This window comes from Chiloscyllium punctatum, chromosome 11 (assembly GCF_047496795.1).
Source record: "Chiloscyllium punctatum isolate Juve2018m chromosome 11, sChiPun1.3, whole genome shotgun sequence".
NCBI lineage: Eukaryota > Metazoa > Chordata > Chondrichthyes > Orectolobiformes > Hemiscylliidae > Chiloscyllium > Chiloscyllium punctatum.
In genome coordinates this window covers 1,652,435-2,229,150 of record NC_092749.1, presented here as the reverse complement: position 1 = coordinate 2,229,150, position 576,716 = coordinate 1,652,435, and the positions used below count along the sequence as shown (strand labels likewise).

Here is a 576,716-nt window from a genome sequence, read left to right as displayed (position 1 = left end):
CTCCCACCATCATCATCCCCTCAGATCTCACTCCCACCAACATCATCCCCTCAACCCTCACTCCCACCATCATCATCCCCTCAGATCTGACTCCCTCCAGCATCATCCCCTCAACCCTCACTCCCACCATCATCATCCCCTCAACCCTCACTCCCACCAGCATCATCCCCTCAACCCTCACTCCCACCAGCATCATCCCCTCAACCCTCACTCCCACCATCATCATCCCCTCAACCCTCACTCCCACCAGCATCATCCCCTCAACCCTCACTCCCACCATCATCATCCCCTCAGATCTCACTCCCACCAGCATCATCCCCTCAACCCTCACTCCCACCATCATCATCCCCTCAGATCTCACTCCCACCAGCATCATCCCCTCAACCCTCACTCCCACCATCATCATCCCCTCAACCCTCACTCCCACCAGCAACATCCCCTCAACCCTCACTCCCATCAGCATCATCCCCTCAACCCTCACTCCCACCAGCATCATCCCCTCAACCCTCACTCCCACCAGCATCATCCCCTCGATCTTCACTCCCACCAGAATCAACCCCTTAATCTTCACTCCTTCCAAAATTAACCCCTCAATCTTCACTCTGATCATATCAATCCCTCATCCTCACACCCATCAGAAACATCCCCTCAATCCTCATACCCTCCATAATCAGCCCTTCAATCCTCACTAACTCCACATTCATCACAGTAATCCGCAGTGATTCCCCCCCACCCCCCCACCCCCAAGATTGTGCACTCTAACTTGGCAGAACCTCCACCACCACTCTCATTCTCCCTCTTGCCTTAGTGCTGACCCACCATTACTCACATCCTCATAAACCACCCCTCCCCCAACCACCACCATTCAAACCACAACCCGAGCCCATCATTCCCTTATTATGGCATTCACTTTGCTTGCATTAACAAGAATGTGTCCTCACAGATTTTCTTATTTGAGAACCTTCAATATTTAAATTTGATCTTAATTGCAGTGTCTCACACAGAGTTAGAGCTCCTACAGTTATATGTGGAACTGAATAATCAGTTTGCTAACCAAATGTTTCCACTGGGGCAGAAAGAGGGAGAATGAAGTGTTGGGGAGTGGGAAGGGTTTGGTATTCACTGCCCCTCCACCATCTCTTTGGACTCTCCTGATGCTTCCACTCATGTGCCAGAAACCAAGTCCTGTGCTAAATACAAATCTGACAGGAAACACATTGGTTATACAGCTTCTTTCTTAATACTAAACAGCCCAACATTCAGAACATTAAAAACTGATGTGGCCTTTGCAGATTGCGAGATGGCACAGTGGGTTTAATCTCAGAAGATTCAAGACTGAGGGTTGACAGAAGATTGGGAAGTTAGTGTAGAAATGAAGAGCTGCACTGGAGAGTGGGAAAACTGTGTGTCAGAGACAAACAAGCAAATGCACACACAAGCACAAAAGACTGACAATCACAAGTGATGTAGCAGGCTTTGGGCTGCTAAAATACAGCAAAGAATGCTGGGTACATTGGTCAAGTAGAACTCTGAAGTCCCAAAATCCACATACCAGACAGTGTAAATACGGCGGCCAGATGCTAATGACATTAGCATAATGTAAAATTATTAGATTAGATTACTTAGTGTGGAAACAGGCCCTTCGGCCCAACAAGTCCACACCGACCCACCGAAGCGCACCCACCCAGACCCATTCCCCTACATTTACCCCTGCATCTAACACGAAGGGCAATTTCGCATGGCCAATTCACCTAAACTGCACATTTTTGGACTGTGGGAGGAAACCGGAGCACCCGGAGGAAACCCACACAGACACGGGGAGAATATGCAAACTCCACACAGTCAGTCGCCTGAGGCGGGAATTGAACCCAGATAATAGAACAGTACAGCACAGTACAGGCCCTTCAAGACCTTGATGTTGTGCTGACCTTTTATCCTACTCTAACATCAGACTAACCTTCATACCCTTCATTGTACTGTCTTCCAATGCACCTATCAAAGGGTTGTTTAAATGTCCCTGATGTATCTGACTTTACGCCCATCGCTGGCAGTGCATTCCACACACCCACCACTCTCTGCGTAAAGAACCTACCTCTGATATCTCCCCTAAACCTTCCTCTAATCACCTTAAAATTATACCCCTCATGATAGCCATTTCCATCCTGGGAAAAAGTCTCTGGCTATCCACTCTATCGATGCCTCTCCATCTTGCACACCTCTATCAAGTCACCTCTCATCCTTCTTCGCTCCAATGAGAAAAGCCTCAACCTTTCCTCGTAAGACACATCCTCCAGTCCAGGCAGCATTTTGGTAAATCTCCTCTCCACCCTCTTTAAAGCTTCCACATACTTCCAATAATGAGGCAAGCGGAACTGAACACAATATTCCAAGTGTGGTCTAACCAGGGCTTTATAGAGCTGTAGCATAACCTTGTGGCTCTTAAACTCAATGTCCCTGCTAATGAAAGCCAACACACCATAAACTTTCTTAACAACCCTATCAACCTGGGTGAGAACTTTGAGTATGTATGTAAGTGGACCCCAAGATCCCTCTGTTCCTCCACACTGGCAAGATTCCTGCCTTTAATCCTGAATTCTGCATTCAAATTCGACTTTACAAAGTGAATCACTTCACACTTTTCCAGGTTGAACTCCATTTGCTACTTCTCAGTTAAGCTCTGCATCCTGTCAATGTCCCACTGCAACCTACAACAGCCCTCCACACTACCCACAACTTCACTCTGTGCGAAGTTATGTAATGTATTGTTATCTTGGACAGACATATCCCAAACAACGTATCCACTAAATAAAGGAGGGTTCAGACAGAAAAGGACTGGGTCCTGCTATACAAAGAAACAAACAATAGCATGCCATCTAAATGATTGGCAATGTTTCAAACTATTATGAGTATCTCCTTGATTGGACAGAACTATAGAAAGTTCCAGAAAATCATCCATAAAGATATAAAATAGGGTTCACCTACAGACCATTTTCTCTTGGACCCCCTGAAGAGATCAGCATGATCCAAGGCAGAGACCTGCTGACCACCTAGACAGAGATAGGAAGAGAGAAAGCAGCTTTGCAATCCCATAAAGACACATGCAGGGTCGGAGGGGGGGGGGGGGGGTGTGGTGGGGGGGGGGAGGTGGGGAAGAGAGAGAGAGAGAGAGAGACACACAACACAAATCTACGAGATACTCGGTCAGTATTATAAACTTAAGGGGCTGAATAGGATTACCAGCAGTGTTGTTTTGTCACAGAAGCTATTTTAACTTGTTTTGTAATAAAGTTGGGACTGTTCTGCATTAGTACTGGCTTGTGTTGGTTGTAATTTGACCCCATTTTTGTATCATGGGACACCAGGGCAAATTCAATCATCACAGTGTGGTCAGAGTTGGCTAACTTGTTTTAAGGAGGAACTAGACAATAAACTGCCCGCACACGCATACACACATACACACACACACACAAACACACATGCATACACAGACACACGCATACACACACACGCACACGCACAATGAATAAAAAAAACTGATGCACACACAAGACAGACACAAAAACACAAGACTGGCACAGTACATACACAGCTGACGCAACAAGGTTAATACACACAGACACACAATACTGACACACACACTGGGGGATACTAACACAGACATATCACAGATATATAGACTGATACAGACAGACAAAAAGTGTGGTGCTGGAAAAGCACAGCCGGTCAGGCAGCATCTGAGGAGGAGAGTCAGCATTGAGCATGAGCTCTCCATCAGGAATCTGTCTCCTGACACAGACAGACATACACTGATATAGAGATGAATACTGTGTAATGTTTTAGTCTCTTTAACTCTTGTCTTACAAGTGGTTGAAGAAGGACTCGGCTGATCTCTGGAATGAAAGGGTATTTTGATAGGTTGAGCATGCAATCATTGGACTTTAGAAGGCTGAGAGGTGATCTTATTGAAACATACAAGATTGTGAGGTGGACAGGGTCGATGCTGGGAAGATGTTTCCTTTTGGATGAAATGGCACAGATGCAAAAGAAGTGGTCTCTCATTTAAGACAGGGATGAGGAGGAATTTCCTCTCTCACAGGGTTGTTATTGTTTGGAACGCTGCCCTGGAGAGCAGAATCACAGAATTTTTCACAGATTTATTATTGTCCAAAGGAAGCTGTCCAACCCATCATGTCCACACCAGCCATTTTCCTGCACACCATTACTATCCAAATATCCATCCAATTCCCTCTTGAATACCTGAATTGAAACTACCACATTTCCAGGCAGTCCATTCCAAACCCTAACTACTCACTGGGTGAGAAAGCACTAAAGACTGGCCTTCATTGAAAATATTTAAAGTGGAGTTGGATAGAATTTGGATCGACAATGAGGTTGCTAACTCTGAGTGAAGATGTTCTTGGAGATTTGTTTATGAATATTATAGCACATTGTCACTTGTCAGTTCAACCAGGCGCAATAAAGTCATTTGTTTTACTGAGTGATAGGGGTCTAAGGAGGCCCTGACTCTCTTCTCATTCATCAGTGGCTACGATTTAACGTACGGTGCTGGAACAACAACAACACTAAAAGGGGAAACAGAAGCAATCCATTCACCTCATTCTGAGAGTTATCCAAACATACAGGTTTCATTAAGGGAGCCATACTGTCTTGGAGTTATTAATCAGCTTGGACACAGCATGTTTATTAACAAAACTCATAGAAGATTAGTGAGCAAAATTAGGGCACATGGTATTGGGGGTAAAGTACTAACTTGGATTGAAAATTCTTGGCTGACAGGAAGCAAAGAGTAGTGATAAACGGCTCCATTTCGGAATGGCAGGCAGTGACCAGTGGGGTACCGCAAGGATCGGTGCTGGGACTGCAGCTGTTTACAATATACATTAATGATATAGATAAAGATATTAAAAGTAATATTAGCAATTTTGCTGATGACACAAAGCTGGGTGACAGAGTGAAATGTGAGGAGGATGTTATGAGAATACAGGGTGACTTGGACTGGTTAGGTGAGTGGATGGATGCATGGCAGATGCAGTTTAATGTGGATAAATGTATGGTTATCCACTTGGTGGCAAGAACAGGAAGGAGTCAAGTTAGGTAAAGGGGCAGTACAACGAGATCTAGGTGCTCTTGTACATCAATCAATGAAAGCAAGCATGCAGGTACAGCAGGCAGTGAAGAAGGCTAATAGCATGCTGGCCTTCATAACAAGAGGAATTGAGTATAGGAGCAAAGAGGTCCTTCTGCAGCTGTACAGGGCCCTGGTGAGACCACACCTGGAGTATTGTGTGCAATTTTGGTCTCCAAATTTGAGGAAGGACATTCTGGCTATTGAGGGAGTGTGGCATACGTTTAAAGATAAAGGGTAGGCCATTTAGAACAGAGTTGAGGAGAAACTTCTTGGATATATGGAACGCTCTGTCCTGGAGGGAAGTGAAGACCACGTCTCTGGATACTTCAAGAAAGTATCTTGAAAGTATCTCTATCCATAGGGAGCTCTTAAAGATAGTGGAATCAAGGGTTATGGGCATAAGGCAGGATCAGGATACTGATTGTGGATGATCAGCCATGATCATAATGAACGGTGGTGCTGGTTTGAAGGGCCGAATGGCCTACTCCTGTACCTATTGTCTAAAGCAGTTTCTGCCCAGTTTGAACTTCTTTACATCACAAACTGATCTCTTTCTTACTCCTCAAGCTGAAGCACCAGCCAGCCCCATCCCCCTCCCAGTTATCTCTCAGCTTCCCCCCCCCACCTACCCTGGCCCACAAGCCTCATTCCTTGTAAAGGGCTTATGCCTGAAACATCGATTCCCCTGCTCCTTGGATGCTGCCTGACTGGCTGTACTTTTCCAGCACCACACTGGTTGGCAGAGATTGGTACAAACCTTTCAAGCAGTGAGCATTTGCCCTCAGTGTGGCAGCTTCCATGAAGGCAGTGTAGATGTGTGTCAGCTGATATATCACACACAAATCAAACCAGGTCACTGCTTTTAACAAATGATTTTGCAGTGAGCTTTAGATCCTTTAAAAGACATTTTTGGAATCTCCCAGATTGCTGTTAATAAACAATGGCAGACTAATGTCTAATACAGTCGAATCATGTCCATCGTTAGGAACTCAAACTGAGGACAGAGTCAACAGTAATGCAAGTTAGTGCAATCCAGCAGGCTGTGATCTTATTCAGTAACAGAGCGAGGGTCTGAGTAACCTAACCCTTCTCCTGATTCAAATGCTTATCTGAGAGACACAGACTGACAATAAGATATGCAGAAGGATACATGACATTGGTTAGGCCACTTTTGGAATATTGCATACAATTCTGGTCTCTTTCCTATTGGGAGCATGTTCTGAAACTTGAAAGGGCTCAGAAATGATTTATAAGGATGTTGCCAGGTTGGAAGGTTTGAGCTATAGGTAAGGGTGAATAGGCTGAGGCTGTTTTCCCTGGAGCATCGGAGGCTGAGGGGTGACCTTATAGGGATCGAAAAAGAATCATGAGGAGCATGGATAGGATTAATAGACAAGGTCTTTTCCCTGGGGTGGGGGAGTCTCGAATTATAGGGCATAGGTTTAAGGTGAGAGGGGAAAGATATAAAAGGGACCTAAGCGACAACTTTTTCACACAAAGGGTGGAGCGTGTGTGGAATGAGCTGCCAGAGGAAGTGGTGGAGGCGGGTACAATTACAACATTTAAAAGGCATCTGGACGGATGTAGGAATAGGAAGGGTTCAGTGAGATATGGGCCTAGTGATGGGGAATGGGACTAGATTAGGTTGGGATATCCAGTCAGCATGGACGAGTTGGACCAAAGGGTCTGTTTCTGCGCTGTACATCTCTATGCTGTCTTTGTGAATTGTTCCACTGCTCTCTCTGATCAGACTATGCTTCCATTGACTGAATTGCTGGCAATCAGCCAGTTTCAACAGTCTAATGAGAACTCCATCATGTGGAAACTATGCCATCACTCCACCCAGGCCATCATTAGCTGACTAAGAGCAGATAATTAGGCCCCTGTGTTACACATTAACCTGATGAATCACTGCACCTACAGTTCAAAGGTCACTTCTGATCAGAACCTTGGCTCTCCACCAACAATTGTACAGCTTTCTTTTTATTCAAATTACTTCACTGCAAAATATTGTATATCACTCGCAAATCCAGCTGAAACACACAAAACTGGAAAACAGACTCCCAGCTCAATCATCTCGACAATCTTGACAGAGCCGGGGTTAGGACACAGAACAGCACAGGCCCTTCGGCCCACAATGTTGTGCTGAGCATTTATCTTAATCTAAGATCAAACTAACCCACACTCCCCTCAATTTACAGCCATCCATGTGCTTGTCCAGCAGTCATTTAAATGTCTCTAATGTCTCTGACTCTTCTGCCATCGCTAGCCATACATTCCTCGCACCCACCACTCTCTGTGTAAAGGACCTATCTCTGACATCACCCCTATATTTTCCTCCAATTATGACCCCTCATGACAGCTGTTTCTGCCCTGGGGAAAAGTCTCTGGCTATCTACTCCATCTATGTCTCTCATTACCTTGTACACCTCTATTTAGTCACCCTTTTTCTTCTGCCCAGTGTGAAAAGCCTGAGCTCACTCAACCTCTCTTCATAAGAAAAGCCCTCCAATCCAGATAGCACTGGGTAAATCTCCTCTGCATCCCCTCTAAAGCATCTACATCATTCCTGTAATGAAGAGACCAGAACTGGACACTATATTCCAAGTGTAGTCTAACCAGGGTTTTATAGAGCTGCAGCATAACCTCATGGCTCTTAAACTCAATCCCCCTGTTAATGAAAGCCAAAACACCATATGCTTTCTTAACAACCCTATCCACTTGGGTGGCAACTTTGAGGAATCTATGTACATGGACCCCAAGATCCCACTGTTCCTCCACACTGCCAAGAATCCTGTCTTTAGCCCTGTATTCAGCATTCAAATTCGACCTTCCAAAATGAATTGCCTTGCATTTATCCAGGGTGAACTCCGTCTGCCACTTCTCAGCCCAGCTCTGCATCTTGTCATTGTCTTGTTGTAGCCAGCAACAGCCCTCGATACTATCTACAACAGCACCGACCTTTGTGTCATTGGCAAATTTACCAACCTACCCTTCCACTTCTTTGTCCAAGTCATTTATAAAAACTACAACGAGCAGAGGCCCAAGAAGAGATTCCTGTGGGACACCACTGGTCACCAACCTCCAGAGAAATACTTTCTACCACTCTCTGTTTTCATTCGGTTCCTGCTCCTGATCACTGTCCGGTAATCCCTGGGTTAGACAGAGAGAGAGTGGGGGGACATTGGCCAGAGTTCCTGCTCCTGACCACTGTCCAGTGATATTCCTGGGTTATCGAGATAGATGGGTAATCATCCAGGGTTCCTGCTCCTGATTCTCTCTCTAAAACAAGGTCAATGGACAAGAGAGTGAGTAATGGGGACTCAATCAGGGTTTCTGCTCCAGATCACTGTACAGTGACCCTGGATTAGAAACACAGCAACAGAGAGAAAATCAACCAGACTTCCTGCTCCTGTTCACTGTCTAGTGATCCCTGGGTTAGAGACAGAGAGAGGGAGAATGAAGGGGAAATCAGCCATGTTGCATCTGTCAATGCGTTAACATGTGTGCAGAAATAAGGGTTGGGTGACAATATTGCTCTGATGTGTTTCACTATTCAGCGAGATCACAGCTGAGCTGTGACCTAAATCCATAGGCATATCATTGTCAAACATACTAATGTTTTTGCCCTTTGATCTTTCAGAAATTGCAATTATTTCCTGTAAATGCTGTGGTGTGGGCCAACATTTAACTCCCATCCCTAGTTGCCCTTGATAACATGGTGGTGGGCTGCCTTCTTGAACCACTGTAGTCCGTGTGCTGTAGGTTGACCCACAATGCCGTTAGGTAGGGAGTTCCAGGATTCCGACCCAGTAATAGTGAAGGAATGGTGATATATTTCCAGGTCAGGATGGTGAGTGGCTTGGAGAGTAACTTGAGATGGTGGTGTTCTCGTGTATCTATGTATATTATTAAGCTGGAGAGGGTTCAGAAGAGATTTAGATTAGATTCCCTACAGTGTGGAAACAGGCCCTTCAGCCCAACAAGTCCACACCAACCCTCCAAAGACTAACCCACCCAGACCCATTTCCCTCTGACTGATGCACACCTAACACTATGGACAATTTAGCATGGCCAATTCACCTGACCTGCACATCTTTGGACTGTGGGAGGAAACCAGAGTACCTGGAGGAAACCCATACAGGCACGGGGAGAACGTGCAAACTCCACACAGTCATCCAAGGCTGGAATTGAACCTGGGACCCTGGTACTGTGAGGCAGCAGTGCTAACCACTGAGCCACCGTGCTGTTACCAGGATGTTTCTGGGAATGGAGGAATAAGGAGGGGCTGGATAGGCTGGGACCATTTGCACTGGAGCGTAGGAGGTTGAGCGGTGACCCTATAGAGATTTATAAAATCATGAGGGGGCATAGATAGGGTGAACAGCAGGTGTCTTTTCCCATTAGCTGTGGATTTCAAGACCAGGGACATACTTTTTAAGGTGAGAGGAGCAAGATTTACAAAAGACATGAGGGCAATTTATTTTACACACAGAGTGGTTTGAGTGTGGAATGAACTTCCAGAGGAAGTGGTGGATGAGAGTACAGTTACATTTAAAAGACATTTCGATAAGTACGCAACCAAAGAAGGTTTGTAGGGAATACAAAATAAAAACCAAAAGAACTACAGATGCTATAAATCAGAAACAAAAACTGAGGTTGCTGGAAAAGCTCAGCAGGTCTGGCAGCATCTGTGAAGAGAAATCAAAGTTAATGTTTCAGATCTGGTGACCCTTCCTCAGAATTCTTTGTTTAAGGGTTGGAGGGATACGGGCCAAGGGCAGCTAGGTGGGACTACTTTAATTTGGGATTATGTTTGACATGGACTGGTTAGACTGAAGAGTCTGTTTCTGTGCTGTATGACTCTATGTGCTGCCTCTGTCCTTCCAAATGAAAGTGATTTTGGGTTTGGGAGGTGCATTTGGAGAAGCCTTGGTGATTCACTGTAATGCATCTTACAGACAGTACACATGCTACTACTGAGCATCAGGGAGGGAGGTAAATGTTGGTGGTTGTGAACTGAGTGCAAATCAAGTAGGAAGCTTTGTTCTAGACAATCTCTAGATTCTTTAGTGTTCTTGGATCAGTGTGGGTAGTATTGCATTGCAATCCAGGCACTGACTTTTTACTTGGTGGACAAGCTTTGTAGAGTCAGGTGAGTTACTTGCTGAAGGATTCCTAGCCTCTGACCTGCTCTTGTAAGCCACTGTATTCATATAGTTAGTCCAGTTCAGTTTCTGGTCAATGGTAACATCTGGGATGTTGATAGTGGAGGATGTTGATAGTGGGGGATTCAGTGATGATAATGCCATTGAATATCAAGGGCTGATGATGGGATTGTCTCTTCTTGGAGATGGTCATTGCCTGCTGTTTGTGTGGAGAGAACATTACTTGCCACTTTTCAGCCTGAACCTGGATATTGTCCACGTCTTCCTGCATTTGAACGTAGGCTGATTCATTGACAAACATTCCCACTTCTGACCTTATGAGGGAGGGAAGGCCATTGGGAAGGCTGAGGACATTACACTGAGGAACTCCTGCAGAGATGTCCTATGATGGGGCTGTAATTGGGTGAGTTAGATTAGCCTTGCTTTATGTGGGCAAATGTTTCTGCATTGGTGGGTAGATGCCAGTGTCATTGTATTGGAAGAGCTTTGCCAGTGGTGTGACAAGTTCAGAGTATAAATCTTCAGTCCTGTTGCTGGAATGTTGTCAGGGCCCTTGCAGTATCCTGTGTGAAATAACTCCATGAAGGTAGGTATCCGGTCACCAAGTGACCCTTTATTTACATGTGCATAGTCCATGACACTTACCCTACTGGCTCACAGCCAGATCCTGGTGTGAAATGAATCCTGACCCTCCTGTTTACATCTGTCAGCCGGACTCCATAAGTGAATTACAGCCTCAATCAGGGAATTCGATGAGATCCAGTTAGTCAACCTCATTCCAATCACTGCCCCTCTAAGTCCAAGGACATAGCTTCATTGTTTTTCCTGCAGCTTCTCCTGGAGTGTTTTTGTACCAGGTCTGGTTCCTCCATCACTGCCTCGGATATTGTCAGCGTGTACTGGACCGTAGCCCAACTTTTGCCACTACAGCATCTCAGCCGAATTTCACCTTCTTCAGGCAGTAACAGAGTTAAGGTGACAACATTGACCATGACCATGTTCTTCCTCTTCGATGCCAGACAGAGGGATTCTGACAGCCTTACTGGATGCTCTGAGGAGTTGGTTGCATCTTGCTCCTGGCCTGTTTGTGAGGCTGCAGCTTTCATGTGGTCCACATGCTTGTTCAGGACCACCTCTCTTAGCCAAACTTTGTATGTCGCGGAGCCTGATCTTGTGTCGACCATGCCTCTTACCCATGTAGGGACATTCATGTGCTTTCAACACCAAACTTCATCCCTGAAGTTAACTGCTACTCTCGCTTCGAGGAGTTTTGTGTTTCGTATGGACAAACTGGTGCCACTTCAACCTCCACCCTTCCAACTCCAAGAAAATCAGGTTTAACCTGGTGAGGAGTCTTCTCTCCATAAGCAACCTTGTTGGAGTTGTCCCTGTAGTTGTGTGAGGGGTGGTCAAACAGGAATTGGAGCAGTCTGGCATTGAATGGAGCTGTAGGCTGTTTCTTTAAGCCTGCTTTCAAAGTTTGAACTGCTCTTTCTGCCAGACCATTGGACAATGGATGGTTTGGAGCTGTCCTTACATGCCAAATGCCATTTGTCTTCAGGAAATACTTGAATTCCCTGCTGGTAACTAACTCTGTGACTAACTCTTTCAGGAGTCTGTGTATTGCAAAAGATACTTACAACTTTTCAATTGTTGTCCCCATGCTTGACAAATGAACTCCAAGCACATCCAACTACTTTGAATGGGTATCCACAGTGGCTAAAATCATAACTCATGAAAGAAGCGGCATAGTCAACGTGTAACTGACAGCAAGGTTTACCTGGCCATTCCCATGAACATGGGGGAGCTGATGGCAGTAATTTTTGTCCTTGTTGGCGCTCTGGGCACTGCCCCACCAATGCGGTTATGTTGGCATCCAATTCTGGCCACCAGATATAACTTCTCCCCAATATCTTCATTTGGGAAATGTTTGAATAACTCTGATCGTGTTCTGCCAGTATCTGGCATCGATCTTTGCTCGGGACAATCACTCTTGCTCCCCATAATAATATGCCAACCTTTACTGTGATCTGGTCTCACTGGGCCTAGAGAGGTTCCAATTCTGATTGTGATGGTCCTTTGGTTTCCCCCATCACCACCAGTTGTTTTTAGTTTTGCCAGGAAGGGATCATTTTGTGTCCACAGTCACATATGGCCAATGGTGACTGGAAGTGTGTCCAGAAAAAGACTGGACAACTCTGAGTTACACAGGGATCTGAGAGTTCTAGCACATGAATCACAAAGGGTTAGTATGTAAGGACAGCAAGTGATTAGAAAGGCAGAAGGAGTGTCAATGTTGATTACAAGGGGAGTGATAATTAAAAGTAGCGATGTTTCCTACAGCTTTACAGGGCATCGGTTTGACCTGTCTGCTGTACCAGCACATTCTTTCAGATGTGCCTCCTCAGAACACCCAAAGGAGCAGGTAGGACTGTAGTATCATTGCTACACTAACAATCCAGTAGCCAAGGCTAATTGTCTGGGAATACTGGTTCAAATTCCACCACATTAATTGGTCAAATTTAAATTCAATTTAAATCAATTGAATAAACTCAGTAATTAAAAGCTATCCGTAGAAATGGTAACCTGAAATTGTAATTGCTTGCTGCAAAAATCCATCTGGTTCATTAATACCGATTAGAGAAGGAAATCTATTTTCTTATCCAAACCAACATCAAGGTCTACATTCATGAGGCTGACTCTTAACTGCCCTCTGAAATGACCAAGCAACCCTCTCAGCTCAAGGGCAATTAATGCTGCTCTTGCCTTTGATGCCTACACCCCACGAAAGAATAAAAGGAAAGAAAATGGCCATGTCCACTTTTCTGACTGACCTTTTCTCATATTAAACAGGTTTCGCTGATGTAAGGAAGTGGAGAAACCATGAAAGATGTAACAAATGCACTGTGTGAGAGGTTAATTCTTATAAGTAGCAACATAATAAGTAGGTTAAGGTGCATTGAGATCATATTATTTGGTTTTTCTGAATGCCTTGATCTCTGGATTAAGGTTGCTTCAATGTTTTTTCCTAAATTTCCACATGACCCCAAGTCTTACATGAAGCTGGACTTGTAATACAGTTGCTCCTGATGAAATGAAATTAGAAACAGCTTTAGAACTGCTAAGAAATATTCCCTCACTGATAAGCAATTTAATTTGTAAGTTCTAGACCAGAAGTGTGTGGTGACAACTCTGAAAAGGCTATTTCAAGCTGAGAAAGTCTAAGCTCAGTTGCATGAATGCTTCAGGAAGAAGCAATCAGATTCTTAAGAGGGGGCATTGAAACCATAGTTCAGTTAACCATTAGAGATGAAAGAAAAAGGAATTCTCTCTGGTGTGAGCACCATAACAGAATGCCTTTGGAATTAATGGAAATATATTTTACAATGTGTTTCAAAATCTTTAATTATGTATAAACATCATTTGGTTTATTCTATTTTTATCCTAACCTCATTTGTATAATAAACTTATTTCATTGTTCAAACCAAATCTGCAGCATAGTGCATTTGTGTTTCCATGGGAGGCCAACTTGATAACAATAAATAAAAACAAAATATGATCAATAAAGACAGATTTCAGTCTTGGGTCTGAATCGCCCAGTAATAACATCAGTTGGGATCATTACATCATAGGTGAGCACTTCGGGGGCAGTGACCACAACTCGGTGACTTTTACTCTAGTGATGGAGAGGGATAAGTGTGCACTGCAGGGCAACAGTTATAGCTGGGGGCAGGGAAATTATGATGCTGTGAGGCAGGATTTAGGATGCGTGGATTGGAAAAATAGGCTTCAAGGGAAGAACACAAATGATATGTGGAGATTGTTCAAGGAACAGCTAATGGGTGTCCTTGATAAGTATGTACCAGTCAGGCAGGGAGTAAAGGGTCGTGTGAGGGAGCCGTGGTTTAACAAGGAATTGGAATCCCTTGTAAAAGGGAAGAGGGCAGCCTATGTAAAGATGAGGCATGAAGGTTCAGTTGGGGCGATTGAGAGTTATAAGGTAGCCAGGAAGGATCTAAAGAGAGAGCTAAGAGCAGCGAGAAGGGGACATGAAAAGTCCTTAGTTGGTAGGATTAGGGAAAACCCAAAGGCTTTCTATAGGTATGTCAGGAATAAAAGGATGACTAGGGTGGGTATCGGTCCAGTCAAGGATAGTAGTGGGAAGTTGTGCGTGGAGGCAGAGGAGATTGGAGAGACACTAAATCAATACTTTTCATCAGTATTCACTCAGGAACAGGACATTGTCACCCATGTGAATACTGAGTCACAATTAATTAGAATGGACAGCTTTGAGGTATGTAGGGAAGCGGTGTTGGAAATTCTGGAAAGGATGAAAATAGATAAGTCCCCTGGGCCTGATGGCATTTATCCTAGGATCCTCTGGGAAGCTAGGGAGGAGATAGCGGAGCCATTGGCCTTGATTTTTATGTCGTTGTTGTCTACGGGAATAGTGCCAGAAGACTGGAGGATAGCGAATGTGGTCCCCTTGTTCAAGAAGGAGAGTAGGGATAACCCTAGTAACAATAGGCCAGTGAGTCTCACTTCTGTTGTGGGCAAAGTCTTAGAGAGAATTGTAAGGGATAGGATTTATGAACAGCTGGATTGGAATAATGTGATCAAGGATAGTCAGCATGGTTTTGTGAAGGGCAGGTCGTGCCTCACAAACCTTATTGAATTCTTTGAGAAGGTGACCAAGGAAGTGGACGAGTGGTAAAGCAGTAGATGTGGTGTATATGGATTTTAGCAAGGCGTTCGATAAGGTACCCCATGGCAGGCTAATGCAAAAACTACAGAGGTATGGCATTGAGGGTGCATTAGAGGTTTGGATTAGGAATTGGCTGGCTGGAAGGAGACAGAGGGTAGTAGTTGATGGTAAAGGTTCATCTTGGAGCGCAGTTACTAGCGGTGTTCCACAAGGATCTGTTTTGGGACCATTGCTGTTTGTCATTTTTATAAATGACCTGGAGGAGGGGCTTGAAGGTTGGGTGAGCAAGTTTGCGGATGACACGAAAGTCGGTGGAGTTGTGGACAGCGAAGAAGGATGTGGCAGGTTACAGCGGGATATAGATAAGTTGCAGAGCTGGGCAGTAAGGTGGCAAATGGAATTCAATGTAGCTAAGTGTGAAGTCATTCACTTTGGCAGGAGCAACAAGAAGATGGATTACTGGGCTAATGGTAGACTACTTGGTAGTGTGGATGAGCAGAGGGATCTTGGTGTCCATGTACACAGATCTTTGAAAGTTGCCACCCAGGTAAATAGTGCTGTGAAGGCATATGGTGTACTGGTCTTTATTGGTAGAGGAATTGAGTTCCGGAGTCCTGAGGTCATGTTGCAGTTGTATAAGACTCTGGTGCGGCCTCATCTGGAGTATTGTGTGCAGTTTTGGTCGCCATACTATAGGAAGGATGTGGAGGCATTGGAACGAGTGCAGAGGAGGTTTACCAGGATGTTGCCTGGCATGGTAGGAAGATCGTATGAGGAAAGGCTGAGGTACTTGGGGCTTTTCTCATTGGAGAAAAGAAGGTTTAGGGGAGATTTGATAGAGGTGTACAAGATGATTAGGGGTTTAGATAGGGTTGACAGTGAGAACCTTTTTCCGCGTATGGAGTCAGCTATTACTAGGGGACACAGCTTTAAATTAAGGGGTGGTAGGTATAGGACAGATGTGAGGGGTATATTTTTTACTCAGCGGGTTGTGAGTTCATGGAATGCCCTGCCAGTAGCAGTGGTGGACTCTCCCTCTTTATGGTCATTTAAGCGGGCATTGGACAAGCATATGGAGGTTATTGGGCTAGTGTAGGTTAGGTGGGCTTCGGTGGACGCAACATCGAGGGCCGAAGGGCCTGTACTGCGCTGTATTTTTCTATTTTTCTATGATGGAGATGAGAAATATTTTCTCTCTGAGGATATGAACCTGTGAAATGTTCTTCACAAGACAGGAGTGCAGGCTAGGACACTGAATTTACTCAAATATAAGAGACAGTTTGGGGGAGAGTCAATGGTTATTGGGTCTTTGGCAAAGTGGAGTTCAGACCACCCTCAGATCAGCAATGATTTTATTAGATGGTGCAACAGGCTTGACAGGCCAACATAAGGTATATGTTTCTATGACTTCATAGGAGACTGGGATAGGTCATTCACTTGGCAATTCTGGCTGAAGATTGTTAAAAATGCTTCAATGTTATCTTTTGTTGGGCTCCCCATCATTGGTAATAGGGGATATTTATGGACCCTCTTCCTCCAGTAAATTGTTTAATTGTCCACCACCATTCATGGCTGGATGTAGCAGGACTGCAGAGCTTAGATCTGATCAGTTGGTTGTGGAATCACTTAGCTCTTATTGTGTTTTGTTTACAAGTAGGTCCTGTTTGGTAGCTTTACCAGGTTGGCACCTCATTTTTAAGTATGTCTGATTCTCTTCCTGGCGTACTTTCCTGTATGAACCAGGTTCTAACCACTGCCTGATAGTAATGGGAGAGAGGGGGATAATGATGGCGGAGTCTGGGCCATTGTCTGCAACGTGTGATTTAATGAGTATGATTATGTGAAGCTGTTACCTGATGAGTCTATGAGACAGCTCTCCAATGGAATATCAAATGCCTTCGCAAAGTTTAATTACATAACATGAAAAAACTCTTCTATCAGTTTGTCATTTTGTTTTCAAAATACCCAATCAGATTAGGTACGTATGGCCCATCCTTTAAAAATCCATCTAGGTACATAGGAACAGAAGTCGGCCATTCAGCCCCTTGATTTTCCTGCTCCTTGGATGCTGCCCAACCTGCTGTGCTTTTCCAGCACCACTCTAATCTTGACTTTAATCTCCAGCAGTACCCACTTCAGCCATTCAGCCCCTTGAGCCTGTCCCACCGTTCAATAACCTGAAAACTTCTATGTTGTTGTCATTCTATCCATAATGACAGGTCCAAATAATCCCCCAAGGTACAGGCCCTGAGTTTGTTATGTGTGCATGTTTACATATGTGTATTGCTATGTGCCTGTCTCTGGCTGCATGTCAGTATGTTTGTGTGCGTGTTTTTGTCTGTGTGCTTGTATGGCTGTATGTCAGTGCCTATACACAAGATGGATACTGAAGGTGCACTCACCATGTCTACAATATCTACAGCAGTGAGGATGAGGATAGCAGCCATTGCCCAGATGTTCCTGGCCCAGCGTGTCCGGTCAATCCATGTTGAGAAGAAAACTAGTTTGTTGGGAAAGACCTAAAGAGGAATTAAATTGTCAGCATCAACATTCAGAAAAGGAGGTCCCTGGGCACAACTAACAATCAAAATAGCTGGAGTTTCTACACTGACTAATAGATACCCAGACCAGGGTAGAATTGAGGCCTCTGACCAAGGACTCACCCTGGGGAAGATGGCAGCCAGGGAACATAGGGTGAGGATCAAGAGCAGAATCTCCCCCACAACGAAAGTGACGTAATTCACCAGCAGTCTACAGAAAAGAGAAATAGACGGATTAAAGGAAAACAGAATTTAAAACAGATCTACCTTGACTTCATCACAATCCCTGACTCCACACTCCAATCCACCTCAGTTAGACTCTGGCCTTTCATAAAATGCTTCTGGTGAACTTGGTCTTAAGGTCCCTGAATTTGATTATTACAGCTTCTCATGGAGAGAGACTAGACAACATAACCAGTCCAGGATTTTTATCCAGCATTAACATAGCAAACCTTCTCTAGACTGCCTCCAGTGCTAGTATGTCTTCCCTTAAAGAAAACAAAAACAAAACTTAACTAAACATGGATAAGTTAAAAAAAATGCCAAACAAAAATAATTTCAATCTATTTCCCAAGCCATCACATTATAGTGATTGAAACATAGAGAAATTACCCTTCCATGTCAAATCTTTAAATTCGACATGGTTGATACTTCCCAGTTATTTCCTATGAGCTGTTAAATCTTCTTACGTGAATACAAAGAAAACGGAGAGACTTTCTCAGCTTTTTAATAGCCTGCAGATTTGCACACACTAAACTTACCTATGAAGGTAAATAAGTGAAGTCACTGTAGTTCCAGAGGAACCATGCTGTACTCCCCCTTTGGAATAGAAACCATTTTTGTTTCTGACTCTAGTCAGGTCTCCTCTGAAAAGCCCAAAAACTTTTAATAACTTAGTTTTCTAAACAAGAATATTTGATTGTCTTGGACTGAAAATAAGCCAATGACCCTCAATGTTTACCCCGCCTGTCATAAACCAACAAAGTAAAAACAATCTTCCATTAACTCCCCAGAGACTCCTGCTTTCTGACACATATTAGGTCAGTGTTCCAAAAGAATTGTCTGGTCTTTTTTTTTAAATGCTCAGAAAAGTAACCAATCCTATCTGCCAGTATTTTAAAATCCAACGTCTAATAAGTAATACATACATATATATAAATATTAATCAGATACCAATCATCAGAGCGTCTCGTCCTAGAAATGAAACTCACAATCTCATAACTCCCGATGTGAAGAACTTTCTCTTACATTTACTTTTGTATCAATGATCCCTTGATCTGGACTTTTAACTACTGAAAAGGATCTGCTTCTAACTACTTTATACCATAGTTAAATGATTTAACCCTTCTTTTTTATATTATCCTGTATCTGTCCATTGGTCAGTTGCAGCCCAGTCTGTGAGTGTCTAACAGATGAATGCCCTGACACTAATATCCACCTACCCAGGATCAATGAGAAGCTGCACCAAGAAGGTGAAGGAGAGGATCACACAGGAACAGCTAAAAGCTGCTCCACTCTGTTTCTCCCTCTCCAGTGAGAAGCGGCTCTCCAGCTCAGGGTCAATGAATCGCATCGAGAGACGGTTTGTGGATTTCCCTTTCAACCTGTACATAGGGGACAGGACGAGAGTGAGCGATCAGACTTAATAGATTCTGAACTGCCCAGCAACCATCCCCAACTCCATCTAACTAAATCCAATTGCATTGGCCCCGAACCACTCGCTCCCACAGTACCCCTCAACTCCCGCTCACTCACTATTTTGGAACGCAGATTTACTCAGAGCCTGATCCCATTTTCCACTCCCACTCCATCCATCCCACTCCCACTCCTCCATGCCTCTGATTCTTCCTCCTTCCCTTGGCTCCAGTTCCCTGGGCCCTGCCAAGTGGGTGCTGAAATCGCAGCCTGACCACCAGATGCAATTCACTAATTAAGGATTAATTGAGACTGAAGTTAACCCCACGACTAGGAGGCTCACATCACAATACAACATCTTCTTTTAGAACGGCTGATAGTAAGGGATTATTTTCACTGGAGGCTGCCCTTTGTCCATCAAAAGCACCTCCCAAAAAAGAAGCATTCCAACATCTTTCCCGCCCTTCCTTAGGTCGAAATGCCCAATGTTCCTCAGCCCTTCCCTAATCTGTGTCGAAATTGCCCCCCCCAACAGCCTGTAGCTCCCTGACGTACCTCACTCTAAGACTGGGGCCTCTTACATGGGCAGTGTCTTCAGCTCCAGCAGTGCCCACTACCCAGTTCTGATGCTTCGAGGATCTGCTAGAGCTGCTCACCAATCGAACAGATCAGCGGTGTTTGGGGGGGTGGGTGGGTCATCCACTCAGTGAGAATTTGTTTCGCCAAATAGGCCAACAGGCCAGCCATCTTGACCACCCACACCCCCAGTCCAGTTTCCTATGCTCTCTTCTCTGCTCCCACTCCCTGTCCCTCTGCTACAACTCCCTGGACACTTACTCTCATTTCCCATCTCCTCTGTTGGCTGTTACTTTTAGTTCCAAAGCTGATTTGATTCTCAATGGCTAGAGGTAGCTGTCCACCCCTTTTCCTCCCTTCTCTATGATTCCCTGGTCATGTGGGAAGGTTACTTACGCCTGCACAGTCTCTCGCTCTAACAATGCTGCATTCAATAAGCGATTCAGCTCCAGTTGGTTTTGTTGAGCATCAGTCACCTGTTCCGATATATCACGCAATCGCAGGCGTCTCCGAGGGTTTGGAAACGAAGGGTTAACCACCTATACAAAAAGCAGACTGGAGGGAGTGAGTAAGTGGGGGACAAGGCTGTTGGCAGTTTGTGTTTTCACAAATTACTCCACATCAGCAATGGCTCACACACAAACACTTTCTGTTTGTGGACTGTAGCTATTGGTGATAGTTCTGATATTCCCATTTACTATGTCTCCAAACCCACTGAATTGTTCTCAACTTTCCCACTCCCACAAAAGTAAACTACTGCTACTGCTGGAGATCCAACATAAAAGCAAAAATAATGCTGAAGAAATTCAGTGAGTCTGGCACCATCCTTGGATAAACAGCTAATGTCTCAGACTATGACCTCCCTGGTGTGGACATCCTGGTCATTGAGAACATCCTTCCTATGTTTCCTCTGCCTAGTCCTGTTAGAATTTAAAGGTTTCTATGAGGTCCACAACTTATTCTTCTAATCTCCTTTGAATATTGGCTTTATCGATCCAGTATCTTTTCATATGTCAGTCCTGCCATCTCAAGAATCAGTCTGGTAAACTCCTCCGCCCCCCCCCCTCATCCTTCCTCAGGTAAGGAGACCAAAACAGCACACTGTACTCCAGACTTGTACTTCCCAATTTCCCAAAATTCAGATAATAATCTGCCTGCTAGCTTTTGCCACCTAAGTGGATAACCTCACATTTATCCACATTATACTACATTTGCTCACTCACTCAATTTGTCCAAATTACATTGAAAAGCATCTCTGCATTCTCCTCCTGGGCTCACACTCTCACCCAGCTTTGTGTCACATTACACAAGATATTACATTACATTACATTAATATATTAGTTCCCTCATCTAAATCATATCGCTGCTTGCCATTCAGAAAAAGAACCATTATTCCTGTGGTTCTGTTCGCCGAGCTGGGAATTTGTCTTGCAAACATTTCGTCCCCTGTCTAGGTGACATCCTCAGTGCTTGGGAGCCTCCTGTGAAGCGCTTCTGTGCTGTTTCCTCCGGCATTTATAGTGGCCTGTCTCTGCCGCTTCCGGTTGTCAGTTCCAGCTGTCCGCTGTAGTGGCCGGTATATTGGGTCCAGGTCGATGTGTTTGTTGATAGAGTCTGGACAACACTACCATTATAGAGCAAGCCAAACAGAGAACAGCCAGGGACTTCCTAGAGGCATGGCACTCATCCACAGACTCTATCAACAAACACATCGACCTGGACCCAATATACCGGCCACTACAGTGGACAGCTCGAACTGGCAACCGGAAGCGGCAGAGACAGGCCACTATAAATGCCGGAGGAAACAGCACAGAAGCGCTTCACAGGAGGCTCCCAAGCACTGAGGATGTCACCTAGACAGGGGACGAAACGTTTGCAAGACAAATTCCCAGCTCGGCGAACAGAACCACAACAACGAGCACCCGAGCTACAAATCTTCTCCCAAACTTTGAACCATTATTCCTTCTCTCTGTTTTCTGTCTGCCAGCCAGTTTTCTATCCATGGCACTACACTACCCCCAATTCCCTTATGTAAATCCATGCTGACTCCGACAATCCAATCACTGATTTCCAAGTGCTCTTAACTAGATCAGATCACAGAATCCCCACAGTGTGGAAACGGGTCCTTCGGCACAACAAGTCCACACTGACCATCTGAAGAGTAACCTACCCAGACCCATTTCCTCTACCCAATATTTACCCCTGACTAATGTACCTAACCTACACATCCCGGAACACTATGGACTATTTAGCATGGCCAATTCTCCTAACCTACACATCTTTAGACTATAGGAGGAAACCCATGCAGACACGGGGAGAATGTGCAAACTCCACACAGTCGCCTTAGGCTGGAATCGAACCTGGGTCCTTGGTGCTGTGAGGCAGCAGTGCTAACCACTGAGCCACTGTGCCATCCCCAAACTCTTTTACATGAACTCTAGCATTTTCCCTACTACAGATGTCAGGCTGACCGATCTATAATTCTCTGCTTCTCTCCAGAAGGGTATTGGCTACTCTCTAATCCAAAGAGTCATCATGTTAAATGCCAACTTGGATTCTCTGTTCACTGACGCTGGTGAGGATTTCCAGTCTTTTCTGGTTTGACTTCAGATTTCTGCCAGGTTTAATTATTCAGACTGACAGTCCATACTGCCCCAAAGGTCAGTAAAGGAGCTTCACTCAACAATATCACATATAGAACATAGGACCTTACAGCGCAATACAGGCCCCTTTGGCCTTGGATGTTGCATTGATTTGTGAAATTAATCTGATGCCCATCTAACCTACACCATTCCGTTATTATCCATATGTATGTCCAATGACCATTTAAATTCCCTTAATGTCAGCGAGTCTACTACTGTTACAGGCAGATCGTTTCACACCCCTGCTACTCTCAGAGTAAAGAAATTACCCCGATATCTGTCCTAAATCTATTACCCTTCAATTTAAAGCTATATCCTCTCCTGTTAGCCTTTACCATCTGATGGAAAAGGCTCTCCCTGTCCATCCAATCTAACCCTCTGATTATCTTATACGCCTTGATTAAGTCATCTCTCAACCTTCTTCTCTCTAATGAAAACAGCCTCAGTTCCCTCAGCCTTTCCTCATAAGACCTTCCCTCCATACCAGGCAACATCCCAGTAAATCTCCTCTGAACCCTTTCCAAAGCTTTCTATAATGCGGTGACCAGAACTGTATGCAATACTCCAGGTGCAGCCTTACCAGTTTCCTGAAGAAGGGCTTATGCCCAAAACATCAATTCTCCTGCTCCTTGGATGCTGCCTGACCTGCTGCACTTTTCCAGCAACACATTTTCAGCTCTGATCTCCAGCATCTGCAGTCCTCACTTTCTCCTAGCGGCCTTACCAGTGTCTTGTCCAGCTGAAGCATGACTTTGTGGCTCCGAAACTCAATCCCTCCACCAATAAACGCTAACACACCATATGTCTTCTTAACAACCCTATCAACATTGGTGACAATGTTCTAGGATTTATACACCCAGACACCGAGATCTCTCTGTTCAGCGACACTGGCAATAATTTTACCATTAGCCCAGTATTCTACATTCCTGTTACTTCTGCCTCACATTTTTCCACATTAAACTCCATTTGCCACCTCTCAGCCCAGCTCTGCATCTTATCTATGCCCCTCTGTAACCCACAACATCCTTCAGTATGATCCACAACTCTGCCTACCTTAGTGTCTTCCGCAAATTTACTAACACATCCTTCTATGTCCACATCCAGATCACTGGTAAAAATGACAAACAGCAGTGCCCAAAAACAGATCCTTGCAGCACGCCACTAGTAACTGAACTCAGGATGAACATTTTCCATCAACGACCAAACTCTGTCTTCTCCCAGCCGCCAATTTCTGATCCAAACCGCTAAATCCCTTTCAGTCCCGAAACTCCATATTTTGTGCAATAGCCTATAGTGGGGGACCTTATCAAACACCTTACTGAAATCCATATACACCACATCAACTGCTTTACCCTCATCCACCTGTTTCATCACCTTCTCAAAGAACTCAATAAGGTTAGTTAGGCATGACCTACCCTTCACAAAACAGTGTTGACTATCCCTAATCAAATTATTCCTTTTCAGATGATTGTAAATCCTCTCTTATAACCTTTTCTAACACCTTACCCACAACCAAAGTAAGGCTCACTGGTCTATAATTACCAGGTTTGTCCCGACTCCCCTTCTTAAACAAGGGAACAGCATTTGCTATCCTCCAGTCTTCTGACACTAATCCTGTTGACCATTATGACATAAAGATCAAAGCCAAAGGCTCAGCAATCTCTTGCCTGGCTTCCCAGAGAATCCGAGGATAAATCCCATCCAGCCAGGGGACTTATCTATTTTCAGATCTTCCAAAACTGCTAAAACTTCCTCTCTGTCAACCACAATCCCATCTAATCTTGTAGCTTGTCTCTCCATATTCTCACTAACATTGCCCTTTTCCAATGTGAATACTGACAAAAAATATTCATTAAGTGCTTCCCCATGTCCTCAGATTCCATACACAACTTCCCACTACAATCTTTGATTAGCCCTAGTCTTATTCTAGTCATTCTTTTATTCCTGATATACCTATAGAAGGCCTTAGGGTTCTCCTTGATCCTATCTGCCAACAACTTCTCATGTCCCTTCCTGGCTCTTCTTAGCCCTCTCTTTAGATCTTTTCAGGCTGATCTATAACTCTCAAGCCCCCTAACTGAGCCCTCACGTTTCACCCTCACATAAGCCTTCTTCTTCTTCTTGACAAGAATTCAACTTCCTTAGTAAACCATGGCTCCCTCTCTCGGCAACTACCTCCCTGCCTGATGGGTATATACTGCAGGTATATAGGTATGCAGTATCTGTTCCTTGAATAAGCTCCACATTTCAAGTGTGTCCATCCCCTGCAGTTTCCTTCCCCATCCTATGCATCCTAAATCTTGCCTAATCGCATGATAATTGCCTTTCCCCCAGTTATACCTCTTTCCCTGCGGTATATACCTATCCCTGCCCATTGCTATTGTAAACATAACCGAATTGTGGTCACTATCACTAAAGTGCTCACCTGCCTCCAAATCTAATACCTGACCGGGTTCATTCCCCAGCACCAAATCCAATGTGGCCTCTCCCCTTGTTGGCCTGTCTACATACTGTGTCAGAAAACCCTCCTGCACACGTTGGACAAAAACTGGCCCACCTAAACTACTTGAACTCTAGTATTCTCAGTCAATATTGGGGAAGTTAAAGTCCCCCATAAAAACTACCCTGTTACTCTCACTCCCATTGAGAATCGTCTTTGCTATCCTTTCCTCTATGTCCCTGGAACAATTCGGAGGCTGAATGAAAACTCCCAACAGGGTGACCTCTCCTTTCCTGTTTCTAACTTCAGCCCAAACTACCTCAGTGAATGAGTACTCAAATGTTGTCACAACTGCTGTCATACTACCCTTGCTTCAGAATGCCACATCCCCAGCCTCTTTTACTATCATCTCTGTTCTTCCTGAAACATCTAAGTCCCGGAATCTGCAGCAACCATTCCTGTCCCTTCACTAGCCATGTCTCTGAAATGGCCACAACATCGAAATCCCAGGTACCAACCCAGGCTGCAAGTTCATCCACCTTATTCCAGATGCTCCTGGTGTTGAAGTACACACCAACATCCTGATTGCCGGTGCCCTCTCGCGACCTTATAAACCTATCCCTGATCTCACTACCCTCAACCTCCTGTACACTAGAGCTACAATTCAGGTTCCCATCCCCCTGCTGCATAGTTTATCTGGCACTTTAGCAAGGCATTACCCTTTTATAACATCATCTGCATGTTGTCCCACTACAACAGTGGCATCTACCCAAAAGTATGGAAAAAGACTAAGGTATTTCCTGTCTACAAAAACACGATAAACTCAACCCAGCCATTTACCAACCCATTAGTCTACTCTCAATAATCAATAAAGTGTGAAGGAAGGTGTCAGTAACAGAGCTATCAGGCAGCACCTGCTCAGCAATAACCTGCTCAGTGACGCCCAGTTTGGGTTCCCCCAGGGTCACTCAGCTCCTGACCACATTACAGCCTTGGGTCAAACATGGACAAAAGGAGCTGAATCCCAGAGGGGAGGGGAGAGGAGAGGGACAGCCCTTGACATCAAGGCTGCATTTGACCGAGTGTGGCATTAAGGAGCACTAGTAAGACTGGAATCAATGGGAATCGGGGGCAAACTCTTCACTGGTTGGAGTCATATCAGTCACATAGAGTCATAGAGATGTACAGCATGGAAACAGACCCTTCGGTCCAACTCGTCCATGCCGACCAGATATCCCAACCTAATCTAGTCCCACCTGCCGGCACCTGGCCCATATCCCTCCAAACCCTCCCTATTCATACACCCATCCAAATGCCTGCAGCCGTGGTTGTTGGAGGGTTACTCATCTCAGCTCCAGGATATCTCTGCAGGAGTTCCTCAGGCCCAACCATCTACAGCTGCCTCATCAATGACTTTCCCTCCACCTTAAAGATTGAAATGGGGATGTTCGCTGATGACTGCACATTGTTCAGCTCCACTTACAACTCCTCAGATACTGAAGCAGTCAGTGTTCAAGTGCAATACAACCTGGATAATATCCAGGCTTGGGCTCATAAATGGCTAGTACTATTCATGCCACACAAATGCCAGGCAATGACTTTCTCCAATAAGTCATGATCTAACCTCCTGGTCATTCAATGGCATTACCATCACTGAATCACTGTACCTGAGGGTTACCACTGACCAGAAACTGGACTATCCATTCATACAGTGGCAACAAGAATAGGTCAGAGGAAAACTTCCTGACTGCCCTATGCCTATCCACCATCTACAAAACACAAGTCTGGAGTACGATGGAATAACCTGTCTCCTCTGTGATGGAATAATCCCCACTTGTCTGAATGGGTCCAGCTCTGACAAGACTCAAGAACAACACCATCCAGAATAAAGCAGTTTTCTTAATTGGCACCATATCCTGATGAAGGGCTTATGCTCAAAACGTCGATTCTCCAGCTCTTCAGATGCTGCCTGACCACCTGTGCTTTTCCAGCACCATTGTCTTTGACCATATCTACCACCTTCAACAATGACTCTAACAGGAACAGCTCGCTGTGCACGGACTGGGACTTGGATGTCAAAGGTATGGTAAACCTGGGGATATTGCTGTCTGTAGTCAAAGTTTGCAGACCAAGCAGCTAGACACAGAGTTAGCAGGTATCACTAGACACTTTTTAGGATCACCTTGCTACAGGAAGGACACAATGTGAAATGGATATTGAAAGTTCCAGGTATCCTATTTGCTCCCATTGTGCTCAATGGCAGGCTGTGCCACTCACTTACCCGTGTATCAAGCTCCTCTGGGTCATCAGGTGTGGTGCAGTTGGTATGTAGACTGCCATTACAGTCGGTGGTGTTGATCAACAGGGGTGAGTTTCCATTGGATGATGTGAGAGACAACTTCTGAAAAAGAGCAGATTATCTGGTAAACAGATGAGAGAGAGAGAGAGAGAGAGAGATTGCTGGTTAAATCAAAAAGACAAAGAGACAGAGAGAGAGAGGGGTATAGGAACAGGAGTAGGCCAATCAACCCCTTGACCCTGTTCTGCCATTCAATGAGATCATGGCTGAACTATGACCTAACTCCACGTGCCTGTCTTTGGCCCATATTCCTTCATATCTTTGCTTAACAAAGATTACCACCTGATCTAGCATCACATGCCATTTGTAGAAGAGAGTTCCAAATCTTTACCAATCTTTGTGTGTAGAAGTACTTCTAACAGAAGAAAAGAAAATGACAGACAGACACACACAGGTAAACAGAAAACAGAGAGACAAGAGATAAAGAAACAGAAAGAGAGAAAACAAGGAAACAGAGAAAGAGAGACAAAGATGGACAGGGAGAAGTTTACAGAAACAGGGACAGAGAGAGAGAGATCATTTGTTCAGCTCGGGTAAAAGAGAGAAGTCACAAATCAAATCGGGGAGAGATCACTGGAAAATATAACGACAGTCACTTTAGCATGAGGAATAGGAAAGCAGAATCTTATTTAAATAAGGAGAGACTGGAGAACGCTGCAATACTGGGGAGGTGATGGTCTCCTGGTAATATCGATGGACTGCTAATCCAGAGACCCAGATAAGATCCTGCAGATCTGGGTTCAAATCCTGTCATGGCAGATGGTGGAAGTTGACTTCAGTTAAAGAAAATCTGGAATTAAGAATCTAATGATGACCATGAATCCATTGTCGATTTTTGGAAAAACCCATCTGAATCACTAATGTCCTTCAGGGAAAGAAACTGCCATCCTTACCTGGTCTGGCCTACATGTGACTCCAGACCCACAGCCATGTGGTTGACTCTTAACTGCCCTCTGGGCAATTAGCGATTGGCAATAAACGCTGCCTAGCCAACGATGCCCTAATTCTGTGAATTAATTTTTAAAAACTGAGAGAGCTGGGTCTCCTTCTACAGTGTAAAGACAGTATCTTTTTAGTTTTCTGCATGTTTGCTTGTTGACTTAAAATAGAACTGTCATCGCATCGAAAAAGGTGAACTGATTAGCAAGAAACAGTGTAGATTTTTGAAGGGGACATTGTGTTTATCTAACTTGCTGGAGGTTTTGAAGAGGTAACAGAAAAGGCTTGATTAAGGTGACACTGCTTTATGTGCTGTACATACATTTCCAGAAAGTGATTGATACAGCGCCACACAACAGACTGGCGAGAAAAGTTATAGGGTAGTGGCATAAGGGGGACAGTAGCAACACAGGATGTGTGATGGGAAATAGGGAACATAGGTCTGAAGGAATGTTTCGAGTGTAAATTCTAGGGGTTGGTATTGGGAGCCTCGTTTGTCCTGATATACATTAATGATCTGGATCTTCGTGTGCAGGAGACAATTTTAATGTTTGAAGACTGACATTAAACTTGAAGAATTGCAAATTGTGAGGAGGACAGTGTGGAACTCCAAAAGGACATTTATAAGTTGGTGGAGTGGGCAAAAAGGTGGTAGATGAGGTCCAATGCCGAGAAGGTGATACATTTTTGGGCAGAAGAACACAAAGTCAATATATAATTTTAAAGTGGCCGCAGGAGCAGATTTGTGTATAGGTGCACAAACCATTGAAAATGGCAGGATAGGTAGAGAGAACAGCTAATAAAGCATGCAGGGATCTCAGGGTTATTAATAAGGGCATAGAATACAAACTGGACAATTTACATCTGGGGCAGGACCAGGGCTGAGTGCCTTGGAAGAGAATTAGCAAGAGTGTTTGGGGATGAATTAATCCAAAATGGACCAGAGGAAGGAGAATCAAGGACACAAATAAAATACAGAAAGGGGAATAAGATAGGTGGGAACTCAATGACCAGAACCAAACAGGGACACTAAAAGACAATGCAAATGGGACAAATAATGTGAAAAAGACAAGCCTTAATGCTTTGTGCTTTAACACATGGAGCAGTCGTAATAAAATGGATGAATTAATCATGTAAATCGATGAAAACAGGGATGAAATAGTCAAACGTACAGAGACATGAGTAATGGGGGATGGGAATGAACATTCAGAATGTTCAGTATTTAAGAACAACAGATAAAAAGGAAAACGTGGTTGGACAGCATTACCAGTTAATAGGAAACTAACAAACTAGTGAGGACGGATATTAAGGATATTATCTCCAACAATGTGGTATCAGAATGGGCACAGCTGAGGAATACCAAGAGGCAAAATACATTAGTGGAGTTGTATATTGACCCCCAAACTGTAGGGGTGATGTTGGGAATAGCATTAAATAGGAAATTAATTTTGTGATTATAATCTGCATATGGATTGGGCAAATCAAATCAGTAACAAAACTAGAGAGGAGGAAATCCTGGAAAGTACACAGGGTCATTCTTTCGACCAATGCATTGAGGAACCAACTAGAGAACAGGCCATCTTAGACTGTATTGTATAATAAGAAAGGAATAATTAGCAATCTAGTTGGGTGAGGCCCCCTGGGGATGAGCAACCAGAATATGATAGAATTCCTCATCAAAGTGGCGAGTGAGATAATTGATTCTGAGACTAGGGTCCTGAATTTAAATAGAAGAAATTACAGGTTGTTCTGCTATAACGCATGTTTTGTTAACATGGGTTCGCCATAACATGATTGACGAATTGAGGACATTGTTTCTAAAGTGTGAACTTTTAAAATGTGTGTTGGCTGTAATATGATTACATTGCCAACACTTTAAGTGCTGTTTCTAAAGCACTATTTTTCTATGGCATGGGGTTGCACAAGAACGACCTGCCCAGTGGTACAAGGTGTGAGTTAGTGGTGCTGGAAGAGCACAGCAGTTCAGGCAGCATCCAAGTAGCTTCGAAATCGACGTTTCAGGCAAAAGCCCTTCATCAGGAATAAAGGCAGTGAGCCTGAAGCGTGGAGAGATAAGCTAGAGGAGGGTGGGGGTGGGGAGAGAGTAGCATAGAGTACAATGGGTGAGTGGGGGAGGGGATGAAGGTGATAGGTCAAGGAGGAGAGGGTGGAGTGGATAGGTGGAAAGGAAGATAGGCAGGTCGGACAAGTCACGGGGACAGTTACTGAGCTGGAAGTTTAGAACTAGGGTGAGGTGGGGGAAGGGGAAATGAGGAAACTGTTGAAGTCCACATTGATGCCCTGGGGTTGAAGTGTTCCGAGGCGGAAGATGAGGTGTTCTTCCTCCAGGCGTCTGGTGGTGAGGGAGCGGCGGTGAAGGAGGCCCACGACCTCCATGTCCTCGGCAGAGTGGGAGGGGGAGTTGAAATGTTGGGCCACGGGGCGGTTTGGTTGATTGGTGCGGGTGTCCCGGAGATGTTCCCTAAAGCGCTCTGCTAGGAGGCATCCAGTCTCCCCAATGTAGAGGAGACCGCATCGGGAGCAACGGATACAATAAATGATATTAGTGAATGTGCAGGTAAAACTTTGATGGATGTGGAAGGCTCCTTTAGGGCCTTTGATAGAGGTGAGGGAGGAGATGTGGGCACAGGTTTTACAGTTCCTGCGGTGGCAGAGGAAAGTGCCAGGGTGGGAGGGTGGGTCGTAGGGGGGCATGGACCTGACCAGGTAGTCATGGAGGGAACGGTCTTTGCGGAAGGCAGAAAGGGGTGGGCAGGGAAATATATCCCTGGTAGTGGGGTCTGTTTGGGGGTGGCGGAAATGTTGGCGGATGATTTGGTTTATGCGAAGGTTGGTAGGGTGGAAGGTGAGCACCAGGGGCGTTCTGTCCTTGTTACGGTTGGAGGGGTGGGGTCTGAGGGCGGAGGTGCGGGATGTGGACGAGATGCGTTGGAGGGCATCTTTAACCACGTGGGAAGGGAATTTGCGGTCTCTAAAGAAGGAGGCCATCTGGTGTGTTCTGTGGTGGATCTGGTCCTCCTGGGAGCAGATCCGGCGGAGGTGTAGGAATTGGGAATACGGGATGGCATTTTTGCAAGAGGTAGGGTGGGATTACACCTCTTCCCATCTGCAGTCATTGTTTTTACCAAGGTGTGAGTTGGCTATGCTGGATTGGGGAACATTACTGAAAGGGGCAATGGTGGAAAAGCAACAGCAAACACTTCTTTTTTGCTCATTCACAGGATGTGGGCATTTATTGCCCATCCCTAATTGCCCAGAGAGCAATTCAGGGTGAACCCCATTGCTGTGCATCTGGAGTCACATGTAGCCAGACCAGATGAGGATAGCAGATTTCCTTCTCTAAAAGGATGTGAGTGGATAGATGGTTTTATTTTCTTGACAATCAGCAATGGTTTCATGGTCATTATTAGTTGTGTTAATTCCACTTTTAAAATGACTTCAAATTCTACCATCTGCTAATGACGGGATTTGAACCCAGGTCCCCAGAACATTAGCTGGATCATTAGATTAATGATCTAGTGATAATACCACAAGGTGATAACCTCCCACTAAACCACATGCATGAACTGCAACAATTGCTCATTCCTGTCTGCAACAAAAGTAAAATGGGAAAGATGACAAGCCAAGTGTCCAAAGGAAATTAGAGATAAAAAAGGAAGCAAAATTAAATCGCAGGGAGAGTATTTAAACTGGCCAGGATAAAAACAACAGATCTGAGTAGAGGGAGCAGTTTAGAATTCAGCAAAGGAGGAGAAAGGGATTGATTAGGAAGTGGAAAATAGAGTATGAGAGTAAGCTTGCAATTTATGAATATATATATTAACTGAAAAAGTATCTATAGGTATTTGAAGAGACTGACGAAGACAAATGTAGGTTCCTTACAGTCAGAAAGGGGAATTCATAATGAGAAATGACGACTAACTAAACACATAATTTGGTTTGGTGTTCAGAAAGGATGACATAAGTAACATCTCAGGAATGTCGCAGAACCCAGTTTTGAGGGATTGCGAGGAATTGAGGGAGATCAGTATTAGCAGGGAAATGGTGTTGGGGAAATTGATCGCATTAAAGGCTGATAAACTCCCAGGGCCTGATAGTCTACATCCCACAACAGCCTTAGAGATAGTGGATGTATTGGTGGTCATCTTATAAGATTCTATAGGTGAAGGTGAGAACTGCAGACACTGGAGATTAAAGCTGAGAGTATCCTGCTGGAAAAGCAGAGCAGGTCAGGCAGCATCTGAGGAGCAGGAGAGTTGATGTTTCGGGCAAAAACCTGATGAAGGGCTTTTGTCCGAAACGTCGACTCTCCTGCTCCTCGGATACTGCCGCCCTTACAAGATTCTACAGATTGTGGAACAAATCCTACAGATTGGGCGGTAGCTAATGTGATCCCTCTATTTAAAAAGGGAGGCAGAGAGAAAACTGGGCATTATAGACCAGTCAGTCTGATGTTAGTAGTAGGAAAAATGCCAGAATACATTACAAAATAATAGCTAAGCATTTGGACAGTGTCAGGATGGATTTGCAAAATCTATTGGAATATTTCAAGGCTATATCTAGTAGAACTGATCAGAGAGAGCCAGTGGCTGTAGTTTGTTTGGACTTTCAACAGGCATTTGAAAAGGTCCATGTAAGAGATTAGGGCAAAATTAAAGTGTATGGGACTGGGACCAGTGTTTTGAGATGGATGGCAGACAAGAAATAAAGAGTGTGAATAAATGGGTCTTTTCCCAAATGGCAGACAGTGGGGTACCACAGGGATTAGTACTAGAAACCTACCTGTTCACAATATATATTATTAATTTAATATCCCTAAATTTACAGGGAGGATGAGGAGGATGCAGAAATGCTGCAGCATGATTTGATCAGGCTGAGTGAGTGAGCAAATGCATGGCAGGTGCAGTACGATGGAAATAAATGTGATGCTATCCTCTTTGGTAGCAAAAGCAGAAAGGCAGGTTACTGTTTGAATGGCTGTAAGTTGAGAGAAGGGAATGTGCAACAAGGTCTGGGTGTCCCTGTGCACCAGACATTGAGGGTCAGCATGCAGCAGGCAGGACAGGCAGCACATGGTGCCCTTTGAGTACATGAGCAGGAATGTCTTGTTGCAATTATACAGGGACTTGGTGAGGCCTGGAATATGGTGTGCAGTTTAAGTCTCCTTATCTGAGGAAGGATGTTCTTACTATTCAGACAGCACAGTGAAGGTTTCTAGGCTGATTCCTCAGATGAGAGGACTGATGTATGAGGACAGACTGGGTTGGGGGAATCATAGTCTAAGGATACAGGTTAAACCTTTTAGTCTGAGCTGAGGAGAAATGTCCTCACCCAGAGAGTAGTGAGCCTTCAAGACATATCTGGACAAACTCATGAATAGGAAGGGAAATTGTAAGTGAAGGCAGGTTTAGAATGGAAGGACAAAATGGGCTGGAACAGTCTTAGAGGGCCAAATGGCCTGTTCCTTTGCTGGATTGTTCTTTGTTCTCTGTGGAATTCTCTGCCACAGAAAATGGTTGAGGCCAAAACATAGTGTGACTGCAAGAAGGAGTTGGATATAGCACTTGGGGCTAAAGGAGGCAAACGGCAAATGCAGGAACAGCAGAATGTCCTAGTGCTGCTTGTATTTTCTATGTTTCCATGAAACTCTCCAGTCCCCCCAGATTCACCACTCCATTGATCCCATTCTTGACAGCCGCAGATTTTGCCACAACCACCAGGTATGTCGTGATCCCCTTTTCCCGCAAATACTCATTCCTCTTCTCCCCTTCTCCTGGTTCAAGCTCAAACTCTCCATTCAGACAGTTACAGGTGCTTTCTGAAATGTGCACTCTCCTGTGGACAAAGCAGACAAGGAACAAATTCACCTTTAACCATCGGGTTCTAATTGGATACAAGCACAATTATTCTGATATCTTGTGTAGGCAGTGGGCTAGAGAAAGCTTGAATCGAACTGTGATTAGCAGCCTCAGGGAGTGCTGCACCATCAATGGGTCATACTGAGGGAGCAGGCACTGTCAATGGGCCATTCTGACAGAGTGCTGCATCGTCAGATGGTCAGTACTGAGGGAGTGCTGCATCGTCAGAGGGTCAGTGCTGAGGGAGTGCCGCACTGTCGGAGGGTCAGTACTGAGGGAGTGCTGCATCGTCAGAGGGTCAGTGCTGAGGGAGTGCCACACTGTCAGAGGGTCAGTACTGAGGGAGTGCTGCATCGTCAGAGGGTCAGTGCTGAGGGAGTGCCGCACTGTCAGAGGGTCAGTACTGAGGGAGTGCTGCATCGTCAGAGGGTCAGTGCTGAGGGAGTGCCGCACTGTCGGAGGGTCAGTGCTGAGGGAGTGCCGCACTGTCGGAGGGTCAGTACTGAGGGAGTGCTGCATCGTCAGAGGGTCAGTACTGAGGGAGTGCTGCACTGTCAGAGGGTCAGTACTGAGGGAGTGCTGTACTGTCAGAGGGTCAGTACTGAGGGAGTGCCACACTGTCAGAGGGTCAGTACTGAGGGAGTGCTGCACTGTCAGAGGGTCAGTACTGAGGGAGTGCTGCACTGTCAGAGGGTCAGTACTGAGGGAGTGCTGCACTGTCAGATGGTCAGTACTGAGGGGATATGTATGTGTGGGTGAGTGTATGTGCCTGAATGAGCACATGCATGCGTATATGACAATGTGTGTATATTGTGATGCAGACTGTGTGATTTGTATATATTTTAATATTCTATCTTGTAAATTTGAGCTCTTGATTTGTAAATTAGATACCACCTTCCAAACCTTTACTAAACAGAAACCAAAGAACTATAGAAATCAGAAACAAAAACAGAAATTGCTGAAAAATTTCAAAAGCTCTGGCAGCATCTGGGGAAAGAAAGCAGAATTAATGTTTCGGGTCGAGTGACCCTTCTTTTGAACTTCCTGTTTTCGTTTCCTTCCAAACCTATGACCATGACCATCCAGAAGGACAAGGGCAGGAGATACTTGGGAACACGAGCATTTGCAAGTTCCCCATCAAGCCACTCACCATGCTGACTTGGAAACATATTGTTGTTCTTTCAGTGTGTTACAGGGTGAAACGGCATCTCCCACATGGACAGCAGAGATTCAAGAAATAGGCCACCAAGGGGCAACTAGAGATGGACAATAAATACTACAGGAACCAGTGATACCCAAGTCCATGTTGTGGGTGATGCAAAAAGCACGTTTTTAACGCACAGTCGGAAATTAAATAAACTTGTAAGTATTTCTGTAGTCAGGGCAATTTCTTCAAAAACAGTTTTTTACACCCAGCTTTAGACTCATTGTGCTTTAGTGCACTTTCTGTTTACCTTAGACTGCTCTGAGCCATCCTGGCATAAAGAGTTAATATCAGACAGAAGAGAGAAGACCAGAAGTGTTGGAATAAAACCTTGCAGAGATTGCTTGAAACTGAGTGAATATACGATCAGGTGTCGAATAGCTCAAGGAAGCAGCTTTCTGCAGTTCCCGTTTATACACTGAAATCAGAAGTGATACAAATGTAATGAGGTGTTAGAGTTGGGGAATCTGAGGTGGGCATGTACAAGTGGTATTTTGGGGAACTCTAGAAGGTGTCCTATACTAAAGTTGTTGTTTTGTGTTTCAGTTTAAAAGGAGCGCTTTGTGATGAATGGGATTATACTTTTACGTGGGTTTTTAAATCTTAATTTGTGTTATAGCAAAATGGTTTAGTTTATTTTATTTCATCTTCATTGCTTCATTCATAAACTTCTGTTTTATTTTTAAAACAAAATCTGCAGCATTTTATGCTTGTTTCAACAAGAGGCCACTGGTAAAAACCAAAACAAATCAAAATTCTTTACAGCATGGCAAGTTACGAGGGGATCTGATTGAGATGTATAAGGTTATTAAAGATATAGACAGAATGGTTAAAATGCAGGGGGCAATGACAAGGGGCATAATTTTACGGAGAAGGGAAGCAGGTTTAGAGGGAGTTTTTGGAAGAACCCAGTGGATGCTGTGAATTGCCTGGGAGGGTCACAGAGATGGAAAACCTCAAAACCAGTAAAAAGTACTTGGATGAGCATTAAGTGTCAGATATTCAAAGCTATGGACCAAATGCAGGAAAGTGTGACTCCTGTAGATAGGTCAGTGCAGATTATATAGGTCAAAGGGCCTCTTCTATACAGGATGAATTTCTTAGTCTAAAATATCATTTATCAAACGAGGCGGGGGTGTGGGGAGAGGGAGAGAGAGAGAGACAGACAGACAGAGAGTCAGTGCATGAGTACATGTGTATTTATACAAGTGTGCATAAATAAAGTGTTTGTAGGTGCCTGAGGGCAAGTGTGTGCGAGAGTGTGAATGTGTATGTATATATGTGTGTGGAGTGAGTGATTGTGTGCATAAGTGTGGTTGTGAATGCAGATGTGAGAGTATGTGTGTGTGAATGAGTGTGGGTACAAATGTAAGCGAATGTCTTTATCTGAGTCTGAGCGTGTGCAAGAATGAGTGAGTCGGTGTGTGTGGGAGTGAGTCGGTGTGTGTGGGAGTGAGTCGGTGTGTATGGGAGTGAATCGGTGTGTATGGGAGTGAGTCGGTGTGTATGGGAGTGAGTCAGTGGGTTTGGGTGTGAGTCGGTGTGCATGGGAGTGAGTCGGTGTGCGTGGGAGTGAGTCGGTGTGCGTGGGAGTGAGTCGGTGTGCGTGGGAGTGAGTCGGTGTGCGTGGGAGTGAGTCGGTGTGCGTGGGAGTGAGTCGGTGTGCGTGGGAGTGAGTCGGTGTGTATGGGAGTGAGTCGGTATGTGTGGGAGTGAGTCAGTGGGTTTGGGTGTGAGTCGGTGTACGTGGAAGTGAGTCGGTGTGTATGGGAGTGAGTCGGTGTGCGTGGGAGTGAGTCGGTGTGCGTGGGAGTGAGTCGGGGTGTATGGGAGTGAGTCGGGGTGTATGGGAGTGAGTCGGGGTGTATGGGAGTGAGTCGGTGTGCGTGGGAGTGAGTCGGTGTGCGTGGGAGTGAGTCGGTGTGCGTGGGAGTGAGTCGGGGTGTGTGGGAGTGAGTCGGTGTGTGTGGGAGTGAGTCGGTGTGTATGGGAGTGTGTCGGGCTGTGTGGGAGTGAGTCGGGGTGTGTGGGAGTGAGTCAGTGTGTATGGGAGTGTGTCGGGCTGTGTGGGAGTGAGTCGGGGTGTGTGGGAGTGAGTCGGGGTGTGTGGGAGTGAGTCGGGCTGTGTGGGAGTGAGTCGGGGTGTGTGGGAGTGAGTCGGGGTGTGTGGGAGTGAGTCGGGCTGTGTGGGAGTGAGTCGGGGTGTGTGGGAGTGAGTCGGGGTGTATGGGAGTGAGTCGGGGTGTATGGGAGTGAGTCGGGGTGTGTGGGAGTGAGTCGGTGTGTATGGGAGTGTGTCGGGCTGTGTGGGAGTGAGTCGGGGTGTGTGGGAGTGAGTCGGTGTGTATGGGAGTGTGTCGGGCTGTGTGGGAGTGAGTCGGGGTGTGTGGGAGTGAGTCGGGGTGTGTGGGAGTGAGTCAGGGTGTATGGGAGTGAGTCAGTGTGTATGGGAGTGAGTCAGTGTGTATAGGAGTGAGTCGGTGTGTATAGGAGTGAGTCGGTGTGTGTGGGAATGAGTCGGTGTGCGTGGGAGTGAGTCGGTGTGCGTGGGAGTGAGTCGGTGTGTGTGGGAGTGAGTCGGTGTGTATGGGAGTGAGTCGGTGTGCGTGGGACTGAGTCGGTGTGTATGGGAGTGAGTCGGGGTGTATGGGAGTGAGTCGGTGTGTGTGGGAGTGAGTCGGTGTGCGTGGGACTGAGTCGGTGTGTATGGGAGTGAGTCGGGGTGTATGGGAGTGAGTCGGTGTGTGTGGGAGTGAGTCGGGGTGTATGGGAGTGAGTCGGTGTGTGTGGGAGTGAGTCGGTGTGTGTGGGAGTGAGTCGGGGTGTATGGGAGTGAGTCAGTGTGTATGGGAGTGAGTCGGTGTGTATGGGAGTGAGTCGGTGTGTATGGGAGTGAGTCGGTGTGTGTGGGAGTGAGTCGGTGTGTGTGGGAGTGAGTCAGTGTGTGTGGGAGTGAGTCGGTGTGTGTGGGAGTGAGTCGGTGTGTGTGGGAGTGAGTCGGTGTGTATGGGAGTGAGTCAGTGTGTGTGGGAGTGAGTCGGGGTGTGTGGGAGTGAGTCGGGGTGTATGGGAGTGAGTCAGTGTGTATGGGAGTGAGTCGGGGTGTGTGGGAGTGAGTCGGTGTGTATGGGAGTGAGTCAGTGTGTGTGGGAGTGAGTCGGGGTGTATGGGAGTGAGTCGGTGTGTGTGGGAGTGAGTCGGGGTGTGTGGGAGTGAGTCAGTGTGTGTGGGAGTGAGTCGGGGTGTGTGGGAATGAGTCGGTGTGTGTGGGAGTGAGTCGGTGTGTGTGGGAGTGAGTCGGGGTGTGTGGGAGTGAGTCGGGGTGTGTGGGAGTGAGTCGGGGTGTGTGGGAGTGAGTCGGGGTGTGTGGGAGTGAGTCGGGGTGTGTGGGAGTGAGTCGGTGTGTGTGGGAGTGAGTCGGTGTGTGTGGGAGTGAGTCGGGGTGTGTGGGAGTGTGTCGGGGTGTGTGGGAGTGTGTCGGGGTGTGTGGGAGTGAGTCGGTGTGTGTGGGAATGAGTCGGTGTGTGTGGGAATGAGTCGGTGTGTGTGGGAGTGAGTCGGTGTGTATGGGAGTGAATCAGTGTGTATGGGAGTGAGGCGGTGTGTGTGGGAGTGAGTCGGTGTGTGTGGGAGTGAGTCGGTGTGTGTGGGAGTGAGTCGGTGTGTGTGGGAGTGAGTCGGTGTGTGTGGGAATGAGTCGGTGTGTGTGGGAATGAGTCGGTGTGTGTGGGAATGAGTCGGTGTGTGTGGGAGTGAGTCAGTGTGTATGGGAGTGAGTCGGGGTGTGTGGGAGTGAGTCGGTGTGTGTGGGAGTGAGTCGGTGTGTGTGGGAGTGAGTCAGTGTGTGTGGGAGTGAGTCGGTGTGTGTGGGAATGAGTCGGGGTGTGTGGGAATGAGTCGGTGTGTGTGGGAGTGAGTCAGTGTGTATGGGAGTGAGTCGGGGTGTGTGGGAGTGAGTCGGTGTGTGTGGGAGTGAGTCAGTGTGTATGGGAGTGTGTCGGGGTGTGTGGGAGTGAGTCAGTGTGTATGGGAGTGTGTCGGGGTGTGTGGGAGTGTGTCGGGGTGTGTGGGAGTGTGTCGGGCTGTGTGGGAGTGAGTCGGGGTGTGTGGGAGTGAGTCAGTGTGTATGGGAGTGAGTCGGGGTGTGTGGGAGTGAGTCGGGGTGTGTGGGAGTGAGTCGGGGTGTGTGGGAGTGAGTCGGGGTGTGTGGGAGTGAGTCGGGGTGTATGGGAGTGAGTCGGGGTGTGTGCGAGTGAGTCAGTGTGTATGGGAGTGAGTCGGGGTGTGTGGGAGTGAGTCGGGGTGTATGGGAGTGAGTCAGTGTGTATGGGAGTGTGTCGGGGTGTGTGGGAGTGAGTCGGTGTGTGTGGGAGTGAGTCGGTGTGTGTGGGAGTGAGTCGGTGTGTGTGGGAGTGAGTCGGAGTGTGTGGGAGTGAGTCAGTGTGTGTGGGAGTGAGTCGGGGTGTGTGGGAGTGAGTCGGGGTGTGTGGGAGTGAGTCGGGGTGTGTGGGAGTGAGTCGGGGTGTGTGGGAGTGAGTCAGTGTGTATGGGAGTGAGTCGGGGTGTATGGGAGTGAGTCGGGGTGTATGGGAGTGAGTCGGGGTGTATGGGAGTGAGTCGGGGTGTGTGGGAGTGAGTCGGGGTGTGTGGGAGTGAGTCGGGGTGTGTGGGAGTGAGTCGGGGTGTGTGGGAGTGAGTCGGGGTGTGTGGGAGTGAGTCGGTGTGTGTGGGAGTGAGTCGGGGTGTGTGGGAGTGAGTCGGTGTGTATGGGAGTGAGTCGGGGTGTGTGGGAGTGAGTCGGGGTGTGTGGGAGTGAGTCAGTGTGTATGGGAGTGTGTCGGGGTGTGTGGGAGTGAGTCGGGGTGTGTGCGAGTGAGTCAGTGTGTATGGGAGTGAGTCAGTGTGTATAGGAGTGAGTCGGTGTGTGTGGGAGTGAGTCGGTGTGTATGGGAGTGAATCAGTGTGTATGGGAGTGAGGCGGTGTGTGTGGGAGTGAGTCGGTGTGTGTGGGAGTGAGTCGGTGTGTGTGGGAGTGAGTCGGTGTGTGTGGGAGTGAGTCGGTGTGTGTGGGAGTGAGTCGGTGTGTGTGGGAATGAGTCGGTGTGTGTGGGAATGAGTCGGTGTGTGTGGGAGTGAGTCAGTGTGTATGGGAGTGAGTCGGGGTGTGTGGGAGTGAGTCGGTGTGTGTGGGAGTGAGTCGGTGTGTGTGGGAGTGAGTCAGTGTGTGTGGGAGTGAGTCGGTGTGTGTGGGAATGAGTCGGGGTGTGTGGGAATGAGTCGGTGTGTGTGGGAGTGAGTCAGTGTGTATGGGAGTGAGTCGGGGTGTGTGGGAGTGAGTCGGTGTGTGTGGGAGTGAGTCAGTGTGTATGGGAGTGTGTCGGGGTGTGTGGGAGTGAGTCAGTGTGTATGGGAGTGTGTCGGGGTGTGTGGGAGTGTGTCGGGGTGTGTGGGAGTGTGTCGGGCTGTGTGGGAGTGAGTCGGGGTGTGTGGGAGTGAGTCAGTGTGTATGGGAGTGAGTCGGGGTGTGTGGGAGTGAGTCGGGGTGTGTGGGAGTGAGTCGGGGTGTGTGGGAGTGAGTCGGGGTGTATGGGAGTGAGTCGGGGTGTGTGCGAGTGAGTCAGTGTGTATGGGAGTGAGTCGGGGTGTGTGGGAGTGAGTCGGGGTGTATGGGAGTGAGTCAGTGTGTATGGGAGTGTGTCGGGGTGTGTGGGAGTGAGTCGGTGTGTGTGGGAGTGAGTCGGTGTGTGTGGGAGTGAGTCGGTGTGTGTGGGAGTGAGTCGGGGTGTATGGGAGTGGGTCGGGGTGTATGGGAGTGGGTCGGGGTGTGTGGGAGTGAGTCAGTGTGTATGGGAGTGTGTCGGTGTGTATGGGAGTGGGTCGGGGTGTGTGGGAGTGAGTCGGTGTGTGTGGGAGTGAGTCGGTGTGTGTGGGAGTGAGTCGGTGTGTGTGGGAGTGAGTCAGTGTGTATGGGAGTGTGTCGGGGTGTGTGGGAGTGAGTCAGTGTGTATGGGAGTGTGTCGGGGTGTGTGGGAGTGAGTCGGTGTGTATGGGAGTGTGTCGGGGTGTGTGGGAGTGAGTCAGTGTGTATGGGAGTGAGTCAGTGTGTATAGGAGTGAGTCGGTGTGTGTGGGAGTGAGTCGGTGTGTATGGGAGTGTGTCGGGGTGTGTGGGAGTGAGTCGGTGTGTGTGGGAGTGAGTCGGTGTGTGTGGGAGTGAGTCGGTGTGTGTGGGAGTGAGTCAGTGTGTATGGGAGTGTGTCGGTGTGTATGGGAGTGGGTCGGGGTGTGTGCGAGTGAGTCAGTGTGTATGGGAGTGAGTCGGTGTGTGTGGGAGTGAGTCGGGGTGTATGGGAGTGAGTCGGGGTGTGTGCGAGTGAGTCAGTGTGTATGGGAGTGAGTCAGTGTGTATAGGAGTGAGTCGGTGTGTGTGGGTGTGTGTCGGGGTGTGTGGGAGTGAGTCGGGGTGTGTGGGAGTGAGTCGGGGTGTGTGCGAGTGAGTCAGTGTGTATGGGAGTGAGTCAGTGTGTATAGGAGTGAGTCGGTGTGTGTGGGAGTGAGTCGGTGTGTGTGGGAGTGAGTCGGGGTGTGTGGGAGTGAGTCGGGGTGTGTGGGAGTGAGTCGGGGTGTGTGGGAGTGAGTCGGGGTGTGTGGGAGTGAGTCGGGGTGTGTGGGAGTGAGTCGGGGTGTGTGGGAGTGAGTCAGTGTGTATGGGAGTGAGTCGGGGTGTATGGGAGTGAGTCGGGGTGTATGGGAGTGAGTCGGGGTGTGTGGGAGTGAGTCGGGGTGTGTGGGAGTGAGTCGGGGTGTGTGGGAGTGAGTCGGGGTGTGTGGGAGTGAGTCGGGGTGTGTGGGAGTGAGTCGGGGTGTGTGGGAGTGAGTCGGGGTGTGTGGGAGTGAGTCGGGGTGTATGGGAGTGAGTCGGTGTGTGTGGGAGTGAGTCGGGGTGTGTGGGAGTGAGTCGGTGTGTATGGGAGTGAGTCGGGGTGTGTGGGAGTGAGTCGGGGTGTGTGGGAGTGAGTCAGTGTGTATGGGAGTGTGTCGGGGTGTGTGGGAGTGAGTCGGGGTGTGTGCGAGTGAGTCGGTGTGTATGGGAGTGAGTCAGTGTGTATAGGAGTGAGTCGGTGTGTGTGGGAGTGTGTCGGGGTGTGTGGGAGTGAGTCGGGGTGTGTGGGAGTGAGTCGGTGTGTATGGGAGTGAGTCGGTGTGTGTGGGAGTGAGTCGGTGTGTGTGGGAGTGAGTCGGGGTGTGTGGGAGTGAGTCAGTGTGTGTGGGAGTGAGTCAGTGTGTGTGGGAGTGAGTCGGGGTGTATGGGAGTGAGTCGGGGTGTATGGGAGTGAGTCGGTGTGTGTGGGAGTGAGTGAGTGTGTATGGGAGTGTGTCGGTGTGTATAGGAGTGAGTCAGTGTGTGTGGGAGTGAGTCGGGGTGTGTGGGAGTGAGTCCGTGTGTATGGGAGTGAGTCGGTGTGTATGGGAGTGAGTCGGGGTGTGTGGGAGTGAGTCGGTGTGTGTGGGAGTGAGTCCGTGTGTATGGGAGTGAGTCCGTGTGTATGGGAGTGAGTCGGTGTGTGTGGGAGTGAGTCAGTGTGTGTGGGAGTGAGTCGGGGTGTATGGGAGTGAGTCGGGGTGTATGGGAGTGAGTCGGTGTGTGTGGGAGTGAGTGAGTGTGTATGGGAGTGTGTCGGTGTGTATAGGAGTGAGTCAGTGTGTGTGGGAGTGAGTCGGTGTGTGTGGGAGTGAGTCGGTGTGTGTGGGAGTGAGTCGGTGTGTGTGGGAGTGAGTCGGTGTGTGTGGGAGTGAGTCGGTGTGTGTGGGAGTGAGTCGGTGTCTATGGGAGTGAGTCGGTGTGTGTGGGAGTGAGTCGGTGTGTGTGGGAGTGAGTCGGTGTCTATGGGAGTGAGTCGGTGTGTGTGGGAGTGAGTCAGTGTGTATGGGAGTGAGTCGGGGTGTATGGGAGTGAGTCGGGGTGTGTGGGAGTGAGTGAGTGTCTATGGGAGTGAGTCGGTGTGTGTGGGAGTGAGTCAGTGTGTATGGGAGTGAGTCGGGGTGTATGGGAGTGAGTCGGGGTGTGTGGGAGTGAGTCAGTGTGTATGGGAGTGAGTCGGTGTCTATGGGAGTGAGTCGGTGTCTATGGGAGTGAGGCGGTGTGCGTGGGAGTGAGTCGGGGTGTATGGGAGTGAGTCGGTGTGTATGGGAGTGAGTCGGTGTGTGTGGGAGTGAGTCAATGTGTATGGGAGTGAGTCGGTGTGCGTGGGAGTGGGTCGGTGTGTGTGGGAGTGAGTCGGGGTGTGTGGGAGTGAGTCGGTGTGTGTGGGAGTGAGTCGGTGTGTGTGGGAGTGAGTCGGTGTGTGTGGGAGTGAGTCGGTGTGTGTGGGAGTGAGTGAGTGTGTATGGGAGTGAGTGAGTGTGTATGGGAGTGAGTGAGTGTGTTGCTATTGAGACCTAACCAGTGGGTATTCAGTGTTCCCAATGAATTTTTAGCGTCACTGATCAGTCAACAAACACCTACCCAGGGATACCGCCAGCCTCCATCTTGTTTGCCAATGTAACATCTGTAGACCAGACATCATATTGCCAGTTCTTCTGCCCCAGGACACCACCGAGGACAGTGCCACTGTGAATGCCAACCCGCATATTCACCTCTGTTTTTGTCTTTTCACGAACGTACCTACAACAGAGAAACCTGTCAGAGAACAGGAAGAGGAAGTAGATCTGATCTGACCCCCGACCCCCTAAAGTTGTGATACACTCAGGTCCCACACCTTCAGTGCAACCAACCCCCAATAAACAGCACTCATCAAGGCCACCCAGCATCCAATAAACAGCACCCAGCACCCAAACAGCATCAAACATACCTACTCAGCACCCAAGAAATAGCACTCAACCTACCCAGCACCCATCAAGTCCACCCAGCACCCAACCAAACCTGCCAGGCACCCAATATACAGCATCCAGTAAGCACACGCAGCACCCAACACCAAACTAACAGTACCCAAACCAGCATTAATACCCAGAGACCAACTACAATACCCAACATCCAGCACCCTATGTCCACAAATATCATTCAACAACTAACATTCACACTCAGATTTAACAACCAGCACCCAACAATAAACAGCCAAACACTAGCATCCAGAGACAGCACCCAACATCCTACGGCCAAAACTGAATGCAACAACCAATACCCAACACATAGCACTCATCACCTCAACAAAAACTCATGACAGTCATCATCCAACAGTTGGTACCCATCATGCACACGAAGCATCCAGAATCTGGAACCCCATAACCACACCCACTACTAGCATTCAGAACACAAACCGTATACCTACTCAGCACCCACTGTCAGACTGTCCGTGTCACCCACACTCTCCTAACCCCACACTCTCCTAACCCCACACTGAAAACCCACACAAGCACAACTCCCTGAAAATGACTCTGCTCTTCATACAGTGCCCCAGTTAAGATTCTCAATGTCAGGAAGCTGCTCAAAGGGGAGTTTCCCCAATGATGAGTGCCCCTGACTATTCTGAGCCTCTCAGTGGATTAGCCTGGGCCACTAATTATGGACAACAAGAAAATGGCAAATGGACTGAATAGATATTTTATATACGTATTCGTTGTAGAGACATAAAAAGCATCCCCATGAATAATTGTGAAGTGGTGGATGTGGGTACAATTATAATGTTTAAAAGACACTTGGAAAAGTACATGAATAGGACGCGTTTGCAGGAATATGGGCCAGGAGCAGGCAATGGGACTAGTTTAGTTTGGGATTGTGGTTGGCATGGAACGGTGGGACCAAAGGGTCTGATTCCATGCTGTATGACTCGGTGAATCTATGAATCTATAAGAGATGAAAGGGAATAAGGACCGTAAAAGGATTAGCATCAGAGGACAGAGTACTGAGAAAACTATGAGAATTAAAAGCTGACAAGGACTTCATCCTCGGCTTTAAAGAAATGAAAACAAAATGGTGTGGATTTCAGAAATCCTGATGGGAAACAATGCTCAGCTGGTCTGGCAGCATCTCTGGAGAAAAAAATAGAATTAATATTTCAAATCCAAAGACTCCTTGGAATGGGTTCTGAAGTTTTAAACAAGAACCATATCAGAATTGAAATGTTCACTGCTTCTCTCTCCACTGATGCTGCCAGTCCTGCAGAACTTGGCCAGCAATCTCTATGTTTGTTTTTCAGTTTAATTTCAGTGATGGGGAAACTTCCAACAATAATTTGGTCAAATTTGTTAACCACACAGACCAATCTGGGTTATGTGGCTTAATGAGGGAGAGCCGGCACAATTTCTAAAGGAAAAATTTGAGTTTCACTAGCTTGCTGGAATTTTCTGAAGAGGTCACAGAAAGGCTCAATGACAGTAATGCTGGCGATGTGGTGTACATGTGTTTGATACAGTGCCACACAACAGACTTGGCAGGATGGTGTACAAGGGACAGTCATAATGTGGATACAATGTTGGCTGAGTGACAAGAAACAAAGACCAACGGTCAATGGATGTCTTTTGGGCTGGAAGAAGGTTTGTAGTGGAGATCCACTGATCCAGATCTTGGTGAGCAAGGTAAGAGTTTCAAAGGTTACAGATAATACAAAACTTGGAATATTGTAAACTGTAAGGACAATACTGTGGAGCTTGAGAAGAACATTGAGTCATTTGTGGAGAGGACAGAAAAGTGGTAGTTGGTATTTTGGGGCCCCTGAGAGTTCCAGAGCCTATCACATTATACTTACGAGATGGCATCAACCATAGCCAAGCCCATATGAATCGAACACGCTGCATGATCATCCCGATTGTCTGGTAAGCCACAGATACAGTAGTAACAATCACCCAGGATTTTGATCCGTAACTGATGATATTTCTGGGCAAAGGAAGGAGATTGTTATGAGGCAGTGAATCACTGAGAGGTTCAGCCATGAATAGGGGTCACAGTCATCGGGTGGTCATCAAATCCCAGCTCACACCATGAGCTGCGAGACACAGTGTGAACAGGGAGAGTGTGTGCACGGGGAGAGTGTGCATGGGGAGAGAGTGTGCACGGTGGGAGAGTGTGCGCACGGGGGGAGTGTGCGCACGGGGAGAGTGTGCGCACGGGGAGAGTGTGCGCACGGGGAGAGTGTGCGCACGGGGAGAGTGTGCGCACGGGGAGAGTGTGCGCACGGGGAGAGTGTGCGCACGGGGAGAGTGTGCGCACGGGGAGAGTGTGCGCACGGGGAGAGTGTGCGCACGGGGAGAGTGTGCGCACGGGGAGAGTGTGCGCACGGGGAGAGTGTGCGCACGGGGAGAGTGTGCGCACGGGGAGAGTGAGCGCACGGGGAGAGTGAGCGCACGGGGAGAGTGAGCGCACGGGGGTGTGCGCACAGGGAGAGTGTGCGCACGGGGAGAGAGTGTGCAGGGGGGAGGCTGCATGGGGAAGAGGGTGCACGGTGTGAGTGTGCGCACGGTGGGAGAGAGTGCGCACAGGGAGAGAGTGCGCACAGGGAGAGAGTGCGCACAGGGAGAGAGTGCGCACAGGGAGAGAGTGCGCACAGTGGGACAGTGTGCACAGTGGGACAGCCTGCATGGTGAGAGACTGTGCATGTTGAGAAGGTGTGCATGGTAGGAGAGTGTGCAGGGGGGAGAGTGTGCAGGGGGGAGAGTGTGCAGGGGGGAGAGTGTGCAGGGGGGAGAGTGTGTGCCTGGGGGGAAGAGTGTACACAGGGGAAAGTGTACATGGGGAGAGAGTGTCCAAGGTGGGAGAATGTGCAAGGGGGAGAGTATGCACAGGGGGAGAGTGTGCACAGGGGGAAGAGTGTGCACAGGGGGAAGAGTGTGCACGGGGGGAGAGTGTGCACGGGGGGAGAGTGTGCACGGGGGGAGAGTGTGCACGGGGGGAGAGTGTGCACGGGGGGAGAGTGTGCACGGGGGGAGAGTGTGCACGGGGGGAGAGTGTGCACGGGGGGAGAGTGTGCACGGGGGGAGAGTGTGCACGGGGGGAGAGTGTGCACGGGGGGAGAGTGTGCACGGGGGGAGAGTGTGCACGGGGGGAGAGTGTGCACGGGGGGAGAGTGTGTGCATGGGAAGAGTGTGCAAGGGGGGAGAGTGTGCAAGGGGGGAAGAGTGTGCAAGGGGGGAAGAGTGTGCAAGGGGGGAAGTGTGTGCATGGGGAGAGATTGTACACAAGGGGAGAGTGTACATGGGGGAGAGTGTACACGGGGAGAGAGTGTGCATGGGGGAGTATGTGCAAGGGGAGAGAGTATGCACAGAGGGAGAGTGTGCACGGGGGACAGTCCACAGGGAAGAGTGTGCACGGGGAGAGTGTGCAAGGGGTGAGTGTGTGCACGGGGGGAGAGTGTACACAGGGGAGAGTGTGAAAGGGGAGAGTGTGCAAGGGGGAAGAGTGTGTAAGGTGGAAGAGTATGCACAGGGGGAGTGTGTGCACGGGGAGAGTGTGCAAGGGGGGAGAGTGTGCACAGGGGGAGTGTGTGCACGGGGAGAGTGTACACGGGGGAGAGTGTACACGGGGAAGAGTGTACACGGGGAAGAGTGCACACGGGAGAGAGAGTACACGGGGGAGTGTGTACACGGGGGAGAGTGTACACGGGGGAGAGTGTGCACGGGGAGAGAGTGTGCACGGGGGAGTGTGTGCAGAGGGGGAGTGTGTGCACGGGGAGAGTGTACACGGGGGAGAGTGTACACGGGGAAGAGTGTACATGGGGAAGAGTGCACACAGGAGAGAGAGTACATGGGGGAGTGTGTACACGGGGGAGAGTGTACACGGGGAGAGAGTGTGCACGGGGGAGTGTGTGCAAAGGGAGAGAGTATGCACAGAGGGAGAGTGTGCAAGGGGGAAGAGTATGCACAGGGGGAGTGTGTGCACGGGGAGAGTGTGCAAGGGGGGAGAGTGTGCACAGGGGGAGTGTGTGCACGGGGAGAGTGTACACGGGGGAGAGTGTACACGGGGAAGAGTGTACATGGGGAAGAGTGCACACAGGAGAGAGAGTACATGGGGGAGTGTGTACACGGGGGAGAGTGTGCACGGGGAGAGTGTGTGCACGGGGAGAGTGTGTGCACGGGGAGAGAGTGTGCACGGGGAGAGAGTGTGCACGGGGAGAGAGTGTGCACGGGGAGAGAGTGTGCACGGGGAGAGAGTGTGCACGGGGAGAGAGTGTGCACGGGGGAGAGTGTGCAAGGGGGAAGAGTATGCACAGGGGGAGTGTGTGCATGGGGAGAGTGTGCAAGAGGGGAGAGTGTGCAAGAGGGGAGTGTGCGCAAGAGGGGAGAGTGTGCACATTGTGTGAGTGTGCATGGGGAGAGTGTGCAAGGGGGGAGAGTGTGCAAGAGGGGAGAGTGTGCACATTGTGTGAGTGTGCATGGGGAGAGTGTGTGCACGGGGAGAGTGTGTGCACGGGGAGAGAGTGTGCACGGGGAGAGAGTGTGCACGGGGAGAGAGTGTGCACGGGGAGAGAGTGTGCACGGGGAGAGAGTGTGCACGGGGAGAGAGTGGACACGGGGAGAGAGTGGACACGGGGAGAGAGTGGACACGGGGGAGAGTATACACGGGGGGAAAGTGTACACGGGGGGAAAGTGTACACGGGGGGAGAGTGTACACGGGGGAGAGTGTGCACGGGGGAGAGTGTGCACGGGGGAGAGTGGGCACGGGGGAGAGTGGGCACGGGGGAGAGTGGGCACGGGGGAGAGTGGGCACGGGGGAGAGTGGGCACGGGGGAGAGTGGGCACGGGGGAGAGTGGGCACGGGGGAGAGTGGGCACGGGGGAGAGTGGGCACGGGGGAGAGTGGGCACGGGGGAGAGTGGGCACGGGGGAGAGTGGGCACGGGGGAGAGTGTGCACGGGGGAGAGTGTACATGGGGGAGAGTGTACACGAGGAGAGTGTGTGCACGGGGGCAGAGTGGACATGGGGAGAGTATACACGGGGGGAAAGTGTACACGGGAGGAGATTGTGCACGGGGAGAGAGTGTGCACGGGGTGGAGTGTGCACGGGGTGGAGTGTGCACGGGGTGGAGTGTGCACAGGGTGGAGTGTGCACAGGGTGGAGTGTACACAGGGTGGAGTATGCACAGGGTGGAGTGTGCACGGTGAGAGAGTGTGCACGGTGAGAGAGTGTGCACGGGGAGAGAGTGTGCACGGTGAGAGAGTGTGCACGGGGAGAGAGTGTACATGGGGGAGAGTGTACACGAGGAGAGTGTACGCATGGGGGCAGAGTATACACGGGAGGAGATTGTGCACGGGGAGAGAGTGTGCACGGGGAGAGAGTGTGCACGGGGAGAGAGTGTGCACGGGGAGAGAGTGTGCACGGGGAGAGAGTGTGCACGGGGTGGAGTGTGCACGGGGTGGAGTGTGCACGGGGTGGAGTGTGCACGGGGTGGAGTGTGCACGGGGTGGAGTGTGCACGGGGGAGAGTGTGCACAAGGGGAGAATGTGCACGGGGAGAGTGTACACAGGGAGAGTGTGCGCAAGGGGGGAAGTATACACTGGGGGGAGTGTGTGCACGGGGGGGAAAGAGTGTGCACGGGGGGGAAGAGTGGCACGGGGGGGAAGAGTGGCACGGGGGGGAAGAGTGGCACGGGGGGGAGAGTGTGCACAGGGGGAGAGTGTGCACAGGGGGAGAGTGTGCACAGGGGGAGAGTGTGCACAGGGGGAGAGTGTGCATGGTGTGAGTGTGTGAACAATGTACACGATCTGGGTGAGTGAGTGAGCTCCAAGGACCAACTCACCGCTGCCAGTTTATCAAAGCGAGCGAAGAGTTCATTGAGAAGTTTGACCAGTTCCTGTGCGCTGCAGGTGGATGACAACTGAGTGAATCCAACAATATCAGCAAACAGGATACTGGGGAGAGACAACAACGGCTTTAATATTACACCCAGCACCCACCACACCCAGCACCCACTACACCCACACCCACTACACCCACACCCGCCACACCCAGCACCCAGCACCCAGCACCCACTACACCCACACCCACTACACCCACACCCGCCACACCCAGCACCCACTACACCCACACCCGCCACACCCAGCACCCACTACACCCACACCCGCCACACCCAGCACCCACTACACCCACACCCGCCACACCCAGCACCCACTACACCCACACCCGCCACACCCAGCACCCACTACACCCACACCCGCCACACCCAGCACCCACTACACCCACACCCACTACACCCACACCCGCCACACCCAGCACCCACTACACCCACACCCGCCACACCCAGCACCCACTACACCCACACCCGCCACACCCAGCACCCACTACACCCACACCCACCACACCCAGCACCCACTACACCCACACCCGCCACACCCAGCACCCACCACACCCAGCACCCACTACGCCCAAACCCGCCACACCCAGCACCCACTACACCCACACCCGCCACACCCAGCACCCACTACACCCACACCCGCCACACCCAGCACCCACCACACCCGCCACACCCAGCACCCACCACACCCAACACCCACCACACCCACACCCGCCACACCCAGCACCCACTATACCCACACCCGCCACACCCAGCACCCACTACACCCACACCCGCCACACCCAGCACCCACTACACCCACCACACCCAGTGCCAACTACACCCACACACGCCACACTCAGCACCCCCTACACCCAGCACCCACTACACCCATACCCACCACACCCAGCACCTGCCACACCCAGCACCCACTACACCCAGCACCCACTACACCCAGTGCCAACTACAACCAGCATTCATTACCGCCGTGCTCGCTACACCCAGCACCAATTACATACATAACCCATTACTGTTATTTACTATCGATGCTACTTAACTCTGGGATCTGCCTGTACTGCTCGCAAGACAAAGCTTTTCACTGTGACTCGGTACACGTGACAATAAATTCAATTCAATTCACCCAGTGTAAATTACACCCAGCACCCACTACACCCATCACCCACTACACACAGTGCCTGCTACACCTGGTGCCCACTACATTCAGTACCTTCTACAGGCAGTGCCCTCTTTTCTCAGTTCTGTGGCCATCACACCCAGAACCTGTTGTACCCTGTGCCCACTATATACAGCCCCTGCTACACCCAGCGCCCAAAATACCCAGCGCCCAAAATACCCAGTGCCCAAAATACCCAGCTCTCACCACAGCAGCAGTGTGCAGGAACATCTCTCTCATGTGTGTTTATCTCAGCAACATCATGAACTGCAGAAATGTCTTCTGAAGGCATGACATAACACCAATTCTTCCAAATCTATCACCCTGCAAAAACAAAGGCCCCCTCCTATTCCTCTCCCCCTTTCTTGCTGCTCCTGTTGTTCTCATGCCCTCCCTCTGCGTCACTTGCTTTTTCGCTCCCTTTCCAGGCTACTCCTCTCTCCCTGATCTCTCCCGCAATCTGTGGGCTGTACCTGACTCTCTCATGTCGGTACATGTACATGGTGTTGAATTGCTGTAGCTCCTTTGACTCTTTGTCCTTTTTCATGTCATTTAACATCTCGTCTGCAATGTGCTTTGGTAGGATAGACAGAAGGAGACGTTCCTGAGAAAACAGGAAAGATGGCTCAGATTCGACAAAATGAGGGTGTTGGGGGACTCTGGATTTTGTCCCAAAGGTGGGTTAGGGGCTGAGACATGTGAACAATTAAAGTCAGCTTGCCAATCCGAACAGAGGGGTAGCTCCTTGAGAGAGGTGGCTGTAAGAATCAGACCCCAGCTTCACAGACCAGGCAGCCAAGTCAGACTCAACACCAGGCAAGGTAGAGGAGCTGTCAATGTTCTGCTAGCATGGAACTGCTCAACTCTGACTGTGTGGAATCCAGAATCTCTCAGTGAAAGAACAAGGGATCATCAGAGCCTCCTCCCAACAGCCAATGATTCAGATATAAGTATAAAAAGACTGCAGTGTGGCATCCTAATGGATCCTCGTGGATCCCATCTGATTCAAACAATCCTGTTACTATTCCTAAGAAAAACAGTCCATCACAAACTGTGTTCTCTGAATCCAAGGGAGAGAACACTGAAGAGATTTACAGGAATAGTTCCAGGAATGAGAACCTTCTATGATGAGGATAGATTGAAGACGTTGAGGCAGTTCTTCTTTGGAAAGAAGGTGGCTGAGGAAGGATCTGTTCGAGGTTGTTAAAGTGAGCAGGCTGGATAGAGAAGGGAGGGAGAAGCTATCGTTACTTGTCAAAGAAAAATGAATGAGAGGGCAAAAGGGACGAAGCAAGGGGAATGTGAGAGAAACCTTTCTTCGTGCAGCAAGTATTTAGGGTATGGATGACACTGCCTGCAAATACACTGGGGGCAGGTTCAATTGAAGCATTCAAGAGGGTATTAGATGGTTATGTGAATAAAAATACTTTCTGGATTGTGGAGACAGTGTAGGAACACTGTGTTGAGGTAGACAATCTGCAGTGATCTAGTAAATGACAGAATTGGCTGAATGGCCTACACTTGTTCTTGTGTAGTAATGGAGTAATGGCAGATGGACTTTGAATTCAATAATAATCTGGAAGTAACAGTTTAATGATGGTCATGCTGATTGTCAGGAAAAGGAGAAAGTGAGCACTGCAGACACCGGAGATCAGAGTCAGGAATGTGGTGTTGGAAAACACAGCCGGTCAGGCAGCATCAAATGAGCAGGAGAATTGACATTTCAGGCAAAAGCCCTTCATCAGGAATGACTGACATGGAAAAACCCATCTGGGTCACTAATGTCCTTTAGGAGATCTGCCATCCTTACCTTGTCTGGCTTACATGTGACTCCAGACCCACAGCAATGTGGATGACTCCTAAGTGCCATCTTGGCAGTTAAGGATAGACAATAAATACTGGGTCAGACAGTGATGCCCAGATCCCATGAATGAAAAGAAAGGTTTGATAAGGGGTGTGGTCTAAGTTGCCTATATAGATGCTAAGAATACATCTGACAATTTGCGACATAACAGGCTGGTTCCCAACACTGAGGCTAAACTGGGAGGACTAAACTGCTTCTCTTCAGATGCAGTGTGCTCTAACAGCACTCTGACTTTTGTTGACTGCAGGACACAGACTAAGGGAACAGGTGAGAGCTTACTCCTGTATGTTCCCATTGCCAAGATGATGATACTGAAGTCTCTGGAGCACAATACGTAAACAGGAGAGGTGACTGAGGGAATAACTTTACAGAAGGTTGAACCAAGCTTTAATGAGGCAGAACAAAAGTCCCTTAGTTGGTAACCAAACAAAAAAACAGTAAAGCCATAGAGAAACTAGAGCCCAGTTACCCACAGAAAATAATTAATGTCACTAACACCATTAGAACAAGTATGTCCAAATGAGTTGAGGTGATACATTTTATGGGGACAGTGTCAAGGTTAGATTCACTCTGAATCTAACCCTGTGCTGTACCTGTCTTGAAAATATTTAATAGTACTTTCTGTAGTGGTTCTATTGTGAGGGATATGAATTGCAAGGAATTGCTGTGACAGTGAACATTTCATTTTTTGTAGGCAAAGATATTCACCGGATGTTGGCAATGATGTTAAAATTTAAAAATGAAACAGCAGAAGAATTGGCTCTGTCAGTCAAGAAATTGTGAAAACAAAACCATAGTTTCAGAATAAAGAGGTACGGAATTCAGCGATTAAAATGAACTTGTCCATATGGAATAAAGAAAACGTGGAATGACATATTATTATGGTACAGGAATTATAAAATTGCTTGGAGAAAACAGAGTTAGTTTGTGGAATGGGCAAGAAATTGGGGTTTATGTGGAGGGAAGATACTGGCACTGGCTCCTGGAGAGCGAATTATGGAAGGTTGGATAACTTAAACCTACAACAGTCTAAATTCAGTGGGAGGTGGAAAAAGTAATGACTTGTGGGTAATATTTCTTCATGTTCTTCTGTTCCTGTGCCAGGAGTTAGGCAGTGCACAATACTGTCACAACCCCAACCATACTCCCTCACCTGCTGCTGGCTCTGTTCCTCCAGGTTGAGTTTAATCTCCAGAGATTGTCGGGTCTCCAGGAATGCTTTGCGATGTTTGCGATCTGCCATGTAGTAAGACATGATCCCCACAGTGATGGCACAGAGGTAGATACTCATGTTAGCCAATAGCTAGCAGAGAAAAAAATACACAAGATAACTAATAAAGTGATTGAAATGTTGCTGAAACACATGAAATTTATGCCCACTGTACATCTACTGGTAATCAATAGCCATTCATTCAATAATTATTGGTCAATGACTGGATAATGATTAGTTGGTCATCGGCTAATCATTGGACAACAACCACTGTTGGTCAATCATTGGACGATCAACAGGCTAGGAATAGAGAGTGAGTGCAGATGAACATGTGGCTGCAGATGTAGGAGGGAGAGCTTCAGAGATGTGGATCATTGGGATGCCTTCTGGAGAAGGTGGGACCTGTACAAGAGGGATGGGTTACACCAAACTGGAGGGGCAACAATATCCTGGGCGGGAGGGTTGCTGGAGCTCTTCAGGAGGGTTTATTGGCAGGGGGCTGGGAACCAGAGCTACGGTTCAGATGATGGAGTAGATAGTGAATAGCCAGATAGAGCATGCAGAGAGTCTGTGAGGAGAGATAGGGCGAAGGTGCAATCAGTGTGACAGGTTAAAGTGTGTCTATCGTAATGCAAGAAGTATCAGGAATAAGGGTGATGAATGTAGCGCATGGATCAGTACTTGGGACGATGATGATGTGGCCATTACAGAGGCTTGGATATCACAGGAGCAGGAATGGTTGTTGGATGTTCTGGGGTTTAGATGTTTCAAAAGGAATTGGGGGGGGGGGGGGGGGGAATAAAAGAGGTTGGGGAGTGGCATTGCTAATCAGGGATAGTATCCCAGCTGCAGTAAGGGAGGTCGTCGAGGAGGGTATGTCTACAGAGTCAGTATGGATGGAAGGCAGAAACAGGAAAGGAGCAGTCACTTTATCGGGAGGTTTCTACAGACTCCCCAGTAGTAATAGAGACACAGAGGGGCAGACTGGGAGGCAGATTTTGGAAAGGTACAGAAGTAACAGTTGTTGTCATGGGTGACTTTAACTTCCCTAATATGGATTGGAATCTCCTTAGTTCAAATAGTTTGGATGGAGCAGTTTTTGTTAGGTGTGTCTAGGAAGGACTCATGACTCAATCTGTACGTAGGCCGACTAGAGGGGAGGCCATATTGGATTTGGTGGTTGGCAACGAACCATGCCAACTGTCAGATCTCTCATTGGGAGAGCATTTCGGTGATAGTGATCACAACTCCTTGACCTTTACTGCAGTCATGGAGAGGGATAGGAGCAGACAGTATCGGAAAGTATTTAATTGGGGGAGGGAGAATTGCAATGCTATTAGGCAGGAACTGGGGAGCCTAAATTGGGAACAGATGTTCTCAGGGAAATGCAAGACAGAAATGTGGAGGTTATTTAGTAAGCACTGATAATAGTGCTGGATAGGTTTGTCCCACTGAGGCAAGGAAGGAATGGTAGGGTAAAAGAACATTGGGTGAAACATCAAGTCAAGAGGAAGGGGGAAGCATACTTAAGGTTGAGGAGGCAAGGATTAGTCAGGGCTTGAGAGGGTTATAAGGTAGCCAGGAAGGAACTGAAGAAAGGACTTAGGAGAGCTAGAAGGGGGCATGAGAAAACTTTAGCGGGTTGAATTAAGAAAAAACCCTAAGGTGTTCTACACTTATGACAGGAACAAAAGGATGACCAGAGTGAGGTTAGGGCCAATCAGGGGTAGTGGAGGAAACTCGCACCTGGAGTCAGAGGAGGTAGGGGAGATCCTTAATAAATACTTTGCTTCAGAATTCACCACTGAGAGGGACCTTGACATTTGTGAGAACAGTGTGAAACAGGCTAATATACTTAAACAGGTTGATGTTAAGGAGGAGGATATGCTGGAAATTTTGAAAAACATAGGGATAAATATCCAGACGGGATATACCCAAGCTTACTACAGGAAGCGAGTGAAGAGATTGTTCTGCTTTTGGTGATGATCTTTTCATCCTCACTGCCCACTGGAGTACAGTCAAATGATTGGAGGGTGGCAAATGTTATTCCCTTGTTCAAGAAAGGGAATAGGGATAATCCTGGGAATTACAGACCAGTCAGTCTTACACCAATGGTGGACAAAGTATTGGAGAGGATTCTGAGAGATAGTATTTATCATTACTTGGAAAACCATAGTTTGATTAGAGACAGTCAGCATAGCTTTGTGGCGGGCAGGTTATGCCTCACAAACCTTACTGAATTCTTCCAGGATGTGACAAAAGGATTGAAAAACAAGTACACTGTTTTGGATTCTGTTGGGGGGTAACTTACCAGGGGTAAATCATGAAATACAGGGCTCTGGCACAGAGTCTGTCCCTGTTGCTCAGAAGGGAAGTGGGGGAGAGGAGCAGAGCATTAGTCATTGGGGACTCCATAGTTAGGGGGACAGACAGGAGGTTCTGTGAGGACGAGAGAGACTCACAGCTGGTGTGTTGCCTCCCAGGTGCCAGGGTTTGTGATGTCTCGGATTGTGTTTTTGGGATCCTTGAGGGGGAGGGGGAGCAGCCTATGGTCCACATAGGCACCAGTGACATAGGTAGGAAAAGGGATGGGGATTTAAGGCAGAAATTCAGGGAGCTGGAGTGGAAGCTTAGAGCCAGAACAAACAGAGTTGTTATCACTGGTTAGTTATCTGTGTCACATGCTAACGAGGCGAGGAATAGGGAGAGAGAGGAGTTGAACACATGGCTACAGGGTTGGTGCAGGAGGGAGGTATTCAGATTCTTGGATTATTGGGGCTCTTTCTGGGGTAGGTGGGACCTCTACAAACAGGGTGGTCTACACCTGAACCAGATAGGTACCAATATGCTGGGGGAGAAATTTGCTAATGCTCTTTGGGTGGGTTTAAACTAATTCTGCAGGGGGATGGGAACCTGAATTGTAGTTCCGCTGTCCAGAAAGTTGACAGTAGTGAGGTCAGAAATATGGTTTCAAGGTCACAGGAATGCACCGGTTTGAAATATATTTACTTCAACACCAGGAGCATACAGAATAAGGTGGGTGAACTTTCAGCATGGGTTGGTACCTGGGACTTCGATGTTGTGGCCATTTCAGAGACATGGATAGAGCAGGGACAGGAATGGTTGTGGCAGGTTATGGGATTTAGAGGTTTCAGTAAGATCAGGGAAGAATGTAAAAGAGGGGGAGGCGTGGCATTGTTAGTCGAGGACAGTATTACTGTGACAGAAAGGACGTTTGATGAGGACTCGTCAACTGAGGTAGTATGGGCTGAGGTTAGAAACAGGAAAGGAGAGGGCACCCTGTGGGGAGTTTTCTATAGGCCTTCAAATAGTTCCAGAGATGTAGGGGAAAGGATAGCAAAGATGATCCTTGATATGGGGGACTTCAACTTTCCAAATATTGACTGGAAATATAATAGTTTGAGTACTTCAGAGTCAGTTTTTGTCCAACGTGTGCAGGAGGGTTTCTTGACACAGTATGTAGACAGGCCAACAAGGGGCGAGGCCACATTAGATTTGATACTGGGTAACAAACCTGGCCAGGTGTTAGATTTGGAGGTAAGTGAGCACTTTGGTGATAGCGACTACAATTCAGTTATGTTTACTTTAGTGATGTAAAGGGACAGGTATATACTGCAGGGCAAGAGTTACAGCTGGGGGAAAAGCAATTATGATGCGATTAGGCAAGATTTAGGATGCATAGGATGGAGAAGGAAACTGCAAGGGATGGGCACAATTGAAATGTGGAGCTCATTCAAGGAACAGCTACTGCATGTCCTAGATAAGTATGTATCTGTCAGGCAGGGAGGAACTGGTCAAGCAAGGGAACCATGGTTTACTAAAGTTGAATCTCTTGTCAAGAAGAAAAAGAAGGCTAATGTTAGGATGAGATGTGAAGGCTCGGTTATGGTGCTCGAGAGTTACAAGTTAGCCAGGAAAGATCTAAAGAGAGAGCTAAGAAGAGCCAGGAGGGGACATAAGTCATTGACAGGTAGGATCAAGGAAAACCCTAAGGCTTTCTATCGGTATATCAGGAATAAAAGCAGGACCCAGAGTATGTTTAGGGCCAATCAAAGATAGCAGTGGGAAGTTGTGCGTGGAGTCTGAGGAGATAGGAGAGGTGCTAAATGAATATTTTTCGTCAGTATTTACACTGGAAAAAGATAATGTGGTCAAGGATAATACTGAGATACAGGCTACTTGACTAGATGGGTTTGAGGCTGACAAGGAGGAGGTGTTAGCAATTCTGGGAAGTGTAAAAATAGATAAGTCCCCTGATCCAGATGGGATTTATCCTCAGATTCTCTGGGAAACCAGGAAGGACATTGCAAAGCCTTTGGCTTTGTTCTTTATATCATCACTGTTTGTAGGAATAGAGCAAGAAGACTGGAGGATAGCAAATGTTGTCCCCTTGTTCAAGAAGGGGAGTAGAGACAACCCTGGGAATTATACACTAGTGAGCCTTATTTCGGTCATGGGTAAAGTGTTGGAAAAGGTGATAAGAGATAGGACTTATAATCATCTAGAAAGGAATAATTTGATTTGGGATCGTCAACATAGTTTTGTGAAGGGTAGGTCGTGCCTCTCAAACCTTATTGAGTTCTTTGAGAAGATGACCGAACAGGTGGATGAGGGTAAAGCAGTTGATGTAGTGTGTATGGATTTCAGTAAGGCATTTGATAAGGTTCCCTATGGTAGGCTATTGCACAAAATATGGAGGCATGGGATGGGGGTGATTTAGTGATTTGGATTAGAAATTGGCTAGCTGAAAGAAGACAGAGGGTGGTGGTTGATGGGAAATGTTCATCCTGGAGTTCACATACAAGTGGTGTACTGCAACAATCTGTTTTGGGGCCACTGCTGTTTGTCATTTTTATAAATGACCTGGACGAGGGCATAGAAGGATGGGTTAGTAAATTTGCAGATGACACTAAGGTCAGTGGAGTTGTGGGATAGTGGCGAATGATGTTGCAGGTTAGAGAGGGACGTAGATAAGCTGCAGAGCTGGGCTGAGAGGTGGCAAATGGAGTTTAGATTAGATTAGATTCCCTACAGTGTGGAAACATGCCCTTCAGGCCAACCAGTCCATACTGATCCTCCGAAGAGTAATTCCTCCGAAGCCAATTTACCATGGCTAATTCACCTGACCTGCACATCTTTGGACAGTGGGAGGAAGAACGCGTTTGGTGTTTTGGCTTTCATTAGCAGGGGGATTGTGTTTAAGAGCCGTGAGGTTATGCTGCAGTTCTATGGAGCCCTTGTTAGACCACACTTGGAATATTGTGTTCAGTTCTGGTCACCTCATTATTGGAAAGTTGTGAGTGCTTTAAAGAGGGTGCAGAGGAGATTGACCAGGGTGCTGTCCGGACTGGAGGGCATGTCTTAAGAAGAAAGGTTGAGGGATCTCTGGCTTTTCTTATTGGGGAGAAGGAGGGTGAGAGGTGACTTAATAGAGGTGTACAAGATGTTGAGAGGCACAAATAGAGTAGATAGCCAGAGATTGTTTTCCACGGCAGAAACAGTCACTAGGGGGCATAATTTTAAGAGGATTGGAGGGATGTTTGGGGAGGTGTCAGAGGTAGGTTCTTTACACAGAGAGCGGTGGTAGTAGTATCAGATACGTTAGGGACGTTTAAGCGATTCTTGGGTAGGTACATGGAAGATAGTACAATGAAGGGTATGCAGGTTAGTCTGATCTTTGAGTAGGATAAAAGGCCGACACAACATTAAGGGCTGAAGGGCCTGTACTGTGCTTTACCATGCTATGTTCTATGTTCAACAGAGAATTCCTTGAATCATAGACTAGCTGTAACAGGCTCTTGGGGCACAGTAGTGTCCCCGCCTCTGGAGCAGGCAGGCCTAATTTAAAATCCCACCTGGAACAGAATTATTGACCAGCTTGATTAAAATCACCATAGAATCAATATATCATAGGAAGAGCCTGTTGTGTTTGTACTGACTCTTTGCAAGATCAGTTTGTTCCAATCCCTTGTCCTTTTCCCTTCTCCCTGCAAATGATTTCCCTTCAGTTAATTATCCAATTTCCTCTGAAAGTCATAACTTGATTCTATCATAGTTTCAGGCAGTACATTGCACATCCTAATTAATGGTTGCACAAAAAACATCTAACTGTTCTTTCCCAATCACCTTAAATTGTTGCCCCCTGCTCCTTTTTCCTTCCACAAATGGGAACAGTTTTGTCCTGTCAACTTTGTCTCGACCTCTCATGACTTTGTATATCTCAATCAATTTCTTTGAGCCTTCTGTTCACCTCTCCAACGTACATTTATATCAGAAGTGTCTCATCCCTGGAACCCTTTCATCAACCTCTTCCACATTCTCTCTAATGTCTTCACATCCTTCTTAAAATGTGATGTCCAGTTTAGACACAGTATCCCAACTGGGGCCAAACCAGTGGTTTAGAAATGTAGAATCTTATTTTGAATGTTTCTGCGTGCCTTACTAATTGCTGTTTCAATTTACCCTGCCAATATGCATGATTGATGTGTATATACGCCCAGCTCTTTCTGCTGTACTGCCCCCTTTAGAATTATACCCTTTTTTTATATAATCACATCCTTATGAACTCAGTAACAGAAGATTTAAGTGCTGTAGTGGGCCATTCACTAAGATCATAGCTGATCTGGTTGTGACCTTTACTCCAGATTCCTGCCTGTCCTCATAATCTTTAACTCTCTTGTCTTCCTAATTACATATACCATTTCAAACTTCTTGACAGTTATTTTAATCTGTCATGTCCACTAGCCTGCTGATGTGCTCTTGAAGCAAACAGCTATCCTCCTCACAGTTCACAAATTTTGCAGTTTTTGGGAAAAGTTTTAAAGTGTGCCCTGCACTCTACATCATTAACAAAGATGAAGAAAAGTAGCAGTGGCCAAGAACTCCTCTTGGACTTTGGTTCACTTAGAATTCAAACTATTCGTCTCTTGTGAAATTTGACTTTGACTAGTGCTGAGCTTTCTATAAAACTCAACCTAAACCTCACCAAACTCAATACTTCATGTAATCTCTTTCTTTCTGGTTAACATGAAAAATGGGGAGAGGATGTGGAAGCTCTTCCGAGACTGGGCTCAAGCATCTCTTTCGGGCACAGTCAATGTAACTTTCCCCTGTACTCTATCTATTCCATTTTTACATATCCAGAGACATCTGCATAACAAGTAACAGCCAGCTATTTTGGAGTCTTCTTCAGGGAATTCCCTTTGCCCTTTCCTCATCTTATTTTGCAGTTAAGCCTTATATGTGACTCCAGTATTATAAAACAAGGAACGTCAGATACTGGAATTTTGGAACAAAAACAGAAATTGCTGGAGAAACTCAGCAGATCTGGCAGCATCTGTGGAGAGAAAGCACTGTTAAAAGTTCAGGCCCAGTGACCCTTCTTCAGTTCTGAAATGTTAACTCTGCCCCACAGATGATGCCACGAGCAGCACCGGACACAGCTGAAGATGAGGTGACAATCCGGTGAAGCACCAGACAGGACTGTCTGTGCCAAACAGCATAAGCAGCAAGTGATAGACAGAGCTAAGTGATCCCACCACCAACAGATCTAAGCTCTGCAGTCTTGTCACAGCTGGTTGTATATGTTGGCAGACAATCAAACATTTCACTGGAAGAGGAAGAGGATCCAAATATATACCTGTTCTTATTGACGAAAGAGCCCAGCACACCAGTGCAAAAGGTAAGGCTGAAGCTTTCGCAGCAATCGTGGGCTCCACTAGAACATAGAAGAATACAGCGCAGTACAGGCCCTTCGGCCCTCGATGTTGCGCCGATCAAAGCCCACCTAACCTACACTAGCCCACTATCCTCCATATGCCTATCCAATGCCCGTTTAAATGCCCATAAAGAGGGAGAGTCCATCACTGCTACTGGCAGGGCATTCCATGAACTCACGACTCGCTGAGTGAAGAACCTACCCCTAACATCTGTCCTATACCTACCACCCCTTAATTTAAAGCTATGCCCCCTTGTAATAGCTGACCCCATACGTGGAAAAAGATTCTCATGGTCAACCCTATCTAAACCCCTAATCATCTTGTACACCTCTATCAAGTCACCCCTAAACCTTCTTTTCTCCAATGAAAACAGCCCCAAGTGCCTCAGCCTTTCCTCATACGATCTTCCTACCATACCAGGCAACATCCTGGTAAACCTCCTCTGCACCCGTTCCAGTGCCTCCACATCCTTCCTATAGTATGGCGACCATAACTGCACACAATACTTCAGATGCGGCCGCACCAGAGTCTTATACAACTGCAACATGACCTCAGGACTCCGGAACTCAATTCCTCTACCAATAAAAGCCTATATGCCATATGCCTTCTTCACCGCACTATTTACCTGGGTGGCAACTTTCAGAGATCTGTGTACATGGACACCAAGATCCCTCTGCTCATCCACACTACCAAGTATCCGACCATTAGCCCAGTACCCCATCTTTTTGTTACTCATACCAAAGTGAATCACCTCACACTTACCCACATTGAACTCCATTTGCCACCTTTCTGCCCAGCTCTGCAGCTTATCTATATCCCGCTGTAACCTGACACATCCTTCCTCACTGTCAACAACTCCACCGACTTTCGTGTCATCCGCAAACTTGCTCACCCAACCTTCTAGCCCCTCCTCCAGGTCATTTATAGAAATGACAAACAGCAACCGTCCCAAAACAGATCCTTGCGGAACACCGCTAGTAACTGCGCTCCAAGATGAACCTTTACCATCAACTACTACCCTCTGTCTTCTTCCAGCCAGCCAATTCCTAATCCAAACCTCCAACTCACCCTCAATGCCATACCTCCATATTTTTTGCAGTAGCCTACCATGGGGAACCTTATCAAATGCCTTACTAAAATCCATATAGACCACATCTACTGCTTTACCCTCGTCCACCTCCTTAGTCACCTTCTCAAAGAATTCAATAAGGTTTGTGAGGCACGACCTGCCCTTCACAAAACCATGCTGACTATCCTTGATCACATTATTCCTATCCAGATGTTCATAAATCCTATCCCTTACAATTCTCTCTAAGACTTTGCCCACAACAGAAGTGAGACTCACCAGCCTATAGTTACTAGGGTTATCCCTACTCCCCTTCTTGAACAAGGGAACCACATTCGCTAGCCTCCAGTCTTCTGGCACTATTCCTGTATTCCTCTAGTGGTCCCCAGCATTACAGATACCAGTCTTCAGCCAATTTGATTCACTCCATGTGACATCAAGAAATAATTGGAGGCACTGGATATTGCAAAAGCCCTGATAACATTCTTGTGATAGTATTGAAGCCTTGTGCTCCAAAACGTATTGCTCCCCTAGCCAAGCTATTCCAGTACAGTGACAACACTGGCATCTACCCAACAATGTGGAAGATACTCAGGTATATATTGTACACTGTACAGACCTTGAGGGGACGAAGTTCACCTTCACACTGAGAACACCCTTCCTCGTGTTGTGTGGCACCATCACTGTACTAAATGGGACAGACTTCAAACAGACCTAGCAACTCAAGACAGGGCATCCATGAGGCACTGTGGGCCATCAACAGCAGCAGAACTGTACTCCAGCACAATCTGTAACCTCATGGCCCGGCATATCCCCCACTCACCCATTACCATCAAGCCAGGAGATCAACCCTGGTTCAATGGAGAGAGCAGGAGGGCATGCCAGGAATACCTGAAGATAAGGTGTCAACCTGGTGAAGCACCAAACAGGACTGTCTGTGCTAAACAGCATAAGCAGCAAGTGATAGACAGAGCTAACAGAATCCACAACCAATGGATCAGATCTAAGCTCTGCAGTCCACCACATCCAGTCGTGAATTAACAATTCACTGGAGAAGGAGGCTCCACAAATATCCCCATCCTCAATGATGGAAGGGCCCAACACATCAGGGCAAAAAAAATAAGGCTGAAACCTTTGCAGCAATCTTCAGCCAGAAGTGCCGAGTGGGTGATCCATCTCAACCTCCTCAGTAATGCCCAGCATTACAGATGCTTCAGTCAATTCAATTAACTCCACGTGATATCAAGAAGCAGTTGGGGACAGTGGATACTGCAAAGGCTATGGACCCTGACATAATTTCGGCATTAGTACTAAAGGCTCGTGCTCCAGAACTTACCGTAGCCAAGCTGTTCCAGTACAGTTACAATACTGGACAATGTGGAAAATTGCCCAGGTACGTCCTGTACATAAAAAGCAGGACAAATCCAATCCACCCCATCAGTCTACACTCGTATATCAGTAAAGCATTGGAAGGTGTCACCAACAGTACCATCAAGCAGCACCCGCTCAGCAATAATCTGCTCAGTGATGCCCAGTTTGGGTTCCACCAAGGTCACTCAGCTCCTGACCTCATTACAGCCTTGGGTCAAACATGGACAAAAGAGCCGAATTCCAGAGGGCAGGGGAGAGGGACAGCCCTTGACATCAAGGCTGCATTTGACTGAGTGTGGCATCAAAGAGTCCAAGTAAAACTGGAATCAATGGGTATAAAAGGGCAAACTCTCCACTGGTTAGAGTCATACCTGACACATTGGAAGGTAGTTGTGGTTGTTGGAGGGTCAGTCATCTCAATTCCAGGACCAGCTCTGCAGAAGTTCCTCAGGGTATTGTCGTGGGCCCAACCATCTTCAGCTGCTTCATCACGGACCTTCCCTCCATCACAAGGTCAGAAGCGGGGATGTTTGCTGATGGTAGCACCATGATCAGCACCATTTGCATCTCCTCAGAAACTGAAGAAGTCCACAATCAAATGCATCAAGATCTGGATAATATCCAGGCTTGGGTTGAAATATGGCAGCAATATTCACACTATATAAATGTCAGCATATGACCATCACCAATATGAGACAATCTAACTTCTGCCCATTGACATTCAATGGTGTCACTGAATCCCCCACACTCATCATACCGGAGGTTAACATTAACCGGAAACTCAACTGGACTCACCACATAAACACAGTGGCTACAAAAGCAGGTCAGAGGCTATAAATGCTGTGGTGGGTAACTCACCTCCTGACTCAGGAGTATGATGGAATACTCCCCACTTTCCTGGATGGGTGCAGCTCAAACAACACTCAAGAAGCTTGACACCATCCAGGACAAAGCAGCCCGCATGATTGACACCACATTCACAAACATCTATTCCCTACACACTGCAGTGTGTACGATCTATAAGATGCACTGCAGAAATTCACCAAACTTCCTGAGACAGCACCTTCCAAACTGATGACCAATTCCATCTAAAGTGACATGAGCAGCAGATTCATAGGGACACCAGCCCCTTCAAGCCCTTGTTATCCTGACTTGGAAATTTATTGCTGTTCCTTCAGTGTCACTGGGTCAAAATCTGGAATTCTCTCCCAAAAGGCATTGTGGGTCAACCCACTGCACACGGACTGCAGTGGTTCAAACAGGCAGCTCACCATCACCTTCTCAAGGGGAACTTGAGATGGGCAATAAATGCTGGTCTAGCCAACGATGCCAAAGTCACATGCAAGAATAATATTTTTAAAAATGAACATGCAAGTAAAGGTGCCCTCTTGGGAACTGTCTCCCAGAAACCCATGTTATCCCATGATTTAGAAATGAAAGCTAAACTGGGACAAAGAGCAGACTCTCGACAGACTCCACTCAGTTTCACAATCAGCTTAGAACATAAGAATGAGGAACAGGAGTAGGTCATCTGGCCCTTCAAGCCTGCTCCATCATTCAATAAGATCGTGGTTGATCTATTCATTGCCTCAGCTCTACTTGCCTGCCCTCCAACTGTAACCCTTAACTCCTTTACTGTTTGAAAAATCTTAGTTTTAAAAACATTCACTGAGGAAGCCTCAACTACTTCACTGGGCAGGGAATTCCACAGATTTACAACCCTCTGGGTGAAGAAGTTCCTTCTTAATTCAGTCCTAAATCTGCTCCCTCTAATCTGGAGGCTATGCCCTCTTGTCCTAGTTTCACCTGCCAGTTGAAACATCCTCTCTACTTCTATCTCATCAATTCCCTTCATAAGATATTTGTATCATCGATAGTCACAGGTGAGGTGCCAGAATACTGGAGGTTGGCAAACATGGTGCCACTGTTTAAGAAGGGTGGTAAGGACAAGCCAGGAAACTATAGACCGGTGAGCCTGACCTCGGTGGTGGGCAAGTTGTTGGAAGGAATCCTGAGGGACAGGATATACATGTATTTGGAAAGGCAAGGACTGATTGGGGATAGTAAACATGGCTTTGTGTGTGGGAAATCATGTCTCACAAACTTGATTGAGTTTTTTGAAAAAGTAACAAAGAGGATTGATGAGGTCAGAGCGGTAGATGTGATCTATATGAACTTCAGTAAGGCGTTCGACAAAGTTCCCCATGGGAGACTGATTAGCAAGGTTAGATCTCACAGAACTGGCTCAAAGGTAGAAGACAGAAGGTGGTGGTGGAGGGTTGTTTCTCAGACTGGAGGCCTGTGACCAGTGGAGTGCCACAAGGATCGGTACTGGGTACACTACTTTTTGTCATTTACATAATGATTTGGGTGCGAGCATAAGAGGTACAGTTAGTAAGTTTGCAGATGACACCAAAATTGGAGGTGTAGTGGACAACGAATAGGGTTACCTCAGATTACAACAGGATCTTGACCAGATGGGCCAATGGGCTGAGAAGTGGCAGATGGAGATTAATTTAGATAAAAGTGAGGTGCTGCCTCACATTTTGGAAAAGCAAATCTTAGCAGGACTTATACACTTAATGGTAATGTCCTAGGGAGTGTTGCTGAACAGAGAGACCTTGGAGTGCAGGTTTATAGCTTCTTGAAAGTGGAGTCGCAGGTAGATAGGATAGTGAAGAAGGTGTTTGGTATGCTTTCCTTTATTGGTCAGAGTATTGAGTACAGGAGTTGGGAGGTCACGTTGCGGCTGTGCAGGACATTAGTTAGGCCATTGTTGGAATATTGCGCGCAGTTCTGGTCTCCTTCCTATCGGAAAGGTGTTGCGAAACTTGAAAGGGTTCAGAAAAGATTTACAAGGATGTTGCCAGGGTTGGAGGATTTGAGCTATAGGGAGAGGCTGAACAGGCTGGGGCTGTTTTCCCTGGAGTGTCAGAGGCTGAGGGGTGACCTTACAGAGGTTTACAAAATTATGAGGGGCATGGATAGGGTAAATAGACAAAGTCTTTTCCCTGGGGTGGGGGAGTCCAGAACTAGAGGGGCATAGGTTTAGGGTGAGGGGGGAAAGATATAAAAGAGACCTAAGGGGCAACGTTTTCACGCAGAGGGTGGTACGTGTATGGAATGACCTGCCAGAGGATGTGGTAGAGGCTGGTACAATGGCAACATTTAAGAGGCATTTGGATGGATATATGAATAGAAAGGGTTTGGAGGGATATGGGCCGGGTGCTGGCAGGTGGGACTAGATTGGGTTGGGATATCTGGTCGGCATGGATGGATTGGACCGAAGGGAATGTTTCTGTGCTGTACATCTTTATGACTCTATGTTATATGTTTCTATAAGATCCTCCCTCAATCTTCTAAATTCCAATGAAATAATCCCAGTCACTCAGTCTCTCCTCGTAAACCAGATTTCAACTCTGGAATCAACCTAGTGAACCCCCTCTGCATCCTCTCCAGTGCCAGTACATCCTTTCTCAAGTAAAGCTACCAAAACTGCACACAGTACTCCAGGCGTAGCCTCACCAACACCTTGTATAGCTGCAATATGACCTCCCTGCTTTTAAACTCAATCCCCTTAGCAATGAAGGACAATATTCCATTTGCCTTCCTAATTACCTGCTGCACCTGCAGACCAACCTTCTGTGATTCATGGACAAGGACACCCAGGTCCCTCTGCACAGCAGCATGCTGTAACTTTTTACCATTCAAGTAATAGTCCTTTTTACTGTTACTCCTACCAAAATGGATGACTTTACATTTATTAACATTGTATTCCATCTACCAGACCTTTGTCAACTCATTTAAACTGTCTATATCTCTCTGCAAAGTTTCAGCCCTCTGCACACTTTTCTCTACCACCGACCTTCATGTCATTCACAAATTCTGACACACGACACACGGTCCCCAACTCCAAACCATTTATGAAAATTGTGAATAATTGCCGTCCATCCCTGAACCCTGAGGCACACCACTAGCCACTGATTGCCAACCAGAAAAGCACTCATTTATCCCCACACTTTGTTTCCTGTTGGTTAACCAATCCTCTATCTATGCTAATATATTACCCGTAATGCCATGCATCTTTATCTTATGCAGCAGCCTTTTGCGCAGCACCTTGTCGAATGCCTTTGGAAATCTTGATATACGATATCTACTTGGTCCCCGTTGTCCACTGTGCTTATAATGTCTTTATATAATTCCAGTAGATTCATTACATTGGTGTCCAGATCATATATATTTCAGATTTTTCCCTGTGTCTGATACATGAGGCTACATTTAACATCAGACACAGGCCACCCAGAGCTTTTACAACAACTGCTGAAACTGATTCCTTTCCTTCTTAAACTACCAAATGTCTTTAATCTCAGTCACCAACGTGTAACAGTGAAATCAGGTGTTTTCAGGAAGAAAGGCAACATTTAACCTCCAACTCCAAATCTAAAAGAGTGGTTAAAACAGCTTTTTTTTGTTAAACAATCATTTCCCAAGAGGGAAGTTGGATGAGATCAGAAGCAGGAACCCTGACTGATTTCCTCTCTTTTTGTCTTTAAGATTCTATTGTAAACCTGGCTACGTGTGTGAACTTTTGGACAAGTTCCGTAATCCTTCTTCTTATAACAGCAACAAATTACACTTAGAGGAAGGAAGTCTTGTATTTGTATTGTGCTTTTCAAATCTGTGACAGCTACTTTAAACATTAATATAATCCAGCAAACACACAGCAGTCAGTTTGCCATCCCCTACAGGCAGCAATGTGGAAACAATTGGGTAATCCAGTTCTTCTGATGAAAGGTTGTGAACCTGAAATGATAACTTTTTCTCTCTCCACAGACACTGCCCAGATCTGCTGAGTTTCTACACCATTTTCTGTTTTAAACTATTATTTTTGGTGTGCATTGAAAAATTAGCCAGGACACCAATCTCCTCTTCTCTTCGAGACAATGCCACAGGGTGCTTTAGCTGAGGAGGAGGATGAGATCTTGGTTTAACATATAACCAGGTGTGTGCTGTGGGAACTGAGCTCACCTGGAGAGGTGGAACAGGAACATTGGAACAGCAGTAGATTCCTCAAGCCTTCTCCAGCATTCAACACGATGATTATCTATCTCACTTTCCCACATTGTCTCTGAACTCTATGACTCATTAGTAATTAGAAATCTATTGATCAGTGTCTTGAACCTGCTCAATGATCGATTGTCCACAGTCTTCTGGGATGAAGAATTTCAAACATTCATTACCAGTGTGAAGAAATTCTTCTTCGTCAGCCCAAAATGGCTTACATTTTATTTTCAATTGTACTACCTGGTTCCATAGACATTAAACTAAAATTTCCTCGTTCAGCTAAAATAAAATTAAATGAAATAAGGAAAGAAGAAAACAAAGGAAATCCAGTGGTGACCAGAAAAGTCACAGTTTTAAGGTGTTTCTGTGTTTTGCTGAAGGAATGTATGTGTTTGGATGGAATGCTGGAATGGAGTGAACAATCTTTGGCAGGTAGGATCAAGGAAAACCCTAAAACGTTCTATAGGTATGTCAGGAATAAAAGAATGATGAGATTAGGGCCAATCAAGGACAGTAGTGGGAAGTTGTGTATGAAATCCAAAGACATAGGAGAGGCGCTAAATGAATATTTTTCATCAGTATTCACATTGGAAAAAGACAATGTTGTCGAGGAGAATACTGAGATACAGATTATTAGACTAGATGGGATTGAGGTTCATAAGGAGGTGGTGTTAGGAAGGTGTGAACATAGATAAGTCCCTGGGTTGGATGAGATTCAGAGCTTAAAAATATGTTGCTGGAAAAGCGCAGCAGGTCAGGCAGCATCCAAGGAGCAGGAGAATCAACGTTTCGGGCATAAGCCCTTCTTCAGGAATGAGGAGGGTGTGTCCAGCAGGCTAAGATAAAAGGTAGGGAGGAGGGACTTGGGGGAGGGGCGTTGGGAATGCGATAGGTGGAAGGAGGTTAAGGTGAGGGTGATAGGCCGGAGAAGGGGTGGGGGCGGAGAGGTCAGGAAGAAGATTGTGGGTCAAGAAGGCGGTGCTGAGTCTGATCTCCTTCTCCTTGGATGCTGCCTGACCTGCTGTGCTTTTCCAGCAACACATTTTTAAGCTCTGATCCCCAGCATCTGCAGTCCTCACTTTCTCCTCGGATGAGATTCATCCTAGGATTCTCTGGGAAGCCAGGGAGAAGATTGCAGAGCCTTTGGTTTGGATCTTTATGTCATCACTGTCTACAGGAATAGTGCCAGGAGACTGGAGGATAGCAAATGTTCCCTTGTTCAAGAAGGGGAGTAGAGACAACCCTGGAAATTATAGTCGAGAGTGTGTTGCTGGAAAAGCACAGCAGGTCAGGCAGCATCCGAGGATCAGAATTGAGAGTGTGTTGCTGGAAAAGAATGGAAATTCACATTCCTGATGAAGGGCTCTGGTCCGAAACGTCGATTCTCCTGCTCCTCGAATGCTGCCTGACCTGCTGTGCTTTTGCAGCAACACACACTCAACTCTGATCTCTAGCATCTGCAGACCTCACTGTCTCCTAGCCCTAGTAATTATACACTAGTGAGCCTTACTTCAGTTGTGGGTGAAGTGCTGGAAAGGATTATAAGAGATAGATGTATAATCATATAGAAAGGAGTAATTTGAATAGGGATAGTCAACACGGTCTTGTGAAGGGTAGGTCGTGCCTCTCAAACCTAACTGAGTTCTTTGAGATGGTGATCAAACAGCTGGGTGAGGGTAAAGCAGTTGATGTGGTATATATGGATTTTAGTCAAGCGTTTCATAACGTTCCTCACAGTAGGCTATTGCAGAAAACATGGAGGCATGGGACTGAGGGGGATTTAGCGGTTTTGATCAGAAATTGACTAGCTATTAGAAGACAGAGGGGTGTGGTTGATGGGAAGTATTCGTCATGGTGTTCAGTTACTAGTGGGGTACTGCTGTTTGTCATTTTTATAAATGACCTGGATGAGGGCATAGAAGGATGGAGTAGTAAATGTGTAGATGATACTAAGGTCGGTGGAGTTGAGGACAGCGCGGAAAGATGTTGCAGGTTACAGAGGGACATAGATAAGCTGCAGAGGTGGGCTGAGAGGTGGCAAATGAAGTTTAATGCGGACAAGTGTGAGGTGATTCACTTTGGAAGGAGTAACAGGAATAAAGAGAGTACTGAGCTAATGGTAAGATTCTTGTGAGTATAGATGAGCAAAGAGATCTTGGTGTCCATGCGCACAGATCCTTGAAAGTTGCCACCCAGGTTGATAGGGTTGTTAAGCAGGCGTACAAGTGTGCTAGTTTTTATTGGTAGAGGGATTGAGTTTTGGAGCCATGAGCCATGTTACAGCTGTACAAAACTCTGGTGCGGCTGCACTTGGAGTATTACGTACAAGTTCTGGTTGCCACATTATCGGAAGGATGTGGAAGCATTAGAAAGGGTGCAGAGGAGATTTACCACCATGTTGCCTGGTATGGAGGGAAGGTCTTATGAGGAAAGGCTGAGGGACTTGAGGCTGTTTTTGGTACAGAGAAAAAAGATGAGAGGTGACTTAATACATACAAGATGATCAGAGGGTTAGATAGATTGCCTTTTGCCTTGGGTGATGATGGCTAGCACAAGGGGACAAAGCTTTAAATTGAGGGGTGATAGATATAGGACAGATGTCAGAGGTAGGTTCTTTACTCAGAGAGTAGTAAGGACGTGGAACACCCTGCCTGCAACAGTAGTAGACTCACCAACTTTAAAGGCATTTAATTGTTCACTGGATAAACATATGGATGAAAATGGAACAGTTTAAGTTAGATGGGCTTCAGATTAGTTTCACAGTTCGAGGGCCAAAGGGCCAGAACTGCGCTGTATTGTTCTATGTAACAGTAACGCGAAAGGCTGAAGTTATGTTTAAAAAAATAAAGTGAATCAGATATGATAATGTGAACTATTTATCAGTTAACAATTTTTGATTGTCAAACAATTATGCTGTGCAAACATATTTCAGTTGAGCAAGCTAAAACTGAGGTCACATTTCATTGAAAGCAAGAGATAAGCCATCTTAGGGAGACACAAGTGAGTCTTAATAACTTAGTAGAGTCAAAGCCATCGTACGGAAACAGACCCTGCATTCCAACTCGTCCGTGCCAATCAGATATCCTAAATTAATCTAGTCCCATTTGTCAGCATTTGGCCCAAATGCCTCTGAACCCTACCTATTCATATACCCATCCAGGTGCCTTTTAAATGCTGCAATTGTACCAGCCTCCACCACTTCCTCTGGCAGCTCATTTCATACACATATCACCCGTGTAAAAAAGTTGCCCCTTATGTCCCTTTTAAATCTTTCCCCTCTCACCTTAAACTTATGCCCTCTAGCTTTGGACTCCTCTATCCTGAGGAAAACACCTTGGCTATTCACTCTATCCAGGCCCCTCAAGGTCTTATAAACCTCTAGAAGATCACCCCTCAGCCTCTGACACTCCAGGGAAAACAGCCCCAGCCTGTTCAGCCTCTCCCTGTAGCTCAGATCCTCCAACCCTGGCAACATCCTTGTAAATCTTTTCTGAACCCTTTCCAGTTTCACAGCATCCTTCATGTAACAGGGAGACCAGAACTGAATGCAGTACTCCAATACTGACCTAAGCAATTAATCAAAGTAGCCGTGGTAGATTACACATTTGTGATTTTTGCCAGGGGTCAAACTGATCATCTGCTGGAGAGTGGATGGTGTCAGAGTTTGAACGCACAGCCTGTCTGGATGGAAGAATAGTATAACGAAAGGCTGCCTCAAAGCACAGTTAGCAAGCTCAGGCTACCTGCTCAGTGGCTGGAGGTTGAGATAGAGCAAGCTGATCGCCTGTCTGATCCTCCAGCAAGTCGACATAAACCAGTTCACTTGTAAGCATTGTACAGGTAAGATTTCTGCAGTTTTGTTTGTAGTGAACTTTCCTTTAATAAAAAGTATTAGGTACATTCTGTTGTTAGAACTGCTTTTAATTTCTCACATGATGTGGGCATCGCTGGCTAGGCGGCTTTATTACCCATCCTAAATTGCCCAGAGGACAGTTAAGAGTCAACCATATTACTATGGATCTGAAGTCATATGTCGATCAGAACAGGCAAGGTTGGCAATTTCATTCTCTGAAGGACATTAGTGAACCAGATGGGTTTTCCCCAATAATCGACAATGGTTTCATGGTCATCATTAGATACTTAATTCCAGATTTTTGTCGAATTTGAATCCCACCATCTGCTGGGATTCAAACCCAGGTGCCCAGAACATTTCCTGGGTCTCTAGAATAACAGTCCAGTGATATATCATTAGGCCTTCACCTCCTCAACAGCCTTGACTTATTGATATCCAGAGACTAAACCTGATGGATAATGGGAAGTGGGAATAAAGTCTACAGTTCTAGACTCCACAGCCAGGATAAATACAGCCAGTGGGTGGCACAGTGGTTAGCACTGCTGCCTCACAGCGCCAGAGACCCGGGTTCAATTCCCGCCTCAGGCGACTCCCTGTGTGGAGTTAGCACATTCTCCCCGTGTCTGCGTGGGTTTCCTCCGGTGCTCCAGTTTCCTCCCACAGTCCAAAAATGTGCAGGTCAGGTGGATTGGCCATGCTAAATTGCCCGTAGTGTTAGGTGAAGGGGTAAATGTAGGGGAATGGGTCTGGGTGGGTTGTGCTTCGAAGGGTCGGTGTGGACTTGTTGGGCTGAAGGGCCTGTTTCCACACTGTAAGTAATCTAAAACCCTTTCTGCATCTACGTTGTCTATCTCAAGAATTTTGTAAGTTTCTATGAGATCACCTTTCACTCTTCAAAATTCTTGAGAATAAAGACCCAGTTTCTTCAATTTCTCCCTGTAAAACAGTCCTGTCATCCCAGAGATTAATCAGGTGACCCTGCATTGTGCTTCCTCTGGTAAGTATAGACTTCTATTGGTAAGGCGACCAATTTTTTAAAAATTCACTCTTGGAACATGGGCATTACTGCCTGGCCAGCATTTATTGCCTGTCTCTGTTGCCCCCAAGGAAGGTCAACCGCTGCAATCCACCTGCTGTGAGTTGACCCATTTTGCCAGAGCGGCGAGGAGAGAAGGAGAGGTGACGCGAGGGCTGCTGGGAAGGGTGAGTTTTTCTGCATTAAAAGGGATTTACCTGGGCAGTCGGGCCTCCATTTTGCCAGAGTGGCGAGGGAGGAGCGAAGGACTTCTGGGAAGACATATATTTGTGTGGTTGTGTTACCCGAAACGCTACTTGGGTAGTGTCTCCCACCATCCTCCTCCTCTAACCAAAAAAAAAGGACCTGTGCGCCAGATTGGTAAGGTAATGAGTTTTTTTTTATTCCTTATTTTTTCATCAGTCTCTTCGGGAATTTAGAATAGTGGGAATGGAGGTGAGGGCAGTTGAATGTTCCTCCTGCAGAATGTGGGCGGTAAGGGTCACCACTAGTGTCTCTGCTGACTACATCTGCGGGAAATGCACTCAACTCCAGCTCCTCAAAAACCGTATTAGGGAACTGGAGCTGGAGCTGGATGAACTTCAGATCATTGGGGAGGCAGAGGGGGTTATAGAGAGGAGTTACAGGGAGGGGTCACTCCTCAGGTACAAGAAAAAGGCAAATGGGTTACAGTCAGGGGACGGAAAGGGAACCGGCAGGCAGTGCAGGGATATCCTGTGGTCATTCCCCTCAACAATAAGTATACCGTTTGGGATACTGTTGGGGGGGGGGGGGGTGATGACTTAACAGGGGAAAGCAGTGGGGCACAGGGCTCTGGTACAGAGTCTGTCTCTGCTGCTCAGAAGGGAAGGGGAAGAGGAGCAGAGCAGTAGTCATTGGGGACTCCATAGTTAGGGGGACAGATAGGAGGTTCTGTGGGGACGAGAGAGACTCATAGTTGGTGTGTTGCCTCCCATGTGCCAGGGTTCGTGATGTCTCTGATCGTGTTTTTGGGATCCTTAAGGGGGAGGGAGAGCAGCCCCAAGTCGCGGTCCACATAGGCACCAACGACATAGGTAGGAAGAGAGATGGGGATTTAAGGCAGAAATTCAGGGAGCTAGGATGGAAGCTTAGAGCTAGGACGAACAGAGTTGTTGTCTCTGGTTTGTTGCCCATGCTATGTGCTAGTGAGGCGAGGAATAGGGAGAGAGAGGAGTTGAACACGTGGCTACAGGGATGGTACACGAGGGAGGGTTTTGGATTCTTGGATAATTAGGGCTCTTTCTGGAGTAGGTGGGACCTCGACAAACAGGATGGTTTTTGTCTGAACCAGAGGGGGACCAATATCCTGGGGGGGAAATTCGCGAAGGCTATTGGGGTGGGTTTAAACTACCTGAAGAAGGGCTCATGCCCAAACTTCGATTCTCCTGCTCCTTGGATACTGCCTGACCTGCTGCACTTTTCCAGTAACACACTTTCAGCTTTAAACTAATCCAGCAGGGGGATGGGAACCAAAATTGTTGTTCGAGTATACAAAAGGTTGAGAGTAGAGAGGTCCAAAATCAAGTTTCAGGGACGCAAGATGGCACTAGCAAGTAAGAAGTTGGTTTGAAGTGTGTCTACTTCAATGTCAGGAGCATCTGGTATAAGGTGGGTGAACTTGCAGCATGGGTTGGTACCTGGGACTCTGATGTTGTGGCCATTTCGGAGACATGGATAGAGCAGGGACAGGTTCCAGGATTTAGATGCTTCAGTAAGAACAGAGAAGATGGTAAAAGAGGGGGAGGTGTGGCATTGTTGGTCAAGGACAGTATTACAGTTGCAGGAAGGATGTTGGGGACTCGTCAACTGAGGTAGTATGGGCTGAGGTGAGAAACAGGAAAGGAGAGGTCACCCTGTTGGGAGTTTTCTATAGGCCTCCGAATAGTTCCAGAGATGTAGAGGAAAGGATAGCAAAGATTCTCGATAGGAGTGAGAGAGAGACAGGGTAGTTGTCATGGGGGACTTCAACTTTCCAAATATTGACTGCGAACACTATACGATGAGTACTACAGATGGGTCAGTTTTTGTCCAGTGTGTGCAGGAGGGCTTCCTGACACAGTATGTAGACAGGCCAACAAGGGGCGAAGCCACATTCGATTTGGTACTGGGTAATGAACCCGGCCAGGTGCTAGACTTGGAAGTAGGTGAGCACTTCGGTGATAGCGATCATAATTCTGTTATGTTTACTTTAGTGATAGAAAGGGATAGGTGTATACCACTGGGCAAGAGTTACAGCTGGGGGAAAGGCAATTACAATGCAATTAGGCAAGATTTAGGAAGCATAGGATGGAGAAGGAAACTGCAGGGGATGGGCACATTAGAAATGTGGAGCTTATTCAAGGAAAAGCTCCTGTGTGTCCTAGGTAAGTATGGACCTGTCAGGCAGGGAGGAAGCTGTAGAGCGCAGGAGCCGTGGTTTATGAAGGAAGTGGAATCTCTGGTCAAGAGGAAGTAGAAGGCTTATGTTAGGATGAGATGTGAAGGCTCAGTTAGGGCGCTTGAGGGTTACAAGGTAGCCAGGAAAGACCTAAAGAGAGAGGTCAGAAGAGCCAGGAGGAGACATGAGAAGTTGTTGGTGGATAGGATCAGGGTAAACCCTAAGGCTTTCTATTGGTATTTAAGGAATAAAAGAACGATAAGAGTAAGATCAGGGCCAATCAAGGATAGTAGTGGGAAGTTGTGTGTGGAGTCAGAGGGGATGGGGAAGCACCAAATGAATATTTTTCAACGGTATTCACTCTCAAAAACGACAATGTTGTCGAGGAGATTACTAAGATACAGGCTACTAGACTAGGTGTGATTGAGGTTCACAAGGAAGAGGTGTTAGGAATCCTGCAGAGTGTGAAAATAGATAGGTCCCCTGGGCCGGATGGGATTTATCCTAGGATCCTCTGGGAAGCCAGGGAGGAGATTGCCGAGACTTTGGCATTGATCTTTAAATCGTCATTGTCTACAGGAGTAGTGCCAGAAGACTGGAAGATAGCAAATGTGGTTCCCCTGTTCAAGAAGGGGAGTGAGAGAAAATCCTGGTAATTATAGACCAGTGAGCCTCACTTCAGTTGTTGGGAAAGTGTTGGAAAAGGTTATAAGAGATAGGATTTATAATCATCTAGAAAAGAATAATTTGATTAGGGATAGTCAGCACGGTTTTGTGAAGTGTAGGTTGTGCCTCTAAAAACCTTATTGAGTTCTTTGAGAAGGTGACCATACAGGTAGATGAGAGTAAACCGGTTGATGTGGTGTATATGGATTTCAGCAAGGCGTTCGATAAGGTTCCCCACAGTAGGCTATTGTACAAAATGTGGAGGAATGGGATTGTGGGAGATATAGCAGTTTGGATCAGTAATTGGCTTGCTGAAAGAAGACAGAGGTGATGGTTGATGGGAAATGTTCATCCTGGAGTCCAGTTATCAGTGGTGTACCGCAAGTTGGGTCCACTGCTGTTCGTCATTTTTATAAACGACCTGGATGAGGGCATAGAAGGGTGGGTTAGTAAATTTGCAGATGACACTAAGGTCAGTGGAGTTGTGGATAGTGACGAAGGATGTAGTAGGTTACAGAGAGACATAGATAAGCTGCAGAGTTGGGCTGAGAGGTGGCAAATGGAGTTTAATGTGGACAAGTGTGAGGTGATTCACTTTGGTCGGAGTAACCAGAATGCAAAGTACTGGGCTAATGGTAAGATTCTTGGTAGTGTAGATGAGCAGAGAGATCTCGGTGTCCAGGTACACAGATCCTTGAAAGTTGCCACCCAGGTTGACAGGGTTGTTAAGAAGGCATACAGTGTTTTAGCTTTTATTAATAGAGGGATCGAGTTCCGGAACTAGGAGGTTATGCTACATCTGTACAAAATTCTAGTGCGGCCGCACTTGGAGTATTGTGTACAGTTGTGGTCACTGCATTATAAGAAGGATGTGGAAGCTTTGGAAAGGGTGCAGAGGAGATTTACTAGGATGTTGCCTGGTCTGGAGGGAAGGTCTTATGAGGAAAGGCTGAGGGACTTGAGGCTGTTTTCATTAGAGAGAAGAAGATTGAGAGGTGACTTAATAGAGACATATAAGATAATCAGAGAGTCAGACAGGGTGGACAGGGAGAGCCTTTTTCCAAGTATGGTGACGGCGAGCACGAGGGGGCATAGCTTTAAATTGAGGGGTGATAGATATAGGACAGATGTCAGAGGTAGTTTCTTTACTCAGAGAGTAGTCGGGGTGTGGAATGCTTTGCCTGCAACGGTAGTAGATTCACCAACTTTAAGTACGTTTAAGTTGTCATTGGACAAGCATATGGACGTACATGGAATAGTGTAGGTTAGATGGGCTACAGATTGGTATGACAGGACGGCGCAACATCGAGGGCCGAAGGGCCTGTACTGCGCTGTAATGTTCTATGTTCTATGTCCTTCGGGAGGGAATTCCAGGATTATGACCCAGTTACACTGAAGGAACATTGATACATTTCCAAGTCAGGATGGTGAGTGGTTTGGAGAGGAACTTGAAGTGATTGTCTTCCAAGGTATCTGCCGCACTTGTCTTTCTGAATGTAAGTGGTTATGGATTTAGAATGCGCTGGAGAATGCTAAGGATTCTGGGTAATCCAAGGTAGAGGATGGGAAAAATTTCTGGCTGGAACGGCTGCTGCTTTTTTTTTGAGGTATTTTTGGTGCTGGAGGTGATTTCCCCGAATTCCAGGAGCAGCAATTACTGTGTTATATGCTGTTGCGTTGTTTTGGAACTTTGGGGAAAAAGAAGTCAAAACAACAGCAGTTTTAAAAGACAGAAGGAACAGTCACAGGAAGCACATGGTGAGGCCAGTGCAGGAGAGAGAGAGAAAGAAACTGACACAGCAGTGAACCTGCACAGTTACTGCCTTTGCTGTTTGAATTCATGTATCGCTGGACATCGGAGTGTGTCTGGGAAAACTAACAAACAGTGAAATTCACAACTAATCTTGGAGGAACTGTTGGACAAAGTTCACAGGACAGAAGCAGATAAGTGTATTATATTGTTTTTAAGTGTGACCTACAGAAAGTCCGCAGTAGTGAGTAGAGTGAGTTCTTTCTTGATTATATGTTTTTTGAGATATGTCTCTTGATTAAACTTAAAATAGAAGCCATAACTATTAATTTAACCGAGGACAGTGTTTTGTACAGGAATAAGATGGTGTTATTTTCTAGATCAGCAGAATGTGAAGGACCAAAAATGGCCTTTAGTAGAGTGATATGTGCTTCTTTTTAGATGTGGGAGTTTAAAGAGAGTTTAAGGGTTACTGCGGATTATATCTGCAATAAATGCTGTTGGGTGTGAATCTTACCAGATCGAATACATCTAGGGTATAGGTTTGCTCGCTGAGCTGTAGGTTTGATATCCAGACATTTCATTACCTGGCTAGAATGCATCAGTTGGAGAGACAGTTGGAAGCAATGAGGATTTTGCAACAGCAACAGTATGTGTTGGAGGGCAGTTATAGGAAGGGGGGAATGTCTCAGATACAGTTACATAGATGGTTTAACTCCAGGAAAGGTAAGAGAGGGGTAGGCAGCAAGTGCAGGAGTCTTTTGTGGCTATACCCATTTCAAACCGGTATGCTGTTTTGGAAAATGTAAGGGGTGATGGATTCTCAGAGGAATGTAGCATGAATAGCCAGGTTTCTGGAATTGAGACTGGCTCTAATGCAACGAGGGGTACGTCGGGTTCCAAGAGATCATTGTGTTAGGGGATTCTCTAGTTAGAGGAATAGACAGACGTCTCTGTGGCAAGCAGCGAAAAAGCAGAATGGTGTGTTGCTTCCCTGGTGCCAGGATCAAGGATGTCTCAGAGAGGGTGCAGAATGTTCTCATGGGGGAAGAGGGGCCAGCAGGAGGTTATTGTCCACATTGGAACCAACGATATAGGAACAGAAAAGGTTGAAATTCTGAAGGGAAATTACAGAGAAATTGGCAGGAATTTAAAAAGGAGGTCCTCGAGAGTAGTAATATCTGGATTATTCCCCGTGCTACGAGCTAGTGAGGGTAGGAATAGGAGGATAGAGCAGATGAATGCATGGCTGAGGAGCTGGTGTATGGGAGAAGGATTCACATTTTTGAATCATTGAAATCTCTTTTAGGGTAGAAGTGACCTGTACAAGAAGGATGGATTGCACCTAAATTGGAAGGGGACTAACATACTGGCTGGGAGAATTGCTGGAGCTACTCGGGAGGATTTAAATTGGTAAGGTGGGGGGGGTGGGACCCAGGGAGATAGTGAGGAAAGAGATCAATCTGAGACTGGTACAGTTGAGAACAGAAGCGAGTCAAACAGTCAGGGCAGGCAGGGACAAGGTAGGAATAATAAATTAAACTGCATTTATTTCAATGCAAGGGGCCTAACAGAGAAGGCAGATGAACTCAGGGCATGGTTAGGAACATGGGACTGGGATATCATAGCAATTACGGAAACATGGCTCAGGGATGGACAGGACTGGCAGCTTAACGTTCCAGGATACAAATGCTACAGGAAGGATAGAAAGGGAGGCAAGAGAGAAGGGGGAGTGGTGTTTTTGATAAGGGATAGCATTACAGCTGTGCTGAGGGAGGATATTCCCGGAAATACATCCAGGGAAGTTATTTGTTTGGAACTGAGAAACAAGAAAGGGAGGATCACCTTATTGGGATTGTATTAGAAACACCCTAATAGTCAGAGGGAAATTGAGAAACAAACTTGTAAGGAGATCTCAGCGATCTGTAAGAATAATAGGGTGGTTATGGTAGGGGATTTTAACTTTCCATACATAGACTGGGGCTGCTATAGTGTTAAGGGTTTAGATGCAGAGGAATTTGTTAAGTGTGTACAAGACTACGATGTTGTGGCCAGGGACTACGATGTTGTGGCCATCACGGAAACGTGGATAAATGAGGGACAGGAATGGCTGTTGGAGGTTCCTGGTTACAGATGTTTCAGTAAGATTAGGGGGGGTGGTAAAAAAGGAGGGGGGGGTGGCATTGCTAATTAGAAATGGTATAACGGCTGCAGAAAGGAAGTTTGAGGGGGATCTGCCTCTGGAGGTAGTATGGGCTGAAGTCAGAAATAGGAAAGGTGCAGTCACCTTGTTGTGTGTTTACGATAGGCCCCCCAATAGCAGCAGAGATGTGGAGAAACAGATTGGGAAACAGATTTTGGAAAGGTGCAGAAGCCACAGGGTCGTAGTCATGGGCGACTTCAACTTCCCAAATATTGATTAGAAGCTCTTTAGATCAAGTAGATTGGATGGGGCGGTGTTTGTGCAGTGTGTCCAGGAAGCTTTTCTAACGAAGTATGCAGATTGTCCAACCAGAGGGGAGGCCATATTGGATTTAGTACTCGGTAATGAACCAGGACAAGTGGTGGGCTTGCTAGTGGGTGAACATTTTGGTGATGGTGACCACAATTCTGTGTCTTTCACCTTGGTTATGGAGAGAGATAGGTGCGCACAACAAGGTAGATTTTACAATTGGGGGAAGGGAAATTACGGTGCTGTAAGACAGGATTTGAGGAGCATACGTTGGGAGCATAGGCTGTCAGGGAAGGATGTGATGGAAATGTGGAACTTTTTCAAGGAGCAGATAACGACGTGTCCTTGATATGTATGTACCTATCAGGCAGGAAAGAAATGGTCGTGTGAGGGAGCCTTGGTTGACGAGGGAGGTTGAATGTCGAGTAAAGAGGAAGAAGGAGGCTTACATAAGGTTGAGGAAACAGGGTTCAGACAGAGCAGTGGAGGGATACAGGATAGCCAGAAGGGACCTGAAGAAAGGGATGAGGAGAGCTAAGAGAGGGCATGAAAAATCCCTGGCGGATTGGATCAAGGATAACCCCAAGGCATTTTATGCGTATGTGAGAAACCTGAGAATGACGAGAACGAGGGTAGGTCCGATCAAGGACAGCAGTGGGAGACTGTGTATTGAGTCAGAAGAGATAGGAGAGGTCTTGAACAAGTACTTCTCTTCAGTATTTACGAACGAGAGGGACCGTATTGTTGATGAGGAGAGTGTGAAATGGACTGATAAGCTAGAAGAGATACCTGTTAGGAAGGAAGATGTGTTGGACATTTTGAACAACTTGAGGATAGACATGTCCCCCAGGCCTGATGGGATATATCCTAGGATTATGTGGGAAGCAAGAGAGGAAATTGCAGTACCGTTGGCAATGATCTTCTCGTCTTCACTGGCAACGGGGGTGGTACCAGGGGACTGGAGAGTAGCGAATGTTGTGCCCCTGTTCAAAAAAGGGAATAGGGATAACCCCGGGAATTACAGGCCAGTTAGTCTTACTTCTGTGGTAGGCAAAGTAATGGAAAGGGTACTGAGGGATAGGATTTATGAGTATCTGGAAAGACACTGCTTGATTAGGGACAGCCAGCACGGATTTGTGAAGGGTAGGTCTTGCCTTACAAGTCTTATTGAATTCTTCGAGGAGGTGACCAAGCATGTGGATGAGGGTAGAGCAGTGGATGTAGTGTACATGGATTTTAGTAAGGCATTTGATAAGGTTCCCCATGGTAGGCTTATGCGGAAAGTCAGGATAGAAAACTGGCTAACCGGTCAAAGTCAGAGAGTGGTGGTAGATGGTAAATATTCAGCCTGGAGCCGAGTTACAAGTGGAGTTCCGCAAGGATCAGTTCTGGGTCCTCTGCTGTTTATAATTTTTATTAATGACTTGGATGAGGGAGTCGAAGGGTGGGTCAGTAAATTTGCAGATGATACGAAGATAGGTGGAGTTGTGGACAGTGAGGAGGGCATTTGTCGTTTTCAAAGGGACTTCGATATGATGCAGAGCTGGGCTGAGGAGTGGCAGATGGAGTTCAACCCTGCCAAGTGTGAGGTTGTCCATTTTGGAAGAACAAATAAGAATGCGGAATACAGGGTTAATGGTAGGGTTCTTAGTCAGGTGGAGGAACAGAGGGATCTTGGGGTCTATGTACATAGATCTTTGAAGGTTGCCACTCAGGTGGATAGAGTTTGTAAGAAGGCCTATGGTGTATTCTCGTTCATTAGCAGAGGGATTGAATTCAAGAGTCGTGAAGTGATGTTGCAGCTGTACAGGACTTTGGTTAGGCCACAGTTGGAGTACTGTGTGCAGTTCTGGTCGCCTCACTTTAGGAAAGATGTGGAAGCTTTGGAGAGGGTGCAGAGAAGATTTACCAGGATGTTGCCTGGAATGGAGAATAGGTCGTACAAGGATAGGTTGAGAGTTCTCGGCCTTTTCTCGTTGCAACGGCGAAGGATGAGGGGTGACTTGATAGAGGTTTATAAGATGATCAGAGGAATAGATAGAGTAGACAGTCAGAAACTTTTTCCCCGGGTACAACAGAGTGTTACAAGGGGACATAAATTTAAGGTGAAGGGTGGAAGGTATAGGGGAGATGTCAGGGGTGGGTTCTTTACCCAGAGAGTGGTGGGGGCATGGAATGCCCTGCCCGTGGGAGTGGTAGAGTCAGAATCATTGGCGACCTTTAAGCGGCAATTGGATAGGTACATGGATGGGTGCTTAATCTAGGATAGAGGTTCGGCACAACATCGTGGGCCGAAGGGCCTGTTCTGTGCTGTATTGTTCTATGTTCTATGTTCTATGTTCTAAGACAATTTTCTGATTCAGTATGTGGATGTACCTACTAGAGAAGGTGCAAAACTTGACCTACTCTTGGGAAATAAGGCAGGGCAGGTGACTGAGGTGTCAGTGGGGGAACACTTTGGGGCCAGTGACCATAATTCTATTAGATTTAAAATAATGATGGAAAAGGATAGACCAGATCTAAAAGTTGAAGTTCTAAATTGGAGAAAGGCAAATTTAGACGGTATGAGACAAGAACTTTCAAAAGCTGATTGGGGGCAGATGTTCGCAGGTAAAGAGACAGCTAGAAAATGGGAAGCCTTCAGAATTGAGATAACGAGAATCCAGAGAAAGTATATTCCTGTCAGGGTGAAAGGAAAGGCTGGTAGGTATAGGGAATGCTGGATGGCTAAAGAAATTGAGGGTTTGGTTAAGAAAAAGAAGGAAGCATATGTAAGGTATAGACAGGATAGATCGAGTGAATCCTTAGAAGAGTACAACGGAAGTAGGAGTATACTTAAGAGGGAGATCAGGAGGGCAAAAAGGGGAGATGAGATAGCTTTGGCAAATTGAATTAAGGAAAATCCAGAGTTTTTACAAATACATAAAGGACCAAAGGGTAACTAGGGAGAGAATAGGGCCCCTCAAAAATCAGCAAGGCGGCCTTTGCATGGAGTCGCAGGAGATGGGGCAGATACGAAATGAGTATTTTGCATCAGTATTTACTGTGGAAAAGGATATGGAAGATATAGAAGGTAGCGAAATAGATGGTGACATCGTGCAAAATGTCCAGATTACAGAGGAGGAAGTGCTGGATGTCTTGAAACGGGTAAGCACTGATAAATCCCCAGGATCTGATCAGGTGTACCCTAAAACTCTGTGGGAAGCTAGAGAAGTGATTGCTGGGCCTCTTGTTGAGATATTTGTATAGTCACCTGAGATAGTCACAGGCGAGGTGCCGGAGGACTGGAGGTTGGCTAACGTGGTGCCACTGTTTAGGAAGGGTGGTAAGGACAAGCCAGTAAACTGTAGACCAGTGAACCTGACTTCGGTGGTGGGCAAGTTGTTGGAAGGAATCCTGAGAGACAGGATGTGCATGTATTTGGAAAGGAAAGGACTGATTAGGGATAGTCAGCATGGCTTTGTGCTCACAAACTTGATTGAGTGTTTTGAAGTAACAAAGAGGATTGATGAGGGCAGAGTGGTAGATGTGATCTATATGGACTTCAGTAAGGCGTTTGATAAGGTTCCATATGGCAGACTGGTTAGCAAGGTTAGATCTCAGGGAATACAGGGAGAACTAACCATTTAGATACAGAACTGGCTCAAATGTAGAAGACAGAGGATGGTGATGGAGGGTTGTTTTTCAGACTGGAGGCTGTGACCAGTGGAGTGCCACAAGGATCGGTGCTGGGTCCGCTACTTTTTGTCATTTACATAAATGATTTGGATGCGAGCATAAGAGGTACAGTTAGTAAGTTTGCAGATGACACCAAAATTGGAGGTGTAGTGGACAGTGAAGAAGGTTACCTCAGATTACAACAGGATCTTGACCAGATGGGCCAATGGGCTGAGAAGTGGCAGATGGAGTTTAATTCAGATAAATGCGAGGTGCTGCATTTTGGGAAAGCAAATCTTAGCAGGACGTATACACTTAATGGTAAGGTCCTAGGGAGTGTTGCTGAACAAAGAGACCTTGGAGTGCAGGTTCATAGCTCCTTGAAAGTGGAGTCACAGGTAGATAAGATAGTGGAAGAAGGCATTTGGTATGCTTTCCTTTATTGGTCAGAGTATTGAGTACAGGAGTTGGGAGGTCATGTTGCGGCTGTACAGGACATTGGTTAGGCGACTGTTGGAATATTGCATGCAATTCTGGTCTCCCTCCTATCGGAAAGATGTTGAGGAACTTGAAAGGGTTCAGAAAAGATTTACAAGGATGTTGTCAGGGTTAGAGGATTTGAGCTATAGGGAGAGGCTGAACAGGCTGGGGCTGTTTTCCCTGGAGCGTCGAAGGCTGAGGGGTGACCTTATGGAGGTTTACAAAATTATGAGGTGCATGAATAGGGTAAATAGACAAAGTCTTTTCCTTCGGTTGGGGGAGTCCAGAACTAGAGGGTATAGGTTTAGGGTGAGAGGGGAAAGATATAAAAGATACCGAAGGGTCAACCTTTTCACGCAGAGGGTGGTACGTGTATGGAATGAGCTGCCAGAGGATGTGGTGGAGGCTGGTACAATTGCAACATTTAAGAGGCATTTGGATGGGTATATGAATGGGAAGGGTTTGGAGGGACATGGACCGGGTGCTGGCAGGTGGGACGAGATTGGGTTGGGATATCTAGTCGGCATGGACGGGTTGGACCGAAGGGTCTGTTTCCATGCTGTACATCTCTATGACTCTATGAGGTGCTCTCTTAGTATTTTTGATTAATTTCTCCATTGCATCTTGTAGATGGTACACACTGCTGCTACTGAACATTGGTGACCGATACCTGTGAATGTGGTGCCAATCAGGTGGGCTGCTTTGTCGTCAATAGTGTTGAGCTTCTTGATTGTTTGATTAGAATAGATTAGATTACTTACAGTGTGGAAACATGCCCTTCAGCCCAACAAGTCCACACCGACCCTCCGAAGAGCAACCCATCCATACTCATTCCTGACAGGCAAATGAGCATGGCCAATTCACCTAACCTGCACATTTTTGGACGGTGGGAGGAAACCCATGCAGACATGGGGAGAATGTACCAACCCCACACAAACAGTTGCCTGAGGTGGGAATTGAACCCGGGTCTCTGGTGCTGTGAGGCAACAAGGCTAACCACTGTGCCACCGTGCCGCACTCATCCAAGCAAGTGGAGAGTATTCCATCAGTCCTGACTCGCACCTTCTAGATGGTGGAAGCGTTTGGGAAGTCAGGTGGTCAATTACTCATTACAGATTCTTAGCCTCTGACCTGTTCCTGTAGCCATTGTATTTATGGATAATCCAATTTAGATTCAATGGTAACCCCAAGGATGTTGATAGTTGACTGTGCTGATTCAATTACCAAAGTGACCAATTTCTTCTTTTCATATTACTATCCCAAATAAAAGTATATTCTTTAATAAACTCAAACTAATCTGTTTACTTTAAAAAAAAGACTTACTCTGAAGATACATGGTACAACCAGAGCTCTTTAGTATGATTTTGCCCCCCACACACAGAACACAAGAGAGAAAGACTATATTTTGCAAAGATGAAGGTTTTTAAAAATAAGACAAAGGGGAAGAAAGGGGGTCTAAGAGTCCAGAAACAAAGAATAAGATGTGATGACTTTGCATGTGCACTGAATTTTCTACAAATTACACTGAATTGCTGATAGCTATAGATTGTTGATAGATGTCTAGTTCGGATTCCACAATCCACCTTTTCATGTTTTACCAGGGAGGCAGAAATATTGGTATTTCAAAACACTATCAGATTCCCAGGCACTTCTACTGAGAACAGGAATTCAAGACAGGGCTTTACAGTTCAGGGATATCTTCCCACACTGGCCTGGGTTTGTAGAACTGAACTCCAAGTCTCCAGAAGATTGCTGAGCCACCACTGGGACACGTGCTGTCTAGCCCCTTTGAAGCTAAGATGTTTTCAGTCATAAGGCAAAGAAACCTAACTCTTACTTTTAGAAAGCTTTGCTTAGCTGGTTCTCTAAAGTCACTTGATTTCCACTTGATTCCAGAAGGAAAACAGATGAGTTACAGGGAGAAAATGAGGATTGCAGATGCTAAAGATCAGAGTCAAGAGTGTGGTGCTGGAAAAGCACAGCAGGTCAGGCAGCATCCGAGGAGCCAGAGACTCGATGTTTTGGGCACAAGCCCATTCATGCCTGATGAAGGGTTTATGCCCGAAACGTCGATTCTCCTGCTCCTTTGATGCTGCCTGACCTGCTGTGCTTTTCCAGCACCACACTCTTGACGGGTGACTTACAGCACACATTAAAGTGTTGGCTTCCATTTTATAATTCTGTCATGGGATGTGGCATCACTGGTTAGACCAGCATTTATTGCCCATCTCTAATAAAGGGAAAGATGGCCAAACCATGGTGAACAAGAGTAATTAAGGATAGCATCAGATCGAATGAAGGGGCATACAAATTGGCCAAAAATATAATAGACTGTGAGCTGTTTAGATTACAGCTATCGAGTACATAAGGATTGGTTACAAGAGGAAAACAGAGTACAAGAGTAAACTAGTGGGAAACATCACAAACTGACTGTAAGAGCTTCTGAGTGTGTGAAGAGAATGCGCATTGAAGCAGGGACCAGGCTAGTTTGGATCTGATAGTGTGTAATGATGCAGGTTTAATTAAACTATTTCAGAATAAAAGATCCTTCACGACATCATGATCATAACATGGTAAAATTTAGCATTCGGTTTGAGAAGGAGGCACTTTGGTTGGAAAGTTTAGATAAGGCTAATTGTAAAGGAATGAGGGCAGAAATGGCTGAGGTGGATTCAGAAAGCGGTTTAGCTGCAAAGTTTGTTGCAGAACAATGGCAAACATTTAAGGCAAGTACGAGGGAAACTAAAGAAACTAAAGACTGCTATGACCCCTGGACCTGATGGGATGCATCCTGGAATATTAAGGGAAGTAGCTACAGAGATAGTGTAGTAATCTTCCAGCAATCCTTAGATTCTGAAAAATCCTGGAGGACAGGAACACTGCCAATTTAGCACCTTTACCTAAAAAGGGAAGGAGACAAAAAACAAGTAACAACAGACCAGTTACTCATGATTATTGGGAATATTGAGTCTATTTGGAAGGATGTTTTAGCAAAGCATTTGAAAATACATAATATGGTCAATCAGAGTCAGATTGGGCTTCATGCAGGGAAAATCATGCCCGACAAATTTACTTCAATTCTTTGAGGAGGTAACAAGCAGGATAACAACAGCAACGTAATATGTTTGGACTTTCGGAAGGCATTTGGAAGTACAACATGTTGAGTTACTTAATAAGAGATGTTGGGGGTAGTATATTCACGTGGAGAGAGGATTGGCTAACCAATAAAAGCCAGAGTTGGTAGAGTTGACACAGGATGACAACCTGCAATTAGTGGAGTGCCACAAGGATCAGTGCTGGAGTTAAGATTACTGACAATATACATTCAGGCGTCACAGAACTGTACAGCACAGAAACAGACCCTTCGGTCCAACTCGCCCATGCCAACCAGATATCCCAACCCAACCTAGTCCCACCTGCCAGCACCCGGCCTATATCTCTCCAAACCCTTCCTATTCATAAACCCATCCAAATGCCTTTTAAATGTTGCAATTGTACCAGCCTCCACCACATCCTCTGGCAGCTCATTCCATACACGTACCACTCTCTGTGTAAAAAAGTTGCACCTTAGGTCTTTTTTATATCTTTCCCCTCTCACCCTAAACCTATGCCCTCTAGTTCTGGACTCCCCTATCCCAGGGAAAAGACTTTGTCTATTTATCCTATCCATGCCCCACATGATTTAATAAACAATCCAGGGAAAACAGCCCCAGCCTGTTCAGCCTCTCCCTATAGCTCAAGTCTTCCAACCCTGGCAACATCCTTGTAAATTTTTTCTAAACCCTTGCATGTTTCTCAACATCTTTCGGATAGGAAGACCAGAATTGTACGCAATAGTCTAACAGTGACCTAACCAATGTCCTGTACAGCTGCAACATGATCTCCCAACTCCTGTACTCAATGCCCTGACCAATAAAGGAAAGCATACCAAATGCTTTCTTCACTATCCTATCGACTACCTGTGATTCTACTTTCAAGGAGCTATGAACCTGCATTCCAAGGTCTCTTTGCATAGCAACACTTCCTAGGACATTACCATTAAGTGTATAAGTTCTGATAAGATTTGCTTTCCCAAAATGCAGCATCTCGCATTTATCTGAATTAAACTCCATCTGCCACTTCTCAGCCCATTGGCCCATCTGGTCCAGATCCTGTTGTAATCTGAGGTAACCTTCTTTGCTGTCCACTACACCTCCAATTTTGGTGTCATCCGCAAACTTACTAACTGTACCTCTTATGCTTGCATCCAAATCATTTATATAAATGATGAAACATAGTGGACGCAGCACCCAGCGACTTGGATGAAGCAAATGAATGCCAAGTTTGCAGATGATACATAAATGGGCAGGAAGACAAGTGTTGAGGATAACACAGAGAGTCTGCAGAGGGATACAGACAGATTAAGTGAGTGGGCAAAAATTTGGCAGATGGAATATAATTAGAGAAAATGTGAAGGTATAAACTTTGGTAGGAAGAATATGGAAACCGAACATTATTTAAATGGAGAAATACTACAGAAACCTATAGAATACAGGGATTTGGGATTCCTTGTCCATGAATCACAAAAAGCTAGCATCCAAATTTAACGGGTAATAGGGAAGGCGAATAAAATATTGGCCTTTATTTGAAACAGAATGGAGTATAAAAGTAGGTGCGTGTGGGAGAAGTTTGCTAAAACTCTACAAAGCACTTATAAGGCTACAACTGGAACATTGTGAACAGTTACTCGGAATAAAGTTTAGAGTGATAACCAAAGATAATAGCTATGCCTTCCAAATGTTTAATTGCCTGGATGGATGCAGCTCCAAAAACACTCAAGAAGCTTGACACCAAAGAACAAAGAACAGTACAGCACAGGAACAGGCCCTTCGGCCCTTCAAGCCTGCACCAGCACATGATGCCTTTCTAACTAAAAACCCTTTGTGCCTATGTATTCCATATCCCTCTATTCCCTGCCTAATCATGTATATATCAAGGTGCCTCTTAATGTTGCTGTTGTATCCACCTCCACCATCTGCTCTGGCAGTGCATTCCAAGAACCTACTACCCTCTGTGTAAAAACCGTCCTCCCGATCTCCTTCAAGCTTACTCCCTTTTACCTTAAACTTAGGTCCCCAAGTAATCAACATTTTTACCCAGGAAAAAAGACTCAGACTATTCATTCTATCCATCCCTCTCGTTATTCTAAAGAATTTTATCAGGTCGACCCTTATCATTCAACGTTCAAGTGAAAACAAACCAAGTTTGTCCAATCACCTCATAGCTAATACCCTCCAAATCAGATAACATCCTGGTAAACCCTCTCCAAAGCCTCCATATCCTTCTGGTAGTGTGCTGATCAGAACTGTGCATAACGTCCTAAATGTGGCCTAATTAAAGTTCTATGCAATTGCAACATGACTTGCTAATTTTTATACTCATTGCCCTGACTGATAAAGGCAAGCATGATATGTGCCTACATGACCATGTTATCCACTTGTGTTGCCATTTTCAAGAGAACTGTAGCCATTCTACCTAAATCTCTCAGTATGTTGATGATATTAAGAGTTCTGCCATTTACTGTAAACATCCCTCCTGCATTAGAGTTTCCCAAATGCATCTGCCTCACATTTGTCCAGGTTAAATTCCATCTGCCATGCCTCTGCCCAAGAATCCGGTCTATCTATATCCTGTTGTATCCTCTGACAATCCTTCTCACTATCTGTAGTGTCTTTGTGTCACCTGCAAACTTACTAATCAAGCCACCGAGATTCTCCTCCAAATTATTTATTTATATTACATCCAACAAGGGTCCCTGTACTGACCGCTGCGGGGCACCACTGGTCATAAATCTCCACTCAGAAAAACACCCTCCAACTCTGCCTTCTAAGAAATATTTACAGATAGTCTCAAAACACTGTTCTGGACACACCTACCAAATTGTCCCCCATCCATGTTCCTGGCACTAAGTGAATCCAACTAGGAGAAAGTGAGGACTGCAGATGCTGGGGATCAGAGCTTAAAAATGTGTTGCTGGAAAAGCGCAGCAGGTCAGGCAGCATCTGAAGAAGGGCTTATGCCCGAAACGTCGACTCTCCTTCTCCTGTGATGCTGCCTGACCTGCTGCGCTTTTCCAGCAACACAGTTTTAAACTAAGTGAATCCAAGTCAATATAGGTCAAGTTAAATTACCCACCACCACAACAACTCTGGTCTTTCACATTTTTCCACAATCTGTTCCTCTATCACCCTACAGTACAATCCATGAAAGTGACTGTCTCCTTCCTATTCCTGAGCTCTATTCAAGTGGCCTCGCTGGATGAGTCCTTCAGGGCATCCTCCCTCAGCACAGCTGAGAGATTCTCCCTTCTCAGTAACACAACTCCTCCACCTCTTCTACATCCCATCTAAATCTTGGGAACATTAAGTTGTCAGTGTTGTCCCTCTCAACTAGACTCTGCTAAACATCATAGTTGTGTGTATTCATCCACGTTCTAAGTTCATCTGCCTTACCTGTTATACACCTCACATTAATAAAATACAGTTCAGACCATCAGTCCCACCATGTTCCGTAACCTCCCCATGTCTATTCTTCCTTGGAGTCTTACTGGCTTTAGTCGCTGAGTCATTTTACTTGCTGACCTCTTGCTCTGGTTCCTGCCCCATCCAGGACAAAACAGTCCACTTGATTAGTACCACTTCCATGAACATCCACTCCCTCCAACTCCATTGCTCAGTAACAGCAGCGTGTACCACAAAATACACTGCAAACATTCACCAAAAATCCTCTAAATCCACAAACACTTCTGTCTAGAAGGGTAAGGGCTGCATATATATGGAAACAACACCCCCTGAAAGTTCCCCTCCAAGCCACCCATTATCCTGACATGGAAATAGATTGATGTTCCTTCAGTACAAATATGTCAAAATCCAAAAAAAACTATCTTGTAGACATTCCATGGATTCCTTTCCTTGGGATCTCTACCAATTTGATTTTCTCAGTCCATCTGCACATCGAAGTCCCCCATGATTATTATAATAGTGCCGTTCTTACCTGCCTTTTCTATCTCCTGATTTATTTCCTGTACACAGCTCCCATCATTGTTTTTCCTCAACTCTACCCACACAGGTTCTACACTTTCTGACTCTATATCACTTCTTGCTACCAATTTAATTTATCTCCTCTGTCCATCTACCTGTCCTTTCAATCAGATTTGTATCCTGGAATATTTAATTCTCAGCCCTGATCTTGCAGCCATATCTCTGTGATACCCACAACACTATACCCTCCAACTGCAATCTGTGCTATCAGCTCATTTACCTTGTTTCGGATACAAACACATTTAAATACAACACCCTCAGTCCTGAGTTGACTGTCCCCCTTCTCACAGTTGTCTCCTTATCTGCTGTGCCTGAAGTTAGATTCCTTACCATTTCCATACTCTCTTTCCTATGACTTGTTCTAAAAATTCCAATAAGCTCTCGAGTCCTCTACCCTAACCTTTTCCAAAATTTTCCATATAACTGGAGTTACATACCCCCTGCCTAAACCCCCTTCACCCAAATCTTTTGTTTAAAGCCCTATCCACATGCTTGCAGTCTGGTCCCAGCATGATTCAGGTGGAGCCCATCCCACTGGAACAGCTCTCTCCTCCCCCAGTACTGGTGCCAATAACCCATGAATTTGAACCTGTTTCTCCCATATCAATCCTTGAACCACATGCATTCGTCTTTAGTCTTGTTGACCCTGTGCCAATTGGCTTGTGGCTGAGGTAGCAATCCAGAGATTATAACCTTTTTGGTTCTGCATTTTAACTTAGCCCCTAGTTGCTCATATTCCCTGATCAGAACCTCTTTCCTTTTTCGACTGATATCATTGGTACCCACGTGGACCTTGACAACTGGACCTTTCCCCTCCCAAACCAAGTTCCTTCCGCAGCCCAGATGAGTTATCCTGAATCCAGGCACCAGGCAGGTGACACAGCTTTGGGAATGTCAATCCTGTCCACAGAGAAGAGAGACTATTCCCCTGACAACGCTTTCCCCAATTCCCCCCTCTTGAGCCCTGTGGCTCCCTGTAACAGGGTGCTATCTTCAGTTTGTTCATCCTCCCCTATAGCCCCCTCTCTCACCCACACAGGGAGCAAGAGTCATAAACCTGTTAGACAAGCTCAAGCAATACCTCCTGGATCCCTCTATCTGCCTCATTTATAGTCTCACCCTGTCAATGACAACATTTGAAGGAGTTAATCTGAGGAGTGTGACTGTCTCCAGAAACATACACTCCAGGTAACTCTGCCCCACCTTGATGTGTTGCAGTGTTGGAAGCTCAGACTCCAGGTCATTAACTCTGAGGCAGAGTTCCTCAAACAATGATGTGGTCACTATGAACCACAGTGAGGTCCACTAGCTTCCACATCATGCAGGAACAACATATTGCCTGGCCCTGAATGTATGTTTTATTTTCTTCTTTCTTAATTTGTTTTCTTGAACATTTCCTACTGGCCTTTTAGTTTGTAATCTGTAAATCTTTCTCCTCTTCACCTTCAAACTTTAAGTAATTTATAACAAGTATTCAAATTAGCAGTTATTACCAACCAATGCATTTGCCGTTTTCCTGCGATGTCAATCTTTCTTTTGTGCTAGAATCCCGACACTGGACTTCAATTTATCTTATTTTAAGATATACTTACAAACTATGAACCAATAAAGTAAGCAAAACGCACACCTTCCCCACTGCACCAAAATCCCCAAATTACATATTCACTCAAGCTGTGTTACACTCTGGATGTGATCTCTCCTTCCGTAATATGCAAAGCTAACCAATCATGGCTGATCTCATCTCGGATCTTTCCTGAAGAAGTGCTCATGCCCGAAACATCGATTCTCCTGCTCCTTGGATGCTGCCTGATCTGCTGCGCTTTTCCAGCAACACATTTTTCAGCTCTGATCTCCAGCATCTGCAGTCCTCACTTTCTCCTAGTTGATCTTATCTCGGCCTTAACTCCACTTTCTTGCTCATTCTGCATAATCCTGCAACGTGTCTCCAATTAAAAACTTGACTATCTCATCCTTAAATGTACGCAGTATTGCAGAATTCATCTGCAGTCGTGTGAACTGAACTCCACAGGTTCATGCCCCTTTGGAAGAAGTAATTTCTCCACATAGAGTCACAGTCATAGAGATGTACAGCATGGAAACAGACCCTGCAGTCCAACCCATCTACATCAACCAGATATCCCAACCCAATCCAGTCCCATCTGCAGGACCTGGTCCGTATCCCTCCAAACTGCCCGGACTCTCGGCCGCACTGTACGCTGCCCTCAGAGTGGCGGGGTGGGGGAAACGAGACTGTCACACACCTCCTTCTGGAATGTGCCTATGTAGAAGAAGTCTGGAGAGGAATGCAGTGGTGCTTGTCGAGGTTCGTCCCGAGCAGCGCCGTGACGTGGGACTCCATGCTCTACGGTCTGTTCCCTGGGACGCACACCGAGACAAACATCAACTGTGCCTGGAGGATCATCAACTCAGTGAAGGACGCTCTCTGGGCGGTCCGAAACCTGTTGACCTTCCAGCTGAAGGAGTTGACCCCAACTGAATGTTACAGACTGGCACATTCCAAGGTCCAGGACTACGTGTTGAGGGACGCGGTGAAGCTTGGGGCAGCTGCCGCCAAGGCGCGGTGGGGAAAGACCACCGTATACCATCTGCCTGCCTAAGAAGAACAGGGGGCCCACGCAGTCATTTGGGCTCTGGTGATGCCTCAGCTAAATATATGGACATATGATTGATAAACGTATAGACCTGTATATAAAAATGATAAATTCTGATCTCTGTATGTAAATGTTTACATATGTATGGCATGACCAACTGTACACACCATCAAATTATTTTATGAATAAAGTATATTTTTGAAATAAAAAAAAACCTGGTCCGTATCCCTCCAAACCCTTCCTATTCACATACTCATCCAAATGCTGCAATTGTACCAGCCTCCACCACATCCTCTGGCAGCTCATTCCATACACGTACCACCCTCTGTGTGAAAAGGCTGCCCATTAGGTTCCTTTTATATCTTTCTCCTCTCACCCTAAACCTATGCCCTCTAGTTCTGGACTCCTCCACCCTTATCTATTTACCCTATCCATGCCCTTCATGATTTTATAAGGTCACCCCTCAGCCTCCGACGCTCCAGGGAAAACAGCCCCAGTCTGTTCAACCTCTCCCTATAGCTCAAATCCTCCAACCCTGGCAACATCCTTATAAATCTTTTCTGAACCCTTTCAAGTTTCACAACATCCTTCTGATATGAAGGAGACCAATATTCCAACAGTTGCCTAACCAACGTCCTGTACAGCTGCAACATGACCTCCCAACTCCTGTACTCAATGCTCTGACCAATAAAGGAAAGCATACCAAACACCTTCTTCACTATCCTATCTACCTGCGACTCTACTTTCAAGGAGCTATGAACCTGTATTCCAAGGTCTCTTTGTCCAGCAACACCCCCTAGGACCTTACCATTAAGTGTATAAATCCTGCTAAGATTTGCTTTCCCAAAATGCAGCAACTCACATTTATCTAAATTAAACACCATCTGCCGCTTCTCAGCCCATTGGCCCATCTGGTCCAGATCCTGTTGTAATCTGAGGTAACTCTCTTCGCTGTCCACTACACCTCCAATTTTGGTGTCATCTGCAAACTAACTAAACCTCTTCTGCTCGCATCCAAATCATTTATGTAAATGACAAAAAGTAGAGAGCCCAGCACCGATCCTTGTGGCACTCCACTGGTCACAGGCCTCCAGTCTGAAAAACCCTCCACCACCACCCTCTGTCTTCTACCTTTGAGCCAGTTCTGTATCCAAATGGCTAGTTCTCCCTGTGTTCCATGAGATCTAACCTTGCTAATCAGTCTCCCATGGGGAACCTTGTTTTAATGCCTTACTAAAGTCCATATAGGTCACATCTACTGCTCTGCCCTCATCAATCCTCTTTGTTACTTCTTCAAAAAACTCAATCAAGTTTGTGAGACATGATTTCCCACGCACAAAGTCATGTTGACGATCCCTAATCAGTCCTTGCCTTTCCAAATACATGTATATCCTGTCCCTCAGGATTCCCTCCAATCAACTTGCCCACCACCGAGGTCAGGTCTATTCCTGGCTTGTCCTTACCACCCTTCTTAAACAGTGGCACCACGTTAGCCAACCTCCAGTCTTCTGGCACCTCACCTGTGACTATCGATGATACAAACATCTCAGCAAGAGAACCTTTTCCTCCACTACATTGATGACGGTATCGGTGCTGCCTCATGCTCCCACGAGGAGGTTGAACAGTTCATCCACTTTACCAACACCTTCCATCCCGACCTCAAATTTACCTGGACCGTCTCAGACTCCTCCCTCCCCTTCCAAGACCTCTCCATTTCTATCTCGGGCGACCGAATCAACACAGACATTTACTATAAACCGACAGACTCCCACAGCTACCGAGACTACACCTCCTCCCACCCTGCCCCCTGTAAAAACGCCATCCCATATTCCCAATTCCTTCGTCTCCGCCGCATCTGCTCCCAGGAGGACCAGTTCCAATACCGTACAACCCAGATGGCCTCCTTCTTCAAAGACTGCAATTTCCCCCCCAGACGTGATCGACGATACTCTCACCACATCTCTTCCACTTCCCGTTCCTCCGCTCTTGAGCCCCGCCCCTCTAATCGCCACCAGGACAGAACCCCACTGGTCCTCACCTACCACCCCACCAACCTCCATATACATCATATCATCCGTCGTCATTTCCACCACCTCCAAATGGACCCCACCACCAGGGATATATTTCCCTCCCCTCCCCTATCAGCGTTCCAAAAAGACCACCTCCCTCCGTGACTCCCTCGTCAGGTCCACACCCCCCACCAACCCAACCTCCACTCCCGGCACCTTCCCCTGCAACTGCAAGAAATGCAAAACTTGCGCCCACACCTCCCCCCTTACCTCCCTCCAAGGCCCCAAGGGATCCTTCCATATCCGCCACAAATTCACCTGCACCTCCACACACATCATTTACTGCATCTGCTGCACCTGATGTGGCCTCCTCTATATTGGGGAGACAGGCCGCCTACTTGCGGAACGTTTCAGAGAACACCTCTGGGACACCCGGACCAACCAACCCAACCACCCCGTGGCTCAACACTTCAACTCCCCCTCCCACTCCACCAAGGACATGCAGGTCCTTGGACTCCTCCATCGCCAGACCATAGCAACACGACAGTTGGAGGAAGAGCACCTCATCTTCCGCCTAGGAACCCTCCAACCACAAGGGATGAACTCAGATTTCTCCAGTTTCCTCATTTCCCCTATCCCACCTTGTCTCAGTCCCAACCCTCGAACTCAGCACCACCTACCTAACCTGCAATCCTCTTCCTGACCTCTCCACCCCCACCCCCACTCTGGCCTATCACCCTCACCTTTACCTCCTTCTACCTATCTCATTTCCAACGCCCCCTCCCCCAAGTCCCTCCTCCCTACCTTTTATCTTAGCCTGCTGGACACACCTTCCTCATTCCTGAAGAAGGGCTCATGCCCAAAACGTCGATTCTCCTGTTCCTTGGATGCTGCCTGACCTCTGCGCTTTTCCAGCAACACATTTTCAGCTCTATCTCAGCAAGAGGCCCAGCAATCACTTCCCACAGAGTTCTAGGATAGATCTGGTCAAGTCCTGGGGATTTATCCACTTTTATGTGTTTCAAGACATCCAGCACTTCCTCCTCTGTAATCTGGACATTTTTCAAGATGTCACCATCTATTTCCCTGCATTCTATCGTCATCTCTGTTTTAAATGTACTCGCACTTATCCTAAAGCTATGACCTCCCATTCTAATTGCCTCACTTGAGGAAACATCCTCTGTGTGTTTACTTTGTCATTCCGCTTTAGCATTTTATATCCCTCAGTTATATCTCCTTCCATTCTTCTACATTCCAGAAAGTTAAGGCCTCACTGGTCAATCTCTCTTCATAAGACAAACTCCTCATGCCTGGTATAAGTCAAAGGGAGACAAAAAAAGCCAAAAGGCCAATTAGCATAACATCTGTTATTGGGGAAGGATATATTAGCAGGGAATGTTGAGATAAGTAGTAAAATCAAGCAGAATCAGTGTGGCTTCATGAAGAGAAAATCATGCCAGGCAATCTCCCCTTGATGGTGGGGAAACTGCTGGAAGCAATTCTGAGGGATACAATTAATCTGTTCTTGGAGAGACAGGGCTAAGGAAGAACAATCAGCATGGTTTGGTTAAGGGGAGGTAATGTCTGATAACATGACTGAATTTTCAGAGGTGGCCAGGTGTAGATGGGGGCAAAGCTTTTGATAATAACATATTGCATTGAGTCAGAGAGATCTATAACACAGAAAAAGGCCCTTTGGATCATTATGTCCAAACTAGTCAAAAACAACCACTGAAGTGCTCTAATTCCATTTTGCAGTAATTGGCCCATAGCCTCATATGTCTTCGCATCACAAGTGCATATCTAAATTCTTCTGAAATGTAATGACGGTTTCTGCCTGTACCACCTTTACAGGCAGTGAGTTCTAGATTCCTGCCACCTTCTGGGCTAAAGCTTTTCTTCATGTCTCTTCTTAACCTTTTACCCTTACCTTAAATCTATGCCCTCGGTCATTGATCCCTCCGTAAAGGGAAGAAATTTCTTCCTGCCTACCCTATCTCTGTCCATCATAATGTTATACATCTCACACGTCCCCTCTCAATCTCCGCTGCTCGAAGGAAAACAACCCCAGTCTGTTCAGAACTGAAACTTTCCAGCCCAGATAACATCCTGATTACCGTTCCCTCCGTGACTACCTGGTCAGGTCCACACCCCCCTATGACCCACCCTCCCATTCTGGCACTTTCCCCTGCCACCGCAGGAACTGTAAAACCTGTGCCCACACCTCCTCCCTCACCTCTATCCAAGGCCCTAAATGAGCCTTCCACATCCAAAGTTTCACCTGCACATCCACTAATATCATTTATTGTATCCGTTGCTCCCGATGTGGCCTCCTCTACATTGGGGAGACTGGGCGCCTCCAAGCAGAGCGCTTTAGGGAACATCTCCGAGACACCCGCACCAATCAACCAAACCGCCCCGTGGCCCAACATTTCAACTCCCCCTCCCACTCTGCCGAGGACATGGAGGTCCTGGGCCTCCTTCACCGCCGCTCCCTCACCACCAGACGCCTGGAGGAAGAACGCCTCATCTTCCACCTCGGAACACTTCAACCCCAGGGCATCAATGTGGACTTCAACAGCTTCCTCATTTCCCCTTCCCCCACCTCATCCTAGTTTCAAACTTCCAGCTCAGTAACTGTCTCCTTGACTTGTCCGGACTTGTCCGACCTGCCTATCTTCTTTTCCACCTATCCACCCCACCCTCTCCTCCTTGACCTATCACCTTCATCCCCTCCCCCACTCACCCATTGTACTCTATGCTACTCTCTCCCCACCCCCACCCTCCTCTAGCTTATCTCTCCACGCTTCAGGCTCACTGCCTTTATTCCTGATGAAGGGCTTTTGCCCGAAACGTCGATTTCGCTGCTCGTTGGATGCTGCCTGAACTGCTGTGCTCTTCCAGCACCACTAATCCAACATCCTGATTAACCTCCTCTGCACCTTCTCCAATGTTATCATATCCCTCCAATATGGTTAATGAGATTTGGTGACAAGAAGTCTGGGAGAGAACATAAAGGTCAAACAGAGAGAGGAACTGAAGAGTTTGTACTGGTTTTTGGACTGTCTTTATGACAGAAGGATTTGACACTACAGTATGAAGATTGTTTCCTTGCCTAATTTCCCTGTATCAGCTAGATCCTGGAAGTTTGGAAAATAGAAACTAAGTTATAAGTATTACTGAAAAGATGGTCCCGATCAACATCTTCAGAAAATCAATCAAGAAACAATCATTTACACCTGTGGAACAATGCATCATGAAAACCACTTCAGTAATCTAGGCCAGTTTTTGTTATTTTCTTTTATCTGTCCCTTAACTGTGTTTATTTGTCTGTCTGCCTGTTGTGTGAATGGGGCTGAAAACAAAGCTCATTGGGTTTAAATCATACACATCAATTATACTACTTTCTTTAACTTTCCTCTGCTCAAGTTGCTATTTTATTAATAAATAGTTAAGTCTTGTTTAAGCTACAAACCTGGAATGTAGAATCGATTATTCTCAAAGACTGGTAAGGTTTATTCAAAATGTCTGGTTAGAAACCACCAGGTCAATGTTGAGGTCTTTCAAGGTCTTAATTCTACTACTGTGAATAGGGACGTTGGTTTGAATTGGCTGTTTATCTCCATGTTACAACAATAGATTGTGGGAGATGTGAGATTATGCACTTTAGTAGGAAGAACAGTGGAGATGAATATTATTGAAATGGGGAAAGAAAGCAGAAAGCTGCAGGAACTGGGAGACTTGGGACATCTTGTGCATAAAGCTCAAAAAAACCTGTGTTATATGCTTAGTCAATATTATGGAAGACAAATAGAATGTTGGAAATAAACACAAAGATGCTGGAGAAACTCAACAGGTCTGGCAATATCTGTGGAGACAGAAACAGCGTGAACATTTACCAAACTCAAAAACTTATTTCACTCAGAGGGTAGTGAACCTATAGGGTCATTGGAGACAACGACGTGGGAACAATTAGAGAAGCTGTTGTCACTGCTTCTCTGACTGTGATTCTTTATTCATTCGTGGGAAGAGGGTGTCATGCTCATCCATAATTGAATGCATAAGAAAGTGAGATCAATCCCACGTACCAGATGACAGTGAAGAGGTATAGGAGGAGGATGGTCTGGTCAACTGTATTGAATGCTGTAGACAGGTTGAAGAGGACGAGGGTGGGTGGTTTACCACAGTCATACATGTAGGGAGGGAAGCAGTGACTTCGCTAACATCTGTTTTGATATTGTGGCAGCAGAAGAAACAAGTTCGGTCAGATCAAACATGGTATTCTGGGAAAGACAGAATGTGATTTTGGAAGATGACAACATTCAGAGAGTTTGGAGTGAAGCAAAATATTTAACCAGGTATCAATCCTGTGAAGTAATTGGGAGAATTTATAACTTTAAAGTTTAATTACATGTTGTTGTGGGGCTCACTGACACAGGTGAGATCAGCACAGGCCTAGAATGAAGCCTTGGCCTTTCCTCAGGAATTGTCTCTGAACAGCATCAGGTCTGAGAATATGCATTTTGAAATGATTGTTTTTCCCTAGCAAAGCTTAACTGCACAAGTCACACACATCAGCCTCACAGTGAAATTGCCTCAATACTAGTAAAATAAAGAACACCACATGCTGAAAATGTGAGACAAAAACAGAAATTGCTGGAGAAACTCAGTAAGTCTGGCAGCAACTGTGGAGAGAAAAACAGAGTTAGCATTCTGAATCCAGTGACCCTTCATAGGTGCTGCCAGAGTTGCTGAGTTACATCAGCAATTTTAACACAGAAGTACGCTCCCTGCATTGATTCAAGTGTAATTATTAATTTTAGCGATGTTCACATTATTATGGTCCATATCTGACACAGTACTCAGAAATATAAGCAACCAATTCAGTCCTTTCACAGCTTCTCAAACCGACGTTATTCATTCGCCCAACTCACCCCCTCCCAACCCACCTAAAATCCTCTAACTCACCCCTCCCCATATCCACAAACCCCTCCCCATATCCACAAACCCCTCCCCATATCCACAAACCTCTCCCCATATCCACAAACCCCTCCCCATATCCACAAACCCCTCCCCATGTACTCGATATCTAAAGTCCCACCCCATCTTTATCCAACTCTAATCATAGACCCCACAGCACCTCCTCACCGTTTCCCTCTACTCATCTTCCTCTAAATCCCTCAACCGATCCCCTCCATTTCGCACCCTCCTTTCCCATATCCAACTCATCCACTCCCGATATGCCCGATCTCATCCCCTCTCCTTATCCCCCAAACCCCCATCCCATATTCCCCAATTTCACTAATCCATCTTTCATCCCATGTCCCCTAACTTGACCAGTACTTCTTTCCCATGTCCCTCAGTTCCTTTCACTCCACCTTCGGCTGCGTTTGGCCCCATTGCAAACTCTCATTTCAAGTTGCTCCCAATAAAGAATTCCACAAGTCCTATTTCTCTCTGGCCTGAAGTTGTTCAGTGCACCCCTGAGATTGCACAGAAATGACCGTCCCTGTACCTGCTGCACCAGGGCTGCACTGTTGATTTGTTCCTGTTGTTGCTGGGCGATGGTGACCCCCAGGACAAGCGTGTGAACCCCACATGTGGTGCTGGTGATGAGGACAATGGGTGTCAGCTGCAGTGGGAGGGTGATGAAGAAGGAGAAGGTGAAGAAAGCTTGCCAGCCCACCGTGTCACTGGCCTCATGAGCATGGGAGAAGTTCAGGCCCAGGTAGGAGAAGATCTGAGCAGCAATGAGGACCCAGAGGCTGTATGGAATGACCTTCTGGGAAATTTTATCTGGGACAAGTCCAAACCTACACAAGATGAAGAGGAGGAGATGGACAGCCAATCCAATTCCAGCCACCAGGAGAGAGGCCAACTTGTCACTGGAGTACAGCACGGCACATGTGATGATGACATAACAGTCAAATAGTGCAGCAAAGACCACCAACACCAGGAGAGTATCATGTCGCTGACGACGGAAGTATGTCTGGTACAGGTTCTCCAGGGAATCGGGGACAAAGGTCAGTCTCATGAAACGGGGGAGGCAGAGACAACATCCTGAACTCCTGACTGTCACCTCTCGGCTCCGTTCCACACCCTGCTCAGGGTCAGAGGGCAGGCTGACCGAACATTCTGCTGAGTACTCTGGCTCTGAAAACGCACGGTTCCTGGGCATCGTTCTGATGCCAACCAGTTTCAGGTGAGATCGTGTCTACTCTCTTGCCAGACAAACCTTGGCATGCAAATTGTTGTTAAGGGACTCACTGCCAATTGGTCTCAGAAGATTGATATCAGTTAGTGCTGGGTGAATCGCTGTCACCTCTGACAGACATGTGAGTGGACGCACAGAAGATTGATGTGTCAACACAGGATAGGTAAGCAATACCAGAATCACTGATAGGCAAGGGAACAGTGCCAGCTGAGGGAGTCAGTGTTGGTCTATATAACGTCCACTCTGAGTCCAGGGGGACACGATCTAGGAGTAAATTACTGCAGATGCAGGATATTCACTCTGTTCCCCAGAAGATGCAATGTCCACTCTGACCTGAGGGATTATGATGTCCACTCTGACCCGGGGGGTTACGATGTCCACTCTGACCTGAGGGATTACGACGTCCACTCTGACCTGAGGGGGTTACGATGTCCACTCTGACCTGAGGGGTTACGATGTCCACTCTGACCCAGGGGGGGGTTACGATGTCCACTCTGACCTGAGGGATTATGATGTCCACTCTAACCTGAGGGGTTACGATGTCCACTCTGACCCAGGGGGGTTACGATGTCCACTCTGACCCAGGGGGGTTACGATGTCCACTCTGATCTGAGGGATTATGATGTCCACTCTGACCCGGAGGGGTTACGATGTCCACTCTGACCCGGGGGTTACGATGTCCACTCTGACCTGAGGGGTTACGATGTCCACTCTGACCCGGGGGTTACGATGTCCACTCTGACCTGAGGGGTTACGATGTCCACTCTGACCTGAGGGGTTACGATGTCCACTCTGACCCAGGGGGGTTACGATGTCCACTCTGACCTGAGGGGTTACGATGTCCACTCTGACCCAGGGAGTGGGGGAAGGTGGGGAATATGATGTTCACCCTGACCCGAGGGGGAAGGGAGGGGGGATACAGTGTTCACCCTGACCCGAGGGGGAAGGGAGGGGGGGGAGGTGGTTACAGTGTTTGCCCTGACCCGGGGGGGGGGGTTACAGTGTTTGCCCTGACCCGGGGGGGGGGGGGGGGGGAGGGAGGGGGTTACAGTGTTCACCCTGACCCGGGGGGGGGGGGGGGGTTACAGTGTTTGCCCTGACCCGGGGGGGGGGAGGGGGTTACAGTGTTTGCCCTGACCCGGGGGGGGGGAGAGGGGGTTACAGTGTTTGCCCTGACCCGGGGGGGGGGAGGGGGTTACAGTGTTTGCCCTGACCCAGGGGGAGGGGGGGGGATACAGTGTTCACCCTGACCCAGGGGGAGGGGGGGGGATACAGTGTTCACCCTGACCCAGGGGGAGGGGGGGGGGGGTTACAGTGTTCACCCTGACCCGGGGGAGGGAGGGGGTTACAGTGTTCACCCTGACCCAGGGGGAGGGGGGGGGGTTACAGTGTTCACCCTGACCCGGGGGAGGGAGGGGGTTACAGTGTTCACCCTGACCCAGGGGGAGGGAGGGGGTTACAGTGTTCACCCTGACCCAGGGGGAGGGGGGGGGTTACAGTGTTTGCCCTGACCTGGGGGGGGGATACAGTGTTCACCCTGACCCGGGGGGGGGGAGGGGGTTACAGTGTTTGCCCTGACCCAGGGGGAGGGGGGGGGTTACAGTGTTCACCCTGACCCGGGGGAGGGGGGGGGGGTTACAGTGTTCACCCTGACCCGGGGGGGGGGATACAGTGTTTGCCCTGACCCGGGGGGGGGGGGAGAGGGGGTTACAGTGTTTGCCCTGACCCGGGGGGGGGGGGGGGATACAGTGTTCACCCTGACCCAGGGGGAGGGGGGGGGATACAGTGTTCACCCTGACCCAGGGGGAGGGGGGGGATACAGTGTTCACCCTGACCCAGGGGGAGGGGGGGGGATACAGTGTTCACCCTGACCCAGGGGGAGGGGGGGGGATACAGTGTTCACCCTGACCCAGGGGGAGGGGGGGGGGATACAGTGTTCACCCTGACCCAGGGGGAGGGGGGGGGGGATACAGTGTTCACCCTGACCCAGGGGGAGGGAGGGGGTTACAGTGTTTGCCCTGACCCGGGGGGGGGGGGGGGTTACAGTGTTTGCCCCGGGCTCTGGGAGAGTGGGGAAGGCTGGCGCTGAGCTGCAGCCTCGGGCTCCGGGCGGTGCTGGAAGCCGCACCGAGAGCTCGGGCCGGACTGGTCCCCAGCACAAGCCGAGCCCCTGGGCCGGATCGGTCCGTCCTCCCGCTGATACCCACCCGATGGCCGGCCCAGAGCCTCCGGAGAGCGCCGCGGAACGACTCCGGGCTCGGGATCCGAGTCCCAGGCACCGACTCCCGCAGCTTCACAAATCCCAGCGAATCTCAGCAGCTCCTTCCACTGGAGACAGGGAGGGAGGTGGGAATGATAGAGGGAGGAGCGGGAGGATACAGGGAGGAAGGGAAGAGGGAGAGTAACGGTGGAGGGAGGGGAGCAGGAGGAGGGAATGATAGAGGGAGGGAGGGAAGGAGAGTGTGTAAAGGGGAAGCAGGACCAGGGAGAGAGGGGACAAGGAAGGGTGTGAGGAACTGAGGGAGGGGTGGGTTGGGAGTTGGAGCGAGCGAAAGAGGGAGGGGGAAAAGAGAGAGAGAGGTGGCAGATAGATAAAAAGGAAAAGTGAGGGAGAGAGACGCAAGATGGGAAGAGAGACCAAGACAGAGTGAGAGAGAAAGGGAAGAGAAGAGAGGGTAAGGTGACAGGGAGGGAGAGATAGACAGTGATGGAGCAGGAAAGGAGGGTGGACTAGAGTGACCTCTCTGATTTCTCATTCTCTCTCTCTTTATCTTTCTTTCGCTAGCTCCATCACTCTGATACTACACCTCTCTCTGTTTTTGTCTCTCAATATCTTTCTCATTCAATTCCTTCTCTCTCTATTCCCTTCAATTTCTATCTGCTCTTCTATCCCTCGGTTTCCCTCTTGTGCACAGTTCTTCTCACTGTCTGCCTTTTCTTCCCCCTCTCTACCCCTCTGTGATCAGAGTTAGCTTTTCCCAATCAAACCTTGGTCATGAGCAGTGTTATCACAGGACTGTGATTAGTTATGTTCCTCATACTTCATAGCAAGGAACAAATAGGACTGAGCCTGTGTTAAAACCTACAATTGAGTCAGAGTTAACTCCTTGGAGGCTCTGCTGAAAGGGAGGGAGGGCTGTTAGAGTGAGTCAGACTCTGTGAGGGGATTCCATACGAGTAATATCTGTGAAGAATGACAGCCAGCGGCCTTTGCATTGTGTATAGACCTGACCTCCTGGTTGCCCATACCTGAACTACAAGAATGCCTACATATGAGATATCAGGTTAGCAGATGTTGATACTGAACTGGGAACTTTCATTGACAGCTGTAATCTCGAGATGCTGACTATCTGGAAAGAAATTGAAAGAAATAGGCTGAAACAAAAATCTCAGCTGGCAGAGAAGAAATTCCACAGAAACACAGAGACCTGTTTTGGGTACGTTCTTAACCCAGTAACTCTGGAGCAAATACCCTGCAGGACCAGGTGATGTTTATCACCAAATTAACCATCAGGGCACGAGGTTGCCAAAGAAAAAGTGAGTCTGGGACAAGAGATACTATCTAAAACTGTGCCATCAGCCAAAGCACTTCTTGAACACAGGCAGATGCACATTAAACCAGTAGGTGCTCTCATAATCCACCATTAATAAATCTTTCCTAGCCAAGAGTTAGGCATAAAACACAGAAACGTACAGCACAGAACAGGCCCTTCGGCCCATGGTGTTGTGCTGAGGATTATTCCTAATCTAAAATAAAATAACCAAACCGACGCACCCCTCAATTCACTGCTGTCCAAGTGCATGTCCAGCAGTCACTTAACCGTCTCCAATGACTCTGCTTCCATCACCACCGCTGGCAACACATTCCATGCATTCACAACTTTCTGCTTATAGAACCTACCTTTGACATCTCCTCTATACTTTCCTCCTAATACCTCAAAACTGTGGCCCCTTGTGGCAGTCAATCCTGTCCTGGGGAAATGTCTCTAGTTATTGACTCAGTCCTGCCTCTCATTATCTTGTACACCTCGATCAGATCACCTCTCTTCCTCCTTCTCTCCAGAGAGAAAATTCCAAGCTTAGTCAATCTCTCTTCGTAAGACAAGCCCTCCAGTCTAGGCAGCATCCTGGTAAACCTTCTTTGCACCCTCTCCAAAGCCTCCATATCTTCCTTATAATAGGGCGACCAGAACTGGACGCAATATTCCAAGTGTGGTCTCACCAAGGACTTGTAGAGCTGCAGCAAAACTTCATGGCTCTTAAACTCGATCCCCCAACACCATATGCCTCCTTAACAACCCTATTCACTTGGGTGGCAACTTTGAGGAATCTATGCACTTGAACACCAAGATCCCTCTGTTCCTCCACACTGCCTAGAATCCTGTCTTTAATCCTATATTCAGCATTCAAGTTCGACCTTCCAAAATGCATCTCTTCGCATTTATCCAGATCAAACTCCATCTGCCATTTCTCAGCCCAGCTCTGCATCCTGTCTATGTCGCACTGCAGCCTGCAGTAGCCCTCAATACTATTGACAACACCTCCAACCTTTGTGTCATTGGAAAATTTACTAAACCACCCCTTAACCTCCTCCTCCTGACTTTATGAATGAGCCTACCATGGGGAACCTTATTAAATGTCTTGCTGAAGTCCATATACACCACATCCACTGCTCGACCTTTGTCAACCTGTCTCGTCACCTCCTCAAAGAACTCAATAAGATTTGTGAGGTATGACCTGCCCCTCACAAAGCCATGCTGACTGCCTTTAATCACACAATGCTTTTCCAAATAGTCATCAATCCTATCCCTCAGAATTCTTTCCAAAACTTTGCTGACCGCAGAAGTAAGACTGATTGGTTTGTAATTGCCTGGGATTTCCCTATTCCCTTTCTTGAAAAGAGGAACGACATTCGCCTCCCTCCAATCTTCTGGTACGACTTCCGTGGAGAGTGAGGAGGCAAAGATCTTCACCAGCAGCTTAGCAACTTCATTTCTCGCTTCCCGGAGCAGCCTAGGATAAATCTGGTCTGTCCCTGGGGACTTATCAATCTTAATGTTTGCCAAAATTTCCAGCACATCAACTTCATCAATCTCGATCTGTATCCCAGCTCCTCAAAGTTCTCATTCACCAAGGTCCCTTTCCTGAGTGAAAACTGAAGCAAAAAACTCATTTAGGGCTTCCCCTATTTGTTCCGACTCCATGCACAAGTTCCCTCTGCTATCCCTGATGGGCCCAACCTTCTCCCTGATCATTATCTTATTCCTTACGTATGAGTAAAATGCCTTTGGGTTCTCTCTGATCCTTCTTGCCAAGCCTTTTTTGTGCTCTCTCCTGGCTCTCCTCAGTCCATTTCTGAGCTCCTTTCTAGTAAGCCTGTAATCCTCTAAAGCTGTGCTAGCTCCTTGTTTCCTCCACCTTATGTAAGCTGCCTTCTTCCTTTTGGTGAGAAGCTCCTCTGTTCTCATCATCCAAGGCTCCTTAATCTTACCCCTTCTTGCCTGTCTCAGAGGAACAAATTTGTGCATCACTCACAACAACTGCTCCTTAAAAGTCTCCACATGTGGAGGGAAGCTGGGTGGGTGAAGTTAGAAAACAGATTAGCTGTGGTCTTCTTGAATAGTGAGTCTGATCCAAGGAGCTGAATGTTCTTCCTCCTTGTGATTCTGTAACAGCAGAGCTCCACTATCAGCAGCAAGGAGCTGTGATGGGAGTCACCATTTAATAAAGGGCTTTCATGGCCTGACCCCATCACAAGATATCCTGACAATAAGAACCAAAACCAGCCTCCTCTTCCTCCCTAAATTAAGAATTTTCAACATATTAAAGACGCTTTCTGCTTTCCCCTTTTCACTTTCCTCTCTCTCTCTCTGCCATGGTGCAGTTGATTGCCCCTGACATGATGCCAGGATGTTGTAAGCAACAGGTATCAGCAGTTAATGGCTGTGACCCAGACAATGGAACACCTAACCTTGGGAGCTTTGCATGCAGACAAATATTCACAGATATATTCACATAAATCTATGGTAATAAGGGGTATGTCAAGTTCGAAGCAATCAGTTCTGAAAAGGGATTCTCCAATCAGAGGCACACACAGACAGCAAGTTTTGAGACAGTTTGTAGTTCAGGTTGAGGTTTTGGATGTAGGTTTACTTGCTGAGCTGGAAGGGTTATTTTCACACGTATTGCCACCATTCTAGGTAACATCTTCAGTGAGCCTCCGGACGAAGCACTGCTGGTGTTTCCTGCTTCTATTTATATGTTTGGTTTCCTTAGGTTGGTGATGTCACTTCCTGTGGTAGCCACAAAATGAAATGATCAACTCTCACTAGTATCCTTACATACAGATAAGGAAGGACACCACTTCGACTGGGACAAAACATCCATCTTAGGACAAGCCAAATAGAGACATGCACGAAAATTTCTAGAACCATGGCATTCCAACCGGAACTCTATCAACAAACCCATTGACTTGGACCCCATTTACCACCCCCTGAGAAAAAGAACAGGAAATGACATCACCACATGCAATGACATCACCACAGAAAATGACATCACCAATCCTAGGAAACCCAAACATATAAATAGAAAGCAGGAAACACCAGCAGTGCTTTGTCCAGAGGCTCACTGAAGATGTTACCTAGAATGGGTGACGAAACATCTGAAAATGAACCTTCCAGCTCAGCGAGCAAACCTACATCCAGCACAGACAGACATTTCTGCAGCTTACAGTGGAACATTAGAATGGTGTATTGCCTCCTGATGCCAGATTTAAGGATTTCTTGGAGTGGGTGCTGGATATTCTCAAAGGGGACAGTGACCAGCAGGAGGTCATTGGACATATTGGTAACAATGAAATAGGTAGAGAAAAGGATGAGGTTCTAAAGAGTGAATGTAGGAGATTAGGCAGAAGGATAGTAATATCTGGATTACTCGTGGTGCTTGGTGCAAGTGAGAGTAGGAATAGGAGGATAGAGCAGATGAATGTATGACTGAGAAGCTGGTACAGGGGAAAGGATTCATATTTTTGGATCATTGGAGAATCTCTTCTAGGGTAGAAGTAACCTGTATAAGAAGGATGGGTTGCACCTGAATTAGAAGGGGACCAATATCTTTGTGAGAAGATTTGTAGTGTAGCTAGAGGGGCTTTAAACTAATGAGTGGGGCGGGAAGGTGGGAGCCAAAGAAATAGTGAGAAAAGAGATAAGTGTGAGGCTTGTACAACTGAGAAAAGCAACAAGTCGAAGGGAGGCAAGACCATAGCAGACGAGTTAAGACTAGGAGAAAGTGAGGTCTGTAGATGCTGGAGATCAGAGTTGGGAGTGTGGTGCTGGAAAAGCACAACCAGTCAGGCAGCATCCAAGGAGCAGGAGAATCAACGTTTCAAGCATAAGCTCTTCATCAGGAATGTGGTGGAGCGGGGAGGGGGGTGGTGGCAGAAGGAGTGGCTGAGAGATAAATGGGAGGTGGGTGGGGTGAGGGGGCTAGGACTGATATTTACTTCAATGCAAGAGGCCTGACTGGCAAGATAAACTGAGGGCATGGTTGAGAACATGGGTAAGGATATCATAGCTATGACAGAAACATGGCTCAGGGAAGGACAGGACTGGCAGCTTAATGTTCCAGGGTACAGTTTGTTTGGGGTGGGGGGGGGGGAGGTGTGATGGGAGAAGGAGAAGGGGAATAGATTTTTTTTTGGTTAGAAATATGAATTAGATAAATGTGAGGTATTGCATTTTGATAAGGCAAATCAGTGCAGGTTTTGTACACTTAATAGGAGGATTTTAGAGTCAGTTGCCAAACAAAGAGATCTTGGAGTGCAGGTTCATAGTTCCTTGAAAGTGGAGTCACAGGTAGGACAGGATAGTGAAGAAGGTGTTTGGTACACTTGTCTTTATTAGTCAGTGCATTGCATTGGGTATATGTGTTGGGAGGTCATGTTGCCACTGTACAGGACATGGGTTAGGCCACTTTTGAAATACTGTGTTCAATTGTGGTTTCCCTGCTATATGAAGGAAGTTGTGAAACTTGAAAGGATTCAGAAAAGATTTACAAGCATGTTGCCAGGGTTGGAGGGTTTGACCAATAGGGAGAGGCTGAATAGGCTGGGGCTCTTTACCCTGGGGTGTCAGAGGCTGAGGGGTGACCTTATAGAGGTTTATAAAATCATGAGGGACCTAGATAGGGTGAATAGTCAAGGACTTTTCCCCAAAGTGGATGAGTCCAAAACTCAAGGGCATAGGTTTAAAGTGAGAGGGCAAAGATTTAAAAGAGACCAAAGGGGCAACGTTTTCATGCAAAGAGTGGCATGTGTGTGGAATGAAATGCTAGAGGAAGTGGTGGAGGCTGGTACAATGATTATATTGAAAAGGCATCTGGATGGGTATATGAACAGGAAGGATTTAGAGGGACATGGGCCAAACGCTGGAAGACAGGACCAGATCAGTTTAGGATATCTGGTCAGTTTGGGCGAGTTGAGCTGAAGGGTTTATTTCCATGCTCTACATCTCTTTGTCTCTATGCAGAACCCAAATCTATACAAAGAATCCAGCTATGACCTCTGCAAAGCAATCAGGAATGCCAAGAGGCAGTACTAGACCACATTAGAGAGCCAAACCTACCAAACAGATTCCCACTGCCTGTGACAAGGCCTCAACAACATTACAAGATACAAAATGAAGCAGAGCAAGATAGTGGACAAAGACACATCCCTCCCTGATGAGCACAATGTTTTCTGTGCTCAGTTTGAGCAGAATGCCAGCAGTGTGGTGATGCCTACTCCAACAGCCCCAGACACACCTATTCCCTCGATCACCACTGCAGGCATCAGATCGGTCTTCCCGGGAGTCAACCCAAGAGAAGCGATGGGTCCAGATGGTGTCCCACATTCTGTGCAGGCCAATTGGCAGAGGTTTTCAACAACATCTTCAATCTCTTCCTGCCACAAGCTGACGCCCCCACCTGCTTCAAGAAGACCACCATTATCCCCTTACCTAAGAAAGCACATGTAACTTAATAACTACCGTCCATTGGCTCTGACCTTTGAAGTGCTTTGAAAGGCTGGTCATGGCCCACATCAACTCCAGTGTCCCAACCTGACTTGATCCCCTACCAATTTTCCTACTAATGTAACAGGTCCACAGAGGATGTCATATAGAACATAGAACATAGAAAGGTACAGAAAAGAACAGGCCCTTTGGCCCACGATGTTGTGCCGAGGTTTAATCCGAATGTAAACTTTAATAACTTAACCTATGCACCCCTCAACTCACTGCTATCCATGTGCATACCCAGCAGTCGCTTAAATGTCCCCAATGATTCTGCTTCCACCACCACAGCTGGCAACATATTCCATGCATTCACAACTCTCTGCATAACAAACCTACCTCTGACATCTCATTTATACTTTCCTCCTAATATCTTCAAACTCTGACTCCTGGTACCAGTCAATTCTGTCCTGGGGAAACATCTCTGGCTATTGACTCTATCCATGCCTCTCATTACCTTGTATACCTCGATCAGGTCACCTCTCTTCCTCCTTCTCTCCAGAGAGAAAAGTCTGAGCTTATTTAACCTTTCTTCATAAGGCAAGCCCTCCAGTCCAGGCAGCATCCTGGTAAACCTTTGTTGCACCCTCTCCAAAGCCTCCATATCTTTCCTATAGTAGGGCGATCAGAACTGGACACAATATTCCGAGTGTGGTCTCACCAGGGTCTTGTAGAGCTGCACCAAAACCTTGCGGCTCTTAAACTCGATCCCCCTGTTAATGAAAGCCAAAACACCATATGCTTTCTTAACAACCCTATCCACTTGGGTGGCAACTTTGAGGGATCTATATACTTGCACACCCAGATCCCTCTGCCCTCCACATTGCCAAGAATCCTGTATTTAATCCTATATTCAGTATTTGAGTTCAACCTTCCAAAATGCATCACTTCGCATTTATCTGAACTCCATCTGCCATTTCTCAGCCCAGCTCTGCATCCTGTCTATGTCACGCTGCAGCCTGCAGTAGCCCTCGATACTATCAACGGCACCTCCAACCTTTGTGTCATCGGCAAATTTACTAACCCACCCCTCAACCTCCTCATCCAAGTCATTTATAAAAACTATAAAGAGCAGAGGCCCAAGAACAGAAACCTGCAGGACCCCACTCAACACTGACCTTCAGGCAGAATACTTTCCATCTACAACCACTCTCTGCCTTCTGTCAGCTAGCCAATTCTGAATCCAGATAACCAAATCTCCCTGTATCCCATATTTCCTGGCTTTATGAATGAGCCTACCATGGGGAACCTTATCAAATGCCTTGCTGAAGTCCATGTACACCACATCCACTGCTCGACCTTTGTCAACCTGCCTTGTCACCTCCTCAAAGTATACTCCTACTGCATTTATCTCTGGTTTGTTACTCATGCCATGTGATAACGAGGCAAGGAATAGGGAGAGATATCAGCTGAACATGTGGCTGCAAGGATGGTGCAGGAGGGAGGGTTTCAGGTTTTTGGATAATTGGGGCTCATTCTGGGAAGGTGGGACTTGTACAAACAGGACGGTCTTCACTTGAACCAGAGGGGTACTAATGTCCTGGGTGGGAAATTTGCTGGTTCTATTCGGGTGGGTTTAAACGAGCTCAACAGGGGGATGGGAACCGGAGGTGTAGTTACAGTGCACAGGAGGATGAGAGTAGGAAGGACAGGGACAGGATTTCAGGGTCACAGGAATGTGCTGGCAGACAGCGAAGTGGTTTGAAGTGTGTCTACTTCAACGCCAGAAGTATCCAAAATAAGGTAGGCAAGCTTGCAACATGTATAGGTACCTGGGACTTTGATGTGGCCATTTTGGAGACATGGATAGAGCAGGGTGAGGAATGGAATGTTGCAGGTTCCAGGGTTTAGATCTTTCATTAAGAACAGGCAAGGTGGTAAAAGAGGGGGAGGCGTGGCCTTGTTAGTCAAGGATAGTATAACGGTGGCTGAGAGAACTTTTGATGAGGACTTGTCTGCTTAGGTAGTGTGGGCTGAGGTTAGAAACAGGAGAGGAGAGGTCACACTGCTTGGAGTTTTTCATGGGCCTCCACAGAGTTCCAGGGAGGTGAAAGAGAGGATTAGCAAAATTATTCTGGGTAGGAGTGAAAGGAACAGGGTGGTCATTATGGGGGACTTTAACTTCCCCAACATTGACTGGAAATGTTATTACTCTAGTACGTCAGATGGATCAGTTTTTGTCCAATGTTACAAGTGGTGTGCCACAAGGATCTGTTTTGGGACCACTGCTGTTTGTCATTTTTATAAATGACTTCGACGCAGGCATAGGTGGATGGATTAGTAAATTTGCAAATGACACTAAAGTCGGTAGAGTGATGGACAGTTTGGAAGTGTGTTACAGGTTGCAGGGGGACTTGGATAAACTGCAAATGGAGTTCAATGCAGCTAAATGTGAGGTGATGCACTTTGGGAAGAATAACAGGAAGGCAGAGTACTGGGTCAAATGAAAGATTCTTGGTAATGTGGATGCGCAGAGGGATCTTGGAGTCCATGTACATTGATCCCTGATAGTTGTCACCCAGGTGGACAGTGCTGTTCAGAAGGTATACAGTGTGTTAGGTTTCATTCATAGAGGGATTGAGTTCTGGAACCACAATATCATGCTGCAACTATACAAAACGCTAGTGCAGCCACACTTGGAATACAGTTCTGGTCCCCATATTTTGGGAAGGATGTGGAAGCATTGGAAAAGGTGCAGAGGAGATTTACCAGGATGTTGCCCGGTCTGGAGGGAAGGTCTTATGAGGAAAGGCTGAGGGACTTGGGTCTGTTCTCATTGGAAAGAAGGCGGCTAAGAGGGGATTTGATAGAGACATACAAGATGATCAGAGGATTAGATAGTGTAGACAGTGAGAGTCTTTTTCCGAGGATGATGACGTCAGTGTGTACGAGGGGCATAACGACAAATTGAGGGGTGATAGATTTAAGACAGATGTCAGAGGCAGGTTCTTTAAGCAGAGAGTGGTAAGGGTGTAGAATGCCCTACCTGCTAATGTAGTCAACTCTGCCACATTAGGGAGATTTAAACAATCCTTAGATAAGCACATGGATGACGATGGGATAGTGTAGGGGGATGACATGAGAATAGTTCACAGATAAGTGCAACATCGAGGGCCGAAGGGCCTGTTCTGCGCTGGATTGTTCTATGTTCTATGATCTATGTCTGGACAATAAGGATCTACGTCAGACTCCAGTTCATTGACTACAGCTTCACCTTCAACACCATTTATTAACGAGAGTCCAGAGACAGTATATTTCTGTCAGGGTGAAAGGAAAGGCTGGTAGGTATAGGGAATGCTGGATGACTGGAGAATTGGAGGGTTTGGTTCAGAAAAAGAAGGAAGCATATGTCAGGTACAGACAGTAGAGATCGAGTGAGTCCTTAGAAGAGTATAAATGCAGTAGGAGTATACTTAAGAGGGAAATCAGGAGGGCAAAAAGGGGACATGAGATAGCATTGGCAAATAGAATTAAGGAGAATCCAAAGGATTTTTAAAAGTACATTAAGGGCAAAAGGGTAACTAGGGAGAGAATAGGGTCCCTCAAGAATCAGCAAGCCTTTGTGTGGAACAGCAGGAGATGGGGGAGATATTAAATGAGTATTTTGCATCAGTATTTACTGTGGAAAAGGACATGGAAGATTTAGACTGTAGGGAAATAGATGGTGACACCTTGAAAAATGTCCATATTACAGAGGAGGAAGTGCTGGATGAATAGAAAAACATAAAGGTGGATAAATCCCCAAGACTTGATCAGAAGTACCCGAAAACTCTGTGGGAAGCTAGAGAAGTGATTGCTGGGCCTCTTGTTGAGATATTTGTATCATCGATAGTCACAGGTGAGGTGCCAGAAGACTGGAGATTGGCTAATGTGGTGCCACTGTTTAAGAAGGGTGGGGAACTATAGACCAGTGAGCCTGATGTCAGTGGTGGGCAAGTTGTTGGAGGGAATCCTGAGGGACAGGATTTACATGTATTTTGAAAGGCAAGGACTGATTAGGGGTTGTCAACGAAATCATGTCTCACAAACTTAATTGAGTTTTTTGAAGAAGTAACAAAGAGGATCGATGAGGACATAGTGGTGAACGTGATCTATATGGACTTCAGCAAGGCATTCGACAAGGTTCCCCATGGGAGACTGGTTAGCAAGGTTAGACCTCATGGAATAGAGAGAAAACTAGCCATTTGGGTACAGAACTGGCTCAAAGGGTTGTTTTTCAGACTGGAGGACTGTGGCCAGTAGAGTGAAACAAGTAGCGGTGCTGGGTCCTCTACTTTTCATCATTTTATATAAATGATTTGGATGTGAAAATATGAGGTATAGTTCGTAAGTTTGCAGATGACACCAAAATTGGAGATATAGTGGACAGCAAAGGAGGTTACCTCAGATTACAGCGGGATCTTGACCAGATGGGCCAATGGGCTGAGAAGTGGCAAATGGAGTTAACATAGAACATAGAACATTACAGCGCAGTCCAGTCCCTTCAGCCCTCAATGTTGCGCTGACCAGTCATACAAATCTGAAGCCCAGCTAACCTACACTATTTTATGCTTGTCCAATGATGACTTAAACGTACTTAAAGTTGGTGAATCTACTACCGTTGCAGGCAAAGCATTCCATACCCTTACTACTCTCCGAGTAAAGAAACTACCTCCGATATCTGTCCTATATCTATCACCCCTCAATTTAAAGCTATGCCCCCTCATGCTCACCGTCCCCATACTTGGAAAAAGGCTCTCCCTGTCCACCCTATCTAATCCTCTGATTGTCTTATATGTCTCTATTAAGTCACCTCTCAACCTTCTTCTCTCTAACGAAAACAGCCTCAGTTCCCTCAGCCTTTCCTCATAAGACCTTCCCTCCATACCAGGCAACATCCTAGTAAATCTCCTCTGCACCCTTTCCAAAGCTTCCACATCCTTCTTATAATGCGGTGACCAGAACTGTACACAATACTCCAAGTGCGGCCGCACCAGAGTTTTGTACAGCTGCAGTATAACCTCATGGTTTCGGAACTTGATCCCTCTATTAATAAAAGCTAAAACACTGTATGCCTTCTTAACAACCCTGTCAACCTGGGTGGCAACTTTCAAGGATCTGTGTACCTGGACACCGAGATCTCTCTGCTCATCTACACTACCAAGAATCTTACCATTAGCCCAGTACTTTGCATTCTGGTTACTCTGACCAAAGTGAATCACCTCACACTTGTCTGCATTAAACTCTATTTGCCACCTCTCAGCCCAGCTCTGCAGCTTATCTATGTCTCTCTGTAACCTACAACATCCTTCGTCGCTATCCACAACTCCACCGACCTTAATGTGAACTGCAAATTTACTAACCCACCCTTCTACGCCCTCATCCAGATCGTTTATAAAAATGACGAACAGCAGTGGACCCAACACCGACCCTTGCAGTACACCACTGGTAACTGGACTCCAGGATGAACATTTCCTATCAACCACCACCCTCTTTTTTTTCAGCAAGCCAATTGCTGATCCAAACTGCTATATCTCCCACAATCCCATTCCTCTGCATTTTGTACAATAGCCTACTGTGGGAAACCTTATCGAACGCCTTGCTGAAATCCATATACACCACATCAACCGGTTTACTCTCATCTACCTTCTTTTGTCAACCCTCTGATCTGTATGTCTTTACTTACTATGATCTGCCTGTACTGCTCATAAACAAAGCTATTCACTGTACAATACTTCGGTACACATGACAATAAATCAATCAATCGATAAATGACTCTATGTTGTAAAACTTGAAACGGTTCAGAAAAGATTTACAAGGATATTACTGGAGTTGGAAGGCTTGAGCTATAGGGCAAGGCTGAATAGGCTGGGGCTATTTTAGAAGCTCAGGGGTATCCTTACAAAAGTTTTATAAAATCATGACAGGCATGGAAAAGGTGAATAGCCAAGTTCTTTTTCCCAGGGGAGGGGAGTCCAACACTAGAGGACATAGGTTTAAGGTGAGAGGAGAAATATTTAAAAGGGACATAAGGGGCAACTCTTTCATGCAGAGGGTGGTACGTATATGGAATGAGCTGCCAGAGGAAGAAATGGAGGCCGGTACAATTGCAACATTTAAAAGGCATCTGGATGGGTATATGAATAGGAAGGGTTCAGAGGGATATGGGCCAAATGCTGGCAAGTAGGACTAGGTCAGTTTAGGATATCTGGTAGCCATAAACAAGTTGGACTGAAGCTCTGTGCTGTCCAGCTCCGTGACTCTATAAATACTCACAGACACACACACACTCACACACACTCACACTCACACACACACTCAAATACACACTCACACACACTCACACTCACACACACTCACACACACACACTCACATACACACACACACTTACACACACACACTCACACACACACTCACATACACACACACTTACACACACACACTCAAATACACACACACACTCACACACTCACGTACACACACACTTACACACACTCACACACACACTCAAATACACACTCACACACACTCACACACTCACACACACACACACACTCAAATACACACTCACACACTCACATACATACACACACACTCACACTCACATACATACACACACACTCACACATACTCACAAACACAGACACACGCACACACACGCACTCACACACACAGACACGCACTCACACACACACAGACACACACACTCACACAAACCCCCAAACACTCTCTCTCACACATACACACACACGCACACACACAAACCCCCACACACTCATACGCACATGCACATTGACAGCAGCCACATACCACATTTACCAGAAGCACAGACTGCTTTGTTCAGAGAGATGACTAAGTGGGGATTGTGAGTGGAACACAAGACCTTGCTACTCTGCGTGGGGCCAAGTATCATGATGAAATCCGGTTCACCGAGAATCTGAGAGACGGGAGAGTGTCAGAAGGGAGAAACAGCTCTATTTGAGGAGATCAGACTGAAGTATTGACAAATAATTCAGAATTGGGAAGGGAAAAAAATTGCAGGCACACCAAGAAAAAGCTGAGGGATAGAGAAGCATAACAAGGAGATACAGGGGAAAGGTGAGAGAATCACTCAGGGTGTCTGCTGGGGACGAAAGTTCCGTGGGCGGATCTTCATTGACACCGATTTCAGAGAGTAGTAATCTGAGTTCTTCCAGCTGTACCATACAATCCCATCCGGTCCCAGCAGCTCCTTATCCTTTGCAGAGTACTTTCCACCCTGTGGGAGTGAGAAGACACAGAGTAAGATTAAAAGGATGCAGTAGTTAGACAGCAAAGAATGGATGGGGGAGGGTTCATGAAGGAAGGTAAGTGAGAATGAGGGGCAGGAGAGAAAGGAGGAAGAAAGAGCAAAGGGCAGGGAGTCAGAGGTTGGAGGGGAGTGGGAATAATGGGCAGGGAGAACAATAGAAGGGTAGAAAGTGGTAGAGCAGAGAAAGTGAGAGGAGTGGGGGAAGGAATGGAAGAGGGAGTGATGACTCCGGGGTTAGGGAAGGAGAATTTAACAGTGGGGAGAGAAAGGAGGAGTGAAAAGAAGGAAAAGAGTGAGAAAGGGACGGGGTGAAAAGTGAGAGAGAAGGAGAGGCTGCAGTTATGTTCAATAGGGAGCGATAGAGAATGAGAGTGAAAAACCCCATCAGTAATACTCCATCTATCTTGACCATAACAAAGTACCTTGAGATGGCTGAGCAGCCAAACACAGACACTGGGGGCCATGAGTTCAAGGCTCCAAAAGGTTGGGAAAAATGATAGTTTTTCAAAAGTGCCTCCATAGGACAGTGGTACAGGGAGGAATTTCAAGAATGGACAGGTCAGGTGACTGAAGATCATACATCTCCCAAGAGTGTTTGATGGGGTAAGTGAATTGAATTGAATTGAATTTCTTGTCACGTGTACTGAGGCACAGTGAAAAGCTTTGTCTTGTGAGCAATACAGGCAGATCACTGAGTGAAGTAGCATAGATAAGTAAATAATAGGGAAACAGCAGTAAACACAAAAACACAGGGACAGGCGAATGTTAAGAGTTTGAGAGTCCATTCAGTATTCTAACAACAGGAGGGTAGAAACTGTTTTGAAACCAGCTGGTGTGTGTGTTCAGGCTTCTGTACCTTCTCCTCGATGGTAGAGGTTGTAGAAAAACATTGTCAGGGTGGGATGGATCTTTGAGAATGCTGGCGGCCTTTCCTTGACAGCGGGCCTGGGAGATGGAGGTTGGCCTTTGTGATTGTCCAGGCCACTCTCTGTTAATGGGGGGGGGGGGGGGGTGCATGAGTAACATCCTGCTGAAAGTCAATAATGAGTTCCTTGGTTTTGCCATGATTTGGAGATGCTGGTGTTGGACTGGGGTGTACAAAGTTAAAAATCACACAACACCAGGTTCTAGTCCAACAGGTTTAATTGGAAGCACTAGTTTTCGGAGCGTTGCTCCTTCATCAGGTGATTGTGGAGGACAACTCACTTTTAGATTAGAATCAATCTAAACATCATGGCACAGACAGAGAACACAGGGGGCCAACACCTTCAACGTATTGTCGAGCTAATGCCAATTGTTACAGTTAATCTGAGAATGCAACTTTAAAAGAAAGTTTTGTGATTTATGTATGAAAGAAGTGAAACTATCAAAATATTCGAACAGATGAAAGACTCAACAAACAATCACGGTATTTTTCAATGTATAATTTCAGTTACAGCACACTGTAAACTTTTGCTGTAAATTCTGTCTTACAATCTTAGACTCCGCAACCACCTGATGAAGGAGCAGTGCTCTGAAAACTAGAGCTTCCAAATGAACCTGTTGGACTATAACCTGGTGTTGTGTGATTTTTAACTTGGTTTTGCTGGCATTGAGAGCTCGGTTGTTCTCAGTGCACCAATTTTCCAGGGCTTCCACCTCTGATCTGTAGTCTGTTTCGTCACCACCTGAGATTTGACCAACAGTGGTGGTGTCATCAGCGAACTTGTAAATGGCAGCCTGATATTTGGTGATGCAGACATGGGTATACAGTGAGTACAGTAGGGGGCTGAGTACGCACCCCTGGGGGGCTTCAGTGTTGAGCGTTAGTGAGGATGAAATATTGTCCCCAATTTTCACTGATTGTGAACTGTGGGTCAGGAAACCGAGGATCCAGTTGCAGAGAGTGGGGCTTAGTCCGAGATCACTAAGTTTAGTAATCAGTCTCGAGGGGATAATAATGTTGAAGGCTGAACTGTAGTCAACGAGTAGGATTGTTATGTAGCTGTTCTTGGTGTCAAGATGTTCTAGGAAGAAGTGAAGGGCAAGTGATAAGGCATCTGACATGGGTCTGTTGGTCCGAGAGGCAAATTGGAGTGGGTCAAGAGTAGTGTGGAGGCTGGAGTTGATTAATGCCATGACCAGCTTTTCAAAGCACTTCATGACCACTGAAGTGTGGAGGAAACTTCACTTATTTTTACTCCTTCGCAGGATGATGGCATCGCTGGATAACCAACATGTATTGCCCATCCCAGCAGGCAGTTAAGAGTCAACCGCATCACTGTGGGTCTGGAGACTAATGTAAACGTGACTAGGTTTCCTTCCCTAATGGACATTAGTGAACTGGATAGGTTTTTCCAACAATTGGCAATGGATTCCTGGTCATCACAGACTCTTGATTCCAGATATTTATTGAATTCAAATTCCACCATCTGCTGTGGCAGGATTCAAACCTGGGTGCCCAGAACATTACCTGGGTCCAGTGATAATGCTGCTAGGCCATTGTCTTCCTCTCTGAGGAATCTTGTACTCTACCTGCCACTGGAGTGTTTGGTGAGGACAGTGGAGAGAGAACTTTATTTTTTTAACAATCCTCAGAGTGTTTGATGGGGACAAACTACTTCTGTTAAAACAGTATGGAAGCTTTGCTCTGTATCTAACCCTGTACAGTATCTGTACTGGGAGTATTTGACAGGGACAGTGTAGAGGTAACTTTATTTTCAGTTTAGAAGAACAGAGGGGGCATTAGTTTAAGTTTAAAAGGGCAAATAGAGCTTTACTCTGTATCTAGCCTTGTACTACCTATTCATGTCTGGGAGTAGCTGATGGGAACCAGGTAGTTTTTGACTTTCTGTTTAAAAGAGTAGAGAGAGCTTTCCTCTATATTGAAACCTGTGCTACACCCAGCCTGGTGATGCAGGGTTCAGTTAGCTCAGCTGGCTGGATAACTGGTTTCAGATGTGGAGTGGTGCCAACAGCATGAGTACAATGTCTGCATTGGCTGAGGTTATCATGAAGGACTCTCCTTCTCAAACTAATCCATCGCCTGAGATACACGGACCCTCAAGTGAAACCACCAAGAGTCATCTTCGTTAATGAGACAGCAGCTGTATGGTCTGATAGGATTATGGTGATTTACCTGGGGATTTTTGCTGGGGTCAGCGTGAAGTCTACTATGAGGAGAATGTGCATGAGCTGCCTCTGTGTGAGATTTTGAGGTATAATTTCCAGTGTAGGCAGAGGCTACACCCAGCTGCCTCTTTCCGGTGGACTTTATCCGCATCTTGAAGGTCCCTCATCTACCTAGTTAGCCTTCTTTCCACCCTCTCCATGGCTTTGACATTGGATCATAGAATCTGAAATTAACTAAAGGGAAATAAACCACTCGACTTGTGATCTTCATTGTTTATAAATGTGATGGATCCTCTGCAAGGATGCCTGCCTTGAAGAAGTTTTCCTCCTCTCTCTACATGAAGGGCTTTTGTCTGAAACATCGGTTTTCCTGCTCCTCGGATGCTGCCTGAACTGCTGTGCTTTTCCAGCACCACTTTAATCAATAAATGTGATGCTCAGACTATACAAAGCAGAATGCAAGATTAAATTCAAAACAAAAACAGAAATTGCGGAAAGTCTTAACAGGTCTGGCAGCATCTGTGGAGAGAAAGCAGAGTTAACGTTTCAGATCAGTTGTTAACTTTGATTTCTCTCCACAAATCCTGCCAGACCTGTTGAGATTTCTCAGAAAGCCAGGCATCATCAGGAGGTAGAGAAGTTCATCAGATGGGTCCTGCATTCCAGCATCTTGCATTTGCTTTTCTCTCTAACTGAGATGTTTCAGCAATATCTGCTTTTATTTCGGATTTCTAGCATCTGCAGAACTTCCAGGTTTTTTTGTGAAATTGGTTTAGACACTTGCCTTGTAGTAAATCCCATTGAGATTGGAGAAGAAGCATTGATGATACCACCAGCCTCCATGTGAGATCTTGGCACAGATGTTGCCAGTGTCTGGTGTGCTGAAGCTCCTCTTGTTGTGATACCAGGCAAAGGAATCTTCCAAAGTTCCACTGAAACCTGCAACATGCAGGCGGAAATGATTGGATTCATCTTCAATCCTGTTGGTCATAGAATAGCAGACATGGTTAAATGATCACCAAAACAATCCTGGACTAACCAGCCTTTCTGTTCTCATGGCTCAGGTCCATTAATGTAGTGGGTGGCACGGTGGCATAGTGGTTAGCACTGCTGCCTCACAGCGCCAGAGACCCGGGTTCAATTCCCACCTCAGGCGACTGACTGTGTGGAGTTTGCACGTTCTCCCCGTGTCTGCGTGGGTTTCCTCCGGGTGCTCCGGTTTCCTCCCACAGTCCAAAGGTGTGCAGGTCAGGTGAATTGGCCATGCTAAATTGCCCGTAGTGTTAGGTAAGGGGTAGATGTAGATGTAGGGGTATGGGTGGGTTACGCTTCGGCGGGGCGGTGTGGACTTGTTGGGCCGAAGGGCCTGTTTCCACACTGTAAGTAATCTAATCTAATGTACTTGCTTAACCCACCTAGCCCTGGCTCTAAAGTCTCTCCCCATCCCAGAGGTCCCTCATTAGCCTCATTTCCACCCTTTCCAAGGCCTTGACATTAGATCTTAGTCTCCACATGAGAGGAAGTGTCCAGATTCTCCAACCTACCCATTGACAGTGTGTTGGGGTATTTCTGATTCATTGTACAATGGCAAAATGTCTTTGATAGAGGTATTTCTGATTGACAGTTTGATGGGACTTACTCTGAGAGTGCAGTGGGACTATATTTCACTGTTAAGGGTATCTCAGATTGACAGTGATGGCGGTTTCTGATTCATAGAATCATCCAGTACAGACGACTGTGTGATCTACTGAATGACATTTCCTCCACCATAAGGTGAGAACTGTAGATATTCAGCAATGATTAAACAATGTCCAGCACCACTTGCGATTCCTCAGATACTGAAGCAGTCCATGTTCAAATGCAGCAAGATCTGGGCAGTATCCAGGCTTGGGCTGACAAGTGGCAAGTAACATTCACATCACACAAATTCCAGGCAGTATCCATAAATGCTGGCCCATCTAGCAACACCCAGATCTCATGAGGGAAAGTGAATAAAAAGTACATCGACTATCATGCTGTCAATCACAAAGATCACCTGTTGCTCAGAGTCAAGGTCTGTCCCATTTAGCATAGTGATAATGCTCCACAACATGATGGAGGTTATTCTCAATGTGAAGATAATACTTTATCTCCACAAGGACTGAGCGGTGGTCACTCTTACCAATACTATCATGGACAGATGCATCTGCGGCTGGAAGATTGGGAGGAATGAGGTGAAGTATTTGTTTCCCTCTTGTTGGTTACCTCACCACCTGCTGCAGACCCAGTTTAGTTGCTGTGTGCTCTAGGCCCTGACCAGCTTGATCGATAGTACAGCTGCCAAACCATTCTTGGTGATGGACTTTGAAATTGCCCACCCTGAGCACATGTTGTACCCTTGCCACCCTCAATGCTTCCTCCAAATGTTGTTCAACATTGAACAATACTGATTCATCAGCCAAGAGAGGATGGTTTCATGGTAGTCAGCAGGAGGTTTCCTTGCCCATGTTTAATTTGAAGCCATGAGTCTTCATGGGATCTGGAATCAATGTTGAGGACTCCCAGGGCTGCTCCCTCCTGACTGTATCCCACTGTGCCACCACTGCTTGGGTCTGTTCTGCCGATGGGACAGGATACATCCAGAGATGGTGATAGTTGTGTCTGGGATATTGTCTGTAAGGTCTCATTCTGTGAGTATAACTGTGTCAGGCTGTTGCTTGGCTCGTCTGTGAGACAGATCTCCCAATGTTGGCACTAACCCCCACATTGTAGTAAGAAAAACTGTGCCAGGTCAACTGAGCTGTTTTTGCCATTGTCATTTCAGGTGCCTAGGTCAATGCCAGTGGTCAGTCCAGTTTCATTTCTTTGTCAAGGCTTCGTAGCAATTGACATAACTGAGTGGCTTTCTTGGCAGTTTCAGTGGACAGTTGAGAGTCTGTGGATCTGGAGTCACATATAAGTCGGAAGACGGCAGATTTTATTTTCTCTGAAAGGCATTATTGAAGCCAGATGGTTTTTCTAATCATTGGAAATGGTTTCATGGGCAAAAGTGGATTCTTAATTGTAGATAATTTTTACTGGTTTAAACTCACCATGCCAGGATTTGAACTTGGGTCCCCAGAACATAAACTGAGTTTCTGGATGAATTATTGAGCAACAATACCATGAGTCATGGAGTCTCTCTGATTGGCAGCATGTCTGGCTAAGAGTCAGGATTTATTGTGCCTTTGCAGTTTGGTATCCCCAGGAATCTGATCATTTTCCTACCTGAAAGTTTCATACAGCACAAACTTCTGTCGGTATTTCCAATCCTCCAAATCAATTCGAAGTGAATATTCCCCTTGGCTTGTAATGTCGTGAATATGATTGTTACCCAACCAGAACTCTCCTGTTAGTTCGCCAAAACCCTCTTTATACTCAGTCCAGCCTCTGTTGAAGTCAATGGTTCCATCAACCCTGCGTTGGATAATGGTCCATCCTCCTCCTGTAAATTATAAACCCTGAGTGAGTGAAAACTGAACAAACAATGCACTCAAGGAAGACAGACTCCTGGAAAGAAATAAGAAACTTGTCTTGGACATCTCAAAGCTGGTGGGAAACGGTAGATTTGTGTTCATGTGACTGGCCTTTGAAAAACCTTTCATTTGGTAAAAACAATGACTGCAGATGCTGGAAACCAGACTCTAGATTAAAATGGTGCCGGAAAAGCATAGCAGTTCAGGCAGCATCCGAGGAGCAGGAAAATCGATGTTTCGGGCAAAAGCCCTTCATCATGAATAGAGGCAGGGTGCCTGCAGAGTGAAGAGATAAATGAGAGGAGGGTGGGAGTGGGGAGAAAGTAGCATACAGTCGAGTCTGTTTCAGGACATGGTTGAAGAGCTTCAGGGCAGAGGAGATGACCTGGGAGTTGCAGTGAGAGAGGGACTCCCTGAGATTCTTGTAGAGAGAGGAGGAAAACTTCTTCAAGGCAGGCATCCTTGCAAGAGGATTCGCAGTAGGGTTAAAATCAACGAGGTAAAAATAATGACTGCAGATGCTGGAAACCAGATTCTAGGTTAGAGTGGTGCTGGTTGCTAGTCATTCCTTTTCCATCAAGCAGACTAGATCCTGCCTAATGGCTCCAAAATTGGCCCAGCTCCAGATTAGCACCTTAACCTGTGGACCTCTCCTATCTTTTTCCATTGTTATGGTAAAACTAAGAGAGTTACGGTCACTGGTCCCAAAGTGCTTTCTGACTTACACTTCAGTCACTTGCCTGACCTCGTTTCCTAAGAGGAGGTCTAGTGTAGCACCGTCCCGAGTAGGGCACTCAACATATTGATTTAGGAAACTTTCTTGGACACATTTGACAAATTCCCCTCAGTCTGGGCCTTTTACACTCTGCGTGGACTGACAATCCAAGGGAAATTAAAATCTCTAACCAATACCACTCTATAATTCCCACAGGTATCTGCAATCTCTCTACACATCTGCTCATTGATTTGTAGTCCCAACAAAGTGACCATTCCCTTCTTGTTTCTATATTCTAACCATATGGCCTCATTTGATGACCCCTTAAGAATATCCTCTCTAAGCACTGTTGTTCTGTCCTCCCTGATCGAACTGCCCACCTTGCTTCCTTGTCCTTCTGTCACACCTGTATCCTGGAACACCGACCTGCCAGTCCTGCTCTTCTCTCAGCCATGTTTCTGTTATGGCTATAATATCCCACTCCCCAGAGCCAATCCATGCTCTGAGCTCACCTGCCTTCCCAGTCAGGCCTCATGTGTTGGAATAAATGCACTTTAAACCAGAAGTCTTTTCCCACCCTTTACTGTGCCTCTGTCTATCCTGAATAATAAACTTGCTCTTGAGGCAAAGGTATTTTCCCCTGACTTCTTGAGGGACCCTCTCTTATTCAGAGTCTCATCCCCCTGCCAAACTAGTTTAAATCCTCTCAGGTAACACTAGCAAATCTCCCCTGCAACCTGTCCCTCTTGTACAGGTCACCTTTACCCAATGATCCAAGAACTGGAAACCCTGTCCCCTATAGCAGCTCCTCAGCTGCACATTGACCTAGCCTATCTTTTTATTTCTTTCCTCACTGGTGTGTGACACTGGGAGTAATCTGGAGATCAACAACCTTGAAGTCCTACATTTTAACTTATTATCTAACTCCCTATACTCATTTTGCAGGACTCCACCCCTTTGTCTATCTATGTCATTTGTACAGATGTGCACAATGACCTCTGGCTGTTCACCCTCCCCCTTCAGAATGTTCTGTAACCATTCAGAGACATCTTTGACCCTGTCACCCGGGAAGTAACATGCCATCCTGGTGTCTCTTCTACAGCCACAGAATCTGCTGTGTATCCCCCTCACAATCAACTCTCCTACAAGTAACACTCTGTCTAACTGCACCCTTTCCATCTGAACCTCAAAGACAGGATGGCTTTTGAATAACTCCACAAAATCCTGTTACTAAGCCATCCTTTATTTACACACACATAATACATTACACTGACCCAGCTAGCTCAGAACCACCTCCGAGATAGAACAGGACCCTCGTCACTTCTGTTTATATCTGTCAGCCATCCTCCCTGATTGGGCCAGGTTAACAGCCCCAATCAGGCAACTCATACTCTATGAGGTCTACCTGGCTGACCTCGTTCCAACCACTTTATCCCTCCCCATCTAAATCCTGGGAGGTAGGCCCGTTTTTTGTCCTGTAGCTTTTCCTAGGGTATCTTTGCATCAGGTACAGTTCCTCCAACTCTGCCTCAGATATTGGAGGCATGTGCCAGATTGTAGCCCACCTCTTGTCACTGGAGCATCATGGCTGATTCATCCTCTTCTTCAGGTAGTAACATGTTCGAGCCTGTAACATCTGCCATGCCCATGTTGTTCTCAGAGGTTTCTTTGACACTCGGTGGAGAGGGAGGCCCATTGGGTTCAGACAGTCTTGCTGGGTGTCCTGAGGTGCTGGGTATATTTTGCTCCTGCCCCATTTGTGAGGTTGTAGCTTTCATGGGGTCCCTTTGCTTGTTCAGGCCCACTTCACTTACTCGAATTGTGTACATCGTGGGGCCTGACCTTGTGTTACATTGTCTGTCACCCATGCAGGGTCATTCCTATGGTTTTGACACTGAACTTCATTCCCTGAAGTAAACTGCCTCTCTCGCTTAAAGGAGTCTTATGTCAGCTTTACTGTTCCTGATGCCATTTCACCCTCCCAACCCCAGGTGTGGAACGATCAGGTTTAACCTGTGTGGGATGGAGTGTCCTCACATACTAAATGCCATTTGATTGAGAAAATACTCAAATTCTCTGCTGGCCCATTGTCTGTAACCAACACTTCCAGGAGTCTGTGTATTGCAACTTTTCAATCACCATCCCCTTGTTTGATGAATAAACTCTGTAAAAACAATGACTGCAGATGCTGGAAACCAGAGTTTAGATTAGAGTGGTGCTGGAAGAGCACAGCAGTTCAGGCAGCATCCGAGGAGCAGTAAAATCGACGTTTCGGACAAAAGCCCTTCATCAGGAATACAGGCAGAATGCCTGAAGTGTGGAGAGATAAGCTAGAGGAGGGTGGGGGTGGGGAGAGAGTAGCAAAGAGTACAATGGGTGAGTGGGAGAGGGGATGAAGGTGATAGGTCAGGGAGGAGAGGGTGGAGTGGATAGGTGGAAAAGAAGATAGGCAGGTCGGACAGGTCATGGGGACAGTGCTGAGCTGGAAGTTTGGAACTGGGGTGAGGTGGGGGAAGGGGAAATGAGGAAAGTGGTGAAGTCCACATTGATGCCCTGGGGTTGAAGTGTTCCGAGGCGGAAGATGAGGCGTTCTTCCTCCAGGTGTCTGGTGGTGAGGGAGCGGCGGTGAAGGAGGCCCAGGACCTCCATGCCCTCGGCAGAGTGGGAGGGGGAGTTGAAATGTTGGGCCAGGGGGCGGTGCGGTTGATTGGTGTGGGTGTCCCGGAGATGTTCCCTAAAGTGCTGTGCTAAGGGGTGCCCAGTTTTTACCGACCCTGATGAATAAACTCTACTTTGTCCAACCACTTTGAATGGGCATCCATATTAACTAAAACCATAGAATCCATGAAAAGACTGGCACAGTTGATGTGGAACCAAACCAGGATATAACCGGCCATTTTCACTAAAGTGGGTGTGCCGCTAATGGTAATTTCTATCCTTGTTGGCAGTCTTAGAGGTGGCACAGTGGTTCAGTGGTTAGCACTGCTGCCTCACGGTGCCAGGGACCCAGTGCCAATTCTACCCTTGGGTGACTGTATATGTAGAGTATGTACATTCTCTAGGTGCTCCAGTTTCTTCCAACAGCCCAAAGATGTGCAGGTCAGTTGGATTGGTCGTGTTAAATTGTCCATTGTGTCCAGAGAAATGCAGGCCAGTGGATTAGCCATGGAAAAGGCAGGATTATGGGTTAAGGGTAGTAGGATGGGTCAGGGTGGAATGCTCTTTGGAGGGTCTGCATAGACTCAATGGATCAAACGGCCTGCTTCCGCACTGTCGGGATTTGCCAGACATAAATTCTTGCCGACATCTTCATTTTGGAGTTCAGCCAGTTTAGGCAGTGACCTTTGCTTGGGACAATCACTCTTGCTCCCCATGTTAATAGTTGGCAATACTCTACGATGATCCAGTCTCGCTGGGTCTAGGAAGGTTTCAGTTCTGGTTGTGCTGACCCTTTTGTTTCCACCATCACCACCAGCCGTTTAAAATTTTGACAATATGGAATTTCTTTGTGTCCACAGTCTGATATTTTCAGTGGTGACTGGAAGGTGGTTCAGAAAGTTTAAAACCAAAACAGATTGTTCCAGTGGCCGTATCACCAGTGATGTACCCACCAGTGGGAGCTGGCTCCCGCCATCCTTATTGATCACTTGGCCTCCTAGATGGTGTTCGAGGAGAGACCTCAGCGTTCAGGTACATAATTCTTTGAAATTTGCGTCACAGTTAGACGGGATAGTTAAGAAGGCATTTAGCACCCTTGTCTTCATTGCTCATATCTTTCAGTGTTGGAGTTGGGATGTCACGTTGGGGTTGTACAGAACATTGATGCAGCCTCTTCTGGAATACTGTGCGGAATTCTGGTCACCCTGCTATTAGAAGGATAATATTAAACTGGAGAGGATTCAGAAAAGATTTACCAGGATGTTGCCGGGAATGTTAGGTTAAAGTTATAAAAATAGGCTGGGACATTTTTCACTGGGGTGTAGGAGGGGTGACCTTATTGAAGTTTATAAAATGATGAGGGGCATGGATAAGATGAATGGCAAAGCTCTTTTCTCTAGGGTGGGGGAGTTCAAAACTCAGGGACATATTTTTAAGGTGATAAGAAAAGGTTTTATAAAGGGAAATGAGGGGCAATTGTTCTACACAGAGAATGGTTCCTGTGTAGAGTGCTCTGCCCGAGGAAGTGGTGGATGTAGGTACAACTTCAACATTTAAAAGACATCTGGTAATAGGAAAAGTTGGGGGTGGGGGGGGGGGGGGGTGGGTATGGGCCAAATACAGGAACGTGAGACCACTTTAGTTTGGGAAATTGATTGGTGTGGACTAGTCAGATCGAAGGATCTGTTTCCATGCTGGATAACTCTATGATTCTATAAATAGATTTTTAAAAATCTGAGTTGTATCGAACAGGTACACAAAAAGCTGAGAAAATGGCTCCCACTTCCTACAATGAGGGATCTGTAATAAATAAGAACCTTGTTTTAGTGGTACAGGTGCAGCGGGCCACAAGGTCACTAACGTACTTCATAATTTGACAACTCTATGATTTGTCAGTGACTCTGATGGGAAAAAAAGTGTAAACTCATCAGCCAATGTAAAGTGAACTGTTCCATTAGACAAGGTTTTGTGCTGAATAGAAATTTCACTGCACAAGAGCTAGTTTGGTTTACAGCTTCCAATTTGGTGACTTGTTCAAAAACTCCTGCTGTGGGTGAGGCAACACCATCCTTATCAGTGATGACTTTACACTACTCTGCAAACAAGGCCTGCAGTCGAGCAAGGAAGCTACCCTCCTGAGGAAGGGTCATCCTACAGCTTGATGTGCATGAGGACATTTCTCTGACTCATATATTTAGTGTGGTCAGCACTAGAGGTGAAAAACAGGTGCTTTTGCAGTAGTACCCCGTTAATTGTTGGTCATTCATACTATATGGCCACCTCTGGGTTACAATCACACTGCTCACATTCCCAGACCTCTCCCTACCTGCAGTATCCATGTCACAGTAGACCCTGGTGGGCAGTCCACCAATGGAGGGGATGATGGTGTAGATTCCAGACTGAGTCACCCCGTTATAATAGATGCTCGCACAGTCAAGGGGGCAGTTCCGAATGTATTGGAGATCTGGGGGAGGAATGAAACACAGAAAAGGCTCAGGATGGAAACTCTGCAATCTAGGCACAAATACACAAGGATCTAATCTTTCTGCCAATATTTATCATCTGTCAGGTCTCCAAGATACCTGTTCGTTGTCTTACAAATTGTGCTGTCTACATCCCATGTTATGTCCACTTTTCAAACACTGGCTCCTGTCCACTGACCACTGGTCCCCTCTTCTGACTACTGGCCCATGGCCACCAATTCTCTAACTCTTCTTGGTGGCACTTAGCCCATGCAACAGGATACCCCCGACCCAGACAGAGGCCCAGGGTTAAGTCGAACTGACCCTGTGCAGTGGCAATGAGACCCAGGGTGAGAAGGAGCCCCACGGTGAGGGAGAACTGCAGGGCAGAGAATCTCCATAGTGAGGAAGACTTGCCCTCAGACAGGCAAGGGGAAGTCAGTCAAAATTTCTGCTCTTAATAACTCCCTTGCTAGTCTTGTTGAATTTCAGATGAACAGAAAGAATCAGGATCAATTGTGATGGTCAATAGTCAGTATGTGATGGTCAGTTTGTGGTGGTCTGTATGGTCAGTTTTTGTGGTCAATTTGATATGGACCTTGGTGCAGGTTATAAACAGGCCCCTCAGCTGTAGTTAGCATGTGGGGTTGAACATAAATCAGGAGAGAGAAAGGACATGTAAGAAAGGCATGATTACAATAATCATGGAGCCTTCAATATGCAAGTGAACTGGGAAAATCAGTGGATCCCATGAAAAATAATTTCTGGAATGTCTACAACATTTTTTTTTGGAGCAGCGTGTGGTAGAACCCCATGGGAAACAGGAGAAAGTGAGAACTGCAGATGCTGGAGACCAGAGTTGAAAAGTCTGGTGCTGAAGAAGGGCTTATGCCCAAAACGTCAATTCTCCTGCTCCTCGGATGTCCCATAGGAAACAGGCAATACTGGATTTAGTGATGTGTAACGAGGCAGACTGTGTTAGGAAACCTAGGATGAAGGATTTCTTAGCGGGCAGAGACCACAACAGGATAGAATTCACCATGCAGTTTGAGATGAAGAAGCTGGAATCAGATTTAACAGGATTATGATTCAGTAAAGACATGAGGGAGGAGCTGACCAGAGTTGATTGGAAGGGGACCCTAGCCAGGAGATGGTGGAGCAGCAATGGCAGGAGTTTCTGGGGGGAACTCAGGAGACACAGCAGAAATTCAACCCGAGGAAGAAGAAACATTCTCAGGGAGGATGAGGCAACCGTGGCTGACAAGTGCAGTCAGGTTCAACATATAAAAAAGCATTGAGTGTGCTGAAGATTAGTGGAAAGCCAGAAGATTTAAAAACTTGCAAAATCAGCAGAGGACAACTAAAAAAAAGGGGGAGAAGATGAAATATGACGGTAAGCTAGCTAACAATATTAAAAGAAGATTTTTACATCTATGAAAAGTAAGAGAAAGGCAAGAGTGGACATTGGGTTGCTGTAAAATGAGGCTGGAGAAGTAATAATGGTGGAGGAAAAGAGATCTTCAATAGATACAGTCAGAGAGATGTACAGGATGGAAACAGACCCTTCGGTACAACCCGTCCAGGCCGACCAGATATCCCAACCCAATCTAGTCCCACCTGCCAGCACCCGGCCCATATCCCTCCAAACCCTTCCTATTCATGTACCCATCCAAATGCCTTTTAAATGTTGCAATTGTACCAGTCTCCCCCACATCCTCTGGCAGCTCATTCCATACACATTACACCCTCTACATGAAAAAGTTGCCCCACAGATCCCTTTATATCTTTCCCTTCTCACCCTAAACCTGTGCCCTCCAGTTCTGGACTCCCCGACCGCAAGGAAAAGACTTTGCCTATTTATCCTATCCATGCCCCACATAATTTTGTGAACCTCTATAAGGTCACCCCTCAGTCTCTGATGCTTCAGGGAAAACAGCCCCAGCCTGTTCAGCCTCTCCCTATAGCTCAAATCCTCCAACCCTGGCAACATCCTTGTAAATCTTTTCTGAATCCTTTCAAGTTTCACAACATCTTTCTAGATAGGAAGGAGACCAGAATTGCATGCAATATTCCAACAGTGGCCTAACCAATGTCCTGTACAGCTGCAACATGACCTCCCAACTCCTGTACTCAATACTCTGACCAATAAAGGAAAGCATACCAAACGCCTTCTTCACTATCCTATCTACCTGTGACTCCACTTTCAAGGAGCTATGAACCTGCACTCCAAGGTCTCTTTGTTCAGCAGCATTCCCTAGGACCTTACCATTAAGTGTATAAGTCCTGCTAAGATTTGTTTTCCCAAAATGCAGCACCTCACATTTATCTGAATTAAACTCCATCTGCCACTTCTCAGCCCATTGGCCCATCTGATCCAGATCCTGTTGTAATCTGAGGTAACCCTCTTCGCTGTCCACTACACCTCCAATTTTGGTGTCATCTGCAAACTTACTAACTGTACCTCTTATGCTCACATCCAAATCATTTATGTAAATGACAAAAAGTAGAGGGCCCAGCACCGATCCTTGTGGCACTCCACTGGTCACAGGCCTCCAGTCTGAAAAACAACCCTCCACCGCTACCCTCTGTCTTCTACCTTTGAGCCAGTTCTGTATCCAAATGGCTAGTTCTCCCTGTATTCCATGAGGTCTAACCTTGCTAACCAGTCTGCCATGGGGAACCTTGTCGAACGCCTTACTGAAGTCCATATAGATCACATCTACTGCTCTGCCCTCATCAATCCTCTTTGTTGCTTCCTCAAAAAACACAACAAAGTTTGTGAGACATGATTTCCCACACACAAAGCCATGTTGACTATCCCTAATCAGTCCTTGCCTTTCCAAATACATGAACATCCTGTCCCTCAGGATTCCCTCCAACAACTTGCCCACCACTGAGGTCAGGCTCACCAGTCTATAGTTCCCTGGCTTGTCTTTACCACCCTTCTTAAACAGTGGCACCATGTTAGCCAACCTCCAGTCTTCCGGCACCTCACCTGTGACTATCGATGATACAAATATCTCAGCAAGAGGCCCAGCAATCACTTCTCTAGCTTCCCACAGAGTTCTCGGGTACATCTGATCAGGTCCTGGGGATTTATCCACCTTTACCCGTTTCAAGACATCCAGCACTTCCTCCTCTGTAATATGGACATTTTTCAAGATGTCACCATCTATTTCCCTACAGTCTATATCTTCCATATCCTTTTCCACAGTAAATACTGATGCAAAATACTCATTTAGTATCTCCCTCATTTTCTGCTGCTCCACACAAAGGCCGCCTTGCTGATCTTTGAGGGGTCCTATTCTCTCCCTAGTTAACCTTTTGTCCGTAATGTATTTGTAAAAACCCTTTGGATTCTCCTTAATTCTAATTGCCAAAGCTATCTCATGTTCCCTTTTTGCCCTCCTGATTTCCCTCTTAAGTATACTCCTACTTCCTTTATACTCTTCTAAGGATTTACTCGATCTATTCTGTCTCTACCTGACATATCCTTCCTTCTTTTTCTTAACCAAACCCTCAATTTCTTTAGTCATCCAGCATTCCCTATACCTACCAGCCTTTCCTTTCACCCTAACAGGAATATACTTTCTCTGGATTCTTGTTATCTCATTTCTGAAGGCTTCCCATTTTCCAGCCGTCCCTTTACCTGCGAACATCTGCCCTCAATCAGCTTTAGAAGGTTTCTGCCTAATACCGTCAAAATTCATCTCTCTCCAATTTAGAACTTAAACTTTTAGATCTGGTCTATCCTTTTCTATCATTATTTTAAATCTAATAGAATTATGGTCGCTGGCCCCAAAGTGCTCCCCCATTGACACCTCTCAGTCACCTGCCCTGCCTTATTTCCCAAGAGTAAGTCAAGTTTTGCACCTTCTCTAGTAGGTACATTCACATAGTGAATCAGAAAATTGTCTTGTACACACTTAACAAATTCCTCTCCATCTAAACCCTTAACACTATAGCAGCCCCAGTCTATGTTTGGAAAGTTAAATCCCCTACCATAACTAATGACTTAGATGAGGGAGTCGAAGGGTGGGTCAGTAAATTTGCAGATGATACGAAGATAGGTGAAGTTGTGGACAGTGAGGAGGGCATTTGTCGGCTGCAGAGGGACTTAGATATAATGCAGAGCTGGGCTGAGGAGTGGCAGATGGAGTTCAACCCTGCCAAGTGTGAGGTTGTCCATTTTGGAAGAACAAATAAGAATGCGGAATACAGGGTTAATGGTAGGGTTCTTAGTCAGGTGGAGGAACAGAGGGATCTTGGGGTCTATGTACATAGATCTTTGAAGGTTGCCACTCAGGTGGATAGAGTTTGTAAGAAGGCCTATGGAGTATTATCGTTCATTAGCAGAGGGATTGAATTCAAGAGTCGTGAAGTGATGTTGCAGCTGTACAGGACTTTGGTTAGGCCACAGTTGGAGTACTGTGTGCAGTTCTGGTCGCCTCATTTTAGTAAAGATGTGGAAGCTTTGGAGAGGGTGCAGAGAAGATTTACCAGGATGTTGCCTGGAATGGAGAGTAGGTCGTACGAGGATAGGCTGAGAGTTCTCGGCCTTTTCTCGTTGGAACGGCGAAGGATGAGGGGTGACTTGATAGAGGTTTATAAGATGATCAGAGGAATAGATAGAGTAGACAGTCAGAAACTTTTTCCCCGGGTACAACAGAGTGTTACAAGGGGACATAAATTTAAGGTGAAGGGTGGAAGGTATAGGGGAGATGTCAGGGGTGGGTTCTTTACCCAGAGAGTGGTGGGGGCATGGAATGCGCTGCCCGTGGGAGTGGTAGAGTCAGAATCATTGGCGACCTTTAAGCGGCATTTGGATAGGTATATGGATGGGTGCTTAATCTAGGTTAGAAGTTCGGCACAACATCGTGGGCCGAAGGGCCTGTTCTGTGCTGTATTGTTCTATGTTCTATGTTCTACCCTATTATTCTTGCAGATAGCTGAGATCTCCTTACAAGTTTGTTTCTCAATCTCCCTCTGACTATTCGGGGGTCTATAATATAATCCCAATAAGGTTATCATCCCTTTCTTATTTCTCAGTTCCACCAAAATCACTTCCCTGGATGTATTTCCAGGAATATCCTCCCTCAGCACAGCTGTAATGCTATCCCTTATCAAAAACGCCACTCCCCCTCCTTTCCTACCTCCCTTTCTATCAATAGACAATAGACAATAGGTGCAGGAGTAGGCCATTCTGCCCTTCGAGCCAGCACCACCATTCATTATGATCATGGCTGATCATCCTCAATCAGTATCCTGTTCCTGCCTTATCCCCATAACCCTTGATTTCACTATCCTTAAGAGCTCTATCCAACTCTTTCTTGAAAGTATCCAGAGACTGGGCCTCCACTGTCTTCTGGGGCAGAGCATTTCACACACCCACCACTCTCTGGGTGCAGAAGTTTCTCCTCAACTCTGTTCTAAGTGGCCTACCCTTTATTTTTAAGCTATGTCCTCTGGTTCGGGACTCACCCATCAGCGGAAACATGCGTCCTGCCTCCAGAGTGTCCAATCCTTTAATAATCTTATATGTCTCAATCAGATCCCCTCTCAGTCTTCTAAACTCAAGGGTATACAAGCCCAGTCGCTCCAATCTTTCAGCGTAAGATAGTCCCGCCATTCCGGGAATTGACCTTGTGAACCTACCCTGAACTCCCTCAATAGCCAGAATGTCTTTCCTCAAATTTGGAGACCAAAACTGCACACAGTACTCCAGGTGTGGTCTCACCAGGGCCCTGTACAGCTGCAGAAGGACCTCTTTGCTTCTATACTCTATTCCTCTTGTTATGAAGGCCAGCATGCTATTAGCTTTCTTCACTACCTGCTGTATCCTTCCTGTAGCATTTGTATCCTGGAACATGAAGCTGCCAGTCCTGCCCATCCCTGAACCATGTTTCTGTAATTGATATCCCAGTCCCATGTCCCATGTTCATGAGCAGGGAAAGCAGCATCAGTAAAGGTCATGGCCCCACAGGTGGTTGAGCTGTACAGAAAGAGAGGATAGTGAGCAGCAGGGCTGCAGTGGTCAGGGATTCAATAGGAAAGGGTACAGACAGGTGCTACCCTGGTGGCAGACGTGATTCCAAGGTGTTGTATTGCCCCCATTTTGCCAGGGTTGGGGATGTTTGGGAGTGGGTGCAGGATATTCTGGAGGGAAAGGGTGATCAACCAGTCGTAGTGACACACATAGGGATGAATGAAAGGTAAACAAAGGGACAAGGACTTCAAAGCTGATTGTAGGAAGTTAGGAGATAAATTAAAATGCAGGGCCTCAAATGTAGTCACCTCAGGACTACTCCCAGTGCCACGTGCTAGCGAGAACAGGAATATGAGGATTGATCAGATGAATGCCTTACAGGAGAATGGTGTACCAGAGAGAGGTTTAGATTCTTTGGGCATTGGGACCATTTCTGGGGAAGGTGGAACCTTTCCAAGCCTGACAGGTTGTTCCTGGGCAGAGCTGGGCAAATATCCTCTTGGGACCTTTTCCTAGTTCTACTGGTGATGTCTGAAACCAGTGTGATGGGGGATGGAAACTAAACCGCAGGTTTTGATGGGTCCGTTTCAGATCGGGAAACATTAGGTAGAATATTAGACAGTGATGTCATCAGTGATTTGGAAAGACAAAAGAAATTAGGATTAAAAAGCTTCCAGTGAAGGAAATTGATGGGGTTGAGCTGTTTCTACCTCAATGCAAGGAGTATTAGACACCAGGTAGATGAACTATGGGTGTAGCTGGACACATGGCAGCATGATGTCATTGCTACAATGGAAACCTGGGTAATGGAGGGGCAAGGGCTGAAAATGTGTTGCTGGAAAAGCGCAGCAGGTCAGGCAGCATCCAAGGAGCAGGAGAATCGATGTTTCGGGCATGAGCCCTTCTTCAGGAATGAGGAAAGTGTGTCCAGCAGGCTAAGATAAAAGGGAGGGAGGAGGGACTTGGGGGAGGGGCGTTGGAAATGCGATAGGTGGAAGGAGGTTAAGGTGAGGGTGATAGGCCGGAGTGGGGGTGGGGGCGGAGAGGTCAGGAAGAAGATTGCCGGTTAGGAAGGTGGTGCTGAGTTCGAGGGTTGGGACTGAGACTATGTGGGGGGAGGGGAAATGAGGAAACTGGAGAAGTCTGAGTTCATGGAGGGGCAAAACTGGCAGCTCAATATCCCTGGATATAGAGTTTACAGGCAGGAGAGCGTGGATGACCAGGAGGAGGGATTTGTCGTCTTGGTTAAACAAGCAATGACAGTTGTGAGAAAGGATGATATTCTAAACAGGTTAACAAATGAGTCTTTGTAGGTCGAGTTCAGAAATCAAAAAAAGGGACAATCACATTACTAGGACTGTACAACAGAGCCCCAAATAGTGAGAGGGAGATAGAAGAACATAGATGTAATAAATTTGTAACATATACATTTCTGCCTGTAGTAACAGGAAGGCAATAACTGAAGGAGACTTCAGTTATCTCAATATTAACCGGGTTTCAAATAACATGAGGGGCTTTGGGGTGAAAAATTCATGTACGGTGTCCAGGAGAATTATTTTAAACGATACATGACAAGCCCAACGAGAGGAGATTCTGGATTTTATTTCAGGAAATGAAGATGGGCAAGTGGGTGAAGACAGTGGGTGACCAGATCAGGGATAGTGGCCACAATTCAGTTAGATTTAGTTTTATCATGTAAACGTACAGAGGGAAATCAGGAGGAAAAATTTTAAACTGAGGGAAGGTACATTTTACAAAACAGAGAAGTGATTTGGCTGAGATGGACTGGACAGGGCTGTTGAAGGATAAATCAGTGATAAACTAATAGGAGGTGCTTAAAAAATGAGATCCTCGGGCAACAACACAGACATTTCCCTTCCAAAAATAAGCATGGTACTGCCAAATCTAGACCCTCATGGTGGTCTAGAAAAACACAGGGGAAGGTTAAACAGTAAAAGAAAGCTTACGATAGTCACAGAAACCTCAACATTGCAGAAAGCCTGGTGGAGGACAGAGTATTGGGATTAAATGAAAAAAAACCCAAGGAAATCAAAGAGCATGAGAAAATATCAGCAAGATAAAGGAAAACACAAAGATGGTTTACTCGTATATACAGAGAAAAAGGATAGTTGAGAAAAAGGACCTATCAGGGATGAAGAAGGGAACTTGAGGGAAGATGCAGAGGATATGGAGAGAATTTAAAATGATTGTTTTGTCTCTGTATTCACAAAGGAAAAGGAAAATGTGGCTGTAGTAATCCAAGAGGAACAGCGTGAAATATTGGACAAAATAATCTTAACAAGAGAGAATGTGTTAAAGAAGTTGGAATTTTTGAAATACCAAATAAATATCAGCCAGTTAATCTTACTTTGGTGGTGGGCAAATCATTAGAATCAATCTTGAGAGTCTGGATAAACTTTCACTTGGAAAGGCATAGATTAGTCATGGATAGTGACCATGGCTTTGTGAAGGCAGGGTCATGCAGCACGGTGGTTCAGTGGTTAGCACTGCTGCCTCACAATGCCAGGGACCTGGGTTTGGTTCCAGCTTTGGGTGACTGTCTGTGTGGATTTTGCACATTTTACCTGTGTCTGTGTGGGTTTCCTCTGAATGCTCCAGTTTCCTCCCAATCCAAAAATGTGCAGGTTAGGTGAATTGGCCATGCTAAATTATCCATAGTGCTTAGGGATATGCAGGCCATGTGGGCTAGCCATCGTAAACATGTGGTTATGAGGATAGATTTGGGGGTGCTCTTTGGAGCATCAGTGCAGACTCGATGGGCTGAATGGTCACTTTGTACACTATTGGGATTCTCTGCCTTATAACTTGTTTGAATTCTTTGAGGAAATGACAAGGTAGTGCAGTTGATATTGTCTACATGGATTTTAGTAAGGCATTTGACAAGGTCCCACATGGCAGACTGGTCAAAAAAGTAAACGCCCATGGGATACAGGATAATGTGTCGAATTGGATCCAAATTTGGTTTAGTAACAGGAAACTAAGGGTAGTGGTTAATGGCTTCATCAATCTTCTTCATTCCTTCCTCAAAAAACTCAACCAAATTCGTGAGACATGATTTCTCTTACACAAAGCCAAGCTGACTATTCTAATCATTCCTTCCCTCTCCAAAAGCATGTAAATCCTACCTTTCAAAATCACTTTCAACAACTTACCTTCCACCAAAGTCAGACTCGCAAGCCTCTCATTCCCAGGCTTCTTCCTACATCCCTTCTTAAACAAAGGCACAACATTCACCATTGTCTAGTCAACTGGTATCTCACCAGTATTTATAGGTGATACAAATATTTCTGCAAGGAGCTCCACGATTTCAGTTTATGACAGTGTCCAATGGTTTGTGAATGATTAATTTGCAATGGTCAGTATGTGATGGTCAGTTTGAGGTAGCGAGTTTGTTTTGGCCCATTTGGAACAGTCAATTTATGATGGTCAGTTTGTTTAATATTAGTTTGAGAATGGTCAATTTGAAATGGTTGGTTTGCAATGGTCATTGTGTATCTGTCGGTTTGCGATGGTCAGTAGACAATGGTTACTTTGAAATTGTCTGTTTATGGTTGACAGTGTACAATGTTCAATTTGCAATGGTCAGTTTTCAGTGCCATTGTGTAAGGGTTAGTGTGTTATGGTCAATTTGTGATGGACTGTCTAAGAATGGTCACTGTGTGACGGTTAGCATGTGATGCATTGGTCACTTTGCAATGGCCAGTTTGTGATGGTTAATTTGGGATGGTCAGTTTATAAATGGTCAGTTTGTGATGATGAGTTTGGAATTGTCAGTGTCTTATGCTGAACGTGTGATGGCCAATTGTGCTGGTCAATTTGCAGTAGTCTGTTTGTAGTGGTCAGGTTGTAATGATCTGTTTGGAATGGGCCATGTGCTTTGCTTAATTTGTGGTGATCAGTTTCTGATGGTCAGTTTGCGATGGTCAGTGTATTAAGGTCAGTATGTGATGGTCAGTGTGGTATGGTCAATGTGTGAGTTATTATGCGATGGTCAGTGTGCAATGGTCTGTGTGTTACTGTCAGTGTGTGATGGTCAATTTGCAATGGTCAGTTTGCAATGGTCAGTGTGTTATGGTCAGTGTGTGATGGTCAGTGTGAGATGGTCAGTGTTTGATGGCCAGTGTGTTATGGTCAGTGTGTTATGATCAGTGTGTGATGGTCAGTGTGTGATGGTCAGCATGGGATGGTCAGTGTGTTACAGTCAGTGTGTGATGGTCAGCATGGGATGGTCAGTGCATGATGATCGGTGTGTTACGGTCAGTGTGTGATGGTCAGTGTGTGACGGTTGGTGTGTTATGGTCAGTGTGTTATGGACAGTGTATGATGGTCAGTGTTTGATGGTCAGTGTGTTATGGTCAGTGTATGATGGTCAGTGTGTGACAGTCAGTGTGTGACGGTCAGTGTGTGATGGTCAGTGTGAGACGGTCAGTGTGTGATGGCCAGTGTGTTATGGTCAGTGTGTGATGGTCAGCATGGGATGGTCAGTGCATGATGATCGGTGTGTTACGGTCAGTGTGTGACGGTCAGTGCATGACGGTCAGTGCGTGATGATCAGTGTGTTATGGACAGTGTGTTATGGACAGTGTTATGGTCAGTGTGTTACAGTCAGTGTGAGACGGTCAGTGTGTGATGATCAGTGTGTTATGGACAGTGTGTTATGGTCAGTGTGTTATGGACAGTGTTATGGTCAGTGTGTTACAGTCAGTGTGAGACGGTCAGTGTGTGATGATCAGTGTGTTATGGTCAGTGTGTTATGGACAGTGTTATGGTCAGTGTGTTACAGTCAGTGTGAGACGGTCAGTGTGTGATGATCAGTGTGTTATGGTCAGTGTGTTATGGACAGTGTGTTATGGACAGTGTGTTACAGTCAGTGTGAGACGGTCAGTGTGTGATGATCAGTGTGTTATGGACAGTGTGTTACGGTCAGTGTGTTACAGTCAATGTGTGACAGTCAGTGTGTGATGATTAGTGTGGTATGGTCAGTGTGTGATGGTCAGTGTGTGATGGTCAGCATGGGATGGTCAGTGTGTTACAGTCAGTGTGTGATGGTCAGTGTGTGATGGTCAGTGTGGTATGGTCAGTGTATTATAGTTGGTGTGTGATGCTCAGTGTGTGACGATCAGTGTTTGATGGTCAGAGTGTGATGGTCAATGTGTTATGGTCAGTATATTATGGTTGGTGTGTGATGGTCAGTGTGTGATGATTAATGTGTAATGATCAGGTATCCTGCTGACACTCTCAGTCTTGTATGCAACATGGGAATGAGCTTTAGCGATATCTACTAGGTGTCTTTCCATAATGGGAGCCAGTTACTTACTTAGAGAGGGACTGTACTGTAATTGTGGGGTCAATTGTAGAAACGAAGGGATAATTTGAAGGAGGTACCTGAGTGTTTATGCTGTTTGGGTAGGTGGTGGTGTTGGTGGAGGTGGTGGTGGAGGGAGCAGTTACTGTTGCTGTGAGCCTGGTCCAGCCACGTCAGCAGGTTGTGAACCTGTGTCTGCAAGTCATAGATGAGTGAGGCATGGATATGTAACAAGGTACTGCTCTCACTGGATCGCTGCTTCATGTGCTGTACCTCAGTCTCCAACTTCACATCCTTTTGACCTTTCTCCTGGAGCTGGGAAAGATCACAAATAATGCATCAGGTAAATCTGGAATAAGTGACTCACACAGTTCTCCTTGCAATGTCCCCTTTACATCAATTGTGTTAGATATATAGGAGCATCATACCCCAGTGACACTATTACACAGAATATTACACAAAACATTGAAAGTAGGAGCAGGCGCAGGCCATTCAGCCCATCAAACCTGTCCTTCCATTCAATCTGATCATTCAATCTCACTCAATGTCACACTATCTCCCGATATCCATTAACTCCACTTTACAAACTGGAAATCCAGAGATTGTAACTCCTTGTCTGGACTGTTCAGCTCTGTGTCCAGTCTGTCAAAATGTTATATGCCACAACTCAGATGCACAATGAAGGATCAACTAACAGTTTTCATTTCTGGGGATAGGCAGTTTACAAATATCTACCAAAAACCTAACAGCACCCACAGTTAGCTCAACTACACTAGCTCACACCCTGCTTCCTGTAAATACTCCATTCCATTCTACCAGTTCCTTAGTCTCTGTCACATCTGTTCTGATGATGCCAACTTCCACCAGTATAACCTCATTTTCCCTTAACCAAAGACTCCCCCCTCCCACCCCACCATGGTTGACAGGACCCTCAGCCGCGTCTGATCATTTCACATGTTTCTGTCTCTGTCCACCCCATCACTCCCCAACAGAAAACATTCCTCAATCTCCACATTTAAAGGATCATATTTTGCCATTGCCACCACCTCCAGCAGGATGTTACCATCAAACACATCTTCCCCTTCCCTCCACTGTCAGTTTCCACAGGTAACTTTCCCTCTGTGATACCTTGGTCCTCTATCACTCCTCCATCACTCCTAACACTTCTCACTCCCCTCAGCACCATCCCATGCAATCACAGAAGGTGTAGCACTGGTCCATTCACCTCCCTCCTCCTCACTGTCCAAGACCTGAACCCACTTTCCAGGCGAAGCAGTGTTTTACCTGAACTTCTTTCAATCCGGTTTTACTGTGTTTGCGACTTTGCAGTCTCCCAACAAACTGAAGGAACGGGATTTCTTTTACAGCTTAGATATTTTACAGCCTCCAGGACTCAATGTTGAGTCCAACGACTTCAGGGCATGAATATTCTCTTCCATTTTGATTACTCTTACCCCCACCACACCACACCCAACCCTGCCAGTGTCTTGTTTGAAACAGTTTTCTCTCAGCATAGCTGACCTATTTTCTACTATTAACATGTACCATTTGCACCTATTCTTTATCTACATTTTTTCTTTATTATAATTTGCGCACTCTTTATCTTTTGCTCTGTGTGTCCTTGCCATCTATTCACTTGGTCCTCCCACTCAACACCATAAAAACCATCATTTTCCAGCCTCCTTCAGTTCCAAAAAAGAATCACATTCATTTCTAAACATTAACTCACCTCCTGACTCCCCAGATCCTGTCCACTATCTACAAGGTAAAGTCAGAAGTGTGATGGAATACTCCCCACTTGCCTGGATGGGGGCAGCTCCAACAACACTCAAGAAGCTCAACACCATCCAGGACAAAGCAGCCTCTTGATTGACACCACATCTACAAGCATCCACTCCCTCTACCATCACGCTGTGTGTACTATCTACATGATGCACTGCAGAAATTCACCAAAGATCCTCAGACAGCACCTTCCAAACCCACAACCACTTCTATCTAGAAGGACAAGGGCAGCAGAAAAATGGGAAAACCACCCCTTGCAAGTTCCCCTCCAAGCCACTCACCATCCTGACTTGGAAATACACTACCGTTCTTTCACTGTCACTGGGTCAGGATCCTGGAATTCCCTCCCTACCAACATCGTTGGTCAACCCACAGCAGGTAGACAGCTCACCACCACTTTCTCAAGGGCAACTAGAGACAGGCCCAGTCAGCAACACCCACATCCCCCAAACAAACAAAAAAAGTTTCTCTCTCCTCCAGATGCTGCCATATCTGATGAGTAACTGTAGCACTTGCTGTCTTTATTTTAGATCTTCTGCAATACGTAAGTTTTATCAAACAAGTAGTAATCTGGTTGTACAGAATGTGATTATTGCACAACAGTATATAAAATAGGAGCAGGTGTAGATCATTCAGCCCTCTGTGTTTGGTCTGCCATTCATAATGATCCTGGCTGATCATCAAGCTCAATACCCTGTTACTGCTTTTCTCCCATATCCTTTGATCCCTTTAGTCCCAAAGGCTGCATCCAATTTCTTCTTGAAATCATATAATGGTATCATAGACTGCTTTCTGTGGCAGAGAATGCCACAGGCTCACCACTCACTCTTCACCTCTGTTCTAGATGGGTTTGTCTTATATCCTTAGACTATGACCCCTCGTTCTGGACTCCCGTGTCATCGAGAACATTCTCCCCGAATCTACCCTGTTGAACTTTTATAGGTTGTTGAGAAAAGACTAATTTTGATGAAGTTTGTCATCTTGCACTCATTAGGACAATTCACAAGAATAGAATTTAAAGAAGAAAACCATTGTGGTTACTGTAACAAGGGTGTGCTGATTGGTTGGAATATTGTCTCTGATTAGTCAAAACATTACCATGTGAAATTAACCAACAAAAGGCTGTCATCTGTTTTATTGAGTTGAAATAGGCAATTTGTGAGTACAGAGCTGAAAATGTGTTGCTGGAAAAGCGCAGCAGGTCAGGCAGCATCCAAGGAACAGGAGAATCGACGTTTCGGGCATCAGCCCTTCTTCAGGAATTTGTAAGTACATGTTGTTTCAATTGCAAAGAACAGGGCCATGTATGTTAATGTATTTAACTCTAGTACATGCAAGTGTACCACACTGTGAACCCAAATTACAACCCTAAATTGGCTGTCAGTGTAAGTCCCTGTACATTCAGGATTATCCAACAAATGATGTCCAATCAAAGGATCACATCGAATATTGGACTTAGCATTGCAATTATTGCAAGCACAGGTCAGCTGATTACTGTCGTACCTTACTCACTGCAAACAGTTGATGATACAGAGAAACATACAGTATAGAAGAGGTCCTTCGATCCATCAAGTCTGTACTGTCAAAGGCTATACTAAATCTACACAAAACCCACCGTCCTGCAAGTGGCCCAGAGCTTTCATATAATGACATTTCAAGTGCTCATTTACATACTGTTTAAAGGTTGTGAGATTTCTTGCCTCAGTTACCCTCCCACTGGAGATTTCCAACACTCTCTGGGTGAAGACATTCCTCCTCATCTTAGTTCCAAAAGGTTGACCCCTTACCTTTGACCATCACCCCTGGTTCTGGATTCCCACAGCATTAGGATATTCCTCCCTGCATCAAACCTATTTATTCTGAATAGAGTTTTACAGGTTTCTCTGAGATCCCGCCCCTCATTCTTCTAAACTCCAATGAATCCTAACCGACTCAATCCCTCCCCACATGTGGTACACATTGGCACCAACGACATAGGTAGGAAGAGGGGCGGGGAGGTCATTCAAGAGCTCAAGGAGTTAGGCTGGAAGCTAAAAGCTAGGACAGACAGAGTCGTCATCTCTGGGTTGTTGCCGGTGCCACGTGACAGAGAGGCAAAGAATAGGGAGAGAGTGCAGTTGAACACGTGGCTGCAAGGATGGTGTAGGAGGGAGGGCTTCAGATATTTGGACAATTGGACTGCATTCTGGGGAAGGTGGGACCTGTATAAACAGGACGGGTTGCACCTGAACCAGAAGGGCACCAATATCCTGGGGGGTAGGTTTGCTAGCACTCTTCGGGGGGGTTTAAACTAATTTGGCAGGGGGATGGGATCCGGACTTGTAGTCCAGCAAGTAAGCTAGCTGTGTGTCAGGATGTCCAAGACTGTAGGGAGGCTGTGGAGAAGGTAGCACTGACAGGGACTACTTACGGACACAGAGATGGGCTCAAGTGCGTATACTTCAATGCAAGGAGTATCAGAAATAAGGTGGGTGAACTTAAGGCATGGATCGGTACCTGGGACTACGATGTTGTAGCCATCACGGAAACATGGATAGATGAGGGACAGGAATGGCTGTTGGAGGTTCCTGGTTACAGATGTTTCAGTAAGATTAGGGAGGGTGGTAAAAAAGGAGGGGGGGTGGCATTGCTAATTAGAAATGGTATAACGGCTGCAGAAAGGAAGTTTGAGGGAGATCTGCCTCTGGAGGTAGTATGGGCTGAAGTCAGAAATAGGAAAGGTGCAGTCACCTTGTTGGGTGTTTATTATAGGCCCCCCAATAGCAGCAAAGATGTGGAGAAACAGATTGGGAAACAGATTTTGGAAAGGTGCAGAAGCCACAGGGTCGTAGTCATGGGCGACTTCAACTTCCCAAATATTGATTGGAAGCTCTTTAGATCAAGTAGATTGGATGGGGCGGTGTTTGTGCAGTGTGTCCAGGAAGCTTTTCTAACGCAGTATGTAGATTGTCCAACCAGAGGGGAGGCCATATTGGATTTGGTACTCGGTAACGAACCGGGACAAGTGGTGGGCTTGTTAGTGGGTGAACATTTTGGTGATGGCGACCACAATTCTGTCACTTTCACCTTGGTTATGGAGAGGGATAGGTGCACACAACAAGGAAGTTTTTACAATTGGGGGAAGGGAAATTACGATGCTGTAAGACAGGATTTGAGGAGCATACGTTGGGAGCATAGGCTGTCAGGGAAGGATGTGGTGGAAATGTGGGACTTTTTCAAGGAGCAGATACGACGTGTCCTTGATATGTATGTACCGATCAGGCAGGAAAGAAATGGTCGTGTGAGGGAGCCTTGGTTGACGAGGGAGGTTGAATGTCTAGTAAAGAGGAAGAAGGAGGCTTACATAAGGTTGAGGAAACAAGGTTCAGACAGAGCAGTGGAGGGATACAGGATAGCCAGAAGGGACCTGAAGAAAGGGATTAGGAGAGCTAAGAGAGGGCATGAAAAATCCCTGGCGGATAGGATCAAGGATAACCCCAAGGCATTCTATGCGTATGTGAGAAACCTGAGAATGACGAGAACGAGGGTAGGTCCGATCAAGGACAGTGGTGGGAGACTGTGTATTGAGTCGGAAGAGATAGGAGAGGTCTTGAACAAGTACTTCTCTTCAGTATTTACGAACGAGAGGGACTGTATTGTTGAAGAGGAGAGTGTGAAACGGACTGATAAGCTAGAAGAGATATCTGTTAGGAAGGAAGATGTGTTGGACATTTTGAACAACTTGAGGATAGACAAGTCCCCCGGGCCTGACGGGATATATCCTAGGATTATGTGGGAAGCAAGAGAGGAAATTGCAGTACCGTTGGCAATGATCTTCTCGTCTTCACTGGCAACGGGGGTGGTACCAGGGGACTGGAGAGTAGCGAATGTTGTGCCCCTGTTCAAAAAAGGGAATAGGGATAACCCCGGGAATTACAGGCCAGTTAGTCTTACTTCTGTGGTAGGCAAAGTAATGGAAAGGGTACTGAGGGATAGGATTTACGAGTATCTGGAACGGCACTGCTTGATTAGGGACAGCCAGCACGGATTTGTGAAGGGTAGGTCTTGCCTTACAAGTCTTATTGAATTCTTCGAGGAGGTGACCAAGCATGTGGATGAGGGTAGAGCAGTGGATGTAGTGTACATGGATTTTAGTAAGGCATTTGATAAGGTTCCCCATGGTAGGCTTATGCGGAAAGTCAGGAGGCATGGGATAGAGGGAAATTTGGCCAATTGGATAGAAAACTGGCTAACCGGTCGAAGTCAGAGAGTGGTGGTAGATGGTAAATATTCAGCATGGAGTCCAGTTACAAGTGGAGTTCCGCAGGGATCAGTTCTGGGCCCTCTGCTGTTTGTAATTTTTATTAATGACTTAGATGAGGGAGTCGAAGGGTGGGTCAGTAAATTTGCAGATGATACAAAGATAGGTGGAGTTGTGGACAGTGAGGAGGGCTGTTGTCGGCTGCAGAGGGACTTAGATATGATGCAGAGCTGGGCTGAGGAGTGGCAGATGGAGTTCAACCCTGCCAAGTGTGAAGTTGTCCATTTTGGAAGAACAAATAAGAATGCGGAATACAGGGTTAATGGTAGGGTTCTTGGACAGGTGGAGGAACAGAGGGATCTTGGGGTCTATGTACATAGATCTTTGAAGGTTGCCACTCAGGTGGATAGAGTTTGTAAGAAGGCCTATGGAGTATTATCGTTCATTAGCAGAGGGATTGAATTCAAGAGTCGTGAGGTGATGTTGCAGCTGTACAGGACTTTGGTTAGGCCACATTTGGAGTACTGTGTGCAGTTCTGGTCGCCTCACTTTAGGAAAGATGTGGAAGCTTTGGAGAGGGTGCAGAGAAGATTTACCAGGATGTTGCCTGGAATGGAGAGTAGGTCATACGAGGATAGGTTGAGAGTTCTCGGCCTTTTCTCGTTGGAACGGCGAAGGATGAGGGGTGACTTGATAGAGGTTTATAAGATGATCAGAGGAATAGATAGAGTAGACAGTCAGAAACTTTTTCCCCGGGTACAACAGAGTGTTACAAGGGGACATAAATTTAAGGTGAAGGGTGGAAGGTATAGGGGAGATGTCAGGGGTGGGTTCTTCACCCAGAGAGTGGTGGGGGCATGGAATGCGCTGCCCGTGGGAGTGGTAGAGTCAGATTCATTGGCGACCTTTAAGCGGCATTTGGATAGGTACATGGATGGGTGCTTAATCTAGGATAGAAGTTCGGCACAACATCGTGGGCCGAAGGGCCTGTTCTGTGCTGTATTGTTCTATGTTCTATGTTCTATGTCAGTCCTGCTATCCCGGCAACCAGTCTGTAAACCTGCACTACTCTCCCTCAGGAGCAAGAACACCTTTCCTCAGATATAGAGACACAATGCTGCACACAATATTCCAGATGGGGCCTCACCAATGCTCTATATAATTGCAGCAAGACATCCTTGTTCCTGTACTCGAATCCTCTCACCATCAAGGCCAACATACAGTTTACCTTCTTCACCACCTGCTGCACCTGCACGCTTACTCTCAGCGACTGGTGCACGAGGACACCCAGGCCTTATTGAACATTTCTCCACATTATCCTGCATATGCCATGCATTAGCCCACCTCCCACCCTCAGCCTGTCCAAATCATACTGCAACATCTCGGCATCCTCCACACAGCTCACCCTCCCATCCAGCTTTGTATCATCTGCAAATTTGGAGACATTACATTCAGTTCCCTCATCAAAATCAATAATGGATATTGTGAATAGCTGGGATCCTAGCACTGATCCCTGCAGTATCCCACTAGTCACTGACTGCTATTCAGAAAAAGACCCATTTTTCAGACTCTTTTATTCCTGTTTTCAACCAATGTTCTATCCATCTCAAAACACTACCCCCAATCCCATGTGCTTTAATTTTACACATTAATCTCTTATGTGTCACTTTGTCAAAGGCATTCTGAAAGTCCAAATAAACCACATCCACTGACTCCCCTGATCTACACTACTGGTTACACCCTCAAAGGATTATTCAAAGTCTGTGAGAAGATTTGTAGCTTGGGTGCTCGTTGTTGTGGTTCTGTTCGCCGAGCTGGGAATTTGTGTTGCAGACGTTTCATCCCCTGTCTCGGTGACATCCTCAGTGCTTGGGAGCCTCCTGTGAAGCGCTTCTGTGATGTTTCCTCCGGCATTTGTAGTGGTTGACAACTGGAAGCGACAGATTCAAGCCACTACAGGATAACCGGAAGTGGCAGATTCAAATCACTACAAATGCCTGAGGAAAGGTCACAGAAGCGCTTCACAGGAGGCTCCCAAGCACTGAGGATGTCACCTAGACAGGGGACGAAACATCTGCAACACAAATTCCCAGCTCAGCGAACAGAACCACATCAAAGGATTATTGTAGATTTGTCAAGCACGATTTTCCTTTTGAAAATCCATGCTGACTGTGTCCGATTCTATCATTGTTTTTGAAGTGCTCTGCTATAAAATCCTTGATACTCAAGATGACTCAGGCATTTTCCCATTCCCAATATCAGGCTGACTGATCTATAATTTTGTTTTCACTTTACCCCACTTTTTAAATAGTGAAGTCGCATTGGCTACTCTTCAATCCATAGGAGCTTTTCCAGAATCTAAAAAATCTTGGAAGTTGAGCACCAATGCATCCATTATTTTCAAGGCCATTTCCTTAAATGTTCTGGGATATAAATTATCAAACCCTGGAGATCTATCAATTTCTCCAACACTATTTCAGCATGAGTACCGATTTGGTTCAGTTCCTCCCTCTCACTAAACCCTGCATTCTCATCATTTCTGGGACACTATTTCTGTCCTTTCTTTGTGAAGTCACAAGCGAAGTATGAAGTTAATTATAAATTCCCTCGTTTCTGACGGTAAGGGACCCACTCTAGTTTTTAACCAATCTATTTCTCTTGTCATAACTACAGAATCTTTTGCTGTCAGTTCTTAAGTTCCCACCGCTCTCATCCTCAAATTTCCCCTTCTTAGTCACTCCCTTGGTCCTCCCTTGGTGACTTCTAAACTGTTCCCAGCTCTGTGTTTTTCTTGCCAATTTGTATGCCCCTTTTTTGCATCCAATGCTATCTCTAACTTCCTTGATAAGCCATGGTTTGGTCACTGTTTTCTATACACTTTTGTCCCAGGCAGAAATAAACAAGTTTTGTAGTTCACCCGTTTGTTCTTTGAATGTTTGCCATTGTCTATCTACTGTGATTCCTTTTAGTCACATTTCCCAAACCATCAGAGCCAGTTCATGTCTTATACTATTATTGTTTCCCTTATTCAGATTCTGGACCCCAGCCTCAGTATCAACTACCTCATTCTCCATTTTGATGAAAGATTCTATTTGCAAGTTTTGAGAAGATTTGTAGCTGAGGTTTGGTTCTGGATGTAGGTTTGCTCGCTGAGCTGGAAGGTTCATTTTCAGATGTTTCGTCACTATATTAAGAAACATCTTTGGTGAGCCTCCGGACTAAGCACTGCTGGTATTTCCTGCTTTCTATTTATATGTTTGGGTTTCCTTGGGTTGGTAATGTCATTTCTTGTGGTGATGTCATTTCCTGATCTTTTTCTCAGGGGGTAGTAAATGGGGTCCAAGTCAATGTGTTTGTTGATAGAGTTCTGGTTGGAATGCCATGCTTCTAGGAATTCTCGTGCATGTCTCTGTTTGGCTTGTCCTAGGATGGATGTGTTGTCCCAGTCAAAGTGGTGTCCTTCCTCATCTGTGTGTAAGTTTACTAATGAGAGTGGGTCATGTCTTTTTGTGGCTAGTTAATGTTTATGTATCCCGGTGGCTAGTTTTCTGCCTGTTTGTCCAATGTAGTGTTTGTTACAGTTCTTGCACGATATTTTGTAAATGACATTAGTTTTGCTTGTTGTCTGTATAGGGTCTTTCAAGTTCATTAGCTGCTGTTTTAGTGTGTTGGTGGCTTGTGGGCTACCATGATGCCAAGGGGTCAGAGTAGTCTGGCAGTCATTTCTGAGATGTCTTTGATGTAGGGGAGAGTGGTTAGGGTTTCTGGATGTGTTTTGTCTGCTTGTTTGGGTTTGTTGCTGAGAAATCTGTGGACTGTGTTCATTGGGTACCCATTCTTTTTGAATACACTGTATAGCTGATTTTCCTCTGCTCTATGTAGTTCCTCTGTGCTGCAGTGTGTGGTGGCTCATTGAAATAATGCAGTTTCATTTGTGGATGTTAGGATGATCGCGTCTGTAGTTCAATATTTGGTCCGTATGTGCTGTTTTCCTGTAGACGCTGGTTTGAAGTTCCCCATTGGCTGTTTGCTCTACTGTGACATCTAGGAATGGCAGTTTGTTGTTGTTTTCCTCCTCTTATTTTATGCCAGTAAGGCTATTATTGGTGGTCTTGAAGGTTTCCTCTCATTTGTTTCATTTAGTGATGACAAAGGCGCCATCCACGTAGTGGACCCCGAGTTTGGGTTGGATGGTTGGCAGAGCTGTTTGTTTGAGTCTCTGCATTACTGCCTCTGCTAAGAACCCTGATATTGGAGATCCCATGGGTGTTCCGTTGGTTTGTCTGTAGGTTTTGTTGTTGAAGGTGAAGTGGGTGGTAAGGCATAGGTCCACTAGCTTGACGATACCGTCCTTGCTAATGAAGTTGGTGGTGTTTGGTGTATGTGTCTTTGGTAGTTCTAATAATGTAGTCAGTGCTTCCTTGGCCAGGTTGATGTTGATGGATGTGAACAGGGCTGTTACATCAAAGGAGACCATTACTTTGCCCTCTTCTATCTTGGTGTCTTTGATGGTGTTCAGGAATTCTTGGGTGGAGTGGCGTGAGTCTTTTACTAAGTGTTTTAGTCTTTGGTGTAGCTCCTTGGCCAGTCTGTAAGTTGGTGTTCCAGGTAGCAAGACTATGGGTCTGAGGGGGGCTCCTAGTTTGTGAATTCTGGGTAATCCGTAAAAGTGTGGTGTGTTTGATCCATTTGGTTTCATTTTTTGATGGATTCTATTAGATGATGGTCACTCATCTCAAAGGGATGTCTCACAACACTAAAATAAGCAGTGTCATAGACAGTGAGGAAGGTTTCAGAAATTGTCGCAGCACTTTGATCAGCTGGGGAAATGGGCCAAGAAGCGGGAAATGGAGCTTAATGTAGATAAATGTGAGGTCTTGCATTTTGGAAAGTTAAGTCAAGTAGGAGTTTAATGGTGAATGGTAGGGCCTTCAGGAGTGTAGTGGAACAGAGCGACCTTGGAGTCCAAGTGCTTGGTTCTCTGGAAGTGGAGTCCCAGGTAGACAGGGCAGTGAAGAAGGATTTTGGCACACTGGCCTTCATCAGTCAGGCAATTGAGTATAGGAGTTGGGAAATTATGTTGCAGTAATACATGATGTTGGTGAGAACACAGTTGGAGCATTGTGTTTAGTTTTGGTCACCTTGCCATAGGAAGGATGTTATCAAACTGGAAACAGTGCAGAAGAAAATTACAAGAATTTTGCCAGGACTCAAGGATCTGAATAATAAGGAGCGGTTGGACAAGCTAGGACCTTTTGTCTTTAGAGCGTAGGAGACTGAGGGGGGATCTTACAGAAATGTGTAATATCATGAGAGGCATGAATAGGGTGAATGCACTAAGATTTTTTCCCCCAGGGTTGGGGAATCGAGAACTAGAGGGCATCAGATTAAGGTTAGAGGGGAAAGAATCAAAGGGAACCTGAGGGGCAACTTTTTATACAGTGGGTGGTACGCATATGGAATGAGCGGTCAGTGGAAGTGGTTGAGGCAAGTATATTAACAACATTTAAAAGGCATTTGGACAAATGCATGGATAGGAAAGGATTAGAAGGATATGGCGAAAGTGAGTATTGTAGATGCTGGAGATTAGGGTCAAGATTAGCATGGTGCTGGAAAAGCACAGTGGGATCTGGGCCAAGTTAAGGGAAATGGGGTTAACATGGATGGATTTTGGTCAGCACAGACCAGTTTGGGCCAAAGGGCCTGTCTCCATACTGTAGGACTCTATATGATGCTACATTATCAAGTAGTCCTTTCTCATTTCAAAATAGCTGCATAATAATCTAACATGGCCTGTTCTCTGATTGCTTCCTCAATGTTTTGATCCAGAAAACAATCCCTTTATACACTCCAGGAATTCCTCCTCTACAGTTATGCAAATAACTTGATTCACTCAATCTATATGTAGATTAATGTCACCTATAAATACAGATGTTCCTTTACTGGACGCATCTCTGATTTCCTGCTTAATGCCATTCTGAAGATCACCACAACAGTTTGGTTGTCTATATACCACCCTCACTGATAGCTTTTGTTCCTTGGTGTTTCTCAATTCTATTATACAAATTCAACACTGACTGAGCTAATGTCTTTCCCGATTAATGTGTTTATATCCTCTTCAGCCAGTAATCAGTCATGATGTAATGGCGGAGCAGATTTGATGAACCATTTGGGCCAAATTCTGCTCCTACAGCTTCTGGTCTTACAATGCAACTCCATCACCATTTTCTTTCTGTCTGTCCTTCCTAAATACTGAGTACCCCTTGGTGTTCAGTTCCCATCCTTGATCCCCCTGCAGCAATGTCTCTGTAATTCTACATATTGTCATACCTATTTACATCCATTTTTGTTATTAATTCACAAATTAATTTGTTTTGAATGCTCTGTACATCCAGGCCAAAGCCTAAAGCCTTGTCTTTTTAACATTTCTGGTCCTATTTGCACTTTTTTCTTTGCTGTGACCTTGTTTGATTTTGGCCTCTGTCTATCACGTTTCTTATTCCCTTTTCTGTCATTTGTTCTTGTCCTTGATTATCTTCCTCTAGCTCTTTCTATAAGTTCCTATCTCCCCGCCATTTAAGTTTGAAACTTCTCCAACCACAAGACCAAATAACCCCACCCAACGCCCCCCACCCCTATCTCGGAATCAGTCCTGGTCCTGCCCAGGTGTAACCCGTGTGTAGGGAGACAACACACTATCCTAGATTCCCATTTGCAGCCATTGAAACAATTACAATTGAATCCCCAATGACTATTGATTTCCCAACACCTTTTGGCTCCTCCCTATGGCATGAATCTGACTATTGCTATTTTCCTCTGAATGGCCAGTCCCCTCAACAATATTCAAACTGGTACATCTGTTTTGTCAGGGGAATGGTCACAGGGAATTCTTACACTGCCTGCTTGGCCCTCTTACTCTGTCTGGTGGGGTGACCAGGACTATATATAGTACTTCTTCTGCAGCCGAACCAAAATCTTCTTCAGCTCCAGTATATTCCTGATGAAGGGCTTTTGCCTGAAACATCGACTCTCCTGCTCCTCGAACGCTGCCTGGCCTGCTGTGCTTTTCCAGCGCCACACCCTTGACTATAATCTCCAGCATCTGCAGTCCTCACTTTTGCTCAGTTCCAGTATATCCTCACTGCTGTTATAATCTGTGCCCTGACTGCTAAAGGCAGACGTGCCATATACCTATTAACCTGCCCAGCCACTTTCAGGGGTCTGTGGAAAAGCATCCCAAGGTTCCTCTATGTTATGAACTTCAAAGTGTGTATGGTCATTTTAAGATGGAAACTGTTTTCTGAACTTAAAGTACAGCCACAGCTGCCAGTATACGGAACAGTTAAGAGACAGGCTGTTCCAAAATAGATACATGCAACAACTGACTATTAAATGGATATCTGAGTTTTGGAAGTCCAGGATACTAAAACCCAATTGAGTTTGAATTTATAGTATTGACAACATCAGACCAATGAGAGTGAACGATGTTGTGGGTATAAAACAAGGGCATTTTGAAAATTGATCAGAGCAACTGCCATCAAAGAAATAAATGGTACCATTTCTTGTAAGAGCAGTAAAAAGTAAGAAGATGACCCAGGGAGAAGAACCGGAAGGACAGAAGGAAGTAATCAATTCGGGAGACCATAAAGGAAGACAGCATAAAAGACTGTGTGGACTTGAGTTTAAGTTGATATAATGTTTAATAGTTGTGTTATTGGAGCAGCATTTTTATTGAGTTGGGGTCAGATAGTAATTAGTTAAGAAAAAGGGGCTTGGATTTATTAATAATTTTTCTTTAGTGTTCGCTGTTAAAGTTAGGAACATAAATTGTTATTTTTCTGTAAAGAGTGGGAATTAGGAGTTCCATTTCACTCAATCACACATTTAGCAGATTATAAGAGTGTTTGGTTTTAATCAGCAGAGGGTTTGACCTCTGCGTCATAACACTCTGTTCATGCTATTTGCCAAGGATCTACAAGTCTTACAATTTATTGCCAATATACCTGGCATCACACAAGCAGTGAAATTCATAAACCACATTATTCAGTTTGGAAAATGACCATTTATATGCCATTTTCCATCCTTAAACCAATTCTTTATCCAAGCTGACACTGACCCTCCTATTCCAGGAGCTTCCATTCTATTAATCAAACTCTTGTGCGGCACTTTGTTAAGCTTATTCTTATAGTCACATAGAAAATATCCACCACATTTCCTTCATCAACTATTTACAAACAAAATAGGAGCAGGAATAAGCCGTTCAGCCATTTGACCCTGCTGTGACATTCATTATGACCATGACTGATCCTCTATCTAAGTGCCATTTATTTGCTTTCTCAGGGTGGGGATCTTCAATGTCCACCACCAAGAGGGTCTTGGCAGTACTCCTATTGATTGAGCTGATCAAGTCCTAAAGGACATACCTGCAGTAGGTGGTGAGTCAGTAAATGATGGAAGGGTTTATCATAGTGTCATTGAGCAGCACCTTTTCTGGCATCACTGTCACCAAGTTTGCATTCTGCCAGTGCCACTCAGTTCTTGACTTCATTCCAGCAATAATTCAAACATGAACAAAAGAGCTGGATTCCTGAGGTTAGAGTCACTGCCCTTGCCATCAGGGCTGTACCTGACTGAATGTGGCATTAAGCAGTTCACGCAAAACTGCGCTCAATGGGAATCCGGATGTTATTATGTTATGGGATGCCTGAGACCTAATGGAATGATGGATATACCAGTGCAGGGTTAATGGGGTGAGAATTGGGTGAGAATTATATAATGTATAAATATACAGAGCTGTAATTGGTGATGTGTGAGTTCCCTGGAGTGTTATTAAATGAAATAAAACTCACCAAATGTATGGATTTGGAGATTTATTTTCCAGTGTGTAACAAGGGGGAAAGCTCTCTACTCACTGGAATCATTCTGGTGCAAAGGAGGTGGTTCTTTGAGGTCAGCCATCTCAGCTCCAGGAGAACATCCCAACTTCATAATCATATCGATGCAGAGGAGATGTAGAGAGGGATCTTTTTCACTCAGTATGTACAATTACAAGTTAGAACATTGCCAGGAGGCCAATTGGGAAATGTGGATATCTTGAGCCACCTCTCATTGGCAGGTACACCGTTGTTTCCCTGGAAGAGTCTGTTCTGGTTTTAAACTTCCTGGACAGCCTTCCAGTCACAGCCAACAACATCAGACTGTGTCAAAAAGTGTGGTGCTGGAAAAGCACAGCTGGCCAGGCAACATCCGAAGAGCAGCAGAGTACACGTTTCAGCATAAGCTCTTCATCAGGAATGTTGGGGGTGGGGGGAGCGGATGCCCAAGGGGGCTGAGAGTCAAATAGGAGGGAGTGGACCTTGGGGAAGGTAGCTGGGAATGCGCTAGGTAGATGAAGGTGGGGGCTGATAAGAGGAGGGTGGACGGATAAGTGGGAAAGAAGATGGACAGGTAGGACAGGGCAAGAGGGCAGTGCCGAGTTGGAGGGTTGGATCTGGGATTAGATTGGGGGAGGGGGGGAAGGGAAATGAGGAAACTGGTGAAATCAACATTGATTTTGTGCAGTTGGATGATCCCAAGGTGGAAGGTGAGGAGTTCTTCCTCCAATTGTTGGGTGGCTAGGATTTGACGGTGGAGGAGGTCCAGGACTTGCATGGGGCCCCCTTGGGCCCCCCACAATCCTGATGAAGAGCCTATGTTCGAAATATTGACTCTCCCGCTCCTCAGATGCTGCCTGACCCGCTGTGCTTTTCCAGTTCCACAGTTTTTGATTCTGATCTCCAGCATCTGCAGTCCTCACTTTCTCCTAGTATCAGAGTATGGACAAAGAAAGATCCTGTCCTGACCAAACTAAAACAGCTGGTGTTGATGGGGGCAACAGGGCCATTACAATGAGAATGGAAACTTTCTGCACCTGGCGAGATCAGATGACTGTAGAGGAAAGCAGATTATTGTGGGGAGCAAGAGTGATTATCCCAAGGGAAGGTCGCTGCTAGACACTGGCCCAACTCCACCGGGTTACCCAGGAGTTTCCAAAATGAAGTGGTTGGTAACCAGGACAGATGTGACATAGTCGTGTTGGTGGGGCAGTGCCCAGAGTGCCAACAAGGACAAAAATTACCACTAGCAGCTGCCCCACCTTCATGGGAATAGTTGGGTAAATTCTGGATACAGTTACACATTGACTGTGCTGGTCCTTTCATGGGCTCAATGTTTTGCTGCGAGCATCATTCCTGATACATGGAAACCCTAAAGTATTGGTCATGGACAATGGGATGTCATATACCAGCATGGATTTTGAGTATTTCCTGAAATTGAACGGCATTCAGCATGTTCAGACAGCTCCACAACATCCATCGTCCAACGGTCTAGTGGAAAGAGCAGTCCAAACTTTGAAGGTAGGCTTAAAGAAATAGCCTGCAGTTACACTCAGTACCAAACTGTCCTGGTTCCTGTTTGATTATAGGACCACTCCTCACACAACTACAGCGCGATCGCTTCAGTACAGTTACTAATGGGGAGATGATTGTGTACCAGGTTAAATCGGATATTCCCAGGCTTGGAGGGGAGGTTAAAAAGGCAGCAGGAATGGCAATGCCAGTCACATGCTTCTTCTAAGCAAGACAGGCAGTTTACTTCAGGAGATGAAGTTTGGTGTCAAATCTATGGGAATAGCCCTCCATGGGTAAGAGGTGAGGTTGACAGCTCTCAAGTCCACTTCCCGCACCTCTGCCCTCAGACCCCACACCTCCAACCGTAACAAGGACAGAACGCCCCTGGTGCTCACCTTCCACCCTACCAACTTTCGCATAAACCAAATCATCCCTGACATTTCCGCCACCTCCAAACAGACCCCACCGTCAGGGATATATTTCCCTCCCCACCCCTTTCTGCATTCCGCAAAGACCGTTCCCTCCGTGACTACCTGGTCAGGTCAACACCCCCCTACAACCCACCCTCCCATCCTGGCACCTTCCCCTGCCACCACAGTAATTGCAAAACCTGTGCCCACACCTCCTCCCTCACCTCCATCCAAGGCCCTAAAGGAGCCTTCCACATCCATCAAAGTTTTACCTGCACATCCACTAATATCATTTATTGTATCCGTTGCTCCCGATGCTATCTCCTCTACATTGGGGAGACTGGGCACCTCCTAGCAGAGCGCTTTAGGGAACATCTCCGGGACACCCGCACCAATCAACCACACCGCCCTGTGGCCCAACATTTCAACTCCCCCTCCCACTCTGCCGAGGACATGGAGGTCCTGGGCCTCCTTCACCACCGCTCCCTCACCACCAGACACCTGGAGGAAGAACGCCTCATCTTCCGCCTCGGAACACTTCATCCCCAGGGTATCAATGTGGACTTCAGCAGTTTCCTCATTTCCCCTTCCCCCACCTCACCCTTGTTCCAAACTTCCAGCTCAGCACTGTCCCCATGACTTGTCCGGACTTGTCCTACCTGCCTATCTCCTTTTCCACCTATCCACTCCACCCTCCTCCCTGACTTATCACCTTCAACCCCTCCCTCACTCACCCATTGTACTCTATGCTACTCTCTCCCCACCCCCACCCTCCTCTAGCTTATCTCTCCAGGCTCAGGCTCACTGCCTTTATTCCTGATGAAGGGCTTTTGCCCGAAACGTCGATTTTGCTGCTCCTCGGATGCTGCCTGAACTGCTGTGCTCTTCCAGCACCACTAATCCAGAATCTGGTTTCCAGCATCTGCAGTCATTGTTTTTACCTCGCTCTGAGAAAGGGTCACTGGACCCGAAACGTGGACTCCGATTTCTCTCTACAGATGCTGACAGACCTGTTGAGTGTGCCCAACAACCTTTGTTTGTGATTGAGGTTGCCGGGTGGTCAGGCCCGGTGACAGAGTTTGGGCAGGTGAGGCGGTCATGAACAAACATGTGGATCACATGCAAACTGCTATCTTACAAACGAGGCAGGAGGAAAACACACTTGGCACCTCAGAGCATTGCCGAGGCAACAAGGATGGGATATTACCAATGACTGTTTTTGGCTTTCATTAGAACCAGAAACAGAACATGAGAGACAGACGGAGGGTGAACCTGAACAGGAAATACTATTTTGTGTTTCTCAGGTCTGCAGTCAGTTTTAGACAACCTATCCTAGCTCTCATGTAGGGTCAACTGACCACCCTCTTAAAGGGGCAACACACCCAACGAAGGAAGGAATACTGAGGGAGCAGTGAACTGCCAGAGGGTCAATACTGAGGGAATACTGTACTAGTGAGTTTTGAGAAGATTTGTAGCTCAGGTTGAGGTTCTGGATGTAGATTTGCTCTCTGAGCTGGAAGGTTCATTTTCAGATATATCGTCACCATACTAGGTAACATCTTCAGTGAGCCTCCAGATAAAGCATTGCTGATGTTTCTGCTTTCTATTTATATGTTTGAGTTTCTTTGGGTAAGTGATATCATTTCCAGTGATCCATTTCCTATGGTGATGTCATGCCCTGTCTTTTTTCACAGGGGGTGGTAAATGGGGTCCAAACGGAACTCTACCAACAAACACATTGAGTTGGACCCAATTTACCACTCCTGAGAAAAACAACAGGACATGACATCACCACAGAAAATTACATCACCAACTCAAAAAAACCCAAACATATAAATCGAAAGCAGGAAGCATCGGCAGTGCTTTATCTGGAGGCTCACTGAAGATGTTACTTAGTATGATGATGAAACATCTGAAAATAAACCTTCCAGCTCAGCGAGCAAACCTACATCAGGAGCGCCACACTGTCACAGGGCCAGTGCTGAGGGAGCGCCACACTGTCACAGGGTCAGCACTGAGGGAGTGACATGCTGTCAGAGGGTCAGCACTGAGGGAGTGCCACACTGTCACAGGGTCAGTGCTGAGGGAGCGCTGCACTGTCAGAGGGTCAGTGCTGAGGGAGTGCCGCATTGTCAGAGGGTCAGCGCTGAGGGAGTGCCGCATTGTCAGAGGGTCAGCACTGAGGGAGCGTCACCCTGTCAGAGGGTCAGCACTGAGGGAGCGTCACCCTGTCAGAGGGTCAGCACTGAGGGAGTGACATGCTGTCAGAGGGTCAGCACTGAAGGAGTGACTTGTTGTCAGAGGGTCAGCACTGAGGGAGTGCCGCGCTGTCAGAGGGTCAGTGCTGAGGGACCACTGCGCTGTCAGAGGGTCAGTGCTGAGGGAGTGACATGCTGTCAGAGGGTCAGTGCTGAGGGAGTGCCGCACTGTCGGAGGGTCAGTGCTGAGGGAGTGCCGCACTGTCAGAGAGTCAGTGCTGAGGGAGTGCTGCACTGTCAGAGGGTCAGGACTAAGGAAGTACTGCAGTGTCAGAGGTTCAATACTGTGGGAGGGCTGTACTGTCAGAGGGTTAGCGCTGAGGGAGTGCTGCACTGTCAGAGCAGCAGTACTGAGAGAACACTGCAGTGACAAATGGTCAATACTGAGGGAGTGCCATATACAACCTGGTCATGGTAGGCACTGCAAGACGTGTCAGAGTGTCAACACAGATACCACCATTGCGTGTTGGGACACCTCCCACCATGTGTGTGGCAGGTATTCATGCGATTCAGCCAACGTTGTCTATCTCATACGCTGCAGGCAAGGATGCCCGGAAGCATGGTACATTGGCGAGAGCAAGAAGAGGCTACGGCAACAGATGAATGGGCACTGCACAACAATCACCAGACAGGAGGGTTCCCTCCCAGTCCGAGAACACTTCAGTGGGCCAGGACATTCGACCTCGGACCTTCGGGTGATCGTCCTCCAAGGTGGACTTCAGGACAGTGGCTGAACAGAGGTTGATACCCAAGGTCGGTACCCATGGGGAGGGCCTCAACCAGGAACTTGGGTTCATGTCACACTACAAGTGACCCCATGGCACTGCACACACACACACACGCACACACACACACACACACACACACACATATAAGTTTGTGGGGTGTATTTGTATTTGCAGAATTACATTTTCCTTTGCTCAAAAGCTGCATGAATCCAGGTAAGATTCTGTTAATCCACTTTTTAAGATTAGAATCAGTCTGACCATTGTGGCACAGACAGTCTCACACAGGGAAGCTCACACCTTCAACACATTATCTGGGCTGACATGTCACCAATTGTTGAAGTTCACCCGGAGAATGTAACTTTTAAATGTTTTGTGATTTACACATGAAAGCACTGAAACCAACATGGTCATTCTAAAAGATGAGAGACTTAACAAACAATCCAGGTCTTTTTCAATATTTAATTTCAATTACATCACACTTTAAACTTTTGCTATAAATTCTGTATCTTACACTCTTACACTCCACAACCACCTGATGGAGCAATGCTCCGAAAGCTAGTGCTTCCAATTAAAACTGTGGACTATAATCTGGTGTTGCATGATTTTTAAATTTGTACAAACAGTCCAATATCGGCATCTCCAAATCATGAGGGAGCACTGTACTGTCAGAGGGTCAATACTGAGGGAGCACTGCACTGTCAGAGGGTCAGTGCTGAGGGAGTGCTGCACTGTCAGAGGGTCAATGCTGAGGGCGCGACGCACTGTCAGAGGGTCAGTACTAAGGGAGTGCTGCACTGTTGGAGGGTCAGTACTGAGGGAGTGCTGCACTGTTGGAGGGTCAGTGCTGAGAGAGCGCCGCACTGTCGGAGGGTCAGTGCTGAGGGAGTGCTGCACTGTCGGAGGGTCAGTGCTGAGGGAGTGCTGCACTGTCAGAGGGTCAATGCTGAGGGCGCGACGCACTGTCAGAGGGTCAGTACTAAGGGAGTGCTGCACTGTTGGAGGGTCAGTACTGAGGGAGTGCTGCACTGTTGGAGGGTCAGTGCTGAGAGAGCGCCGCACTGTCGGAGGGTCAGTGCTGAGGGAGTGCTGCACTGTCGGAGGGTCAGTGCTGAGGGAGTGCTGCACTGTCAGAGGGTCAGTGCTGAGGGAGCGACGCACTGTCAGAGGGTCAATACTGAGGGAGAACTGCATTGTCAGAGGGTCAGTGCTGAGGGAGCACTGCACTGTCAGAGGGTCAGTGCTGAGGGAGTGCTGCACTGTCAGAGGGTCAGTGCTGACGGAGTGCTACACTGTCAGAGGGTCAGTACTGAGGGAGCGACACACTGTCAGAGGGTCAGTACTGAGAGAGTACTGCACTGTTGGAGGGTCAGTACTGAGGGAGTGCTGCATTGTCGGAGGGTCAGTACTGAAGGAGCACAGCGCTGTTGGAGGATCCATAGGGGAGAGTGCTGTATTGTCGGTGAGTTATATGGAGAGAGTGTTATACTGTCAGACGGTCAATACTGTGAGACTGCTGCATTGTTGGAGGGTCAGTACTGAAGGTATCCCACATTGCCAGAGTCATAGAGTCATAGTGATGGAGAGCATGGAAACAGACCCTTCAGTCCAACCTGTCCATGCCGACCAGATATTCCAACCCAATCTAGTCCCACCTGCCAGCACCCGGCCCATATCCGTCCAAACCCTTCCTATTCATATACCCATCCAAATGCCTCTTAAATGTTGCAATTGTACCAGCCTCCACCATTTCCTCAGGCAGCTCATTCCATACACGTACCACCCTCTGCATGAAAAGGTTGCCCCTTAGGTCTCTTTTATATCTTTCCCCTCTCACCCAAAACCTATGCTCTCTAGTCTGGACTCCCCAACCCCACGGAAAATACTTTGTCTATTTATCCTATCCATGCCCCTCATAATTTTGTAAACCTCTATAAGGTCACCCCTCAGCCTCTGACACTCCAGGGAAAACAGCCCCAGCCTGTTCAGCCTCTCCCTGTAGCTCAAATCCTCCAACACTGGCAACATCCTTGTAAATCTTTTCTGAACCCTTTCAAGTTTCACAACATCTTTTCGATAGGAAGGAGACTAGAATTGCACGCAATATTCCAACAGTGGCCTAACCAATGTCCTGTACAGCCGCAACATGACCTCCCAACTCCTGTACTCAATACTCTGACCAATAAAGGAAAGCATACCAAACACCTTCTTCACTATCCTATCTACCTGTGACTCCACTTTCAAGGAGCTATGAACTTGCACTCCAAGCTCTCTTTGTTCAGCAACACTCCCTAGGACCTTACCATTAAGTGTATAAGTCCTGCTAAGATTTGCTTTCCCAAAATGCAGCACCTCGCATTTATCTGAATTAAACTCCATCTGCCACTTCTCAGCCCATTGGCCCATCTGGTCCAGATCCTGTTGTAATCTGATGTAACCCTCTTCGCTGTCCACTAATTTTGGTGTCATCTGCAAACTTACTAACTGTACCTCTTATGCTCACATCCAAATCATTTATGTAAATGACAAAAAGTAGAGGGCCCAGCACCGATCCTTGTGACACTCCACTGGTCACAGGCCTCCAGTCTGAAAAACAACCCTCCACCACCACCCTCTGTCTTCTACCTTTGAGCCAGTTCTGTATCAAAATGGCTAGTTCTCCCTGTGTTCCATGAGATCTAACCTTGCTAATCAGTCTCCCATGGAGAACCTTGTCGAACGCCTTACTGAAGTCCATATAGATCACATCTACTGCTCTGCCCTCATCAATCATCTTTTGTTAGTTCTTCAAAAAACTCAACCAAGTTTGTGAGACATGATTTCCCACGCACAAAGCCATGTTGACTATCCCTAATCAGTCCTTGCCTTTCCAAATACATGTACATCCTGTCCCTCAGGATTCCCTCCAACAATTTACCCACCGCCAAGGTCAGGCTCACCGGTCTATAGTTCCCTGGCTTGTCTTTACCGCCCTTCTTAAACAGTGGCACCATGTTTGCCAACCTCCAGTCTTCCGGCACCTCACCTGTGACTATCAATGATACAAATATCTCAGCAAGAGGCCCAGCAATCACTTCTCTAGCTTCCCACAGAGTTCTCGGGTACACTTGATCAGGTCCTGGGGATTTATCCACCTTTACCCCTTTCAAGACATCCAGCACTACCTCCTCTGTAATATGGACATTTTGCAAGATGTCACCATCTATTTCCCTACAGTCTATATCTTCCATATCCTTTTCCACAATAAATATTGATGCAAAATACTCATTTAGTATCTCCCATTTTCTGCAGCTCCACACAAAGGCTACCTTGCTGATCTTTGAGGGGCCCTATTTTCTCCCTAGTTACCCTTTTGTCCTCAATATATTTGTAAAAACCCTTTGGATTCTCCTTAATTCTATTTGCCAAAGCTATCTCATGTCCCCTTTTGCCCTCCTGATTTCCCTCTTAAGTATACTCCTACTTCCTTTATACTCTTCTCAGGATTCACTCGATCTATCCTGTCTATATCTGACATATACTTCCTTCTTTTTCTTAACCAAATCCTCAATTTCTTTCGTCATCCAGCATTCCCTATACCTACCAGCCTTCCCTTTCACCCTGACAAGAATATACTTTCTCTGGACTCTCGTTATCTCATTTCTGAAGGCTTCCCATTTTCCAGCCATCCCTTTACCTGTGAACATCTGCCCCCAATCAACTTTTGAAAGTTCTTGCCTAATACCATCAAAATTGGCCTTTCTCCAATTTAGAACTTCAACTTTTAGATCTGGTCTATCCTCTTCCATCATGATTTTAAAACGAATGGAATTATGGTTGCTGGCCCCAAAGTGCTCCCCCCCGACACCTCAGTCACCTGCCTTGCCTTATTTCCCAAGAGTAAGTCAAGTTTTGCACCTTCTCTAGTCGGTACATCCACATACTGAATCAGAAAATTGTCTTGTATGCACTTAAGAAATTCCTCTCCATCTAAACCTTTAACACTATGTCAGTCCCAGTCGATGTTTGGAAAGTTAAAATCTCCGATCATAACTACACTATTATTCTTACAGATAGCTGAGATCTTACAAGTTTGTTTCAGAGACTGAGTGCTGCACTACTGAAGGTGCTATATTTCAACTGTGCTGCTAAACATACCGTTCCTTTGCTTTCTAAGATAGATATAATGACCCTGCCACTACTTTAACAAGAGGTGAGGAATTCACCCTCTGTCCTGTGGCTGGTATTTATGATGCACCCTAATTAAGACTACACTGCACGGTGAGGGCCACACTGCTGTCTGTAAATTAGCTGTTGCAGTTCTTACACTACACGCTTGATTACACTTTAATGCTATTGTACTGGATGTGGGCACTTGGTGATGCCCTGAAGATAAAAACATTATTTTAGTAGTTTTTTTGCATTTCTGTTTTCAGTTCCCAAGCTCACCTGTAGGTCTAGCACTTTGATTTGATGTTGATGCTTTTTCAGCTCCTCTTGTATCTGAGACATCATCTCCTTCACTCCCACAATCTGCTGTCTCCCATTCTCGTTGTCCTGTAGCCTGCTCCGGGATGTATGCTCCCAACAGCCAAGCATGATGGGACACCGTTGGCCCTCCAGTTGAGGCGAGTTGGCCACATGTCTGCACCTTCTGCTGAGCTGAAGATGGGTTCTGTACTGACTGCCCAGGGGTAGGACTGTTCCTTCCTGACTGAGCTCCTCACTGCCATTCTGGGCTATACCACCTGTTATCCAGAGCCAAGCATTCACAATCAGAGCCCATACACAGGTTTCAATGAGAACCCTACTGGACCACATTCTGTGTTAGCAGCAGCTGGAAACATGGGCTAGGGGTAGGGACAGTGGGATTAGATTCCACACTGTTGTCAGCCTCTCACCAGTTTAATGCTGAGATTTGTTTTGTTTAGAGAACTACTGAGAGGAGGTGGAGTCATCTCTTTCAGTCTTTGTGTTCTCTCTCTCAGCTCCATGGCAATCTGTTCAAGGACATGATGCTTTTGTGGCTTCTTCTGTCAATCGAGGAGTAGGAAAAGCTGCTCAACAGACAAAATATCAAGTCACTGAACCTCCTGTAGATATACAAAATAGAATAGAAATTCATTGTCACATGTACATTTACATGGAAAATAGAACATAGAACATAGAACATAGAAAAATACAGCGCAGTACAGGCCCTTTGGCCCTCGATGTTGCGCCGATCAAAGCCCACCTAACCTACACTAGCCCAATAACCTCCATATGTCTATCCAATGCCCGTTTAAATGCCCATAAAGAGGGAGAGTCCACCACTGCTACTGGCAGGGCATTCCATGAACTCACGACTCGCTGAGTGAAGAATCTACCCCTAACATCTGTCCTATACCTACCACCCCTTAATTTAAAGCTATGCCCCCTCGTAATAGCTGACTCCATACGTGGAAAAAGGTTCTCATGGTCAACCCTATCTAATCCCCCAATCATCTTGTACACCTCTATCAAGTCACCCCTAAACCTTCTTTTCTCCAACGAAAACAGCCCCAAGTGCCTCAGCCTTTCCTCATATGATCTTCCTACCATACCAGGCAACATCCTGGTAAACCTCCTCTGCACCCGTTCCAGTGTCTCCACATCCTTCCTATAGTATGGCGACCAAAACTGTACACAATACTCCAGATGCGGCCGCACCAGAGTCTTATACAACTGCAACATGACCTCAGGACTCCGGAACTCAATTCCTCTACCAATAAAAGCCTATATGCCATATGCCTTCTTCACCGCACTATTTACCTGGGTGGCAACTTTCTGGTGTACATGGACACCAAGATCTCTCTGCTCATCCACACTACCAAGTATCCGACCATTAGCCCAGTACCCCATCTTTTTGTTCCTCATACCAAAGTGAATCACTTCACACTTACCCACATTGAACTCCATTTGCCACCTTTCTGCCCAGCTCTACAGCTTCTCTATATCCCGCTGTAACCTGACAGATCCTTCCTCACTGTCAACAACTCCACCGACTTTCATATCATCCGCAAACTTGCTCACCCAACCTTCTAGCCCCTCCTCCAGGTCATTTATAAAAATGACAAACAGCAATGGTCCCAAAACAGATCCTTGCGGAACACCGCTAGTAACTGCACTCCAAGATGAACCTTTACCATCAACTACTACCCTCTGTCTTCTTCCAGCCAGCCAATTCCTAATCCAAACCTCCAATTCACCCTCAATGCCATACCTCCGTATTTTTTGCAGTAGCCTACCATGGGAACCTTATCAAACGCCTTACTAAAATCCATATACACCACATCTACCGCTTTACCCTCGTTCCACCTCCTTAGTCACCTTCTCAAAGAATTCAATAAGATTTGTGAGGCACGACCTGCCCTTCACAAAACCATGCTGACTATCCTTGATCACATTATTCTTATCCAGATGTTCATAAATCCTATCCCTTACAATTCTCGCTAAGACTTTGCCCACAACAGAAGTGAGACTCACTGGCCTATTGTTACTAGGGTTATCCCTACTCCCCTTCTTGAACAAGGGGACCACATTCGCTATCCTCCAGTCTTCTGGCACTATTCCTGTAGACAACGAGGACATAAAAATCAAGGCCAATGGCTCTGCAATCTCCTCCCTTGCTTCCCAGAGAATCCTAGGATAAATGCCATCAGGCCCAGGGGACTTATCTATTTTCACCCTTTCCAGAATTTCCAACACCTCTTCCCTACATACCTCAAAGCCGTCCATTCTAATTAATTGTGACTCAGTATTCACATCGGCAACAATGTCCTGTTCCTGAGTGAATACTGACGAAAAGTATTCATTCAGTGTCTCCCCAATCTCTTTAGCCTCCACACGCAACTTCCCACTACTATCCTTGACTGGACCTACCCTAGTCATTCTTTTATTCCTGATATACCTATAGAAAGCCTTTGAGTTTTCCCTAATCCTACCAACTAAGGACTTTTCATGTCCCCTCCTTGCTGCTCTTAGTTCTCTCTTCAGATCCTTCCTGGCTACCTTATAACTCTCAATCGCCCCAATTGAACCTTCACGCCTCATCTTTACATAGGCCGCCCTCTTCCCTTTAACAAGCGATTCCAATTCCTTATTAAACCACGGCTCCCTCACATGACCCTTTCCTCCCTGCCTGACAGGTACATACTTATCAAGGACACTCAATAGTTGCTCCTTGAACAAGCTCCACATATCAATTGCGCCCTTGCCTTGAAGCCTACTTTTCCAAGCCACGCATCCTAAGTCGTGCCTCACCGTATCATAATTTCCCTGCCCCCAGCTATAACTCCTGCCCTGCAGTGCACACTTATCCCTCTCCATCACTAGAGTAAAAGTCACCGAATTGTGGTCTCTGTCCCCAAAGTGCTCACCTACCTCCAAGTCTAACACCTGGCCTGGTTTGTTACCCAGAACCAAATCCAGTATGGCCTCACCTCTTGTTGGCCTGTCTGCATATTGTGTCAGGAAACTCTCGTGCACACATTGGACAAACACCGACCCATCTAACGAACTCGAGCTATAGCTTTCCCAGTCAATATCAGGAAAGTTAAAGCCCCCATAACAACCACCCTATTACTTTCACTCTTCTCCTGAATCATCCTCGCAATCCTTTCTTCTACGTTTCTAGGACTCTTAGGAGGCCTGTAGAAAACTCCTAACAGGGTGACCTCACCTCTCCTATTCCTAACCTCAGCCCAAACTACCTCAGATGGCGAGTCTTCATCCATCGTCCTTTCCACTGCTGTAATACTATCTTTGACAAGCAATGCCACACCTCCCCCTCTTTTACCCCCACCTCTGACTCAACTAAAACATTTAAACCCTGGAACCTGCAACAGTCAATCCTGTCCCTGTTCTTCCCATGTCTCCGTAATAGCCACAACATCGAAATCCCAGGTACCAACCCACGCTGCAAGTTCACCTACCTTATTTCGTATACTTCTTGCATTGAAGTGTACACACTTCAAGCCACTTTCCCGTTTACAGGCACCCTCCTTTGAGATTGATGCCATGTTCCTAACCTCCCTACACTCCAGGTCCTGCACCCTAAAGCTACAGTCTAGGTTCCCATGCCCCTGCAGAGTTAGTTTAAACCCCCCCCCCAAGAGCACTAGCAAACCTCCCCCCAAGGATACTGATGCCCCTCAGGGTCAGGTGGAGACCATCCTGTTTATAGAGGTCCCACCTTCCCCAGAAAGAACCCCAGTTATCCAGATACCGGAATCCCTCCCTCCTGTACCATCCCTGTAGCCACGCATTTAACTGTTCTCTCTCCCTATTCCTCGACTCTCTATCACATGGCACGGGTAACAAACCAGAGACAACAACTCTGTTTGTTCTAACTCTGAGCTTCCAACCTAGCCCCCTGAAAGCCTGCCTAACATCCTCAGCCCTCCTCCCACCTATGTCGTTGGTGCCAATACTGTGACAAGTTTTATAAATTGCCCCACCATAACACCTACATCAATGACAGAAGTCATACGTAATAATAAAAATGTAAAATTAAGTCAAAGGTTCATCACAGTTTCCCTCACATGTGATCAACAATGCCCTCGTGATATCACCTGATGAAGGAGCGTCGCTCCGAAAGCTAGTGTGCTTCCAATTAAACCTGTCGGACTATAACCTGGTGTTGTGTGATTTTTAACTTTCCACACAGAGAGACTGACAACCAGGGAGACTGATACACACGGAATTCCTTCCCTTCCCCATCCCTATCTGGGTTCCGCAGAGACCATTCCCTCCATGACTCCCTCGCAGAGTCCACACCCCCCACCAACCCACCCTCCACACCCAGCACTTTCCCTTGCCACTGCAAAAGGTATAAAACCTGCACCCACACCTCCCCCCTCACCTCCAACCAAGGCCCCAAACGATCCTTCCACATCTGGCTGAAAATTTCCTGCACATCCAAGCACCTCATCTACTCTGACCGTTACTCTCGATGTGGTCTCCTCTACACTGGCAAAAGAGGACACCTACTCGCCAGACACACACACACATACACACACACACACACACAAAACAACTCCAGCACCCTGTGGTCAACCACTTCAACTCCCCCTCCCAATCTGCTAAGAACATGCAACTCCTGGGCCTCCTACACTGCCAAGCCCAAACCACCCGAAGCCTGAAGGAAGAATGCCTAACCTTCCGCCTTTGGACCCTTCAACCACACTGAATCAACATTGACTTCACCAGTTTCCTAATCTCCCCTCCTCCTACCTGATGTCAGATTAAACCCTCCAACGCAGCACCACCCTCTTGAACTATCCTACCTGTTCATCTTCCTTCCCACCTATTAGCACCACCCTCCTCTCCAACTTATCACTATCACACCCCACGTGTGTCTACCTATCCCAGCTACCTTCCCCCCAGCCCCACCCTCCTCCCATTTATTTCTCAGCCCCCTTCCCACTCCCACATTCCTGATGAAGAGCTTATGTTTGAAATGTCGATTTTGCTGCTCCTTGAATGCTGCCTGACTGCTGTGCTTTTCCAGCACCAGACTTTTCAACTTGTTGACTGACAGGCTAGGCTGAGGTTCCAGGTCCACAGCTAGGCCAAGGTGGCTGATGATGGAGAAAGGTGGTCTCAGCGGTGTTTCCGTGTGTATCAGTCTCCCTGAGTGTCAGTCTCTCTGTGTGGAAAGTTAAAAATCACACAACACCAGGTTATAGTCCAACAGGTTTAATTGGAAGCACACTAACGTTCGGAGCGTCGCTCCTTCATCAGGTGATATCACGAGGGCATTGTTGATCACATGTGAGGGAAACTGGTGGGGTCTGATTGTAGGTGGTGGAAATGATGGAGGATAATACGCTGTATCCAGAGATTAGTGGGGTTGAAGGTGAGGACTAGGGAGGTTCTATCCTTGTTGTGGTTTGAGGGCAGTGGTGTGGGAAGTGGAGGAGTTGTGTTGGAGGGCATTGTTGATCACGTGTGAGGAAAAACTACGGTCCTTGAAATAGGAGACCATCTGGGATGTTCTGGAGTGGAATTGCTCCTCCTGGGAGACGGAGGAATTGGGAGTAAGGGATCACGTTGTTACAGGAGTCAGCCCTGGACTTGCTCCTGACTCACTGGGAGACCTTGGGCTAGGGTGGAGCTGAGTCCAGTTTCTCCTTGGAGCAGTAGTCCAAATGTGGCCTTACCAATACCTTGTACAGCTGTAACATGACATCCCAACTCCTGTACTCAGTGCTCTGACTCGTGAAGACAAGTGTGCCAAATGCATTCTTCACCAACCCTGTCTACCTGTGATGCCATTTTCAAGGGACTAAACAGTACTTGCATCCTTAGGTCTCTCTGTTCGATAACACTCCCCAAGGCCATACCATTAACTGTATAAATTCAGCCCGAGTTGACTTACTAAAATGCAATACTTCACATTTATCTGAATTAAACTCTGTTTGCCATTCCAATGGCCCATTTGATTAAAGATCCCGTTGTACTCTTAGATAATCTTCTTCACTGTCAATTAAACCATCAATTTTGGTGTCATCTGCAAACTTATTAACCATGCCTCCTACGTTCTCATCCAAATCAGTTAGAAAATGACAACCAATAGTGGACTCAGCACTGATCCTTGTAGACCAGTGCTGGTTCAATACCAACAGGAAACTAGTTCCTTACCAACAGAAACTAATTTAACACCAACAAGAAACTAACTCATTACTAACCTTATTTCTAAATCAGGATGGTGACTGGCTTGGAGGGGTACTTGGAGGTGGTGATGTTCCCACATATCTGCTGCCCTTGTCTTTTTAGATGGGAGTGCTCATGGGGTTGGATGGTGCTGTCTATGGAGCCCTGGTGAATTTCTGCAGTGCATCTTGTAGACAGTACATACTGCTGCTACTGAGCATTGGTTGTGGAGGGAGTGGATGTTTGTGGATGTGGTGCTAATCAAGTGTCTGCTTTGTCCTGTTTGGTGTCAAGCTTCCTGAGTGTTGTTGGAGCTGCCCCCATCCAGGGCAAGTGGGGAGTATTCCATCCCACTCCTGACTTGTGCCTTGTAGATGGTGGACAGACTTTGGGGAGTCAGGAAATGAGTAATTCGCTACAGTATTCCAAGCTTCTGACAAGCTTTTGTTGTCACAGGATATATATATAATAAATATATATAGTTATTCCAGTTGAGTTTCTGGTCAATGGTAACCCCCAGGATGGTGATAGAAGAACAAAAAAAAAGAAAATTTACAGCCCAGGAACAGGCCCTTCGGCCCTCCAAGCCTGAGCCGATCCAAATCTACTGTCTAAACCTGTCGCCCAATTCCTAAGCATCTGTATCCCTCTGCTCCCCACCTACTCATGCATCTGTCCAGATGCATCTTAAATGAATCTACCGTGCCTGCCTCTACCACCTCTGTTGGCAACATGTTCCAGGCACCTACCACCCTCTGTGTAAAGTACTTTTCGTGTGTATCCCCCTTAAACTTTCCACCTCTCACCTTGAAAGTGTGACATCTCGTTATTGAATCCTTCACCCTGGGAAAAAGCTTGTCTCTATCCACCCTTTCCAAACCCGTTATGATTTTGTAAACCTCGATCAGGTCCCCCCTCAATCTCCTTTTCTCTAATGAAAATAAACCTAACCTACTCAACCTCTCTTCATAGCTAGCACCTTCCATACCAGGCAACATCCTCGTAAACCTTCTCTGCACCATCTCCAAAGCGTCCACATCCTTTTGGTAATGTGGCAACCAGAACTGTACACAGTATTCTAAATGCGGCTGAACCAATGTCTTGTACAATTTTAACATGACCTGCCAGCTCTTATACTCAATACTGTGTCTGATGAAGGCAAGCATACTATAGGACTTCTTGAACACTCTATCCACCTGTGCAGCAACCTTCAGGGTACAATGGACCTGAACTCCCAGATCTCTCTGCTCATCAACTTTTTCCAAGGATCTTTCGTTTACTGTATAATTCGCTCTAGAATTAGACTTGCCTAAATGCATCACCTCACATTTGCCTGGATTGAACTCCATCTGCCACTTCTCCGCCCAACTCTCCAGTCTATCTATATCCTCCTATATTCTTTGACAGTCCCTTATGCTTTCTGCTACTCCATCAATCTTTGTGTCATCTGCAAACTTGCTGATCATACCAACAGTGCCCTCTCCCAGATCATTTATGTATATCACAAACAGCAGTGGCCCCGGCACTGATACCTGTGGAACACCACTGGGCACCTTTCTCCATTTCGAGAAACTCCCTTCAACTACTACTCTCTGTCTCCTGTTGCTCAACCAGTTCTTTATCCACCCAGTCAGAACACCCTGCACACCATGTGACTTCACTTTCTCCATTAGTTTACCACGGGGAACCTTATCAAACACCTTACTAAAGTCCATGTGTATGACATCAACAGCCCTTCCTTCATCTATCAACTTGGTCACTTCCTCGAAGAACTCTATTAAGTTGGTAAGACACAAACCCCCCCACACACAAAATCATGTTGCCTATCACTGATAAGCCCATTCTTTTCCAAATATAAATAGATCCTATCCCTCAGTACCTTCTCCAGCAAATTTCCCACCACTGACATCAGGCTCTCTGGTTTGCAGTTACCCAGAATATCCCTACTACCCTTCTTGTACAGGGGGACAACATGAGCAACCCTCCAGTCCTCCGGCACCTCACCTGTGTTGAAGGATGCCACAAAGATATCTGTCAGGGCCCCAGCTATTTCCTCTCTCGCCTCCCTCAGCAACCTGGGATAGATCCCATCTCGTCCTGGGGATTTGTTGACCTTAATAACCTCTAGCCTACCCAACACATCTTCCCTACTTATATCAATGTGATCCAGAGTAATCAAACTTCTATATCTCTAATCTCAACATTCATCATGTTCCTCTCCTCAATGAAAACTGATGCAAAGTAATCATTCAGAATCTCATCCATTCTCTCACAGCCTTCCTTCATTATCCTTTGGTGGACCAATCCTTTCTCTAGTTACCCACTTACTTCTTATATAAAAATAAAAGGCTTTAGGATTCTCCTTAATTCTGCTTGCTAAAGCTATTTCATGACCACTTTTAGCCCGCTTGATTCTAAGCTTGAGACTGGTCCTACCCTCCCGATATTTCTCCAGGGCCCATTCTGTTCTTAGCTGCCTGGACCTTATGTACGCTTCCCTTTTCCTCTTGGCTAGTCGTACAATTTCTCCTGTCATCCACAGTTCACGAATCTTGCCCTTCCTATTCTTTGCCTTCAAAGGAACATGCCTATCCTCCTCTGTCTTTATCCCATCTTTGAAAGCCTTCCACATCTCAAATGTGGACTTCCCTTCAAATAGTTTTGTCCAATCCACATTTCACAGCTCCTGCCTAATTTTGATATAATTGGCCTTGGCCCAGTTTAGTATTCATCCCTTAGGATTACTATCATCTTTGTCTACGAGTATTCTAAAACTTACAGAATTGTGGTCACTGTTCCCAAAGAAATCCCCCACCACAACTTCTACCACCTCTCCTGGGTCGTTCCCCAATACCAGGTCCAATATGGCCCCTTTCCTCGTTGGACTATTGACATACAGCTCCGGAAAACTCTCCTGACGCTTCTTACAAATTCTACCCCATCCAGATCTCTGACGCTCAGTGTATCTCAGTCAATGTTGGGAAAATTAAAGTGTCCCATCACCACCACCCTGTTGCCTCTACAGCTTTCCATAATCTGTTTACCTATTTGTTCTTCTACCTCACGCTCATTGTTGGGAGGCCTGTAATACAGCCCCAACAATGTAACTGCACCATTCTTATTTCTCAGCTCCACCCATAATGCCTCACTGCTCAAGCCCTCCATAGTGTCCTCCTTTAGCAGAGCCGTGATATCATCCCTGACCAGCAATGCAACTCCTCCCCCCATTTTACTTCCCTCCCTGTCCTGTCTGAAGCATCTATATCCTGGAACATTTAATTGCCAATCATGCCCTTCCTTCAACCAAGTCTCAGTGATGGCAATAACGTCATACTCCCAGGCACCAATCCAAGCCCTAAGTTCATCTGCCTTACCCACTGTACTCCTTATATTAAAGTATATGCACTTCAGGCCACCAGTTCTTTTGCACTCACTTACTCTCTGCCTACTCTTCCCCTTTATTAATGCTATCTTCATAATTCTTACAGTCTCCAGTCTCCACCTCGCTGCCTACTTGTTTTCCCTTCTGGTTCCCAGTCCCCTGCCACATTAGTTTAAAACCTCCCCAACAGCAGTAGCAGAAACTCCCCCAAGGACATTAGATCCAGTCTGATTCAGATGTAGACCGTCCATTTTGTAATAGTCCCACCTTCCCCAGAACTGGTCCCAATGTCCAACAAATCTGAACCCCTCCCTCCTACACCATCTCTCAAACCACAGGTTCACCCTGCCTATTTTTTTTCATTTCTACGCTGGCTAGCACGTGGCACTGGTAGAAATCCCGAGATCACTACCTTTAAGATCCTCCTCTATAACTTCTCTCCTAGCTCCATGAATTCTGCTTTCAGGACCTCATCTCGCTTTCTACTTATATCGTTGGTGCCTTTATGCACCACAACAACTGACTGTTCACCCTCCCCTTTTAGAATGCTGTGTAGCCGATCGGTGACATCCCTGACCAGAGCACCTGGGAGGAGAAAGTGAGGACTGCAGATGCTGGAGTATCAGAGCTGAAAATGTGTTGCTGGAAAAGCGCAGCAGGTCAGGCAGCATCCTAGGTACAGGAGAATCGACGTTTCGGGCATCAGCCCTTCTTCAGGAATCACCTGGGAGGCAACATACCATCCGGGAGTCCCATTTTCACCCACAGAACTGCCTATCTACTCTCCTTCCAACAGAATCCCCTATGACAATGGTCCTACGAGTCTTTTTCCTGACCTTCTGAACAGCAGTGCCCACCACGGTGCCATGATCTTGACAACTGCTGCCCTCTCCTGGTGAGCCATCTCCCCCAATAGTAACCAAAATGGTGTCCCTGTTTTGGAGGGAGATGACCACAGGATAACACCATTGAATGTCATGGGGTAATGTTGGATTCTCTCTTGTTGAAGCTGGTCATTGCCTGGCACTTGTGTTATTTAAATGTTGCTTGCTCCTGTCAGCCCAAGTCAGGATGTTGAACAGTTTTGCTGACTTTAGATTTGGACTGTTTCAGTATATGAGGTTTCATGAATGGCACTGAACATTTTGAAATTATTGCCTTACATCCCCAGTTCTGACCTTATGGTAGAGAGAAGGTCATTGATGAAGCAGCCAAAGGTAATTGAGCTGAGAACACAGCAGGGCTGAGGAGCTCCTGCAGAGATGTTTTGGGACTGACATGACTGACAACCATCTTCGAGGAGAGATAGCCCCTGATTCCCATTGACTCCAGTTTTGTTCAGGCTCCGTCATACTACACTCAGTCAAATACAGCCTTGATATAAAGGGTCATCATTCTCACCTCACCTGTGGAGTTCAGCTGTTTTGTCAAAAAGGCTGTAATGGAGACAAATACTGGATTAGTGGTGCTGGAAGAGCACAGCAGTTCAGGCAGCATCCAACGAGCAGCGAAATCGACGTTTCGTGCAAAAGCCCTTCACAAGTAGAGTCATAGAGTCACAGAGTCATAGAGACATAGTATAGCATAGAAACTGACCCTTTGGTCCAACCCGTCCATGCCAACCAGCTATCCTAACCCATTTGCTAACACTTGGCCCATATCCCTCTCAATTATTCTTATTCATATATCCATCCAGATGCCTTTTAAATGCTGTAATTGTACCAGTCTCCACCAATTCTTCTGGCAGCTCATTCCTTACACACACCACCCTCTGTGTGAAAAAGTTGCCCCTTAGGTCTCTTTTATATCTTTCCCCTCTCACCCTAAACGTATGCCTTCTAGTCTTGGACTCCCCCACCCCAGGGAAAAGACTTTGTCTGTTTACCCTATCCATGCCCCTCATGATTTTAAGGTCACCCCTCAGCCTGCAATGCTCTAGGGAAAACAGCCCCAGCCTATTCTGCCTCTCCCTATAGATCAAGTCCTCCAACCCTGGCAACTTCCTTGTAAGTCCTTTCTAAACCCTTTCAAGAAGGAGACCAAAACTGCACACAATATTCCAACAGTGGCCTCACCAATATCCTGAAACCAGCAACATGACCTTCCAACTCCTGTACTCAATACTCTGACCAATAAAGGAAAGCATACCAAACACCTTCTTCACTATCCTATCTACCTGCGACTCCACTTTCAAGGAGCTATGAACATGCATTCCAAGGTCTCTTTGTTCAGCAACACTCCCTAGTACCTTACCATTAAGTGTATAAGTCCTGCTAAGATTTGCTTTCCCAAAATGCAGCACCTGGCATTTATCTGAATTAAACTCCATCTGCCACTTCTCAGCCCATTGGCCCATCTGGTCAAATACTTAGTGACTCTGGCAGAACCTAAGTTGAAAATCACTGATCAGGGCAGGTGCTGCTTGATAGCACTGTTGATGATCCCTTCCATCACTTTACTGACGATTGAGAGTAGACTGATGGGGCAGTATTTGGCTGGGTTGTATTTGTCCTATTTAAAAAATTTTTCAAATTGATGGGAACTTACCCGTGTTGTAGCTCTACTGGAACAGGAACAGCTTGGCTAAAGCACAGAGTATGTTCTATAGCGCAGTTTTTCAGTGCTATTGCCAGAATGTTGTCAGGAGCCATTGACTTGCAGTATCCATTGCTTCCAACCATTTCTTGATATCACGTGGAGTGAATTGAATTGGCTGAAGACTGATATCTGTGATGCTGGGGTGTGGAGGAGCTGCTGTTGGCCTGGGGTGGACAAAGTAAAAAATCACACAACACCAAGTTACAGTCTAACAGGTTTATTTAGAAACACTAGCTTTCGGAGCGCTGCTCCTTCATCAGGTGCTGTAACTTGGTGTGCTGTGACTTTTTTTAACTTTACCTCCTGAGCCTGACTATTTGGGCAGAATGAGCAGAATGATATTCCTCCGTCACTCATGTTATTAAAACCCTTTATTCTGCTAAACCTTTCAATCAAGTTTTTATTTCACATTCCCTGTTTTGAAAGAGACCAAGTTTTTTAGATCTGGTATTTGAGCCAATTTTCTTTTCAAGATCTACAGTCAGTTTTCCACTTTTCAGTTTTTTGCTGAAAGTTTCATTCTCTCAATTGTGCTTCCCTTCACCTGATGAAGGAGCAGCACTTTGAGAGCTTGTGATTTCAAATAAACCCTGTTGGATTATAACCTGGTCACCTTGTCAACCCCAGTCCACATCAATACTGATGAGCATCTGTCCAAATCTCTTCCTTGTTTTCTTGAGTGCTTCACTCTCCTGTATGCCAATTGGAGGTGACAATTGTTTGTACTATTTCAAACTTGGCCTAACCAAGGTTCAATCAAAAGCTGCCATTATCTCTATTCTATTCTTTTGTGCCAGAAGCAACCTGCAGCAATTAGAGTCTTCCTGATTAATGGTACTATGATTTCTGTATCTGTACTGTCAGATCTTTTTGTACAGCTGTCCTATTGAGTTCCTTACCTTCCAAAGAATAAGTGCTTTCCTCACTCTGCCTACAACAATGAATCACCTTTCTTTATCTCTACTCCACTATAAGGAATTTGATTTTCTTTTCATCCACCCACTCTACAAGTCTGTTTATGTCTTTCTGAATTGTGGAGAACTCCTCCATATTACCTATATCTCTATATTGGTATTATCTGTAAATTTCAAAACCATAACTCCTATTTTTAAACATTTATTCACAAGACGTGGGAGTCACAGGCAAGGCCAGCATTTGTCACCCATTCGTAATTACCTTGAGAAGATGCAGCCCATCCTGTTGAAACGCTGCAATTGTAATAAATGCTGTTAGGCAGGAAGTTCAAGGATTATAATCCAGTAACACTGAAGGTATAGCGATATATTTTCAAATTAGGATGGTGAGTGACATGGAGGTGGTGGTGGAAGGACAGGGACAGGATTTCAGGGTCACAGGAATGTGCTGGCAGACTGCTAACTGGTTTGAAGTGTGTCTACTTCAATGCCAGAAGTATCCGAAATAAGGTAGGCAAGCTTGCAACATGTATAGGTACCTGGGACTTTGATGTGGCCATTTTGGAGACATGGATAGAGCAGGGTGAGGAATGGAATGTTGCAGGTTCCAGGGTTTAGATCTTTCATTAAGAACAGGCAAGGTGGTAAAAGAGGGGGAGGCGTGGCCTTGTTAGTCAAGGATAGTATAACGGTGGCTGAGAGAACTTTTGATGAGGACTTGTCTACTGAGGTAGTGTGGTCTGAGGTTAGAAACAGGAGAGGAGAGGTCACACTGCTTGGAGTTTTTCATGGGCCTCCACAGAGTTCCAGGGAGGTGAAAGAGAGGATTAGCAAAATTATTCTGGGTAGGAGTGAAAGGAACAGGGTGGTCATTATGGGGGACTTTAACTTCCCCAACATTGACTGGAAATGTTATTACTCTAGTACGTCAGATGGATCAGTTTTTGTCCAATGCGTACAGAAGTATTTTCTGACACGGTATGTTGAAGGGCTGACAAGAAGGGAGGCCACACTGGATCTGGTGCTTGGTAATGAACAAGGCCAGGTGTTTGATTTAGTGCTAGGTGAGCACTTTGGAGAGAGTGACCATAATTCAGTTACGTTTAGTTTAGCGATGGAAAGGGATAGGTACATGCCACAGGTCAAGACTTATCGATGGGGCAAGGGCAATTATAACACGATTAGGCAAGAATTAGGATACATAGAATAGGGTAGCAAAATACAGGGGATGCAGACAATGGAAATGTGGAGCTGGTTTAAGGAACAGATATTGCGTGTCCTTGAGAGGTCTGTCCCTGTCAGGCAGGGAGGAAGTGATAAGGTAAGGGAACCGTGGTTTACTACAGAAATTACATCTCTTGTTAAGAAGAAGGAGGCTTATATGTTGATGAGGCAAGATGGTTCAGATGAGGCGATGGAGAGTTACAGATCAGCTCGGAAGGATTTAAAGAGAAAGTTAGGAAGAGCAAAGAGAGGACACGAACAGTCTTTAGCAAATAGAATAAAGGAGAACCATAAAGCTTTCTATAGGTATGTGAGGAATAAAAGGATGATTAGGACAGGAATAGGGCCAGTCAAAGACAGAAGTGGGAAGTTGAGTGTGGACCCTGTAGAGATCGGAGAGGTGCTAAAGGAACATTTCTCATCGGTTTTCACTCAGGAACAGGAGAATATTGTAGAGGAGAAGAATGAGGTACGAGATATTAGACTAGAAAGGATAGAGGTTAGTTCCAAACAGGTGTTACCAATTTTAGAAGGAGTGAAAGTAGACAAGTCCCATGGGCCAGATGGGATTTATCCGAGGATTCTCTGGGAAGCTAGGGAGGAGATAGCAGAGCCTTTGGCATTGATCTTTGAGTCATCATTGTCTACAGGTTTAATGCTAGAGGACTGGAGGATTGCAAATGTTGTGCCCTTGTTCAAGAAGGGCAGTAGAGATGACCGAGGTAATTATAGGCCAGTGAGCCTTACTTCTGTTGTAGGAAAGGTTTTGGAAAGGATTATAAGAGAGAAGATTTATAATCATCTGGCAAGCAACAATTTGATTTCAGATAGTCAACATGGTTTCGTCAAGGGTAGGTCGTGTCTCACAAATCTCATTGAGTTTTTTGAGAAGGTGACCAAGCATGTAGATGAGGGTAGGGCAGTTGACGTGGTATACATGGACATCAGTAAAGCCTTTAATAAGGTTCCACATGGTAGGCTGTTGAAGAAAATGCAGAGGCATGGGATTGAGGGTGACTTAGCAGTTTGGATTAGAAACTGTCTTTCTGAAAGAAGGCAGTGAGTGGTGGTTGATGGAAAATATTCAGCCTGGAGTCCGGTTACTAGTGGTGTGCCACAAGGATCTGTTTTGGGACCACTGCTGTCTGTCATTTTTATAAATGACTTAGACGCAGGCATAGGTGGATGGATTAGTAAATTTTCAGACGACACTAAATTCGGTGGAGTAGTGGACAGTTTGGAAGAATGTTACAGGTTGCAGGGGGATTTGGATAAACTGCAGAATTGGGCTGAGAGGTGTTCAATGCAGCTAAATGTGAGGTGATGCACTTTGGGAAGAATAACAGAAAGGCAGAGTACTGGATCAAAGGAAAGATTCTTGGTAATGTGGATGTGCAGAGGGATCTTGGAGTCCATGTACATAGATCCCTGAAAGTTGTCACCCAGGTGGATAGTACTGTTAAGAAGGCATTCGGTATGTTAGGTTTCATTCGTAGAGGGATTGAGTTCTGGAGCCGCAATATCATGCTTCAACTATACAAAACGCTGGTGCGGCCACACTTGGAATCTTGTGTACAGTGCTGGTCACCATATTTTGGGACAGATGTGGAAGCATTGGAAAAGATGCAGAGGAGATTTACCAGGATGTTGCCTGGTCTGGAGGGAAGGTCTTATGAGAAAAGGCTGAGAGAATTGGGTCTGTTCTCATTGGAAAGAAGAAGGCTAAGAGGGGATTTGATAGAGACATACAAGATGATCAGAGGATTAGATAGTGTAGACAGTGAGAGTCTTTTTCCGAGGATGATGACTTCAGCTTGTACGAGGGGGACATAACTACAAATTGAGGGGTAATAGATTTAAGACAGATGTCAGAAGCAGGTTCTTTACGCAGAGAGTGGTAAGGGTGTAGAATGCCCTACCTGCTAATGTAGTCAACTCAGCCACATTAGGGAGATTTAAACAATCCTTAGATAAGCACATGGATGACGATGGGATAGTGTAGGGGGATGATGTGAGAATAGTTCACAGGACGGCGCAACATTGAGGGCCGAAGGGCCTGTTCTGCGCTGGATTGTTCTATGTTCTATGCTCTCCTTGTCCTTCTGGGTGGTAAAGATGCTTTAGGAAGCCAGTGAATGAGATGTTGCCACATAATCGCTTCTTATACAAATAGTCATTTGGCTGTACAGCACTTGAGTACTGCTGAAAAAGACACATTTTGTTAAAACTTTACTCTTACATCCATCGAGATGGATAGCACGGAAACAGACCCTTCAGTCCAACTCATCCATGCTGACCAGATATCCCAATCCAATCTTGTCCCACTTGTCAGCACCCGGCCCATATCCCTCCAAACTCTTCCTATTCATATACCCATTCAGATGCCTTTTAAATGTTGTAATTGTACCAGCCTCCACCACATCCTCTGGCAGCTCATTCCATACACGTACCACCCTCTGCATGAAGAAGTTGTCCCTGAGGTCTCTTTTATATCTTTCCCCTCCCACCCTAACCCTATGCCCTCTAGTTCTGTACTCCCCCACTCCTTGTCTATTTACTCTATTCATGCCCTTCATGGTTTTATAAACCTCTATAAGGTCACCGCTCAGCCTCCAATGCCCGACAGTGTTAGTGTTGGGACTACAACTATTCATATCATACATTAACAGTCCGGACAAAGGAACTGAGAGCATTGCTGCCCAGTTTGCGCATGATACAAAGATAGGTGGAGGGACACAGGTCGTGTCGAGGAAGCAGAGAGGCTGCAGAATGACTTGAACAGGTGAGGAGAGTGGGCAAATAATTGGAAGATGGAATTCAATGTGGGAAAGTATGATGTGTTACACTTTGATAGGAGGCATAGAGGTATAAACTATTTTCTAAATGGGAAAAGGCTTCAGAAATCTGAAGTACAAAGGGACTTGGGGCTCCTAGGTCCTAATTCAGGATTCTGTTATAGTTAATTTACAGGTTCAGTTAGCAGTTAGGAAAGCAAATGGAACGTTATTTCGAGAGGGCTAGAATACAAGAGTAGGGATGTATTGCTGCAATTGTGTAAGGCTCTGGTCAGACTGCCTTTGGAATATTGTGCTCATCTTCATGTTAGTCCAGAGGATGATCCAGGGAACATGAGGAGGCAGAGCATCACAGATACCAGTCTACGGCCAATTGGATTCACTCCATGTGGTATCAAGAAACAGTTGGAGACACTGAATACTGCAAAGGCTACAGACCCTGACAACATTCCTGCAATACCACTGAAGGCTTGTGCTCCAGAGTTTGCTGCTCTCCTAGCCAAGCTCCTCCAGTATCATTACAACACTGGTATTTGCCTGACAATGTGGAAAATTGCCAAGGTATATCCTGTATATAAAAAAACAGGATGAATTCAACCCAGCCAATTATCGCCCCATCAATCTATTCTCGATCCTCGGTAGAGTGATGGAAGGGGTCAGTAACAGAGCTACCAAGCAGCACCTGCTCAGCAATAACCTGCTCAGTGATGCCCAGTTTGGTATCCCCAGGGTCACTCAGCTCCTGACCCCATTACAGCCTTGGGTCAAACATGGACAAAAGGAGCTGAATTCCAGAGGGGAGGGGAGAGGGACAGCCCTTCAAGGGCCACATTCCACCAAGTGTGGCATCAAGGAGCCCTGGAAGAATCAAAATCAATGGGTATTAGGGGTAAAATCTCTGCTGGTCAGAGTCATATTTGGCATATAGGAGGTTGTTGGAGGTTAGTCATCTCAGCTCCCGGACACCTCTGCAAGAGTTCCTTTGGGGAGTGTGCTGGGCCCAACCACCTTCACTGCTTCATCAATAACTTTCATCCAACATAAGATCAGAAGTCGGTACATTTGATGATGATTGCACAATGTTCAGCTCTATTCATGAGTCTTCAGATACTGAGGCAGTGCGTGTTCATATGTAACAAGATCTGGACAATATCCAGGCTTGAGCTGATAAGTGGCAAGTAACATTCGTACCACACAAATGCCAGGCAATGACCATGACCAATAAAAAAATAATCGAACCACCATTCCTTGACAGTTAATGGTGTTGCCATCACTGAATACCAACTATCAACATCCTGGGGGTTACCTTTGACCAGGATTTCAAGTAGGCTCGCCACATCAACACAGTGGCTGCAAGAGCAGGTCAGAGGTTAGGAATACTGCAGTGAGTAACTCACTTCTTGACTCCTAAAAGCCTGTCCACCATCTACAAGGCACAAGTCAGGAGGGTGATGGGATACTCCCCACTTGCCCTGGATGGGGTCAGCTCCAACAACACACAAGAAGCTCAACACCGTCCAGGAGAAAGCAGCTGCCTGATTGGCACCACATCCACAAACATCCCCTCCCTCCCCCCACCGACACTCAGTAGCAGCAGTGTGTACCATCTACAAGATACCCTGCAGAAATTCACCAAAGGTCCTCAGGCAGCACCTTCCAAACACATGACCACTTCCATCTTGAAGGACTAGGGCAGCAGATACATGGGGACTCCATTCAAAGGTCCCCTCAAAGACACTCCCCATCCTGAATTGGAAAACAATCACCATTCCTTCACTGTTGCTGATGAAAATCCTGGAATTCCCTCCCTTAGAGCATTGTGAGTCAATCCACAGCAGGTAGACTGCTGCAGTTCAGAAGGCAGCTCACCATCATCTTCTCAAGGGCAACTAGGGATAGGCAATAAATTCTGGCCCAGCTAGTGACACCCACATCCCACAAATGAATAAAAAAGGGGTGGTTGAGGACTTCAGTCTGTACTCACTGAAGTTTCAAAGTATGAATGCAGAAGTGTACATAATGACCTCCATAATGCTGAATCTCATTATAACTTACAGAATACTGAGGGGCCTGTATGGAGCAGACATGGAAAAGATGTTTCCACCCGGAGGAGTGACCAGGGCAAGGGCACAGCCTCAGAGTGAAGGGATGGCATTTGAACTGAGATGAGGAGGAATTTCTTACAGCCAGATGGTGAATCTGCGTAACACATTGCTGCAGAAGGCTGTGCAGGCCAAGTTATTGAGTAACTTTACGACAGAGATCGATCAGTTTTTGATTTGTAAGGGGATCAAAGGTTACAGGGTGTAGGCAAGAGAATGGAATGGAGCAACATATTAGCCATAAGTGAATGCTGGAACAATCCCAATGGGCTGAATAGCCTAATTCTGCTCCTACATCTTATGGCCTTATCGATACTGATTGAAATTTCCTTGAAAACTCCAATAAATTAGTCAGACACAATTTCCCTTTCACAAAGCCATGTTGACTTTGCTTGATTAGATTATAATTTTCAACTGTTCAACAAAGGTTCAACCATGTATTTGGAAACTATATAGTTGTAAATGTTTTAATGGTCATCCAGATTCCTGCTGTTTGGTGATGGTTGTGTGCAAGTGATTAATCGGGCCACCAGGGGCTGACACTCACAAATGTCACTGTCAGGCTTTGTAAGGTGGACCCATCTTCTCCTATCCTCCAGCATTATGGAGGTCATTATGTACACTTCTGCATTCACTCACACAGCTCTAATGGCTCTGACTGGAATCGAGTGAGCTCGAGCCCCAGATGTGTACAGTTTCATCTTAATGCGTTCCTCAACTTGCCCACATTTTAGAGTATTATTAAAAAGCCCTTAAAAGGCTCTTGTCTTTTTATCGACATTAGTGCAAGGCACACACAGATGGGGCAGCTCTCAGAGTATCTTAAAAAGGAAATTAGACTCATGGATTGTTTCCTCTGCTGATGGACAACATCCGTTCAGCATCTACCTGACTCATTTCTCAAAGTTCTCAGTGTTTTCAGTTCACTGTTATATTTAATGAAATGAGATTCGAGAAAAGGAAGATTGATTGAATCCAGTATACAGGAGGCTTGAGTGCCTTTCTGCTAAACAGCCAGACAGTCATGCACTTACACTCTAATTGAAGACTCACAGAGGTAGCCTTGTCGTACTCAGGTGGATCTGCCAGGCTTGTTCCCATCAGTGGGCTAACTCTGACTCCAAATGTATCTCTTCTGCCTAAATCCCAGCTTGTGCCCACTCCCAGGTTTTAGGGAAAAAGTTCTGTAAGGAAGGGAAGATGTTCCAAATCAATATTAAGCACTCCATTTTACAGCAAGCCCTCAATGTGGTATAAAATAAGCAAGTGAGTCAGTTCTAGATCACTGACCTGAATCTTCTGAGTGGACCTAGGACAGACACCTCACACAGATTTTTCATCCTCGTACACTGAGGGTTAGCAGGAAAGGACAGAGTAAAGCCCCTGAAACAATTCATTGGCTAACTTCTGTGTTCTCTTTTGTCCCTTTCAGATAGAGGATATCACAGCCCAATGTTTCCCAGTCACTCTGGTCCCAAAGCCCCATATTCCACAGTCACACAAATCTCAGAGACTCGAGATCCCTCCTTCACCCTGTTCCAACAGTCTTCTATTCCTCATGTCATCCTGTTCCCCCAGTCACCCTGGTCCAAAATCCCATATTCCTCCAGTCACCCTAGTTGCAGAGCCCCTAAGCTACAACACCCCATCAACCTGGTCCCACATTCCCCTTTCGCCACATCATCCTGTTTCCCCCAGTCTCTCTGGTCCCAGAACCACCTGAACACCTCTGTCACTGGTCACATAGCTTTGTTCTCCCACTACCCTAGTCCAGCCTTTGTTCCTGGTTCAGTGTATGTTGTTTTCTGACCTTTATAGATTATTGTGAGATGGAAAACAATTTAGTTCCAGTAAGTGAGGAGGACAGGTGGCCTGTTGCGCTGTCACCGGAGAAAATCACAGACAAAAAGACAGGAGATGTGAGCATGTGTTCACACTGCCTCTAATTGTCCAGCTAATTTGATGTTGATCTGTTGAAACGTTTCTGTGTAAATGCACACTGAAGCTTAAAATCAGCGTTTCATTGAGAGGAAAGGTTTGTAAATTAAAAACGGTGTCATCAGTGACCAATGAAGTTTTTGAAAAGTGTTAGGTTTTGAGAGGATGCTGTGAAATTTCCTGTGTGGAGAGGTGCTAATCCCCTGCACTGTGTAACCAGTGGAAAAAGGTTCTGTTTACACATGCAATGTCTGTTAAAAGCTCTGATTCCTTTGGAGTGCTAGCTGTTTCAGATTTCCTACAATTATTGTCCTTGAAAAGGTTGATTTAATCGTGATGACGCGTTTCTTTGAAGTACAAATAAGAAGAATGGTATAAAAAGGCAGAGAGTTGCAGTTGGAGCAGATAGAGGGACAGAGCTTCCGCTAGAAGTCTCTTCACAACCAGAACAGGTAAGGGAATCGGGACTTAGCATGTATTTATTCATAATGGGGGAAGAAATTGGTTACTTGTTTAATAGTGACTAGCTTAAATACTCTGAAATTCTTACAGGTCTCTTATGTATCAGCATTTATTGCATAAGTCCTGGACATTTGTAAGATCATCCAGATATTCCTGTACTGACTTATCTCACCAATACTGCCGCACTGTCCCAGACTGCTGTCCAGTCTCTCTACACCCCACACCCCACTGTCCAGTCTCTCTACACCCCACACCCCACTGTCCAGTCTCTCTACACCCCACACCCCACTGTCCAGTCTCTCTGCACCCCACACCCCACTGTCCAGTCTCTCTACACCCCACACCCTCCCGTCCAGTCTCTCTACACCCCACACCCCACACCCCACTGTCCAGTCTCTCTACACCCCACACCCCACACCCCACTGTCCAGTCTCTCTGCACCCCACACCCCACTGTCCAGTCTCTCTACACCCCACACCCCACACCCCACTGTCCAGTCTCTCTGCACCCCACACCCTGCTGTCCAGTCTCTCTACACCCCACACCCCACACCCTCCTGTCCAGTCTCCCCTATACCCCACACCCCACACCCTCCTGTCCAGTCTCCCCTATACCCCACACCCCACACCCTCCTGTCCAGTCTCTCTACACCCCACACCCCACTGTCCAGTCTCTCTACACCCCACACCCTCCTGTCCAGTCTCCCCTATACCCCACACCCCACACCCTCCTGTCCAGTCTCTCTACACCCCACACCCCACACCCTCCTGTCCAGTCTCCCCTATACCCCACACCCCACACCCTCCTGTCCAGTCTCTCTACACCCCACACCCCACTGTCCAGTCTCTCTACACCCCACACCCCACTGTCCAGTCTCTCTACACCCCACACCCCACTGTCCAGTCTCCCCTATACCCCACACCCCACACCCCACTGTCCAGTCTCTCTACACCCCACACCCTCCTGTCCAGTCTCCCCTATACCCCACACCCCACACCCTCCTGTCCAGTCTCTCTACACCCCACACCCCACTGTCCAGTCTCTCTACACCCCACACCCTCCTGTCCAGTCTCCCCTATACCCCACACCCCACACCCTCCTGTCCAGTCTCTCTACACCCCACACCCCACACCCTCCTGTCCAGTCTCTCTACACCCCACACCCCACTGTCCAGTCTCTCTACACCCCACACCCCACTGTCCAATCTCTCTACACCCCACACCCCACTGTCCAGTCTCTCTACACCCCACACCCCACTGTCCAGTCTCCCCTATACCCCACACCCCACACCCCACTGTCCAGTCTCTCTACACCCCACACCCTCCTGTCCAGTCTCTCTACACCCCACACCCCACTGCCCAGTCTCTCTACACCCCACACCCTCCTGTCCAGTCTCTCTACACCCCACACCCCACACCCTCCTGTCCAGTCTCTCTACACCCCACACCCTCCTGTCCAGTCTCTCTACACCCCACACCCCACTGTCCAGTCTCTCTACACCCCACACCCTCCTGTCCAGTCTCTCTACACCCCACACCCCACTGTCCAGTCTCTCTACACCCCACACCCTCCTGTCCAGTCTCTCTACACCCCACACCCCACTGTCCAGTCTCTCTACACCCCACACCCTCCTGTCCAGTCTCTCTACACCCCACACCCCACACCCTCCTGTCCAGTCTCTCTACACCCCACACCCCACTGTCCAGTCTCTCTACACCCCACACCCTCCTGTCCAGTCTCTCTACACCCCACACCCCACTGTCCAGTCTCTCTACACCCCACACCCTCCTGTCCAGTCTCTCTACACCCCACACCCCACACCCTCCTGTCCAGTCTCTCTACACCCCACACCCTCCTGTCCAGTCTCTCTACACCCCACACCCTCCTGTCCAGTCTCTCTACACCCCACACCCCACACCCTCCTGTCCAGTCTCTCTACACCCCACACCCTCCTGTCCAGTCTCTCTACACCCCACACCCTCCTGTCCAGTCTCTCTACAACCCACACCCTCCTGTCCAGTCTCTCTACACCCCACACCCCACTGTCCAGTCTCTCTACACCCCACACCCTCCTGTCCAGTCTCTCTACACCCCACACCCTCCTGTCCAGTCTCTCTACACCCCACACCCCACACCCTCCCGTCCAGTCTCTCTACACCCCACACCCTCCTGTCCAGTCTCTCTACACCCCACACCCCACTGTCCAGTCTCTCTACACCCCACACCCCACTGTCCAGTCTCTCTACACCCCACACCCTCCTGTCCAGTCTCTCTACACCCCACACCCTCCTGTCCAGTCTCTCTACACCCCACACCCTCCTGTCCAGTCTCTCTACACCCCACACCCTCCTGTCCAGTCTCCCCTATACCCCACACCCCACACCCTCCTGTCCAGTCTCCCCTATACCCCACACCCTCCTGTCCAGTCTCCCCTATACCCCACACCCTCCTGTCCAGTCTCCCCTATACCCCACACCCTCCTGTCCAGTCTCCCCTATACCCCACACCCTCCCGTCCAGTCTCTCTACACCCCACACCCCACTGTCCAGTCTCTCCTACACCCCACACCCTCCTGTCCCCTCTCTCCTACACCCCACACCCTGCCGTCCCATCTCTCCTATACCCCACACCTCACACCCTCCTGTCCCGTCTCTCCTTCCCCCCCACTCTACTGTCCAGTCTCTCCTACACTCCACACCCCACACACTGCTGTCCAATATATTTTTAAATATAGTTAATGTTTTACCGATTAATTAGTATTAAGGTGTAAGATATATTAGGAGACCCCCAAACCATAGTCTGCTTGTCTGTCTGTATGTGGGAAGCTGGGCACAATAACTGGGCTGGGCAGCTGCATGTGTATAAGATGTGCATTCAGCTGCAGTTCCTAGACGCCCGAGTTTCGGAGTTGCAGCAGCATCTGGGGACATTGAGCAACATTTCTGAGGTGGAGAGTATTGCAGATAGTGAGGTGGTCATACTGCAGACTCAGACTCCACTGGAAGGGAATGGGTGATCCCCAGGCAGAGCAGGAGGGCTACGCAGGCAGTACAGGAATCTCCTGTGGTTATTTCCCTGCAAAACACACATACCGTTTTGGTTACTGTCGAGGGGAATGGCATCTCGGGGATAACAGTAACAGGCAAACTCTTGCACCATGGTTGGCTCTACTGCAGGGTGAGGGTGAAATCAGTATGCACATGGTATAGTTGTAGGGGATTCAATCATAAGGGAAGTGGATAGTCATTTCTGTGTCTGCAAACGAGTCCAGGATGGTGTGTTGCCTTCCTTGTGCTTAGGTTCTGGATGGCTTGGGGCAGTCGCGAGACATTCTGAAGGGGGAGGATGAACAACCAGCGATTATGGTACATGTTGGTACTAATGACATTGGTTAAAAAGGATGAGATCCTAAAAGGATGAGACCCTTGAAATGTGGACCTCAAATGCCGTTATCTCAGGATTACTGCCATAAGCTAGTCAGAGGAGAATCAGCAATATATATAGGATGAACATGTGGCTGAAACGATGGTGTGAGGGGAGGGCTTCAGGTATGTGGCACATTGAACCGGTTCTGGGGGAGGTGGGACCTCTACACCTGGGCAGGACTGGGACTGATAATCTTGAGGGGGGTACTTGGTAGAGTGGTTGGGGAGGGCTTAAACTAGTGTGGCAGGGGAATGGGAACCAGAGCAGTAGAGCAGTAGATGCAGAGGTAGAAACCAAGGTAAACATTACTAAGAACAAGAACAGGCAGGAAATGCTGCTGAAAACAGCAGGGGAGGTGTCAGAAAAACATGTGTTTCAATGTGAAATGTATAATAGGCAACATAGATGAACTTAGAGTTTGGTTAGTACTTGAAACTATGATATTATTGTGATTAAGGAGACTTAGAGTCATAGAGATGTGCAGCACGGAAATAGACCCTTCAGTCCAACCTGTCCATGCCGACCAGATATCCTAATGTAATCTAGTCCCATTTGCCAGCACTTGGCCCATATCCCTCTAAACCCTTCCTATTCATATACCCATCCAGCTGCCCTTTAGTTATTGTAATTGTACCAGCCTCCACCACTTCCTCTGGAAGCTCATTCCATACATTCACCTCTGTGAAAAAGTTGCCTTTTAAATCTTTCCCATCTCACCCTAACTCTTTGCCCTCTAGTTTTGGACTCCCCCACCCGAGGGAAAAGACCTTGCTCCCTCATGATTTTACAAACCTCTATAGGTTATTTTAAAAATTTAATCAAGAGACATATCTCAATAAAAATATAATAAAAAAGAACCCACTCTATTCGCTATTGTAGATATACAGTAAGGTTACATTTAAAAACGATGCACTTATCTGTTCCTGTGCTGTGAGCTCTCCCACACAGGTTCCTCCAAGGTCAGCTGAGAGTTTTGCTGTTTATTCATTTTTCACAGATGCAGTTTGATGTCCAGACATAGTTGAACTCAAACAGGAAAAGCAGTGGGTGTGCAGATTCTGAAAGAGGTACAGAACTGGCAGCTGAATCCTCCAGGATTTAAATGTCTCAGATGTGATAGAAAGGGATGTAAAAGGGAGTCGGAGAGTTGCATTACTGGTAAAGGATTATCTTACAGCTATACTGACAGAGGATATATCAGAGGACCCGTGCAGTGAGACAATATGGGTAGAACTCAGGAATAGGAAAGGTAAAATTATAATACTTGAGTATACTACAGGCTTCCAAACAGCCAGGAGAGAATAGAGGAGAGAATATGCAGACAGATTTTGGAAAGATGTAAAAACAGCAAGATTATTGTGGTGGATGATATTAAGTTCCCACTTATTGACTGGGATTCACTTTGTGCTAGGGGTTTGGAATGGGGCAGAATTTGTAATGACTATTCAGGAGGGTTTCTTGACACAGTACGTAAACATATGGATGCTGCCTGACCTGCTGTGCTTTTCCAACGCCACATTTTTCAATTCTGATCTCCAGCATCTGCAGTCCCCACTTTCTTCCAGTATATAAACTGTCCAGCAAGGGAAGGGGTTTTAGGAAATGAGCCCAGCCAGGTGAGTGAAGTTCCAGCGGGGGAGCATTTTGAGAGTAGAGAGTACAGTTGGCTTTAAGATACTCATGGATAAGGATAACAGCAGTCCTTGGGTAAATGTGTTAAATTGGAGGAAGGCAAGCTACAACCATATTAAGTAGGAACTGGAGAATTTTAATTGGAGTCAATTGTTTGAGAGTAAATCCGCATTAGACATGTGGGAATATTTCATACGGTAGTTGATAAAAGTTCAGGAGCGGCACGTTTCTACAAGAATGAAGGATAGGTATAGCACGCTGCCAGGGGAGATGGTGTCAGCAGACATATTAGTAGCATTCAAGAAGCACCTGGAATACACCAATAGGAAGGGAATAGAGGGATACGGATCCTATAAGTGAAGGTAGTTTTAGTATGGAAGGGCAAAATGTGTCACTGCAGGCTTGGAGGGCCAAAGGGCCTGTTCCTGTGCTGTATTGTGCTTTGCTCTGAGTTCTTTGTTTTTTGTCTCATTGCACTTCCCCCTTTCTCAATCTATCACCATTCAGATATAAACCAGTCTTCCTTTTTTGCTTTTAAAGTGTATAACCTCACATTTGTCAACATTATCCTGAATCTAGGCCATTCCCCCAGCCTGTCCAATCACACTGCAACACCTCAACATCCTCCCACCTTGCTTTGTATCATTTGCAAACTTGGAGATAACACATTTAGTTCCCTCATCTAAATCACTTACGTATATTTTATAAATATTATGGACAGGTTACATGCAGGAAGGATGTTCCTGATGTTAGTGAATCCAGAACCAGTGGTCATCATTTAGGATAAGGGGCAAAACTTTCAGGACTGAGAGGAGAAATTTCTTCACTCAGAGAGTGGAATTCATTGCCAGAGAAAGTGGTTAACACCAAAATATTTAGCGTTTTTAAGAAGGAGATAGATGTGGCACTTGTGGTGATTGAGCTTCAATGATCATCTTGCATCATAGTGAATGGTGGAGCAGGCTCAAGGAGCCAAATGTCCTACTCCTGCTCCTATCTTCTTTGTTTCTATTTTAATGGAGAGAGATTTCCAGAAAGCTAAGAATAGCTGAAGAGATCGAATTGGAGAAAGAGAGATTGCACGTGGAGAACGAGAGAGAGACATGGAGAGCTCATGTAAAAAGAGACAGAGAGAAGGACGAGGAGTGCTGCAGAGAGGGAGAAAAAGACAAAGGGATACATAGAGAAAAATTAAAGGAACTGGACAGAGAGAGAGACATGCAGAGCTGCAGAGAGAGAGAAAGTGAAGGGAAGCTGGGGAGAAATATCCAGAGAGACACAGATAACTGAGAGTGTGCAAGCTGGAGAAAGAGAGATTGAGAATCAGGGGAGAGAGAGACAGAGAGAAAGAAAGAGAGAGAGCAAGAGCGAGAGAGAGAGAGACATTGAGGGGTCATGCAAAGAGAGGCAGAGAGCAGGACAAGGAAAGATGCAAAGCGGGTGAGAAAGCTGGAGAAAAGGAGATTGTGACTTGAGAGAGTTTCAGAGAACTGGAGAGAGAGTGAGAAAAACATGGAGAGCTCATGCAGAGTAAAACAAGGAGAGATGGAGAGGAAGACAAGGGAAGAGACAGAGAGAAACATGGAGAGTTAGAGAAAGAGAGAGAGAGAAAAGGAAAGCTAGAGATAGATGAGATCATGATAATTAAAGGTCAGAAAGGCCATTAATCCATCCACAGACCCTGGCACCCCACCCCAACTAGAGAAACCAAAGATGTATTTCAAAGATTCTACAGCATCTGCATTCACTCTATCTGGCGGTTTATTCCTCTTCGATTAGTCTTTTTCTGCCATTTATTTTTACTTAAATGAATATCCACATTAAATTGGAGTTTTAACCATCATATTTACCTTCATGTGGTCATCTCCCAGAGCGAAAAGTCCCACTCTCTTTCTCTGGCCATCGCTGTGGGGAATATCTAAGCTGTCAGGGATTTTAAAGCTATGGATAGCATTTAATCAAAGTGGATGAAGGATGTGGGCCGCTTTCAAATGATTCCAGAGGCAAGAAGACTCCACTTGGGTAGAGTGTGGCTGATCAGGATAGGGCTTTCTCTGCCATTGCCATTTACTCAGGGTTACATCACGTAGTTCATGCTGTTATGTCGCAATGGGATATGGCAAGAATACAGCCCCCAAAATATAGGCCCTTACCTCAGTCAGGACAGGGATTGGATCTATGTATTAAGAGTCATTCTTCAGTTAACTCTTAGCCAAATGAGCTAACTGCCATTTCCCATAACTCAGACTCTGACTTTCAGGGATTCCCTCAGGTCTGCCCATCATAGTTAAGTCTCCTTCAGTGGCTGAGCAGAACTGAACACAATAGACAGATGGGTCTGTAGAATGGGGCACAGTGTTCTGGGGAAGGGTTTCTGTCTAATGTAGTTTTCTGTTTTCTTTGCTGGAAAGGATTTCTGATCCTGAGACCTGACTATCATGCAGCAGTCAACATGGAGAAGTATCCTGGTGATGTTCAGCATGTTGTGGACTCTGACATCTGGCCAGCTGGGGGATTGCTGGGACCAAAGCAAGTGTAAGAAGCTGTTTTCAACTCCAAAAGTGATGGTAAGCAAGAATCCAACTAAAATACTCACACAATCACTCACTGCAATTACCATTGAAGATACTGAAGTCATTGTCTTCATTCTTGACCTGAGTATTATTCTGGTCACTGACTGAACAACGTTGTTTAGCACCTTTCAGTTCTATTTAACATCCAGCTGAGCTCTGGGCTACTTATTGTCATCATCATAAAAACATTGCCCATTACCAGCTCATCTATAGTGGAAATCCTCATGCAAGTTTTCAACTCACACATTCTGCCCATTTAAAATTCTGCTGCCAAATATCTAAAGTAGACAAGCAGGAGGCTGAAAGAACACAGCAAGTAAGGCAGCATCAAGAGGTGGAGAAATCAATGTTTCAGGTATAACCCTTATTCAGGAATGTCGACTTCTCCACCTCTTGATGCTGCCTGGCTTGCTGTCTCCTTCCAGCTTCCTACTTGTCTACTTTGGACTTCTGCATCTGCGCCTTTTTTTGTCTCTAACCAAGTATCTAAATATAACCACTTACCTTTCACCCTCGAGTTTGTTGACCTGCATTGGCCCTTTCATTGGCAACAGCATGAATTTAACATGATCATCATGTGGAAATCACTTAATGGCCTCACCCATTGATTGTGGTTAGGGTGGTGGCCTCGTAATATTATCACCAGACTATTAATCCAGAGAGCTAGGTAATGTTCTAGGTATAAAAAATGCTGGAGATCACAGCGGGTCAGGCAGCCTCCATGGAGAAAAAGCAAGCTGATGGAAGGTTGGTTTGCATGATGCAACTCTGTAGTTTCTTGCAGTCTTGCCAAACCAAGCTATAATGCGTTAGGATAGGATGCTTTCTATGGTGTATCTATAAAAATTGGTAAGAGTCATAGAACCATCGATTATTATAGCATGGAAACTGGTCTTTCGGCCCAAACTAGTCCATGCTGACCATTGTGTCCACTCAGTTAGTTCCCGTTGTTGCATTTTGGCCATATCCCACTAGACCTTTTTCCAGCCATGTACCGATCCAAATTTAAAAAAATATGTTGCTATTGTACCTGCCTCAACCATTTTCTCTGGCAGACCATTCCATATATAGAACACAGAACATTGAACGTAGAACATGACAGTGCAGTATACGCCCTTTGGCGTTTGATGGTGCACTGAAATGTGGAACCAATCTGAAGCCCATCTACCCTACACTATTCCATTTTCATCCATACGTCTATCCAATGACCATTTAAATGTCCTTAAAGTTGGCAAGTCTACTATTGTTGCAGGCAGAGTGTTCCACACACTTATTACTCTCTGAGTAAACTACCTCTGACATCTGTCCTATATCTATAACTCCTCAGTTTGAAGCTATGTCCCCCATGCTAACCATCACCATCTGAGGAAAAAGGCTCTCACGGTCCATGCTGGCTAACCCTCTGATTTTCTGATATGTCTCAATTAAGTCCCCTCTCAACCTTCTTCTCTCTAACGAAAACAGCCTCAAGTCCCTCAACCTTTCCTCATAAGATCTTCCCTCCATACCAGGCAATATCCTAGTTAATCTCCTCTGAATATTTGCGAAAGCTGTCACATCCTTCCTATAATGTGGTGATCAGCACTGTACGCAATATTCCAAATGTGGCCGCACCAGTGTCTTGTACAGCTGCAGCATGATCTCATGGTTCCGAAACTCAATCCCTCTACCAATAAGTGTTAACACAGCATATGCCTTCTTAACAACCCTATCAACCTGGATAACAACTTTCAAGGATCTATGTACCTGGACACCGAGATCTCTCTGCTCATTTATACTGCAATTCTTACCATTAGCCCAGTACACTATTCTTGTTGCTCCTTCCAAAGTGAATCATCTCACACTTTTCCACATTAAACTCTATTTGCCACCTCTCAGCGCAGCTCTGCAGCTTATCGATGTCCCTCTGTAACCTGCAACATCCTTCAGCACCATCCACAACTCCATCAACCCTAGTGTCATCCGCAAATTTACTAACTCATCTCCCTACCCTCTCATCTTGGTCATTTATAAAAATGACCAACAGCAGTGGCACTAAAATAGATCCTTGCAGAACACCACTAGCTGACCTCCAGGATGAACATTTCCCATCAACTACCACCCTCTGTCTTCTATCAGCTAGCCAATTTCTGATTCAAACTGCTAAATCACCCTCAATCCCGTGCGTCCATATTTTGTGCAATAGCCTACCATGGGGAACGTTATCAAATGCCTTACTGAAATCCATATACAGCACATTAACCACTTTACCCTCATCCACCTGTTTAGTCACCTTCTCAAAGAACTCAATAAGGTTTGTGAGGCACGACTTACCCTTCACAAAACCATGTTGACTACCTATAACCAACTTATTCTTCTCTAGATGACTATAAATCCTATCTCTTATCACTTTTTCCAACACTTTACCCACAACTGAAGTAAGGCTCACTGGTGTATAATTTCCAGGATTGTCTCTACTCCCCTTCTTGAACAAGGGGACAACATTTGCTATCCTCCAGTCTTCTGGCACTATTCCTGTAGACAATGGCAACATAAGGTAGACAATGGCGTTTGATAAGGTCCCCCATGGTAGGCTACTGCAGAAAATACAGAGATATGGCATTGAGGGTGAGTTGGAGGTTTGGATTAGGAATTGGCTCTCTGGAAGAAGACAGAGGGTAGTAGTTGATGGCAAAGGTTCATCTTGGAGTGCCGTCACTAGCGGTGTTCCGCAAGGATCTGTTTTGGGACCATTGCTGTTTGTCATTTTTATAAATGACCTGGAGGAAGGGTTAGAAGGTTGGGTGAGCAAGTTTGCGGATGATACGAAAGTCGGAGGAGTTGTAGACAGTGAGGAAGGATATGGCAGGTTACAGCGGGATATAGAGAAGCTGCAGAGCTGGGCAGAAAGGTGGCAAATGGAGTTCAATGTAGCTAAGTGTGAAGTGATTCACTTTAGTAAGAGTAATAAAAAGATGGATTACTGGGGTAATGGTAGACTACTTGGTAGTGTGGAAGAGCAGAGGGATCTTGGTGTCCATGTACACAGATCTCTGAAAGTTGCCACCCAGGTAAATAGTGCAGTGAAGAAGGCATATGGCGTACTGGCTTTTATTGGTAGAGGAATTGAGTTCCGGAGTCCTGAGGTCATGCTGCAGTTGTATAAGACTCTGGTGCGGCCGCATCTGGAATATTGAGTGCAGTTTTGGTCACCATACTATAGGAAGGATGTGGAGGCACTGGAACGGGTGCAGAGGAGGTTTACCAGGATGTTGCCTGGTATGGTAGGAAGATCCTATGAGGAAAGGCTGAGGCACTTGGGGTTGTTTTCTTTGGAGAAAAGAAGGTTTAGGGGTGATTTGATAGAGGTGTACAAGATGATTAGGGGGTTAGATAGGGTTGACAGTGAGAACCTTTTTCCACGTATGGAGTCAGCTATTACAAGGGGGCATAGCTTTAAATTAAGGGGGGGTAGATATAGGACTGATGTTAGGGGTAGGTTCTTCACTCAGCGAGTCGTAAGTTCATGGAATGCCCTGCCAGTAGCAGTAGTGGACTCTCCCTCTTTATGGGTATTTAAGCGGGCATTGGATAGGTATATGAAGGATAGTGGGTTAGTGTAGGTTAGGTGGGCTTTGATCGGCGCAACATCGAGGGCCGAAGGGCCTGTACTGCGCTGTATTCTTCTATGTTCTATGTTCTATGTTCTATAAAGATCAAAGCCAAAACTCTGTAATCTCCTCCATGGCTTCCCAGAGAATCCTAGGATAAATCCCATCTGGCCCAGGGTAATTACCTATTTTCACACTTTCCAGAATTGCTAACACCTCCTCCTTATGAACCTCAATCCCATCTAGTCTAGTAGCCTGTATCTCAGTATTCTCCTCAACAGCATTGTCTTTATCCATTGTAATTACTGATGAAAAATATTCATTTAATGCTTCCCCTATCTCCTCAGACTCCACACACAACTTCCCATTGCTGTCCTTGATTGGCTGTAATCTTTGTCTAGTCATTATTTTATTCCTGACATACCTATAGAAAGCTTTAGGGTTTTCCTTGATTCTATCTGCCAATGACTTCTCATGTCCCTCCTGGCTCTTATTAGCTCTCTCTTTAGGTCCTTCCTGGCTAACTTGTAACTCTCAAGTGCCCTAACTGGGCCTTCATGTCCCATCCTAACATAAGCCTTCTTCTTCCTCTTGACAAGAGATACAGCTTCTTTAGAGTTCCCTTGCACGACCACTTCCTTCCTGCCTGACAGGTACATACTAATCAAGGACACGCAGTAGCTGTTCCTTGAATAAGCTCCACATTTCAATTGTGCCCATCCCCTGCAGTTTCCTTCCCCATCCTATGCATCCTAAATCTTGCCTAATCACATCATAATTACCTTGCTCGCAGCAATAACTCTTGCTTTGCAGTATATACCTATCCCTTCCCATCGCTAAACTAAACATAACTGAATTGTGGTCAATATCACTAAAGTGCTCACCTACCTCCAAATCTAACACTTGGCCAGGTTCATTCCCCAATACCAAATCCAATATGGCTTCACCCCTTGTTGGCCTGTCTACATACTGTGTCAGGAAACTATCCTGCACACATTGGACAAAAACTGACAAATCTAAAGTACTCAAACAATAGTTTTGGGGCAGCATGGTGGTTCAGTGGTTAGCACTGCTTCCTCAAAGTCCCAGGGACCCAGGTTCGATTCCCACCTCCAGCGACTGTCTGTGTGGAGTTTGCACATTCTCCCTGTGTCTGCTTGGGTTTCCTCTCACAGGTCAGGTGAATTGGTCATGTTAAATTGCCCATAGTGTTAGGTGCATTAGCTATGGGTAAATATAGGGTAGGGGAATGGGTCGGGAAAGGTTACTCTATGGAGGGTTGGTGTGGATTTGTTGGGCCGAAGGGCCTGTTTCCATACTGTAGGGAATCTAATCTATTTCCAGTCAATATTTGGAAAGTTAAAGGCCCCATAACAACTACCCTGTTATTCTCGCTCCTATCCAGAATCATCTTTGCTATCCTTTCTTCTACATCTCTGGAACTACTTAGAGGCCAATCGAAAAATTCCCAACAGAGTGACCTCTCCTTTCCTGTTTCTAACCTCAGTCCATACTACCTCAGTAGATGAGTCCTCAAACATCCTTTCTGCCACAGTAATGTTGTTCTTGACTAACAATGCCACACCTCCCCCTTTTTTACCATATTCTCTGTTCTTACTGAAATATCTGATTTCCAGAACCTGCAACAATCATTCCTGTCCCTGCTCTAACCATGTGTCCAAAATAGCCACAACCATGTGTCCAAAATGGAGTCCCAGGTACCAACCCATGCTGCAAATTCACCCACCTTATTCCGGATGATCCTGGCGTTGAAGTAGACACACTTCAAACCCCCTTCCTGCTTGGCAGTGAATGTTTGCGACCTTGACACCATATTTCTGACCTCATTACTCTCAACCTCCTGGACACTGGAACTACAATTCAGGTTCCCATTCGCCTGCTGAATAAGTTTAAACCCTCCCAAAGAGCATTAGCAAATCTTCCCCCTGCAGGAGATTGGTACCCGTCTGGTTCAGGTGAAGACCATTCTGTTTGTAGAGGTCCCATGTACCCCTGAATAAGCTGCAATTATCCAGGTATCTGAAACCCTCCCTCATGCACCATCCCTGTAGCCATGTGTTCAACTCCTCTCTCTCTCTCTCTCTCTCTCTATATTCCTCACCTCACTAGCATGTGGCATGGGCAACAAACCAGAGATAACAACTCTGTTTGTTCTAGCTCTAAGCTTCCACCCTAGTTCCCTGAATTTCTTTCTTAAATCCCCACCCCTTTTCCTATCTATGTCGTTGGTGCTTATGTGGACCATGACTTGGGGCTGCTCTCCCTCCCCCTCAAGGATCCGGAAAGCACGATTCAAGATATCATGAACACTGGCACCTGGGAGGCAACACACCAACCGTGAGTCTCTCCTGTTCCCCCAGAACTTCCTGTCTGTCCCCCTAACGATGGAGTCCCCAATGATTACTGCTCTGCTCATCACCCCCCTTCCCTTCTGAGCAACAGGGACAGACTCTGCCAGAGACCTGTACCCCATGGCTTACCCCTGGTAAGTTGCTCCCTCCACCAATATCCAAACACCATACTTGTTATTGAGGGGAATGGCCACAGGGGATCCCTGCATTGCCTGCCGGTTCCCTTTCCATCCCCTGACAGTAATGATGCCTGCCTGCCTGACACTCTCTACATGAAGACTTTGCCCCTCAGGTCCTTCTTAAATCTTTCCCCTCTCACATTAAACCTATGCCCTCTAGTTTTCAATTCCCCATCCCTGGAAAAAAACAAAATGCCCCTCACAATTTTATACACGTCAATAAGGTGACCCATCATTCTCCTATGTTCCAAGGAATAAAGTCCTCTCCTGGCCATCCTCTCCCTATAACTCAAGCCTCAGAGTCCTGGCAACTTGAGGCCAGACCCCCTCAAAATGTTTCCAGAAGGTCACCCAGACCCTACCTTTTTTAGTTCTATTAGGCAGGATGATTATTCCAGGAGTGATGCAGCTGGTCAAACCACTCAGATTTAAACAAATAGAATTTATTTACAGACCACCAAACGAAACATAAACAAAAGAGAACAGAATATAGAATAACTTAACCTGTCTGAAAACCCAACCAACTCTTTTGCAACTTAATGATGCTATTCCAATTTCTTGCAACATCCCCATAAACACACCCCTTGGCAAAAAAAAAGGTAAATTCAAGCCCACGTTCTCACAGGAGTGATGTGAGAGAGAGAGGATCCGCCAGGGATCATTTGCTGAAGCATGGATCCTCTGTCCCCACCAAACTAAAAAAATCCCAGAACTGGGAGAATTGGCCACTCTCCTTTCATTGTGTAACTGTTCTAAAAAAACCTAAAGGCATTCCCTTATTGTTGACTTAGGCAGTCTCTGGTAGCAATATCAGCACCTCTGCCTTTTACAACTCCTTTTGGAATAAAACAAGGACAACATAACCTTGTTAAAGGAGCAGCATTATCACATTTTCCAGTTTAACTATGTCTTTCCCATAACAAGGTAACTGAAACTGTACAGAATACTCTAAGTGTAGCCTCACTAATGACCTATGCAGCTGTAACAATCCCTGTACTCAATGCCTCGACTGATGAAGGCTAGCATGCTAAATGCCTTCTTCACAACTTTGTCTGTCTCAGACTCTGCTTTTAACGAACTATGTATGTGTATTCCTCAGTCCCTCTGTTCCACAACACTCCTCAGTTGGCTTGATTTTCCAAAATGCAACACCTTACACTTGTCTGTATTGAATTGCTTTTACCAACCCTCAGTCCACATCCCTATCTGATCAAGATCCCTCTGGAATTTTTGATAACTTTCCTCGCTATCGATACCTCCTAATTATGAATCATCTGCAAATTTACTAATCCTTCCTGATGAAGGACTTTTGCCCAAAATGTTGATTTTCCTGCTTGTCGGATGCTGCCTGACCTGCTGTGCTTTTCCAGCGCAATTCTAATCTAAAAACTTACTAATTATGCCTTGTACATCCACATCCAGATTATGTATGAAAATAACAAATAACAAAGGTCCCAGCACCTTCCTTGTGGCACAGCGCTAGTCACTGGTCTTCAGTCCAAGAAACAACCTTCAACCATCATCCTTTGCTTCCTACCATCAAGCCAATTTTGAATCTAATTAGCTAGCTCTGCCTGGATTCCATGTGACCTAACCTTCATGATTAGCCTGTGATATGGGACTTTATCAAAGGCCTTACTAAAGTCTATACAGACAATATCCATTGCTTTCCCCTCACCTGTCCTCGAGTCATACAGTCATAGAGATGTACAGCATGGAAACAGACCCTTCGGTCCAACCCGTCCATGCCGACCAGATATCCCAACCCAATCTAATCCCACCTGCCAGCACCCAGACCATATCCGTCCAAACCCTTCCTATTCATATACCCATCCAAATGCCTCTTAAATGCTGCAATGGTACCAGCCTACACCACATCCTCTGGCAGCTCATTCCATACATGTACCACCCTCTGTGTAAAAAGGTTGCCCCTTAGGTCTCTTTTATATCTTTCCCTTCTCACCCTAAACCTATGGTCTCTAGTTCTGGACTGCCCGACCCCAGGGAAAAGACTTTGTCTATTTATCTTATCCATGACCCTCATAATTTTGTAAACCTCTATGAGGTCACCCCACAGCCTCTGACGCTCCAGGGAAAACAGCCCCAGCCTATTCAGCCTCTCCCTGTAGCTCAGATCCTCCAACCCTGGCAACATCCTTGTAAATCTTTTCTGAATCCTTTCAAGTTTCACAATATCTTTCCAATAGGAAGGAGACCAGAATTGCACGCAATATTCCAACAGTGGCCTAACCAATGTCCTGTACAGCCGCAACATGACTTCCCAACTCCTGTACTCAATACTCTGACCAATAAAGGAAAGCATACCAAACACCTTCTTCACTATCCTGTCTACCTGCAACTCCACTTTCAAGGAGCTACGAACCTGCACTCCAAGGTCTCTTTGTTCAGCAACACTCCCTAGGACCTTAACATTAAGTGTATAAGTCCTGCTAAGATTTACTTTCCCAAAATGCAGCACCTTGCATTTATCTGAATTAAACTCCATCTGCCACTTCTCAGCCCATTGGCCCATCTGGTCCAGATCCTGTTGTAATCTGAGGTAACTTTCTTCGCTGTCCACTACACCTCCAATTTTGGTGTCATCTGCAAACTTACTAACTGTACCTCTTATGCTCGCATTCAAATCATTTATGTAAATGACAAAAAGTAGAGGGCCCAGCACCGATCCTTGTGGCACTCCACTGGTCACAGGCCTCCAGTATGAAAAACAACCCTCCACCACCACCCTCTGTCTTCTACCTTTGAGCCAGTTCTGTAACCAAATGGCTTGTTCTCCCTGTATTCCATGAGATCTAACCTTGCTAATCAGTCTCCCATGGGGAACCTTGTCGAACGCCTTACTGAAGTCCATATAGATCACATCTACTGCTCTGCCCTCATCAATCTTCTTTGTTAGTTCTTCAAAAAACTCAACCAAGTTTGTGAGACATGATTTCCCACGCACAAAGCAATGTTGACTATCCCGAATCAGTCCTTGCCTTTCCAGATAGATGTACATCCTGTCCCTCAGGATTCCCTCCAACTACTTGCCCACCACCGAGGTCAGGCTCACTGGTCTATAGTTCCCTGGCTTGTCTTTACCACCCTTTTTAAACAGTGGCACCACGTTTGCCAACCTCCAGTCTTCCGGCACCTCACCTGCGACTATCGATGATACTAAATATCTCAGCAAGAGGCCTAGCAATCACTTCTCTAGCTTCCCACAGAGTTCTCAGGTACACCTGATCAGGTCCTGGAGATTTATCCACCTTTACCCCTTTCAAGAGATCCAGCACTTCCTCCTCTGTAATCTGGACATTTTGCAAGATGTCACCATCCTCTTGGTTGTCTCTTCAAAAAACTCTAAAAGATTTATCAGGCATGACTTCCTGCACACAAAATCCATGCTGGCTATCCCTAATCAGGTCTTGACTATCCAAATATCGGTTGATCCTGTCCCTCAGTTTCCTTTGCAACAACTTGCCCACCACTGATGTCAGGCTCACTGGCCTGTAACTCCCTGGTTTGGTTCTGCTACCTTTCTTAAAAATAGAACAACATTAGCCACCCTCCAGTTTTCCGGAACGTCACCAGAGGCTAAAGACAAAGCAAAAAACCCTCGCAAGGGCCTCTGCAATTTCTTCCCCAGCTTCCGACAATGTCCAAGGATGGATTTGATCAGGCCCAGGGCTTTATCCACTTTAATGCGTTTTAAGGCTGCAAACACCTTCCCTCTGGTAACATGTATGTGTCCCAAAACATCCCTAATTGTTTCTCTTATTTCCTTAGCCTCCATGATTCTCTTCTTAGTAATCACTGAGGAGAAACATTTATTAAAATCTCCCCCATCTCCTTTGGCTCCACACATAGATGGTCATGCTGGTCTTTAAGAGGACCAATTCTCTCCCTATCCACTCTTTTACTCTTAATACAGCTGCAGAACCTCTTGGGATGATCTTTAACATGATCTGCCAGGTCCAGCACATACCCTCTTTTTGCTTTTCTGATTTCACTCTGAGGTGTGCTTCTACAGTTTTTGTAGTCATCTGGGGATTCACTTGAGAGCGATAGCTTAAACCCAATGTATGCCGTCTTCTTTTTCCTGACCAGAGCCTCAATAGCCCTTGTCATCCAGGGATCCCTAAACCTGCCAGTTTTTAACCTTCAGCCAATAGGGACATACTGTCCCTGCACTCTTGATATCACACTATTAAAAGACTCCCATTTGCTAGTCACTCCTTTTCCTTTTAAGAAACTCACCCATCGACCTCTGCTAGATCCTAATGGTCCCAAAATTGGCCCTGCTCTAGTTTGGCACCTTAACTTGTGGGCCTCCCTTATCTTCATTCACAACTCTGTTAAAACTAAGACAGTTATAGTCCTTTTGGACATGTGAAATTTCCTTAACCTCAAGAGGAAGCAAAGAATTTGTTGTACTTTCATGACCATTACATCGACATGGGTGGACTAGGATAGATTGTCAGTGATCGTCACTCACAAGAACTTGACACTCATGAGTGTCTCCAGCTCAGTACCATTATGCAAACAGGGATGTCCCTCTACTCCACTTCCTCAAGTCAATAACCAACTCCTTTGTTTTGTTGATGCTGGGGGAGAGATTATTGCCTTTGCACCATGCTGCTAAGCTCTCTATTTCTTTCCTGTATTCTATTTCATCATTGTGTGAGATCCTCCCGACAACGATGGTGTCATCAGTAAATGTTTAAATGGAGTTGGGGTAGAGTTTTGCTATACAGTGTATAAGGAGTACAGTGGGGGGGGGGGGGGGCTGAGTATGCAGCCTTGCAGGGCTCTGGTGTTGAGGATTACGGTGGAGGAGGTATTGTCACCTATTCTTACTGATTGTGGTCTATGGGTCTATGGAACTTACTTCCAAATAGCACTAAGGGTGCACCTACACGATATGGACTGCAATGGTTCAGGAGAGCAGCTCACCACCATCTTCCAAGGGCAGGTAGGGATGGGCAGGAAATGCTGGCCCAGCCAGTATTGCCCACATCCCACTAATGTATTAAAATACATTAAAGTTGGATCCTTGCCCCTGAGCTTGTCTTTCTAACCCTAAATTAAAGTCCAATGGCACAGATGTGAATGAAATGAGGACTGGCAAGGGATTGATCCCGATTCCCTTCCATCCACAACTTTGTAACCTACCCACACTCAATGGCAGGGTTACTTGTCCCTGTGTCATAATCAAGCATCTATGTACTGTATAGCACTGAAGGAGGAGAAAATGAGGACTGCAGATGCTGGAGATCAGAGTCTAGATTAGAGTGGTGCTGGAAAAGCACAGCAGGTCAGGCAGCGTCTGAGGAGCAGGAAAATCGATGTCGCAGGCAAAAGCCCTTGATCAGGATTCCCGATGAAGGGTTTTGCCCGAAACGTTAATTTTCCTGCTCCTCGGATGCTGCCTGACCTGCTGTGCTCCCCCATAGCACTACTTTGCCTATACCTCCAAGTAGAGCACATATAAGGACTTTGTAAGCATTTCAATCTGATTCCTCTGCCCTGCAAGTTTATTTCCTGAAGGTACCATTTAATTTCCTTTTGAAATTAGTGTTATTCTCCATCTCACCAATTTCGTAGGTGCCAGGTTATTACCACTTAGGGCGTAAAATGATCTTTCTCACATTCCCTTTATGCCTCATCAAAATTGCAGACATGTATAACATGGAATGTACCCATTTGGTCCTTAATGTTTTTGTCAGTTGAGAAACAGTCAAGCAATCAATCCTACCTTCCAGCATTTGATCTGTGCCCAGAAAGCTTCAGCATTTCAAGTGCACATTTCAAGTAAATTTTAAATGTTCTGAGGGTTTTTGCCTGTAACTCCATTTTGTCCTATAAAGGTTGGACCTCCAAAGGTTAGAAGTAGAAGAGGTGACCTCATTCAAACTGATTTGCTTGAGGTATTCTAGAATCAGGATCACAGTCTCAGAATAAAAGGTAAGTCATTTTGGACGGTGTTGAGGAGGAACCTTTTCACTGGTGAAAGGGTGGTGAATCTTTGGAATTCTCTATATTATGGAGCTGCAGGGTGTCAGTCGTTGAGTTCAGGCAAAGTTTGACAGCTTCCGAGATGTTAAAAATGATTCTTAAGGTATTTGAAAAGGTGCCACATCAAAGATTATCTCAGAAAATAAAAGCTCTTGAGGGAGTATGCATAACAGAGAGAATGTACAAGAGAGTCTCTTTCTGAGAGGCAGGATGAAGAGTCTTGCAGAGGTCTATGCCAGGGCCTTAACCTTTTACAATTTACATCAATGACTTGAATTATAGGAGCAAAGGTATAAGACCTTATGACAATGGAGCAGAAGTAACACTTGGCCCATTGAGTCCTTTCCACCATTCAGTGAAATCATGGCTGATCTCATAACCCTCAACTCACTTTCCAGCCTTTTCATAATCACCCTTGATTCCTTTACTGATTATATAGCTGGCTACCTTAGCCTTGATTATACTTAACAAATTAATCTTCAAAGCCCTATTTGGTAAAGAATTCCATAGACTTTCCAACTTCTGAGAGAAGAAATTCCTTTTCATCTCTGTCTTAAATGGTAAACCATCACTCTGAGGTTATACCCTCTGGTCCTCGACTATTAATACAAGGGGAAACAACCTTTCTTCATCTTCCCTACCAAGGCCACTGTGGATTTTTGATGTTTAATTAAGGTCTTCTCTTGATCCTCTAAACTTGAATGAGTATAGGCCCAACCTTTCCAACTTTTCTTCATGGGTCAGTGCCTCACATCTGGGTATCAGCCTTGTGTATCTTCTCTGGGCTGCCTCCAATGCTGGTAGATCTTTCCTTAGAGAAGGGGCACAAGAATGTTCATAGTATTCCAGCTGTGGTCTGACTAGTATCTTTTATAATTTTTAAAACTCTGCCTACTTTTATAACCTGTTCCTTTTGAAACCAAGGCCAAAATTCCTTTTTCCTTTCCTATTACCCACTGAAGTTGAATACCAGCTTTTTTGATGCATGGATGAGGACTCTCAAATCCTTCATTTCTGTAGTTTTCTGCAGTTTTTTTTTCTCTATTTAAATAATATTCAACTCCTCCCTTCTTCCTGCCAAACTGCATAACCTCACATTTCCCCATATTATATTCCATCTGCCATGTTTTTGTCCACTTGCTCAACCTGTCTTTATCCCTCTGCAGACTCTTTGTGTCACCTTCACCATTTTCTTTTCAACCTATTGTTATGTCATCCACAAACTTGGGTATAGTACTTTCATTTTCCACATTCAAGTCAATAATATATATTGTAAATAACTGTGGCCCCTGCATTGATCCCTGTGGCACTAGTTACAGGTTGTTATCCTGAAAATGCCTCCTATATCCCAACTCTCTGTCTTCTATTATTGGCTCCTATTTATTAATTTTAGCTCCACCTTCAACACCACAGTTCCAACAAGACTCATCTCCAAACTCTGAGACCTCAGACTGAGCTCCCCCCCCTCCCCCACCGCTGCAACTGGATCCTGGATTTCCTGACCCACAGACTGCAATCAGTAATGATGGGTGACAACATCTCTTCCACAATAATCCTCAACACTAATGCCCTGCAAGGCTGTGTACTCAGCCCCTTACTGTACTCATTTTACACTCACTAAATTCAGCTCAAACTCCATATACAAATTTGCTGATGACACCACCATAGTGAACCAGATCTCAAATACCAACAAGGTAGAGTACAGGAAAGAGATAGAGAGCTTACTTGCATGGTGTAAAGACAACAATCTCTCCCTCAATGTCAGCCAAACAAAGCTGCTGGTTCTTAGTTTCAGGAGGCAGAGTAGAGGACACATCCCTGTCTGTATCAATGATGCTGTGGTGCAGGTGGGGGTCACATCATCTGCTTTTCTTATCGTTTCTTTCCTTTTTTTCTCTCTCCTCTTGTTTTCTTTTCTCTCTGCTATTTTAGTTTACTTACCTCTTGGTGATGAGCTTGGCCATGGTGATGGTTTTAGCAGTTCTGAGTGGGCTTTGCAATGCAGACTTGAGTAGGCTCAGTAATACGGACTCATGGCAGTGGTTTTGGATGTGAGCTTGGGTCCCCAGCAGCTTCTGCATTGTCAAGTTGGTCCTAGCGTTGACTCTTAGCTGCTAATATGGAAGTGAGTTTGGGTTATTACTGCTGTCTGCATTCATGGAGGTGGTGGAGGTGAGTTTGGACCCAGTATGAGAGCTGGCAGCATCAGCAATGGACCCAAAACAGAGTTGAGCTCGGGCTGGTGTGGTACCCAGCAGCATCAGTGAGATCTGCATTGGCAAGGTCCAGTAGGAACTGATAGTGTTGAGGGCATTGGTAGAGGTGAGTTGGCACTGAAGGCTGGTGACATTTGCTCCAGCAGCGGCAGCATGGTGAGATCATGGACTATAGAATCCCTACAGTGTGGAAACAGGCCATTTGGTCCAACAAGTCCACACTGACCCTCCAAAGAGTAGTCCATCCAGACCAATTCCCCTACCCTATTACTCACCCTTTACCCCTGACTAATGCACCTAACCTACACATCCTGAACACTATGGGCAATTTAGCATGGCCAATTCTACGAACCTGCACATCTTTGGCTTGTGAAACCAGAGCATCCAGATGAAACCCATGTAGACACGAAGAGAATGTGCAAACTCCACACAGACAGCTGCCCAAGGCTGGAATCAAACCCGGGTCCCTGGTGCCGTGAGGCAGCAATGCTAACCACTGAGCCACCATGCCACCTGGACTCATGCCTGGCTACCAGGTGCATGACTGAACACTTAACAAGAAGGACTGTAAAGGTGAACACTTTCTTTATTTCTTCATTTTTCTGCCTTTATATCCTATGCTTTGGTTTATTTTTCTGTGTTTTAGTGGCAACACTATACAACACATTTCACTGTATTTTGTAACAAGATACATGTGAAAATAAATAAATCAAATAAATAAAAAAGTGTGAAACCACATGCCAACAGTTACCAGACTTATGAACAGACCTTCACATATATGTATAGATTTTTCTTTGCACTTTTTCTGTGGCTACAACACTATATTCTGCATTTGGTTCTGTTATGCTGATGTTCTTGCGTAATGCACGATTTGTCAAGTTAGCATGCACAACAATACTTTTCACTGTTTCTTTGTACATGTGACAATAATAAATCAAATCAAATATGAATTAGTCTACCGCCTAGCCATGCTCTTGTTAAATAGTCTAATGTGTGGCTCCTTATCAAATGCTTTCTGAAAATCCAAATATATTACACCCACTGCTTCTCCATATCCAACTTGTTACCCATTCAAAGAGTTATAGTAAATTTGTCAGGTATGATTCCCATTTCATAAAACCAAGTTCAGTCTGATTTATTGAGATACTGAAGCACAGTGAAAAACTTTATTTATGAGCAGTACAGGCAGATCAGAGTAAACAAGGGTGTACAGAATATTTAGTAATTTTGGAGAACTATTAATATCTTCTTCTATTATGAGAATGTCCAAGGTATGATTAGTAAGTTTGTTAATGACACTAAAATAGGCAGGATTGTGGACAGTGAGGAAGGTTGTCAGAAATTGCAGCAGGACCTTGATCAGCTGGGGAAGTCAGCCGAGAAATGACAAATGGAGTTTAATATAGATGTGTGAGGTCTTGCATTTTGGAAAGTCAAATCAAGGTAGGAGTTTCATAGTGAATAGTAGGGCTTTAAGAAGTGTAGTGGAACAGAGAGACCATGGAGTTCAGCTGCACGGATCTCTGAAAGTGGAGTCCCAGGTAGACAGGGCAGTGAAGAAGGCTTTGGAACACCGGCCTTCACCAGTCAGGCAATTGAGTATAGGAGTTGGGAAGTTATGTTGCAGTTAGACAGGACATTGGTGTGGCTGCACTTGGAGCATTGTGTTCAGTTTTGGTCACCTTGTTATAAGAAGAAATTTACAAGGATATTGCCTGGACTCAATGGTCTGAGCTATCGGGAGAAGTTGGACAAGCTGGGAGGTTTTTCTTTAGAGCATAGGAGACTGAGGAGGGTTCTTATAGAAGTGTATAAGATCATGAGAGGCATGGATAGGGTGAATACACTCAGTCTTTTTCCCAGGGTTGGGGAGTTGAGGACTAGAGGGCATCAGTTTAAGGTTAGAAGGGAAAGAATAAAAGGGAACTTGAGGGCCAACTCTTTTACATAGAGGGTGGTACGCATATGGAATGAGCTGCCAGCAGAAGTGGTTGAGGTGGGTACATTAACAACATTTAAAAGGCATTTGGACAAATACATGGATAGGAAAGGATCAGAAGGATATGGGCCAAGTGTAGGGAAATTGAGTTCGCGTTGAGGGAAAATTTGGTCGGCATGTAGCAGTTTGGGCCAAAGGGACTGTCTCCATGCTGCAGGACTCTATGACTCTGAGCTCTTGCTGTCTGCCTTAATATTACTTGCAAGTTTACCCTCAAATTCTTTTTCAGTCATTTTTTGGTAGCTTTTAAAACTCTCTTAATCCTCTTGCTTATTATTAATCTTTACATATTTAATGTGTTTTTAAAAAAAATTCATCCTCATACTATTCTTAATTTCCCTGGTTAACCATGGTTGGTTTATACCCTTTCTAAAATCCTTCTTCCTCATTGGAATATGTCTTTTCTGAACGCTATGAACTATTTTCTTAAACATCTACCATAACGTCTCAACTGACTTTGCTGCTTGACTTCTTTCCCAGTCCACTTTAGCCAGCTGTGCCATCATTCCTTTGTAATTACCTTTATTTAAAATGCACAACTTCGTTCCTCTCAAACTGAATGCTAAATTGCACTATGCTATGGTCAGAGTTTTAGAGGAGATCTTTTTCATTAATATTTATTAAACCTGCCTCATTACACATCACACCACAGACAAAATAGTCTGATCTCACAGTGGATCCACAATACATTGTTCTCGGACATGGTCCTGAACATTCCTGAACACACTGGATGAATTCTTCCTCATGGCTTCCTCTGCCAATCTGACTGTCTCAATCTACAAAAACATGAAGATTAAAATCACACATGATTAATGAACTGCATTTCTCACACACTCTCATTATCTCCTGATGTATTCTCTGTCCCACCATATAGCTACTGTTTAGGGGCCTATAGATTACTCATACCAGTGTCTTCTTTCCCATTTTATTTCTTAACCTCTAACCATATGGATTTTATGTCTTTCAAGATCATTTCTTGCTATAATTTTTAACCTATTCAGTACCAACAATGCTACCTCACCACTTTTTATTTCCTGTCTGTCCCTGACTATTTATTTCTCATCTTTGGTCTACTTGTAAACATGTCTCTGTTATGGCTATAAGATTATATAACTTAGTTCATATTTGTGCTGATTATTCAATTATTTTGTTCCAAATACTCTGTGCATTCAACAGCCATTAATTTTGCCTTTTTGACCACTTTTTCCCCTTTATATTCTGTTTACTACTGTTTTTCTACATTGTACACTGTCACTTCTTGTTCCACTCCAGGTGTCATTGTCCAAATAGCTGCCCTGTAATGCTGCCTTATCCTCTTGCTTTGAAAGCCCATGTTTCCCTCAACTAAACCCACCCATAAGTTCTACATTTACTCCTTTATCTATGTAATTTTCTCAATGAATTGGAGTAAAGATTCTGGTTAATCCAAGATAGAGGACAGGAAATAATTGTAGCTGTAAGAGTTGCTCCTTTTTTGAGGCATTTTCAGTCTTGGAGCTGATTTCTTTAAATTCTAAGAGCAGTAATTACTGTTTTATAAGCCGTTGCATTGTTTTAGAACTTTGGGGAAAAATGATCAAAATAACAGCAATTTAAAAAGCAGAAAGAGAGACAAAGCAGGGAGTATATGGCAGCTGAAACGAATGGAGCAGTAAACCTGCACAGCTGTCTGACTAGGCAGTGGACCTTCACTGCTGACTGACTCTGCTGTTTAGTTTCAAGTATCTTTGGTATCTTCAAGTATACTTCTTCCTTCCTCCTTTTGCCTCTTAATTATTTTGCTTATTTTTGAATGCTATTGGTGTCCTGTACTGTGGAGACTGATACAAAGAGCACATTCAAAAGTTTGAATGGTTTCAATTTCTGCTCATATTTCACACAGCCACATACGCCCTTCAGGGATCTGTGGATATTCATTCCAAGGTCTCTGCCTCTCTACCGGTGTCAGTATTAACAATTTATAGAGGACTCCATTGTCTTGCTAACTTTCTCTAAACACATTACTTTTGTCCATTAGGTCCATTGATATCTTCCTGAAATCTTCAAATCTTTTCCTCATTATCAACCACATGGTCAATTTCTGAATTGTCTGCAAACTTATTAGTTATTTCTCCTATGTTGGACCACATACCATTAATAGAAACTACAAAAAGCAGGAGACCCAATATAAGCCTTACAGAACCCAATGGATACTGCCTTCCAGTCACAAAATCACTCATCAACCAAAATTCCTTCTTGCTTGACTAGTACATGGAACAATATTGTGGCAGCTGTTCCAGAAACTTGATTAAGAGAAGGACTGGATTGGCAGCTCAATGTTCAACAGTTTAAATGTTTCAGGTGGGATAGACAGGGATGGAATCGGGGGGCGGGCGGGAGTTAAGGTGAGAATTAAGAGTAGACTTCTTGCACGGTTCATCCAGCAAGACAATATTGGTAGAAGTTAGGAATAAGAAAGGTGCTATCACAATTATGGAATTATATTCTTGGCTTCCCATTAGGCAGCAGGAGATGGAGGAACAGAAATATAGACAGGACATGGAAAATGTAAAAACAACAGTGTTGTTGTAGTGGCTTATTTTAATTCCTCCAATATTCACTGAGACTCCCTTAATACCAGGGATGTAGATGGGGTAGAATTTGTTAGACGCATCTAGGAAAAATTCCTGAAACAACATATGGATAGTCCAACAGGGAAGGAGCCATATTAGCCATATTGGGCTAGGTGATCAAAGTTTCAGTGGGATAGCATTTTGGGAATAGTGATCATAATTCCATTAGGTCTAGGATAGTTATGAAAAAGGAGAAGATTGCTTCTTGGGTGAAAGTGCTAATATGAGGGAGGGTTAATTATGACATTATGAGGCAGTAACTGGAAAAGTTGGATTGGGGCCAGCTGTTTGAAGATAAATCCACATCTGACATGTCGGAATCCTTTAAAAGCCAGTTGACCAGAGTTCAGGACTTACATGTTCCTCTGAGGATGAAAGATAAAGATGGCAAGATTTGAGAATCTTGGGTGCTGAGAGATCTAAGTTTAGTTAAAAAGAAAATGGAAGCATATGTAAGGTTTAGGAAACTGAAATCAAACCAGGTACTTGAGTATAAAGGAAGCAGAAAATATGTAAAAAACAAAATTAGGGGGGTAGAAGGAACCATGAAATATCTTTGGCAAGTTGGATTAAGGAGAATCCCAAGGCATTTCATATGTATGTTAGAAGCAAAAAGGTAATTAGGGAAGGACAAAGGAGGGAATTTATGTGTGGAGCCAGAGGAGGTGGATGAGGTTCTCAATGAGTCCTTTGTATCGGTGTTCACCAAGGAGAAGGACATGGGTGATGATGAATTTAGATAAGGGCTTGTTGACATTAAGGAGTAAGTGCTGTGTGTTGAAAAATATTAAGATAGATAAATCCCCAGGGCCTGATTGGATCTACCCAAAATAATGAAGGAGGCAAGGGAGGAGGTTTGTGGGGCCTTGACAGAGATCTTTGTGTCCTCTTTAACCACAGGTGAGTTCCCAAAAGACTGGGGCGTAGCCAATATTGTTCCTTTTTTCTTGAAGAGCAACAAAGATAATCCAGGAAATTATAGGCTAGTGAGCCTCACATCATTGCGAGGGAAATTATTGGAGATGATTTTTAGGGACAAGATTGACTTGCATTTGAGAAAAATAGACTTATTAGGAATAGTCAGCATGAATTTATGCAGAGGAGTTTAAAAATGTGGTGCTGGAAAAACACAGCAGGCCAGGCAGCATCCAAGGAGCAGGAGAATCGACGTTTCAGGCATAAGCCCTTAAACGTCAATTTTCCTGCTCCTCGGATGCTGCCTGACCTACTGTGTTTTTCCAGCACCACATTTTTCAACTCTGGTACTCCAGCATCTGCAGTCCTCACTTTCTCCTTTATGCAGAGGAGGCCTTATCTCACAATAATATCAAGGTTTTTGAGGAAGTGATGAAATTGATTAATGAGGGTCAGGCAGTAGATGGTGTTTACATTACTTTACTGAAGTATTTGACAAAGTCCCTCATGATAGGCTGGTCCAGAAAGTCAATTTTTGAAGATTATTCATTTGTGGGATGTTGGCGTCATTAGCTGGCCAGCATTTACTGCCCGTTTCTAGTTGCCCCTTGAGAAGGTGGTGGTGAGCTGCCTTCTTGAATCACTGCAGTTCACCTGCTGTGGAATGACCCACAATGCCCTGAGGGAGGGAATTCTAGGACCTTCATCAGGGACAGTGAAGGAATAATGATAGATTTCCAAGTCAGGATGGTGAGTGGCTTGGAGGGGAACTTGAAGGTGGTGTTCACTTGTATCTGCTGCCCTCGTCCTTCAAGATAGAAGTGGTTGTGGGTTTGGAAGGTGTTATTTAAGGAAGTTTGGTGAATTTCTGAAGTGCATCTTGTTGGTAGTACACAGTGCTACTACTGAGCATTGGTGGTAGACACCGTGGATGTTTGTGGATGTCACAGCAATCAAGTGGCTGCTTTGTCTCGGATGGTGTCAAGCTCCTTTAGCGTTGTTGGAGTTGCATTCATTCAAGCAAGTGGAGAGTATTCCATCACACTTTTGCTTTATAGATAATGCATGAGTTTTGGGGAGTCAGGAGCACAGTGGCTTAGTGGTTAGCATTGCTGCCTCACAGCATCCAGGACCCGGGTTTGATCCCAGCCTCGGGCGGCTGTCTATGTGGAGTTTGCACATTCTCCCCGTGTCTACGTAGGTTTCCTCTGGGTGCTCCGGCTTCATCTCACAATCCAAAGATGTGCAGGTAGGTGAATTGGCTGTGCTAAATTGCCCATAGTGTTCAGGGATATGTAGGTTAGGTGCATTAGTCAGGGGAAATGTAGAGTAATTGGGTTGAGTGAATGGGACTGGGTGGGATACTCTTCAGAGGGTCGGTGTGGACTTTGAGGGCTGAAGGGCCTGTTTCTATACTGTAGGGATTCTATGATATTCACCACAGTATTCCTAGTATCTGACCTATTCTTGTAGTCACTGTGTTTATGTGACGAGTCCAGTTGAGTTTCTCATCAACTGTAACTCCCAGGATGTTGATACTGGGAGACTCAGTGATGGGAACATCATCGAATATCAAGTGACAGTGGTTAGATTGTCTCTAAATGATGATGGGCATTACCTAGCATTTGTGTGGTATGAATGTTCCTTGCCACTTGTCAGCCCAAACCTGGACATTGTCCAGGTCTTGTTCCGTTTGAACATGTACTGAGGAGTCACAAATGATACTGAACATTGCACAGCCATTGGTGAACATCTCCAATTCTGACCTTATGATGGAGGAAAATCGTTGATGAAGCAACTGAAGATAGTTGGGCTGAAGTCACTATCCTGAGGAATTCCTGCAGAAATGTCCTGGAGCTAAGGTGACTGACTTCCATCAACCAGGATCATCTTCCTATGTGCCAGACATGACTCCAACTGATAGAGAGTTTATCCCTGAGGCCCAGTGATCCCAGTTTTGCAAGGGCTCCTTGATGCCACAATCAATCAAATTCAGCCTTGATGTCAAGGATTATCATTCTCACCTCCCTTCGAGAATTCAGCTGTTTTGTCCCTGTTGACCCAAGGCTGTAATGAGGTCAGGAGCTGAGTGGCCCTGGCGGAATCCAAGCTGGGCATCACTGAGCAGGCTATTGCTGAATAGATGCTGATAGCACTATTGATTGACACCTTCCATCACTTTACTGATGGTTGAGAGTAGACTGATGGGGCGGTATTTGGTTGTGTTGGATTTGTCCTGCTTTTTATGTACAGGATATACCTGGACAATTTTCCACATTGTCGGGTAGATGCCAGTGTTGGAATAGCTTGGCTAAGGAGCAGCAAGTTCTGGAGTACATGTCTAGAGTCCTGTTGCTGGAATATTCTCCGAGCCCATTGCCTTTGCAGTATCCAAGTTCTGGAGTACATGTCTAGAGTCCTGTTGCTGGAATATTCTCCGAGCCCATTGCCTTTGCAGTCTCCAAGTTCTGGAGTACATGTCTAGAGTCCTGTTGCTGGAATATTCTCCGAGCCCATTGCCTTTGCAGTATCCAAGTTCTGGAGTACATGTCTAGAGTCCTGTTGCTGGAATATTCTCCGAGCCCATTGCCTTCGCCGTCTCCAAGTTCTGGAGTACATGTCTAGAGTCCTGTTGCTGGAATATTCTCCGAGCCCATTGCCTTCGCCGTCTCCAAGTTCTGGAGTACATGTCTAGAGTCCTGTTGCTGGAATATTCTCCGAGCCCATTGCCTTCGCCGTCTCCATTGTCTCCTACCATCTCTTGATGTCATGGGGAGTGAATTGAATTGGTTGAAGACTGGTCTCTGTGATGTTGGGTACCATGGGAGGAGGCCAGGATGGATCATCCATTTGGCAGTTCTGGCTGAAGGCTGCTGTGAAATCTTCAGCCTTATCTTTTGCACTGATGTACTGGGCTTTTTCAGCATTTAGGATGGGGATATTTTGGGAGCCTCCTCCTCCTCCAGTGATTTGTTTAGATTAGATTAGATTACTTACAGTGTGGAAACAGGCCCTTCGGCCCAACAAGTCCACACCGCCCCACCGAAGCGTAACCCACCCATACCCCTACATCTACATCTACCCCTTACCTAACACTACGGGCAATTTAGCATGACCAATTCACCTGACCTGCACATCTTTGGACTGTGGGAGGAAACCGGAGCACCCGGAGGAAACCCACGCAGACACGGGGAGAATGTGCAAACTCCACACAGTCAGTCGCCTGAGGCGGGAATTGAACCCGGGTCTCTGGTGCTGTGAGGCAGCAGTGCTAACCACTGTGCCACCGTGCCGCCCACTAGTTGTCGAGCACATTCATGACTAGATGTGGCAGGACTGCAGAACATAGATCTGATCCCGTTGGTTGTAGGATCACTTACCTCTGTCCATCACTTGCTGCTTAAACTGTTTGGCATGCAAGTAGTCTTATTTGGTAGCTTTAACAGGTTAACACCTCATTTTCAAGTATGCCTGGTGCTGCTCCTGGCATGTGTTCTTCATACTCTATTGAACCAGGGTTGATCCCCTGGTTTGAGTGGGGGATATACCGGGCCATGAGGTTGCAGATTGTGCTGAAGTACAATTCTGCTGCTGTTGATGACCCACAGTGCCTCATGGATGCCAGGTGTCCCTCAAAGATTATGACTCTGAGAGTTGGGGCTATTAGCCTAGAACAATCACGGTACCCTACCTGACAGATATAAACAGAAATATCATAGGTTCTGTTCACTCTGAGAGCTGGCTGTGATGAAGCTGGACCAGTATCAAGTCCTGTCCATGTGTCAATAAAGGGTGACTTGGTGATAGGATACTGGCCTCTATGGAATTATTTCAGTGGTGACAAGAGAAAAAATACATTCCTGAAGCAATTCACTTGCAACAGTCATCTTTGAGTTGTGGTAAGCATTTCTGGCATCATGTTATTATTTGAAAAGCTTGACTTGTTTGAACCTGCTGTCGAAGACTTGGCCCAGTCTGTGGAAAGATGAGTTATTTTTTCCGGGCAAATGACATTGGGGAAGATGAAAAGCAATGAGTAATTCTGACAGCATGTGTGCCTGCTGCTTTTTATGGTTATTAGGAGCTAAACTTTTTCCTGAGGCATTGGATACTAAAACCTTTCAAGAGTTGATGGATTTAGCTAAGGAATATTACAACCCTAAACCTCCTCTAATTCTGAAACACAATTGGTTTTATTTTGCAGATTGAGAACCAGGGAAATCAGTGTCTGGATTTTTGATAAGGTTCTGTCGATTGGCAGAGGCACGTGACTTTGGTTTGATCTGCATGAGATGCTGAGAGACTGTTCAGTTTGTGGGATGAATACCACAACCTTACAAAAGTGCCCTATTGCTGAAGCCCAGCTGGAATTCAGACAGACTCTACAACTGGCTTTGTCATTGGAAAAGGCAGCAAGTGGAGCAAATGAATTACAGGGTCCACTGATGGAAGAGGACACCCTCCTCAGGCTGACTGACCTTGGGGGACATCACTTGAACAAAGGCAATTGCCCAGCCTCACTCTGGACATATCCTGAACAGAGGGACTCCATGTCAGCCAATAGCAAAACCCCAAAGCAAAGCCAAGTCTCAGCCAAATGGTTAACGTTTTCTTCAGGATCCTGCCCCTCACGGCATTGTAGGTGCAGCGCTATGTGGACTCGAGACAGTAAAGGAGTCTGACCAGACCTGGACTGAGTCAGGGAACATGTAGGTCAGTATCCAGGAGACTGGAAAGCCGACCTACAGCTGGGTTGGAGCAGTTACATTGCTCAGCAACATCCAATCAAGACAAACATCTGGTTAAATGGTGACCGGGTTCTAATGGAGCTTGATGCTGGTGTGGCTGTATCAGTGATCACAGAATCAGTCTTTAACAAAATTCACTCTGCACTCCAACCTTTCAGTGTGTGTAAGACTTTAGTTATACTGAGAACATACATTAGGGAATTTTTTTTAGGTTAAGAGTACAACTTTGGTTCTGATCATGTATTAGAAGCAGCTGGTTCAGTTCCCATTGATTGTAGTAAAGGACAGTTCCATACCATCCATAATCCAGTGGTCTGGTAGAAACAGCAGACCAAACTTTGAAGGCAGACTTAAAGAGACAGTCTACAGCTTCACTCGATACCAAACTGACCTGGTGTCTGTTTGATTATTTGACTAGCCCTCATGCAACTACAGGATAGCTCCAGCAGATATTCTAATGAGGAGAAGACTTGCACCAGGTTAAATCTAATCTTCTTGGACTTGAGGGAGGTGAGGGGGAGGGGACAGTAAGTGAACGGACATTAGGAATGCCAATACTGGACTCAAGACTCTTCTAAGCAAGAGGCATGTTCAATGTGAGTTCAGGCTCTGTGAAGTATAAAGTTCGAGTAGATGATGCACTCTGAACAAGCATGTGAACCACACAAAAGGTGCAAGCTCACAAATGGAGCAGGAACAAAACATACCCAGTCCTTCAGAACAGCTGGAAAGGCTGTTGGAACCTGTAAGGTACACCTCTCTGCCTAGCGCGAAGAAACTTTAGAGTCTGAGATGGACACAGTAGGTGTCACAGCCTCAATGCCTTTACCACCTGAAGAAGAGGTTGAATTTCTTCCAAGGCAATCCTGGTGCAACAGTCATGGCACGGTCTGGTACATGCCACCTGTATCAAGGCTGGGTCAGAGGAACTGGACCCAGTGTGAAAACATCCCAGGAGAGGTTACAAGAAAAAGAACAGGCCCATGTCCCTGGACTTATAGAGGAAGGACATAGTGATTATAATGAGGTTAGCCAGCTGGACCTCATAGAATAGGAGTTCCTTGATTGTGGCTGTTTACCTGGTTCATTAACGCAGCCCCATCCCAGATATAAAGAGTGTTAGGGGTTTTGTTCACTAGCTCTAACAAAACTGGACAAGTGTCAAATGCCTTGCATGTGTAAAGGGTGATTTGGTGACAAAATACCAGCCTTTGTGGAGTTATTTCAAGGCCAAGTATATTTTTCCCTCTTGTTGGTTCCCTCACCATCTGTTGCAGACCCAGTAAAGCAGCTATGTACTTGAGAACCCGGCCAGCTTGATCTGTAGTGCTGCTGCTGAGCCACTCTTGATAACGGATATTGAAATCCCCCACAGAGTGTACATTTTGTGCTCATGCCATCCTCAGTGCTTCCTCCAAGTATTGTTCAACATAGTGGAGTATCACTTCATCATGATAATCAGCAGGAGGTTGCCTCGCCATGTTTAACCTGAAGCCATGAGACTTTTGGGGTCTGGAGTCAATGTTGAACGCTCCAGGACAACTCCCTCCTACTGTATGCCATAGTGTCACTACCTCTGCTGGGTCTGTCTGGACAGGCCGTATCCTGGAATGGTGATAGTGGTGGCTGCAACATTGTTTGTAAGATATGCTTCCATGAGTATGACAGTGTTGGGCTGTTGTTTGACTAGTCTCTCCCAATTTTGGCATTAGCTCCCAGATATTAATAAGGAGGATTTTGCAAGGTGGACAATGCTGTTTCGGCCTTTGTTTTTTCCAGAGCCTTGGTTGATGCCAGGTGGTCCATTTGGTTTTATTTCTTTCTTGAGACTTTGAAGCGATTCATATAGTTAAATGGTTTGCCACGCTATTTCAGAAGGCAATTATAACTCAATCACATTGCTGTGGGTCTGGAGTAAGCCAGACAAGGTGAGGATGATAGATTTCCTTCCCTGAAGGACATCAGTGAATGAAATGAGTTTTTCTGACAATCAACAAATAATTTCATGGTCATCAGTAGATTTTTAATTCCAGATTTTTAAAACTGTATTTAAATACCACCATCTGCTATTCAAACCCAGGTCCCCAGAACATTATCTGAATTTCTGGATTGATAGTCTAGTGATAATAATACTAGGCCCCTTTATTGCATGGAATTTATGGTGAGTTGGCAAGTTGGATACCAAATTGGCTTGGTCATGGAAGATACTTGTGGAGGGGTGTTTTTCTGACTGGAAGTTTGTGATCAATGGTGTTCTGCAAGGATCAGTGTTGCGACCTCTGTTGTTAAAACACTAATTTGACCTCAGCTGGAGATTGCACCCAGATCTGTGCACCATACTTTAAGAAGATTGTGATCACATTGGAGAAGTGCAGAAGAGACCATGATAGCATTTGCACGGATATGGGATTTCAATGATGGGGAATACGAAAAGCTGAAAATGTTTTCACTAGAGAGAGGCGATTTGATAGAAGTTTTCAAAATCCTGATGGGCCCGAACAGTGTAGATTGAGAGAAACCATTACCATTCATAAAAGGATTGAGAATCAGAGGACACAGATTTAAAATAACTAGTGAATAAAACAAAAATGATATCAGGAAATGTTTTTATCACGCAGCCCGTGTTTCAATTCTGGAATGCTTTGAGGCTGTGATGGAGATAGGTTCTTTCAGGTGCAGGTTCATAGTTCCTTGAAAGTGGAGTCACAGGTGGACAGGATAATGAAGAAGGTGTTTGGTACACTTGCCTTTAATGATCAATGCATTGAGTACAGAAGTTGGGATGTCATGTTGCCACTGTACAGGACATTGGTTAGGCCACTTTTGGAATATTGTGTTTAATTCTAGTCTTCCTGATATAGGAAGGATGTTATGAAACTTGAGAAGGATTTACAAAGATGTTGCAGGGTTGGAGGGGATGTTTAAGCTATAGGGAGAGGCTAAGTTGGACTGGGTCTATTTTCCCTGGATTATTGGAAGCTTTTATAGAAGTTTATAAAATTATGAGGGGCATGGATAGGGTGAATAGTCAAGATCCTTTCCCCAGGGTAGGAGAATCCAGAACAGGTTAAAGGTGAGAGGTGAAAGATTTAGAAGGGACCTAAGGGGTCATCTTTTTCATGCAGATGGTGGTACGTGTATGGAATGAGCTGTCAGATGAGGAGGTGGAGGCTGGTACAATTACATTTAAAAGGTATCTGGATGGATATATGAATAGGAAAGGTTTAGAGGGATGAGGGCCAAGTGCTGGAAAATGGGACTAGATTAATTTAGGATATCTGGTCAACATGCAAGAGTTGGTTGGAAGGTCTGTTTCCGTGCTGTACATCTCTATGACTATGAATCTATGACTCAATGTAGGTATTCAAAAAGGGAATTAGATGGCTATTTGAAAAGGAATTATGTGCAGAGTTAACAGGAGAAAGCAGTCTAATGGAACAAAGTGAGGTGTTCATTTGGAGAGTTGTTGCAGACATGATGGGACATGGGGCCTCCTTCTGCACTGTTCCAGTTTAGTGAATCCATGAGGCCAGCACTGAATATGATATTTTGACAAACTCTGTGTTCAAGTCAAGGTATATCAAAAATGTGTGCATGGAAGTAACAATTCATCTTCCATTTGTTCTTAACAGGAATGTATTGAAGCCTGCAAAGTGGACAAGACCCTTGAGTCTCCAATCTATCCTGGAAATGGCCACTTGCAGCCAATTGAAGAAAGCATCAGGAATTATGTTATGGGCCATTTCCGCTGGAATAAATTTGGGAAGAAAAGAGGCAATAACACTGAGATTTCAGACAACAAACGAGAAGATGAACCTGTTCTGGTATTCCCGAATAACCTCCCTGCTATAGAGTCCCAGACCTCTCAGATAGAAGGTGAGGAGATGGAAATTCCATTTCCTAGGGAGGATAATAAGAGATCCTACTCTATGGAACATTTCCGCTGGGGGAAGCCAATGGGCAGGAAGAAGAGGCCTATTAAAGTCTACCCAAATAGCTTTGATGATGATTCATTGGAGAACATGAGTCCTGAACTGAAGCGTGAAGCATCTGTTGATTTTGACTACCCAGTAAAGCCTACTGAAGTAGGTGAAGAGGAGATGCTGGAAGATCTCAAGAAGAAAGAGAAGAAGAATTACAAAATGAACCATTTCAGGTGGGGCAGGGGACCACAGAGTTTAGGTCCTGATGGTGTGCATCTCCAGCCATTGCAGTTTCTAAACCCTGAAGATGGGCGCCAGGAAAACATGGACAATGGCTTCCCTGAACAAGAGGCGAAAAAAGATGAGGAAGATTACAATTTTGGCCACTTCCGATGGAGTGTACCACTGAAAGACAAGCGTTACGGAGGCTTTATGAAGTCTTGGGATGAGAGAGATCAAAAACCACTTCTGACTCTCTTCAGGAATGTCATTGTCAAAGATGACCATGAGAAGAAGGCTGAAAATCAATAGATAGGCAAACCCCAATGAAGATTCCTAGCTGTATGATATAGGAGCAGTCTATAGATCTACAATAACAATTCAAAGAAGCTATTGTTGAACCAGAAAGGAACCTGTGCAATGTACCTTGTGCGGTTTACTGTATGTAGCAATCAATAAAAGAGTTAATATTGTACATAAAGGCTTCAATGAGTCTGCGACCCAATCATGGGCTGTGCAAAGATTTTCCTATTTATTGAGCTGTACAATATGTAAATGAAGGATGGAAAATACACTCTTTTTTGCAAACCAAGTCAATCTCCTGGGATGTGATTATTTTTATGTAGATTATGTTGTAAAATGGGTTGTGCAGCCCTTCATTCCACTAATTACATGCCAAAGTTGTGTATTCTACAGGATTATTATGCAAATCCCCTAACTTTAGAATAAACAATAAAGTAACAAAAGTCCATGCAATTCCTCCCAGTGCCTAGACCAGTGACTAGAATATGAGAAAGAGGAACATTTTTAAAACTCATTCAGGGGTTTGGGATTTGCTGATTGGGATCTGACATCTATTGCTTGTCCATAATAACTGGAGGAAGTGGTAGTGAGCTGTCTTATTGGCCTGCTGTGGTTGATGTGGTGTTGCTACAACTGGAGTGATGTGTTCTCGGATTTTGGCTCAGTGATACTGAAAAAATAGCAATATAGTTTCAAGCAAAGATGGAGTGGGGGGACTTTAAGGAAAGCTTGCAGCTGGAATCAAACACTCAGCCCTTCAAGATTATTCCAACATTAAATAAGATCAAAGCTGATCATTTACCTCAATATCATTTTCCGTATTATCACCGCATGCCTTGACATATTCAATATCTATAAATCTATCAATCTCAGCCTTGACCATACTGAATGTCTGAACCTTATGACCCCCCACATGGAGAATTCCAAAGATTCAACACCTTCTGTTTAAAAGAATTGTTTCTCATCCCAGTTCAAAAAGTCTCACACTTTATTCTAAGACTGTGTCCCAAGTTCTAGACTCCCAGCTGGAGAATCCTTTTTCTTGCATCCGTGACTATCTCTACTTCTAAACTCCAGAGAATATACACCCAGCCCATTTAATCTTTCTAAGTAGCACCATATTTCCACCCCAGGATGTGGTTTTCACAACTAATGCTGCACTCCCTCAATGGCAAATAAACCATTTCCCTCGGCAAGGAATTCAAACGACATAGAATATACTACATGTGGTCATACCAAGACTCTACATAATATATAATTTCACTAGTTTTATATTCAAATCCTCTTGCAATAAAGCCAACAATTTTTTGTGCCTTCTTGTTAACTTTCAGTGATCAATGAGCAAGGAAACTAAAATCTCTTCGAAATTCAACATCTCCCACTCTCACCATTGAAGAAATTCTTTGACTTTCTGTTTTCCTGCCAAAGTGGGGCACCTCACATTTCTCAACATTCTACTTCATCTGCCAAATTTTTGCCCATTCATTTAGACTCTCCACATCCTTTTGAAGTCTTTTTGCAACCTTCTCACATTTAGTTTTATGTCATCTGCAAACTTGGAAATATCATATGATTCCCACATCTAAATCATTGACATATATTCTGAAAAGCTATAGCCCAAGCATTGGTCCTTGCCTGGCCTCACTTGGCACAACCTGAAAATAACAAATTTATGCCTAATCTGTTTTCTATCGATTGCCTAGTTCATAATTCTTGACAATATATTCCCTCTAATTCCATGTGCTTTAATTTTGATAATTAACCTCTTGTTCTGAACCTTATGAAAACTTTTCTGAATTCTAAACATAACCACGTCTATCATTTCCCCTTTACCTATTCTTCTGATTAGATATTCAAAAAACTCCAACAAGTTTATTAAATGTGATTTCCCTTTCATAAATCCAGGTTGATTTATGCCCAATTGTATCATCATTTTCGGAGTATTTTGTACGAAACTTCTTCATCAAAAGTTCTAGCAGAATCTCTATTCTTGATAATGATGAAATAAGACATAACAACACAAAACAAAGGAGCAGAATGAGGCCATTCAGCCCATTGCGTCTGCTCTGCCATTCAATGAGATCATGGCTGATCTATTAACCCTCAACCCCACTTTCCTGCCTTTTAACAATTACCCATGATTCCGTTATTGATTAAAAATCTGTCTACCCCAGCCTTGAATAGACTTAATGACTCAGCCTTGACAATCTGTGGTAAAGAATTCTGCAAATTCAGAACCTTCTGAAGTAAGAAGTTCCTCCTCATTTCTGTCTTAAATGAGTGACCTTTTATTCTGAGATCATACCCACCCAGTTCTGGACTGTCCTACATAGGAAGCAATATTTTCAATTCTAGGAATTTTGTGTGTTTCAATAAGATTGCTCTCATTTTTCTCTGAACTTTTTTGGACTGCCTCCAATGTCTTTCCTTAGAGAAAGGACCCAAAGCTATCTCACAGTATTTCAGCTGTGGTCTTACCAGTGTCTTGTACAGTTTTAGTAAAATCTCCCTACTTTAATAGTCTATTTCTTTTGAAATAAGGGCCAATATTTGACTTGCTTTTCCAATGTCTGCTGAACTTGAATGCTCGCATTTTGTGATTCATGGATGAGGATGTCCAAATCCCTCAGTTCTGTAGCTTTCTGCAGTCTTTTTCCATTTAAATAACATTCAGCTCTTCTACTCCTCCTGCCAAAGTGCATAACATCACATCATGCTAATATGCTATCTCCAACATTATGGGCTCTTATTAAGTAGTCTAATGTGTGGCACCAAAACAAACACCTTCTGAAATTCCAAATATATTACATCCAATGTTTCCCCTTTAAAACAATCCTTTTTGTTATCTTCTTGAAAAAATTTGAGTAAATTTGTCAGTCATGATTTCCCCTTCATGAAGCTATGTTGATTCTGCTTGGTCATATTATGCACCTCTAAATGTTCTGATATTACATCTTTTATAATTGACTTGGATATTTTCCTAAGAACAGACATTAAGCTAACTGCCATGTAGTTATTTGTTTTTCATGCCCCTCCCTTTTTTTATCTAAAGGTGTTAGATTGGCAGTTTTCCAATCTTCTGAAATATTTCCAGAATTTAAGGAATCCTAGAAAAGGCCGACCATTGCATCCACTATCTCTGCAGCTACTTCTAACATCCTATGGTGCATCTCGGGTTCAAGGGATTTGTCAATCTTTAGCCCTATTGATTTTGCTTGCACCCCTGCTCTAGTGATAGTTATTGTATATACTTGCTCTTCTTCTTTTGTCCTCTGAATATGTAGTAATGTTGGCATGCCATTAGTGTCTTCTATTGTGAATACTGATGCAAAGTATTTATATCACACTAATATGTCAGTAGTTCCCTGTTTTCTAACTCTTTGCTTTCTTAAATAGTAGTATTATATATGTCACTTTCTAATGTGCAGGCACCAACCAGAGTCGATAGAATTTTGAAAGATAATCATCAATACATCCACATCTCGGAAAGTCACATCTTTCAGCACTGAGATATTGATCATCAGGTCCAGGGGGTTTATTTACTTTACATACCATTCATTTCTTCAGTGACTTTTACTAAACAATAGAAACACCATGAAATGTTTGGTTTACTCTGGCCGTTAGATTTTCCATCATTTAATGTTTTCTTTCATGAAACCTCTCTGCCATTTTCTTATGCCCTATTCCCCAAGTTATGAGTGGATGATCTATCTCAGTACCCACCAGAAGTCCCTAGCATTGCAATGCCAGTCTTTAGCCAATTCAATTCCCTCCATGCAATGTTGAGAAATGGTTGGATACCACAAAGTTTGTGGACCCCATACACATCCTGTTGATAGTACTGAAGTCATGTGCTCCAGATCTAGCCATGCCCCAACTCGAGCTGTTCCAAGACAATTATAACTCTGGCAAGAACATGGCAATGTGTAAAATTGCTCAGACATGTCCTGCACACAAAAACCAGTTCAAATCCAACCTGGTCAATTACCACTCCATCAATCTACTCTCAATCATTAGTAAAATATTGGAAGAGGTCTTCAGCAGTGCTTTTAAGAAGCATTTGTTCAGCAATAATCTGTTCAGTGATGCTCAGTTTGTAATTCGCCCAGGGCCACTCAGCTCATGATCTCAATACAACCTTGGTCCAAACATGGACAAAGGAGCTGAATTCCAGAGTGAAGGTAAGAGTTACTGCCTTTGACTTCAAGGCCACATTCAACTGAGTGTAGCATCAAGGTGCCACAATTAAACTCGAGGTAATGGGAATCGAGGGGAAACCTCTCCACTGGTTTGAGTCATAACCTGCATAGAGGAAGATGGTTGTCATTGCTGGAGGTCAGCCATCTCAGCTTGAGGACATCTTGCAGAAATCCCTCAGAATAGTGTCCTAGGCCCAACAGTCTTCAGCTACTTCATCAATGACCTTCTCTCCATCGCAAGGTCAGAAGTGGGAATGTTTGCTAATGACTGCTGATATTCAGCACTATTTGAGACTCCTCAGATACTGAAGCAGTTCATGTACAAATGTCACATGACTTGGACAACATTCAAACTTTGGCTGACAAGTGGCAAGTAACATTTGTGCCACACAAGTGTCAGGCTATGACCATCTTCAAAAGGAGAGAATCTACCCATCGCTCATTGACATTCAATGGATTACTATTATTGATCCCCCACTTCAACATCCTGAGGGTTACCATTGATCAGAACCTGAACTGGATTAGCCACATAAAAACAATGGCTACAAGAGCAGGTCAGAGTCTAGGCGCTCTATGGTGGGTAACTCACCTGCTGACTCCCCAATGCCTGTGCACCGTCCACAAGGAGTGTGATGAAGTACTCCCCATTTGTCTGGATCAGAGCAGCTCCAACAATACTTGAAGCTTGACACCATCTGGGACAAAGCATCCACCTGATTGGCAGCCACTTGGTTAACACCTTATGTAACACTTTCAGTATTAACTCTTCATATCAGCAAAGTAACGTAGGCTGCATTGTATATTTTCTACAATATGCCATGCAGAAACTCACCCAGAGTCACTCCATAGCCACTTTCAAACCCATGGTGGCTCAGTGGTTAGCACTGTTGCCTCACAGCACCAGGGTCCCAGGTTTGATTCCAGCCTCGGGCGACTGTGTGGAGTTTACACATTCTCCCCGTGTCTGTGTGGGTTTCCTCCCACAGTCCAAAGACGTGCAGGTCAGGTGAATTGGCCATACTAAATTGCCCATAGTGTTAGGTGCATTAGTCAGAGGGAAATGGAGCTGGGTGGATTACTCTTTGGAGGGTCAGTGTGGATTTGTTGGACCGAAGGGCCTATTTCCACACTGTAGGGAATCTAATCTATAACCATTACCATTTTGAGACACTAGAATATCAGATATATGAGAACCTGCAAGTCCCCCTCAAAGTCATTCACCTTTCTAACTTGGAAATATATCACAGTTCCTTATGTTGTTGGGTCAAAATCCTTGAACTCCTTCCCTAACAGCATGATGGGAGCCTCTACATCCCAAAGACTGTAGCAGTTCAGGAAGAAAGATGACCACAACATTCTCAATGGCAATTAGAGATTGGTAATAAATTCATTTCTAGCCAGTAATGTCCATATTATGTGAATGAATAATTTAAAAATTATAAATACTGCTCTGATTCTTCTTGTAATGGACCCACATTTATTTTCGTTAACCGTTTTCTTTTCACCTATTTATAGAAGCTTTTACAATTTATCTTTATGTTTTGACCTGGTTTACTCTGTATTTTGATATTTTTCCTTCCTTGATATTTTTCTTGGCTCTTCTTTGCAGAATTTTAAAATGCAGACAATTCTCAGATGCATCCTTTTTTGCAAGTTTATCTGGCTCTTCCTCTGATCTAATTGGAAATCTTATTAAAAACCGATGAAATTGTGATAGCTTCATCCGGAGGCTTACTGATGATGTTAACTAGTAAGGTGATGACACGTCTGAAAAGTGAACTTTACAGCTCAGTGTGCAAACCTACATCCAAATTGTGATAGTGTTAAGTAGGTAGTTATAGAATATAAGTTGAATGGACAATGAAATATGTCCAAGTCAGGGTTTGTGTGACTTTGAGAGAATCTCAGTGAGATCACTCTTTTAATCAGCACATTCCAGATCACAACAACTTGCTGTATAAAAACACTCTCCTCATCATCTCTCTAATTCCATTGTACCATTTACTCTATCAGAACATTTTAAAATTTTGAATACATCCAGTAAAAATGTCCTTAACTTCATCTCCTTCAAAAACAATGAAGCTTCCATAATCTCTCAGTCCATCTGAAGTCTCTCATCTCCAGTACTATTATAGTAAAAATCATCTCTCCAAAGCTTTATGAATGCTCCAAAAATGGTTGTTCCAAGCCAAATATGATGTTCTTGCTGAGGCTTAATCATGACAAATTCTATCTAGAAGGACAAAGACAGCACATGTATAGGAACACAACCACCAGCAAAGTACCATCCAAGTCACCCACCATCTTGACTTGGAGATGTATCATCATTCCTTCAGTGTCGCTGGATCAAAATCCTGGAAAATCCTCACCATTGTCATTATGGGTATACCTACGGCATGTGGATTGCAGCCATCCAAGAAGGCAAATCACCTTCATCTTCAGACTAGGCACTTTACAACCCTCTGGATTTAATATTGCATTCAGCACATTCAAATTGTGAACTGGTTCATTCCTTCCCTTTCTTTTAGCTTTACTTGTTGCATTCTTTGTCATCATGTCTTCTCTCCCCTCCCCCACTCCAATGTTCTGTCTGTTCTTCCCAGTTTGGCAGTTAGACATACCATTGTTTTGCCATTCTCACAATCCGAAACTTAATCTGTACTATCAGCCACCTTCCCCCTCCCTGCCAGCACTCCAATTCCAGCCCCCAATCCCCCAGTACTGCACAAATGCTGCCCCCTCCACACTTCACTCTGATGAATAGCGCAAGAGGATTCTGGGTAATCCAAGATGGAGGACGGAAAAAAATTCTGGCTGTGATAGCTGCTCCTTTTTTTGAGGTATTTTTAGGGCTGGAGGTGATTTCCTCGAATTGCAGGAGCAGCAATTACTGTTTTATATGCTGTTGCATTGTTTTGGAACTTTGAAAAAAAAGTCAAAACAACACCAGTTTTAATAGGGTGAAGAACAGACAAAGGAAGCACATGGTGAAGTCATTGCAGGAGAGAGAGAGAGAGAACCTGCACAGTTACTGCCTTTGCTGTTTGAATTCGTATATCGCTGGACATTGGAGTGCATCTTGGAAAACTATCAGTGAAATTAACAACTGATCTTGGAGGAACTGTTGGGCGAAGTTCACAGCACAGAATCAGATTAGTTAATCGTTCTTTTAAGTGTGGCCTACAGAGAATCTGCAGTAGTGAGTAGAGTTGGTTCTTTCTTGAAGATATGTTTTTGGAGATATGTCTCTTGATTAAACTTAAAATATAAGCCATAACTATTAGTTTAACCTAGGGCAGTGTTTGTAGAGGAATGAGACAGTGTTATTTTCTGGGAGTGTAGATTATGAAGGAGCAAAAATGGCCTTTAAAAGGGTGATATGTACTTCTTGTCAGATGCGGGAGTTTAAAGAAAGTTTAAGGGTTACTGCAGATTATATCTGCCATAAATGTTGCTGGCTGCAAATCTTATCAGATCGAATGGATCAATTGGAGAGACAGAAGCGATGAGGAATTTACAACAGCAACAGTATGTGATGGATGGCAGTTATGGGAAGGGGGGAAGTCTCAGATACAGTCACATAGATGGGTTAACTCCAGGAAAGGTAACAGAGGTAGGCAGCTAGTGCAGGAGTCTTTTGTGGAGATACCCATTTCAAACAGGTATGCTGTTTTGGAAAATGTAGGGGGTTATGGATTCTCAGGGGAATGTAGCACAAACAGCCAAGTTTCTGGTATTGAGACTGGCTCTAATGCAACGAGGGGTACGTTGGGGTCCAAGAGACCAATTGTGTGAGAGGATTCTCTAGTTCGAGGTACAGACTGACATTTCTGTGGCCAGCAACGAAAAAGCAGAATGGTGTGTTGCTTCCCTGGTGCCAGGATCAAGGATGTCTCAGAGAGGGTGCAGAATGTTCTCAAGGATGAGAGGGGCCAGCAAGAGGTCATTGTTCACATTAGAACCAATGACATAGGAAGGGAAAAAGTTGAGATTCTGAAGGGAGATTATGGAGAGCTAGGCAGAAATTTAAAAAGGAGGTCATTGAGAGTAGTAATATCTGGATTACTCCCAGTGCTATGAGCTAGTGAGGGCAGGAATAGGAGGATAGAGCAGATGAATGCATGGCTGAGGAGCTGGTGTATGGGGGAAGGATTCACATTTTTGGATCATTGGAATCTCTTTTGGGGTAGAAGTGACCTGTACAAGAAGGACAGATTGCACTTAAATTGGAAGGGGACTAATATACTGGCAGGGAGATTTGCTTGAGCTGCTCAAGAGGATTTAAGCTAGTAAGGTGGGCGGGGGGTGGGGGTGGGGGGTGGTAGGACCCAGAGAGACAGTGAGGAAAGAGGTCAATCTGAGACTGGTACAGGTAAGAACAGAAGCGAGTCAAACAGTCAGGGAAGGCAGGGACAAGGTAGGAATAATAAATTAAACTGCATTTATTTCAATGCAAGGGGCCTAATAGGGAAGGCAGATGAACTCAGGGCATGGTTAGGAACATTGGACTGGGATATCATAGCAATTACGGAAACATGACTCAGGGATGGGCAGGACTGGCAGTTTAATGTTCCAGGATACAAATGCTACAGGAAGGATAGAAAGGGAGGCGAGAGAGGAGGGAGAGTGGCGTTTTTGATAAGGGATAGCATTTCGGCTGTACTGAGGGAGGATATTCCTGGAAATACATCCAGGCAAGTTATTTGGGTGGAACTGAGAAATAAAAAAGGGATGGTAACCTTATTGGGATTGTATTATAGACCCCCTAATAATCAGAGGGAAATTGAGAAACAAACTTGTAAGGAGATCTCAGCTATCTGTAAGAATAATAGGGTGGTTATGGTAGGGGATTTTAACTTTCCAAACATGGACTGGGACTGCTGTAGTGTTAAAGGTTTAGATGGAGAGGAATTTGTTAAGTGTGTACAAGATAATTTTCTGATTCAGTATGTGGATGTACCTACTAGAGAAGGTGCAAAACTTGACTTACTCTTGGGAAATAAGGCAGGGCAGGTGACTGAGGTGTCAGTGGGGGAGCACTTTGGGGCCAGGGACCATAATTCTATTAGATTTAAAATAATGATAGAAAAGGATCGACCAGATCTAAAAGTTGAAATTCTATATTGGAGAAAGGCCAATTTTGACGGTATTAGGCAGAAACCTTCAAAAGCTGATTGGGGCAGATGTTCGCAGGTAAAGGGACGGCTGGAAAATGGGAAGCCTTCAGAAATGAGATAACGAGAATTCAGAGAAAGTATATTCCTGTCAGGGTGAAAGGGAAGGCTGGTAGGTATAGGGAATGCTGGATGACTAAAGAAATTGAGGGTTTGGTTAAGAAAAAGAAGGAAGGATATGTCAGGTATAGACAGGATAGATCGAGTGAATCCTTAGAAGAGTATAAAGGAAGTAGGAGTATACTTAAGAGGGAAATCAGGAGGGCAAAACGGGGACATGAGATAGCTTTGACAAATAGAATTAAGTAGAATCTAAAGAGTTTTTACAAATACATTAAGGACAAAAGGTTAACTAGGGAGAGAATAGGGCCCCTCAAAGATCAGCAAGGCGGCCTTTGTGTGGAGCCGCAGAAAATGGGGGAGATACCAAATGAATATTTTGCATCAGTATTTAATGTGGAAAGGGATATGGAAGATATAGACTGGAGGGAAATAGATGGTGACATCTTGCAAAATGTCCAGATTACAGAGGAGGAAGTGCTGGATGTCTTGAAACGGTTAAAGGTGGATAAATCCCCAGGATCTGATCAGGTGTATCCGAGAACTCTGTGGGAAGCTAGAGAAGTGATTGCTTGGGCCTCTTGCTGAGATATTTGTATCATCGATAGTCACAGGTGAGGTGCCGGAAACTGGAGGATGGCTAACATGGTGCCACTGTTTAAGAAGGGCGGTAAAGACAAGCCAGGGAACTATAGACCGGTGAGCCTGACCTCAGTGGTGGGCAAGTTGTTGGAGGGAATCCTGAGGGACAGGATGTACATGTATTTGGAAAGGCAAGGACTGATTAGGGATAGTCAACATGGCTTTGTGCGTGGGAAATCATATCTCACAAACTTGGTTGAGTTTTCTGAGGAAGTAACATAGAGGATTGATGACGGCAGAGCAGTAGATGTGATCTATATGGACTTCAGTAAGGTGTTTGACAAGGTATCCCATGGGAGACTCATTAGCAAGGTTAGATCTCATGGAATACAGGGAGAACGAGCCATTTGGATACAGAAGTGGCTCAAAGGTAGAAGACAGAGGATGGTGGTGGAGGGTTGTTTTTCAGACTGGAGGCCTGTGACCAGTGGAGTGCCACAAGGATCGGTGCTGGGCCCTCTACTTTTTGTCATTTACATAAATGATTTGGATGTGAGCATAAGAGGTACAGTTAGTAAGTTTGCAGATGACACTAAAATTGGAGGTGTAGTGGACAGCGAAGAGGGTTACCTCAGATTACAACAGGATCTTGACCAGATGGGCCAATGGGCTGAGAAGTGGCAGATGTAGTTTAATTCAGATAAATGCGAGATACTGCATTTTGGGAAAGCAAATCTTACCAGGACTTATACCCTTAATGGTGAGGTCCGAGGGAATGTTGCTGGACAAAGAGATCTTGGAATGCAGGTTCATAGCTCCTTGAAAGTGGAGTTGCAGGTAGATAGGATAGTGAAGAAGGTGTTTGGTATGCTTTCCTTTATTGGTCAGAGTATTGAGTACAGGAGTTGGGAGGTCAAGTTGCGGCTGTACAGGACATTGGTTAGGCCACTGTTGGAATATTGCGTGCAATTCTGGTCTCCTTCCTATCAGAAAGATGTTGTGAATCTTGAAAGGGTTCAGAAAAGATTTGCAAGGACGTTGCCAGGGTTGGAGGATTTGAGCTGTAGGGAGAGGCTGAACAGGCTGGGGTTGTTTTCCCTGGAGCGTCGGAGACTGAGGGGTGACCTTCTGGAGGTTTACAAAATTATGTGGGGTATGGATAGGATAAATAGGCAAAGTCTTTTCGCTGGGGTGGGGGAGTCTGGAACTAGAGGGCATAGGTTTAAGGTGAGAAGGGAAAGATATAAAAGAGACCTAGGGGCAACTTCTTCACACAGAGAGTGGTACGTGTCCGGATGAAGGGCTTTTGCCCGAAACATCAATTTTCCTGCTCCTCGGATGCTGCCTGACCTGCTGTGCTTTTCTAGCACCACTCTAACCTAGAATCTGGTTTCCAGCATCTGCAGCCCTTTTTTTTACCTAGTGACACGTGTATGGAATGAGCTGCCAGAGGAAGTGGTGGAGGCTGGTACAATTACAACATTTTAGAGGCATTTGCTTGGGTATATGAATAGGAATGGTTGGATGGATATGGGCCGGATGTTGGCGGTGGGACTAGATTGGGTTATCTGGTCGGTATGGACGATTTGGATTGAAGGGTCTGTTTCCATGCTGTACATCTCTATGACTCTATTTAGACTTGACACATTAGCTTGCTCACTCCAGGGATGCTGTCTGACCCACTATGATTTAGCACTTTTTATTTTCAACTCACCACCATCTCAGTGGCAACTGAGGACAAGCAATAAATATTGGCTCAGCCAATAAAACCCATGAGTGAATTAAAATCCAGTAATCTTGTAAATATTTTGTTTAACCTCCTTGCTTTATGCTCTGCGCTCTGTCCATAAAGTCAAAGTATCCTATGTGCTTTTTAAACAGCCTTCTGAATCTGCCTTGCCACTTTGAAAGATTTGTATCCATACAACTCCAGATTTCTCTGATCCTGTTATTATTTTAGAACATAGAACATAGAAAGGTACAGCCCAGAACAGGCCCTTAGGCCCACGATGTTGTGCCGAGATTTAATCCTAATGTAAAATATAGTAACAACCTACACACCCCTCAACTCACTGCGATCCTTGTGCATGTCCAGCAGTTGCTTAAATGTCCCCAATGATTCTGCTTCCACCACCACCGCTGGTAACGCATTCCATGCATTCACAACTCTCTGCATAAAGAAGCTTCCTCTGACGTCTCCTTTATACCTTCCTCCTAATATCTTCAAACTATGACTTCTCGTACCAGTCAATCCTGCCCTGGGGAAAAGTCTCTGGCTATTGGCTCTATCTATTCCTCTCATTACCTTGTACATCTTGATCAGGTCTCCTCTCTCCCCGCTTCTCTCCAGAGAGAAAAGTTCGAGCTTACTCAATCTTTCTTCGTAAGGCAAGCCCTCCAGTCCAGGCAGCATCCTGGTAAACCTTCTTTGCACCCTCTCCAAAGCCTCCATATCTTTCCTATAGGAGGGCGGCCAGAACTGGACACAATATTCCAAGGAGAAAGTGAGGACTGCAGATGCTGGAGATCAGAGCTTAAAAATGTATTGCTGGAAAAGCACAGCAGGTCAGACAGCATCAAAGGAACAGGAGAATCGATGTTTTGGGCATAAGCCCTTCTTCCTGAAGAAGGGCTTATGTCCGAAACGACGATCCTCCTGTTCCTTTGATGCTGCCTGACCTGCTGTGCTTTTGCAGCAATACATTTTTAAACAATATTCCAGGTGTGGTCTCACCAGGGTTTTGTTGAGCTGCAACAAAACCTCGCGGCTCTTAAACTCAATGTCCCATTAGTGAAAGACAAAACACATTCTGCTTTCTTAACAATCCCATCCACTTGGATGGCAACTTTGAGGGATCTATGTACTTGAACACCAAGATCCCTCTATTCCTCCACACTGCCAAGAATCCTGTCTTTAATCCTATATTCAGCATTCGGGTTTGACCTTCCAAAATGCATCAACTCACATTTATCCAGGTTGAACTCCACCTGCCATTTCTCAGCCCAGCTCTGCATCCTGTCTATGTCACGCTGCAGCCTGCAATAGCCCTCGATACTATCAATGGCACCTCCAACCTTTGTGTCATCGGCAAATTTACTAACCCACCCCTCAACATCCTCATCCAAGTCATTTATAAAAACTACAAAGAGCAGAGGCCCAAGAACAGAAACCTGCGGGACCCCACTCAACACTGACCTTCAGGCAGAATACTTTCCATCTACAACCACTCTCTACCTTCTGTCAGCTAGCCAATTCTGAGTTCAGATAGCCAAATCTCCCTGTATCCCATACTTCCTGACTTTATGAATGAGCATACCATGGGGAACCTTATCAAATGCCTTGCTGAAGTCCATATGCACTACATCCACTGCTCGACATTTGTCGACCTGTCTTGACACCTCCTCAAAGAACTCAATAAGATTTGTGAGGCATGACCTGTCCCTCACAAAGCCATGCTGACTGCCTTTAATCACATTATGAACATAGAACATAGAACATAGAAAAATACAGCGCAGTACTGGCCCTTTGGCCCTTGATGTTGCGCCGATCCAAGCCCACCTAACCTACACTAGCCCACTATCCTCCATATGGTAAAAACAATGACTGCAGATGCTGAAAATCAAATACTGGATTAGTGGTGCTGGAAGAGCACAGCAGTTCAGGCAGCATCCAACGAGCAGCGAAATCAACGTTTCGGGCAAAAGCCCTTCATCAGGAACGTTGATTTCGCTGCTCGTTGGATGCTGCCTGAACTGCTGTGCTCTTCCAGCACCACTAATCCACTATCCTCCATATGCCTATCCAATGCCCGTTTAAATGCCCATAAAGAGGGAGAGTCCACCACTGCTACTGGCAGGGCATTCCATAAACTCACGACTCGCTGAGTGAAGAAAGAATGCTTTGCCAAATAGTCATAAATCCTATCCCTCAGAATTCTTTCCAAAACTTTGGTGACCACAGACGTAAGACTGACTGGTCTGTAATTGTCAGGGATTTCCCTATTACCCTTCTTGAAAAGAGAAACAACATTCGCTTCCTTCCAATCCTCTCGTACAACTCCTGTGGAGAGTGAGGAGGCAAATATCCTCACCAGCAGCTTAGTATCCTCCTTTCTCACTTTCTGGAGCAGCCTCGGATAAATCTGGTCTGGCCCTGGGGACTTATCAATCTTAATATTTTCCAAAATTTCTTGCACATCAACTTCATCAATCTTGATCTGGTCAAGCCTGTTTCCCTGCTCCTCTCAGTTTTCATTTACAACAAGGTCTCTTTCCTTGATGAAAACTGAAACAAAAATCTCATTTAGGGCTTCCCCTATCTGCTCAGACTCCACGCACACGTTCCCTAAACTATTCCTGATTGGCCCAACCTTTTCCCTGATCATTCTCTTATTCCTCACGTATGAGTAAAATGCCTTTGGCTTCTCCCTAATCCTTCTTGCCAAGCCTTTATTGTGCCCCATCCTGACCCTCCTAAGTCCATTTCTGAGCTCCTTTCTAGTAAGCCTGTAATCCTCTAAAGCTGTGCTTGATCCTTGCTTCCTCCACCTTACGTAAGCTGCCTTCTTCCTTTTGAAGAAAAGCTCCTCTGTTCTCGTCATCCAAGGCTCCTTAATCTTACCCCTTCTTGCCTGTCTCAGAGGAACAAATTTTTGCATCACTCACAACTGCACCTTAAACATTCTCCACACATCTTTTGTGCCCTTTCTGTGGAACAATTGCTCCCAATCTGTGCTTCCCAACTCCTGTCTGATAGCGTCATAGTTTCCTTTTCCCCAATTAAATATCCTCCCTCGGTAACTGCTCCTTTCCCTCTCCAACGCTATGATAAATGTGAGGCAGTTGTGGTCACTGTCACCAAAGTGTTCTCCCACCGCGAGATCTGTTACCTGTCCTGGCTCATTGCCGAGCACCAAATTCAAAATGGCCTCTCCCCTCATCGGCCTGTTGACATACTGAGTAAGGAAACCCTCCTGAACACACCTGACAAAAACGGCTCCAACCAAACCATCTGCACTAACGACGTTCCAGGCGATATTGGGAAAGTTGAAATCACCCATAACAACAACCCTGCTACTTTTGCATTTTTCCAGAATCTGCCCACCTATGAGATCTTCAATCTCTCTACTGCTATTAGGTGGTCTGTAGAAAACCCCCAGTGCGGTGGCTGTTCCCTTGCTGTTCCTAACTTCCACCCATACTGACTCAGTAGGCAAACCTTCCTTAACAACCTTCATTTCTGTAGCTGTGATGCACTCTCTGATTAGCAATGCTGCACCCCCTCCTCTTTTTCCACCCTCCCTGTTCTTTCTCAACGTTCTAAACCCTGGAACATATATTCCTGATGAAGGGCTTTTGCCCGAAACGTCGATCTTCCTGCTCCTCAGATGCTGCCTGAACTGCTGTGCTTTTCCAGAATCTGGAATCTGGTTTCCAGCATCTGTAGTCCTTGGTTTTACCCTGGAACATCAAGCCCATTTTGTTCATTGTTCTTTCTTCACAAACTCATCACATAAGACCAGTGATCATAATATGATTGAATTTACTCTGCAATTTGAGAGGGAGAAGACAGAACCAGTGGTAACAGTATTACAGATGAATAAAGGCAACTATAGAGGCATGAGGGATGAACTGGCTAGAATTCACTGGGAGAGGAGCTCAGCAGGAACAGCAATGGCAGGAGTTTCTGAGAGTAATTCAGGCGAGACAGCAGAGCTTCATCCCGGCTGGAGTGGAGCGGGGATGGTTGTTGGACTAGGGACTGGTGCGGGCAGTCAGCACCTTCGAGCCCGCTCAGACCAAGCGTGGAAGCCCTCTGCACTGATCTACAAAAGACTGTAATATTTATCCTTTTAATGTTATTTCTTATTTTTCTAACTTATAATATGATTAATTGTAAGATAATGTAACTTTTTGTTCCTTTATTTATCTACTTTTTCTAAACTTTGTATCTAGGTACTCTGTACCTAAGATGACACTGTGTCGTGTCGCATTGTAAACTTTTCACTGTACTCATGTACTTGAGTACACATGACAAAAAACTTAATTATTCTAATTCATATGTTCCACATGACACATTTTCTAGTGGCAAAACCAGTTGTAGCATCTGTTTGAAGTCCAGTTGAACTTCAGTCAGTCAGTGCTTTTGCATGGTTACATCATTAATCCCATATACCACACAGTCTCTCAGCATCTCATTATGGGTTAAACTAAGTTTACTTGCCTCTGCCAGTTGTCTTAACCTCATCAAAAATCCCAAAATAGATTCCCCTGGTTCTCGAACGGTGGAGTAAAACTGATGAGTATCCCAGTCTTCAACAGCAGGATCAAACGAGTCATGCTTTCTGCATAATGGCATGATGTCAGAAATGCTTACTCCAATTCAAAGACGATTGTTGCAAGCAAATTTCTTCAGGAGCATATTTTTTTCTCTCATCACCACTGAAATAAATCCACAGAGGTCAGTATCCCGTCATCAAGTCACCCTTTATTTACACGTGCATAGTATTTGATACTGGTCTGATTTCCTCAGAACCAACTCTCAGAGTGAACAGAACCTCTAACACTCCTGTTTATATCTGTCAGTCAGGGCTCCTTATTGGAGCAGGTTAATAGCCCCAGTCAGGCCTAACTTGTATTCCATGAGGTCCACCTAGCTGACCACGTTATAATCACTACAAGAACTGGTTATAACCTTTCAAACATTTCCTGGGTAACTATCCAGGTAAGTGAGCCAGGATCCTTGAAAGTCTCTGGCCATTGCTCAGTGTTAGAGACTTTTTCAGGGAGTTCCAGACTAAGGATAATTGCCACGTGAAAGTTTAAACTTCCTCAGCTTGTAGTCAGTGTGTGGGACTTCCATGGGGTCCTGACATGCATTTTTGAGATCTCTGAATATCTATAGAATGAAAGAGCTGGATTGATGAGAATTAACAGATAGTGAGTTGTAAGGGAAATGGAAACAAAGTTAAGCTGGTGGAGCAGACACAGGTCTTAGAATTTCAGCAGGCAGGCCAATCAAATCATCAAGTGTGGTGCTGGAAAAGCACAGCCGGTCAGGCAGCATTGAGGAACAGGACAGTTGATGTTTCAAACATAAGCTATTCATCAGGAATGAGGAAGAGCTTCAATCACCACATTCCTTATGAAGGACATATGCCCGAAACATTAACTCTCCTCTCTTCGGATGCTGCCTGACTGGCTGTGCTTTTCCAACACCACACTAATTGAGTCTGATCTCCAGCATCTGCAGTCCTCACATTCTCCCAATCAAATCATCAGCTCAATTTCTCCTGGCTGTTAAAAATTAAACAGAACATTGGATACAGAAAAGTTTGGAGGAACACAATTCTTGAACAGGTATGGAGATGGCTGTATGGTTATTGGAGAATGGAAAAGATTGACAAAGTTAACATTTTAGGTCAATGACCTTTTATCAGACTGGGAAAAGTTAAAAACACAATACATTTTACACAGATGAAAAGCAGAGGGAGGAAGCAAAGATGTGTACAGAGGATGTATAAATGACAGAATAGCTGTTCTCCAAAATCAAAAATAGGAGAAAAACAAAATTAAAACCAAAACATGCAAAGAAAGAGGATGGGACAGAGATCATTGTCTAAAACTGTTGAAATCAACCTTAAGTACAGAGCATGACAAAGTGAAATATGAAGTCCTGTTCCTCAAGCTTGTGTTGAACTTCAATGGAGCAGTGCAGGAAGCCAAGGCTAGAAAGGTGAACAAGGTGAAAAATTAAAATGGCAGGCCACCAGAAACTCAGGCCATTTTTGTCGATTGAATGAATGTGTTGCAGCCAACCAATCTTCATTTGGTCTGCACTACAGTAAACCTCATACTGAACAAGAAAAACAATTTACTAGACTGAAAGAAGCAAACATAAATCCTCCTCTGGGCAGATCTTCATTTATCCCATTACCTACCAGTATTGGAGAAAGGCAGTATGACGGCTATCTGGTTTCAAGGAATTAAATAATTGAATTGCCAAATAGACTGAAAGATTTTTCTCATCTAAACATGTCCATCTGTACAATGGATATATATGAATGTGTATGTGAAGCACCTTTATGCACACTGATTGCATATGGGTGTGCATATGCATTATCTGTGTTCAGTGGGCACACTTCCATAGTGTTATGATATGTACATGTACATGAATTTGCTGTGTATGTGCACCTGCAAGAGCTGTATACCATCAATACTGTTCGTCAGGATTCCAGGAAATCTGAGATTGTGAACACTTCCTTTTGATTCAATATTGATTTGTATTCAGACTTTAGAGGAAGTGAGAGTACAGCTGAATGAATAACACTTCTTCAAAAACTTCAGCATAGACAACAGCTTTCCATCATTAATGTACAATAAAAATATAGTTGCAAAGAATGAGGAGAACAGTGAAGGGTTGCTGGTGGAAGTCTAGCACTTGCCAAATTCTACTTGGTACATCCAGTTAAGTTCAAAGGTAGCCTGCAAATGCATCTGTAATATTTTTGTCAGCATTACACACATAATTAGAGATCAATTCACAATAATTAATGTCAAAAATGTAGATTAATCCACAACATTACTGAAGACTGGTACATTTTTGCCTTCACAGAATAACAGAAAATAGAAACACAAGATAAGCTTGACCTGTGAGCGGGGATTCCTGTTTGAAGTGGTTGATACAGCGTGCAGCATCAAGCAGTACCAAAGGTGTTCCAAACAAAGACCACAGTGATTTTGTACAGGAGCTGCTGGAATTTCTCAGATGACCAATGCAAGTGAGCTGTCCTAAATAATTCTGCATCAACAACAGATAGGAAGACATAGGATTTGTCCCTCCACACCCCAATTCTACTCACCCCTTCGGGTTAGTGATTGTGAGATGATAGTCTGGTCATTCCACACCTTTTGTCTACACTGATTCATGGAGGCCACAGTCTAATAGAGAGAACAAGAAACTGAAACACGAAGAGAGTAACAGATTGGAAAAGATTATCCAACATTGTTTGTTAGGTAGATTTGCCAGTATATTTAAACAGGCATAGAGTCTACTACATTCCTCAATCAATAAGAGCGCTGTGGGCCAAGTGAAATTGGTTAAGGTCATAATCAACATTCTTAGATTGGGCCTAAAGTTTAATGTCTGAGAAGCAAATGTTGGGTCTGTTGTTATCTTGTGATCATCAATTGATGTTAATTGCATTAAAAGACATTTCTTCTTCAAATTTCACCAATCATAATGCTCAGCAGCAGCCAGATCATACACTTCCACAGGAAGCCCTAAACTGCAGTAAAACTTGTCTATGATCTCAGGCAAGCATATGCAAGGCAATGAAAGATAATGTCTTCAAAACAAAGCATTACTAAGCTGTAAAAATGATGTTTGATATACTAGTACCAGTAGAAACAATAGCTGTGTGTGACTGCTAACATTCTGCAAGGAATGGTTGAAAGGATGCACTAATACAATTTCTGCTGCTAGGTCAATCCCATGTGCAAATGACACTGGATGAGAAACCAGAACCTCTGCAATTCAATGAAGGTTTGTGTTGGACCGTATTGTGCTGCTGCTAGTAGACACAAAGATCTGGGAACTTCATCTCGTAAACTGGCACTGAACGAGACTGCATCTGGCCATAACCAGCTGTGATGGTGCCTGATGGACTGGGAGGTGGTCTAGAAATAAAGAGAAATTTAGAAAAGACAAATTGAGTGAATAGAGCAACAGCTGTTCTCTAATTATATAGGTCATAATGTAAACCAGCAGAGTTCATAGAGTTACAGAGTCATACAGTACAGAAACAGACCCTTTGATAAGGTATCCGGTATACAGCTATACCTTATAGAAAGATAAAAAGTAAATCTACAGGTTGCGTACAAAGGAAATAGGAATATGGTATGTTGCCAGGGAATGAACATTGAAGTGCTCAGTTTAAACAACATCAGAGACAATTAAACCTGTTTATATAGAGGAAATATAATGCACTTGGGACTTTACAAGAAAAATACCTCTTTTAATTGGAAACAAAATAGAATTGTCTGAATTAAGGAGCAAGAGATCACTGTATTTCTGCCCAGGCAAGCCCATGTGACCTGGCTATTACAGGAAAAGAAAACCAGCCATTGAAAATCAGGTGGCAGTTCTCAGACCTTGACACAGAAAGAGGTATAGTGCTTTTTGGAGACACATATGGACAACATAAAGAAATCAAAGCTGTTGGAAGAAGCAGCAGCTCTTCCTCTGAAGAGTTCTGTATGAACAACCAGTGAAGGCAAGCTTGCAGTATTCAGCAGTACAGAACCCTTGAGCAATTTCTGAATTAGCACAAAAAGAAAAAGGAGCATATTAGACTGTTACATTTCAAAAATGAATTGAGCATGTGATGGATTGTTATATGGTGTAAAAGGAAATCTTTACAAACTGCCAAATCAAAGATAATGAACATATAATCTTCACAATCAGAAATATGCACAATGTTCGAGCATTTTCCCATGGTAACCAGTGAAAATGTTAGTGAAAGCTGGACCTATGCCATGATAGGATCCTGTGTCAACACACTCTATTTGGGTATATCTAGTGTCACTAAAGGTGGAGTCAACTGTGTGAGTTGCTAACGTCATAGGTTCAATGCATACAGCTTCAGAAAATGATGGTACATCTAGTTTGCTGCGTCTACTGCAAGTCCACCTTCATAGAACATAGAACATAGAACAATACAGCACAGAACAGGCCCTTCGGCCCACGATGTTGTGCCGAACTTCTATCCTAGATTAAGCACCCATCCATGTACCTATCCAAATGCTGCTTAAAGGTCGCCAATGAATCTGACTCTACCACTCCCACGGGCAGCGCATTCCATGCCCCCACCACTCTCTGGGTGAAGAACCCACCCCTGACATCTCCCCTATACCTTCCACCCTTCACCTTAAATTTATGTCCCCTTGTAACACTCTGTTGTACCCGGGGAAAAAGTTTCTGACTGTCTACTCTATCTATTCCTCTGATCATCTTATAAACCTCTATCAAGTCACCCCTCATCCTTCGCCGTTCCAACGAGAAAAGGCCGAGAACTCTCAACCTATCCTCGTATGACCTACTCTCCATTCCAGGCAACATCCTGGTAAATCTTCTCTGCACCCTCTCCAAAGCTTCCACATCTTTCCTAAAGTGAGGCGACCAGAACTGCACACAGTACTCCAAATGTGGCCTAACCAAAGTCCTGTACAGCTGCAACATCACCTCACGACTCTTGAATTCAATCCCTCTGCTAATGAACGATAATACTCCATAGGCCTTCTTACAAACTCTATCCACCTGAGTGGCAACCTTCAAAGATCTATGTACATAGACCCCAAGATCCCTCTGTTCCTCCACCTGACCAAGAACCCTACCATTAACCCTGTATTCCGCATTCTTATTTGTTCTTCCAAAATGGACAACTTCACACTTGGCAGGGTTGAACTCCATCTGCCACTCCTCAGCCCAGCTCTGCATCATATCTAAGTCCTTCTGCAGCCGACAACAGCCCTCCTCACTGTCCACAACTCCACCTATCTTCACTGGTCAACACATTGAGACTAACTGTCTCCCTGATATTGACTGGCCTTATAATTATCCTGTCATTAATGCCATAGCCATTTGCTCATCTTGCAAGCTTTATTGAAAATTAAAGCATATTAAAGCTATTCTGTGTTGATGATATAATTATTGCTGTCTATTGCATTAAACACACAGCTGGGACACAGTCTGCCACTTTTTGATCTGAAATAGGTCTGAACTACTTCAAATTACCCCGGAAATGCAAAGTATTTCAAAATTCTGAATATCTAGTTAAGCAGACATATTTACAGGGCTCACAGGATACCATGGCCATCCAAAAAGACCCTCTGCCTACTGCACAATTCATCAATATTGCATATGAATCACGGTGCGGCTATGATGCTACACTGTATATCCCAATGACTGTTTGACTGAATCCAACAGCATGTGCCTCTGGTTGTCTGTAATAGGACTCAACCAGCCTGCACACACAAAATCTAAAGCAAACCAACTACTGCCAGATGTGATTCCAGAATTGGACAACAACTTATGAACAGCCCCAAGTGTGCTGAAACTACACTAACAACTATTTAAAGTCATCCAAAAAAGTTCATAACATGCTCATTTATCCTTTGTAAGAACAGTATATATTTACACACAGGGAAATTTTCTCAGCAAAAATAAATATTTTCAACCACTGCCCCTTTTTTGAATTGTTCTGGAGCTTCTGGATCTTATACATCTGCACTATTTTCTCCAGGGCGAAACCTCAGTCAACCAGACTCAGCTTCCCAACTAATGAGCACCCCTTTTCCCCATAAAACAAATAATTGCAATGTCAAATTTGGCATTCTTGCATTTGTCTCAACAAATGAAGACCAAACACTTAGGCTTCATATTTCTTTCTTCAGAAATACTTATTATTCAGCCTGGTGAGGCAGGGAACAATCAGCCCAATGGAAGCTTGCAGTGCCTTGAGATTTAATCTTATATTTCTATCCATCTACTAGGAGCATGGCGCAAAGTAAAATGTGTTGATTGGGATATTTCGATTGAGGTAATTAGTTAATATAAAGGTGCTTTTAAAAAAAATTATGTACTCATTGTGTGTTTAGTAACATTTGATCTATGTTGGGATTTTTATTTGTTAGTTATCATAATATGTGAAAAATAAATGTAAAATATTATCCTTTGGAAGGTTCTGGTAGTCATTGGGAAATTCATACCGCTTTTAAAAAAAGTAAAATTCTATGTTTCTAAGTCATTGGTTTCTATGTGGTTTGTTACAAAAGGGTCTGAGGCTTATGGTGAAAAGATGAATGAGTAAGATTTAGGGATAGGTTGAGAGACTGAGTATGTGGAATTGAGGGATTAATGGCAGAAAGTGGGTAGGTATAGCTGACAGTGGTCAGGTGGCAGTGAGGGATATGGAGAAAATTAGAGGTGGGAATGGGTGAGATGAGGAGAATGCATGCAGGAGGAGATGTTATTCAAACCTCATCCATATTGCAAATGACATTCTAAGTTACTCTGAAGACTCCACATAATCTTTGGACCAGAGTGGACAAAGACAGAAGTCACATGACACCAGGTTATAGTCCAACATGCTTATTTGAAATCACAAGCTTTCTGAGCGCTGCTCCTTCATCAGGTGAAGACGAGGGAAGCGCCTCCACCTTCCACTTTACCTGCCAAAGGAGCAGCTCTCCAAAAGGCCATAAGATCATAAGACATAGGAGTGGAAGTAAGGCCATTCGGCCCGTCGAGTCCACTCCGCCATTCAATCATGGCTGATGGGCATTTCAACTCCACTTACCCGCATTCTCCCTGTAGCCCTGAATTCCTTGTGACATCAAGAATTTATCAATCTCTGCCTTGAAAACATTTAGCGTCCCAGCCTCCACTGCACTCCGCGGCAATGAATTCCACAGGCCCACCACTCTCTGGCTGAAGAAATGTCTCCGCATTTCTGTTCTGAATTTACCCCCTCTAATTCTAAGGCTGTGTAAGGCTTGTGAATTCAATAAAACATGTTGGACTTCTGACTTTGTTTAGATAATTTTTGGGATTACTATCATTCCTCAGCTTTCTTGATGTGTCTGCATCCTTTGACTTGATTGATGATACCTGGGATTTCGACGTTGTGGCCATTTTGGAGACATAGGTAGAGAAGGGACAGGAATGGTTATTGCAGGTTCTGGGATTTAGATGTTTCAGTAAGAACAGAGAAAATGGTTGGGGGGGGGGGGGAGTGTGGCATTGTCGGTCAAAGACATAATTACTGTTACAGACAGGATGTTTGAGGACTTGGTCTATTGAGGTATGTGGGCTGAGATTAGAAACAGGAAAGGAGAGGTCACCTTGCTGGGGTTTTCTATAGGCCCCCGAACAGTTCCAGAGATGTACAGGAATGGATAGCAAAGATAATCCTCAATAGGAGAGAGAGTGACAGGGTAGTTGTTATGGAAGACTTTAACTTTCCAGATATTGACTGAGAATGCTATAGTTCAGTTTTTGTCCAATAAAGGCGAGGCCACGTTAGATTTGGTACTGGGTAATAAACCCGGCCAGGTGTTAGGCTTGGAGGTAGATGAGCACTTTGGCATAGTGACCACAACTTCATTATGTTTACTTTAGTGATGGAAAGGGATAGGTATATACCACAGGCCACGAGTTGCAGTTGGGGAAAAGGCAATTACGATGCAATTAGGCAAGAGTTACGATGGGGAAGAGAACTGCATGGGATGGGCACAATAGAAATGTGAAAATTATTCAAGAACCAGCTACTGTGAGTCTTTGATTAGTAAGTACCAATCAGGCAGGAAGGAAGCTGTTGAGCCCGGGAGCCGTGGTTTACTAAGGAAGTTGAATCTCTTGTCAAGAGGAAGAAGAAGGCTTAAGTTAGGATGAGATGTGATGGCTCAGTTCAGGCATTTGAGAGGTACAAGTTAGCCAGGAAAGACATAAAGACAGGATGGGACATGAGAAGTTGTTGGTGATAGGGTCAAGGAAACCCCAAGGCTTTCTATCCGTATATCGGGAATAAAAGAATGACTAGATTAAGATTAGGGCCAATCAAGCATAGTAGTGGGAGGTTGTGCGTGGAGTCAGAGGAGACAGGGGAAGCGCTAAATGAATATTTTTCGTCAGTATCCACACTGGAAAAAGACAATGTTGTCGAGGGGAATATGGAGATACAGGTGACGAGAATAGATGGGATTGAGGTTCACAAGGAGGATGTGTTAGCAATTCTGAGAAGTATGAAAATAGGTAAGTCCCCTGGATAGGATGGGATTTATCCTTGGATTCTCTGAAAAGTCAGGGAGGAGATTGCCGAGCCTTTGGCTTTGGTCTTTATATTATCATTGTCAACAGGAATAGTGCCAGGAGACTGGAGGATAGCTTGCCTTTGGTATGCTTGCCTTTATTGGTCAGTCCATTGACTATAGGAGTTGGGAGGTCTTAGATAATTGGAGCTATTTCTGGAGAAGGAAGGACCTCTACAAACTGGATGGTCTTTACATGATTCAGAGGAGTACCTGGGGGGAAATTTGCTAATGCGCTTTGGGACAGTTTAAACTAATGCAGCAGGGGGATGGGAATCTGAATTGTAGTTCTAGTGTAGGAGGTTGAGGGTAGTGAGGTCAGGGAAGGTTTACAAGGTCATGAGAGGGCACCAGCAATCAGGATGTTGGTGTGAAATGTGTGTACTTCAATGCCAGGAGCACCTGGAATAAGGTGGGTGAACTTGCAGCCTGGGTTGGTATCTGAGATTTCGATGTTGTGGCCATTTCAGAGACATGGCTAGAGGAGGGACAGGAATGGTTGCTGCAGATTCCGGGATTCAGGTATTTCAGCAAGAACAGAGAAAAGGGTAAACAGTGTGTGTATGTGTGTGTAGTGGTGGGGGGGAGGGGGCGGGGGGAAGGGGCTGTGGTGTGGCATTGTTAATCAAGGGTAGTATTCCAGTAGCTGAGATAACGTTTGAGGACTCATCCACTGAGGTACTTTGGGCTGAGGTTAGAAACAGAAAAGGAGAGGTCACCCTGTTGGGAGTTTTCATTCAGCCTCTGAATTGTTCTAGGGATGTAGAGGATGGGATAGCAAAGATGATTCTCAATAGGAGCGATAGTAACAGAGTAGTTTTTATGGGGGACTTTAACTTCCACAGTACTGCCTGGGAGAAAGATAGTTCAAGTAGTTTAGATGGGTCAGTTTTTGTTCAATGTGTGAAGGAGTGTTTTCTGACAAGGTATGTAGCCAGGGCAACAAAGGGAGATGCCATTTTGGATTTGGTACTGGGGAATGAACCCGGTCAGGTGTTAGATTTGGAGGCAGGTGAGTAATTTGGTGATAGTGACCACAATTCGGTTATGTTTACAATAGCAATGGGCAGAGATAGGTATATACCGCAGGGAAAGAGGTGTAACTGGGGGAAAGGCAATTATGATGTGATTTGGCAAAATTTAGGATGCATAGGATGGGGCAAGAAACTACAGGGGATAGACACACTTGAAATGTGGAGCTTATTCAAGGAACAGATACTGCGGGTCCTTGATAAGTATATACCCATCAGGCAGGGAGGAAATTGTCGAGAGAGGGAGCCATGGTTTACTAAAGAAGTTGAAGCTCTTGTCAAGTGGAAGAAGAAGGCTTATGTGAGGGTGAGGCGTGAGGGCTCAGTTAGGGGGCTTGAGAGTTAGACGTCAGCCAGAAAAGATCTAAAGAGAGGGCTAAGAAGAGCCAAGAGGGGACATGAGAAGTTGTTGGCCGATAGGATTAAAGAAAATCCTAAGGCCTTCTATAGGTATATCAGGAATAAAAGAATGACTAGAGTAAGACTAGGGCCAATCAAAGATTGTAGTGGGAAGTTGTGTATGGAATCTGAGGACAAAGGGGGAGCACTTAATTAATATTTTTCGTCAGTATTCACATTGGAAAGGGCAATGTTAGTGAGAATATGGAGATACAGGCTACTAGAATAGATGGGATTATGGTTGACAAATAAGAGGTTTTAGCAATTTTGGAAGATCTGAAAACAGATAAGACCCCTGGACTGAATGGAATTTATCCTCAGATTCTCTGGGAAGCCAGGGAGGAGATTGCCTAGTCTTTGGCTTTGATCTTTATGTCATCATTGTAGACAGGAGTAGTGCCAGAAGACTGGAGGATAGCAAATGTTGTTCCCTTGTTTAAGAAGGGGAGTCGAGACAACCAGGTAATAATAGACCAGTGAGCCTTACTTCGTTGTGGGTAAGGTGTTGGAAAAGGTTATAAGAGATAGGATTTATAATCATCTGGAAAGGAATAATTTGATTAGGGGTAGTCAACATGGTTTTGTGAAGGGTAGGTCGTGCCTCACTAACCTTACTGAGTTCTTCAAGAAGGTGTCAAAACAGATGAATGAAGGTAAAGTGGTTGATGTGGTGTATATGGATTTCAGTACGGTGTTTGATAAGGTTCCACATGGTAAGCTATTGTGCAAAATATGGAATACCAAGATACAATACCTCACATTTATCTGGATTGAACTCCATTTGTAATTTTTCATCTCATTCACCCATTTGATGAAGATTCCTTTGTAAACTTAGAAATCCTCCTTCACTGGCTATTATGCCACCAACTTTGGTTTCATCCACTAATTTACTAACCATGCCTTCTATATTCTCATCCAAATCATTTATTTAAATGACAGAATAAAAGAGGACTCAGAACCGATCCTTGGTGATAGGTCTCCAGTCCAAAAAGTAACCCTCCATTATTACACTCTGTCTCCTGCCATTCAACCAATTATGTACCCAACTGGTAAACTCACCCTGAATCCCATGTGACCTAAGTTTACTAATTGGTCTACCATGACAAAGGCTTTATTAAAATCCAAATAAACAACTTCTAATGTACTGCCATTATGAATCTTTTTGGTACCTTCCTCAAAAAAACTCAATCAGGTTTGTGAGAAACGATTTTCCTTGAACAAAACCACTTTGACTATCCCTAATCAATTTTTGCCTCTCTAATTGTGCATAATTCACATTGTGCATATCCTTTATAATAATCTCTAACAATTCACCCACAGCTGAAGTCAGACTCACAGGTCTATAGTTCCCCGTTTCTTCTTACAACTTTTTTGAAACAAATCCATCCAGTTGTAAGCTCAGAGTCAATGGCTTCGCTTCCTGCTCCCACTAGTATTTTCTGTGATGTACCCTTTCTACTTCTCACTTAAATACTAGTTTTTGGCAGCAGTGTCCAAAAAAAATGGGTCAGCTTCCAGATATCCGTTGATGACGCCAAATTCTATGTTGTCGTCACCTCTCTCGCTCCTTCCACTGTAAGTGAACTAACTTGTCTGCCATTCAAAATTGAACGAGCAGAAATTTCCAGCATGGAAAAATGAAGCATTTGTTCATATTTTATGAATTATGAATTTCCTTTTGAATTCTGCTTTCATGACTAACTAACAACTGAAGACTTAAATTTTGATGTCTGAGAGAACATAGGGTGCCTGGTTTGAGTCAATTAGAACTGTGTACATGGCTTGGTTGTCTGTATGTTGAGATTTGCTGGTTTGTGATCAAAATTGATGAGTTAATCTTTGTATTAACAAGCAGATAACAAGATCACAACAGCAACACAGGAAGATTCCTGGCTACAGGGAATAAAACAAACAGATTCAGAGAAGTTTTGTTGCACACATTTGAAGGAAACATAAGTAGAATAAGAATCATGAACCATCTGTAGCCACTACAGTTAGTGGGAGGTAGGAGCCATCTGAGCTAGGTTGCTGGTTACCTTTATTATTATGCACAATTTTTATTGATTCATAAGTTATGCTGATACCACTGTATCAAATCCTCAGACAGATTATATTGTCTGACTCCTGAATCTCTTTAATCAACATGTTTTTGATGTTGTTGAGAAGATGGTTTGGCAATTGAGAGACAAGATTGAGAAGGTAGGTAGGTGAGACTGGGTGATATGGCAGATGGAAGTGGCAGATGAAATACAATGTGTGAAAGTATGAGGTTATGCACTTTGGTAGCAAGAATAGATGCATAAATTATTTTCTAGAAGAGGAAAGCACAATTCAGAAATCAGAAGCACAAAGGGACTTAGGAATCCTTATTCAGGATTCTCTTAAGGTTAACATGCAGGTTACGTTGGTAGTTAGGAAGGTAAATGCAATACTAGTATTTATTTCAAGAGGGTACAATAGCAGAGATGCACTGCTGAGGATGTGTAAGGCTCTGGTCAGACTGTGAGAAAGTGAGGACTGCAGATGCTGGAGATCAGAGCTGAAAAATGTGTTGCTGGAAAAGCGCAGCAGGTCAGGCAGCATCCAAGGAGCAGGAGAATCAACGTTTCGGGCATGAGCCCTTATTCAGGAATGAGGAAAGTTTGTCCAGCAGGCTAAGATAAAAGGTAGGGAGGAGGGACTTGGGGGAGGGGAGTTGGAAATGCAATAGGTGGAAGGAGGTTAAGGTGAGGGTGATAGGCCGGAGTGGGGGTGGGGGGCGGAGAGGTCAGGAAGAAGATTGCAGGTTAGGAAGGTGGTGCTGAGTTCGAGGGTTGGGACTGAGACAGGGTGGGGGGGAGGGAAATGAGGAAACTGGAGAAATCTTGAGCTCATCCCTTGTGGTTGGAGGGTTCCTAGGCAGAAGATGAGGCGCTCTTCCTCCAGGCGTCATGTTGCCATGGTCTGGCGATGGAGGAGGCCAAGGACCTGCATGTCCTTGGCAGAGCGGGAGGGGGTGTTAAAGTGTTCAGCCACCGGGCGATTAGGTTGGTTGGTGTGGGTGTCCCAGAGGTGTTCTCTGAAACGTTCCGCAAGTAGGTGGCCTGTGTCCCTAATGTACATTGGGGAGACAGGCCGCCTACTTGTGGAACGTTTCAGAGAACACGTCTGGGACACCCGCACAAACCAACACAACCGCCCCGTGGCTGAACACTTTAACACCCCCTCTCACTCCGCCAAGGACATGCAGGTCCTTGGCCTCCTCCATTGCCAGACCATGGCAACACGCGCCTGGAGGAGGAGCGCCTCATCTTCCGCCTAGGTTTCTCCTGCCCCTTGGATGCTGCCTGACCTGCTGCGCTTTTCCAGCAACACATTTTTCAGCTCTGGTCAGACTGTATTTGGAATATTGTGAGCAGTTTTGGGCCCCGTATCTAAGAGTGGATTTGCTGGCCTTGGAGGGGTTCCAGAGGTTGTTTATAAGAATGACCGCAGGTATGAAGGGCTTGTCATAACAGGAGCAGTCAAGGACACTGGTTTTGTACTTAATGGAGTTTAGAAGGAATAGAGGGAATCTCACTGAAATTTTCAAAATACTGAGAGACCTATATAGATTAGACATGGACTGCTTCCACCAGTAGAAGAGGCTAGAACTCTCAGGCACAGCATCAGAGTAAAGGGACACTCTTTAGAACTGAGATGAGGGGGAATTTCTTCAGCCAGATAGTGGTGAATTTGTGGAACTGTCTGCTGCAGGAGGCTGTGGAGGTTAAGTTATTGAGTGTATTTAGGACAGAGATGGATATGTTCTTTGATTAGAGTCACAATTAGAGTGGAGCTAGAAATGCACAGCAGGTCAGGCAGCATCCGAGGAGCAAGGAAATTGATATTTCGGGCAGGAGCCCTTCATCAGGAATGAGGTTGCAAGCCTCAGGGGTGGGGAGATAAATTGGAGGGGGTGGGGCTGGGGAGAAGGTAGCTGGGAGTGCAATAGGTGGATGGAGGAAGGGGTAAAGGTGATAGGTTGGAGACGAGGGTGGAATGGATAGGTGGGAAGGAAGATTGAAAGGTGGGACAGATCATGAGGATGGTGCTGAGCTGGAATTTTGGAACTGGGATAAGGTGGAGGGAGCGGAAATGAGGAAACTAGTGAAGTCCACATTGATGCCCTGGGGTTGAAGAGTTCTGAGGTGGAAGATGAGGTGTTCTTCCTCCAGGCGTCAGGTGGTGAGGGAGCGGCGGTGCAGGAGGCCCAGAACCTGCATGTTCTCGGCAGAGTGGGAGGTGGAGTTGAAATGTTCGGCCACGGGGTGGTGGGGTTGATTGGTGCGGGTGTCCCGGAAGTGTTCCCTGAAGCGGTCTGCAAGAAGGCGTCCAGTCTCCCCAGTGTAGAGGAGACCGCATTGGGAGCAACGGATATAATAAATGACATTGGTGGATGTGCAGGTGAAATTTTGATGGATGTGGAAGGCTCCTTTGGGGCCTTGGATGGAGGTGAGGGGGGGAGGTGTGGGCGCAGGATTTGCAATTCCTGCAGTGGCAGAGGAAGGTGTCAGGACGGGAGGGTGGGAAGCTCCTGTGGATTGAAGAGTGAAGCTTTAGCTCAGGAGTCTTTGACAAAGAGGTTGAGTGAAGTGATTACGCCACAGTTGAAGAGGGTGAAGACATGACTGCCCAGCTGGTTCAGTGTGCTACATGCTTGATGTGGGAGGTCAACAACTCTGGTGTGTCTGGCTTGTATAAGTGTGGAAAGTGTGTGCACGTTCAGCTACTGACAGAGCATACTGCAGCACTGAAGAAAGAACTCGAGGACCTTAGGCTCATCCGAGAGAATGAGATCTTTCTGGACAGGACCTTCAGCGAGGTTATTACACCGACCATACCAGAAGAGAGCAGACGATGAGGAAGGCAGAGAGGAGATAGGTGCAAGAGACCCCAGGGGAAGTACCTGTCAGGAACAAGTTGAACCTTTTGGAAACAGTAGAGACAGATGACACTGCCAGTCCGTGAAGCGGCCAGATCTGTCAATCAAAAATTGGCGTGGAGACAGAGCGGAAGAGTCGGACATCGCACAGAGCCGTGGTAATAGGGGACTCCATAGTGAGAGGAACTGACCGGGATTTTTGTGGCAGCAGGTGGGACTTAAGGATGGTGTGTTGCCTTCCTGGTGCCAGGGTTAAAGACATCACAGACAGAGTGCAGGACATCCTCAAGGACGAAGGTGAAGGGCCAGAGGTGGTGGTACATGTCGGCACAAATGATGTTGGGAAGAAGAGGAGGAACATACTACAGCGGGACTTCGGAGAACTAGGAAGAATGCTGAAAAGCAGGACATCCAAGGTGTTTATCTCCGGTTTGCTTCCAGTTCCTCGGGCTGGTGAGGCCAGAAACAGGGAGATAATGGACTTGAACGTGTGGTTGGGGAACTGCTACAGGAAGCAAGGATTTAAATTCTTGTATCACTGGGGTATGTTTTGTGGTAAGCATAAATTCTACAAGAGAGACGGTTTGCACCTTAATAGGTTGGGGACCAGTATTCTGGCAGGCAGGTTTGCTACTGCAACACAGCTGCATTTAAACTAAGTAGTGGGGGGAGGGGACAGACTGGATGTTTAAGAAGGAAATTGAAGGGAAAGTTAGAAAAAGAGAAATCAAGAAAGACAACTGTATCAATGAGGCAGAAAACTCAAAAAGGGATCATGCTGTAAGGTTGAGTGAAATAGGAGTTGATGGGAAGGGTGAGGGCAGTAACAAATTATAAATACTATATATGAATGCACGAAGCATCAGAAATAAGATGGATGAGCTTGAGGCTCTTTTGGAAATTGGCAGATACGATATTGTGGGGATAACTGAGACATGGCTTCAAGTGGACAGGGCCTGGGAAATGAATATTCAAAGCTACATGTGCTATCGTAAGGACAGACTGATGGGCAGAGGGGGTGGGGTGGCCATGTTGGTAAGGGATAATATTCAGTCCCTTGCGTGGGGGGATCTAGAATCAGGGGATGTAGAGTCAGTATGTATAGAGCTGAGAAATTCTAAGGGTAAAAAGACCATCTTGGGAGTTATCTACAGGCCCTCCAACAGTAGTATGGATGTTGGATGTAAGTTGAATCAGGAGCTGAAATTGGCCTGTCGCAAAGATGATACTACAGTTGTTATGGGGGATTTCAACATACAGGTAGACTGGGAGAATCAGGATGGTATTGGACCTCAAGAAAGAGACTTTGTGGAGTTCCTCCGAGATGGATTCTTAGAACAGCTGGTGCTGGAGCCGACCAGGGAGAAGGCAATTCTGGATCTGGTGTTGTGCAACGAACCAGAATTGATCAGGGACCTCGAAGTAAAGGAGCCATTGGGAAGTAGTGACCATAATACAATAAGCTTCAATCTGCAATTTGAGAAGGAGAGGGTACAATCGGAAGTGACAATATTTCAGTTGAATAAAGGGAACTATGGAGCTATGGGGGAGGAGCTGGACAAAGTTCAGGGATGACAGTGGAGGAGCAATGGCTGATATTTCTGTGTATAATGCAGAAGATGCAGGATCAGTTCATTCCAAAAAGGAAGAAAGATCCTAGGAGGAGGCATGGGTGGCCGTGGCTGACGAGGGAAGTTAAGAAACATATAAAGTTAAAAGAGAAAAAGCATAAATAGCAAAGATAAGTGGGAAAACGGAGCACTGGGAAGCTTTTACGCAGAGAAAAAATGAGGTACGTAGGTAAACTGGCCAAAAATATAAAGGAGGATAGTAAAAGCTTTTTTTAGGTATGTGAAAGGCAAAAAAATGGTTAAGACTAAAATTGGGCCCTTGAAGACAGAAACAGGGGAATATATTACGGGGAACAAAGAAATGGCAGAAGACTTGAATTGGTACTTTAGATCTGTGTTCACTGGGGAAGACACGAGCAATCTCCCTGAGGTAATAGTGGCTGAAGGACCTGAACTGAAGGGAATTTATATTTGCCAGGAATTGGTGTTGGAGAGACTGTTAGGTCTGAAGGTTGATAAGTCCCCGGGACCTGATGGTCTACATCCCAGGGTACTGAAGGAGGTGGCTCGAGAAATCGTGGATGTGTTGGTGATTATTTTCCAGAGTTCGATAGATTCGGGATCAGTTCCTGCGGATTGGAGGGTGGGTAATGTTGTACCACTTTTTAAGAAAGGTGGGAGAGAGAAAGCAGGAAATTATAGACCAGTTAGTCTGACCTCAATGGTGGGAAAGATGCTGGAGTCTATTATAAAGCTTGAAATTATGACACATCTGGATAGTAGTAAAAGAATAGGTCAGAGACAGCATGGATTTATGAAGAGGAAATCATGCTTGACTAATCTTCTGGAATTTTTTTGAGGATGTAACTCTGAAGATGGACGAGGGGGATCCAGTAGATGTAGTGTACCTGGACTTTCAGAAAGCTTTTGACAAAGTCCCACATAAGAGGTTAGTGAGCAAATTTAGGGTGCATAGTATTGGGGGCAAAGTACTAACTTGGATTGAAAGTTGGTTGGCTGATAGGAAACAAAGAGTAGTGATAAACGGCTCCCTTTTGGAATGGCAGGCAGTGACCAGTGGGGTAATGCAGGGATCAGTGCTGGGACTGCAGCTTTTTACAATATATATTAATGATATAGAAGATGGTATTAGTAATAACATTAGTAAATTTGCTGATGATACTAAGCTGGGTGGCAGGGTGAAATGTGAGGAGGATGTTAGGAGATTACAGGGTTAATCTCCTGATCCCTGGACAGGTTAGGTGAGTGGTCAGATGCATGGCAGATGTAATTTAATGTGGATAAATGTATGGTTATCCACTTTGGTGGCAAGAACAGGAAGGCAGATTACTACTTAAATGGAATCAATTTAGGTAAAGGGGCAGTACAAAGAGATCTGGGTGTTCTTGTACACCAGTCAATGAAGGTAAGCATGCAGGTTACAGCAGATAGTGAAGAAGGCTAATAGCATGCTGGCCTTCATAACAAGAGGGATTGGGTATAGAAGCAAAGAGGTTCTTCTGCAGCTGTACAGGGCCCTGGTGTGACCACACCCGGAGTACTGTGTGCAGTTCTGGTCTCCAAATTTGAAGAAAGACTTTCTGGCTATTGAGGGAGTGCAGCATAGGTTCATGAGGTCAATTCCTGGAATGGTGGAACTACCTTACGCTGAAAGACTGGAGCGACTGGGCTTGTATACCCTTGAGTTTAGAAGACTGAGAGGGGATCTGATTGAGACATATAAGATTATTAAAGGATTGGACACTCTGGAGGCAAGAAACATGTTTCCGCTGATAGGTGAGTGCCGAACCAGAGGACACAGCTTAAAAATACGGGGTAGACCATTTAGGACAGAGATGAGGAGAAACTTCTTCACCCAGAGAGTGGTGGCTGTGTGGAATGCTCTGCTCCAGAGGGCAGTGGAGGCCCAGTCTTTGGATTCATTTAAGAAAGAGTTGGATTGAGCTCTCAAGGATAGTGGAATCAAGGATTATGGAGATAAGGCAGGAACAGGATACTGATTAAGGATGATCAGCCATGATCATATTGAATGGTGGTGCAGGCTCGAAGGGCAGAATGGCCTACTCCTGCACCTATTGTCTATTGTTTATTGCCTATTGTTGGGGGGGTGTGGACCTGACCAGGTAATCACGGATGGAACAGTCGTTGCGAAAAGCGGATAGGAGTGGGGAGGGAAATATATCTCTGGTGGTGGGGTTCGTTTGAAGGTGGCGGAAATATCGGCTGATGATGTGATTTATGCGGAGGTTGGTGGGATGGAAGGTGAGGACCAGAGGAGTTCTGTCCTTGTTATGGTTGGAGGGATAGGGGCAGAGGTAGGGATAGGGAGGTTTGTGGGCAGAGGTGCGGGATGTAGATGAGATGCATTGGAGGGTATCTTCAACAACGTGGGAGGGGAAATTATGGTCTTTAAAGAAGGAGGCCATCTGGTATTTTCTATATGGAACTGGTCCTCCTGGGAGCAGATACGGCAGAGGTGGAGGAATTGGGAATATGGGATAGCATTTTTGCAGGAGGTAGGGTGGGAAGAGGTGTCATCCAGGTAGCTGTGGGAGTCAGTGGGTTTGTAAAAAATGTTGGCATTGAGTCGGTCACTGTTAATGGAGATGGAGAGGTCTAGGAAGGGGCGGGAGGTGTCACAGATGATCCATGTGAATTTAAGGTCGGGGTGGAATGTGTTGGTGAAGTTGATGAACTGCTCAACCTCCTCTTGGGAGCACGAGGTGGTACCGATGCAGTCATCAATGTAGCGGAGGAAAAGGTGGGGAGTGGTGCTGGTGTAACTACGGAAGATGGACTGTTCTATGTAGCCGACAAAGAGACAGGCATAGCTGGGGCCCATACGGGTGCGCATGGCTATCCCTTTCGTCTGAAGGAAGTGGGAGGATTCGAAAGAGAAATTGTTGAGGATAAGGATCAGTTCATTCAAATGAATGAGAGTATCAGTGGAAGGGTGCTGGTGGGGACGTCGGGAGAGGAGGAAATGGAGGGCTTGGAAGCCCTGGTCATGGCAGATGGAGGTGTAGAGGGATTGGATGTCCATGGTGCAGATGAGGCATTGGGGGCGGGGGAAACGGAAGTTTTGGAGGAGTTGGAGGGCGTGGATGGTGTCCCAAACGTATGTGGGGAGTTCCTGAACTAGGGGAGATAGGACAGTCTGGAGGAAGATTGAGACATTGGGTCAGCTGGGGCAGTTAGGCTTGTGGATCTTGGGACGGAGATAGAATCGGGCGGTGCAGGATTCCTGAACTATGAGGTGCCTGATCTGCTGTTCATTTCCAGCACCGCTCTAATCTTGACTCTCATTTCCAGCATCTGCAGTCCTCACTTTCGCCTAGGTTCTTTGATTAGTAAGGGGATCAAGGATTACAGGAGAAGGCTAGGGTGTGGAGTTGAGAAAAATATCAGCAATGATCAAATGATGGGGCAGATTCGATGGGCCAAACGGCCTAATTCCACTCCTAAATCTTATGGATATATGGAGAAGGTGGATAGATAACATTGAGGGAAAAAGGAATGAAGAAGAAAAGGAATGAAAACATGTACAATATTCATATTGCTGCACTCTGCAAATGCAGCCTTTGTTGTTTTGTGGTTAATTGCAGCAGAAACTATTCAAATATCAAACTTTGATGAGCTGTAAAACAGTTCTGATGCTATAAAGTAGGACAGTGAAAACTCCCTGCTCATCTTTGAATACCAGCATAGGATCTTGGGTGCTACTTATCTGGTTTACATCCTATTCAAAATGTAGCATATATGACCCTGATGCTCTTCCGCCACATTGCACTGGAGCAATCAGTCTCAATTATGTGCTCAAGTTGAATATAATCAAGGATGCAACCACTCAAATCCATTAATTTCAATTAAATCTACCCATTCCTGTCATGTTCCACTGAATGCATTCACATATGGACTGTTATCAACTTAAATTCCAGTTCTTTCGACACTTCTGTGAGAGAAACTTCTCTTTGTATTTATCGCTTCTAACTTTTGCAAACAATTATTTAAGTCATTTTTCACTAAAGATTAGATCTCAAATGATTCAATCCTTATACCCCTTTTCTCATCTTGAAGCATTCTTTCCTTCTCTCACTTCGTTTCTCTTCACTTACTTAAACAGTTTCAATAACTTGTTTTCTCATCCATTAATATGATGGTTATGACCCTAGACCATGAATCCAGAGAATTCAATTCAAATCTAATCAGGAGACTTTGTGAATTTGATTTTAGTTTCAGTCATACAGTTTAGAAACAGACCCTTTGGTCCACCATATCCATGCTAACCAACAAAGATCAAATTACATTAATCCCTTTTACCTATATTTAGTCCATAGCCTACTATGCCCTGGTATTTTAAGTGCTCATCCAGATACTTCTTAGATGTTGTGAGAGTACCTGTTTTAATCACCCTCTCAGACAGTGTTTTCCATTTATTTACCACCCTCTGGGTGATTTCTTTTTTCGCAAATCAAACTCAGCCCAATGAATCTCTCCTCATGACTGAGACTTTTCATTCTAAGCAACATGCTGGTGAATGTCCTTTGTTTCCTCTCCAGGGCAACACATCCTTCTGATAGCATGGTGAACCAGAACGTCACATAGTATTCCATCTCTGACCGAACCAATATACTATAACGTTGTAACAAGACTTCCTTGTTCCTACAGTCTACACCCTGGCTGATGAAGTCAAGCATCCCGTATGCCTTCTTTACCACCCTGTATACCTGCGCTGTCACATTCAGGAATCTATGGACCAGTACACTTTGTTCCTCAGTATTCTTTAGAGAAGTATCACCTGTTGTGTAAATCCTTCCCTTGTTCGACCTCCCAAAATGCATCACCTCACACTTATCAGGATTAAATTCCATCTGCCATTGTTTTGCCCAATTTACCAGCTGATCAATATCAGACTATAGCTCAAACCCATCCTCTCTACTGTCAGTAGCAAAGCCAAGTTTTGTGTCTTCTGCAAAGTTACTAATTATACCGTCTACATTCACATCCAAGTTTTTAATGTATATAACAAACAAAAAGTGTCCCAGCACCAATCACTGTGGTACACTGCTAGTCACAGGCTTCCAATCACAAAAAGATCCCTCCACTATCACGTTTTCAACTTCCAAGCCAATTTTGGATCCAGGTTGCCAATTGCCTTGGATTTCATAGCTCCTACTTTGTCATAGAACCCCTATAGTGTGGAAGCAGGCCATCCGGCCCAGTGAGTCCACATCAACCCTCTCAGCAGTATCAGACCCACCCTATCCTCATAAAACTGCATTTCCCATAACTAACTCACCTAACCTGCACATCCCTTGACACTACAGGGCAGTTTAGCAGAGCCAATCCTGCACATTTTTGGATGGCAGGAGGAAACCCACACAAACACGGGGAGAATGTGCAAACTCCACACAGACAGTTGCCCGAGGGTGGAATTGAACCCAGGTCCCTGGCGCTGTGAGGCAGCAGTGCTAACCACTGAGCCACTGTGCTGCCCAAATCTTTCCTAATCAAGGATAGCAAACTGGTTTCACTAAAAGTAGCCACAAAACTATTGATACTTCAAGTTGATAGGCATTTAAAATGGATAAAATGAATCCAATGATACTGAAAGAAGAGAGAACAGAAATTGCAGGGGCATTGGCCATTACCTTTCAATGTTGCCTGAATTCAGGGGTGGTGCTGAAAGATTGGAGAATTGCAAAAAGATTGTAAATATCAATCCAGCAATTACTGACAGTCAATTTACCTTATGTGGGGGCAGGGGAGGTGGAAAAATATATTTGAGGAAGAATTAATACTCACTTAGCAAAATGTAGATTTATTTGGAAGTGTTGCTTTATGGTAGGAGAAAGAGGTTGATGGTGCAGGGTTGATTTTTGAACTGGAGGCCTATGACCAGTGGTGTTCCACAGGGATCAGAACTGGGTCCATTTATATTTGTCATTTATATAAATGTTTTGAACGAGAATATAGGAGGCATGTTTATTAAGCTTGAGGATGACACCAAAGTTTCTGGTACAGTGGACAGTGAATAAGATTACCTCAGATTACAAAGAGATCTTGATCAATTGGGTCAATGGACTGAAGACTGGCAGATGGAGTTTAATTTGGATAAATGTGAGGTATTGCATTGTGGTAAAACACAAGGGCAAGACTTACATAATTGATAGAGCCCTGGGTAGTATTGTAGAAGAGGGATTCAGGTACATAATTCTTTAAAATTTGCTTCACAGATAGACAGAGCGATTAAAAAGGCATTTAGCATCCTTGCCTTCGTTAGTCAGACCTTTGAGTTTAGGAGTTGGGACGTCATGTTCAGGTTATACGTGATGTTAGTGAGGCCTCTTCTGGAGTACTGTGTGCAGTTCTGGTTGTCCTGTTATAGGAAGAATGTTATTAAACTGGAGAGGGTTCAAAAAAACATTTACCAGGATGTTGCCTGGAATAGAGGGTTTGAGTTATAAAAATAGGCTGGATAGGCAGACAACATAGAAGGTTGAGGGATGATCTTAGGTGGGAACTAGTTTAGTCTGGAAACATGGTGAGTGTGGACTAGCTGGACTGAAGGTAAAAACAATGACTGCAGATGCTGGAAACCAGATTCTGGATTAGTGGTGCTGGAAGAGCACAGCAGTTTAGGCAGCATCCAAGGAGCTTCGAAATCGACGTTTTGGGCAAAAGCCCTTCATCAGGAATAAAGGCAGTGAGCCTGAAGCATGGAGAGATAAGCTAGAGGAGGGTGGGGGTGGGGAGAAAGTAGCTTGGAGTACAATGGGTGAGTGGGGGAGGGGATGAAGGTGATAGGTCAAGGAGGAGAGGGTGGAGTGGATAGGTGGAAAAGGAGATAGACAGGTAGGACAAGTCCGGACAAGTCATGGGGACAGTGCTGAGCTGGAAGTTTGGAACAAGGGTGAGGTGGGGGAAGAGGAAATGAGGAAACTGTTGAAGTCCACATTGATGCCCTGGGGTTGAAGTTCTCCGAGGCGGAAGATGAGGCGTTCTTCCACCAGGCGTCTGGTGGTGAGGGAGCAGCGGTGAAGGAGGCCCAGGACCTCCATGTTCTCGGCAGAGTGGGAGGGGGAGTTGAAATGTTGGGCCATGGGGCGGTGTGGGTGATTGGTGCGGGTGTCCTGGAGATGTTCCCTAAAGCGCAAATCATCCGCCGACATTTCCGCCACCTCCAAGCAGACCCCACCACCAGGAATATATTTCTCTCCCCACCCCTTTCCACCTTCCACAAAGACCGTTCCCTCCGTGACTACCTGGTCAGGTCCACGCCCCCCTACAACCCACTCTCCCATCCTGGCACCTTCCCCTGCCACCGCAGAAACTGTAAAACCTGCGCCCACACCTCCTCCCTCACTTCTATCCAAGGCCCTAAAGGAGCCTTCCACACCCATCAAAGTTTTACTTGCACATCCACTAATATCATTTATTGTATCCGTTGCTCCTGATGCGGTCTCCTCTACATTGGGGAGTCTGGGCGCCTCCTAGCAGAGCGCTTTAGGGAACATCTCCGGGACACCCGCACCAATCAACCACACCGCCCCATGGCCCAACATTTCAACTCCCCCTCCCACTCTGCCGAGAACATGGAGGTCCTGGACCTCCTTCACCGCTGCTCCCTCACCACCAGACGCTTGGAGGAAGAACGCCTCATCTTCCGCCTCGGAACACTTCAACCCCAGGACATCAATGTGGACTTCAACAGTTTCCTCATTTCCTCTTCCCCCACCTCACCCTTGTTCCAAACTTCCAGCTCAGCACTGTCCCCATGACTTGTCCGGACTTGTCCTACCTGCCTATCTCCTTTTCCACCTATCCACTCCACCCTCTCCTCCCTGACCTATCACCTTCATCCCCTCCCCCACTCACCCATTGTACTCTATGCTACTCTCTCCCCACCCCCACCCTCCTCTAGCTTATCTCTCCATGCGTCAGGCTCACTGCCTTTATTCCTGATGAAGGGCTTTTGCCCGAAACGTTGATTTCGAAGCTCCTTGGATGCTGCCTGAACTGCTGTGCTCTTCCAGCACCACTAATCCAGTAGCTGGACTGAAGAGTCTGTTTCTGTGCTTTATGACTCTATGTCAGGATGGATTTGTTAGGGGAAAATCGTATCTAACTATCTTTGAGTTTTATGAAAGGGTTAATCGAGAGGATAGATGAGGGTAATGCTGTTGATGCACAGTACATGGACCTTCAGAAGGCATTTGAGAAACGTAAGCTAATTTATAGATTATGGAATAAAAGGGTTAGTAGCAACATGGATACAAAATTTGCAATTGGAAACAGACAGCAATGATTAATTGATATTTTTCAGTCTGGAAAGAAATTTGTAGTGAAGTTTCCCAGGCATTGGTGTTGGGAACCTTACTTTTCCTTATGATATAGATCTATATGTGAAGGGGGCAATTTTAAAGTTTGCAGATAATATAAAACTTAGCAGAAGTTTTAATTGTGAGGAGGATAGTTCAAGAACCTCAAAACGACATTGACATGTTGCTGGAGTGGGTAGATAGATGGTAGATGATGTCCAATATGGAGATGTAAGGGAATGTACTTTGGCACAAATAACATGGAGAGACAGTATACAAAGTATTCCAAAGGGTGTGCAGGGGCAGGCAGGTCTGGGTGTATAGGTATACAAGTCATAGAGTATAGAGTCAGAGAGATGTACAGCATGGAAACAGATATTAAAGGTGGCAAGATTGGTAGAGACAGCTACTAACAAAGCATACAGAATCTTAGTTTTATAAATAGGGACATAGAGTTCAAGAGCAGCTAAGTTGTGATGAACTTATATAAGACACTAGTTAGGCTGTTCTGAGGAAGGGTCACCAGAGCTGAAACATTAACTCTGATTTCTCTTCACAGCTTCTGCCAGATCTGCTGAGCTTTTCTAGCAATTTCTGTTTTTGTTACGGGTTGGGCCTCAGCTGAAATGTTGTGTACTGGGTACTAAATGATTGAAAGGATGTGAAATGCATTAGAGAGAGTACAGAAGACCCCTCTGATAACAGTTCTAGGATTGAGATGCTTTAGTTATGAGCAAACATTAGAGAAGTGGGATTGTTTTCCTGGAACAGGAGAATGCTAAGATGAGATCTGACAGAAATTAACAGAATCGTGAAGGGCATGGATAAAGGGGAAAGGGAGAAACTGTTTTTGCTCATAACTGGTCAAGAACCAGAGGGCACACTTTTAAAGTGATCTGCACTCTTTCACACAATGAATGGTTAGGTTGTGAATATATTTCCCGAAAGTGTATGGAGACAAATTCAATCGGGGCACTCAAGAGACACTAGATGTTTATTTAAAAAGTCTAAATGGTTCTCTAATGTGCTTCAGGGAAAGAAATCTCACCCAGCCAGGCATATATCCACACCAATACCATTGATTTTTAATGTCTAAAGGAGCCTAGGACAACTGTCAATTCTAACAAACTGCTATCCAATAAAATGACACACCACCAGTTTCTCAGGATAATTGATAATGGGCAATAAATTTGCTTTGCTAATAAATATGAACATATGATTATTTTTATCGAGTGAGGGAATAAAGAACTAAGGTTCAGCATGACTTACCTTATGGTTATCTCAAATATTTGATTCAGTTTACTCTGCAAAATGGTTGCCTAAAATTAAAAGATTGAGAAGCACAAGTTAATAGATAAAACTCTGGACAGCAATAATACATAAATGGGACTATCACAAATTCAGATCAAAACCCTATCTCATCATTCCCCATATATGATTCCAAAATACAAAGACAGGAGAGGAGGGAGAGAGAAAGACAGGGGGAGAGAGAGAAAGGGAGAGAGAGAGAGAGAGAGAGAGAGAGAAAGAGAAAGAGAGAGAGAGGGAGAGAGAGATGAGTAGTCATGAATGGGAACAAATGTGACTGAGGGATGATCTGAAAGAGATTTATAAAATCATGAGGGACATGGATTGGGTAAATAGAGAAGGTCTTTTCCCAGCAGTGGGGAATTCAAAACTAAAGAGCATATGGTTAAAGTGAGAGGGTTTAGTTTAAAAAGGGATCTAAGAGATGATTTTTTTCACACAAAGGGTGGTGCATGTATAGAATGAGTTGCTAGAGGAAGTGGTGGAGGCTGAGACAATTACAATAATTAAGAGGCATTTGGATGGGTACATGAATAGAAAGGTTGAGAGGGATATGGGTCAAATGTTGACAAATGGGACTAGATTATTCAGGAAATTTGGTCGGCATAGACCAGTTAGACTGAGGGGTGTGTTTCCATAGAAAAGAACAAAGAACAATATAGCACAGTCACAAGCCCTTCAGCTCCCTCAAGCCTAAATTGACAAATTTTGCCCTTCCATACTGAAACTGTCTTCACTTACAGGATCCATATCCCTATATTTCCTTCCTATTCATATATTTGTCCAAGTGCTTTTTGTGCTATATATCTATATGACTCTATAAGACAGGAGCAGTCCAGAATTGGGGAGTAGAACAGAGAGAAAGAGAGAGAGAGAGAGAGAGAGAGAGAGGTGCAGTCTGAAAAGGAGGCATGTGACAAAGAAAGAGGAGCAGTAAAGAAATGGGGGAGTGAAACCCAGAGACTGGGGTAAATGAAGGACTGTTCTGATTAGTGGCTGAATGGGATACTTGGGAATGGAAAACTCTGATTTTTATGCATTGATTATCCTGGCATTTCCAAGGCAAAACTAGCAGAGTCGATAAACAGGAGTGGATGTGCTTTACTTAGCCTTTCAGAAGGCTTTTGATAAGGTCCCACAGAAGAAATGAGCGTGTAAAATTAAAGTGCATAGGATTGGGGTTAGTGCAGTGATAGGGATAGCAAACTATTTGTCTGACAGGAAACAAAAAGTAGGAATACAGGGTCTTTTTTCTCAATGCAGGTAGTGACTTAGTTGGGTACTGCAGGAGTGGGTGCTTGGATCCCATCTTCATAATATATTGTTATGATTGAAGGTGTGTACTGTGTCTTTAAGGGAGAGACAATGCTGTTCTGAATTGAGAGATTACAATTACCTGTAGATATGACTAGATGGCATTCTTAGAGTGTACTGGAAACTTGAAACTATATAACACTTGGCTTGTGAAATGGATACTTGAGTTTTGGTTGCTGTTTTGACAACAATTCGAATTTAAATTATGCACCAGAATACTAAAACCCAATCGAGATTGAATTAATTGTTTTGCCAACATCGAACCGATGAGACGATCCGATGTTGGGGGAAATAAGAATACAGACAATTTGAAAATTGGCCAGAGAGCAACTGTCGTAGAGGGAGAAACTCATGGAGAGCTAATTATCATTTAACATCTTGCTCTCAAACAAATTAAAAAACACTCTCTATCAAAGGTACCTTTTCATATGAAACACACATTAAAAAGAAAGAAGACGATCCAGAGAGATCAGCAGCTGGAAGTGTGAAAACACAGAAGACAGAGACTGTGTGGTTTTGAAATTAAGTTGATGTAATTTTAATAAGTGTCTTATTGGAACAGCATATTGTTATAAAGTTGGAAGCAGATAGTAAGCAGTTAAGAGAAAGTGTGGCTTAGATCTGTGAATATTTTTTGTTTGATATTCACTTTTAGAGTAAGAAAATAAATTTATGTCATTTTCTTTAAATAGTGGAATTTGAGAGTTCTCTGTCCCTCAAATTTTAACAGTTTACGACGCAAGGCAGCTTTTCTTGGTGTTTGGTTTAACTAACAGAGGGGTTCGCCTCCGTGTTGTAAAAATATGTTCATGATTTAGATGAGTGAACTAAATGTAATGTTTCCATGTTTACAGATAACACAATGCTGATTGGAGGTTAAACGCTAAGGAAGAGCAGGGATTTCATAGAAACTGTGATCCTGCTGAATGGCAAAACAGGTTTGAGGGGCCAAATGGCCTACTTCAGTGCCTATTTCTAATGTTTTTAACATGTTTTAAGATTCTAACAGGAGTAGAAAAGTAAAGGTAGGAAGGATGTTCCTGATGACTGGGGAGTCCAGATGACTGGTCACAGTCAAAGGATATGGAATAGACCATTGAGAACAGATATAAGCAGAAACTTCTTAACCTAGTGAATGGTGAGGCTGTGGAATTCCCTGCCACAAAAAGCAATTGAGACCAAACATTGAATGTTTTCAAGAAGGGGTTTGATGTAGGTTTTAGGGCTAAAGGGATCAAAGGACATGAACCAAAGCAAGAATTGAGATGGATGATCAGCCATGGTGAAGCAGGCTCCAAAGGCTTAATCGGCTATTCCTGCTCCTATTTTCTATCTTTCTGTGAGCTACTGTAAAACTTTTGATTGTGAGTGGAACATTTTATTCTTAGTTTTCATGTAATGATAATCATCATAACATTAGTTCCTGATGGCCACAAAGTTCTCTCTATTGTGACTTCTCCTTCTTACCTTCCTCAATTTTCTCTTCTCTCCACCTCAATTCCCCCTCTTCTCCCTACTTCAACTGCCCTCTTTGTGTTATCCTTCTTACACATTGTTACTTTTCCTTCCTCCCCTGCTCAGTAGTTTTTGAAATGTATTACACAATGGCAACGAGCTTAAGCAAAAACACGTAACATCAGGGGACCCTTGCCTTTGGAATGGAAATACAATCATGTTTGTACAAATCATAAGATCACACGACCATAAGACATAGGAGTGGAAATAAGATCATTCAGCCCATCGAGTCCATTCGCCATTTAATCATGGCTGATGGGCATTTCAACGCCACTTACCCACACTCTCCCCGTATCCCTTAATTCCTTGCGAGATTAAGAATTTATCAATCTCTGCTGTGAAGACATTTAGATTAGATTAGATTAGATTAGATTAGATTACTTACAGTGTGGAAACAGGCCCTTCGGCCCAACAAGTCCACACCGCCCCGCCGAAGCGTAACCCACCCATACCCCTACATCTACATCTACCCCTTACCTAACACTATGGGCAATTTAGCATGGCCAATTCACCTGACCTGCACATCTTTGGACTGTGGGAGGAAACCGGAGCACCCGGAGGAAACCCACGCAGACACGGGGAGAACGTGCAAACTCCACACAATCAGTCGCCTGAGGCGGGAATTGAACCCGGGTCTCCGGCGCTGTGAGGCAGCAGTGCTAACCACTGTGCCACCGTGCCGCCCACATGGACATTTAATGTCATGTGATCAGGCATCTTGTGGTTAGATGCCATGTGACAAGAATGTTTTGTGATCAAACCTCCCAAATGAATGTAACCATAGTTTAAAACTTGAATGGGATCAGAAAGATCAGAATTGTAATGATTATGGGGATGATAACAAAGATGAAACTAGCAATGGGGATTTTAGGATGATTGTTGAGATGGCGATAGTGATATATATGTGATAAAAATGGGGACAGAGGTGCCTAAATATTTACATGAAGCAGAGTTGTAGAGTTCACTAATACAAAAGCAAAATACTGCAGATGTTGGAGATCTGAAACATAACCAAACATCCTGAAAATACGTGTAAGACCATAAGGTATTGGAGCAGAATTAGGCTATTTGTCCTATCAAGTTGCTCAGATATGTTTCTCAACCCCATCCTCCTGCCTGCTCCCTGTGACCCTTGATCCCCTTACCAATCAAGAACCCATCTAGCTTTGTCTTAAATACACTCAAAGACTTAGCCTTCACAGCCTTCTGCGGCAATGAGGTCCATAGACTAATCACCCTCAGGCCGTACCTGTTAATGTGTCAGGACTGTCACCATTCATCAGGCCTAGGTCAATATATCCTTCCCAAAGTGTGTCATCTGAAACTGAACCCAATATTAGACATGCAAACTGGAGAAATGCAGTGTGCATGGACATTAAGGAAGCCTTTCAAAAGATAAAATATAAATGATTACTAGAAATGGTTGTGTGGAAACAATGGAAGTAAACATGATTTAAAAATAGGTAGAAGGAAGAAAATGGTAGTTGGAGTTAGGAAAGCTTCTGCATGAGTAATGTTGTATAGGATACTGTTCTGAGGCCACTTCTCCTCAAGTTGTGATCAATGAAAAGAAACATTGTTCACATGTCAAGATGATATTGAAATCTGAGGTCTTGTTAATTCTTTAAAAGACTAAAAGGATGTTACAAAGGGCTACTGATTAGTTGGGGGAATAATTTCGATGTGTGAAGGAATGCATTTTGTTTGAAAAAAAGCAGTAAAATACTGAGAATGCAAACAGGCTTAGGCAGGGGAAAAGCAGAATGATTCAAAGTCCATGATTGCAGGATGTTAATCCCATAAAGTTAGATTCATCAGGCCATAAAAAAATCTTACACAGCTCAGAACATTAAACCAGGATACAAAGACGGATCCTTAAAGAAAAACTTTAATAGGATCTCAGTGAGAGTACTGTTTGGAACACTAAAGCGCACAATATATGAACAGTATTGCACTTTAGAGAGGATACAATGCAGAATCTCTAAGAGGCTAATAGGCTTGAAGAAATACAAATATGAAGAATGTTTTTGATAATTGAAATCATTTTTATTAGAATGATGCAATGCCTATTACAGGGACATATGATCCAGCAGATTAGAAGAATAGGGATTTCAGAGAAACCATGAACAAAGAACAATAAAGAACAAAGGAAATTTACAGCTGAGGAACAGGCCCTTCGGCCCTTCAAGCCTGAGCCAGTCCAAATCTACTGTCTAAACCTGTCGGTCAATTCCTAAGCATTTGTATCCCTCTGCTCCTCATCTACACATGCATCTGTCCAGACATATCTTAAATGAATCTACCGTGCCTGCCTCTACCACCTCTGTTGGCAACGCGTTCCAAACGCCCACCACTCTTTGTGTGAAGAACTTGCCGCGTGTATCCCCCTTAAACTTTCCACTTCTCACAGAGAGAACAGAGAAGATGGTAAAAGAGGGGAAGGTGTTGGTCAAGGACAGTATTACAGTTGCAGAAAGGATGTTTGGGGACTCATCAACTGAGATAGTATGGGCTGAAGTTAGAAACAGGAAAGGAGTGGTCACCCTGTTGGGAGTTTTCTATAGGCCTCCGAATAGTTCCAGAGATGTAGAGGAAAGGATAGCAAAGATGATTCTCGATAGGAGTGAGAGAGACAGGGTAGTTGTCATGGGGGACTTCAACTATCCAAATATTGACTGGGAACACTATAGTATGAGTACTATAGATGGGTCAGTTTTTGTCCAGTGTGTGCAGGAGGGCTTCCTGACACAGTATGTAGACAGGCCAACAAGGGGTGAAGCCACATTAGATTTGGTACTGGGTAATGAGCCCGGCCAGGTGTTACACTTGGAAGTAGGTGAGCACTTTGGTGATAGCGATCACAATTCTGTTATGTTTACTTTAGTGATAGAAAGGGATAGGTGTATACCACTGGGCAAGAGTTACAGCTGGGGGAAAGGCAATTACGATGCGATTAGGCAAGATTTAGGAAGCATAGGATGGAGAAGGAAACTGCAGGGGATAGGCACATTAGAAATGTGGAGCTTATTCAAGGAAAAGCTCCTGTGTGTCCTAGATAAGTATGGACCTGTCAGGCAGGGAGGAAGCTGTAGAGCGCAGGAGCCGTGGTTTACGAAGGAAGTGGAATCTCTGGTCAAGAGGAAGTAGAAGGCTTATGTTAGGATGAGACGTGAAGGCTCAGTTAGGGCGCTTGAGGGTTACAAGGTAGCCAGGAAAGACCTAAAGAGAGAGGTCAGAAGAGCCAGGAGGAGACATGAGAAGTTGTTGGTGGATAGGATCAGGGTAAACCCTAAGGCTTTCTATAGGTATTTAAGGAATAAAAGAACGATAAGAGTAAGATTAGGGCCAATCAAGGATAGCAGTGGGAAGTTGTGTGTGGAGTCAGAGGAGATGGGGAAGCACTAAATGAGTATCTTTCAACGGTATTCACTCTAAAAAACAACAATGTTGTCGAGGAGATTACCGTGATACAGGCTAATAGACTAGGTGTGATTGAGGTTCACAAGGAGGAGGTGTTAGAAATCCTGCAGAGTGTGAAAATAGATAAGTCCCCTCGGCCGGATGGGATTTATCCTAAGATCCTCTGGGAAGCCAGGGAGGAGATTGCCGAGCTTTTGGCATTGATGTTTAAATCGTCATTGTCTACAGGAATAGTGCTAGAAGACTGGAAGATAGCAAATGTGGTTCCCCTGTTCAAGAAGGGGAGTGAGAGAAAATCCTGGTAATTATAGATCAGTGAGCCTTACTTCAGTTGTTGGTAAAGTGTTGGAAAAGGTTATAAGAGATAGGATTTATAATCATCTAGAAAAGAATAATTTGATTAGGGATAGTCAGCATGGTTTTGTGAAGGGTAGGTTGTGCCTCACAAACCTTACTGAGTTCTTTGAGAAGGTGACCATACAGGTAGATGAGAGTAAACTGGTTGATGTGGTGTATATGGATTTCAGCAAGGCGTTCGATAAGGATCCCCAAAGTAGGCTATTGTACAAAGTGCGGAGGAATGGGATTGTGGGAGATATAGCAGTTTGGATCAGTAATTGGCTTGCTGAAAGAAAACAGAGGGTGGTGGTTGATGGGAAATGCTCATCCTGGAGTCCAGTTACTAGTGGTGTACCTCAAGGATCAGTGTTGGGTCCACTGCTGTTCGTCATCTTTATGAACGACCTGGATGAGGGCATAGAAGGGTGGGTTAGTAAATTTGCAGACGACACTAAGGTCAGTGGAGTGGTGGACAGTGACGAAGGATGTTGTAGGTTACAGAGAGACATAGATAAGCTGCAGAGTTGGGCTGAGAGGTGGCAAATGGAGTTTAATGCAGACAAGTGTGAGGTGATTCACTTTGGTCGGAGTAACCAGAATGCAAAGTACTGGGCTAATGGTAAGATTCTTGGTAGTGTAGATGAGCAGAGAGATCTCGGTGTCCAGGTACACAGATCCTTGAAAGCTGCCACCCAGGTTGACAGGGTTGTTCAGAAGGCATACAGTGTTTTAGCTTTTATTAATAGAGAAATCGAGTTCCGGAACCATAAGGTTATGCTACAGCTGTACAAAACTCTTATGTGGCCGCACGTGGAGTGTTGTGTACAGTTCTGGTCACCGCATTATAAGAAGGATGTGGAAGCTTTGGAAAGGGTGCAGAGGAGATTTACTAGGATGTTGCCTGGTATGGAGGGAAGGTCTTATGAGGAAAGGCTGAGGGACTTGAGGTTGTTTTCGTTAGAGAGAAGAAGGTTGAGAGGTGACTTAATAGAGACATATAAGACAATCAAAGGGTTAGATAGGGTGGGCAGGGAGAGCCTTTTTCCAAGTATGATGACGGCGAGCACGAGGGGGCATAGCTTTAAATTGAGGGGTGATAGATATAGGACAGATGTCAGAGGTAGTTTCTTTACTCAGAGAGTAGTAGGGGTATGGAATGCTTTGCCTGCAATGGTAGTAGATTCGCCAACTTTAAGTACATCTAAGTCGTCATTGGACAAGCATATGGACGTACATGGAATAGTGTAGGTTAGATGGGTTTCAGATTGGTATGACAGGTTGGCGCAACATCGAGTGCCGAAGGGCCTGTACTGCGCTGTAATGTTCTATGTTCACCTTGAAAGCATGACCTCTTGTTATTGAATCCTTCACCCTGGGAAAAAGCTTGTCTCTATCCACCCTGTCTATATCCTTCATGATTTTGTAAACCTCAATCAGGTCCCCCCATAATCTCCTTTTTTCTAATGAAAACAAACCTAACCTACTCAACCTCTCTTCATAGCTAGCACCTTCCATACCAAGCAACATCCTCGTAAACCTTCTCTGCAGCCTCTCCAAAGCATCCACATCCTTTTGGTAATGTGGTGACCAGAACTGTACACAGGATTCTAAATGTGGCCGAACCAATGTCTTGTACAATTTTAACATGACTTGCCAGCTCTTCTACTCAATATCCTGTCCAATGTAGGCAAGCATACTATAGGCCTTCTTGACCACTCTACCCACCTGTGCAGCAATCTTGCACACCATGTGACTTCACTTTCTCCATTGACTACAATGGGGAAACTTATCAAATGCCTTACTGAAGTCCATGTATATGACATCAACAGCCCTGGAACCATGGAAATTGTTTAAGGATAGGACCATTGACAAAAGATTAAATGTCAAAGGTTTAGTACTAAGATGTTTTTATGGAGAGTTGTGGGGTTGTGGGTTTCATCATTTCCAGGGTTATGTTTGAGAAAGAAATAATATCAATATTTGAAACAAAATCAGAGGTTTGGAGGAACATGGGGTTGAAGAGATGTGGAAACATGGTGTGTAAATATGCTTTGAATTTTTGTTCATGTGATGGATAATGGTTGAGATGGACAAATTAGGCTGAACTGTTGGTTTTTATCTTGATACTCTTATGCCTTTTTTGTATCCCAGTTAAGTTGCCCCAGCAATTTCTTGTTTATGTCCCAAATGTCTTCTTCCACCACTCAGTTTGACCATACTTTCTCCTTTCAGTAATCTTTCGTTGGCTAACTACCTGAGCCCCAAATGATCAATTGATTGATTGATTTATTGTCGCATGTAGCGAAGTACAGTGAAAAGCTTTGTTTGTGAGCAGTACAGGCAGATTATAGTAAGCAAGGACATACAGACCAGAGGCTGCTTGGACAGAGTAGGCATACAGGTTACACTGCATTGGAGGTGCACAAAACACGATCAACGTTAAAATGATGAATAGATTTGGCCATTTACCTCAGCCCCACAACTACATTATGTGATTCTATGCAAACTAGCCTGCATGTACGATCATGGACTTTCTTGTCATGGAACCATAAGATAAGAAAGATGTTAGTGCTCGTCTCTGCACACATTCTTACAAACTGCATGACCTTACCCTTGCTCCACAATGAGCTGCTATCTCTTCAAATGGAGCTTTCTGAAACTTTTCCACCACTTGTCGTCGTCTCTCTCTCTCTTGCTCTTCCATGGCACCACCATCTACTGACCAATAAAGAAAACTAATCAGAGCAGCCAGTAACATTCACTCCCAGGTCTTGCTGCTGTTGAGCAATTGAAGATACTAGAAGCATGACACTCTCAATTAGGTACATTCACAAAGGAAAGGCCATATTCTACTCATCCCTTTTGTAGATTTCCGATGGCTTTCATAATTCAGAACAGAATTAGAGGCTGAGAAGTTCTGAGATGTTCAGACAGTGGATCGAAACAGGGATGATCATGGAGTGTTTTAGGAAAGTATTGAATTATTTTGACACCAGCCCAAATTTTCTGTCAACAAAGATGACAAGATATGCAAACAATTTAGTCGATACTTATATAAAAGTAGGCAATGATATGGCAATGATGCATTCTCCATCATTTCTGCTCAGTTCCAATGACTCATGGTCACAAAACGACATCAGTAACTACTCACAAGGCAGTAATCAGCTGAAAGGAAAAAAGAACACAGTACTGAGGACAACAAAAACAGAAGTTGCTGGAAAAATTCAGCAGGTCTGCAGCATCTGTGAAGAGAAGTCAGAGTTAATGATCCTCAAAACTGAAAGAGCTGGGAATGCTGTAAATCAGGAACAAAAAAAGATGTTGCCAGAAAAGCTCAGCAGATCTGGCTGCATTTGTAAAGAGAAGTCAGTGTTAATGTTTTGGGTATGGTGACATAAGAACATAAGAACTAGGACAGGAGTAGGCCATCTGACACTTTGAACCTGCTCCACCAATTGTGGCCTCAGCTCCACTTACCCACCATTACCCTTAATTCCTTTACTGTGCAAACATTATCTATCTTAGATTAGATTAGATTACTTACAGTGTGGAAACAGGCCCTTCAGCCCAACAAGTCCACACCGCCCCGCCGAAGCACAACCCACCCAGACCCATTCCCCTAACACTACGGGCAATTTAGCATGGCCAATCCACCTGACCTGCACATCTTTAGACTGTGGGAGGAAACCAGAGCACCCGGAGGAAACCCACACAGACACGGGGAGAATGTGCAAACTCCACACAGACAGTCGCCTGAGGCAGGAATTGAACCCAGCTCTCTGGTGCTGTGAGGCAGCAGTGCTAACCACTGTGCCATTGTGCTGCCCAGCTTTCAGAATACTTACTGACAAAGCCTAAACCACTTCACTGGGCATGGAATTCCATAGATTCACAACCCTCTGGGTGAAGAATTTTCTTCTCAATTCAGTCCTAAATCTGCTCCTCCTAATTGTGAGGCTCTGCCCTCTTGTCCTAGTTTCACCCACCAGTGTAAATTTTCTCTCCACCTCTATCTTATCTGTTCCCTTCATAATTGTATATGTTTCTATAAGATCCCCTTTCAATCTTCTAAATTCCATGAATATAATCCCAGTCTCCTCAGTCTCTCCTCATAAGACAATCCCTCAACTCTGGAGAAAGTGAGGACTTCAAATACTAGAGAGCATAAGCAAAAAGTGTGGTGCTGGAAGAGCACAGTCAGTCAGGCAGCGTTCAAGGAGCAGGAGAGTTGATGTTTCGAGCATGAGCTCTTCATCAGGAATGAAGTGTTTATGCTCGAAACGTCAACTCTCCTGCTCCTCTGATGCTGCCTGACTGGCTGTGCTTTTCCAGCACCACACATTTTGACCCTCATTGATGAAATTAACCTAGTGAACCTCCTTTGCACCCCCTCTAGTTTCAAGTAAAGAGATCAAAACTGCACCTAGTACTCCAGCTGTAGCCTCACCAGCACTCAATACAACTGCAACATAATCTCTCTTAATCCCTTTAGCAATGAAGGACAAAGTTCCATTTGCCTTCTTAATTACCTGTTGCACCTGCAAACCAACCTTCTGTGATTCATGCACAAGGACACCCAGGTCCCTCTGCACAACAGTATGCTGCATTTTTTTTCCATTCAAGTAATAGGCCTTTTTAACTGTTATTCCTACCAAAATGGATGACTTCACATTTATTAACATTGTACTGTAACTGTCAGACCTTTGCCAACTCATTTAAACAATCTATGTCCCTTTGCAAAGTTTCACAGTCCTCTGAACATTTTGCCCTACCACTCATTTTAGTGTCATCCGTAAACTTTGACACACTACACGTGGTCCCTAACTCCAAATCATCGATGAAACTTGAGAACAATTTCAGTCCCAACACTGACCCCTGAGGCAGACCACTGTTCGCTAACTGCCAACCAGAATAGCATTCATTTATTCCTTCGCTGCTTCCTGTTGGTTAATCAATCCTCTATCCATGCTAATACATTGCCCATAATGCCATGCATCTTTATCTTATGCAGCAGCTTTTTGTGTGGCAGCTTGTTGGATGCCTTTTGGAAATCTAGGTACACCACATCTACTGGGTCCCCATTGTCCACCGTGTTCATAATGTCTTCATAGAATTCCAAAAGATTAATTGAGCATGACCTGTCCTTCATGAACCCATGCTGTGTCTGCCTAATAGACAATTTCTATTGAGATGCCTTGATAATAGATTCAAGCATTTTCCCCATTACAGAAGTTAAGATAACCTGTCTATAATTCCCCATCTTTTGTATACCATCCTTTTTAAACGGTGGCATCTCATTTGCTGTTTTCCAATCTGCTGGAACTGCCCAGAGTCCAGTGAATTTTGGAAAATTACCACAAGTGCATTTGCTATTTCTCCCACCATTTTTCTCTGGTACTCTGGGATGCAGTCCATCAAGACCAAGTGACTTGTCTACCCTTAGCTCCATTAGCTTGCCCAACACTACCTCTTTGATAATGATTGTTTCCAGGCCCTCAACTATCTTTGTCTCTTTGTCAATTACTGGCATGTTATAGTGTCCTCCACTGTGAAGACTGACACAAAGTACCTGCTCAACGGCTCAGCCACTTCCTGACTAACATCATGACTAAATCTTATCCTCGAAAGGACCAATGTTTACTTTACTCAATGAGATATTTATAGACACTTTTGCTATCTGTCTTTATATTCTAAGCTAGTTTCTTCGCATAATTTGTCTTATATCTTTCTCTATAGCTATTTCTGTGGCTTTCTGTTGACCTTTAAAGCTTTCCCAATCTTCTAGTTTCCTATTGGTCTTGCCCACTTTGTATACCTTCTCTTTCAATTTGATAGCCTTCCTTATTTCCTTAGATGTCCATGGCAGTTTACCCCTTTTCCCGCAGTCCTTCCTTTTCACCTTTGCTGACACTTCCTTATATCTCAAAAACAGGAGTTGCTGGACAAACTGTGTTCTGAGGAAGGGTCACCAGACCCAAATGTTAATGCTTATTTCTCTGCAGATGCTGCCAGACCTGCTCAGCTTTTCCAGCAAATTCTGCTTTTGTTTCTGACTTACAGCATTCACAGTTATTTTGGTTTTGATAGTACTGAGGATGTTGGATAACTGAAATAAAAGTGCTGGAGAAACTCAGCAGGTCACACAACATTTGTGGAGAGAAAAGCATAATTATCAATAGAGACTGACATGACTCTTTGAAATACAATCATATTTGAATTGAGGTGTTAACTCTATTTCTCTCTTCACAGATATTGTAAGAGCTTCTGAGTTCTTCAGCACTTCCTACTTTTGTATCAGCTGAAAGGGCTGAGCGATGCTTTTTCAACTGTTTCAAACATTCATTATTCACAGATTCTTTTCAGGTTGTCTCTAAGCAATATCAAACCTTGAAAGCAAACTATCCTGCAGGTCCTACATGTATAGCTGGTGACTGTTAGGATCACTGTTGTTGTTAAGCTATTTAATTAGATTAGATTAGATTTGATTCCCGACAGTGTGGAAACAGGCCCTTCGGCCCAACAAGTCCACACCGACCCTCCAAAGAGTAACCCACCCTCCTCTATCTCACGGTTTGACAGAGGAAACCCTGAAACATCAGCCAAACGACTGGGTACAGATGCTTTAAGATGCTTTATTCACATGGAAATTTCACGAGCCTCCCCATGAGGAACAAAATGGCAGCATCCTATTCTTTTAGTGAATGGCATGGTTTCCTGAGTCACGGGTCTTGCATGAATGGCCAGGGAGAGATGAGCAGTAAAAGGCTGTACTTTTTCAATGCACTACTCAGCAGTAACTAACAGCACAGTGCCATGAAATTGAATTCTCATTCACAAAGGAGATACCTTCAAGCCTTAATTTTGGACTCACAGAGGGAGATAGCTGGGTAGATCATCAGAGGTCAAGGTAGCCCTTGACAACCACAGTTTTATCTGCTGAACACCACCATACAAACTTACCTCCTGAGATCAGCGGCCTCCATTTTTGCAGCAGCAGCAGGAGTGGTGACAGCGAGAATTGGGGCTGCTGAGAAGGTAAATTCATCCTTTAAAAACTTACCTTATGAGTCAGCGGCCTCCATTTTTGCAGCAGCAGTGGGAGCGGTGACAGTGAGGACCAGGGGACTGCAGGAAGGGTAAATTAATCCTTTAGTAACTTATCTCATGAATAGTTGCAGCACATGCTGAACTGGAGCAGACACGGGAAGGCTGAGTAAGTGAGGTAATATATTTAGGCGATTGCTTTACCCGGAACACTACTCAGGTAGTGTCTGTCATCCATCCTCCTCCTCTAATCAAAAAAAAAGGTTCTGTGTACTGATTTGTTAAGGTTACTAGCTTTTTCAACAGTGTCTTTGGGAATTCAGAACAGGGGAAATGGATGTTAGGGCAGTTACATGCTCCTCCTGTAAGATGTGGGAGGTAAGGGTCACCACTAGTTCCCCACTGACTTGGTCTGCAGGAAGTGCACCCAGCTCTAGCTCCTCAGAAACCGCGTTAGGGACCTGGAGCTGGAGCTGGGTGACTCTTGGATCATTCGGGAGGCTGACTGCTTGTATACAAGTGTTAATTATTCGAATTTGCAGTAATGGAAAATGATCTTCCTTCTCAGAAAGATGATCACAACCAATTACTGCAGCAATGGCCTTCCGTGTAGCTGTTGAAACTGACAATGATTCTGTTTTCTGTTAACAAACCATGCTGTACAAACAAAGACTAGAATATTATACCATAAAATGTATAAAATATCATGACATGTGCACCGAGGGGGAGAGAAGGCTCACAGCTGACAGCTGTGCTGCTGGACATCGCTCTCTCTCCCTGGAGCTCCGGTTTCTTTGTCCAATAAACTCTGCTATTGATTCCCAATTCTGATTCTGAAACTGGTGATTTTCCCCACAACAATTGGTGCTGCGAGCAGGGTGTCCTATTCCGGGGTGTTCTGGTCAAAATCCCCGATTGGGGAATCGGGGTAAGAGACACTTTGAATCTGCAAACAGGAAGAACCAGGCCGGGCCAAAAGCACAGTTTAAAGGGTACACCATTGTAACGAGTAACTTGTGTGATAGTACTGGCTTGTGTAGAAGTGTATGCCTGTGGGCTGTAAGTGGGAAAGTGTACTAACTGGTGTGATGACCAGCTACTTGTGCTGACACAACCAGAGGACAAGGTAGTGCCTGTCTCAAAACCCCTGCCCTAACCGGTTGTTAAGAGGGGTGGCCCCCCCACCCACACGATGATTGGGAATTGAAATGGGAATTGAGGTGCCAAGGGCACTAGGAGTTCTGAAGCACAAATGGCAAAGTCGGGTAACGTTGGACTCTGTAGGAATGAGCAACGCAGAGTCTAGTTAGAACCTGGTCGAAGGTTCGGTGCTGTCTGTTATTGTGTTTTAAATTGAAGTGGTGAAGAAAAGGAGCTGACCACTCTGACCAAGAGTCAAACCCCAGTGGAGCAGCACATTACCGAGGAAGGAAGTGTGGACACTGTGAGTAACCGTGGTACCCTGTCAGTCGTAGTAGAATGACAGAGCTTGAATAGTGGCGGTGGCTGCGAGGGTAAAATGCCCCCCAATTAGAGAGCACACAAGGCTAGAGGTAGGTTTCTGGGCCTATTGGGCGGTGTTGGAACAGTAGAGGTGGCCAGGAGGATAAATGAGTCCCGGTAGACAGCTCACCCTATTGAACCAACATTCCCAGCTGACTGGTAGGTACCAACGAGTAGTGGTGGCCGGGAGGGTAGAGAAGTCCCAACGGTAGAGCGCACATCTTGCTAGAACATCGAACATAGAACAATACAGCACAGAACAGGCCCTTCGGCCCACGATGTTGTGCTGAACATTTGTCCTAGCTTAAGCACCCATCCATGTACCCATCCAATTGCTGCTTAAAGGTCGCCAATGATTCTGACTCTGCCACTCCCACAGGCAGCGCATTCCATGCCCCCACCACTCTCTGGGTAAAGAACCCACCCCTGACATCTCCCCTATACCTTCCACCCTTCACCTTAAATTTATGTCCCCTTGTAACACTCTGTTGTACCCAGGGAAAAAGTTTCTGACTGTCTACTCTATCTATTCCTCTGATCATCTTATAAACCTCTATCAAGTCACCCCTCATCCTTCGCCATTCCAATGAGAAAAGGCCTAGCACTCTCAACCTATCCTCGTACGACCTATTCTCCATTCCAGGCAACATCCTGGTAAATCTTCTCTGCACCCTCTCCAAAGCTTCCACATCTTTCCTAAAGTGAGGCGACCAGAACTGCACACAGTACTCCAAATGTGGCTTAATCAAAGTCCTGTACAGCTGCAACATCACTTCACGACTCTTGAATTCAATCCCTCTGCTAATGAACGCTCATACACCATAGGCCTTCTTACAAGCTCTATCCACCTGAGTGGCAACTTTCAAAGATCTATGAACATAGACCCCAAGATCCCTCTGCTCCTCCACCTTACTAAGAACCCTACCGTTAACCCTGTATTCTGCATTCTTATTTGTCCTTCCAAAATGGACAACCTCACACTTGGCAGGGTTGAACTCCATCTGCCACTCCTCAGCCCAGCTCTGCATCATATCTAAGTCCCTTTGCAGCCAACAACAGCCCTCCTCACTATCCACAACTCCACCAATCTTCGTATCATCTGCAAATTTACTGACCCACCCTTCGACTCCCTCTTCCAAGTCATTAATAAAAATTACAAACAGCAGAGGACCCAGAACTGATCCCTGCGGAACTCCACTTGTAACTGGGCTCCAGGCTGAATATTTACCATCTACCACCACTCTCTGACTTCGACCAGTTAGCCAGTTTTCTATCCAACTGGCCAAATTTCCCTCTATCCCATGCCTCCTGACTTTCCGCAAAAGCCTACCATGGGGAACCTTATCAAATGCCTTACTAAAATCCATGTATACTACATCCACTGCTCTACCCTCATCCACATGCTTGGTCACCTTCTCAAAGAATTCAATAAGACTTGTAAGGCAAGACCTACCCCTCACAAATCCGTGCTGGCTGTCCCTAATCAAGCAGTGTCTTTCCAGATACTCATAAATCCGATCCCTCAGTACCCCTTCCATTACTTTGCCTACCACCGAAGTAAGACTAACTGGCCTGTAATTCCCGGGGTTATCCCTATTCCCTTTTTTGAACAGGCGCACAACATTCGCTACTCTCCAGTCCCCTGGTACCACCCCCGTTGACAGCGAAGACAAAAAGATCATTGCCAACGGTTCTGCAGTTTCCTCTCTTGCTTCCCACATAATCCTAGGATATATCCCATCTGGCCCGGGGGACTTGTCTATCCTCAAGTTGTTCAAAATGTCCAACACATCTTCCTTCCGAACAAGTATCTCTTCTAGCTTACCAGTCCATTTCACACTCTCCTCTTCAACAATATGGTCCCTCTCGTTTGTAAATATTGAAGAAAAGTACTCATTCAAGACCTCTCCTATCTCTTCCGACTCAATACACAGTCTCTCACTACTGTCCTTGATTGGACCTACTCTCGTTCTCGTCATTCTCAGATTTCTCACATACGCATAAAATGCCTTGGGGTTATCCTTGATCCGATCCACCAAAGATTTTTCATGCCCTCTCTTAGCTCTCCTAATCCCTTTCTTCAGCTCCCTCCTGGTTATTCTGTATCCCTCCAATGCTCTGTCTGAACCTTGTTTCCTCAACCTTATGTAAACCTCCTTCTTCCTCTTTACAAGACATTCGACCTCCCTTGTCAACCAAGGTTCCCTCACACGACCATCTCTTTCCTGCCTGACAGGTACATACATATCAAGGACACTTCGTATCTGTTCCTTGAAAAAGTTCCACATTTCCACGACATCCTTCCCTGACAGCCTATGCTCCCAACTTATGCTCCTCAGATCCTGTCTTACAGCATCATATTTACCCTTGCCCCAACTGTAAAACCTACTCTGTTGCATGCACCTACCTCTCTCCATAACCAAGGTGAAAGTCACAGAATTGTGGTCACCATCACCAAAATGTTCACCTACTAACAAGCCCATCACTTGTCCCAGTTCGTTACCAAGTACCAAATCCAATATGGCCTCCCCTCTGGTTGGACAATCTACATACTGAGTTAGAAAAGCTTCCTGGACACACTGCACAAACACTGCTCCATCCAATCTACTTGATCTAAAGAGCTTCCAATCAATATTTGGGAAGTTGAAATCGCCCATGACTACTACCCTGTGGCTTCTGCACCTTTCCAAAATCTGTTTCCCAATCCGTTTCTCCACATCTCTGCTGCTATTGGGGGGCCTGTAGTTAACACCCAACAAGGTGACTGCACCTTTCCTATTTCTGACTTCAGCCCATACTACCTCCAAAGGCAGATCCTCCTCGAACTGCCTTTCTGCAGCCATTATACCATTTCTAATTAGCAACGCCACCACCCCCTCCTTTTTTACCACCCTCCCTAATCTTACTGAAACATCTGTAACCAGGAACCTCCAACAACCATTCATGACCCTCTTCTATCCACGTTTCCGTGATGGCCACAACATCGTAGTCCCAGGTACCGATCCACGCCTTAACTTCACCCACCTTATTTCTGATACTCCTTGCGTTAAAGTGTCAGTGCTACCTTCTCCACAGCCTCCCTACATTCTTGGATATCCTGACAAACAGCTAACCTACTTGCTGGACTACAAGTCCGGATCCCATCCCCCTGCCAAATTAGTTTAAATCCCCCCGAAGAGTGCTAGCAAACCTACCTCCCAGGATATTGGTGCCCTTCTGGTTCAGGTGCAACCCATCCTGTTTGTACAGGTCCCACCTTCCCCAGAATGCAGTCCAATTGTCCAAATACCTGAAGCCCTCCCTCCTACACCATCCTTGCAGCCACGTGTTCAACTGTACTTTCTCCCTATTCCTTGCCTCACTGTCAGCTAGGAGGCTGCTACAGCCATACAGACGGTACTGGGACGGTATTAGTGGCCAGGGGGTAGAGAAGTCCCATTGGTTAAGGACACTTTACTGTTGGTGGAATCGAGGGGTACACAATCTGTGAGATGGCAGATCAGGATTTTAAAGGGGATACTGCAGGTTTCCCTTATTGAGAAATACAAGACAGACAGAATTGCACTGACAGAGCAGATAAAGAAAGGGGGTTGGGACCCATCCCAGAAATTAGCACAGCAACGGAATTGGTTTGACAAAGTAAAACGAAATAAAACTCAAAGGATTGGGCTAATGTTAGTGTACCAATTAGCAGGCCTAATTAAACAAGTAGGTGCCTCCACTAGCAGGTGGAGAAAAGGCCAAGAACGAATTGAGGAGCTGGAGGATAGGATAAAGGAGCTAGAGCAAAGAATAGAAAAAATTCAGGAGGGAAGGGAGACTGACTCTCTCCCCTCCTACAAAACTGTACAGCAGGGACCACCTGCTCCATCAGCAGAGCAGAGGTGCAAGAATATAATCTAGCTCCAGTCACTAGAGGGGGGACAGAGTTGCAGCCAAAAGCAAACTATAAACCCATTTCCCTAGGAGAAAGGCAACAGATCATGACCTTCCTGGGCAAAATACAGCCCCAAAGTACAATCACGAGGTTCTGGGAAGAGCTAGACAGTATATGGGTAGAGCACGAACTCACCATTAGGTAGATGGCAGACCCAAAGCCACAACAGCCCGAGACTATGGGGGGGACGGTGGATACATGCCGTTGCCTTACAGCTGAGATAGATGCTCAGCAGCCCCCCCCACACCCATTTTAATGAAGAGATCCAGCGGGTATTAGGAAATGCTCCCAAGAACTGGAGCAAAATCATGACCATGAAACAGTTTAAAGGGAAAGGAGCCTCTGAGTATGGGGAACGATTACTTAGGACAAGCAAACCCAGATTGGGCATTCATTCAGGCTTTTAGAGACGGGCTCTCTAGCACCCATCAATCCATCCTCAAAATGGGAGTGATAATGTCCCAAAATTATGTCGACCTGGTAGAGTGGGCTAGCAGGGTGCAGGAAGCGAAGCTCCCGCAATAAAAACAAAACCTGACAGAGCAGCCTCTCAGAACAGACGCGAAGGCAGTACCAAATTATCCTGCCACAACTGTGGCTCACAGGGACACTTTGTCAGAGACTGTACAGCCCCACAGGACAAGGAACAGCATAAATTACTACAGCCATGTAATAGAGCAGGTCATACAGAGGCACTGTGCTGGGGAAAGCATGGGGGACCCCCAAACAACACCCTGAACACCGCGGAACCATGGGACCCCCCGAGTTCTGCAGAGCTGACAACCAGCTGCCCCCAGTTGTAAGGGTAAGGGAGAGGGGAGAGTTTACGTCCTGCAGTAGTTGGAGGTAGAAAGCGTAAGATGTTGGTAGGCACAGGAGTGGCCGTATCCACCACCAACTTACCCTTCCTCCACACCAATAAAATGATCCACCTTACCGGGGTAGGAGGGGATAAGACACCCGCTTACTTAAGCGAGACCACCCTCATGAAAATCAATAATATATACATACCTGAGATTTTATGTGCGTGCAAAAATAATGAAAGCACCATAATGGGAAATGATCTCATAAAGGAATACAAAGTCTTGATTGACTGTGCAAAAGGAAAATTGATCTGGCCAAAACAGGATGGTTGAAAGACCGAGATTGGGAAACTCACAAGTCACCTCGAGACTATTAAAGTAGCTACAGCCACCAGTAGGGACTGGAACCTTGAAAAGGTGGGATTCAGAGCTATCTGCGCCTCTGTTCCCAAGGCATGGGCAGAGACAATACTAGACACAGGCTTAGTCAAGATAGACCCTATAATGGTGCTCGGACCACAGCATAAGCCCCACCGGCAGTACCCAATCAAGCCTGAAGCAAGAAAACAGTAATGGAGATTGTTAAAGGACTAGTAAAACAGGGAATCCTGAGGGAAACCACAGGTACAACCAATTCCCCAACATGGCCAGTAATAAAGCCCGATGGGAGCTACAGACTCACCATTTTGTATACGGGACTAAACAAGGTCACACCTAAATTGCATCCCATTGTAACAGACCCCTCCACAATTCAAAACGGATTGGTCCCCAAGTACAAAATTTTCACAGTATTAGACATAACCAATGGATTCTGGTCCATCCCACTATACCCTGGATCCCAGAATAAATTTGTCTTCACAGTAAGGACTGGCAGTACACGTGGACTCGCCTGCCACAGTGCTTCCACAACAGCCACACTAGTTTCACAGAGTGATGAGCGACAACCTCGACAAAATAGATTTACCAGAAGAGAGCACTGCCCTACAATACGTGAACAATATCCTGATTTACCAGAAGGGAGCACTGTCCTACAATACGTGGACAATATCCTGATTTACCAGAAGGGAGCACTGCCCTACAATACGTGGACAATATCCTGATTTACCAGAAGGGAGCACTGTCCTACAATACGTGGACAATATCCTGATTTACCAGAAGAGAGCACTGTCCTACAATACGTGGACAATATCCTGATTTACCAGAAGGGAGCACTGCCCTACAATACGTGGACAATATCCTGATTTACCAGAAGGGAGCACTGTCCTACAATACGTGGACAATATCCTGATTTACCAGAAGAGAGCACTGCCCTACAATACGTGGACAATATCCTGATTTACCAGAAGAGAGCACTGTCCTACAATACGTGGACAATATCCTGATTTACCAGAAGAGAGCACTGCCCTACAATACATGGACAATATCCTGATTTACCAGAAGGGAGCACTGTCCTACAATACGTGGACAATATCCTGATTTACCAGAAGAGAGCACTGCCCTACAATACATGGACAATATCCTGATTTACCAGAAGGGAGCACTGCCCTACAATACGTGGACAATATCCTGATTTACCAGAAGGGAGCGCTGTCCTACAATACGTGGACAATATCCTGATTTACCAGAAGAGAGCACTGTCCTACAATACGTGGACAATATCCTGATTTACCAGAAGAGAGCATTGCCCTACAATACGTGGACAATATCCTGATTTACCAGAAGGGAGCACTGTCCTACAATACGTGGACAATATCCTGATTTACAAGAAGGGAGCACTGCCCTACAATACGTGGACAATATCCTGATTGCTTCAGAGTCCGAATCAGGATACCAGGAAGCGTTATACCTTGTGTTGCACGAACTGGCAGCAGCAGGGTTAGAAGTCAGCCATGCAAGAGCACAATTTGGATAAGCATAAGTCCTATACCTGGGACACCTTATATCCCAGGGACTCGGGGAAATGCCAATTGACTGAAAGAAGGCAATTCAGGAAATGCCACGACCTGTTACTGTAAGGGGAGTCGGAAATATCTTGGGGCTATTCAACTATAGCTGGAGCTTTATACCAGATTTCGCAAAATTGGCTGAACCGATTCAAAAACAAATCAAAGGGGCAAGCCCATCTTGGAACCTGTTACCTGGGGACCAGAACAGGAAGAGGTTTACAGTGAGCTAAAAACTTGGTTAATATCAGCCCCTGGGCTATGGCTGCCAGATCCCAGTAAAGACTTCCACAAACACTGTAATAATGAGGGATGATTTTACTCCCCAGTGGTCACACAGGACCACGGGAGCAGCAGAAGACCCGTGGGGTATTACTTACCACAGAAGGGCCAGTAGGCACTGGGCTGCCCAGACGCATATTAGCCTTAGACTGTGCTGCTTGGGCCGTGAGGGTTAGCGAACCAATTGTAATGGCAGGGAATGTCATCCCCCACACCAAACACACCCGAGTGGAAATGTTAAACACCAGGAAGCTGAAGGGCTGTCTCCAATATGTGAAAGGAAAAGTGGGAGACAGCTGTCCTCCAACCAAGTCAGTACGTGGTAATAGTTAGGGATATGGGAGAAAACCCAGCTGACGGAATTCTGGACACATAACAACTGCATAATTGCGGAGACATAGATGGGGATGAAGATAGGGGGAGGGTAATGGATACCCCCTAGACACAGCCGGGGAGACCCTCTTCATGGATGGGTCATGGAAATATATAGCAGGGTCACCCCGCACAGGATGGGCTGTGGTAAAGAATAAACTAGAGACCGTAATGTCAGGAAGAGTTGAGAAAGTCAGTCTGCACAAGTAGTAGAGATAATAGCGCTAAACAAAGCTGTCGAAGGGGAGAATTGTGAACGTTTATATCGATATCCAACATGCCTTCAGAGTTGTACATGACTACCATCATCAAACACCAGTTAAGAATCCAAGCAGTGCTGAGTACCAGTGAACAGCCAAAAGAGGCTGCAGTAATAAAAATCAAAGAACACCAAAAGGAGCCAGGGAAAGACAGTCCAGGCTGGCTGAAATTTAAAGGGACAGATCGAGCAGCCCAGCGAGCCTTAGAGTAGGAAACTGTCGATGAGGGTCCAATAGTAACAATTGCACTAGCGACAGATGCCATTCACATACAGCAGCTGCAGGAGGACACTCTGCAGAAGGAGAAAGAGAGATGGAAAATGCAGGGAGCACTTAAAGGGGAGGACGGTGTCTGGAGGCGAGTGGACAGGATGGTAGCACCAGCGAGCATTAAAAACACCTTGCTCGGGCTGCATCACGGGCTCTGACATACAGGCAGGAAAGCTATGATAGCAAGTCTAGGGAGAGAATGGTGGTGGAAGGGAATGGGAAGAGATATAGCCAAGCACTGCTGCAGGTGCATGGTTTGCACACAGCACAACCCAGGTAGACCCATAAAAGTTCAGATGGGTCACCAACCAAGGTCAAGGGGACCCTGGGAACACCTCCAAATGGATTTCACAAGGTCACTACCACCTTCCTGTAGGAAAACATACTGCCTGGTCATCATGGACCAATTCACCCAGTGGGTAGAGGCATTCCCCACCAAATACTGTACTGCTAGTAGTAGTGGATGGAAAGTGTTCCTCCTGGGGATCAGTAACCAGTAGTGTCTCGGTGACATGGTGTGGGCTGGTGTAGCCCAGAGTTGAACACTCTCGGTGACATGGCATGGTGTGCTCCTTTGATGCTGCCTGACCTGCTGTGCTTTTCCAGCACCACACTCTCGACTCTAATCTCCAGTATCTGCAGTCCTCCCTTTTGCCCATGAACGGCGATCCACTCCGGGCTACCCCAGCTCATGCCATGTTATAAACAGTGTCCCTCTCCAGGCGTCACCAGCCCACATCATGCTGCAGAGTTTGAATGATTGATTCATTCAATTATTGTCACATGTACCAAAGTACAGTGAAAATCTTTGTTTATGAGCAGTACAAGCAGATCATAATAAGCAAGGATGTACAGTTCAAAATATCTGAGACAGAGGCATACAGATTACACTGCTTATCGAGGCTAGCAAGTCAATTCATCCGTCTAATATTGGCTGAGAAGAAGCTGTTTCTGAACCTACTGTTGCATGCGTTCAGGCTTCTGTGTCTTCTGCCTGACGTAAGAGTTCGTAGGAGATCATCACTGGAGTGACGGTGTTGACAGCCTTTCCGTGGCAGCAAGCCACATAAGTAGAGCCCATAAATGGAAGGTTATCTTCTGCGATGGCCTGGGCTGTGCACATCACCTTCTGTAGTTTCTTACGGTCCTGGGAAGAGACGTTGCCATACCAGGCCATTATGCACCTGGACAATATGGATTCAATGGTGCATCTGTGAAAGTTGGTGAGGGTCCTTATGGATGTGCCAAATTTCCTGAGCTGTCTGAGGAAGAAGAGGTGTTGTGCCTTCTTGACCATCGCATCTACGTGGGAAGTCCAGGACAGGTTGTCAGTTATGGTCACTCTGAGGAACTCGATGGTGTTGACCCTCTCAACCTTAGTTCCATTGATGTAGATGGGGGCATGTTTTCCTCCTTTCTTTCAAAAGTGCCCGACTCTGGGCTACACCAGCTCATGCCATGCCGCAGAGAGAATGTCCTGCTTTGGGTTTCGCACGCCATGCCACCACCCTGGACGACACCAGCCCACATTATGCCACCAAGTGTGTCCGGTTCTGGGTTACACCAGCTCACACCATGCCGCAGACAATGTCCCACTCCGGGTTTCTAGTCCACACCATGCTGCCGCTAGGGGTCCCCTGCACGTGAACGGTCTCTGCAGCCACGCTGTCTCTAAAAACACTGCTCCAAAACCCCTTGAAACTGCCTCCTGCCAAAGAGCTCTCTTTATAAGGTAAGCTTGAGGAAAAGAAAGAAGGGGGTAGAAGGAAAAAGAAAAAATGCAGAGGACAAGCCCAGTCACAGGAGCCCAAACTCTGCCTTTTCCACCGCTGCCACCTTGAGATGTTAACTGGAAATGTTAGCTTTGCTTTCTCTCCACAGATGTAACCAGACCTGCTGAGCTTTTCCAGCGATTTCTGTTTTTATTACCTAAATCTCTGGATCACTAATCCAGGGACAACACCATTAAACTATTATCTCCATCTACATGGTCACAAAGAATGAAACCAATTGGTTCACCCATGTCCTGGAGGGAGTGAACATTTGGAAGGGGTAGTAGTAGGCCATTTGGCCCCTCAAGCCTGTTTTGCTGTTCACTAAGATCATGGCTGAATGTAAACTCAAATCCATATTTCCACTTATCCTTAATATCTTTCACCTGATTGCTTAACAAGAATCTATCCACCTCTACTTTAAAAATAGTCAAGGACTTTGCTTCCACCACCTTTTCAGGAAAATACTTCAAAAGATTCTCAAACATTTTTCAGGAAAAATCTCATCTATTATCAGTTATCAATGGATGATTCTTGATTTATAATCAATAACCTCTCATTCTAGATTCTCCCCGAAGGAAAACCATCTTCTTCAAATCCACCCTGTCAAGATGTCTCAGGATTTTATGTTTCCATCAAGTCTTCTTAACTCCAGATGATATAAGCCTAACCTGTTCAACCTTTCCTCCACGACAATTGCACCCCACTTCCCCGGCATTCCAGGTATCAATGGAGTACACCTTCACTGGAAAGCTTCCAACATATTTACATCATTCCTGAAATAGGTTGAGCAGTATTGCACGCAGTACTCCAGATGTAGTCCCACCAGCACCTTATATAACTGAAGCATAACTTCCTAATATTCCCCTTAGAATAAACATGAACATTCGATTAGCTTTCCTAATTACTTGCTGGACTTGCATACTAGACATTTGCAACTCACACAAGAGAACACCAGACCAACCCAAATCTTGAGGACATAATTTTAAGGTGAACAGGAAAAAGATTTAAAAGGGACGTAAGGGACAACTTTTTCATGCAGAGAGTGGTACATCTATAGAATGAGCTGCCAGAGGAGGTGTGGAGGCTGGTACAATAACAACACTTAAAATGCATCTGGAAGGGTACATGAATAGAGTCAAAAAGATGTACAGCACGGAAACAGACCCTTTGGTTCAACCCGTCCATGCCGACCAGATATCCCAACCCAATCTAGTCCCACCTGCCAGCACCCGGCCCATATCCCTCCAAACCCTTCCTATTCATAGACCCATCCAGATGCCTCTTAAATGTTGCAATTGTACCAGCCTCCATCACTTCCTCTGGCAGCTCATTCCATACACGTACCACGCTCCGTGTGAAAAAGTTGCCCCTTAGGTCTCTCTTATATCTTTCCTCTCTCACCCTAAACCTATGCCCTCTAGTCCTGGACTCCCCGACCTCAGGGAAAAGACTTTGCCTAGAGAGCTATCGGCCAAATGCTGGCAAATGGGACAAGAGTATTTTAGGATATCTGGTCAGCATGGATGAGTTGGTCTAAAAGGTCTGTTTCTGTGCTGAAAAACTCTATGACTCCTAATTACCTTTGAAAAGGGATGAGCAAATTATTCAATTGTATCAAAGAGGATTGTTCAGCATCATTTTCTCAAAACTAACGAAATTTTTAAGTTATTCACAGGATGAAGGTGTTGCTGGCTCGGCCTGCGTAATTGATCACATTGCTTTCAGTCTGGAGTCACGTAATCCAGACTAGGTAAAGATGGCAGCTTCCTTCCCAGGAAGCAGTGAGCAACTGCTGAAATTATTAACCAAATCAGTTTGGGATAATGGCAAAATTTTCATTTGCATACATCAAACTGACATACATAGTTCTGATTGGTAGGAACACACATCATGCGCTCATCACAACAGCTAGCCTATGTTTGAGGGATATAGGGTGGGTGGCAAACACACATTGTGGCATACACAGTGTCATGTTGTCTCCTCAGACTAAACATTTATCCTGAATGAGAGGTACGGGGCCACACCTGCTGCTATGTTTAATGGATGGTCCTGGAGTTCACCTGCCACTGTTTCCTATGACTGGTACTGAATATTACCTGTGACTGTATATAATGGGACGCACTGAACCCTTTGTGTTGCTGTGTTTAATGGGACATACTGGATTTACCTGTTGTTGATTTTTCATGGGAGGTACTGGGCCCTACCTGTTGCTGTGTTTAATTGGAGGTACTGGACTTACCTGTTCCTATGTTTAATAGGAGCTTACGTGTTGCTGGTTTTAGTGGGAGATACTGGAGTTTACCTGCCACTGGTTTTAATGGGAGATATTGGAGCTTTCCTATTTTTGGTTTTACTGGGAGGTACTGGAACTTACCGATAGCTTTCTTCAGTGTTTCATATGTAATCTCCTCAGCTGGCATTTTCTGTAATGGGGAACAGATATTATAAAATCACTCAGATCCTGATATATGAACACAACATACCTGTTAACAATGGACTCAATTGCATTTAAATATACATTAAGTGAGCAAAGATTAATAAACACAAAGTAACTGATTTTAGTTGATCTGTATTTTGTATTAGTTAAACAGTGAGTCCACCCAGAAAAAAACACTCAGTTCACTCATTGGTTGCTATTTAAGAGATTTCCCGATGCATCAACATGATTTCCCTCTGAGTGTGATTGCTAAATTAATGCAATCAATCCAAAAGGATGTCTGAACTCACTCAGGCCAAGTGCTCACTCAGACTGTTGCTCCTAATCCAAGCAAAGCTCATCAAACTGAAAATGGCTACAGCACAGAATGATCTCATTTGATATCGTACCTGAGCTAACTCTTTGCCAGAGCAATATAAAATTAAGCTGGCTGCTTGCATGCTCCATAGCTCTGTATCTTCCTTTGCTTCAAAAATTTTTCTACTCCATTAATAGATCCAATTTTCTCTGAATTCACCATCTCTTATAGCAATGCATTTCATGATCCAAAAAACCTAGTTCAAAGGTATTTCTCCTACCCTTGTCACCAAGGCTACAACCAGAGGAAATAGTTTCTTATTCAACCATTAAAACAGGCCAAAGCCTCCATTAGTTTACTTTCTCTCCTGCTTTGAAGTGGTCCCAGTATCCTTTCTCTTTTCATAACTCTGGTTTCCTCTCTCTGTTTCATATGAAACAAGGAGAAGGAATAGATCAGAGAACCCATACAGCCTGCTCTATCATTCAGTACAGGCATGGCTGATCTTTGACTTCAACCCACCCATCTCACATACTTCCCATATAACTTCAATCCCCAAGAGACCAAAAATCTGTTTATTTCATTCTTAAATATATTAAAAGATGGAGCATCCATAAACCTCCTGGGACTGAATTCTGATGATTCAAAACTTTTTGAGTGAGGAAGTTTTTCATTTCACTTAAATGATTGACTTAAATGAATAAAGACATTAGGTTCTCATCAAGAATGAAAAAGTATCAAATATTAGATATAAACAACTGGGTTCAAGTGAATGTCTTGAACAATGTAAAGAGTGTACAGGCTTTCTTAAGAGGGAAATCAGGAAGGCAAGGATATCAGATAGCCTTGGCAAATAAGGCAAAGGATCATCCAAAGAGATTCTACAAGTAGAGTACATTAAGAGCAAGAGAGCAACAAGAGAGAGAGTACTGTCCCTTAAAGATCAAAAAGGTTGTCTTTGTGTTGAATCTTAGGAGATGTGAGAGATATTAAATGAATATTTTGCATCAGTTTTTATTGTGAAGGAAAAGAAATGAAGGCTAGATAATTAACGGAAATAGATATTGATATTTTAAAAACAGTTTACATTACATAAGACGATGTATCAGAGGTCTTCAACAACATAAAGGTGGTTAAATCTCCAGGAATTGGGCCGAAGGGTCTGTTTCCATGCTGTGCAGTTCTATGACTCTATGACCTGATCCAGTGTAGCCCAGGCCTTTGTGGAAAGTTAGGAAGGAAATTGTGGGAAATTGCTTCTTGCAGAAATATTTGTATCATCTATAAATACGGTGATGTGCTGAATGTCTGGAGAATGGCTAATGCTGTACCGTTGTTTAAGAAAGGATCTAAGTAGAAGCCTGAGAACCAAAGACCTGTGAGTCTGACTGTGGTGAAAGTAATTCTGAAAGATAACATTTATATGTATTTGGAGAGGCAAGGAATGATCAGGGATATTCAGAATGGTTTTGTGCAAAGGTAAACATGTCTCACAAACTTGATTGAGTTTTTTGAAGAAGTAACCAAGAGGATTGATGAAGGCAGAGCAGGATACATTGTTTATTTGGAGTTTAGTAAAGCCTTTGACGAGGTTCCACATGGTAGACTAATTAGTAAAGTTAGATCACATGGGATTGAGGGTGAGCTTGCCAATTAGATACAAAGTCGGTTTAACGGCAAGAGACAGAGTGATGGTGCAGGGTTGTTTTTCGGACTGGAAGCCTGTAACCAGCGAATTCCACACAGTCCACTTTGTTTGTCATTTATAGAAATGATTAAGATGAAAATATAGAAAGCATGATTAATAAATTGGAAGACAACACCAAGTTTGGTGGCATAGTGATAGTGAAGAAGGTTATCATAGAATCAGAGAATCTCTACAGTGTGGAAACAGGCACTTTGGCCCAACAGGTCCACATTGACGCTCCAAACAGTAACCCACCTAGACCCATTCTGCTACCCTATTATTCTTCATTCACCCCTGACTAATGCACCTAACCTTCATCTCCCTGAACACTATGGACAATTTAGCATGGCCAATTCCTGCACATCTTTGGACTGTGGGAGGAAACTGGAGCACCCGGAACAAACCCACGCAGACACGGGGAGAATGTGCAAACTCCACACAGACAGTCTCCCGAAGGTGAAATTGAATCCGGGTCCCTAGCACCGTGAGGCAGCAGCGCTCTTGATAAATTGGGCCATGGGCTAAGAAGTGATAGATGGAGTTTAATTCGGATAAATGTGAGGTATTGCATTTTGGTAAAACAAACAAAGGCAGGACTTATACAATTAAAAGTAGGGCCCTGGGCAGTGTTGTAGCCAGAGAGACCTAGAAGTTCAGGTATATAATTCTTTGAAGCTTACAAACCATATAGACAGGATAGGTTTGTTCAGCATGCTTGCCTTCATTACTCAGACCTTTGAATTTAGGAGTTGGGGAGATATGTTGAGGTTGGTGAGACCTCCTCTGCAGTATTGTGTCCACTTCTGGTCTTCCTGTTATAGGAAGGATATATTAAGCTGGAGAGGGTTCATAAGAAATTTACCAGGATGTTGCTTGGAATGGAGGGCTTGAGTTATAACAAGAGGTTCGATAGCCTGGGACTTTTTCACTGGATGGTAGAAGGTTGAGAGATTTATAAAACAATGAGCAGTTTAGATAAGGTGAATTGCAGGGGTCTTTTTCCTAGGGTGGGGCATTTCAAGACTAGGGTCTATATTTTTAAGGTGAGAGGTGAAAGATTTAAAAAAGGCATGAGGGGTAATTTGATTCCACAGAGCTTCCAGAGGAAGCGATGGATGAAAGTACAGTTATAATGTTTAAAAGATATTTAGATAAGTACGTGAATAAGAAATATTTGGAGGGATATGGAAGGTGGGGCGAGATTAGTTTAGAATTATGGTTGGTATGAACTGGTTGGACTGAAGTGTGTGTTTCCATGATGTATGACTCTATGACTATAATTCCTCACCCTGAGACTGTTCTTGTGATGGTGAAGGTGTGTACTGTACCTTTAAGAGAGAGAGAGAGAGAGAAAGCTGTTCTGAACTGAGCCATTATAACCATCTGTGGATATAATTAAAATGGCAGTCCCAATGTGTACTGAAAAACTGAAAACTTTTTTAAAAATTCATTTGTGGGAGTTGGGTGTCACTGATTGGCCAGCATTGATGGCCTGTCCCTATTTGCCTTTTGAGATGGTAGCGGTAAAGCTGCCTTCTTGAATCACTGCAGTCCACTTGCTGTGGCTTAACCCACAATATTGGTAGGGAGGGAATTCCAGGTTTTTGACCCAATGACTGTGAAGGAACGGCGGTATATTTCCAAGTCAGGATGGTGAGTGGCTTGGAAGGGAACTTGCAGGGGGTGGTGTTCCCAAATACCTGCTATCCTTGTCCTTCTAGGTGGAAGTGGTCATGGGTTTGGAAGGCACTGTCTAAGGATCTTTGGTAAATTGCTACAGTGCATCAATTGCTGCTGAGTACTGGTGATGGAGGGATTGAATGTTTACTGATGTGTACCAATCAAGCGGGTTGCTTTGTCCTGGATGGTATCAAGATTCTTGAGTGTTGTTGGAGCTGCACCCATCCAGGCAACTGGGGACTATTCCATCACACTCCTGATTTGTGCCTTGTAGCTGGTGGATAGACTTTGGGGTATCAGGAGGTGAGTTACTTGCCACAGTATCCTGAGTCTCTGACCTGCTCTTGTGGCCACTGTGTTATGTGGTGAGTCCAGTTGAGTTTCTGGTCAAGGGTAGTCCCAAGAATGTTTACAGTGAGGGATTCAGTGATTGTAATACTATTGAATGTCAAGGGACAGTGGTTAGAGTGGTTCTAATTGGTGATGGTCATTGCGTGGCATTTGTGTAGCACGAATGTTACTTACCATTTGTTGGCCTAAGCCTGGATAATGTCCAAATCTTGTTGCAATTGAGCACGGATTGCTTCAGTATCTGAGAAATTGCAAATGGTGCTGAACACTGTGCAATCATCAGTGAACATTCCCACTTCTGACCTTATAACAGAGGGAAGGTCATTGATGAAGCAACTGAAGATGGTTAGGCCAGGGACACTACCCTGAGAGGCTCCTGCATCCTGCAGAGATGTCCTGGAAATGACTGACCCTCCATAACCACAACCATCTTCCTTTTTGGCAGGCATGATTCAAACCAGTGGAGTGTTTGCCCCTGATGCCCATTGCCAGGGTTTTGCCAGGGTTCCTTGACCCCACACTCGGTCAGATGTCGCCTGATGTCAAGGGCTGTCCCTTTCCCCTCCCCTCTGGAATTCAGCTCTTTTGTCCATGTTTGACCCAAGGCTGTAATGAGCAGGGTCAGGAGCAGAGTGACCCTGGTGAAACTCAAACTGGGCGCCACTGAACAGGTTATTGCTAAGCAGGAGCTGCTTGATAGCACTGTTGATGACCCCTTCCATCACTTTACTGATGATGGAGAGTGGATTGATTGGGCAGTAATTGGTCGATTTGGATTTGTCCTGCTTTTTGTGTACAGGACATACCTGGGCAATTTTCCACATTGCCGGATAGATGCCAGTGTTATAACTGTACTAGAACAGCTTGGCTAGGGGAGCGGTAAGTTCTGGAGCACACTTCTTCAGTATTATTGACAGATTGTTATCAGAGCCCATTGCTTTTGCAGTATCCAGTGCCTCCAGCTGTTTCTTGATATCACGTAGAGTGAATTGAATTGGCTGGAGACTGGTATCTGTGATGCTGGGGACCACTAGAGGGGCCCAAGATGGATCATCCACTTGGCACTTCTGACTGAAGATTGTTGTGAATGCATCAGCCTTATCTTTTGCCCTGATGTGCTGGGCTTCTTCATTATTGAGGGTGGGGATATTTGTGGAGCCTCCTCCTCCAGTGAGTTGTTTAATTGTCCACAACCATTCATGACTGGATGTGGAAGGGTTGCAGAACTTAGATTTGATCCATTGGTTGTAGGATCACTTACATTTGCTGTTCATGCCGCTTGGCATACATGTAATCTTATTTGATAGCTTTACCAGATTGATACCTCATTCTTACAAATGTGTTACATTTGCCTGTGAAATGGATATCTGAGTTTTAGTTGCTGTTTTGACAACAACTTGAATTTAACCAATCAGTTTACATTATGCCCCAGGATACTAAAACCCAATTGAGTGCAAAAGTATTGCTTTGCCAATATCAAACCAATGAGATGATCCGATGTTGGAGGGGAATAAGAATTGAATTGATTGTCATGTGTACTGAGGCACAGTGAAAAGCTTTGTCTTGCGAGCAATACAGGCAAATCACTGTGTTAAGTAGCATAGATAGTAAATAACAGGTAAACAGCAGCAAAAACCAAAACACAGGTACAGGAAAATGTTAAGAGTTTGTAAGTCCATTCAGTATTCTAACTACTGTAAGGTAGAAACTGTTACGAAATCGGCTGGTGTTTGTGTTCAGGCTTCTGTACCTTCTCCCCGATGGTAGAGGTTGTAGAAAAACATTGCCAGGGTGGGATGGATCTTTGAGAATGCTGGCAGACTTTCATTGACAGCGGGCCTGGGAGATGGATTCTACAGATGGGAGGTTGGCATTTGTGATTGTCCGGGCCGGGTTCACCACTCTCTGTAACCGTCTCTGATCTCAAATGGTATAGTTGCCATACCAGGTAGTGATACATCCAGACAGAACGCTCTCGATGGCACACTTATCAAAGTTGGCAAGGGTATTCGCTATCATGCCAAATTTCCTCAGCTGCCTGAGGAAGAAGAGACGTTGCTGGGTCTTTGTAACTAGTGCATCCACATGAAGAGTCCAAGAAAGCTTGTTGTGAATGACCATTCCCAGGAGCTTGACACTCTCCACTCATTCCGCCTCTGTGCTGTTAATGTGTAGGGGGGCATGAGTGACATCCCGCTGAAAGTCAATAATGAGTTCCTTGGTTTTGCTGGCATTGAGAACGAGGTTGTTCTCAGTGCACCATTTTTCCAGGACTTCCACCTCCCGTCTGTATCCTGTTTCATCGCCATCTGAGATTCGACCGACTATGGTGGTGTCATCAGCGAACATGTAAATGGCAGTCTGGTATTTGGCGACGCAATCATGGGTATACAGTGAGTACAGTAGGGGGCTGAGTACGCACCCGGGGGCGGGGGGCTCCTGTGTTGACTGTTAGTGAGGATGCAGTATTGTCCCCAATCTTCACTGATTGTGCCCTGTGGGTCAGGAAACCAAGGATCCAGTTGCAGAGAGTGGGGCTTAGTCCGAGATCACTAAGTTCAGTAATCAGTCTCTGTAGACATTTTTAAAATTGGCCAGAGAGTAACTGCTGTAGAGAGAGAAAAACTCCTGGAGAACTAATTGCCCGTCTAACATCTTGCTCTCAAACAAATTAGAAAACGGTCTCTATCAAAGGTACCTTTCATGCGAAACACACTGACAGTAAAAAGAAAGAAGGGGACCAAGGGAGGTCAGCAGCTGGAAGAGTGAAAACACAGAAGAAGACAGAGACTGTGTGGTTTTGAAATTAAGTTGATGTAATTTTATTAATTGTCTTATCGGAATTGATTATTATTATTAATTGGAACAGCATTATTTTTATAGATTTGGAGGCAGATAGTAAGCAGTTAAGAGAAAAGAAGGGGGAGGCTTAGATTTGTGAATATTTGTTGTTTAATGTGCACTTTTAGAGTTAGAAATAGATTGATGTTATTTTCTTTAAATAGTGGAATTTGGGAGTTCTCTGTCACTCATTTTAACAGATTACAAGGCGAGATGAGCTTTTCTGGGTGTTTGGTTTAAGGAACAGAAAAGGTTCACCTCCATGTCGTAACACTGTGCCTCAGTGTCCTAGATTCCCTTGCCAGCAGAAATAATCTCTCAGCGTCTACCATACCAAATGTCTTCAGAATTATGTATGTTTCAATAAGATCACCTCTCATTCCTCTGAACTCCAGAAAATATTGATCCAATTTACGCAGCCTCCCATCATAGGGCAACTATGCCACTGCTACTGCAAGTAAATTCTTCTTTAAGTAAAAGAACAAAACTGTATAGGGTGCTCGATGTATAGTCTCACCAATGCCTTGTACAATTGTGCCAAGCCACCTTTACTCTTACGCACCAATAAACTTGCAACAATTGCATAAGTCCTTCATCAGAAATGTGCTGCCTGACCTGCTGCTTTTCTAGCAGCACACTCTTGACTCTGATCTCCAGTATCTACAGTCCTTACTTTCTCACCTTACTATGGGAAGGATGTTATTAAACTGGAAAGAATATAGAATACATTTACAAGGTCTGAGTTATAGGGAAAGGTTGGATAAGCTAGGACTTTTTTTTACAGTGTAGGAGACTGAAGGGAGATCTTATAGAAATTAAGAGGAAAAGCGAATCTGAGGAGCAACATTTTTACAAGAGGTGGTATGCATATGGAATGAGCTGCCAGTGGATATGGTTGACGTGGATATATTAACAACATTTAAAGGAATTTGGACAAATACAGGGATAGGAAAGGTTTCGAAGGATATGGGCCAAGTGCAGGGAAATGGGCTTAGCTTTGAAGGACATTTTGATCGGCATAAACCAGTTTGGGCCAAAGGGCCTGTCTCCTTGCTTTAGGAATCTATGACTATAATTAATATCTTGCAGTATTTAATACAGATTTATCATTACATCTTCATATAAGAAGGGACTTACCTCCTCTTTTTCTGGACTGTTACGTGACTCCACTTCCACTTGTAGTGAGATAGTCTCTCCAATGCTCTTTCGCTTTGATAAACGGTCCTCTTCTGCGAGGCAGCATGCACAACACATTAGTTTTTTTCAAAATGATTCATTTTGAAAGGTAGCTCAAAGAAATAACTGTCTGTGAAAAAAAAGCTTATTCCCTCTGGCCAGTTTGTATCCTACATCTCTCTTCCCCAACTACATCTCTGAGACACAATGACTAGGTAGCATAGGATAATTAGAATGGGATCTTCGCAAATCTTAGCTACATGGATTCCATCACTGTCATGATCTGGTTCTGATTAAGTGCCAAGGGAAGCCACAGAAACATTTCCTTTCTTTCTCTAAGCCTGTGTGAATATCACAAGTTGTTTCTAAGTATCAAATTTCTTATTCCAAGTATCTCAGACCTGTATCAGCATAGCCACCCTAGGTTAGTAACTCTTGGACTTATCTTTCACTCAACGATATTCATGCTACAGGATAACAGCTGGGAATCCTGTTAGGTTGAGGAGCCAATTACTGATACATTTCCCAAGTATTGTCTGGCAGTTAGTTGATGCAGGAGAAAGTAAAAATTTGTTCCAGTCCCATACCTGTGAATTGTGGAATATAGGGTATTCCCAATCTATCAGAGCTGTAGCCGCTGCCTGCCAGAACTTCACTGATCTTACTCTGCAGGAATAGCAAATCCTTCTCTAATCTGTCCATAGAATTGGGTACGCTGTGGAAAAGAGAAACACAAGATGGTCAGCAGCAAGGATGTCCAAGGACCCAGGAGGAAATGGTGGGAAGTTGCTACACCAGACTAATATTCTTGAGGAATAAACTGATGACCTGCAAACGTGAATTGAAATCTATTATGGCAGTCAAGAAGCTTAAGTTCATAGCAGAGAGAAACATAAAAGATAGGAGCAGGAGTAGGCCATTCAACTCCTCGAGCTTGCTCCAACATTCAATATGACCATTGAGCTCAATACCCTAATTCTACCCTTCCGTCCCATATCCCTTGATCCTTTTAGCTGATTACCACATGCCACCCTCCCTCGGCTAATGAATCAGTATTTCCCTATGTTGAATAACACTTGGAGGAAGCATTGAAGCTGGCAAGGGTGCAAAATGTGTTCTGGGTGGGGAACTTCAATGTTACCAAGGCTGGTTTGGCAAGAGTGCTCCTGATTGAGCTGGTTGAGTCCTAAAGGACATAGCTGTTAGGCTGGGTCTGCAGCAGGTTGTGAGGGAGCCAATAAGATGGAAACATATGCTTGACCTCATTCTTGGTAAAAACAATAACTGTAGATGATGGAAACCAGATTCTGGATTAGAGTGGTGCTGGAAAAGCACAGCAGTTCAGGCAACATCCGAGGAGCAGGAAAACATCGATTTTCCTGCTCCTCGGATGCTCCTTGACCTCATTCTTACCAATCTGCTGGCTTCAGATTCATCTATCAGTGGTCATTAAGAGTGACCACTGCAAACTCCTTGTGGATACAAAGTCATGTCTTCACTTTGATAATACCCTCTATCATGTTGTGTGGCACTATAACTGCTAAATGGGATAGACATTGAACAGATCTAGCAACTCAAGACTGGGCATGCACAGTGTGCTGTGGGTGATCAACAATAGTCGAACAATACTTCAGCAGAATGTGCAACCTAAAGGCCTGAAAAATCCCCACTCAACTAACAGCATTCAGCCAGACGTTTGACACTGGTTCAATGGAGAGTGCAGGAGTACATGACAGAAGCAGCACCAGACATACCTGAAAATAAGATGTCAACCTGGAGAAGCCAACAGGACTACTTGCATGTCCAACAACATAAGCAGCAAGTGATAGTCAGAACTAAGCAAAATAACAACCAATGGATCAGATTTAAGCCCTGCAGTCCTGCCAGATCAAGTCATGAATGGTGGTGGACAATTAAATAATTCACTGGAGGAGGATTTTCATGAATATTACCATCCTCAATGATGAAAGAGCCCAACACATCAGTGCAAAAGATAAGGCTGAAGCACTCTTAGAAATCTTCAGCCAGAAATGCCAAGTGAATGATCCATTTTGCCTCCATCACAGATGCCAGTTTTCAGCGAATTCGATTCACATGATATCAAGAAGTGGTTGGATAGTAAGGACAGCGTGGTGCTGGAAAAGCACAGCAGGTCAGGCAGCATCTGAGGAGCAGGAGAATCGATGTTACAGGCATAAACCCTTCATCAGAAAAAGGATAGTGCAAAGACTATGGGCCCTGACAACATTGCAGTAATGGTACCACAGACTTGTGTTCTAGAACTTGCTGCTCTCCTAATCAAGCTGTTCTAGTACAGTTACAACACTGGCACCCAACAGACATGCAACTATGCACAAAAAGCAGAGTAAATCCAACCTGGCCAATAATTACCCATTAGCTATGTTCAATCATTAGTAAAGTAGGGCGGTTCAGTTCTGCTACTGTTGATCGCCCACAGTGCCTCATGGATGCCCAGTCTTGGGGTGCTAGATCTGTTCAACATCTATCCCATTTAGCAGTTATAGTGCCACAAAACACAATTGAAGGGATCATCAACAGTGCTATCACGCATCACCTGCTCAGCAATAACCTTCTCACTGTCACCCAGTTTGGGTTCTGCCAGGGCCACTCAGCTCCTGACCTCATTACATCCTTGGTTCAAACATGGACAAAAGAGCTGAATTGCAGAGGGGAGACCAAAGTGACAGCCCTTTACATCAAGACCACAGTATGGTGGCTCAGTGATTAGCGATGCTGCCTCACAGCACAAGGGAACTGTATTTGATTCCAGCCTCTGGCAACTGTCTGTGTGGATTTGTGCATTCTCCCCGTGTCTGCATGGGTTTCTCCCTGTGCTCCGGTTCCCTCCCACAATCCGAAAATGTGCAGGTAAGAGGATTGATCATACTAAATTGCTTATAGTATGCAGGGATATGCAGGTTAAGTGGATTAGCCATGGGGAAATGTGGGGTAGGGTGATAGGGTCGGGGTTGGGTCTGGGTGAGTCAGGGTTGAGTCTGGGTAGGATGCTCTTGGAGGGTCGGTGTGGACTCAATGTGCTGTAGGAGTTCTATCAAAAGTTCTATGAAAGATCCTAACCAAATATTCACATCAGTATTTACCAGGAAGAAATACATGGAAGCGAGGGAACTCAGTGAAATAAGTAGTGAAAAGAGTCCACGTTACAGGAAAGGGGCACCCGAGGTCTTCGAACATATAAAGGCAGATAAATCCCCGAGACCTGATCATGTGCATCCCAGGACATTGTGGGAAGCTAGGGGAGAAATTACCAGGCTGCTAGCAGAGATATGAGCTGCAAATGTGTTGCTAGAAAAGCGCAGCAGGTCAGGCAGCATCCAAGGAACAGGAGAATCGATGTTTCGGGCATAAGCCCTTCTTCCTATGCCCGAAACGTCGATTCTCCTGTTCCTTGGATTCCTGAAGAAGGGCTTATGCCCGAAACGTCGATTCTCCTGTTCCTTGGATGCTGCCTGACCTGCTGCGCTTTTCCAGCAACACATTTTCAGCTCTGATCTCCAGCATCTGCAGTCCTCACTTTCTCCTGCTAGCAGAGATATCTTTATCATTGACAGCCGCAGTTGAGGTGCTAGAAGACTGGAGGGTGGCTAATGTTGTGCCATTATTTAAGAAAAGTTGTAAGGAAACCCATAGAACTACAGACCAGTGAACCTAACATCAGTGGGGTAATTTTCATAGGAATAGTAGCAGAGGTAGGCCATTTGGCCCGTCAAGCCTGCTCCATCATTCATTAAGATCATGGCTGATCTATCCATCGTCTCAGCCCCTCCTACCTGCATTATCCCCATAACCTTTAATTTCAATGCAAAAACCCATCCAAATGTGTTTTGAATATATTTAATGAAGCTGTTTCTGCTGCTTTCTTGGATAGCGAATCCCATAGATTTACTACTCTCTGGGAAAAGCAGTTCCTCCTCATCTCTATCCTAAATCTACTTGCCCTAAAATGAGGCCATGTCCCTTAGTTCTTGTCTCACTCACCAGCAGAAACAATTTGCCTGCCTCTATCTTCTCCTTCCTGTTCATAATTTTATGTGTTCTATAATATGCCCCTCACTCTTCTACATTCTAGAGACAGGATCAACATGCATTTGGTAAGGAGAGCACTCTGCCTGTATTCCTGATGAAGGGCTTTTGCCCGAAATGTCGATTTTACTGCTCCTCAGATGCTGCCTGAACTGCTGTGCTTTTCTAGTGCCACTCTCATCTAGACTCTGGTTTCCAGCATCTGCAGTCCTTGTTTTTACCTATGCATTTGGAAAGGCAAGGACTGACTAGCGATAGTCAGTGTGGCTTTGTGTGTGGGAAATCATGTCTTACAAGCATAAGTAAGTTTTTTGAATTGGTGAGCAAGAAGATTGATGAAGGCAGAGCAGATGTTGTCTACAAGGACTTTAGCAACGCTTTAATAAGGTTTCACATGGTAGACTGGTTAATTTGGTTAGATCAAATGGGATCCAGGGAGAACTTCCAATTGGATACAAAATTAGCTTAACATTAGGAGACAAAGGATGGTAAAGGGTTGTTGTTCTGATAATTTCTCTTTCTATTTTCTATTAACAGGCTTGAAACAAGTGGTATGCCGCAAGGATCGGCATTGGGTCCGCTGTTGTTCATCATTTATATAAATGATTTGGATAAGAATATAGGAGGCATGGTTAATAAGTTTCTGGTTGACACCAAAATTGAGGTATAGTGGACAGTGAAGAAGCTGATCTGAGAAAGCAATGGGATTTTGATAATTGGGCTAGTGGGCCTAGGAATAACAGCTGGCATTTAGAACATAAGAACCTAAGAACTAGGAGCAGGAGTAGTCCATCTGGCCCTTCAAGCCTGCTCCGCCACTCAATAAGATCATGGCTGATTTTTTCATGGACTCATATCCATTTCCCGTGCTCTCTTAATTCCTTTATTGTTCAAAAAAATATCCATCTTAGCTTTTACTGAAGTAGTGTCAACCACTTCATGGGCAAGGAGTTCCACAGATTCATAATCCTCTGGGTGAAGACGTTCCTTATTAATCCAGTCCTAAATCTGCTCCCTCTAATCTGGAGGCTATGCCCTCTTGTCCTAGTTTCACTGCCAGTGGAAGCATCCTCTCTACTTCTATCTCATCAATTCCCTTCATAATGTTATATGTTTCGATAAAATCTCCTCTCATTCTTCTGAATTCTAATGAATATAATCCCAGTCTACTCAATCTCTCCTCATAAACCAACCCCTCAACTCAGGAATAAACCTAGTGAATCTCCTCGGCACCTCCTCCAGTGACAGTACAATCCTTTCTTAAATAAGTAGACCAAAACTGCACACAATACTCCAGGTGTGGCCTCACCAGCACCTTGTACAGCTGTAGCCTAACCTCCCTGCTTTTAAACTCAATCCCTTTAGCAATGAAGGACAGAATTCCATTTGCCTTCCTAATTGCTTGTTGTACCTGCAATCCAACCTTCTGTGTATCATGCACAAAGACACCCAGGTCCCTCTGCATAGCAGCATGCTGTAACTTTTTACCATTCATGTTATAATCCTTTTTATTGTTACTCCAACCAAAATGGATGACTTCACATTTATTAACATTATATTCCTTCTGCCAGACCTTAGTCCACTCACTCAATGTATCTATGTTCCCCTACAAAGTTTCACAATCCTCTGCACACTTTGCTCTGCCACTCATCTTAGTGTCATCTGCAAACTTTGACACACTACACTTGGTCCCCAACTCCAAATCATCCACATAAATTGTGAATAATTGCAGTTCCAACACCGATCCCCAAGGCACACCACTAATCACTGATTGTCAACCAAAATAACACACATTTATCCCTGCTCTTTGCTTCCTGATAGTCAACCAATCCTCTATCCATGTTAATACTTTACCTGTAACATCATGCATCCTTATCTTACGCAGAAATCTAGGTACACCAAAATCTCTTGTGCAGAAATTTAGGTACACCGATGTCCACCTAGCTCGTAATTCTTCATTGAATTCCAGAAGAGTTGGTAAGCATGACCTGCCCTTCATGAACCCATACTGCGTCTGCCCAACGGGGCAATTTGTATTGAGTTGCCTTGCTATTTCTTCCTTGAATATAGACTCAAGCATCCTCCCCACTAGCTTAGTTCAGATAAATGCAAGGTGTTGCATTTGGGAAGACAGGCCAAGGCAAGACTTACGCAGTTAATGGTAGAGTCCTGGGGAGTATTGTCAAACAGAGAGATCTAGGAGCTCAGGTACATAATTCCTTGAAAGTGATGTCACAGGCAGTCAAACCTGCTTGCCTTCATTGGGCAGAGCATTAAGTACAGGAGTTATGGTTCATATTTCAGGTTATGGCTCTACAAGACATTGGCAAGGCCACATTTGGAGTACTGTGTACAATTCTGATTGCCTACTTTTGGAAGGATGCTATTAAACTGGAAAGGGTGTAAAAAGGATTTACAAGGAGGTTACCGAGACTAGAAGATTTGAGTTACAAGGAGAGGTTGGATAGGTTGGAACTTTCTTCCCTGGAGTGTAGGAATCTGAGGGGTGACCTTACAGAGGTTTATAAAATCATGAGGGGCATAGAAAAGGTGAATAGCCAAGGTCTTTTCCCTAGGGTAGGAAAGTCCAAAACTAAAAGTGAGAGTGGAAAGATTTAAAAGGGACCTGAAAGGCAAATTTTCATAAGAGGGTGGTGCATATATGGAACAAGCTGCCAGAAGAAGTGATGTCTCATTTGGACCAATGAATTCAAGATCATTCATTAGATTTACTGACACTATACCACTCTGATCTCAAATATGCTGACACCAAAACTAGCCCCTATTATTCAGCAGAAAGTCATAAACTTTGATGAAATAACAGAAGAAAGATATAATGACAGGGGCAATGCCATAAGTAATCAATATCTTAGGAATGAGTCAATGAGTTAATGGGAAGTGACATTTTTAGATGAACACTGCCTTTAATGGCAGTGCATTGAGAATGCATTATGCTTAAGCCAATTAGAAAATAGTCACATTTCACTTTGATCAATCACAGTGCAACAACATTAGTGATTATATAAATTGAAGCGACTGGAACAAGGTCAGCCAGATGGACTTCCTCGAATATGAGTTCCCTGATTGGGGTTGTTGACTTGGCCCAATCAAGGAGTCCTGGCTGACAGATATAAGCAGAAGTGTCAGGGGTTCTGTTCACTCTAGGAGTTGGCTCAGAGGTAGCTGGGTCAGTATCAAGTACTATGCATGTCTAGATAAAGGGTGACTTATTGACTGGATACTGACCTTTATGGAATTATTTTAGGGATGTGAGAAAAACAAAACCCTTAAAAGATACGCTCACAACAGTTGTCTTTGAGTTGGGGTGAGCATTCCTCGCATCATGTCACTATTTGGGAAGCTTGACTTGTTTGAACATGCCATCGAAGGCTGGGCCCAAGTATGTGGAAAGAAGGTGTTCATTTTTCCAGGCAAATGACATTGGGGCAGATGAAAGGCAACAAGTAATTCTCCTGACTGTTTGTGGACCTGCAGCTTTTTCTGTTCTTAGAAGTGTAACTTTCACTGAGCACCAGATACTAAAACCTTTCAAGAATTTATGAATTTAACTAAGGAATATTACAACCCTATGCCTCCTTTAATTCTGAGACATTATCAGTTTCACTCTACAGTTCGAAAACGAGGAGAATCTGTGTCGCGATGTTTGATGAAGTTAAGATGACTGGCAGAGGCATGTGACTTTGATTTGACCCTTAATGAGATGCTGAGAGACACTTTAGTATGTGGGATTAATGATGTAACCACGCAAAAGTGCCTACTCACTGAAGCCCAAGTGGACTTCAAACAGACATGACAATTGATTTTGTCATTAGAAAATGCGGCAAGTGGAGCATATGAATTAGAATAGAAGAATTCAATTTATTGTCACGTATACTCAAGTACAGGAGTACAGTGAAAAGTTTACAATGTCAGCCAAATGGTGCCCCCTTAGGTACAAAGTACCCAGGTACATATCTTAGGTACAATGTAGAGACAGAATGTTACATTACTTTATAGTTATTCATTGCATAAGTTCGAAAAATAAGCAATAAAGATAAAAAGATAAACATTACACTGTGTAAAATGCCTCATAGCTGAAGCCCAACTGGACTTTGAACAGGCACCTAACTTTGTCATGACAAAATGGGGGTTCTGATGAAAGTGAACACCTTCGCCAGACCAAATGAGCTTGTGGAATACAGGCAGTTCTGCTATAATGCCGCTGTTGTGTTTCTGTGATTCTGTGTTCCAGAAAATTGTGCAACAGAGATAATGAGGACTACGGGAAAAACAGGATTAGAGGCAAACCATCAAAAATATCAATCAAAATCAAAATCAAAATAATAGTTAGCCTAACACAAATGATAGCACAGTCAAGCAAATTTTGACTTGTTGTAGCTGACCTGTTGTGTGGTACTGTATAGTGCAATTCAACAGAATCTTCAACTGATTACTCTTGATTAGCATCTATACCTGCTGGCTGCACTACATTCTAGCTATAGTCTGGATCAGAGTGGTGCTGGAAAAGCACAGCAGTTCAGGCAGCATCCGAGGAGCAGGAAAATCAACGTTTCGGGCAAAAGCCTTTCATCAGGAATACAGGCATTCTAGCCAGTCTTCTGGTCCCATCCAATGATAACACTGCAGAAGTCAGACCCTAGAATGAAACCTGCCTTGGGCTGAATCTTAATTTCTTTCACTAACTGTCAGTTTTGTCAAGTTTTTTCACAGGTTTCACATCATGATGCTTAGGGACGTCTATCCCCTTATTTTATATAAACCTGCCTGATTTATTACCTACCCAACCCTTTGGGGTAGGTAATAAATGGTGTCTCTCTCGCACATTCTGTGGTGCAGTACCATCTTTAGAAAGATACTCAGACAAGAGCTGTCAGTCCGGAGCTACCCTGCATCGTTCCTGACATTGGCCCTAGACGTGGCAGACAATGGAAAATTGCTGCCTCTCATTGTTGGCAGGGACATAGAGATGCTGCTGATGGGAATGGGGTGATGCAGAGGCAGGATGTCTTTTTCTCCCAGGTCAACAGAGGATGCCAACCTACTGGAACCATGCCAACCTGGACCTTGGTTACCATCCAGGCCAGTACAGTCTCAACAATCTGAAGGAATGCACAGCATGTAAGAAGAAGATCAATGACCTTCTCCAGTCTGCCAGTGAAAGTGCCACCGTTTTCTCATTGATACCTCACTCTCACTCTATCTCAGCTACTGTATCCACCATTTCCTGCAACATCTTACCCACTCATTCTCATCCTTGCTAACATCTGACCCCAACTAATCCTGGATCTCTTTTGCACAGCTCCCTCACCCCCTCAGCACATTTCCATACATGCACCAAAAGTAACAGTGTGCCACCCATCTTTCTCTCCCTCACCCACTATGTGCAGAATTTCCAGACTCTGACCACCCTGAGCAGCTGACTGACCTTGTCGAAGCCCCTGTACTGGTATTTTTTTGCAGTTGGTTACCATGGTGATTAATTACTGAAACAGATTCGCAATGAGTCTACAGGTATTCTTTTACATCTAAACATATTTTTTAAACAAAAAGAGAAAAAAAGCTCTTAATACAAACAACAAGCCCAAGTTTCAAACTGTGTCCTCAGCTCTGTCCTTTTACAGCTAGTCAACTCCAGGAAAATTTCACTCTTATCTCTTTAAGTTTTTAAATTAACAGATTGCTCCCAGCTTCTTGTCCTCAGGCTGTAGAGACATATTCATGATGCTTTTCGAAGTTCAGCAGCACAAACATTTCACAATACCTTTCATGAAGCTCTTCATGAGAAAGCACTCAAGCTGACTGATCACACAATGCTGACGCACAGTCCAGTCCTCCATGTACCACGACATGTAGTGCCAGGGATGACAACTGTGTAACAGCGAACGGGAATTCGCTTTATAAGAAAAAGATCAGCAATTCACAAATTGTGTTACAGACAAATCATGTTTAACAAACGAGTATTATAGGAGAACTACCTTTATCATTTGAGTGAATGCAATTGCATAGCCTCACTCAGGCATATCCTGAACAGAGAGACTCTAAGGTAAAAACAAGGACTGCAGATGCTGGAAACCAGAGTCTAGATTAGAGTGGTGCTGGAAAAGCACAGCAGGTCAGGCAGCATCCGAGGAGCAGGAAAATCGACATTTCAGGCAAAAGGCCTTCATCAGAAATAGAGGCAGGGTGCCTGCAGAGTGGAGAGATAAATTTGATGAAGGGCTTTTTCCTGAGATGTCGATTTTCCTGCTCCTTGGATGCTGCCTGACCTGCTGCGCTTTTCCAGCACCACTCTAATCCAGAGAGAGACTCTAAGTCAGCCCACAGTAAAATTACAAAACAAAGCCAAACCTTGGCAAAACAGTTAAAACTTTCTCAAGGATCTGGGCCAGCAGGCCATTGTAGTTGCTATTGGTATGCTGACTCAAGACAGCCAAAGAGTCCCACAAATAGTAAGAGAACTCATAGGCCAGTATCCAGGAAAGAGCACATCCTGGAAGTCCACCAACAGCTGGTTTGGAACAGTTAAATTGCTCAGCAACATCCAAATCAAAACAAATCAAAATAAACAGCTGGTTAAATGGTCACTCGGTTCTAATGGAGGTCTATACTGGAGCACCATTTCAGCGATCACAGAACCACGGTGGCTCAGTGGTTAGTACCGCTGTCTCACAGTACAGGGGCCCCAGGTTTGATTCCAGCCTTGGGTGACTGTCTGTGTGGAGTTTGCACATTCTCCCTGTGTCTGCATGGGTTTCTTCTGGGTGCTCCAATTTCCTCCCACAGTCACAAAGATGTGCAGGTTAGGTGAATTGGCTATGCTAAATTGCCCATAGTGTTCAGGGATGAGTGAGTTAGGTATATTAGTCAGGGGCTAATATAGTGTGGGGTGAATAAGTCTGGGTGGGTTACTCTTCAGAGGGTTGGTGTGGACTGGTTGGGCTGAAGGGCCTGTTTCCACACTGTAGGCAATCTAATTAGAACCAATCTCTAACAAAATTCACTCTATGCTTCAACCCTTTAAAAACTAAAAAAATTGCAGATGCTGGAAATCAGAAGCTAAAACAGAAATTGTTGGAAAAGCTCAGCAGGTCTTGCAGCATCTGCGGACAGAAATCGGAGTTAGTGTTTCGTGTTGAGTGGATCCTTCTTCAGAACCCTTGAGTTTGCCAGGCTGAGATCCTATACCAGGGAACGCTCTACAGATTAAGGATACAACTTTGGTTCCAGTCTCGTATGGGAATCAGTTACCACTGATTGTAGTAAAAACTCAGCCCAAGCATGATGAGGTGAAATTGGCTGAGAAAAATTCAACTTGGTTGGCTCAACATTTTTTGATTAGAAAATTGCTGCTCGGGTGAGGTCCTACTTGAATACCTGGATGTTTTTCAGCAAGGTTATAGGGACTTTAAGGGGGCCAAGATTCCATGTTTCTGCAAGGCCCACTCAATGCTATTTGCCACCAGTTAAAGTGGCCTTTGCAGGGTCAATTTGGCTGAATTTGTCATTGTTCTTTCCTCTGCCTTGGTCGATGTTGGGCTTCATTCATTTTAGTGATTTGATATATAATTGACAGTGATATTATGGTCATTGTTATACTCATAATTCCAGATAGTTTGAACTCAAATTTCACCATCTGCTGTGGTGGGATTTGAACTTGGCTTCCCACAGTATTACCTGGGTGTCCGGATTGCTCTTTTTAATTTTTTCATTGGATGTGGATGTCGCTGGCTAGGCCAGCATTCATTGCCCATCTCTAAATGTCTGGAGGGCAGTTATGAGTCAATCACATTGCTGTGGGTCTGGAATCACATATAGGCCAGGTCAGGTAAGGATGGCAGTTTTCTTCCCTAAAGGACATTAGTGAACCAGATGGGTTTTTCCAACGATTGACAATGGATTCATGGTCATCATTGACACTTCATTCTAGATTTTTCAAAAACTGAATACAAATTTCATCTGCTGTGACAGGATTTGAATCTGTGACCCTAGCATATTGTCTGGGTCTCTGGAATAACAGTTCAGCGATAATACCATTAGGCCATTACCTCCCCCTAATCACTTGTCATTCTTCTTAACTCCGATGAATACAGGGCTAGCCTGTCCAACCTTTCTTCATAAGAAAATCCACTCATTGCAGGACCCAGTCTCAGGACCCTTCTCTAAACTGCATCTAACTGCATCATTTAAACAAGGAGACCAAAAGTGTACAGTGCTTCTGAAGTGCTCTCACCAATTCATCTGCCTCCAACTGCAGCAAAATATCCCAACTTTTATATTCCCCTCACCTTGGAATAAACAACATTTAATTTGCCATCAAATCACAATACATCGTGAATCATCTGCCAGAACTCAGAGATCCCTCTGTACATTCGAATTCTGCAATTCTCTTCATTTAGATGGTGAGGAAGACCATGGGACATGCCATTTCATGAGGTTACAGGTTGTTATTGTATATAATTCTAATGTTTATAGTCCACAGTCCTTCTGGATGTCCAGCTTTGAGTCGCTATACCTGTTCTTTATCAATCCCATTTAGTATAGTGGTAACATAATAACACAAAAGACGATGTCTGCTTGGTGAAGACAGAACTTTCCAGAAGGATTATGTAATGGCCACTCCCATCAATAGTGTTATGGATTGACGCACTGTAAAAGGTAGATTTGTGAGAATGAGGCCAAGTAATTTTTGTCATTATGTTCGTTCTTTCACCTTTTGCCACATGCCAGATGATCAGTAACAGTGCTATGCACCTAATTCTTGGTGGTGAACACTGAAGTCCTCCTTATCCAGAGTACAATCTATGTCCTCAATAGCCCCAGTGGTTCTACTGAATGGTGTTCAAAATGTACAGATTCACCAAGTGCAAAAGGGAGGGTGTTAGTAAACATTTCCTTGCCCATGTTTGACCTGATGCCAAAAAACCTAATGGAGTTCAGATTCTATTTTGGAGGTTCATAGGGATGGTGACAAAGGATTATGTTGTCATGGGCTCAAAGGGCTGAGTGGCTCGATCCTTGTTGTAATGACTCATGGATTCTTTCATATTAGACTGTTGCTTAATTACTCTGTGTGAATACTCTCTCACTGTTAACCTTTGTCCTCAACTATTATCAAGGAAGCCGTGACAGGGTCGATGGGACCAGGTGTGTCTACATTATGTCATGGGTTAATGCCAGACAGATCTGTCTGCTCTTGTTCTCCTTACAACTAAGTGACTTCCTCTAACACCAGAGAGCAGTTAAGTTTTGTGCATAATGAAAAATGAAACTTTTGCAAATGAGTAATTCACCTTTATAAGACATGCTGGGTGAGAAATTAAATAGTATCTTGTCTGATTTTATAACAAGAATGAAGAACGTGGGCAAATTTGAGACGATGAACTCACAACATGACCTTAAAATACAACCAAGAACTGCAGATGCTAGAAATTTGAAACAGAAATTGCTGGAGAAACTCAGCAGGTCTGGCAGCATATATGGAGAGAAAGCAGAGACAATGTTTCAGATCCATCGATGCTTTATCAAAACTCAATGAAAGGACTCTGATGAATGGTCACATGACCCAAAACATTGCTTTTGCTTTCTCTCCACAGATACTGGTCAGTTTCTTCAGTAATTTCAGCTTTGTCCCATTGTGACCTCCTCTGCAAATTGCCAAATTGGAAGGCGCTGCCTTTTACCTTTGTTGGTTGCTCACCTGAAACAGGTGTTCAGTACCTGTTTCAACCCGGTTCAACCTTCATGAACCGAAGTCCAAACACTGCATTTAGGTCCCAAATGAAATTGGCATAACGACAAGCCAACAAATATTAAGGCGCTACTTTTCTTCACCATTAAAATAAACAAAGAAAGTGTCAACAGACACACAAAATTGACTCAGTGAACTGTGAAGGAAAACTATGAACGTGAGGAAAACCAAGCATATTAAAGACACTTGGGAGGATCTCACCCAATTCCCTGCACATACCTGTTTTCATCTTCAAAGACTCCCTCTGGCAACAAGTATAATGCTTCCTTCTTTCTGACTTCAATTACCTGTCATAAAGATCAACAAACAACAAATCATGAAATGAGGAAGAGGAACATTCTGGTGGGAACCAGAGCAGTTGGTAGGAAGCAAAATGACTGAGGAGGAGTCAGATTCTAGGGCCAGTAAGACTAAAAGAAGAATAAACAAAGAGAGGCGACTGAACATAGCAAGACTGGTGGTCTGAGGTGTATCTGTTTTAATATGAGGAGTATGACAGGTAAAGCACATGACCTTACAGCTTGGATTGATACATATAACTTTGATGCCATGGTTATTGAGAGAGGGACAAGACTGTCAGCTTAATGTTCTAGGATTAAGAGGTTTCAGATGAGATAGAGGGGGGATATAAAAAATGTAGGGGAGTTGTGTTACTGATAAGGGAGAATATCACAACTGTATGAGGGAGGACGCTTCGGAGGGATCATCCAGTGTGACCTTATGGATACTGGTCAGGAATAGGAAGGGTGCAATCACTTTGATAGGATAGCACTTCAAACCTCCCAACAGCCAGTGGGTGAGAGAGGAACAGCTTTGTGGACAGATTGTAGAAAAATCTAAAAACAAAAGGGCTTTTGAAGTAAGTGATTTTAACTTTCTCTACATTGACTGGGACTTGCTTAGTACCAGGGGTTTGGATGGGGTGGAATTTGTTAGGTGTGTCTAGGAATGTTTTTTGAAACAATATGTAAATAGTCCAATTAGGAAAAGAGCCATACTATACCTGGTACTGAGGAATGAGCAAAGCCAGGTCATCAAAGTTCCAGTGGAAGAGCATTTCGGGAACAGTGACCATAATTTTGTAAGTATTAACTGATGGATAAGGATAAGATTAGTCCTTGAGTGAAAGTACAAAATTGGGGGAAGGCTAACTACCATAAAATTAGGCAGGAACTGGTGAATGTAGATTGGGGGTGGCTGTTTAAGGGTAAATCCACATCTGTCATGTGGAAGTTTTTAAAGGCCAGTTGATTAGAGTTCAGGACCAGCATCTTCTTGTGAAAATAAGGACGATAAGATTCAGGAACATTGGATGTCAAGAGGAACTGAGAGCTTAGTCAAAAAGGAAAAGAAGGCATACTCAAGGTTTCGGAAACTGCATGCAGAGCCCTTAAGAATATAAAGATAGCAGGAAAGAGCTCAAACAAGAAATTAGGAGGGCTAAAATCAGCCATGAAATGTACTTGGCAAACAGGATTAAGGAAAATCCCAAGGCATTTTATACGTATATAAACAGCGAAAGGGCAATGAGGGAAAGGGTAAGTGCACTCAGGGACAAAGGAGATGAAATTTAAGTGTGGACCGGATGAAGTGGGTGAGGTCCTTAATGGGTACTTTGGTATCACAAGGGATAAAGACGTGGTAGATGGTGAGTCTTGGGAGGGGTATGTTAATATTCAACAGCATGTCAACGTGAAAAAGGAGGAAGTTTTGGGTCTTTTGAAAAGCATTAAGGTAGACAAGTACTCAGGACCTGATGGGATCTATCCCACAATGCTGATGGAAGCAGGTGAAGAAACTGATGGAGCCTTGTACGAAATCTGTTTCCATTTTAATCTCAGGAGAGGTCCAAGAGGACTGGAGAATAGTCAGCATTGTTCCTTTGCTTAGGAAGGGATAATCTGGGGAATTACAGGCTGGTGACCCTTACATCAGTGCTAGGAAAATTATTGGAAAAGGCTCTTAGGGATAGGATTTACTCACATTATGAAAAATATGGACTTATTAGCGATAGGTAGTATGGCTTTGTGAAGGGAAGGTCCTGTCTCACAAACTTGATTAAGTTTTTTGAGTAAGTGACCTAAAGATGAATGATGACGGCAAGGCAGGTGTTGTCTATATGGACTTTAGCAAGGCCTTTGACAAGATCCCTCATGGCAAGGTGAAGTCACATGGGATCCCCCAGTGAGCTGGTAAGATGGTTACCAAACTGGCTTGGTCACAGAAGACAGACTGTAGCAGTGAAAAGGGTGTTTTTCTGACTGGAGATCTGTGACCACTGGTGTTTCTCAGGAGTCAGTACTGGAACCCCTGTTGTTTTGAAAATATATAAATGATTTGGAGGAGAATGTAAGTGGCCTGATTAATAAGTCGGCAAACAACACAAAGATTGGGGAAGCTGCAGATATGAGGAGGATTGCTAGATGATACAGCAGGATATGGATAGGATGGATTCTTGGGCAGAGAAATGAAAGATGGAATTTAATCTGTACAAATGTGAGATTTTGGAAGATCTAATGCAGGGGGGAATATACAATAAATGGCAGGACCTTCAATGTACAGAAGATCAAAGTATACAGGTCCAATGCTCCCCGAAAGTGGCAACACAAGTGTATAAGGTGGTCAAGAAGGCATATGCATGCTTGCCTTAATCGGTCAGCGCATAAAATATTAAAAAATTGGCAAGTCATGTTGTAGCTACATAGAACGTTAGTTCAGCCATATTTGAATAATGTGTAAAGTTCTCTACATGAAGAATGTGGAGGTTTTGGAGAGGGTACAGAAATGGTTTACTCGGATGTTGCCTGGTTTTGAGGATATTAGCTGTGAGGAGAGATTGGACAAACTTGATTTGTTTTCACTTGAACATTGAACGATGGGTGCTGATCTGATAGAAGTTTACAAAATTATGAGAGGCATGGATAGAATACAAACTCAGTGTGTATTTCACAGGGTAAAACTGTCAACTACTTGGGGTGGAGGTGCCCGTGTTGGACCAGGGTATACAAATTCAGAAGTCCATAAGACCATGAGACATAGGAACAGAAATTAGGCTACTCAGCCCATCAAGTCTGATCCACCACTTAATCATGGCTGATGAGTTTCTCATCCCCATTCTGCTGCTTTCTCCCTGTAACTCTTGATCCCCATGATATGCAAGAACCTATCTATCTCAGTCTTAAATATACTCAATGACCTGGCCTCCACAGCTTTCTGTGGCAATGAATTCCATAGATTCACAAATCTCTGGCTGAAGATGTTTCTCCTTACCTCCATTCTAAAAGGTATTCCCTTTACTCTAAAGCTATGCTCTCAGGTCCTAGTCTCTCCTACCAGTGGTAACATCTTCCCAATATCTACTCTGTCCAGGCAATTCAGTATTTTGCATGTTTCAATTAGATCCCCCCTATATCATTCTAAACGCCATTAAATATAAACTCAGGTCCTCAAATGTTCCTCATATGTTAAGCTTTTCATTTCTGGGACCATTCTCGTGAAACTCCTGTGAACATGCTCCAGGGCCAGTACATCCTTCCTGTGATAAGAGCCCAAAACTGCGCACAATACTCCAAATGTGGCCTGATTAGAGCCTTATAGAGCCTACACCAGGTTATAGTCCAACTGGTTTATTTGAAATCCAAAGCTTTTGGAATGCTGCTCCTTCATCAGGTGATGTCCTGATAAAGGTGATGTCACCTGACAAAGGAGCAGCACTCTGAAAGCTTGTGATTTCAAGTAAACTTGTTGGACTATAATCTGGTGTCATGTGACTTCTGACTTGAATTACTTGGGGATGTAAGTGTAAGATAAAAGGGGGTAAGTTTAAAGGATATGTGCGAGGCAAGTTTTTTACACAGAGGATGGTAAGTGCCTGGAATGCACCGCCACAGGATGTGATGGAGTCAGGTACAAAAGCAACATTTAAGAGGCATCTTTACGGATATATGAACAGGCAAGGAATATGGGAAACAGACTGCGTAGGGACAAAAGGTTTTCAGTTAGAAAGGCATTGTGTGTAGGCATAGTCTTGGTAGGCTGAAAGACCTGTTCCTGTCCTTCGTTCTAAGAACGTAAGATTAGATTACTTACAGTGTGGAAACAGGCCCTTTGGCCCAACAAGTCCACCTCGACCCTCCAAACAGCAATCCACCCACACCCAACGCTACGGGCAATTTAGCATGGTCAATTCACCTAACTGTACATTTTTGGATTGTGGGAGGAAGCCCACACAAACACAGGGAGAATGTATAAACTCTATACTGACAGTTGCCTGAGGCGGGAATTGAACCCAGGTCTCTGGCCCTTTGAGGTAGCAGTGCTAACCGCTGTGCCACCATGCCACCCATTCTAGAAGCACGAATAAATAGTTCAGTCCCTTGAGCTTGTTTCACCATTCAACATGATCATAGCTGATCTCATCTTCGCCTCCTCTCTACTTTACTGCCTGTGCCCTGCAACTCTTCAACCTGTTACTAATTAAAAATCCTTTAATCTCTTTCCTTAAACTTACTCAATGTACCAGCATCAACTGCACTCTGGGGTAGGGAACTCCACTGCTTCACAACCCTTTAAGAGAGAATTTCATCCCTGTTTTAAACCCTCTACCCCGATCCGAAAACTATGACTTCTCATTCCAGATTACCCCACAAGATGAAACATCTTCTCTACAGCTATTATGTCAATCACCTTTAGTATCTTACATGATCAAATAGATCTCTTTTTGTTCTAAGCTCGAGACTATAGGCCTAAACGTTGCCATTCTATTCTTCTGATCAAAATAGATAACCTCACAATTATCCACATAAAACTCCACCTGCCAAATTCTGGCCCATTCGCCTCAGTTATCCATCTCCATTTTAAGTTTCTTCATTGCAACTTACTCTTCCAACCTATTTTAGTGGCATCTGCAAATTTGATGAAGGTACCTTCAATCCCTGCATCGAAGTCATAAATATAGATTGTAAATAATTGGGGCCAGAGGAAAGAAACCCTGTGGTACCCCACTAGTTACATTTTAGCAACCGGAAAAAGACCTACTTTTCTCAACTCTAGGCTTTCTGTTGGTTAACTAATTCTCTATCCAAGCCAATAAATTAGCCCTAACCCTGTACGATCTTAACTGGAAAGTGGATCACGGATTTCACTGTTACCGAGAGTGAAATATGGTGCCCAGGAACTGAGCAAGATCAAAATCCTGGAATATCCCCCTAAATCACATTATAGACCAACTCACAGCAGGTGGACTGTAGCAGTTCAAGAAGACAGCTCACCATCACCTTCTCAAGAGCAACTAGGGACAAGCAATAAATGTTGGCCAGCCAGCGCCATTCACAGCTTACAAATGAATTGAGAAAACAAAAATTGCCCAGATAATGTTACCTGCTGGATATTCTGACAGAAGGCAGGCAGGCTGGTCAGCTGGCTAATGAGGTTCAGGTAGGCAGAGCAGAGGGCATGAATTGCACAGCGTGTCCACACTGGCAGGTTATCCTCATTGGTGAATGAAAGTTCCTGTAAATGAAGATACTTTATTGCCTCTTCCAACCGTACTGAACTCAGAGGAAGGTTAGTACATATTTACATATGACACCGCAGTGGGATAAGATACGTGAGATAGATAAAGTATGGGCATAAAGGAGTTAAGGAATAAGCAATCTTTGATAAAATAATTAAGCAACTGATAAATAACAGAGGAATATTATGGAACATAACTACATGAACATAACAGATAGGATCAAGAACAGGGCCAGTGATCCTTCGGGCCAGCTCTTCCATAAGACTGATCTTCTGCCTAAATGCCTCCTTCCCCGCCCTGTCTTCATATCCCTACATATCTGTCATACCACAAAATACATATTGTTTGATATTTTGAGTATTACAAAGCATAACAAAAGAAAAACAAAAATAAACATTAGGGAGAGTAATATGGACTTTGGAAGGAAAATAGTAATCCATACAATCAGAGTAACCCAGGATCTTTACTAACATTACAAAGTCAAAAGATAGCTGAAAAGCCAACTGAGAAATGGATAGAGCCTGAAGATAAAGTTTTTAAAAAATGAAAACAAAAGTCCTGACCCTCTGCCTTTTGTCTGCTGGCATTCATGGTCAGTGAACCCCCAGTATTTCCCCTTTACACCTTCCCAGGCTCTTGACTTTCAGCCTGGTACCCTTGCTGTCCATTGGCTGCTGCCACTCTGAGTACATTGTTTATGCTGCTAACATTCCTTGAAAAACACACAAAAAGTTCTTGTTACGGTGTTACTGGATCAGATTTATACTATTTACTCAGTGACCATCTCCGATAATCCAGATTGCTGGATTTGCACAACTTGGACTCTGGTCAAACATTATCACTTTTTCTTTTTTGTAGTTTTTAAATGAAGCAGCACTTCTCATCTACTCAATCTGGGGTTCAGTGAGATACTCACCTTTACCAATTAGAAACTAACAGAAGAACCATGAGCTACTGATATCTCTAGGTTAGCATGTTCCAATGCTTTTTCAGGTATTGCAGCTTTTTATTATGGATTTCACTTACAATTCTGCTTTTAAAATTTATTTGGGAATGTTATTTTCTTTTGCTTGCTCCCCAGTTTTTTTAATGTACTTCATGGTTCTACTGATACATTAGACCAAAAGTATCAAAAGCACAGAAAGCAACTGGCAGATGCCACAGTCAAGTTCCCTATATCGATAATGCCACCAGAATATACCCGCATTTACCACACTGACAGGGTCCGAAAGGAAGTGACTAGGAGACAGTAAGGATTGCAGATGCTGGAAGTCAGAGTCAATAGAAGTGAAGCTGGAAGAGCACAGCAGGTCAGACAGTATCCGAGCAGCAGGAATGTCAACATTACAGGCTGAAACCCTTTGTCGGGACTGGGGAGGGGAGAGAGCCCAGATATACATACAGGGAGGATTTTGGGGCTGGGGAAGGGGTAGGTGGAATGGTGATAGATGGATGCAGATAAGGGGTTATTGTGATTGGTCAGTGGGAAGGGCGGAGTGGATAGGTGAGTAGGAAGACAGACAGGTAAGGACAGGTCGGGAAAGCGAGGAGAAAGAGTGGGGCTAGACATGGGATAAGGCTGGGGGAGGAGGGAGTTTAAAACTGGTGAAGTCGATGTCAAGGCGATTGGGCTGTAAGCTTCCCAGTTTCCGTTTGACCTCACTCTGACAGTGGAGGAGGCCAAGGATGGACATGTCGCTAGGGCAGTGGGAGGGGGAATTTGTGTGGATGGCAACCAAAAGGTCAGGTTGGTCAGGGCATCCAGAGCGTAGAAACTCCACAAACTGGTCCCCAAGTCTGCATTTGGTCTTGCCAATGTAGAAGAGATCACATCGGGAATAATGGATGCAATAAATGAAGTTGGATGATGTGCAGTTGAAGCTCTGTTGGATCTGAAAGGATTATTTAGAGTCTTGGACAGAGGTGAGAGGGGAGATGTTGCACCTCTTTCAGGGCAGGGAAAGGTACTGGGTGTGGTTGAGAAGTTGGTGGGATGTGTGGAGTTGACAAGGGATTTGTGGAGTGAGCTGCCCCTGTGGAATGCAGACGGGGTGGGGAAGGAAATATCTTTTTGGAGGTGTGGTCTGATTGTAGGTGACCATGTTGAGCTGAATGGCCTGTTTCCACGTTATGGGGATTCTATATATAGGATTCTTAAAGGGTTTGACAGGTAGGTGCTGAGAGAGCGCTTCCCCTCATGAGATACTCTCAGACTAGAGGGCATAGTCGCAGAATTAAGGGGCACCAATTGACAATTGAGATGAAGAGGAAATTCTTCTCTCAAAGAGTTTTGAATCTTTGGAAGTCCTTGTCACGGAGAGCTATGGGAGCAGAATCCTTGTGGATATTTAAGGATGACAGATAGTTGGATTATTAATCTGCAGAGGAATCAAGGATTTTGGGAAAATCGCAGAAAGGTGGACATGAGGAATGTCAGATCAGTCATGATCCTATTGACTTGTGCAGGAGGATTCATGGACCAAATGACTGACTCTTTTTATTTCCCATGTTTTTATAGTAAACTTGGTTGGGTTTTATTAACAATCAATAATAATTTTATGTCATTATAAGACTCTTAATTCAAGATTTTCTTTTTATTGAATTAAAGTTCTACCATGGTGAGATTCAAATCCAGATCCCCAGAAAAATACCTGGCTCCTTTCATTAATAGCCTAGCGATAATACCATTAGGTCATAGCCTTTCTGTCAATTAAGTTATTTCTTAACACTTATGTTCCTGTATTTTAACTGGAGGCCATGTGGGATAGTCGCTACTTTAGAATTAGCACAGTGGAACATACGATGAATGGAACAAGTCATGCAAGATGAGGATTCACCAAAGTATTACAGAGCATAGCACATACCTGGAGGGCTAATACCACCCGAATAAGATCCACAACTACCTCCTCATTGGCCAGTTCCACGCTGATGAGTGCAAGCATGGCATAAAGTGCATCGTAATGGATATAGGAGTTATTCTCCTGTTTACAGCTCATATAGATATATCTGTACAATGTCTGTGAGTGCTGCAAAAAAGATGCAAACTTTCATCAAAATGGGCAGTTGTTCACCACACAAAGAATGTAGAAATTCCACTGGGATTTGTGTGGTCGCCTGTTGAATTGCAGTAGATGGTAAACCGAAAATAAAAGCATGAGGGAACATGAGATTAGAGGAAATTCTGAAACAAATTTGGTTGTCCCTTTAATCCACACTTACCAGAAAAGAGGTAGATATGGAAATGACACACTGGCAATGGAGTTGACAAAATAGAGTGTAATGGGATATGAAGGAAGCATACTAGGAAGTGAAATATGGAGGGGACAAACTGGGAAGCAGTGGGTTATGGACAAGACACAACAGAGAGCACTGAGGAATTAAGTGCCACACTCAGAAGCAATGACATATGACATGTCCCACTGGGGAGCAGTGAAATATGATGTGTCTCACTGGGGAGCAGTGAGGTTTGGCATGTCCCACTGGGGTGCAGTGAGATATGGCATGTCCTGCTGGGGAGAAGTCAGATATGGCGTGTCGCACTGGGGATCAGTCAGATATGGCGTGTCCCACTGGGGAGCAGTGAGATATGGCGTGTCCCACTGGGGAGCAGTCAGATATAGCGTGTCCCACGGGGGAGCAGTCAGATATGGCGTGTCCCACTGGGGAGTAGTGAGGTTTGGCGTGTCGGACTGGGGAGCAATGAGATATGGTGGGTCTAACTGGGGAGCAGTCAGATATGGCTTGTCTCACTGGGGAGCAGAGAGGTTTGGCGTGTCCCACAGGGGAGCAGTCAGATATGGCGTGTCCCACTGGGGAGCAGTCAGATATGGCGTGTCCCACTGGGGAGCAGTGAGGTTTGGCGTGTCGGACTGGGGAGCAATGAGATATGGTGGGTCTAACTGGGGAGCAGTCAGATATGGCTTGTCTCACTGGGGAGCAGAGAGGTTTGGCGTGTCCCACTGGGGAACAGTCAGATATGGCATGTCCCACTGGGGAGTAGTGAGGTTTGGCGTGTCAGACTGGGGAGCAATGAGATATGATGGGTCTAACTGGGGAGCAGAGAGGTTTGGCTTGTCCAACTGGGGAGCAGTCAGATATGGCGTATCCCAATGGGGAGCAGTGAGATATGGTGTGTCCCACTGGGGAGCAGTGAGGTTTGGCGTGTCCCACAGGGGAGCAGTGAGGTTTGGCGTGTCCCACTGGGGAACAGTCAGATATGGCATGTCCCACTGAGGAGCAGTGAGGTTTGGCGTGTCTCACTGGGGAGCCGTGAGGTTTGGCGTGTCCACTGGGGTGCAGTGAGATATGGCGTGTCCCACTGGGGTGCAGTGAGATATGGCGTGTCTCACTGGGGTGCAGTGAGATATGGCGTGTCCCACCGGGGAGCAGTGAGGTTTGGCGTGTCCCACGGGGGTGCAGTGAGATATGGCGTATCCCACTGGGGAGCAATCAGATATGGCGTGTCCCACTGGGGAGCAATGAGGTTTGGCGTGTCGGTTTGGGGAGCAATAAGATATGGCGTGTCCAACTGGGGAGCAATGAGGTTTGGTGTGTCCCACTGGGGAACAGTCAGATATGGCATGTCCCACTGGGGTGCAGTGAGATAGGGCATGTCCCACTGGGGAGCAGTCAGATATGGCGTGTCCCACTGGGGAGAAGTGAGATATGGCGTGTCTCACTGGGGAGCAGTCAGATATAGCGTGTCCCACAGGGGAGCAGTCAGATATGGCGTGTCCCACTGGGGAGCAGTGAGGTTTGGCGTGTCGGTCTGGGGAGCAATAAGATATGGTGGGTCTCACTGGGGAGCAGTGAAGTTTGGTGTGTCCCACTGGGGAGCAGTCAGATATGGCGTATCCCACTGGGGAGCAGTGAGGTTTGGCGTGTCCCACTGGGGAACAGTCAGATATGGCATGTCCCACTGGGGAGCAGTGAGGTTTGGCGTGTCTCACTGCTGAGCAGTGAGGGTTGGCGTGTCCCACTGGGGAGCAGTCAGATATGGCGTGTCCCACTGCTGAGCAGTGAGGGTTGGCGTGTCCCACTGGGGAGCAGTCAGATATGGTGCGTCCCACTGGGGAGTGGTGAGGTTTGGCGTGTCCAACTGGGATGCAGTCAGAGATGGCGTGTCCCACTGCGGAGCAGTCAGATATGGTGTGTCCCACTGGGGAGCAGTGAGGTTTGGCGTGTCCCACTGGGGAGCAGTCAGATATGGTGTGTCCCACTGGGGAGCAGTGAGGTTTGGCGTGTCCCACTGGGGAGCAGTCAGATATGGTGTGTCCCACTGGGGAGCAGTGAGGTTTGGCGTGTCGGTCTGGGGAGCAATGAGATATGGTGGGTCTCACTGGGGAGCAGTGAGGTTTGGCGTGTCCCACTGGGGAGCAGTCAGATAAGGAGTATCCCACTGGGGAGCAGTCAGATATGGCGTGTCCCACTGGGGAGCAGTGAGATATTCGTGTCCCAATAGGGAGCAGTGAGGTTTGGCATGTCCCTCTGGGGAGCAGTCAGATATGGTGTGTCCCACTGGGGAGTGGTGAGGTTTGGCGTGTCCCTCTGGGGAGCAGTCAGATATGGCGTGTCCCACTGGGGAGCAGTCAGATATGGCGTGTCCCACTGGGGAGCAGTCAGATATGGCGTGTCCCACTGGGGAGCAGTGAGGTTTGGCTTGTCCTAGATAAACAGACAGACTACTGATCAATAGGGTGAATCAAGGGTGGCAGGGAAAGTGGAGGGAAGTGGACGTGAGAGATTAGATGCCGAATGGCCAACTACTGTTCCTATTTCTTATGGTCTTAAACTCAGGAGAATATAAGAGGCTCACCTTCTTCATAAAAAGCGTATCCTGACGGGAGCACTTGTCCACTTTTAGCATGAGGACAGAGATGTCTGGAACAATACTGAAGAGGAAGAGGAAAACACCATCAGTCTGAGAGTACTCAGACACACTCGTACATATTGACAGAAATGGATAGATACAGACAAAAACACAGAAATAAAGATATATTTCTGATCACAAATACAGAGATATTCAAAAGGTGTCGAAGAATACAAGTGCTACAGCCTGCAGGGCCATTGTCTAAAGTGGGATTAAGTTGGAACGTTTGCTTTCTCTGATGGAACGAACCATTATGGATGAAGTCATCTTTTTTGTGCTGTAGTAAGTTCATAAGTTCATAAAATATAGGAGCAGAATTAGGCCATTCGGCCCATTGAGTCTGCACCGCTCTTTGCTCATGGCTGATATATTCCTCACTCCCATTTTCCTCCTTTCTCTCCATATCCCTTCATCCCATTACCAATTAAAAATCTGTCTAACTCTTAATCGTTCTATAATGCTATATAGAGAACACATAGATACAGACAAACACAAGTAAACCCAAAAATAGATAGACAAGGCACAACACCGAATGGTTGTTTGTTAAACTTTAGCAAGATATATACTCTTGAGACAGTATTAGAGTCACTGCATGTTAATGATCTACACTTGGTTAGCAGGACACAACTTAAAAATGTGCACATGATACAAAACATATTGTAAGCTGCGAGGGGAATAGTGATAGATTTCAAGAGCAAAGGATTAAAGTGGTGGAATACTGCAGCAGATGAAATTTAATACAGACAAAGCATGAAGCAATTCATTTTGTGAGGAAGAATAAGGAGGGCCGCTACAAAATAAAGGCTACAATTCTAGGCAGTGGTGTATTCAGCAACATGTTGTGCTGAGGGTACGTTGTACATATTCATACTGAAATTGAACGTTTGGGATCTTTTATTTTGTCGAAAGGCAAACTATCGACTTTTATACAGTAATAAGTTTGAAGGACTGACATGCATACTTGGTTTGAGCAGAATAAATACCATTGCAATGACAAAAAGAAAGCGACAACACTGAAAAAAACATTATCAAGTCATACTGCATGAAAACTGACCCTTCGGTCCAACTTATACATGACAAACAAGTTTCCCATCTAAACTATTCCCACTTGCCTGCATTTGGGCCACATCCTTCCAAACCGTTCCTATTCATGTAGCAGTCCAAATGTCTTTTAAACATTGTAACTATTTGTGGGCGGCACAGTGGTTAGCACTGTTGCCTCATAGTGCCACAAACCCGGGCTCAATTCCCATCTCAGGAGTTTGCATATTCTCCCTGTGTCTGCGTAGGTTTCCTCCCACAGTCTAAAAATGGTTAAATTAGGAGAATGGGTCTAGGTGGGTTGCTCTTCAGAGGGTCGGTCTGGACTTGTTGGGCTGAAGGGCCTGTTTCCATACTGTAAGTAATCTAATCTAGACTTCATGAAGAAAAAGATGGCTGAAGTAAGATTGACTACCTCATCTGGCAATTTTTCCACATACAAACCACACTTTGTGAAAAAGTTGCCCCTCAGGTCCCTTTTAAAACTTTTTCTTCTTACCTTAAATATATGCCCCCTGTTTTTGACTGCCCCAGCCTAGGGAAAAGACCTTTGGTGTCCACCTTATCTATGCTCCTCATGATTTTACAAACCTCTCTTAGGTCAGCCCTTGAGCTCCTACACTCCAGTGAGAAAAGTCCCAGCCTCTCATAGAGTCATAGAGATGTACAGCACGGAAACTGCCAGAGAAAAACTGAGCAGGGAGAATTGGCCACTCCCCTTTCATTTTAACCTTGATTGCCTTTTATCTGAGGCAGTATCGGTTAGCTAGAATCAAACTGGTCCTAAAACTCTTCAAACCTAGACTTTTGGAATCATTGCTTTTACAACCTCTCTGAATGAAAAGCAAAGGACAGCATAATCTTGTTAAAGTAGCAGCATTGTCACATGATGTTAGGAAGAACCTTTACAAAACACTGATTCAGCTTCAGTAGGACGCAGCACACTGTTGGGAGAATGTGAGGGCTTCTGAGAACTTCAGTCACTCAAGTGGTTGAAGAAGCTAGACTTCATGAAGAAAGATGGCTGAGGTAAGATTGATGGAAATATTGAAAATTTTGAGAAGTCATGACAGAGCAGGTAAAGAAAAATTGTTCCCATTGGCGAAGAGGTGAGAACCAGGGACACTGAATTAAGCTGATTGAATAATGAGCCAGTAGCAAGTGGTTAGGATCATCAGTCTACAATCTGAGAATACAGTGGTGGCAGATGTGATTGTGGATTTCAAAATGAATTTGATTATGTGAAAAGCGAAGATTTGCAGGGCTAGCACTGGCTGAGTTGTTCTTGCAGAGAGGTAATACAAACATGACAGACTGAATATCCTGCTTCTATGTTGTTCTATCAGTGCAATGGTCCACTTGGGGCATACCTGACATGAGAGAATTTATGTCTATTCCCTTGGCGGTCGATCAGACTGAGAAGGATCTCTATGACGAGGAGGCGATGTTCAGCATCCTCCATTAATGAGGCAGAGAGAAGAGGTTCCAGGAAGGAGGTGGGCAGGGTTGCTAAAAGGTTATTGCTCTGGAACCCAATTGTCACCTTCAAGTAAAAGAAATTTTAAAAATCATAAACTACAACCAAACTCACTATAGAATGGCCAGAGGAATAAGTTGCAATAATAAGCACAAAAATAACTTAAATTCACACAACTCATCTTTTAAATTCTTAATTGTGATTTAAACCCAATTTCTGCATATTCTGGTGAGAAATTCAATTCAATTCAAATACTCATCATGACAGGCTGGAATACATTTCTACCTTATGACATAGTTAATCCTGTCAAATGCTCTCAGGGCATGGACAGCTCAGGATTAGATACAAGGTACAGTATCCACCACACTGTCTTCATCAAAAACTCCCAGGACAGGTATAGCAAAACATTTAATGGGGAGTGCTGCATTGTCAGAACTGGAAATCCTGAGCAAATTTCTTTTTCTGTTCTCAAACTGTCAGGCTGATTGCCCCCAGTTAATTCTTTATCTAATGGTTTGGGTATGTACAACTGAAACACTTTCTGACTTACCAATGAGTCTTCACTGGAGCATTGTAGGAATATATTTGAAAAGTCATACCTGTAGGAGGGATTTCAGCAACATTAACTGAATCATTCGATTTCCATTATCCCTGCAACAGGAAGCAGAATGAGAAATGAGTGCTCAGTCAAAGGCCTGTTTTACTGAAATGATACAAAATAACAAAATAATCAGTCAGCTGACACTGGTACAGACCAGTATCAGACTGTACCCTCTCTCCTACTTTGTTTTGACCACATAATCAGGATGGCTGTGCTGATGTCTGGAGTACTTGTGTATTCTGCACAGCAGTACTCCTCTCCACTAAACTTCTTAAATAAATTCACTCATGGGATGTCAGCGTTGTCATAGAGGCCAGCATTTGGTATACATATCTCAATATGCCCCCCAATAACAGCAGGGAGATGGAAGAAAGCATAGGTCGGCAGATTTTGGAAAAGTGTGGACGTAGTAGGGTTGTTGTAATGGGTGACTTTAACTTTCCAAATATTGATTGGAACCTCCTTCAAGCAGATGGTTTGGAAGGATCTGTTTTTGTAAGGTGTTTTCAGGAGGGTTTCCTAACTCAGTACATTGACAGGCCGACAAGGGGAGAGGCTATTCTAGTATTCTAGACTTGGTGCTCGGAAACGAGCCGGGGCAGGTATCAGATCTTGTGGTGGGAGAGCATTTTGGTGATAGTGACCACAACTGCCTCACATTCTACATAGCTATGGAGAAGGAGAAGATTAGGCAAAATGGGAGGATATTTAATTGGGGAAGAGGAAACTATGATGTGATTAGACATGAGTTAGGAAGCATGGACTGGGAGCAATTGCTCCATGGTAAAGGCACTATAGACATGTGGAGACTGTTTAAGGAACAGTTGTTGCAAGTGATGAATAAATATGTCCCTCTGAGACAGGCAAGAAGTGGTAAGATAAAGGAATCTTGGATGACGAGAGAGGTGGAGCATCTCGTCAAAAGGTAAAAGGTAGCTTACATAAGGTGGAGGAAGCTAGGGTCAAGCTCAGCTCTAGAGGATTACAGGCAGACGAGGAAGGAGCTCAAAAATGGTCTGAGGAGAGCCAGGAGGGGGCACAAGAAAGGCTTGGCAGAACGGATTAGGGAGAACACAAAGGCATTTTACACTTATGTGAGGAATAAGAGAATGGTCAAAGAAAGAGTCGGGCCGATCAGGGATAGCATAGGGAATTTGTGTGTGGAGTCTGAGGAGGTAGGGGAAGCCCTAAATGAGTTTTTTGCTTCTGTCTTTACGAAAGAAACGAACTTTGTAGTGAATGAAACCTTTGAAGAGCAGGTGTGCATGCTGGAATGGATAGAGATAGAGGAAGCTGATGTGCTGAAAATTTTGTCAAACATTAAGATTGACAAGTTGCCAGGCCCGGACCAGATTTCTCCTCGGCTGCTTTGGGAAACGAGAAATGCAATTGCTTCGCCACTTGCGAAGATCTTTGCATCCTCGCTCTCCACTGGAGTCGTGCCTGAGGACTGGAGAGAGGCAAATGTAATTCCTCTCTTCAAGAAAGGAAATCCCCAGCAATTACAGACCGGTAAGTCTCATGTCTGTCATCTGCAAGGTGTTAGAAAGGATTCTGAGGGAGAGGATTTATGACCATCTGGAAGAGCATGGCTTGATTAAATGCAGTCAACACGGCTTTGTGAGGGGCAGGTCATGCCTCACAAACCTTATCAAGTTCTTTGAGGATGTGACTAGAAAAGTTGATGAGGGTTGAGCTGTGGATGTAGTGTATATGGACTTCAGCAAGGCATTTGATAAGGTTCCCCATGGTAGGCTCATTCAGAAGGTCAGGAGGAATGGGATACAGGGGAACTTAGCTGTCTGGATACAGAATTGGCTGGCCAACAGAAGACAGCGAGTGGTAGTAGAAGGAAAATATTCTGCCTGGAAGTCTGTGGTGAGTGGTGTTTCCACAGGGCTCTGTCCTTGGGCCTCTACTGTTTGTAATTCTTATTAATGACTTGGATGAGGAGATTGAAGGATGGGTCAGCAACTTTGCAGACGACACAAAGGTTGGAGGTGTCGTTGACAGTATAGAGGGCTGTTGTAGGCTGCAGCGGGACATTGACAGGATGCAGAGATGGACTGAGAGGTGGCAGATGGAGTTCAACCTGGATAAATGTAAGGTGATGCATTTTGGAAGGTTGAATTTGAAAGCTGAGTACAGGATTAAGGATAGGATCCTTGGCAGTGTGGAGGAACAGAGGGATCTTGGTGTGCAGGTACATAGATCCCTTAAAATGGCCACCCAAGTGGACAGAGTTGTTAAGAAAGCATATGGTGTTTTGGCTTTCATTAACAGGGGGATTGAGTTTAAGAGTCGTGAGATCTTGTTGCAGCTTTATAAAACTTTGGTTAGACCGCACTTGGAATACTGCGTCCAGTTCTGGTCGCCCTATTATAGGAAAGAAGTGGATGCTTTGGAGAGGGTTCGGAGGAGGTTTACCAGGATGCTGCCTGGAGTGGAGGGCTTACCTTATAAAGAGAGGTTGACTGAGCTCAGAGAAAAGGAGGAGGAGAGGGGACCTAATTGAGGTATACAAGATAATGGGAGGCATAGATAGAGTCAATAGCCAGAGACTATTTCCCAGGGCAGAAATGACTAACACGAGGGGTCATAGTTTTAAGCTGGTTGGAGGAAAGTATAGAGGGGATGTCAGAGGTGGGTTCTTTACACAGAGAGTTGTGAGAGCATGGAATGCGTTGCCAGCAGCAGTTGTGGAAGCAAGGTCATTGGGGACATTTAAGAGTCTACTGGACATGTATAGGGTAACAGCAATTTGAGGGTGCATACATGAGGATCAGTGGTCGGCACAACATCGTGGGCTGAATGGCCTGTTCTGTGCTGTACTGTTATAGAGTCATAGAGTCATAGAGATGTACAGGATGGAAACAGACCCTTCGGTCCAACCTGTCCATGCCAACCAGATATCCCAACGCAATCTAGTCCCACCTGCCAGCACCCAGCCCATATCCCTCCAAACCATTCCTATTCATATACCCATCCAATGCCTCTTAAATGTTGCAATTCTACCAGCCTCCACCACATCCTCTGGCAGCTCATTCCATACACGTACCACCCTCTGCGTGAAAAGGGTGACCCTTAGGTCTCTTTTATATCTTTCACCTCTCACCCTAAACCTACGCCCTCTAGTTCTGGACTCCCCAACCCCAGGGAAAAGACTTTGCCTATTTATCCTATCCATGCCCCTCATAATTTTGCAAACCTCCATAAGGTCACCCCTCAGCCTCCGACGCTCCAGGGAAAACAGCCCCAGCCTGTTCAGCCTCTCCCTGTAGCTCAAATCCTCCAACCCTGGCAAAATCCTTGTAAATCTTTTCTCAACCCTTTCAAGTTTCACAACATCGTTCCGATAGGAAGGTGACCAGAATTGCACACAATATTCCAACAGTGGCCTAACCAATGTCCTGTACAACTGCAACTTGGCCTCCCAACTCCTGTACTCAATACTCTGACCAATAAAGGAAAGCATATCATCTGCCTTCTTCACTATCCTATCTACCTGTGACTCCACTTTCAAGGAGCTATGAACCTGCACTCCAAGGACTCTTTGTTCAGTAACACTCCCTAGGACCTTACCGTTAAGTGTATACGTCCTGCTAAGATTTGCTTTCCCAAAATGCAGCACCTCGCATTTATCTGAATTAAACTCCATCTGCCACTTCTCAGCCCATTGGCCTAGCTGGTCCAGATCCTGTTGTAATCTGAGGTAACCCTCTTCACTGTCCACTACACCTCCAATTTTGGTGTCATCTGCAAACTTACTACTATACCTCTTATGCTCGCATTCAAATCGGTGCTGAGGGCCCAGCACCGATCCTTGTGGCACTCCACTGGTCACAGGCCTCCAGTCTGAAAAACAACCCTCCACCACCACCCTCTGTCTTCTACCTTTGAGCCAGTTCTGTATCCAAATGGCTAGTTTTCCCTGTATTCCATGAGATCTAACCTTGCTAATCAGTCTCCCATGGGGAACCTTGTCGAATGCCTTACTGAAGTCCATACAGATCACATCTACTGCTCTGCCCTCATCAATCTTCTTTGTTACTTCATCAAAAAACTCAATCAAGTTTGTGAGACTGATTTCCCACGCACAAAGCGATGTTGACTATCCCTAATCAGTCCTTGCCTTTCCAAATACATGTATATCCTGTCCCTCAGGATTCCCTCCAACAGCTTTCCCACCACCGAGGTCAGGCTCACCGGTCTATAGTTCCCTGGCTTGTCCTTACCACCCTTCTTAAACAGTGGCACCACGTTAGCCAACCTCCAGTTTTCCGGCAACTCACCTGTGACTATCGATGATCAAATATCTCAGCAAGAGGCCCAGCAATCCCTTCTCTAGCTTCCCACAGAGTTCTCGGGTACACATGATCAGGTCCTGGGAATTTATCCACCTTTAACTGTTTCAAGACATCCAGCACTTCCTCCTCTGTAATCTGGACATTTTGCAAGATGTCACCATCTATTTCCCTACAGTCTATATCTTCCATATCCTTTTCCACAGTAAATACTGATGCAAAATACTCATTTAGTATCTCCCCCGTTTTCTGTGGCTCCACACAAAGGCTACCTTATTGATCTTTGAGGGGCCGTATTCTCTGCCTAGTTACCCTTTTGTCCTCAATATATTTGTAAAAGCCCTTTGGATTCTCCTTAATTCTATTTGCCAAAGCTACCTCATGTCCCCGTTTTGTCCTCCTGATTTCCCTCTTAAGTATACTCCTACTTTCTTTATACTCTTCTATCCTGTGTGTACCTGACACATGCTTCCTTCTTTTTCTTAACCAAACCCTCAATTTCTTTAGTCATCCAGCATTCCCTATAGTTACCAGCCTTCCCTTTCATCCTAGTTTCAAACTTCCAGCTCAGCACTGTCTCCTTGACTTGTCCAGACTTGTCCGACCTGCCTATCTTCTTTTCCACCTATCCACTCCACCATCTCCTCCTTGACCCATCACCTTCATCCCCTCCCCCACTCACCCATTGTACTCTATGCTACTTTCTCCCCACCCCCACCCTCCTCTAGCTTATCTCTCCATGCTTCAGGCTCACTGCCTTTATTCCTGATGAAGGGCTTTTGCCCGAAATGTCGATTTCGCTGCTCGTTGAATGCTGCCTGAACTGCTGTGCTCTTCCAGCACCACTAATCCAATATTTGCTTTCCAGCATCTGCAGTCATTGTTTTTACCTCATTGATTTTAACCCGACTGCGAATCCTCTTGCAAGGATGCCTGCCTTGAAGAAGTTTTCCTCCTCTCTCTACAAGAATCTCAGGGAGTCCCTCTCCCACTGCAACTCCCCGGTCATTTCCTCTGCTCTGAAGCTCTTCAACCATGTCGTGAAACAAACTCGCTACCACAGCCACATTTGCTTCCTCAGTGCCTGCCTCCGTCCTCATCTTCCGCCTCAGAACACTTCAACCCCAGGGCATCAATGTGGACTTCAACAGCTTCCTCATTTCCCCTTCCCCCACCTCATCCTAGTTTCAAACTTCCAGCTCAGCACTGTCTCCTTGACTTGTCTGGACTTGTCGAACCTGCCTATCTCCTTTTCCACCTATCCACTCCACCCTCTCCTCCTTGACCTTCATCTCCTCCCCCACTCACCCATTGTACTCTATGCTAATCTCTCTCCACCCCCACCCTCCTCTAGTTTATATCTCCATGCTTCAGGCTCACTGCCTTTATTCCTGATGAAGGGCTTTTGCCCGAAATGTCGATTTCGCTGCTCGTTGGATGCTGCCTGAACTGCTGTGCTCTTCCAGCACCACTAATCCAGTATTCCCTTTCACCCTGACAGGAATATACTTTCTCTGGATTCTTGTCATCTCATTTCTGAAGGAAATGTTCTATGTTCTATATCGAATGAGCTGCCAGTAGAAGTGGTTGAGGCAGCCACATTAACAACATTTAAAAGTCATTTAGACAAATACATGGATAGAAAGGGTTTAGAAGGATATGGGCCAAGTGCAGGGAAATGGGGTTAGCGTGGTTGGAGATTTTGGTCAGCATGGACCAGTTTGGGCCAAAGGGCCTGCTCTGTGCTGTAGGACTCTATGACTCTACCGCCATCCCTAGCTGCCTTAGAGGAGATGATGGTGAGTTGCATTCATGAACTGCTCCAGTCAATTTGGACCCTATTTGGACACTCATAATGCATTCGAGAGGGAGTTCAGGGAATTTGGCCCAGCAACACTGAAGGATCAGTTATATATTTTCAAGCCAGAGTGGTGAGATTCTTGGAAAGTAACTTGTAGGTGGTGGTGTTACCTTGCTACCCTTGACCTTTACTGACATAGGTTGGATATGGAGTAGGTCTGGGGATTTATGGAAGAGGTTGAACAATTTACCTCACAATAACATGGTTTATGGACGAGTGACTGGTAGCTTTATTTCAGAATCACAGAACTCTTACATGGCAGAAGGCAGCCATTTGGCATGTTGTATCTACACTGACTCTTTGAATGAGCTCTATGACTTTGTGCTACTACTCCACCTTTTCACCATAATCCTGAACATTGCTTCTGTTCAAATAATCAGCTAATGCCCTCTCAAATGCTTTGATTGAACCTGTCTCCATAACAGACCGCCTACATGACCAAGCAGTGTATTAGGATCCTAAACAGTATTTTTCTCATATCATATTTGCTTCTTCTGTAAACTACTTTTAGTCTGTGCCCTTTTGTTCTTGATCCTTTTACAAGTGAGAATAATGTCCACTTGTCCATTCTGTCCAGATCTCTCATGATTTTAAAACTTCTACCAGATCTCCTCATTGCCTTTTCTTCGCCAAAGAAAACCATATTAAACTCTCTGATGCATCTTCATATCTGAGGTTTCTCAACTTTGGAACCATTCTTGTCAATGTCTTCCATGTTGTCTGTGGCTCCCAGGCTGTACACAATGCTCCAGCTGAGGTTTAGCTGCTGTCTTATACAAGTTCATAATAAGCGCTTTGCTCTTGCACTTAATGCCTCTATTAATGAAATCTAGAATATTGTATGCTTTTTAAGAAGTTGCCTCCATCTGTCCTGCCATCTTTATTGACTCAAGTACATATATATCTCAGTCTCTTTGTTCCTGCACACCTTTTAGAGCAGTAATTTCATTTTATAATGTCTTTCCACGTTCCTTGTAACCTTCCTCCATGAGACTTCATCTCCTCCCTATCTGCCCATTCCATTTTTACCCTTTTGAAGATCTAAACTATCCTCCTCACAGTTTACAATGCTTTCAAGTTTTGTACCATCTGCAAATGTTGAAATTGTCCCCCGAAAACACAATCTAGATCATGAACATATAATGGGAAAAGCAAGGTTTTCAGTACAAATGCCGGGGGAGCTCCACTATCAACTTTCTTCCTTTAACCATTAGTGTCTGTTTCCCATCCTTCAGCCAGTTTTGTATCCACATTGCTACTGTCCTTTTTATTCCTACTCTTTCTTCACAAGTCTTTTGTGTGGCACTGTATCAAAGAATGAAGTTCACATATATCGCATTATCAGCATGGCCCTTACCAACCTCTTCAAAAAACTAAAATTAATTAAACACAATTTGTCCTTAACAAATCCATGCTGGCTGGCTTTTAATTAACCCACATCTGACCATATGATTATTCATTGTAGGCAAAATGATTATTCCTAGATGTTTTCCCACTATTAAGTTGAACTAATTAGTTCGTAATTGCTAGGCTTGACCTTGAAAGTTTTTGGGAAAGCGAATGTGGAAATGTCATTTCACTTGTGACAAGTCCATAATTGCAGGACACTGTTTTAAAATTAAGCTTTGTTCATTTTAGGACAGAGATAAGGAGAATTTATTTCTCTCAATGAATTGCGTGACTTTGGAATACTCTGTCTCAGAAGACAGCAAAGGCAGGGGAATTGAACATTTTAAGATGAAAGTAAATTTTGTTAGACAAAGGAATCAAAGGTTATTGGCAGTAGATGGGAATGAATTCAAAATGAGTCAATGAACTCAAAATACAAGAAGATCAGATATTGTCTTAATGAATAGTAGCACAGGCTTGAGGGGTCAAATGGCCAACTCCTGCTCCAAACTCATATTTGTATGTATAAGGTTTGCAAATTGTCATCTTGTCCAGAACAAGACCATGTGGCCCAGGAATTTAAAGCCACAGGTCTTATCCTTATTAAGTAGCCTCATGTGTGGTACCTTATCAATCGCCATCTGAAAGTCCAAATATGATTTGTTTTGCTTTATTATTATCACACATAGCTAGGTACAGTGACAACTTTTGTTCTGGCGTGCAGTAAAGGCAGATCATACCATATAAAGTGCATTAGGGTAATAAAACATATTGAAGAATACAATGTTATTCTGTAGAGAAGGTGTAGGGAAAGTGAGATCAACATTAAATTAAAAGTTTGAGGATGGAATGCTGGCACAGTGGTTAGCAATGCTGCCTCAGATTCAATTCCACTCAGGTGACTATCTGTCTGGAGTTTGTACCCATATCTGCCTGGTGCTCTAGCTTCCTCCCCAAGTCCAAAGGTGTACAGGTTAGATGGATTGGCTATGTTAAATTGCCCATAGTGTCCAGGGATGTGCAGACTAGGTGGATTAGCCATGAGAAAGGCAAGGTTACAGGGAGAGGGTAGGTGATTAGGTCTCGGTTGGACACTGTTTGAAGGGTTGGTGTGGACTCAATGTGCTGATGGCCTGTTTCCACACTGTAAGGATTCTAGTCTAAAAGTATATTACAATGACTACTTCTTAGCTCCTCAAACAATTCTAGTCAGGCACAATTTTCCCTCCATGAAGTCATACTGACTCAGCCTGATTGTATTATGTATTTCTAAATGCTCTGCTATTACATCCTTTATAGTAGTTTCTAAAATTGACATATAAAGAGAGACTGAAGTGGTTAGGACTATATTTACAGGAGTTCAGAAAAATGAGGGGGATTTCATAGAAATCTATAAAATCCGAACAGGACTAGATTGGGTAAATGCAGGAAGGATATTTCTGATGAGCAGGGAATCCAGAACCAGGGGGTCACAGACTAAGGGTATTGAGTAGGGAAAAGATAAGAAATGTCCTCACCTAGAGAGTGGTGAGCCTGTGGAATTCTCTGCCACAAGACTCTGAAAGCTCTGTCTCAATAGTAACTCAGACCTAAGATATTTGGCTCCCTCTTCTGGGCAAGGCCAATAGATCAAAAGCTGAGAAAAAAGATTGCCATTCAAAATAGTAACTTTCATGATCTTGGAATGCCTCAAAACACTGTACATACAATGGTGTACTTTTGCACTCACTACGGTAATGTAAGAGGCAGCATACATTCATGGAGTCATAGCACGGAAACAGACCCTTCAGTCCAACTCATCCATGCCGACCAGTTATCCTAATCTAATATAGTCCCATTTGCCAGCTCTTGGCCCATATCATTCTAAACCCTTCCCATTCATATACCCATCCAAATGCCTTCTAAATGCTGGAATTGTACCAGCCTCCACCACTTCCTCTGGCAGCTCATTCCATCCATGCACCACCCTCTGCGTGTAAAAGTTGCCCCTTAGGTCCCTTTTATATCTTTCCCCCTCTCACCCTGAATCTATGCCCTCTAGTTCTGGAGTCCCCACCCCAGCAAAACAATAAACTTGGGAACAGTAGTATCTCACAAACAGCATCATGACAAAGGCCAGATAGCCTACTTTAGTAGCGCTAGTTGAGGAATAAATATTGGCCGAGACACCAGGATATTTCACACATTATTCTTATAAAACGTGCCAAGGACTGTATATTGACTTGAGAGGGAAAACAGGTCTACACCTGAAAAATGGCATCAATGAAGCACATAACTTCCTCAGTTCTGTTCTTTTAATAGTGCAGTTTGTTGTCAGTACTGCCCCTCCAAAACAAGTTTTTCCTCATTTCCTTCATTCTGACTTTGCAATTGTCCCTCAGTACCACTTCTCTAACAGTGAAGTTCTCCATCATCACCAGCCACTGACAGTGCAGTTTTCTCACAGTACTGCTCCTCCAACCTGACAGGTCTTCCTCAGTACTTCTTCTGGCAGTGCAGTTCTCCCTCAGTAAAGATATAGCTCCACAGAACCAGAGGGCTGCTCTCTCTCATTAGACAGAGACAACTGGTAGTGATTTAAACTTGAGGGTCACAACGTCTCTGACAAGGGGTGAAACTGAGAAGGCAGTTCATTAGTGGTAAACTCAGCACTCAGCCAATGTAGGGTAAGTGAATCTGCACTGTTGGTATCACTCTGCATTGCAAACCAGCTGTCCAGCCAGCTAAGCTAACTGAATAAATTGTAGGACTGCCTCTTCAGAACAGCAGCTCTCACTCAGTACTGCCACTGTGATGTTACAACACTCTCTCAGTCATGAATATCTGATAGTATAGCACTCCACCAGTGTTTCCCCCTTGACAGTGTAATTCTCCCTCAGTACTGCCTGTGGACATTTCAGACTTTGAGCTGAAAATGTGTTGCTGGAAAAGCGCAGCAGGTCAGGCAACATCCAAGGAGCGGGAGAATCGACGTTTCGGGCATAAGCCCTTCTTCAGCCCTGAAGACGGGCTTATGCCCGAAACGTCGATTCTCCTGCTCCTTGGATGCTGCCTGACCTGCTGCGCTTTTCCAGCAACACATTTTCAGCTCTGATCTCCAGCATCTGTAGTCCTCACTTTCTCCATTTCAGACTTTGAGACTCATCTGCCATTTAACATTTTCAAGGCTGATCTCAACTCCACTTTCCCATCTTGTTCCAATAACTGTAACCCATTACTAATTAAAAATCTTTCTATCTTTGTGTTAAATTTATTCGATTTCTTGGCATCCATCGCGCTCTGGTGCCGTGAATTCCACAGATTCATAACGCTTGGAGAAAAACCCATCATTTCTGTTTTAAATTTCCCATCCCTTAACTAAAACTATAAACCTGGTTCTAGATTGCCCAAGAGGAAAGCATTTGCTCTACATCTGCTTTGTCAATCCACTTTAGCATCTTATTTGCTTTAATTAAATGCCCGCTCATTGTTCTAAACTCTAGTGAGTACAGACCTAAACTGCTTAATTTCTTCACTTAAGACAAGCTTTTCAACTCTGGAATTAATCTCGCAAACTTTCTCTGAACTTTCTCCTATGCAACTGCACCCTTCCGTAAGAATGGGATCAAAATTGTATGGAATGAGTCAAAGTCTACAGCATAGAAACAGGACCTTCAGCCCAACTTATCCACGCTGACCAGTCTTCCTAAACGAAATAGTCCCACTTGCCTGCATTTGGCCCATATCCCTCTAAACCTTTCCCATCCATGTACCTGTCCAAATGTCTTTTAAATGTTGTAAGTGTACCTGTCTCTATCACTTTGTCTGGTGGTTTGTTCCAATAGCACACCGCCCTCTGTGTGAAAAAGTTGCCCCACTGGTCCTTTTAAATCTTTCCCATCTCACCTAAGACCTATGCCCTCTACCTTTGGACTCTCCTACCCGAGGAAAAAGACCATGGCTATTCATCTCTGCCCCTCATGAATTCATAAATCTCTAAAAGGTCACCCCCCAGCCTCCGTTGCTCAAGGGAGAAAAGACCCAGGCTATCTAGCCTCTCCTTGTAACGCAAACCCTACAGGCCCAGGAACAACCTTGTAATATTTTTCTGCATCTTTCTAGTTGAGCAACATTCTTCCTACAGCAGGGTGACCAGAATTTTATGCAGTATTTTAAAATTGGCCTCACCAATGTTTCGCACAGCCACAACATGATGTCCCAACTCCTGTACTCAATGCTCTGACCAATGAAGGCAAGCATGTCAAATGTTGTCTTCACCAACCTGTCTGTCTGTGACGCCACTTTCAAGGAATTATGTACCTGCATAATTAGGGGTCTTTGTTTGACAACACTCCCCAGGGCCTTCCATTAACTGTATAAGTCCTAACCTGGTTACCTTACCAAAATGTAATACCTCATATTTATCTAAATTAAACTCCTTGCCACTCTTGGCCCATTGGCCCATCTGAGAAGATCTCATTGTACTTTTAAATAACCTTCTTCACAGTTCTCCAAATCACCAATTTTGGTGTTGTTATGGACCAGGCCAGACCCCCTCAAAACATTTCAAGAACGTAGCCCAGACCCTAGGTTTGCTTGTTGTTTTAAGCAGGTGTAACATGGATATTCCAGGAGGGATGCAGCTGGTCCAACCACTTAGTTTGAAACAAAACAGAATTTATTTGCAAGATTACCACATGAAACACAAACAAAAGAGAACAGAATTCAGAATAACTTAACCTATCTGAAAATTCACCAGACTATCCCAACCTAACGTGCTGTTCCAAGTACTTGCAACAATCCCCATAAACACCCCTTGGCACAAAATAATAAAATCGAACACGGGAGGGACGGCAGATGATTCAGCATGGAACACCTTCTTCCATGTAGCTATTTCTTGGATCAGCAGCCTCAACTGACTGCTGCTTTCAGTGAACAGCTAGATTGCTAACATTCCTGATGAAGAGCTTATGCTTGAATCGTCAACTCTTCTGCTCCTTGAATGCTGCCTGATCAGCTGTGCTTTTCTAGCACCACATGTTTTGACTCTGATCTCCAGCATCTGCAGTCCTCACTCTCTCCCAGACTACTAAAGCCAAACCAAACCAAAGAAAAGCTGAGCTGGGAGAACTGGCCACTCCCCTTTCATTGTACTAGTGTTTTTGTTAAACTTTAAAGGCTTTTGCCTGAGGCAGTATCTGTTAGCTATAATCAAACTGGCCCGAAAACCCTTCTAACCTCGACTTTTCGCAATTGCTACTTTAACAACCTCTCTGAAAAATATCCAAAGACAGCCTTGACTAAAGTGACGGTGGCAATCAACATGCTGTAGAATCCAGACAGGCTGCAGCTGTCCATAGACAGTTTGAAAACAAACCTGGTAGCTGCAGGCCCTACAATACACACCCAAATGGGTCAATGGAATGTCACCCGTGGGACAATCAGAAACATTGAGGTGTGTACCAGACATGGAGGTGTCTCACATTCTTACTTAGGGGAGGCTACATTCAGCCAGCACCTCCAGTAATGGACACTTAAAGACCACTCTGCCATCAAGATGCTAACACCTGGTTGGGTCCAATCTCTCAGGGTGATCAAACCTGATTGATCCTTTGGAAGATACTCAAGACCTTCACAAAATGGCATGAAGATTTTGGAGTATAAGAATCGCTGCAGCACTACCCTCAGGAGTAGTTACTCGAGCGGAAACTGGAGTGCGATAAATCGAGAATAACCCCGAAAAAGAAGACACCCCTGAGACCCTTAGGAGAAGACCAGACGACATCACCATGTGGAGCCTGGTCAAGTCCTAGCCTGGTGGTATATGATCATACAAAGTTAAAGCATAAGATAGCTTGTAGTGTATATCGTTAGTTTACAGTATACTTTGTTGTTCTAACATTAATGTTATCAAATAAACGAGAATTATTGTGTAACATTATTAAGAGTCGACTCACAGTTCTTTTGCTGAATAAAAGAATTTAAACACACTGTGGGGCAGGCACAACAACTGGAATCGAGGGTCAACTCAGAAACTCATCTTGGTCATACCAAATATTTGTATTGTGGATATCACAGTCTAGTGATTGGCCCTACAAGCATGCAAGGACTTATCTTTAATCAACATCCATGTATCGTCACAAGAATGATGAAGACCACAGACCACAAAGAACACCATTGGAAATCCTGTGCTTAACTGGAAAAAGATCATCCAATGCGACAACACAGATCATCAGCAACAAAGGAATGAAATCATTTGAACCAAATGTGTACACCCATTCTGAACATTCACATTTCATCACATTATGGATCCAATATTGGAAATTGTATTTGGCAGAAAATGTGGGCAAACCTCCTCAGACATTACTTGTTATGATGTATTGCTAGATTGACAGGGGAACATGAAAGACTCACATGACTGGCATGTAGGTAAAGAAGAGAACAATCTGAACAATTAGTCAGAAAGATCAAGATCAACCGCAGATTGATAGTACTTCAAATCCAGTAGAAACCATCAGCATATTCCCAGCGCCAAGATTATGTCAATCCAAACAACAAATGCCATATTAGCCTAATAAAACAGATGTCAAGTCAAAGCAATCCCATCTGAGAGGCCCCACAGCAAATAAAACATGGTCCAAGAAACTTCACATCCATAGCGTCCTGGAACAACAGTCTGAAAATAGCTTCCTGCAAAGATCTGCACAACTGAAATGGGATTTAGATGTTTTCGATACTTATGATTTTAATGATTCTAACGCTGTGTGTTAGAGTATGTTCAGACACAATGTTACTATGGATTTTTTTAGAATATAAGTAGTTTGATTCTTTATAGGTAAAATCAAAAAGAGATATTGTGATATTACAAGCTCACCCTGGCTTTCCGACATCGAGAACCTGATGAACTGCAGGTAGTGGAACCTTTCCCATGATAAACAACATAACCTCTGATCTTTGATAGGCAGGTAACGTGTTTGCAAAAGCACCTGAAGAAAGAGAAATTGAAATGAGAGCACCATCAAGTCAGAGGACACTGTCAGCAAGTCACTGCACACTGTCAGCAAGTCACTGCACACTGTCAGTAAGACACAGCGCACTGTCAGCAAGTAACAGCGCACTGTCAGCAAGTCACTGCACACTGTCAGCAAGTCACTGCACACTGTCAGCAAGACACAGCGCACTGTCAGCAAGACAGAGCGCACTGTCAGCAAGACACAGCGCACTGTCAGCAAGACACAGCGCACTGTCAGCAAGACACAGCGCACTGTCAGCAAGACACAGCGCACTGTCAGCAAGACACAGCACACTGTCAGCAAGACAAAGCACACTGTCAGCAAGTCACAGCGCACTGTCAGCAAGACACAGCGCACTGTCAGCAAGTCACAGCGCACTGTCAGCAAGACACAGCACACTGTCAGCAAGTCACAGCGCACTGCCAACAAGACACAGCGCACTGTCAGCAAGACAAAGCACACTGTCAGCAAGACACAGCGCACTGTCAGCATCTCACAGCGCACTGTCAGCAAGTCACAGCGCACTGTCAGCAAGACACAGCGCACTGTCAGCAAGTCACAGCGCACTGTCAGCAAGTCACAGCGCACTGTCAGCAACACACAGCGCACTGTCAGCAAGTCACAGCACACTGCCAGCAAGATACAGCGCACTGTCAGCTAGATACAGCGCACTGTCAGCAAGACACAGCACACTGTCAGCAAGACACAGTGCACTGTCAGCAAGACACAGCACACTGTCAGCAAGTCACAGCGCACTGTCAGCAAGACAAAGTGCACTGTCAGCAAGTCATAGTGCACTGTCAGCAAGACACAGTGCACTGTCAGCAAGACACAGCGCACTGTCAGCATGTCACAGCGCACTGTCAGCAACACACAGTGCACTGTCAGCAAGACACAGCACACTGTCAGCTAGACACAGCGCACTGTCAGTAAGACACAGCACACTGTCAGTAAGACACAGCGCACTGTCAGCAAGACACAGCGCACTGTTAGCAAATCACAGTGCACTGTCAGCAAGTCACAGTGCACTGTCAGCAAGTCACAGTGCACTGTCAGCAAGTCACAGTGCACTGTCAGCAGGTCACAGCGCACTGTCAGCAAGTCACAGCGTACTGCCAGCAAGATACAGCGCACTGTCAGCAAGTCACAGCGCACTGTCTGCAAGACACAGCACACTGTCAGCAAGTCACAGCGCACTGTCAGCAGGTCACAGCGCACTGTCAGCAAGTCACAGCGCACTGTCAGCAAGACACAGCGCACTGTCAGCATGACACAGCGCACTGTCAGCAATGTCACAGCGCACTGTCAGCAAGTCACAGCGCACTGTCAGCAGGTCACAGCGCACTGTCAGCAAGTCACAGCGCACTGTCAGCAAGACACAGCGCACTGTCAGCATGACACAGCGCACTGTCAGCAATGTCACAGCGCACTGTCAGCAAGTCACAGCGCACTGTCAGCAGGTCACAGCGCACTGTCAGCAAGTCACAGCGCACTGTCAGCAAGACACAGCGCATTGTCAGCAAGACACAGCGCACTGTCAGCAAGTCACAGCGCACTGTCAGCAAGTCACAGCGCACTGTCAGCAAGACACAGTGCACTGTCAGCAAGACACAGCACACTGTCAGCAAGTCACAGTGCACTGTCAGCAAGACACAGCGCACTGTCAGCAAATCACAGCACACTGACAAGACACAACACACTGTCAGCAAGACACAGCGCACTGTCAGCAAATCACAGCACACTGACAACCAGACACAACACACTGTCAGCAAGTCACAGCGCACTGTCAACAAGTCACAGCGCACTGTCAGCAAGTCACAGCGCACTGTCAGCAAGACACAGCGCACTGTCAGCAAATCACAGCACACTGTCAGCAAGACACAGCGCACTGTCAGCAAATCACAGCGCACTGTCAGCAAGTCACAGCGCACTGTCAACAAGACACAGCGCACTGTCAGCAGAACACAGCGCACTGTCAGCAAGTCACAGCGCACTGTCAACAAGTCACAGCGCACTGTCAGCAAGTCACAGCGCACTGTCAGCAAGACACAGCACACTGTCAGCAGGTCACAGCACACTGTCAGCAAGACACAGCGCACTGTCAGCAAATCACAGCACACTGTCAACAAGACACAGCGCACTGTCAGCAAATCACAGCGCACTGTCAGCAAGTCACAGCGCACTGTCAACAGGACACAGCGCACTGTCAGCATGACGCAGCGCACTGTCAGCATCTCATAGCGCACTGTCAGCAACACACAGCGCACGGTCAGCAAGACACAGCGCACTGTTAGCAAGACACAGCGCACTGTCAGCAAATCACAGCACACTGTCAGCAAGACACAGCGCACTGTCAGCAAATCACAGCGCACTGTCAGCAAGTCACAGCGCACTGTCAGCAGAACACAGCGCACTGTCAGCAAGTCACAGCGCACTGTCAACAAGTCACAGCGCACTGTCAGCAAGTCACAGCGCACTGTCAGCAAGACACAGCGCACCGTCAGCAAATCACAGCACACTGTCAACAAGACACAGCGCACTGTCAGCAAATCACAGCACCCTGTCAGCAAGTCACAGCGCACTGTCAACAGGACACAGCGCACTGTCAGCATGACACAGCGCACTGTCAGCATCTCATAGCGCACTGTCAGCAACCCACAGCGCACTGTCAGCAAATCACAGCACACTGTCAGCAAGACACAGCGCACTGTCAGCAAGACACAGCGCATTGTCAGCAAGACACAGCGCACTGTCAGCAGAACACAGCGCACTGTCAGCAAGTCACAGCGCACTGTCAACAAGTCACAGCGCACTGTCAGCAAGTCACAGCGCACTGTCAGCAAGACACAGCACACTGTCAGCAGGTCACAGCACACTGTCAGCAAGACACAGCGCACCGTCAGCAAATCACAGCACACTGTCAACAAGACACAGCGCACTGTCAGCAAATCACAGCACACTGTCAGCAAGTCACAGCGCACTGTCAACAGGACACAGCGCACTGTCAGCATGACACAGCGCACTGTCAGCATCTCATAGCGCACTGTCAGCAACACACAGCGCACTGTCAGCAAATCACAGCACACTGTCAGCAAGACACAGCGCACTGTCAGCAAGACACAGCGCATTGTCAGCAAGACACAGCGCACTGTCAGCAAGTCACAGCACACTGTCAGCAAGACACAGCGCACTGTCAGCAAGACACAGCGCACTGTCAGCAAGTCACAGCACACTGTTAGCAAGTCACAGCACAGTCAGCAAGACACAGCGCACTGTCAGCATCTCACAGCGCACTGTCAGCAAGACACAGCACACTGACAGCAAGTCACAGCGCACTGTCAGCAAGACACAGCACACTGTCAGCAAGACACAACACACTGTCCGCAAGACACAGCGCACTGTTAGCAAGACACAGCACACTGTCAGCAAGACACAACACACTGTCCGCAAGACACAGTGCACTGTTAGCAAGACACAGCACACTGTCAGCAAGACACAGTGCACTGTCAGCAAGACACAGTGCACTGTCAGCAAGTCACAGCGCACTGTCAGCAAGACACAGCGCACTGTTAGCAAGACACAGCACACTGACAGCAAGTCACAGCGCACTGTCAGCAAGACACAGCACACTGTCAGCAAGACACAACACACTGTCCGCAAGACACAGCGCACTGTTAGCAAGACACAGCACACTGTCAGCAAGACACAACACACTGTCCGCAAGACACAGCGCACTGTTAGCAAGACACAGCACACTGTCAGCAAGACACAGTGCACTGTCAGCAAGACACAGCGCACTGTCAGCGAATCACAGCACACTGACAACAAGACACAGCGCACTGTCAGCAAGTCACAGCGCACTGTCAACAAGTCACAGCGCACTGTCAGCAAGTCACAGCGCACTGTCAGCAAATCACAGCGCACTGTCAGCAAGTCACAGCGCACTGTCAACAAGACACAGCGCACTGTCAGCAGGACACAGCGCACTGTCAGCAAGTCACAGCACACTGTCATCAAGTCACAGCACACTGTCAGCAAGACACAATGCACTGTCAACAAGACACAGCACACTGTCAGCAAGACACAGTGCACTGTCAGCAAGTCACAGCGCACTGTCAGCAAGACACAGCGCACTGTTAGCAAGACACAGCACACTGACAGCAAGTCACAGCGCACTGTCAGCAAGACACAGCACACTGTCAGCAAGACACAACACACTGTCCGCAAGACACAGCGCACTGTTAGCAAGACACAGCAAACTGTCAGCAAGACACAACACACTGTCCGCAAGACACAGCGCACTGTTAGCAAGACACAGCACACTGTCAGCAAGACACAGTGCACTGTCAGCAAGACACAGCGCACTGTCAGCAAATCACAGCACACTGACAACAAGACCCAACACACTGTCAGCAAGACACAGCGCACTGTCAGCGAATCACAGCACACTGACAACAAGACACAACACACTGTCAGCAAGTCACAGCGCACTGTCAACAAGTCACAGCGCACTGTCAGCAAGACACAGCGCACTGTCAGCAAATCACAGCGCACTGTCAGCAAGTCACAGCGCACTGTCAACAAGACACAGCGCACTGTCAGCAGGACACAGCGCACTGTCAGCAAGTCACAGCACACTGTCATCAAGTCACAGCACACTGTCAGCAAGACACAATGCACTGTCAACAAGACACAGCGCACTGTCAGCAAGTCACAGCGCACTGTCAGCAAGTCACAGCGCACTGTCAGCAAGACACAGTGCACTGTCAGCAAGACACAGCACACTGTCAGCAAGTCACAGTGCACTGTCAGCAAGACACAGCGCACTGTCAGCGAATCACAGCACACTGACAAGACACAACACACTGTCAGCAAGACACAGCGCACTGTCAGCAAATCACAGCACACTGACAACCAGACACAACACACTGTCAGCAAGTCACAGCGCACTGTCAACAAGTCACAGCGCACTGTCAGCAAGTCACAGCGCACTGTCAGCAAGACACAGCGCACTGTCAGCAAATCACAGCACACTGTCAGCAAGACACAGCGCACTGTCAGCAAATCACAGCGCACTGTCAGCAAGTCACAGCGCACTGTCAACAAGACACAGCGCACTGTCAGCAGAACACAGCGCACTGTCAGCAAGTCACAGCGCACTGTCAACAAGTCACAGCGCACTGTCAGCAAGTCACAGCGCACTGTCAGCAAGACACAGCACACTGTCAGCAGGTCACAGCACACTGTCAGCAAGACACAGCGCACTGTCAGCAAATCACAGCACACTGTCAACAAGACACAGCGCACTGTCAGCAAATCACAGCGCACTGTCAGCAAGTCACAGCGCACTGTCAACAGGACACAGCGCACTGTCAGCATGACGCAGCGCACTGTCAGCATCTCATAGCGCACTGTCAGCAACACACAGCGCACGGTCAGCAAATCACAGCACACTGTCAGCAAGACACAGCGCACTGTCAGCAAATCACAGCGCACTGTCAGCAAGTCACAGCGCACTGTCAACAAGACACAGCGCACTGTCAGCAGGACACAGCGCACTGTCAGCAAGTCACAGCACACTATCAGCAAGTCACAGCGCACTGTCAGCATGACACAGTGCACTGTCAGCAAGACACAGCACACTGTCAGCAAGTCACAGCGCACTGTCAGCAAGTCACAGCGCACTGTCAGCAAGACACAGCGCACTGTCAGCAAGTCACAACACACTGTCAGCAAGGCAGAACACACTGTCAGCATGTTGCAGCTTGTTTCAGTATTTCATAGCACATCGTCACATCACACCGTCAGCAACAGTCACTGCACACCATCAGCAACTGTCAGCAACAGTCAAATCACATTGTCCACAACAGTCACACCATACTGTCAGCTTCAGTCACATCACATCGTCAGCAACAGTCACTGCATACTGTCAGCAAAGGTCACAGTGCATCTTCTGCAACAGTCACAGTGTACTGTCAGCAACATTCACTGCACACCGTTGGCAACAGACACACCATACTATCAGCAATAGTCACTGCACACGATTAGCAAGAGTCTCAGCGCACCCTCAGTAACAATCACTGCAAACTGTCTGCTACAGTCTCTGCACACTGTCAGCAACAGTCACAGCACACTGTCAACAATAGTCAGTGCACACCATCAGCAAGTCTCAGTGCAGCATCAGGTGGAGGTGTGTGACCAGTGGAGTGCCACAAGGATCACTGCTGGGCCCTCTACTTTTTGTCATTTACATTAATGATTTGGATGCGAGCATAAGAGGTACAGTTAGTAAGTTTGCAGATGACACCAAAATTGGAGGTGTAGTGGAATGCGAAGAGGGTTACCTCAGATTACAACAGGATCTGGACCAGATGGGCCAATGGGCTGAGAAGTGGCAGATGGAGTTTCATTCAAATAAATGCGAGGTGCTGCATTTTGGGAAAGCAAATCTTAGCAGGACTTATACACTTAATGGTAAGGTCCGAGGGAGTGTTGCTGAACAAAGAGACCTTGGAGTGCAGGTTCATAGCTCCTTGAATGTTGAGTCGCAGGTAGATAGGATAGTGAAGAAGGTGTTTGGTTTGCTTTCCTTTATGGGTCAGAATATTGAGTACAAGAGTTGGGAGGTCATGTTGCAGCTGTACAGGACATTAGTTAGGCCACTGTTGGAATATTGTGTGCAATTCTGGTCTCCTTCCTATTGGAACGATTTGTGAAACTTGCAAAGGTTCAGAAAAGATTTACAAGGATGTTGCCAGGGTTGGAGGATCTGAGCTATAGAGAGAGGATGAACAGGCTGGGGCTGTTTTCCCTGGAGTATCGGAGGCTGAGGGGTGACCTTATAGAGGTTCACAAAATTATGAGGGGCATGGATAGGATAAATAGACAAAGTCTTTTCCCTGGGGTGGGGGAGTCCAGAACTAGAGGGCATAGGTTTAGAGTGAGAGGGAAAAGATATAAAGAGACCTAAGGGGCAACTTTTTCACGCAGAGGGTGGTACGTGTATGGAATGAGCTGCCAGAGGAAGTGGTGGAGGCTGGTACAATTGCAACATTTAAGAGGCATTTGGATGGGTACATGAATAGGAAGGGTTTGGAGGGATATGGGCCGGGTGATGACAGGTGGGACTAGATTGGGTTGGGATTTCTGGACGGGTTGGACCAAAGGGTCTGTTTCCATGCTGTACATCTCTATGACTCTATGACAGCATTAGCTGTTTGTGTCCATTCAATTTTAATGAGGGTTTTGGAAGTAAACAGATGCAAAGTGTTTCACAAAGTTTAAAAAAGGTGAAACATCTAGAAGTCCGTCAATCATTGGGTGTGTGCCAGATAGACTGACCATAAAACCATAAGATACAGGAGCAGGATTAGGCCATTTGGCTCCACCATTTGATCACAACTGTAATGTTCCTCAATCCCTGCCTTCTTCCTGAAATCTTCAATTCCCTTCCTACGACATACCTGCTGGAAACTGATCTCATGTCATAGAGTCATACAGTCATAGTGATGTTCAGCACAGAAACAGACCTTTCGGTCCAACCTGGCCATGCCAACCAGATATCCGAAGCTAATCTAGTTCCACCTGCCAGAACCCAGCCCATATCCCTCAAAACCCTTCCCATTCATATACCCATCCAAATGCCTCTTAAGTGTTGCAATTGTACCAGCCTCCACCACATCCTCTGGCAGCTCATTCCATACACGTACCACCCTCTGCATGAAAAAGTTGCCCCTTAGCTCTCTTTTATATCTTTCCCCTCTCACCCTAAACCTATGCCCTCTAGTTCTGGACTCCCCCACCCCAGGGAAGAAAACTTTGCCTATTTACCCTATCCATGCCCCGCATAATTTTGTAAACCTCTATAAGGTCACCCCTCAGCCTCCGACGCTCCAGGGAAAACGGCCCCAGCCTGTTCAGCCTCTCTCTATAGGTCAAATCCTCCAACCCTGGCAACATCCTTGTAAATCTTTTCTCAACCCTTTCAAGTTTCACAACATCTTTCTGATAAGAAGGAGACCAGAATTGCACGCAATATTCCAACAGTGGCCTAACCAATGTCCTGTACAGCCGCAATATGACTTCCCAACTCCTGTACTCAATACTCTGACCAATAAAGGAAAGCATACCAAACACCTTCTTCACTATCCTCTCTCCCTAGTTACCCTTTTGTCCTAAATGTATTTGTAAAATATCTTTGGATTCTCCTTAATTCTATTTGCCAAAGCTATCTCATGTCCCCTTTTTGCCCTCCTAATTTTCCTCTTAAGTATACTCCTACTTCCTTTATACTCTTCTAAGGATTCACCCGATCTATCCTGTCTATACCTTACATATGCTTCCTTCTTTTTCTTAACCAAACCCTCAATTTTTTTTGTCATCCAGCATTCTCTATACCTACCAGTTTTTCCTTTCACCCTAACAGGAATATTTTTTCTCTGGAATCTCGTTATCTCATTTCTGAAGGCTTCCCATTTTCCAGCCGTCCCTTTGCCTGCGAACATCTGCCCCCAATCAGCTTTCAAAAGTTCTTGGCTCATACCGTCAAAATTGGCCTTTCTCCAATTTAGAACTTCAACTTTTAGATCTGGTCTATCCTTTTCCATCAGTATTTTAAATCTAATAGAATTATGGTTGCTGGTCCCAAAGTGCTCCCCCACTGACACCTCAGTCACCTGCCCTGCCTTATTTCCTAAGAGTAAGTCAAGTTTTGCACCTTCTCTAGTCGGTACATCCACATACTGAATCAGAAAATTGTCTTCTACAGACTTAACAAATTCCTCTCCATCTAAACCCTTTACACTATGACAGTCCCAGTCTATGTTTGGAAAGTTAAAACCCCCTACCATAACCATTCTATTATTCTTACAGACAGCTGAGATCTCCTTACAAGTTTGTTTCTTAATTTCCCTCTGACTATTAGGGGGTCTATAATACAATCCCAATAAGGTGATCATCCCTTTTTTATTTCTCAGTTCCACCCAAATAACATCCCTGGGTGTATTTCCAGGAATATTCTCCCTCAGCACAGCTGAAGTTCTAAATTGGAGAAAGGCCAATTTTGACGGTATGAGGCAAGAACTTTCGAAAGCTGATTGGGGGCAGATGTTCGCAGGTAAAGGGATGGCTGGAAAATGCGAAGTCTTCAGCTATCCCTTAGCAAAAATGCCACCCCGCCCCCCGCCTCCCCCCTCGTCTCTTGCCTACCTTTCTATGTAGATGTATTTACTCTGAAGTACAGGACCCATTCCTGTGGTGTACAGTTCTCTGTTCCATGTTCTATACTGTGCGAAACTTTGCTATCCATACTAATAAAGAATCTACATTCATAGCAGGTGAATAGCAAAGGGTAACTGGAGTGGTTTTTGTCATGAGACTGGATGAGAAAAATGGGCCCATATTATCTGTAGTTTAGAAGAATATGAATTTATTGTATTGAAACATACATACATAATTCAGAATGGAACTAAGAACAGAAAATGCTAGAAACTTAAGCAGGACAAGCAGTATCTGAGGACAAAAAAGCAGAAGTAATGATGAACGGAATCAACAGGGTAGACACTGAGAGTCTGTTTTCCCTGAACTGTGGATGCTTCTATATTGAGTATCTTCAAAATTGGGATAGTTAAATGTTTGGTTGCTCAGAGAATCAAGAAGCATATGGAGCAGCTGAGTACATTAATTTGTGACAAAAAATTGGCCTTGTTTGTATTGAATGGCAGATCAGCCTCAAGATGCCAAACAGTCTAATCCTGCTCCTACTGCATATATTTTTAAGTTTCTTTCATTTCCCTGACTGAAGGCAGGTGTAAAGATTTAGCAACAGAGAGTCCTCAGAGTTCAGGTACCTAATTCTTTGAAGTTTGCATCACATGTAGACAGGTGCATTTAGCACACTTGCCTTCATTGATGAGGCTTTTGAGTATAGAAGTTGAGAAGTCTTGTTGAGGTTGCACAGGATATTGGTGAGGCCTCTTGTGGAATACTGGTTACCCTGTTATAGAAAAGATAGTATTAAGCTGGAGAGGGTTAAGAAAGTATTTAGCAGGATGTTGCCAAGAATGGAAGGTTTGTGTTATAAGGAGAGGCTGGATAAGCTGGGACCTTTTTCACTGGAGCGAAGGAGGTTGAGGGGTGACCTTATAGAGGATTTTAAAATCATGAGGGGCATACATAAGCTGAATGCAGATGTCTTTTCCCAAAAGTGGGTGATCTCAAGACTACAGGGCATATTTTTAAGGTGAGAGGAGAAAGATTTAAGAAAGGCATGAGGGGCAACACTTTTACACATACAGGGTTTGCGTGAGGAATGAACTTCCAGAGGAACTGGTGCATGTGGGTTGGGATTATGGTTGGCATGGACCGGTTGGACCAAAGGGTCTGATTCCATGCTGTATGACTCTAAAAGTGATAGCTTAGTTTATTTTAGGTCTCTCAAGGTGAAATACAAATTGCAGGAAAAAACAGCGAATGTGCAAAACATCTTTGACAGGAGAATATGTGTAGCTGTGCCAGCCAGAGCAAGAAGCCCTGGCGTGGAGATAGTGGCAATACATCACTGGAGATGTTGGTATTTGGAAGGATGTTGCTGAGATAAAAGGAATATTACAAATCTGAATCCTCCTTAATGCAGTGTTTCCAATCATTTTGCTGAGTGGTGCATATGGACTTTAGCAAGGCATTTGATAAGGTTCCCCATGGCAGGCTCATTCATAAAGTCAGGAAGCATGGAATACAGGGAGATTTGGTTATCTTGATTCAGAATTGGCTGGCTGACAGAAGGCAGAGAGTGGTTGTGGATGGGAAGTATTCTGCCTGGAGGTCAATGTTGAGTGGAGTCCCACAGGGCTCTGTTCTTGGGCCTCTGCTCTTTGTAGTTTTTATAAATGACTTGAATGAGGAGGTTGAGCAGTGGGTTAGTAAATTTGCTGATGACACAAAGATTGGAGGTGCCGTTGATAGTATTGAGGGCTATTGTAGGCTGCAGCATGACATAGATAGGATGCAGAGCTGGGCTGAGAAATGGCAGATGGAGTTCAACCTGAATAAATGCCAAGTGATGCATTTTGGAAGGTTGAACTTGAATGCTGAATATAGGATTAAATACAGGATTCTTGGCAGTGTGGAGGAACAGAGGGACCTTGGTGTTCAAGTACATAGATCACTCAAAGTTGCTACCCAAGTGGATAGGGTTGTTAAGAAAGCATATGACGTTTTGGCTTTCATTAACAGGGGTATTGAGTTTAAGAGCCGCGAGGTTTTGCTGCAGCTCTACAAGTCCCTGGTGAGACCACACTTGGAATATTGTGTCCAGTTCTGATCGCCCTACAAAGAAAAGATACAGAGGCTTTGGAGAGGGTGCAAAGAAGGTTTACCAGGATGCTGCCTGGACTGGAGGGCTTGCCTTATGAAGAAAGGTTAAATAAGCTCAGACTTTTCTCTCTGGAGAGAAGGAGGAAGAGAGGAGACTTGATCAAGGTGTACAAAATAATGAGTGGGATAGATAGAGTTAATAGCCAGACACTTTTCCCCAGGGCAGGAGTGACTGGCACAAGAAGTCATAGTTTGAAGATATTAGGAGGAAGGTATAATGGAGACATCAGAGGTAGATTCTTTATTCAGAGAGTTGTGAATGCTTGGAATGCGTTGCCAGCTGAGGTGGTGGAAGCGAAGTCACTGGGGACATTTAAGCGACTGCTGGACATGCACATGGATAGCTGTGAGTTGAGAGGTGCGTAGGTTAAGTTACTATATTTTACATTAGGATTAAGTCTTGGCAAACATCGTGGGTCTAAGGGCCTGTTCTATGCTGTACTTTTCAATGTTATATGTTCTATGTAGTGTAATCCTGTTAATTTCTTTCTTGTTTAATAATTTTTCTTGTATTAAAAGTACGATGACAGACTATTATGAATATGTTCTGTAACTGACCTTCACAGTTAAAAGAAACTAAATGAGAGCCCAGTAAGCCAGGTTTCACCCACATTGGATGTGGGTGTTGTAGGCTGTATGAGCATTTACTGTCCATCCCTAATTATCCTGGACAACACGGTAGTGATATTGATGGAGTGTACTTTTAGTACTTTTAGGAAGGGAGTTCCAGGATATTGACCCAGTGACAGTGAAGGAACAGTGATATATTTGCAAGTCAGAAAGGTGATTTGCTCGGTGGGGAGTGTGCAGGTCGTGTTGTTCTCATATATCTGCTGCCCTTGACCTTCATATCATAGCGATTATGAGTTTTGAAAGTGCTACCTAAGGAACCTTCTTCCTGCAATAATTTGGAGGAAGAAGTTGGATGTATTGAAGCCAAATTTGCAGACAACACAAAATTAGGTGGAGAGGCAGGATGTGGAAGGGATACAATAGTATACAGAGAGATATTGATAGGTTAGGTAGAATCATAGAAGAAGCTATTTGACCCATTGTATCTGTACTGACTCTCAAAAGAACTACCCAGCTAGTTCCATTCTTCACCCCATCTCCATAGCCCTCTAAACAAAACATTTCCAAAATATTCATCCAGCTGTTTTCAGAAAAGTCCAATGGAAACCATTTCCATTACTATCTCAGGCAACGCACTCCAAATTCTAACAACTTTCTGAGTAATGAAGTTTATCTTCATCTCATTCATAGCTCTCTTACTGACAATCTTGAAATTGTGACCCCTAGTTACTGACATGCCAGTTCATGGAAACTGAATATCCTTCTTTACTCTGTCAAGATTGTCCATAATTTTGAACACCTTAGTAACTACACTTCTTAATCTTTCCTGCAAAAAGCAGAACAAGCTCAAACTCTCTAATTTTCCTTGAATTTAAAACCCTTCAATCTTTGTATCATTCTAGTAAATCTCCTTGTATCCTCTCCAGGGCTTTAACATCTTTTCTTAAAATAATGTGCCCAGAACTGAACACAACACTCCAAATGTGATCTGACCAATCATTGCAAAGGTGTGGCATCACTTGCTTGCTTTTGTACGCTATGCCTCTATTTATAAATCCAAGGATTCTATAAGTCTTCTTAACAACTGCTTCAACTTGCCTGGTCACCTTCAGAGAATTATGCACTTGAACTCTGAGGTCCTTTTGCTTCTGTACTCCCCACAAAGTTGAGCCTGTATTATCTCTCCATATTTCTCCTCCCAAAATGCATTACCTCATACTTCTCTTCATTCATCTGCCAGGTGTCTGCCCATTTGACCAACTTGTCATTGTCGCTCTGAAATCACTCAGCATCATCCTCACAATTCACTCTTCTCCCTCGCTTAGTATCACCTGCAATTTTGAGATTTTGCCCTCAACACCAATCTCTAAATTGTTTATAGAAATCAGAATAAGCAACGGTTCTAACAAAAATCCCTGGGGATCATCACTTTCAACCCATCTTCGCTCTGTTTCCTACCCAAGGATCCATTAATACCAAACATTTCAAATTTTCTATCCAATCTGCCATGTGACATAGTATAAAAAGCTTTCTGAAAGTTCAAATACACAACATCCACAGCACTACCCTTCTCCATTTCCTCCATCACCTTGTCAAAGAACACAAATAAATTTGTCAGACATGACCTGCCTTTGACAAAGCCATATGGACTGTCTATTATTAACTTATTTTCTCTAAGTGTATATTTATCTTATCCTGTATAGTGACCTCCATCAGTTTTCCCAATATTGATGTCAAACCGGTAAGTCTGTAGTTTCCTCGGTTATCTTTTGGCCCTTTCTTAAGCAACAGCATTACATTTACAATCATTCAGTTCTCTGGGAATAATCCTGTGTTCAAGGAGTTTTGGAAAATTTCTGCCAAACAAGTAAGTGTAAATGAGCAAAAAGTGGGTAAATAATTTTGGAAGGGAAAACGAAAGAATAATGTAATTTAAATGGAGAAAAACTTCAGAAAACTGGAATACGAAGGGACTTGGACGCAATTGTGCACAAAACACAGAAAGCTAGCACAGGAAAACTAATTGAATGTTGGCCCTTATTTCAAAGGAGTTGGAGTATCAGAGTGGGTAGGTCTTATTGCAACTATACCAAGACCTAGTGAGACCACATCTGGAGTACTGTGAGCAATTCATTGGAGGCAGTTCAGAGGAGGTTCACTTGGATGATCACTGATATGGCTTATGAGCAAAGCCTAAACAGCTTGGGACTCAACCAACTGAGTTTAGAAGAATGAGAGGTGACCTCATTGAAATATATAGAATTCTTAAGATGCTTGACAGGTTAAATGTTGAAGGAAATGTCTAGGACCAGAGGGCATAGTATCAGAATAAAGGGGTATCAATTTTAAATGAGATGAAGGATAATTTCTTTTCACAAAGGGTTTGAGCCTTTGGAACTCCTTGCCACAGACAGCTGTGGGGGCAGAGTTCTAGCATATTCTTAAGGCTGAGAGAGATAGAATTTTGATGAAGGATTAAAGGGAATGAAAGGTTAAAAGGAGAACACAGGAAAATCGATGTGAGGAATGTCCTATCGGGCAGAGTAGGCCTAATCCTGTTCCTCTTTCTTGTGGTATTATTATGATCTCATCCTGTAGGTAGTACACACTGCTGCCACTGGTAGAGGACAGAGAGAACGTTGAAGGTGGTGCCAAGGGTGCCTATCAAATGAGCTGAATGTTGGCACTCTTCTTGGATGTTGGCAGAGCTGCACTCATCCAGGCAATGAATAGTATTTAATCACACTCCTGATCTGTGCCTTTTTATAGAAGGTAGGAAGGCTTTGGGGAAACAGGAAGCAACTTACTTGTTGAAGAGTTCTTAGACTCTATCATAGTCTTGTAGCTACTGTATTTTTGAGGTTGGTCCGGTTCACACTCTGGTGACACCCAGCATGTTGGCAGTGGGAGATTCAGCAATGGAAATACCACTGAACATCAAGGGCAGATGGTTATATTCTCTCCTATTGAAGAAGGTCATTGCCTGGCACTTGAGTGACATATGACGTTTCAGCTCAATCATGTCTGAGTCTGCCTCCATTTAAACGCAGATTGTTTCAGTAACTGAGAGATTCTCATCAGCAAACTTCCTATTTCTGGTCTTATGACAGAGGTAAGGAAATTGTTAAAAATGCTGAAGGTGCTGGAGTTGGACTGGTCAAAGGGTCAGATAGCTGCCAATATAACAGCATGAAAGAGAAAATATTTCACACATATAAAAGGTAAATTGGAAAGAATTCTTAGGGATAGGATTTACACACATTTGGAATACCATAGTCTAACTGGGGACAGTCGTGTCTTACTAATTTGATTGAATTTTTCAAGGAGTTGACAAAGGTAATTGATGAGGGTAGAGCAGTGGGTGTTGTCTACATGGATCTTAGTAAGGCTTTCGATAAGGTCCCTCATGGTAGGCTCATTCAGAAGACTAAGATACATGGGATCCACAGTGACTTGGCCATGTGGATTCCGAATTGGCTTGCTCAAAGAAGACACAGGGTAGAGGTGGGAGGGTGATTTTAAGGTTGGAAGTCTGTGCCTAGTGACATTCTGCAGGGATCCATATTGGGATCGCTGTTGTTTGTTTTATATATATATATATATATATATATATAAATGACTTATATGAAAATATAGAAGGGTGAATCAGTAAGTTTGCAGACGATATCAAAATCGGTGGAGTTGCGGATAGTGTAGAAGGTTGTCAAAGGATAGAGTTGCAGATATTAGATTCCCTACAGTATGGAAACAAGCCCTTTGGCCCAACAAGTCCACACCAACCCTCCAAACAGTAACCCACCCAGACTCATTCCTCTACCCTATATTTACCTCTGACTAATGCATCTAACACTATGGGCAATTTAGCATGGCCATTTCATCTAACCTGCACATTTTTGGATTGTGGGAGGAAACTAGAGCAAAGCCCATGCAGAACAGGGATAACAGACAGTCACCCAAGATGGGAATCAAACCCGGGTCTCTGATGCTGTGAGGCAGCAGTGCTAACCACTGAGCCACTGTGCTGCGGAGAAATGGAAGATGGAGTTTAATTTGGATAAGTATGAGGTACTGCGCTTTTGCAGATCAAATGTTAAGCAAAAGTCTCCAGTTAATGGCAGGACTCTGAACAGCAATGATGTACAGAAGGACTTTGGGGTTCAAGTCTACAGCAAGTAGTTAGGTTAGTAAAGAATGCATATGATATGCTTACTTTTATTGGTAGGGGAATAAGAGAGGAAACAAGAGTTAGAATGTCATGTTGCAGCTTTATAAGACTTTGGTTAGGCCACAGTTAGAGTAGTGTGTTCAATTCTGGTCACCACATTACAGGAGGAACGTGGAGGCTTTGGAGAGAGTGCAGAAGAGGTATACCAGGATGCTACCTGGATTAAAGGGTATGAACTTTAAGGAAAGGCCAGAAAACTGCAGGATGTTTTCTCTTGAGTGGCAGGGGCTTTGGGGAGATTTGATGGCAGTTTATAAAATTATGAGATGTAATAGGTAGGGCTGACAGTCAGAATCTTCTCCCCAGAGTTGTAATGTCTAACACTAGGGAACATGTATTTAAGGTAAGAGAGGTAAAGTTTAAAGGAGACATTAGGGGCAGGTTTTTTTACATAGAGGGATAGGAGTCTGGAATGTATTTCAGATACGGGAAGGGCATTTCAGGGACTTTTAGATAAGCACATGAAAACGCTAGGAATGGAGCAATATGGACGAAGAGCAGGCAGAAGGGATTACTTTCATTTGGGATCATGTTCAGCACAAAACTATAGGCTGAAGGGCCAGTTCCTGTGCTGCACAGTTCTATGTAAAGTTGCCATAGCCTTACCAGACCATTGGGCTTTTCTCGCAATCAACTCCTGAGGGTCACCATGTCCCAGGTAAGGGCACAATTAGAGTCCTTCATGGTAACCTCAATGCAGGAACTGAACCCATGCTATTGGCATCACTCTGCATCACAAAACAGCCTTCTGGCCAATTGAGTTAACCATCAATTTAGCACAGATTGCATTGATAAACCTTACAAACTTGTCTACATCCCACTCTAGGAAGCTAGGAATTCTTGGGAAATAATTGTACTTAACAGTGTCATGTGCCCCTTCTCATGTTCAATCGGGATATGCAGAAAGTGTAATTGCTGAGGCTAAGTAAGTTAAAGCAAGGGGATGTTGTTCACTTACCAATGGTCTTGATAACAGCTTCCTGAAAAATCCTTTCCTCGTGCTCTTTAATGATCTGGTTACTGACATTGGTGGTTGAATCATACTTGCCAGTGAGTTCATAGTCAATGCTGAGGCGAAGATGTCGCAGCAGTGTGTTGAACACCTCCAACACTGTGGGCCCTGTGAAAGGAGGTAATACAGCAATTGAATGCTCCATAATCTGAGAGACAGTACCTTGATAAAGGATCAGTGATGCTGCAGGACATGATCAAAGGTTTAGCAACATGGAATGGCTTTTGTGTGATCATGTTATTCAGATTATATGTTTCCAGCTAAGTCAGCCATATCACTGAAAGTTTCCATGGAAGTTGGATTGTCCTCTTCACAGACATGGGCAGCTTTGTGTATGAGGGAAAAGCTAAACAGTTAACATGATCAACATTGCACCCAAAATCAGTAAGCAGTTGAATGGAGTGATTGTTTGTTGACAGTACAACTATCATCTCAGAGAATGCAATTGCATTCAGGATGTATCCCTGGCATTAATTTTTTCCTTATCTATTACAGTTAATCTCAATAACGACCTGCATATTCCTTTTTCTGTGGCAACCAGATAATTCTAAGCAGAGTTCATTTCAGGCACACCCTTAACCAACTCCCTTCAGATTTGAGCTTCAAGGATTTGAGTTTCCCCCAACCCACAAATGCCTCTGGTAACATTTCAAGTTTCAAGTCAAGAGATTTATTATTTTCTGCGATGCTTGAATTGTGATTGCCAATTTACAGACAAAACGTAGCCTAAAAAATGCAGTGGTTCAAGAAAGCATCTCACCAAACCTTCTGAAGGGGCATAAGAGATGGGAAATAAATGCTGGCCCAGACAGTGACATCTATATCCCATGAATCAATAATAAAAAAACGTTAAATATGTTTCTGTACTGGATATCCTGCCCTGCATACCCCACAACCACCCAAGGACAAGCTTCAGTTGCATTACTAAACACAAGATTATTATTCCAATTTGCACATGCTTAAAGCTTTGGGGTCACTGTTGCATATTGCATTATCCATGGCAAAATCTTGTCAATCAGAATTGACTCGCCAATCAATTATACTGCATTTCTCATTCAGTATGAAATGTTATTTCTTTTGAGATTTGATATTCTTGAGTTTCTGTCCTGCTGAGTGCAACGCTGAAAAGTTTCCATAGCATGTTGTTACCTTCAGCTATACTCAAGCTCTGTACCAAGTTACTATTCAAACATTGGAATACGCAAGCATTGTCCCATATGCTGGCAATGTGAGAAAGAAGGTATTGGTGAGAATAACGTATTGGCCCCTGAACAGCAACTACACTGGAGAACAAAGTACAATGGAAGAAATAATGGGAGACTTGCAAGGAAGGTAACAAACGAATCAAGGGTAATTTAAATATTCACACTGATTGAACAAATCAAATTGGTAAAGGTAGTCTATCAGACAAGCTCATAGAGTGCATTCGAATCAACTTTCTCCAACAAATGTCTGGAACCGATTAGGAAATTGGTTAATTTGGACCTAGTAATGTGTAGGAGACAGAATTTATTGAAGACCACATACGAAAGGATTCTCTGGGCAAGAGTGACCATGATATGACAGACATTACATTCAGCTTGAGATTTAGAAATGCAGGTCTGTAACTACTCTCTTAAGTTTTAACATGGCCATTACAACAATATTAAGATGCATCATCTTGCAGCATCTGTAGAGACAATATAGGAAGGTATTTAATTGGGAGAGGGGAAATTATACTGCTATTTGACAGGAGTGTAAATTGGGAACAATTGTTCTACGGGAAATGCACAACAGAAATGTGGAGGGTGTTTAAAGAACATGTTGCGAGTGTTGGATAACTTTATTCCACTGAGACAGGCAAGGAATGGTAAGGTGAAGGAGCCTTGGATGGTGAGAAGAGGAACTTCTCATCAAGAGGAAGAAGGCAGTTTACTTAAGGGTGAGGAAGCAAGGATCTAGCACAGCTTTAGAGGATTATAGGGTAGCCAGGAAAGAACTCAAAAATGGACTGAGGAGAGCTGGGGGGAGCACAACAAAATCTTGGTGGGAAAGATTAGGGAAAACTCAAAGGCATCCTACACTTACATGAGGAATAAGAAAATGATCAGACAGAGGGTAGGGTCGATCAGGGATAGTGGAGGGAACTTTGCCTGGAGTCTGAAGGACTTATACACTTAATGGTAAGGTCCTAGGGAGTGTTGCTGAACAAAGAGACCTTGGAGTGCAGGTTCGTAGCTCCTTGAAAGTGGAGTCACAGGTAGATAGGATAGTGAAGAAGGCTTTTGGTATGTTTCCTTTATTGGTCAGTGTATTGAGTACAGGAGTTGGGAGGTCATGTTGCAGCTGTACTGGACATTGGTTAGGCCACTGTTGGAATATTGCGTGCAATTCTGGTCTCCTTCCTATCAGAAAGATGTTGTGAAACTTGAAAGGGTTCAGAAAAGATTTATAAGGATGTTGCCAGGGTTGGAGGATCTGAGCTACAGGGAGAGGCTGAACAGGCTGGGGCTGTTTTCCCTGGAGCGTCGGAGGCTGAGGGGTGACCTTATAGACATTTACAAAATTATGAGGGGCATGGAGAGGATAAATAGGCAAAGTCTTTTCCCTGGGGTTGGGAGTCCAGAACTAGAGGGCATAGGTTTAGAGTGAGAGGGGAAAGATATAAAAGAGAGCTAAGGGGCAACTTTTTCACACAGAGGGTGGTACATGTATGGAATGAGCTGCCAGAGGATGTGGTGGAGGCTGGTACAATTGCAATATTTAAGAGGCATTTGGATGGGTATATGAATAGGAAGGGTTTGGAGGGATATGGGCTGGGTGCTGGCAGGTGGGACTAGATTGGGTTGGGATATCTGGTCGGCATGGACAGGTTGGACCGAAGGGTATGTTTCCATGCTGTACATCTCTATGACTCTCTATGACTATGATGTAAGGGAGGCCTTAAATGAGTTTTTTGCTTCAGTATTCACAAGACAGAGGGGCCTTGTAGATAGTGAGAACACCGTGAACCAGGTTAATAAACTTGAACAAATTGATATTAAGAACGTGGATGTGCTAGACATTCTGGGAAGCATCAAGATAGGTAAGTCCCTACGGCCAGATGAGATATATCCAAGGTTATTATGGGAAGCGAGGAATGTGATTGCTGCACATTTGGCAAAGATCTTTGAATCCTCACTCTCCATGGGAAATATACCAGGTGATTGGATAGAGGCAAATGTTGTTCCTCTATTCAAGAAAGGGAGTAGGGAAATCCCTGGTAATTACAGACCAGTCAGTCTTATGTCTGTGGTAAGCAACGTCCTGAAAATGATTCCTGCAGGGAGGATTTATGACAATTTGTAAAAACAGAGTTTGATTAAAGATACTCAGCATTGCTTTGTGAGGGGAAGGTCATGCCTCACAAGCCTTATTGAGTTTTTTGAGGATGTGATGAGACAAGTTGATGAGGGTCGAGCAGTGGATGTAATATATATGGATTCCAGTCAGGCATTTGATAAGATTCCCCACACTAGGCTCATTCAGAAAGTTAGGAGGCATGAGATACAGGGAAATGTGGCTGTCTGGATTCAGAATTGGCTGGCCAAAAGAAGACAGCGAGTGGAAGTAGATGGAAAGTATTCTGCCTGGAGGTCGGTGACCAGTGGTGTCCCGCAGGGTTCTGTTCTTAGGTCTCTGCTCTTTGTAGTTTTTAGCAATGACTTGGAAGTGGAAGATTGGGTTAGTAAGTTTGCCGATGACACAAATGGCGATAGTATTGTAGATTGACTCGAGAGCTGTTGCAGGCCACAACAAGACATTGACAGGATGCAGAGCTGGGCTGAGAAGTGGCAGATGGAGTTCAACCTGGATATATGCAATGTGATTCATTTTGGAAGGTCAAATTTGAATGCTGAATACAGGGTTAAAGACAGGATTCTTAGCAGTGTGGAGGAACAGTGGGATCTTGGGGTCTATGTGCATAGATCCCTCAAAGTTGCCACCCACATTGATAGTTTGTTAAGAAGGCGTATGCTGTTTTGGCTTTCATTAATAGGGGGATTCAGTTGAAGAGCCGCGAGACTTTGCTGCAGCTGTGTAAAACCCTGGTTAGGCCACACTTGGGTGTCCAGTTCTGGTCACCTCATTTTGGGAAGGATGCAGATGCTTTTCAGAGAGTGCAGAGGAGATTTATCACAATGCTGTCTGGATTGGAGGGCATGTCTTATGAAGAGAGGTTGAGTGAGCTCGGGCTTTTCACACTGGAGAGAAGAAGGAAGAGAGGGGACTAAATAGAGGTGTACAAGGTAATGAGAGGCAGAGATAGAGTAGATAGCCAGAGACTTTTCCCCAGGGCAGAAGCAGCTGTCATGAGAGGTCATAATTTTAAGGTGATTGGAGGAAGGTATAGGGGAGATGTCAGAGGTAGGTTGTTTAAACGGAGAGTGATGGGTGCGTGGAATGCACTGCCAGCAGTGGTCGTAGTGTCAGAGACATTAGGGACATTTAAGCGACTGTTGGACAAGCACATGGACAGTGGTAAATTGAGATGTGTGTAGATTAGGTTGATCTTAGGTTAAACTAAATGTTCGGTACAACATCTCGGGCCTAAGGGCCTATACTGTGCTGTACTGTTCTATGTTCTATGTAAAATAGAGTTAATGTTTTGAGTTCTGTGGCCCTGGAAGCACAGTAGAGATGTAGTGGCAGACATTTAAGGAAATGTTTCATAATTCGCAACAAGGATATATTTCACTGAGAAAGAACAACTCTATTAGAAGGCTAAGTTAGGAAATTAATGGTGATATAGAATATCCTTTATTATCACATATCAGATATATTGATATCAGACTGAAAGAAAGGATGCACAATGCTGTGAAGATTAAAGGTGCTAGAAGATTAGGAAATGTTTAGAAATGAAAGCATGACTAAAACAAAACTAAATGGGGAAAAATTGGAGGATGAAAGAAAAGTAGCAAGAAGCATAGAACAGATGGTGAGAAAGTTCTACAAGTATATGGCAAGGAAAAAAGTAACTAATTGACCAATAATCTATCAGAGGGTGGGACTACAGAATTAATAATGGGAAACCTGAAATGGTAAGGGCTCTGAAAAATGATTATGCAACTACCTTGAAAGGAGAAGACATAAAGAATTCAAAATTATTAGAGAATCAAGAGGAAAAATGAAGGAAGAAACTTGAAACAATATCGGCCTTCAAACATCCACCGAGAGATTGAGGAACAAATATATAGGCAGATTGTGGAAAGGTGCAATAAAAACACAGTGGTCAGAATTGGTGACTTTAACTTCCTCAGTATTGACAGGGACTCCCTTAGAGCAACAGGCTTAGATTGCGGGGGGGTGGGGGGGGGGGGGGGGGGGGGGTAAGTGGATTTGTTAAGTGCATACAAGAGGATTTCTTGAAACAGTGTGTGGATAATCCAACCAGAGGAGGAGCCACAGTTTACCTTATATTGGCTAATGAACCTGGCCAGGTGACTAACCTTTCAGTGGTAGAGCATTTTGGTAACAGTGATCACAACTCCTTAAGTTTTAAGATAGCTATGAGCAAGAATAAGTACAAAATGACAAGGTACAAAATGACAAGGTACAAAATGGGGGAGGGTAAATTATGTCAGCATTAGGCAGGAGCTGGGGAGTGTTAATTGGGAGGAGCTGTTATCAGGCAAGTCCACAATTGACATGTGGGAACTGTTTAAAGACCTGCTGGGCAGAGTTCAAGACCGTAGGGAGGAAGGACAATGATGGCAAGGTAAAGGACCCTTGGATAACCAGGGAGGTTGTGAATTTAGTCAAAAGGGAAAAAGATGCATATGTAAGGTTGAGGAAGTGAAAATTGGATAGGACCCGTGAGGAATATAAGGAAAGCAGAAAAATACTCAAGCAGGGAATAATGAGAGCACGAAAGGGCAATGAAATGACCCTAGTAAGCTGGGTTAAAGAGAATCCTAAGGCATTTGATACATACATTAAAAACAAGAAGATAATTTGGGAGAAGATAGGACCACTCAAAGATAATGGAGGGAATTTGTGCTTAGAAGGAGAGAGCATGGATGAGATCCTAAATGAGTACTTTGCAACCAGGAAAAGGATATAGAGGATTTGTGTGAGATTTGTGTGGAGCATGTTAATATGCTAGGGCATTTTGAGATCAAGAAAGAAGTGGTGTTGGATCTCCTGAAGAGCATTAAGGTGGATAGGTTCCCAGGGCCCAGGTTACTGAGATAGGCAAGAGGGGAGTTTGCTGGGGCCTTGACTACGACTTTTTATCCTTGCTAACCAGAAGGCTAGCGAGTAGCTAATGTTGAGGATTCTGAGTAATCCACGATGGAGGATGGGAAAAATTTCTGACTGTAAGAGTTGCTCCTTTTTTTGAGGTACTCTAGGTGCTGGAGGTGATTTCCTTGAATTCCAGAAGCAGCAACTACTGCTGCTGTTGCATTGTTTTGGAACTTTGGAACAAAAAAGTCGAAACAACAGCAGTTTTAAAAGGGAGAAGAGCAGACAAAGGAAGCACATGGTGAGGACGGTGCAGGAGGGAGGGAGAGAGAGAGAGAGAGAGAGAGAACCTGCACAGTTACTCCCTTTGCTGTTTTTGAATTCATGTGTTGCTGGACATCGGAGTGCATCTGGAAAAATTAACAAACAGTGAATTTCACAACTAATCTTGGAGGAACCGGTCTGGTCGAAGTTCACAACACAGAATCAGATAAGTTAATTGTTGTTTTAAGTCTATCCAAGAGAAAGGCGGTATTAGTGAGTACAGTGGGTTCTTTCTTGATTACATGTTTTTGAAGATAAGTCTCTTGATTAAGCCATAGCTCTTAATTTAACCTAGTGCAGTGTTTTGTAGAGGAATAAGACAGTGTTATTTTCTGGGTCTGTAGATTGTGAAGGAGCAAAAATGGCCTTTGCAGTGATATGTACTTCTTGTCAGACGTAGGAGTTTAAAAAGAGTTTAAGGGTTACTGTGGATTATATCTGCCATAAATGCTGTTGGATGTGAATCTTATCAGATCGAGTGGATCGGTTGGAGAGACTAATAGAAGTGATGAGGAATTTGCAACAACAACAGGATGTGATGGATGGCAGTTATAGGAAGGGGGGGAATGTCTCAAATACAGTCACATAGATGGGTTGACTCCAGGAAGAGTAAGAGAGGTCGGCACCTAGTGCAGGAGTCTTTTGTGGATATACCCATTTCAAACAGGTATGCTGTTTTGGAAAATGTAAGGGGTGATGGCTTCTCAGGGGAACGTAGCACGACTAGCCAAGTTTCTGGTATTGAGACTGGCTCTAATGCAACGAGGGGTACGTCGGCTTCCAAGAGATCAATTGTGTTAGGGGATTCTATAGTTTGAGGAACAGACAAACGTTTCTGTGGCCAGCAGAGAAAGAGCAGAATGGTGTGTTGTTTTTCTGGTGCCAGGATCAAGGATATCTCAGAGAGGGTGCAGAATGTTCTCACGGGGGAGAGAGGCCAGCAAGAGGTCATTGTCCACACTGGAACCAATGACATAGGAACGGAAAAGGTTGAGACTCTGAAGGGAGATTACAGAGAGTTAGGCAGAAATTTAAAAAGGAGGTCCTCAAAGGTAGTAATATCTGGATTACTCCCAGTGCTACGAGCTAGTGAGGGCAGGAATAGGAGGATAGAGCAGATGAATGCATGGCTGAGGAGCTGGTGTATGGGAGAAGGATTCACATTTTTGGATCATTGGAATCTCTTTTGGGGTAGAAGTGACCTGTACAAGAAGGACGGGTTGCACCTAAATTGGAAAGGGACTAACATACTGGCAGTGCAATTTGCTAGAACTGCTTGGGACGATTTAAACCAGTAAGGTGGGACCCAGGGAGATAGTGAGGAAAGAGATCAATCTGAGACTGGTACAGTTGAGAACAGAGGCGAGTCAAACAGTCAGGGCAGGCAGGGACAAGGTAGGACTAATAAATTAAACTGCATTTATTTTAATTCCAGGGGCCTAACAGGGAAGGCAGATGAACTCAGGGCATGGTTAGGAACATGGGACTGGGATATCATAGTAATTACGGAAACATGACTCAGGGATGGGCAGGACTGGCAGCTTAATGTTCCAGAATACAAATGCTACAGGAAGGATACAAAGGGAGGCAAGAGAGGAGGGGGAGTGGCATTTTTGACAAGGGTTAGCATTACAGCTGTACTAAGGGAGGGTATTCCCAGAAATACACCCAGGGAAGTTATTTGGGTGGAACTGAGAAATAAGAAAGGGATGATCACCTTATTGGGATTGTATTATAGACCCATTATAGGTGGGGTCAAACTTGTAAGGAAATCTCAGCTATCTGTAAGAATAGGGTGGTTATGGTAGGGGATTTTAACTTTCCAAACATCGACTGGGACTGCCATAGTGTTAAAGGCTTAGATGGAGAGGAATTTCTTAATTTTCTTGTACAAGACAATTTTCTGATTCAGTATGTGGATGTACCTACTAGAGAAGGTGCAAAACTTGACCTACTCTTGGGAAATAAGGCAGGGCAAGGTGACTGAGGTGTCAGTGGGGGAGCACTTTAGGGCCAGCGAACATAATTCTACTCATTTTAAAATCGTGACGGAAAAGGATAGACCAGATCTAAAAGTTGTAGTTTTAAATTGGAGAAAGGCCAATTTTGACAGTATTAGGCAAGAACTTTCGGAAGCTGATCGGAGGCAGATGTTCGCAGGTAAAGGGACGGCTGGAAAATGGCAAGCCTTCAGAAATGAGATAGCAAGAATCCAGCGAAAATATATTCCTGTCAGGGTGATAGGGAATGCTGGATGACTAAAGAAATTGAGGGTTTGGTTAAGAAAAAGAAGGAAGCATATGTAAGGTATAGACAGGATAGATCGGGTGAATCCCTAGAAGAGTATAAAGGAAGTAGGAGTATACTTAAGAGGGAAACCAGGAGGGCAAAAAGGGGACATGAGATAGCTTTGGCAAATAGAATTAAGGAGAATCAAACGGGTTTTTACAAATATATTATGGACAAAAGGGTAACTAGGGAAAGAATAGGGTGCCTCAACTAGGAGAAAGTGAGAACTGCAGATGCTGGAGTACCAGAGTTGAAAAATATGGTGCTGGAAAAACACAGCAGGCCAGGCAGCATCCAAGGAGCAGGAGAATCGACGTTTCGGGCATAAGCCCTTCTTCAGGAATGAGGCTGGTGTGCCAAGCAGGCTAAGATAAAAGGTAGGGGGGAGGGAATTTGGGGGAGAGGCGCTGGGAATACAATAGATGGAAGGAGGTGAGGGTGAGGGTGATAGGCCGGAGAGGGTGTGGGTGCGGAGAGGTCGGGAAGAAGATTGCAGATCAAGAGGGCGGTGCTGAATCCCAGGGTTGGGACTGAGATAAGGTGGGGGGAGGGGAAATGACGAAACTGGAGAAATCTACATTCATCCCGTATGGTTGGAGGGTTCCTAGGCGGAAGATGAGGCGCTCTTCCTCCAGGCGGCGTGTGGCCAGGGTCTGGCAATGGTGGAGGCCAAGGACCTGCATGTCATTGGCGGAGTGGGAGAGGGAGCTAAAGTGTTCAACCACGGCGCAGTTGGGTTGGTTGGTGCGGGTGTCCCAGAGGTGTACCCTGAAACGTTCCGCAAGTAGGCAGCCTGTCTCCCCAATATAGAGGAGACCACATCGGATGCAGTGGATACAGTAAATGATGTGTGTGGAGGTGCAGGTGAATTTGCGATGGATATGGAACGATCCACTGGGGCCTAGGAGGGAGGTGAGGGGGGAGGTGTGGGCGCAAGTTTTGCACTTCTTGCGGTTGCAGGGGAAGGTGCCGGGAGTGGAGGTTGGGTTGGCGGGGGGTGTGGACCTGACGAGGGAGTCGCGGAGGGAGGTCGTCTCTCCTGAATGCTGATAGGGGTGGAGAGGGAAATATATCCCTGGTGGTGGGGTCTGTCTGGAGGTGGTGGAAATGATGGAGGATGATCTGATGTATATGGAGGTTGGTGGGGTGGAAGGTGAGGACCAGTAGGGTTCGGTCCTGGTGGCGATTGGAGGGGCGGGGCTCAAGGGCGGAGGTGCGGGAAGTGGAGGAGATGCGATGGAGAGCGTGGTCGACCACGTCAGAGGGGAAATTGCGGTCTTTGAAGAAGGAGGCCATTGAGTTGTTCGGTAGTGGAATTGGTCCTCCTGGGAGCAGATACGGCAGAGGCGGAGGAATTGGGAATATGGGATGGCGTTTTTACAGAGGGCAGGGTGGGAGGAGGTGTAATCTAGGTAGCTGTGGGAGTCAGTCGGTTTGTAGTAAATGTCTGTGTTGAGTCGGTCGCCCGAGATAGAAATAGAGAGGTCAGGAAGGGGAGGGAGGAGTCTGAGATGGTCCAGGTAAATTTTAGGTCGGGGTGGAAGGTGTTAGTAAAGTGGATGAACTGTTCAACCTCCTCATGGGAGCACGAGGTAGTGCCAATACAATCATCGATGTAGCGGAGGAAAAGGTGGGGGTTGGTGCCAGTGTAGCTGCGGAAGATGGATTGTTCCACATATCCGACGAAGAGGCAGACATAGCTGGGACCCATGCAGGTGCCCATGGCTACTCCTTTGGTTTTGAGGAAGTGGGAGGATTGGAAGGAGAAGTTGTTAAGAGTGAGGACCAGTTCTGTCAGTCAAAGGAGGGTGTCAGTGGGAGGGTACTGGTTGGATTAGCGGGAAAGGAAGAAGTGGAGGGCTTGGAGGCCTTTGTGATGGGGGATGAAAGTGTATAGGGACTGGATGTCCATGGTGAAGGTAAGGCATTGGGGGCCGGGGAAGTGAAAATCATGGAGGAGGTGGAGGGCGTGGGTGGTGTCCTAAACGTAGGTGGGGAATGCTTGGACTAAGGGGCACAGGACAGTGTCGAGGTATGCAGAGATGAGTTCGGTGGGGCAGGAGCAGGCTGAGACAATGGATCGGCTGGAGCAGTCAGGTTTGTGGATTTTGGGCACGAGGTAGAAACAGGCAGTGCGGGGTTGTGGGACTATGAGGTTGGAGGCAGTGGATGGGAGATCTCCTGAGGTGATGAGGTTATGGATACTCCTGAAGTGATGAGGTTATGAGGTTATGGATCATGACCCCACCTCACACCACCAAACCTTGACCATGTCCCCACCTCATACCACCAAACCTTGACCATGTCCCCACCTCACGCCACCAACAAAGGACCACGCCACCCCCACATCGATCTCCGTCCCCATGTCAATCTCCTCCCCCACTTCGATCTCCACCCCCACGTCAATCTCCGCCCCCACGACTAACTTCGCCCCCACGACTAACTTCGCCCCCACGACTAACTCCACCCCCACTCCCAGCTCCAGCCCCACACCAGGTCTTAGCTCCCAGCCCTGCCGTATTTTCACTATCCCTCCAGACCTCCCCCTCTCTGAGGATGAATGATAGTCCTCAGCAGAGGCCTCACCTTCATCCGCCTACGCTCCCGGATCAATGAGCTCGACACGCGGCTAGATATCGAGCATTTCTTCCACCACCTTCGTCTCCGCACCTACTTCTTCAACAAGGACACTTGCCCACCCTCTGACGACCCCTTCTCTCGCCTCCAACACACCCCATGCACCTGGACAACCCGTGCTGGCCTCATACCCGCCCTCGATCTCTTCATATCCAACTGCCGCCGCAACATTGACCGCCTCAACCTGTCCACCCCTCACACCCACTCCAACCTCTCACCCTCCCAACGTGCAGCCCTCCACTCCCTCCGCTCCAACCCCAACCTCACCATCAAACCGGCAGACAAGGGAGGCACAGTGGTAGTTTGGTACCCTGATCTTTACACTGCCTCATTACTGAAGAAGGGCTTATGCCCGAAACGTCGATTCTCCTGCTCCTCGGATGCTGCCTGGCCTGCTGTATTTTTCCAGCACCACATTTTTCCCCTCAAAGATCAGCAAGGTGGCCTTTGTGTGGAGCCACAGAAAATGGGGAAGATACTAAATGAATATTTTGCATCAGTATTTACTGTGAAAAAGGATGTGGAAGATATAGTTAAAGGTGGATAAATCCCCAGGACCTGATCAGGTGTACCTGAGAACTCTGTGGGAAGCTAGAGAAGTGATTGCTGGGCCTCTTGCTGAGATATTTGTAACATCAATAGTCGCAGGTGAGGTGCCGGAAGACTGGAGGTTGGCTAATGTGATGCCACTGTTTAAGAAGGGTGGTAAAGACAAGCCAGGGAACTATAGACTGGTGAGCCTGAACTCAGTGGTGGGCAAGTTGTTGGAGGGAATCCTGAGGGACAGGATGTACATGTATTTGGAAAGGCAAGGACTGATTAGGGAAAGTCAACATGGCTTTGTGCGTAGGAAATCATGTCTCACAAAGTTTTTTGAAGAAGTAACAAAGAGGATTGGTGAGGGCAGAGCGGTAGATGTGATCTATATGGACTTCAGTAAGGCGTTCGACAAGGTTCCCCATGGGAGACTGATTAGCAAGGTTAGATCTCATGGAATACAGGGAGAACTAGCCATTTGGATACAGAACTGGCTCAAAGGTAGAAGACAGAAGGTGGTGGTGGAGGGTTGTTTTTCAGACTGGAGGCCTGTGACCAGTGAAGTGCCACAAGGATCGGTGCTGGATCGTCTACTTTTTGTCATTTACATAAATGATTTGGATTCGAGCATAAGAGGTATAGTAGTAAGTTTGCAGATGACACTAAAATTGGAGGTGTAGTGGACAGCGAAGAGGGCTACCTCAGATTACAACAGGATCTTGACCAGATGGTCCAATGGGCTGAGAAGTGGCAGATGAAGTTTAATTCAGATAAATGCGAGGTGCTGCATTTTGGGAAAGCAAATCTTAGCAGGACGTATACACTTAATGGTAAGGTCCTAGGGAGTGTTGCTGAACAAAGAGACCTTGGAGTGCAGGTTCATAGCTCCTTGAAAGTGGAGTCGCAGGTAGATAGGATAGTGAAGAAGGCGTATGGTACGCTTTCCTTTATTGGTCAGAGTATTGAGTACAGGAGTTGGGAGGTCATGTTGCGGCTGTACAGGACATTGGTTAGGCCACTGTTGGAATATTGTGTGCAATTCTGGTCTCCTTCCTAGCGGAACGATGTTGTGAAACTTGAAGGGGTTGAGAAAAGATTTACAAGGATGTTGCCAGAGTTGGAGGATCTGAGCTACATGGAGAGGCTGAACAGGCTGGGGCTGTTTTCCCTGGAGCGTCGGAGGCTGGGGGGTGACCTTATAGAGGTTTACAAAATTATGAGGGGCATGGATAGGATAAATAGTCAATGTCTTTTCCCTGGGATCGGAGAGTCCAGAACTAGAGGGCATAGGTTTAGGGTGAGAGGGGAAAGATATAAAAGAGACCTAAGGGGCACCTTTTTCACGCAGAGGGTGGTACGTGTATGGAATGAGCTGCCAGAGGATGTGGTGGAGGCTGGTACAATTACAACATTTAAGAGGCATTTGGATGGGTATATGAATAGGAAGGGTTTGGAGGGATACGGGCCAGGTGCTGGCAGGTGGAACTAGATTGGGTTGTGATATCTGGTCTGCATGGACGGGTTGGACCAAAGGGTCTGTTTCCATGATGTACATCTCTATGACTCTATGTTCCTCTGTTTAAGAAGGGAAATAGGGGTATTCCAGGTAACTACAGTCCAGTCAGTCTCACATTGGAGGTTGGGAAGCTATTGGAGAGAATTCTTAGGGATAGGATTTACTCACATTTGGAAAAGCATGGCCTAATTAGGGACAGTTAGCAGGTTTTCTGAAGGGCAGGTCATGTCTTACTAACTTGATTGAATTTTTTGAGGAGGTGACTAAAGTGATCGATGAAGGAAGAGTCCTGCCATTACATGGAATTTAATAAGTCTTTCAACAAGGTCCCTCATGGTCGGCTCATCCAGAAGATTAAAATGCATGTGATCTACGGTGACTTGGCCACGTTGACTCAGAAATGACTTGCCCTTAGAAGAAAGAGGTGGTGGTGGAAGGGTGTTTTTCAGGCTGGAGGTCCGTGACTAATGATGTTCTGCAGGGATCCGCATTGGGACCTCTGCTGTTTATGATATATATAAATGACTTACATGAAAATATTGATGGATGGGTTAGTAAGTTTGCAGACGATACAAACATCGGTGGAGTTGTGGATACTGTACAAGGTTGTCAAAGAATACAGCGGGATATAGATCAATTGCAGCTAAGAGTAGAGAAATGGCAAATGGAGATTAATTTGGGTAAGTGTGAGATGCTGTACTTTGGGAGATCAAATGTTAAGGAAAAGATACAGTTAATGGCAGGACCCTGAACAGCACTGATGGACAGAAAGATTTAGGGTTCAAGTCCATAGTTCCCTGAAAGAATCCACATGAGTAGATAGGGTGGTAAAGAAGGCGAATGGCAGGCTTGCCTTCATTGGTCTGGTAACTGACTATAAGAGTCAGAATGCCATGTTTCACCTTCAAAAGACTTTGGTTAGGCCACAATTAGAATATCATGTTCAATTCTGATCGCCACATTACAGGAAGAATTTGGAGGCATTGGAGAGGGTGTAGAAGAGGTTTACCAGGACGCTGCTTGGACTAGAGAGAATGAGCTATAAGGAGAGGCTAAATAAATTTGGGTTGTTTTCTCTTGAGCAACAGAGGCTGAGAGGAGACCTGATAGCAGTCTATAAAATCGTTAGATGCATAGATAAGGTTGATAGTCAGAATCTTCCTCCCAGATTTGAAATGTCTAATACTAGGGAGCATGCATTGAGGGTTAGAGTGGGAAAGTTCAAAGGTGACGTGAGGGGCAAGTTTTTTACACAGAGAGTGGTAGGAGTCTGAAATGCACTGCCAGGGTAGTACTGGAGGCAGATACAATAGGGGCATTTAAGGGACTTTTAGATAAGCATATGAATATGCAAGGAATGGAGGGCTACGGACCAATGGCAGGCAAAAATGTCATTTAGTGTCATGTTCAGCACAACATCCTGGGCCACAGGGTCTGTTCCTGTGTTGTAGAGGAGAAAGTGAGGACTGCAGATGCTGGAGATCAGAGCTGAAAATGTGTTGCTGGAAAAGCGCAGCAGGTCAGGCAGCATCCAAGGAGCAGGAGAATCGACGTTTTGGGCATAAGCCCTTCTTCAGGAATGAGGAGAGTGTGTCCAGCAGGCTAAGATAAAAGGTAGGGAGGAGGGACTTGGGGGAGGGGCGTTGGAAATGCGATAGGTGGAAGGAGGTCAAGGTGAGGGTGATAGGCCGGAGTGGGGTGGGGGCGGAGAGGTCAGGAAGAAGATTGCAGGTTAGGAAGGCGGTGCTGAGTTCGAGGGATTTGACTGAGACTATGTGGGGGGAGGGGAAATGAGGAAACTGGAGAAATCTGAGTTCATCCCTTGTGGTTGGAGGGTTCCTAGGCGGAAGATGAAGCGCTCTTCCTCCAACCGTCATGTTGCTATGGTCTGGCGATGGAGGAGTCCAAGGATCTGCATTTCCTTGGTGGACTCCCCTTCCCACTCCACCAAGGACATGCAGATCCTTGGACTCCTCCATCGCCAGACCATAGCAACACGACAGTTGGAGGAAGAGCGCCTCATCTTCTGCCTAGGAACCCTCCAACCACAAGGGATGAACTCAGATTTCTCCAGTTTCCTCATTTCCCCTCCTCCCACCTTGTCTCATTCAAATCCCTTGAACTCAGCACCACCTTCCTAACCTGCAATCTTCTTCCTGACCTCTCCTCCCCCACCCCACTCCGGCCTATCACCCTCACCTTGACCTCCTTCCACCTATCACATTTCCAACACCCCTCCCCCAAGTCCCTCCTCCCTACCTTTTATCTTAGCCTGCTGGACACACTCTCCTCATTCCTGAAGAAGGGCTTAAGCACGAAACGTCGATTCTCCAGTTCCTTGGATGCTGCCTGACCTGCTGCGGTTTTCCAGCAACACATTTTCAGCTCCTGTGCTGTACAGTCTAATGTTCCATGTTCTATGCTGAATCCCGTGGACCTGCTGCCTTGCATTATAGGACCTTAAACAAACTAGCTGTAGGGTTATCTGATAAGCTGGTTGCAATCTTCCAAAATTCCTTTGATTCTGAAAAGTTACCAGTGGGTTGAAAATGTAATACTGTACATCTGGTCAAGAAAGGAAGGAGACAAAATGGTAAAAGGTTTAGCCAGTTAACCAAATGTTAGTCGTTGGAAAAATGCTAGAATCCATTATTAAGGAGGTAATACCAGGACATTTAGAAAATCATAATATAATCAGGTAGAATCAAAGTGGTTTGTGAAAGGAAAGCATGCTTGACAAATTTTATTGGTTTCTTAAGGATGTAACAAGCATGGTGCATAAAGGTGAACCTACAGATGTGCACTTGGATTGCACAAAGGCATTCAATAAGCTACTATATAAAAGGTTACTGCACAAGACAGCAATGATATTGAGATGATACATTAGAGTCACAGAGCCATAGAGATATACAGAATGGAAACAGACCCTTTGATCCAACTTGTCCGTGCCAGTTAGATATCCTAAATTAATCTAGTCCCATTTGCCAGCATTTGGCCTATTTCCCTCCAAACCCTTCCTATTCATATACCCATCCAGATGTCTTTTAAATATTGTACCAGACTCCACAACTTCCTTCAGTAGTTCATTCCATATGAGCTTCACCTTCTGTATGAAAATGTTACCCCTCAGGTCCCTTCTAAATCTTTCCCCTCTCACATCAAACCTATGCCCTTGAGTTTTGGACTCTTCTACCTTGGGGAAAAAACTTTGACTGTTCACCTTATCCATGCCCCTTATGATTTTACGAACTTCTATAAGGTCCCCGACAGCCTCCAACTCTCCAGGGAAAATGGAATATTCCGCCTCTCCCTATGGCTCAAACCCTCCAACCCTGGCAACATCCTTGTAAATCTTTTCTGAACCCTTTCAAATTTAACATCCTTTCTATAGCAGGGACACCAGAATTGAACACAGTATTCCAAAACTGGACTAACCAGTGTCCTGTTCAACCTCAACAAGACTCTCAACTCCTATAGGGAAAGTGAGGACTGCAGATGCTGGAGATCAGAGCTGAAAATGTGTTGCTGGAAAAGCGTAGCAGGTCAGGCAGCATCCAAGGAGCAGGGGAATCGACGTTTCAGGCATGAGCCTAAATTAGCTCTCAACTCCCATACTCAATGCACCGCCCAATATCCATTCAGATGGATAAAAGATTGGCTGACTAATAGGAAACAGATGATACATTGGTGAGTTTCGGGTTGACACAATGAAATTAGTGGAGAGCCACAGAGATTAGGGCTAAGTCCTAGCTATTTAGAATTTATATTAATGATTCAGATGAAACAATTGTGTGCATTGTAATCAGATTTGCTGATGGTATGAAGGCAGCTAGGCAAATATGTTGTGAGGACTCAAATAGCTGTAAAGGGAAGTAGATAAGTTAAGTGAATGGACAAAAATTTGGCAGCTGGAGAGCAATGTGGAAAAATGTGACACTGACCACATTGGCAGAAAGAGAAGAAAAACAAAATGTTATCTAAATAGAAGAAGTTGCAGAAATGCTTCAAGCTGTCCACAGACGTGATTCATAACATGTTACCACACAGGTATAGCAAGTGATTAGAAAAACAGATGAAATGTTGGTCTTTATTGCAAGGGGGTGAGGTATTAAAATAGCCAAGTCTAGTTATAGCTCCGTAGACAATAGACAATAGACAATAGGTGCAGGAGTAGGCCATTCTGCCCTTCGAGCCTGCACCACCATTCAATATGATCATGGCTGATCATCCTTAATCAGTATCCTGTTCCTGCCTTATCTCTATAACCCTTGATTCCACGATCCTTGAAAGCTCTATCCAACTCTTTCTTAAACGAATCCAGAGACTGCCCTCTGGGGCAGAGCATTCCACACACCCACCACTCTCTGGGTGAAGAAGTTTCTCCTCATCTCTGTCTTAAATGGCCTACCCCGTATTTTTAAGCTGTGTCCTCTGGTTCGGGCATTAGTGAGACTGCACCTGGAGTACTTTGTACAGTTTTGGTTACCTTACTTCAATTGGGACAAATATGCATTAGAAGCAGTTCAGAGAAGGATCATTAGGCTGGATCTTGGGAAGAGGAGTTTTTCTTATGAGGAAAGGTTGAGCACATTTACCCTATACTTGTTTGGAGTTTGCAAAAATGTGAGGTAATCTTATTGAAACATATATAATGCAGCTGGACAAGGATATTTCCTCTTGTGGGAATCTAGAACTCAGGGTCATTTGAAAATAAGACAATTCATAAAAGAATCATAGAATCCCTTCAGCATAGAAGCAGGCCACTCAGCCCATCAAGTCCACACCAACCCTGTGAAGAGCATCCCCCCCAGACCCACCCCATCCTTGTAACCCTGCATTTCCCATAGCCAATCCACCTAACCTGCACATCTTTGGACTGTAGAGGGAAATTGGAGCACCCGGAGAAAAGCCACGCAGGATTCCAGAGAATGTGCAAACTCCATGTAGGCAGTCACCTGAGGGTAGTATCAAACCCGGGTTCCTGGTGTCGTGAAGCAGCAATACTACCTACTGAGCCACTGTGCTGCCCATTCAAGATGGAGATCATAGAATCATAAAGTACAAAAGACATCCTTAAGTCCATCAAGAAAAGGAGGAATATCTTCTCTCAGATTGAGAGATTTGAAATTCTCATCAATGAGCAGTGGAAGCTGGAACATTGAATATTTTCAATGCTGAGTTAGACAGAGTATTTATATAAAGGAGCCAAGTATTACTGAGGCTGACAAGAAATTGGAATTGAGACCACAATCAGATTGGCCACGATCTTATTGAATAGTGAAGCAGGCTTGAAGGGCCACTTGTTCAATTTCTCTTCCAATTTCTTATGCCATGTTGACCCTATCTGTTTTCTGACATAATCATATTCAGATTGGCAGCTGAACATACACTGGTGTTATAGCCTCATTGTACAACAAAGTTACAATGTTAGTTGTCTGATTTGTTCAGGTATACCAAATTACAGCTATCATATGTAAATGACTGCAACAGACAATCTAACAAAGCCCAGGAACACAAAACTGCACACTGTTCAACTATTAATACATTATTATTCATACAAGACAACATTCAGAATAAATAACCATTAAGAATCTTTCCTACTCACCTACAGATCCACCAGCTGCTATGACAGCAGACTCTGACAGCACGTCCACAATGCCAGTGCGTACTTTGGCAACACTCTTACTGTTGGCATCCAGGTGACCCACCAACTGCTGAATGACCAAATGGGAATGCTGGGACTGCATATGAGACAGAATCAGGAAATGCTCCTTCAGAACTACTACACTTATAATTTTTCCCTGTTCTGATGAAAAGTATGACCTGAAACATTAACTCTGATTTCTCTCCATACTTGAGAACATGCTTTATACCTGCTGAGCTTTTCCAGAAATTTCTGTTTTTGTTTCTGATTTATAGCATCCATAGTTCTTTCAGTTTTTAACTCTGTTTCTCTCCTCACTGAGGTTATCAGAGCTGCTGAGTATTTAAAGCATCTGTACTAATTTGCTTGAGGATGTACAGTGGTATCACTAATGTGATTTTTTTCTTTGAATTTGCCCCTTTAAGTAAAAACCTTATTAAGTGTCTGGTGTTCTTAGGCAGCATAGCTGTGATATTGGATGTAACTCCAATTTGGGCTACAATGAGTCCTCCAAGCAGCTTGATAAGCTTCTTCTTTTAACAGATGGCAAGCTGCAATTTGCAAGGAATGAAATTTTGGGTTGTGTTTCCTGCTAGCTCCAGTACCCTAACGGTCAGGTACTTAAGGATAGCAGCCAAATTAACAGGATTCCAGCAATGACACACTCAGCATCGTGACTCTTGTATCTCAATCAGTGAATGTGCCTAATAGGGAAGAGCGGCCAGGCTCTGATCAGCAGATATTGAACTTGGCACCATTTTCCCCATCATGTTTTACAGTGATCAGCCATCCTCTGTGTTAGCTCTCATGAGACGGCATTAAGTATTTCTCGCTTTTGTAGAGATTTTGTTCTATAGCTGAGGGACAACTCTCTACATCAAGCATGGGTAAGGCAGGGAGGCAGCTCTTCATGACCTACTACAGCTGGTATGGGGATTAAGTACTCTGATTTTCAACTGTAGATTCTACACAGAATCAGCTGAACGCAAATTCCTGAAACAATTAGAAAATTTATAATTTCTGTTGGATTTCCACCTGCCTGCAACTTTCAATTTCACTTTTAAAGATACAGAAATACATATCACAAAAATATAAAATAAATGCTGTTAAAACTATTCACTACAGCAAGATAAGCAGAAACAACACTAACGACAGATGATAGAAAGTCAGGTCATACACACAGATGCAAAACATGTTACACATTTCACTCCTGACTATTGATGATTTTGGATCTTCTTTTTAAAATAAATATTAAAAAACCAGTACAAAATAGTGTAAGAACTTTATAATATAATAACAATAATAGGAAACAAACTATAACTCTACTCCACAAACTACTGAAGCATGAAAAAAGCAAAATAAAAACTTCTACAAAAACTACAATTTAATAAATAACCAAAGAAAAAGAAAAAAAAAATTAACAAACAAAATAAAATTAAACCAAGTTATAGCAAGGTAACAAATATTATTCAATTAAATTACTACACTCAGTGCAATTTCAGCGAACCTCCTCACCACTGGTAGCAATAGTAAGCAGACCCGTATTTGTTCAGGATTCTTCGCCCCATGAGCCCCCGGACTGCCAGACATAACCCTCACGGATACACAAAGGCTCTGATCAGTATAGCTAACACGTCTGCATCAATATAATTCAAAAATGGCCGCCAGGTTCTGTAAAACAATTCCGTTTACTGGTGCACCATACTCATACGGAAGTCCAGGGGGACGTGTTCCAAAACTAATCTTCGCCAACCCAAAAGTCCTGGGGGATTCTCTAACACCCAGCTCATTAGAATGTTCTTCCTTGCACAGAATGAAAGAATATTAAACAATTTCTTCCCATGCACATCCAAACAGGGAAGATTTGGAATACCTAAAAGAAGGGACACCGGATCTAACTTAACCTTAGTTCCCAGAACTTCTTCCAAAACACTCACTATGGTATTCCAATACCTGCAAAACTTGTGGTATGACCACAAACAATGAGAAGTGTACCAACCTCCATTTTACACTTGGGACACATTGGGGACACTCCTGTCTTAAATTGCACAAGCCGTTCTGGTGCCTTGTGAGCTCGATGGAGTATCATCAATTGAATAGCCTGGGTCCTATTGCATATCGAGATCTTCCTAAAATTTTCCCAGATATCTTCCCACATCTCTGGTGAGATTTCCACCCCCAATTCTTGAGTCCAGGTTCTGCCTAGCCACTCAATGTCCTTTGAAACATTTAAACAAATAGAGTCATAGAGTCATAGAGATGTACAGCATGGAAACAGACCCTTTGGTCCAACCCGTCTGTGCTGACTAGATATCTCAACCCAATCTAGTCCCACCTGCCAGCAAACGGCCCATATTCCTCCAAACCCTTCCTATTCATATACCCATCCAAATGCCTCTTAAATATTGTAATTGTACCAGCCTCCACCACTTCCTCTGGCAGCTCATTGCATATATGTACCACCCTCTGCATGAAAAGGTTGCCCCTTAGGTCTCGTTTATATCTTTCCCCTCTCACCCAAAACCTATGCCTTCTAGTTCTGGACTCCCCCACCCCAGGGAAAAGACTTTGACTATTTGACTTATCCATGCCCCTCATAATTTTGTAAACCTCTATAAGGTCACCCCCCAGCCTCCGACACTCCAGGGAAAACAGCCCCAGCCTGTTCAGCCTCTCCCTATAGCTCAAATCCTCCAACCCTGGCAACATCCTTGTAAGTCTTTTCTGAACCCTTTCAAGTTTCACAAAATCTTTCCAATAGGAAGGAGACCAGAATTGCATGCAATATTCCAACAGTGGCCTAACCAATGTCCTGTACAGCCGCAACATGACCTCCCAACTCCTGTACTCAATACTCTGACCAATAAAGGAAAGCATACCAAAATGCCTTCTTCTCTATCCTAGCTACCTGCGACTCCACTTTCAAGGAGCTATGAACCTGCACTCCAAGGTCTCTTTGTTCAGCAACACTCCCTAGGACCTTACCATTAAGTGTATACGTCCTGCTAAGATTTGCTTTCCCAAAATGCAGCACCTCGCATTTATCTGAATTAATCTCCATCTGCCACTTCTCAGCCTATTGGCCCATCTGGTCAAGGTCCTGTTGTAATCTGAGGTAACCGTCTTTGCTGTCCACTACACTTCTAATGTTGGTGTCATCTGCAAATTTACTAACTGTACCTCTTATGCTCGCATCCAAATAATTTATGTAAATGACAAAAAGTAGAGGGCCCAGCACCGATCCTTGTGGCACCACCCTCTGTCTTCTATCTTTGAGCCAGTTCTGTATTCAAATGGCTAGTTTCCCCTGTACTCCATGAAATCCAACCTTGCTAATCAGTCTGCCATGGGGAACCTTGTCAAATGCCTTACTGAAGTCCATATAGATCACATCTACTGCTCTGCCCTCATCAATCTTCTTTGTAACTTCTTCAAAAAACTCAATCAAGTTTGTGAGACATGATTTCCCAGGCACAAAGCCATGTTGACCATCACTAATCAGTCCTTGCTGCTCCAAATACATGTACATCCTGTCCCTCAGGATTCCCTCCAACAACTTGCCCACCACTGAGGTCAGGCTCACCGGTCTATAGTTCCCTGGTTTGTCTTTATCGCCCTTCTTAAACAGTGGCACCACATTTGCCAACCTCCAGTCTTCCGGCACCTCACCTGTGACTATCGATGATACAAATATCTCAGCAAGAGGCCCAGCAATCACTTCTCTAGCTTCCCACAGAGTTCTCAGGTACACCTGATCAGGTCCTGGGGATTTATCCACCTTTACCCGTTTCAAGACATCCAGCACTTCCTCCTCTGTAATTTAGACATTTTGCAAGATGTCACCATCTATTTCCCTACAGTCTATATCTTCCATATCCTTTTCCACAGTAAATACTGATGCAAAATATTCATTTAGTATCTCCCCCATTTTCTGTGGCTCCACACAAAGGCTGCCTTGCTGATCTTTGAGGGACCCTATTCTCTCCCCAGTTACCCTTTTGTCCTTAATATATTTGTTAAAATCCTTTGGATTCTCCTTAATTCTATTTGCCAAAGCTATCTCATCTCCCCTTTTTGCCCTCATGAATTCCCTCTGAAGTATACTCCTAGGAGTGCTAACCGAGAGGGTGCCCACAGACTGGAGCACTCTCCTCTCTATATCTGACTTGTAGGGACTGACCATCAATTTTTTTGTATGAAGTCTCTAACCTGAAAGTAATGAAAGAGATCTCTCTTAGGCAGCTCAAATTTCTGACTCAGTTGCTCGAAGGACATCATGACCTCCCTGTCAAATAGATCTCCCAAACAGGAGATTCCTCTGGACTCCCAGAACTTAAAGCCAGAGTTCATCGACCCTGGCCGGAATCCCAACATTCCCACTATGGGAGTGAAAGGGGACAGTTTTTGTAAATTGCCCTTGCCCTGCTGCATCATTCTCCACGCTTTAACTATTTTAGGATGATCGGATTTCTGCAGTGGTCCATAACAATTCTCATCTTGTCCATTAACAACAAATTAAATGAGGGGGCATTTTGTCTGGGAGGTCTCAATGTCTAACCAGATTGATCGCGGGTCCTGATAGTCCCATTCAGCCACATAGGATAGTGAAGAGCTCAATTGGCATTTGTTAAAGTCTGGAAAATCTAGACTCCCCCCATCGCTCCTGTGGAAGCTGCAATTTATCCAGCTTAATAAGAAGTGGCTCATGATGCCAGAAAAAAAATCCAAGCCAACTGTAAAGCCTCTGTAGTACTTGCCTCGGCAGCCTCAAAGGGAGCACTTGCATGGGATTTAATAAGCGAGGAAGAACATTCATGTTAACCAGAGCTATTCTGTCCAACCAAGATATCGGAAGATCTTCCCAGCGCCAAAGGTCCTGCTTTATCTTCTCTAACAACTGCACACAGTTGGCTTTATATAGTTAATCGAAGTCTGGGGTGATAAAAATACCTAAATACAGAAAACCTCCTTGTTTCCACCGGAAAGAGAAATGGGTTCCATCCCCAAAATTGAATATACTAAATAAGACCTCCCACAGGTATAATGTTATAAATCACACAACACCAGGTTATAGTCCAACAGGTTTAATTGGAAGCACTAGCTTTTGGAGTGCCACTCCTTAATCTGGTGGTTGTGAACTTATACCATTTGTGAGAACTGCTGCTTTCGTATCACTGTACAACACTGCTACCCATTTGGCAAAAATCCCTCCAAGACCAAACTGTTCCATGACATAAAAGAGGTACAGCCACTCCACCCAACCAAATGCTTTCTCTGCATCCAGAGAGACTACCAAACCCAGGATCAATCTTTGCTGGCATATTTGGACCATATTTAGTACTTTTCTAATATTGTTGGTAGACCGACGACACTTAATAAAACCTGTCTGGTTAATGGACAATAGACAATAGACAATAGGTGCAGGAGTAGGCCATTCTGCCCTTCGTGCCTGCACCACCATTCAATATGATCATGGCTGATCATCCACCTTTGCAATAAAAGGCAATACCCTCTCCAGCCTTAATGCCAGCATTTTCGACAGGATTTTAAAATCCACATTCAGTAATGATGTGGACCCGTACAAAGTGCAATCCTCTGGGGCTTTTCCTGTCTTAAGGATAAGAGAAATATTTGCTTCTCTCAAAGAAGATGGGAGGCAGTCCTGACTGAATGAGTAACTGTACGTATCCAAGAGTGGCCTGGTCAGCTTGTGTATAAACTCATGATAAAACTCCATTTGAAATCTGTCTGGACAGGTGCTTTACCACTCTGGAGCAGCTTCACCACCTCCTGTATTTTCTGAATTGTCTGGGGGGCATTCAGAAGAACGCCTGTTCTGAGGCTACATCCAGAAGGTCCAGGGTTTTAAAAAAGGATTCCATCTTCATTAATCTGTCCTCACAGCCCTCCGACCGGTACGGCTCAAAGTAAAACTTTCCAAATGCTGCATTAATCTTTTGAGCATTGCAAGTAAGAGTACCAGCACTCTCTCAGATGGATGTAATAGATTGAGGGGCATTCTTTTTTCTGGCCAAGTGCATTAGATATCTACCCGATTTATCACCATACTCAAAATAATCTCTGTTTTGCAAAAGAGATTTCTCTCTTTGCGATCTGGGTGAGTGCAGTATTCAAAATATATCTAAGGGTTGTAATCTGCTGCAAGTTAATTACAGATAGTCTGTCAAAGTATGCTAACAGCCGCCTTCAGGCGAGCCTTGAGCAGACGTTGCTGTTCTCCCCTCTGTTGCTTCTGGGTCGCAGAGTAAGAAATAATCAAACCCCATGCATTGGCCTTGGTAGTCTCCCACAGCACCGATGGATTACTGGCCGTACCTAAATTAATAACCCAAAATATTTTAAACTCCCGTGAAAAATACTCTACAAACTTGATATCTTTTAGGAGGAAGGGGTCCATGCACCAGCGTCGGGAGCCTGTCCCGCTACCACTGGTCTTGACCTCCATGTACACAACCGCAGGATCAGAAATGGCTATGTTCCCTATTCTGCAAGACAGCACTGAGTTCAAAAAGGTTGATGGGCCAAAAAAGCATGTCAGTTCTAGTATAGCACTTATGTGGATTAGAAAAACAGGTAAAATCTCTACCTTTGGGGTGAAGACATCTCCACATGCCCACCAACCTCAACTCGCTGTTCAGCTCCATCAACTGCCTGGATTACCTGTCAGACTCTTCGGCATCCTGTCCACTTCGGGGTCAATAATACAATTAATGTCTCCCCCTATACAGAGGAACCTCGATTATCCGAATACCAATTATCCGAAAATCAGACTATCCGAAGGAAATCTCGAAGTCCTGACAGAAACATTACATCAAAGACGTGTTTCTAACAGTGATTGCGTCTTTTGTTTACAGTGATTAAACAGGTACCATCTCCAAATGACTGACCTCCCGCCCTCTCTCTCTCTCCCCACACTTTCCCTGGAGTTCTACAGAGGGGTGTACCCGAAACCGCCTTCCCCAGATAATCTACCCAACATTGTCCTGTACAGGGAAGAGGTGGAACCTGTCAAAAAGTTGCAGTCAAAGTTGTGCGTGTGTGTGTGCGCGCGCTATTTGGAGTCTTACCCCAGAAAGGCAGCAGCAGCAGTCTTATTGTTGGTGTCCAGTATGGCTGCCCTTGAGAGCAGGCATGGACAGTGTTGGACTGTTGGGAACGGGGGGCAGTGTTGGACAATTGGGGGGCGGGGAGCTATTGGACGGTTGGGGGGGAGGGGGGTGGTGTTGGACGGGGGGCAGGCAGGGGGCATTGTTGGGGGGCGGGGGAGGTGTTGGATGGGGGTGAGGGGGTGGGAGGGGCAGTGTTGGGGGGCGGGGGACAGTGTTGGCAGGGGGCGGTATTGGGGACAGGGGCTCATGTGCTGTGATGCTGCCTTACCTCCTGAACGTGGAGCAGACTTTAAAAACTCCGAGCCCTATAGAAAAGGCATTTAATCGATTAACCGATAATCAATTATCCGAACGAAATAGTGCCCGCCCATCTCGTTCAGATAATCGAGGTTTCCCTGTAATTGTGTGACGCGCTCCAAAGGCAATCAATCTAGAAGCTGCATCTGTTAAGAATTTAAGGGTATGTGCCGGGGGACAATATACATTCAGAATCTCATATTCCTCTCCATGTATTAAAGCTTTAAGAATTATGAACTGCTGGACTCATCCTTGATTTGGCCTAACATTTGAAATGGAAGGTTCTTCTGGATGAGAATAGCCACTCCTCTACTTTTCGAATTAAAGGATGAGAAAAACACCTGGCCGAATCCTCCCCATTGCAACTTCAAATGCTCCTTATCAGTTAAATGCATTGTTTGCAACAAGGCTACATCAACCCTCTCTTTTCTAAGGCTTGACAGTATCTTTTTTCTCTTAATTGGTGAAAGACTCCCCTTAACAATCCAGTTAAACGAATGGCTAGACATGATCATCCAAAACAGTTCGTGGGCTCCCAGGAGGAAGAACCACATTTGCAGCACACCGAGTGAAAACCACAAACAGTTCGTATAAGTTTAAAAATGCAACTTCCAAAACGACCAAATCAAAACTTCTAACTGCTACTTCTACAACATACCAACATAAAACATAACTGAAAGGAGACTTTCCCCCTTGCCCACAGGGGGCGCTCATACCATCCATTAGCCCTGCCATGACTCCTTCTAGCTGAAGCCATGCCCCTGCCCCAGACAACATGAAATAAGAAAAAAAAAACTTATAACAAGAAAGTTAAAAGTGGACACTCAATCCATCCCCTCCATACTGTAACCGTAGGCACTCCTGGTAGAACTAAAAAAAAGACCCCTCCCCGCTTCCTCCCACCACATTCCCACCCCTATCCCAAACCAGAAAGGAACAAAAGGAAATAATAAGAAAAAAACTCAGGAAAACAAAGGATGATGGGAAGGGAGATAGAAGGCAGTGGAGAAAAAACAAAGGATATAATTATGACTCTGACATATATCAAAAAGAACAAGACCACCCCCTAACAACCAAGTAAACAAGGCAAATTACAGAGAAAAAACAAAATAAACATAATTGTCCATATCATTCAAGCCAGTCAGTCTATTTTAAAGCATCCAAGCAGTCCTTTGCCTTTTTTGGTCAATCAAAATTGAACACAGACCCTCCTTGGCTGCAACGCAATATCGCCGGATATCAAACGGATTACTGGATATTCAAGCCCCTCAGCCACCTTTTTAATCTCATCAAAGGCCTTCCTCTTACAAATCACGACCAGAGAGAAGTCCTGGAACAGCATAATTCATGATCCTTTGTATATCAGAGCCTGAGGATCCTTCCCCAATGCTCTAGAGGCTTCCAGCATCATAGGTTTGTCTCTATAATGATGGAGATGCACTAGGACCGGGCGGGGGCGCTGGTCTGATCCAGGCCTACGCACTGTGACCCAGTGGGCCCGCTTGATCCGTACCCGGCCTACGTCAACTTCCAGCTTCAGAAACTGCGGAGCCATTTCTCCAAGAAGCTGACGAGCTGGCCTTCTTCCTCCCGTTCAGGAAGCCCCACCAAACAGATGTTCTTCCAACGACCTCGATTTTCGAGGTCATTGCCCTGCTCCTCCAAGACCTGCATTCGCCATTCCAGAGCCAGAACCCGACTCGCTGAGGATTCCAGCGTGGTCTCAGAAGCTGCAGCTCATTGCTCTGCCTCCCCGACATGCTGCCCGAGATGCTGGATCTCCTGGTGATGTCTGCGAAGCAAGACCAAAATCGATTCAAACCTGGCCTGGGTCTCATCCATCGATGAATCAATTATCTCTCAGAGTTTCATGAAGTCCGAGATCAGGCTCAGCTCCGTAGTTGAGTCCCCTGGGGCAGTTGTGGAGGCTAATGCTGCGGCCACATGTGTGTCCATTATTGCGGGGGGGGGGTCCCTGCCTGATACAATCCTCATGCTCCCTTACGTTTGGTCATTTTCTTAACAATTTCAAACTAATACTAGATACTTCTAGGGATCAAGAAATGGTTATTTCCAGTGCATTAAGTATTAAAGGGAGGGTGAGTGCCCCACTTTGTTTGGGTCCTGGTGCAGAGCTCAGCAAAGCAGACCGACTGGGTCACCATTATCCTGAATCTCCCAGGACCTTCTTGATGTATAGCTGTTTCACCTCATTTCTATACCATTCACTGGTCAGGCTGTGTGGAGAAAACTGCAGATTGACCACAGTTGCTGGAGGACACACAGCACTGCTGGCTTGTATCTAAAAAAGAGGTGGGATGGTAGGTGAGGACAAGGAGGACACTATCACTAAAGAGGGAGGGAGGAAAGGGGATGAAAGCCGAAGTGCAGGACATGGGTTAAACCCGGCTGAGGGCCCTGTCAACTGTGGAATCCTTGGTTGAGGAAAATGTTGGACATTTCAGTGGCCCCATCATTGAAGTTGACATCATCAGAACAAAGTCGAGAGTAGGGTGCTGGAAAAGCACAGCAGGTCAGGCAGCATCCGAGGATCAGGAGAATCAACATTCTGGGCATAACCCTTCTTCAGGACTGGGTTGGAAGAAGGGGACTGAGAGATAAATGGGGCAGGGAAAATAGGTGGGGCGACAATAGGTAGGCGAAGATAGGAGGTGTTGATGATAGGTGTGGAGTGGATAAGTGGGAATGAAGAGGATAGGTAGGTCAGGTCAAGAGAGCGAACTGAGTCAGAGGGTTGGATGTGGGATGAGATGGGAGAGGGAGATTTGGAAACTGGTGAATTCAATGTTCAAACCGTGTGGTTGGAGGCTCCCGAGATGATGTGTTCCTCCTCCAGTTTGCAGGAGGTCTTGTGTAGGCGGTGGAGGAGTCCCAGAATGGAAATGCCCTCAGAAGAGTGGGAGGGGGAGTTGAGGTTGATGGCCACAGGAAGGTGGGGTTGGTTGATGCGTAGGGACCAGCGATGCCATTCTGTGAGTTTGCATTCCTTCTCTCCAATTGTGAGGAGACACATTGAGAACATCATATGCAATAAATGAGGTTGGAGGATATACAACTAAATCTGTGCCGGATTTGGAATGATCCTTTGTGGCCTTGGACTGAGATGAGGGGGGAGGTGTGGGCACAAGTTTTGCACCTCTTATGGCAACAAGGGAAGATGCCAGGCGTGGAGAGGGGGTTGCTGGGGAGTGTGGACCATAAAAAAGGAGTCACAGAGAGAATGGTCCCTACGGAATGCAGATAGGAGAGCGGAAGGAAATATATTTCGGTGGTGGGGTCTGTCTGTAGGTCACGAAAGTGGCGGAGGATGATGCTATGGATTTGGGAAATGCTGGGGTGGAATGTGAGGACAAAGGGATTCCATTGCTGGGGTTGGGGTGGGGGTCAGGTTCGAGGGTGGAGGTGTGGGAAAAGAAGCATGATACAGGGAGGATGAGGCAACCATGGCTGACTAGAGAAGTCAGGGAAAGAATAAAAGCAAAAGAGAAAGCATATAATGTGGCAAAGGGCAGTGGGAAGCCAGAGGATTGGGAAGCTTACAAAGGCCAACAGAGGGCAACAAAAAAATGAAATAAGGAGGGGAATGATTAAATATGAGAGTAAGCTAGCCATTAATATAAAGGAAGACTATAAGAGTTTCTTTAGATATATAAAGGGCAAAAGAGATGCCAAAGTGGACATTGGGCTGCTGAAAAATGCTGCTAGAGACATAGTAGTGGGGAACAAGGCAATGGCTGAGGAGCTGAATAATTATTTTGCTTCAGTGTTCAGGATGGAAGATACAAGTAATATCCCAAAAATTCAAGACAGTGAGGGGCCAACATACCGAGAAGAAGGTGCCAGAAAAATTGAATGTCCTGAAGGTGGATAAATCACCTGGACCAGATGAACTACACCCCAGAGTATTAAGGGTGATAGCTGAAGAGATAGGGGAGGCGTTAGTGGTGATCTTTCAGGAATCACTAGAATCAGGGAGAGTCCCTGAGGTCTGGAAAATTGCTACCATGACACCCCTGTTTAGAAAGGTAGTAAGGCAAGAGTCTGAACATTATAGACTGATTAACCAAACCTTGGTCATGGGTAAGACCCTGGAATCTATTGTGAAGGATGAGATTTCTGAATACTTGGTAAAATAGGGCAAAGTCAGCATGGCTTCGTCAAGGGGAAGTCATGCCTGACAAGTCTGCCACAATTCTTTGAGGAAATAACAACCGGGTTAGACTAAGGAGAGCCAATAGATGTTATCGACCTGGACTTCAAGAAGTCCTTGGACAAGATGCTGCACAGGAGGCTACTGAGTAAGATAAGACCCATGGTGTCAGAGACAATGTGCTAGCATGGATAGAAACTTGGCTGCCTGGCAGAAAGCACAGAATGGAAATAAAAGGGTCTTTCTCAGGATGGTAGACGGTTACAAGTGTCGTCCCGCAACACTCAGTGTCAGAACCACAACTTTTCACTTTATACATTAATGATCTTCATGAAGGAACTGAGGGCATTCTGACTAAGTTTACAAAGGTAGTTAGAGGGACGGGGAGCATGGAGGGGCGGGGAGGTTGCAGAAGGATTTGGAGAGGGTAGGAGAGTGAGAAAAGAAGTGGCAGATAGAGTACAATGTGGGAAAGTGTGAGGTCATACACCTTGGTGGGAAGAAGAGAGGCATGGGCTATTTTCTAAATGAGGAAAAAATTCAGAAGTCTGAAGTATAAAGACACTTGGGAGTTCTAGTCCAGGATTCTCTCAAGGTAAACTTGCAGGTTGAGTCAGTCGTTAGGGACAAATGCAATGATGGCACTTATTTTGAGAGGACTTGAATATAAAAGCAGGGATTAACGTCTGAGGCTCTATAAGGCTCTGGTCAGACAATATTTGGAGTATTGTGCACAGTTTTGGGCCCCATATCTCAGGAAGGATGAACTGACCCTGCAGTGTATTCAGAGGAAGCTCACAAAAATGATCCCAGGAATTAAACACTTAACAATATGAGGAACGTTCGAGGGATCTGGGTTTATACTCGATGCACTTTAGATGATGAGGAGGAATCTAAATGAAACATACAGAATACTGAATGGCCTGGACAGAGTAGATGTTGGGAAGATGTTTCCATTGGTAGGAGAGACTAGGACCTGAGGGCACAGCCTTAGGGTAAAGGGAAGACCTTTTAGAATGGAGGTAAGGAAAATCTTCTTCAGCCAGAGAGCAGTGAATCTATGGAATTTACTGCCACAAAAGGCTGTGGAGGCCAGGTCATTGAGTATATTTAAGACTGAGATAGATAGGTTTTTGAGTATTTCGAGGATCAAATGTTACGGGGAGCAAGTGTGAGAATGGGGTTGACAAACTTATCAGCCGTGATTGGATGGCAGAGCTGATCCAATGGGCTGAATGGCCTAATTTCTGCTCCTCTGTCTCACCGTCTTATGGAATTGGAAGAGATGCATGTGAGAGCACCATTGATCACAGGGGAGGGAAAATTATGGTCCTCACAGTAGGAGGAGATTTAAGATGTCATGGAGTGGAATCGCTCATCCTGAGAGCAGAATGTTGGAGGCAAAGGAATTGGGAGTAGGGGATTGCGTTTTTCAGGGGCTGGGGTGGTGTGGTATTGGGGGAAGCTGTAGTCAAGGTTCAGAACGAACAAATGCGATGAAGATGGAGGAACTGGGTGAATGGAATAGAGTCTTTACAAGAAGCAGGGTGTGAGAATGCAAGTTGAAGAGTGACCTAATAGAGATTTATAAACTCATCACGGGCATGGATAGGGTGGCTAGAGAAGGTCTTTTTCCCAGGATAGTGAAGTCTGAAGCTAGAGGGCATAGGTTTAAGGTGAGAGGGGAATGGTTTAAGAGAAACCTGAGGTGCAACCTTTTCATACAGAGTATGGTGCATGAGTCAAGGTAACTATGGGATTCGGTAGGTTTGTATTTGATATCAGTGATCAGCCTATACCAAAAATGGAAACATAGATGTCAAGGAGTCAGAAATGGATGAGGTGAAGGTGAATGCAGGGTGGAAATTGGAAGTAAAATTCTTTAATTTTTCTAATTTTGGAAAAGAGGGAAGCAGCACTGATGATATCATTGATATACTGGAGCAAGAGTTCTTGGAATAGCACTGGAATAAGGAATGTACCCTACAAAGAGACTGGGGCCCATGCAGATATCCATGACCACCCCTCTGACCTGAAGAAAGTGAGAGGAGTTAAAAAATAAGTTATTCGGGTGAGGACAAGGCCAGGAGAAGGCTGATGGTGGATGGGGTCGGTTCAGATCATTTTCCCAGGAAGAAGTAGAGAGCTCTAAGACCATCCTGATTGGGGAGAGATGTGCTAAGGGATTGTACATCTCGAATGGGGAGCATTGGAACATTGCAGGTTGAGGGGTGACCTTATAGAAATTTATAAGGAGTATGGATAGATTGAATAGCCAAGGTCTTTTTCCCAGAATAGGGGAGTCCAAAACTAGAGGGCATAGATTAAAAGTGAGAGGAAAAAGATTTAAAAGTGACCTGAAGGGCAACTTTTTTATGCAGAAAGTGGCACATGTATGGAACGAGCTGCTGGGTACATGAATAGGAAGGGTTTAGAGGGTTATGGGCCAAATGCTGGTAATGGGAAACAATCAGTTTAGGATGTCTGGACGGTAAGGACAAGTTGCACTGGAAGGTCTAGTTCTGGGCAGAAACTCAACAAGAACAAAGAACAATGAACAAAGAAAATTTACAGCCCAGGAACAGGCCCTTCGGCCCTCCAAGCCTGAGTCGATCCAAATCTACTGTCTAAACTTGTCGTCCAATTCCTAAGCAGCTGTATCCCATCTGTCCAGAAGCATCTTAAATGAATCTACTGTGCCTGTCTGTACTGCCTCTGCTGGCAATGTGTTTCAGATACCCACCATCCTCTGTGCGAAGTACTTACCACGTGTATCTCCCTTAAACTTTTCACCTCTCACCTTGAAAGCATGACCTCTCATTATTGAATCCTTCACCCTGGAAAAAAGCTTATTTCTATCTACCCTGTCTATACACTTCATAATTTTGTAGACCTCAATCGGGTCCCCCCCTCTTTTTTTCTAATGAAAACAATCCTAACCTACTCAACCTCTCTTCATAGCTAGCACCTTCCATACCAGGCAACATCCTCGTAAACCTTCTCTGCACCATCTCCAAAGCGTCCACATCCTTTTGGTAATGTGGCGACCAGAACTGTATACAGTATTCTAAGTGCGGCTGAACCAATGTCTTGTACAATTTTAACATGACCTGCCAGCTCTTATACTCAATACCCCGTCCAATAAAGGCAAGCATACTATAGGACTTCTTGAACACTCTATCCACCTGTGCAGCAACCTTCAGGGTACAATGGACCTGAACTCCCAGATCTCTTTGCTCATCAACCTTTCCCAAGGCTCTTTTGTTTACTGTATAATTCACTCTAGAATTAGACTTGCCTAAATGCATCGCCTCACATTTGCCTGGATTGAACTCCATCTGCCACTTTTCCGCCCAACTCTCCAGTCTATCTATATCCTCCTGTATTCTTTGACATGCCCTTATGCTTTCTGCTACTCCACCAATCTTCGTGTCATCCGCAAACTTGCTGATCATACCAACAGTGCCCTCTCCCAGATCATTTATGTATATTGCAAACAACAGTGGCCCCAGCACTGATACCTGTGGAACACCACTGGTCACCTTTCTCCATTTCGAGAAACTGCCTTCAACTACTACTCTCTGTCTCCTGTTGCTCAACCAGTTCTTTATCCACCTAGCTAGAACACCCTGCACACCATGTGACTTCACTTTCTCCATTAGTCTACCATGGGGAACCTTATCAAACACCTTACTAAAGTCCATGTATATGACCTCAACAACCTTTCTTTCATTTATCAACTTAGTCACTTCCTCAAAGAACTCTATTAACTTGGTAAGGCACGATCTCCCCCACACAAAACCATGTTGCCTATCACTGATAAGCCCATTCTTTTCTAAATATAAATAGATCCTATCCCTCAGTACCTTCTCCAGCAACCTTCCCACCACTGACATCAGGCTCTCTGGTCTGTAGTTACCCGGAATATCCCTACTACCCTTCTTGTACAGGGGGACAACATGAGCAACCCTCCAGTCCTCTGGCACCTCACCTGTGTTTAAAGATGCCACAAAGATATCTGTCAGAACCCCAACTATTTCCTCTCTTGCCTCCCTCAGCAATCTGGGATAGATCCCATCCAGTCCTGGGGATTTGTCCACCTTAATAACCTCTAGCCTTGCCAACACATCTTCCCTACTTATGTCAAAGTGATCCAGATTATTCAAACTTCTATCTCTAATCTCAACATTCATCATGTCCCTCTCCTCAGTGAACACTGATGCAAAGTAATCATTCAGAATCTCACCCATTCTCTCAGGTTCGACACACAGCATTCCTTCTTATCCTTTAGTGGACAAATCCTTTCTCTAGTTACCCACTTACTTCTTATATAAGAATAAAAAGCTTTGGGATTCTCCTTAATTCTGCTCATTAAAGCTATTTCATGACCCCTTTTACCCGCTTGATTCCTTGTTTAAGACTGGTCCAAGGGGGCATAGCTTTAAATTAAGGGGGGGTAGATATAGGACTGATGTTAGGGGTAGGTTCTTCACTCAGCGAGTCGTAAGTTCATGGAATGCCCTGCCAGTAGCAGTGGTGGACTCTCCCTCTTTATGGGTATTTAAGCGGGCATTGGATAGGTATATGGAGGTTAGTGGGTTAGTGTAGGTTAGGTGGGCTTTGATCGGCGCAACATCGAGGGCCGAAGGGCCTGTACTGCGCTGTATTCTTCTATGTTCTATGTTCTATGTACTCTTCCGATATTCCTCCAGGGCCCATTCTGTTCTCAGCTGCCTAGACCTTATGTATGCTTCCGTTTTTCTCTTGGCTAGTCGTACAATTGCTCCTGTCATCCACGGTTCATGAGTCTTGCCTTTCCTATCCTTTGCCTTCAACGAAACATATCTATCCTCCACTGTCTTTAACTTATCTTTGAAAGCCTCCCACATATCAATGTGGACTTCCCTTCAAATTGCTGTGTCCAATCCAGATTTCCCAGCTCCTACCTAATTTTGATATAATTGGCCTTGGCTCAGTTTAGTATTCTTCCCTTAGGATCACTCTCATCTTTGTCTATAAGTATTCTAACAGTGGTTACTGTTCCCAAAGATATCCCCCACCGCAACTTCCACCACCTGGACTGGCTCATTCCCTAACACCAGGTCCAATATGGCAGCTTTCCTCGTTGGACTATAGACACACTGCTCTAGAAAACTCTCCTGGACGCTTCTTACAAATTCTGTCCCATCCAGACCTCTGGCACTAAGTGTATCCCAGTTAATGTTGGGAAAATTAAAATCTCCCATCACCACTACCCCATTGCCTCTATATCTTTCCATAATCTGTTTACTTATTTGTTCTTCTACCTCTCGCTCATTGTTGGGAGGCCTGTAATACAGCCCCAACAATGTAACTGCACCCTTTTTATTTCTCAGCTCCACCCATAATACCTCACTACTCAAGCCCTTTATAGTGTCCCCCTTTAGCACAGCTGTGATATTGTCCCTCACCAGCAATGCAACTCCACCTCCCCCCACCCCCCTTTTACTTCCCTCGCTGTCCTGTCTGAAGTGTCTATGTCCTGGAACACTTATTTGCCAATCATGCCCTCCCTTCAATCAAGTCTCTGTTGCAATAACATCATACTCCCAGGCACAAGTCCAAGCCTCTGTCCATTTGCCATATTTCTCTCATTCATTTGCCATTGTCGTCTAACTCCTTCATGGTATCCCTCAGTTCCCTATCCGTATGCTCTATCATAGTGTCATCTAGCACAGAAACAGACCCTTTGGCCCACTATGTCTATCCCAATTAAACACCAAACTATCTTAATCCTATTTACCTGCACTTTCCATATTTCTATAGTTTATGTAAACCACATCAACTGTACTACCCTGATCAATATATTTCATCATCTTCAAAAAACGCAATTAAATTAGTTAGACAGGATCTCCTCCAGTAAATCTATGCTGACTATCCCAGATGAATCCCTGCCTTTCCAAGATTAATCCTGTCCCTCAGATTTTTTCCAATAACATATGGGCAGCTCAGTAGTTAGTATTGCTGCCTCACAGTGCCGGCATTCAATTCCACCTCGGGTGACTGTCTGTGTGGAGCTTGCACGTTCTCCCCATGTCTGCGTGGGTTTCCTCCGATACTCAAATTTCTTCCCATAGGCCAAAAATGTGCAGGTTAGGTGGATTGTCCATAAATTGCTCATAGTATCCAGGAATGTTCAGACTGGGTGGATTAGCCATGGAAAATGCAAGGTTACAGGGATATGATAGGAGAATGGGTCTGGTGGGATGCACTTGATGGTCAAAATGGCCTGTTTCCACACTGTAGGGATTTTATAATTCCCTATTACTGATGTCAGACAAATTGGTCTGTAATTACCTGGCCTATCCCTGCTGTCCTTCTTGAACAAAGGAACCACATTGACTATCCTCCAGTTAGCTGGCACTTCACCTGTGCCCAGTGAAGTATGGAGTATCTTCACCAAGACCACAGCAAACTTCTCACTTGTCTCTTAAAAGAGCCCAAAAGGTGTTGCGCTGGAAAAGCACAGCAGGTCAGGCAGCATCGACGGGCAGGAGAATCGACGTTTTGGGCATCAGCCCTTCATTAGAAACTGATGAATCCTGAGCTGTTATGGGATAAAGTGAGGACTGCAGATGCTGGTGATCAGAGTCAAAACGTGTGGCACTGGAAAAGCACAACAGGTCAGGCAGCATCCGAGACGCAGGAGAATCGACTTTTCGGGCACAAGTCCTTCATCAGAAACTGAAGGGCTTTTGCCCGAAACGTCGATTCTCCTGAAGCTTTTCCAGCGCCACACTTTTTGACTCTGATCACCAGCATCTGCAGTCCTCACTTTGTCCGATAACAAGCCAGGATACATCACATCAGACTCTGGGATTTATGCACCTTTACACCCATTAAATTATCCAACACCTTCTCCTTATTAATCTTAACATGCTCTTGAACCTCATCATCCCAGCTGAAATGTCCAACTGTAATATATTTCTCCTATGTGAATAAAGATATGAAATATTCATTTTAGACCTCACCCATGACCTCTGGCTCCACAGCCCATGGTACTGCCCCATCTCCAGTAGGACTATCTACATACTGGCACAACATGTTCTCCAGGATGCACTGTAACTTTGTGACTCCATCTGGTCCTTTCACACTAAGACAATTCCAGTTAATGTTAGCAAAATTGAAGTCCTCCACAGCTATAACACCTTCCTTTAACACCTTTCTGTGATTTGCTTACACACCTGCTCCCCTATCTCCCTCTGACTGTTGGGAGATCTGTAGCGAAATCCCAGCAAAGTGAACACCCCTTTTTAATTTCAAAGATCCACCTAGATGGCCTCATTTGAAGAGCCCTCTAGGACATTCTCTCTCATGAATGAAATGATGATTTCCTTTATCGATCATGCAATGCCTCCATCTGTCTTACATTCTTCCCCCAACTACCACCGCTATGGCCTGAAACCTTTCTACCCTGGAATGTTGAGCTATCAGTTCTGTCCTTCCTTCACCAATTCTCAGAGATTGCAACAATATCAGATTCCCATTTGCTGATTAATGCTCAATGTTTATCTGCATTACCAGTTGGACTTCTTGCATTAAAATTTAGCTTTCCAGACCTTCCATGTGTCTTTTTGCCCATGTCTTCTCCTCCTGCCCAACTGTTCTGGTATTCTTTCTATTCCTGATTGGACCTTGCTCCCAACTTTACAACCACTCTCTGTCCCATCCCTCTACTAAAACTCCAACAGAATGAGCAAACCTTCCAGCGTGGAAATTGGTCCATTCTGGTTCAGGCGCAACCCGTCTAGCTTGTACAGGTCTCAACCACCCTGGAAACAGTCCCAATGATCCAAAAATATCAAGCCCTCTCTCCTACACATTTAGCCACACATTCATCTGACCTATCTTCTTATTCCTATCCAGTGTACAGCATTGCACTAGAAGCAATGCAGAGAAGACAACTATACTAGTCCTTCTCTTTAATCTACTACCTAACTCTCTAAATTAATTTCACAGAACCTCTTCTTGTTTTACCCATGTCATTTGTATCGAAATGTACCATAACTGTTGGCTGTTCACCCTCTCCCTTCAGAATATCCTGCAGTTGCTCTGAGACATCCCTGACCCTGGCACCAGGGTGGCAATATATCATCTCCTCACTATATCCCCTTGTCCCTTAGCCATATCCCCATATTCTTTAATATCTTTAATGATAAACTTATAAATAAATGCTCTATTGAGCCGCTGTCCACTAACTCAGCTTGACAACTCTAATAGCAAATATTGAAATAAGTAACAGTACATTTCAAACAAACTGGTTTATAACTATCTGACAGTGATCAGTCCATACAATGTGCTTATCTACACCCTGGAAAGTGAGGAGTTAGACATAATCTGTTGAGTTTTATAGTGTCTTCCTGTTTATGATAAAGATACTGTCACCATGATGCTGTAGTTTCTTTACTAATAGTTGAATTAATGTATCAGAACGAATAGGGAGATTTAGTGAACACTGAACATCAATCACTTACCTGAACAGAATACATGATGATCTTGAAACACCGGACTGCAAACAGCTTAGGCTCCCACAGTGAGTGGTTATCTAAGTGCCTGAGGAACAAATGACAAGGATTTACATTGGCCCATCCTGTCAAATTCTGCCATGATAGAACTTTAACAAATTCAATTTTTGTGTCTAACCTTTCGTGTTGTTAAGTGTTGGGGAGAGTGCATCATGTTTGTTTTCAAATCTTTCCATGTCCTTGTCCCTCCCCGTTCTTTAAACTCCAATTCTGGTTTCTGGTTCATCCTTGATTTCAATCGTTTCATCACTGGCAGCTATGCCTTCAGATGCTTGGCCCTAAAGTCTTCAATTTCCTTTCTAAAACTCTCCACCTGCCTTGCTTTCATCCTTTAGGAAAAACCATCCCTTTGATCAGACTTCTAGACATCTGACCATAGAGTCAAATTATACAATCATAGAATTATAGAGTGTGGTGCTGGAAAAGCACAGCCAGTCAGGCAGAATCCAAGGAGCAGGAGAGTCGACGTTTTGAGCATAAGCTCTTTGTGAGGAATGGGGGGCTAGCCCAAGGTGGCTGAGAGATAAATGGGAGGGACGATGGGGAGAAGGCAGCTGGGAATGCAATAGGTAGATGAAGGTGGGGGTGAAGATGATAGGTTGAAAAGAAGGGTGGATCAGATAGGTGGGAAGGAAGGTGGACAGGTAGGATAGTTCAAGAGGGTGGTGCTGAATTGGAAAGTTGGATCTGGGATAAGTGCGGGTAGGGGAAATGAGGAAACTGGTGAAATCCACATTGATCCTGTGTGGTTGGAGAGTCCCAAGGCTGAAAATGAGGCATTCTTCCTCCAGGTTAGGCACCCAGGTCGGGTGGCTAGAGTTTGGCGGTGGAGGAGGCTCGGGAACTGTATATCCTTGGTGGAGTGGGAGGGGGAGTTAAAGTGTTCAGCCACAGGGAGGTGGGGTTGCTTCGTGTATGTGTCCCAGAGATGTTCTCTGAAAGATTTGGCAGGTTGGCATCCTGTCTCCCCAATGTAGAGGAGAGCGAAACTAACTAGGTTAGTTTGGGAAACTTGGTCAGCATGGGTGAGTTGGGCTGAGGGTCTGTTTACATGCTGTATGACTCTATGACCAGGATCCTGAATCTGAACAAAGGAACTATGATGGCATGAGACAAGACCTGGACGTCCTTATACACGAGTCACGAAGCATAAGCCTGCAGGTGCAGCTGGCAGTGAAAAGCCCAAATGGTATATTGGCTTACATAGCAAGAAGATTCAAGAACTAAAACAGGGATGTCTTGTTGCAATTTTACAGGTTTTGGTGAGATTGCAGCTGGAACATTGTGCATAGTTTTCATCTCTTTCTCTGAGGAAGGATGCTCTGGCTAAGGAGGGAGTACAGCGAAAATTTACCAGACTGTTTTCTGGTTTGGCAGAACTAATGAATGAAGACAGATTAGATTGGTTAGGATTATATTCACTGAAATTTGGAAGAATGAGGGGTATCTCATGGAATCCTATATAATTCTAACGGAGGTCAACAGATTAAATGCAGAAGGATGCTCCCGACAACCGAGGAGTCCAGAACAAAGGAATCACAGTTTAAGAATACATGGTAGGATATTTAGAAGTAAGATAAGGAGAAATTTGTTTACTCAAGAGTGGTGGAATTCTCTACCACAGCACGCGGTTAAGGCCAAAATGCTGAATAGTTTCAAGAAGGAGTTGAAAATAGTTCTTAGGGTTATCTTTTAAAGGGATCAAAAGGTACAGGGTGCAAGATGGAACAGGGTACTGAGTTGGATGATCAGCCATGTTCAATTGAATGGTGGAACAGGCACAAAGGGCTGAATGGCCTACTCCTGTTCTTATTTCTCTAAGTTTCTTTCTGTAGTTAATGTGGAATGTAAGGAAAATAGTGCTGGCTAAAGGCTGTGATCACAATGAGTTAACAGGGTTGCAGAAGTAGTTTAAATGGCTGTGTAGAGTCAGTATTAGGAAACAGTGTACATTTATCTGTGGGCGCGGGAGGGTTAAATGGGTATGCCGAGTCAGTGATGCGGAGAGTGGACTGTGGAATGGAATTAAATGAGTGACCAGATTCAATGATAGGGTGGGGTATAGATAGGGCAGTGAGAGAGGATTAGATGAATAAAAGCAAAATGCTATGGATGCTGGAAATCTGAAACAAAAAGAATGCTGGAGAAGCTCAGCAAGTCTGGTAGTATCTTTGAACAAGAGAAACAGAATGAACGTTTTGAGTCTGGTGAGACTCTTCTTTAGAACAGTGGATTGAATGGGTGGATGGAGTCAGTGGTAGGGGAGAATGTGCATGGCATTTCATAATTCCTTCTCTCCTCACATTACATTGATCAAATGCAGCTCCACTGTGATGTCATCAAATTTAGCTGCAAATTGGTCAGTCCGTTGGACTCTATTCAACAAACACAGCACGTACATTAAAACTGGCTTGATGGCATTTTTGATGTTTCCATATGCTGCACGGCCCAGCAACTCTCGGAGGCAACCTTCAGCTACAGCAGCAGGACTCTCCTTCTCCTTCTCAGTTGCTTGCAGTGGTGATGGAGAACGACTAAAAAGATTTATTAAAGAGAATTAGAACTTTTCAAGAGATGCCAAATTCAGCATCTAAAAACTAGAGATAGCAAGAACAGATACAAAAATAAGTGAAGAATGTAGGAGGGCATCCCAGGCAGAACTAAAAATGAGGTGGTGAAGCTACACCACAGGACTACTAGCATGCCAAACAGTATGGTAGTAAGTGTTAGAGCTAAGCGATTGCACAAACAATGGATCAAATCTAAGCTCTGCAGTCCACCTCCATCCAGGTTTGAATGGTGATGGATATTTAAACAATTGACAGGAAGTGAAGTTCAGGTTGTGAGTTTGTTCGCTGAACTGATAGGTTTGTTCCCAAACATTTCATCACCATGCTAGGTACCATAATCAATGAGCCTCTGTTAAAGCCTCTGTTCCCCACCACTTTCTATTTATGTGTCTTGGTCTGTTACGGTGGGTGATATCATTTCCAATTTGCAGCAAGCTCCGTTGGACAACAAATAAAAAGAACTGGAAATTATATCACCCACCGTAACAGACCAACACACATAAATAGGAAGTGGGGCAGAACATTTGTGCTTTAACAGAGGCTCACTGATGATGGTACCTAGCATGGTAACGAAACGTCTGAGAACAAACCTACCAGCTCAGTGAACAAACTCACAACCTGAACCTCAACCTGAGCTACATATCTTCTCAAAAACCACAGGAAGTGGAGTCTCTACAAATATTTAAATGGGACAGTTATTAAACAGATCTAGTCACTCAATAATGGGCATCCATCAACAGCAGCAGAATTGTATTCCAGCATAATCTGAAACGTCATGGCCCAGCATATCCCCCAGTCAACCATTACAATCAGGCCAGGGAATCAATCCTGGTTCAATGGAGAGTGCAGGAGGGCACGCCAGGACCAGCACCAGGCTTCCCTGAAAATGAGGTGTCATATTGGTGAAGCTACCAAACAGAACTAATTCTATGCCAAACGGCATAAGCAGCAAGTGATAGACAGAGATAAGCAATTCCACAATTCCACAATGAACAGATCAAATCTAAGCTCTGCAGTCCTGCCACGTCCAAACATGAATGGTGGTGGACAATTAAACAACTCACTGGAGGATGAGGCTCCACAAATATCCCCATCCTCAATGATGGAGGATCCAACACATCAGTGCAAAAGATAAGGAAATAGCTGAAGAACTTAATAAATACTTTGTGTCAGTCTTCACAGTGGAAGACATGAGTAATATCCCAATAATTAAGGAGCATCAAGGAGGAGAGTTGAGTATGGTAGCCATTACAAAAGAGAAAGTGCGAGAAGAGCTATAGGGTCTAAAAATTGATAAATATCCTGGCCCCGATGTTCTGAGGGAGGTGGCTGAAGAAATAGTGGAGGCATTTGTTGTAATCTTTCAAAACCACTGGAGTCAGGGGAAGTCCCAGATGATTGGAAAATTGCTGTTGTAACCCCCTTGTTCAAGAAAGGATCAAGACAAAAGCTGAAAAATTTTAGGCCAATTAGCCTAACCTTAGTTGTAGGTATAATTCTTGAATCCATTGGAAAGGATGAGATTTCTAAATTCTTGGAAGTGCAGGATTGGATTAGAACAAGTCAGCATGGATTTAGTGAGGGGAGGTCGTGCCTGACAGACCTGTTAGAATTCTTTGAAGAGGCAACAAGTAGGTTAGACTGGGGAAACCCAGTGGATGTTATCTACCTCGACTTGGAAAAGGCCTTTGATAAGGTGCCTCATGGGAGGCTGCTGAGTCAGGTGAGGGCCTATGGTGCTCGAGGTGAGCTATTGGCATGGATTGAGGATTGGCTGTCTGACAGAAGGCAGAGAGTTGGGATAAAAGGTTCTTTATTGGAATGGCAGCTAGTGACAAATGGTGCCCCGCAGGGTTCGGTGTTGGGGCCGTAGCTGTTCACTTTATGAATTAATTATCTGGATGAAGGGACTTCAGCAAGTCATTTGATAAGGTTCCCCATGGTAGGCTCATTCAGAAGGTCAGGAGGAATGGGATACGGGGGAACTTAGCTGTCTGGATACAGAATTGGCTGGCCAACAGAAGACAGCGAGTGGTAGTAGAAGGAAAATATTCTGCCTGGATGTCTGTGGTGAGTGGTGTTCAATAGGGCTCTATCCTTGGGCGTCTACTGTTTGTAACTTTTATTAATAACTTGGATGAGGAGATTGAAGGATGGGTCAGCAAGTTTGCAGATGACACAAAGGTTGGAGGTGTTGTTGACAGTATAGAGGGCTGTTGTAGGCTGTAGCAGACATTGACAGGATGCAGAGATGGGCTGAGAGGTGGCAGATGGAGTTCAACCTGGATAAATCCGAGGTGATGCATTTTGGAAGGTCGAATTTGAAAGCTGAGTACAGGATTAAGGATAGGATTCTTGGCAGTGTGGAGGAACAGAGGGATCTTGGTGTGCAGGTACATAGATCCCTTAAAATGGCCACCCAAGTGGACAGGGTTGTTAAGAAAGCATATGGTGTTTTGGCTTTCATTAACAGGGGGATTGAGTTTAAGAGTCATGAGAGCTGGGCAGAAAGGTGGCATATGGAGTTCAATGTGGGTAAGTGTGAGGTGATTCACTTTGGTATGAGTAACAAAACGATGGGGTACTGGTCTAATGGTCGGATACTTGGTAGTGTGGATAAGCAGAGGGATCTTGGTGTCCATGTTGTACACAGATCTCTGAAAGTTGCCACCCAGGTAAATAGTGCGGTGAAGAAGGCATATGGCGTACTGGCTTTTATTGGTAGAGGAATTGAATTCCGGAGTCCTGAGGTCATGTTGCAGTTGTATAAGACTCTGGTGCGGCTGCATCTGGAGTATTGTGTGCAGTTTTGGTCGCCATGCTATAGGAAGGATGTGGAGGCACTGGAACGGGTGCAGAGGATGTTTACCAGGATGTTGCCTGGTATGGTAGGAAGATCATATGAGGAAAGGCTGAGGCACTTGGGGCTGTTTTCATTGGAGAAAAGAAGGTTTAAGGGTGACTTGATAGAGGTGTACAAGATGATTAGGGGGTTAGATAGGGTTGACCATGAGAACCTTTTTCCACGTATGGAGTCAGCTATTACGAGGGGGCACAGCTTTAAATTAAGGGGTGGTAGGTATAGGACAGATGTTAGGGGTAGATTCTTTACTCAGCGAGTCGTGAGTTCATGGAATGCCCTGCCAGTAGCAGTGGTGGACCCTCCCTCTTTATGGGCATTTAAACAGGCATTGGATAGGCATATGGAGGATAGTGGGCTAGTGTAGGTTAGGTGGGCTTGGATCGGCGCAACATCGAGGGCCAAAGGGCCTGTACTGCGCTGTATTTTTCTATGTTCTATGTTCTATCTTGTTCGAGCTCTATAAAACTTTGGTTAGACCGCACTTGGAATACTGCGTCCAGTTCTGGTCGCCCTATTATAGGAAAGATGTGGATGCTTTGGAGAGGGTTCAGAGGAGGTTTACCAGAATGCTGCCTGGACTGGAGGGCTTATCTTATGAAGAGAGGTTGACTGAGCTCAGACTTGTTTCATTGGAGAAAAGGAGGAGGAGAGGGGACCTAATTGAAGTACACAAGATAATGATAGGCATAGATAGAGTCGATAGCCAGAGACTATTTCCCAGGGCAGAAATGACTAACACGAGGGGTCATAGTTTTAAGCTGGTTATAGGAAAGTATAGAGGGGATGTCAGAGGCGGGTTCTTTACACAGAGAGTTGAGAGAGCATGGAATGCGTTGCCAGCAGCAGTTGTGGAAGCAAGGTCATTGGGGACATTTAAGAGACTGCTGGACATGCATATGGTCACAGAAATTTGAGGGTGAGTACATGAGGATCAATGGTCGGCACAACATCGTGGGCTGAAGGGCCTGTTCTGTGCTGTACTGTTCTATATTCTATGTTCTATGACTGGGGACATTCTGATTAAGTTTGCTGACAGGCAGGTCATTCTGAGGAGGTAGGGAGGCTGCAGAAAGATTTATACAGTTTAGGGGAGTGGTCCAAGAAATGGCTGATGAAATTCAACGTGAGCAAATGCGAGGTCTTGTACTTCGGAAAAAAAAATAGAGGGACGGACTATTTTCTAAACAGTGAGAAAATTCATTAAGTCAAAGTACGAAGGGATCTTGGAGTGCTACTCCAGGATTCTTTAAAGGTTAACTTGCAGGTTGAGTCTGTGGTTAAGAAAGCAAAAGTAATGTTGTCATTTATGACAATAGACAATAGACAATAGACAATAGATGCAGGAGTAGGCCATTCTGCCCTTCGAGCCTGCACCGCCATTCAATATGATCATGGCTGATCATTCCTAATCAGTATCCTGTTCCAGCCTTATCTCCATACCCCTTGACTCCACTATCTTTAAGAGCTCTATCCAATTCTTTCTTAAATGAATCCAGAGACTGGGCCTCCACTGCCCTCTGGGGCAGAGCATTCCACACAGCCACCACTCTCTGGGTGAAGTAGTTTCTCCTCATCTCTGTCCTAAATGGTCTACCCCGTATTTTTAAGTTGTGTCCTCTGGTTCGGCATTCCCCCATCAACGGAAATATGTTCCCTCCTGCCAGAGTGTCCAGTCCTTTCATAATCCTATACGTTTCAATCAGATCCCCTCTCAGTCTTCTAAACTCAAGGGTATACAAGCCCAGTCGCTTCAGTCTTTCCGTGTAAGGCAATCCTGCCATTCCAGGAATTGACCTCGTGAACCTACGCTGCACTCCCTCAATAGCCAGAATGTCTTTCCTCAAATTTGGAGACCAGAACTGTACACAGTACTCCAGATGTGGTCTCACCAGGGCCCTGTACAGCTGCAGAAGCACCTCTTTGCTTCTATACTCAATCCCTCTTGTTATGAAGGCCAGCATGCTATTAGCCTTCTTCACGACCTGCTGTACCTGCATGCTTGCCTTCATTGACTGGTGGACAAGAACACCCAGATCTCTCTGAACAGCCCCTTTACCTAATTTGATACCATTGAGGTAGTAATCTGCCTTCCTGTTCTTGCCACCAAAGTGGATAACCAGACATTTATCCACATTAAACTGCATCTGCCATGCATCTGCCCACTCACCTAACTTGTCCAGGTCACCCTGTAATCCCCTAACATCCTCATCACATTTCACCCTACCACCTAGCTTTGTGTCATCAGCAAATTTGCTAATGTTATTGCTGATACCATCTTCTATATCATTTACATATATTGTAAAAAGCTGCGGTCCCAGCACGGATCCCTGCGGTACCCCACTGGTCACTGCCTGCCATTCCGAAATGGAGCCGTTAATCACTACCCTTTGTTTCCTATTAGCCAACCAATTCTCTATCCAATCTAGTACTTTGCCCCCAATACCGTGCGCCCTGATTTTACTCACTAACCTCTTGTGTGGGACTTTATCAAAAGCTTTCTGAAAGTCCAGGTACACTACATCCACTGGATCTCCCTCGTCCATCTTCCGAGTTACATCCTCAAAAAATTCAAGAAGATTAGTCAAGCATGATTTCCCCTTCATAAATCCATGCTGACTCTGTCCTATCCTGTTACTATTATCCAGATGTGCCGTATCTCAAGAGGGTTGGAATGTAAAAACAGCAATGTGCTACTGAGACTTTATAAAGCTCTGGTAAGGCCCCATTTAGAATACTGTGTCTGGTTTTGGGCCCAACACCTCAGGAGGGACATACTGGCACTGGAGCGTGTCCAGCAGAGAATCATACGGATGATCCCTGGAATGGGAGGCCGAACATATGATGAACAGCTGAGGATCCTGGAATTGTATTCATTAGACTTCAGAAGGTTGAGGGCAGATCTAATAGGAACTTACAAGATAAAGCATGGCTTAGAAAGGGTGGATGCTGGGAAGTTGTTTCCGTCAGGATACTAGGACCCATGGGCACAGCCTTAGAATTAGAGGGGGTCAATTTAAAACGGAAATGAAGAAACACTTCTTCAGCCAAAGAGCGGTGGGCCTGTGGAATTCATTTCCACGGAGCGCAGTGGAGGCCGGGATGCTGAATGTCTTCAAGACAGAGATTGATAAAGTCTTAATCTCGCAAGGAATTAAAGGATATGGGGAGAGTGCGGGTAAGTGACGTTGAAATGCCCATCAGCCATGATTAAATGGTGGAGTGGACTCCTTGGGCTGAATGGCCTTACTTCCACTCCTATGTCCCATGGTCTTATAAGGTTAATGCTTTCGCAGCAATCTTCAGCCAGAAGTGCTGAGTGGATGATCAATCTCGGCCTCCTCCAGTGGTCCCCAGCATTACAGATACCAGTCTTCACGGAGAAAGTGAGGACTGCAGATGCTGGAGATCAGAACATAGAACAAGACAACACAATACAGGCCCTTCAGCCCTCGATGTCACACCAACCTGTGAAACCAATCTGAAGCCAATCTAATGTATACTCTTCCATTATCATCTATATGTTTATCCAATGACCATTTAAATGCCTGTAAAGTTGGCAAGTCTACTACTGTTGCAGGCAGGACATTCTGCGTCCTTACTTCTGTCTGAGTAAAGAACCTACCTCTGATATCTGTCCTATATCTATCACCCCTCAATTTAAACCTATGTCCCCTTGTACTAGCCATCAGCATGAGGAAAAAGGCTCTCACTGTCTACCCTATCTAATCTTCTGACCATCTTGTATGTCTCTATTAAATCACCTATGAACCTTCTTCTCTCAAATGAAAACAGCCTCAAATCCCTCAGCCATTCCTCATAAGACTTTCCCTCCATACCAGGCAATATTCTGGTAAATCTCCTCTGAACCCCTTCCAAAGCTTCCACATCCTTCTAAAAATGCGGTGACCAGAACTGCACACAATACACCAAGTGCGGCCGCACCAGAGTTTTGTTCAGCTGCAACGTGACCACATGGCTCTGAAATTCAATCCCTCTACCAACAAAACCTAACACACCATATACTTTCTTAACAACCCTACTAACCTGGGTGGCAACCTTCAGGGATCAATGCCCATGGATACCGAGATCTCTTTGCTTATCCACACTACCAAGAATCTTACATAGCCCACTACTCTGCATCAACTTACACTTTTCTGCATTAAACTCCATTTGCCACCTCTCAGCCCAGCTCTGCAGTTTACCTATGTCCCTCTTCCGGCAATATCCACAACTCCAGCAACTTTAGTGTCATCCACAAATTTACTAACCCACCCTACTACACCCTCATCCAGGTCATTTATAAAAATGACACACAGCAGTGGCCCCAAAACAGATCTTTGCGGTACCCCACTAGTAACTGAACTCCAGGATGAACATTTCTCATCAACCACCACCCTCTATCTTCTAACAGCTAGCCAATTTCTGATCCAAAATGCTAAGTCACCCTCAATCTATGCCTCCATATTTTCTGCAATAGCCTACTGTGGGGAACCTTATCAAGTACTTTACTAAAATCCATATAGCCCACATCAACCACTTTAACTTGATCCACCTGTTTGGTCATCTTCTCAAAGAACTCAACAAGGTTTTTGAGTTACGACCTACTCTTCACAAAACCTAATCAAATTATTCCTTTCTAGATTATTATAAATCTTATCTCTCATAATGCTTTCCACACATTACCCACGACTGAAGTAAGTCTCACTGGTGTATAATTTCCAGGGTTGTCTCTACTCCCTTTCTTGAATAAGAATGATGTGATCAAGGATAGTCAGCATGGTTTTGTGAAGTGCAGGTCGTGCCTCACAAACCTTATTGAATTCTTTGAGAAGGTGACGAAGGAGGTAGATGAGGGGAAAGCGGTAGATGTGGTATATATGGATTTTAGTAAGGCGTTTGATAAGGTCCCCCATGGTAGGCTACTGCAGAAAATACAGAGATATGGCATTGAGGGTGAGTTGGAGGTTTGGATTAGGAATTGGCTGGCTGGAAGAAGACAGAGGGTAGTAGTTGATGGCAAAGGTTCATCTTGGAGTGCCGTCACTAGCGGTGTTCCGCAAGGATCTGTTTTGGGACCATTGCTGTTTGTCATTTTTATAAATGACCTGGAGGAAGGGTTAGAAGGTTGGGTGAGCAAGTTTGCGGATGATACGAAAGTCGGAGGAGTTGTAGACAGTGAGGAAGGATATGGCAGGTTACAGCGGGATATAGAGAAGCTGCAGAGCTGGGCAGAAAGGTGGCAAATGGAGTTCAATGTAGCTAAGTGTGAAGTGATTCACTTTGGTAAGAGTAATAAAAAGATGGATTACTGGGCTAATGGTAGACTACTTGGTAGTGTGGAAGAGCAGAGGGATCTTGGTGTCCATGTACACAGATCTCTGAAAGTTGCCACCCAGGTAAATAGTGCAGTGAAGAAGGCATATGGCGTACTGGCTTTTATTGGTAGAGGAATTGAGTTCCGGAGTCCTGAGGTCATGCTGCAGTTGTATAAGACTCTGGTGCGGCCGCATCTGGAATATTGTGTGCAGTTTTGGTCGCCATACTATAGGAAGGATGTGGAGGCACTGGAACGGGTGCAGAGGAAGTTTACCAGGATGTTGCCTGGTATGGTAGGAAAATCCTATGAGGAAAGGCTGAGGCACTTGGGGTTGTTTTCATTGGAGAAAAGAAGGTTTAGGGGTGATTTGATAGAGGTGTACAAGATGATTAGGGGGTTAGATAGGGTTGACAGTGAGAACCTTTTTCCACGTATGGAGTCAGCTATTACAAGGGGGCATAGCTTTAAATTAAGGGGGGGGTAGATATAGGACTGATGTTAGGGGTAAGTTCTTCACTCAGCGAGTCGTAAGTTCATGGAATGCCCTGCCAGTAGCAGTAGTGGACTCTCCCTCTTTATGGGTATTTAAGCGGGCATTGGATAGGTATATGGAGGATAGTGGGTTAGTGTAGGTTAGGTGGGCTTTGATCGGCGCAACATCGAGGGCCGAAGGGCCTGTACTGCGCTGTATTCTTCTATGTTCTATGTTCTATGGTCTAACAGGGGAACAACATTTGCTATCCCCCAGTCTTCTGGCACTATTCCTGTAGACAATGACAACATAAATATCAAAGTCAAAGGCTCTAGAATCTCTTCTCTAGCTTCTCAGAGAATCCCAGGATAAATCCCATCTGGCCTAGGGGACTTATCTATTTTCATTTCCAGAATTGCTAACACCTCCTCCTTACACACCTCAATCCCATCCAGTCAAATAGCCTGAATCTCAGTATTCTCCTCGACATAATTGTCTTTTTCCTGCGTGAATACTGACGAAAATATTTACTTAGCATTCTCCTATCTCTTTGTATTCCACGCACAATTTCCCACTACTGTCCATGACAGGCCCTAATCTTATTCCAGTCATCCTTTTATTCCTGGCATACCTCTAGAAAGCTTTAGGGTTTTCCTTGATCCTACCTGCCAAAGACTTCTTATGTCCCCTTCTGCCTCTTACTAGCTCTCTGCTTCGGTCCTTCCTGGCTAACTTGTAACTCTCAAGCGCCTTCACATCTCATCTTAACATAGGCCTCCTTCTTCCTCTTGACAAGAGATTCAACTTCTTTGGTAAACCACGGGGTTCCCTTGCTTGACCACTTCCTCCCTGCCTGACAGGTACATACCTATCAAGGACATGTAGTAGCTGTTCCTTGAACAAGCTCCATATTTCAGTTGTGCCCATTCCTTGTAGCTTTCTTACCCATTTCTATGCATCATGAATCTTGCCTAATCACCTCATAATTGCATTTCCCCCAGCTATAGCCATTGCCCTGTGGTATATACCTCTCCCTTTTCATCGCTAAAGTAAACATAACCGAATTGTGGTCATTATCAACAAAGTGCTCACCTACCTCCAAACCTAACACCTGGCCTGGTTCATTACCAAGTACCAAACCAATGTGGCTTCGCCTCTTGGCCTATCTACGTAGTGTGAAAAAGTGAGGACTGCAGATGTTGGAGATCTTCAAGAATGTGTGCTGCACACATTGGACAAAAACGGACCCATTGAAAGTGCTTGAATTATAGTGCTTCCAGTCAATATTTGGAAAGTTAAAGACCCCATAACAACTACTCTGTTACTTTCATTCCTATCCAGAATCACCTTTGTAATCCTTTCCTCTACATCTCTGGACCTTTTTGGTGGCCTATAGAAAACTCCCAACAGGGTGACTTCTTTCCTGTTTCTAACCTCAGCCCATACTACCTCAGTGGACGAATCCTCATCAAACGTCCTTTCTGCCATCGTAATACTGGCCTTGACTAAGAATGTCACACCTCGCCCTCTTTTACCACCTTCCCTGATCTTACTGAAACATCTAAATCCCGGAACCTGCAATTACCATTCCTGTCCATACTCTATCCATGTCTCAACATCGAAGTCCCAAGTACTAACCCATGCTGCAAGTTCACCCATCTTATTCCGGGTGCTCCTGGCATTGAAGTAGACACACTTCAAATCACCTTCCTGCCTGCTGGTACACTCCGGTGACCTTGAAACCTTCATCATGACCTCACTACTCTCAATTTCCTGGACACTGGAGCTGCAAATCAGGTTCCCATCCCTCTGCTGAATTAGTTTAAACCTCCCGAAGAGCATTAGAAAATTTCCCCCCAAGGATATTGGTACACTCTGGTTCAGGTGTAGACCATGCCATTTGTAGAGGTCCCACCTACCCTAGAATGAGCCCCTATTATTCAGGTATCTGAATCTCTCCCTCCTGCACCATCCCTGTAGCCACTTGTTCAACCACTCTCTCTCTCTCTCTCTCTCTCTCTCTATCTCTATTCCTTGTCTCACTAGTACATGGCACAAGTAGCAAACCAGAGATAACCAGAGTCAAAAATATCAGTCTTCAGCCAATTTGATTCACTCCAAATGATATCAACAAATGGTTGGAGACCTTGATTACTGCAAAGGCTACAAACACTGACAACATTTCAGCAATAGTACAAAGGCTTGTGCTCCAGTACTTGCCACTCCCATAGCCAAGCTGTTCCAGTATAATTACAACACTGGCAGCTACCTGACAATATGGAAAATTGCCCAGGTATGTCCTGTGTAGAAAAGCAGGACAGAATTAACCTAACCAATTGCTTGCTCCATCAGTCTATTCTTGATCATCAGTAAAGTGATAGAAGGTGTAAACAGCAGAACTATCAAGCTCAGCAATAACCTGCTCAGTGACGCCCAGTTTGGGTTCCACCAGGGCCACTCAGCTCCTGACCACGTTGAAGCCTTGGTTCAGACATGGACAAAAGAAGGGAGGTGAGAGTGACAGCCATTGACATCAAGGCAGCAGTTGACTGAGTGTGGCATCATAAAGCCCTGGCAAAACTGGAATCATTGGTTATCGGGGGCAAACTCTCCAGTAGCTGGAGTCATATCTGGCACATAGGAAGATGGTTGTGACAGTTGAAGGTCAGTCATCTCAGCTCCAGGACATCTCTGCAGGATCTCCTCAGGGTCTTAGGCCCGACCACCTTCAGCTGCTTCATCAATGACCTTCTCTCCATCATAAGGTCAGAAGTGGGTACGTTTCCCGATGGTTGCAGAATGCTCAGCACCACTTGTGACTCCTTGGATACTGAAGCAGTCCATGTTCAAATGCAACAAGATCTGGACAATATCCATGCTTGGGCTGACAGGTGGCAAAAGTTATACTACATAAATGCCAGCTATTGACCAGCTCCAATTAAAGACAATCTGACCATCATCCTTTAAATCATCATTGAATCCTTGGGGTTATCACTGACCAGAAACTCAACTAGAATCACCATATAAACACAGTGGCTATAAGATCAGGTCAGAAGCTAGGAATACTGCAGTGACTAACTCACCTTCTGACTCCCCAAAGCCTGCCGATCATCTACAAAGCACATGTCAGGAGTATGATAGAACTTTCCCCATTTGTCTGAATGAGTACAGCTCCAACAACACTCAAGGAGCTTGACACTTTCCAGGACAAAGCAGCCTGATTGGTTGGCACTACATCCACAAGCATTGAATCTCTTCACCACTGACACTCAGTAGCAGTCGTGTGTACTATCTATAAGATGCACTGCAGGAATTTACCAGCATCCTCAGACAGCACCTTCCAAACCCATGACCACTTCCATCTAGGACAAGAGCAGCACATACATGGGAACACCACAACCTTCATGTTCCCCTCCAAGCCGCTCACTGTCCTGACTTGGATTATATGTCACTGTTCCTTCACTGTTGCTGGGTCAAAATCTTGTAATTCTCTCCCTCATGGCATTGTGGGTCAACCTGCAGCAGGTGGACTGCAACAGTTCAAGAAGGCAGCTTACCACTACCTTCTCAAGAGCAACTAGAGACAGGCAATAAATGCTGGCAACCCACCGGCACCCACATCCCACAAATGACTGAAAAGAATTCCCCCTCCAATGATTGGGCAGCACGGCACATCCATGCAAAAGATAAGGTTAAAGCATTTCTAACATTCTTCACACAGAAGCGTCAAGTGAATGATCTATCTCGATCTCTACTTGAAGTCTCCAACATCACACATATTACAGTCAAAAACTACTAGTGGCACTGGATGCTATAAAACTTATGGGCCCTGATAACATTAGAATCTTCACAGTACTAGAGACTTGTGCACCATAATCCAAACCAAGCTGTTCCAGTAAATCCACAACAATAGTACATGCCCAGCAATGTGGAAACTTTTACAGGTTTGTCCGATCCACAAATAGCATAACAAATGCAACACATCCATATCAGACTGCTAGCAATTATCAATAAAAGTGTATCAAGTAATACTTGCTCAGCAATAACCTGATCTCTTCGTAGTCAGTTTGAGCTTCAGGACCACTCAGCCTCCTGATCTCAATGCAGCTTTGTTCCAATCATGTTCCAAAGGAGCTGAAGCTAGAGATGAGGTGAGAGTGATTGCATTTGACATTAGGACAGGATTTATCAAGTATTAAATGGAGATCAGCTCAGTTGGCCAAATGTCTGGATGGCTGGTTTGTGGTGCAGTGTGACATCAACAGTATGGGTTTAATTCCAGCACTAGTTGAGGTTCCTGTAAAGGATTCTTCTTTTCAACCTCCCCACTCACATGAGGTGACCCTCAGGTTAAACCACATTGGCCATTTCTCTCTAGTGAAAGAGCAGCTATGGTCTGATGACGACGGTGACTTTATCTTACTTTAAGGGATTCTTGTGTTTCACTGGTGGTACCATACCCCTGGATCAGGAGCTCAGGCTTCTAGCCCACCCGCTCCAGAGTTGCATAATAACAGCTCCAAACAGGTTGATTTGAAAATATCTTTACCAAGTATGGTTTCAAGAAACCCTAGTAAAACTGGAGTCAATGGGAACCTTGGGAAAACCTCAACAAGATAGTTGTGGTTGTTTGAGGTCAATCATCTCAGTTTCAAGACACCTTTGCAGTAGTTCCTCAGGGTAATTTCATAGTTCAAATATTTAAAGCTGACCTTCCCTCCGTTACAAGGTCAGAAGTGGGATTGTTCGCATTCAGACCATATAAATGATAAAATAATAATAAATAAAATAGTAACATGTAAATATGGTGGTTACAGAGCAAGTCAGAAGCTTGGAATCCTGCAGCGAATAACTTACCTCCTAACTCCTCAAAACCTGACCACCATATTAAAGCACAAATCATGAATGCAATACTCTCCACTTGACTGGATGAGCACAGCTCTCACAACACTCAGGATGCTTGAAGTCATCTGTAAGTTTTTGTTGGTGCTCCAGTTTCCTCCCACAGTCCAAAGATGTGCAGGTTAGGTGGATTGACTGTGCTAAAAAAAACTGTTCCATCATGTTCAGTGACACACAGGCCAGGTGGATTAGCCATGGTAAGAAGCAGGATTACAGGGTTAGGATTTTAGGGGTGGGAGGGCAGTGCTGGCTCTGGGTGGAATGCGCTTTAGAGGACCAATGTGTGAAATGGCCTCTATCTGCACTGCAGGGATTCTATGATTCTATACAAAACAGCCTGATATATTGGCACTATATTCACAAACAGTCATTCCGTCCACCACCGACATTCAGTAGTATCATCGACAGATTGTACTGCAGAAATTCAGTAAGGCTCCTTAGACAGCCCCTTCCACATCCACCACCATCGTAGTTGTTAAGTCCTTCCCCAGGTGTTTGGAGATTAAACTTGTAAAAGTTAAGGAAGGTTCTAGGTTCGATCATAGGGGATATGAAAGATCATAGGAGAAGTGAAAAATCATCAGGGAATGAAAGACAAAGAAAGAGAGAGAAAGCGGTTGATATAATGCAAGGAAGGAACTTAATAGCTTACCTCTCAGTTTCCTCTGCTTGTTGCAAATTGAAGAGGAGGGAGGGGACAATTTTATCCATGTGCTGGGGTTCCCAAATGTTGGCCTGGAGCTCATCATTAACTGTCTTCCTTACCACACCCTGCAGACCCTTTATGCCAGCCATACGAATCCTGATGGGCAGAAAACAGCAAAAGGTACTGGGATTTCACCTTGTGGGAGGGCTTATTTAAAGTCCAGAAGGAAAGAGGTTCATGAGAATGATCTCAGAGTGATAGGCTTAACATATGAGGAACATTTGAGGATTCTGGGTTTATACTCGATGAAGTTTAGAAGGATGAGAGGAGATCTAATTAAAACTTGCAGAATATAAATGGCCTGGACAGAGTGGACGTTCGGAAGATGTTTCCATTGGCAGGAGAGACGCAGACCCGAGGGCACAACCTTAGAGTAAAGGGAAGACCTTTTAGAATGGAGATAAGGAAAAGCTTCTTCAACCAGAGATTGATGAATCTATGGAATTCATTACCACAGAATGCTGTGGAGCCAAGGTCATTGAGTATATTTAAGACAGCGATAGATAGGTTATTGATAGTCAAGGGGATCAAGATTTATGGGGAGAAAGAGGGAGAAGGGGGTTGAGAAACTTATCAGCCATGTTTGAATGGTGGAGCAGACTCAATGGACCGAATGGCCTATTTTCTGCTCTTATACTTTATGTTCTTATGGAAGAAGGAAAATGAGTCTTCCTTACTTCCTCCCTCCCTTAATATCAGAGGGCTTTGTCTGAGGGAGGATGGAAGATCCCAGACAATTCTAGGAATTCCACCTAGTTCACCATTATAAGGTATCAAATTAACTCTTCTCATCAAGAATTGGCATGCAATCTATTTCAGTAAATAGAAAATCCCCATTTGGTTGCTTGGCGTGAAGCAACTGAACCTAAAGGTGATGGATAGCTTTCGTCTCTGACCTTCAGATGGGCTCCTGGTCACCCTAGCAGAGTAGTTGTCGAAGGATCAGAGCATTAGGTGTTGATGGTCTTTCACAGGTGTAGGCAACATAAGCTCTAGCCAGGGAATGACCTAATTTGAAAAATTGTGACAATGTGGTGTGCTTTAACCATGCATTCACAGATCTCTATTACATCAATGTAACAGAGCCAATATAGTTCAGACATATTGTAGCTGAACAGTCAATCAAAGCAAGTCATGATAATTCTTTTCAGTAATGATTCACTACTCTTTAAAAACCCAATTCAGTGGGAGGGAGATTGAAAATCTCTCCTTAATGCCTTGTAAGTGGAACTGTGTTGGGTATCTACTCACTTCGTTCTGTCTGTAACATCATCGTGTCCTGAATGGCACATCTCACTAAACCTGGAGACGAAGAAATCATAACTTCGGTGATATGAAGGCGTGTCCTCTTCGATGTTTGCAAACTTTATGAACTGTTGGAGAAAATTATCTTTTTTACTAAAATAAATTCTGGTTCAGAGCAATTAAAAGAGCTCTTGCTCCTCACTCTTCTGTTATTGCTTCCTTATTGCACAATTTCCTTTAGTGATACACATGCTGTTTGATATTGTGTCAAATAAGTTTAATGAACTGGTTTTATTTACGTTAAAGCAGCTCAGATTTCAAGAGACCTGACAGAGGTATAATCAAAGGACTAGTGACAGATTGTTTTAGTTTGATAAAATGGGGAGGACCAGGGGAGTTTGTAATTAAATTGTGCAAAAGTAGATTGGGCGAAATGTTGAGCAATTATTCAATTCTAAAAGCCAGGAGAAATCACAGCCTCTTCCTGTCACCTCCTTGCTCTTTAGAGTCATCTCATTCTTGTTAGAGTCATAGTACTGCACTTACAGAAAAGAATGAGACCATTCAACTTCCTCTACATAGAAACATTATACCCTTTTCTTATAATCTTCCTTTCAAAACCCCTACGAAATAATAGCTCTGTCACTATGTGTCTTGTGCAGCACAATTCTATGTTCTGTACAGCCTTTTACAAGAAATTGTTGCTTCTCCCATAATTTTTCATTGACAATCCTCAATACCTATCATTTAGGCTGGGACAGGTTATAGTTGGTACAGTACAGGGAGACGAAGAATGAAAGCATGACCTCTGAAATAAGCTCTCTCTTTATCGCTGAGCAAAGACAGATGAAAGTAATTACCTAACATTTATCCAGCAATAATTTGGAAAGTTAAAAGATGCCATGAGAGTTATTACATTTGTATCAGTTCTCAATAATTAGAAGCCTTCTTCCTCTACAGTGCATGAGTTAATTCCAAGCTGTGGATGTGGAAAACTGACTCACCGAATTTGTACCCAGGATCTGCAATGCTGCTTTGTCAGACTCAAGGAGCTTGGCCACCATCTTAAGAAAGCTCTCTACGAATAAGTTGATGCTCTGGCAGTGACAGGCCATCAGGAGCTGGTCTAAAGCCTCCATTGCAATGCACACGTAACTGGCAAGCAAGTACACAGCACCATGAGAAAATTGCTACACCGGCTTACTTTATCTTTATCCTGTCCACAGGAGGGGTTTGCCAGTGCTGTTAGGGATGGTTTAAACTAATTTGACACAGGGGAGTGGGAGTGAAGGTTTAGCAGGCCCCCTCCCCCCAAGCAGTTCAAAAGAAGAACAGATACATACGTAAATTTCAGAGAAGTACTAAAGTAAGTGTAGTGATAGTGGGAGATTTCATTTTAAATGAATGTTGTGTTTCGGTGAGAGGGAATGATGTGGATATAGAAATCAGAGAGAAGGATTGTGTTATAATTTTAAAAATTAACATTGACAGAGAGAAGATTCTAAGTGATCAGGCAGGCAAAAGTAGATACATTTCCAAACTGGATGAAATGCATCCTGGGCTGCTGAGTGAGACTAAGGATGAAATTGCAGGGGCACTGGCAATAATTGTTCATTTGTCTCTGGCTACAGGAAAGATGCCAAATGACTGGCAGACACCCAGTTTGGTACAGTTGTTCAAGAAGGGAGCAAGGGGTAAATTAGGAAACTACAGCCCAGTCAGTCTAGCCTCAGTAGTGAGGAAATTGTTGGAAGTAACTCTGAGGGATAAAATTAATCTGCACTTGGAGAAGCAGGAATTAATCAAGCATAGACAGTGTAGTTTTGTTAAGGAGTGGTCATATCTGAGAAACTTGACTGAATTTTTTAAGAAGGGGACAAGGTGCTATTGATGTAGTCTACTTGGACTTCAGCAAGGCTTTTGATAAGGTCCCACATGGGAGGCTGATAGTGAGGACAAGGACCCTTCAGCATCCAAGGAAATTTACCAAATTGGATCCACAAATGGCTGAGTGGGAGGAAGTTGAGGGTGATTGTCAAGATGTGATTTTGTGATTGGCAGCCTGAATCCAGTGCAATTACACAGGCATCAGTGTTGAGAATGTTGTTGCTTGTGGTACATATAAATGATTTTGACTTGAATGTGTGAAGATCATTTAAGAGACTTTTCAATAGGCACATAAATATGCAAGGAAAGGAATAGGATATAGACTAAGCGCATGCAGAAGGGATTAGTTTAATTTGGTGTCATGTTCCGCACAAAATCATGAGCCAAAGGGCATATTCCTGTGCTATACAGTTCTGTATTCTATGATTGGTCATTCAGTTCAGGATGACATGAAATTGATCAATAGTGAAGAGGTTAAATCTGTTAGATTACAGAAGGATATAGTTGTACCGGTCAGATAGCATCAATGGCAAATGGAATTCAATCCAGAGAAATGTGAGATGATATACTTGGGCATTACAAAAAGCAAGAGAATATATGATGAACATGAGGACACTGGGAAGCACCTGGGATCAGAGTGACCTCACTGCACATATACTGGTCCCTTGAGGGAGCGGGACATAAAGTGGTTAAGAAGGCATATGGGACACTTGTGTTTATCAGTGTCCAACTCCTTTATCAGGAGTTCAAGAGCAGGGAGGTTAAACTGGAACTGGATAAAATGTTGGTTAGCCACAACTAGAGTACTGTTGTGCAGGTCTCGAATCCACCTTCACATCCAAGAGGGACATGATTGCACTCAAGTGGGTGCAAAGGGCATTAACAGGATATTCTCAGCAGGTCTGGCAGCATCTGTAAGGAGAGAAAAGAGCTAACATAGGGTCAGTTAGACTCGAAACATCAGCTCTGTTCTCTCCTTACAGCTGTTGCCAGACCTGCTGAGATTTTCCAGCATTTTCTCTTTTGGTTTCAGATTCCAGCATCCGCAGTAATTTGCTTTTAACAGGATATTGCCTGGGCTGGAGAGTTTTAATTATGAAAAAAGATTGGATAGATGAGTTGTTTTTCTTGGAGCAGAGGAGATGGGGTGGGGGTGGGGGTGGGGGGGGGGGAAGCATGATTGAGATGTACAAAATTATTCCTGAAGAAGGGCTCATGCCTGAAATGTCGATTCTCCTGCTCCTTGGATGCTGCCTGACTTGCTGTGCTTTTCCAGCAACACATTTTCAGCTCTGATCTCCAGCATCTGCAGTCCTCACTTTCTCCATGTGCAAAATTATGAAGGGCATACAGAGAGTAGATAGGAAAGAATTTTTCCCCATGGATCAATGACTAGGAGTCTCGATTTAAGGTGAGGGACAGGAGATTTGCAGAAAGAAAAAATTCAGTCAGTGGATGGTGGAAATCTGGAACTCATTGCATGAAACCGTCATAGCATTGAGGAAGTATTTAGAAATGCATCTGCAATGCCATGGTATTTTAAGGCTACGGCTGAAAAGAGGGTTCAGAATTGTTGGTGGTTGTTTTTTAGTAGCGTAGTCAGGAAGGCCAAAGGACCTTTTTTGGTGCTGTAGACCTCTGTGACTATATTACATATGATGTCACAGAAATTCAGAGGTAACATTCTGTCTGCACACTGCTACCTTTCAAACCACCATTTCTGCACAGAAAATGCAAATTTTGTCTGATTTTCTTTCAAAGTCTGCAGTATTGTACCTCTACTTTTGAATCTAGCTTTGTGGGGAAAAGTGGCTGGCAAGTTATTCATCACTCATAATTCATTTAAAATAGGGAAGGGAAATCAAGCAGAATTTCCACCCTTTGGCATGATCCAGGACAGGGTGAACTCCACAGCCATGTTCACTGCAATACTCACTGCGTAACTCTGTATAGGAGGGCCCATTCAAGTGGGGCTCAGAATTCAGGACTCCAAATGATGGAGGAAGAAAATTATTGGCAAAAAAAAATGTGAGACTAAATCTGAAATTAACTGTATCAAAGTAAGGAGAGTTATGCAATTTACTCGCTGTGAAATTCATATCACATGATTACCACCAAGTCACTGAACGTGATAGAAGGCAGCTCATCACCACTTCCTCAAGGGCAAGTAGGGATAGGAAATAATGCTGGCAATGCTCATATCCCATGAATGAACAAAAAAAAGATTTCAGTGTATGTGTGTTCAATGGTTTCACCAACAGCTTTATATAAGTATATAAAAAGTAAGAGAATAGTGAAGTAAATGCTGGCCCTTTAGAAGATGGATATAGCAACGTAATACTGGGAAACTCAGAAATGGGAAGGTACTAACTCAATATGTTGACTCTGTTTTCACAGTGGAAGATAATTTCTTTCCAGAAACTGCAGTGACTACAGAGGAACTTGATGAAATTACTATAAACTAGGGAGAAGACATTAAGTAAACTGATAGGATGAAAGGCAGATAAGTCCCTGGAGCCTGATAGCCTGCACCCCATGGTATTAAGAGAAGTTGCAGCAGAGCAAGTGGATGCAGTAGTTATGGCTTTCCAAAATTCCCTAGATTCCGGAAAGGTACTAGTGGATTGGAAACATTGACCAGTGTCAGCACGGTTTCATGAAGGACAAGTTGTGCTTGACAAACTTGCTGGAGTTTCTTAAGGATGTAACAGCAAGGTGGATAATGGGGATCCACTTGATATGCATATCAAGACTTCCAGATGGCATTAGACAAAGGTGCCACATAAAAGACTGATCCAGAAGGTTAGATCCCAGGAGGGTAGACTATTGGCTTGGATAGAGAGTTGGCTGATATGGAAAATAGATAAATGGGTCCTTCTCTGGATGGCAAACTGTAAGTAGTGGCCTACTGCAGGGTTGAGTTCTTGGACCTCAACTATTTACAATCTAGATATATATGTGTTCTGCAAGCAGGGACAGAATGTAAACATAGCAAAGTTTTTGGATAATACTAAAACAGGTGGGAAAGCAGGCAGTGATGAAGAGGTAAAGAGTTTACAGTTGGATATTGATAAGCTTGGAGAGTGGGCCTGAATTTGGCAGATAGAGTTTAATCTGGATAAATGTGAGGTCATCCACTTTGGCCGGAACAATAAAAGGACAAATTAGTATTTAAATGGGAAGCAAATTCCAAATGTTTCAGTGCAGAGGGATTGGGGCATTTTTGCGCATGGATCACAAGAATATAATAAGAAAGACAAATGGAATTCTGGCATTTATTGCAAAAGAACTGGATTATAAAAGGAAAGAAAAGTTGTTACAATGATATAAGGTATTGTGAGACCACAGTTGGACTATTGTGTCCACTTCTGGTCTCCCCACTTGAGGAAGGATGTGGTGGCACAGGAAGCAGTTCAGAGGAGCTTCACCAGGTTGATTCCAGGGATGAAAGAGCAATCATATGAGGAGCAGTTGAATAGCCTGGGGTTGTACCCATGGAGTTCGGAAGAATGAAGGGAGACCTGATTGAAGTATATAGAATGCTAAAAGGGTTTGATAAGATGGACATTGATCAGATGCTCCCCCCTGTGGCTCAGTCTTGAGCAAGAGGTCACAGCTATAACAGTGAGAGGAGCTAGGTTCAAACCTGAGCTGAGGGGAAACTATTTCTCCCAGAGGGTTGTGAATCTGTGGAACTCACTGCCCCAGAGCGCAATAGGGACAGAATCAATCAACAAAATCAAGAAAGGAAGAGATGTGTTTCTGATGAAAAGTGGGCTATGGGGAGCAGGCAGGAAAGTGGAGTTGAGACCAAGATAAGTTCATCCATGATCATGTTAAATTGCGGAGTGGGCTCGAAGGGGTGAATTACCTACTCCCAGTCTTGATTCTGATGTTCATATATCAGCATATAATGCATCAGTCTCTGAAATTAATACCTATCCCTACACAGATCCCCAACAGGGTATGTCAATGTTTACTGAACAGCACTGCCAGAGCCCTTAGACAGATAGATCAGTGCTTAGTAAATTGCACTACCGGGATCGCAGACAGGATAGATTAGTATTTAGCAGACAGCACTGGTCAGATGTAAAACTGATTTGCAGGTCCTTCATCTCCCATACCCATAACGGTGCCTGGCCACATCTCTGCTGAGCCTCTCTGCGAGATATGCACCAATGCGGTCCAGCTTCTCTGGAGCAGACAGTGCATAAAATGTCAACTTCTCCATGTTGGCTTTCACCAACCCATCCTGTAAAGAATAAACAGGGTGAATCAGGACTAAATATAGTTAATTTCTCCAAAATCAAACACACAGCAAACCCGTGCTAGACCCTCAATGTAGCTGAAGCTAGGCCTAGACATGTTTAGCCTGGACCCTGACAGTCTCTCAATTCCATTCTAATTTCTAGTTTATTTCTTTGGTTGATCACATACTATATCAAAGTGTCTCATTAAAAATGCATGAGCTACAGACAGATGGAATGCAGAATAAAGCTCTCTCAATATTATCCCTGGGTTAGATACAGACTAAAGTTCCCTTTACACTGTCCCTATCAAACATTCCCAGGTAAGGAACAGCACAAGACTACATATAGATTAAAATTCCTTCGACACTGTCCCAATCAAACACTCCCAATATAGCCTGGGTTTAGGGACAGGGAAAACTTCCTCTACACTATCTCACTCAAGCATTCTCGGGGCAATTACAATAAGGGTAAGGTGCAAAGGTACAGGTAAAGATTAGGGAGTCATGGAAAAATGAATGAGGGAGAATAATGTTTAGTGAACTCTCTTGACCACAAGGTTCCATGATTGCATTGAGGAGAAAGTGAGGACAGTAGATACTGGAGATCAGAGTGGAGAGTGTGGTGCTGGAAGAGCACAGCTGGTCAGGCAGCATCTGAGGAGCAGGAAAATTGACATTTCAGGCATTACCCCTTCATCCACGACTGCATTGAGTAAAATTATCTGATTTCAGAGCAACAGTTTGGGCCTTACATAACTAATATCTAAACTCTGGATAGAAGCAGATTAAAAGATCAAAATTGATAGAAGATAATAACCTAAACAGATTCTCTCCTCATTGGACATCTTTGGGGATCAGTGTCTAATCCTGACATCTGAATCCATTTGGACAATGTATGGTGGTTGATGGGTGCTGATTTCAGGAGTTTATGGTTCTTCCATAAAGAGGGGAAGGGGACAGTAGCCAATTTGAAATGGGGAGAAAGCTTGTGAAATAAACTTGGAGATCATTGTAAACAGAAATCTTTGCCCTGACTTTCTGGGCGTACGACCTGCCCTGGACATTCTGAATCATGCACAACAAAAATCACAGTTAAATGCTTTAGTAAGCACTCTGCTCTGTTGCATCAAAGTAAGTGTAGAATTGATCATTCAATCTTACAAATCAGTACTCTAAATAAAGGGGCAGAAGTTTACCTCAGCATCTTCAGGGAAGATGTTGTCCACTAGTCTCTTATACCGTGGGCGAAGAGCTCCACAACAGCCACAGACACCTGACAGGAAGCACAAGCATTGGTGACCCAGTTAACAAAGCAATATGCAACGTCCTCAGGCAAAAATACTGCAGTAAAAACACAACAGGTGGTTTAAGGATTGTCTCTGGTCATAACATAATGTGACTTTTACAACAGAATAAAAACAATGTGAACATTGGCTACACAGTGGCTCATAAACAATGCAGTATCAGAATGATTGTAACAGCATTAGAAATCATTGAAAACATTTCCCCAATACAGCAGATTGATGCACGTAAACATTGATCCAACAGAAAGCCATTGAGGCTAAAACACTGAATGTTTTCAAGGAAAAGGTAGATATAGTTCTTTGGGCGAAAGGGACCAAAGAGTAGTGAGTTAGAAGCTCAGCTGTGATCATATTGAAGAGTAGAGCAGGGTCAAAGGGTCAAATGGTCTCCTATTTTCTATGTTGCTATGTTTAGTAGATTTGTCACTCAATAATAATGCCCTTTCCCATACATAGTCACCAACCTCTGGGAAATTCATTATCATCCTCCCTTCAAATCCACTTCCAGCACCAGGATGGAATGATACACAACTCAAAGCAATGGAAAACTACAGCACAGGACCAGATATAGAGTATAGCTCTTTTGACACTGTTACATCAAACTCTCCAAGGATAGGGACATCATGAGGTTCGATACAGAGTAAGGGACTTCTACACTGTCTTTCAAACACCTTCAAAAATTTGTAAATCATTACAATCTTTATAGCAGCTAATTTGTTGATTAGACATATCAATTCCCCCATTTAAAATAAAAACAGTAGCTCATTTAAAAGACTTTTTTATATTAATTTGTGGGATGTGGGTATTGCTGGTTTGTCAGCATCTATTGCGCGTCCCTAGCTGCCCTTGAGAAAGTGATGATGAGCTGCCTTCTTGAACCCCTGCAGTCCACCCACTGTGGGTTGACCCACAATGCCCTTCGGGAGGGAACTCCAGAATTTTTACCCAGCGACACTGAAGGAACAGAGATATATTTTCAAGTCAGGATGGTGAGTGGCTTGGAGGGGAACTTGAAGGTGGTGGATTCCCATGTATCTGCTATCCTTGCTCTTCTAGACAGAACTGGTTATGGGGTTTGGAAGGTGCTATCTGAGGATCTTTGAAGAATTTTCTCAGTGCATCTTGTAGATTGTTCCAAATTTTAAAATAAACTTCATTCATTGTATGCAGAGTCAATTACTTGAAATATTTTTGACAAGGGGATTGGATCAGTATTTGTAAATCAATAGTTTAGATTGGAAAGGATTGATAAAAGATATTTAGACTAACATCAGAACTAGAGTGAAGGCCTAAGTAATATCCTTTGCTGTAATTTGTGAGATTTTATGAAATCCAGTTTCTTATTGATTGTATTCTATGAACTGCATTCCACAACTCCGCCTAGCTTTCTGTGAAAACTCAACAAAACAATGGGCTCACATATAACTTGGATTTCCAATACTTGGAATGTTCACAGCTGCTCGCCTCTGTACCCTTTCAAGGGCGTCCTGTTGTCAGCAATTCTATTTCAAGAAACTGTATCAGCAGTTTCCAGCTGAACAAAGATGCTGTGTTTGCACTAAGATTGATGCTGCCTTCTCTGAGAAAGTAAAACAATTATTGGAGGTCACAATCTTGAAGTTCAAAGGTGACATTAGATGATCAGGGATAAAGTGCCATTGAAATGCACTTCTGCATTTGATTTGGAATTTTATTTTTAAAATGCAATAAATAGTTCCTAAATTTGATTGTGTAGTTTTGCTGCATTGTACTGTCCTCCACTGTGGCAGAGAGGTACAGAATTGAAGAGAGTACCTTGTTAGTTACAATTATAGCTGCACCACTCACTGAGCTCTTTACATCGTAGATTTCTAAAGCACAGAGGCAGATCAGTCCAAATCAGATATTAACTGTGAAGAATGGGCTATCCAGTTAGTTCCACTCCACTGTTCTGTTCCTAGAACTGTAATTTCTCCTTTTCAAGTAGAGTCTTTTGAAAGTTATTAAGACCACAAGACCATGACATGTATAAGTTGAAGTAGGCTATTTAGCCCATCGATACTGTTCCACAATTCAAAGAAATCAGGGCTAATCTGATCATCCTAAGCCTTCCCTATAACCCTTGATTCCCTTACTGATTAAAAATCTATCTCAGCCTTGAACATACTTAATAACCAATCCACGACACCACTCTGTGGTAAATATATTCCATAGAGTCACATGCCTCCGAGATAAGAAATTCTGTCTTGTCTCTGTATTAAGACCACAAAAATTAGGAAAAAGAGTAAGCTTGTTGAGCTTACTCCACCACTCAATAGGACCATGGTTGCTCCAGCATTCCCCACATCCACTTTCCTGCCCTTTCTCCATTACCCTTGATTCCTTATTGATTGAGAATCCATTTATCTCAGTCTTAAATATACACAAGGACTCTGTCCCCACTGCTCTCTGTGGCAAGGAGTTTCAAAAACTCACAACCTTCTGTGGGAACAAATTCTTCCTCATATCAGTCTTAAATCAGTACCTCAGACTATGCCCTCAGGTCCTTGACCCTCCCATTAAGGGAAACATCCATAATTAGGAGACCCCGCAGTCTGAGATTATGCCCTCTTGTCCCAGACTCTTCCATAAGTGGAAACAACACTCAGCATCGACCCTGTCAAACCCCTAAGAATTTGTATGTTTCAATATGGTCGCCTCTTATTCTTCTTAACTCCAAAAGATAGAAGACCAAATACTCAATGGCTTAACATGCCCAGGAACAATCTAGTGAACATTCCCAGGACTGCCTCCAATGTCAGTACTTCTTTCCTTAGATTAAGGGAACCAAAGCTGTTCACAGTATTCGAGTTCTTTTATTACACTGCAATTTGTACACCACTGTGCCTATTGTCTTCATGTGTCAGGAATTGCTGTGCTGCCTTGTGTGTTTTGCACTTCTTATGCACTTTACGTCGCTCTGTCTATGATCGTGTAGTTTGTGCTGTCCATGTAGCACCTTGGTCCTGGAGAAACGCTGTCTCATTTTTACTGCATCTGTTGCATATGGTAGAAATGACAAATAAAGCTACCTTCTGTGGGTAGCTCTTGACTTGCAAAGTTTTAGCAAGAACTCCCTCTTTTTATCATCCATTTCCTTTGAAATAGAGACCAACATTCTACTTGCCTTACTTATTATCTAGTTAATTTGTATGCCAGCATTTTGTGATTCATACACAAAGACTCCAATGAAGATCACTCTGTGCTGCTGCTTTCTGCAGTCATTCACTATTTAATTATTCAGCTACTCTGTTCTTCCTGCCAAACTGCATACCTCACATTTTCCTGTATTATATTCCATCTGTTAAGTTTTCACCCACTCAATTAATCTGTCTTTACCTGTCTGTATCATCAACATTTGGTCTCCCACCTATTTATGTGCCAGTTGCAAACCTAGCGATAGTACATTCACTTTCCTCATCCAAATTATTTCTATATATTCTAAATAATTGTGGCCTCAGCACTGTACCTTGTGGCACCCCATTAGTCACAGGTTCTAATCCTGAAAATGCCCCTCTTATCCCAATTCTCTGTTTTGTATTAGTTAGTTAATCCTCTGCCCATGCTCATATACTACCCCCAATCTCAAAGGCATTTGGAAATCAAAACATATTACATCTACAGGTCTTTAATTATCTTGCTTGTTACCTCCTCAAAGGATTCTAATAAATGTCAGATATGATTTCTCCTTTAATAAGATATGCTGATCCTGCGTGATTATATTATGGATTTCTAAATATAATTTTATTACATCCTTTATAATACACCCTAATATTCCCCTAATAACTGACACTAAACTGACAGGCCTACAGTTACCATTTTTTGTCCCCCTCCTTCTTTGAATGATGGAGTATCCAATCTTTTGGAACTTTTCCTGAATCAAAATATTATTGGAAGATTACTACTAGTATACAGTCGGTTCTGCTATAATGTACGTTTCTTCAACGCAAATTGGCTTTAACACAATTGAAGAATTTAGACTGTCATTTGTAGAATGTGAACTTTCCTTACCTATATTGTCTATCACACGATTCTGGCCGCATTGGTTTGGATGGTGTGGCTATTGCACGATTTTCGTATAATGCGAGATCACACAAGAACAGAACTATCATATTATATCATAACCGATTGTAGTTACTATCTCTGCAGCTATGCCCTCTAATATCCAAGGATGCAACTTCTCAGATCCATGACAGTTATCAGCTTTTAGCTCCATTAGTTTCCTTTTTTGCCTCTGGTGATAGCGATTACATTTATTTTCCAATCCTCATTTTAGCCCCTTCACATTTTAGTCTTTTTGAATGATTTTACTTCTTCTACTGTGGAGACTGATGAAAAGTACTTATTCAATTCCCCTGCCATTTCCTGGTTCCTGATTATTATTTCCCCATCCTCATTATCTAAGGACCTATGCTTACATTGGTCTCTTGCTTTCTTTCTTGATATTTAAAGCTCTTAATGTCAGTTTTGGTATGACTTGCTCATTTATCCTCAAACTTTACTTTCTCCCTGCAGTCACATCTACCAGTCCCTGATCATAGACTAAATTTGAATTATGTAATCTGAGGGCATGCTGCCTCCTGGAGCCAAGCGTCCAGGAAACTTTCCCCTCCCTAACTTGATGCAATGTTTGCAGTTTGGACTCCAGCTCCTCAATTGTGAACCGATATTCCTCATACTGCAAGAATTTAGTACAGATGTGATCATCATTGATTGCTTATATGACCAGCAGCTCCCATATGCTATAGCAACAACACATCATCTGTTGCTCCAAACTATCATATTTTATTTAATGTATTTATTAATTAATTACTCTAGTATCCCTGCTATTTATATTTGAAAAATCCACTGCTCTTTACACTTTGTAATAATTAACTTTATTACATCAATTTCAATCTTATATTTAACTTACATTATATCAGCTTCCATCGCCATTTCAAGCAGTAAATTCCCGATCACAATGTTACGAGGTTCTTTGGCCAATTATTTTCAATACATGTCTTCTGATAATTAAACAACCTGCCAATGCAAACAGCTTCCCCTCTTTACTCTATCAAATGATTTTGAAAGCTACTATTAAATGTTGCATCATCTCTTTGATCTACAGTAAACAATTGTTGCTTCTCCACAAAGCTGGATTCTTTCATCCCTGGTAGCATTACGGCAAGATATATGAAAAAGAAACCATGTTTGAAAAATCGACTGGAATATTTCAAGGATGTAACGGGTAAAATTAATTGGAGGGGAGTCCCCAGTGAATGTGGTTTACTTGGCTTTTTATAATCATTTGCAATGTAAAATTAAAGCGATGGGGGTTGTGGATTGATATTCATTGGGAACTGGCTGGCAGACAGAAAACATAGGAAAAGAATAAATGGGTCTTTTTCCGAATCACAGCCAGTGATCAGTGGGGTGCCACAGGATCAGTGCTTGGACTTCACCTATTCACAATATATATTACTTGTTTGAATGAGGGAACAAAACATGATATCTCCATTTGTAGATGACACAAAGCTGGATGGAGGAAAAAGTGTGAGGGGAATGCATAGATTCTTTAGTGGAATTGGACAAGTTGAGTGAGTGAGCAAATGCTTGGCAGGTGCAGTATAATGTGGGCAAATGTGAGGTTATCCACTTTGGCCATAAAAACAGGAAGGTGAATTATTATCTGAATGTGATAGATTGAGAAAGCAGGAGGTGCAACAGGTCCTGAATGCAATTATACACCATTCGCTAAAAGTAAGCATGTAGCTACAGCAGGCGCTGAAGAGGCAAATGGTATGTTTGACTTTATAGTGAGAGGATTTGAGTAGGGGAGCGGGAATGTCTTGCTGGAATCATAACTCCTGGGATGGCAGGATTGATGAAGAGAATTTGAATCAGTTCGGACAATATTCACTGGAGTTTAGAAGAATGAGGGTTGATCTCATAGAATCATATAAAATTCTAACAGGGAATCTCTTAGAAATTTGTAAAATTCTAACAAGACTAGACAGGGTAAATGCAGGAAGGATGTTTCTGATGACTGGGGAGCCCAGAACCAGGAGTCATAGAGTCACTGAGCACGGAAACAGACACTTCAGTCCAACTCATCCATGCTGAGTAACAGTCAAAGAATATGGGGTAGGCCATTTAGGACCAAGATGAGGAAAAATCTCTTCACCCAGACAATGATAAGCTTGTGGAATTCTTTGCCACTGAAACCAAGGGGATAAATTTAGTTCTTTGGGCTAGGGGGATCAAAGAGAAAGAGAAGAAAGCGTATTGATTAAAGGGTATTGTAAAATACTGAAAGTGTACTAAGTTGTTATCAGCCATGATCACACTGAGTAACAGAGGAGGCTCGAAAGGCAAAATGGCTTATTCCTGCTCATATTCCTGCACATTTTGGGTGGCATGGTGGCTCAGTGTTCAGCACTGCTGCCTCACATCACCAGGGTCCCAGGCTTGATTCCCGTCTTGGGTGACAGTCTATGTGAATTTTGCACATTCTCCCTGTGTCTGTGGGTTTCCTCCAGATGCTCTGGTTTCCTCCACAATCCAAAGATGTGCAGGTCAAGTGAATTGGTCATGCTAAATTGCCCACAGTGTTAGGTGCATTAGTCAGGGATAAATATAGGGTAGGAGACTGGGTCTGGGTGGGTTACTCTTCAGAGGGTCAGTGTGGATTTGTTGGGTCAAATAGCCTGTTTCGTGTTACTGTAAGGATCCTAATCTATGTTTTTTCTGAGTTTCCCCTGCATCAACTCTCTGATCTTAATATCACTATTACCGTGCCTTTCCTGATCAAAATGTAAAACTCCAACTGGGCTCTAACCAATTATTATAATAATTTTTTACTTACATTCTCTATAGCTCTATTTAAAACGTACAGGAACTTGTAGACAGCTTTCTCAACCTATTGTGTCACCTCCAAAGATTTTTGTTCATGCACTTTTAGGCTTCTCTGTTCCTACACTTCTTCTAACTGCACCTTTTAGTTCAAGTTGCTTCCCCACATTCTTTCTACCAAAATACATAATCACATCTCCTATTGTCTTCCCATATCACCCATCTGTACATTTTCTTCTGAAATCTGCTGCAATCCTTTACACTGTTTACCATATTTTTGAGTTTTCTGTCCAACTGCAAAGCTAATGCCTAAGTCAGTAACATAAGAATGTAAGAAATCAGAACAATTGTCCACACAGCTCCTAGGATGCTTCACTATTCAGAAAATTATGGTTAACCCTTGACCTAACTTTCATTTTCCTTCCCTATCCCCTCATAAATGATAAGAAATAGGAACAGGAGTCAGTTGTTTAGCCCATTAAGCCTGCATTTGATAAGATCATGACTGACAGATTGTGGCCTTATCTCAACCTAATTGCTTCTCCCCCTTAACCCTCAACTTCTGTGTCGATCAAAAACTTATCGAACTCAGATGAAATATATTCAACAATCGAGCTTCCACTGCTTTATGGGAAAGTTAATTCCTGAAACTAAAGGCCCTTTGAAAGAATTCCTCCTCATCTCCAGTTTAAATGGAAGATTATTTTGTTTCTAAAATGGCGACATCAGGTTCTAAATTCTTCAGAGGAAATATCATCCCAGCATCCATCCTGTCGAGTTCTCTGAGAATCTTATATGTTTCAATAAGGTCATCTCTTTTATTTTCTAAACTCAAATGAATATAGGCCCAGCCTATTCCCAGGAATGAGACAATAGACAATAGATGCAGTAGTAGGCCATTCTGCCCTTTGAGCCTACACCACCATTCAATATGATCATGGCTGATCATCCTTAATCAGTATCCTGTTCCTGCCTTATCTCCATTACCCTTGATTCCACTGTCCTTGGAGCTCTATCCAACTCTTTTTTAAATGAATCCAGAGACTGGGCCTCCACTGCCCTCTGGGGCAGAGCATTCCACACAGCCACCACTCTCTGGGTGAAGAAGTTTCTCCTCATCTCTGTCCTAAATGGTCTACCCCGTATTTTTAAGCAGTGTCCTCTGGTTCGGCACTCAACCATCAGTGGAAACATGTTTCCTGCCTCCAGAATATCCAATCCTTTAATAATCTTATATGTCTCAATCAGATCCCTCTCAGTCTTCTAAACACAAGGGTATACAAGCCCAGTCGCTCCAGTCTTTCAGCGTAAGGTAGTCCCGCCTTTCCAGGAATTGACCTCGTGAACCTACGCTGAACTCCCTCAATAGCCAGAATGTCTTTCCTCCAATTTGGAGACCAGAACTGCACACGATACTCCAGGTGTGGTCTCACCAGAGCCCTGTACAGCTGCAGAAGAACCTCTTTGCTTCTATACTCAATCCCTCTTATTATGAAGGCCAGCATGCTATTAGCCTTCTTCACTATCTGCTGTACCTGCATGCTTGCCTTCATTGACTGGTGGACAAGAACACCCAGATCTCTTTGTACTGCTCCTTCACCTAACTTGATTCCATTTAGGTAGTAATCTGCCTTCCTGTTCTTGCCACCAAAGTGGATAACCATACATTTATCCACATTAAACTGCATCTGCCATGCATCTGACCACTCACCTAACTTGTCCAGGTCACCCTGTAATCTCCTAACATCCTCCTCACATTTCACCTGCCAACCAGCTTTGTATCATCAGCAAATTTGCTAATATTATTACTAATACCATCTTCTATATCATTAATATATATTATAAAAAGCTGCAGTCCCAGCACTGATCCCTGTGATACCCCACTGGTCACTGCCTGCCATTCTGAAATGGAGCCGTTTATCAATGCTTTGTTTCCTGTCAGCCAACCAACTTTCAATCCAAGTTAGTACTTTGCCCCCAATACCATGCACCCTAATTTTGCTCACTAACCTCCTATGTGGGACTTTATCAAAAGCTTTCTGAAAGTCCAGGTACACTACATCTACTGGATCTCCCTCATCCATCTTCAGAGTTACATCCTCAAAAAATTCAAGAAGATTAGTCAAGCATGATTTCCCCTTCATAAATCCATGCTGACTCTGACCTATCCTGTTACTACTATCCAGATGTGTCGTAATTTCATCCTTTATAATAGATTCCAGCATCTTTCCCACCACTGAGGTCAGACTAACTGGTCTATAATTTCCTGCTTTATCTCTTGCTCCTTTCTTAAAAAGTGGTACAACATTAGCCACCCTTCAATCCGCAGGAACTGATCCCAAATCTATTGAACTCTGGAAAATAATCACCACGCATCCACGATTTCTCGAGCCACCTCCTTCAGTACCCTGGGATGTAGACCATCCGGCCCCGGGGACTTATCAACCTTCAGACCTAACAGTCTCTCCAACACCAATTCCTGGCAAATATAAATTCCCTTCAATTCAGGTCCTTCAGCCACTGCTATCTCAGGGAGATTGCTTGTGTCTTTCCCAGTGAATGCAGATCTGAAGTACCAATTCAATTCTTCTGCCATTTCTTTGTTCCCCGTAATATATTCCCCTGTTTCTGTCTTCAAGGACCCAATTTTAGTCTTAACCATTTTTTTGCCTTTCACATACCTAAAAAAACTTTTACTATCCTCCTTTATATTTTTGGCCAGTTTACCTACGTATCTCATTTTTTCTCTGCGTAAAAGCTTCCCAGTCCTCCGTTTTCCCACTTATCTTTGCTATGTTTTACTTTTTCTCTTTTAACTTTATATGTTTCTTAACTTCCCTCGTCAGCCCCGGCCACCCATGCCTCCTCCTAGAATCTTTTTTACCTTTTTGGAATGAACTGATCCTGCATCTTCTATATTATACACAGAAGTATCTGCCATTGTTCCTCCACTGTCATCCCTGCTAAGGTATTGCACCATTGAACTTTGGCCAGCTCCTCCCTCATAGCTCCATAGTTCCCTTTATTCAACTGAAATATTGTCACTTCCGATTGTACCCTCTCCTTCTCAAATTGCAGATTGAAGCTTATTGTATTATGGTCACGACTTCCCAATGGCTCTTTCACTTCGAGGTCCCTGATCAATTCTGGTTCGTTGCACAACACCAGATCCAGAATTGCCTTCTCCCTGGTCGGCTCCAGCACCAGCTGTTCTAAGAATCCATCTCGGAGGAACTCCACAAAGTCTCTTTCTTGAGGTCCAATACCATCCTGATTCTCCCAGTCTACCTGTATGTTGAAATCCCCCATAACAACTGTAGTAATATCTTTGCGACAGGCCAATTTCAGCTCCTGATTCAACTTACATCCGACATCCATACTACTGTTGGAGGGCCTGTAGATAACTCCCAAGAGGGTCTTTTTACCCTTAGAATTTCTCAGCTCTATCCATACTGACTCCACATCCCCTGATTCTAGGTCCCCCCGTGCAAGGGACTGAATATCATCCCTTACCAACATGGTCACCCCACCCCCTCTGCTCGTCAGTCTGTCCTTACGATAGCACATGTAGCCTTGAATATTCATTTCCCAGGCCCTGTCCACTTGAAGCCATGTCTCAGTTATCCCCACAATATCGTATCTGCCAATTTCCAAAAGAGCCTCAAGCTCATCCATCTTATTTCTGATGCTTCGTGCATTCATATATAGTATTTTTAATTTGTTACTGCCCTCACCCTTCCCATCAACTCCTATTCCACTCAACCTTACAGCATGATCCTTTTTTGAGTTTTCTGCCTCATTGATACAGTTGTCTTTCTTGACTTCCCTTGTTCTAACTTTCCCTTCAATTTCCTTCTTAAACATTCAGTCTGTCCCCTCCCCCCACTACTTAGTTTAAATGCAGCTGTGTTGCAGTAGCAAACCTGCCTACCAGAATGCTGGTCCCCAACCTATTAAGGTGCAAACCGTCTCTCTTGTAGAATTTATGCTTACCACAAAACATACCCCAGTGATACAAGAATTTAAATCCTTGCTTCCTGTACCAGTTCCCCAACCACACGTTCAAGTCCATTATCTCCCTGTTTCTGGCCTCACCAGCCCGAGGAACTGGAAGCAAACCGGAGATAACCACCCTGGACGTCCTGCTTTTCAGCCTTCTTCCTAGTTCTCCAAAGTCCCGCTGTAGTATGTTCCTCCTCTTCCAATCATTTGTGCCGACATGTACCACCACCTCTGGCTCTTCACCTTCGTCCTTGAGGATGTCCTGCACTCTTCTGTGATGTCTTTAACCCTGGCACCAGGAAGGTAACACACCATCCTTAAGTCCCACCTGCTGCCACAAAAACCCCGGTCAGTTCCTCTCACTATGGAGTCCCCTATTACCTCAGCTCTGTGCGATGTCCGACTCTTCCGCTCTGCCTCTGCACCAACTTTTGATTGACAGACCTGGCCGCCTCGCGGACTGGCAGTGTCATCTGTCTCTACTGTTTCCAAAAGATTCACCTTGTTCCTGACAGGTACTTCCCCCGGGGTCTCTGGCACCTGTCTCCTCTCTGCCTTCCTCATCGTCTGCTCTCTTCTGCTCTCTTCTGGTATGGTCGGTGTAATAACCTCACTGAAGGTCCTGTCCAGAAAGATCTCATTCTCTCGGATGAGCCTAAGGTCCTCGAGTTCTGTCTTCAGTGCTGCAGTATGCTCTGTCAGTAGCTGAACGTGCACACACTTTCAACACTTATCCAAGCCAGAGACACCAGAGTCGTTGACCTCCCACATCAAGCACGTAGCACACTGAACCAGCTTGGCAGTCATGTCTTCACCCTCTTCAACTGTGGCGTAATCACTTCACTCAACCTCCTTGTCAACCTCCTTGAGCCTGGTGAATCGTCTCTGAATTGCATCCAATGCAAGTACATCCTTGTGCACAACACTTTATACCACAGAATTCTGCATTCTCTCTTCCTCCCCCCTCACCACTGTCCAAGGCCTCAGCGGTGACTTCCACATCCATCAGTTTTACTTGCACTTCCACACATATCATTTACTGCATCCAATGCTCCCGTTGCAATCTCCTCTATGTTGGGGAGACAGGACGCCTACTTGAAGAATGCTTCAGAGAACTCTCTGGGACACCCACACCAACCAACCCCACCATCCCGTGGCCAAACACTTCAACTCACCCTCCCAAACCGCCAAGGACATGCAGGTCCTGAGCCTCGTTTATCGCCACACCTTAACCACCCGAGGACACCTGGAGGAAGAATGCCTCATCTTACGCCTTGAGACTCTCCAACCCCATGGTATCGATGTGGATTTCACCAGTTTCCTCGTTCCCCTCTCCCCACCTTATCTCAGATCCAATCTTGGAACTCAGCACAGCCCTCATGACCTGTCCTACCTGTCCATCTTCCTTCCCACCTATCCGCTCCACCCTCCTCTCTGACCTATCACCATTACCCCCACCTTCATCTACCTAGCACACTCTCAGCTACCTTCCCTCCAGCTCCATCCCTCCTCCCATTTATTTTTCCACCCCCTTGGCTCACAAGCCTCATTCCTGATGAAGGGCCTTTGCCCGAAACGTTGATTCTCCTGCTAATTGGGTCTTGCCTGACCTGCTGTGCTTTTCCAGTACCACACTCTTAACCTGTTTCTCCACAAATACTGCCAGACCTGCCAAGAGTTTCAGCAATTTCTGTTCTTGTTTGAAATAATATGCCACTTTTCTATTCTTTTTGTCAAAATGGAAAACCTCATATTTTCCCAAAATAAACTCCACCTTCCAAACATTTTTTCCACTCACTTACCTTTCAACGCAAGGAGTATCAGAAATAAGGTGGGTGAACTTAAGGCGTGGATCGGTACCTGGGACTACGATGTTGTGGCCATCACGGGAACATGGATAGATGAGGGACAGGAATGGATGTTGGAGGTTCCTGGTTACAGATGTTTCAGTAAGATTAGGGAGTGGTCGAAGGCAGAGAGTGGTGGTAGATGGTAAATATTCAGCCTGGAGCCGAGTTACAAGTGGAGTTCCGCAGGGATCAGTTCTGGGTCCTCTGCTGTTTGTAATTTTTATTAATGACTTAGATGAGGGAGTCGAAGGGTGGGTCAGTAAATTTGCAGATGATACGAAGATAGGTGGAGTTGTGGACAGTGAGGAGGGCTGTTGTCGGCTGCAGAGGGACTTAGATATGATGCAGAGCTGGGCTGAGGAGTGGCAGATGGAGTTCAACCCTGCCAAGTGTGAGGTTGTCCATTTTGGAAGAACAAATAAGAATGCGGAATACAGGGTTAATGGTAGGGTTCTTAGTCAGGTGGAGGAACAGAGGGATCTTGGGGTCTATGTTCATAGATCTTTGAAGGTTGCCACTCAGGTGGATAGAGTTTGTAAGAAGGCCTATGGAGTATTATCGTTCATTAGCAGAGGGATTGAATTCAAGAGTCGTGAAGTGATGTTGCAGCTGTACAGGACTTTGGTTAGGCCACAGTTGGAGTACTGTGTGCAGTTCTGGTCGCCTCACTTTAGGAAAGATGTGGAAGCTTTGGAGAGGGTGCAGAGAAGATTTCCCAGGATGTTGCCTGGAATGGAGAGTAGGTCGTACGAGGATAGGTTGAGAGTTCTCGGCCTTTTCTCGTTGGAACGGCGAAGGATGAGGGGTGACTTGATAGAGGTTTATAAGATGATCAGAGGAATAGATAGAGTAGACAGTCAGAAACTTTTTCCCCGGGTACAACAGAGTGTTACAAGGGGACATAAATTTAAGGTGAAGGGTGGAAGGTATAGGGGAGATGTCAGGGGTGGGTTCTTTACCCAGAGAGTGGTGGGGACATGGAATGCGCTGCCCGTGGGAGTGGTAGAGTCAGAATCATTGGCGACCTTTAAGCGGCATTTGGATAGGTACATGGATGGGTGCTTAATCTCGGTTAGAAGTTCGGCACAACATCGTGGGCCGAAGGGCCTGTTCTGTGCTGTATTGTTCTATGTTCTTTACACTTAAATGCCTTTTCAGACTCTTTGTATCACCATCCCTGCAACACAACCATCACCCCCACTTGCTTTCCTATCTATCAATGCATCATTAACAAATTTAACTACAGTATAGTCTGCTCCTGCATCCAAGTTAGTAGCATAATTTGTCAGTTGTTCAGGTCACAGTACTATCTCTGGTAGCACTTCACTTGTTAGTTTACCATGCTGAAAATGATCAATTTATCACAACGCTGTTTTCTATTACTTGGATAATCCTTTGGCATGATACTTTATCACTCTCACCAATATGAGCTCTTGCATTGTTCAGTAATCTTTTCTGTGGGATCTAAGCAAATGTCTTTTGGAAATTCAAATACGCCACAACTACTAGTTCCTTTTCATTCACCCTACCTGTTCGATTGTCAAAGAACTCTGACAAATTTGTCAGATATGGTTTTACTTTTAGAAAACCGTATTGACATGGTTTGATTGTATTATGATTTTCATAATATTTGTCTGTAGCTTTTAGAATGGATTCAAGCATTTTCCCAAAGACTGATGTTAGACTAACTGATCCACTGCTTCCTGCTTTTGGTTTATTCTTCAATATATTTTCAAATCTGTTGGGCCCTTTCCAGAATATGGGGAATTTTGTCATGTATCCACCATCACTGCAGCAATTTCTTTAAGAGTTGGGATATCATGTTAAGGTTGTACAGGACTTGAGGCCTCTTCTGGAGTGCTGTATCTAGTTCTGGCCACCCTGTTATAGGAAAGACATTATTCAGCTGGACAGGGTTCAGAAAAGATTGGCAAGTATGTTGTCAGGAATGGAGGATTTGAATTATAAAAATTGGCTGGTTAGGTGGGACTTTATTCACTGGAGTGTAGGAGGTTGAGGGGGGACCTTATACAGGTTTATAAAAATCATGATCTGATTTGATTTATTGTAGTCACATGTACCTAAGGACAGTGAAAAGCTTTGTTTTGTGAGCAGTACAGGCAGATCATAGCAAACAAGAACATACGGATCAAAGGGTGCTTAGACAGAGTGGTGCATACAGGTTACAACAAGATGTATGCAAAGCAAGATCAGCATTATCTGAATTTAGACTATCCATTCAGTAGTCTCATGACAGCAGGGAATAAGTTATTCTTGAACCTTTTGGGGTGTGTTCAAGCTTCTGTATCTTCTGCTTAAACAGATGCGGTTGTAGGAGAGTATTACCAGGTGGGAGGGGTCTTTGAAGATGTTGTCAGCCTTTCCACAGAACGAGAGGTGTAAATGGAGTCCATGGATTGGGTGTTGATATGCAAGATCGTCTGGGCAGTTGCTGTACCAGGCCATTATGCACCCAGCTAACATGCTTACTATTGTGCACCTGTAAAAGTTGGTGGGGGTCCTTATAGACACGCCAAATATCTTAAGCTACTTGAGGGAGAAAAGGCATTGTTGTGTTGTCTTGTGGCCAGGACAGGTTGTCAGTTATCATCACTCCTAGGAACGTGATGCTCTTGACTCTCTTCACCTCAGCTCCATTGATGTAGATGGGGTGCAACCTCGTCCCTTCTTCCTGAAGTCAATGATCAGTTCTTTTGTTTTGCAGACATTGCAAGAGACGTTGTTATTACTGCACTACAACACCAAGCCCTCTATCTCCTCCTTGTATTCTGACTCATCGTTATTTGATATCTGTCCTACCACGGTGGTTTTGTTAGCAAATTTGTAGATGGCAGTTGTTCAGAATTTGGCTACACAGTCTTAGGTGTACAGTGAGTATGGTAGGGTGTTAAGAACACATCCCTGGGGGGCCTCAGTACTGAGAGTTATCAGTTGCTTATCTTAACTGAGGGACATAGATAAGGTGAATAGCAAGAGTCTTTTCCCTGGAGTGAGGGATGTTTTTAAAGTGAGAGGAGAAAGATTTAAAAAAGACATGAGGGCAACCTTTTTCCACAGACAGTGGTTCATGGATGGAATGAACAGAGGAAGTAATGGATGCAGGTACACTTACAGCATTTTAAAAACATTTGGCTAAGTACTTGAATAGGAAATCTTTGGGGGATATGGGCCAGGTGCAGGCAGGTGGGACTAGTTTAGTTTGGGATGATGGTCAGTATGGACTGGTTGTACTCAAGGGCCTTTCTTCAAGTTATATGATGCTATCAGACCCCAGGATGCTTGCTATCAAGTCCAGGAGACAACTTTAAGTCCATTTGTTTTCTGCATATTGTTTTCTCCTCCCTTTTACTTCTTGCTTTGCTCCAACTTTTTGGGATGTTTTCAATGACTTCTACAAGTACAAAGTACTTATTCAGGCTGATTAGATTCCCTACAGTGTGGAAACAGGCCTTCGGCCCAACAAGTCCACACCGACCCTCCGAAGAGTAACCCACCCAGACCCATTTCCCTCTGACTAATGCACCTAACACTACGGGCAATTTAGCATGGCCAATTCACCTGACCTGCACATCTTTGGATTGTGGGAGGAAACCGGAGCACCCAGACAGTCACCCGAGGCTGGAATCAAACCTGGCTCCCTGGTGCTGTGAGGCAGCAGTGCTAACCACTGTGCCACCGTGCCGCCCCACTCTGCCATTTCCTTTTTGCCCATTTTTAATTACCACATTCTACCCTCTCGGAGACAAGGCCTACTCAACTACTCACTTTCTTTTCATATATTTGTAAAAGCTTTTACTTTTTGTTACTTATTCAAGGAATGGGGCTACACTGGTTTGGGCAACATTTATTCCCGAATTGAGAAAATGGAGTTAAGCTGTTCTCTTGAACTCCTATAGTCCGGGGGAGAGATGCTGGTGCCCCCAGAGACTTTCAGGATTTTTATAAAAAGGCAGTGAATGAACAGTCATACATTTCAAGTCTAGATGGTAAGTGGCTTGGAGGGGAACTTGGTGGTGTTCTCATTCATTTGTAGCCCTGGCCCTTCTAGGTGGTTGAGGTCACTGTTTTAGGAAGTGTGGTTGGAGGAGCCTTGGTGAATTACTACAATGCATCTTGTAACTGATACACACTGCTGCTACTGAGCGCTGATGGTGAAAGTGTGAACAGTGAATAAGGTAGCTAGGATACCAACTAGGAGAAAGTGAGGACTGCTGATGTTGGAGATCAGAGCCGAAAAATGTGTTGCTGGAAAAGCGCAGCAGGTCAGGCAGCATCCAAGGAGCAGGAGAATCGACGTTTCGGGCATAAGTCTGAAAAAGGGCTTAGGCCCGAAATGTCGATTCTCCTGCTCCTTGGATGCTGCCTGACCTGCTGCGCTTTTCCAGCAACACGTTTTTTGTCTAGGATACCTATCAAGCTGCTTTGTCCTTAATTTATTGAGCTCATCAAGTTTTTCTGAAGGTGTCTGATAATGCTTGTTAGTTTTCCCTCTTGTTTTTGTCATCCTTTCCTTATTTTTAAAGTTTTTTGTAATCTTCTGGCCTACAAATAAGTTTTGTATCATTAGACATCTTTTCTTTCAAATTAATACTACCCTTACCCTCCATATTAGCTTCAGATTCATCACGGAATGACAGAATTCCAACATTGTGGAAACAATGTTGTAGTTTCATTATTTTTTCATTGCTGTTAATTACCAAATTCTCTATTTTTTACCCTGTAACAACACTTAGAGTATCTGACTCTAAGTGTTCTATACCTAAGATGACACCCAAGGGCAACATTACAAACTTTTCACTGCACTCATTGAGTGCAGGTGACAATAAAAGTTATTCAAAATCTATCAATCTGAGAGTCAAATATACTGAACAATGTCTTTTAAATGTGTCTTTAACTGCTCACGACTTCAGCATTTAATATGTAATCCCTCCTCCATACATTTCCCAGACTCGGGGTGGTTTTCTGAAAAAAGGTATAATGGGATCACTCAAATCTTTATAGATTAGTTGCTGGTTGATTTGTTTTGGCTGAACCAATGTTTGGTGTTTAACTTGCTTTGTTCAAATTACTGAGTTGATATGGGGTGGAGTGGCAGGTGCCGTAGGACCATGACAGCAAATCTTCTGCGCAAACTAGTTTCTCTAAACATGCTTAGGATGTAGTGAGTGCGGAAGAATGAACAGAAGTTATGCACAGCAGCACAAGACATTAGAAGACAAAACAGGACAAATGGAACTCCCAGTAGAATTCCTAAACTGCCCAGCTCTATTTAACCTCAACAACAAATAACAAATGAGTTATACACAAAAATAAAGCAAAGAACTGCAGATGTTGAAACAAAAATAGACATTTCTGGAGAAACACAGTAGGTCTGGCAGTATCTGTGGAGAGAAAGCAGAGTTAAAGTTCAAGTCCAGTGACCCTGCTTCAGAACTCAATAAATGAGTCATCTATGTTAGAATGAAGACAGGATCATTATAGAGTCCCGAATAGCATGGAGTAGACGAGAAATGCAACAGAATCGTGCAGGAAGTCCAGCGAGGCTCATTTCAATGCTGGGAACAACTCGCTGCATCTTTTCCAGGTATCAAGTTAAGATTCTTATTATGCTGTGGCAAGTTACCTTTAATGGGGCAATTATTGCTTGTTGATGACCTTAATATCTGCAGTTTCAGCTCATTAATATGCAGCTTTCTATTTCACTATTTGCCATGGAGAAATCTAGATCCTGAGAATTCTTAGAGACAAAAAAAACTGCTGATGCTGGAATCCAAAGCAGACAAGCAGGAAGCTGGAGAAACACAGCAAGCCAGGCAGCATCATGAGGTGGAGAAGTCAACATTTCAGATATAACCGATCATCTGGGTTATACCCAAAACATCGACTTCTCCACTTCCTGATGCTGCTTGGCTTGCTGTGCTCTTCTAGCCTCCTGCTTGTCTGCTGAGAATTCTTGACATGAAGCTCAAAACAAATACCTGGTGACCAGCTCACTGCTGTCTGCCAAGAGCCTTCATGTTGGTCAACACACAACCATGCCATAGAAACATTTAAGCAAACAAATTGGGAGGAATAAGTCATTCGGTTCTTTGAACCAGCTCTGCCATTGGATATGATCATGAATGATCATTCAACTTGGTACCCTGTTCCCAAACCCCTGCTGATACTTTGATCTCATTAGCCCAAGAACTATATCTAACTCTTTCTTTAAAAGATTCAACATTTTGGTTTCAGGATAGGTTTGCTCGCTGAGCTGGGAAGTTCATTTTCAGACGGATCGTCACTATAATGAGGTAACATCTTCAGTGAGCCTCGTGACAAAGCACTGCTAGTGTTTCCTGCTTTCGATTAATATGTTTTGGTTTTCCTGGGTTTCCTTGGGTTGGTGATGTCATTTCCTGTGGTGACATTATTTCCTTTGGTAATGTCATTTCCTGTTTTTTTCTCAGGGGGTGGTAAACGGGGTCCAAGTCAATGTGTTTGTTGTTTAGAGTTCCGGTTGGAATGCCATGCTTCTAGGAATTCTCTTGCGTGGCTCTGTTTGGCTTGTCCTAGGACGACCTGGATGTCCGTCAACCAGAAGCACAACCTGAGTTAAAAAACTTCTCAAAACCTGCTAATTTTGGCCTCAAACACATTCTGGGACAGATAGTTTCACATGCTCACCACTTCCTGCGCAAAGATGAAACTTCTCCCCAACTAAATGGCCTAACTTGCTAAAATGGCCTTTACTCTTCACAAACATTGTTATCTAACATACGCCAGTGTCTAAGAGCCCTCATGGCACATCTCTGATCCACTGGCAGGGCACTTTTGTACTTTAATGTTATTATAATGCTGCAGCAAGGACATTTTGCACTCAGGGACATGCATCTAGCTCATGGACTGGTCCAAGTTAAACCTTTGGGCACTTTGCTCACTATTTTAATTCTCACTCTCTTTAAGCTTGCCTGGATTCTCACAGTATCCCTGTCTTGCCTTGCCCTCTGCCACAGATACCAGATTCACAGCATCACTGTATTGTCTTCCACCAGACACAAAGCCAGTCCTCAATCATGCCAAAGGAGACACTCTCTGGTCAAGGGCTCTCTGCACAGTAAATTGAAGTCAGCCTCTGATATCAATCCTGGCTTGGACATGATCAATCAGCTGCTCAGATCTGTCAGAATCAGGATTCTCTCTTCATAAGGGATAAGGATCCAAATGCTGTGTGGCCCTCGCTTGACTCAGTCTGCCTTATTGGGGCTGCTTTACTCCTGAAATGTGAGAAAGGGAGTTATTAACAGAGATGAAAATTGTTGGCTCAGCTGCTATGTTTGGTGCAGATGGTAAGGTATGCTAAGTAAGTGAGTAGGCAGTGCTGACAGCATGCAGGGTTGGGGGTGTAAGTTGTTGTGGTGGGTGAGAATGAATGAGGGAAGGTGTTGCAGACAACAGGGATAGAGTATGAGTCTTGGTGAAGGTGGGTATAGTAGCAGAGACTGAGTGAGGTATCAGAGGGAAGATGGCCATTGACTTTCTTCCAATATTTGCAATTCATCAGCTGGCTGAGACTGTATTGATCAAGGTCTGGTGTCATGGCCTCTTTTGCATGTCCTAGTGGAAAAGGTTACCACCCGGTCCTTTTGTTCATAAAGCAAGGTACCAACTATCCTTTCTCTATCATATCTGGGATAAATGTCAGGAACTGCACAGAACTAACAGTTCTGGTACAGATGCACAATTTTATTTAGAAGAAGGCACCATTGCCAGGGATAGCTTTTTTTATGTTTGTCTTTTTTTTAAATTCATCATGACATGTGGGTCTCACTGGCTAGGCCAGCATTTATTGTCTATCATTAGTAGCCCATTGAGAAGGTGGTGGTGAGCTGCCTTCTTGAACTGCTGCAGTCCATGTTCTGTAGTGCACCCACAATACCATTACGGAGGGAGTTCCAGGATTTTGAACCAGCGACGGTGAAGAAATGATAAAATACTTCCAAGTTGGGTGAGTGGCTTGGAGGGGAATTTGCAGGAATGGTTCCCATCTATTTACTGCCTTTGTCGTTCCAGATGGAAATGGTGGTGGGTTTGAAAGGTGCTGTTTAAGGAGCATTGATGAACTTCTGCAGTGCACTTTGTGGTTGGTGCAACTGCTGCTACGGTGACAGTGGCAGGTTGATCTAGGTACTGTGAGTGTAGAATGAGGCTAGAATTGGCCGTGAGGGCACTTAGCAGTGGGATAGGGAGTTAAGGCAGTGGGTTTGGTAAGGTAGGGTGAAAGGGAGACTTGTCGAAAGTCTCCCTGAAACTCAACAAAACTGACAGAGCCAAAACAATTCAGCCCATTAACATTGACTCTGCCACCAGTTGGCTACAATAATAAGACATTAAACGTTGGAATTTACAATCAAATTCATAAATGAAACAATGCCAGATTTCATAAAAATTAATTATCCTTGAGCCAACACCTCACTCAATTGACCATTCTTCAGACCTCAACCTAGAGATGAAGCGGGCTTGTCGAGTGTGCACTGTATCACAGATTAGCCTAAATATAGCCCTCACCTACACACTTTTCATGATTCTCTGGATAGTGTTCAGGACCAGTAGCCCTCACAGAGGACACCTGAGTAAACCATGATAGCCCTCAAGCCCATGCTGGCTCAAATCAACTAGACCTGGTTCATCTCAATGCTGGGTTTGTGAGGAATCTGTTACTGCAGCTCTGACTTAGAGCACTAACACTGTGCTGCCAACTGTATACATATGATGTAATTCAGCAGACATGAGCCATTGCAGCTACCATACAAACAGATTGTAAAAATACTTCAAATACAGCATTCATCATAAAACTTAATAGATTGGAGCTCTACAAAACAAGAATAATATTTCATTCAACAAACAATATGATTATCAAAAGGCTTTTTAAATATACTGGCTTATTTTTCAGTTTTGTTTTATTAACATCAGGTCTGCATTCTCAAAAGATTAATAGTTCAAACCTTACCGTACATCTTAGAACAGATTATACCATCTCTCCCTCATTTCCAGGCATCTGAAAGAATTTAATCTTTCCAAGAAATGATAGATACAGTTTATCCTAACTCCTGTATGACGCTAGCAATGGTCTTGATGAATTCTCAATGACAGACATACAGAGACATTTCATTCACTACAGTCAACAAGGGATGAATGAAGGAGGAATCATTGATCCAGTGGTATTCCTTTCTTCCTCTCTGGGGACGAGTGTATTAAGACTCTCAGTCCTTGATACAATGCTTCGGCTCTGCATGCATTACATCAGCAGCTTTTTCTTGGCAGAGACACAGCTTATTAGATTTGGGGGGGGGGGGGGGGGGGGTAGGTGGTGAATTCTCAGTGCAGTTAAAACATATTTCACAAAGGGAATTAACAGAGAAGAATGCCATTAATCAAATCCGTAGCAGTGACATTGTCGCCTGTTTTATCCATAAAATATCTTCCACCATTTATCCAAAATCTGGTCTGATTGCCTTGCACTGTGGATGATAGAGACTGTCTAATGCTGTTATTTACAGTAAACGACAGTCCCCTCCACTGTCACGATCATACTCTCTAATGTATGAGAGACTATGAGCGAATGAGGAAGTTAAGAGGCAGCTGTCAGCAGGACAGAGATTTCAAAATACTTGTTATGTTTAAATACTTACCATTTCCAACATGGTGGTCAGCGATTCCACAGCAGTCCATGAGAAATACAACTATGTATGCTCATTGGCATTCCAATAAATCTGAGGGTTGAGTTTCACTTGACAAAGAAGAAAGCACTTTTAAAAAGGATGAAAGGCAAGAAACCACAGCGCTGATCTTTCTCGATGTCTGCAATGCTGCTATTGTACTGTCTGTCAGAAGGAGATTTCTGGATTCAACAGAGCAGGGAGCAGAGCTTTATATTTCCAGCCTTCTCCCTCCGCCTTCTTCTTTCTCCCTTCAAGGGCGTTATGATACCAGTGACACACTTAGACCAATTTCCAATCCTTTCACTCTCATAGATGCACAAATAATAGCTTTCAGTGCTCTATGGAAACGTAAGATGCATCACAATCTTTCAGTGACACAAACTCCAATCTGGAACAACAACAATTAGTTTTTAACCATTTAATTTTACATCAGAGATTGTGAAGTATAGACAGTACTGATTCAATTAAATGTAAAATGTAAAAAGCAACTCAACATATACACAATAAAACAGTCTCCACTGCTGCACCATTTAAGTGTAAATTATCAATCAATAACTTTAAAGGAAAAACAGCAAAATAAAGCAATGATTAACCAATTCAGTCCTTCCAATTTCTCACTTCTTGCCAAAACCTTATTTATAAATAATGTATGATCAGAACCATACCTAATCTATGGTTCTACAGGGGGAGCTATTGATCTAAGAAACTCACTGAATAAACATTAATTTGAAGTCAGCTTCTATACTGCAAAAAGATAAAGTTCTATACATGAAATCCCTAGGTTAGCAGGCCAGAATCTGTGATTACAAATGAATTGAAGGAATGATTTTTAACTTGTATGTTTTACTCCTCACAGATATGCAGCAGGCCTAATGCATGCTTGCAAAAAGAGAATATACAGATGAAAATGGGAGATTTCACAATGGAATGTGCATATAAAGCAAGGGCAACATCCCAATTAGATAAATGTGAGGTGCTGCAGTTTGGAAAGGCAAGTCAGGGCAGGATTTACACACTTAATGGAAAGGTGCTCGGGAGTATTGCTGAACAAACAGACGTGGAAGTGCAGGTTCATAGTGCCTTGAAAGTGGAATCCCAGATAGACAGGATAGCGAAGAAGGCATTTGGTATGCTTGCCTTTATTGGTCAGTGCATTGAGTATATAAGCTGGGAGGTCATGTTGCAACCTTACAGGACATTGGTTCAGCCCCTTTTGAAATACAGTTTTGAAATACAATTCTGGTCTCTCTGCTATAAAAAGGATGTTGTGAAACTTGAAAGGGTTTGGAAAATATTTACAAGAATGTTGTTAGGATTAGAGGGTTTGAGCTATAGGGAGAAGCTGAATAGGCTGGGGCTATTTTCCCTGGATTGTCAGAGATTGAAGGGTGACCTTATAGTGGTTTGTAAAATCACGAAGAGCATGGACAGCGTGAATTACCATGGCCTTTTCCATGGGTTGGGGGAGTCCAAAACTAGAGGGAACTTGTTTAAGGTGAGAGGGGAAAGATTTAAAGGGGACCTAAGGGGCAACGTTTTCATGCAGAGGATGGTACAAGTATGGAATGGGCTACCAGAGGAACTTCCTATTCATATAACATTTAGAGGGATATGGGCCACACACTGGCAAATTCAACTAGATCTATTTAGGATATATGGTAGGCATGGACGAGTTTAACCAAAGAGTTTGTTTCCACGCTATACAGCTCTATGACTCTATGACTCCCAGCTGAAATCAGGCAGGAACAGAAGGGACATACACTTTCCCTTGCAATGATTGGAAGAAATCTGCTGTTTTCATCAAGAAGAAATGGTGGGATGTAGGCAAGGAGGTGAGCAGCTAGAGGATTGGCTAGAAATCATGTGCACTTATCAAAGAGAAGTACATATTATCGGATAAGGCTAGAGGTTACAAAAACAATAGAAGGACAAAATTAAAGGATACGTTTCTGAATGCAGTCAGAATAAAACAAATTAGCTGACAGTGCAAAGACAAATAATTACATCCAATATGACTACAGCATGACAGATTGATAGATTGGGACCTAAATATTGTTAGGTGTGGGATATTATTGATGGTATTCGCACAATAAAAATGGATGACTAAAGTTCAGGAACCAAGGAATAAAGTATCTGGGTAGAGATGAGAAATAATAAAGACAAAAAGTCACTCATGGAAAAAATATACAGACTTCCTAACAGTAACCACAATGGAATATTAAGGAAAAAATAATGGAGGTTCTCATAACGGTACAGCAGGAATCATGGGAGACTTTAATCTTCCTATGGGAGATTTGCTTGTGTGGTTCAGTAGAGGTTAAACTAGTTTGGCGGGGGGGGGGGGGGGGTGCAAACTAGAGCTACACATCTGAGAGGGGGGTAATTGTAGGTGGGGCAGTGACAGGATGTAGTGAATCTATCAGGAAACATTTTCATGTGATGAAACAAAGGGATTGGTTAAAGTGTATCTGCTTTAACACACAGAGTGTCAGAAATCAGCGTGATGAACTTAGAGCATGGATCAGTAATTGGGACTATGATGTTGTCGCCGTAATGGAGACATGGGTTTCACGGGGGCAGGAATGGTTGCTAGATGTTCCAGGGCTTAAAACATTTCAAAAGAACAGGGAGGGTGAAAAAAGAGGAGGGGGTGTAGCACTGCTAATTAGAGAGTGCATCACAGCTAAAGAAACGAAGGATGTTGAGGAAGGTTTGTCTACTGAGTCAGTATGGGTGGAAGTTGGGAACAGTAAAGGAGCAGCCACCTCATTGGGGGCTTTCTACAGACCCCCTAATTACAGTAGGAAGATTGAAGATCTCATGGGCCGGCAGATTTTGGAAAAATACAGACGTACCAGGGTTGTTGTTTAAAGGTGACTTCAATTTTCCCAATATTGACTGGAATCTCCTGAGTGCAGATGGTTTGGATGGAGCTGTTTTTGTCAGGTGTGTTCAGGAGGGTTTCCTTACTCAAAATGTAGTCAAGACTAGAGTGGTGCTGGAAAATCACAGCAGGTTAGACAGCATTCGAGGAGCAGGAAAATTGACGCTTCATTCCTGATGAAGGGCTTTTGGCCAAAACGTCGATTTTCCTGCTCCTCAGATGCTGCTTGACCTTCTGTGCTTTTCCAGCACCACTCCAATCTAGACTCTGATCTCCAGCATCTGCAGTCCTCACTTTCGCCTTACTCAGTATGTAAACAGGCCGACAAGGTGAGAGGCCATTTTGGATTTGATGCTCGGCAATGAGCCAGGACAGGTGTCAGATCTCGCGTTGGCAGAACACTTTGGTGACAGTGACCATAACTGCCTCACATTTACCATAGGCATGGAGAGGGAAAGGAGCAGTTACCGAGGGAAGATACTTAATTGGGGAAAAGGAAATTATGACACTATCAGACAGGAGTTGGGAAGTACAGATTGGGAGCAATTGTTCCATAGAAAGGGCATAACAGACATGAGGAGATAGTTTAAGGTGCAGTTGTTGCGAGTGATGCATAAATTTGTTACTCTGAGACAGGCAAGAAGGGGTAAGATTAAAGAGCCTAGGATGACAAGAACAGAGGAGCTTCTCATCAAAATGAAGTAGGCAGCTTACATAAGGTGGAGGAAGCAAGGGTCCAGCACAGCTTTAGAGGATTACAGGGTTGCTAGAAAGGAGCTTAGAAATGGACTGAGGAGAGCCAGGAGGGGGCACGAGAAAGGTTTCTCGGGAAGGATTAGGGAGAACCCAAAGGAATTGTACTCATACGTGAGTAATATGAGAACGATCAGGGAGAAGGTAAGGCGGGTCAGGAATAGTGTAGGGAACTCATGCGTGGAGTCTGAGCAGATAGGTGAAGCCCTAAAGCAGTTTTTTGCTTTGGTTTTCACTAAGGAAAGGGACCTTGTTATGAATGAGAACTTTGAGGAGCGAGGAAATAGGCTTGGAGTCATAGAGATGTACAGCATGGAAGCAGACCCTTCAGTCCAACCTGTCCATGCCGACCAGATATCCCAACCCAATCTCAGCACCCGGCCCATATCCCTCCAAACCCTTCCTATTCATATACCCATCCAAATGCCTCTTAAATGTTGTAATTGTACCAGCCTCCACCACATCCTCTGGCAGCTCATTCCATACACGTACCACCCTCTGCATGAAAAAGTTGCCCCTTAGGTCTCTTTTATATCTTTTCCCTCTCACTCTAAACCTATGCCCTCTAGTTCTGGACTCCCCGACACCAGGGAAAAGACACCCGCACCAAGCAACCACACCACCCCGTGGCCCAACATTTTAACTCCCCCTCCCACTCTGCCGACAACATGGAGGTCCTGGGCCTCCTTCACCGCCGCTCCCTCACCACCAGATGCCTGGAGGAAGAACGCCTCATCTTCTGCCTCGGAACACTTCAACCCCAGGGTATCAATGTGGACTTCAAGTTTCCTCATTTCCCCTTCCCCCACCTCACCCTAGTTCCAAACTTCCAGCTCAGCACTGTCCCCATGACTTGTCCGGACTTGTCCTACCCACCTATCTCCTTTTCCACCTATCCACTCCACCCTCTCCTCCCTGACCTATCACCTTCATCCCCTCCCCCACTCACCCATTGTACTCTATGCTACTTTCTCCCCACCCCCACCCTCCTCTAGCTTATCTCCCCACGCTTCAGGCTCACTGCCTTTATTCCTGATGAAGGGCTTTTGCCCGAAATGTTGATTTCGCTGCTCCTTGGATGCTGCCTGACCTGCTGCGCTTTTCCAGCAACACATTTTTAAGTTAACATTTCAAGTCTGTTTATGCTATTTGGGGGGTGGTGGGGGGTTAAGTGCAGGAGAGAAAGGATGTTGATAGTGCAGATTAAGTGATAGGAATGTGAGAATAGAAGAACAATGGTGTGTCTAACTGCCAAACTGGAAAGAACAGATGGAACACTGGAGTGGAGGCAGGATAGAGAAATCATGGCAACAGCATACTGAGGATAGACAAGTAGGTATACGAACAAGATGCTGTGTTAAAATGACTGCATATGGGAAGTCGGGTTCATGCTTGCACACAGACCGGAAGTGTTCTGCAAAGCAATCGTAGAGTCTGTATTTGATTTTTCCAGTATAAGGTAGGTCACACTGGGTGCAGTGAATGCAGTAGATCAGACAGGAGGAGGAATCGGCGAAATGCTGCTTCACCTGGAAACATTGTTTAGGTACTTGGATGGTGAGCAGGGAGGAGCTTGAGGGGAAGAAGTTGCATCTTCTGCAGTTACGTGGGAAGATGCCGTGGTAAGGAAGGGATGGTGTTGATGGTTGAGGAATGTACTAGAGTGTCCTGAAGAGAATTGTCCTCATGAAATATAGACATGGGTAGTGATGGGAAGATGTGTTTGGTAGTAGCATTCTGCTGGAATTGTCTGAAGTAGTGGAGGATAATCCTTTGAATGCGGAGGCTAGTGGAATGAAAAGTGAGGAGCAGGGGGCTCCAATCACACCACTTTGAGTGATGGAAAGGGCCAAGGGTAAAAGCATGGATGATAGGTCAGATGTGGTTGATGGCCCTGTCAACTACAATGGGTGAGAAACCATGGTTATGGAAGAGCCTTTTATTGTGAGGTTTCGTGGTCACTGCTAATGCTCAGTTGCCTTTTTGAACCATTGCAATCCATTTGTAGCAAATAGATGTATAACGCCACCTAGGATTTTGATGTTATTGATGATACAAAGATAGATAGAAAACTGTACAGGACATTGGTTAGGCCATTTTTTGGAATACTGTTTTCACTTGTGCTCTCCCTGCTATTGGAAAGATGTTGTTCAACTTCAAATGGTTCAGAAAAGATTTACAAGGATGGTGCTGGGATTGAAGATTTTGAGTTGTAAGGAAATGCTAAATAGGGTGGGGTTATTTTCCATGGAGCATTGGAGGCTAAGGGGTGACCTTATACTGCTTTAAAAATCATACGGAGCGTGCATAGGGTGATTAGCCAAGGTCTTTTTCCCAGGGTAGGGAACTAAATTAACTTAGGATATCTGGTTAGCATGGACGAATTAGACCAAAGGGCATGTTTCTGTGCTGTCCAACTTTATAACTCTTTCTGTCTAAATGTCTTCTTAAATTTTGCAATTGTACCCGCCTTGACCACTTCCTCTGGCAGCTTGTTCCAATACACACCTGTGCGAAAATGTTGCCCCTTTGGTCTCTTTTAAATCTTTCCCCGACTTAAGCATATGCCCTCTACTTTTGGACTGCCCTACCCAGGGGAAAAGGCTTTGGCTATTCACCTTATGATAATGCTGCTCCTTTAACAAGATTACGTTGTCCTTGGCTTTTTTTTTCAGAAACATTGTAAAAGACAGACTCCAAGAAGTCTAAGTTTGAAGGGTTTTAGGGCCAATTTGATTACAGGTAACATATACTGCCTCAGAAAAAACGGCTTTTAGTTTAAAAAGAAACACTTGTACAATGAAAGGAGAGTCTAGATTAGAGTGGTGCTGGAAAAGCACAGTAGGTCAGGCAGCATCCGAGGAACAGAAAAATCAATGTTTTGGGCAAAAGCCCTTCATCAGGAATAGAAGCAGGGTGCCTGCAGAATGGAGAGATAAATGATAGGGGGGTGGGGGGTGGGGAAAAAGTAGCATAGAGTGCAATAGGTGAATGGGGGTGGGGATGGGGATGGAGGTGATAGGTCAGAGAGGAGAGTGGAGTGGAGAGGTGGAAAGGAAGTTAGGCAGGTAGGACAGGTCATGTGGGAGGTGCTGAGCTGGAAGGTTGGAGCTGGGGTGAGGTGGGGGAAGGGGAAATGAAATCAATGTGGATTTCACACCCTTCCCTCTGACCTATCACCTTCATCCCCACCCCCATTCACCCATTGTACTCTTTTCTACCTTCCCCCACCCTCCCCTCTGACCTATCACCTCCATCCCCACCCCCAGTCACCTATTGTACTCTATGCTACTTTCGCCCCACTCCCACCCCCCTCTCATTTATCTCTCCACACTGCAGGCACCCTGCCTCTATTCCTGATGAAGGACTTTTGCCCGATTTTTCTGCTCCTCGGATGCTGCCTGACGTATTCTAATTTTCCAGCACCGCTCTAATCTAGACTCTGGTTTCCAGCATCTGCAGTCCTTGTTTTTACCAATGAAAGGGGAGTGGCCAGTTCTCCCAGCTCAGTGTTTCTCTTGCCTAGCTATTCACTGAAAGAAGTCAGGCAGTTGTGAGGCTGCTGGACCCAAGAGAAGTAGGTCCATGTTGACCCTCTCTGACATCTCTCCTGTAAGACCCTGTTTTTAGTTTTACCTTGTGTGCCAAGGAGTGTTCATGGAGATTGTTGCAAGTATTTGGAACAGCATCATTCAGTTGGGATGATCTGTTGGGTTCTCAGATAGGTTAAGTTAGTCAGTATTCTGTTCTCTTTTGTTTGTGTTTCATTCAGGAATCTTGTAAATAAATTCTGTTTTATTTAAAACTAAGTAGTTTGACCAGCAGAATCTCTCCTGGAATATCTAATTTACACCTATTTAAAACAACAAGCAAAGTTAGGTCTGTGTCACATTCTTGAAATAATTTATAGAACATGGAATATAAGAAAATACAGCACAGAACAGGTCCTTCGGCCCACGATGTTGTGCCGAGGATTATTCCTAATCTAAACTAAAATAACCTAACCGACGCACCCCTCAATTCAATGCTATCTATATGCATGTCCAGCAGTCGCTTAAATGTCCCTAATGACTCTGCTTCCACCACCGTCGCGGGAAATGCATTCCATGAATTCACAACTTTCTGCGTAAAGAACCTACTTCTGACATCTACTCTATACCTTGCTCCTAACACCTTAAAACTATGACTCCTTGTGCCAATCAATCCTGCCTTGGGGAAAAGTCTCTGGCTGTTGATTCTATCTATTCCTCTCATTGCGTTGTATACCTCGAACAGGTCACCTCTCTTCCTCCTTCTCTTCAGAGAGAAAAGTTCGAGCTTAGTCAACCTCTCTTCATAAGACAAGCCCTCCAGTCAGGCAGCATCCTGGTAAACCTTCTTTGCACCCTCTCCAAAGCCTCCGTATCTTTCCTATAATAAGGCGACCAGAACTGGACACAATATTCCAAGTGTGGTCTCACCAGGGTTTTATAGAGCTGCAGTAAAACCCCACGGCTCTTAAACTCGACCCCCCTGTTAATGAAGGCCAAAACACAATATGCTTTCTTAACAACTCTATCCACTTGTGTGGCAACTTTGAGGGATCTATGCACTTGAGCACCAAGATCCCTTTGTGCCTCCACTCTGCCAAGAATCCTATCTTTAATCCTATGCAGCATTCAAGTTTGATCTTCCAAAGTGCATCACTTCGCATTTATCCAGGTTAAACTCCATCTGCCATTTCTCAGCCCAGGTCTGCATCCTATATATGTCGTGCTGAGGCCTGCAATAACCCTCAATACTATTGAGGGGGCCTGGCCTGGTCCTTAATTAGTTGTGGGCTCATCCAGGATTTGTTTTGTTGTCCCCCTGTACAAGAAGGGTAGTAGGGACATTCTGGGTAACTACAGACCAGTGAGCCTGATGTTGGTGGTGGGAAAGTTGCTGGAGAAGGTACTGAGGGGTAGGATCTATTTATATTTAGAAATGAATGGGCTTATCAGTGATAGGCAACATGGTTTTGTGCAGGGGAGATCATGCCTTATCAAGTTAATAGAGTTCTTTGAGGAAGTGACCAAGTTGATAGATGAAGGAAAGGCTGTCATATACGTGAACTTTAGTAAGGCGTTTGATAAGGTTCCCCATGGTAAACTAATGGAGAAGTGAAGTCACATGGTGTGCAGGGTGCTCTAGCTAGGTGGATAAAGAACTGGTTGAGCAACAGGAGACAGAGAGTAGTAGTTGAAGGGAGTTTCTCGAAATGGAGAAAGGTGCCCAGTGGTGTTCCACAGGTATCAGTGCTGGGGCCACTGTTGTTTGTGATATACATAAATGATCTGGAAGAGGGCACTGTTGGTATGATCAGCAAGTTTGCAGATGACACAAAGATTGATGGAGTAGCAGAAAGCATAAGGGACTGTCAAAGAATACAGCAGGATATAGATAGACTGCAGAGTTGGGTGGAAAAGTGGCAGATGGAGTTCAATTCAGACAAATGTGAGGTGATGCATTTACGCGAGTCTAATTCTACAGCGAATTATACAATGAATGGAAGAGCCTTGGGAAATGTTGATGAGCAGAGAGATCTGGGAGTGCAGATCCATTGTACCCTGAAGGTTCCTGCACAGGTGGATAGAGTGGTCAAGAAGGCATATGGTATGCTTGCCTTCATCAGACAGGGTATTGAGTATAAGAGCTGACAGGTCATGTTAACATTATACAAGACATTGGTTCAGCCGCATTTAAAACACTACGTACAGTTCTGGTCATCACATTACCAAAAGGATGTGGACACTTTGGAGAGGGTGTAGAGAAGGTTTATGAGGATGTGCCTGGTATGGAAGGTGCTAGCTATGAAGAGAGCTTGAGTAGGTTAGGTTTGTGTTCATTCGAGAAAAGGAGATGGGGTGGGTGGGGGGGGGGCGGAATCCAGATTGAGGTTTACAAAATCATGAAGGGTATAGACAGGGTAGATAGAGATAAGCTTGTTCCCAGGGTGAAGGATTCAATAATGAGAGGTCACACTTTCAAGGTGAGAGGTGAAAAGTTTAAGGGGGATATACGTGGCAAGTACTTTACACAGAGGGTGGTGGGTATCTGGAACACGTTGCCAGCAGAGGTGGTAGAGGCAGATGCGGTAGATTCATTTAAGATGCATCTAGACAGATGCATGAGTAGGTGGAGAGCAGAGGGATACAGATGCTTAGGTAAAAACAATGACTGCAGATGCTGGAAACCACAGTCTAGATTAGAATGGTGCTGGAAAAGCACAGCAGTTCAGGCAACATCCTAGGAGCAGTAGGAATTGGGCGACAGGTTTAGACAATAGATTTGGATTGGCTCAGGCTTGGAGGGCTGAAGGGGCTGTTCCTGGGCTGTAAATTTTCTTTGTTCTTTGAAAAATCCTTATGTGGAAAGGGAAAGGTAGATCTCGATGAAGATCATAAGAATAATTTACCACAGGGCTAAAAGGAAATCCTTGAAGGGGAAAGAGAAGTCAAAAAGCTCTGGTGTTTTTACTGCAATAAAGTAGGCCACATGAAATCACAGTGTTGGCAGGTTAGGAAAAGCACTGGGAAGCCAAGTAAAGGAAAACATGATAAGCCAGTGACTTTTGTTGGAGTGGTAACAGCAAGCACAGTGGAAGCTAGAAAGCCGCACCAGAATGTACAAGCTGGTCGGAGGTTGGCTAAGGTGGAAGTGCCAAATCTTCTTAAACCATATACCCGCGAAGGTAAAGTTTACTCGCATAGGCCAACAGCAGAAGATAAAGAAGTTACAATATTGAGACACAGGATCCTCTCAATCTGTGACGTTGCACTTCTGAAGGCCTATTGCCACAAAAAGTAATAGTAATGGAAATTCACGGGTGAGATAAGAAACGCTCAATTATGTAAAGTGAGGTTAGAGTGTCCAGTGAAGAATGGAGAAGTCATGATAGGAGTACTGGACAACCTCTCAGCTCCAGGAACACAATCTCTCCTTGCTAATGATATAGCTGGTTCACAGGTAGAAGTGCTGCCTATTATGGTTGAAAGGTCAGTGGAAACTCAGGCAACTGAACTATTGCAGGACACATATCCTGGGATTTTTCCTGATCGTGTGGCAAAAGGTCACAAAGTCACCAGTTGAAACAGGAGAGATCAAACAGAACAGATAAGAAAGTTGAAGTGGAATTACCAGAGACCCCATTTGATCAGATGGTTGACACAAACCAGGAGTAGATAGATGACAAAGCAGACATCTTTAGCTCAGGTAAATGAACTGAGTTACAGCAGAAAGATGAAAATATAAAGCAATTATATCAAAAGGCGTACACAGAAAAATAATCCAAATATATCCCCAAACGTTATTATCTAAAAAATGAAGTCTTGATGAAGAAATGGAGACCATCAAATATTTAGACAGATGAGAAATGGGAACAAGGACATGGAATACATAGAATGTAAGGAAATAGATAGTGACATCTTAAGAAATGTCCATATTACAGAGGAAGAAGTGCTGGATCCAAAAGAGAAAATGCTGGAAAATCTTAGCAGGTCTGGCAGCATCTGTAAGGAGAGAAAAGAGCTGCCATTTCGAGTCTAACTGACCCTTTGTCAAAGCATCAGTTAGACTCAAAACGTCAGAGGGTGGTGGTGGAGGGTTCTTTTTCAGGCTGGAGGCCTGTGACCAGTGGAGTGCCGCAAGGATCATTGCTGGGCCCACTACTTTTCATCATTTATAGAAATGATTTGGATGTGAGCAGAAGAGACATAGTTAATAAGTTTGCTGATGATACCAAAATGGGAGGTGTAGTGTACAGTAAAGAAGGTTACCTCAGATTACAACGGGATCTTGATCAAATGGGCCAATGGGCTGAGGAGTAGCAGATGGAGTTTAATTTAGATAAATGCGAAGTGCTGCATTTTGGGAAAGCAAAGGATGGTAAGGTCCTAGTGAGTGTTGCTAAACAAAGAGACCACTGGTCTATAGTTCCCTGACTTGTCCTTACCACCTTTCTTAAACAGTGGCACCTGGTGAGCTAAGCTCCAGTCTTCTGGCACCTCACCTGTGATTATAGATGATACAAATATCTCAGCAAGGGGCCCAGCAATCACTTCCCTAGCTTCCCACAGAGTTCTAGGGTACATCTGATCAGGCCCTGGAGATTTATCCACTTTTATGCGTTTCAAGACATCCAGCACTTCTTAATAAACAAAGTAGAGTCGCAGGTAGATAGGATAGTGAAGAAGGCGTTTGGTATGCTTTCCTTTATTGATCAGAGCATTGAGTACCGGAGTTGGAAGGTCATGTTGTGGATGTACAGGACATTGGTTACGCCACTTTTGGAATATTGTGTGTAATTCTGGTCTCCTTCCTATCGGAAGGATGCTGTGAAACTTGAAAGGGTTCAGAAAAGATTTACAAGGAGGTTGCCATGGTTGGAGGATTTGAGCTATAGGGAGAGGGTGAATAGGCTGGGGCTTTTTTCCCTGGAGCGTCAGAGGCTGGGGGAAACCACCTAATAGAGGTTTAAAATATCATGAGGTATATGGATAGGGTAAATAGACAAAGTCTTTTCTCTGGGATGGGTGAGCCCAGAACTAGAGGGCATAAGTTTAGGGTGAGAGGGGAAAGATATAAAAGAGACGTAAGGGGCAACTTTTTCACACAGAGGATGGTACGTGTATTGAATGAGCTGCAAGAGGAAGTGGTGGAGGCTAGTACAATTGCAACATTTAAAAGGCATCTGGATGGGTGTATGAATAGGAAGAGTTTGGAGGGAAATGGGTCGGATGCTGGCAGGTGGGACTAAATTGGGTTGGCATGGACAAGTTGGACCGTAGGGTCCGTTTCTGTGCTGTATATATCTCTGACTCTATAAGTTCATCAAGTCGTATTGCCAGTGGGTTATAGAATGGTGCTGTTGCGAGCGTCACATGAGCTACCACCAGGGGGTCATTTAGGAATGTGGAAAACTGAAGCTAAAATACAAAAACATTTTTACTGGCCTGGACTGCACAAGGATGTAGTTGAATCTCGCCAGACATGTCATACACAGACAGTAATAAAACCTGCACCATTTATACCTATTCCTGCATTTGAGGAACCTTTTACAGGAATATTAATTGATTGTGTAGGACCCCTACCTTGAAGAAAAAGTGGGAAGCAGTATTTGTTAACATTAATGGATGTGTCCACCAGATTTCCAGAGGCCATTCCATTTTGCAATATCACAGCTAAAAGGAATTACTCAAATTTTTCACCAGATACAGACCACTCACAGAGGTACAATCAGATCAGGGGTCAAACTTTTCATTAAAATTATTTAAGGAAGTTATAGATAGTTTAGGAATAAAACAATTCAAATTTACTGCATACCATCCAGAGTCACAGTGAGTGCTAGAACAGAGGCATCAGACATTAAAGACCATGTTAAGGACTTATAGTCAAGACTATCCAGATGATTGGGATAAGGGAACTCCATTTGTCCTTTTTGTGATCAGATGCACCAAATTAATCAACCAAATTCAGTCCTTTCGAATTAGTTTTGAACATGGAGTGAGAGGACTGCTAAGGAGAAATTGATTAGTCAGAATTTAGAGACCACATATTTGGACTACATGTCAAACTTTCAGGAACAATTAAATAGTACAGGGGAGTTGGCTAGACAGCATTGAAAAGTATCACGGCATACAATTGAACAGCAAGCAGACAAGAAATCAAAAATTCGCAATTTTGATTTCAGAGTTGTGTTAATATTACTTCAGCGATAGGTGAACCTTTAAAAGCAAGGTTTAGTGGACCTTATCAAGTAGAAAGGAAATTGAGTGAGGTGATCTCAAGGACTCCAGACAGAAAGAAATCTCACAGTGTGTTATGTGAATATGTTCAAAAGGTATTTTGACAGGGAAGGAAAGCCAAAGAAGACTGTATTATTGTTTACAACACGGAGGGAAGAACCAAGTTGACATTCCTCAATTAAATTGCACAATGAGGAAGTTCGCAAAAATTGGGATAAATTATTGAGTTACCTTCCAAAGGAAAATTAAAATGACCTAAAGGAGCTTTTACTATCACATGGAAATATGAAAATAAGATGAGAAATACTAACCTAATTACGCATGCTGGAGATGTCAGAGATGTGTTCTGATAAAGCAACGTCCTTAAAGGCACAACCCTCTCAAGTTTGTACAGGTTCAAAAGGAGCTTGAACGCATGCTCCAAGGTGACATAATCAAAGTGGAGAAAGTGAGGAATGCAGATGCTGGAGATCAGAGTCGAGAGTGTGGTGCTAGAAAAGCACAGCAGGTCAGGCAATGTCTGAGGAGCAGGAGAATCGATGTTTTGGACATAAGTCTTTCATCAGGGACGAGGCTTGTGGGCCGGGAGCTGAGAATAAACGGGCGGGTGGGGTGGGGCTGGGGGAAGGTAGCTGAGAATGCAATAGGTCGTTGAAGGTGGGGGAGAAGGTGATAGGTCAGAGAGGAGGGTGGAGCGGATAGATGGGAAAGACGATGGACAGGTCAAGAGGGCAGTGCAGAGCTGGACGGTTGGGACTGGGATAGTAGGGGAAATGAGGGAACTGGTGGAATCCACATTAATCCCCTGTGGTTACAGGGTCCCAGGGTGGAAGATGAAGTGTTCTTCCTCCAGGCATCAGATGGTTAGGGTTTGGCGATGGAAGAGGCCCAGGACTTGCACGTCCTTGGTGGAGTGGGAGGGGGATTTGAAGTTTTCAGCCACAGCAGGGGTGGGGTTGGTTGGTGCGGGTGTCCGAGAGATGTTCTCTGAAACAATCCACAAATTGGCAAGGAGACCACATTGGGTGCAACGGATACAGTAGATGACATTTGTGGAGGAAGATCGAATTTCAGTTGGATGTGGAAAGATCTTTTGGTGCCTTAGATGGAGGAGAGGGGGAAGGTGTGGGCATACATTTTACACTTCTTGCAGTGGCAGGGGAAGGTATAAAAGTGGGGTATGGGCTGGTGGGGACTGTGGATCTGACAAGGATGTCTGGGAGTGAATGGTCTCTCCGAGATGCTGACAGGGGAGGGGAGGGAAATATATCCCTCATGGTGGGGTCTGTTTGTAGGTGGTGGAAGTGTCAGAGGATGATGCGATGCATACGGAGGTTGGTGGGGTGAAAGGTGAGGACCAGGGAAGTTCTGTCCTTGTTGCATTGGGAGGAGTGGGGTTTAACAGCAAATGTGCAGGAAGTGTTGACCACATGGGAGGGGAAATTCCAGTTTTTGAAGGAGGCCATCTGGGATTTTCTATGGTAGAACTGGTCATCCTGGGAACAGATGCGGTGGAGGCAGAGGAATTGGGAACAAGGAATGGTCTTTTTACAGGAGACAGGATAGAAAGAGGTGTAGTCTAGGTAGCTGCGCATGCATTAGTAGTAGGTGTCCGTGGTTAGTCGGTTGCCGGAGATTGAGATGGAGAAGTCTAGGAAGGGGATGGAGAGGTCCAGGAAGGGGAGAGAGATGTCCAAGATAGTCGAAGTGAATTTGAGGTTGTGGTGAAAGGTGTTAGTGAAGTTGATGAACTGTTAACCTCTTGTGGATGCAAAAGGTGGCGCCAATACAGTCATCGATGTACCTACTGCAACCTCCCGCCCTCGCAATGTACAACTCACCACTGCCTCCGTTCCAATCCCAACATCACCATCAAACCAGCACACAAAGGGAGGTGCTTTGGTAGTTTGGCACACCAAACTCTACACCGTTGAAGCCAGGTGCCAGACACCTCCTACTACTGACCCCTCAATGACGACCTCATCTCCCATCACCAAACCATCATCTCCCAGACCATTGACAACTCATCATTTCTGGGGTCTTCCATCCACAGCCTCCAACCTCATAATTCAAGAACCCCGCACAGCTTGATTCTATGAAGGTGTAGGTGTGAACTGTACCTTTAAGAGAGACTGGAAGCTGGCACGGCTTAGAGAGGCACAGAGTGGCCTGAAAGAATTTAAAATGTAACATTTGACTGCGAAACCAACAGTGCAGATGAGTTGCCAGGATACAAAAACAAATTCAAATTTGGCCAATCAATTTAAATTATGCCCCAAATACCAAAATGCAATCAAGTTTGAATTTAGTATTTTGACAACAGCAAACCAATGAAACGATCTGATGTTTTGGGGTATAGAACCGGATATTTTGAATAGTTAGGTGGACAACTGCCAAGAAAATCAACATGTATAGACTGCTAGCCAAAAGACCTGTGAAGCAGAATACTGAAGAAAAGATGACACTGGAAAATCTACAAAGGAAGATACGAAGAGAAGGTTCAACAGCTGGCTGGTTTGGAAATTTGAATTATTTTTTGTAAATCTTAATTGAGGTTTTTTTAGTCAGACCAGTATTGTAGAGTAGGAGGTAAAAGATAGGTTTAAGAGAAAGGAATTGGAAAATAAAATTGAAAGAAATTAAATTGTTAATTTATACTTTACTGGGATAGTTCTTTGCCTCTTGAAATTTAACAGATTATGGTGCAAAGTGAGCTTTACCGTGGGTCGGGTTTAAATTAGCAGATGGGTTCACACCTTCTGTAACAGTTTGGCGGCTTATCTGGTATTTGAACAGGTTGATTCAGCTCTGGTCTGAGATTTGGACAGATTTGAATATGTCTGGAGTACGAGAAAAGCCCAGTAGATTTAAACACTTGCAGGCTAGTATCCTAGATCTTTAAATAAACAATTTGTTTAATTTCAGCTACATGTGGTTGATTAAATCAAAAGTCAGAGAAATGGCTCTTAAAATTGCTAAAGAGGTTCTGGGGTTTGAAGAGTTTCAAACTTGCGAAGAAAGTTCAGAAGGAAAGAAAAACGCCATACTTTTAGAATTAGCAAAAAAGGTAGATTTTGGTTTAACCAAGGCTAAAGGTAAACCTTGAATTATTCAAAAGTAATTCAAAAGTAAGGGAGTTACTCAAACACTTAGTTGTGTCAGACAAACAGACAGGTGCAGTAAAGTTATAAAAATTTAAATTACAATTGAGGAAAATGGAGTTAGAAGATAAAGAAGGATGTTGCCAGGATTGGAGGATCTGAGCTACAGGGAGAGGCTGAACAGGCTGGGGCTGTTTTCCCTGGAGCTTTGGAGGCTGAGGGGTGACCTTATAGAGGTTTACAAAATTATGAGGGGCATGGATAGGATAAATAGGCAAAGTCTTTTCCCTGGGATCGGGGAGTCCAGAACTAGAGGGCATAGGTTTAGGGTGAGAGGGGAAAGATATAAAAGAGACCTAAGGGGAAACTTTCTCATGCAGAGGGTGGTACGTGTATGGAATGAGCTGCCAGAGAATGTGGTGGAGGCTGGTACAATTACAACATTTAAGAGGCATTTGGATGGGTATATGAATAGGAAGGGTTTGGAGGGATATGGGCCAGGTGCTGGCAGGTGGGACTAGATTGGGTTGGGATATCTGGTCGGCATGGACAGGTTGGACCGAAGGGTCTGTTTCCATGCTTTACATCTCTATGACTCTATGAGCAAGAAGAAAGATAATTTGAAGTTGAGAAGTTGCGACCTAGTCAACAAAGTTAACAGGATGGAGATTAAAAGAGAAGGTAACTTATATACATATGTGTGTGTGTGTATGTGTGTGTGTGTGTGTGTGTATGTAAAATTTCTGCCACTTTTTGATGAGAAAGATGTTGAAGCCTTCTTAATTTCATTGGAAAAACTGGCTAGGCAGATGGAGGAGGTATGGGTAATACTAGTTCAGGCTAAACTGGTAGGCAGAGCTAGTGAGGTATTTGTTGAGAGTATGTTGCTAAAAAAGCATAGCAGGTCAGGCAGCATCCAAGGAGCAGGAAAATGGACGTTTTGGGCCACAGCCCTTTATCAGGAATGTCTCCTGTCTTCTAGTGAGGTAATTAGCTTATTGTCTGATGAGGGGTCAAGAGATTATGAAGATGTCAAACAGGCTATTTTAAGAGCTTATGAATTGGTACCAGATGCATATAAATAGCCATTGAGAAACATATAGAATAAACCAGGTCAGACTTATGTTGAAAGTGAGGACTGCAGATGCTGTGGATCTGAGCATAGAAATGTGTTGCTGGAAAAGCGCAGCAGGTCAGGCAGTATCAAAGAAGAAGGAGAATTGACGTTTCGGGCATAAGCCCTTCTTCAGGAATGAGGAGGGTGTGCCAAGCAGGCTAAGATAAAAGGTAGGGAGGAGGGACTTGGGGGAGGGGCGTTGGGAATGCGATAGGTGGAAAGAGGTAAAGGTGAGGGTGATAGGCCGGAGAGGGGGTGGGAGGCGGAGAGGTCGGGAAGAAGATTGCAGGTTAGGAAGGTGGTGCTGAGTTCGAGGGTTGAGACTGAGACAAGGTGGGGGGAGCGGAAATGAGGAAACTGGAGAAATCTGAGTTCATCCCTTGTGGTTGGAGGGTTCTGAGGTGGAAGATGAGTCATTTTTCCTCCAGGCAAGTATTGCTATGGTCTGGCAATGGAGGAGGCCAAGGACCTGCATGTCCTTGGCGGAGTGGGAGGGGGAATTAAAGTGTTCAGCCACGGAGCGGTTGGGTTGGTTGGTGCAGGTGTCCCAGAGGTGTTCTCTGAAACGTTCTGCAAGTAGGTGGCCTGTCTCCCCAATGTATAGAAGGCCACATCGGGTGCAGCGGATGCAGTAAGTGATGTGTGTGGAGGTGCAGGTGAAGTTCTGATGGATATTGAAGGATCCCTTGGGGGCTTGGAGGGAAGTGAGGGGGGAGGTGTGGGCACAAGTTTTGCATTTTTTGTGGTTGCAGGGGAAGGTGCCGGGAGTGGAGGTTGGGTTGGTGCGGGGTGTGGATCTGACAAGGGAGTCCCGGAGAGAGTGGTCTTTCCGGAACGCTGATAGGGGTGGGGAGGGAAATATATCCTTGGTGGTGGGGTCCATTTGGAGGTGGTGGAAATGACGAAGGATGATCTGATGTATCTGGAGGTTGGTGGGGTGGTAGGTGAGGACCAGTGGGGTTTTGTCCTGGTGGCGATTGGAGGGATGGGGTTCAAGGGCGGAGGAGCGGGAAGTGGAGGAGATGCGGTGGAGAGCATCGTCAACCATGCCTGAGGGGAAATTGCGGTCTTTGAAGAAGGAGGCCATCTGGGTTGTTCGGTATTGGAATTGGTCCTCCTGGGAGCAGATGCAGCGAAGGCGAAGAAATTGGGAATATGGGATGGCATTTTTACAGGGGGCAGGGTGGGAAGAGGTGTAATCTAGGTAGCTGTGGGAGTCAGTCGGTTTATAGTATACGTCCGTGTCGAGTCGGTCGTCCGAGTTAGAGATGGAGAGGTCTAGGAAGGGGAGGGAGGAGTCTGAGACAGTCCAGGTAAATTTGAGGTCGGGGTGGAAGATGTTAGTAAAGTGGATGAACTGTTCAACCTCCTCGTGGGAGCACAAGGTAGCGGCGATACAGTCATCAATGTAGCGGAGGAAAAGGTGAGGGGTGGTGCCAGTGTAGCTGCGGAAGATGGACTGTTCCACATATCCTATGAAGAGGCAGGCATAGCTGGGGCCCACGCGGGTGCCCATGGCTACTCCTTTGGTTTGGAGGAAGTGGGAGGATTGGAAGGAGAAGTTGTTAAGAGTGAGGACCAGTTCAGTCAGTCGGAGAGTGTCAGTGGAAGGGTACTGGTTGGTTTGGCGGGAAAGGAAGAAGCAGAGGGCTTTGAGGCCTTCGTAATGGGGGATGGAGGTGTATAGGGACTGGATGTCCATGGTGAAGGTAAGGCTTTGGGGGCCAGGGAAGCGAAAATCATGGAGGAGGTGGAGGCCGTGGGTGATGTCCCGAATGTAGGTGGGGAGTTCTTGGACTAAGGGGACAGAACCGTGTCAAGGTATGCAGAAATGAGTTTGGTGGGGCAGGAGCAGGCTGAGACAATGGGTCGGCCGGGGCAGTCAGATTTGTGGATTTTGGGCAGGAGGTAGAAACGGATGGTACGGGGTTGTGGGACTATGAGGTTGGAGGCGGTGGATGGGAGATCCCCTGAGGTGATGAGGTTATGGATGGTCTGGGAGATGATGGTTTGGTGGTGGGAGGTGGGGTCATGGTCAAGGGGGCAGTAGGAGGAAGTGTGCGCGAGCTGGTGTTTAGCCTCAGCAATATAAAGATTGGTGCGCCAAACTACCACCGCGCCTCCCTTGTCTGCCGGTTTGATAGTGAGGTTGGGGTTGGAGCGGAGGGAGTGGAGGACTGCACGTTGGGAGGGTGAGAGGTTGGAATGGGTGTGAGGGGTGGAGAAGTTGAGGCGGTCAATGTCACGGCGGCAGTTGGCTATGAAGAGATCGAGGGCGGGTAAGAGGCCAGCACGGGGTGTCCAGGTGGATGTGGTGTGTTGGAGGCGGGAGAAGGGGTCGTCAGAGGGTGGGCGGGAGTCCTGGTTGAAGAAGTAGGTGTGGAGGCGAAGGTGGCGGAAGAATTGTTCGACGTCTCGCCGTGTGTTGAGTTATGTTGAGTTTGTCATTTTGATAGATGGATGTGGGCCTGAAAGATAGATAGGACTTATGAGGCTCTAGGAGAGATTATTCTGCTGGAGGGAGTTTAAAAACTCACTTCCAGAGATGGTAAGAATTCAAGCGGATGAATAGAAAGTTCAGGAAGTGAGAAGGACAGCAGAATTAGCAGATAAATACATATTGGTGCATAAGACAAGCTTCTGGCCAGAATTTCATCCTGTGAGGGATAGAAGTTAGGAGAAAGGGTGATCTTATACTACGAAACAAAGAGTAGAGAACACCGGTAAGTGTTTACTGCAGGTTGAAAAAGAAGCCCAAGAGGGTGGAAAGGAGGTGAAATGTCTCAAGTGTTTCCACTGTGGTAAAGTGGGACACATAAAGTCACAGTGCTGGTCGTTAAAGAAAGGCACTATGGGAAAAGATGTAGCAAAAGAAGCTAAGCCAGTGACATTAGTGAAAGTAGGAAAGAAAACCCCAAGAAGAACTGAGTTGCTGCAGGAGAGTGTATAGCATCGGCAGGGACTAGGTCTGGAATTTGTGCCTGATTTCTATAAAGAATTTGTCTCTGTGGGTAAACTTTATTCAGAAAGAACAGCAGGAGAAGGGCAAGAAGTTATAATTTTGAGACATACAGGATCCAACCAGACTCTAACAGCAAGAGACGAGCAAATTTGCAATTTTTCTGACGTGTCATAATTTTTGGGATAGATGGACAGAAATTTAGCTTTCCCCTATGTAAGATCAGGTTGGAGTTCCAACTCAAGACTGGGGAAGTAACAGTGAGAGCGAGTGACAGAGTGCCAGTTCCAGGAATTCAGTTTGTTCTTGGGAATAACTTTTCGGGGTCCAAGGTGGGAGTGGCAACCCTTGTCGTGGAAAAGACTAAGGAAGATCAAGAAACTGAGGAGATACAATGCTATAGGAAAAGTCTGAATAGGCAGAAGATCAGATAGAAGTATTTAGTCCTGAAAGGCTGAGGGACTTGCAACAGAAAGGCAAGATGATAAAAGATATATATATGGATGCGTACTCAGAAAAGGAGGCAGAGAATATTCCTGAGGGTTATTATCCCTAAGATAGAGTCCTAAGGTGGAAATGGACAACACAGCAAATTAGTGCAGAGGAAAAATGGGCCAACGTGCACCAGATTGTGTTGCCAGAGGAGGTCACCCAGGTGGATGAAAGACTCAGGCTAAGGTACAAAAACATTTTTACTGGCTTGGGATGGACAAGGATGTGGTTAACTTTTGCTGTATGTCTCATACATGCCAAATGGTAGGTAAGCCACAGGTGGTCATAAAACCAGCACATTTGTTGCCAATTCCTGCTCTCGAAAAACCTTTCACACAGGTTATAATTGATTGTGAAGGTCCCTTCTGAGAACTAAAAGTGGGAACCAGTACTTGTTAACCATAATGGATGTGTCTACCAGATTTCCAGAGGCAATTCCATTACGGTGTATCAAAGCAAAAAGGATGATAAAGGAGTTAGTAGCTTTCTTCATGCAGTATGGGCTATCCAAAGAGATTCAGTCGGACCAAGGGTCTAATTTTACCGCTAGGCTGTTTAAGGAGGTCATGGATAGGTTAGGTACAAAGCACTTTAAATCAAGTGCGTATCATCCTGAACCCAAGGGAGCTTTAGAAAGTTGGCATCAGACCTTGAAGACAATGTTGGGAGCATACTGTCAGGATTACCCAAATGATTGGGATAAAGATATCCCTTCACATTGTTTGCCATTAGAGGTGCCCCAAATGAGTCTACTCAGTTTACTTCCTTCGAGTTAATATTCGGGCATGAAGTGAGAGGCCCTTTGAATTTAATTAAAGAAAAATCTGACAGGACCAAAGTCAGATATCTCACACTTAGATTATGTATCGGAGGTGAGGGAGAGATTAAATCGAGGAGGTGAGTTAGTTAAACAGCATCTAAAGAGGGCACAGCATAGAATGAAGCAGATGGCAGATAAAAACTCTGAGACTCAGACGTTTTCCCGAGGGGATACTTGTTAGTACTGTTACCAGTGATAAGAGATCCCTTCAAAACCAGGCTTAGTGGCCCAATCAGATTGAGAAAAACTTGAGTGAGGTGAACTATCTAGTAAAGATGCCAGATAGAAAACAAAAGGTGTTGAGTATGTCATGTGAGCATGTTGAAACCGTAAAGAAAAAGAACTGAAAAACTGGTGTTAGTTACTAACCCACAGAGTGAGGAATCAAGTCCAGATAATGTGGATTTTGATGTGCCTCAAAACATGTTAAAAAATAAAGAAGTCCTTGAGAAGTGGGATAGGTTCGTAAACTATCTGTCTTAGGAGCATAGAACACAGTTTAAAGGTTTGTTACTGCAGTATGAGGACATATGTAGAAATCAGATGGGGAGGACTAATGCTATTCTCCATGAAATAGATGGAGGGAATGCTGTTTGGATAAAATCCTTTCAAGCCAGACAGGTCCAGAAGGAGGTGAAGGCCATGCTGAATGAAAATATTACCGGACTGAGCCAGAGCGAGTGGAGTTCACCGATCGTCTTTGTTCCTAAACTGGACAGGGCTCAACTATTTTTCGGAAGATCAACACCATTACAAAATCAGACTCATATCCAATACCGAGATTGGAGGACTGTATCGAGAAAGTTGAACAAACCAGTTACATCAGGTCCCAGATTCGATTCCAGCTTCTGGCAACTGTCTGTTTGGAGCTTGCACATTCTCCCCGTGTCTGCGTGGGTTTCCTCCGGGTGCTCCCATTTCCTCCCACAGTCCAAAGATGTGCAGGTCAGGTGAATTAGCCATGTTAAATTGCCCATAGTATTAGGTGCATTAGTCAGAGGGAAATAGGTCTGGGTGGGTTACTCTTCAGAGGGTCGGTGTGGACATGTTGGGCCGACACTGTAGGGAATCTCATCTAATCACCAAGTAGGACTTACTGCGTGGTTACTGGCAGGTACCTTTATCAGAGACAGCAATAGAAATTCTGTGTTTGTAACTCCAAATGTGCTATATCAATTCAAAGTGATGCCCTTTGGAATGAAGGTCACACCTGCCACATTCAAAAGACTCATGAACACATTGTGCCTGGGTTAACATACTGTGCAGTTTATTTGGACAATACAGTGATCTTTAGTAAGTCCTGAAAAGATCACATAGTACAGTTGGCAGAACTCTTTGAATGACTACGAGAAGCCAAACTGGAAATAAACTTAAGCAAAACTGAATTTGCAAAAGCAGAGGTGATGGTCTTGGGACATAACATCAATCATGGAAGGTTGACTTCATGGAAAGCAAAGACGAAGGCCATCGAGGAATTTCCACGACCTACATCGAAAGAGGTGCTTCAATTCTTGGGACTAAGCAGATTCTATTGGAAGTTTGTTCCAAGTTTCAGCAGTGCAATAGCACCGATTTGCTGAAGAAGAACATGATGTTTTGGTGGACAAAACAATGCCAGGAGGCATTCGACCATTCAAAAGTAATATTACCTACTGCATCAGTTTTAGCCACACTAAACTTTTCAAAGCCTTTCAAAGTTGTCATCAATGCCAGTGACATAGGAGTTGGAGCTGTACTGCACAGGAAGATGATGATGGGGTTGAACTGCCGGTTGGTTACTTTTCGAAGAAACTCAACACCCACCAGAGGAAATACTCCACGATCGAAAAAGAACTATTGAGTTCGGTACTGACCTTACATTTTAATGTGTATGTCATGAACAATGTGTCGGAAACAGTTGTCTACACGGATCACAATTCTTTCACATTCTTGGAATGTTTTAGACAAGAATATGAGACTATTTCATTGGAGTCTTATGTTACAGACTTTTAATTTACAAATCGTACATGTTGCGGTTCATAAGAATGTAGTCGCAGATGCATTATTGCGGATTTAACTGACAAAGCTTAGAAGAGATATATAGGGAGACATTAGGATGAACTTAAATTAGAGTTATCTGTATATTATGGTAATGTGGTTAAAGAATAGAAAAAAAATGAAGCCATGCTTTCATTATGATGGTTAATTTTTTTCTTAAGGGGGGAGGTGTTATGAAGGTGTAGGTGTGTACTGTACCTTTAAGAGAAACTGGAAGCTGGCACGGACTTAGAAAGGCACAGAATGGCCTGAAAGAATTTAAAATGCAACATTTGACTGTGAAACCAACAGTGCAGCTGAGTTGCCAGGATACAAAAAACAAATTCAGATTTGGCCAATCAGTTTAAAGTATCCTCCGATACCAAAATCCAATCAAGTTTGAATTTAGTATTTTGACAACATCAAACCAAAGAGATAATCCAATATTTTAGGGTATAAAACTTGACATTTTGAACAGTTAGGGGAGAACTGCCAAGAAAACCAACAAGTACAGACTACTGGCTAATTAGCTCTCTGAAAGGTGCCTGTTCATATGAAAGACCAATGAAGCAGAATACTGAAGAATAGACAACAGAAGAAAATCTACATAGGAAGATTCGACAGCTCACTGGTTTTCAAATTTGTGTTGTTTTTGTAAATCTTAATTGGTGTTTTTATCGGACCAGTATTGTAGAGTGGGAGGTAAAAGAGAGGTTTAAGAGAAAGGAGTTGTTAAGAAATAAAATAGTTAATTTTTACCTTAAATAGTGATCTCTGGGATAGTTCTTTACCTCTCCAAATTTAACAGAATACGGCGCAAGGTGAGCATCTCTGTGTGTTGGTTTTAAATTAGCAAAGGGGTTTACCCCGTGTCCTAAAGATACCTTGACACCGTTCATTGCCACTTAGTCCAGGAATCCCCTACCTACATTTGGGATACCATCCACGCCCTTCGCCTCCTCGAAGACCTTTGTTTCCCCAGCCCCTATGCCTTATTTTCACCATTGACATCTAGTCCCTGTACACATCTATCTGCCACAACAAAGGCCTCCAGGCCCTCCGTTTCTTCCTCTCACGCCATCCTAACCAGTACCCTTCCACTGACACGCTCATCTGCCTGGCTAAACTGGTCCTCATTCTTAACAACTTCTCCTTCCAATCCTTCCACTTCCTCCAAACTAAGGAGGTAGTGATTGGAACCTGCATGAGTCCCAGCTTTGCCTGCCTCTTTGTTGGGTACATGGAACAGTCCATCTTCTGCAGCTACACCAGCACCATCCTCCATCTTTTCCTCCACTACATAGATAACTGTATCAGCACCACCTGGTGCCCCCATGAGATTTTACACTTCATCAACTTCACTAACACCTTACAACCTAACCTCAAATTCACCTGGACCATCTCGGACACCTCCCTCCCCTTCCTGGGCCGCTCCATCTCCATCTCTGGCAACCGACTAACTACAGACACCTATTACAAACCCAACGATTCCCACAGCTACCTGCATTACAACTCCTCCTACCCTGCCTCCTACAAAAACATCATCCCTTATTCCCAATTCCTCCGCCTCCGCCACATCTGTTCCCTGGATGACGAATTCCAGCACAGAAAATCCCAGATGGCCTCCTGTGTAAAAAACCGCAATTTCCCCTCCCAAGTGGTCAACAATGCCCTCCAGCGCATCTCCTCCACTTTCTGCACCTCTGCCGTTGAACCTCTACCTCCCAACGCAACAAGGACAGAACTTTCCTGGTCCTCACCTTTCACCCCACCAACATCCGTATACATCGTACCATCCTCCGCCACTTCCACCACCTACAAACAGACCCCACCACAAAGGATATATTTCTATCCCCACCCCATCAGCATTTCAGAGAGACCATTCCCTCCATGACTTCCTTGTCAGATCCACGCTGCCCCATGCAGCCCATATCCCACTCCCAGCACATTCCGCTGCCACCACAATAAGTGCAAAACCTGCACCCACACCTCCCCCCTCACCTCTGTCTAAGGCACCAAACGATTTTTCCACATCCAACAGAAATTCACCTGTACTTCCACAAAGTTATCTATTGTAATCCTTGGCACCTGTTGTGGTCTCCTCTACATCGGAGAGACAGGACGCCAATTTGTGGATTGTTTCAGAGAACATCTCCGGGACAACCGCACAACCAACCACACCCACCCCTGGCTGAACTCTTCAACTCCCCCTCCCACTCCACCAAGGACTTGCAGGTCCTGGGCCTCCTCCATCACCAAACACTAACCATCCGACGCCTGAAGGAAGAATGCCTCATCTTCCGCCTTGGGACCCGGCAACCACATGGGATTAATGTGGATTTCACCACATTTCTCATTTCCCCTCCCCCCACCTTATCCCAGTCCTAAGCCTCCAATTCGGCACCACCCTTTTGATCTGTCCATTGTCTTTCCCACCTATTTGCTCCACCTTCCTCTCCAACCTATCACCTTCTCCCTACCTTCATTCTCAGCTAACTTTCCCCCAAGCCTCCTTCATTCCTGATGAAGGCCTTATGCCCCAAATGTTAATTCTCGTGCTCCTCTGATGCTGCCTGACCTGCTGTGTTTTTCCAGCACTACACTCTCGACATAATCAAAGTGGATTACAGTGACTGGAGCTCGCCCATAGTAATGGTGCCAAGACCAGATGGTACCTAACAGTTATGTGTTTACTATTGCAAAGTCAATACAGTTTCAAAGACTGATGCATATCCAGTTCTGCTTTTTGAAGACTGTGTTGAAACGGTGAGACTAGCAACTTATATTTATAGGTTGGACTTGCTCAGAGGATAGTGGCAACTATCTTTGTCAGAAAGAGTGGAGACAACTTTGGCAGTGTGGCTCTTCCACTCACTGAACTGCTAAAGGCAAGAGGTTTCAGTGGATAGTGGACTGTCAGAAGGCATTTGACAGTCTGAAAGCTGTGTTGACCACTGCCCCAGTATTAGCCACACCTAATTATGCAAAGCCATTCAAAGTGGCTATCGAAGCAAGTGATGTGGGTGTCGGCGCAGTGCTCTTGCAGGAAAACGATGAGAAGATAGAAAGACCTTTCAGGTAATTATTCAGGAAAGTGAACAATCATCATCAGTAATACTCAACAGTTGGGAAGGACACTGAGTTTGATGTTGGCGTTACAATATTTCAATTACCAATTAATTTCAATTAATGTTACCAGTAACGTATCTGAGTCAATCATATACACTGATCAGAACCCACTGAAGTTTGTGGAGAAATTTAAGGACATAAATGCCAGACTGTTTAGATGGAGCTTGTTGTTATAGCCATTCAATTTGAAAATTGAGCTTGTGGCAGGACAAGAAAATGTGATTATCGATACATTGTCGAGGCTTGAATGAGAAACGGAGTCGTTCGGTTGCAGGAGTAAAGTAACTGATACAAAATGTAAGAGCGCATGTTTGCATAATTATTGTCAATATAAGGTATATGTGTTATAGAGTACTAACAGTTTGAGAGTAAGGAGTTTCAAGGTGAAGCTGACTTTGGATATTGATAGTTCACTTTTGTTTTAAGGGGAGGTGGTGTGATGATACTGTTCCTTTAGCAAAGTTATGTTCTTCTTGGACCAAAAGAGAAAATGCTGGAAAATCTCAGCAGATCTGGCAGCATCTGTAAGGAGAGAAAATAGCTGATGTTTCGAGTCTAACTGACCCTTTGTTGTTCTTGGCTTTTTTTTCACAGGGGTCGTAAAAGGCAGACTCCAAAAAGTCTAACTTTGAAGGGTTTTAGGGCCAATTTGATTACAGGTAACAGATACTGCCTCAGGTAAAAGGCTTTTACGTTAAAAAAAACACTTGTACAATAAAAGAGGAGTGGTCAGTTCTCCCAGCTCAGATTTTCTCTGGCCTGTCTATTCATTGAAAGCAGTCAGGCAGTTGTGAGGCTGCTGGATCCAAGAGAAGCAGGTCCATGCTGACCCTCTCTGACATCTCTCCAGTAAGTGGCAGATGGAGTTCAACCTGGACGAATGCGAAGTGATTCATTTTGGAAGGCCGAATTTGAATGCTGAGTACAGGGCTAAAGACAGGATTCTTGGCAGTGTGGAGTAACAGTGGGATCTTGGGGTCCATGTACATAGATACCTCAAAGTTGCCACCCAAGTTGAAAGGATTGTTAAGAAGGCATATGATGATTTGGTTTTCATTAATAGGGGGATTGAGTTTAAGAGCCGCGAGGTTTTGCTACAGCTCTATAAAACCCTGGTTGGATCAAACTTGGAATATTGTGTCCGGTTCTGGTCTCCTCATTATAGGAAGGATCTAGATGCTTTAGGGGATGCAGAAGAGATTTACCTGGTGCTTTCTGGATTGGAGGTCTTGTCTTATGAAGAGATGTTGAGTGAACTCGGGCTTTTCACACTGGGGAGAAGGAAGAGAGGTGACTTTATATTGGTGTACAAGGTAATGAGAGACTTAGCTAGATAGTCAGAGACTTTTCCCCAGGGCAGAAACAGCTGTCACGAGGGGTCATAATTTTAAGGTGATTGCAGAAAGGTATAAGGGAGATGTCAGAGGTAGGTTCTTTATGCAGAGAGTGGTGGGTGTGCAGAATGCACTGCCAGCAATGCTAGTGGAATCAGAGACATTAGGGACATTTAAGCGACTGCTGGACAAGCACATGGATAGTTAGTTTGATCTTAGATTAAGATAAATGCTCGGCACAACAACATGGACCAAAGGGCCTGTGCTGCGCTGTACTGTTCTATGTACCCTGTGTTTGACTTTTACCTTGTGTGCCAAGGGGTGTTTATCAGGATTGTTGCAAGTATTTGGAACAGCATCATTAAGTTGGGATGATCTGTTGAGTTCTCTGATAGGTTAAGTTAGTCGGTATTCTGTTCTCTTTTGTTTGTGTTTAATTCAGGAATCTTGTAAATAAATTCTGTTTGTTTGACCAGCAGCATCTCTCCTTGAATATCCACTATACACCTGCTTAAAACAACAAGCAAAGTTAGGGTCTGATCTATTTCTTGAAATGTTTTGAGGGAGTCGGGCCTGGTCATTAATACCTTATCTATGCCCCATTCGATTTTATAAACCTCCATAAGAATACCCCTCAGCCTCCTATACTCAGAGCGAAAAAACCTATCCAGCCTCTTCTCATAACTCAAACCTTCCAGTGTAATAACCGTCCTTGTAAACCTTTTTTGCACCTTTCCAGTTTAATAACATTCTTCCTATAGCAGGGCAACCAGACTTATATGCATGGGGCCTTATCAATATCTCATGCAGCTATAACATATTATCCCAACTCTTGTACTCAGTTCTCTGACTGATAAAGGCAAGCGTGCCAAATGTCTTCTTTACCACCTTGTTAATCTGTGATGCCACTTTCAAGGAACAATATACGTGTTTCTTTAGGTCTCTCTGTTAGACAGCACTCCACAAGGTCTGTACTTATCTAAATTAAACTCCATTGCTGAAATGTTGAGTTTCTCTAGCAATTTCTGTTTTTGTGTTATGGAGGGACATAGATGGGTTAAATGAGGGGGTAAAGATCAGGTAAATGGATTTTACTATGGGAAAATGTTAAATTGTCCATTTAGTCAGGAACAATAAGAATGAAGCATATTCCCTAAATGGTGAGAGACTGCAGAGCTCTATGATGCAGAGGGATTGGAGTGTCCTCATGCATGAGCCACAAAAACTCTCATATCCAGGGTAGAGCAAGTAATAGGAAAGCCAATAGAATGTTCCAATTTATTGCAAGAAAATTTGAATAGAAATGCAGGGAGGTTATGCTTCAATTGAACAGGGCATTGATCAGACCACATTTGGAACACTGGGTACAGTGTTGGTTTCCTTACTTATGGAAAGATGTAAATACATTGGAAGCAGTTTACAAAAGGGTTATAAGATTAATAGCTAGAATAGGCATGTTATCCCATGAGTTAAGAATGTGTTGCTGGAAAAGTACAGGTCAGGCAGCTTCTGAGGAGCTGGAAAATCAATGTTTCGGGCCAGAGCCCTTCATCAGGAATGAGAGTTTCCATTCTTTTCCAGCAACACACTCTCAACTCTGATCCTCAGATGCTGCCTGACCTGCTGTGCTTTTCCAGCAACACATTCTCAACTCTGATCTCCAGCATCTGCAGACTTCACTGTCTCCTAGGTTATCCAATGAGGAAAGATTAGGCAGGATAGGTTCTATCCACTGGAGTTTAGATGGGTAACATATAATCTGATTGAGGATTCTTGACAGGGTACATGTGGAACGGATGATTTTCTCATGTGGGAGAATCTAGAACTAAGGTCACCGTTTCAATATATGTAGGTGCCCACTTAAGAAAAAGATGAGAATTTCTTTCTCACAGAACTATGAGTCTCTTGAACTCTTTCTGGGAAGAAAAAGTGAAAAAACACACAGTACTGCTTAGAAACTAATGTACTGTCTGTGCTGGAGCTCCACTTAGAAGAACAGTATACAATGTGTTGGTTCAGTATATCAGGGGTTAAGGAGATAACGTGTAATAGTGCACTACATTAATTATGGGTGATTTTAATCTTCATGCAGATTGGCAAAATCAAATTGGCAGACGTATTCATGAGGAAGAATTCATCGAATGTATTTGGGATAGTTTCCTGAAATAATATGTTGTGTATCCAATCAGGGATCAGGTGATTTTGGATCTGGTCTTGTATAATGAGGTTCAATAAATGAACTTTGAGTAAGAGAAAGCTGATAATGACCTATACATTGTAGAATTTAGCATTCATGTTGAAAGTGAGAAAGTTGAAACAGAAAAAAACTGTGCTAAACTTAAATAAGGGTAATGAGGGCAGAGATACTTGGAAGTGTGTGGTAAAATAAAGCAAAGTCAGCATGGTTTCATCAAGGGAAAGTCATGCCTGACAGATCTGCTATAATTTTTTGAGGAAGTAATAAGCAGGTGAAACAAAGGACAGCCAATGGATGTTAGCTTCTTGGACTTCAAAAACGCCTTTGACAAGGTGCCACACAGGAGGCTACTGAGTATGATAAGGGCCCATGGAGTCAGAGGCAAGGTGCTAGCATGGATAGAAGCTTGGCTGTCTAGCAGAAAACAGAGAATGGGGATAAAAAGGTCCTTCTCAGGATAATAGCCGGTGACAAGTGGTGCTCCACAAGGCTCAATGTTGGGACCACAACTTTTTATTTTATTCATTAATGATCTGGATGAAGGAACTGAGGGTACTCTGGCAAGGTTTGCAGATGAAACAAAGATATGTAGAGGGACAGGTAGCATTGAAGAGTCAGGAAGACTGCTGAAGGATTTGGATAGGTTACGAGAGTGGACAAAGAAGTGGCAGATGGAGCACAATGTGGGAAAGTGTAAGGTACTTTGGTAGGTATGGACTATTTTCTATATGGGGAGAAAATTCAGAAGTCTGAAGTGGAAAAAGACTTGGAAATTCTAGTCCAGAAATCTCTCAATGTAAACTTGCAGGTTGAGTCAGTAGTGAGGAAGGCAAATGTAATGTTGGCATTTATTTTGACAGAAGTTGAATATAAAAGCAGGGATGTACTTCCGAGACTCTATTAAGGCTCTGGTAACACCACATTTGGAGTATCATGTGCAGTTTTGGGCCCCGTATCTCAGGAAAGATGTACTGGCCCTGGAGCATGTTTAGAGGAAGTTCACAAGAATGGTCCCAGAAATGAAAAGCTTAACATATGGGGAATGTTTGAGGACTCTGGATTTATACACAATGGTGTTTATAGGGGGGATCTAATTGAAACATACAGAATACTGAATTGCCTGGACAGAGTAGATGCTGGGAAGAGGTTTCCACTGGTAGGAGAGACTAGGACCTGAGGGAGTAGCGTTAGAGAAAAGGAAGACTTTCAGAACAGAGATAAGGAGAAATATCTTCAGCCAGAGAATGGTGAATCTATGGAATTCATTGCCACAGAAGGCTGTGGATGTCAGGTCGTTGAGTATATTTAAGACTGAGATAGATGGGTTTTTGAGTATTTTTATTTCATGGAGTAAACTCTCCTGCTTAATTTTAACCAGCAGCACAGAAAATATTTATTCCTACGCATTAATCTGAAAATTCGAGAGGCCAAGAACTATTTAAAGTAAAAATTAACAATTTTATTTCTTAAAGTATAACAGGGAATAGTTAGCTAATAACTATTTACAACTCCTTCCTCTAACCTATCTTTTACTTTCCTTTTAATAATAATAGTCCGATTAAACCCCTGATTAAGATTTACCAAAAAATTAAATTTTCAAAACCAGCTAGATGTCAAATCTTCTCTTTATATCTTCCACAGTCTTCTCTTCTTCTTCTTAGAGATTTCTGTTGCACAGGTTACTGATCGGTAAAGGTATCCTTAAGAGAGCTATTCTCCTGGCAGTCTGCAGAGGCCGGTGGCTTGGTAATTCTCCTCCCAACTGTTCACTTTTCCCCGGTCTTATACCCCCAAGCATTGGATTGTGTCACTGGCTTTTAAGATCGTCAATGTACTAAATTCAAATTGATTTGAGTTTGGCATGTTTTGGGGTATAATTTAAACCGATTGGCCTAATTCAAATTTGTTTTGTCATTTCCAAGCAACCAGCTACCCTAGCTACTAGACCAAAAGGCTACGTTATAACTTGTTCAGAAGAGTTGGTGCTGTCAGGTAGTTCTGCTAGCTTTTAACTCTCTTAAAGGTACAGCACACCCACACATTCATAACAGTATCAAAGGGATCAAAGGTTACAGGCAGAAAGCGGGAGAATTAGGTTGAAAAACTTACCAGCCATAATTGAATGGCAGAGTAGACTCCATGGGCTGAATAGCTGAATTTCTGTTCCTATGTCTTATAGACTTGTGGTCTTATAGTTTCCCACAGTAGATTGGGAAAGGAGAAAATAAGGTTGATGAACATTTGTCAAATGTTTAAAAAAAGTCAATGACTCGAAGCAGACACACATGCCAGTGAGAAAGAAAGATACTCGGATGGGGATAAACTGACACAATAGTTAAACGGTGAAATTAAATATCAAATTGAGGAATATTTTGATAGCCAACAAAAGATTACCAAAAAATAAAGAAGAGGAGGATAATAAACTGAGGAAAAACTAGAAAGTAACATAAAAACAGACAGATGGCAAGAGCTTCTTTAAATATTTATAAAGGATGAGAGAGGCAGCAGTGAACATAGGTCCCTTAAAGAACAAGACTGAGGAAATATAATGGAAAGCAGGAAATGGCAGAAGAGGGGACCAAACATTTTGCACTAGTCTTCACATTCAAGGATAATAACAGCACTCCAAAAATAATAAATAATCTAGGGGCTAAAAGGAAGGAGGGAATAAACACAATGTCATGAGGGAAATTAATGTGGTTAAAGGTTACAAAGACCTGATATGTCAAGTTTGGGATTTTAAGGGAAGTAGCTGCAGATATAGTGGATATGGTGGATACATTAGTAGGAATCTTCCGAGAACTCTTAGATTCTGGAAAAGTCCCAGGGAATTAGAAAATTGCCAATGTATTTGCCTTATTCAAAAAGGAAGGGAGACAGATTACAGGTAACTATAGGCCAGTTAGCTTAACATGCATCATTGGGAAAATGTTAAGAGTCACAGAGTCATACAGCATGGAAACAGATCCTTTGGTCCAACTCGTCTGCGCCAGATATCCTTAACTGATGTAGTCCCATTTGCCAGCATTTGGCTCACATCCATCTAAATCCTTCTTATTCAGGTATCCAACCAGATGCCTTTTCAATGCTGTTATTGTACCAGTCTCCACCATCTCCTCTGGCAGTTTGTTCCAAACACGCACCACCCTCTGCATGAAAAGGTTTCCCCTCAGATCCCTTTAAAATCTTTCCCCTTTCACCTTAAACCTTTGACCTCTAGTTTTGGACTTCGCTACTCTGAGAAAAAGACCAGGATATGATCAAGGATGCAATACCAAATTGGATAGAAAATCGAGAAGATCAGCATGGTTTCTTGAGGAGGAAATCATGCCTGACAAATGTATTACATCTCTTTGAGGAGGTAAGAATGAGGTTTGATAAAGGGAAATCAGTGGATGTCATATATTTGGTTTCCAAAGGGAATTCAATAAGGGACCACACATAAAAGTCATTAATAAGGAAAGAACCCATGGCGTAATGGCCAGAATGCTAATACAAGACAGAGAGTTGGGATAAAGGGCAAATTTTCAAGATTGCAGCCTTTAGCTGGTGAAGTGCCACAGTGATCAATGTTGGAGCCACAATTTTTTACATTATATACAAATGACTTGGATGAGGGAAGTAAATGTATCACTGCCAAGTTTGCAGAAAACATAGAAATGTGGGAAAGTAAGGAGTGAGAATGATACAAGGAAGCTACAGCATTATACAGACAGATTAAGCGAATGACCAAAACTTGGCAGATAGACCATAATGTGAGAAAATGTGAGGTTATGCACATTTGGTAAAACTGAACATTATCTAAGCAAATACTGTAGATCACTGCAGCACGGAGAAAGTTGCAGTCCTAGGGCATAAATAACAAAAAGCTAATACACTTGGTTTTGCTATAATGCATGTTTCTTCAACACAAATTGGCTTTAACGCAATTGAAGAATTTAGACCGTTATTTGTAGAACGTGAACTTTCCTTACCTGCATTAGCTATAACATGATTCTGGCTCCATTAGTTCAAATGGCGCAGCTATTGTGCAATTTTCTTATAATGCGATATTGCACAAGAACACAACTATTGCATTATATCAGAACCGACTGTATCCAAGTCCAACGAGTAATAGGGAAGGCAAATTGAATGCTGGACTTCATTTCAAAAATAGTGAGGTCTTGCTAAAACTACACAAAGCACCAGTCAGACTGGAATACTGTTGAAGTTTTCATAAAATCATATAATACAGAAGAAGTCCTTTGGCCCATTGAGGCTGCACTAACAAAACTAATTGCACTTTCCAGCCCAAAGTCTTCAATGTTATGACATCTCAAGTGCTCATGTAAGGACTTTTTAAAGGTTTGGGAGGTTTCCTACCTAAACTACCTTCGAGGCACTGCATTCCAGATTCCGAACACATTTATCCTGAAATCCCCTCTAAACCTCCTGGTTACCACTTTAGCATTATATATGCCTGTTATTGACCTTTCAACTAAGGGGAACAGTTGCTTTCTATCTACCATGTCTATCCATGCCCTTATCTTTTATATACCTCAATCAATTTACTGCTTAGCATTCTGAGCTTGAAAGAAAACAATCCGAGTTTATTCAGCCTCTCTTCATAGCTAAAGTGCAGACAACGTCATGGTGAATCTCCTTGCATCGCACTTTAGTGCAATCACATCATTCATACATTGGTGACTAGAATGACTCATGGTACTCGGGTTGTGGCTTAACTAAATTGCTGTACAACTCCAACGTAACCCCCATGCTCTTAAAATCTATGCCATGACTGATTAAGGCAAATGCCCTACATGTCTTCTTAATTACCCTCTTAACTTGTTCTGTCACTTGCAGAGGTCTGTGGACAAACATCACAAGATCCCTTTGTTGCCTTCATTCATTTAGTACTCCCTTGCCTTGGTACTTCTTCCAAAGTGCATCATCTCACACTAATCAGAGTTAATCTTCATATGCTACTATTCAGCTCATGTGGATAATTGGTCTGTGTTCTCCTAAAACTTCACACTTTCTTTACTGTCAACTCTCTGTATCAGCTGTAAACTTATTCATCATTCCCCTAAGTTCTCATCTGTATTGTTTATGTATATTACAAATAATAAGGGACCTAGCATTGATCACTGTGGTACGTCATTAAACACCAGTCTTCAATCACACAAACAGCCATCTACTACCCTCTGTCACTTATTGAGCCAAGTTTGCAAACAACTTGCCAAGTTATCCTGAATCCCATGTGGTTTACCTTCTTAATCAATTAATCTCCCATATGGGACCTTGTCAAAGGTTTTGCTGAATTCCATATAAATGACATCAATTGCAACATTCTCATCTCCACACCTGGCCACCTTCTCAAAAAATTAATGTTTGGCAATTTTGTTTGGCATGACCTCCCACACAAAGCTATGTTAACTACTCTGATCAATCCTTGCCTCTCCATGTGGAGATTAATCCTCTCCATCAGAATTTTCTCCTATATTTCTAATGTGAGACTAACTGGTTTGCAAATTCCCTGGTTTATTTCTATCCTCCTTCCTGAAAAATGGACCCATGTTAGCTGTCATCCTGTCCGCTGGCACAACCTGTGGTCAGAGTAGAATTAAACATTTGGGTCACAATCTTTGTAAATTCCTCTCTCGTATCCCCTAGCAGTCTGCAATAGAACTGATCCAGACCTGGGCAGTTGTCTGCTTTTAGTCCAGCCAAAATCTACAATACCTCCCTTTGTCAAATTGCTCAAGAACTTCACCATCCCTCTTAAATTCTGTACCTATAGCCTCCTCCAAACTGAAGGCTGATGCAAAGTACTTATTTAACACCAGGCCAATATCCTCTAGCTGCACACACATCCTGGATCCTTAATGGGAGCTACTCTTTGCCTGGTTATCCTTTTCTCTTTAATATACAAATGGAATATTTTGCAATTTACCCTAATCTTACCAACCAGTGTTTCTCATGACTCCTTCTTGCATGTACAAATTGTTTAAAAACTCCGTCCGGGTATCCATTGATTTGCTCCCTTTGTACTTGTTAGTCACCTTTTTTTCTTTCTGATTGAGTCCTGAATACTTTGGAGATCCAGAATTACCTGAGCTTGTTGTTCCTATATTTCACTCTAAAGGGAACAGGTTAAGTCTTCACTCTTCCTAGTTCCATTCTGAATGCTCCTCTACATGCCCCTCTTCAACAGATTAACTCAAAGGTCACTATTCCCAGTCACCGTCGGCCAGATCCTGCATTTGTTTTAATAAAACAAAAAATCCTGGGAATCACAGCACGTCAGGCAGCATCCATGGAGAGAGAGAGAGAGAGAGAGAGAGAGAGAGAGAGAGAGAGAGAGAGAGAGAGAGAAAGTTAATGTTTTGAGTCAAGATGTCTCTTCATTCGAGCTGACGTAAGTGTGCAGGGGCAGCATTTATGCAATGGTGGGGGGGGGGTGAAGTGCTGGGAGAAGAAAGGGTGTTGATGGAGTTGATTAAATGATAGAAATGTGAGAAAGGCAGGACAATTGTTTTTACACACCTCAGTGAATTGATTACATACTTATTCGCCTATTGATCGATAATTGTTGGGAGTCTACAATACACTTCCAGCAATGTAACTGTTCCATTTTATTCCTAAACTGTACCCACAAAGGGGCAGCCTGGCTCCTCAGTGGTTAGCACTGCTGCCTCACAGCGCCAGGCACTCGGGTTCGATTCCAGCTTTGGGCGACTGTCTGTGTGGTTTGCATGTTCTCCCTGCATCTGCGTGGATTTCTTCCCACAACCCAAAGATGTGCGGGTTAAGTGCACTGACCATGCAAAATTGCCCACAGTGTTCAGGAATGTGTAGGTTAAGTGCTTAGTCAGGGGTAAATTTAGGATAGGGGAATGGGTCTGGGTGGGTTACTCTTCAGAGGGTCGGTGTGGATTTGTTTTTGGGCTGAAGGGCCTGTTTCCACACTGTAGGGATTCTATGATTCAAAAGCCTCTTTTGGAGATTCTTCCAAGATATCATACCTCATTTCTGCAGTAGCTGACTTCCTTATTAATAACCGAACACCACCTTCTCTCTGATATCCTCCCCTGTACACACCTGCAGATTTTATACTGCAGAATGTTGAGTTGCCACTCCTGCCCCTCCCTCAATCATGTCTCTATGATAACAACAACATTTAATTCAATGTGACAAGCCATGCCCTTAACACATCTTGTCTAACCTGCAATATATCTAGCATTAAAGGAGAGGTCAGCCAGCTTCACGTTACTTTCTTGAAACACATGGCTGAACTCGCTCAGCCTTTATTCCTTGACTAAAGTATTCAGTATCCCTTTGTACTAACACTCTATGTCTCCTTGCCTGGTGAACTACTTTAAATTCCTATTAAGAGCACAGGCAAATCTACCCACAAGAACGGTTCAGGTGCAGACCATCTTGCTTGTCCAGATTCTATGTTCCCCAGAAAAACTCTTTATTCACATCATCAGCTTCTATCCTTCCAGTAGCATTTGTGTCCTGGAACATTAAGCTGCCAGTCCTGCCCATCCCTGAGCCATGTTTCTGTAATTACTATGATATCCCAGTCCCATGTTCCTAACCATGCCCTGAGTTCATCTGCCTTCCCTGTTAGGTCCCTTGCATTGAAATAAATGCAGTTTAATTTATTAGTCCTACCTTATCCCTGCCTGCCCTAACTGTTTGACTCACTTCAGTTCTCAGCTGTACCCATCTCAGATCGATCTCTTTCCTCACTATCTCCCTAGATCCCACCCCTCCCACCTTATTAGTTTAGATCCTCCCAAGCAGCTCTTGCAAATTTCCCTGCCAGTATGTTAGTCCCCTTCCAATTTAGGTGCAATCCGTCCTTCTTATTCCAATGATCTAAAAGTGTGAATCCTTCTCCCATACACCAGCCATGCATTCATCTGCTCTATCCTCCTATTCCTGCCCTCACTAGTTCGTAGCACTGGGAGTAATCCAGATATTACTACTCTTGAGGACCTCCTTTTTAAATTTCTGCCTGTCTGTAATCTCCCTTCAGAGTCTCAACCTTTTCCGTTCCTATGTCATTGGTTCCAGTGTGGACAATGACATCCTGCTGGCCTCTATCCCCGGTGAGAACATTCTGCACCCTTTCTGAGACATCCTTGATCCTGGCACCAGAGAAACAACACACCATTCTGCTTTTTCTCGGCTAGCCACAAAAACGTCTGTCTGTACCTCGGACTACAGAATCCCCTAACACAATTGATCTTTTGGAAGCCGACGTAGTCTTCGTTGCATTAGAGCCAGTCTCAATTCCAGAAACTTGGCTACTCGTGCTACGTTCCCCTGAGAAGCCATCACCCCTTACATTTTCCAAAACAGCATAACTGTTTGAAATGGGTATATCCACAAAAGACTCCTGCACTAGGTGCCGACCTCTCTCACCCTTCCTGGAGTTAACCCATCTATGTGACTGTATCTGAGACATTCCCCCCTTCCTATAACTGTCATCCATCACGTACTGTTGCTGTAAGTCAGGATGGTGATTGGCTTGAAGGGAAACTTGCAGGGGGTGGTATTCCTACCTATCTGCTGCCTTTGTCCTTCAAGATGGAAGTGGTAGTGGGTTTGGACAGTGATATCTAAGGATCTTTGGGCTGAGTGGGATGAACAGGGTCACTGGGATAACAGGGTTAGGGAATTTGGGTTCATGAGGTGCTTGGGAATAACAGGATCAAGGTCCTGGGTTTAATGGGGAGTGTGGGTTACATGATCAATGGTTTTGAGGCTTTTTGGGAGGGGGGTGGAATAAGCATTAGCAGCCTCAGGGTTTATGAGAAGGGAATAGTGGAGATAACAGTGTCTTGGGATTTGTGGAAAGGTGGTGAAGCAGATAACTGGGTCAGGTGTTTCAGGGTTTATGGAGAAGGTACGTGGGTTAAACAAGTTTAGGGGACTTGTGGCTTATGAGGGGATGGGAAATGCTAATAAATATAGTACTCAAGTTAAATGGAGATAATACGGCAAGGGTCCTGGGGTTTGAGGAGTGAGTTAACGGATGTCACAGGATCAGCAGTCTCAGGGTTGGCAATAATTGGGTCAGGGTACTCAGGGTTTATGAAAAGGCGTTAATGGCACTAACAGGAGCAGGGTTTATAGGGAGAGGTTAATAGTGGTAATACGGTTAGAAGTTTCAAGGTTCATAGGGATGGGGTCTTGGGATTCATGAAAAGGATCAGCAATTGCAGCGTTTGTGGGGATGAGTGAAGGGTCAATGGTCTCAGAACTTATGGAGAAGGATCTCGGATGAGCAGCCCTCTGCCTCTGTCTGGCTGAGGATATAAAGACACAACACCATCGCCATTTACCTGACATTCCGATCTCCCTTTAACTCCAGTTGATGGAGCAATGAGCACAAGGCTCTGAGCAAATGGGGGGCAGGGTAGGCCGGGCTCTGAGCCAATGGGGGGCAGGGTAGGCCAGGCTCTGAGCCAATGGAGGGGAGGGCGGGCCGGGCTCTGAGCCAATGGGGGGAGGGCGGGCCTGGCTCTGAGCCAATGGGGGGAGAAGGGCGGGCCTGGCTCTGAGCCAATGGGGCGGGCCGGACTCTGAGCCAATGGGGAGAGAAGGGCGGGCCTGGCTCTGAGCCAATGGGGGCGGGCCTGGCTCTGAGCCAATGGGGGGGAAGGGCGGGCCTGGCTCTGAGCCAATGGAGGAAGGGCGAGTCAAGCTCTGAGCTAATGGCGGGTAGGGCGAGCCGCGCGCTTTGTCGGGATGTACTGGCACGTGCAGCGACAGCGGTTGGGATTTGAATGTTGGCGCGGGAGCGGGAGCCTCAGGTCTTCCTCTGTGGAACCCTCGTCCCAAACCGTTCCTCAAAACCAAACATGTGAAATAGTGTTCTTCCCTGAATCTCAGTTTGCATTTCTATAGTGCCTTTATTTTGGATAACAATCCAAGGCCCTTTACAAGTGATATGAGACCTCGTGTCCAAAAGCTTGTTGAAAGAGGGCTGTAGGTAGTGAAAGACATTTGAAAACAATGACAGTTTTAAAATCGCGGCGTTATTACACTAACCCCTAGTATAGGGCAGTGAGCATGGGCTTGTGCTGCATTCATTTTCAATTACAATTTGGCAGCAATCTTTGAGGTGTTATTGACTATAAATGGAGGGATGTGCTGATAGTCAAGTCCCACTACACCACGTGTCATACTAGCAGTGTAAAAGATTTGATTTATTCATCAAAATAGTCCATTTTTACCTTTCTGCATTTCAATGCAGAATAAAAGATTCCTAGATTTTACTGGATTTTTAAAAATGAACTCACTAATTTATCCATTATATTATAAAACTCACTATTAAACAAGTGGCCAGACTGGTCAACGTTTAAAAGATAATTGGACATTAGAAAGTAAGCAACATGGTCAGTGTGAGGGAGATCTGCTGCCCTGAGTCAGAATTAGAGTAACTGGGAATTTGGGTCAAGGTGGGAATTCAACCGGTAAATCTTTTGCAAATTTAATTATAAGACAGAAAATAATCAGGCCTAGTCTTTAAGGAAGTTAAAATAGCCCAGTTAAACAGGCAACTGCCTGCTAGTGGCAGTTAACTATCAAACAAATGAATTTTTGGCGTTGATAACCGGCAGGACATTAAAAAAAGTGACTCATCAGTGCTGTCTACGTAAGAAGGGCACCCTCAAAGCTGCATCGTCAGAGTGGGCAAGACTTTGCTGGAGTGAGGCAGAAACAGGATGAATAATGGGGAATTTGAGTCAAAATGGGAATTCAGACCAGGGGCAGAGGGGAAAAAGAGCTGCGATTCAGAGGCCCATCTACACTGAATCCAATAGTGAATGATTCAGGAAAAGCAGCTGATTGGTGAGTAGGTCTGGTCTCTAATAATCAAATTTTGGGTATTTGGTTTGTAATTAAGTCTCAACAACTTTTAGGAAGTTTTTTTGTGAGGAATAACTTGATAAGTATTTATACTAATTCATTTTTATACTAAGAGTAACAAGTACTTTTTAGTGTTACAAGATGGCAGTTCAGAAAGGCTAAATAGAGTGTACTTCCAATGATATGTGTGAAGTTATGGGCATACCCCCTACATGTCCCAGACAATAACATCTGTAAGAAGAAAGTTAAAAAGCACGCAACACCAGGTCATAGTCACCTGCATCTATCTATTGCCTTCCCAGCTACCTTCCCTCCACACTCACCCCCCTTCCAGATGAAGGGCACGTGCCCGAAAAATCAATTCTCCTGCTCCTTGGATCCTGTCTGACCTGCTGTGCTTTTCCAGTGCCACACCTTTTGACTATGGCACAGAAGGAGGCTATTCAGTCCATTGTGCTTTTACTAGTTCTATTACCTAGTACCAATCTCCTGCCTTATCCCCACATCCCGATGCACCATTTCTAAAATACAATCATCAAATGCCCTTAATTGAAGGTGCTTCCACATTTCCAGGCAGTGTATATCCTAACTGCTCATGTCACTCTTCCTTCATTTGCACATTACTTTAAATCTGTGCCCTCTCGTTCTTTATTTGTTTACAAATGGGAACAGCTGCTCTCTGTTCTTAAGTCTAACTTGCTTACTTACTGATATTCCACCTAGGAAACTGGTGAGGGTGATAGTTCCTTATTGAAGTGCAGCTGGAGCCAAACCCATGACAACAAGGGTGACTGAGCTGCACAAGGCAGGAGGAAATAAGACAAGTGTTTCTGGGGCTTGAATCATGATTTCAGGACGGTGTATTGCCTTCCTTATGCCAGGGTCAAGGATGTCACAGAGCTGCTGCAGGACATTCTTCTGAGAGACAGGAAACAGCTAGAATCCACTTTGGTACTAACAACCTAGGTAAGAAGTGGGATGAGGTCCTCAAGGGCAGATTTCAGGGATTTAGGAAGGAAATTTAAAAACAGGACCTTGAGCAATAATCTCAGTACCAAATACTTTCAAGCACAAGTACAGTTGGATTAATCAATTGAATATAGAGTCATAGTCATACAGTCATAGAGATGTACAGCATGGAAACTGACCCTTCAGTCCAACCCGTCCATGCTGATCAGATATCCCAACCCAATCTAGTCCCACCTGCCAACACTCGGTCCATATCCCTCCAAACCCTTCCTATTCATATACCCATCCAAATACCTTTGTAAAATAAGGATAATGTTATCATTGTCCTACTTTCTCATTAGAGCAAGAGCCACCTAATGGTGGCTTTAACTGAAGGTCACGATGTTACAGGCAAGAGGCACTGCTGAGAAGGAGAGGTCTTTGAATCAAGCTCAGCCTGTGTAAGAATTGAACCCATGTTATGGAAACATCATTCTGTATTACAGCCCATATGTCTAGCCTACTGAGCTAACCAATCCCCTTTTAACAAATGGCAACGGTGAGATCCAAACCCACGCCTCCTTAGAGATTGAAGCCTACATCCAGCACCTTAGACCACTCAGCCACACTACTTGAATTGTTGTCAGAGAGAAGACATCAGATTTGAAGAATTTGGACTGGTTCTGGGACACTTAGGGCCTATACAGGCTGAATGGGTTACACCCTAATGGGATTGAGACTTGCATGGAGATTTGCTATTGCTGTTGAGCTATTTTAAATTAGCTTGAAAGGGAGACAGGAACCTGCTGTGGGTTGACCCATTGTACCATTAGGGAGGGAATTCCATGATTTCTCCCAGTAACAGCGATATTGGAACTGGTCCTTTTATTCTAGATGGAAATGATCATGGATTTGGAAGGTGCTGTCTAAGGATGCGTCTTGTAGATAGTACACAGTGCTGCTACTGAGTGTCGGTGGTACAGGGAGTCACTACTTGTGAATTTAGAGTCAATCAAATGGGATAGACTACGAACAGATCTGGCATCTCAAGAATTGGCATCCATGAGGTGCTGTGACCTATCAACAGCAGAATTGTACTCCACGACAATCTGAACCTCACGGCCCAGCATATCCTCCACTCAACCATTACTATCAAGTCACAAGATGGACCCTGATTCAATGGAGAGTGCAAGACGGCATATCTGGAGATGAGGTGTCAACCTGGTGAAGCTATTAACAAGGCTACTTGCATGCCAACCAGCATAAGCAGCAAGTGATGGACAGAACTAAGAGATCCCACAACCTACAGATCAGATCTGAGCTTTGCAGTTGCTCCATATCTAGTTGTGAATGGTGGTAGACAATTGAACAACTCATTGGAGGAGATGGCTCTGCAGATATTCTCTTTCTCAATGATGAAGAGTCTGGCACATCAGTTCAAAAGATAAGACTGAAGCTTTTGCAGCCGAGTGGACGAACCAAGTCGGCTATGTCCAGAGGTCCCCAGCACTATAGATACCAGTTTTCAACCAATTCAATTCACTTCACATGGTATCAAGAAACGGTCGAAGACACTTTGGCAAAAAGAATATAGGAATGGACTACTTTCTAAATGGTGAGAAACTTAATAAAGCCAAAGCACAAAGGGATCTGGGAGTGCTAGTCGAGGATTCTCTAAAGGTAAACATGCAGGTTGAGTCTGTGATTAAGAAAGCGAATGCAATGTTGTCTCTTATCTCAAGAGGGTTGGAATATAAAAGCAGAGATGTACTACTAAGACTTTATAAAGCTCTGGTTAGGCCCCATTTGGAGTACTGTGTCCAGTTTTGGTCCCCACACCTCAGGAAGGACATACTGGCACTGGAACGTGTCCAGCGGAGATTCACACGGATGATCCCTGGAATGACAGGTCTAGCATATGAGGAACGGCTGAGGATACTGGGATTGTATTCGTTGGAGTTTAGAAGATTAAGGGGAGATCTAATAGAGACGTACAAAATAATACATGGCTTTGAAAAGGTGGATGCTAGAAAATTGTTTCTGTTAGGCGAGGAGACTAGGACCCGTGGACACAGCCTTAGAATTAGAGGGGGTCATTTCAGAACGGAAATGCGGAGACATTTCTTCAGCCAGAGAGTGGTGGGCCTGTGGAATTCATTGCCACGGAGTGCAGTGGAAGCCGGGACGCTAAATGTCTTCAAGGCCGAGATTGATAGGTTCTTGTTGTCTAGAGGAATTAAGGGCTACGGGGAGAATGCTGGCAAGTGGAGCTGAAATGCGCATCAGCCATGATTGAATGGCGGAGTGGACTCGATGGGCCGAATGGCCTTACTTCCACTCCTATGTCTTATGGTCTTATGGTCTTATGGCTATAGGCGCTGACAACAATAATATTGAAGGTTTGTGCCCCAGAACTTGCCGCTCCCTTTCCCCATTCCAGTACAATTACAACACTGGCTCAGCTCTACCATGGACAAAAGAGCTGAATTCCAGAAGTGAGGTGAGAGTGACTGTCCTTGACATCAAGGCTGCATTTAACAGAGTGTGGCATCAAGGAGCTTAAGCTAAACTGAATCAATGGGTATTAGTGGACAAACTATCTAATGATTGGAGTCATACCTGGCACGTAGAGAGATGGTTGAGGTTGTTGAAGATCAGTCATCTCAGCTCCAGGACATCTCTGCAGGAGCTCCTCAGGGTAGTGTCCTAGGCCCAACCATCTTCAGCGATTTCAATGACCTTCCCTCCATCATAAGGTCAGAAGGGGATTGTTATGGACCAGATCAGACCCCCTTAAAATATTTCAAGAAAGTCACCCAGACTCTAACTTTGCTAGTTGTTTTAAGCAGGTGTAGAAGTGGTTATTCCAGTAGCGATACAGCTGGCCTAACCACTTAGTTTTAAACAAAGCAGAATTTATTTACAAGATTACCAAATGAAACAATAACATGAGAATGGAATACTGGATAATTTATCCTATCTGAAAACCCAACAGATCATCCCAACTTAATGATCCTGTTCCAATTACTTGCAACAATACCCATAAACACTCCTTGGCACAGCGAAGACAGACAGACCGAGAGAGACAGACAGAGAGAGAGACACAGAGAGACAGCGAGATAGCAACCTCCTGACGCCCCAAAGCCTGTCCACCATCTACAAGACATGTCATGAGTGTGATGGAATACTCCCCACTTGTCTGAGCAGCCCCAACAACACTCAAAAAGCTTGTTATGAAGTTGAAGGTGTGTACTGTACCTTTAAGAGAGAGTGAAAGCTGGCACACACCTGCCATGTGACTGACTCGAAGTCACAGTATGTGCTAAAAAATTGAAAGATGTAACATTTTGCTGTAACCTTGATACCACAGTTGTTTTCACAGCAGGTCAAATTTAACTGATTTAAATTATGCCCAAGATACTAAAATCCAACCAAATTTGAATTTTATTGTTTTGACAACATCGAACTAATGAGACAATCCGATCTTTGGGGTATAAAAAAGCAGACATTTTGGACAGTTGGACAGAAAGACTGCTAGTCACCACACTCTCTGTGAAAGGTACTCTTTTCACATGAAACATCTTTGCAGCAGAAGACTGAAGACGACAGAGGAAGATTGACACCTGCTGTCTAGTTTTGAAAATTAAGTTGCTGTAAATTTAATAGGGACTTTATTAGATCAGTATGTTGTTAGAGTGGGAAGTAGGTAACAAATCATTAAGAGACAGGAGGCTTAGCATTGTAAATAGTTGTTGTTTAATGTTCGGTTTTGGCATTGAAGAATAAAATGGATATTTTTGTTAAATTTGGGTAGTTCTGTCACTCATACTTTAACAGATTATGATGTGAGGTGAGCTTTTCTGTATGTTTGGTTAATTAGCAGAAGGGTTTACTGCTGTGTTGTAGCACTTGTCAACATTCAAGACAAAGCTGCCCATTTGATTGACACCACATCTATAAGTAGTCACTCCCTCCACTCAGTAGCAGCAGCGTGTACTATCTACAAGATGCACTACAGAAATTCACCAAACATTCTCAGACAGCATCTTCCAAATCCACAACCACTTCCATCTAGAATGACAAGAGCAGTTGATAAGGTTCCCCACGGTAGGCTATTGCAGAAAATAAGGAGGGATGGGATTGAGGGTGATTTATTGGTTTGGATCAGAAATTTCTCAGTTAATGGGAAATGTTCATCCTGGAGTTCAGTTACTGGTGATGCTCTGCAAGGATCTGTTTTGGGACTACTGGTGTTTCTCATTTTTATAAATGACCTGGATGATAGCGTAGAAGGATGGGTTAGTAAATTTGCAGATGATGCTAAAGTCGGTGGAGTAGTGGATAGTGCGGAAGGATGTTGCAGGTTACAGAGGGATGTAGATAAGCTGGGCTGAGAGGTGGCAAATGGAGTTTAATGTGGAACAGTGTGAGATGATTCACTTTGGAAGGAGGAACAGGAATTCAGAGTACTGGGTTAATGGTAAGATTCTTAGTAATGTAGATAAACAGAGAGATTTGTGTCCATGTGCATAGATCCCTGAAAGTTGCCACCCAGGTTGATAGGGTTGTTAAGAAGGGGTACAGTGTGTTAGCTTTTATTGGTAGAGGGGATTGAGTTTTGGAGCCATGAATTCATGTTGCAGCTGTACAAAACTCGAGTGCGGCTGCATTTGGAGTATTACGTACAAGTTCTGGCCGCCATATTACGGGAAGGATGTGGAAGTTTTGGAAAGAGTTCAGAGGAGACTTAATAGGATGTTGCCTGGTATGAGGGAAGGTCATATGAGGAAAGGCTGAGGGACTCAAGGCTGTTTTTGTTAGAGAGATGTTGAAAGGTGACCTATTGAGACAGATAAGATGATCAGAGGATTAGATAGGGTGAACAGTGAGAGCCTGTTTCCTTGGATGGTGATAGCTAGCATGAAGAAACATAGCTTTCAATTGAGGGGGCGAAAGATATAGGACAGATGTCACAGCTGGTTTCTTTACTTAGAGTGGTAGGGGCATGGAACAGCCTGCCTGCAACATAGTAGACTCACCAAATTGAAGGGCATTTAAATTCTCACTGGGTAGACATATGGATGACAATGGAATAGTGTAGGTTAGATGGGCTTCAGATTAGTTTCACAGGTTGGCATAACATTGAGGGCCGCAGGGCCTGTACTGCGCTGTAATGTTCTATAATTATAATTGCATGTTGGAAAAGCTACAAACCGATATATACTTAGAATAGTGGTGGTTTGTAGACATTGAAAAGTTTAATTAGATTTCTGTAGGCAGTCAGGTCCTGCAAACACACTGGTTCTGATAGACACCCTTGCAGGCATGTTTTGTCTGTCAGCAGGAAAATTAGAACAATAAATTCCAGCATGGTGGCTCAGTGGTTAGCACTGTTGTCCCACAGTGCCAGGAACCCGGTTTCAATTCCAGCCTCAGTCTGTGTGGAGGTTGCACACTCTCCCCGTATCTCCATAGATTTCCTCCGGGTGCTCTGGTTTCCTCCCACAATCCAAAGAGGTGCAGGTTAGGTGAATTGGCCATGCTAAATTTCCATAGTCAGGGGTAAGTGTAGAGTAATAGGGAAATGGGTCTAGGTAGGATAATCTTCGGAGGGGCGGTTTCCATACTGTTGGGATTCTATTCTATTCTAAAAACACATCAACAAGTCAGAGTACACTGGCTGAGATGGCACAGTCAGAGTGCAGTAGCAGTCAAAGTACAGTGACTGATTTAGGGCAGTCAGTAAGCACTGGCTGAGGTGGTATACGTTGGCTTGGGTGGGGCAGGAATTGGCACTGGCTGAGCTGCGGTACATTGACGAGCTGGAGCAGTTAGAGTGCACTGGCTTAGCTGCAGTACAGTCACTGAGCTGGGCCAGTAAGAGTGTATTGGCTGGGCTGAGACACGTAATTGTTTAGAATGTGGTACACTGGCTGAGCTGGGCAATAAGATTGCACTGGCTGGGCTGTGCTAGACAGGCTGAGCTCAGCTAGTCAGAGTGCACCGGCTGGACTGGGATACTCTTGCTGAGCGGGACAATCAGGGTTCAGTGATTGTGCTGGAATAAACTGGCTAAGCTGGGGCAGTTGGTCAACACTGGCTGCACTGGAGCACATTGGCTGAACTGAGCAGATAGATAGCACTGGACTGGGCTGGGGCACACTGGCTGCAGGCAGGCGGACAGTGCTGGGCTGGGCTGGGACACACTGGCTCCAGGCAGACGGACAGTGCTGGGCTAGGCTGGGACACACTGGCTGCAGGCAGACGGACAGCGCTGGGCTGGGCTGGGGCACAATGGCTGCAGGCAGACGGATAGTGCTGGGCTGGGCTGGGACACACTGGCTGCAGGCAGACGGACAGTGCTGGGATGGGCTGGGACACATGGCTGCAGGCAGATGGACAGTGCTGGGCTGGTCTCGGACACACAGGCTGCAGACAGGCAGATAAACAGCATTGGGCTGGGACAGACTGGCTGCAGGCAGATGGACAGCACTGGACTAGGCTGGGCTGGGCTGGGACACACTGACTGCAGGCAGACGGACAGCGCTGGACTAGGCTGGGACACACTGACTGTAGGCAGACGGACGTGCTGGGCTGGGCTGGGACACACTGACTGCAGGCAGACGGACAGGGCTGGGCTGGGACACACTGACTGCAGGCAGACGGACAGTGCTGGGCTGGGCTGGGACACACTGGCTGCAGGCAGATGGACTTGGCTGGGCTGGGACACACTGGCTGCAGGCAGACGGACAGTGCTTGCCTGGGCTGGGACACACAGGCTGCAGGCAGGCAGATAAACAGTGCTGGGCTGGGACACATTGGCTGCAGGCAGATGGACAGTGCTGGGCTGGGACACAAGGGCTGCAGGCAGACGGTTAGCGCTGGGCTGGGTTGGAACACACTGGATGCAGGCAGACAGACTGCTCTGGGCTGGGGCACACTGGCTGCAGGCAGACAGACAGTGCTTGGCTGGGCTGGGACACACTGGCTACGGGCAGATGGACAGTGCTGGTCTGGTCTGGGACACACTGGCTGCAGGCAGCTGGACTTGGCTGAGCTGGGCTGGGACATACTGGCTGCAGGCAGACGGACAGCGCTGGGCTGGGACACACTGCAGGCAGATGGACAGACAGCGCTGGGCTGGGCTGGGACACATTGGCTGCAGGCAGACGGACAGACAGCGCTGGGCTGGGCTGGGACACACTGGCTGCAGGCAGACGGACAGACAGCGCTGGGCTGGGCTGGGACACACTGGCTGCAGGCAGACGGACAGACAGCGCTGGGCTGGGCTGGGACACACTGACTGCAGGCAGAAGGACAGTGTTCGGCTGGGCTGGAACACACTGGCGGCAGGCAGAAGGACAGTGCTGGGCTGGGCTGGGACACACCGGCTGCAGGCAGACAGACAACGCTGGGCTGGGCTCGGCTGGGACACACTGGCTGCAGACAGGCGGACAGCACTGGGCTGGGCTGGGGCACACTGGCTGCAGGCAGACGGACAGTGCTGGGCTGGGCTGGAACACACTGGCTGCAGGCAGGCAGATGGACAGCGCTGGGCTGGGACACACTGGCTGCAGGCAGATGGCCAGTGCTGGGCTGGGACACACCAGCTGCAGGCAGACGTATAGCGCTGGGCTGGGTTGGAACACACTGGCTGCAGGCAGACGGACAGCGCTGGGCTGGTCTGGGACACACTGGCTGCAGGCAGACGGAATGTGCTGGGCTGGTCTGGGACACACTGGCTGCAGGTAGATGGACTGGGCTGGGCTGGGTTGGGACACACTGGCTACAGGCAGACGGACAGCGCTGGGCTGGTCTGGGACACACTGGCTGCAGGTAGATGGACTGGGCTGGGCTGGGTTGGGACACACTGGCTGCAGGCAGATGGATAGTGCTGGTCTGGTCTGGGACACACTGGCTGCAGGCAGATGGACAGCACTGGACTAGGCTGGGACACACTGGCTGCAGGGAGACGGACAGTGCTGGGCTGGGCTGGGACACACTGGCTGTAGGCCGACGGACACCGCTGGGCTGGGGCACACTGGCTGCAGGCAGATGGACAGTGCTTGGCTGGGCTGGGATACAAGGGCTGCAGGCAGACGGATAGCGCTGGGCTGTGTTGGAACACACTGGCTGTAGGCAGACAGACTGCTCTGGGCTGGACTGAGCTGGGGCACACTGGCTGCAGGCAGGCGGACAGCGTTGGGCTGGGCTGGGGCACAATGGCTGCAGGCAGACGGACAGTGCTGGGCTGGACTGGGACACACTGGCTCCAGGCAGACGGACAGTGCTGGGCTAGGCTGGGACACACTGGCTGCATGCAGACGGACAGCGCTGAGCTGGGCTGGGGCACAATGGCTGCAGGCAGACGGACAGTGCTGGGCTGGGCTGGGACACACTGGCTGCAGGCAGACGGACAGTGCTGGGCTGGGCTGGGCTGGGACACATGGCTGCAGGCAGACGGACAGTGCTGGGCTGGGCTGGGACACATGGCTGCAGGTAGACGGACAGTGCTGGGCTGGGCTGGGACACATGGCTGCAGGCAGACGGACAGCGCTTGGCTGGGCTGGGACACACTGGCTGCAGGCAGATGGACAACGCTGGGCTGGGCTGGGGCACACTGGCTGCAGGCAGACGGACAACGCTGGGCTGGGCTGGGACACACTGGCTACAGGCAGACGGACCGTGCTGGGCTGGGACACACTGGCTGCAGGCAGATGGACAGTGCTGGGCTGGGGCACACTGGCTGCAGGCAGACGGACAGGGCTGTGCTGGAACAGACTGGCTGCAGGCAGACGGACAGTGCTGGGCTGGGGCACACTGGCTGCAGGCAGACGGACAGTGCTGGGCTGGGGCACACTGGCTGCAGACAGATGGACAGCGCTGGGCTGGGCTGGGCTGGGGCACACTGGCTGCAGGCAGACGGACAGTGCTGGGCTACGCTGGGACACACTGGCTGCAGGCAGATGGACAGTGCTGGGCTGGGGCACACTGGCTGCAGGCAGACGGACAGGGCTGTGCTGGAACAGATTGGCTGCAGGCAGACGGACAGTGCTGGGCTGGGGCACACTGGCTGCAGGCAGACGGACAGTGCTGGGCTGGGGCACACTGGCTGCAGGCAGATGGACAGCGCTGGGCTGGGCTGGGCTGGGGCACACTGGCTGCAGGCAGACGGACAGTGCTGGGCTGGGACACACTGGCTGCAGGCAGACGGACAGTGCTGGGCTGGGCTGGGACACATGGCTGCAGGCAGACGGACAGTGCTGGGCTGGGCTGGGACACACTGGCTCCAGGCAGACGGACAGTGCTGGGCTGGGCTGGGACACACTGGCTCCAGGCAGACGGACAGTGCTGGGCTAGGCTGGGACACACTGGCTGCAGGCAGACGGACAGCGCTGAGCTGGGCTGGGGCACAATGGCTGCAGGCAGACGGACAGTGCTGGGCTGGGCTGGGACACACTGGCTGCAGGCAGACGGACAGTGCTGGGCTGGACTGGACTGGGACACATGGCTGCAGGCGGACGGACAGTGCTGGGCTGGGCTGGGACACATGGCTGCAGGCAGACGGACAGTGCTGGGCTGGGCTGGGACACATGGCTGCAGGCAGACGGACAGCGCTTGGCTGGGCTGGGACACACTGGCTGCAGGCAGATGGACAACGCTGGGCTGGGCTGGGGCACACTGGCTACAGGCAGACGGACAGTGCTGGGCTGGGACACACTGGCTGCAGGCAGATGGACAGTGCTGGGCTGGGGCACACTGGCTGCAGGCAGACGGACAGGGCTGTGCTGGAACAGACTGGCTGCAGGCAGACGGACAGTGCCGGGCTGGGGCACACTGGCTGCAGGCAGACGGACAGTGCTGGGCTGGGGCACACTGGCTGCAGGCAGATGGACAGCGCTGGGCTGGGCTGGGCTGGGGCACACTGGCTGCAGGCAGACGGACAGTGCTGGGCTACGCTGGGACACACTGGCTGCAGGCAGATGGACAGTGCTGGGCTGGGGAACACTGGCTGCAGGCAGACGGACAGGGCTGTGCTGGAACAGACTGGCTGCAGGCAGACGGACAGTGCTGGGCTGGGGCACACTGGCTGCAGGCAGACGGACAGTGCTGGGCTGGGGCACACTTGCTGCAGGCAGATGGACAGCGCTGGGCTGGGCTGGGCCACACTGGCTGCAGGCAGACGGACAGTGCTGGGCTACGCTGGGACACACTGGCTGCAGGCAGACGGACAGCGCTGAGCTGGGCTGGGGCACAATGGCTGCAGGCGGACGGACAGTGCTGGGCTGGGCTGGGACACACTGGCTGCAGGCAGACGGACAGTGCTGGGCTGGGCTGGGACACATGGCTGCAGGCAGACGGACAGTGCTGGGCTGGGCTGGGACACACTGGCTCCAGGCAGACGGACAGTGCTGGGCTGGGCTGGGACACACAGGCTGCAGGCAGACGGACAGCGCTGAGCTGGGCTGGGGCACAATGGCTGCAGGCAGACGGACAGTGCTGGGCTGGGCTGGGACACACTGGCTGCAGGCAGACGGACAGTGCTGGGCTGGGCTGGGACACATGGCTGCAGGCAGACGGACAGTGCTGGGCTGGGCTGGGACACACTGGCTCCAGGCAGACGGACAGTGCTGGGCTGGGCTGGGACACACAGGCTGCAGGCAGACGGACAGTGCTGGGCTGGGACACACTGGCTGCAGGCAGACGGACAGTGCTGGGCTGGGCTGGGACACATGGCTGCAGGCAGATAGACAGTGCTGGGCTGGGCTGGGACACATGGCTGCAGGCAGACGGACAGTGCTGGGCTGGGCTGGGACACACAGGCTGCAGGCAGATGGACAGTGCTGGGCTGGGACACACTGGCTGCAGGCAGATGGACAGCGCTGGGCTGGGCTGGGCTGGGACACACTGGCTCCAGGCAGATGGACAGTGCTGGGCTAGGCTGGGAAACACTGGCTGCAGGCAGACGGACAGCGCTGAGCTGGGCTGGGGCACAATGGCTGCAGGCAGACGGACAGTGCTGGGCTGGGCTGGGCTGGGACACACTGGCTGCAGGCAGACGGACAGGGCTGTGCTGGGACACATGGCTGCAGGCAGACTGACAGTGCTGGGCTGGGCTGGGACGCACTGGCTGCAGGCAGACAGACAACGCTGGGCTGGGCTCGGCTGGGACACACTGGCTGCAGACAGGCGGACAGCACTGGGCTGGGCTGGGGCACACTGGCTGCAGGCAGACGGACAGTGCTGGGCTGGGCTGGAACACACTGGCTGCAGGCAGGCAGATGGACAGCGCTGGGCTGGGACACACTGGCTGCAGGCAGATGGCCAGTGCTGGGCTGGGACACACCAGCTGCAGGCAGACGTATAGCGCTGGGCTGGGTTGGAACACACTGGCTGCAGGCAGACGGACAGCGCTGGGCTGGTCTGGGACACACTGGCTGCAGGCAGACGGAATGTGCTGGGCTGGTCTGGGACACACTGGCTGCAGGTAGATGGACTGGGCTGGGCTGGGTTGGGACACACTGGCTACAGGCAGACGGACAGCGCTGGGCTGGTCTGGGACACACTGGCTGCAGGTAGATGGACTGGGCTGGGCTGGGTTGGGACACACTGGCTGCAGGCAGATGGATAGTGCTGGTCTGGTCTGGGACACACTGGCTGCAGGCAGATGGACAGCACTGGACTAGGCTGGGACACACTGGCTGCAGGGAGACGGACAGTGCTGGGCTGGGCTGGGACACACTGGCTGTAGGCCGACGGACACCGCTGGGCTGGGGCACACTGGCTGCAGGCAGATGGACAGTGCTTGGCTGGGCTGGGATACAAGGGCTGCAGGCAGACGGATAGCGCTGGGCTGTGTTGGAACACACTGGCTGTAGGCAGACAGACTGCTCTGGGCTGGACTGAGCTGGGGCACACTGGCTGCAGGCAGGCGGACAGCGTTGGGCTGGGCTGGGGCACAATGGCTGCAGGCAGACGGACAGTGCTGGGCTGGACTGGGACACACTGGCTCCAGGCAGACGGACAGTGCTGGGCTAGGCTGGGACACACTGGCTGCAGGCAGACGGACAGCGCTGAGCTGGGCTGGGGCACAATGGCTGCAGGCAGACGGACAGTGCTGGGCTGGGCTGGGACACACTGGCTGCAGGCAGACGGACAGTGCTGGGCTGGGCTGGGCTGGGACACATGGCTGCAGGCAGACGGACAGTGCTGGGCTGGGCTGGGACACATGGCTGCAGGTAGACGGACAGTGCTGGGCTGGGCTGGGACACATGGCTGCAGGCAGACGGACAGCGCTTGGCTGGGCTGGGACACACTGGCTGCAGGCAGATGGACAACGCTGGGCTGGGCTGGGGCACACTGGCTGCAGGCAGACGGACAACGCTGGGCTGGGCTGGGACACACTGGCTACAGGCAGACGGACCGTGCTGGGCTGGGACACACTGGCTGCAGGCAGATGGACAGTGCTGGGCTGGGGCACACTGGCTGCAGGCAGACGGACAGGGCTGTGCTGGAACAGACTGGCTGCAGGCAGACGGACAGTGCTGGGCTGGGGCACACTGGCTGCAGGCAGACGGACAGTGCTGGGCTGGGGCACACTGGCTGCAGACAGATGGACAGCGCTGGGCTGGGCTGGGCTGGGGCACACTGGCTGCAGGCAGACGGACAGTGCTGGGCTACGCTGGGACACACTGGCTGCAGGCAGATGGACAGTGCTGGGCTGGGGCACACTGGCTGCAGGCAGACGGACAGGGCTGTGCTGGAACAGATTGGCTGCAGGCAGACGGACAGTGCTGGGCTGGGGCACACTGGCTGCAGGCAGACGGACAGTGCTGGGCTGGGGCACACTGGCTGCAGGCAGATGGACAGCGCTGGGCTGGGCTGGGCTGGGGCACACTGGCTGCAGGCAGACGGACAGTGCTGGGCTGGGACACACTGGCTGCAGGCAGACGGACAGTGCTGGGCTGGGCTGGGACACATGGCTGCAGGCAGACGGACAGTGCTGGGCTGGGCTGGGACACACTGGCTCCAGGCAGACGGACAGTGCTGGGCTGGGCTGGGACACACTGGCTCCAGGCAGACGGACAGTGCTGGGCTAGGCTGGGACACACTGGCTGCAGGCAGACGGACAGCGCTGAGCTGGGCTGGGGCACAATGGCTGCAGGCAGACGGACAGTGCTGGGCTGGGCTGGGACACACTGGCTGCAGGCAGACGGACAGTGCTGGGCTGGACTGGACTGGGACACATGGCTGCAGGCGGACGGACAGTGCTGGGCTGGGCTGGGACACATGGCTGCAGGCAGACGGACAGTGCTGGGCTGGGCTGGGACACATGGCTGCAGGCAGACGGACAGCGCTTGGCTGGGCTGGGACACACTGGCTGCAGGCAGATGGACAACGCTGGGCTGGGCTGGGGCACACTGGCTACAGGCAGACGGACAGTGCTGGGCTGGGACACACTGGCTGCAGGCAGATGGACAGTGCTGGGCTGGGGCACACTGGCTGCAGGCAGACGGACAGGGCTGTGCTGGAACAGACTGGCTGCAGGCAGACGGACAGTGCCGGGCTGGGGCACACTGGCTGCAGGCAGACGGACAGTGCTGGGCTGGGGCACACTGGCTGCAGGCAGATGGACAGCGCTGGGCTGGGCTGGGCTGGGGCACACTGGCTGCAGGCAGACGGACAGTGCTGGGCTACGCTGGGACACACTGGCTGCAGGCAGATGGACAGTGCTGGGCTGGGGAACACTGGCTGCAGGCAGACGGACAGGGCTGTGCTGGAACAGACTGGCTGCAGGCAGACGGACAGTGCTGGGCTGGGGCACACTGGCTGCAGGCAGACGGACAGTGCTGGGCTGGGGCACACTTGCTGCAGGCAGATGGACAGCGCTGGGCTGGGCTGGGCCACACTGGCTGCAGGCAGACGGACAGTGCTGGGCTACGCTGGGACACACTGGCTGCAGGCAGACGGACAGCGCTGAGCTGGGCTGGGGCACAATGGCTGCAGGCGGACGGACAGTGCTGGGCTGGGCTGGGACACACTGGCTGCAGGCAGACGGACAGTGCTGGGCTGGGCTGGGACACATGGCTGCAGGCAGACGGACAGTGCTGGGCTGGGCTGGGACACACTGGCTCCAGGCAGACGGACAGTGCTGGGCTGGGCTGGGACACACAGGCTGCAGGCAGACGGACAGCGCTGAGCTGGGCTGGGGCACAATGGCTGCAGGCAGACGGACAGTGCTGGGCTGGGCTGGGACACACTGGCTGCAGGCAGACGGACAGTGCTGGGCTGGGCTGGGACACATGGCTGCAGGCAGACGGACAGTGCTGGGCTGGGCTGGGACACACTGGCTCCAGGCAGACGGACAGTGCTGGGCTGGGCTGGGACACACAGGCTGCAGGCAGACGGACAGTGCTGGGCTGGGACACACTGGCTGCAGGCAGACGGACAGTGCTGGGCTGGGCTGGGACACATGGCTGCAGGCAGATAGACAGTGCTGGGCTGGGCTGGGACACATGGCTGCAGGCAGACGGACAGTGCTGGGCTGGGCTGGGACACACAGGCTGCAGGCAGATGGACAGTGCTGGGCTGGGACACACTGGCTGCAGGCAGATGGACAGCGCTGGGCTGGGCTGGGCTGGGACACACTGGCTCCAGGCAGATGGACAGTGCTGGGCTAGGCTGGGAAACACTGGCTGCAGGCAGACGGACAGCGCTGAGCTGGGCTGGGGCACAATGGCTGCAGGCAGACGGACAGTGCTGGGCTGGGCTGGGCTGGGACACACTGGCTGCAGGCAGACGGACAGGGCTGTGCTGGGACACATGGCTGCAGGCAGACTGACAGTGCTGGGCTGGGCTGGGACGCACTGGCTGCAGGCAGACGGACAGCGCTGAGCTGGGCTGGGGCACAATGGCTGCAGGCAGACGGACAGCGCTTGGCTGGGCTGGGACACACTGGCTGCAGGCAGATGGACAACGCTGGGCTGGGCTGGGGCACACTGGCTGCAGGCAGATGGACAACGCTGGGCTGGGCTGGGGCACACTGGCTACAGGCAGACGGACAGTGCTGGGCTGGGACACACTGGCTGCAGGCAGATGGACAGTGCTGGGCTGGGGCACACTGGCTGCAGGCAGACGGACAGGGCTGTGCTGGAACAGACTGGCTGCAGGCAGACGGACAGTGCTGGGCTGGGGCACACTGGCTGCAGCCAGACGGACAGTGCTGGGCTGGGGCACACTGGCTGCAGGCAGATGGACAGCGCTGGGCTGGGCTGGGCTGGGGCACACTGGCTGCAGGCAGACGGACAGTGCTGGGCTACGCTGGGACACACTGGCTGCAGGCAGATGGACAGTGCTGGGCTGGGGCACACTGGCTGCAGGCAGACGGACAGGGCTGTGCTGGAACAGACTGGCTGCAGGCAGACGGACAGTGCTGGGCTGGGGCACACTGGCTGCAGGGAGATGGACAGTGCTGGGCTGGGGCACACTGGCTGCAGGCAGATGGACAGCGCTGGGCTGGGGCACACTGGCTGCAGGCAGACGGACAGTGCTGGGCTACGCTGGGACACACTGGCTGCAGGCAGACGGACAGCGCTGAGCTGGGCTGGGGCACAATGGCTGCAGGCAGACGGACAGTGCTGGGCTGGGCTGGGACACACTGGCTGCAGGCAGACGGACAGTGCTGGGCTGGGCTGGGACACATGGCTGCAGGCAGACGGACAGTGCTGGGCTGGGCTGGGACGCACTGGCTCCAGGCAGACGGACAGTGCTGGGCTGGGCTGGGACACACAGGCTGCAGGCAGACGGACAGTGCTGGGCTGGGCTGGGACACACAGGCTGCAGGCAGACGGACAGTGCTGGGCTGGGCTGGGACACATGGCTGCAGGCAGACGGACAGTGCTGGGCTGGGCTGGGACACATGGCTGCAGGCAGACGGACAGTGCTGGGCTGGGCTGGGACACACTGGCTCCAGGCAGACGGACAGTGCTGGGCTGGGCTGGGACACACAGGCTGCAGGCAGACGGACAGTGCTGGGCTGGGACACACTGGCTGCAGGCAGATGGACAGCGCTGGGCTGGGCTGGGCTGGGACACACTGGCTCCAGGCAGACGGACAGTGCTGGGCTAGGCTGGGACACACTGGCTGCAGGCAGACGGACAGCGCTGAGCTGGGCTGGGGCACAATGGCTGCAGGCAGACGGACAGTGCTGGGCTGGGCTGGGACAAACTGGCTGCAGGCAGACAGACAGTGCTGGGCTGGGCTGGGCTGGGACACATGGCTGCAGGCAGACGGACAGTGCTGGGCTGGGCTGGGACACATGGCTGCAGGCAGACGGACAGTGCTGGGCTGGGCTGGGACACACTGGCTCCAGGCAGACGGACAGTGCTGGGCTGGGCTGGGACACACAGGCTGCAGGCAGACGGACAGTGCTGGGCTGGGCTGGGACACACAGGCTGCAGGCAGACGGACAGTGCTGGGCTGGGCTGGGACACACAGGCTGCAGGCAGACGGACAGTGCTGGGCTGGGCTGGGACACATGGCTGCAGGCAGACGGACAGTGCTGGGCTGGGCTGGGACACATGGCTGCAGGCAGACGGACAGTGCTGGGCTGGGCTGGGACACACTGGCTCCAGGCAGACGGACAGTGCTGGGCTGGGCTGGGACACACAGGCTGCAGGCAGACGGACAGTGCTGGGCTGGGACACACTGGCTGCAGGCAGATGGACAGCGCTGGGCTGGGCTGGGCTGGGACACACTGGCTCCAGGCAGACGGACAGTGCTGGGCTAGGCTGGGACACACTGGCTGCAGGCAGACGGACAGCGCTGAGCTGGGCTGGGGCACAATGGCTGCAGGCAGACGGACAGTGCTGGGCTGGGCTGGGACAAACTGGCTGCAGGCAGACGGACAGTGCTGGGCTGGGCTGGGCTGGGACACATGGCTGCAGGCAGACGGACAGTGCTGGGCTGGGCTGGGACACATGGCTGCAGGCAGACGGACAGTGCTGGGCTGGGCTGGGACACACTGGCTCCAGGCAGATGGACTTGTCTGGGCTGGGACACACTGGCTGCAGGCAGATGGACAGCGCTGGGCTGGGCTGGGCTGGGACACACTGGCTCCAGGCAGACGGACAGTGCTGGGCTAGGCTGGGACACACTGGCTGCAGGCAGACGGACAGCGCTGAGCTGGGCTGGGGCACAATGGCTGCAGGCAGACGGACAGTGCTGGGCTGGGCTGGGACAAACTGGCTGCAGGCAGACAGACAGTGCTGGGCTGGGCTGGGCTGGGACACATGGCTGCAGGCAGACGGACAGTGCTGGGCTGGGCTGGGACACATGGCTGCAGGCAGACGGACAGTGCTGGGCTGGGCTGGGACACACTGGCTCCAGGCAGACGGACAGTGCTGGGCTGGGCTGGGACACACAGGCTGCAGGCAGACGGACAGTGCTGGGCTGGGCTGGGACACACAGGCTGCAGGCAGACGGACAGTGCTGGGCTGGGCTGGGACACACAGGCTGCAGGCAGACGGACAGTGCTGGGCTGGGCTGGGACACATGGCTGCAGGCAGACGGACAGTGCTGGGCTGGGCTGGGACACATGGCTGCAGGCAGACGGACAGTGCTGGGCTGGGCTGGGACACACTGGCTCCAGGCAGACGGACAGTGCTGGGCTGGGCTGGGACACACAGGCTGCAGGCAGACGGACAGTGCTGGGCTGGGACACACTGGCTGCAGGCAGATGGACAGCGCTGGGCTGGGCTGGGCTGGGACACACTGGCTCCAGGCAGACGGACAGTGCTGGGCTAGGCTGGGACACACTGGCTGCAGGCAGACGGACAGCGCTGAGCTGGGCTGGGGCACAATGGCTGCAGGCAGACGGACAGTGCTGGGCTGGGCTGGGACAAACTGGCTGCAGGCAGACGGACAGTGCTGGGCTGGGCTGGGCTGGGACACATGGCTGCAGGCAGACGGACAGTGCTGGGCTGGGCTGGGACACATGGCTGCAGGCAGACGGACAGTGCTGGGCTGGGCTGGGACACACTGGCTCCAGGCAGACGGACAGTGCTGGGCTGGGCTGGGACACACAGGCTGCAGGCAGACAGATAAACAGCATTGGGCTGGGACACATTGGCTGCAGGGAGATGGACAGCGCTGTCTGGGGCACACTGGCTGCAGGCCGACGGACACCGCTGGGCTGGGGCACACTGGCTATAGGCAGATGGACAGTGCTGGTCTGGTCTGGGACACACTGGCTGCAGGCAGATGGACTTGTCTGGGCTGGGACACACTGGCTGCAGGCAGATGGACAGCACTGGACTAGGCTGGGCTGGGCTGGGACACACTGACTGCAGGCAGACGGACAGCGCTGGACTAGGCTGGGACACACTGACTGCAGGCAGACGGACAGTGCTGGGCTGGGCTGGGACACACTGACTGCAGGCAGATGGACAGTGCTGGGCTGGGCTGGGACACACTGGCTGCAGGCAGATGGACTTGGCTGGGCTGGGACACACTGGCTGCAGGCAGACGGACAGTGCTTGCCTGGGCTGGGACACACAGGCTGCAGGCAGGCAGATAAACAGCGCTGGGCTGGGACACATTGGCTGCAGGCAGATGGACAGTGCTGGGCTGGGACACAAGGGCTGCAGGCAGACGGATAGCGCTGGGCTGTGTTGGAACACACTGGATGCAGGCAGACAGACTGCTCTGGGCTGGGCTGGGCTGGGACACACTGGCTACAGGCAGACGGACAGTGCTGGTCTGGTCTGGGACACACTGGCTGCAGGCAGATGGACTTGGCTGAGCTGGGCTGGGACACACTGGCTGCAGGCAGACGGACAGCGCTGGGCTGGGACACACTGCAGGCAGACGGACAGACAGCGCTGGGCTGGGCTGGGACACACTGGCTGCAGGCAGACGGACAGACAGCGCTGGGCTGGGCTGGGACACACTGGCTGCAGGCAGACGGACAGACAGCGCTGCGCTGGGCTGGGCTGGGACACACTGGCTGCAGGCAGACGGACATACAGCGCTGGGCTGGGCTGGGACACACTGACTGCAGGCAGAAGGACAGTGTTCGGCTGGGCTGGAACACACTGGCGGCAGGCAGAAGGACAGTGCTGGGCTGGGCTGGGACACACCGGCTGTAGGTAGATGGACTGGGCTGGGCTGGGCTGGGACACACTGGCTGCAGGCAGATGGACAGCACTGGGCTGGGCTAGGACACACTGGCTGCAGGCAGATGGACAGTGCTGGGCTGGGGCACACTGGCTGCAGGCAGATTGACAGTGCTGGGCTCGGCTGGGACACACTGGCAGCAGGCAGGCGGACAGCGCTGGGCGGGGCTGGGGCACACTGGCTGCAGGCAGATGGACTGGGCTGGGCTGGGCTGGGACACACAGGCTGCAGGCAGACGGACAGTGCTGGGCTGGGCTGGGACACACTGGCTGCAGGCAGACGGACAGCGCCGGCTGGGACACATTGGCTGAAGGCAGTCGACCAGTGTTGGGCTGGGTTGGAACACACTGGCGGCAGGGAGATGGACAGCGCTGGGATGGGCTGGAACACACTGGCTGCAGGCAGGCAGAGGGCCAGTGCTGGGCTGGGCTGGGACACACCAGCTGCAGGAAGACGGACAGTGTTGGGCTGGGCTGGGACACATTGGCTTCAGGCAGACAGACAGTGCTGGGCTGGGCTGGGCTGGGACACACTGGCTGCAGGCAGATGGACAGCGTTGGGCTCGGCTGGGGCACACTGGCAGCAGGCAGACGGACAGCGCTGGGCTGGGACACACTGGCTACAGGCAGACGGACAGTGCTGGGCTGGTCTGGGACACACTGGCTGCAGGCAGATGAACAGTGCTGGGCTGGGGCACACTGGCTGCATGCAGACGGACAGGGCTGTGCTGGAACAGACTGGCTGCAGGCAGACGGACAGTGCTGGGCTGGGGCACACTGGCTGCAGGCAGACGGACAGTGCTGGGCTGGGACACACTGGCTGCAGGCAGACGGACAGCGCTGGGCTGGCCTGGGGCATACTGGCTGCAGGCAGACAGACAGTGCTTGGCTGGTCTGGGACACACTGGCTGCAGGCAGACGGACATCGCTGGGCTGGGCTGGGCTGGAACACACTGGCTGCAGGCAGATGGACAGCGTTGGGCTCGGCTGGGGCACACTGGCTGCAGGCAGACGGACAGTGCTGGGCTGGGCTGGGACACACCGGCTGCAGGCAGACATATAGCGCTGGGCTGGGACACACTGGCTGCAGGCAGACGGACAGCGCTGAGCTGGGCTGGGGCACAATGGCTGCAGGCAGACGGACAGTGCTGGGCTGGGCTGGGACAAACTGGCTGCAGGCAGACGGACAGTGCTGGGCTGGGCTGGGCTGGGACACACTGGCTGCAGGCAGACGGACAGTGCTGGGCTGGGCTGGGACACATGGCTGCAGGCAGACGGACAGTGCTGGGCTGGGCTGGGACACACTGGCTCCAGGCAGACGGACAGTGCTGGGCTGGGCTGGGACACACAGGCTGCAGGCAGACAGATAAACAGCATTGGGCTGGGACACATTGGCTGCAGGGAGACGGACAGCGCTGTCTGGGGCACACTGGCTGCAGGCCGACGGACACCGCTGGGCTGGGGCACACTGGCTGCAGGCAGACGGACAGTGCTTGGCTGGGCTGGGACACACTGGCTATAGGCAGATGGACAGTGCTGGTCTGGTCTGGGACACACTGGCTGCAGGCAGATGGACTTGGCTGGGCTGTGACACACTGGCTGCAGGCAGATGGACAGCACTGGACTAGGCTGGGCTGGGCTGGGACACACTGACTGCAGGCAGACGGACAGCGCTGGACTAGGCTGGGACACACTGACTGCAGGCAGACGGACAGTGCTGGGCTGGGCTGGGACACACTGACTGCAGGCAGATGGACAGTGCTGGGCTGGGCTGGGACACACTGGCTGCAGGCAGATGGACTTGGCTGGGCTGGGACACACTGGCTGCAGGCAGACGGACAGTGCTTGCCTGGGCTGGGACACACAGGCTGCAGGCAGGCAGATAAACAGCGCTGGGCTGGGATACATTGGCTGCAGGCAGATGGACAGTGCTGGGCTGGGACACAAGGGCTGCAGGCAGACGGATAGCGCTGGGCTGTGTTGGAACACACTGGATGCAGGCAGACAGACTGCTCTGGGCTGGGCTGGGCTGGGACACACTGGCTACAGGCAGACGGACAGTGCTGGTGTGGTCTGGGACACACTGGCTGCAGGCAGATGGACTTGGCTGAGCTGGGCTGGGACACACTGGCTGCAGGCAGACGGACAGCGCTGGGCTGGGACACACTGCAGGCAGACGGACATACAGCGCTGGGCTGGGCTGGGACACACTGACTGCAGGCAGAAGGACAGTGTTCGGCTGGGCTGGAACACACTGGCGGCAGGCAGAAGGACAGTGCTGGGCTGGGCTGGGACACACCGGCTGTAGGTAGATGGACTGGGCTGGGCTGGGCTGGGACACACTGGCTGCAGGCAGATGGACAGCACTGGGCTGGGCTAGGACACACTGGCTGCAGGCAGATGGACAGTGCTGGGCTGGGGCACACTGGCTGCAGGCAGATTGACAGTGCTGGGCTCGGCTGGGACACACTGGCTGCAGGCAGGCGGACAGCGCTGGGCGGGGCTGGGGCACACTGGCTGCAGGCAGATGGACTGGGCTGGGCTGGGCTGGGACACACAGGCTGCAGGCAGACGGACAGTGCTGGGCTGGGCTGGGACACACTGGCTGCAGGCAGATGGACTTGGCTCGGCTGGGACACACTGACTGCAGGCAGACGGACAGCGCTGGGCTGGGCTGGGACACACTGGCTGCAGGCAGATGGACAGTGCTGGGCTGGGCTGGGACACACTGGCTGCAGGCAGACGGACAGCGCTGGCTGGGACACATTGGCTGAAGGCAGTCGACCAGTGTTGGGCTGGGTTGGAACACACTGGCGGCAGGGAGATGGACAGCGCTGGGATGGGCTGGAACACACTGGCTGCAGGAAGGCAGAGGGCCAGTGCTGGGCTGGGCTGGGACACACCAGCTGCAGGAAGACGGACAGTGTTGGGCTGGGCTGAGCTGGGACACACTGGCTGCAGGCAGATGGACAGCGTTGGGCTCGGCTGGGGCACACTGGCAGCAGGCAGACGGACAGCGCTGGGCTGGGACACACTGGCTACAGGCAGACGGACAGTGCTGGGCTGGTCTGGGACACACTGGCTGCAGGCAGATGGACAGTGCTGGGCTGGGGCACACTGGCTGCATGCAGACGGACAGGGCTGTGCTGGAACAGACTGGCTGCAGGCAGACGGATAGTGCTGGGCTGGGGCACACTGGCTGCAGGCAGACGGACAGTGCTGGGCTGGGACACACTGGCTGCAGGCAGACGGACAGCGCTGGGCTGGCCTGGGGCATACTGGCTGCAGGCAGACAGACAGCGCTGGGCTGTGCTGGGCTGGGACACACTGGCTGCAGGCAGATGGACAGCGTTGGGCTCGGCTGGGGCACACTGGCTGCAGGCAGATGGACAGCGTTGGGCTCGGCTGGGGCACACTGGCTGCAGGCAGACGGACAGTGCTGGGCTGGGCTGGGACACACCGGCTGCAGGCAGACATATAGCGCTGGGCTGGGACACACTGGCTGCAGGCAGACGGACAGCGCTGGGCTCGGCTGGGCTGGGACACACTGGCTGCAGGCAGTCGGACAGCGCTGGGCGGGGCTGGGGCACACTGGCTGCAGGCAGACGGACAGTGCTGGGCTGGTCGGGAAAAACTGCCCGTAGGTAGATGGACTGGGCTGGGCTGGGCTGGGACACACTGGTTTCAGGCAGACGGACAGCACTGGGCTCGGCTGGGCTGGGACACACTGGCTGCAGGCAGTCGGACAGTGCTTGGCTGGGCTGGGGCACACTGGCTGCAGGCAGACGGACAGTGCTGGGCTAGGCTGGGACACACTGGCTGCAGGCAGACGGACAGCGCTGGGCTGGGCTGGGACACACTGGCTGCAGGCAGACGGACTGCGCTGGGCTGGGCTGGGGCACAATGGCTACAGGCAGATGGACAGTGCTGGGCTGAGGCACACTGGCTGCCGGCAGACGGACAGTGCTGGGCTGGGCTGGGACACACTGACTGCAGGCAGATGGACAGCGTTGGGCTCGGCTGGGGCACACTGGCTGCAGGCAGACGGACAGCGCTGGGCTGGGCTGGGACACACTGGCTGCAGGCAGACGGACAGACAGCGCTGGGCTGGGCTGGGACACATTGGCTGCAGGCAGATGGACAGCATTGGGCTCGGCTGGGGCACACTGGCTGCAGGCAGACAGACAGCGCTGGGCTGGGGCACACTGGCTGCAGCAGACGTATAGCGCTGGGCTGGGTTGGAACACACTGGCTGCAGGCAGACGGACAGTGCTGGGCTGGGCTGGTCTGGGACACACTGGCTGCAGGTAGATGGACTGGGCTGGGCTGGGCTGGGACACACTGGCTGCAGGCAGATGGACAGCACTGGGCTGTGCTTGGCTGGCACACACTGGCTGCAGGCAGACGGACATCGCTGGGCTCGGCTGGGCTGGGACACACTGGCTACAGGCAGACGGACAGTGCTGGCTGGGCTGGGCTAGGACACACTGGCTGCAGGCAGACGGACAGTGCTGGGCTTGTCTGGGACATACTGCCCGCAGGTAGATGGACTGGGCTGGGCTGGGGCACACTGGCTTCAGGCAGACGGACAGCGCTGGGCTGGGCTGGGCTGGGCTGGGACACATTGGCTGCAGGCAGATGGACAGTGCTGGGCTGGGCTGGGACACACTGGCTGCAGGCAGATAGAGAGCACTGGGCTAGGCTGGGCTGGGACACACTGATTGCAGGCAGATGGACAGTGCTGGGCTAGGCTGGGACACACTGGCTGCAGGCAGACAGACAGCGCTGGGCTGGGGCACACTGGCTGCAGGCAGACGGACAGTGCTGGGCTGGGACACAGTAGCTGCGGGTAGACGGACAGTGCTGGGCTGGGCTGGGACACACTGACTGCAGACAGACAGACAGCGCTGGGCTGGGGCACACTGGCTGCAGGCAGACGGACAGCGCTGGACTGGGCTCGGACACACTGGATGCAAGCAGAGGGACAGTGCTGGGCGTGGCTGGGGCACACTGGCAGCAGACAGACGGACAGCGTTGGGCTGGGGCACACTGGCTGCAGGCAGATGGACAACGCTGGGCTGGGCTGGGACACACTGGCTACAGGCAGACGGACAACGCTGGGCTGGGTCACACTGGCTGCAGGCAGATGGACAGTGCTGGGCTGGGGCACACTGGCTGCAGGCAGACGGACAGGGCTGGGCTGGAACACACTGGCTGCAGGCAGACGGACAGTGCTGGGTGGGGCACACTGGCTGCAGGCAGACGGACAGTGCTGGGCTGGGGCACACAGGCTGCAGGCAGACGGACAGTGCTGGGCTGGGGCACACTGGCTGCAGGCAGACGGACAGTGCTGGGCTGGGCTGGGACACACTGGCTGCAGGCAGATGGACAGCGCTTGGCTGGGCTGGGACACAGTGGCGGCAGGCAGGCGGACAGCGCTGGGCTGGGACACACTGGCTCCAGGCAGACGGACAGTGCTGGGCTGGGGCACACTGGCTGCAGGCAGACGGACAGTGCTGGGCTGGGGCACACTGGCTGCAGGCAGACGGACAGCGCTGGGCTGGGCTGGGACACACTGGCTGCAGGCAGACAGACAGTGCTTGGCTGGGCTGGGGCACACTGGCTGCAGGCAGACAGACAGTGCTTGGCTGGGCTGGGGCACACTGGCTGCAGGCAGACGGACAGTGCTGGGCTAGGCTGGGACACACTGGCTGCAGGCAGACGGACAGCGCTGGGCTGGGCTGGGACACACTGGCTGCAGGCAGACGGACAGCGCTGGGCTGTGGCACAATGGCTACAGGCAGATGAACAGTGCAGGGCTGAGGCACACTTGCTGCAGGCAGACGGACAGTGCTGGGCTGGGCTGGGACACACTGGCTGCAGGCAGATGGACAGCGTTGGGCTCGGCTGGGGCACACTGGCTGCAGGCAGACGGACAGCGCTGGGCTGGGCTGGGACACACTGGCTGCAGGCAGACGTATAGCGCTGGGCTGGGCTGGGACACACTGGCTGCAGGCAGACGGACAGACAGTGCTGGGACACACTGGCTGCAGGCAGATGGACAGTGCAGGGCTGAGGCACACTGGCTGCAGGCAGACGGACAGTGCTGGGCTGGGCTGGGACACACTGGCTGCAGGCAGATGGACAGCGTTGGGCTCGGCTGGGGCACACTGGCTGCAGGCAGACGGACAGCGCTGGGCTGGGCTGGGACACACTGGCTGCAGGCAGACGTATAGCGCTGGGCTGGGCTGGGACACACTGGCTGCAGGCAGACGGACAGACAGTGCTGGGCTGGGCTGGGACACACTGGCTGCAGGCAGATGGACAGCGTTGGGCTCGGCTGGGGCACACTGGCTGCAGGTAGACGGACAGCGCTGGGCTGGGGCACACTGGCTGCAGGCAGGCGTATAGCGCTGGGCTGGGTTGGAACACACTGGCTGCAGGCAGACGGACAGTGCTGGGCTGCGCTGGGCTGGGACACACTGGCTGCAGGCAGACGGACAGTGCTTGGCTGGTCTGGGACACACTCGCTGCAGGCAGACGGACATCGCTGGGCTGGGCTGGGCTGGGACACACTGGCTGCAGGCAGATGGACAGCGTTGGGCTCGGCTGGGGCACACTGGCTGCAGGCAGATGGACAGCGTTGGGCTCGGCTGGGGCACACTGGCTGCAGGCAGACGGACAGTGCTGGGCTGGGCTGGGACACACCGGCTGCAGGCAGACATATAGCGCTGGGCGGGGCCAAACTGGCTGCAGGCAGACGGACAGTGCTGGGCTGGTCTGGGACACACTGGCTGCAGGCAGACGGACAGCGCTGGGCTCGGCTGGGCTGGGACACACTGGCTGCAGGCAGTCGGACAGCGCTGGGCGGGGCTGGGGCACACTGGCTGCAGGCAGACGGACAGTGCTGGGCTGGTCGGGAAAAACTGCCCGTAGGTAGATGGACTGGGCTGGGCTGGGCTGGGACACACTGGTTTCAGGCAGACGGACAGCACTGGGCTGGGCTGGGCTGGGCTGGGGCACATTGGCTGCAGGCAGACGGACAGCGCTGGGCTGGGCTCGGACACACTGGATGCAAGCAGAGGGACAGTGCTGGGCGGGGCTGGGGCACACTGGCAGCAGACAGACGGACAGCGTTGGGCTGGGGCACACTGGCTGCAGGCAGATGGACAGTGCTGGGCTGGGGCACACTGGCTGCAGGCAGACGGACAGGGCTGGGCTGGAACACACTGGCTGCAGGCAGACGGACAGTGCTGGGCTGGGGCACACTGGCTGCAGGCAGACGGACAGTGCTGGGCTGGGCTCGGACACACTGGCTGCAGGCAGATGGACAGCGCTTGGCTGGGCTGGGACACACTGGCTGCAGGCAGGCGGACAGCGCTGGGCTGGGACACACTGGCTCCAGGCAGACGGACAGTGCTGGGCTGGGGCACACTGGCTGCAGGCAGACGGACAGCGCTGGGCTGGGCTGGGACACACTGGCTGCAGGCAGATGGACAGCGCTTGGCTGGGCTGGGACACACTGGCTGCAGGCAGACGGACAGTGCTGGGCTGGGGCACACTGGCTGCAGGCAGACGGACAGCGCTGGGCTGGCCTGGGGCATACTGGCTGCAGTCAGACAGACAGCGCTGGGCTGTGCTGGGCTGGGACACACTGGCTGCAGGCAGACGGACAGTGTTTGGCTGGGCTGGGGCACACTGGCTGCAGGCAGACGGACAATGCTGGGCTGGGGCACACTGGCTGCAGGCAGACAGACAGTGCTGGGCTGGGGCACACTGGCTGCAGGCAGACGGACAATGCTGGGCTGGGGCACACTGGCTGCAGGCAGACGGACAGTGCTTGGCTGGGCTGTGCTTGGACACCCTGGCTTCAGGCAGACGGACAGTGCTGGGCTGTACTGGGCTGGGACACACTGGCAGCAAGCAGACGAACAGTGCTGTGCTGGGCTGGGCTGGGACACACTGGCTGCAGGCAGATGGACAGCGCTGGGCTGCACTGAGGCTCACTGGCTGTAGGCAGACGAAAGTGCTGGGCTGTGGCACACTGGCTGTAGGCAGACGGACAGCGCTGGGCTGGGACACACTGGCTGCAGGCAGACGGACAGTGCTGAGCTGGGCGGGGCTGGGACACACTGGCTGCAGGCAGACAGACAGCGCTGGGCTGGGCTAGGGCACACTGGCTGCAGGCAGACGGACAGTGATGGGCTGGGCTGGGACACACTGGCTGCAGGCAGACGGACAGTGATGGGCTGGGCTAGGGCACACTGGCTGCAGGCAGATGGACAGTGATGGGCTGGGCTGGGCTAGGGCACACTGGCTGCAGGCAGACGGACAGTGATGGGCTGGGCTGGGGCACACTGGCTGCAGGCAGACGGACAGTGATGGGCTGGGCTGGGCTAGGGCACACTGGCTGCAGGCAGACGGACAGTGATGGGCTGGGCTGGGGCACACTGGCTGCAGACGGACGGACAGTGATGGGCTGGGCTAGGGCACACTGGCTGCAGGCAGACGGACAGTGCTGGGCTGGGCTGGGACACACTGGCTGCAGACGGACGGACAGTGATGGGCTGGGCTGGGACACACTGGCTGCAGACGGACGGACAGTGATGGTCTGGTCTGGGACACACTGGCTGCAGACAGACGGACAGTGCTGGGCTGGGACACACTGGCCGCAGACAGACGGACAGTGATGGGCTGGGCTGGGACACACTGGCTGCAGACGGACGGACAGTGATGGGCTGGGCTGGGACACACTGGCTGCAGACGGACGGACAGTGATGGTCTGGTCTGGGACACACTGGCCGCAGACAGACGGTCAGTGCTGGGCTGGGCTGGGACACACTGGCTGCAGACAGACGGACAGTGCTGGGCTGGGACACACTGGCTGCAGACAGACGGACAGTGCTGGGCTGAGACACACTGGCCGCAGACGGACGGACAGCGCTGCCCATTGGATGCATTGGGAGCGGCGCCGTGAGTCTCGCGAGATGCCGTGTTGTGGTTGGCGGTGGAGGGAGCACGGGCCTGGTTTCAGTGGCCGGGAACTGAGCTGTGGGCGGGATAGGACGGCCAGACCCTGAAGGAGGAGAGCAGAGTTTGTGAGGGGAAACCAGCACGGAGTGTGAGGGAGGAACGGTTTAGGAGGGAGACAGAGGGAAAGAGGTGGTGGCCGGCCACCGCGGCACCGTCACCATGGAAACCAAGCTGCAGAAACGGAGTGAAACCAAGAAGCCGCTGAGGGTGAAGGTGATCAGCCTGGGGAGCGCCGAGGTGGGCAAGGTGAGGGAGTCCGGGAGGTAATTGGGCCGGGGGACAGTGTTCGGGTTAGTGTCTCAGCAAGGTTCCTTAGATACCTTCCAAATCCCACCACCCCCACTGAGATATACAAGGGCAGCAGATACTGTACATTGGAACACCAGCACCCTCCAGTTCCCCTGCAAGCCATTCACCATCATTTGGAAATATGTTAAAGTAAACTAGAGATCCGAAACAAAAAGAGAACACAACATTAATGTTTTGAGACCAGTTTCCCTTTTGAGATCTTTCTCCGAAATTTTTCGTTCCTTCAGTGTTGCTGGGTCAAAGTTCTGCATTTTGTTCCCCCCAGAACTGTGGACAGCAGCAGATCAAGCAGGCAGCAAGTCACCACTTTTGAAGGACAACTGCTGCAAAGCTCTCTGAGAAGACTGTTTTTTGACAGAGCAGTAATGACTTGGAAGTTGTTATCTGTGAGGATCATAAAAGTGAAGACAGTGAATTGATCCAAGTGGAAATTGGATTGACAATTGAAGAAAATACATTTGCAGGGCTCTCAAGAGAAAGTAGGGGAATTGAACTGACCAACTTTGCAGAGATGGCATAGTCACAATTGGTCAAATGACATCCCTCTATGTTTGATAACTAAGTGCCTCTAACACTTCAATTCATTGTTGCACTTTTAATAAATTGTAAGTACCTCGTCACTCTACCATCTACTTAGCTCCTTTTTTGTCAGGATTCAAATGACAAAACCAAGATAAGTTTTGACTTGGATTTTGGATTGATTCAAAAATCTAGTGTAAATATTACTACAAAACTCTGTTTTTGGATTTAAAAAAATCTGTCATCCTTATCTGTTTTGAAGTATCTGTGATTCTTATCCCACATGAATGTGAGAGACTCTTGCATTTGGAAATTTTGGCAGAATTCAATGCCGTCTTTCCAACTATGGGGTCAGGGAATTCTAATTGTAAAGCCCCTTCTCCATCTTATTTATAACTTTTTCTGCAAAAAGAATGACAATATTGTTAAACTTTAGCAACCTAGCCTGGCTGGTTTTTCAGTTTTGTTTTAATTCATTCATGGGATGTTGGCATCACATCTGGCCAACATTTATTGCCTGTCCCAAGTTGCCCTTGAGAAGTTGCCCTTGTGGGCGGCACGGTGGCACAGTGGTTAGCACTGCTGCCTCACAGCGCCGGAGACCCGGGTTCAATTCCCGCCTCAGGCGACTGACTGTGTGGAGTTTGCACGTTCTCCCTGTGTCTGCGTGGGTTTCCTCCGGGTGCTCCGGTTTCCTCCCACAGTCCAAAGATGTGCAGGTCAGGTGAATTGGCCATGCTAAATTGCCCATAGTGTTAGGTAAGGGGTAAATGTAGGGGTATGGGTGGGGTGCGCTTCGGCGGGTCGGTGTGGACTTGTTGGGCCGAAGGGCCTGTTTCCACACTGTAAAGTAATCTAATCTAATCTAAAGTAATCTAATCTAAGATGGTGATGAGCTGCTTTCTTGAACTTCTGCAGTCCACATGCTGTAGATTGACCTACAATGCCATTAAGGAGGATTAGGCTGTTGAGTTGGGATGATCAGCCATGATTGTGATGAATGACCACCTCCTGCTTCTATCTTCTGTGTTTCTATGTATGGCCGTCAGTGGGTAATTCAGTTGTTTTTACTTAGTGAATGCAAATTTCAAGTGATAGCATCCTCACTTGCTGAGTTCAAAGTGATTAGTCAGTAGAGGGAACCCTCCTTGGTAATGTTAGGGATTGTGTACCAGCTGGAGCTTGGAGCTATCTGCTATGCACAAACTCAGTATCATACTGGGTGAGATTGCTCAATTGTGCACAGGTTGGGGATGAATTGGAGCATTTTCAGTTTGACATGAGGCGTGCCTCATTTAAGTGCTGCTTTACTGGTGTAGCTCGAATTGCTGACTAATTGTGTTGTCTTTCCAGAGCTGTATCATTAAACGATACTGTGAGAAGAGGTTTGTCCCAAAATATTTGGCAACTATTGGAATTGACTATGGAGTGACAAAGTGAGTACTACTAGGGATGCTACTTTTCTCCCTACCTTTAGTTGGTTTTCATGATAGTAATTATTGTTAAATGTTAAAATCGCAATTGGTAATAAGAGTATCCACTTGAATTAAACGCATTCCTGTTCCAAGAAAATTTGAGAAGCATTATTGAGTATTTGAAATAAGTTTAGATGATGAGACAGGAAGGGAGAGATTGGTGTGCGAGAGGGGTGTCACTAGGGAACAGGGGTTTGACCAGAAAGGGGAGGGTAGTACTGAAAACTAATTGAAAGAACAAAGAGCAATACAACACAGGAGCAGGCCTTTCAGTTAACCAAGACTGTGCTGATTTATGATGCCTTACCAAATTAAAAGCCTTTTCCCCTCCACGTGGTCTGTATCTGTGTATTCCTTACCTATTCATGTATCTGTCAAGATGTCTCTTAAGCGCTGCTATTGTATCCACGTGCACCACATCCTTTGGCTGTGCATTCCACGCACTTACCACCCTCTGTTAAAAAAAACTTCCGTCTTCCCATCTTCTCTTTCCATCTTGAACCTAAGTCCCCTGGTAATTGACATTTCTACCCTGGGAAAAAGACTCCGACTATCCATTCTGGCCATGCTACTCATAATTTTGTAAGCTTCTATCAGGTCATCGCCCATCCTTTGGTGTTCAAGTGAAAACAAACTGGCTTTATCCAATCTCCCCCTATAGCTAATGCCCTCCAAATTAGATAACATTCTGTTCAACCACTTCTGTCCTGCTCCAAAACCTCCACATCCTCCTAAATGTGTGGTGACCAGAATTGTACACAATATTCCAAATGTGACCTAACTAAAGTCCTACACAGCTGCAACATCACTTGATAAATTTTCTCTGTGTCCCAATTGCTGAAGGTAAGCATGCCATATTCCTCCTTGACCACCTTATCCAATGGTGTTCCAACCTTCAGGGAACTGTATGTTGGTGCTACTAAGGGTTCTGCAATTTATTGTATACTTCCCTCCTGCATTAGATCTTCCAAAATGTATTATGGCCCATGTGTTCAGATTAAATTCCACCTGCCATTTCTCTACTCCAGTTTAGCTATATACTGTTGTATTTTCTGGAAAATCTTCTCATTATCTGGAGCTCCCTCATCTTTGTGTTGTCTGCACGTTTACTAGTCAGATCACCTGCGTTCTCCTCCAAATCACTTATATATATATATACTGCAAACTACATGAGACCTGGAGCAAAGCATTCAGCACCCTGAACCTGTTCCAGCATTCCTATTGCAAAGACAGAATGATCTTATTTGACTTTATTTCTGATTGGAGTTAGAAAGGAGGTGATGGCCTTATGATATTATTACTGGACTGTTGCTCCAGAGACCCAGGTAATGTTATGGGGAACCATGTTCAAATTCAGACACGAAATGGTGGTATTTGAATTCAGTGAAAATCTGGAAATAAGAGTCTAATAACAACCATGAATCCTTTGCCAATTGTTGGAAAAACCCATCTGGTTCACTCATGTCCTTTAGGGAAGAAAATAGCCATCTTTAGCTGATCTGGCTTACATGTGACTCCAGACCGACAGCAATGTGGTTGACTCTTAATTATCCTCTGGGCAGTTACGGTTAGGCAATAAATGCTAGCCTAGCCAGCGATGCTGTAATCCCATGAATGAATTTTAAAAATGCAATGGTGAAAATGACTGTTTTACAGAAAAGGATTGAGGAAGGAATTGATGAACTTTTATAAAAGCTAGTTACTGAAAGTCATTGTGTACGCTGTTTACACTGTTGCTGTTTTGTTCAAACAGTGGGAAAGGATATTTTGGAGACAGACTGGCTCCAGGGGTTGATACAAACTAAGATTCAGTACTGGTAGGTTGCTGATTGGTTTTTGGGGTTATGACCAGTTGTGGATGCCAATGGCCATCAGTTTGACAGCAACTATCTGACACCTGCATATCTGAACAGGTAATGGGTGTGAATGATATAGGCAGAAGTCTGAGACTACTGAATGGGCAGATGATGTGTCTCTTTCTCTCTCCAGTGAAATACAAAAAATCTGAAGAAACCCAGTTTAAGTTTTCCTACTATTTGCAGAGATCTTTTGTGTTTTACCAAGAAGTCCAAGACTTGAGAATTTGTAAATTAGTTACACTGTGTCTCCTGTAAAAAAAGTGAAAGCACCAGAGGAAGGGTCAGAGAACTGAAGGACGTAGGGAAACAAAACAAATGCTCCATCAAATCCTGAAGACTGGTGCTATTGAACTGTTTCGTCAGGACTTTTTCCCACCACCTATTGCACCATTTGTTTTTTGAGTCTGGCTGTGTGCCAAAGGGCTGTGAGGGATATTTAGATTTTTAATGAGTAGAGTTATATATTGACAGTTCACAGATGTTTACCTGTGGTTAGAATCTCTTTCATTGTAAGTTCAGGTTTCTGTTAACAGAAAACTGGTCAGTGTCTTCCATTTAACTGGATAGAACTTGAAACTAGATAGTGGAGCAGTGGCTGGGTTCAGCTGCATGGAAAACTTTGTAAAAAGTAAACGGTGACGGTGGGGGTGAGGGGGTGGTGGGGGGAATGTCTCAGCAGAGGTTATTAAAGTTTCCAGAACAAGTAATAGAACATAGAGTATGGAAGGGTCAGGAATTGAACTTCAACTGATAAGGGACAACGATGACGGAGTGGGGTGGGGGGAAGTTCAATTAGCATAGGTCTGAGGGTACTGTAACTAAATGCACACAGTATATGAAACAAGTTAAATCAGCTTGTAGTGCAAATTGAAATTGATGGATACGATGCTGTGGGGTATCACAGAGACACGGCTGCAAGGGAATCAGGGCTAGGAACTAAATATGCCAGGATATGAGCCCAAACAAAAGGACAGGCAGAGGGGTGGCTTGCTTTGTTAATAAATAATGAAATTAAATTGATAGCAAGAAACTTGTCACGTGTACCTTGGTACAATGAAAAGAATAAATCAAATCAAATGAGTTTCAAAGTCATAGAAACTGTGTGGGTAGAGTTGAGGAACTGCAAAGGAAAAATGACTCTGATGGGCATTATGTGCTGGTTCAGGAGTGTGGTGCTGGAAAAGCACATCAGGTGAGGCAGCATCTGAGGAGCAGAGTCGAGAGCACCACACTCTCAACTCTGATCTCCAGCATCTGCAGTCCTCATTTTCTCCTATTAAGTGCAGGTTTCCTAGCAGTAGTCAGGATGCAGGTAAGAAAAGACATGTATGAAAGCCACTATTACAATACTCAAGCTGGACTTCACTATGTAGGTGGAGTGGGAAAATCGGGTTGGTAACGGATCTCAGGAAAAGTAACTTGTGGAATATCTACAGGGTGGTTTTTTTGAAACAGCTTCTGGTAGACCCTATCAGGGGACATGCAATTCAGGATTTGGTAATGCATAATGAGGTAGACTTGATTAAAGAGCTTAAGATGAAGGAGCCCCTCAGGGGCAGTGACCGTAATATGATGGAATTCATCCTGCAGTTTGAGAGTGAAAAGTTAGAATCAGATGCAACCATATTACAATTGAGTAAAGATAACTAGAAAAACATGAGGGAGGAGTTGACCAGAATTGATTTGGAAGGAGAGCCTACCTGGGAAGATGGTGGATCAACAAAGGCATGAGGTTTTGGGGGTGACACCCATTCTCTCATTTGCCTCAGTAAAGGTGCTGGCAATGGTCTGGAGTACATCCTCTGAGATTGCACATAAACAAGCATCATGTGCATACTGGTAAAAACAATGACTGCAGATGCTGGAAACCAGATTCTGGATTAGTGGTGCTGGAAAAGCGCAGCAGGTCAGGCAGCATCCAGGGAGCAGGAGAATCAATGTTTCGGGCATGAAGGGCATGAGCAGAAGGGCATGATTCCTGAAGAAGGGCTCATGCCCGAAATGTCGATTCTCCTGCTCCTTGGATGCTGCCTGACCTGCTGTGCTCTTCCAGCACCACTAATCCAGAATCATATGCATACTGCAGCTTGACGACCCTGGTTAGGGTGACTTTGGTTTTGGCATGAAGGTTGAATAATTTACCGCTGGCTCTGTAAGTTCGCTCCACTCCAGCGGGGAGCTTGTCAGTTGTGGGGTGAAGCATTGCAGCTAGGTAGATTGAGAACAGTGGGGGCAGGGGGAGGCGAGGGGAATGACACAATCCTGCTTGATACTGGTCCAAATGGAGGTCGATGGGGTGGCCATATCAGAGATTGCAGGACCAGTCTTGAATAAAATTCACTTGTAATCTAGCCCTTTAATTTGTGCAAGAATTTAGTGAGGCTATGAACCAACACAGCTGAAAATGTGTTGCTGGAAAAGCGCAGCAGATCAGGCAGCATCCAAGGAGCAGGAGAATCGACATTTCGGGCATGAGCCCTTCTTCAGGAATCATGCCCTTCTGCTCATGCCCTTCTAACAGGTTGAAGTTAGAAGGGCAGGAAGAGAGAGAGATTCCAGACAGCTCACTGTTGAACTCCTAACTAGTTCTGGCCTGAACTGCTCAGCTAGAGAGCTGACCACTCTCCTTTCATTCTATAGGTCTCTTCTAAAACATGACCACTTTGGCCCGAAGTCGCTTCAGTTTACATATAAACAAAAAGGTCTATCAATACTCTTAAATCTCTGTTCCAAACCAGTCTAATCTGCATCTGGAGATGTTTACGACCCCTCTGAAAGAAACTAAAGACACAGTATCCTTGAGAAAAGGAACAGCTTTTAGAAAACGTAACCAGCTTCGTGACACATTCCCCCCTTAAAATATGAACCATCATTACCAAAAGATGGCTTCAGTTTTAAAACCCTTCAATAGCCCATAGTAGTCTAACCCCACAAATACACGATATTAAAGATAAAATTGCAAACATGCACAACCATATGCAAATTCAGGCTGTGGCACACCCGCAACCGAACGCTCCCGTATCTCATTTGAGTCTCGATAATGCATCAGCAATCACGTTTTCGTGACCTGCCACATGCACAATTGTCAAACTGAACGGCTGCAACAACAAGCTCCACCTAAACAGGCTGGCATTTTAATCCTTAAATTCTTCCACAAATGTCAATGGGTTATGATCAGTGTATATGATATGATCAGTGTATATGATTGTCTCAGATGCATTGCTGGTAATATAAACACTGAAATGTTGTAATGCCAACACCAAGCTTAGAGTCTCTTTTTGCACCGTTGAATATTTCTGTTGACGAACGTTCAACTTCCTGGAAAAATACCCGATGGGTCTTTCTATCCCGTCATCATCCTCCTGCACAAGCACTGCACCAACACCCACATCACTGGCATTGATAGCCACCTTTGTGTAATCTAGCGTGGCTAATACTGAGGCAGTGGTTAACACAGTTTTTAGGCTGTCAAATGCCTTTTGACAGTCTGCTGTCCACTGAAACTTCTTATCCTTCTTTAACAATTCGGTGAGTGGAGCAGCCACACTGTTAAAGTTCAGCACAACCTTTCGGTAAAATCCACTCAACCCCAGGAACGTTGGTGCTGATTTTTTTGTTGACGGTGTGGGAAATTCCCAATTTACTTCCATTTTTACATCCTGTGGGCCATTTGTCCATGTTCATCAACTTGGCCTAGGAAGGTGACTTGGGCTTTGGCAAATTCACTTTTAGCTCAGTTTACCAAGTTTGCGTTCCAAAGTCGATCGAGCAAGTCCAATAAATGCTGTAAATGTTCCTTCCACGAGTGACTAAAAATCACCAGGTCATCAATATACACCGCACAGTTGGGTAATCCGGAAATACCTTATGAGTCAGTCTCTGAAATGTGGCTGGAGCATTTTTCATACCAAATAGCATGACTTTGAACTGATATGGTCGAGAGTGTGTTGACGGAAAAGCACAGCAGGTCAGGCAGCATCTGAAGAGCAGGAGAATCGACGTTTTGGGCATACACCTTTCATCAGAAATGAGGTTTGTGGGCCAGGGCTGAGAGATAAATGGGTTGGAGGGAAGGTAGCTGAGAAAGCGATAGGTGGATGAAGGTGAGGGAGAAGGTGATAGGTCAGAGGGGGGAGTGATGGACAAGTCTGAAAGGCAGTGCTGAGTTGGAGGTTTGGGACTGGGATAATGTGGGGGAGAGGGGAAATACATATGCTGTTGAAATCCACATTTATTTCGTGTGGTCGCAGGGTCCCAAGGCAGAATACGAGGCTTTCTTCCTCAAGGCATCAGGTGGTAACGGTTTAGCGGTGGAGGAGGCCCAGGAGCTGCATGTCTTTGACGGAGTGGGATGGGGAGTTGAACTGTTCAGCCACGGGGAGGTGGGGTTGATTGGTGTGGGTGTCCCAGAGATGTTCTCTGAAACAATCCACAAGAAGGCGTCCTGTCTCCCCAATATAGAGGAGACCACACCAGGTGCAGTGGATGCAGTAGGTGACATTGATAAAGGTACAGGAAAATTTCTGATGGATGTGGAAGGATCCCTTGGAGCCTTGGATGGAGGTGAGGGGAGTGGTGTGGGCACACGTTTTGCACTTCCTGCGGTGGCAAGGAAAGGTGCCGAGGGTGGAGGGGGGAGGAGGTGGTAGGGTCTGGGCCGGAGGGTGTGGACCTGACAAGGGAGTCGCGGAGGGAATGGTCTTTCCAGAACACTGATCAGGGTGGGGACGGAAATGTGTCTTTGTGGTGGGGTCCGTTCGGAAATGGTGGAAGTAACGGAGGATGATGCGAAGTGTGCGGAGGATGGTGGAGTGGAAGGTGAGGATGACAGGGGTTCTGTTCTTGTTGCGTTGGGAGGAGTGGGATTCAAGGGCGGTAGTGCGTGAAGTGGAGGAAATGCACTGGAGGGCTTCATCAACTAAGTGGGAAAGGAAGTTGTGATCATGAAAGAAGGAGGCCATCGGTGTCTTTCTGAGGTGGAATTGGTCATCCTGGGAACAGATGCAGCTGAGGTGGAGGATTTGGGAATAAGAGATGGTGTTTTTACAGGAGGTAGGGTGGGAGGAGGTGTAATCTAGGGAACTGTGGGAGTCGGTTGGCTTGTGATAGATGTCTGTGGTTAGTCGGTCATTGGAGAAGGTGATGGAAAGGTCCAGGAAGGGGAGGGAGGTGTCTGAGATGGTCCAGGTGAATTTGAGGTTGGGGTGGAAGGTGTTGGTAAAGTTGATGAACTGTTCAACCTCCTCGTGGGAGCACAAACTGGCATCGATGTAACTACAGAAGATGGACTGTTCCACGTATCTGACAAACAGGCAGGCATAGGTCCCCATGGCTAACCTTTTGGTTTGGAGAAAGTGGGAGGATTAGAAAGAAAAGTTGTTGGAGGTGAGGGCCATTTCAGCCAGGTAGATGAGGGTGTCGGTGGAAATATACTGGTTGGGACCGCGTGAGAAGAAGAGATGGAGGGCTTGGAGACCTTGTTGTGGCAGATCGATGTGCACAGGGACTGGATGGTGAAGATGAGTCATTGGGGTCCAGGGAAACAAAAATCTTGGAGGAGGTGAAGGGCGTGGGTGGTGTCATGAAGGTAGGTGGGGAGTTTCTGGACTAAGGGGGACAGGACGGTGTCGAGGTAGGAAGGGATGAGTTCGGTTTGAACTGATATTGTCAACTTGGTGTTACGAAAACTGAAATTGCCTTTTGCTGTGTCTGACAGGGGTACTTACCAGACGCCTATGAGCAAGTACAACTTAGAAATGTGAGTTGCTTGTCCTACCTTTTTGACACGGTCCTCTACCCATGGGATTGGATATGCTTCAGTCTTTGTAACATCATTGTCTTTGCAATAGTCCATGCATAACCACTGGGTACCATCTGGCTTTCGCACCATGATTATGGGTAAGCTCCAGTTACTGTAACTCACTTCAGTTATGTCATTTTGGAGCAGGCACTCTATCTCCTTCTGAAACTTTAGAGGGTTATGCCTATGAGGATGTTGCTTAATCGGAACAGCATCTCCTATCTCTACATCATGCACAATTATGTTAGTACTTCCCAGTTTGTTTCTGCATATCTCCCCATGTGATAGTAATATCTCTTTCAGATCATTTCGATTTTCATGTGGAAGTTAGCTCAATAATTTATCCCAATTTTTGACAACTTCTTCATTGTCCAATTTGATTTGAGGAATGTCCAATTCAGAATCCTCTGAACTTGGTTCTTACTTCTGTGCTGTAATCGTTAACATCACCTCCTCTTGCTTTCCTTCCCTATCAAAATACCTTTTGAACAAATTCACATGACACACTTTGTGAGATTTCTTCTTTCCTGGAGTCCTGAAGAAGTAGTTCCCCTCACTCAATGTCTTCTTGATTTGATAAGGTCCACTAAACTTTGCTTTTAAAGGCTCACCTGTCACTGGAAGTAACACCAACACCTCATCCCCAATTGCAAAATTCCGAATTTGTGATTTCTTATCTGCTTCTTGTTTCATTGTATGCTGTGGTACTTTTAAATGCTGCCTAGCCAACCCTCCAGCTCTATTTAATTGTTCTCTAAAACTTGACACATAGTCCACTTAGATTGTCTGTGAATTCTGACTTATTAATTTCTCTTCAATCAGTTTTAACGGTTCTCTTACTTTATGCCCAAATGTTAATTCAAATGGACTGAATTTGGTCGATTCATTCAGTGTATTGCTGATCGCAGACAGTACAAACAGACCTCCCTTATCCCAATCATCTGGATAATCCTGATCATAAGCCCTTAAAATAGTCTTTAGTGTTTGATGCCATCTCTCTCACACTCCTTATGATTCTGGATGGTACGCAGTAGAGTTGAATTGCTTAATTTTCAAGTTATCCATAATCGTCTTGAATAGTTTGGATGTGAAACTTGATCTGACTGGATCTTTATTGGCAGTCCGTATCTAGTAAAACAATTTAAGTAATTCTTCTAAAACCCTTTTAGGTGTGATGTTACGTAATGGAATTGCCTCTGGAAATCTAGTTGAAACATCTATTAATGTTAATAAATACTTATTCTCACTTTTTGTTTGAGGTAGGGATCAATCAGGACTCTTGTAAAAAGTTCCTCAAATGCTGGAATAGGTAATAAGAGTGCAGGTTTTATTGCTGCCTTTGATTTTCCGATTAGCTGACATGTATGACAATTAGTAGCTCATACACCACTTGCAGCACCTCCTTTGTATACCATACAGGCAAAACAATTTGATGAATCTCTGCCCGTTTCACATCTACTTGGATGTGCAGTGGTCTCCATTTTCTTATTAAGACATCATTTGTAAAGTAATAACACACAGGGATGGATTCACTTTCCTTCTCTGTAAATGCCTTTTGATATAACTGTTTAACTCCTCATTTTTCTGCTGTAATTCATTCATCTTACTAGAGGTAAAGGTACTTGCTTGTTTACGTTTTGCTCCATCTGTGTTCCACTTACCTAATCAAAGAAAGTTTCGGATAACCCTATGTCAGCTTCCTTATCTGTGATCTCTCCTGCTTCAGTTTGTGCCTCTGTGATCTTGTGATCACACAAACTGGGAAAGTACCTGGAAAATCTTTCTCCAGGTCTTCAGTTGCCAGCATCTCTACTGGCTTTTCAACTAGAGTAGGCAGCACATCTACTGGTGAATCAGCTGTATCATTTGCAAGGACAAATTGTATTCCTGGAGCTGAGGGTTTGTCCAGTACATCTACCTCAAAATTTCCACTCTTCTCTGGACTCTATAGCCTCATTTTACTTGATTGAACACTTTTTGTTTCACCATGAATTCCTGTTACCAGTACCTTTTCTGGCAAGAGTCTCTCAGGAATACATATCTCCTCATCCTTCAGCATTACAGACTGAGAGGATCCTGTGTCCCTTAATATTGTAACCTCCTTACCTACTGCTTCTGGCCTATGTGCATAAACTTTACCCTTGCATGCATATTTCTTAAGCAGATCTGGCACTTCCTCCTTAACCAACCTCTGATCATCTTGTACACTCTGAGGCAGTTGTCTAACTTCCCTTGTGTTTTTTGTTACTAGTCCAATAGAACTTCCAGGCTTGTTGGGTTTTCCTACAGCTAGCTTTCTCCTAGCCCACCAACACTGATTTCGTATGGCTCACTTTATTACAATGAAAACATTGGAGCTTTTAACTTCTTTGTCCCCTCAAGGGTTTCTTTTTTACCCAGTAGTAAGTTATCCTTATGATCTTCACTGAGATCTACCTGTCCCTTTCCATGTGAAGATTTCCCTTTGCCCCAGTTTCTATCCCTCATGGACTGAAATTGATTTATTAGATTACTTACAGTGTGGAAACAGGCCTTTTGGCCCAACAAGTCCACACCGACCCGCAGAAGAGTAACCCACCCATTCCCGTACATTTAACCCTTCAACTAACACTACGGGCAATTCACCTGGCGTGCACATCTTTGGACTGGAAGCCAAACCATGGTTTATGGACCAGCTCATAATCATCAGCCACTTCAGCTGCTAACCTTAACTCTCTGCTCTTCCACATGAGTTCACAATACTTTCTCACTAAGGTTTCCTTCAGCCTTTATCTCCAGCCTTTTAAGCTGACTTTCCTTTTTAAGTGTCAATTTTTGAAGTTCAAACAATCTTTTTCTTTTTGTACTTTCCTTTTCCCTTTCTTCTGCTGCTCTCTCTTTTTCTTTCTGTTCTACTGCTCTCTTTTTCCCTCTTTTGCTTTGAATCATAACTCAAACTGTTCCATTTTTGCTGCCCTTTCTTTATCTCTCACCTCTAACCCAGGCTGCTTCACTTCAATTGAATTCTTGCCATCTCTATAGATTCTGATGGTTTCTCCAGCAAGTTTTAATGCTGAGCTACTGCTGTACTTATTTCTGCTTTCCTCACAGAAGCAGGCAGGTCCAATTCCAGTTGGTCTGCTCATTCCTGCAGCTTGGTCTTATTCACCTTTTGCAAAACTTCCGAAGTCACCGCGTCCACTTCCGGAAAACATTTGACGACTGAAAGAGCCATTCCTATCCCAAACTTTGTCTGCCCAACCAAACCAACACCCGAAATAAAGACACTAACATCTACTACCTGATGTTTAAAATCCTGCAAAGAGTCTCCCAATCTGTTATGGACTAGGCCAGACCACTCGAAACATTCTTGAGCAGGCAACCCAGACCATAACTTTGCAATTTGTTTCAGTCAGTGTACAGTGAGAATTACCTGGAGTAAACAAGCTAGGTTGACTACCAGGTTTTAAAACAGACAAACATTTATTCACAAAATTACACAATGAAACACCAAGAACAGAAGAAAGAACCCCTACAGAACTCAGTCTAAACTAGACTTAATTATGCTGTTCCGAATATACACAACAGCCCCAATAAGCAAACCCCCTTAAAACAGTTTAAAAAATGGAACAGATGCTTACAGGTTGCAGTTAGAAGGACAGAAAGAGAGAGAGAGAGAGTTTCTACACCGCTCACTGTTGAACTCCTAACAAGTTCTGGACTGAACTGCTCTGCTCAGCTAGAGAGCTGATCACTCTCCTTTCATTCTACAGGTCACTTCTAAAACATGACCACTTTGGCCTGAAGTTTCCTCTGTTTATATATAAACAAAAAGGCCTCTCAATGTCCTTTAATCTCTGTTCCAAACCAGTCTAATCGGCATCTGGAGATGCTTACGACTCCTCTGGAAAAAAACCAAGAACACAGCATCCTTGAGAAAAGGAACAGCTTTGTGACAAAAGTACCTACGTATAAATCTTAGAGAAATAAAGTTACATTACCTGACAGTATTCATGGTATAAGTTAGAAAAATAAGAAATTAAGTTTTTAAAAAATTACAGCCATTCTGTAAAGGGCGTGCAGGAGGCTTCTGCACATAGTCTGAGCGGACTCACAAGCTGCTGACTGCCTGCACCTGTCCCCAGTCCAACAACTGTCCCTGCTTAAAGTTTGGGAGAAGATTTGTAGCTCGGGTGCTCGTTGTTGTGGTTCTGTTCGCCGAGCTGGGAATTTGTGTTGCAAACGTTTCGTCCCCTGTCTAGGTGACATCCTCAGTGCTTGGGAGCCTCCTGTGAAGCGCTTCTGTGCTGTTTCCTCCGGCATTTATAGTGGCCTGTCTCTGCCGCTTCCGGTTGTCAGTTCGAGCTGTCCGCTGAAGTGGCCGGTATATTGGGTCCAGGTCGATGTGTTTGTTGATAGAGTCTGTGGATGAGTGCCATACCTCTAGGAATTCCCTGGCTGTTCTCTGTTTGGCTTACCCTATAATGGTAGTGTTGTCCCAGTCGAATTCATGTTGCTTGTCGTCTCTGTGTGTGGCTACTAAGGATAGCTGGTCGTGTCGTTTCGTGGCTAGTTGGTGTTCATGTATATGGATCGTTAACTGTCTTCCTGTTTGTCCGATGTAGTGTTTTGTGCAGTCCTTGCATGGGATTTTGTACACTACATTAGTTTTGCTCATGTTGGGTATCGGGTCCTTCGTTCTGGTGAGTTGTTGTCTGAGCATGGCTGTTGCTTTGTGTGCTGTTATGAGTCCTAGTGGTCGCAGTAGTCTGGCTGTCAGTTCAGAAATACTCTTGATGTATGGTAGTGTGGCTAGTCCTTTGGGTTGCGGCATGTCCTCGTTCCGTTGTCTCTCCCTTAGGCATCTGTTGATGAAATTGCGAGGGTATCCGTTTTTGGCGAATACCTTGTATAGGTGTTCCTCTTCCTCTTTTTGCAGTTCTGGTGTACTGCAGTGTGTTGTGGCCCTTTTGAATAGTGTCTTGATGCAACTTCGTTTGTGTGTGTGTTGGGGTGGTTGCTTTCATAGTTTAGGACTTGATCTGTGTGTGTGGCTTTCCTGTAAACCTTTGTGGTGAATTCTCCGTTCGGTGTTCTCTGTACTATCACGTCTAGGAGTAGGAGTTGGTTGTCCTTTTCCTCCTCTCTAGTGAATCGGATTCCTGTGAGTGTGGCGTTGATGATTTGGTGTGTGTTCTCTATATCTGTGTTTTTAATTATTACAAAGGTGTCATCCACGTATCTGACCCAGAGTTTGGGTTGAATTTGTGGTAAGACTGTTTGTTCTAACCTTTGCATTACTGCTTCCGCTATGAGTCCAGAGATCGGTGAGCCCATGGGTGTTCCGTTGATTTGTTCGTATATTTGGTTGTTGAATGTGAAGTGTGTTGTGAGGCACAAGTCCAGTAGTTTAAGTATGCCGTCTTTGTTGATAAGTTCAATGTCCTGTTGTCTGTTATGTCTGTCCAGCAGGTTTGCTATTGTTTCTTTGGCTAGGGTTTTGTCGATGGAGGTGAACAGTGCCGTTACATCGAATGAGACCATAGTTTCTTCCTTGTCTATGTGAATATTTCGGGGACAACACTACCATTATAGGGCAAGCCAAACAGAGAACAGCCAGGGAATTCCTAGAGGCGTGGCACTCATCCACAGACTCTATCAACAAACACATCGACCTGGACCCAATATACCGGCCACTACAGCGGACAGCTCAAACTGACAACCGGAAGCGGCAGAGACAGGCCACTATAAATGCCGGAGGAAACAGCACAGACGCGCTTCACAGGAGGCTCCCAAGCAATGAGGATGTCACCTAGACAGGGGACGAAATGTTTGCAAGACAAATTCCCAGCTCGGCGAACAGAACCACAACAACTGTCCCTGCTCCAGGCACGCTGCCTGTCCTTGCTCTATTCAGGCCTCCAGCCCGCTGGCCATCCTCTGTTCCTTGCCTCCAGCCCACTCCACTCCGGCCCTCAGCTGCTCTGATTAAGGAGATGACCTCTGCTCCAGTCTCTTATGAAAGGCAGATGGTTTGGTTATGAGTAGTCTTAATAGATGGCTCAGGCCCAAACTTGATAGGGCGAAATTGATTGTGAGAGATTCTCCTAGATTGGTTCAACATTTTTCAATTCAAAAATGGCTGACTGAATGAAGTGCTAATTAAGTAACTGGACGTTTTCCAGAAACGTGTAGGGACTATCAGAGGAGCTAAAGCAACTTTGCATGTTGACCAGGGAGCAATTCTGCAAGGCTCGTCCAGGCCATTTGCATCATAGGCAAAAGTAGAAGCAGAAGTCAGAAGGCTGGAAAGTGAAATCAAACCAGTCAATTTCATGGATTGGGCAGCATTGGTCATACCAGTTTTGAAGCCCAGTGGAGATTTTAAACAAACAGTAAACTGTTTTTCACTGTTAGATAAATACCCAGTCCTATGAATAAAGGATTTGTTCTTAAAGCTGCAGGAAGGTTGTCCTTCACGCAGATTAAAAATCACACAACACCAGGTTATTGCCCAACAGGTTTATTTGGAAGCAGTAGCTTTCGGACCATTGCTCCTTCACCACCTGGTGATTTTTGACTTTGTTACACCAGTCCAACATCGGCTCATCCACATCATGTTCACAAAGCTTGACATGAGCCATGCTTACTTGCAATTGCTTTTAGACCAGGATTCTCAGAAGTAAGCTTCAATTACTGAGGACTTGTACCAGTATATGATACTGCCATTCGGTGTATTGTCAGCCTGTTGAATTTTTCAGCAGACCGTGGAGAACATTTCCAAACCTATATCGTCATTATTTACCTCACTGACTTCCTGATAGCAGAGAAAACTAATAACGAACACTTAGCGAAGTTGGATATAAGCCTAAGATGTTTTTCCAAAGCAGCTGAACACCTAAGAAGGGAAAGTGTGTGTTCCAGTTTCCTTAAGTGATGTAAATAAAAACTGAAAGAACTGGGGATGCTGGAAATCGGAAGCAAAAACAGAAATTACTGTAAAGGCTCAGCATGTATGGCAGCACCTGTGGAGAGAAATCAAAGTTAACATTTCAGGGCCTGTAACAATTTTTTGCCCCCAAGTGATATACTTGGGCTATAAAGTTGAAAGACTGGGTTACACATGCTGGTAAACTGAAGGTGATCAAAGGTGTCCTGACTCCCACGTCTAACCAGGAGCTTAAGTCATTTACAGAAAATTCATACACATCCTGGCAGCCACCCTGGCACCATTAGATCAACTCCTAAGAAAGAGTCAGCCTTGAAAATCATCTCATAGGCCCCAGCCTTTGATGAAATAAAGAAACAACTATCATCCTTAATGTGTTGGCACACTACAATCCCAAGAAAGATGTGTTACTGACTTGCGATACCTCCCTATATGGCATTGGAGTGGAATTAGCTCATGGCTGGCCCACTGAAGAATGCCCAATAGCTTATAGTTACAACACTGGGCAAACCCTCCTGCTCAGTATTAACCAGTAACACAGAAAAGATTTATCCCGTGAAGTAATCTGTGAAAATTCAAGAGGCCAAGAACTATTTAAAGTAAAAATTAACAACATTATTTCTTAAAGTATCACAGAGAATGACGAGCTAGCAATTACTTATAACTCCTTCCTCTAACCTATCTTTTACCTTCCCCCTTCTATGATACTAGTATAATAAAACCCACCGATTAAGATTTGCTGAAATTCAAATTTCAAAACCAGCCAGCTGTGGAATCTTATCTTTGCAGATTTGCTCTCCAGGTTGGTGTCGATATTTTTCTCTGTACACACTCCTTCTCTCGATAGGTACCTCTTAGACAGTTCTCACTAGCAATCTACATCTGTTGGTCTGGTGGCAGTTCTCCTCCCAACTGTTCAATTTTCCCTGTTCTTACACCCTGAAAGCATCAGATTTTGTCATTGGGTTTTAAGATTGTCAATATACTAAATTCAAACTTGATTGAAATTTGGTATTTTTTGGGGGGGGGGGTATACTTTAAACTGATTGGCCTAATTTGAATCTGTTTTTGTCTCCAGACAATCAACTACACTAATTGCTGGACCACATGCTACATTGTATCTTTTTGAGAACACTTGGTGCTGTCAGGTAGTTCTGCTAGCTTTTAACTTTCTTAAAGATATTGTAAACCCACACCTTCATGACATTATGCATTCAGGACTTTGGCTAATGCACAGCATAAATACACCCAAATAGAAAAAGGAGGATTGGTGGTCATATTTGGAGTCAGAAAGTTCCAAAAATATCAAAGTTTTGATGCAGAAAGATCCAGTTCTTTGCAAACTTAAACAATTGGTATTAATGAAGAAAACAAAGGGCTGCCTGACAATAGAGGATGGGCTAAGGAGTGGCGGATGAAGTTTAATTCAGATAAATGTGAGGTGCTGCATTTTAAAAAGGCAAATCAGAGCAGGACTTACACACTTAATGGTAAGGTCCTGGGGAGTGTTGCTGAACAAAGAGACCTTGGAGTGCAGATTTATAGTTCCTTAAAAGTGGAGTCACAGGTAGAGGGGGTAGTGAAAAAGGCGTTTGGTATGCTTTCTTTTATTGGACAGAGCATTGAGTTTAGGAGTTGGAGGTTATGTTGTGATTTACATGATGTTGGTTCGGCCACTTTTGGAATATTTGTGCAGTTCAGGTCTCCTTCCTAGTGGAAGGATGTTGTGAAACTTGAAAGGGGTCAGAAAAGATTTACAAGGATGTTGCCAGGGTTGAAGGATTTGAGCTATTGGGAGAGGCTGAACAGGCTGGGGCTGTTTTCCCTGGAGTATCAGAGGCTGAGGGGTGATCTTATAGGGGTTTATAAAATCATGAGGGATATGGATAGGGTAAATAGACAAAGTATTTTCCCTGGGGTAGCAGAGTCCAAACATAGAAGGCATAGATTTAGGATGAGAAGGGAAAAGTTTAAAAGGGACCCAAGGGGCAACTTTTTCTCACAGAGGATGGTGTGTGCATGGAATGAGCTGCTAGAAGAAGTGGTGGAGGCTGGTACCATTACAACATCTAAAAGGCATATGAATAGAAAGGGTTGAGTGGAATATGGGCCAAGTACTGCCAAATGGGACTATATTAGGTTAAGATATCTGGTCGGCATGGACAGGTTGCACCAAGTTGTCTGTTTCCCTCCTGTATATATCTCTGACAGCATTTTAGTTACTTCTTAAAGTCGAATGGGATGAAACATGTTAAAGCAGTGCAAACCTTGAAGGTTGGATTGAAGAAACAGCCAATAGCCTCACTAGGTACTAAGTTGTTACCATCCTTGTTCGATTATAGGACCACCTCAAGTGGAACTACAGAGATAGCAGTAGCAGAGTTGCTGATGGGTAAATGACTCTGCACCAGGCTAAGTCTGATCTTTCCAGACCTGATGGCAGAAATAGTGAAAGGGCAGCAGGAACTCCACTGCTGAACTCAAGGCTCTGCCAAGTGAGAGGCAGGGTTTGGTGCAAGAATCATGGAAATGGCCCTGTGTGGATGAGAGGCATGATCAGTGTGAGATGAGGGCCAGTGATATATAAAGTCCAGTTAGATGAGATTGTCCTGAATAAGCACGTGGACCACCTGAAAGCAACAAATTTGCTGTCTCTACAAGAGCAAAACCTGTCCTGTCTCTCAGAGCCTTCAGAAATGCTTCAGACTTGTTGTTTGACCCTCTCCATTAAACATTGTTGAGTCATCTGAATGTGCGATGCATATGACTGAAGTAGCTCCTTCACTGCCTTGATTCTTCTGCCTCTGGAAAAAGTCTACGAAGCGCTCTTGGCGCAACAGGTGAGCTCCCGTTCATTACATGTCTCCCGTGTCAGATTCCGACTTGGAAGAATCTGATCTGGTGGTAAAATGCCCCAGGACGTTCTCAAAGAAATTGGACTGCCCTGTGTCTGTGAACTCAAAGGGGAAGAATGTAGTGATTGCAATGACATCAGCCGACTAGACTTCAGAGAATATGTGTTCTCTGTTGGGGCTATTAATCTGGTCCAATTCGGAGGACCTAGCTGATATAAAAAGGATGAATGCAAGGGATATTGGGGCCATAAACGCCTGACTTAGTGAGAGGCAGTGATGTCATAAGACCATAAGAGCTGAAATTAGGCCACTCAACCCATCGAGTCTGCTCCGCCATTAATCATGGCTGATATATTGCTCAACCCAGCTCACCCTATTCTCCCGCTTTCTCCCCTTAACCGTTGATCCTCTTGATACTCAAGAACCTATCTATTTCTTCCTAAATATACTCAATGACCTGGCCACCACAGTCTTTTTGTGTCAGTGAGTTCCATAGATTCCTCACTCTCTGGCTGAAGACATTTCTCCTTATCTCCATTCTAAAAGATCTTCCCTTTACTCAAAGGCTGTGCCTTTGGGTCCTAGTCTCTCCTACCAATGGAAGCATCTTCCCAACATCTACTCTGTCCAGGCCATTCAGTATTCTGTATGTTTAAATTGGACTCCCCCCTCATCCTCTAAACTGTATCGAGTATAGACCCAGAGTTCTCAAACATTCCTCATTGTTAAGCTTTTTATTCCTGGGACCATTTTCATGAACCTCCTCTGACCATGCTGCAGGGCCAGTACATCGTTCCTAAGATATGGGGCCCAAAACTGTGCACAATACTCCAAATGTGGTCTGACCAGAGCCTTGTAGAATCTCAGAAGTACATGCCTGTTTTTTTGCCTTCCTAACTACTGACTCAACCTTTAGGTTTATGGAAGGTAGAACAGGACAGCACAGTACAGGCCCTGTGACCCACAATGTTGTGCCGAGCATTTATATTAATCTAAGGTCAACCTAACTTACGCACCCCTCAATTTACTGCCGTCCATGTCCTATCCAGCAGTTGTTTAAATGTCCCTAATGTCTGACTCTACTACTTTACTCAGAGAGTCGTTGGGGTGTGGAATGCGCTGCCTGCAACAGTAGTAGACTCGCCAACTTCCAGGGCATTTAAATTGTCATTAGATAGTCATATGGACGAAAATGGAATTGTGTAGGTTAGATGGGCTTTAGCTTGGTTTCACAATTTGGCGCTCATCGAGGGCTGAAGGGCCTGTACTGCATTATAATGTTCTATGTTCTACCACTGCTGGCAGTCCCTTCCATGCACCCATCACTCTCTGCGTTAAGACCTACTTCTGACATCTCCCCTATACCTTACTCCAATCACCTTAAAATTACGACCCCTCGTGACAGCCCTTTCTGCCCTGGGGAAAAGTCTCAGGCCATCTATTCTATCTATGCCTCTTATTACCTTGTACACCTATATCAAGTCACCTCTCTTTCTTCCTTCTCTCCAGTGTGAAAAGCTCCAGCTCACTCAACCTCTCTTCATAAGACAATCCCTCTACTCCATGCGACAACCTGGTAAATCTCCTCTGCACCCTCTCTAAAGCATCTACATCCTTCCTATAACGAGGCGACCAGAACTGGACACAATATTCCAAGTGTGGACTAACCAGGTTTTTATAGACTTGCAGCAAAACCCTCTGTTAATGAAAGCTAAAACACTATGATAGCATTCTTAACTTCCCTTAATGAAGTTGGATGGCAATTTTGAAGGATCAATGTACGTGGACCCCAAGATCCGGTTATTCCTCCACATTGCCAAGAATCTTGTCTTTAACCCTGTATTCAGCATTCAAATTCAACCTTCCAAAATGAATCACTTTGCATTTATCCAGGTTGAACTCCATCTGCCACTTCTCAGCCCAGTTCTGCATCCTTTCAATGTCTTATTATAGCCGGAAGCAGCCCTCAACACTATCTTCAATACTACCAACTATTGTGTCATTGGAAGAAAATACTAACCCACTCTTCCACGTCTTCATCCAAGTCATTTATTAAAAACTACAAAGAGCAGAGGCCCGACAAGGGCCCTTTGGCCCATCATTTATCTTAATGTGGGACACCACTGGTCACCGACCTCCAAGCAGAGAACTTTGTATCCAGTACCACTTGTTGTCTTCTTTTGGCCAGTCAATTCTGTATCCAGACAGCCAAATTTCCCTCTATCACATTCCTCTTAACTTTCTGAATAAGCTTACCATGGGGAACCTTATCAAATCCCTTACTGCCTTTATGTTGCGAGAATCCTGGACTAGAACTCCCAAGTCTCTTTGCACTTCAGACTTCTGAATTTTCTCTTCATTTAGAAAATAGTCCATGTCTGTCGTCTTCCTGCCAAACAGCATGCTACTGTCGTCAAAGCCTCTGCATTTATGAATAAAGGGTGATTGGTGATGTGGTTTGAATAATTATTTCTGCAGGAGGGAATGAGATATCAGGGTAAGCTAGCTGGTAATATAAAAGAGGATTGCAAGAATTTATTTAGATATTTAAAAGATGAAAGAGATGTGAGTAGACATTGGTCCACTGGGAAGTGAGGCTGGAGAAGTAGTAATGGGGAACAAAGATATGTCGGAGAGATTGAATAGGTACTTTGCATCAGTCTTCATGGTTGAAGACATCAACAGCAAATCAGACCTTCAAGAGAGTTAGGGGGCAGATGTGAGTGTCATGGCTATCACTAAGACGAAGGTATTGGGAAGCTGAAGGTAGAATGGACAATACCACAGAGTTCTTAAGAAGATAGCTGAGGAGATTGTGGAGGGGTGGGTGGTGATCTTTCAGGAATGGAAACAGCTAATGTACCACTTAAGAAGGGAGGAAGGCAGAAGACAGGAAGCTATAGACCAGTTAGCCTGACCTTGTTCATTGATAAGATTTTCAAGTCTTTTTTTAAGATTGAGATTGTGGAATACTTGGAAATGCATGTTAAAATTGGGCTGAATTATCACGGCTTCATCAAGGAGAAGTCATGTCTCACAAATCTGTTAGAATATTTTGAGGAGGTAATGAACAAGTTGAAAGAGCGCTAGTGGATGTGATCTGTTTGGATTTCCAGAAGGACTTTGACAAGGTGCTGTACAGGAAGCTACTAAATAAGATAAGAGCTCATGGCATTAGGGATGAGGTGCAGGCATGGATAGAGGATTGGCTGACTGACAGAAAACAGAGAATGGGATTAAAGGGGTTTATTTCAGGATGGCAGCTGTTGACTAGTGGAGTTCCTCGGGGATCAATGTTGAGACCACAAGTATTCATTAACAATCTGGACAAAGCAACTGAGGACATTGTTGATAGGTTGCACAAAGATAAGTGGAGGGACAGGTAGTGTTGAGGAACTGGGAGGCTGCAGAAAGTTGTGGACAGGATAGGAGAGTGGGCAAAGAAATGATAGAATGTGGGGAAGTATGAAGATTACATTTTGGTGGGAAGAATCGAGGCATAGGCTATATTTTTTAAGTAGAGAAGAGTGTTTGGAAAGTGAAGCTCAGAGGGTTTTAGGAATCCCAGTTCAGGATTCTTTTCAGATTAACATGCAGGTTCAGCTGGCAGTTAGGAAGGCAAATGTTGTGTTAGCATTCATTTTGAGAGGACTAGAATAAAAATCTTCTCAAAACTCACGAGAATAAAAAGGCAGAGTATACTGCTGAGGCTGTATAAGGTTCTGGTCAGACCGCATTTGTAATATTGTAAGCAGTTTTAGCTGAAGATCTCCCTGGGTTGTCAACTTTCTTTTACTGCGAATATGTTTCATATGAAAAGGTACCTTTGATACAGAGTGTTTCAAATGGCAGTTGCTCTGTCTGACTTGCAAACTGCTTGCCTTTTTTTTAATACCCCCAACATTGGATCGTCTGATTGGTTCGATGTTTGCAAAACAATAAATTCAAACTTGATTGGGATTTAGTATCCTGGGGCATAATTTAAACTGATTGATTAAATTTGAATTGTTGTCAGAACAGCAACCAACACAGGCTTCTATTTCACAGCCAAATGTTACATATTTTCAATTTCCCAGTACACTCTGAGACTGCTAACTAGTCATATGACAGGTGCTTGTAAGCTATTAGTACAAAACAGCATTCATTCTCGCTTAAAGATACAGTACACACCTTTAGCTTCATAATACCTCCCCCCTTAAGAAAGAAAATGAACCACCATACTTTTTGTCATTTACATAAATGATTTGGATGCAAGCATAAGAGGTACAGTTAGTAAGTTTGCAGATGACACCAAAATTGGAGGTGTAGTGGACAGCGAAGAGGGTTACCTCAGATTACAACAGGATCGTGACCAGATGGGCCAATGGGCTGAGAAGTGGCAGATGGAGTTTAATTCAGATAAATGCTGCATTTTGGGAAAGCAAATCTTAGCAGGACTTATACACTTAATGGTAATGTCCTAGGGAGTGTTGCTGAACAAAGAGACCTTGGAGTGCAGGTTCATAGCTCCTTGAAAGTGGAGTTACGGGTAGATAGGATAGTGAAGAAGGCATTTGGTATGCTTTCCTTTATTGTCAGAGTATTGAGTACAGGAGTTGGGAGGTCATATTGCATTGGTTAGGCCACTGTTGGAATATTGAGTGCAATTCTGGTCTCATTCCTATCAGAAAGCTGTTGTGAAACTTGAAAGGGTTGAGAAAAGATTTACAAGAATGTTGCTAGGGTTGGAGGATTTGAGCTACAGGGAGAGGCTGGACAGGCTGGGGCTGTTTTCCCTGGAGCGTCGGAGGCTGAGGGGTGACCTTATAGAGGTTTACAAAATTATGAGGGGCATGGATAGGATAAATAGGCAAAGTCTTTTCCCTGGGGTTGGGGAGTCCAGAACTAGAGAGCATAGGTTTAGGGTGAGAGGGCAAAGATATAAAAGAGACCTAAGGGGCAAGTTTTTTACTCAGGGTGGTACGTGTATGGAATGAGCTGCCAGAGGAAGTGGTGGAGGCTTGTACAATTGCAACATTTAAGAGGCATTTGGATGGGTCTATGAATAGGAAGGGTTTGGAGGGATATGGGCCGGGTGCTGGCAGGTGGGACTAGATTGGGTTGGGATATCTGGTCGGCATGGACGGGTTGGACCGAAGGGTCTGTTTCCATGCTGTACATCTCTATGACTCTATGCCTCTAAGTCTGTAGGGGTGTTGTTTTATCGGGACAGTATTCCCTACCTCTCCCTTAGTCTTCTCTATCTTATTCTTGCATATGTCCTCAGGCTGCTATAACAAACCTTTCAACTGGGTTCTTTACTCCTGAGACAGAGTTGTTTCTCATTGTTTAATGTATTTTGAGGCACATCAAAATCCACCTCATCTGGATTTGATTCCTCACTCTGCGGAGCAGTAACTAACACCAGTTTCTCTTGTTCCCTGTGTCTATTATTATGAAGTTTCAACATATACACATAACATACCAAATACAGTTTTTTTCTATCCAGCATCTTTACCAGATAGTGTAATTTTTTTTCTCAGTTTGATAGGGACCACTAAACCTGCCTTTGAAGGGATCTCCTACTACTGGTAACAATAATAATACATCACCCCACGGGAAAATGTCTGAATTTCAGAGTTTTATCTGCCACCTGCTTCATTCTGTGCTGAACCCTCTTTAATTGCCGTTTAGCAAAATCAGTTTCATTTCTCCCTCTCCTCAGATATATAATCCAAGTGTGAGATCTCCAACTTCAGTCCTGTTAATTTCTCTTTAGTTAATTTCAAAGGGTCTCTCACTTCATGACCGAATATTAACTCAAATGGAGAAAACTGGGTAGATTATTTGGGCATCTCTCATGGCAAACAATACGAATGAAATATCTTTATCCAAATGATTCAGGTAATCCTTACAATACGCTCTTAATATGGTCTTCAGGGTCTGATGCCACCTTTCTAAAACTCTCTGGGATTCAGAGTTGCGAGTGTGGTACTGGAAAAACACAGAATGTCAGGCAGCATCTGAGGAGCAGGAGAATTTACGTTTTGGGCATAAGTCCATCATCAGGATGGGCATTCCTGATGAAGGGCTTATGCCCAAAACGTTGATTCGCTTGCTCCTTGGATGCTGCCTGAATTGCTTTATTTTTCTAGCATCACACTCTCGACTCTGATCTCCAGCATCTGCAGTCCTCACTTTCTCTTCCCTGGGATTCAGGATAGTATGCACTTGATTTAAAGTGCTGGATGCCTAAGCTATCCATGATTTGGAGATGCCAGTATTGGACTGGGGTGTACAAAGTTAAAAATCACACATCACCAGGTTTTGACCAACAGATTTATTTGGAAGCATTAGCTTTCGGAACACTGCTCCTTCATCAGGTGTTTGTGGAGAATAAGATCATAAGACACAGAATTTATAGCAATGATTTACAGTGTGATGTAACTGAAATTATGTTTTGAAATTTTCAATTTTTTTTCAATTAATGGGATGGAGATGAATAGCGAAGGTAGTGATATATACAAATATGTTAAAACACTGCCACATTTTGATGAGAAAAATGTCGAAGCCTTCTTTAGTTCATTTTGAAAAATTGGCTAGGCAGATAGAGTAGTCAGAGGACTTGTGGGTAATGCTTAATGCTAATTCATACTAAAATGGTAGGCAGAGCTAGTGAGGTATTTGCAGTGCTGTCACATGAGGGGTCAAGAGGTTAGGAAGTCGTCAACCAGGCTAATTTGAGTGCTCATGCATCGGTACAAGAAGCGTATGCACAGCGGTTCAGAAACGTAAAGAAGGGACCAAGTCAAACTTATGTTGAGTTTGAAAGAATTAAACATAGTAATTTTGATAAATGGGTGTGGGCCTTAAAAATAGATATAAAGACCTGTGAGTCTCTAAGAGAGATTATTCTGCTGGAGGAGTTCAAAAACTCACTTTTCAAGCTGATAACAATTAATCTGGATGAACAGAAAGTTCAAGATGTGAGAAGAGTAGTCGCCCAATGGTAGAAGACAGAGAGTGGTGGTGGAGTGTTGTTTTTTCAGACTGGAGGCCTGTAACTGGTGGAGTGTCACAAGGATCAGCGCTGGGTCTACTACCTTTCGTCATTTCTATAAATGAATTGTATATGAACATAGGAGGCACAGCTGGTAAGTTTGCAGATGACACCAAAGTTGGAGGTGTAGTGGACTGTGAAGAAGGTTACGTCATAGTACAATGGGATCATGATCATATAGGCCAGTGTGCTGAGGAGTGGCAGATGCATTTTAATTTAGATAAATACAAGATACTGCATTTTCGAAAAGCAAATCTGAGCAGGCCTTATATACTTAAAGGTAAGGTCGGAGGGAGTGTGCTGAACAAAAAGACCTTGGAGTGCAGGTTCATAACTCCTTGAAAGTAGAGTTGCAGGTAGGTAGGATAGTGAAGATGGCATTTGTTATGCTTTCCTTGGTCAGAGTAGAGTACAGGAGTTGGGAGGTCATATTGCAGCTGTACAGGACATTGGTTAGGCCACTGTTGGAATATTGCATGCAATTCTGGTCTCCTTTATCGGAAGGATGTTGTGAAACTTGGAAGGGTTCAGAACAGATTTACAAGGATGTTGCCAGGGTTGGGCAATTTGAGTTATAGGGAGAGGTTGAGTAGGCTAGGACTGTTTTCTTTGAAGTGTCAGAGACTGAGGGGTGATCCTATAGAGGTTTATAAAATTATGAGGGGCATGGATAGGATAAATAGACAAAAGTCTTTTCCCTGGGGTGAGGGAGTCCAGAACTAGAGGGCATAGGCTTGGGGTGAGAGGGGAAAGATGTAAAAGGGACCGAAGGGGCAACTTTTTCATGCAGAGTGTGTATGCAATGAGCTGCCAGAGGAAGTGGTGGAGGCTGGTAAAAGTGCAGTGTTTAAAATGCATCTGGATGGGTATATGAATAGGAAGGGTTTGGAGGGATATGGGCAAAGTGCTGGCAAATGGGCTAGATTAGGTTAGGATATCTGGTCAACGTGGATGAGTTGGACCGAAGTGTCTGTTTCCGTACTGTACATCTCTATGACTCTATAACATCAGTCATGGAAGGTTGACTCCAAGGAGCATAAAGACAAAGGCCTTGTGGAAGTTCCACAAACAACCTTGAGGAAAGAGGTGCTTTGAATTTTGGGACTGAATGGATTCTACCAGAAGTTTGTTCCAAACATCAGCAGCATAGTGTCCCCATTAACAGATTTGTTGAAGAAAAACACAAAAAGTTGGTGGACAGAACAATGCCAGGAGGTATTTGACAATTTAAAAGCAGTATTAACCCCTCTCTCTCTCGGCAAAACAATAAATTCAAACTCGATTAGGTTTTAGTATCCTGGGGCATAATTTAATCTGATTGATTAAATTTGAATTGTTGTCACAACAGCAACCAACTCTGGTATCTTTTTCACTGCCAAATGTTGCATATTTTCAATTTTCCACTACACTCTGAGACTGCTAGTTCATCATATGACAGGTGCTTGTTAGCTCTCAGTGCAAAACAGCATTCACTCCCTCTTAAAGGTAGAGTACACACCTCAACTTCATAACTATTGTCATGACTGTGGGATAAGCATGAATCGATAGCCAATGCACTACCCCAATGAGGTGTGACACTATAAACAAGCGTAGGCGATGTATCCTCTCTAACCTCCTCCACCATATAATAAGATCATGGCCAACCTGATTGCGACCTCTCCACATTTCCACCAATCTGTTATCATGTTTTAGTCCCCTACTGGTCAAGAACCTATCTACCTATGCCTTAAAAACATTTCAGCTCCACCATTCTCTGGGGAAGAGAGTTTCAAAGATATGCAACTTTTGAGAGAAAAAACTCCTGCTCATCTCTGCCTTAAATAGGACATGCCTCATTTTGAAACTGTCTCCCCTATCTACCGACTCTATCAGCCTGCTTTAATTCTGTATCTTTTGATAGCTACAGATGTTCTATCTAAGTTATAAGTAAGTTCATGGCACAATACTGACCGTTTACTAGCAGTGTTTCTTTTGAGATTACATGTGTGGCCACACATCAATCTTAAAGAGATTATGCAGCATAATAAGCCAGCTGAATATGGCAACCAGATGTTAGAGTGAACAGTGACCAAGGCCAGTAGAAGTATAACATTTGTAGATTTTAAACCTCCACGTGGACCTGCATCCCATAACCTTTTGAGGGAGAGTCTTGGAAGAGTTACCTGTGGTCAATCCCACAGTGAAGCAGACTGGGAAAAGTGATTTGCAGTCAGTGTTGCAGTGAAGCAGATTGAGGTGTGGGACTATGAGTTCTTATTGTCGAAAAAAAGGATGACACCATTAAAGGTTCATTGGCTGATAACGGAGAGGGAGATTTGAAGGCAAGAAGATCAAACCAAACATCAAATCAAGGCCTAATACAGACACATAGTTCTGCTCCTATATCTTATGGTCTTTTCTTGTTAAACATAGTGTAAACATTCATATAATACTTAAAAAGCAACATAAATAAGTGAATAATATGACTAAATAATTAATTCAAATCACAATTATTATGACACAGAAGGAGGCCATTTAGCTCATCATGCCTGCATTGGCTATATTAACTATTCCAACTCTATTGTGTAGTGCCAATCTTCTGTCCTTTCTCCCTATTCCTGCACACCATTACCATCCAAAAAAATCCAATGCCCTCTTGAATCCCTCAATAGAACTTACCTCCACACATTCCAAACGGTCCATTAGAACAGGCAATCCATTAGAATAGCAAAGAACATAGAACAATACAGCACAGAACAAAACCTTCGGCCCTCGATGTTCCGCTGACTATCCTATCATCATCCATGTGCTTATGCAAGGATTGTTTAAATCTTCCGAATGTAGCTGAATTAACTACATTGGCAGGCAAGGCGTTTCATGTCTTTACCACTCTCTGAATAAAGAACTTGCCTCTGACATCTGTCTTTAAATCTATCAACCCTCGTACAAGGTGACATCATCATCCTAGGAAAAAGACTTTCACTGTCTACCCTATCAAATCCCCTCTTAGCCTTCTTCTCTCCAATGAGAACAGACCCAAGTCCGTCAGCCTTTCCTCATAGGATCTTCCATCCAGACCAGGCAACATCCTGGTAAATCTCCTCTGCACCTTTTCCAATGCTTCCACATCCTTTCTGTAATGGGGCGTCCAGAACTGTACACAATATTCCAAGTGTGGCCGCACTAGCGTTTTGTATAGTTGCAGCATGACATTACAGCTCCGGAACTCAATTCCTCTACCAATAAAACCTAAAACACCATATACCTTCTTAACAGCACTATTAACCTGAGTGGCAACTTTCAGGGATCTATGCACATGGAGTCCAAAATCCCTCTGCACATCCACACTACCAAGAATCTATACAGTGACCCAGTATTGTGCCTTCCTGTTATTCTTCCCAAAGTGCATCACCTCACATTTATCTGCATTGAACTCTATTTGCCACCTCCCATCCCAATTCTGCAGTTTATTCAAGTCCCCCTGCAACCTGCAACATTCTTCCACACTATCTACCTCTCCACTGACTTTAGTGTCATCTGCAAATTTACTAACCCATCCACCTATACCTGCATCCAAGTCATTTATAAAAGTGACAAACAGCATTGGTCCCAAAACAGATCCTTGTGGCACACCACTAGTAACCGTACTCCAGACTGAATATTTTCCATCAACTACCACTTGCTGCCTTCTTACAGAAAGCCAGTTTCTAATGGCAATAAAGGGCAGACATTTCTTTGGTAGAGTCTAGACTAGAGTGGAAAAGCACAGCAGGTCAGGCAGCATCCGAGGAGCAGGAAAATCGACGTTTCGGGCAAAAGCCCTTCATCAGGAATAGAGACAGGGTGTCTGCAGTGTGTAGAGATAAATGAGAGGGGGGTAGGGGTGGGGAGAAAGTAGCATAGAGTACAACAGGTGAATGGGGGTGGGGATGGAGGTGATAGGTCAGAGAGGAGGGTGGAGTGGATAGGTGGGAAGGAAGATAGGCAGGTAGGACAGGTCATGAGGATGGTGCTGAGCTGGAAGGTTGGAGCTGGGGTGAGGGGGGGGGAAGGGGAAATGAGGAAACTGATACCATGGGGTTGAAGTGTTCTAAGGCAGAAGATGAGGAATGCCTCATCTTCCGCCTGAAACATCAATTTTCCTGCTCCTCGGATGCTGCCTGACCTGCTGTGCTTGTCCAGCACCACTCTAATCTTGACTCTGGTTTCCAGCATCTGCAGTCCTTGTTTTTACTTATTTCTTTGGTAAATGTTTGAAGGTGAAATAGTTTCAGCTGAAGAATTTGAGTTGGAGGCCGAACAACAGAGACTGTGATGCAACAGGGTGGGGTGATGGGTGTGGTGTGTGGAATTATCTGGATTCTTTGTACCCCCAGGAGGTAGTCACATCTTTTAAGATTGGATGTTCTGATATGATCCATGATCAGGGCATGTCTACAGGTGCGGCTGGTAAGGGGACCGAGAGGACAGGAGTGCCGAATGTGTAATTGTGCAACAGTTTTGAGGTCCTACCAGTTTGTTTGGATGAGGTCAAGGGCTGTGGGATGGGATGAGCTAAAATGCCTTGGCATTGTATGCCATTCAAGGTGGTGGAACTAAGAGGAATATAGTGATAGTGAAAAAAATTGGAATTAGAATTCCAACACAATGTAAACAAGGCCCTTCGGCCCAACAAGTCCGCTCCAAATTAACCCACCCAGACCTATTCCTCTACCTTGTTTTTACTCCTGACTAAGGCACTTGACATTATGGACAATTTAGCAAGGCAAATTCACCTAACCTGCACATCTTTGGACTGTGGGAGGAAACCGGAGCACCCTGAGGAGACCCACGCAGACACGGGGAGAACGTGCAAACTCCACACAGTCAGTCGCCTGAGGCGGGAATTCAACCCGGGTCTCTGGCACTGTGAGGCAACAGTGCTTGCCACCATGCCGAGAAGGTTTATTAAACCAATACCTGGACTGAATAGATTGTGTTATGAGACAAAGTTAAGCAGACTAGGCCAGTGTCCTCGGGAGTTTAGAAGAGTTAAGAGATGAGTTAGAATAGAATAGAATCCCTATTGTGTGGGAACAGAACAATCAGCCCAACGGATCCACACCAACCCTCCAAAGAGCATCCCACACAGACCCATCCCCCTACCCTATCCCTGTTACCCTGCATTTCCCATGGCTAACACACCTAACCTACACATCCCTGGACACTATGGGTAACTTAGCATGGCCAATCCACCTAACTTGCGCATCTTTGAGCTGTGGGAGGAAACTGGAACACCAGGCATAAGCCTGTGCAGACATGGGTGCAAACTCCACACAGACAGTCGCCCAAGGGTGCAATCAGACCCAGGTCCCTGGCGCTGTGATGCAGTAGTGCTGATCACTGAGCCACCGTGCCGCTTCAAAATTAATTGTAACATATAAGATCCTGAGAGGACTTGACCGGATGGATGTCAAAAGCATGTTTTGTCTTGTGGGAGAACTAAAGCAGCAATGAGAAAATATTTTTCTCTCAGCTGGTTTTGAGTCTTTTGATTCCCTTCCTCAAAAGGTAGTGGACACAGAATCTTTAAATATTTTTAAGACAGAGATAGATGGATCCTTCAAAACGAGGTAATGAAAGATTATCAGGAATATGCAGGAATGTAGAGTTGATATTAAAATCAGATCATTCACAATGTTATTGAATGGTGGTGTAGGCTACTCTTTTTCCTTCTTCATGTATTTATATGTTAAAGAGATTATCTAATTTCAGATGAGATGTGGGAGATGAGATAGAGTGTGGGCGATCAGGGAGAAGTCAAATGTTTCTGATAACCACGACTGCAGAAAGTGTGTCGATCTGCAGTTCCTCTTGATCGCATGGATTAGTTGGAGCAATGGAATTGCTGAGGAGCATACTGGAGGCAGGAAGATTTTTTTCTAACTAGAAATGTCAGGTATGTGGCCACATCAAAGGGTCAGCCAGATAAATGGTTGACTGTGAGGAGGGACTGGCAGGCAGTGCAGGAGTCTCCTGTGGATATTCTCAAACACGTATGCTTTCTGGATACTGTTGATGGGGATGGCCTCTCAGAGGAAAGCAAGAACAGCAGCCAGATCAGTGACACAGCGAGGGTCAAAGTGTAGGGGACACAAAATGATATTTCTGTGGATCCAAGCTTGACTCGAGAATAATATTCCGGATTAGTGGTGCTGGAAGAGCACAGCAGTTCAGGCAGCATCCAAGGATCTTCAAAATCGACGTTTCGGGCAAAAGCCCTTCATCAGGAATAAAGGCAGTGAGCCTGAAGCGTGGAGAGATGAGCTAGAGGAGGGTGGGTGTGAGGAGAAAGTAGCATAGAGTAAAAGGGGAGGGTGAGCAGCTAGAGGTCATGGTCCATATTAGTTATAATGACATAGGCAGGAAGAGAGATGAGGCTCTGCAAAGGGAATTTAGGGAGTCAGATAGTAAGTTGAAAAGCAGAACCACTAGGATTGTAATCCCAGGAGTACTCTCTCTGCCAGGTGCAAGTGACGTAAGAAATAGAAAGATGATACACTTGAATGCATTGCTGAAGAGATGGCTTCAGATATTTGCATCATACGGATCTCTTTCAGAGTAGGAAGGACCTGGTCGAGCCCTTGAGTGTTGCCGAGCAAAGAGACCCTGAGTGCAGTTACATTGTTCCTTGAAAGTGGCATCACAGGCAGATAGGGTGGTGAAGAGGGCATTTTAGCATGCTTGCCTTTGTCGGTCAGAGCATTGAGTACAGGAGTTGGGGTGTCATGTTATGGCTATACAAGACATTGGTCAGGCCACATTTGGAGTATACAATTCTGGTCACCCTGCTTATTAAACTTGAAAGGGTGCAAAAAAGATTTACAGAGATTTACTAATTTTGGACTCTACTAACTTAAGGAAAAGACCTTAGCTATTCACCTTATATATGCCCCTCATGATTTTATAAACTGCTATAAGTTCACCCCTCAACCTCCTACACTCCTGTGAAAAATCTCTCAATCTATCCAGTCTCTCTTCATAATTCAAACCCTCCATTCCTGCAATATCCTGGCAAATCTCTTCTGACCCCTCCGCAGCTTAATAATATTCTTTCTATAACAGGACGACAAGAACTGGACACTGTATTCCAGAAGAGGCCTTACCAACAGCCTGTACAATCTCAACACAACATCCCAACTCCGATACTCAAAGATCCGAGCAATAAAGGCAAGCATGCTACACGTCTACTTAACCACCCTATCTATATGTAATGAAAACATCAGATGACTATCTATCTGCACTGCTAGGTATTTCTGTTTAACAGCACTACCAAAGGCTCTACTTTTAATTGTCTAAGTCCTGCCCTTGTTTGTTTTACCAAAATGCAATATCTCACATTTATCCAAATTAAACTCTATTTGCCTCTCTTCAGTCCATTGATCCAATTGATCAAGAACTCCCTGTAATCTTAAATAACCTTCTTCACTGTCCACTATCCTACCAATCTTGGTGTCAATTGCAAACTTACTAACCATGCCTTCTATGTTTTCATCTAAATTATTTATATAAATGACAAACAAAATTGGACCCAGCACCGATCCCTGTGGTCATATGCACCACAGGTCATAAGCCTCACCATCACTCTCTGTCTCCTGCTGTTAAGTGAATTTATATCCACCTGGTAAGCTCACCCTGAATCCCATGTGATTTAACTTTAGTGATTAGTCTACCGTGCCAAACCTTGTCAAAGGCTTTACTAAAGTCCAAGTAAACAATGTCCACCACTCTACCCTCATCAATTTTCTTGGTTTCTTCCTCAATAAGCTCAATCAAGTTTGTGAGACACGATTTCCCCAGCTCAAAACCACACAAAACCTAATCATTCCTTGCCTCTCCAAATGCATATAAATTCTATCTTTCAAAATACCTTCCAACATCTCGCCCACCACTGAAGTCAGACTCACAGGTCTGTACAGTTCCCAGGTTTCTCATTACATCCCTTCTTAAACATAGACACAACATTTTGGGAAAGCAAATCTTAGCAGGACTTATACACTTAATGATAAGGTCCTCGGAGTGTTGCTGAACAAAGAGACCTTGGAGTGCAGGTTCATAGCTCCTTGAAAGTGGAGTCGCAGATAGATAGGATAGTGAAGAAGGTATTTGGTTGCTAGGGCTGTTTTTCCTGGAGTGTAGGAGGCTGAGGGGTGACTTGATAAAATCATGAGGGGCATGGATATGATAAATACACAAAGTCTTTTCCGTGGGGTGGAGGAGTCCAGAATTCGAGGGCATATGTTTAGGGTCAGATATAAAAGAGATCTAGGGGACAACTTTTTCATGCAGCGAGTGGTACGTGCATGGAATGAGGAAGTGGTGGAGGCTAGTGTAATTGCAACGTTTAAAAGGCATCTGAATGGGTATATGAATAGGAAGGGTTTGGAGGGATATGGGCCGGGTGCTGGCAGCTGGGACTAGATTGGGTTGGGATATCTGATCGGCATGGACAAATTGGACCGAAGGGTCTGTTTCTGTGCTGTACATCTCGATGACTCTATGACATTAGGCACTGTCCAGTCATCTGGCACCTCACCCATCATTACAGTTGATGCAAATAATTTTACTAGAGGTCTTGCAATTTCCTACCTAACTTCCCACAAAGTCCTGGGATACACTAGATCAAGTCCCAAGCATTTATCCACCTGTATATTTTCTAAGACTTCCAGCACTATTACTTCGACAATGTGAACTGTTTTCAATGTATCATTATTTATATCCCCGAGTTCTCTAGCCTCCATTTCTTTGTCCACAGTAAAAACTGGCATGAAATATTCATTTAATATCTCTCCAACCTCTTCAGATTTAACACAAAGATGGCCTCCTTGATCTTTAAGGGAACCTATTCTCCTTCTAGTTACTTTTACTCTCTTGTTGTCTACGTGGACTTTACAAAAGCATTTGACAAGGACCCTCATTGTGGGATAGTCGAGAAGCTTTAAGTTGTGTGGGATCCATGGCGAATTGGTAAATTAGATTCAAATTGGCTTAGTCATAGAAGGCAGAGGATCGTTTTGGAGAATATTTTTCCAATTGGAGCTCTGGTGTTCCATAAGAATCAGTACTGGGACCTCTTGTTTAAAATGTGAGTGGCCTGTTTAGTAAGTTTGAAGATGACACAGACATTGGTGGAGTTGAGGATAGTGAGAAAAGTTGTCAAAGAATATAGCAAGATAGAAATTAGTTGGAAAGTTGGGTGGAGAAATCAAAGATGAGATTTAATCCAGATAAGTATGAGGTGATGCATTTGAGGTTAACTGCAAGAGAACTGTCTCCTGTCAATGGCAGAACCCTTAGGAGCATGGATACACAAATGGATCTTGGGGTGCAAGTGGCAACACGTGTGGATAAGATAGTAAAGAAGACATCTGGTATGATGCCGTTATCAGTCAGGGCATTGAGTATAAAAGTTGGCAAGTCATGTTGTAACTGTACAAAACTTTAGTTAGGCTGTACTTAGAGTATTATGTGCAATTCTGGTTGCCATACTACAGGAAGGATTTGGAGGTTTAGGAGAGGGAGCAACAGAAGTTTACCAGGTTGTCACCTGAATTGTAGTATATCAGCTATAACAAGAGATTGGACAACTTGGAGTGTTTTTGCTTGAACATCAGAGGCTGAGACTTGACCCGCTAGAAGTACAGTAGTTCTCCTATAAGGCCATAGTTGTGTTCCAGTGAAACCTCGCTTAATAGAAATAATGGCGCCTATGGGAAAAATGGGGTTAGGGGCAGGCCAACAAAAAAATTTCACTCCTGATCTCTCAAAAATCACCCAAACGTTAAACACAAAGTTAGCAGAACTGAAATGAATGTTGAATTCATATTTATTAACAAAAGTAAATTTAACATAGCATATTTAATAAATGTAAAATAGCTGCTGTCTGTACAGTACTTCTCAGAAAGCTGCTGTGTCGGCACCAACATTGCGCATGCACAGAATGGCTACAATACCGGTGCATGCGCAGACCAGCAAGAGATTTCAGCTTGCACGTCACGTACGTGCAGAACAAAGCACATGAACCGATCCCAGCAAGAATTGCGCTATTGCCAACGGAGGTAAGCGTTCTTCAAAATACCATTCCCTAATTCTTCAGCGACATTATAGCCAAATCGTGCTGCTGAAACGCACGTTATCCCAGAATTGAATTGAATTTATTGTCACGTGTACTGAGGCACAGTGAAAAGCTTTGTCTTGCAAGCCATACAGGCAGATCACAGAGTTAATAATAGGTAAACAAAAACACAGGTACAGGCAAATGTAAGTCCATTCAATATTCTAACAACAGTAGGAACAATCGAAACTGGAAAGTCAATAATGAGTTCCTTGGTTTTGCCAGCATTGAGAGCTAGGTTGTTCTCAGTGCACCATTTTTCCAAGTCTTCCACCTCCCATCTGTAGTCTGTTTCGTCACCATCTGAGAATCAGCCAACTGTGATGGTGTCATCAGTGAACTTGTAAATGGCATTAGTCTGGTATTTGGCGATGCAGTCATGGGTATGCAGTGAGTACAGTACGGGGCTGAGTATGCACCCCTGGGGGGTCCAGTATTGAGTGTTAGTAAGGATGAAATATTGTCCCCAGTCTTCATTGACTGTGGCCTGTGGGTCAGGAAACTGAGGATCGAGTTGCAGAGAGTTGGGCTTCGTCCGCGATCACAAAATTTAGAAATCATTCTCAAGGGGATAATAGTGTTGTAAAGCTGAGCTGTAGTCAATAAGTAAGATTCTCACATAGCTGTTCTTGGTGTTAAGGTGAGAACTACTTGTATATAAAATTATGAGAGGTATGAATAGGCTAGACTGTTGGAGTTTTGTTCCCAGGGTAGAAATGTCAAGTACTAGTGGATAGATTTAAGGTAGATTTTAGGACACTTTATTAAAAAAACTCTTTTAAAAATAGAGGGTGTTTGGTGCCTGGAACATGCTGACAAGGGAGGTTGTAGAAGCAGAAGGAACATTTAAGAGGCATTTAGACAGCCATGGGCAGGGAATAGAGGGATACAGACCATATGCAGGCAGCTGGGGGTTATATAGAATGGCATCATAGCACAGACGTGGTGGTCTGAAGGGCCCTGTTGTGCTGTACTATTCGAAAAACAATTCTACCCTTCATGTGAAGGAATGCTCACTGACACTACTGCTGAGTCCCTCCGTTTCATTTGAAAATCAGAACCATCATGTATTCATTAGGAGGGTTCCATTCTCTGCAGAGTAAAGAATATTGTTTTTATTCATTCATGGAATGAGGGTGTCATTGGCTAGTTCAGCATTTATTGCCATTCCTAATTGCTGACAAGGCAGTTAAGAGTCAGCCACCATGCTGTGTTCTAACATATATTCAAATACGTTCAAACTTTGAACCTTTTTTTGACTTGCTAAGAAGCTTATGGAGCCTACACTCACTCATTGCTTTCTCAATGGCAACATTTCAACCAAATCGTGTGTACTTGCTAATCAATCAATACCTTTTTCTCGTGGAATGTAAATAGTCTGACATTTGAAGTACTGAAATTGTCTTAATGGTTTGCAAGATTCAGTGCGTCACCATATGACTTCTTCTGGTAATGTTATAGTTGGGCTCCTTCCTCTGGATTTTCCCAGTAATGGAAATACTTAATAATGTTAGTTCAACAGAGTACCTCTCAATCTACTGTATTCAAAGGAACACAAGGTTAAATTTGTGCAGTCTTTTCTCAGTATTATGGGCGGCACGTAGCACAGTGGTTAGCACTGCTGCCTCACAGCGCCAGAGACCCGGGTTCAATTCCCAACTCAGGTGACTCTCTGTGTGGAGTTTGCACATTCTCCCTGTGTCTGCGTGGGTTTCCTCCGGGTGCTCTGGTTTCCTCCCACAGTCCAAATAATGTGCAGGTTAGGTGAATTGGTCATGCTAAATTGCCCTTAGTGTTAGGTGCAGGGGTAAATGTAGGGAAATGGGTCTGGGTGGGTATGCTTCGGCGGGTCGGTGTGGACTTGTTGGGCCGAAGGGCCTGTTTCCACACTGTAAGTAATCTAATCATTCTGGTAAAACTGTGCTGAAATCTCTCCTCAACAAAGCAATATTATTTGAGATGGTGGGAGCCTCCCATCTCATAAGACAATGGTAAATCTTGTCACGAGTATTGCCTGTTGTAACTCAAGAGCCCCACTCTAACCTGGCCATCTTTGCCCCATTTACTGCAAAGAAGGACAGTGTACGAAGAAGATGGTTTGATTCAGAGGCCTCTGCTTTCTCCCAGCCATCTTTTTGGCTAGCTGAGATTTTTGTTTATGTATGTTCGAGATTCTTCACTTTGGAGAAATGGTACAGAACTCATAAAGATGGACAATGAGGTTCTTGAGTAGTTTGATTCAGGGAGTACGAAGGTATTAAAGGTTTACGGTTGGGGGAGGTGGGGAGGGATCAAAAGTGGAACATCCCAAGGACTGGATGAGCTGTGTCCCAGTCTTCTGTGGGATACTAGGGAGGAAATTACAAGGGCTCTTCTCCAAATTTTTAGTTCCCTTCTGTCCCCAAAAGAGATGCCAGAGGACTTGAGGATAGCTGCTATGGTTCTACTTTTCAAGAAGGCAGTAGAGATAAGTTATAGACCAGTGACTTTTACATCAGTGTGAGAGAAACTATTGGAGAAAGTTTTGAAGGAAAAGATTAAACTCCACTTGAAGATTCTGGATTAGTGGTGCTGGAAGAGCACAGCAGTTCAGGCAGCATCCAAGGAACAGCGAAATCGATGTTTCAGGCAAAAGCCCTTCATCAGGAAGTGCATTCCTGATGAAGAGCTTTTGCCCAAAACGTCGATTTTGCTGCTCCTTGGGTGCTGCCTGAACTGCTATGCTCTTCCAGCACCACTAATCCAGAATCTGGTTTCCAGCATCTGTAGTCATTGTTTTTACCTCCACTTGAAGAGGCAAGTTTGAGCTGGGATAGTAGGCATTGCTTTGTCAGAGGGCGGTGATGCCTAACAGTTTGGTTAAATGTTTTGAAGTGGTGACTAGGTGTGTCAATGAGTGAAATGCAGTTGATGTAGTTTATAAGGATATCAGCAAAACCTTTGACAAAGTCCCACATGAGAGACTGATAAAGAAGGTAAAAGCATGTGGGATCCTGGGTAACTTGGCAAGTTGTGTACAAAATTGGATAAATGGTAAGAGTTGTGATTGGAGCCTGATGTCCAGTGATATTGAGTCCCTTATTGTTCATGAAATTTATAAATAATATCGTGAGCATGTGGTGGGAGACGATAAGTAAGTTTGCAGAAGAACAAAGGTTGGTCAGGTGGTTGACAGTAAAGAAGGATAACTTGAGTTAAAGGAGGATATAGATGGGTTGGTCAGATAGGCATATCAGTAGCAAGTGGAGTTTAACTCTGATAGGTGAAGTGATGCACTTTGGATGAAATAACAACACAAGGTGGGACTCAGTGGCAGGACACAGGAAGCTCAGAGGAGCAGACAGATCATGGGTTGCTTGTCCACATATCCCTGAAGGTGTCAGAACAGGTTTATACAGTGGTTAAAAAGGCATGTGGGACACATGACTTTATACACCATGGCATAGATTATAAGAGCAGGGAGGTTATTTTTGAGCTGTACAGCATTTTGGTAAGGCTACAGCCGAAGTATTGTGTGCAGTTTGATCACTGTATTAGGAAAGATGCGTTTGCACTGAAGTGTTGCAGAGGTAATACTCCAGCATCTTGCTTGGGATAGAGCAGTTTCACTCTGAAGAGAGGCTGAATAAGCTCAGACTGTTTTTCTTTAGATTCAAGAAGGCTGAGGGGGACCTGATTGAGGCATATAAGACTATGAGGGCCATGGACACAGTGGATAGAAAGCAGCTGTTCCCTTTAGCTGAATGGTCAATAACAAGCGAACATACTGTCAAGGTGAAGGGCAAGAGATTTAGTTGGAAATTGAATTAAAGATTTTTTCACTCAGACTATGGAAGGGAATCTGGAATGCACTGCCTGGGAAGACTTCGCAATCTTTAAGAAGTATTTGGATGAGTGCTTGAAATGTCATAACATTCAAGGCTGTAGGCCGAGTGCTGGAAAGTGGGACTGGTTTAGATTTAGAAGCTATAAACGGACGGAATTGTCGGTAGATCTACAGGGTCCTGGGAAGAAGCAATTTTTGATACCTTGGAAAGTGGTGGTTGAATATATGGTTTGAATAAATATTGTAGAACAAAAGTATAATTAGTTTACTTTTTTACCCTTCAGAGTGCAGGTGAGGGATCGAGAGATTAAAGTTAACATCTTTGATATGGCAGGTCATCCTTTCTTCTATGAGGTAGGTAAGAGAGAGAGAACGATCTTGCATTTATGTTTGCTTTTCCTTCTGCCGGAATGTGACAAAGTGCTTGTAGGCAAACATACTAAATCGTTTGCACACAGCAGAATCTTATGGTTTTCAGTAAGATAACCAGTTTATTTATTTTTCATATTGGTTGAGGAATAAACTCAACTTCCTGGAGTCTCTTTTGCACTTCTAGTAATTAATTAAAATGAAAGAGATATTCTAACAGATGGGTTGTCCTACTCAAATGCCTGTGTTGATTTTGTGCGTTTTCTACACATAAGTGGTAACGTATCCCATTTACCCTTACTATTCACGTAGATGAGTATGTCACCACTGGCACGAACTTTGTTAGCAAATGTGTGGAGGACTGTGTACCAAAGGAGCCAATCTGAGTGTTCCAAACTGTACACTATGGATGAGTCAGGACATCCACTCCCTACTGGAGACCAGACATGCAGTATTTAAGTCAGATGACCCAGACCAATACAGAAAATCCAGCTATGACCTCTGCAAAGCAATCAGGAATGCCAAGAGGCAGTACTAGACCACATTAGAGAGCCAAACCTACCAAATAGACTCCCACCGCCTGTGGCAAGGCCTCGACAACATTACAAGATACAAAATGAAGCAGAGCAAGATAGTGGACAAAGACACATCCCTCCCTGATGAGCACAATGTTTTCTGTGCTCAGTTTGAGCAGAATGCCAGCAGTGTGGTGATGCATGCCCCAGTAGACCCTTACACACCTATTCCCTTGATCACCGCTGCAGATATCAGATCGATCTTCCTGGGAGTCAACCCAATGGAAGCGACGGGTCCAGATGGTGTCCCACATTCTGTGCAGGCCAATTGGCAGAGGTTTTCAACAACATCTTCAATCTCTTCCTGCCACAAGCTGACGCCCCCACCTCCTTCAAGAAGACCACCATTATCCCCTTACTGAAGAAAGCACATGTAACTTAATAACTACCATCCAGTGGCTCTGACCTCCATAATCATTAAGTGCCTCAAGAGGCTGGTCATGACCCACATCAATTCCAGTCTCCCAGCCTGTCTCGATCCCCTACAATTTGCCTACTGATGTCATATCCCTAGCCCTGCACTTATTCTTGGAACATACGGACAACAAGGATACCTTTGTCAGACTCCTGCTCATTGACTACAGCTCTGTCATCAACACCATTATCCCTGCCAGACTGGCCTCAAAATTTTGTGACCATGGTCTTGGCTCCACCCTTTGCAACTGGATCCTCAGCTTTCTGACCCACAGACCACAATCAGTGAAGATAGATAACTGCACCTCCTCCACACTAACACTCAACACCGCAGCACCCTCAAGGAAGTGTACATAGTCCCTACTGTACTCCACATACACACATGACTCTGTGTCAAATTTGAGACGAATGCCATCTACAAGATTGCTGAAGACACCACATTAGTGGGAGGGATATCTAACAATGAGTCAAAATACAGAAGGGAGGTCTAGGGCTTGATGATGTGGTGCAATGAAAACAGCCTCTTTCTCAATGTCGGCAAACTAAAGAACTGATCATTCACTTCAGATGGAAAGGAGGAGAGCATGCCCACTTCTACATCAACAGAACTGAAGTTGAAATGGTGGAGAGTATCATGTTCCTCAGATGACGATAACTGACAGCCTGTCCTGGACTTCCCACATAGATGCTACGTCAAGAACGCACAACAACACCTCTTTTTCCTTAGGTGGCTCAGGAAATTTGGCATGTCCAAATGTCACCAATTTATACAGATGCACCATTGAGAGCATATTTGCTGGATGCATCACGGCCTGGTATGGCAACTGGTCTGCTTAGGACCATAAGAAACTACAGAAGATGATGTACACAGCCCAGACCATCAGGAAAGTCAACCTTCCATTTATGGACTCCACTTACACAACTTGCTGCTGTGAACGGCTGCCAATATCATCAAAGACCCGTCATACCGCAGTGATGATCTCCTACAATTCCTTCCATCAGGCAGGAGACACATGCACAGGAGATTCAGGAGCAGCTTCTTCCCAGCCATTATTAGACTGATGAATGAACTCTCAATCCTTAAATAAAGCTGATCTTGCTCATGCTGATCTCACCTAGTGGGCAACCTGTGCAGTGTAACCTGTATGCCTCTGTCTAAGTCTTTTTGATCTGTACATCCTTGCTTACTACGATCTGTTTGTACTGCTCGTAAACAAAACTTTTCACTGTACCTCGGGTACATATGACAATCAATCAATCATCCTTCACCTTTTCTACCACCCATCCAGCCAGGTATTAAACATTGTTAAGGAATCGCTTGTGTTATTAACTTTTTGTACAGTTTTGTGATTTAAAGGCTTAGGGAAATTAATTAATTTTAAAAGACTGAATTTTCTTTTAAAAGGTCACTGAAGAGACATTTTTTAAAGTCACTGGAAGTCCCATATCTTAAGCTAATTGCTTGGATTTGTTTACTGAAAGTCATAGGTCTGAGATTATTGCTGTCAGGAGTTGTGGCTATTTAATATTGTTTGGAACTGAGTTGGTGTGTGACTTGCAGAGAGAAGTTACCCTTTTCCAACTGTTTTAAAAAATCGTCTGATAACCCAGAGTGAAGGCTGAAAGAACAGACGCAGCTATTCTCTTAAGAAATTTATAGGAAACTTCCTTTTGACATCTCTTGAACAATTTGCTTCTCAAAAGATCCTTGTGACACTGCACAGATCTGGTGACATCTGTGTAGATGTACCAAGAACGCCAACTGAAACTTTTTATATTTTATTCATTTTTCTTCAAGAATTAGTCATTTGGCCAAAGGATATATTTTTAAAAATTATCTGTGCAGAAAGTTTCTTCATTTTTCTTCAGCTAGTGTGTGTGCATGTGAATTAAAATTAATTTGTAGGGCCAGTATTTATACTTCAATGTATATGTTAATTGGCTTTGCATCTTTGAGTAGTTCTTGCTTTTATAAAAACAGTACTTTGTTTCTTAGAAAAACCTGGTAAAATTGTATTTTATATTATGAAACTAGCATAGATAAAATATATCATGGGCCATTTTGGTGATTGTGTTCAGTATTACATTATGCCATGAGCACTGAAGTAATGGAATTAGAACATTTACCTGATCTTTGCTTCAGTCATTAGTGCTGAATCCCAAAGCGTCAATGATTCTTCTTCTTTAAATAAGCTTATCCTGCTCTTGGTCTGAAATCTTTTTCATTTAATCTTGCACTTATGCACCCCCAGTTTAAGACTGGAAACGTTCTTTACATCTACTTTGATCTATCACTCTATAATTTAAAACATGTCCATAAAACTATTCTTTTATGAGTCCATAAATTTAAACTGCCCCAATATTTACCTTTTCCTTTCTCTTGCTTTTCTGTCTGATTTAAATGATGCCTTATTCACTGAAGTAGGGGATGGCCTAGATCACGTTCTGGTGACCCAGGTTCGAATTTCATTACGGCAGATGGTGGGATTTGAATTCAACAAATATCTGGAATTACGAATCTGATGAAAAACCTGGTTCGCTAATGTCCTTTAGGGAAGGAAATCTCCCATCTTTACCTGGTCTGGCCTACACATGCTTCCAGACCCACAGCAGTGTGGTTGACTCTCAACTGCCCTGTGTGCAATTAGGGATGGGCAATAAATGCTGCCAATCCAGCGATGCCCTCATCTCATGAATGAATAAAGAAAAAAAAGTGTCTATTTTGTCATTCCATTTCCTGCCATTCTGTTATGCTGTAGCCATTGCTTGGAGATTACTTCTGATCTGCATTACAACGGTTTACAATGAGTCATTATTTGGAGTGCCTCGTATTTTAGCCATGCTTGATGTTCTCAAATGCCCCACTGTCCTGAACTGCAAAAGGTAGAATTCCCAATTACCATTGTGAATGTGAGCAGCATTGTTTGATAGTTTGCTTGCTGGTGATTTTTGTTTTTGTGATAGGTACGCAATGAATTTTACAAAGACACTCAAGGTGTGATCCTTGTCTACGATGTTGGCCTGAAGGATTCCTTCGATGCGCTGGAGGGCTGGCTTGCTGAGATGAAGCAGGAATTGGGACCTCATGGGAACATGGAGAACATTGTGTTCGTTGTCTGTGCTAATAAGGTAACACATTATAGTTACATTATTTTGCTTCTTCTCCACACTTAGAATATGGTGTGAAGATGCCAATGTTGGATTGGGATGGACAAAGTCAGAAGTCACAGGACACCAGGTTATAGCTCAACAGGTTTAAATGAAATCAAATTCTTTCGGAGCGCTGTTCCTTCATCAGGTGAAGAATGACTTGGTATTATGAGACTTCTGACACTTAGATAGTACTGGTAGAGAGACCTTTACTCTATTTCTGCCTCAGTGCTGTACTTGCCTTGAGAGTGATGGGGACAATGCAACAGGAGCTTTATTCTGTATCTAACTCCATGTTGTACGTGCTGGGAATGTGTAGAAGGAGCTTTACATTGTGCCTGACTGCATGCTGTACTTGTTCTGGGAACGTGATCATTCCAGAAAATGGCAAAAAAGGTGTAAATTGTCAGGATACAATTGCCTGATTTTCTCAGCGTCTGAATCATATTATCTGTGCAAAAATGGTATAAATATACAGAGACAGTTTACATCCCTATCAAATCAAGAATAGCCTTGGCATAGTCTTTTCCTAATAAAATTAATACCAGAAGCAAAGTGTTTTGTGAGTTGGATGCCAGTTGATTCCTATTGAAGGCAACTAAGGACAGGCAATAAAATGCTGGCCAGCACATCCCGTGAGTGAATTAGAAAAAAGATTGGATGCTGATGAAGGCTCTTGAGACTTTGATACATCTTGAAGGACAGTTAGTTGCTCAATGGAGGACTATAGCATTGGAGTGTAACTGATGATATAAAAGATTGAAGAACTTCAACTTCGAGATCCCTGGCTCAGTGAAAGTGAACATCAGAGCCAGCATAATAGGATAAGAGTAATAATAAATAATAAGAGGATAAGTGAACCAGAGTAGAATGAGAGAAAGAGATTAAAGTTAAGGCAATAGAAGTATCTTTAATAAGAATTAGCAATGCTAGTAAATTTACAACACGGAAGGTGAGATTAGAGGAATAGAAAATGTAATCTGTAATATATAAGAAGACATGGACTCGACCAGTGTCCTTCCAACATACAGGAAACGTGTTCAGCTGTTGAAACTTGAGGATTCGGAGTGTAAGCGATGGCTGGAGACACTGTGTCACATATGCAAGACTGAGAGTTACATGGATAGTACTTTAAGAGAATTGGTCACATCAAGTAACTGGAGAGAAGAATGTAATGGGTTTTCTTTAATGTTCATTCAATGGGTGAGGGTGTCACTAGCTAGGCCAGCATTTATTATCCCTCTCAGAGGGCAGTTAAGAGTCACCCACATTGCTGTAGGTCTGCAATCACATGTAAGCCAGACCAGGTAAGGGTGTGTTTTCCCGACAATTGATAATGGATTTATGATTGTCACCAGATTCTTAATTCCAGATTTTTTAAAATTTAAATTCTGCCATCTGCCATAGCAAGATTCAAAGCTAAATCCCCAGAATATTCCTGGGGTCTCTGGATTAATAGTCCAGTGATAATACCACTAAGCCATCACTTCCCCTCCAGGTGGCCATCAAGCAATCAAAGGGAATCCTGCAGGTAGTGCAGGTGTCCCCTGGTGTCCCCTCACAAATCAGTTTTCCATTTTGTAAGCTGATGAAGATGCTGGTTCCTGCAATCAGAGCCGAGCCTCTGACACTAAAACAGGCTGGCTGTACAGAAGAGGAGGAAGAAGAAAGCAAGTGTGATTGTAATAGAGCCTTCATTTGATATGGGAACAGACAAATGTTTTTGTAACAACCAACATAACTCCACAATGGTATGTTGCTTGCCTGGTGCCAGGATCAAGGATGTCACAAGTAGGTACAGGATACTCTACAAGGGAAGGGTGGTACCAATGACTTAGTCAGGAAGTTAATTCAGGATAAGGGACAAAGAAATGAAGTCCACAGTGGAATTAGAGTGCATGCATGGTGGTAGATTAGGAAAGGGGCAAGTGCAGGGGGGTAGATATAGGACTGATGTTAGGGGTAGGTTCTTCACTCAGCGAGTCGTGAGTTCATGGAATGCCCTGCCAGTAGCAGTAGTGGACTCTCCCTCTTTATGGGTTTTTAAGCGGGCATTGGATAGATATATGGAGGATAGTGGGTTAGTGTAGGTTAGGTGGGCTTTGATCGGCGCAACATCGAGGGCCGAAGGGCCTGTACTGCGCTGTAATGTTCTATGTTCTATGCAACAAGATTTGGGTGTCCTTGTACACCAGTCACAGGAAGTAAACATGCAGGTGCAGCAGGCAGTGAAGAAGGCAAATGGTATGTTGGCTTTCATAGCTCATCAATTGGGGTGCAGGAGAATGGTTGTCCTGCTGCAATTGTACAGGGTATTGGTAAGACAGTACCTGGAATATTGTGAACAGGTTTGGTCTGGCTATTGAGGGAGTGTAGAGGATGTTTACCTGTACTGATTGCTGGGTTGGTGGGACTGACATATGGTGAGAGGTGGAATCAGTCAAGGCTATATTCACTGGCGATTAGACTCTCTAATCCTTATTTCTTACTGGGATATATCTTTGCTCTGATCCATGGACTATTAACATCTGCTCTTTTTCCTCAACTGTTTTTGCTGTCAAATTCTCTTCCCATTCCACTCCAGCCAGTTCTGCTCTTGTACCTTTGCAATTTCATTTATTTAAGCTTAGCACAATTGTTCCTGACCCAGATTCGTCTCTGTCAAACTGAATGCTAAAGTCTACCATGTTATGTTTTTAGGATACCTTTTACTCTTGACATCATTTATAAAACTTTTCTTATTACACATCGCCACATTAAAAAAGCCTAATCCCTGGTTGGGTTCTCAATGTAGTGTTCTAGGAATCTGAATGTGGTCTATAAATTCTTTGTCATGGTTTCCTCTGCCAGTCTGATAATCCCAATGTACATGGAGGTTAAAGTCACCCATGAATAATGCCCTGCCTTTGTTACATGCCCTCAATATCTACTGATTTATTCTCTGTTCCACCATAAAGTTTCTGTTAGGAAGCCTGTAGAGTACTACTACCAGTGTCTTTCTCCTTTATATTTCTTACCTCCACCCATATGAATTCTACATCTTCCAATCCAATATACTTTCGTGTTTTTGTACTTATTCCATCCTATATTAACAATGCTGCCCCAGAACCCTTTCCTTCCTACCCGCCCTTTTGGGATTTATTGCTTTAATTATTGAAAGTAAAATATTGGCTTTGAGAGGAATAGGGGTCTCTATTAACAGTTGCCTTGAAGCACTCTTAGGACTTTGTATTCTGTTCTATGGACACAGGAGTCAGAATAAGGAAGCCATCTCTGAAGCTGCAGGACTCTCCTGATATCCCGTTCTCAGCAAAGTCCCTAGAACCTGACTGAGTTCCCAAATGCCAATGTTTCTTTTTAACTGGTAAAGCCTGAATTAATGGACTTTGACCAATTCTCATAGGCTCAAATCCAAGTTGGTTGGATTCAGAACAATTCATCTATCATCAATCTACAGCTGTCAATAATTCAGATTTGTCAACAGGAAAAATGGACTCAAGAAGTTATCACATTCTATTCTTTATTTCCAGACCCTTGGCCAACAGTTAATTTATGAAATGACACTGGAGTGGTGGGGCTTGAGAATCGGACACTTTGCTAAGTGGGTAGTAACAGCACAAGAGTGGAACGGTCATTCAGTGGGTTGACTCAGCGCATTTATACTCAGGATGTAGTTGGTGGAGTAGTGGGGCTTGATTATCAGTAATTTCCCAGTTGTAACATTTACCCTTGTCCTTTGACATGATAGAGATTATGAATTTGGAAGATGCTATTGGAGAAATCCTTGTGAGGCATTGCAGTGCATTGTAATAAATTTTGAAGGCTGTGTTGAGGACGCCAATCAAGCAGGCTGCTTTGTCTTGGATGGTGTCAAGCTTCTTGAGCGTTGTTGGAGCTGTACTCATTCAGGCAAGTGAAGAGAATTCCATCACACCCCTGATTTATGTCTTATAGCTGGTGGGCAGATTTTGGGGAGTCAGGAGGTGAGTTAATTATCACAGAGTTCCTAGTCTCTGACCACCTCTTATAACCACACTATTTATATGGCCAGTTCAGTTTCTAGTCAGTGGTAACCCCCAAGATGTTGATAGCACAGGATTTTATATGATGTGATCATATGAAATTTGAGAAATGTGTTACTCATAAGATTAAAGAGGAATTTAAAAAGGGATTTCTGGGGTGTTTTGGAGAATACTATTCCCATCCTGGTTAATCTTGCTAAGCCATTACAGAATCTGATATTACATCCAAATAAGAGACAGAACAGTTGCAAAATTTGATTGATTGATTGAATTGATTATGCAGTCATGTAGCATCAGATGTGAGCTCTGTCGTATCGGAATTTAGTACCAGGGTTGAACAACGCTGTGATTCACTGTATTGTAAGGGGAAATAAAGCATTAGTGAAGTTAAACCTACACAAAAGACAACTTATTGAGTGACCAGAAGAGATTGAAATTTATTATTTTTCGGTCATCATTCATATGCTAAACTTCCTGGTAGGTATTTGAGTCCTGTTGTTTCCAAAATTTTGAGATAAGTAAAAATGGGAAAAAGAATCATTTCATTAAGGACGCTGAGAAGATAAAAGTACACGAATTGCTGAAATGCTGACTGCTGTGAAAGCGGTGGATGTGGTTAAATGATAGCAGTTCAGCATCTTCCTGGCAATGTGGAAAATTGACAAGTTACATCATGTTCATGAAAAGCAGAATTCCACTATGGAAATAAACTGACTATTCAAGTCCAATACTTAGGAAGAAAAGTTATATTGGAATTGAAAGATTAACTCTCTATTTTCCCTTCATAGATGTTGCTAAACCTGCTGACTTCTCCAGCACTTCTAATTTTATTTAAATTATTATCTGATTATTTCAAAAAAGCATACATTTAAGGAATTGTTGGGTTTCTCGAAGAGTGACATCTCTTAGCACAATGTTTTGTCAGAATTAAATGTAGAGGGAGCTTTGCTCTGTATCTAATTCTGTGCTGTACCTGTCATGGGGGTATTTGATGGAGACAGTGTAACGGAAGGTGTACTCTGTAAGACATCCTGTGCTATACTTGTCCTGGGTGCAAGGCATGGAAAGTATTGCTTTATTACGTAATTAGAAAAGAAATTCAAAAGTATCACCTATTTCATCACCAAATGAATTGATGAAATGAAAGCCCTTGCTTACTGCAAGTGGAGTGGGCCTTCTTTTCCTGTTCTTATGTTTTTTTTCCCTTCCTCTAGGTTGACTGTGGGAAACGGCGTGTGATCGATGAGAGTGAGGGACGGCTTTGGGCAGAGAGCCGAGGGTTCCACTACTTTGAAACATCGGCGCAGTCTGGAGAGGGCGTTAATGAGATGTTCCAGGTACCACATATGCTGGAATCATTCCAATGAGCTAGTGACCAGAGGAAAGTTGCAGGGTTAGATGATGATAAGAAACACCTAGGAGCAAGAAGCCACAGATTGTGGTCTATTCATATGTCTGTAATCAGAGAACATTCTTGTTCCCTATTTTGGGCACAATAAAGAACTCCCTTCATCCCCACCACCATCAAAAGTTCTCCCCATATGGTGATTCCAGGGAGTGGTCCATAATGATTCTCCAAGACCTGTACACTGTGATTCCTGAGATCAGCGATCATCATGCTGTGATTCCACGGAACACTCTGCTGTGTTACCTGGGTTTGCCATGCTGCAATTCCTCTTGGAACACACGCTATGAATCCCCCAGGAGTACACATCACAATTCTCCTGGAGTCTGTGCTGTGATTCCCAGGGAGTGGCATGTGATTCCTGGGAATGCTACAAAAACCGGGGAGCAGAATATCTACTGTGTGCCATGATCTACAAAGAGTACTGTGTCAAATTCCTGTTTAATCCTTATTTTCCTTTTTTCTACATTCTGTCTGATTCCAGGCATTCTTCTCAGCAATCCTGGATTTGTGTGAGAATGGTAAACGGCCTCAGTCCAGTGTGAGCTTAGGGTTTACTAAGGAGCAGGCAGACACCATCCGCAGGATACGCAACAGCAAGGATAGTTGGGAAATTTTGGGAATGAAACCTGGAGCCTCTAGGTAAAGCAAACTCGCCTACATATTATTATCACGCAGTAAAAGAAACTTGCCCATTAGAGTACAGCCTGCATGTGGATTAATACCAGTTCCAGGTCAAGGACAATACAGGCAGTATTGCCATATAAATAGGAACTTAAGAAATAGGAGTTAGCATAGACTGTTTCGCCCTTTGAGCTTGTTTCATCATTTGACAGGACCATGGCTAATATTTTCATCAATTTAACCTTCTTGCAGTATTCCATATCCTTTAATTCACTTGGTACCCAAAATCGATTATCCTTGTATATACTTTAAAAAAGCTTAAAAACAGGACACTAACAGCTTTCTGGATTAGAGAAAACCAATGATTCCTGTTCTTATATTCAGGTTATCCTGGTGACATTTGAAGTCACATATACATTATGTTCAATCTCATGTCGTTGGTCCAGTAACAATGCCACTTTGGTGCTCTAACCTGATGGGATCACAAAAATTGAAATAGTGAGAAAGAATAAATGCCCCATAAGTGTTAGAAAAAAGGGTAGACCTTTTCATATCAGAACTGAGTTGTGTCCACAATATTTATGCTCCTTATGATACAACAGAATACAACAGTACAGCACAGCAATGGGCCATTTGGCCTATGATGTTGTGCCAAACATGACTCCAAATTAAAGTAATCCCTTCTACCTGCCCTTGGTCTATATCCCTCCATTCCTTGCATATTCATGTGCTTATCTAAAAGTTTCTTAAACGGCCCTATTTTATCTGCCTTCACCACTACCCCTGGTCACGTGTTCCACACTCCTACCACTCTCTTGTGTTTAAAGAACTTGCCCCTCACATCTCCTTTGAACTTTCCTCTCTCACCATAAATGCATGCCCCCTAGTTTTAGGCATTTCAACTCGAGGAAAAAGATTCTGACCATCAACCCTATCTATGCAGCTCATAATCTTATGGACTTCTATCAAGTCTACTCTCAGTCTCTGCCACTTCAGAGAAAACAACCCAAGTTTTTCTAGCCTCTTTTTATAGTTTATACCCTCTAATCCAAACAGCATTTTGGTAAATCTTCTGTATCTTCTCCCAAAACCTCCACATCCTTCCTGTAATGTAGCAACCAGAACTGAATGCAGTACTCTAATGTGGCCTAACCAAAGTCTTATAAAGCTGCATTCATGGCCATATTATGTGTGCCAGAGGGTATTTGTGGACCCTGAGACTGTGTCAATTTTACAGGGATGAGGTAAACAAAGCCTATCGGAAGATGGCCATGCTGCTTCATCCAGACAAGTGCCTTGCACCAGGGAGTGAAGATGCCTTCAAAGCTGTCGTCAATGCACGGACTGTGTTGCTGAAAAACATCAAGTAGTGAAGGGGAGTACCATCAAGGTGCCGTACCATCAAGGTCCACTTTGACTCTGACAACAGAGATGAAATTGTCTTTGTCCAAACTGAGTGTTGCACTATCTGTAATTCAGATCTTGGTGTAAATAAGAAATCAGTGACTTAATAATTGGATGTTGGTTTCAGGATTAATAAACCTGAACATTAAGATTTGTTGTATTTCTTACACTTGTTAATATAACCTGTTCACCGTAACCACCATGTTAAAAAAAAGGCAAGCTGCAGCAATGTCCTTTAAAGGGAAAGAAGTTCGGAGATGTTGGGCCATGCGAAGAGTATTAAACAGGTCTACTGTTGAGGGAGATATGTATTCTAGGTTGAGTTGGAGATTGAAAGGAAATTAAGATGTGCTGAATGCAAGACCTTCAAAAAGCAGAGATGAGCATTGGATCAATATTGTATTACTTCTCTCCACCTTAGCACATGATATCCTAATTCAGGTGCCCTATTTAACAGCCTCCTTCCTTCAGTACATAAAGCTTCACTTTTCCTGTTCAAAGAGCCTCAACACTCTTTGCCGAGATTCTCATCATGCTGCAGTGACACGACTTAATTCGTCTCTAATGCTGCTCATAGCGGAAGAACAGATGAGTCATTTTCTCATGGTCTTCCACGTGATTTTATTTTCAGAAAATCATCTTTTTTGTGGACTGACACAAATACCTGCATCCCAAACTCCATTTTCTGCAGCTGTCTTTGAATGAAGTTCAAACCCTTCACCACTGAGATGTTGGTCACTCAATGATTGCTGAAGTGCTCATCATCTTTCATTTCTGGTCTGCAGATCTAGTTCATTATAGAATTCCTACAGTGTGGAAACAGGTTATTTTGCCCACAAGTCCACACCAACACCAACCCCCCCCCCCCCCCCCTCCCCGAATAGTAACCCACCTAGACCCATTCCCCCTACCCTATTACTCTAATTTTACCCATGGCTAATGCACCTATCGTACACAACCCTGAACACTGTGGGCAATTTAGCACGCCAGTCCACCTAACCTGCACATCTTTGGATTGTGGGAGGAAACCAGAGCACCCGGAGGAAACCCACGCAGACACAGGGAGAATGTGCAAACTTCACACTGACAGTTGCCCGAGGCTAGAATCGAACCCAGGTTCCTGGTGCTGTGAGGCAGCAATGCTAACCACTGAGCTACCGTGCCCTCCTCAAAGTTTATACCTTAGTAATTACTGAAAGTTGATTGTGTTGACTTGGGGGATGTTCCTGCTTTGTTTTTTTATTATTGGTGAAAGTACAGTATTATTGACCCGTTACAGGTGACACACGTATTCTTCACATATGACCAAAACACTTGTTAGTCCCATCCTCTGGCAATGAATCTTGACCTAGTGCAGAGACCTCTCACCTGGTGTTGTGGTCTCCAGGCCTTGGTGTGGCGATCTCCTGCCATGGCACATGGGCCTCCTCCCATTAGGACCTTCTGGTGTGGCATGGCAACTTTCTGGTCTCCTGCAGGATGGAGGAAATCCTTAGTTGAATGTTGTTTTGGTTGTGAAGCTGCGTTTAGAACCACGGAAATGTTACCGCACTGAAGGAAGTAATTAAGCCCATCATGTTTGTGTCATGTTCACTTCCCAGCACCTGTTGTACAATTATAACATTTAAAAGGCATGTGGATGAGTGTATGAACCAGGAAGGGTTTAGAGGGATATGGGCCAAATGCTGACAAATGGTGCTAGGTTCATTTGGGATATCTGGTCAGCATGGACAAGTTTGACTGAAGAATCTGTTTCCATGCTGCACAGCTCTACGACCTGATCCATAGCTTTGTAGATTAATAAATTCCACAGCCCACCACTCTCTGGCTGAAGAAATGTCTCTGACTTTCTGTTCTGAATTTACCCCCTCTAATTCTAAGGCTGTGTCCACGGGTCCTAGTCTCTTCGCTTAACAGAAATAATTTCCTAGCGTCCACCCTTTCCAAGCCATGTATTATCTTGTAAGTTTCTATTAGATCTCCCCTTAATCTTCTAAACTCCAATGAATACAATCCCAGGATCCTCAGCTGTTCCGCATATGTTAGACCTTCCATTCCAGGGAT

At 45.3% G+C, this 576,716-nt stretch overlaps 5 protein-coding genes across 12 annotated transcripts in view; 2 read left to right on the top strand and 3 right to left on the bottom strand.

The window, feature by feature from the left end:
• The window catches only part of adcy3a (adenylate cyclase 3a), a 145,523-nt gene extending 38,809 nt beyond the window's left edge, over positions 1–106,714 (bottom strand). Inside the window, exons 1-13 of one of the 5 annotated variants that reach the window (XM_072580182.1) lie at positions 105,897–106,714; positions 102,991–104,514; positions 54,187–54,336; positions 51,643–51,773; positions 49,963–50,074; positions 45,981–46,108; positions 43,742–43,900; positions 33,844–34,009; positions 27,137–27,256; positions 20,170–20,312; positions 19,005–19,166; positions 17,686–17,773; positions 17,425–17,541 (exon numbers count right to left, since the gene is read on the bottom strand). In XM_072580182.1, coding sequence (XP_072436283.1) covers positions 17,425–17,541; positions 17,686–17,773; positions 19,005–19,166; positions 20,170–20,312; positions 27,137–27,256; positions 33,844–34,009; positions 43,742–43,900; positions 45,981–46,108; positions 49,963–50,074; positions 51,643–51,773; positions 54,187–54,336; positions 102,991–103,653 — 2,139 coding nt within the window. In that variant the 5' untranslated portion in view covers positions 103,654–104,514; positions 105,897–106,714. Of the gene's footprint in view, positions 1–17,424; positions 17,542–17,685; positions 17,774–19,004; positions 19,167–20,169; positions 20,313–27,136; positions 27,257–33,843; positions 34,010–43,741; positions 43,901–45,980; positions 46,109–49,962; positions 50,075–51,642; positions 51,774–54,186; positions 54,337–102,990; positions 104,657–105,896 lie in introns of those variants that run through there. The other 4 variants (XM_072580183.1, XM_072580184.1, XM_072580181.1 and 1 more) reach the window with 4 other exon arrangements.
• Positions 106,715–119,653: 12,939 nt separating this feature from the next.
• LOC140482633 (fibrinogen-like protein 1) lies at positions 119,654–168,362 on the bottom strand. The gene is made up of 6 exons (XM_072580141.1): positions 167,991–168,362; positions 143,840–144,074; positions 132,312–132,449; positions 126,365–126,581; positions 123,903–124,098; positions 119,654–119,974 (listed from the first exon to the last, which is right to left on the bottom strand). Exons 1-6 carry the CDS (start codon positions 168,360–168,362, stop codon positions 119,828–119,830), a joined length of 1,305 nt encoding a protein of 434 aa, XP_072436242.1. The 3' UTR covers positions 119,654–119,827.
• A 21,146-nt stretch (positions 168,363–189,508) lies between these two features.
• pomca (proopiomelanocortin a) lies at positions 189,509–226,644 on the top strand. The gene is made up of 3 exons (XM_072580180.1): positions 189,509–189,620; positions 197,100–197,255; positions 225,543–226,644. The coding sequence occupies exons 2-3, from the start codon at positions 197,127–197,129 to the stop codon at positions 226,362–226,364; spliced, it is 951 nt and encodes a 316-aa protein (XP_072436281.1). The 5' UTR covers positions 189,509–189,620; positions 197,100–197,126; the 3' UTR covers positions 226,365–226,644.
• Positions 226,645–244,632: 17,988 nt separating this feature from the next.
• On the bottom strand, positions 244,633–451,700 carry LOC140482671 (protein EFR3 homolog B-like). Of its 3 annotated transcripts, none has more exons than XM_072580177.1 (23): positions 451,327–451,700; positions 428,826–428,902; positions 427,505–427,632; positions 422,498–422,648; positions 421,500–421,621; positions 420,195–420,344; positions 405,818–405,952; positions 403,368–403,446; positions 383,218–383,353; positions 364,052–364,213; positions 346,784–346,895; positions 332,375–332,426; positions 331,669–331,841; positions 329,204–329,279; positions 326,253–326,414; positions 323,253–323,384; positions 318,093–318,160; positions 304,627–304,754; positions 304,001–304,092; positions 295,944–295,992; positions 277,992–278,098; positions 268,754–268,803; positions 244,633–246,048 (listed from the first exon to the last, which is right to left on the bottom strand). In XM_072580177.1, the coding sequence occupies exons 1-23, from the start codon at positions 451,364–451,366 to the stop codon at positions 245,943–245,945; spliced, it is 2,487 nt and encodes an 828-aa protein (XP_072436278.1). In that variant the 5' UTR covers positions 451,367–451,700; the 3' UTR covers positions 244,633–245,942. The 3 variants fall into 3 exon arrangements, with proteins under 3 accessions (XP_072436278.1, XP_072436279.1, XP_072436280.1); XM_072580178.1 differs by having other exon boundaries at positions 277,992–278,095; positions 451,327–451,699; XM_072580179.1 differs by lacking the exon at positions 451,327–451,700 and adding an exon at positions 450,645–450,910.
• A 70,202-nt stretch (positions 451,701–521,902) lies between these two features.
• On the top strand, positions 521,903–574,801 carry dnajc27 (DnaJ (Hsp40) homolog, subfamily C, member 27). Of its 2 annotated transcripts, none has more exons than XM_072580176.1 (7): positions 521,903–522,184; positions 524,129–524,211; positions 562,974–563,043; positions 567,012–567,176; positions 572,434–572,556; positions 573,109–573,266; positions 574,486–574,801. In XM_072580176.1, exons 1-7 carry the CDS (start codon positions 522,107–522,109, stop codon positions 574,616–574,618), a joined length of 810 nt encoding a protein of 269 aa, XP_072436277.1. In that variant the 5' UTR covers positions 521,903–522,106; the 3' UTR covers positions 574,619–574,801. The 2 variants fall into 2 exon arrangements, with proteins under 2 accessions (XP_072436277.1, XP_072436276.1); XM_072580175.1 differs by having other exon boundaries at positions 521,903–522,193.
• Positions 574,802–576,716: the final 1,915 nt, after the last annotated feature.

What these genes read in the sequence shown, in the direction of transcription:
- LOC140482633 (XM_072580141.1), bottom strand. Translation starts at nt 168,362, where the DNA reads ATGTGGTCCAGTAGGGTTCTCATTGAAACCTGTGTATGGGCTCTGATT. An exon ending in CTGTGACATGGATACTGCAG is followed by an intron (nt 126,582 to 132,311) that starts GTAGGGAGAGGT and finishes TATAATTTACAG; the next exon opens with GAGGAGGATGGACCATTATC. An exon ending in TCAATGGGATTTACTACAAG is followed by an intron (nt 119,975 to 123,902) that starts GCAAGTGTCTAA and finishes TCACTCCCACAG; the next exon opens with GGTGGAAAGTACTCTGCAAA.
- pomca (XM_072580180.1), top strand. Translation starts at nt 197,127, where the DNA reads ATGCAGCAGTCAACATGGAGAAGTATCCTGGTGATGTTCAGCATGTTG. An exon ending in TTTCAACTCCAAAAGTGATG is followed by an intron (nt 197,256 to 225,542) that starts GTAAGCAAGAAT and finishes TGTTCTTAACAG; the next exon opens with GAATGTATTGAAGCCTGCAA.
- LOC140482671 (XM_072580177.1), bottom strand. Translation starts at nt 451,366, where the DNA reads ATGGACTGCTGTGGAATCGCTGACCACCATGTTGGAAATG. An exon ending in TCTTCCCTGAAGATGCTGAG is followed by an intron (nt 427,633 to 428,825) that starts GTAAACTTCTGC and finishes TATTCTTTACAG; the next exon opens with GATGGGTTGGTGAAAGCCAA. An exon ending in AGATCCTGGGTACAAATTCG is followed by an intron (nt 421,622 to 422,497) that starts GTGAGTCAGTTT and finishes TTTCTCCAACAG; the next exon opens with TTCATAAAGTTTGCAAACAT.
- dnajc27 (XM_072580175.1), top strand. Translation starts at nt 522,107, where the DNA reads ATGGAAACCAAGCTGCAGAAACGGAGTGAAACCAAGAAGCCGCTGAGG. An exon ending in TCGTTGTCTGTGCTAATAAG is followed by an intron (nt 567,177 to 572,433) that starts GTAACACATTAT and finishes CCCTTCCTCTAG; the next exon opens with GTTGACTGTGGGAAACGGCG. An exon ending in ATGAAACCTGGAGCCTCTAG is followed by an intron (nt 573,267 to 574,485) that starts GTAAAGCAAACT and finishes TCAATTTTACAG; the next exon opens with GGATGAGGTAAACAAAGCCT.